Genomic DNA, 469,371 nt, shown 5'->3' on the forward strand with positions numbered 1-469,371 from the left:
CTGGCAGCTCAGACATTATTAACCTAGAATCAGACCTAGCTGCCTCATGATCTTTTCGCGCAGCGGCCAACTCGGACTTTAACGCAGTCATCACAACTGCCATCATCACCCAAGGAGGATCAGGGTAGGAGGTTTGTATTTGGACCCGTATTTGCAAGACACACTGTGCAAGTGAAAGTTCCATCAAGTAAGACACACTCACAGACACTGCAGACAAGCTGCGTCTTTGATTTTGCATTAGTTTTACTCATCATACACACACACACAGACAGACATACAGTGAAACACAAGTCCCACAACTCAGTAAAATATTTAATGGAAGTGTGTATAAGCCAGAAATGCACTGCACCCTGGAACACACCATGTTCTGTTAAATATGTGCTTCACTGAAATTCCTACTAACACCCCTGCCCCCGCCAGTGGCCGTGTGTGGTAGGACCGATACCAGATTCCTGCAGAAAGAAGCAGGAAGTGATTACAAAATGGCATCCACCATGTGCTTTGCTTTTTTTTTTTTTTTTTAAACATAAGTACATTATACACCATGTTAAACTATATATATCCATAAAAGTACTACCATTCTCTAAATCCCTGGCCGCCATCCCTTATCTGAGGGGAATCACTGGCTAGGGACTTAATATATGTGAGCCACTGTGCTGCTGCAGGAAGTGCCGGCTCAGTCTCTGCCTCCCGCTGTGTAGAGAAGCAGTGCGATCCCAGCTGCTTTCCCCCTGTACAAGCGGTCAGCGGCAGCAGTGGAGCTTTACGCGGCCAGTACCAGGGAGCGGTGCAGGAGCTGTACGCGGCCAGTACAGGGCTGCGGGTGCCGGGCAGTTAGCTAGAGCTGTATGCGGCCAGTACAGGGAAGTGGTGATGGGCAGTTAACTGGAGCTGTACGTGGGCAGCGGTGCCGGGCAGCCAGCGGCAGCAGTGCAGCTGACCGTGGCCAGACACAGGGGTAACGGGCGGCCAGAAGGGCACCTAGCGGTGCCAGCTGTCGCTGATCGCGGCTGGGGAGTGCAGGAAATCCATTTTAACTAAACATCAACTTCCCCACACATGGCGGGGCAGCCACATGCACTGACCGCCCTGCTATCCATTAACCACCCACTGTTACCTCAGGTGAGATGGGGAGACTCTGACGGAGCTTCTTTAGCAAGCGTCGTCCAGCTCCTACAGCCTTAGGCCGACATCAGCTACAGCTGATTCGGTCTATGGCAGGGCTCCTGTCTTGTGTGCAGACAAGCCGTTGCTGCACTTAGCAGCACCCACAATCCCGGACCCACACTTCTCCGTAAGCTGGGAAGGGACTGGGTATGTAAAAAGAAAAAATCATTTTAAAAACAAAAGTAAAGTTTGGAGATTCCTCCAAGCGTGCCCTTCCCTGTGAGGCACAAAAAAAACCCCACTGAGGCATCTTGGGAGTATGGAGAGGGTGGAGGGTTACTAATTTAAATATTTAAATGTGCCTATCTCTGCTAATGCTCCGTCCATATCCCAAGAGTTCTCCAGTGACCCCCTAGTGGTTTAAAAAATAAGATTTTACTCACCGGTAAATCTATTTCTCGTAGTCCGTAGTGTATGCTGGGGACTCCGTAAGGACCATGGGGAATAGACGGGCTCCACAGGAGACAGGGCACTCTAAGAAAGAATTAGGACTACTGGTGTGCACTGGCTCCTCCCTCTATGCCCCTCCTCCAGACCTCAGTTAAGGAAACTGTGCCCGGACGGAGCTGGGTGCATTTTAGTGAGCTCTCCTGAGCTTGCTAATAAGAAAGTATTTTAGTTAGGCACATTTAAATATTTAAATTAGTAACCTCTCTCTGCTAATGCTCCGTCCATATCCCAAGAGTTCTCCAGTGACCCCCTAGTGGTTTAAAAAGAAATGGTAACAGAAGTAGCATGTGCAAAAGCAATAAAGTTCTAAGCGTTCCAGTTAGTCTGGTCTCAGCTTGTTCTGTTAATGTGCTGTGGATAAGTTAGACTGCAATAAGTGTGACTATTAGCACTGCACTTGTAGATATATTGCTGGCATCTGATATCAGCTGTTTAGGAATGCAAAAGTTTAAGGTGTTTATGCAGGCTAAATATTTGCTGCAAAAAAAGGGTTAGATTTGTATCAATTACTTGATACACGTTCTGGCGCTATGATTGTGCTGGTTCTCTAAGCTGCTGTTAAAGTGAGGGATAGTCAATCTCTCATATACTGCAAAAACAACAATATACTATGGTGTATATTCATGAGAGTTTCTCTTTTATTTACATGTATTATTAAACGTATATAATTTTTTTAAGGAAACACCTAAATATTTGCTGCAGTCTAGCATTGAGTGTAATGAAAAAAGAATGTATCATCCGTTTTGCATCATTCACTTACCGACGTATCTATCTGTGGATATATTACAGAAATCAGGAGGAGAGCTCCAGGGTCTAGTTTTCATAGTTTGTCAGTACTCGTGTCCAGAAGGCATTTCATTGCACAGGTCTAATGCTGGGTACACACTAGACAATGTGGGTACCCAGCGACCGCACCCAACATCGGCAAATGCATACACACTTGCCTATGCCACCAGCGGCAGAACGACAGCCGTGCCCCTCGCTAGCAATGTCTTCCGCCGGTCCTGCACGTAGGGCCAAAGGAGGATGACGCTAAAGATGTGCGGGAGCAAGTGTAGTCAGCGACATAGTGAGTACACACCAGATGATGTGCCCAATGTCGATCCCATACACCGGTTCGGACAACATATTGTTTAGGGTGTTCCCATCTTAACTCAGGCTGACTAGACAATCTGCTTGTGGTATGAAGATGATGGCAGTCACAAGCAGCATAGGCACTGGTTCTTGCATGTTTCTCAACCTCGTGTAGCAGTTTCATCTGAAGCTTGCTATAGACTTATGACCCAGTACATCAGCAGCCATGATTCCCTGGCACCAACAATCAGTGGTCAACGATGTTCGGCAAGCTGCCGAGGAATCTGAGAAATGATTAATGTTAAAAATGTCCAATTTACCAATTCTGACCAGGAATCGGGATTTTTAAACAATTTAACATTCCCGATTCCCTGACCATCGGGGGATTGGGACATTGCCACAATATATCTTTAATGTATGGGGGCTTTAACTTACTAAGGGATACAGTTCATGCATAATGCTTTTTGTAGTCATTAGATAAATCCTCATCAAACTCCACACAAATGTTAATGAGTCTTACTAGGCTTCTTTCTTATAAAAAGTTCCATAAGAGTACTATAAAGGGATAGGAAAAAATAAAATAAAAAATACGATTTTAAACCTACCGGTAAATCTTTTTCTCCTAGTCCGTAGAGGATGCTGGGGACTCCGTAAGGACCATGGGGTATAGACGGGCTCCGCAGGAGACATGGGCACCTAAAAGAACTTTCTAGTATGGTGTGCACTGGCTCCTCCCTCTATGCCCCTCCTCCAGACCTCAGTTAGAGAACTGTGCCCAGAGGAGATGGACAACACGAGGAAAGGATTTTGTTAATCTAAGGGCAAGATTCATACCAGGCCACACCAATCATACCATATAAGCTGGAATACACATAACCAGTTAACAGTATGAAGAAACAACAGTACCGGTCCAAGACAGAGTCTAACTGTAACATAACCCTTATGTAAGCAATAACTATATACAAGCCTTGCAGATTTTCCGCACTGGGACGGGCGCCCAGCATCCTCTACGGACTAGGAGAAAAAGATTTACCGGTAGGTTTAAAATTTTATTTTCTCTTACGTCCTAGAGGATGCTAGCAAAAGTGTTTGACCCCGACCAAGTTGCTGCTCGGCAAAGCAGTAATGCCAAGACGCCCCGGGCAGCCGCCCAAGAAGAGCCCACCTTCCTAGTGGAATGGGCCTTTACTGAATGCGGTAACGGCAATCCAGCCATAACATAAGCCTGCTGAATCATGTTACAGATCCAGCGAGCAATAGTCTGCTTCGAAGCAGGCGCGCCAATCTTGTTGGCAGCATACAGGACAAACAATGCATCTGTTTTCCTAATTCTAGCCGTCCTGGCTACATAAATTTTTAAGGCCCCGACTACATCCAGGAACATGGAATCCTCCAAGTCACTCGTAGCCACAGGCACCACAATAGGTTGGTTCATATGAAATGAAGACACCACCTTGGGTAAAAATTGAGGACGAGTCCTCAATTCCGCTCTATCTACGTGAAAAATCAAGTAAAGGCTCTTGTAAGACAAGGCCGCCAATTCTGACACACGCCTTGCAGATGCCAAGGCTAACATGACCACCTTCCAGGTGAGAAATTTCAACTCCACCGTTTTAAGGGGTTCAAACGAGTGTGATTTAAGGAACTGCAACACCACGTTCAGGTCCCATGGTGCCACCGGGGGCACAAAAGGAGGCTGGATGTGTAGTACTCCTTTTACAAACATCTGGACTTCTGGGAGAGAAGCAAATTCCTTCTGAAAGAATATTGACAAGACCGAAATCTGTACTTTAACAGAGCCTAACTTTAGGCCCATATCCACTCCTGTCTGTAGGAAGTGGAGAAAACGACCAAGATGGAAATCTTCCATAGGAGCATTCTTGGTTTCACACCAAGAGACATATTTCCGCCAGATACGGTGATAATGTTTTACAGTCACCTCCTTCCTAGCCTTTATTAGAGTAGGTATGACCTCCTCCGGAATACCCTTCTCCGCTAGGATCCGACGTTCAACCGCCATGCCGTCAAACGTAACCGCGGTAAGTCTTGGAACATGCAGGACCCCTGCTGTAACATGTCTTCCCTTAGAGGAAGAGGCCAGGGATCTTCCGTGAGCATCTCCTGAAGATCTGAGTACCAGGCCCTTTGAGGCCAGTCTGGAACAATGAGTATTGTTTGTACTCTTTTTTTCGATTTATGATCCTCAACACTTTTGTGATGAGAGGAAGAGGAGGAAACCCGCACACCGACTGGAATACCCATGGTGTTACCAGAGCGTCTACTGCTATTGCCTGAGGGTCCCAGGACCTGGCACAATACCTCCGAAGCTTCTTGTTGAGGAGTGACGCCATCATGTCTATTTGAGGAACTCCCCAGAGATCAGTTATCTCTGCAAAGACTTCTTGATGAAGTCCTCACTCTCCTGGATGGAGATCGTGTCTGCTGAGGAAGTCTGCTTCCCAGTTGTCCACTCCCGGAATGAAGACAGCTGACAGAGCGCTTACATGATTTTCCGCCCAGCGAAGAATCCTGGTGGCTTCCGCCATCGCGACTCTGCTTCTTGTCCCGCCTTGGCAGTTCACATGAGCTACTGCTGTGACATTGATTGAATCAGAACCGGTAGGTTGCGAAGAAGAATCTCCGCTTGTCGAAGGCCGTTGTATATGGCCCTTAGCTCCAACACGTTGATGTGTAGACGGGACTCCTGGTCTGACCATAGTCCCTGAAAATTTCTTCCTTTGGTGACTGCTCCCCATCCTCGAAGGCTCGCGTCTGTGGTTACCAGAATCCAGTCCTGAATGCCGAACCTGCGACCCTCTAGAAGGTGAGCACTTTGCAGCCACCATAGAAGAGACACCCTGGCCCTGGGGGACAGTGTTATTTTTTTATGTAATTGTAGATGGGACCCGGACCATTTGTCCAGAAGATCCCATTGAAACGTCCTTGCATGGAACCTGCCGAAGGGAATGGCCTCGTAAGTTGCCACCATTTTCCCCAGAACCCGAGTGGATTGATGAGCGGACACTCTTTTCGGCTTCAGTAGTTCTCGGACCATGTTCTGGAGGTCCTGGACTTTTTCCAACGGGAGTAAAACTTTCTTTTGTTCCGTGTCCAGTATCATGCCAAGGAAGGCTAGTCGAGTTGTCGGAACCAACTGTGACTTTGGTAGATTGAGAATCCACCCATGTTGCTGAAGTACTCTCTGAGAGAGTGCCACGTTCTCCAGTAATTGCTCTCTTGATCTCGCTTTTATCAGGAGATCGTCCAAGTATGGGATAATTGTGACTCCTCGCTTGCGCAGGATCACTATCATTTCCGCCATTATCTTGGCGAAAATCCTCGGTGCCGTGGACAGCCCAAACGGTAACGTCTGAAACTTGTAATGACAATCCTGTACCGCGAATCTCAGGTACTCCTGATGAGAGGGATATATGGGGACATGAAAGTAAGCATCCTTTACGTCCAGTGACCCCATAAAATCCCCCCCTTCCAGGCAGGCTATCACCACTCGGAGCGATTCCATCTTGAATTTGAATCTTTTCAGGTACAGGTTCAGGTTCAGGGATTTTAGGTTTAAAATGGGCCTGACCGAACCATCCGGCTTAGGGACCACAAATAGGGTTGAATAATACCCTTTTCCCTGTTGGCTTAGGGGAACCCTGATAATCACTCGCTGTTGACACAGCGTTTGAATTGCAGCTAGCACTACATCCCGCTCTGGAGTAGAAGCTGGTAAGGCCGACTTGAAAAATCTGCGTGGGGGCACCTCTTCGAATTCCAGCTTGTAGCCCTGGGAGACTATTTCTATCACCCAAGGGTCCACGTCTGACTGAACCCAGACTTGGTTGAATAGTCGAAGGCGTGCCCCCACCTGAGCGGACTCCCGCAGGGGAGCCCCAGCGTCATGCGGTGGACTTAGCGGAAGCCGGGGAGGACTTATGCTCTTGGGAACCAGCCTCAGCAGGTGTCCTCTTGCCTCTACCCTTACCTCTGGCGAGGAAAGAGGAGCCCCGACCTCTTCTGGATCTATGCGACCGAAAGGACTGCATCTGATATTGTGGGGGTTTCTTTTGCTGTTGGGGAACAAAAGGTAAAAAGGTCGACTTACCCGCGGTAGCTGTAGAGATCAGGTCCGCGAGGCCGTCCCCAAACAATACATCACCTTTGTAAGGTAAAACCTCCATATGCCTTTTTGAGTCTGCATCCCCCGTCCATTGGTGGATCCACAAGGCTCTTCTTGCCGAAATAGCCATAGCATTGGCTCTTGAACCCAATAAACCAATGTCTCTTTGAGCGTCCCTCATATATAAGACTGCGTCCTTAATATGAGCTAATGTTAACAAAATTGTATCCCTATCTAGGGTATCAAGGTCAGCTGACAGTGTATCCGTCCAAGCTGCTACTGCACTACATACCCATGCCGACGCAATTGCCGGTCTAAGCAAAGTACCAGTATGAGTGTAGATAGACTTTAGTGTAGTCTCTTGCCTGCGGTCCGCAGGGTCTTTGAGGGCCGCTGTGTCAGGGGACGGTAGCGCCACCTTCTTGGAAAGGCGTGTTAAGGCTTTGTCCACTGTGGGAGAGGATTCCCAACGTACCCTTCCTGTGTAGGGAAAGGGTACGCAATAAGAACCCTTTAAGGAATCTGCAGTTTCTTATCTGGAGTTTCCCCAAGCTTTTTCACATAACTCATTAATTTCATGGGAAGGAGGAAAGTTTATAACCTGTTTCTTTCCCTTAAACATGTGTATCCTCGTGTCGGGCACCGAGGGCTCATCAGTGATATGTAACACATCTTTTATTGCAATAATCATGCACTGAATACTTTGTCACCCTGGGGTGCAACCTTGCTTCATCATAGTCGACACTGGAATCAGAGTCCGTGTCAGTAGCTGTATCCCTTATTTGTGAGAAGGGATGTTTCTGAGACCCCGACAGGTACTGTGAGTCGGCACAATCTGTAGATTGATTACCTGCCGACGCTCTGGACTCTGCTTTCTTTGTCCAGTCTTTCATGCAGTGAAGCTACACTAGCATTTAACATATGCCACATTCATCCAATCCTGAGTCGGCGCCGCCCACTGACACACACCACTCATCTGTTCCACCTCCTCTTTGGATAAGCCTTCCGTTTCAGACATGCCGACACCACACACACACACTGGGATATAACTATAAGGGTACAATTCCCCAAAGAAGGCCCTTTGGAGAGACGGAGAGAGAGAGTATGCCAGCACACACCAGCGCCAACTGACCCAGGGAAAAAACCCCAGATAGCGCTTTTACATATAAATGTATACAGAATTCCCCACTCACTGCGCTTTAAATATGTGCCCCCCTCTCTTATTTTCAGCCCTCTGATGCTCAGCAGGGGAGAGTCCGGGGAGCCAGCGTTCTCTGTAGAAAATGGCGCTGGTTAGTGTTGAGGGATCAAGCTGGTCCCGCTCGAGATTTTGAAAAAAATGGGGATTCGTAGTTTAGCCTAACTACATGCTTCTTGCCTAAAAACGAGGTTTATTGCTGCCCAGGGCGCCCCGCACCCATCAGTGCCATGTGTGTGTGTAAATGTGGGAGCAATGGCGCGCAGCTTCCTGCTGCGCGCTTACCTCATGAAGATCTGAAGTCTTCTGCCGCCTGACGTCTTCTTATGATCTGTCATACTCACCCGGCTTCTTTTCTCTGGCATCTGTGAGGAGGATGGCGGCGCGGCTCCGGGACGAACCCCAGGGTGAGACCTGTGTTCCGACTCTCTCTGGAGCTAATGGTGTCCAGTAGCCTAAGAAGCAAAGCCCTTAACTCTTAAGAAGTGGGTCTGCTTCTCTCCCCTCAGTCCCACGATGCAGGGAGTCTGTTGCCAGCAGAGCTCCCTGAAAATAAAAAAACCTAACAAAATTATTTTTACAGAAAACCCAGGAGTGCTCCTGTAATGCACCCGATCTCCTCTGGGCACAAGATCTAACCGAGGTCTGGAGGAGGGGCATAGAGGGAGGAGCCAGTGCACACCATACTAGAAAGTTCTTTTAGGTGCCCATGTCTCCTGCGGAGTCAGTCTATACCCCATGGTCCTTACGGAGTCCCCAGCATCCTCTAGGATGTAAGCGAAAACCTATTTATATCTCTCATATACACAAATGCACATCAAAAGGGGTTTATCTGGAACTGTGGGTGTTGAAGACCCACTGCATAATTTCTCATATTGTGCACAGAATCATTTTGTGCTGCGGCCTTTCAAACTTTACCCACATGAATCATCTCTGTTAGTAGAAAACAGTACTCCAAGCCACCGCTTGTTTGAAAGACCATCTACCATGGAAGCCACATTAGGACCATCTGGATACTCTTTATGTCAAAGGCAAGTCATTTTCTTCTAATATCCCTTTCTGTGCTCTGCCTGACTCCACTTTAGAGACGGGAGGCAATGAGAGTCACTCTATAGACCTTCTGGGGGTGCAGAATTTTTCCCATCTGCACTTCTTCACATTGTTTTACTGTGAGGCACAGGCATTTATAGCACAAGATTGTCACTTCTGCAAGCTGCAAAAGCTTACACTTTGGGGGATATTCAATTGTTTGAAAAGTCAGTTGGGTGTCTGTTTTTTTCCTATCTAATAGACAGGAAAAAACAGACGCCCAACCGACTTTTCAAACATTTGAATTCCCCCCTTTGATTGCAAGGAACAATATGCAATTGTTTTGGCACTCACTGTTTTATCGGTTTAGCTGTGTAAATGGCTAAACCTGAATAAAGTGTTGAGCACGACGCAAAAAGTGCTGTTTGGGCAACCAAACGGGTTACTTTTCACAGATTTGTGCTTGCCAGCAAGGGGGACAGAAATGCTAGTGCCGGCTGCTGTTCGCACTCAAATGGAGCAACAACTGAATTGCTCCGTTGGGCGCCCAGCACTGACAGCCGCTGGCACAATTGAATTCCCTAGAGCAGTGATGGAGAACCGTTGGCACTCCAGCTGTTGTTGAACTACACATCCCAGCATACCCTGCTACAGTTTTAGCATGGCCAAATAGCAAAACTGTAGCAGGGGATTCTGGGATGTGTAGTTCAACAACAGCTGGAGTGCCAGAGGTTCCCCATCACTGCACTAGAGGATTAATTTTAAACTACTATAAAAATCCAGGTTTCATCCAACTAAATTAAATCAGAAGGTATCTTGTAGACTGGGGAGGCTTTGGACAGCAAATTCAGGAAACCGCAATAAAGAACATACAATAAATATCTGGTTAAAAGCACTTGTTTATTGGTTACAATATCAATTCATGGCAACATATTGGTTTCACTGAGCCACTGTACAAATACAAAGAAAAAAAAATCAATTGTGGAAAAATATAAACAAAACGGTTTATAGCAAGTGATTATTTCACAGGGAAATATTTTTATACAACAGCAACTGTTAAAAGGGGAAAATAATACAAAATAAAGAGTAAAAAGCAAACATGGCATGTCCCTGGTTTTTAATTGGCTTAAAACCTTTAAGACAGTTCTTAATACATACACAATCCAAAAGGCAGTGCAGAATTAATTCAGAATCGATATTTATAAAGCCTTTTGTCAAAGTCAGCAACACATGAGTAAAAATGTTATAAAATGAATGTGCTAGAATTGTCCTCTTTAAAGTGTATATTACAGCAACAAAACAATGTTTCTTCAAAAGCAACTAAACCTTGGACTTCTATGGATATAAAGTGTAATAACTCACATGTTAAAAGATGCTTTTTTTTAATTTTTACAATTTTTTCTCAGTTTTTTTGATTTTGCCTTTTTTTCCCCCCAGAATGGAGAATCACACAGGAGTAAGCACCACTATGTCAGGAAAGCAATAAAAGGCCGTAAAGATCTAGAACTAGTCTCCACTGAAGTCCATGTTATTCGAACCCTAGCATACTGTGTGGTAGAAGAATTTGTGAGGCACATGTAATGTGTTATCAGGTTATATCAATCAGTAACACTGTTTGCACATATTACCATACAACACGGCATTAAACATTCTGCATGTATTTTATACAACCAGCAATTGGATAAAAATAGAAGAGACAAGGCTGATGGTGCCTCAGAAGTCAGGAAGAGATCTCACTAGCATGCATGCCAGAGTATACAAGGTGCACCATTAACCCATGCTTCATTACTTGCACATGAAACGCAATCTTAGATTCTGTCACTCAACTAAAAAAAAAAAATCTCATCAGAGATACAAATGTTCAGGAATTAAAGTAGTCGGAGTTCTTTTATAGAAGAGCCAGAATACAGCACTTAATACCTGTAGCTGCAAAGTTCCTTCATTACAAAGTGTTGGAATGTACTGAGCAATTAGCAGTTCATTCTGGCGGGGGAAAGCGCAGTGTATGCATTACTCTCAATGTATAAAGGTTTTCAATCAAGACAGACAGCCATGGGCCTGCTCCATCCTGCTAAGGAGTAGCAGAACCACCCACTTGTCCATTTATGTTATTTTGGTTTGTGTCACAGATGACTGGGCCTGTAAGACACCGTTAGATCAAGGCCTAGTTCAAGGAAATTGGCAATCATTCGGAAATATATTAAAAAACGAATAGTAATAAACAGCACATATTTGCAAAGGAACAAACTATTTAGTTTGTAAAAAGAAAAGGCAATATTTACTTGTGTATCCATATAAACCCTGCTCAGAAGCAACGTTTAGAGCAAATGATACACAAGGACTTTACAGTTGTGGCACATTATACCCTCCAGCTTGCCACCACTTATACAGTATATTACCCTGTGTAAAGGGAAGTTCCCCCCTCTCTAATTCTCCGGATTAACCGTCGCCCATACATGAGGCAGCAATTTTGTAGGCTGACCATCATTTATTATTAATGGTGCTATTTGAAGTCTTTAGTCATTAGTAGTAATTAGTTAATCCACAATACAGACGATACCCACCACCTCCCAACCCTTCACAACAGGTGCTATTTCTTAGCAAACTTGAATGCTGCATGTTAATGAATACTGAGCTGGCCTACAAAATGGCTGCCTTTTATATGCCGACTGGTTCACACAAAAAAAAAAAAAAAACACAGGAAGGCAAATAAAAATACATTGCAGGTGGCATTAATACAATGGTTCAAATCTTGGCACGTTGTAAAATTCCCAAATTTAGCAAAGGAACCAAACTAATAATCAGCTAACACAAATATAATATCAATTCTTAGGTGTCAACATTGCACAAGAGCAGTATGTGGGTATCCTGCTGGTGCAGGAAGTACACTCTATTTAAGCTACAATACCCAACATATACTACACAACTGGTACAGTTAGTGTAAAGAAACCGTAAAACAAAATATTTACTCAACTGTCAAAATGGTGTCAAATGTTTGTTTATAATAGAATTCACATTTAAACCTTAGAACATTCTAGGAAATTCTGCTTCAAAAACTCCCAATCATTTAACAACACAAGCTAAAAATAAAATAAAAACAAAAAAATAATACAGAGTGATCTGGCTATTTTAACTAGCATAGTACAAAAACCCGATCTGAAGAACAATCCGATTTCCCAGAACTCCCAGCTGCTTCCCAACACAAACAGATCTACCTTTTAAATGTCAAAATCTCAGGAGGGTGGGGGCTGCAATCTTTAAATGCCAGAATGACACGTTGGTTCATCACTTTGCAGCATGGTTAAGCATACTTAGAAGTCACATTAAACAAGGAGGAAATAAATATTGAATGTTCTGAAGTCTGTTTGATCTCAAAGTTGTGCTCAAAGGGGACACCATTATTGTATTTGATAAATCTAGTCTGCAAAGAATTCCCCATGCGTGCAATAACAAATTAATTCACACCATAGACATCAAAGGAGTAAAAAATAAAAACCCCAAAAAACCTGTGGTCAAGTAGACTGTTAAGAAAAAGTGAAACAATCCTGAACTAGGCAGAATAAAATCGCACCCTGGTCACCTTTTGGCCCTTCTTAACTTGACTATAATACTTGTGCAGGAATTGGCTCTAGAACCTGGTGTTCTTGACTGACAAGACGTTCATTGGCACTTTCTTTAGAAGGATCGTGACAAGAGGCATGCTAGGCAGTAGCCATTATGTAGGCCCAAAAATAGACAGAAGGCAGCAGTTTATTTATAAGGGAAAAAATGAAGATCTCGCTGGGCCTTGAATGCAGCCTATTGATTCATTAGCAGCCAGTGACATTACATATTCCTTAGGAACAAACGAGCTTGGATCTCAGATATTAATTCAGCAAATAAACTAGTCTCTTCGGTGTGTGTTTTGTGCTTTAAGCTTCAAACGCTTTACTAAACTGTTTTGGCACTGAACAGCTTTAAGTGAAAACGATTTTGTTCTTCTCATCCTCCAGGTATTTTAACCGAAGGGCGCAAGTGATGTAACCGTGATTTATATTAACCACCCAGCGGTCTGGCACAGATGTACACTAAAGCTAATTATTGCACATGCTTAATGGCAATTTTCGTTTTCCAGAATTAAGTTTTTGAATTTTTTTTTTTTTTTTTTTTTTGCTACTACAGAATTGTCTAATTCTTTCCACAATAATTTAGGTTGAAAGCCTCTACAAAGCCAAATATTTTTTGGAATGTCACATGTAAATGCAGAGTAATGAAAGCCATGGTCTTGAAAGATAATTACTGTGCTGCTAAGGTATTAAAACAAAGTGTGTGGCATTTTGTTGGCATGTTAGATTTGTTTTGGCATCCAAAGACTATATACAACCCAAGCAAGCATAAGGCTTATTTAATATTATGTAAATGTCACCAGTGTGCTGTAACCTACACCAGTCATTTAATTGGTCCAACATCCCCTGTGGTAGGTTGGAATAGGGCTACAGCACAAGTTTAGGAGGAAAAAAAAAAAAGTCTTATTGCTCGTGTGTTTGGTCAAGAGGGGTTTTATCAGCCCATGATTTTCCAGCTACGTGTTCTCGGCACATCCCGGTGTGCTCTGATTACAGATGTATAGCCACAGACTGCCTAGTGTAAAGCTTTCTTGTTATTTAATACAAGGGCTAAAAAATTTTTTGATCATCCCCAATTATCTTAAATTCTACGAAATGGCTGTGAAAAATGACAAAACTAAAAAATAGATTCAAGTTTTTGTTTGTTGTTTCAGTGCAGGTAGATGGGAATTTTAGCAATTTACATTAGTGCATTCAAGATAGAAACTAGAATAGTGGGTTTAAAAGTTCCTGCATGTTTCTGGTACTGCACAATGGGATTAGTACATAACACTACTGTCTCTCTGTTCCATTATTATGCCATATAAGGGAGTAGTGAGCGGATTTATAAACTGGCCTGTCTAACGTGAACATGTACTACATCCGTATGGATACAAAAACAGAGCAATGACTTCATTTCATCCACAGCAAGTTCACAAAGAAAAAAAAACCCCAGTATATTCATCACTAAAATACTGTGGCGTTCAAAAAGCTACAATTCATATTCTTTAAATAAAAATAAAAAAAAGGCATTTAACTTTTTTATTTTTTTCTGTTTTTTTTTGTGTTTTTTTAGTTTTTTGTTTTTTTTTTTACATACAAACATTACATGATCGGCTGCTATAGTGTGTACATTCAGTTATGTACAAAAATAATAAAAATAATAATACGTACAGACTCAGCAGACTTTGAGCACAAAGCAGAAATCCTTTAACCATGTGGCTGCTTTAAAGGTCTACAATGCAAAACTGACTTTTCTAGCAGCAAAAGGGTTAAAACAACTTAACCAAACCACAAAATAAAGACTGGCTCCTAGACTCTTGGTCACCATGATCCTGTGTGCTAGCCCCTTTTTAAATTAGTCACCAATGCTCTTTCCCCTTTGAACCCTTATGACTTCACTTGATTTTTACTATTTTAAAGAAAGCCTTTTTTGTGTAATAATAATCAGTGAATAGAAAAACTTCACCTGCAAATACAAGGTAGAAATGTTATTTCACAGCTGTAGGCTGCAGCATTGATCTCTCCAGATCTCGGTGGAGAATTTACAAGATCATTTATCTTTGCCCAAGTTAATTCCAGATTCTGAGAAAACTGTCCCAAGACCCTGTAGCTACAGCCATACCATCATCGGTTACACCTAAACAGCTCACACGGTTATCATGACCAGCAAGGACTCCTGCGGAAACACAATGGACGAAATGGTTACAACTTTCAAATATGAAAGAAAAGCTAACCCTATGGAAAATGAATGTAAAGTCACTCACATTTACGCATGATTAAATATAGGATACAGCATGCTTGATGCACCATGTTATAGCATTTTTGGGAACAGTAATCAGAAGCTAGCTGTCATGCCATTCAGTTATTTATTAGTTCTATGGGGCTAATTAGATGTAGTTGGAGATGGTATCGCTAGCTAGTATTCATGCAAGGCTGTTTTAGCAGGGCGCCGCAACCTGCCCATTTCTAAATGCCCCGTTAGTGGCACCCTGCTAAAACAGCCTACCTGCAGCCTTCGCAGCCAATGCGTGAATAGATACCTTGCGCATCACATTAAGGGGAGAGCTTGGGGGAACACCCCCAATATCGATGGTTTTGGGGCCTTAACCCCTTATTGGTCGACCAGGCAACCGTTTTGGGCATGTGCAGCATTAATATGCCAGCACCATAGCAGCCTGCCCTTCCCGCATTCCAGTGGGAACACCACCTGGCACTAATATGGAAATGCAGCTGTCGGACGTCACACCACCTACTACATTACTGATATGAACTGTGTCCAAGGACACAGTATCGGATCTTCCAAGGAACCATCAGGCAGCTCGTGGCACCCATGGTGACACACAAGCTGCCCATCACAGAGGCCAGGAAACCTCCGTGCAACTATGGAGATCCCTGGCCTCTCCCCTTCCCCTAAATGGTGGCGACACACCTCAGTTTGGAGAAACAGGCCAACGCTGCCCCCTCCCCATCTCCAAATGGCATCAGACTGTCAATCACTGACAGTCTGATACCGGTCTGCATGCTACGTCACAGGGCTCATTCATAAACATGCAGAACGTGTGCTGCACATGCACAAGTATCGATAATTGGTACTTTGCACCATGCATAGCAGATAAAACCAGACCTGGTTGAGGTCCTATGAGTCATTTATAATTGTACTGTCATATTCATCCTTCTCTCAAAGCTAGAGGCTATCGCAGTGATATCACTGTAAACAAGTGGTAAAGGAGCGGAATGAAACCGTTCCTGGCCAGGTCACTAACAGACAGTGCTGGAGAAAGATGGCCCCACAACCTAAAGATTTTTAGATGGCAGCTCAGGCCTCACTGAAGTTTGAAGGGCTGGTTAGAGTGGATGGTTGGGAAGCAGATCAACCTGGTCTGAGAAAAGCTACAATAGAATAACCGCCAGCAAGCACTTACCTGCTCTTTCCCCCTTCAAGGTGTCCCACACGTTGCAGTTGAAGTCATCATATCCTGCTAGTAACAGCCGGCCACTTTTAGAGAAAGCTACAGATGTGATACCACAAATGATGTTGTCATGAGAATACATCATCAACTCTTGGTCAGCACGCAGGTCAAACAGCCGACAAGTGGCGTCATCAGAGCCAGTGGCAAATGCATGTCCATTGGGGAAAAACTGCAAGATATAGATATTATACATATTTTTTACCCATACTTTGCATTATCTCCAAAGGTTTATAAATTACACCTTCCAGCATACCCCAAGCTTTTAAATAACACATTTATCTAGTTGAAAGCATAAGCTTTAATCGTAACCGTCTCTGTATTCCTTTAGTTAGTAGAGATAGAGTGTATGTATATATATATATATATATATATATATATATATATATATATATATATATATATATATACACACACACACACACACACACACACACACACATCACACACACATACATATAATATATAATATACACACACACACGCTGAGAATCCCATATCCAAATATTCCGAAATACACAATTTTTTTTCTTAGAGTGCGATAGTGAAACCTTTATTTTCTGATGGCTCAATGTACACAAACTTTGGTTAATACTCAAAATTATTAAAAATATTATATTAAATGACCTTCAGGCTGTGTGTATAAGGTGGATATGAAACATAAATGAATTGTGTGAATGTACACACACTTTGTTTAATGCACAGAGTTATTCAAAATATTGGCTAAAAATACCTTCAGGCTGTGTGTATAAGGTGTATATGAAACATAAATGCATTCTGTGCTTACACTTAGGTCCCATCGCCATGATATCTCATTGTGGTATGCAATTATTCCAAAATACGGAAAAATCAGATATCCAAAATACTTCTGGTCCCAGGCTTGTTTAGAACAGAGGATCCCTACTCATAGATTGGGGATCAGAATTTAGCAAGTATCTATTCTATGCCTCATGGGTAACCTCACTATCTAGCTCCACTGACTAACCCTCACTCACACACAGAAATAGGACTGTTACTACAGCAAGACACAATGGCCCTCATTCCGAGTTGTTCGCTCGGTATTTTTCATCGCATCGCAGTGAAAATCCGCTTAGTACGCATGCGCAATGTTCGCACTGCGACTGCGCCAAGTAACTTTACTATGATGAAAGTATTTTTACTCACGGCTTTTTCTTCGCTCCGGCGATCGTAATGTGATTGACAGGAAATGGGTGTTACTGGGCGGAAACACGGCGTTTCAGGGGCGTGTGGCTGAAAACGCTACCGTTTCCGGAAAAAACGCAGGAGTGGCCGGGGAAACGGTGGGAGTGCCTGGGCGAACGCTGGGTGTGTTTGTGACGTCAACCAGGAACGACAAGCACTGAAATGATCGCACAGGCAGAGTAAGTCTGAAGCTACTCTGAAACTGCTAAGTAGTTAGTAATCGCAATATTGCGAATACATCGGTCGCAATTTTAAGAAGCTAAGATTCACTCCCAGTAGGCGGCGGCTTAGCGTGTGTAACTCTGCTAAAATCGCCTTGCGACCGATCAACTCGGAATGAGGGCCAATAGACGGTCCGCCAATGCAGGTGTCACTGTTACGGCTTTATCAAGGCCAAACATGACCAGAAGAGACATCAGCTCTGCCCTTCTGAGAACACAGAAGGTGCTCTGGGAGGCTGAAGTGGCTAGCCAGGGCAGCACACTAGGGTTTATCCTGTTTCATAGTAACACCTGGAGCAGGAAGATTGTTGGAGCGGGTAGCATTTGTTTAGCAATTGTTAGGTTACAGTTTTTATATAAAATTACCTTTGTGTTAAGTTTATGTAGTGTAGCAATTTATATTTAGTTTATAAATTTTGTATCTTAGTATATAGTATAGGCAGGGCCAGTTCTACACCTTGCGGCGCCCAGTGCGAAAGTTTCCACTGCCCCCCCCCCCCCCCCCCCGGCAAAGGTTAGCTCACGAAAAATAGGGGCGTGGCTTCAGAGGGGAGCGTCGTGGCCAGTTATGCCCCCAGTAGCTGTGCCCCCAGATTTGCCCCAAGTAGTTGTGCCCCCCAGTTGATTTGCCCTCTGTAGTTGTGCCCCCAGTAGTAGCGACGCTTTCAAAGCCTAAAAGAAAAAAAAAAAATAAGAATTTACTCACCGGTAATTCTATTTCTCGTAGTCCGTAGTGGATGCTGGGAACTCCGTAAGGACCATGGGGAATAGCGGGCTCCGAAGGAGACTGGGCACTCTAAGAAAGAATTAGGACTACCTGGTGTGCACTGGCTCCTCCCTCTATGCCCCTCCTCCAGACCTCAGTTAGGGAAACTGTGCCCGGAAGAGCGGACACAATAAGGAAAGGATTTGGAATCCCGGGTAAGACTCATACCAGCCACACCAATCACACCGTACAACTCGTGATAATATACCCAGTTAACAGTATGAACAACAACTGAGCCTCTCGAATAGATGGCTCCAAACAATAACCTTTTAGTTAGGCAATAACTATATACAAGTATTGCAGACAATCTGCACTTGGGATGGGCGCCCAGCATCCACTACGGACTACGAGAAATAGAATTACCGGTGAGTAAATTCTTATTTTCTCTGACGTCCTAGTGGATGCTGGGAACTCCGTAAGGACCATGGGGATTATACCAAAGCTCCCAAACGGGTGGGAGAGTGCGGATGACTCTGCAGCACCGAATGAGCAAACTCAAGGTCCTCCTCAGCCAGGGTATCAAACTTGTAGAATTTTGCAAACGTGTTTGAACCCGACCAAGTAGCAGCTCGGCAAAGTTGTAAAGCCGAGACCCCTCGGGCAGCCGCCCAAGAAGAGCCCACCTTCCTCGTGGAATGGGCTTTTACAGATTTAGGATGCGGCAGTCCAGCCGCCGAATGTGCAAGTTGAATCCTGCTACAGATCCAGCGAGCAATAGTCTGCTTTGAAGCAGGAGCACCCAGCTTGTTGGGTGCACACAGGATAAATAGCGAGTCAGTTTTTCTGACTCTAGCCGTCCGGGAAACATATAGGCCCTGACTACGTCCAGCAACTTGGAATCCTCCAAGTCCCGAGTAGCCGCAGGCACCACAATAGGTTGGTTCACATGAAAAGCTGATACCACCTTAGGAAGGAATTGGAAACGAGTCCTCAATTCCACCCTATCCATATGAAAAATCAGATAAGGGCTTTTACATGACAAAGCCGCCAATTCTGATACATGCCTGGCCGACGCCAAGGCCAACAGCATGACCACCTTCCACGTGAGGTACTTTATCTTCACGGTTTTAAGTGGCTCAAACCAATGCGACTTTAGGAAATCCAACACCACGTTGAGATCCCAAGATGCCACTGGGGGCACAAAAGGGGGCTGAATATGCAGCACTCCCTTTACAAAAGTCTGAACTTCAGGCAGTGAAGCCAGTTCTTTTTGGAAGAAAATCAACAGATCTGGACCTTAATGGAACCCAATTTTAGGCCCATAGTCACCCCTGACTGTACGAAGTGCAGAAAACGACCTAGCTGAAATTCCTCCGTTGGGGCCTTCATGGCCTCACACCAAGCAACATATTTCCGCCATATGCGATGATAATGTTTTGCGGTCACATCTTTCCTAGCTTTAATCAGTGTAGGAATGACTTCCTCCGGAATGCCCTTTTCTTTTAGGATCCGGTGTTCAACCGCCATGCCGTCAAACGCAGCCACGGTAAGTCTTGGAACAGACAGGGCCCCTGCTGCAGCAGGTCCTGTCTGCTCGGCAGAGGCCATGGGTCCTCTGAGATCATTTCTTGAAGTTCTGGGTACCAATCTCTTCTTGGCCAATCCGGAACCATACACTGATACACCCACAGTGTTACCAGAGCGTCCACAGCTATCGCCTGAGGGTCCCTTGACCTGGCGCAATATCTTTTTAGCTTTTTGTTGAGGCGGGACGCCGACATGTCCACCTGTGGCCTTTCCCAATGGTGTACAATCATTTGGAAGACTTCTGGATGAAGTCCCCACTCTCCCGGGTGGAGGTCGTGTCTGCTGAGGAAGTCTGCTTCCCAGTTGTCCACTCCCAGAATGAACACTGCTGACAGTGCTATCACGTGATTTTCCGCCCATCGGAGAATCCTTGTGGCTTCTGCCATCGCCAACCTGCTTCTTGTGCCGCCCTGTCGGTTTACATGGGCTACCGCCGTGATGTTGTCTGACTGGATCAGCACCGGCTGGGGTTGAAGCAGGGGTCTTGCCTGACTTAGAGCATTGTAAATAGCCCTTAGTTCCAGAATATTTATATTTATGTGTAGGGAAGTCTCCTGGCTTGACCATAGTCCTTGGAAGTTTCTTCCCTGTGTGACTGCCCCCCCAGCCTCGAAGGCTGGCATCCGTGGTCACCAGGACCCAGTCCTGTATGCCAAATCTGCGGCCCTCTAGAAGATGAGCACTCTGCAGCCACCACAGCAGAGACACCCTGGTCCTTGGAGACAGGGTTATCAGCCGATGCATCTGAAGATGCGATCCGGACCACTTGTCCAACAGATCCCACTGAAAGATCCTTGCATGGAACCTGCCAAATGGAATTGCTTCGTAGGAAGCTACCATCTTTCCCAGGACTCGCGTGCAGTGATGCACCGACACCTGTTTTGGTTTCAGGAGGTCTCTGACTAGAGATAACAACTCCTTGGCTTTCTCCTCCGGGAGAAACACTTTTTTCTGGTCTGTGACCAGAACCATCCCCAGGAACAGTAGACGCGTTGTAGGAACCAGCTGCGACTTTGGAATATTCAGAATCCAGCCGTGCTGTTGTAGCACTTCCCGAGATAGTGCTACGCCGACCAACAACTGCTCCCTGGACCTCGCCTTTATAAGGAGATCGTCCAAGTACGGGATAATTAAAACTCCCTTTTTCCGAAGGAGTATCATCATTTCGGCTATTACCTTGGTAAATACCCTCGGTGCCGTGGACAGACCAAACGGCAACGTCTGGAATTGGTAATGACAGTCCTGTACCACAAATCTGAGGTTCTCCTGGTGAGGAGGGTAAATGGGGACATGCAGGTAAGCATCCTTGATGTCCAGTGATACCATGTAATCCCCTTCGTCCAGGCTTGCAATAACCGCCCTGAGCGATTCCATTTTGAACTTGAACCTTCTTATATAAGTGTTCAAGGATTTCAAATTTAAAATGGGCCTCACCGAACCATCCGGTTTCGGTACCACAAACATTGTGGAATAGTAACCCCGTCCTTGTTGAAGGAGGGGTACCTTGATTATCACCTGCTGAGAATACAGCTTGTGAATCGCCTCCAGCACTGCCTCCCTGTCTGGGGGAGCTGTTGGCAAGGCTGATTTGAGGAAACGGCGAGGGGGAGACGTCTCGAATTCCAGCTTGTACCCCTGAGATACCACTTGTAGAATCCAGGGATCCACCCGTGAGCGAGCCCACTGGTCGCTGAAGTTCCGGAGACGGGCCCCCACCGCACCTGGCTCCGCCTGTGGAGCCCCAGCGTCATGCGGTGGACTTAGAGGAAGCGGGAGAGGACTTTTGTTCTTGGGAAGTGGCTGTATGGTGCAGCTTTATCCCTCTGCCTCTGGGCAGAAAGGACGCGCCTTTAAACCGCTTGCCTTTCTGGGGCCGAAAGGACTGTACCTGATAATACGGTGCTTTCTTTGGCTGTGAGGGAACATGGGGTAAAAATGTCGACTTCCCAGCTGTTGCTGTGGAAACGAGGTCCGAGAGACCGTTCCCAAACAATTCCTCACCCTTATAAGGCAAAACTTCCATGTGCCTTTTAGAATCTGCATCACCTGTCCACTGCCGAGTCCATAACCCTCTCCTGGCAGAAATGGACATTGCACTAATTTTAGATGCCAGCCGGCAAATATCCCTCTGTGCATCTCTCATGTATAAGACTGCGTCTTTAATATGCTCTACGGTTAGCAATATAGTGTCCCTGTCTAGGGTATCAATATTTTCCGAAAGGGAATCTGACCACGCAGCTGCAGCACTGCACATCCATGCTGAAGCAATAGCTGGTCTCAGTATAATACCTGTGTGTGTATATACAGACTTCAGGATAGCCTCCTGCTTTCTATCAGCAGGTTCCTTTAGGGCGGCCGTATCCGGAGACGGTAGTGCCACCTTCTTTGACAAGCGTGTGAGCGCTTTATCCACCCTAGGGGATGCTTCCCAACGTGACCTATCCTCTGGCGGGAAAGGGTACGTCATTAGTAACCTTTTAGAAATTACCAGTTTCTTATCGGGGGAAGCCCACGCTTCTTCACACACTTCATTTAATTCCTCAGATGGAGGAAAAAATAAGAATTTACTTACCGATAATTCTATTTCTCGTAGTCTGTAGTGGATGCTGGGAACTCCGTCAGGACCATGGGGAATAGCGGCTCCGCAGGAGACAGGGCACAAAAATAAAGCTTTAGGATTAGGTGGTGTGTACTGGCTCCTCCCCCTATGACCCTCCTCCAAGCCTCAGTTAGGATACTGTGCCCGGACGAGCGTACACAATAAGGAAGGATATTGAATCCCGGGTAAGACTCATACCAGCCACACCAATCACACCGTATAACTTGTGATCTGAACCCAGTTAACAGTATGACAAACGTAGGAGCCTCTGAACAGACGGCTCACAACAATAACAACCCGAATTTGTTTGTAACAATAACTATGTACAAGTATTGCAGACAATCCGCACTTGGGATGGGCGCCCAGCATCCACTACGGACTACGAGAAATAGAATTATCGGTAAGTAAATTCTTATTTTCTCTAACGTCCTAAGTGGATGCTGGGGACTCCGTCAGGACCATGGGGATTATACCAAAGCTCCCAAACGGGCGGGAGAGTGCGGATGACTCTGCAGCACCGAATGAGAGACCTCAAGGTCCTCCTCAGCCAGGGTATCAAATTTGTAGAATTTTGCAAACGTGCTTGCCCCTGACCAAGTAGCAGCTCGGCAGAGTTGTAATGCCGAGACCCCCCGGGCAGCCGCCCAGGATGAGCCCACTTTCCTTGTGGAATGGGCCTTGACAGATTTAGGTTGTGGCAAGCCTGCCACAGAATGTGCAAGTTGAATTGTGCTACAAATCCAACGAGCAATCGTCTGCTTAGAAGCAGGAGCACCCATCTTGTTGGGTGCATACAATATAAACAGTGAGTCAGACTTTCTGACTCCCGCCGTTCTTGAAATATATATTTTCAATGCCCGGACCACGTCCAACAACTTGGAATCCTCCAAATCGTTAGTAGCCGCAGGCACCACAATAGGCTAGTTCAGGTGAAACGCTGACACCACCTTAGGCAGAAAATGAGGACGCGTCCGCAGTTCTGCCCTGTCCGTATGGAAAATCAGATATGGGCTCTTATATGATAAAGCCACCAATTCTGATACTCTCCTGGCTGAAGCCAGGGCCAGTAGCATGGTTACTTTCCATGTAAGATACTTCAACTCCACCGATTTGAGCGGCTCAAACCAATGAGATTTGAGAAAATCCAAGACTACATTAAGATCCCACGGTGCCACTGGGGGCACAACCGGGGGCTGTATATGTAGTACTCCTTTTACAAAAGTCTGGACTTCAGGAACTGAAGCCAATTCTTTCTGGAAGAAAATCGACAGGGCCGAAATTTGAACCTTAATGGACCCCAATTTGAGGCCCATAGACAATCCTGTTTGCAGGAAATGTAGGAATCGACCCAGTTGAAATTCCTCCGTGGGGGCCTTCCTGGCCTCACACCACGCAACATATTTCCTCCAAATGCGGTGATAATGTTGTGCAGTCACCTCCTTCCTGGCTTTTACCAGTGTAGGAATGACCTCTTCCGGAATGCCTTTTTCCCTTAGAATTCGGCGTTCAACCGCCATGCCGTCAAACGCAGCCGCGGTAAGTCTTGGAATAGACACGGTCCCTGCTGAAGCAGGTCCCGTCTTAGAGGTAGAGGCCACGGATCCTCCGTGAGCATCTCTTGAAGTTCCGGGTACCAAGTTCTTCTTGGCCAATCCGGAGCCACTAGTATCGTTCTTACTCCCTTTTGCCGTATAATTCTCAGTACTTTTGGTATGAGAGGCAGAGGAGGGAACACACACTGACTGGAACACCCACGGTGTTATCAGAGCGTCCACAGCTATTGCCTGAGGGTCTCTTGACCTGGCGCAATACCTGTCCAGTTTTTTGTTGAGGCGGGACGCCATCATATCCACCATTGGTTTTTCCCAACGGTTCACAATCATGTGTAAGACTTCTGGATGAAGTCCCCACTCTCCCGGGTGTAGATCGTGTCTGCTGAGGAAGTCTGCTTCCCAGTTGTCCACTCCCGGAATGAATACTGCTGACAGTGCTATCACATGATCTTCCGCCCAGCGAAGAATCCTTGCAGCTTCTGCCATTGCTGTCCTGCTTCTTGTGCCGCCCTGTCTGTTTACGTGGGCGACTGCCGTGATGTTGTCCGACTGGATCAACACCGGCTGACCCTGAAGCAGGGGTTTTGCCAGACTTAGAGCATTGTAAATCGCTCTTAGCTCCAGTATATTTATGTGAAGAGACATCTCCAGGCTTGACCATACTCCCTGGAAGTTTCTTCCCTGTGTGACCGCTCCCCAGCCTCTCAGACTGGCATCCGTGGTCACCAGGACCCAGTCCTGTATGCCGAATCTGCGGCCCTCTAACAGATGAGCACTCTGCAACCACCACAGAAGAGACACCCTTGTCCGTGGCGATAAGGTTATCCGCTGATGCATCTGCAGATGTGATCCGGACCATTTGTCCAGCAGATCCCACTGAAAAGTTCGTGCGTGGAATCTGCCGAATGGAATCGCTTCGTAAGAAGCCACCATCTTTCCCAGGACTCTTGTGCATTGATGCACAGACACTTTCCCTGGTTTTAGGAGGTTCCTGACAAGTTCGGATAACTCCCTGGCTTTCTCCTCCGGAAGAAACACCTTTTTCTGAACCGTGTCCAGAATCATTCCCAGGAACAGCAGACGGGACGTCGGGGTCAACTGAGATTTTGGAAAATTCAGAATCCACCCGTGTTGTTGCAGCACTAGTCGGGTTAGTGCTACTCCGTCCTCCAGCTGTTCTCTGGACCTTGCCCTTATCAGGAGATCGTCCAAGTAAGGGATAATTAATACGCCTCTTCTTCGCAGAAGAATCATCATTTCGGCCATTACCTTGGTAAAGACCCGAGGTGCCGTGGACAATCCAAACGGCAGCGTCTGAAACTGATAATGACAGTTTTGCACCACGAACCTGAGGTACCCTTGATGTGAAGGGCAAATTGGGACATGCAGGTAAGCATCCTTTATGTCCAGGGACACCATAAAGTCCCCTTCTTCCAGATTCGCTATCACTGCTCTGAGTGACTCCATCTTGAACTTGAATTTTTGTATGTACAGGTTCAAAGATTTCAGATTTAGAATAGGTCTTACCGAGCCGTCCGGCTTCGGTACCACAAATAGCGTGGAGTAATACCCCTTTCCCTGTTGTAGGAGGGGTACCTTGACTATCACCTGCTGAGAAAACAGCTTGTGAATGGCTTCCAATACCGTCACCCTGTCTGAGGGAGACGTTGGCAAAGCAGACTTTAGGAACCTGCGAGGGGGAGACTTCTCGAATTCCAACCTGTAACCCTGAGATACTACCTGCAGGATCCAGGGGTCCACCTGTGAGCAAGCCCACTGTGCGCTGAAATTCTTGAGTCGACCCCCCACCGCTCCTGAGTCCGCTTGTAAGGCCCCAGCGTCATGCTGAGGGCTTTGCAGAACCCTGAGAGGGCTTCTGTTCCTGGGCAGGGGCTGCTTGCTGCCCTCTCTTACCCCTTCCTCTGCCCCGAGGCAGATATGACTGTCCTTTTGTCCGCTTGTTCTTATAGGACCGAAAGGACTGCGGCTGAAAAGACGGTGTCTTTTTCTGTTGGGAGGGGGTCTGAGGTAAAAAGGTGGATTTTCCGGCAGTTGCCGTGGCCACCAGATCCGATAGACCGACGCCAAATAATTCCTCCCCTTTATACGGCAATACTTCCATATGTCGTTTGGAATCCGCATCACCTGACCACTGTCGCGTCCATAAACTCCTTCTGGCAGATATGGACATCGCATTTACTCTCGATGCCAGAGTGCAAATATCTCTCTGAGCATCTCGCATATAAAGGAAAGCATCCTTTAATTGCTCTATAGTCAATAAAATACTGTCCCTATCCAGGGTATCAATATTTTCAGTCAGGGAATCCAACCAGACGACCCCAGCACTGCACATCCAGGCTGAGGCGATGGCTGGTCGCAGTATAACACCAGTATGTGTGTATATACTTTTTAGGGTAGTTTCCAGTCTCCTATCAGCTGGATCCCTGAGGGCGGCCGTATCAGGAGACGGTAACGCCACTTGTTTTGATAAGCGTGTGAGCGCCTTATCCACCCTAGGGGGTGTTTCCCAGCGCGCCCTAACCTCTGGCGGGAAAGGGTATAATGCCAATAACTTCTTTGAAATTAGCACTTTTCTATCTGGGTTATCCCACGCTTCATCACATACATCATTTAATTCCTCTGATTCAGGAAAAACTACAGGTAGTTTTTTCACCCCCCACATAATACCCCTTTTTGTGGTACTTGCAGTATCAGAGATATGCAAAGCCTCCTTCATTGCCGTGATCATATAACGTGTGGCCCTACTTGAAAATACGTTTGTTTCATCACCGTCGACACTAGATTCAGTGTCTGTGTCTGGGTCTGTGTCGACCGACTGAGGTAAAGGGCGCTTTACAGCCCCTGACGGTGTCTGAGACGCCTGGGCAGGTACTAACTGGTTTGCCGGCCGTCTCATGTCGTCAACTGATTTTTGTAATGTGCCGACATTATCACGTAATTCCATAAACAAAGCCATCCATTCCGGTGTCGACTCCCTGGGGGGTGACATCACCATTATCGGCAATTGCTCTGCCTCCACATCAACATCGTCCTCATACATGTCGACACACACGTACCGACACACAGCAGACACACAGGGAATGCTCTTATCGAAGACAGGACCCCACTAGCCCTTTGGGGAGACAGAGGGAGAGTTTGCCAGCACACACCCAAGCGCTATAATATATATGGGAACAACCTTATATAAGTGTTGTTCCTTATAGCAGCTTAAATATATCAAAATATCGCCAAAAAATGCCCCCCCTCTCTGTTTTACCCTGTTTCTGTAGTGCAGTGCAGGGGAGAGTCCTGGGAGCCTTCCTCACAGCGGAGCTGAGCAGGAAAATGGCGCTGTGTGCTGAGGAGAATAAGCCCCGCCCCCTATTTCGGCGGGCTTTTCTCCCGGAGTTTTAGATATCTGGCATGGGTTAAATACATACATATAGCCTCAATGGCTATATGTGATGTATTCTTTTGCCATAAAGGTATTAAATATTGCTGCCCAGGGCGCCCCCAGCAGCGCCCTGCACCCTCCGTGACCGCTTGGTGTGAAGTGTGTGACAACAATGGCGCACAGCTGCAGTGCTGTGCGCTACCTTCATGAAGACTGAAGAGCCTTCTGCCGCCTGTTTCCGGACCTTCAATCTTCAGCATCTGTAAGGGGGGTCGGCGGCGCGGCTCCGGGACGAACCCCAGGGTGAGACCTGTGTTCCGACTCCCTCTGGAGCTAATGGTGTCCAGTAGCCTAAGAATCCAATCCATCCTGCACGCAAGTGAGTTGAAATTCTCTCCCCTAAGTCCCTCGATGCAGTGAGCCTGTTGCCAGCAGGACTCACTGAAAATAAAAAACCTAAAAACTTTTTCTAAGCAGCTCTTTAGGAGAGCCACCTAGATTGCACCCTGCTCGGACGGGCACAAAAACCTAACTGGGGCTTGGAGGAGGGTCATAGGGGGAGGAGCCAGTACACACCACCTAATCCTAAAGCTTTATTTTTGTGCCCTGTCTCCTGCGGAGCCGCTATTCCCCATGGTCCTGACGGAGTCCCCAGCATCCACTTAGGACGTTAGAGAAACTACTGGTAGTTTTTTCTCTCCAAACATAATACCCTTTTTTGTGGTACCTGGGGTAACATCAGAAATATGCAACACATTTTTCATTGCCTCAATCATGTAACGTGTGGCCCTATTGGAAGTTACATTAGTCTCATCGTCGTCGACACTGGAGTCAGTATCCGTGTCGACATCTGTGTCTGCCATCTGAGGTAGCGGGCGTTTTAGAGCCCCTGATGGCTTTTGAGACGCCTGGGCAGGTACAGGCTGAGAAGCCGGCTGTCCCAAATTTGGTATGTCGTCAAACCTTTTACGTAAGGAGTCGACACTGTCGCGTAATTCCTTCCACATAACCATACACTCAGGTGTCGACCCCGCAGGGGGTGACATCACATTTATCGGCATCTGCTCCGCCTCCACGTAAGCCTCCTCATCAAACATGTCGACACAGCCGTACCGACACACCGCACACACACAGGGAATGCTCTGACAGAGGACAGGACCCCACAAAGCCCTTTGGGGAGACAGAGAGAGAGTATGCCAGCACACACCAGAGCGCTATAATAATACAGGGATTAACTGAATTATTTCCCCTTATAGCTGCTATATAAGTTATACTGCACCTAAATTTAGTGCCCCCCCTCTCTTTTTTACCCTTTGTAGCTTGATACTGCAGGGTAGAGCCAGGGAGCGATCCTTCCAGCGGAGCTGGGAGGGAAAAATGGCGCCAGTGTGCTGAGGGAGTTAGCCCCGCCCCTTTTTCGGCTGACTTTTCTCCCTCTTTTTTCAGGAATTCTGGCAGGGGTAATTTATCACATATATAGCGCTGGGACTATATATTGTGATGATTTGCCAGCCAAGGTGTTTATATTGCTGCTCAGGGCGCCCCCCAGCGCCCTGCACCCATCAGTGACCGGAGTGTGAGGTGTGCATGAGGAGCAATGGCGCACAGCTGCAGTGCTGTGCGCTACCTTGTTGAAGACCGAGGTCTTCTGCCGCCGATTTTCCGGACCACTTCTTGCTTCTGGCTCTGTAAGGGGGACGGCGGCGCGGCTCCGGGACCGAACGATCGAGGTCGGGTCCTGTGTTCGATCCCTCTGGAGCTAATGGTGTCCAGTAGCCTAAGAAGCCCAAACTATCTCCAGTCAGGTAGGTTCGCTTCTTCTCCCCTTAGTCCCTCGCTGCAGTGAGTCTGTTGCCAGCAGATCTCACTGTAAAATAAAAAACCTAAAATATACTTTCTTTCTAGGAGCTCAGGAGAGCCCCTAGTGTGCATCCAGCTCAGCCGGGCACAAGATTCTAACTGAAGTCTGGAGGAGGGTCATAGTGGGAGGAGCCAGTGCACACCAGTTAGTCTAAAGCTTTCTTTTAGTTGTGCCCAGTCTCCTGTGGAGCCGCTATTCCCCATGGTCCTTACGGAGTCCCAGCATCCACTTAGGACGTCAGAGAAAACAATACTTACCAGCCTCACTCCTGCTTCCGGACCGCTGCTGCTGTCGTTTCCGGGTGCCGGCTCCTCTCTATGGGAGAGACGTCATGACGTCTCTCCCATAGCAATGCCGCACTGACACTAGGGGTCAATTTTGACCTCTAGCGTCAGTCAGGGACGCTGGCTGCAGCAGGCGCACACGGCGCTCGCTGCAGCCGGGGAGCGGGGAGGGAGGCTTAGTAGCGGCTCTTGCCACGGCGGCGCCCTCAGGGTAGCGGCGCCTCGGGCAAAAAGCCTGCTTGCCCGTGGCAAGAGCCGATACAGAGTATAGGAGAGGGTGGAAGGAGGGTGCCGTTATGGGCTGTTTCCCCTTCAACATATGCTGGCCATTCTACAGGACTAAGGCAAGTGTGCTATTATTTTTACTTTGTTGTTTGCACAATTAGGGTTTTTCATGGCGTTCATAAGCGATGGAACTCACCTGAAAGTGGGTGTGTCAAGGCATAGAAAGCGGTTTTGTCCCAATTTAGTAGGTCTAAATGTCAAGTGGTGTCTCTGCCTAAATCCGGGTCCACATTGGGCGACACTGAAATGCTGTCGACTATATTGTTGAACGATACAGCGTGTACACATTGAATGTTATCGCTCAACAATAACGATCAGTGACATCACCGCCGACATTCCCCGGACATGCAGCTCAGCCCGACATCGACCGGTAGAGCTGCATGTCAGCTCAATACTGGTGATCGCTGAATGACGTGCGGGAACGCGCATCATTCACCAATATTACCCCCACTGGACGATATAAGCTTAAAAAATAAGAATTTACTCACCGGTAATTCTATTTCTCGTAGTCCGTAGTGGGTGCTGGGTACTCCGTAAGGACCATGGGGAATAGACGGGCTCCGCAGGAGACTGGGCACTCTAAAAGAAAGATTAGGTACTATCTGGTGTGCACTGGCTCCTCCCTCTATGCCCCTCCTCCAGACCTCAGTTAGGGAAACTGTGCTCGGAAGAGCTGACACTACAAGGAAAGGATTTGGAATCCAGGGTTAGACTCATACCAGCCACACCAATCACACCGTACAACTCGTGATAACTATACCCAGTTAACAGTATGAATAACAACTGAGCCTCACTGAACAGATGGCTCATAACAATAACCCTTTAGTTAAGCAAAAACTATATACAAGTATTGCAGAAGAAGTCCGCACTTGGGACGGGCGCCCAGCATCCACTACGGACTACGAGAAATAGAATTACCGGTGAGTAAATTCTTATTTTCTCTGACGTCCTAGTGGATGCTGGGTACTCCGTAAGGACCATGGGGATTATACCAAAGCTCCCAAACGGGCGGGAGAGTGCGGATGACTCTGCAGCACAGCATGAGCAAACTCAAGGTCCTCCTCAGCCAGGGTATCAAACTTGTAGAAATTTGCAAACGTGTTTGACCCCGACCAGGTAGCAGCTCGGCAAAGTGGTAATGCCGAGACCCCTTGGGCAGCCGCCCAAGAAGAGCCCCCTTCCTCGTGGAATGGGCTTTTACTGATTTAGGATGCTGCAGTCCAGCCGCAGAATGTGCAAGGTGAATCGTGCTACAGATCCAGCGAGCAATAGTCTGCTTAGAAGCAGGAGCACCCAGCTTGTTGGGTGCATGCAGGATAAACAGCGAGTCAGTATTTCTGACTCTAGCCGTCCTGGAAACATAGATTTTCAGGGCCGGACTACATCCAGCAACTTGGAGGCCTCCAAGTCCCGAGTAGCCGCAGGCACCACAATAGGTTGGTTCAATAAAACGCTGATACCACCTTAGGGAGAAATTGGGGACGAATCCTCAATTCTGCCCTGTCCCTATGGAAGATCAGATAAGGGCTTTCACACGACAAAGCCGCCAATTCTGACACACGCCTAGCCGAAGCCAAGGCCAAATATATATGACCACTTTCCACGTGAGATACTTCAACTCCACGTTCTGAAGTGGCTCAAAACAATGTGATTTTAGGAAATCCAACACTACGTTGAGATCCCAAGGTGCCACTGGAGGCACAAAAAGGGGGCTGAATATGCAGCACTCCCTTAACAACGTCTGAACTTCAGGCAGCGTCTTTCCTAGCCTTTAACAGCGTAGGAATCACTTCATCTGGAACGCCCTTTTCCGTTAGGATCAGGCGTTCAACCGCCAAGCCTTCAAACGCAGCCGCGGTAAGTCTTGGAACAGACAGGGCCCCTGCAGTAACAGGTCCTGTCTGAGAGACAGAGGCCATGGGTCCTCCGAGATCATTTCTTGTAGTTCTGGGTACCAAGTTCTTCTTGGCCCATCCGGAACTACGAGTATAGTTCTTACTCCTCTCTTACTTACTATCCTCAGTACCTTGTGTATGAGAGGAAGAGGAGGGAATACATAAACAGACTGGTACACCCACGGTGTCACTAGTGCGTCCACAGCTATCGCCTGAGGGTCTCTTGACCTGGCGCAATACTTTTTTAGCTTTTTGTTGAGGCAGGACGCCAACATGTCCACCTGTGGCTGTTCCCAACGGTTCACAATCTGCGTGAAGACTTCTGGATGAAGTCCCCACTCTCCCGGGTGGAGGTTGTGCCTGCTGAGGAAGTCTGCTTCCTAGTTTTCCACACCCGGAATGAACACTGCTGACAGTTTTAGCACGTGATACTCCGCCCATCGGAGAATCCTTGTGGGTTCTGCCAACGCCATCCTGCTTCTTGTGCCGCCTTGTCGGTTTACATGGGCGACAGCCGTGATGTTGTCTGACTGAATCAGCCCCGGCTGGTTTTGAAGCAGGGGTTCTGCTTGCCTTAGGGCATTGTAAATGGCCCATAGGTCCAGAATATTTATGTGTAGGGAAGTCTCCTGACTCGACCATTGTCCTTGGAAGTTTCTTCCCTGAGCGACTGCTCCCCAACCTCGGAGGCTTGCATCCGTGGTCACCAGGACCCAGTCCTGAATGCCGAATCTGCGGCCCTCGAGAAGATGAGCACTCTGCAGCCATTACAGCAGAGACACCCTGGCCCTCGGGGACAGGGTTATCAGCCGATGCATCTGAAGATGCGATCCTCACTTGTCTAACAGGTCCCACTGAAAGTTCCTTGCATGGAACCTGCCGAAGGGAATTGCTTCGAAAGAAGCTACCAACTTTTCCAGGATTCGCGTGCAATGATGCACCGACACCTGTTTTGGTTGCAGGAGGTCTCTGACCAGAGATGACAACTCCTTGGCCTTCTCCTCCGGGAGAAACACCTTCTACTGTTCTGTGTCCAGAAACATGCCCAATATCAGCAGACGCGTCGTAGGAACCAGCTGCGACTTTGGGATATTCAGAATCCAGCCGTGCTGTTGTAGCACTTCCTGAGATAGTGCTACTCCGATCAACGACTGCTCCTTGGACCTCGCCTTTATAAGGAGATCGTCCAAGTACGGGATAATTATAACTCCCTTCTTTCGAAGGAGTATCATCATTTTGGCCATTACCTTGGAACACACCCTCGGTGCCGTGGACAGACCAAACGGCAACGTCTGGAATTGGTAATGGCAGTCCTGTACCACAACCTTGAGGTACTCCTGGTGAGGTGGGTAAATGGGGACATGTAGGTAAGCATCCATGATGTCCAGTGACACCATAATATCCCCCTCTTCCAGGCTTGCAATAACCGCCCTGAGCGATTCTATTTTGAACCTGAACTTCCTTATATAAGTGTTCAAGGATTTCAAATTTAGAATGGGTCTCACAGAACAGTCTGATTTCGGTATCACAAACATTGTGGAATAGTAACCTCGTCCTTGTTGAAGGAGAGGAACTTTGATTATCACCTGCTGGAGGTACAGCTTGTGAATTGCCGCCAGTACTACCTCCCTTTCCTTGGGAGTAGCAGGCAAGGCTGATTTGAGGTAACGGCGAGGGGGAGACGTCTCGAACTCCAGCTTGTATCCCTGAGAACCTGTAGAACCCAGAGATCCACCTGTGAGCGAACCCACTGGTCGCTGAAGTTCCGGAGACGGGCCCCCACCGCACCTGGCTCCACCTGTGGAGCCCCAGCATCATGCGGTGGACTTAGTGGAAGCAGGGGAGGATATTTGTTCCTGGGAACTGGCTGTCTGGTGCAGCTTTTTTCCTCTACCCCTGCCTCTGGGCAGAAAGGACGCACCTTTGACCCGCTTGCCTTTCTGAGGCCGAAAGGACTGTACTTGATAATACGGTGCTTTCTTAGGCTGTGAGGGAACCCGAGGTAAAAAAGTCGACTTCCCAGCTGTCGCTGTGGACACGAGGTCCGAGAGACCGTCCCCAAACAATTCCTCACCCTTATAAGGCAAAACTTCCATGTGCCTTTTAGAATCAGCATCACCTGTCCACTGCAGAGTCCATAATACTCTCCTGGCAGAAATGGACATTGCATTAATTCTAGATGCCAGCCGGCAAATGTCCCTCTGTGCATCTCTCATACGTCTTTAATATCACTACGTCTTTAATATGCTCTATAGTTAGCAAAATAGTGTCCCTGTCAAGGGAATCAATGTTATCTGACAGGGAATCAGACCATGCTGCTGCAGCACTACACATCCATGCTGAAGCAATAGCCGGTCTCAGTATAGTACCTGAGTGTGTATACACAGACTTCAGGATAGCCTCCTGCTTTCTATCTGCAGGCTCCTTTAAGGCGGCCGTATCCTGAGACGGCAGTGCCACCTTTTTTGATAAGCGTGTGAGCGCTTTGTCCACCTTAGGGGATGTCTCCCAGCGTAACCTATCCGTTGGCGTGAAAGGGTACGCCATTAGTAACCGCTTAGAAATTACTAGTTTCTTATCTGGGGAACCCCACGCTTCTTTACACAATTCGCTTAACTCATCAGATGGGGGAAAAGTCACTGGCTGCTTTTTCTCCCCAAACATAATACCCTTTTTTGTGGTAACCGGGTTAATGTCAGAAATGTGCAACACATTTTTCATTGCCGTAATCATACATCGGATGGCCCTAGTGGATTGTATATTTGTCTCATCCTCGTCGACACTGGAGTCAGACTCCGTGTCGACATCTGTGTCAGCCATCTGAGGTAGCGGGCGTTTTTGAGCCCCTGACGGCCTCTGAGATGACTGGGCAGGCGCGGGCTGAGATGCCGGCTGTCCCAAAGCTGCGTCATCGAACCTTTTATGTAAGGAGTTGACACTGTCGGTTAAAACCTTCCACATATCCATCCACTCTGGTGTCGACCCCGCAGGGGGTGACATCCCATTTATCGGCACCTGCTCCGCCTCCACATAAGCCTCCTCATCAAACATGTCGACACAGCAGTACCGACACACCGCACACACACACAGGGAATGCTCTGACTGAGGACAGGACCCCACAAAGTCCTTTGGGGAGACAGAGAGAGAGTATGCCAGCACACACCACAGCGCTATATAATCAGGGATTTACACTAACACCAAGTGATTTTTCCCTATAGCTGCTTTACATATACAGTTTGCGCCTACATTTAGTGCCCCCCCTCTCTTTTTTACCCTTTGAGCCTCGAAACTGCAGGGGAGAGCCTGGGGAGCTGTCTTCCAGCGGAGCTGTGAAGAGGAAATGGCGCCAGTGTGCTGAGGGAGATAGCCCCGGCCCCTTCTCGTTAGACTTCTCCCGCTCTTATATTTATATTATGGCGGGGGATTTTTGCACATATATAGTTTATTGGACTATATTATGTGCTGTTTGCCAATGTAAGGTACTCTAATAGCCCCCCCCCCCCCAGCGCCCTGCACCCATCAGTGACCGGAGTATGTGGTGTGCATAGGGAGCAATGGCGCACAGCTGCAGTGCTGTGCGCTACCTTAATGAAGACCGGAGTCTTCAGCCGCCGATTTCCAGGATGTTCTTCTTGCTTCTGGCTCTGCAAGGGGGACGGCGGCGCGGCTCCGGGACCAGACGACCGAGGCTGGGCCTGTGTTCGATCCCTCTGGAGCTAATGGTGTCCAGTAGCCTAGAAGCCCAAGCTAGCTGCAAGCAGGTAGGTTCGCTTCTCTCCCCTAAGTCACTCGTAGCAGTGAGTCTGTTGCCAGCAGATCTCAATGAAAATTAAAAAACCTAACAAATACTTTCTTTACTAGAAGCTCAGGAGAGCCCCTAGTGTGCAACCAGCTCAAACCGGGCACAGATTCTAACTGAGGTCTGGAGGAGGGGCATAGAGGGAGGAGCCAGTGCACACCAGATAGTACCTAATCTTTCTTTTAGAGTGCACAGTCTCCTGCGGAGCTCGTCTATTCCCCATGGTCCTTACGGAGTACCCAGCATCCACTAGGACGTCAGAGAAATAAACGATAACGTCATCTTATCGTTAATTTTTTTAGGATGAAATTGGCCTGTGTGTACCCGATTTAAATCTGACTAAGCTAAGGGGTTATTTATTAATATTTATACTATTGCCAGTTCTCAAGAGTCGCAAAATGTAAGGTTATATGAGCTGAAATTATTTTTCTAGTCCAGTGGGTTTAACACTGTGGAACCACACATCCCAGAATGTCCCAACACACTACTGCTGTTGGGGAATGCCAAGACTGCGGCAGGGCATGCTGAGATGTGCAGCCCCATAACAGAGATGCACATTGAACATCTTTTATTCTATCAAATCCTCACCTCATGTATCCGAGCGCCTGTACCCCAATCCATGTGTGTGCTATTTAATACATTCAGGTAGTATAATTGCATCTTGCAATGTAATTTTGGGTGCTAATATTGTAACCACATTGCACTGCAAATGCGATGGTTGATAAATGGGCCCCATAGAATTTATTTTAAGTAGATCACTGATCACTTCTTGTGAGGGCAGCCTCAGGGGAAGGTGGAAGCCTGTTTGCATATAACAGAGCTTAATAATTTATTTAGAATTTCTAAATCATCTTTCTTTAATTAAGGTGAGAGAGGGATGAGCCTCAACCACCATCAGAGAGGCATGAGTCCCCACCATACCCAGAAAGACATGTGCCCCCAACCCCCCTGGTAAGACAGACCCTCCCCTCCACTCTGGGAAAGACAGGCGCCCCCAACAACCCAAGAGCCCCCACCACCACCACCTAAGGGACATGCGACTCACTACCACCAGAGGGACATCCGCCCCACCACCACCACCTAAGGGACATGCGCCTCACTACCACCAGAGGGACATGCGCCCCAACACCTAAGGGACATGCGCCTCACTACCACCACCACGTAAGGGACATGCGCCCCACCACCACCACCTAAGGGACATGCGCCTCACTACCACCAGAGGGACATGCGCCCCACCACCACCACCTAAGGGACATGCGCCTCACTACCACCAGAGGGACATGCGCCCCACCACCACCACCTAAGGGACATGCGCCTCACTACCACCAGAGGGACATGCGCCCCACCACCACCACCTAAGGGACATGCGCCTCACTACCACCAGAGGGACATGCGCCCCACCACCACCACCTAAGGGACATGCGCCTCACTACCACCAGAGGGACATGCGCCCCACCACCACCACCTAAGGGACATGCGCCTCACTACCACCAGAGGGACATGCACCCCAACACCTAAGGGACATGCGCCTCACTACCACCACCACCTAAGGGACATGCGCCCCACCACCAACACCTAAGGGACATGCGCCTCACTACCACCACCACCTAAGGGACATGCGCCCCACCACCACCACCTAAGGGACATGCGCCTCAACACCACCATGAGAGAGGCATGCATCCCCACCACCATCAGAGGCATAAACCACCACCATCGTAGGTGTGATTGCAGACACAGTATATTGTTTACAAATACTTTTTTTTTTTTTAATTAAAAGGTTTGTCGCATAATGATACTGCACTTTGTTTTATTCCCTAATTGGAGTGTCTATATGCTGTATGATTATTTGGGAGCTGTGTCATACGAAGCATTGATAAATGGGTCAGATAAGCTTATGTTCATTATTTCCCATAACGGGCACACACACACAGCTTTCATATTGGAAATGCAGACGCATTTGGGGGGTTATAGGTAACCAGCCTTATAACGGATTGCCAGTTCTGTGATCATAGAATCAATTACATAGCCTCCATGACGTCCTTTCATATAAATTACGCCTTTGTGTTTGTTTTTATGTCAGACTTGTCCATGTCTCAGTAAGGTTCTACAAGTTGGGCTGCCATGCGTAGAAATTGGACAATGTTTTCAGGCATACTGAAAGTTAAAGACATTAAAATGTACAGCAAGACTTCATTTGCTGCCCTGAAAAAAAAAGTTTCCTACTTTCAGGAAAGAAAAACAGCCCAAAAATTGCTTTGTGTGGCTCTTTTAACATTAAAAGACACAAGGTGTAATGTTACGGTGATCCAATTCATCCAAAGTAATGCATATGTCAGGGTACTGTTTAATTAGCACAGTCCTTTCCCTGCACATTTTACACTGGCCGCTAGGGAACATATCATGCAGGTGCAAAGTCCATACTTTCCTGTTATGTATGAGGGCCACAGTGTAGAGTAGGGGTGGGCAACAGGCGGCCCGATCCTGCCTGGCCCGCTGTGCCCCACCAGAGTGCAATGACAAGCGGCCTGACATGCCGCTTGTCATTGCACTGCTCTCAGACGCGGCGCCGCTGAGGAAATCCCGGTCACGTCACAGGGTCAGCCGACCGGGATTTCCTCTGTTATCATGCGCTGGGAGGCACGGGGGCGGGCACTACAGTGAGCAGGAGCGGCGGCCAGTGAGGAGAGGAAGCGACGGGCAGCGAGCGGGAGCAGGAGAGGCCACATCAGCAGCGACTCCGGCCGGCAGCAGCGCATATCATCGGACAGCGGGGATCGTCTGCCACTGTGACAAACAGGTAAACCCCCTGTCCAGCCAGCCCCTGGATCACTGCTTAAACTGCCATGTAGGTTTAGGGGTGGGGAGGAAGGGGAGTTAAAAACTGCAATATGGGTTTAGGGTAGGGGGGGACAGGGGGTAGGGATTGTCTGCCGTAATGTGTAAAAAGGGGGCGCTGTCTGCCGTAATGTGTAAAAAGGGGACGCTGTCTGCCGTAATGTGTAAAAACGGGGGGCGCTGTCTGCCGTAATGTGTAAAAACGGGGGGCGCTGTCTGCCGTAATGTGTAAAAACGGGGGCGCTGTCTGCCGTAATGTGTAAAAACGGGGGCGCTGTCTGCCGTAATGTGTAAAAATGGGGGCGCTGTCTGCCGTAATGTGTAAAAAGGGGACGCTGTCTGCCGTAATGTGTAAAAAGGGGACGCTGTCTGCCGTAATGTGTAAAAAGGGGACGCTGTCTGCCGTAATGTGTAAAAAGGGATCTCTTTTTGAGTATTTTGTGTGTGGCCCTCGAATATTCGCTGGAAGTGTTAAGCGGCCCCCCAGCTGAAATAATTGCCCACCCCTGGTGTAGAGGATTAAAGGGGTAAGGATGAGAAGACACAAGAAAGGAAATCAATGCATCTTTATATCTGGTGTGTCATGTTATGAAGTGCAAATAATACAGTAAAGCTTGTTATAACCTGTGACTGAGGATATCCCAACATTATAGGCTGTAAACAACCTGAGCCACTGTATGGAATTTGTTCTGCGGACCCAACCCCCCCTAAGAAACGCAGCTCTCTGACAGGATGAACACATACCACCAGCTCCCTTGATATAGGGGAGTAGCAGCCCTGGCATGGCCTAGCGCTGGTACTGGCTTATTTAGAGGGGCCCTGCACTTTTGGCCCTTGTTTTGCCAATACCAGGCTTGGTCGGCAGAATCTAGAGCTGGGTTCACACTTCAGGTGTGTGTGGGGAGGGTGGCGGCTACTTTTCTTTAAAAACATTTTTTTCTTCATCACGGAAAGCAGACGCAACTGAGACATCTCCTTCCACTCCTACTCGTAATGTGCATTAAAACCACACCCTAATGTTACTTGGCCTGTGCTTGCCCACCTAAGTGTAGAAAGGCACAATGGACAGATACAGCTAAGGGCGGTATCCTATTGGCCCCAATGCAGCTTCAGCCAATCAAAACGGTTGGATATCACAATGTATGACTGATGGTCATTACCGCGGTATCCAATTAGAGGCTGTTTTGTCCGGTCGAAATTGTACCCGCGATCGCACAAAAACACATGGGATCAGGGATAAGTCTCCAATGCCATGTGCTACAGCGGCTCCGGTGGCCCCTTATCACGGATTATGCTTCGGGTGCCTGAGGCACTCAAAGCATAATTCCTGATAAGTGCCGGCAGGGGAAAAGGGATACTGGCATCGGAATGAATAGGAATGCCATCAGTGATCCTATTAGCAGTGGTAAAGTACCGCTGCTAATAGAATACTGCCCTAAATCCGCATGCACACATAAGACGTACACACTTGTACTGCGTTTGCGCACCATGGAAGAGAGCAATTTGCACTTACAAGCTGGTCACAGATCCAAGTGTACATAAGCCCCAAAGTGTTTACACCATGTGTGTCAGTAGCCACTTACTGGAGGTCCTACAGATCAGTGAAAATAAAACCTATTCCCCTTGAAGATCCAGGAAACGTTACATACTAATGACCATAAAAGAAGTGATTGGTTGTACAACACACTTACAGCAATGTTTGGCAATCTTAAGAATTATGTTTATGCTCAACTCCAATTACAATAAAATTGCTGCTGGTAGTAAATACTGTCATCTTGAAGTAGCACATACTATTCAAGATGGACACAGATTTTGCTCTCATAGCAAACCTCACATGCTGAGGGTCACCCATCACAAGGCATGGGCGCCCGGCACACGTGGTGTTGCCCCTCCATGGGTTTGCAAATTAATTGCGAATGCATCGAACAAACGTCAACCTCTGCCTGCGCAGCCTGTCTACGTAGGCCGGGGCACCGCCACCATATTTCCATACACAGGCAACGTCACAGGCCAGCCCCGAAAATGGCCAGGACACACCTGCATTTCCCGTTACCCCCCCTTCCCAATGCCGCACTGCCGCCCCCAGTCGACCACCATGCAATCACATCCTTACGGGATGCGATCACACGGTGAAGAGTGCGCATGCGCAGACCCTATGGATCGGTCGCGTCATCCATCTCTGAAAAAGGACCACAACATGTTAGATAACCGTAACTAAATCCCACTCATACAAGCCTCGCTGCTGTATACGACACCCAAAGCTTATTATGCTTTACTGGATTGTAAACTGCTCAAACGCCAAGTAAAAAAATGGATAAATAATTGAAGTAAACATCAGCACACTATTTAAACATAACACTTTTAAGCAAGAGTCAATAGTATGACAGCCAGGCATGGGTAATGGTTGCAGAGCTAGATTGGGGGATGGAGGCACAGACTATACACAGCACTGTACAGTCAGTGCCAGCATGAAAAAGCGGAGGTTAGCAGGTGCAGTGTATGGAAGAGGGTGGGGGAGACTATATAGCGTATGTATGTGCGTGCGTACATACAGATGTGTCCTCTTGCTTTGCTGCCCGCAATGCGAACGTGGCATAGTCACAGGAGCGTACGTACATACCTGCAATTCAATGCTGCAAGGACCTGCTATTGCCACACACACCAGGGAAACAGAGGGAGGTACAGTACACGGGGAGCTATCTACCCACTACAGTTAGTAATGTCAACAGCAGTTGGGAGCGATAACAGAAGCTTGCATACTGAATGGGGATTCACATGCTGCGGAAGGTCGCGGTATGCCAAGATGCGTACACATCGCAGCACTGCTGTGACAAGTGACCCCCCCCGCAGCAACAATGCAAGAGGACACATCTGTGTGTGTGTGTGTTTTGTGTGTTGTGTGTGTATGCATGCATGCCTCCCAATCTAATCACGCTTTTGGTGGGACAGTCCTGTTTTTCGGGTACTGTCCCACTCATGGGCTGGGGGAAGGGTAGGAAGTGCATGCCCAGCAACCCCCAACATGATGTGTGGTCATGTACCCATTTTGGTGTGTGTCCAAGACTTGGGCACAAGGACCCAATCCTGGTGACCAAATGATACCCTTTAGGGTACCCCTGTTTTAAGTACCCGGAGCCCCCTGAAAGCTGTAGACCAGTTAAATACAACCCAACACAAATATTCAGTTCAAACCGCCTGATACATTTATAGTTATTTTAACATTGTTACTACTATGATAAGAGTATAACTTACACAGACAGCATTGATGTCGGAAACATGTCCGGTAAAAGACTGTCTGCACATGCCATCACGGATATCCCACAGCTTAGAAGACGCATCACAAGCACCAGAGACAAAAGTCCTCATGTCGGGGCTCAGAGACAAACTCATCACATCTCCAGTGTGTCCGGTAAAGGTTGTGGTCTGCTGCCCAGTCTCTATGTCCCACAATGCACTGCAAAAGAAATCATGCAGGTCACTTCCTTCAAATATAATCATGGAAATACTTTGCTCTGTGGGTGGAAATAAAATCAGTGTTCCCTGGTAAATTCCTGGAAGCTATGGCAGTCTACAGGGCAGAAAAAGGCTCACACACAATCACTGCATTTGTCACAGAGGGGGTAATTCCAAGTTGATCGCAGCAAGATTTTTGATAGCAATTGGGCATATCCATGTGCACTGCAGGGGAGGCAGATATAACATGTTCAGAAAGTGTTAGATTTGGGTGGGTTATTTTATTTCTGTGCAGGGTAAATACTGGCTGCTTTATTTTTACACTGCAATTTAGATTGCAGATTGAACACACCACACCCAAATCTAACTCTCTCTGCACATGTTATATCTGCCCCCCCCCCCCCCCCTGCAATGCACATGGCTTTGCCCAATTGCTAACAAAAATCCTGCTGCGATCAATTTGGAATTACCCCCAGAATCCCAAATGGCAAGAAAAGGAAAGGAAGGACACATTAGATTGCATTTTGTCAGTGCGGTTTCAGCCAGTGTTATACATCCCTGAATTTGATTTACTAGAAAATCCAGTCAAGAGACTGTAAACCTAGAGTGGACAAATTCCTGGAGCCAGGTAGCCAACATGCTTAAAGTAACCTAGAAATCACTGACCACATCTTGAAAACTGGTCATCTTTCTAAACAATACTGTGCAAAGCTGCAAGTTCTCAAGTTCTTTTATCAAGTCATTGGATTTATGGCTTGATATCATATAGGATGCATTTACAGTATAACAATAAAATAATGCATTAAACATGGCATTAAAGTCATAAATATTACAATGGACTCTGGAATGGAATTTGATGTAAGATTTTATACTTTATTTATGGAAAAATAGAGCTGCTGGTATTATTCTTTCCATCTCATGGCCATGTCCCAAATATCCATCACTATAAAACACAATCATCACACTGCGTTTCCAGATTTGCATCACAGAGGTGGAAGTAGTTTTCCTCAACTCTGACCGCTACTAACTTCATATACAGGATGGGATGTATTAATACTAAAAATAGGATTTTGGTACTTACCAGGTAAATCCTTTTCTTTGAATCCATAGGGGGCACTGGAGTACTCTTGGGATATGGACGGGCGTAGCCGAACAAAGGCACTGAATATTTAAATTTAGGACTCTCCCCCCCCTCCATATCCCCGAGTACCTCAGTGTACTCTCTCAGTGTTTTTTACTGAGCGAACAGGAACGATATAGAGAGGTTGACAATGGAGAATACCTATAACATAACGGACAACAACAATGTTGACCCATAACCTTACTGTCAACTAAACAGTTGACACCATAACCGATAGAACTTTATAATTTGAACCAATCGGTGAAAATGTGTTACCATAAGCTCCTCTAAGCTTAATATCAATCAAGTAAAACTTGTTACCCTAAGCTCCCTTGAGCTTAAAACAACCCAGGTAAAACTGCTCTGGGTGGGCGTCCAGTGCCCCCTATGGATTCAAAGAAAAGGATTTACCTGGTAAGTACCAAAATCCTATTTTCTTTATCATCCACTAGGGGTCACTGGAGTACTCTTGGGACGTACCAAAGCTTCCCTCGTGGGCGGGAGAGCTGTTTGATACTTGTAACAGTAGGCAGCCCAAAGCTAGATGCTGATGGCGCCACCATTTATAACGTGTAAACGTGCACAAACGTGGTGCACATGAAGGCTATATAGCCGCGTTTTAGACGCTCCACGACCCACTGGGTCTGACATTCCCACAGAACCTGTGGGATGAGCTATTACTGACGTAGGCGATTGTAACTTAGCCTTAAAGTAAGCCTGACTTGTAGTCATTATTATTACCCAACTGGATAATGTCTGCTGAGAAACTGGCTAACCCCAGTTGGCAGTATCATAGAGAACAAACAACGGATTCATATCACGTACTGTTGACGTTCGGGACATATATAAACGCGTAATGCGTGTACCACATTCAGAATTCTAGAATGTGCTGTCCACACAGGAACCCCTATTGGTATATTGATGTGAAGAATACGAAAGCGTGATTCGTCCGAAGATCTGCTTTGTCATGAGAAAACTCAAATACGGTGGCTTGGAATACAAGGCACCCAAATATGAAAACAAAACCCTTGCCGAAGCCAAGGCTAGAAGAAAAATGTTTTCCAAAGTGAGAAACTTAATTCCCATTTGTTGAAAAGGTTCAAAATATGAAAACTGTAAGAAATCTGAACCCAACTTCAAGTCGCCTGGCGCTGTAGGTGGGATAAATAGAGTCTGAACTTTGATGACACCTTGTAGAAAGATGTGTACAGACGCAAATAGAGGCAAACGTCTTTGAAAATAAGTTTACCACACAGATACCTGCACTCTTAGTGCAGATCAACTCAGTTTTCCATCCCACCCCGTTTAACAGAATACGGGTAACTTGAAGGATGATGTTGGAAACTTCCGAGGTTTACAACCTATGTAAGCACACGAAATTTTGTAATAATGAGCTGCCTTAAGCGGCTTACTATTTCGTAACATGGTTGGTATAACCGATACTGTAATGCTCTATTTCTTAAGAGGGCGGTCTGAACCCTCACCCCGTCAACCGCAGCTGCGGTACATAGATAATAGGTACATAGGTAACTATGGGTAAACTAACGTTCCCTGATGTAACAGGTTGGACGTATTATGAGCGGGCCAAGATCGTGTGCAAGTATTCCTTGAAAATTCGAGAAGCAAACTTCTCCGAAACCCATGAGATACCACCAGTATGACTGTGACAAACTGTCTTATGATCCGTTTTGGCAACGGAGAGAGCAGCGGAAAATGGTGGAGCCAGATACACGATGCTGAATGACCACATGAATGTGAGAGACTCCACCGCCACTGCCCTTGTGATCTGTTTTGTACACATACTGAGCTTTTCTAATTGTGGCGAGATGCCATCATGTATACTTGAGGGTAACCCCCTTCTGTGGACTCACATATGACACACCTCTGGATTTAATGTCCAGTTTTCAGGATCCAAATCCTGACGGGTGAGATCCTCTGTCTAACAGATGTCCACTCACGGAATGATCTCTTGACATTTTCACATAATGGTGTTCTGAGCCATTGAGGATTTGAGTCACATGCCGCATTGCCATGCGGCTTCTTGGTTCTCATGCCGCATTGCCATGCGGCTTCTTGGTTCTCACTGGTTGTTGTGTATGCAACTGCCGTTGCCTTGTTTGACTGCTTAAGGCCAGCGTGAGGCAGGCATCAAAAATTTACATGAAACTCACGGTGGTTCCTCTCCACGGAAATCTTTAGTAAAAGGCGAAAGATTTATTCGTTCTGAAGAGAAACCAGAGTATATCCCTGGTCAGACTGAAAGCGAATCATGTATTGCATTGTAAAATGCACAGAGTTCTAGGACATTTATCGACCGCAATCTGTCGTGTTTTAGAACCTTTGTCGCTGATTTTAACTACAAATCCTGACCCTCTGCGACTGTCGTCCAGAGTATATGCACCCTTGTCCCTCTGTGGGAAACGCGAGTGAAGGGTGGCGAACTAAATTGAAAACACATCTTTATTCTTAATAGGTGAATACACCAATGTACCGCTAGTGTGCGTGTTTTGTGCTAATTACTAGATGTACATTTGTTCTTGCTGGTGTAGTAGGTAAAAGTCTTTGATTTACCGTATTTATAATCTTACCTAGGAATTGACATCGTTTAGACGGAATTAGATGCGATTGTTTTCGAACTTGATCTGCTACCGCAGTATACCTTAGTAGCGCAAGTTAGAGGAACTTTGTTGAGACAGAGTTCTTATGTGAGATGAGCTATCATCCCAACATCACTTTGGTAAATACCCAAAGCGATAAGCAACGGTAGACATGAAATGGTTAATGGTTGTGGCGATTTGCAAACGCTAGAACCTGTGATGAACAAACCGGACTGGGTAAATACGCATTGTGAAGATCAAATGCAATTATGCAAATTTTGTGGCTCCAATAAGCAAATACTAACCGCAGAAAATCCATTTTCTAACTGTAGTAAATGACTTGCTGATTGATATTGCGACGGAGCTGTTTGGTTTTGCTCAAACAGAAGGGAATAAGTAACTCTGACTCTGTTGGCGTACTACTGCCTGGTTTATAAACCAGCAAAGACTAAATGACAACCTGCCAAACCGTTCGACAGAGGCAGTTTTGTACTTTAAGCTGTAAATAGCTGAGACATGTATGAGTTGAAGTCCTGAAACCTCGCAAATGTAACATGTAAAGACGCGCTTCCACAATTGTAAAAGAGGTCATCAAACCACTGGCTTGCTGACTGTAACGTCCTGTCGTTACAAGGCGTGACTGTTTCTTATAAAGGGATAAAACGCCGTTACAAGTATACTGTATGCGGTAATGGCTGAATATCATAAAGGGATAAAATACCGTTACAAGTATATCAAATTTATGAGCAAACAAGCTCTGGCCTTGTCGCGCTTAACTAGCGACAATGAAAATAACCGGCGTTAGCAGAAGCTTTACAGATATACTCTGCAGCTTCTTTTACCAGTGATCGTCATTGTTTCATACATAGATTCTAGTGACCCAAATGTATCCTGGGTTTTTATAATGTTTGACAGAAAATCATCTACCAATGGCGGATCGCGTCCTTTTGGAAACGATTATGTATGGTTGTTAAAAAGCCCCCGCACTATCTGAGTGCTGGACTAATGTACCCTTCTCACTCGTAGTTATCGGTGTGAAATTTGACATAGAATCGTGCATTAAATTATAAGACCAGTGAAATAAACACTCTGGTACCCAAAGGGAAATTGGCCCTTTGGAAAGACTGTCTTTTGTTAGAGCTGGCGGAGACATTCCGAGACTCCGATGTTACCGCTCTTTTAATTTGAATTGCCAATGTTAACATAGGATTTTTAAAATTATTTTTAGTCTGCACTATAGCCATACTCGCTATGTAGACAGACACCACAATAGGCAACAGACAGACACTTGCACGGCTTAATGAAGTTATTATGTGTCATATATATATATGTTATTGCTGAACAGCCTATTCATATGAAACTCAAGCTTGTTTCTCTCTTCGGAAATCTTTAGCAAAAACCGAAAGATTTATTCGATATGAAGAGAAATCAAAGTATTCTTTATGTGAAAAGCAGTTCACATGGGCATATGAAACCCGAACCAAATTCCTACTAACTTCCCTGCGCCTCTGGTGGCTTAGAGATGTAGGGCAGGAATGTTCTAGAATTAAGTAGAAAATAAGAATTTACTTACCGATAATTCTATTTCTCGTAGTCCGTAGTGGATGCTGGGGACTCCGTCAGGACCATGGGGAATAGCGGGCTCCGCAGGAGACAGGGCACATCTAAAAAGCTTTTTAGGTCACATGGTGTGTACTGGCTCCTCCCCCTATGACCCTCCTCCAAGCCTCAGTTAGGTACTGTGCCCGGACGAGCGTACACAATAAGGAAGGATCTTGAATCCCGGGTAAGACTCATACCAGCCACACCAATCACACCGTACAACTTGTGATCTGAACCCAGTTAACAGTATGATAACAAAACGAAGTAGCCTCTGAAAAAATGGCTCACAACAATAGTAATAACCCGATTTTTGTAACAATAACTATGTACAAGCATTGCAGACAATCCGCACTTGGGATGGGCGCCCAGCATCCACTACGGACTACGAGAAATAGAATTATCGGTAAGTAAATTCTTATTTTCTCTAACGTCCTAGTGGATGCTGGGGACTCCGTCAGGACCATGGGGATTATACCAAAGCTCCCAAACGGGCGGGAGAGTGCGGATGACTCTGCAGCACCGAATGAGAGAACTCCAGGTCCTCTTTAGCCAGAGTATCAAATTTGTAAAATTTTACAAACGTGTTCTCCCCTGACCACGTAGCTGCTCGGCAAAGTTATAATGCCGAGACTCCTCGGGCAGCCGCCCAGGATGAGGCCACCTTCCTTGTGGAATGGGCATCTACATATTTCGGCTGTGGCAGGCCTGCCACAGAATGTGCAAGCTGAATTGTACTACAAATCTAGCGTGCAATAGACTGCTTAGAAGTAGGAGCACCCAGCTTGTTGGGTGCATACAATATAAACAGCAAGTCAGACTTTCTGACTCCAGCCGTCCTAACTATATATATATATATATATATATATATATATATATATATATATATATATATATATATATATATATATATATATATATATATATATATATATATATATATATATATATATATATATATATTTTTAGGGCCCTGACAACGTCTAGTAACTTGGAGTCCTCCAAGTCCCCAGTAGCCGCAGGCACCACAATAGGTTGTTTCAGGTGACAACGCTGACACCCCTTTAGGAAGAAACTGGAGACGAGTCCCAGTTCTGCCCTGTTCAAATGGAAAATTCTAATATGGGCTTTTGTAAAACAAAACCGCCCATTCTTTTTGACAATCGCCTGGCCGAGGCCAGGACTAACAACATGGTCACTTTCCATGTGAGATATTGGTCAACAGCATGGTCACTTTCCATGTGAGATATTTCAAATCCACAGATTTGAGCGGTTCAAACCAATATGATTTTAAGGAATCCCAACACTATGTTGAGATCTCACGGTGCCCCTAGAGGCACAAAAGAACTGTATATGGAATACACCCTTTACAATCTGGACTTCAGGAACTGAAGTCAATTTTTTTTCTGGAAGAAAATCTACAGGGCCGAAATTTAAATCTTAATGAACCCCAATTTGAGACTCAAAACACTCCTGTTTTCAGGAAGTGCAGAATCGACCTAGTTGAATTTCCTTCGTGGAGCCTTCCTGGCCTTACCCACGCAACATATTTTCACCACATGTGGTGATGACGTTGTGCGGTCACCTCCTTCCTGGCTTTGACCAAGGTAGGTATGACCTCTTATGGAATGCCTTTTTCCCTTCAGAATCCGGTATTCAACCGCCATGCCGTCAAACGCAGCCGCGGTAATTCTTGGAAAAGACATGGTACTCGCTGAAGCAAGTCCCTTCTTAGCTCCCCAGGCCCTTAGTCCTCTGTGAGCATCTCTTGAAGCTCCGGGTACCAAGTCCCTCTTGGCCCATCCGGAGCCACTAGTATAGTTCATACTCCTCTATGTCTTATAATTCTCAATACCTTGGTCATGAGAAACAGAGGAGGGAACCCATACACTGACTGGTACACCCACGGTGTTACCAGAACATCCACAGCTATCGCCTGAAGGTCTCATGACCTGGCGGAATACCTGTCCCGTTTTTCGGGCGGGACGCTATCATGTCCACCTTTGGTCTTTGCCAACGGTCCACAATCATGCTGAAAAACTTCCCTATGAAGTTTCCACTCTCCCGGGTGGAGGTCATGCCTGCTGAGGAAGTCTGCTTCCCAGTCGTCCACTCCCGGAAAGAACACTGCCGACAGTGCTATCACATGATTTTCCGCCTAGCGAAAAATCCTTGCAGTTTTGTCACTGCCCTCCTGCTTCTTGTGCCGCCCTTTCTGTTTACGTGGGCGACTGCCGTGATGTTATCCCACTGGATCAATACCGGCTGACCTTGAAGCAGAGGTCTTGCTAAGTTTAGAGCCTTATAAATTTGCTCTAAGCTTATTTATGCAGAGAGAATTCTCCAGACTTAATCACACTTCCCTGGAAATTTTTTCCCTGTGTGACTGTTCTCCAGCCTCTCAGGCTGGCCTCCGTGGTCACCGGCATCCAATCCTGAATGCCAAATCTGCGGCCCTCTAGAAGATGAGCACTCTGTAATCACCACAGGAGAGACACCCTTGTCCTTGGATATAGGGTTATCCGCTGATGCATCTGAGGATGCGATCCGGACCATTTGTCCAGCAGATCCCACCGAAGAGTTCTTGCGGGAAATCTGCCGAATGGAATTGCTTCGTAATAAGCCACCATTTTTACCAGGACTCTTGTGCAATGATGCACTGACACTTTTCCTGGTTTTAGGAGGATCCCGATTAGCTCGGAGAACTCCCTGGCTTTCTCCACTGGGAGAAACACGTTTTTCTGGACTGTGTCCAGAATCATCCCTATGAACAGTAGACGTGTCATCGGAAAAAGCTGCGATTTTGGAATATTTAGAATCCACTCGTGCTGACGTAGAACTACTTAAGATAGTGCTACTCCGACCTCCAACTGTTCTCTGGACCTTGCCCTTATCAGGAAAGCGTCCATGTTTCCTTTTAAGAAAAATCATCATTCCGGCCATTACCTTGGTAAAGACCCGGGGCGCCGTGGACAACCCAAACGGCAGCGTCTGAACTGATAGTGACAGTTCTGTACCAGGAACCTGAAGTACCCTTGGTGAGAAGGGCAAATTTGGACCTGTAGGTAAGCGTCCCTGATATCCAGTGACACCATATCGTCCCCTTCTTCCTGGTTCGCTATCACTGCTCTGAGTGACTCCATCTTGATTTGAACGCTTGTATGTAAGTGTTCAAATATTTCAGATCTCACCGAGCCGGTTGGCTTCAGTACCACAATATAGTGTGGGATACTACCCCCTTCCATGTTGTAAGAGGAGTACTTTGATTATCACCTGCTGGGAATACAGCCTGTGAATTGTGTGAGGGGGAGATGTCTCGAATTTCCAATGTACACCTGGGATACTACATGTAGGATCCCGGAGTTCCCTTGCGAGTGAGCCCCCTGCGTACTGAAACTCTTGAGATGACCCCCTACCGCACCTGAGTCCGCTTGTACGGCCCCAGCGTTATGCTGCGGACTTGGCAGAAGCTGTGAGGGGCTTCTGTTCCTGGGAATGGGCTGCTTGCTGCAGTCTTCTTCCCTTTCCTCTACCCCTGGGCAGATATGACTGGCCTTTGCCCGCCTGCCCCTATGGGGACGAAAGGACTGAGACTGAAAAGACTGTGTCCTTTTTTGCCGATATGTGATTCGGGGTAACAAAAAGTGGATTTTTCAGCTGTTGCCATGGCCACCAGGTCCGATGGACCGCCCCTTTATACGGCAATACTTCCACATGCCGTCTGGAATCTGCCTCACCTGACCACTGTCGTGTCTTCGTCTGGCAGATATGTAAATCACATTTACTCTTGATGCCAGAATGCAAATATCCCTCTGCGCATCACGCATATATAGAAATGCATCCTTAAAATGCTCTATAGTCAATAAAATCTTGTCCCTGTCAAGGGTATCAAAATTTTCAGTCAGGAAATCCGACCAAGCCCCCTCAGCGCTGCACATCCAGGCTGAGGCGATTGCTGGTCGTAGTATAACACCAGTATGTGAGTATATACTGTCATGATATTTTTCAGCTTCCTATCAGCTGGCTTCTTGAGGGCGGCCGTATCTAGAGACGGTAACGCCATGTTTTTATAAGCGTGAGCGCCTTATCCACCCTAAGGTGTGTTTCCCAACTCGCCCTTACTTCTGGCGGGAAAGGGTATACCGCCCATAACTTTCTATCGGAGGAACCCCACGTATCATCACACACTTCATTTAATTTATCTGATTCAGGCAAAACTACAAGTAGTTTATTCACACCCTACAAAATACCCTTATTTGTGGTACTTGTAGTATCAGAAATATGTAACAGCTCCTTCATTGCCCTTAACATGTAACTCGTGGCCCTAAAGGAAAATTACGTATGTTTCTTCACCGTCGACACTGGGGTCAGTGTCCATGTCTGTGTCTGTCGACCGACTGAGGTAAATGGGCGTTTTTACAAGCCCCTGACGGTGTCTGAGACGCCTGGACCGGTACTAATTTGTCCGCCGGCCATCTCATGTCGTCAACCGTCTTGCAGCGTGTTGACATTGTCACGTAATTCCATAAGTAGACCATCCATTCCGGTGTCGACTCCCTAGAGAGTGACATCAACATTACAGGCAATTTGCTCCGCCTCCTCACCAACATTTTCCTCATACATGTCGACACACACGTACCGACATACAGCACACACACAGGGAATGCTCTGATAGAGGACAGGACCCACTAGCCCTTTGGGGAGACAGAGGGAGAGTTTGCCAGCACACACCAAAAGCGCTATAATGTATATAACAACCCTAGAAGGTGTTGTTTCTATATATGCGCTCTTAATATATCATTATATCGCCAATTTATGCCCCCCTTCTCTTTTAACCCTGTTTCTGTAGTGCAGTGCAGGGGAGAGTGGGAGCCTTCCTCACCAGCGGAGCTGATCAGGAAAATGGCGCTGAGTGCTGAGGAGAATAAGCTCCGCCCCCTTTTCGGCGGGCTTTTCCTCCCGGTTTTTTAATAACTGGCCTGGGTTAAAATACATACATATAGCCTTAATGGCTATATGTGATGTATTTATTTGCCAAATAGGTATTTATATTGCTGCCCAGGGCGCCCCCAGCAGCGCCCTGCACCCTCCGTGACCGTGTCAGTGAGCCGTGTGACAACAATGGCGCACAGCTGCAGTGCTGTGCGCTACCTCTCTGAAGACTGTGAAGTCTTCTGCCGCCTGTTTCCGGACCTCCGTTCCGCCGTCTTTCTTCAGCGTCTGTAAGGGGGATCGGCGGCGCGGCTCCGGGACGAACCCCAGGCTGACCTGTGTTCCGACTCCCTCTGGAGCTCAGTGTCCAGTAGCCTAAGACTTCAATCCTCCTGCACGCAGGTGAGTTGCCAGTCTCTCCCCTAAGTCCCTCGTTGCAGTGATCCTGTCGCCAGCAGGAATCACTGATTAGAAACCTAAAAAAAAAACTTTACTAAATAGCTCCTTAAGAGAGCCATCCAGTTTGCACCCTTCTCGGACGGGCACAAAAACCTAACTGAGGCTTGGAGGAGGGTCATAGGGGGAGGAGCCAGTACACACCATGTGACCTAAAAAGCTTTTTAGATGTGCCCTGTCTCCTGCGGAGCCCGCTATTCCCCATGGTCCTGACGGAGTCCCCAGCATCCACTAGGACGTTAGAGAAATACAGATTACATGGCTAACTTATGTGAAACTGAACCAAAAACTTCCCACTAACACCCCTGCGCCTCCTTGTGGAGTATAGGTGTATGGGCGGAATGTTCTGGAATTATAACCTGTAAGAACAGCAATGATTAAAATGACCGTCATGCCATGCTTCCACTGAAAATCACAGGACAGGTTACCTGCTGCAGTGTTAATATAGGCTTAATAGCCTATTATACATTAAATATAGGCTTAATAGCCTATTCTACAGTTACAGGTCTATTATACAGTAAAATCCGTGCAGTTTACAATACATTATCTTGCAGCCTTATGCTTTAGCTAGCCTTCCAGTTATTTCCATTAACTGTTTAAACACTAAGCAGTCTCTTAACCCATGCAGCCTTCTGCTGCTATGGGCTTTACTCAACACTGCCTGCAGTGATGTATTATTTCCAATATATCTTATTCCCAAGCAGCCTTTGCTGCTGCTATGGGTCAATAACTTGTTTAAAACTGAGCAGTCTCTTATTTAAAACTGAGCAGTCTCTTAACCCATGCAGCCTTTGCTGCTGCTATGGGCTTTACTCACCATCACCCCCCTGCAGCCGCGCTGCTTGTGATGTAGCTTTTAGCTTCTCCCTGTGCAGCGGCCGGAAGCGAGTGCAGGGAGCCTAGGGAAACCCGGGGAGCGCTGCTATATTGCGCCGGGGAGCCCTCCGGAAGAACGGGCGGCGCCTCATACAGCAGTGGCCGGGTGCAGCGCTGGAAGAGCGGCCGGCGTCTTTAATGACGTACGGCCGCTCGGAGCTTTAGACACGGGTACGCAGAGTGGCTGCTTGGGCGGCGCTCGCGTACAGTGGCTGGGAGAGCGGCCGGCGTCTTTGAATGACGTGCGGCCGCTCGGATACGTTTCTACAGTGGCAGAGTTCTGGTACAGTGGCTGGGAGAGCGGCCGGCGTCTGTGAGTGACGTGCGGCCGCTCTCTTCGTTCAGCGGGGTATCCTGCTAATGAGCGCGCTGTAAGCGGCGGGCAAAGCGGTGGTAACAATAAAGGCTTTCCCCACACAGCAGGGCGGCAGCGTGAGCTGACCGCCCTGACCCCCCACCATACCTTGTAGTGCCGCACTCTGTAAGCTCCGTCCAGATTGTGACGGGGCTTTCATCCTGGCTGTGACGGGGCTTCTTTCTGTAAGCTCCGTCCAGTTGCAGTAGGATACAGTGTCTGCCTGTGGCTGTGAGGGTGCTCTTTGTGAGGACCGACACACCATGCGCTTAGCGCCTGTGGCTGTGAGGGTGCTCTTTGTGAGGACCGACACGCCATTCGCTGCCCGTGCAGCGGCACTATCCCGGACCCATGTTTTTCCAGAAACTGGGAAGGGATGTGCTAAGTGTAAAAATAAAAATTAAAAATTAAAAATAAAAATCCAAGTGTGGTTATACCACAAGCCAATGTTCGTGCTGTGAGCACCGAAAAAACACTGAGAGAGTACACTGAGGTACTCGGGGATATGGAGGGGGGGGAGAGTCCTAAATTTAAATATTCAGTGCCTTTGTTCGGCTACGCCCGTCCATATCCCAAGAGTACTCCAGTGCCCCCTATGGATGATAAAGAAATGTGGGCCAACCTCCTTTAAGTCCGAGAGAGATTCCGATAGGATCCCTCCCACTGGCCCCCATGGCATGCTCATCAGCACAAACCTGGAATTCCTCACAAAGCGGAAGAGTTGTCCTTTGCATTAATATTCCAACTTCTACATGCATACAGCACTAATACATGTATGTGATACATCCCGCCACGTAACATATGCCATCCCCATATGCCATCCCATCCCCAATCACAGAACACACCACGCTGCATTCCCATAAACATTAACAGAGGACAATATACAGAGGACAATAAGCTAGTTCTCCCAAGTTTAGTGCTGTATACATAAAGTATTACTCATAAACAGCAATCAAAGCCAAGCATCACCATATTTGTCAGCAAATCGTGTATCAAAAAGTATGATTACCATACGACTGTAAATATGAAAGTATAGTTACTGAGCAGCAGCAATTAAATAATGTACACAAGCAGCTCTTGAAGAAAAGCAACACAGCAACTGCTCAGCCAAACTGGTATAATAACAAAGTAGAACTAACACGGTTGCTCTAGAACCACCTAAATACTTGTGCTAAATCTGAATATAATTTTATTTACCAGGTTGTGTCTCCGGAACTTGTGACAATCTGGTTGTCATCTAGAAAGCGGCAACATGATAGGTAACCTGAGAAGTAAAGAGATAGAAACATAAATAGAAAGAAAAGGTCTGTCAGGAAATAAGATTTTACTCACCGGTAAATCTATTTCTCGTAGTCCGTAGTGGATGCTGGGAACTCCGTAAGGACCATGGGGAATAGACGGGCTCCGCAGGAGACTGGGCACTCTAAAAGAAAGATTAGGTACTATCTGGTGTGCACTGGCTCCTCCCTCTATGCCCCTCCTCCAGACCTGTTAGGATACTGTGCCCGGAAGAGCCGACACAATAAGGAAGGATTTTGAATCCCGGGTAAGACTCATACCAGCCACACCAATCACACCGTATAACTCGTGATACTATACCCAGTTAACAGTATGAAATAAAACTGAGCCTCTCAATAGATGGCTCAACAATAACCCTTTAGTTAGGCAATAACTATAAACAAGTATTGCAGACAATCCGCACTTGGGATGGGCGCCCAGCATCCACTACGGACTACGAGAAATAGATTTACCGGTGAGTAAAATCTTATTTTCTCTGACGTCCTAGTGGATGCTGGGAACTCCGTAAGGACCATGGGGATTATACCAAAGCTCCCAAACGGGCGGGAGAGTGCGGATGACTCTGCAGCACCGAATGAGAGAACTCAAGGTCCTCCTCAGCCAGGGTATCAAATTTGTAGAATTTTGCAAACGTGTTTGCCCCTGACCAAGTTGCAGCTCGGCAAAGTAGTAAAGCCGAGACCCCTCGGGCAGCCGCCCAAGATGAGCCCACCTTCCTTGTGGAATGGGCTTTTACTGATTTAGGATGTGGCAATCCAGCCGCAGAATGCGCCAGCTGAATTGTGCTACAAATCCAGCGAGCAATAGTCTGCTTAGAAGCAGGAGCACCTATTTTGTTGGGTGCATACAGGATAAAAAGCGAGTCGGTTTTCCTGACTCCAGCCGTCCTGGAAATATAAATTTTTAAGGCCCTGACTACGTCCAGTAACTTGGAATCTTCCAAGTCCCTAGTAGCCGCAGGCACTACAATAGGTTGGTTCAAGTGAAAAGCTGATACCACCTTAGGGAGAAACTGGGGACGAGTCCTCAATTCTGCCCTATCCATATGGAAAATCAGATAAGGGCTTTTACATGACAAAGCCGCCCATTCTGACACACGCCTGGCCGAAGCCAAGGCCAATAACATGACCACTTTCCACATGAGATATTTCAGATCCACAGTTTTAAGTGGCTCAAACCAATGTGATTTCAGGAAACTCAACACCACGTTGAGATCCCACGGTGCCACAGGAGGCACAAAAGGGGGGCTGAATATGTAGCACTCCCTTTACAAAAGTCTGAACTTCAGGCAGTGAAGCCAGTTCTTTCTGGAAGAAAATCGACAGAGCCGAAATCTGGACCTTAATGGAACCCAATTTTAGGCCCATAGTCACTCCCGACTGTAGGAATTGCAGAAAACGACCCAGCTGAAATTCCTCTGTTGGGGCCTTCCTGGCCTCACACCACGCAACATATTTTCGCCAAATACGGTGATAATGGTTTGCGGTTACTTCTTTCCTGGCTTTTATCAGCGTAGGAATGACTTCCTCCGGAATGCCCTTTTGCTTTAGGATCCGGAATTCAACCGCCATGCCGTCCAACGCAGCCGCGGTAAGTCTTGGAACAGACAGGGCCCCTGCTGTAGCAGATCCTGTCTGAGCGGTAGAGGCCATGGGTCCTCTGATATTACTTCTGTAAGTTCTGGGTACCAAGCTCTTCTTGGCCCATCCGGAACCACGAGTATCGTTCTTACTCCTCGTTTTCTTATTATTCTCAGTACCTTTGGTATGAGAGGCAGAGGAGGGAATACATAAACCGACTGGTACACCCACGGTGTCACTAGAGCGTCCACAGCTATTGCCTGAGGGTCCCTTGACCTGGCGCAATATCTAATTTTTTGTTTAGGCGGGACGCCATCATGTCCACCTGTGGCCTTTCCCAACGGTTTACTAACAGTTGGAAGACTTCTGGATGAAGTCCCCACTCTCCCGGGTGGAGGTCGTGCCTGCTGAGGAAGTCTGCTTCCCAGTTGTCCACTCCCGGAATGAACACTGCTGACAGTGCTAAGACGTGATTTTCCGCCCATCGGAGAATCCTTGTGGCTTCTGCCATCGCCATCCTGCTTCTTGTGCCGCCCTGTCGGTTTACATGGGCGACTGCCGTGATGTTGTCTGATTGGATCAGTACCGGCTGGTTTTGAAGCAGAGGCCTTGCCAGACTTAGGGCATTGTAAATGGCCCTCAGTTCCAGAATATTTATGTGTTGGGACGACTCCTGACTTGACCAAAGTCCATGGAAATTTCTTCCCTGTGTGACTGCCCCCCAGCCTCGAATGGCTGGCATCCGTGGTTACCAGGACCCAGTCCTGTATGCCGAATCTGCGTCCCTCTTGAAGATGAGCACTCTGCAGCCACCACAGTAGAGATACCCTGGTCCTTGGAGACAGGGTTATCAGCCGATGCATCTGAAGATGCGATCCCGACCACTTGTCCAAGAGGTCCCACTAAAAGGTTCTTGTATGGAACCTGCCGAATGGAATTTTGCTTCGTAAGAAGCTACCATTTTTCCCAGGACTCGTGTGCAGTGATGCGCCGATACCTGTTTTTGTTTTCAGGAGGTCTCTGACTAGAGATGACAGCTCCTTGGCTTTCTCCTGCAGGAGAAACACTTTTTTCTGTTCTGTGTCCAGAACCATCCCCAGGAACAGTAGGCGTGTGGTAGGAACCAGCTGTGACTTTGGAATGTATAGAATCCATCCGTGCTGTTGTAGCACTTCCCGAGATAGTGCTACTCCGACCAACAACTGCTCCTTGGACCTCGCCTTTATAAGGAGATCGTCCAAGTACGGGATAATTAAAACTCCCTTTTTTCGAAGGAGTATCATCATTTCTGCCATTACCTTGGTAAAGACCCTCGGTGCCGTGGACAGTCCAAACGGCAGTGTTTGGAATTGGTAATGGCAATCCTGTACCACAAATCTGTGGTACTCCTGGTGAGGATGGTAAATGGGGACATGTAGGTAAGCATCCTTGATGTCCAGGGATACCATGTAATCCCCCTCCTCCAGGCTTGCAATAACCGCCCTGAGCGATTCCATCTTGAACTTGAATTTTTTTATGTATGTGTTCAAGGATTTCAAATTTAAAATGGGTCTCACCGAACCGTCCGGTTTCGGTACCACAAACAGTGTGGAATAGTAACCCCGTCCTTGTTGAAGTAGGGGCACCTTGACTATCACCTGCTGGGAATACAGCTTGTGAATTGCCTCTAGCACAGCCTCCCTGCCTGAGGGAGTTGTCGGCAAGGCAGATTTGAGGAAACGGCGGAGGGGAGACGCCTCGAATTCCAGCTTGTACTCCTTAGATACTACTTGAAGGATCCAGGGATCCACCTGTGAGCGAGCCCACTGATCGCTGAAATTTTTGAGGCGGCCCCCCACCGTACCTGGCTACGCCTGTGGAGCCCCCGCGTCATGCGGTGGAAGAATTTTGATTTTGGGAACTGGCTGACTGGTGCAGCTTTTTCCCTCTTCCCTCGTCTCTGTGTAGAAAGGAAGCGCCTTTGACCCGCTTGCTTTTTTCTGAAGCCGAAAGGACTGTACCTGATAATACAGTGCTTTTCTTAGGCTGTGAGGAAACCGGGAGGTAAAAAAATTTCTTCCCAGCTGTTGCTGTGGATACGCGGTCCCAGAGACCATCCCCAAACAATTCCTCACCCTTATAAGGCTCTATGTGCCTTTTAAAGTCAGCATCACCTGTCCAGTGTCGGGTCTCTCATACCCTCCTGACAGAATGGACATTGCATTAATTCTGGATGCCAGCCGGCAAAATATCCCTCTGTGCATCCCTCATATATAAGACGACGTCTTATGTTCGCAAAATAGTATCCCTGTTTGACAGGGTTACAGACCACGCTGCAGCAGCACTATCTGTAGGTCTCAGTCTAGTACCTGAGTGTGTAAATACGGACTTCAGGATAGCCTCCTGCTATTTATCAGCAGGTACCTTCAAAGTGGCTGTATCCTAAAACGGCAGTGCCACCTTTTTTGACAAACGTGTGAGCGCCTTATCCACCCTAGGGGATATCTCCCAGCGTAACTTATCCTCTGGCGGGAAAGGGTACGCCATCAGTAACTTTTTAGAAATTACCAGTTTCTTATCGAGGGAACCCACGCTTTTTCACACTTCATTCACTCATTTGATGGGGGAACAAAACACTGCCTGCTTTTTCTCCCCACCCATAAAACCCTTTTTTAGTGGTACTTGGGTTAATGTCAGAAATGTGTAACACATTTTTTTATTGCCGGGATCATGTAACGGATGTTCCTAGTGGATTGTGTATATGTCTCAACCTCGTCGACACTGGAGTCAGACTCCGTGTCGACATCTGTGTCTGCCATCTGAGGGAGCGGGCGTTTTTGAGCTCCTGATGGCCTTTGAGACGCCTGGGCAGGCGCGGGCTGAGAAGCCGGCTGTCCCATAGCTGTTACGTCATCCAGCCTTTTATGTAAGGAGTTGACACTGTCGGTTAATACCTTCCACCTATCCATCCACTCTGGTGTCGGCCCACAGGGGGCGACATCCCATTTATCGGCATCTGCTCCGCCTCCACATAAGCCTCCTCATCAAACATGTCGACACAGCCGTACCGACACACCGCACACACACAGGGAATGCTCTGACTAAGGACAGGACCCCACACAGCCCTCTGGGGAGACAGAGAGAGAGTATGCCAGCACACACCAGAGCGCTATATAATGTAGGGATAAACAGTATCACTGAGTGAATTTTCCCCAATAGCTGCTTGTATAAACAATATTGCGCCTAAATTTAGTGCCCCCCCTCTCTTTTTAACCCTTTGAGCCTGAAAACTACAGGGGAGAGCCTGGGGAGCTGTCTTCCAGCTACACTGTGAAGAGAAAATGGCGCCAGTGTGCCGAGGGAGATAAGTCCGCGAAAAAGGGGCGGAGCTTTCTCCCACTTTTTTATGGATTCTGGCAGGGGTAATTATCATATATATATAGCCTCTGGGGCTATATATTGTGATTATTTTGCCAGCCAAGGTGTTTTTATTGCTGCTCAGGGCGCCCCCCCCCAGCGCCCTGCACCCTCAGTGACCGGAGTGTGAAGTGTGTATGAGGAGCAATGGCGCACAGCTGCAGTGCTGTGCGCTACCTTGGTGAAGACTGAAGTCTTCTGCCGCCGATTTTCCGGACCATCTTCATGCTTCTGGCTCTGTAAGGGGGACGGCGGCGCGGCTCCGGGAACGAACACCAAGGACGGGTCCTGCGGTCGATCCCTCTGGAGCTAATGGTGTCCAGTAGCCTAAGGAGCCCAAGCTAGCTGCAAGCAGGTAGGTTCGCTTCTTCTCCCCTTAGTCCCTCGTTGCAGTGAGCCTGTTGCCAGCAGGTCTCACTGTAAAATAAAAAACCTAACATATACTTTCTTTCTAGGAGCTCAGGAGAGCCCCTAGTGTGCAACCAGCTCGGGCCGGGCACAGAAATCTAACTGAGGTCTGGAGGAGGGGCATAGAGGGAGGAGCCAAAGCACACCAGATAGTACCTAATCTTTCTTTTAGAGTGCCCAGTCTCCTGCGGAGCCCGTCTATTCCCCATGGTCCTTACGGAGTTCCCAGCATCCACTAGGACGTCAGAGAAAATAATGTTAAACTACAGAATTTAACAGGGGAGCTTTTAGCTGTAGTTCTTTATTTCCTGCTTAGGAACTGTGCTTGCTTTTTATTTAGTTTTGCAGTGTTCAGAAGCATGTACTACGGGGTAGTCCTTATTTTCCACACATATAACAACTGGTTTTTAAAACCCCAACAACACTTCCGTGCATTATAGCCCTCAGATACAGACCCCAATAGCTCTCTGTTCTCTTGGAACGTATGACTGGAAGGCGGGCCACTGGTACTTCAGTGTTTTGGGAAGTATCTTGTGATTTAAGTAGAATATAATTTTATGGGCCTAAAGATTTTCTGCTTACCTGTGTGGCCCGGTAGCTCTCTGCTCACGCGCACATTTCCTTCTCTTGTTTTCAAATTGTAAATGGAGCAGATGTTATCTAATCCTCCACAAGCTACATAGTTTCCAGATGGAGCATAAGCACAAGTCATCACCCAGGAGGACCGGAGAGGAATGGCATGCATCTAGAGGAAACAGCAAAATGATCAAACTGCAGGGATTCATTTCTATTCTTGTGCCGCTGATGGGTTTATTCAAAGATAATAAGGCCAAAGGGTCTAACTTCCATTGTGGTAGTCACAACACCTAAAGTATGCCTTTTCCAAATTTGTTTTCACTGTCCCACAATGTCATGGACATGCACTATCATGTACAGTCACTGGGGTCTCAAACTTAGGTCTCCAGACAAAAAGGAAGCCAGTGCTCAGCCCTCACCAGAAACAAAAAAAATTAAATGAGACAGGTATAAATTGTATACATAAATATTATATAACCAAGTGTTTAATTTGAGGGAAAAACAACCCATTAAAGGTTATCATGGTTTGCGTGCACTATTGTATTTTGAACCTATTCAGTAACACACAAGAAACAAATCACCAACCCATAAATTAAACATGGCAGAATACGTTTGACAGGAGGAGGAGGATACAAAAAACAAAACAAACAAACAAACAAACAAACAAACAGTAAATGGGCGGTATTCAATTCTTTTCACCCCCTTCCACACCTGTTCTGTTGACGGGTGTGGTATAATCATTTCAGTTCGCTACCCCCGCAGTAGTGAGGGCACCAAACTCGTTACGCAGCTAAACCTTATTACTATGGGCGCGATGTGCGCGATAACGAGGGTCACTTTATAGTAGAATGGGCGTGATATATCATTTGAATACTGCCCAATAAGTCTTAAAACAAGTGCATTTAAGGTCCTCATTTAATATACATTTCTAAAGATAAGTGCATGTAAATACAAATTATTGTACAAAATGAGAAAGTAGATTTGCTATTTTATGTGCTTTTAAATAATTTAAAATAGGATTTTGGTACTTACCGATAAATCCTTTTCTCCTAGTCCGTAGAGTATGCTGGGGACTCCAAAAGGACCATGGGGTATAGACGGGATCCGCAGGAGCTTGGGCACACTAAAAAGACTTAATCTGGGTGTGAACTGGCTCCTCCCTCTATGCCCCTCCTCCAGACCCGTTATAGGAACTGTTCCCAGGAGAGACGGACATTTCAAGGAAAGATTTTTGTTTTAACTAAGGGCTACCAAACTACCAGCCCACACCATAAACATACCGTACAACCGGAATAACCTCAAACCAGATAACAGTATGCATTAATGCCAGCAACAAGCTGCAACAAACCAATACACAACCCGTGTATAAACTAAATTAACCAGCAAGAAAAAACACTGCAAGTAATAGTCCGCACAGGGATGGGCGCCCAGCATCCTCTACGGACTAGGAAAAAAGGATTCATCAGTAAGTACCAAAATCCTATTTTCTCTTACGTCCTAGGAGGATGCTGGGGACTCCAAAAGGACCATGGGGATTATACCAAAGCTCCAGAACGGGCGGGAGAGTGCGGACGACTCTGCAGCACCGACTGAGCAAACTCCAGGTCCTCATCGGCCAGGGTATCAAACTTATAGAACTTAGCGAACGTGTTAGAACCCGACCAAGTAGCAGCTCGGCAAAGTTGTAACGCCGAAATGCCCCGGGCAGCCGCTCAAGATGAGCCCAACTTCCTGGTAGAATGGGCTTTTACCGACTTCGGTACCAGTAGTCCGACCGAAGAATGAGCCTGCTGGATCGTACTACAAATCCAGCGTGCAATAGTCTGTTTTGAAGCGGGATGACCAATCCTGTTGGCAGCATACAAAACAAACAACGCCTCAGTCTTCCTAGTAACAGCTGTCCTAGAGACGTAGATTTTCAACGCTCTTACAACATCTAGAGATTTCGGAATCGCCACCGTTTCCGTAGCCACCGGAACCACAATAGGTTGGTTAATGTGAAATGAAGAAACCACCTTCGGTAGAAATTGTTGACGAGTCCTCAATTCCGCCCTATCCGAATGAAAAAACAAGTACGGGCTCTTATGAGATAAAGCCGCCAACTCCGACACCCGCCTGGCAGACGCCAGCGCCAAAAGCATAACCACCTTTCAGGTGAGAAACTCCAACTCAACCTTACGCAAAAGGTTCAAACCAGGAAGACATGAGAAACCGTAAGACGACATCAAGGTCCCATGGAGCTACAGGAGGTACAAACGGAGGATTGATATGCATTACTCCTTTCACAAAGGTCTGAACCTCCGGGAGGGCAGCTAATTCTTTTTGAAAGAAAATAGATAAAGCCGAAATCTGCACTTTGATTAAACCCAATTTCAGGCCTGCATCTACGCCCGCCTGTAAAAAGTGGAGAAAACGACCCAAGTGAAAAACCTCCGCAGGAGCCCTTTTAGCCTCACACCAGGAAACATACTTCCTCCAAATACAGTGATAGTGTTTCGCCGTAACCTCCTTCCTAGCCTTAATGAGAGTTGGAATGACCTCCCTGGGAATACCCTTACGAGCTAAGATCTGGCGCTCAACCGCCATGCCGTCAAACGCAGCTGCGGTAAGTCTGGAAACACGCATGGACCCTGCAACAACAGATCCTCTCTTAGAGGAAGCGGCCACGGATCTTCCTCAAGTAAGTCCTGAAGATCCGGGTACCAGGCCCTTCTTGGCCAGTCTGGAAAGACGAGAATCGCCTGAACCCTTGCTCGTTGAATGATCCCCAGCACCTTTGGAATGAGAGGAAGTGGAGGGAACACATACACCGACTGGAACACCCACGGAGACACTAGGGCGTCCACTGCAGTGGCTTGTGGGTCCCTTGACCTGGAACAATACCTCGGGAGCTTCTTGTTGAGCCGAGACGCCATCATGTCTATCAACAGAATTCCCCAGCGTCTTGTCACCTCTGCAAAAACCTCTTGGTGAAGAGCCCACTCTCCCGGATGGAGATAGTGTCTGCTGAGGAAATCTGCTTCCCAGTTGTCCACCCCAGGCAGGAAAACTGCTGACAGTGCGCTCACGTGTTGTTCCGCCCAGCAAAGGATCTTTGTGGCCTCCGCCATTGCCGCTCTGCTCCTCGTTCCGTCTTGCCGGTTTAGATGCGCCACCGCTGTGATGTTGTCTGACTGTACCAGAACTGGTTGACCCTGAAGAAGGCCTCTTGCTTGTAGCAGGCCGTTGTAAATGGCTATTAACTCGAGAATATTTATGTGGAGACAGGCTTCGTGGAGCGACCATTTTCCCTGGAAGTTTCTTCCTTGGGTGACTGCGCCCCAGCCCCGGAGACTTGCATCTGTTGTCAGAAGTACCCAATCCTGGATACCGAATCGACATCCCCCTAGGAGGTGATGACCCTGTAGCCACTACAGGAGAGAAATTCTGTCTCTGGGAGATAGACTTATCTTCCGGTGAATGTGTAGGTGAGACCCGGACCATTTGCTCAGCAAGTCCCACTGAAACACCAGGGCGTGAAATCTGCCAAATGGTATGGCTTCGTACGCCGCAACCATCTTCCCCAGAACCCGAGTACAATGATGGATCGACACACTGGTCGGCTTCAGAAGTTCCCTGACCATCGTCTGCAGTTCCCGAGCCTTTTCTTCTGGAAGAAATACCTTTTGTAAATCCGTGTCCAGAATCATGCCCAGAAAAGGAAGCAGAGTGGTCGGAATCAACTGGGATTTCGGCAAATTGAGCACCCAACCGTGCTGTCGCAGAACCGAGATTGACAACTCTACACTTCTCAACAACCGTTCCTTGGACCTCGCCTTTATCAGGAGATCGTCCAAGTACGGGATAATTGAAACCCCTTGTTTGCGAAGAAGAACCATCATTTCCGCCATGACTGGTGAAAATCCTTGGAGCAGTGGAAAGCCCAAACGGCAACGTCTGAAATTGGTAATGAGAATCCTGTATCGCAAACCTGAGGAAAGCCTGATGCGGAGGATATATCGGCACATGTAATTAGGCATCTTTTATGTCGACTGACGCCATCAAATCCCCCCCCCCCCCCCCTCCAGGCTGGCAATCACCGCTCGAAGGGATTCCATCTTGAACACTTTCAAGTATGGATTGAGGGATTTTAGATTTAGAATTGGTCTGACCGAACCGTCCGGTTTCGGCACCACAAAGAGGCTCGAGTAGAACCCCTCCCCCCGCTGGGACGGGAATAATGACCCTCTGCAGACACAATTTTTGAATCGCTGTCCGGACCACCTCCCTGTCCGGAAGAACTACAGGCAATGCCGAAATGAAGAACCGGTGAGGGGGCATCTCGCGAAACTCCAGTTTGTATCCTTGAGACACGATCTCTAACACCCAAGGATCCAGGTCTTATTGAATCCAGACCTGACTGAATATCCGAAGACAGCCCCCGACCGGTCCGGACTCCCCCAGGGAAGCCACAGCGTCATGCGGTGGACTTGGTAGCAGCAGGGGAGGACTTTTGGTCCTGTGCGCCTGAGGCTGCAGGAAGTTTCTTTCCCCGTCCTCTACCCTTTGAGGCGAGCAAAGATGAACCTTTCCCACGCCTGTATTTGTTGTGACGAAAGGACTGCATTTGTTGATGTGGTGCCTTTTTCTGTTGTGTGGGAACATAATGAAGAAAAGAGGACTTACCCGCAGTCGCGGTCGAGACTAGGTCTGACAAGCCGTCCCCAAACAAGACTGTACCTTTGAAGGGAAGTGCTTCCATAGACCTCTTGGAGTCGGCATCAGCATTCGATTGATGGATCCACAGGGCCCTCCTAGCAGATATCGACATGGCATTGGTCCTTGAACCCAAGAGACCGACGTCCCTCGCCGCGTCCTTTAGGTAATCTGCAGTGTCCTTAATATAACCGAGAGTTAAGAGGACATTATCTTTATCAAGAGTATCCAGGTCACTAGCTAAATTCTCAGCCCATTTAGCAATAGCACTACTCACCCATACCGACGCCACAGCGGGTCTGAGCAGAGCCCCCGAATTAGCGAAAATGGACTTCAGACACGTCTCCAACTTGCGATCCGCAGGATCCTTGAGAGCTGCCGTGTCAGAAGACGAAAGCGCCACCTTCTTAGACAAACGGGATAGAGCTTTATCAACGGTTGGAGATGTCTCCCATTTTTCCCTGTCATCAGAGGGGAAAGGATACGCCATATAAATCCTCTTGGGAATCTGCCATTTCTTATCCGGCAACTCCCAAGCCTTTTCACAAAGAGTATTCATTTCATGAGAGTGGGGAAACTTTACCTCAGGTTTTTTTCCCTTGAACAAGAAAATCCTTGTTTCCTGTACCGCAGGTTCATCAGAAATGTGTATAACATCTTTTATAGCCACAATCATGTACTGAATACTCTTAACTAAACGTGGATGTAACGCAGCCTCAATGAAATCGACCTCGGAATCAGAGTCCGTGTCGGCATCAGTATCCCCCACCTGAGTAAATGGCCTCGTATGGGACCCGGATGGGGTCTGTACCTGAGACAAAGCCTCCTCCATGGACGTTTTCCACACCTGCGTCTGTGACTCAGACTTATCTAACCTCTTCGATAAAGAAGCTACATTGGAATTGATCGTATTAAGAAGTGCTAGTAAGTCAGGTGTCGGCTGCGTCGACAGTGCCAATTCTAGCCCCGCATCCACACCTCCCATAACCTCCTCTGGTGAATAACATTCAGCCTCAGACATGTCGACACTTAGTACCGACACACACAACACACAGAACGTCCCAGCAAGGTGACAGGCCCACACTGCAGCCCAGAAAGAGGAGACAGAGGGAGTATGCCAGCTCACACCCCAGCGCCCATATATCGGTATAACGATATATGTACCCAGCGCTGCCTGTTTGATAAAAAAAAACAGCACCCCACTGCGGCTCCCCTCTGGAGATGCCCCCGTTACTTGTGAATCGTGGAGGTCCCGGCAGCGTCTCTCCCTGAGCCGCGTGTAGGGAAAAAATGGCGCGTGTGAGCAGCGGACCGAAGCTCCGCCCCCTTCCCGGCGGCCACGGCCCGCCAAATTCAAACTAACTAAAAATGCCGGCGGGGGTCTGTAAAGGGTGCCTAGGCACCCACTACCATAATATGCCGCCCTGAACTCCAGTAACATGCCTCCCAAGGCGCCCCCCCGCCCCTGCACCCAGTGACTACCGTTGGTGATGTGTGTGGGAGCATGGAGCACAGCGTTGCCGCTGTGCTTTACCTTCCGTTACTGAAGTCTTCTGCCGTCCTGAAGTCTTCTGATCTTCTCATACTCACCCGACTTCTGGCTTCTGTGAGGGGGGTGACGCTGCGGCTCCGGGAACAAGCAGCTAGGCGCACCAAGTGATCGAACCCTCTGGAGCTAATGGTGTCCAGTAGCCTAAGAAGCAGAGCCTTGAAACTCACAGAAGTAGGTCCTGCTTCTCTCCCCTCATTCCCACGCTGCAGGGAGCCTGTAGCCAGCAGGTCTCCCTGAAAATAAAAAACTAACAAAAGTATTTTCTAGAGAAACTCCGTAGAGCTCCCCTAGTGTGTGTCTAGTCACTCCTGGGCACAAAGTCTAACTGGGGTCTGGAGGAGGGGCATAGAGGGAGGAGCCAGTTCACACCCAGATTAAGTCTTTTTAGTGTGCCCAAGCTCCTGCGGATCCAGTCTATACCCCATGGTCCTTTTGGAGTCCCCAGCATCCTCTAGGACGTAAGAGAAAAATAAATAAATAAAATAAATGAAACCCTTCTGGTTTCAATTCAGTACCTGATGCGCATAAATGCGGTTTAAAAGTTAAATGGGATCCCATGTGATTAAGAATCATTTACATATATGTATTTCCACCAACATTTGGCTTGAACAAACTATTTTGTCACAGGTACGTGTACCAAACGGACATTTTTTTATTCAATTTGTAAACATCTAAAAGTAATTAAATGCATATATAAAACACTTGCATAAATGCAATGGGGCTTATAAGTGTTCGGAAAATATAAGTATACACATCTAAAGCAAATAACTCAGTAATTGTACCTTGTTTGTTGTGTAACTGTCCCAAATAATTAATTTTCCATCTTGAGATGCACTCACTAATAGCCTAGGAATAACACATACATTCATAAGTTACAATGTTCTGTAGGACATCTTAAACATTTCAGATTGGACTTCAAATAGCAATAATGTAATACAGAGTAAGTTGCAAACTAGTAACTTTTTTTGAAATCCCACAATAGAGACAGAAGGCATTGGGACATAAAAACACAAAAGGATCTTGGTGATAATAACAGCACAGAAGCCTATGTAGTGTAAAAGTGGTAAACTCATACATACCTTGAATCTGAACCCCAGTGCATGGCATAAATTTTAGCTAAGTGGCCTCGCAATGTGCGTCGAGTTCGCATTTGGATTCGACCTACGGAGTCCAAACTGGTTGTGATCTAATGGAAACAGTAAAGACCTGTGTCAAGAAAAATTTAAAACAGATGAAAAGTCTGCATAGAACGACACTACAATTACTACGTACCTGAACAAGCGTCGTGTCGCTGCATGCTTTCCGAGCATCCTAAGGGGCAAAAAAAAAGAGGAGAGGTTAAATTATCTTTGGTTTGGATATTAGGGAAGCCAATCCTGGGCCATTTTTTTTCAATCCCGGGTATCGGGATTGAAAAATAGCCTTTCCCGGGATACCTGGGATTGGCTTTTAACTATGTGGCCGCCCCCTCGCCCCCATAACTCACCATATACCAAGGGCGGGCGGGTGGGGAACACCCTCCGCTCTCTTCTGGCAGCTCCCAGTGGTGCTGGGGAGCCGGAAGAAGGAATCCGGGCAGCGTCTGAGCGTCCTGTGGACGCTCAATGCTGATCCCTGAATCCCCGGGATTGGAGCCGCTTTTGGCCCTAAATCCCAGGATTCCGCCGATCCCGGGATTGGCAACCATAGTTCGGATAGTATAATAGTAAATATGAAATGCTATTATCTTATCAATCATAATTATATAGCGCACACATATTACGCAGCACTTTACAGGGAATATTTGGGCATTCATATCAGTCCCTGCCCCAGTGGATCTTACAATCTGTATTCCCTATCACATGTACACACACACATTAATGCTAGGGTTAATTTTTGTTTGGAGCCAACTAACCAGTATATTTTTGGAATTGTGGGAGGAAACCGGAGCACCCAGAGGAAACCCATGCAAGTACAAGGAGAATACAACGCCACAGAGTTGGGGCCATGGTGGAAAATAAACCCATGACCTCAGTGTTGTGAGGCAGTAATGCTAACCATTACACCATCTGTGCAATGCAATTCATTTTAAGTTTGCAGTCACTTTACCCTGTAGAAAACTTTGGGGTATATTTACTGAAGTGCAGGTTTTTAGAAGTGAAGATGTTGCCTATAGCAACCATATTCTACTTATTTATCTAGCACCTTCTATAAGATAATAGAATGCTAGAGGCAACATCTCCACTTCTAAAAACCCACACTTTAGTATACGAGAGATGAAGGGGTATATTTAAGTGGTCACCAATGGATTCTAAGGTTTCTATGCATCAAGCCAAATATAAAAAGAAGTGCCACTTTCCATTCTTTCCTCCAAATTGATCTTTAGACAAAAAAGGAGCCAGGGTGCAGCAAGGGTGTGCAGTAATGGGTCCTGAGAAAAGAGTATTGTGGCTAAGGGTTATGGAATACCATATATTAGGCTTTTGCTTATTCAACAAATTGGCAAAAATTGCCAGTTTCATACAAAGAAAAACAGGGTTGTGCTCCAAAAATATGACAAATAACTCCCACATACTGTGAAATATAAAGTAGGCAGAGGCCAGGAAGACATTTTCTATGCCATAGAAAATAACGTGGATTTTTGACTTCACAACTACCTTCATAGCTATTTGGTGATCACAAAAACAGGATTTATGTTTTTTTCTGGTTAAAACCTTTTCTTCGAGTCCATGGGAGGTAAAGGCGCTCATACTGACGCACCTGGCTTGCATGGGTTAGGTCCTGTGTACCGGTTCTCTGTTCGCTTGGCTGTGCATTTGCTACGTGTGTGCTGGTCTTCCTCCTCCCTCTCCTCATTCCCACCGTGGACTTGCTAACCTAACTGCCTGGCTGGGGTTGGGGTATAGTGGGAGTGGGTGTCTGAGGCTGCTGGGATCTTTTTTTATTTTGTTTTTCAATTTAGTGCCCAGACTGTCACCTCTCCAGGCTATACCCAGTTCCCTATGTCCTCTATTGACTCAAAGAATAGGATTTAACTAGGTAAGATTAAAAATCCTGTTTTTGACTGTCATCTACTACCTCTGAAGACGCAAAGGTATCAAAGGCGCAGAAAATAAGATTTTACTTACCGATAAATCTATTTCTCGTAGTCCGTAGTGGATGCTGGGACTCCGTCAGGACCATGGGGAATAGCGGCTCCACAGGAGACAGGGCACAAAATTTAAAAGTTTGACCACTAGGTGGTGTGTACTGGCTCCTCCCCCTATGACCCTCCTCCAAGCCTCAGTTAGGATACTGTGCCCGGACGAGCGTACACAATAAGGAAGGATTTTGAATCCCGGGTAAGACTCATACCAGCCACACCAATCACACCGTACAACTTGTGATCTGAACCCAGTTAACAGTATGACAAACGTAGGAGCCTCTGAACAGACGGCTCACAACAATAACAACCCGATTTTTTTGTAACAATAACTATGTACAAGTATTGCAGACAATCCGCACTTGGGATGGGCGCCCAGCATCCACTACGGACTACGAGAAATAGATTTATCGGTAAGTAAAATCTTATTTTCTCTGACGTCCTAGTGGATGCTGGGACTCCGTCAGGACCATGGGGATTATACCAAAGCTCCCAAACGGGCGGGAGAGTGCGGATGACTCTGCAGCACCGAATGAGAGAACTCCAGGTCCTCCTTAGCCAGGGTATCAAATTTGTAGAATTTTACAAACGTGTTCTCCCCTGACCACGTAGCTGCTCGGCAGAGTTGTAATGCCGAGACCCCTCGGGCAGCCGCCCAAGATGAGCCCACCTTCCTTGTGGAATGGGCCTTGACAGATTTAGGCTGTGGCAGGCCTGCCACAGAATGTGCAAGTTGAATTGTGCTACAAATCCAACGAGCAATCGTCTGCTTAGAAGCAGGAGCACCCAGCTTGTTGGGTGCATACAGTATAAACAGCGAGTCAGATTTTCTGACTCCAGCCGTCCTTGAAATATATATTTTCAATGCTCTGACAACGTCCAGCAACTTGGAATCCTCCAAATCGCTAGTAGCCGCAGGCACCACAATAGGCTGGTTCAGGTGAAACGCTGAAACCACCTTAGGCAGAAAGTGAGGACGCGTCCGCAGTTCTGCCCTGTCCGAATGGAAAATCAGATATGGGCTTTTATACGATAAAGCCGCCAATTCTGACACTCTCCTGGCTGAAGCCAGGGCCAGTAGCATGGTTACTTTCCATGTAAGATATTTCAAATCCACCGATTTGAGTGGCTCAAACCACTGGGATTTGAGAAAATCCAAAACTACATTAAGATCCCACGGTGCCACTGGGGGCACAACCGGGGGCTGTATATGTAGTACTCCTTTTACAAAAGTCTGGACTTCAGGAACTGAAGCCAATTCTTTCTGGAAGAAAATCGACAGGGCCGAAATTTGAACCTTAATGGACCCTAATTTGAGGCCCATAGACAATCCTGTTTGCAGGAAATGTAGGAATCGACCCAGTTGAAATTCCTCCGTCGGGGCCTTCCTGGCCTCACACCACGCAACATATTTTCTCCAAATGCGGTGATAATGTTGTGCAGTCACCTCCTTCCTGGCTTTTACCAGGGTAGGGATGACCTCTTCCGGAATGCCTTTTTCCCTTAGGATTCGGCGTTCAACCGCCATGCCGTCAAACGCAGCTGCGGTAAGTCTTGGAATAGACACGGTCTCTGCTGAAGCAGGTCCCGTCTTAGAGGTAGAGGCCACGGATCTTCAGTGAGCATCTCCTGAAGTTCCGGGTACCAAGTTCTTCTTGGCCAATCCGGAGCCACGAGTATCGTTCTTACTCCCCTTTGCCGTATAATTCTCAGTACTTTTGGTATGAGAGGCAGGAGGAAACACATACACTGACTGGTACACCCATGGTGTTACCAGAGCGTCTACAGCTATTGCCTGAGGGTCTCTTGACCTGGCGCAATACCTGTCCAGTTTTTTGTTGAGGCGGGACGCCATCATGTCCACCATTGGTCTTTCCCAATGGACCACAATCATGTGGAAGACTTCTGCTGTTTACGTGGGCGACTGCCGTGATGTTGTCCGACTGAATCAACACCGGCTGACCCTGAAGCAGAGGTTTTGCCAGGCTTAGAGCATTGTAGATTGCTCTTCGCTCCAGTATATTTATGTGAAGAGACGTCTCCAGGCTTGACCACACGCCCTGGAAGTTTCTTCCCTGTGTGACCGCTCCCCAGCCTCTCAGGCTGGCATCCGTGGTCACTAGGACCCAGTTCTGTATGCCGAATCTGCGGCCCTCTAACAGATGAGCACTCTGCAACCACCATAGCAGAGACACTCTTGTCCTTGTGGACAATTTTATCCGCTGATGCATCTGCAGATGCGATCCGGACCATTTGTCCAGCAGATCCCACTGAAAAGTTCGTGCATGGAATCTGCCGAATGGAATCGCTTCATAAGAAGCTACCATTTTTCCCAGGACTCTTGTGCATTGATGCACAGATACTTTTCCTGGTTTTAGGAGGTTCCTGACTAGATCGGATAACTCCCTGGCTTTCTCCTCCGGAAGAAATACCTTTTTCTGAACAGTGTCCAGAATCATCCCTAGGAACAACAGACGTGTCGTCGGGATCAGTTGGGATTTTGGAAAATTCAGAATCCACCCGTGTTGTTGGAGCACTACTTGGGTTAGTGCTACTCCGACCTCCAGCTGTTCTCTGGATCTTGCCCTTATCAGGAGATCGTCCAAGTAAGGGATAATTAAGACGCCTTCTCTTCGAAGAAGGATCATCATTTCGGCCATTACCTTGGTAAAGACCCGGGGTGCCGTGGACAATCCAAACGGCAGCGTCTGAAACTGATAATGACAGTTTTGGACCATGAACCTGAGGTACCCTTGGTGTGTAGGACAAATTGGAACATGAAGGTAAGCATCCTTGATGTCCAAGGACACCATAAAATCCCCTTCTTCCAGATTCGCTATCACTGCTCTGAGTGACTCCATCTTGAACTTGAATTTTTGTATGTACAGGTTCAGAGATTTTAGATTTAGAATCGGTCTTACCGAGCCGTCCGGCTTCGGTACCACAAATAGCGTGGAGTAATACCCCTGTCCCTGTTGTAGGAGGGGTACCTTGACTATCACCTGCTGAGAATACAGCTTGTGAACGGCCTCCAATACCGTCGCCCTGTCGGAGGGAGACGTTGGCAAAGCAGACTTTAGGAAACGGCGAGGAGGGGACTTCTCGAATTCCAACCTGTAACCCTGAGATACTACCTGCAGGATCCAGGGGTCCACCTGCGAGTGAGCCCACTGTGCGCTGAAATGTTTGAGGCGACCCCCCACCGCCCCTGAGTCTGCTTGTAAGGTCCCAGCGTCATGCTGACGCCTTTGTAGAAGCCGGGGAGGGCTTCTGCTCCTGGGAAGGAGCTGCTTGTTGCAGTCTCTTACTTTCTCGAACGTCCTAGTGGATGCTGGGAACTCCGTAAGGACCATGGGGAATAGCGGGCTCCGAAGGAGGCTGGGCACTCTAGAAAGATCTTAGACTACCTGGTGTGCACTGGCTCCACCCACTATGACCCTCCTCCAAGCCTCAGTTAGATTTCGTGCCCGGCCGAGGTTGGATGCACACTAGGGGCTCTCCTGAGCTCTTAGAAAGTTATAGTCTTAGAATTTGTTATTTTCAGTGAGACCTGCTGGCAACAGGCTCACTGCAGCGAGGGACTAAGGGGAGAAGAAGCGAACTCGCCTGCTTGCAGCCGGATTGGGCTTCTTAGGCTACTGGACACCATTAGCTCCAGAGGGATCGACCGCAGGCCCAGCCTTGATGTTCGGTCCCGGAGCCGCGCCGCCGTCCCCCTTACAGAGCCAGAAGCAAGAAGATGGTCCGGAAAATCGGCGGCATGAAGACTCTGTCTTCACCAAGGTAGCGCACAGCACTGCAGCTGTGCGCCATTGCTCCTCTCACACACTTCACACTCCGGTCACTGAGGGTGCAGGGCGCTGGGGGGGGCGCCCTGAGGCAGCAATAAAAACACATTGGCTGGCTAAAATACCTCAATATATGGCCCCAGGGGCTATATATGAGGTAAATACCCCTGCCAGAATTCCATAAAAAACGGGAGAATAGGCCGCGAAAAAGGGGCGGAGCCTATCTCCTCAGCACACTGGCGCCATTTTTCCCTCACAGCTCGGCTGGAGGGAAGCTCCCTGGCTCTTCCCTGCAATTCTACAGTACAGTAAGAGGGAAAAGAGAGGGGGGGCATTAAAATTGGCACTGTATACAGTATATTATATAAAAGCTATTAGGGACATAACTCAGTTAGTCCCTGTATATATATATATATATATATATATATATATATATATATATATATATATATATATATATATATATATATATATATATATATATAGCGCTCTGGTGTGTGCTGGCATACTCTTACTCTGTCCCCCCAAAGGGCTTTTGTGGGTCCTGTCCTCGTTTAGAGCATTCCCTGTGTGTCTGCGGTGTGTCGGTACGGCTGTGTCGACATGTTGAATGAGGAGGCTTATATGGTGACAGAACAGAGGCCGATATATGTGATGTCGCCCCCTGTGGGGCCGACACCAGAGTGGATGGATAGCTGAAAGGTATTAACCGACAGTGTCAACTCCTTACATAAAAGGGTGGATGACGTAACAGCTGTGGGACAGCCGGCTTCGCAGCCCGCGCCTGCCCAGACGTCTCAAAGGCCATCAGGGGCTCAAAAACGCCCGCTCTCTCAGATGGCAGACACAGATGTCGACACGGAGTCTGACTCCAGTGTCGACAAGGTGGAGACATATACACAATCCACTAAGAACATCCGTGACGTGATCCCGGCAATAAAAAATGTGTTATACATTTCTGACTTTAACCCAAGCACCTCTAAAAATGGGTTTTAGGTTTGGGGAGAAAAAACAGGCAGTGTTTTGTTCCCCCATCAGATGAATAAATGAAGTGTGTGAAAGCGTGGGTTCCCCCGTTAAGAAACTGGTAATTTATAAAAAGTTACTGATGGCGTACCCTTTCCCGCCAGGTGGATAAGTTACGCTGGGAGATATCCCCTAGGGTGGATAAGGCGCTCACACGTTTGTCAAAAAAGGTGGCACTGCCGTCTTAGGATACGGCCACTTTAATAGGTTCAGGCTATCCTGAAGTCTGTATTTACACACTCAGGTACTAGACTGAGACCTGCAGATAGTGCTGCTGCAGCGTGGTCGGTGACCCTGTCAAACAGGGATACTAGTTGGCAAACATAAAAACATATTAAAGACGTCGTCTTATATATGGGGGATGCACAGAGGGATATTTTGCCGGCTGGCATCCAAAATAAATGTAATGTCCATTCTGTCAGGAGGGTATTAGAGACCTGTCACTGGACAGGTGATGCTGACTTAAAAAGCGCATAGAGAGCCTTATAAGGGTGAGGAATTATTTGGGGATGGTCTCTGGGACCTCGTATCCACAGCAACTGCTGGGAAGAAATAATTTTACCTCCGGTTTCCTCACAGACAAAGGTACAGTCCTTTCGGCTTCAGAAAAGCAAGCGGGTCAAATGGCGCTTCCTTTCTGTACAGAGACAAGGGTAGAGGGGAAAAAAGCTGCACCAGTCAGCCTGTTCCCAGAATCAAGATTCTTCCCCCGCCTCCTGTGAGGCCACACCATGACGCGGGGGCTCCACAGGTGTAGCCAGGTACGGTGGGGGGCCGTCTCAAAAATGTCAGCAATTAGTGGGCTCGCTCACAGGTGGATCCCTGTTTCTTTCAAGTAGTATTTCAGGGGTACAAGCTGGAATTCGAGATGTCTCCCCCCAGCCGTTTCCTAAAATATGCCTTGCTGACAACTCCCTCAGGCAGGGAGGCTGTGCTAGAGGCAATTAATAAGCGGTATTCCCAGCAGGTAATACTCAAGGTGCCCCTACTTCAACAAGGACGGGGTTACTATTCCACACGGGTTGGGGTACCGAAACCGCATGGTTCGGTGTGACCCATTTTATATTTAAAATCCTTGAACACAAAAATTCAAGTTCAAGATGGAATCGCTCAGGGCGGTTATTCCAAGCCTGGACGAGGGGGATTACATGGTATCCTGGGACATCAAGGATGCTTACCTGCATGTCCCCATTTACAATCCTCGCCAGGAGTACCTCAGATTTGTGGTACAGGATTACCATTACCAAGTCCAGACACTGCCGTTTGGACTGTACATGGCACCGAGGGTGTTTTATCAAGGTAATGGCCGAAATGTTGATACTCCTTCAAAAAAAGGGAGTTGTAATTATCCCGTACTTGGACAATCTCGTTATAAGGGCGAGGTCCAAGGAGCAGTTGGTAGTCGGGGTAGCACTATTTTGGAAATGGCTACAACAGCATGGTTGGATTCTAAACAGTCCAAAGTCACAGCTGGTTCCTATGACACGTCTACTGTTCCTGGAGATGGTTCTGGACATAAACCAGAAATAGTGTTTCTCCCGGAGGAGAAAGCCAAGGAGTTGTCATCTCTAGTCAGAGACCTCCTGAAGCCAAAATAGGTAGCGATGCATCATTGCACGCGAGTCCTGGGAAAAATGGTAGCTTCCTACGAAGCAATCCCATTAGGCAGGTTCCATACAAGAACTTTTCAGAGGGACCTGTTGGACAAGTGGTCCGGATCGCATCTTCCGATGCATAGGCTGATAACCCTGTCTCCAAGGACCAGGGTATCTCTACTGTGGTGGCTGCAGAGTGCCCATCTTCAAGAGGGCCGCAGGTTCGGCATACAGGACTAGGTCCTAGTGACCATGGATTCCAGCCTTTGAGGCTGGGAGGCAGTCACACAGGGAAGAAATTTCCAGGGACTTTGGTCAAGTCAGGTTATTTCCCTACACATAAATATTCTGGACCTGAGGGCCATTTACAATGCCCTGAGGCCGGCAAGGCCTCTGCTTCAAAACCAGCCGGTACTGATCCAATCAGACAACATCACGGCAGTCGCCCATGTAAAACAACAGGGCGGCACAAGAAGCAGGATGGCGATGGCAGAAGCCACAAGGATTCTCCGATAGGCGGAAAATCATGTGTTGGCACTGTCAGCAGTGTTCATTCCCGGAGTGGACAACTGGGAAGCAGATCTTCTCAACAGACACGACCTCCACCCGGGAGAATGGGGACTTCCTCCAGAAGTCTTCCAATAGGATTGTACACCATTGGGAAAGGCCACAGGTGGACATGATGGCGTCCCGCCTCAACAAAAAGCTATAAAAGATATTGCACCGGGTCAAGGGACCCTCAGGCGATAGCTATGGACGCTCTGGTAACACCGTGGGTGTACCAGTCGGTTTATGTGTTCTCCCCTCTGCCTCTCATACCAAAGGTACTGAGAATAATAAGAAGGCGAGGAGTAAGAACGATACTCGTGGATGGCCAAGAAGAGCTTGGTACCCAGAACTTCAAGAATTTATATCAGAGGACCCATGGCCTCTGCCACTCAGACAGGACCTGCGGCAGCAGGGGCCCTGTCTGTTCCAAGACTTACCGCGGCTGCGTTTGTCGGCATGGCGGTTGAACGCCGGATCCTGAAGGAAAAGGGCATTCCGGAGGAAGTCATTCCTACGCTTACTAAAGCCAGGAAAGAGGTTACAGCAACTCATTATCACCGCATATGGCGAAAATATGTTGCATGGTGTGAGGCCGAAAGGGCCCCAACAGAGGAATTTCAACTAGGTCGATTTCTGCATTTCCTGCAAGCAGGAGTGACTATGGGCCTTAAATTGGGTTCCATTAAGGTACAGATCTCGGCTCTGTCGATTTTCTTTCAAAAAGAACTAGCTTCAGTACCTGAAGTTCAGACATTTATAAAAGGAGTGCTGCAGAGTCAGCCCCCATTTGTGCCTCCTGTGGCACCTTGGGATCTCAACGTGGTGTTGAGTTTCTTAAAATCACATTGGTTTGAACCACTAAAAACCGTGGATCTGAAATATCTCACGTGGAAGGTGGTTATGTTATTGGCCTTGGCTTCTGCCAGGCGAGTATCAAAGTTGGCGGCTTTGTCTTGTAAAAGCCCTTATTTGATTTTCCATATGGATAGGGCAGAATTGAGGACTCGTCCCCAGTTTCTCCCAAAGGTGGTGTCAGCGTTTCACCTGAACCAGCCTATTGTGGTGCCTAGGCTACTAGGGACTTGGAGGACTCCAAGTTGCTAGACGTTGTCAGGGCACTAAAAATATATGTTTCCAGAACTGCTAGAGTCAGAAAATCTGACTCGCTGTTTATCCTATATGCACCTAACAAGCTGGGTGCTCCTGCTTCTAAGCAGACTATTGCTCGTTGGATTTGTAGTACAATTCAGCTTGCACATACTGTGGCAGGCCTGCCACAGCCAAAATCTGTCAATGCCCATTCCACAAGGAAGGTGGGCTCATCTTGGGCGGCTGCCCGAGAGGTCTCGGCTTTACAACTTTGCCGAGCAGCTACTTGGTCAGGGGCAAACACGTTTGAAACATTCTACAAATTTGATACCCTGGCTGAGGAGGACCTGGAGTTCTCTCATTCAGTGCTGCAGAGTCATCCGCACTCTCCCGCCCGTTTGGGAGCTTTGGTATAATCCCCATGGTCCTTACGGAGTTCCCAGCATCCACTAGGACGTTAGAGAAAATAAGAATTTACTCACCGGTAATTCTATTTCTCGTAGTCCGTAGTGGATGCTGGGCGCCCATCCCAAGTGCGGTTTATCTGCAATACTTGTACATAGTTATTGTTAACTAAATCGGGTTATTGTTGAGCCATCTGTTGAGAGGCTCTATGGTTTCATACTGTTAACTGTGTTTCATATCACGAGTTGTACGGTGTGATTGGTGTGGCTGGTATGAGTCTTACCCGGGATTCAAAATCCTTCCTTATTGTGTACGCTCGTCCGGGCACAGTACCTAACTGAGGCTTGGAGGAGGGTCATAGTGGGTGGAGCCAGTGCACACCAGGTAGTCTAAGATCTTTCTAGAGTGCCCAGCCTCCTTCGGAGCCCGCTATTCCCCATGGTCCTTACGGAGTTCCCAGCATCCACTACGGACTACGAGAAATAGAATTACCGGTGAGTAAATTCTTATTTTTTCCTTTGCCTCGGGGCAAATAGGAATGTCCTTTTGCTCGTTTGTTCTTATAGGAACGAAAGGACTGCGGCTGAAAAGCCTGCGGCTTTTTCTGCTGGGAGGTGACCTGGGGTAAAAAGGTGGATTTTCCGGCCGTTGCCGTGGCCACCAGATCCGATAGACCGACCCCAAATAATTCCTCCCCCTTATACGGCAATACTTCCATATGTCGTTTGGAATCCGCATCACATGACCACTGGCGCGTCCATAAACTTCTTCTGGCAGATATGGACATCGCACTTACTCTTGATGCCAGAGTGCAAATATCTCTCTGTGCATCTCGCATATAAAGAAATGCATCCTTTAACTGCTCTATAGTCAGTAAAATACTGTCCCTATCCAGGGTATCAATATTTTCAGACAGTGACTCCGACCAAGCCACGCCAGCACTGCACATCCAGGCTGAGGCGATTGCTGGTCTCAGTATAACACCCGTATGTGTGTATATACTTTTTAATGTATTCTCCAGCCTCCTATCAGCTGGATCCTTGAGGGCGGCCGTATCAGGAGACGGTAACGCCACTTGCTTTGATAAGCGTGTGAGCGCCTTATCCACCCTAGGAGGTGTTTCCCAGCGCGCCCTAACCTCTGGCGGGAAAGGGTATAATGCCAATAACTTCTTTGAAATTAGCAGTTTTCTATCTGGGGTAACCCACGCTTCATCACACACTTCATTCAGTTCCTCTGATTCAGGAAAAACTATCGGTAGTTTTTTCACACCCCACATAATACCCCTTTTTGTGGTACTTGCAGTATCAGAGATATGCAAAGCCTCCTTCCTTGCCGTGATCATATAACGTGTGGCCCTACTGGAAAATACGTTTGTTTCTTCACCGTCGACACTGGATTCAGTGTCAGTGTCTGGGTCTGTGTCGACCGACTGAGGTAAAGGGCGTTTTACAGCCCCTGACGGTGTCTGAGACGCCTGGACAGGTACTAACTGGTTTGCCGGCTGTCTCATGTCGTCAACCGACTTTTGTAGCGTGCTGACACTATCCCGTAATTCCATAAACAAAGCCATCCATTCTGGTGTCGACTCCCTAGGGGGTGACATCACCATTACAGGCAATTGCTCCGCCTCCACGCCAACATCGTCCTCATACATGTCGACACACACGTACCGACACACAGCAGACACACAGGGAATGCTCTGATAGAAGACAGGACCCCACTAGCCCTTTGGGGAGACAGAGGGAGAGTTTGCCAGCACACACCCAAGCGCTATAAATATATATAGGGACAACCTTAATAAGTGTGTTCCCTTTATAGCAGCTCAAATATTATAAATATCGCCAATAAGTGCCCCCCCTCTCTGTTTTTACCCTGTTTCCGTAGTGCAGTGCAGGGGAGAGTCCTGGGAGCCTTCCTCGCAGCGGAGCTGGGCAGGAAAATGGCGCTGTGTGCTGAGGAGAATAGGCCCCGCCCCCTTTTCGGCGGGCTTCTTCTCCCGGTTTTTTTGGAACCTGGCAGGGGTTAAATACATCCATATAGCCCCAGGGGCTATATGTGATATATTTTAGCCAGAATAGGTATATTACATTGCTGCCCAGGGCGCCCCCCCCAGCGCCCTGCACCCTCAGTGACCGCTGGTGTGAAGTGTGCGGAGAGCAATGGCGCACAGCTGCAGTGCTGTGCGCTACCTCATGAAGACTGAGACGTCTTCTGCCGCCGGTTTCTGGACCTCTTCTCTATTCGGCATCTGCAAGGGGGTCGGCGGCGCGGCTCCGGTGACCCATCCAGGCTGTACCTGTGATCGTCCCTCTGGAGCTAGTGTCCAGTAGCCTAAGAAGCAAATCCATCCTGCACGCAGGTGAGTTCACTTCTTCTCCCCTAAGTCCCTCGCTGCAGTGAGCCTGTTGCCAGCAGGACTCACTGAAAATAAAAAACCTAACAAACTTTTTCTAAGCAGCTCTTTAGGAGAGCCACCTAGATTGCACCCTGCTCGGACGGGCACAAAAACCTAACTGAGGCTTGGAGGAGGGTCATAGGGGGAGGAGCCAGTACACACCACCTAGTGGTCAAACTTTTAAATTTTGTGCCCTGTCTCCTGTGGAGCCGCTATTCCCCATGGTCCTGACGGAGTCCCAGCATCCACTAGGACGTCAGAGAAAATAAGATTTTAAACCTACCGGTAAATCTTTTTCTCCTAGTCCGTAGAGGATGCTGGGGACTCCGTAAGGACCATGGGGTATAGACAGGCTCCGCAGGAGACATGGGCACTCTAAAAACTTTAGAATGGGTGTGCACTGGCTCCTCCCTCCATGCCCCTCCTCCAGACCTGTGTTAGAGAAACTGTGCCCAGAGGAGACGGACAGTACGAGGAAAGGATTTTTGTTAATCTAAGGGCAAGATTCATACCAGCCACACCATCCACACCGTATAACATGGAATATACGAACAAGTTAACAGTATGAAACAAAACAGCATCAGCCCGAGACTGATCAAAACTGTAACATAACCCTTATGTAAGCAATAACTATATACAAGTCTTGCAGAATTTAGTCCGCACTGGGACGGGCGCCCAGCATTCTCTACGGACTAGGAGAAAAAGATTTACCGGTAGGTTTAAAATCTTATTTTCTCTTACGTCCTAGAGGATGCTGGGGACTCCGTAAGGACCATGGGGATTATACCAAAGCTCCATACCGGGCGGGAGAGTGCGGATGACTCTGCAGCACCGATTGAGCAAACATGAGGTCCTCCTCAGCCAAGGTATCAAACTTGTAGAATTTAGCAAAAGTGTTTGAATCCGACCAAGTAGCTGCTCGGCAAAGTTGTAATGCCGAGACGCCTCGGGCAGCCGCCCAAGAAGAGCCCACCTTCCTAGTGGAATGGGCCTTTACAGAATTTGGTAACGGCAATCCAGCCGTAGAATGAGCCTGCTGAATCGTGTTACAGATCCAACTGGCAATAGTCTGCTTAGAAGCAGGGGCGCCAACCTTGTTGGCTGCATACAGGACAAACAGTTTTCCTAACTCGAGCCGTCCTGGCTACATAAACTTTTAAGGCCCTGACTACATCAAGGGACTTGGAATCCTCCAAATCTCCCGTAGCCTCAGGCACCACAATAGGTTGGTTCATATGAAACGATGAAACCACCTTAGGCAGAAATTGAGGACGAGTCCTCAACTCTGCTCTATCCACATGGAAAATCAGATAGGGGCTTTTGTGAGACAAAGCCGCCAATTCGGACAACCGCCTCGCAGATGCCAAGGCTAACAACATGACCACTTTCCAAGTGAGAAATTTCAACTCAACTGTTTGAAGAGGTTCAAACCAGTGTGACTTAAGGAACTGTAACACCACGTTAAGGTCCCATGGTGCCACTGGGGGCACAAAAGGAGGCTGGATGTGCAGCACTCCCTTTACAAAAGTCTGGACTTCTGGGAGAGAAGCCAATTCCTTCTGAAAGAATATAGATAGGGCCGAAATCTGTACCTTAATGGAGCCTAACTTCAGGCCCATATCCACTCCTGTCTGTAGAAAGTGGAGAAAACGGCACAGGTGGAACTCTTCCGTAGGAGCATTCTTGGCTTCACACCAAGAAACATACTTCCTCTAGATACGGTGATAATGTTTCGCCGTCACCTCCTTCCTAGCCCTTAGAGTAGGGATGACTTCCTCCGGAATGCCTTTCCCAGCTAGGATTCGATGTTCAACCGCCATGCCGTCAAACGTAACCGCGGTAAGTCTTGGAACACGCAGCGCCCCTGCTGCAACAGGTCCTCCCTGAGAGGAAGAGGCCATGGATATTCTGTGAGCATCTCCTGAAGATCTGAATATCAGGCCCTTCGAGGCCAATCTGGAACAATGAGTATTGTCTGCACTCTTTTTCTTCTTATGATTCTCAATATTTTGGAGATGAGAGGAAGAGGAGAGGAATACATAGACCGACTGAAACACCCACGGTGTCACCAGGGTGTCTACCGCTACTGCCTGAGGGTCCCTTGACCTGGCACAATACCTCCGAAGCTTCTTGTTGAGGCGTGACGCCATCATGTCTATTTGAGGAAGTCCCCAAAGACTTGTTATCTCTGCAAAAACTTCTTGATGAAGTCCCCGCTCTCCTGGATGGAGATCGTGTCTGCTGAGGAAGTCTGCTTCCCAGTTGTCCACTCCCGGAATGAAGACTGCTGACAGAGCGCTTACGTGATTTTCCGCCCAGCGCAGAATCCTTGTGGCTTCCGCCATTGCCACTCTGCTCCTTGTCCCGTCTTGGCGGTTTACATGAGCCACGGCTGTGACGTTGTCTGATTGAATCAGAACCGGTAGGTCGCGAAGAAGATTCTCCGCTTGTCGAAGGCCGTTGTATATGGCCCTTAATTCCAGTATGTTGATGTGTAGACAAGCCTCCTGGCTCGACCATGTTCCCTGAAAATTTCTTCCTTGTGTGACTGCTCCCCATCCTCGGAGGCTCGCGTCCGTGGTCACCAGAACCCAGTCTTGAATGCCGAACCTGCGACCCTCTAGAAGGTGAGCACTCTGCAGCCACCACAGGAGAGACACCCTGGCCCTGGGGGACAGGCTTATTCTCTGATGAATTTGAAGATGGGACCCGGACCACTTGTCCAGAAGGTCCCACTGAAATGTCCTCGCATGAAACCTGCCAAAGGGGATGGCCTCGTAGGTCGCCACCATTTTTCCCAGTACTCGAGTGCATTGATGGACTGACACTCTTTTCGGTTTTAACAGGTCTCTGACCATGTTCTGGAGATCCTGGGCTTTTTCCATCGGGAGAAAAACCCTCTTTTGTTCCGTGTCCAGAATCATGCCTAAGAAAGATATCCGAGTCGTTGGAACCAACTGTGACTTTGGTAGATTTAGAATCCAGCCATGTTGCTGCAGCACACTCAGGGAGAGCGACACGCTTTTCAGCAACTGATCTCTCGATCTCGCTTTTATCAGATCATCCAAGTACGGGATAATTGTGACACCCTGCCTGCGCAGGAGCACCATCATTTCCGCCATTACCTTGGTGAAAATCCTCGGGGCCGTGGAAAGCCCAAACGGCAACGTCTGAAACTGGTAATGACAGTCCTGTACAGCGAATCGCAGGCATGCCTGATGAGGGGGATATATGGGGACATGAAGGTATGCATCCTTTATGTCTAGCGACACCATAAAATCCCCCCCTTCCAGGCTGAAGATAACCGCCCGGAGCGATTCCATCTTGAATCTCAACTTTTTCAAAGTACAGGTTTAGGGATTTTAGATTTAGAATGGGCCTGACTGAGCCATCCGGTTTTGGAACCACAAACAGGGTTGAATAGTACCCCTTCCCCTGTTGAACTAGGGGAAGCTTGACAATCACTTGCTGTTGATACAGCTTTTGAATTGCAGCTAAAACTATCTCCCTCTCTGGGGGAGAGGCTGGTAAAGCAGATTTGAAAAATCGGCGCGGAGGCACCTCTTCGAATTCCGGCTTGTATCCTTGGGATACAATTTCCATCGCCCAAGGATCCCCGTCTGATTGAACCCAAACGTGGCTGAAGAGTCGAAGACGTGCCCCCACCGGGGCGGACTCCCTCAGTGGAGCCCCAGCATCATGCAGTGGATTTAGTAGAAGCCGGGGAGGACTTCTGCTCCTGGGAACTAGCCGTAGCAGGCATTCTTTTCCCTCTACCCTTACCTCCGGCGAGGAAGGAAGAGCCCCGACCTCTTCTGGACTTATGCGACCGAAAGGACTGCATCTGATATTGTGGTGTTTTCTTTTGCGGTGGGGGAACAGAAGGTAAAAAAGAAGATTTACCAGCGGTAGCTGTGGAAACCAGGTCCGCGAGACCTTCCCCAAATAAAACCTCTCCCTTGTAAGGCAAAACCTCCATATGTCTCTTTGAGTCGGCATCACCCGTCCATTGGCGGGTCCACAGGGCTCGCCTAGTAGAAATCGCCATGGCGTTGGCTCTTGAACCCAACAATCCAACGTCTCTCGAAGCGATAAGACTGCGTCTTTAATGTGACCCAAGGTCAATAAAATGCTATCCCTATCTAGGGTATCAATGTCAGCTGACAAGGTATCTGCCCAAGCTGCTACAGCGCTACAAACCCAAGCCGACGCTATTGCCAGTCTGAGCAAGGCACCCGTATGTGCATAAACGGATTTTAAAGTAGTTTCCTGTCTGCGATCAGCAGGATCCTTGAGGGCTGCCGTATCCGGAGACGGTAGCGCCACCTTTTTGGGCAAGCACGTTAAAGTCTTGTCCACCCTGGGTGAGGATTCCCGCCGTAACCTGTCCTGTGCAGGGAACGGATACGCCATAAGAATTCTCTTGGGAATCTGCAGTTTCTTGTCTGGAGTTTCCCAAGCTTTTTCAAATAACACGTTCAGCTCATGAGATGGGGGAAAGGTTACCTCAGGTTTCTTTTCCTTAAACATGCATACCCCCGTGTCAGGGACAGAGGGGTCAACTGTGATATGTAAAACATCTTTTATTGCAATAATCATATAATGAATACTTTTGGCCACCCTTGGGTGCAACCTCGCATCATCGTAGTCGACACTGGAGTCAGAATCCGTGTCGGTATCAGTGTCTGCTACCTGGGACAGGGGACGTTTCTGAGACCCTGAAGGGCCCTGTGACACAGTCAAAGCCATGGATTGACTCCCTTTCTGCTTTGTCCAATCTCTTATGTAATAAAGACACATTTTCATTTAAAACATTCCACATATCCAACCAATCAGGTGTCGGCGTTGCCGACGGAGACACCACAATCATCTGCTCCACCTCCTCCTTAGATGAGCCTTCCACTTCAGACATGTCGACACACACGTACCGACACCCCCACACACTCAGGGATATATCTATATGGAGACAGTCCCCCAATAAGGCCCTTTGGAGAGACAGAGAGAGAGTATGCCAGCACACACCCAGCGCCACCGGACACTGGAATAAAATCCCAGTTAGTACAGCGCTTTAATATAAATATATAAATACACTCACTGCGCCAATCAAATGTGCCGCCCCCCCTCTTTTTTGCCCTCTGCAACCGTGTTCAGCAGGGGAGAGTCTGGGGAGCCAGCTTCTCTGCAGTGTGCTATGGAGAAAATGGTGCTGGTTAGTGCTGGAGGATCAAGCTCCGCCCCCTCACCTGCAGGCTTCAGTCCCGCTCAAATTATTTATACTGGCAAGGGTTTTTCAATATACTGCCTCTGCAGTGTCTAATCTATTTGCCAGTGTCCCTTGAGGTAAATATTGCTACCCAGGGTGCCCCCCCTGCGCCCATACAGTGCCCGCTGTGTGTATATGTGTGGGAGCAATGGCGCGCAGCGTTACCTCAGTGAAGATCTGAAGTCTTCTGCCGCCTTTGAAGTCTTCTTTCTTCTTAATACTCACCCGGCTTCTATCTTCCGGCTCTGTGAGGACGGCGGCGCGGCTGCGACCTGCGTTCCGACCCTCTGGAGCTAATGGTGTCCAGTAGCCTAAGAAGCAGAGCCTATCATTTAAGTAGGTCTGCTTCTCTCCCCTCAGTCCCACGATGCAGGGAGCCTGTTGCCAGCAGTGCTCCCTGAAAATAAAAAACCTAACAAAAAGTATTTTTCAGAGAAACTCCGTAGAGCTCCCCTGCAGTGCACCCAGTCTCCTCTGGGCACAGGATCTAACTGGGGTCTGGAGGAGGGACATGGAGGGAGGAGCCAGTGCACACCCATTCTAAAGTCTTTAGAGTACCCATGTCTCATGCGGAGCCCGTCTATACCCCATGGTCCTTACGGAGTCCCCAGCATCCTCTAGGACGTAAGAGAAATGAATAAAAGTGTGGGCAGAAAACCACGTGGCCGAAGCACAACACTGAGCAGCCCAAGAGGGTCCAACAGACCGGGTGGAATGAGCAGTCATTTCAGCCGGGACAAGAAGATCCGCCTCAAAGTATGTATGACAGATAGTCAAGTGGAGCTACCTGGCCAAGGTTTGTTTGGAAGAGGGCCATCCACGCTTGTTAAAAATAGGATTTTGGTACTTACCAGGTAAATCCTTTTCTTTGAATCCATAGGGGGCACTGGAGTACTCTTGGGATATGGACGGTTTCCGCAGGAACAAGGCACTGAATATTCAAATTTAGAACTCTCCTCCCCTCCATATCCAAGAGTACCTCAGTGTTTTTTACTGAGCCGAACAGGAGCGATAGAGAGGTTGACAATGGAGAATTACACATAACAGAACGGACAACAATAAAGTTGACACATAACGTGACTGACAACTAAACAGTTGGCACCATAACCGATAGAACTTGAAACTTGAACCAGGCGGTGAGAATGTGTTACCGTAAGATCCCCTGAACTTACCACAAACCAGGTAAAACTGCTCTGGGTGGGCGTCCAGTGCCCCCTATGGATTCAAAGAAAAGGATTTACCTGGTAAGTACCAAAATCCTATTTTCATCCACTAGGGGTAACTGGAGTACTCTTGGGACGTACCAAAGCTTCCCCCGTGGGCGGGAGAGCTGTTTGGCATCTGTAACACTAGGCAGCCTAAGCTAGATGCTGATGCCGCAAATGTATCAAACTTGTAAAACGCACAAACGTGTGCACTGATGGACCATGTAGCCACACGGCAAAGCTGCGTCGTAGAAGCTCCACGACCAGCTGCCCATGAAGTTCCCACAGAACGTGTGGAATGAGCTGTTACTGATGTAGGCGGCTGTAACCTAGCATGAAGGTAAGCCTGACGTATAGTCCGTTTTATCCATCTGGATAAGGTCTGCTTAGAAGCTGGCCAACCTATCTTGGCAGCATCAGAGAGAACAAACAACGTATCCATCTTACGAACTGTAGACGTTCGGGATACATAAACGCGCAATGCTCGTACCACATCCATAGTTCCAGAATGTCCAGTTAACACAGGAACTACTATTGGTTGATTGATGTGAAAAGATGACACTACCTTTGGTAAGAAAGCGGGATTCGTCCGAAGTTCCGCTCTGTCATCATGAAACACCAAATACGGTGGCTTGCATGACAAGGCACCCAAATCTGAAACACGCCTTGCTGAAGCTAAGGCTAGTAGAAAAATTGTTTTCCAAGTGAGAAACTTAATATCCACTTGTTGTAAGGGTTCAAAATATGAAGACTGTAAGAAATCTAAGACCAGATTCAAGTCTCATGGCGCTGTAGGTGGAATGAATGGAGGCTGGGCACAGAAAAAACACTGAGGTACTCTGGGATATGGAGGGGAGGAGAGTTTTAAATTTGAATATTCAGTGCCTTGTTCCTGCGGAAACCGTCCATATCCCAAGAGTACTCCAGTGACCCCTAGTGGATGAAAAAGAAATTATAGGACAGAGAATCTGATTTCCGAAGTTCTCTTGTCATGTCCACATAAATACGGAGAGACCTTACGACATCCAGAGAGGCGTCCTCTCGGGAAGAACTTGGAGCATCATAAGCCGGTACCAAATCTCTTCACTGATGTGGAACTGCGACACAAGTACAGAGAATGTCACTATCTGCATGAAAGAGAGCAATAGCAAGTAAGAAGGCAGTCTTCCACGCAAGCATACGTATATCCACAGTGACTAAAGGCTTAAAGAGAGCACACTGCAGTGCCCGTAGAAACAAAGACAGGTTCCATAGAGCGACAGGAGGCAGAATGGTGGCTGTACATGTAAGACACCTTGCGAACATCTGGCAAGAGAGCAATCTGTCTCTGAAAAAGGACAGAAAGGGCAGAACACTTTCAAGGAAGAGCCAAAGGTGAAAATCCAGGCCCAACTGCAGAAATGAAAGGACCCACGAAAGCCGAAAAGACCTGGGGTTGAAAACCTAGCTGAACACCAGCCAAAGTCTGCCAAAAGAGGTGGTAAATTCTCGCCGAAAGAGTCTTCCAGACATTAAGCATGCTGCGGATGAGCTTCCCTTTGCTCTAAGATGGATTTCTCAAGTGTCAACCCATCAAAGCGCGACGTGTCAGATCCAGATGTAAGCATGGGCCCTGAGACGGAAGAGTCGGAAGCAGGGGAGACTCCAAAGATTGGTGTACCACACCTGCTGCGGCCAATCCAGGGCCACCAGGATCATCGTGGAACCCTCCAACTTGAACTTGCAAAGCACCCGCTGGAACAATAAAAATTGGAGGGAAGACATAAAATGAGTGGAAACGTGCACAGCACAGCCACAGCATCCACTAGGAATGCTCCATGACCCCTGAGGCGGGTACAGTAGCGCGGCAGCTGATGGTTAGGCCAGATGCCATTAGAGCTATGTCCAGAAGACCCCAGTGGCTGACCAGCAACCGAAAGTCAACCTGATGTAAAGCCCACTTGCCTGAATGCACACACTGTCGGCTTAGAAAATCCACCTTCCGATTCTGAACGCCGGGAATGAACACAGTCGATAGAGCCAGATGTTATCACTCTGCCTAGTGAAGAATTCAGCAGACTTCTATCATGTCGCTGCGGCAGCATGTGTCGCCCTGGTGGTTAATGTAGGAGACAGCGGTCACATTATCAAACTGCATCTTGACCGGATGCCCCTGGAGAAGAGGCTGAGCCCTGCAAAGAGCCTTGCATACCACCCCAAGTTCCAGGACACTGATCGGACGTTGCCACTCCCAAGACGTCCACCAGCCGTGGAACATCTGTTGACAAGACACCTACCCCCACCCCCGAAGACTTGCATTGGTGGTGAGGAGAACCCAGTCCTGGATCTAAAACAGACAGCCCTTGTCCAGGTGGGTCCGGTGGAGCCACAACAAAAGGAAGTGGTGAACCTCTGGCAAGGGTTACTGTCTGAGCCTTGATATGCAGGTGTGATTAGTTCCACCGGGCAAGACTCAAGTTGTAGAGGATGAGTGTACAACTGGGCATACGCCAACATATCGAACACAGAGAGCAGAGTCCCCAATATCTGCATGCTGGCATGGATGGATGACCCTGCGAGACCAAGGAATGTGCGTACCCTGTGTGGCTTGAATATGGTTCTCCGGCAGAAAGACCCGTTGAAGCCTGGAATCCAGCAGAGCTCTCAAGTGCAACATCTGCTGAGTAAGCGTCAACTGATCTTCCATCCGTGTGACTGCATAAGTTCCACCATCAGCGGATTATGGCTCGTCAATAACTCTGGCGACTGGGTCAGGAGCAGAAAGGTCATCCAGATAGGGAAGGATTCTGGGCACTCTGCAACATAGGTGGGCCGCCATGATCTTGGTGAAGACATGTGGTGCAATAGTCAGTCCAAACAGTTATGCCTGAAATTGGTAATGATCGGACTGAATTGCAAAGCTGAGAAAATGCTGATTGGCACGGATGGGAATGTGTAAATACACATCCTTAATAAAGTACCCAGGTCCATGGCCAGGATAATGGATCAAAGGCTGCAAAACCTGGGAACACGCAGATACACGTTCAGCGCCTTTAGATTTGAGAATAGGTCTAAACGAGCGATCTGTCTTCTACACTAGAAAAAGAGCGGTTGGAGTAAAACCCCAAACCCCTATGAGATGGGGGAACCGGGATGATTACCCGGGAGGCCAGAAGAGTGTGAATCAACTTCCTGAATGCTTCTGCTTATTCTGGATCCTCTGGGAAGCCGGTGGAGAAGAACCGCACTGGAGGTTGCTTCCAAAAAGCCAGTGCGTATCCTTGAGACAACGCTTCCAGGTGAAGGCAAGCCCTGTCATGCGGCAGTCTTGTTGGTTGGCTTTGAAGCAGGCTGCCTGGTAGTCCGCCATTGCTTACTACTGGGCTTAGATCCCTTGGAGGACGCACCTTGGCCTTCCCTTGCGGTCGAAAGGAACTAAGATTATACGCTCTCGCTTTCGGAAATACAGTCGATGGAAGGAAGGCAATTTTAGACACCGCTAAGGTGGCTCTAACTCCTGTCCAAAAAGAATATCCCTGAAATATGGAAGCACCTCTAAAGCCTTTTTAGAGTTTGAATCCTGCTACCAAGAGCACAGCCAGAGGGCCCTCCTGGCCGCAACAGTAGATAGACACCTTGAATGTGAATATCCCAAGTAGGAGCTCGTACTCTTGATGTGTGAATCAGAGACCAGTTCTTTCCTGCTGGTCCCAGAGAAGAGGTCATCCTCCAGATCCTCTGCCCAATGATCAAAAGCCTTAGCCACATAAGTGGAAGCCAGAGCAGGTCATCCTTTCCCTGTCTAGCAGAAGAGCCAACCACTGCACAGACTGTGCAAATGACTGCATCGAAGTAGGCTCCACAGAGGCAACCTGGGTAGCCTGCGCTGGAAGACTGTTAAATGCAGGCTCACATGTCACTACACTTGCAGGTGACCTGACACGGGAACTGCAAGGCAATCAACGTGGAAGCCCAAGCTGGTTCCTGAATGAATGGTCCTGCTGAAGGGGTCTCCCTCAGCGTAGCCATGAGGCAACAGACACAGAGGCCATTGTCGTTTGTATTCTGGGAAGAGAAAGTTAACAGACTGTACAAGTGCGTGGCACAGGAGCACCCACCTCTTTGGGAGCTTTGTTCTTGGAAGACATGGTAATGCAATACAAGTGTGTGACCCCACACACAAAGGCTGATGCAATGGTGACTGACAAAAGGCTGACGGCGACGCGTATCGCAGGCATGGCGGGCCGAATGGGGGCATGCTGGGAGCGTTTTCGGGCGGCTGCGTGGCATCACATGCAGCCGCTCTGATTTAAAAAGTGGCTGACAGTGGTTAACCTTAAATCGATGCTTCCACAATTCAATTGTGGATGCATCGTGAGGCAGCATCACACATGCTGCTTGGCCCTCAGCATGTGAGATGGGACGCAAATTGCATATGCAGCGATCTGCAGCCATCTCTGAAAAACCACCTAGATCTAGACTTGAATGCCAACTTTGATGTTTTGACGGTAATGGTTTGGAAGGTATATAAGTGTCTCGTCGGGGGTAGGTATATACAGATGGGCTCTTTTCGCTAAAAAACTAAAAACTGAGTGCAGAGATGCCCTACTCTTCAAAATTAAAGGTCCTTAAATTGGCACATAAAAAGTACACTTGCTCTAGCCACATACATGGAGCTTCAAAAATGAGAGAAATTCCCTGAACAGCCTGCTTAGTGAGAATGACCACCGTTGCCGTCACAAATATCACCGATGTGGCAACAAATCTGGAAAGGTGCTAGAGAGCTCTTAGGGCTCCGCAGTCGCTCACTTCCAAACTTAAGAATCCAACTGGTGTGATTGCTGGCCCTTTCACACATACCACTCGGCATTGTATAGTCGGACCTCAGATCGCACAGACACTGAACGAGTAGCCCACAAATTATCAATTAAAAAATTAGAGGACAGAGTTTCCTACACTCCCTGAGGCTGTGGCACAAGCCCTGAACACGCCGTTTATGGAAGATGAGTTGGTAGACGTCCTCACGTCCCAGGCGGCTTTCCCATCTCGTATTATAAGGCCTTTCAGGCAAACGTAATCCCCTCCTCCTACTGGCTTGCAATGCTGTATCCAGGCAAACCAGTCTTTCGGTGCACATATAACAGTTATCCCGAAAGAGGTCAAGAACGTGTACCATCCAGCTAGTTATAGGCCTATTTCTCTTCTAAATGCGGATGTTAAATTATAAGCCAAACTTATGGCGAACCGTCTCGGGCCACTGCTTCAGAGCGTCTTCCCCTCCGACCAGGTTGGCTTTGTTCCAAGTAGAAAAGGGACAATATTACTAAAGTGACCGATTTGATATCCTATGCTCAGACTACAAATGTCCCAATGCTGCTTCTCTCTACAAATGCAGAGAAGGCCTTTGATCAGGTGGACTAAGGCTTCATGGTAGCGACCCTGAGGCATTTGGGCATGGGTGAGGTGTTCTTGCAAAGATTCTCTCTCTTTTCTCAGCCTGGCTCATTTTGCTGATAATTTATCAACATTAGAGAAAGATTTAAGCATCTATCTCTTTAGGTGAAAAAAGGGTGGTCAATAATTACTTATGATTTCGGGCTATTACCAGGCCTTGGTCCCGCACAGGATTTTTATATTAGTCTAGGGATCCAGGAGGGAAGCAGTGGGTAGAATTGGAGTCCTCATCTACAACTCTCAGCCTACCATGGTGCTCTAGAATTGGACTCAAATTATAGCACTGGGCTATCCGGTTCCGAATGGGCCAGACTTTTGGTTACTTTCACACTCGGGCAACCCTATATAAAAAGTCCCTCCATAAACACATAAATAATGCAGCAAGAGCAGTTGTTCCAGTTTGTTGGCATTCAGTGGTGGCTCCTTCGATTTGGGATTGGTGCAAACGATTAGAATTTTAAATGAACATGAAGGATGTCTTCCACACAGCCCTGGAGAAGCACTTAGACTTTGAAGCCGTTTACCTGAATAGAGTTTAAGTCTTCTTCATACAAAGCCTAATGCTAGGTACACACTATACATTTATCTGGCAGATTATCTGCCAGATCTAGCTGGTTGGAATGAAAATCTGGTAATGGCTGAGAGCAAATGACAATCGACCATTTGCTCCCAAACATTGGAAAACAAACAAAACCTGTCGTTCATACAAATTGGTTAAACACAACTTTAACCAACTTGGATGAATGACTGTTTTTGTCCCTTTTGGAGTGTTTGGGAGCAAATGGTTGATTGTCATTTGCTCTCAGCCATTACCAGATTTTCATTCCAACCAGCTAGATCTGGCAGATAATCTGCCAGATAAATGTATAGTGCAGGCTTTCCCAACCACGGTCCTCAAGGCACACCAACAGTGCAGGTTTTAGTGATATCCAGGCTGCAGCACAGATGGTTAAATCAAAATAACTGAGCTACTAATTAAATCACCTGTGCTGAAGCCTGGCTATCACTAAAACCTGCACTGTTGGTGTGCCTTGAAGACCATGGTTGGGAAAGCCTGGTATAGTGTGTACTTATGCCAACAAATTATCCAGTAACCATTATGCAAGATTTATAGGTTGGGGTTATATAGGGGACTAAAGACTCTAGATCAATTTTGTATATTATATGCCCTAGGGACAATCCAAATATTTCTGACAAGAAAAGGCTAATGTCTGTCATACTAAAAACTGGCATCCCCTGATGTGCTAGATCAGAGTGCTCCCAGAAACCCCACATAGGTCAGTGTGTGTACATGCATACAATGGATGTCTTACTCGGATTTGATTTCGCAGCTGCTCTGCTTCTTGCCGTAGCTGTTCCAACTCACTCATTTTGACAACGTAGATCTATTTCACACCGTGGCCACAAACCGCAAGAACGAATCTGAAAAAGATGAACAAATGAAGGACATTAATCCCCAACATCATTAACATAAGGAAGCACATCACTGAGTAGTAGAGGAATGAAGCTAAAGATTTAACAGAATTTTTATAATATTGAGAGGCGAAATGAACATTGATAATTGAGGATAATCCCAATAATAATTTATCATAACTGGACTATTTATACAACTGGAATGACTTTACAAGAAATGCAAGATAAAGAGGAGTTCCAAATTAAAAAAAGGGAAAACAGTGCACAGAGGATAAAATGGCAATTTATTGTTCTACAACGGTTCTATAAAAGTTTGAAGTATGTATGATGTATATAGAGAATTAGTCCCCTCAGTGTTTATATTTAAAACTTGTGGGAGATAATATAGAAAGAATGTAGCTACACGACAAAAACTAAGGCGAGCGACTCCAAATTCCTTATTACACACCCTGTGACAGCTGTTCTTATAGCAACCTTCTGTATGGTGGTATATTGGATACACATAATAATGTAGAGGAACAGGTGGCCAACCTTTCCTAATCTGTTTCTCTGTAGATAAATATGTCAAACAAGGTTCTATGAGGTTTGCCAGTGCACCCCCACTCTATATAATCACATTGTCAGGCCAACCATTAAGTGCGCTGGGCAGAATTTAGACATTTGATAATAAAGTAGCAGACCTGTTGTTTCTAATGGCATTCATGAAGTATCAGGTAATGTAGGGGTAAGCAAAAATGTAGAAATCAGAGCTGCCTGTTAATTACATCAAAGGTCCAGTTGGGGATTTTATAGAAATCTGATAGAAGATATGTAAAATATTGTTCACAAAAAGTATTACCTATTAGTAATTGTCAATCTCTATGACAATGTAGGATATATGAAACTTATTTCATACAGTATGCGATTCAAGTGCCTGGGAGTTATTCAATTATTTCCTGTGACTAGCCCCGATGCTACACTTCTCACAGATGTCTGCTTGCATCCTCCTGAGGTGCGAACAGAAATCCCCGTTAAGTAGGGCTTCGGGGCTAGTCATAACCTGACAAGCAGATTGCATTGAGTACTGCACCTGGGAGTAGCAGTGTAACACAGGTAATCCCGGGCATTACCACAGGAAAAAAAAGTGGCCAGCGCAGGAAGTAGCCGATATCTCCCAGGATCTTAACTCTACAGAGAAAAAGACATGATTTCCATCTACTATAATATGTGGACAGGGGCAGTGTTTATATATCCCTGCTAAATATTATCTACCGTGCCATTTTGTTATTCATATGCAATTATAATATATTGGTCAATATTCATCTCATGTATTGACCTGAACTCCATCCAACTTGATTTTTTATTTTTTGAAAGAATTTTTTTTAAGAGATTAAAAAAAAAAAAAACCCCAGCTCTGCCACTATACTGATTTGATCATCACCATAAAAAACAATTATACCCCTTTCACACAGAAAGGCAAATTCCCGGGTGAAGAAGTTCTACACGGCAATTTGCCGATAAACACGGATCCATCTTCTGCGTGAAAGGGTCAACCCAGGTTGAAATTCCTTGGACTTCAACCAAGTAATTTACCAGGGAGACCAGGGAATTTTTACCCGGACTGACCCATTCACACAGACGAAATACCCAATTTGATCCGCAAATTACCGGGAAGAAATTCTTGACCCAGTAATTGCTTCTCTGTGTGAAAGGGGGGTCAGGCAGGGACCGGGAACTGAAATGCCAGGTAATTGCCAGGATTTTTAGACATTTCTGTATATAAATGGGCTGGGGGATTAAACTCAACATGGTTTACCACTACAACTACGCATATAAAATGCCTAAAAAGGTAGCCAAACCTCTAACCTTCCAGTGCAACTCTATGGGGAGACCGTGCTTTCATCTGACCATTCCGGAGGCACTCTCAGGTCATCATGCTGAATTAAAATACCCTGCAATGTTCAGCATATCAGGTGGGGAACTATTTTAATTTAATATATTAATGTGCCTAAATAAAGTACAATAAAATACAAAAAAGAAAATTTTAATTATCTACCGGTAAATTATTTTCTCGTAGTCCATAAGGGATACTGGGAACTCTGAATTACGATGGGTATAATAGATGGGGTCTAAAGGAGCAACAAAAGTAGCAACCGCTAGTGAACTAGAAAAACAGCAACAGCTGTAATATAACAACTTCAAACAAGAACCATAACTTGCAGGAAAGTGAAGCACAGAGGCGGGCGCCCAGTATCCCTTATGGACTACGAGAAAAGGATTTACCAGTTAAAATCCTCTTTTCTCAATCATCCATAAGGGATACTGGGAACACTGAATTACGATGGGGACGTCCCAAAGCTACCAGAACGGGTGGGAACATGCCGAGACGTCTGCACCACCGTATGTCCAAACTGGACATCCTCTGTGGCCAGGGTATCAAACCTGTAGAACTTGACAAACATATTTGTCCCTGACCAGGGAGCAGCTAGGCATGGTTGCAAAGCCGAGGCACCACAGGCAGCCACCCAGGAAGAACCCACAGACATGGTAGAGTGGACCTTGACAGACCTAGGTACATGCAAGGCTGCCGAAGCATAGGCCTGTTGAATAGTACACCTAATCCAACGGGCGATGTATTGTTTGGAAGCTGGAAGACCTTTCTTGAAAGCATCATAGAGGACAAACAAGGAATCCGATTTTCAGACAGTCGCAGTCCTTTTGGCGTAAATCCTCACAACATATCCAAGGACTCAGGAAGTGAGGCGTGGCCAAAGCCGCCAGAACCACAGTAGGCCGATTCAGGTGGAACGCAGAGACCACCTTCGGCAGGAACTGTTGATGAGTCCTGAGCTCTGCTCTGTCCGCATGAAAGACTATCCTGTAGGAGTCGCTACCTAAAGCCCCCAGTTCTGAAACCCGCCTGGCTGAAGCCAAGGCTAAGAGCATCACTGTCTTCCATTTGAGGAATTTGTCTTCCACTGACATCAGAGGCTCAAACCAAGAGGATTGTAGGAATGTCAGAACTACGTTGAGCTCCAAAGTAGCCGTATCCAGCACAAAGGGAGGTTGGAAATGCAGGACACCCTGCAGGAACGCCTGTACCTCAGGCAAAGCAGCCAATTTCTTCTGGAAGAAGATGGACAAGGCCGAGATCTGAACCTTGATGGAGCCCAACTGTAAGCCCATATGCACGCCAGCTTGTAGGAAGCTCAAAGCCCCCCCGACTGAATTCCACAGCTGGACATCCTCGGCCCTCACACCAGGAGACGTAACGTTTCCAAATATGGTGGCAATACTTCGACGCGACAGGCTACCTGGCCCGTACCATGGTGGTAATGACCTTATCCGGAATACCCTTCTTAGCTAGAATGTTCCGCTCGCTTGCTGAAGAAGATCCTCCCGCAGTGGGAGGGCCCAGGGTTCTTCTACTGCCATGGCCAGAAGATCCGAGTACCAGACCCTTCGAGGTCAGTCGGAAGCAATGAGAATTGCCTGTACTCCCTCTCTTCGGATTCTTTTTAGGATCCGAGAAAGTATGGGAATCTGAGGAAACAGGTAAACTAGCTAGTACTCCCACGGTGCCGTCAGCGCGTGCACCGCCGCCGCTAGAGGGTCCCTTGTCCTGGAACAGTAGCAAGGAAGCTTGTTGTTGAGTCAAGAAGCCATCAGATCAATCTGGGGATGTCCCCAGAGATCGGTTATCATCCGGAACGCCTGTGGATGCAGGCCCCACTCTTCTGGGTGGAGGTCGTGGTGGCTTAGGAAGTCCGCCTCCCAGTTGTCCACTACTGGAATGAAAATGGCTGAGACCGCCCTTGCATTCCTTTCGACCCAAAGGAGAATCTTGGATACTTCCCTCATGCAGGCCCTGCTCTTTGTTCCTCCCTGTCGATAGACGTATGCCACCGCCGTGGCCTTGTCCGACTGAACTTGAATGGCTTGACCTCTGAGCAGATGAGCTCCTTACAGCAGAGCACTGTACACAGCTCTGAGTTCCAGTCTATTTATCGGGAGAGAGGCCTCGAGTTCCGACCACCTGTTCCAGGAACTGTGCTCCTTGGGTAACAGCGCCCCAGCCCTGAAGGCTGGCGTCCGTGGTTACGAGAATCCAATCCTGGATCCCGAAGCTCCTCTCTACCAAGAGGTTGGCGGGCTGTAACCAACACAGAAGAGAGATCCTGGCCTGTGGGTACAGACGAATGACTTGGTGCATCCGCAGATGAAAACCCAACCACTTCTTCAGGAGGTCCAGTTGGAAGGTCCTAGCATGAAACCTGCCAAACATTATGGCCTCGAATGAGGCCACCATCTTGCCCAGCAGACGGTGCAAAGATGTACAGAGACCTTGCGTGGTTGTAGAACTACTCGAACCAACTTTTGAAGAGCTTCCGCTTTGTCTGCATGGAGCAAAACATTTGGAGCCACCGTGTCCAGGATCATTCCTAGGAACTGGAGGCGTTGGGTTGGAATCAGGTGGGATTTCTGAAAGTTCAGAATCCAACCGTGGCGTGACAACAGGGATGTCGTGCGGCAGATGCTGTCCAGCAGGACTGCCCATCACCTTGCCTTTATTAGCAGATTGTCCAGGTAGGGGACAATGTTCACCCCCTGAATCCTGAGTTGAAACCTCATCTCCGCCATAACCTTGGTGAAAACCCTTGGGGCTGTGGAGAAGCTAAAGGGTAGCGCCTGGAACTGGAAGTGTTCATCCATGAGAGCAAACCTGAGGTACATCGGATTAGGTGGCCATATTGGGACATGGAAGTAGGCGTCCTTTATGTCCAGAGAGACCAAGAATTCCCCCTCTTCCAGACCTGAGATCACCACTCTTAGGGACTCCATTTTGAACCAAAAAAACAGCAAATATGGGTTTAACAATTTGAGGTTCAAAATGGTCTCACAGAACCGCCCGGTTTTGGTACCACAAAAAAGGCTGGAGTAGTATACCTCGCCTTGCTGTAGAGGTGGCACAGGAACAATGACCTGGGTCAGGATTAACGTTTGAATGGCCTCCTGCAATGTGAAGAGCATGGTTTCTGAAGCTGGTAAACCAGACTTGAAAAACCTGCAAGGTGGAAGACTTTCGAATTCCAGCTTGTAGCCTTGGGAGATCAGATCTTTTACCCAGGCATCCTGGCAGGAGCTCTTCCAGATGCAGCTGAAGAGTCTCAGACGAGTTCCCACCCTGAGGTCCCCCTGGAGTTGAGGGACACCGTCATGCTGAGGGTGTGGAGGAGCCAGAGCTGACACGCTGGTCCTGAGATCTTGTGGTAGTCGGCTTGCGAGACTTACCTCTGGAACCTTGTTTTGCATTTGAGGCACCTCTGGCTTTACCCTTAAAGCGCGCTGTCCGAAAGGACTGCAGAGAAGTTCCAGTGTAAGAGCGTCTAGGTGGTGAAGCAGCAGAGGGGGGGAACGTGGACTTTCCAGCGATCGCCTTTGAAATCCAGGTATCCAATTCATCACCGAACAACCAATCTCCTGTGAAGGGCAAGGCTTCCACACTTTTTAGACTCCGCGTCTGCTACCCACTGGCGTAACCACAACGCTCTGCATGCAGGGACCGCCATGGTAGAAATACGTGCATTAAAAACACTGAATCCTTTGAAAGTATCGCAAAGGAAGCGGGCAGACACCTGAATATGCTGAACCAGCAGTACTAAGTCGGCCAGGGACTTATCCCTTGCTAGGCCCTCCTGAATGTTACCTGCCCAAGTGTGTATGGCGTGCGTCACCCAACATCCTGCAATAACAGGCCTTTGGGATGTCACCGCTGCAACATTAATAGATTTTAAAGTTGCTTCTATTTTCCTATCTGCACGTTTCTTTAAGGCCGTAGCCCCTGGAACCGGCAGAACTAGTTTTTTGGACAGGCGTGACACAGATGCGTCCACTATCGGGGGAGTTTCCCATACCTTGCGCCCTTCCTGGGCAAATGGGAAGGTGGCCAACCACTTTTTGGACACTTGGAATTTTTTATCAGGAGAGGCCCATGGCTCGCTGAAAAGGTCATCCAATCCTTTGAGAGAGGAAATGTGACCTGTACCTTTTTCTGTGCAAAGAAAAACGTATTGCTGCTCCTCAGATTCATTACTAGGGATATTTAACACATCTCTTATTGCAATAATAAGCGAGTCTACACCCTGTGCAGAAGAGGAATCATCTAACTCAGTATTTGATTGCAGCTCCTCCCCTTCTTCCACCTCCGGTACCTCCTCTTCAGATTCCGAGAGGATAGCTGGTAATCCCCTTTTTTGGGGTAAGGGATTAGAGAGAGGAGAAACACGTCTGCTATCTACCCTGTCCTTTGTCAGAGACTGTTGTAACTGCTGCCGTTTTGGTCTTGCAGTAGTTAACTCATTAGACATGTCTGCCATCATAGTCTTAATTGAACTGAGCCAAGGAGGCTCTTGCAATTCACCCCCAGAAGCCCCACTAGTTTGTGAGGACTGACTGCATTGTTCACACATGAGGGAATCTGCAGGGGAGGGGGAAAATCTTGTGCAACATACAGCACACACAGCCTTTTTCATTTTACACACACACACACACACACACACACACAGACACAGGGTACAAGTAAGCCTGCCCAGCCTAGTATGTGTGGAGATACAAAGAGATGAGGTACCAGCACACAGCCTGAAACTAACAATTGAACTGATAGGATAAGGCAATTTGGTGCACAGTGCGTGAGGAGCCTAATACAAGGGTCCCACAGCTGGCTCTCCCTCTTAACTACACCCCTGTTCCAGTGTCTGGCCATGGAGTATCCTGTGGAGGAGCTGGCAGCCTGTAGCAGGGCTGTGTTTGCAGGATATGGTGCCATGAAGCCGCTAGTCCAGCTCTGATGAAGCTCCGCCCCCTGCAATGGCGCCGGAACTGTTATTTATACTGGCAAAAGTCCCCATATAGAGTAAAAATAAGAATTTACTCACCGGTAATTCTATTTCTCGTAGTCCGTAGTGGATGCTGGGTACTCCGTAAGGACCATGGGGAACAGACGGGCTCCGCAGGAGACTGGGCACTCTTTAAAGAAAGATTAGGTACTATATCTGGTGTGCACTGGCTCCTCCCTCTATGCCCCTCCTCCAGACCTCAGTTAGGGAAAGTGTGCCCGGAAGAGCTGACACTACAAGGAAAGGATTTGGAATCCACGGTAAGACTCATACCAGCCACACCAATCACACCGTACAACTCGTGATAACTATACCCAGTTAACAGTATGAATAACAACTGAGCCTCACTGAACAGATGGCTCATAACAATAACCCTTTAGTTAAGCAATAACTATATACAAGTATTGCAGACAATCCGCACTTGGGACGGGCTCCCAGCATCCACTACGAACTACGAGCAATAGAATTACCGGTGAGTAAATTCTTATTTTCTCTGACGTCCAAGTGAATGCTGGGTACTCCGTAAGGACCATGGGGTTTATACCAAAGCTCCCAAACGGGCGGGAGAGTGCGGATGACTCTGCAGCACCGAATGAGCAAACTCAAGGTCCTCCTCAGCCAGGGTATCAAACTTGTAGAATTTTGCAAATGTGTTTGATCCCGACCAGGTAGCAGCTCGGCAAAGTTGTAAAGCAGAGACCCCTCGGGCAGCCGCCCAAGAAGAGCCCACCTTCCTCGTGGAATGGGCTTTTACTGATGCGGCAGTCCAGCCGCAGAATGTGCAAGTTGAATCGTGGAACAGATCCAGCGAGCAATAGTCTGCTTAGAAGCAGGAGCACCCAGCTTGTTGGGTGCATGCAAGATAAACAGCGAGTCAGTCTTTCTGACTCTAGCCGTCCTGGAAACATAGATTTTCAGGGCCCGGACTACGTCCAGCAACTTGGAAGCCTCCAAGTCCCGAGTAGCCGCAGGCACCACAATAGGTTGGTACAAATGAAACGCTGATACCACCTTAGGGAGAAATTGGGGACGAGTCCTCAATTTTGCCCTGTCCATATGGAAGATCAGATAGGGGCTTTTACAAGACAAAGCCGCCAATTCTGACACCCGCCTAGCCGAAGCCAAGGCCAAAGCATGACCACTTTCCACGTGAGATATTTCAACTCCACGGTCTGAAGTGGCTCAAACCAATGTAATTTTAGGAAATCCAACACAACGTTGAGATCCCAAGGTGCCACTGGGGGCACAAAAGGGGGCTGAATATGCAGCACTCCCTTAACAAACGTCTGGACTTCAGGCAGTGAAGCCAGTTCTTTTTGAAAGAAAATAGACAGGGCCGAAATCTGGACTTTAATGGATCCCAATTTTAGGCCCATAGTCACTCCTGACTGTAGGAAGTGCAGAAATCGACCCAGCTGAAATTCTTCTGTGGGGGCCTTCATAGCCTCACACCAAGCAACATATTTTCGCCATATGCGGTGATAATGTTTTGCTGTCACATCCTTCCTAGTTTTATCAGCGTAGGAATGACTTCAACCGGAATGCCCTTTTCCATCAGGATCCGGCGTTCAACCGCCATGCCGTCAAACGCAGCCGCGGTAAGTCTTGGAACAGACAGGGCCCCTGCTGTAGCAGGTCCTGTCTGAGAGGCAGAGGCCAAGGGTCCTCTGAGATCAATTCTTGTAGTTCCAGGTACCAAGACCTTCTTGGCCAATCCGGAACGATGAGTATAGTTCTTACTCCTCTCTTTCTTATTATCCTCAGCACCTTTGGTATGAGAGGAAGAGGAGGGAACACATAAACCGACTGGTACACCCACGGTGTCACTAGAGCGTCCAAAGCTATCGCCTGAGGGTCCCTTGACCTGGCGCAATACCTTTTTAGCTTTTTGTTGAGGCGGGACGCAATCATGTCCATCTGTGGCCTTTCTCAACGATTTACAATTAGCTGGAAGACTTCTGGATGAAGTCCCCACTCTCCCGGGTGGAGGTCGTGCCTGCTGAGGAAGTCTGCTTCCCAGTTGTCCACTCCCGGAATGAACACTGCTGACAGTGCTATCACGTGATTTTCCGCCCATCGGAGAATCCTTGTGGCTTCTGCCATCGCCATCCTGCTTCTTGTGCCGCCCTGTCGGTTTACATGGGCGACCGCCGTGATGTTGTCTGACTGAATCAGCACCGGCTGGTTTTGAAGCAGGGGTTTTGCCTGACTTAGGGCATTGTAAATGGCCCTTAGTTCCAGAATATTTATGTGTAGGGAAGCCTCCTGACTCGACCATTGTCCTTGGAAGTTTCTTCCCTGAGTGACTGCCCCCCAACCTCGGAGGCTTGCATCTGTGGTCACCAGGACCCAGTCCTGTATGCCGAATCTGCGGCCCTCGAGAAGATGAGCACTCTGCAGCCACCACAGCAGAGACACCCTGGCCCTCGGGGACAGGGTGATCAGCCGATGCATCTGAAGATGCGATCCGGAACACTTGTCTAACAGATCCCACTGAAAGATCCTTGCATGGAACCTGCCAAATGGAATTGCCTCGTTAGAAGCTACCATCTTTCCCAGGACTCGCGTGCAGTGATGCACCGACACCTGTTTTGTTTTCAGGAGGTCTCTGACCAGAGATGACAACTCCTTGGCCTTCTCCTCCGGGAGAAACACCTTCTTCTGTTCTGTGTCCAGAATCATACCCAGGAACAGCAGACGCGTCGTAGGAACCAGCTGCGACTTTGGAATATTCAGAATCCAGCCGTGCTGTTGTAGCACTTCCTGAGATACCACTTGTAGAACCCAGGGATCCACCAGTGAGCGAACCCACCGGTCGCTGAAGTTCCGGAGACGGGCCCCCACCGCACCTGGCTCCACCAGTGGAGCCCCAGCGTCATGCGGTGGATTTAGTGGAAGCCGGGGAGGATTTTTGTTCTTGGGAACTGGCTGTATGGTGCAGCTTTTTCCCTCTACCCCTGCCTCTAGGCAGAAAGGACGCGCCTTTAACCCGCTTGCCTTTCTGGGGCCGAAAGGACTGTACCTGATAATACGGTGCTTTCTTAGGTTGTGAGGGAACCTGAGGTAAAAATGTCGACTTCCCAGCTGTTGCTGTGGAAACGAGGTCAGAGAGACCATCCCCAAACAATTCCCCACCCTTGTAAGGCAAAACCTCCATGTGCCTTTTAGAATCCGCATCACCTGTCCACTGCCGAGTCCATAATACTCTCCTGGCAGAAATGGACATTGCATTAATTCTAGATGCCAGCCGGCAAATATCCCTCTGTGCATCTCTCATATATAAGACTACGTCTTTAATATGCTCTATGGTTAGCAAAATCGTATCCCCGTCGAGGGTATCAATATTTTCAGACAGGGTATCGGACCAAGCTGCTGCAGCACTACACATCCAAGCTGAAGCAATTACAGGTCTCAGTATAGTACCTGAGTGTGTATATACAGACTTCAGGATAGCCTCCTGCTTTCTATCCGCAGGCTCCTTTAAGGCGGCCGTATCCTGAGACGGCAGTGCCACTTTTTTTGACAAGCGTGTGAGCGCTTTATCCACCCTCGGGGATGTCTCCCACCGTAACCTGTCCTCCGGCGGGAAAGGGTACTCCATCAGTAACTTTTTAGAAATCACTAGTTTCTTATCGGGGGAAGCCCACGCTTCTTCACACACTTCATTAAACTCATCTGATGGGGGAAAAACCATTGGTTGCTTTTTCTCCCCAAACATAATACCCTTTTTAGTGGTACCTGGGTTAATGTCAGAAATGTGCAACACATTTTTCATTGCCTAATCATGCAACGGATGGCCCTAGTGGAATGTACATTGGTCTCGTCCTCGTCGACACTGGAGTCAGACTCTGTGTCGACATCTGTGTCTGCCATCTGAGGTAGCGGGCGTTTTTGAGCCCCTGATGGCCTTTGAGACGCCTGGGCAGGCACTGGCTGAGAAGCCGGCTGTCCCACAGCTGTTATGTCATCGAACTTTTTATGCAAGGAGTTGACACTGTCGTGTAAAACCTTCCACATATCCATCCACTCTGGTGTCGACCCCGCAGGTGGTGACATCACATTTATCGGCACCTGCTCCGCCTCCACATAAGCCTCATCAAACATGTCGACACAGCCGTACCGACACACCGCACACACACAGGGAATGCTCTGACTGAGGACAGGACCCCACAAAGTCCTTTGGGGAGACAGAGAGAGAGTATGCCAGCACACACCACAGCGCTATATAATCAGGGATTTTCCCTATAACAGCTATACAATACAGTTTTGCGCCTAAATTTAGTGCCCCCCCTCTCTTTTTTACCCTTTGAGCCTGGAAACTGCAGGGTAGAGCCTGGGGAGCTGTCTTCCAGCGGAGCTGTGAAGAGGAAATGGCGCCAGTGTGCTGAGGGAGATAGCCCTGCCCCCTTCTCGGCGGACTTCTCCCGCTCTTTATATTTATATTATGGCGGGGGATTCTTGCACATATATAGTTTATTAGACTATATTATGTGCTGTTCGCCATGTAAGGTACTCTAATTGCAGCCCAGGGCGCCCCCCCCCAGCGCCCTTCACCCATCAGTAACCGGAGTATGTGGTGTGCATAGGGAGCAATGGCGCACAGCTGCAGTGCTGTGCGCTACCTTAATGAAGACCAGAGTCTTCAGCCGCCGATTTCCAGGACGTTCTTCTTGCTTCTGGCTCTGCAAGGGGGACGGCGGCGCGGCTCCGGGACCGGACGACCGAGGCTGGGCCTGTGTTCGATCCCTCTGGAGCTAATGGTGTCCAGTAGCCTAGAAGCCCAAGCTAGCTGCAAGCAGGTAGGTTCGCTTCTCTCCCCTAAGTCCCTCGTAGCAGTGAGTCTGTTGCCAGCAGATCTCAATGAAAATAAAAAACCTAATAAATACTTTCTTTACTAGAAGCTCAGGAGAGCCCCTAGTGTGCAACCAGCTCGATCCGGGCACAGATTCTAACTGAGGTCTGGAGGAGGGGCATAGAGGGAGGAGCCAGTGCACACCAGATATAGTACCTAATCTTTCTTTAAAGAGTGCCCAGTCTCCTGCGGAGCCCGTCTGTTCCCCATGGTCTCTAGGACGTCAGAGAAAATGCAAGTACAAGTACCCCATTCCCACTATCGCTGGCCAGTCTGCGCAGGGGGGGGGGGGGGGGGCGACGACTATGGGATCACCCCAAGGCGATGCCCACCCCGCGATCGCGACGCACTATGAACCGATGCCCCCACAAGCAAGGTCCCCGGTTATCACTCACCACTCTGAGGAGCTACATGTGCGGCGTGCTGCGGGTGTGCGCAATGCCTGCGGTACACTGACCCAAAAGGACAGTGGTCCTGTCAGCGGGATCCAACTCAGCACCTCCAGGAGGCCAATGTAAGTCCCTCCCCAGTGTCCCTCGGTTCAGGTAAGTAGTGTACACCCTAGGCTGTTTTAGCAGGGCACCATGTGCTGCACGATTTTTTAAGGGCAAAATCCGCCCTGCTCTTTCTGCGACGCCCTGCTAAAACACCTGCCCTCCCAGCGTGTAAAGATAGGGGAGAGCTTGGAGGAAGCCCAGCACCTCCATAGGTGCTGGGAACGCCCCCAACAGTGACGCCGCCGGCCGCCTATGCCCCCTGCAGTAACGTCTGTGGGCTGCACCGCCCACTTAAATGACGTTATATGGCCACACACCCTATTTAACATGACCACACTTTTCAGCCGTGCACATACACAAATGCCCCTGCAGTCCGGCGCCCTGCCTATTATAATTTCTAGACTGAACACTAGATAAGCTGTTGCCCAATAGCTTACCTGAAATTAACAAACAGAAATTAAACTGAAGAAAAACTCTCTCTCTGTAGCTCCAGAGTGTGCATCCTCTCGAGGGCACTTTTTCTAAACTGAGCTGTGAGGGAGGACATAGAGGGGAGGAGCCAGAACACCCTGCTGAAGAAATTTAAAGTGCACCGGCTCTTTTGGACCCCATCTATACCCCTTCATAATTCAGTGTTCCCAGTATCCCTTATGGATGATAGAGAAATGTACATATATTTCAGTGAAATACAAGTTCCAGCATGCCTTTGGCTGCATAGAATGTTAGGCTTTGTTGTTCTGAAACAGCTAGAGTTTCATAGGTTGCACATGCAAGAGGTAGACTAAATAGTGTCAATTTTTTGCACAGGTCTTTGCTCCTCAAACTGAACAGCTGCCAGAAGCTCACATCTCAGTGTCACTGTCTACACACGGATTTACAACTACACACTTGGAGTAGCTATAGTAACATACTCAAGACCATCCCCACCAGGAGGCAAAACAGGAAATTATCTTGGGTGCAACCTTGATCTGAGGTCACTTTGCTATTGTCTGCCCCCTTCTGCAGCTCTGGAAGTGTTTGCCTCCATCAGACAGCTAGCGCAACAACAGGAAACAGTCAGCCACGCCTCTGTTAGGGAAGTAAATGTTAGCTTACCCTGCACTTCCAGAGGCTCCACAACTATGTTGCATAGTAATAGGTTGTTGACAGTGTGTCAGTGTCTTTAAAACTAGAAGCAGTGCTCAAGTGAAAGTAAAAAAGTGCGCATATTTTTAGATTGCTCTTAAAAGGGTTCAATGATCCAGAATTTATTTTTGGCTATGTAATTACTGGCCTGGGTAAAAAAAAAAAAAAACTTCTAGAATAATAAATATATATTATATTGCTGCTATAAAAAAAATGTTTTAAACACACGTGATAAGAGCAATTGTTCTGCCCCTGTGTTTTTCTTCACTCAGTCTGCTATACTCGAATTTAACTACTGCAATAAAATGCTGTCTTGTTGCTCTAAACCTAGCATTAAAAAAAGCCCAGCTGCACAGCCTGTATTGTATAATCTGTCATGTGCATCTGTACTGGATCCTCTGCTGCTCTGCAGGGTACACTTCGTTTAGCAGGTGCTGGGTGATGGGGAACTGTGTCCAAAAACCAATAACATGAACATTTAAAAAATAAATAAATGAATCTGATCAATAAAGTTACAGCTCAGTTGTTAAAATATTACCATCAACATGCTAAGTACTTGCTTTCAATGATGTGGAAGGTAAGGTAAGGTACACATTAGGCAGATCGGAAAACAAGGTATCGTCCATATCGCTCAGTGTGTACCTGCAACTGCATGCTCCTGGCCATCGTTAGTGGGGTGGTCCCATCTGATGAGCTGCACGTCAGATGCTCTGACCCAACTGACCACAGAAGCAGGAAAATGCGGCAGGTAAGGATAAATCGCATGGTCACACACCAGATCGCGCATGGTGTACGACAGCACAATATATCATTCCATCAGTTCTCAGCTCAGCTGGGACACACACATCATCATGATGTGCACCCAGCCTAACATTACACAGTACTCATATGTGCAAATCTGCATGAAAATCATTACAGCCAGACATTACTTTTGTGTGGAATTCAATGGTTTTCTGGGTGCACATAAGTAATGGGCATTCGACAGAGCTTTTCAATTCCAGCATGACTGCATTACTTACATCCCATTCAGACCGCCAGCTTGTAACTCAGGGTATTGCACAGAAGCGCGCATAACCTGGGTTGCTGTGCAGTCTGAAAGGGCCCAGGGGAAATATCCTGGATCGAGCAACTCTGTATTTCAATACTGGTAGCGACTAGGGTTGAACACTGTTTCAGCCTTGGTCGCTGTGCAGGTCAATGCACCCGTTTCCTGTTCACACATTATGGACGGGCGGCACATGGAGATCAAGCGCCGCCTCCACGAGCGTCACAGCTGATGTCACCAACCTGGCAATATGTCAAGCTGGGGACGCAGCTGTAAAAGGGGTCGAGGCGGATTGCACCTGGGAAGCACCAGTTTACGGCTCCCAGGTGCGACCCACCAAATGTGGTCTGAAAGGGGTATAATTGTGGCCAAATGCACCTAGTTTCAACTTGGAAAGTGGCTAAACCCATGCAACATACTGGGCAATGCGACTTTTTGCAGATTTCTGCTCGTCACCTCAGGAGGCTGCGAGAAGTAATGCAGTCACGCACGATCAGCAAAACAACTGAATGGCTCCAACAGTTTTACAAAAATCAATTGAATTCCCCCAAAGTGTTCAGTGCGGATCACACACTGAAAGCGAATGTTTGCCTGCTACAATGGTCGTAAATAAGCCACACAGTATATTACATCAGGATGAGTGCGCAATATATTTCTTTGGGATAAAGCACATCTGTACATTGTATTTATATGTGGTACAACTGACAAAGGAGCAAAAATGTGACTAGACCTGCTGTAAACATCAATTTTATCATCTCTATGTGGTAATGCTGTACAGAAACTAAACAGTGGTATAAGTTTAACATTGGTTACATCTTATCCTGAGTATGATAGGGCGAGGGAGTTCCAGGGCAGTGGGGCAGCATGAGAGAAATCTCGGATGCAGCAGTGAGAGGAGGAGACAGCAAGTGTGGATAGAAATGATGTTGGGGATATATGATGAAATGGAGTGATTGCGGGCGAGGAGTTGGAACAGAATTCTGAGATAGGGAACCAGTGCAGAAGTTGGCAGAGTAGTGAGGCCGACACAGGGTGACGGAAGAGGTAAATGACAGGGTGGAAACACTGAGGATATATTGGAGTTGGGAGAGGAGAGTGAGGCTAGATAAGAGGAAATGACAAGTGAATGGATGAATATATACTATGGGAAGATTGAAAGATAGACTGAGGTGGGAAAGCACTGGGACATCCAGGAAGAAATGGCAGGTAGTCTAAGACAATAAACTAAATAAATACAGAAATATATAACTGTGCACAGCTGTGATCTATTTCACATAATGGTCACTCACACCCAGGTAAAATACGTTGTGGTCCGCTGAGAAACCATGGCAAGACCATGTCCCATGAAGTGTGAGTTGGCAGTTTGGAGAAGGGGATCTCTGTATGTGTGCCGTCAGTGTGGTGGGGGAGGTGTGTAAAGGTGTGTCAGCCCTGCCATCACCCCCACACACTCCCTCCCAGCAGATGCAGCTTGCAGCCTGCCCCCAACGGTGGCTACACTTCCTACTCTGCATGCACCCCCCCTCCCACCCCGCGGCTGCAGCTTACACCGTCATACACCCCCCACCCGACGGATACAGGTTCTACTCTGCCACTAACCTCCTTCTCCCACCCGCGTGTCCTCACCGATATCCTATGTAGAACTAGCATGCAGCATACCATACCGGCTGCGGCAAGTGTGTATGCAGAGTCCCTCCACTGGAGGGATAGCTAGAAAGACAGCTAGGTAGCTATCCATCTATATCTCAGGTGGAACACTAGCTACAGGAAGTGGGGCATGCAGCAGAACGCACACACCGCTCTCTGGGGGTCATTCCGAGTTGTTTGCTAGCTGCTTTCGGTCGCAGCGCAGCGATCAGGCAAAAAAAATCGGCACGCATGCGTATGGGGCGCACTGCGCACGTGCGTCGTACTTTCACAAAAGCCGATTTTACACAAGCTCTAGCGACGCTTTTCTGTCGCACTGCTGGCCGCAGAGTGATTGACAGGAAGTGGGTGTTTCTGGGTGGTAACTGACCGTTTTCGGGGAGTGTGTGAAAAAACGCAGGCGTGCCAGATAAAAAATAAGATTTTACTTACCGGTAAATCTATTTCTCGTAGTCCGCAGTGGATGCTGGGGACTCCGTAAGGACCATGGGGAATAGACGAGTTCCGCAGGAGACATGGGCACTTTAAGAAAGAATTTAGATTCTGGTGTGCTCTGGCTCCTCCCTCTATTTCCCTCCTCCAGACCTCAGAGAAACTGTGCCCGGAAGAGCTGACAGTACAAGGAAAGGATTTTGGAAATCCAGGGCAAGACTCATACCAGCCACACCAATCACACCGTATAACTTGTGATAACCTTACCCAGTTAACAGTATGAACAACAACAGAGCATCAGATCAACCATGATGCAACAATAACATAACCCTTATTGCAGCAATAACTATATACAAGTATTGCAGAAGAAGTCCGCACTTGGGACGGGCGCCCAGCATCCACTACGGACTACGAGAAATAGATTTACCGGTAAGTAAAATCTTATTTTCTCTAACGTCCTAGTGGATGCTGGGGACTCCGTAAGGACCATGGGGATTATACCAAAGCTCCCAAACGGGCGGGAGAGTGCGGATGACTCTGCAGCACCGAATGAGCAAACACAAGGTCCTCCTCAGCCAGGGTATCAAACTTGTTGAACTTTGCAAAAGTGTTTGAACCTGACCAAGTAGCCGCTCGGCACAGCTGTAATGCCGAGACCCCTCGGGCAGCCGCCCAAGAAGAGCCCACCTTCCTAGTGGAATGGGCCTTAACTGATTTTGGCAGCGGCAATCCAGCCGCAGAATGAGCCTGCTGAATCGTATTACAGATCCAGCGAGCAATAGTTTGCTTTGAAGCAGGAGCACCAAGCTTGTTGGAAGCATACAGGATAAACAAAGATTCTGTTTTCCTGACCCTAGCCGTTCTGGCTACATAAACCTTCAAAGCCCTGACCACATCAAGTAACTCGGAATCCTCCAAGTCAGTAGTAGCCACAGGCACCACAATAGGTTGGTTTATATGAAAGGATGAAACCACTTTTGGCAGAAATTGTGGACGGGTCCGCAATTCTGCTCTATCCGCATGGAAAACCAGATAGGGGCTTTTATGTGACAAAGCCGCTAATTCTGACACACGCCTAGCCGAAGCCAATGCTAGTAGCATGACCACGTGAGATATTTCAATTGCACCGTTTTGAGTGGTTCAAACCAGTGGGATTTCAGGAAACTCAACACCACGTTAAGATCCCAAGGTGCCACCGGGGACACAAAAGGAGGCTGAATACGCAGCACTCCCTTAACAAACGTCTGAACTTCAGGTAGAGAAGCCAGCTCTTTTTGAAAGAAAATGGATAAGGCCGAAATCTGGACCTTAATGGAACCCAATTTCAGGCCCAAAGTCACTCCTGACTGTAGGAAGTGAAGGAAACGGCCCAGCTGGAATTCCTCCGTAGGAGCTTTCCTGGCCTCACACCAAGCAACATATTTTCGCCATATACGGTGATAATGTTGAGCTGTCACGTCCTTCCTAGCCTTTATCAGCGTAGGAATGACCTCATCTGGAATGCCTTTATCCGCTAGGATCCGGCGTTCAACCGCCATGCCGTCAAACGCAGCCGCGTTAAGTCTTGGAACAGACAGGGCCCTTGTTGCAACTAGTCCTGTCTTAGAGGAAGAGGCCACGGGTCCTCTGGGAGCATTTCTTGCAGATCTGGATACCAAGTCCTTCTTGGCCAATCCGGAACAATGAGTATTGTTCTCACTCCTCTTTTTCTTATGATTCTCAACACCTTGGGTGTGAGAGGAAGAGGAGGAAATACATAGACCGATTGGAACACCCACGGTGTCACCAGGGCGTCTACAGCTATCGCCTGAGGGTCTCTTGACCTGGCGCAATAGCTCTGTAGTTTCTTGTTGAGGCGGGATGCCATCATGTCCACCTGTGGCAGTTCCCACTGACTTGCAAGCTGTGCGAAGACTTCTTGATGAAGCCCCCACTCCCCCGGGTGGAGGTCGTGCCTGCTGAGGAAGTCTGCTTCCCAGTTGTCTACCCCCGGGATGAACACTGCTTGACAGTGCGCTTACATGATTCTCCACCCAGCGAAGAATTCTGGTGGCTTCCGCCATCGCCACCCTGCTCCTTGTGCCGCCCTGTCTGTTTACATGAGCCACAGCGGTGATGTTGTCTGACTGAATCAGAACTGGTTGACCGCGAAGCAGGGCCTCTGCTTGACGTAGGGCGTTGTAAATGGCCCTTAGTTCCAGGATGTTGATGTGAAGGCAAGTCTCCTGACTTGACCACAGACCTTGGAAATTTCTTCCCTGTGTGACTGCTCCCCACCCTCGGAGGCTTGCATCCGTGGTTCACCAGGACCCAGTCCTGAATGCCGAATCTGCGGCCCTCGAGAAGGTGAGCACTCTGCAGCCACCACAGGAGAGACACCCTGGCCCTGGGGGATAGGGTGATTAACCGATGCATCTGAAGATGTGATCCGGACCATTTGTCCAGTAAGTCCCATTGAAAGGTCCTCGCATGGAACCTGCCGAAGGGAATGGCCTCGTACGATGCCATCATCTTTCCCAGGACTCGAGTGCAGTGATGCACTGACACCTGTTTTGGTTTTAATAGGTCCCTGACCAGTGTCATGAGTTCCTGAACCTTCTCTATCGGGAGATAAACCCTTTTCTGGCCTGTGTCCAGAATCATGCCCAGGAAGGGCAGACGAGTCGTAGGAACCAACTGCGACTTTGGAATATTCAGAATCCAGCCGTGTTGCCGTAACACTTCCAGAGAACGTGCTACGCTGATCAGCAACTGCTCTCTTGATCTCGCTTTTATGAGGAGATTGTCCAAGTATGGGATAATTGTGACCCCTTGCTTTCGCAGGAGTACCATCATTTCCGCCATTACCTTGGTAAATATTCTTGGAGCCGTGGAGAGACCAAACGGCAACGTCTGAAATTGGTAATGACAATCCTGTACCACAAATCTGAAGTACGCCTGATGAGGTGGATAAATGGGGACATGAAGGTATGCATCCTTTATGTCCAGAGACACCATAAAATCCCCCCCTTCCAGGCTTGCAATAACCGCTCTCAGCGATTCCATCTTGAACCGGAACCTTATTAGGTACACGTTCAGGGATTTTAAATTCAATATGGGTCTGACTGAACCGTCCGGTTTCGGTACCACAAACATGGTCGAATAATAAACCTTTCCTTGTTGAAGGAGGGGAACCTTGACCACCACCTGTTGAAGATACAATTTGTGAATTGCAGTTAACACTATCTCCCTCTCTAAGAGGGAAGCTGGCAGGGCCGACTTGAGGTATCGGTGAGGGGGCATCTCTTCGAATTCCAGCTTGTATCCCTGAGACACAACATCTATTGCCCAAGGATCCAACTGTGAGTGAACCCACTTGTGGCTGAAATTTCGGAGACGCGCCCCCACCGGGCCTAGCTCCGCCTGTGGAGCCCCAGCGTCATGCAGTGGATTTAGTGGAAGCCGGGGAGTACTTCTGTTCCTGGGAACTAGCTGTGTTGTGCAGCTTCTTTCCTCTGCCCCTGCCTCTGGCAAGAAAGGACGCACCTCGGACTTTCTTGTTTTTCTGTGATCGAAAGAACTGCATTTGGCAATACGGTGCTTTCTTAGGTTGTGAGGAAACGTGTGGCAAAAAATTTGACTTCCCAGCCGTAGCTGTGGAGACCAGGTCCGAGAGACCCTCTCCAAACAATTCGTCACCCTTGTAAGGTAAAACCTCCATGTGCCTTTTTGAGTCGGCATCACCTGTCCATTGCAGAGTCCACAGGACCCTTCTGGCAGAAATCGACATAGCATTTATTCTAGAACCTAGTAGGCTCTCTGAGCATCTCTCATATAAAGGACAGCGTCTTTAATATGCCCCAGGGTCATTAATATAGTATCCTTGTCTAAGGTATCAAGTTCCTCAGAAAAGGTATCCGTCCAAGCTGCTACAGCACTACACACCCAAGCCGACGCGATTGCCGGCCTCAGTAAAGTACCTGAATGTGTATAAATGGACTTCAGGGTAACCTCCTGTTTGCGATCCGCAGCATCTTTGAGGGTAGCCGTATCCTGTGACGGCAGGGCTACCTTCTTGGATAAGCGTGTCAAAGCTTTGTCCACCCTAGGGGAGGATTCCCAGCGTAACCTGTCCGCTGGCGGGAAAGGATACGCCATAAGAATCTTTTTGGAAATCTGCAGTTTTTTTATCTGGAGATTCCCAAGCCTTTTCACATAACTCATTGAGCTCGTGTGAGGGGGGAAAGTTACCTGCGGCTTCTTTTCCCCATACATATGAACCCTCCTGTCAGGGACTGGGGTTTCCTCTGTGATGTGCAACACATCCTTAATCGCTATAATCATATAATGGATGGATTTAGCCAATTTTGGCTGTAACTTTGCATCATCGTAATCGACACTGGAGTCAGAATCCATGTCGGTATCCGTGTCAATAATTTGGGATACTGGGCGCTTCTGAGACCCTGTCGGCCTCTGCGACATAGGATCAGGCATGGGTTGGGACCCTGACTGTCCTGAGGTTACAGTTTTGTCTAACCTTTTATGTAAGGAATTATCATTTAAAACCTTCCACATATCCATCCAATCAGGTGTCGGCGCCATCGGCGGAGACACCACATTCATTTGCTCCCGCTCTGCTTCCACATAGCCTTCCTCATCAGACATGTCAACATAAGCGTACCGACACCACACACACAGGGAATGCCCTTTTTGAAGACAGTTCCCCCACAAGGACCTTTGGTGAGACAGAGAGAGAGTATGCCAGCACACACCCCAGCGCTAAATAACCCAGGAATAACACAGTAACTTAATGTTAACCCAGTAGCTGCTGTATTTGTGTTTTTAGCGCCTAATTATGTGCCTCACCTCTCTTTTTACCCTTTTTCTACCGTGATCTGCAGGGGAGAGTGCTGAGGGAGAAGGCGCTGGTGAGTGCTGAGGGAGAAGCCCCGCCCCCTCGACGGCAGGCTTCTGTCCCGCTAAAATACATATCTTTTTGGCGGGGGTTCATACATATATACAGTGCCCAACTGTATATATGCTTACTTTTGCCAACAGAGGTCCATATGCTGCCCAGGGCGTTCCCCCCCCCCCGTGCGCCCTGCACCCTTACAGTGACCGGAGTATGTGGGTGTGTATGGAGCAATGGCGCACTGCAGTGCTGTGCGTTACCTCATGTGAAGAACGGAGTCTAAACCGCCGATTTCGAAGTCTTCTTTACTTCTCATACTCACCCGGCTTCTGTCTTCCGGCTCTGCGAGGGGGACGGCGGCGCGGCTCTGGGATCGGACGACGAGGGTGAGATCCTGTGTACGATACCTCTGGAGCTAATGGTGTCCAGTAGCCTAATAAGCAGGACCTATCTTCAGAGAGTAGGGCTGCTTCTCTCCCCTCTGTCCCACGATGCAGGGAGTCTGTTGCCAGCAGAGCTCCCTGAAAATAAAAAACCTAACAAAATACTTTCTTACAGCAAGCTCAGGAGAGCTCACTGAACAGCACCCAGCTCGTCCGGGCACAGATTCAAACTGAGGTCTGGAGGAGGGACATAGAGGGAGGAGCTAGAGCACACCAAAATCTAAATTCTTTCTTAAAGTGCCCATGTCTCCTGCGGAGCCCGTCTATTCCCCATGGTCCTTACGGAGTCCCCAGCATCCACTAGGACATTAGAGAAACATAGGCGTGGCTGGGCGAACGCAGGGCGTGTTCGTGACGTCAAAACAGGAACTAAATAGTCTGAAGTGATCGCAAGCTAGGAGTAGGTCTCGAGCTACTCAGAAACTGCACAATCTTTTTTTGTAGCAGCGCTGCGAACCTTTCATTCGCACTTCTGCTAAGCTAAGATACACTCCTAGAGGGTGGCGGCTTAGCGTTTGCACTGCTACTAAAAGCAGCTAGCGAGCGAACAACTCGGAATGAGGGCCTCTGTCCATAGCGTATGATGCGGTGTAGAGTCTGGCTTGATTCATAGGATTTGGTGGAAATACTTCTAATGCTGTTGAGCAGTATTCACTAATTATACATTAGTGTATATGATTGGAGTAGTATGTTTTTACTAATTGGTGGGGAGGACTCTTAAATAGGGGGTGGGCTACATGGGTATATATGTTAGTTATTTTCACTGTGCTGTTTATCTTGACAGAGGTCCCACGTGGGACCGAAACGTTGTTGTTGCAATTGTCATGTTGATGGTCTGATTACATAAAATCCTGATATGAAGACTGGGTCGAGTGTTCCTATTGTTAATAGGTAGGTACTGTATATAGGTTGTTTTCTTAGGAGTTGATTCAATGTAGCGCACTGTTAATAGCACCAGGAATGAGGACCAGAGCTATTCAATTCAGCACGCAGTTATGTGGGAGAATGCTGGTACTCGTGTCTTAAACTGGGTGTAACCAGCATTCTCCAACTAATTTACCCCACTATGATGCTGTTGTGCCGCACTAAGGCACAAAACAGCATCGTAGAACTAGTTTTATCAGATTTCAGCTCGCACTCATCCTGCAGAAATCCTCTAGTCAGACTTAACGGCGCAATGAATTATGTAGCTCTGTGACCTCCTTCCCAGCGCTATTATCAGCGCGCTGAATTGAATCAAACCCTTTGTTGGATAGGTAGAGCGCTAGTTAGGTCATATATTTAGGTAGCTACAGTAGATGGTGTGAAAGTAGATAGATTTTTATTTTAGGTAGGTAGCTATAGCTTGGCAGGTAGTTGGGTAATAGTTTAATTGGTAGATTGATCAGATTTTTTTTTTGGGTTAGCAGATGGTTTGTTAAGTAATTTTTTGTTTGTTTATTATTAGTTAGGTAATTGGTATATTAGGCAATTGTCAGTTTCTTAAGGCCCGTATTCACGTGCAGATGTGTGCAGAGCGAACCGCTCAGCACACATCTCTCCCCCCGCTCAGCACAGCGCGATGTGTGCTGAGCGTGCGGGGGGGGGGCGCTCATTTCACCCAGCAGGTGAAATGAGAGATCTGCTAGATTGATAGATTGGTGCTAGATTGATAGACCAATCTAGCACCAACGATAGATTGCTTAGATTATCGCTCCGTGAGTACCGCCCTTAAGTAAGGTAATAGGTAACAGTTTGTTAAGTAATAGTTTGGTAAGTAGGTATATAACAGTTTGTTTAGGTAGTAAATTGTTAGGTAGATAGGTAGTTTGTTTGGTAAGTAGATAAGATAGTCAGTTTGTTAGGTATGTACATTTTTTTATTTGGTAGACAATTAGGGGCTAATTAAATTGGGGGGGGTTCTTTGGGTGTCTAATAATGCCGCCCACTGTTAGAGTGTCATTCACTCCCATTCTGTTCTGCCCGATATTATCGGGGGTGATTCATTTAATAATGGGTGGGTACTTATTCTGTTTTGCAGCTATCGCGCCCATTCAGACCGAAAGGGAAGAATTCAATTGTTTTGCGCACCCGATCTCTCATTTAAAGTGACGGGGGATTGTGGGGGTGATGTGCTGCAGGGGGGGGGGGGGTTCAGGATGTTTTTTTTAAGTGCATGTCGTGCCCAGAACAGATCGGGTTTAGCCGCATAAAGCAGATACCCCCGGACAAACAAATAGGTGCAACGTGAGAAGTGCCATATGGGCACCAACAGGGGCTGCGAACTGAAATGTATCTCCCTAATTGAATTCTTACTTTTAACTTAAATTAAAACTTATTCAATAATATTAAAGTTAACACAACATAGAATGGATAATTAATTTAAAAAAAAATTAAAGTAGAATTTATTTTTTATTCCCCAGACCTCGCACACCTCTGGTAGTGAGAGTTATAAAGGATTATAAACATATGAAAGACGCCAAAACTCAGATAAGATGGCCATTCTGAAACAACTGAATTGCAAAAGCCATGTTAAATATATGAGCCACTTTGGGCGCCCAAAAAAATAAGAATTTACTTACCGATAATTCTATTTCTCATAGTCCGTAGTGGATGCTGGGGACTCCGTAAGGACCAAGGGGAATAGCGGCTCCGCAGGAGACTGGGCACATCTAAAGAAAGCTTTAGGACTAACTGGTGTGCACTGGCTCCTCCCCCTATGACCCTGCTCCAAGCCTCAGTTAGGATACTGTGCCCGGACGAGCGTACACAATAAGGAAGGATTTTGAATCCCGGGTAAGACTCATACCAGCCACACCAATCACACCGTATAACCTGTGATCTGAACCCAGTTAACAGCATGATAACAGAGGAGCCTCTGAAAGATGGCTCACAACAATAATAACCCGATTTTTGTAACAATAACTATGTACAAGTATTGCAGACAATCCGCACTTGGGATGGGCGCCCAGCATCCACTACGGACTATGAGAAATAGAATTATCGGTAAGTAAATTCTTATTTTCTCTAACGTCCTAAGTGGATGCTGGGGACTCCGTAAGGACCATGGGGATTATACCAAAGCTCCCAAACGGGCGGGAGTGCGCGGATGACTCTGCAGCACCGAATGAGAGAACTCCAGGTCCTCCTCAGCCAGGATATCAATTTTGTAGAATTTTACAAACGTATTTGCTCCTGACCAAGTAGCTGCTCGGCAAAGTTGTAAAGCCGAGACCCCTCGGGCAGCCGCCCAAGATGAGCCCACCTTCCTTGTGGAGTGGGCATTTACAGATTTTTGGCTGTGGCAGGCCTGCCACAGAATGTGCAAGCTGAATTGTACTACAAATCCAACGAGCAATAGTCTGCTTAGAAGCAGGAGCACCCAGCTTGTTGGGTGCACACAGGATAAACAGCGAGTCAGATTTCCTGACTCCAGCCGTCCTGGAAACATATTTTCAGGGCACTGACAACGTCTAGCAACTTGGAGGCCTCCAAGTCCCTAGTAGCCGCAGGCACCACCAATAGGTTGGTTCAGGTGAGACGCTGAAACCACCTTAGGGAGAAACTGAGGACGAGTCCTCAATTCCGCCCTGTCCGAATGGAAAATCAGATAAGGGCTTTTTCAGGATAAAGCCGCCAATTCTGACACGCGCCTGGCCCAGGCCAGGGCCAACAGCATGACCACTTTCCATGTGAGATATTTTAACTCCACAGATTTAAGTGGTTCAAACCAATGTGACTTTTGGAACCCAAAACTACATTGAGATCCCAAAGTGCCACTGGAGGCACAAAAGGAGGCTGTATATGCAGTACCCCTTTTACAAACGTCTGAACTTCAGGGACTGAAGCTAGTTCTTTTTGGAAGAAAATTGACAGGGCCGAAATTTGAACCTTAATGGACCCCAATTTCAGGCCCATAGACATTCCTGTTTGCAGGAAATGTAGGAATCGACCCAGTTGAATTTCCTCCGTCGGGCCTTACTGGCCTCGCACCACGCAACATATTTTCGCCAATTGCGGTGATAATGTTTTTGCGGTTACATCCTTCCTGGCTTTGATCAGGATAGGGATGACTTCATCCGGAATGCCTTTTTTCCTTCAGGATCCGGCGTTCAACCGCCATGCCGTCAAACGCAGCCGCGGTAAGTCTTGGAACAGACAGGGTCCTTGCTGGAGCAGGTCCCTTCTTAGAGGTAGAGGCCACGGATCCTCCGTGAGCATCTCTTGAAGTTCCGGTTACCAAGTCCTTCTTGGCCAATCCGGAGCCACGAATATAGTGCTTACTCCTCTCCATCTTATCAATCTCAGTACCTTGGGTATGAGAGGCAGAGGAGGGAACACATACACTGACTGGTACACCCACGGTGTTACCAGAACGTCTACAGGTATTGCCTGAGGGTCCCTTTACCTGGCGCAATACCGGTCGAGTTTTTTAATCATGTGGAAGACTTCTGGGTGAAGTCCCCACTCTCCCGGGTGGAGGTCGTGCTGAGGAAGTCTGCTTCCCAGTTGTCCACTCCCGGAATGAATACTGTTGACAGTGCTATCACATGATTTTCCGCCCAGCGAAGAATCCCTGCAGCTTCTGCCATTGCCCTCCTGCTTCATGTGCCACCCTGTCTGTTTACGTGGGTGACTGCCATGATGTTGTCCGACTGGATCAATACCGGCTGACCTTGAAGCAGAGGTCTTGCTAAGCTTAGAGCATTGTAAATGGCCCTTAGCTTCAGGATATTTATGTGAAGTGATGTATCCAGGCTTGACCCTAAGCCCTGGATATTCCTTCCCTGTGTGACTGCTCCCCAGCCTCGCAGGCTGGCATCCGTGGTCACCTGGACCCAGTCCTGAATGCCGAATCTGCGGCCCTCTAGAAGATGAGCACTCTGCAACCACCACAGGATGGATACCCTTGTCCTTGGTGACAGGGTTATCCGCTGATGCATCTGAAAATGCGACCCGGACCATTTGTCCAGTAGGTTCCACTGGAAAGTTCTTGCGTGGAATCTAACGAATGGGATTGCTTCGTAGGAAGCCACCATTTTTTCCCAGAACCCTTGTGCATTGATGCACTGAGACTTGGTTCGATTTTAGGAGGTTCCTGACTAGCTCGGATAACTCCCTGGCTTTCTCTTCCGGGAGAAACACCTTTTTTCTGGACTGTGTCCAGGAACATCCCTAGGAAACAGAAGACAAGTCGTCGGAACCAGCTGCGATTTTGGAATATTGAGAATCCAATCGTGCTGCCGCAACACTACCTGAGATAGTGCTACACCGACTTCCAACTGTTCCCTGGATCTTACCCTTATCAGGGAATCGTCCAAGTAAGGGATAACTAAAATTCCCTTCCTTCGAAGGGATATCATTTCGGCCATTACCTTGGTAAAGACCCGGGGTGTCGTGGACCCTCCCTACGGCAGCGTCTGAACTGATAGTGACAGTTCTGTACCATAACCTGAGGTACCCTTGGTGAGAAGGGTAAATTTTGACATGAAGGTAAGCATCCTTGATGTCCCGAGACATCATGTAGTCCCCTTCTTCCAGGTTCGCAATCACTGCTCTGAGTGACTCAATCTTGAATTTGAACCTCTGTATGTAAGTGTTCAAAGATTTTAGATTTAGAATCGGTCTCACCGAGCCGTCTGGCTTCGGTACCACAATAGTGTGGAATAATACCCCGTTCCCTGTTGCAGGAGGGGTACCTTGATTATCACCTGCTGGGAATACAGCTTGTGAATGGCTTCCAAAACTGCCTCCCTGTCAGAGGGAGACGTCGGTAAAGCCGACTTTTGGAAACTGCGAGGGGGAGACTTCTCGAATTTCAATATGTACCCTTGAGATATTACCTGAAGGATCCAGGGGTCTACTTGCGAGTGAGCCCACTGCGCACTGAAATTCATTGAGAACGGGCCCCCACCGTGCCTGAGCTTGTAAGGCCCTAGCGTCATACTGAGGGCTTTGCAGAGGCGGGAAAGGATTTCTGTTCCTGGGAACTGGGTAATCTCTTCAGCCTTTTTCCTCTCCCTCTGTCACGAGCAGAAAAGAGGAACCTTTTGCCCGCTTGCCAACAAGGGACTGCGCCTGATAATACGGCGTCTTATTTTGAGAGGCGACCTGGGGTACAAACGTGGATTTCCCAGTTGTTGCCGTGGCCACCAGGTCTAAAAGACCGACCCCAAATGTCCCCTTTCAAAGGCAATACTTCCAAATGCCGTTTGGAATCCGCATCACCTGACCATTTTACTGGTAGAATTGGACAACGCACTTCTACTTGATGCCAGTCGGCAATTATTCCGCTGTGCATCCTGCATATATAGAAATGCATCTTTTAAATGCTCTATAGGCAATAATATACTATCCTTATCTACGATATCAATATTTCCAGTCAGGGAATCCGACCATGCCAACCCAGCACTGCACATCCAGGCTGAGGCGATTGCTGGTCGCAGTATAACACCAGTATGTGTGTGAATACATTTTTGGATACCCTCCTGCTTTCTATCAGCAGGATCCTTAAGGGCGGCCATCTCATAAGAGGGTAGAGCCCTTGTTCTTACAAGCGTGTGAGCGCCTTATCCCCCCTAGGGGGTGTTTCCCAACGCACCCTAACATCTGGCGGGAAAGGGTATACAGCCAATACTTTTTAAGAAATTATCAATTGTTATCGGGGGGAAACCCACGCATCATCACACATTTTATTTTTCAGATTCAGGAAAACTACAGGTAGTTTTTCCCTCACCGAACATAATACCCCTTTTTGGTGGTACTCGTATTATCAGAAATGTGTAAAACATTTTTCATTGCCTCAATCATGTAACTTGTGGCCCTACTGGAAGTCACATTTGTCTCTTCACCGTCGACACTGGAGTCAGTATCCGTGTCGGCGTCTATATCTGCCATCTGAGGTAACGGGCACTTTAGAGCCCCTGACGGCCTATGAGACGTCTGGACAGGCACAAGCTGAGTAGCCGGCTGTCTCATGTCAACCACTGTTTTTTTTTTTATACAGAGCTGACACGGTCACGTAATTTTCAACAGTACATCCACTCAGGTGTCGACCCCCTAGGTGGTGACATCACTGTTACAGACACTCTGCTCCGTCTCCACATCATTTTTCTCCTCATACATGTCGACACAAACGTACCGACACACAGCACACACACAGGGAATGCTCTGATAGAGGACAGGACCCCACTAGCCCTTTGGGGAGACAGAGGGAGAGTATGCCAGCACACACCAAAGCGCTATATATATATATATATATATATATATATATATATATATATATATATATATATATATACACATATATACATACATATATACATACAGGGATAACCTTATATAAGTGTTTTTCCCCTTATAGCTGCTGTATGTTCTAATACTGCGCCTAATTAGTGCCCCCCTCTCTTTTTTTAACCCTTTCTGTAGTGTAGTGACTGCAGGGAAGAGCCAGGGAGCTTCCCTCCAACTGAGCTGTGAGGGAAAATGGCGCCAGTGTGCTGAGGAGATAAGGCCGCCGAAAAGGGGGCGGAGCCTATCACCCGTTTTTCTGTATATTCTGGCAGGGGTTAAATGCATCCATATAGCCCAGGAGCTATATGTGATGTATTTTTTGCCATGTAAGGTATTTTTATCATGTTTTATTGCGTCTCAGGGCGCCCCCCCCCAGCGCCCTGCACCCTCAGTGACCGGAGTATGAAGTGTGCTGAGAGCAATGGCGCACAGCTGCAGTGCTGTGCGCTACCTTATTGAAGACAGGAACGTCTTCTGCCGCCGATTTTTCCGGACCTCTTCGCTCTTCTGGCTCTGTAAGGGGGTCGGCGGCGCGGCTCCGGGACCCATCCAGGCTGGGCCTGTGATCGTCCCTCTGGAGCTAATGTCCAGTAGCCAAGAAGCCCAATCCACTCTGCACGCAGGTGAGTTCGCTTCTTCTCCCCTTAGTCCCTCGATGCAGTGAGCCTGTTGCCAGCAGGTCTCACTGAAAATAACAAACCTAACTAAAACTTTCACTAAGAAGCTCAGGAGAGCCCCTAGTGTGCACCCTTCTCGTCGGGCACAGAAATCTAACTGAGGCTTGGAGGAGGGTCATAGGGGGAGGAGCCAGTGCACACCAGTTAGTCCTAAAGCTTTCTTTAGATGTGCCCAGTCTCCTGCGGAGCCGCTATTCCCCTTGGTCCTTACGGAGTCCCCAGCATCCACTTAGGACGTTAGAGAAATAGGATTTTAATTACCTACCGGTAAATCCTTTTCTCGTAGTCCATAAGGGATATTGGGGAAATCTAGTACGATATGGGTATAAATGGGGTCCAAAGGAGCCTGGTGCACTTCCCCGACCCGGTAGCAGCTCGGCATAGTTGCAAGGCAGAGACTCCACGGGCAGCCGCGCAAGAAGAACCCACCGATTTGGTAGAGTGGGCCTTCAGAGACTGTGGAACAGGTAAGGCTGCCGACACATAGGCCTGTTGGATAGTAAGCCTAAGCCAACAAGCAATGGACTGCTTTGAAGCAGGGCAACCCTTTTTCTGTGCATCATATAGCACGAACAAGGAACCAGTCTTTCTGATCCGAGCCGTTCTCTTGACAGATCTTCAAGGCTCGCACAGCAACCAATGCCTCCGGAGGAGCAGAAGTGCCAGAACCTGACGGAACCACAATAGGTTGATTCAAGTGGAACACAGAGATGACCTTCGGCAGGAAATGCTGCCTAGTCCTGATCTCAGCTGTGTCCTCGTAAAAGACCAGGTAGGGACTTTTACACGATATGGCCCCCAATTCTAATTCTGAGACACGCCTAGCAGAAGCCAGAGACAATAACATCACCGTCTTCCACGTGAGGTACTTGTCTTCTACTGTCATCAGAGGTTCAAACCATGAGGACTGTAGAAATTCCAACACTACATTCAAATCCCAGGGTGCTGTAGGCGGCACAAAAGGAGGTTGTGTGTGAAGTACCCTTTGCAAGAATGTCTGAACTTCTGCCAACACTGCCCATTTCTTCTGGAAGAAGATGGAGAGAGCTGAAATCTGGACTTTGATGGAACCCAAAACTTAAGCCCTTATCCACACCAGCCTGCAGGAAACGTCCCAAGTGGAACTCCGCAGGCAGATACGTGCGGTCCTTGCACCAAGAGACATATCTCCTCTGGATAGGATGATAGTGTTTTGACGTCACTGGTTTTCTGGCCTGAACCATGGTAGCAATAACCTTTTTGGAAAGGCCCTTGTGAGCTAGGATGTTCCGCTCAACTTTAATGCCTTCAAACGAAGCCACTGTAAATCCGGGTAGATGAACTGTCCCTGCTGAAGAAGATCTCTTCTCAGTGGTAGAGGCCAAGGGTTTTCGACGGAGATGCCCAGAAGATCCGGGGCAATCAGAATTGCCTGAACGCCTTGATTCCTGATTAGCTTGAGCACCCTTGGGAGCAATGGAATCGGAGGAAAACAGGTATTCCAGCTGGTAAGGCCAAGGCGACGTCAGCGTTTCTACAGCCCTCGCCTGAGGGCCCCTGGTTCGTGAGCAATACCAACAAAGCTTCTTGTTGAGTCGAGAAGTGATGGTGAAGCCCCCACTCTCCCGGGTGGAGATTGTGATGACTCAGGAAGTCTGCTTCCCAGTTGTCTACTCCCGGAATGAAGATTGCAGACATTGCTCTTGCATTTTTTTCTGCCCAGAGGAGTATTCTTGACACTTCTCGCATGCAGGTCCTGCTCTTTTTTCCCTCCTTGTTGATTGATATACACCACTGCCGTGGTGTTGTCCGACTGTACTTGGATCGTGTGATACCTGAGTAAAGGAGAGGCATGAACCAGAGCATTGTAGATCGCCCGAAGTTCCAGAATGTTGATCGGAAGGAGGGCTTCGTGGGCTGACCACCTGCCCTGGAACTGAGCCCCTTGGGTGACAACTCCCCATCCTATGAGAAATCGCATCAATCGTGAGGATCCAATCCTGAATCCCGAAACTTCGGCCTTCCAGTAGATTTGAAGACTGCAGCCACCACGGGAGGGAAATCCTGGCCTGTGGTGACAGCTGTATTATCTGGTGCATCTGAAGATGTGATCCGGACCACTTGCTAAGGAGATCCAATTGAAATGTTCTGGCATGGAACCTTCCATATTGGATCGCCTCGTATGAGGCTACCATCTTCCCCAACAATCTTATGCAAAGATGGATGGATATTCGAGAGGACCATCTCCTGAAGTGTTCTCGCTTTGTCCTCTGGGAGGAACACTTTCTGGGCCACAGTATCACAACATCCCCAGGAACCGCTGAGTCGGCTCCAGGTGGGACTTCTGTAAAATGAGAATCCATCCATAGGATGATAGCTGGAAAGTGCAGTCGATATGGAGCAATAAAAGCTCCCTGGATCTTGCTTTCATCAGGAGATTGTCCAGGTAAGGAACAACACTGACCCTCAGGACTGGGAGCTGGATCATCATCTCCGCCATTACCTTCGTGAACACCCTCGGAGCTGTGGACATGCCGAAAGGTAGCGCCTGGAACTGGTAGTGATCGTCCAGTAGGGCAAACCTCAGGTAAGCCTGATAAGGTGGCCAAATTGGAATATGGAGATAGGCATTCTTGATATCCAGGGAGACCATAAATTCCTGTTCTTCCAGGCCCGCAATCACTGCTCGCAAGGATTCCATCTTGAACTTGAAAACCTTAGGTAGGGGTTCAAGGATTTTAGATTCAAAATGGGCCTTACCGAACCGTCCTGTTTCGGTACCACAAACAGGCTGCAGTAATAACCCTTTCCCTGTTTTGGCATTGGAACAATGACTTGGGACTGGACCAACTTTAGGATGGCCTGTTGCAGTGTAACTTGTGTATCCTCCAAAGCTGGTAAGCTTGATTTGAAAAATCGTTGGGGAGGAGCACCGTCGAACTCCAGCTTGTAGCCCTGAGAAATGAGGTCCCATACCCAGGCATCCTGGCAGGACAATACCCAGATGCAGCTGAAGTGACGCAGCAGAGCCCCCACCTCGAGATCCCCTCAAGGTGGGTGGGCACCATCATGCTGAAGCCTTGGTAAAAGCTGAACTGGTGCTCAAATCCTGAGAACCGGCGATCGCTGGTTTTCTTGTCTTACCTCTGGTGCCTCTAGCCACATTGGAGGCACCTCTGGCCCTAGAACGAAATCTGTTAGACCGAAAGGACTGAACAGACGGCCCCGGGTAGGTACGCCTAGACGGCGTGGCCCCAGAGGGGAGAAACGTGGATATCCTCGTGGTAACTTTAGAAATCCACGTATCCAACTCAACCCCGAAGAGCCATTCCCCAGTAAAGGGGAGAGACTCCACACTGTGCTTGGACTCCGCGTCCGCTATCCATTGGTGCAACCACAAGGCCCTGCGCACCGACACTGCCATGGCAGAGGTCCTAGCATTAATATTGCCCATCTCCTTGAGAGAGTTACATAGGATGTGAGCCGTGTCCTGAATGTGCCTTAGGAGAGTCACCGTAGTAACCAGGGGCATATCCCCGGAGAGGCCCTCCTGAATTTGAGTAGCCCACGTATAAATGGCATGGGTCATCCAGCAATCTGCTATGACCGGCCTTTGTGATACACCCGCTGCAGTGTAGATAGACTTCAGTGTAGTCTCTATTTTTCTGTCCCCAGGGTCCTTTATGGTAAAGGAGCCCGGGGCAGACAGGACCACCTTTTTAGATAGGCGAGAGACTGATATGTCAATAGCCGGGGCTTCTTCCCAGAATTTCCTGCCTTCAGGAGCAAATGGGAAAGTGTGCAAAACCTTTTTGACATTTGGTAATTTTTATCTTGATTTTTCCAGGCTAACTTAAATAGATAATCTAACTCTGCAGAATCAGGGAAAGTGACACTTTGCTGTGTCGCAGCGTCCTCTAGAGGGAGCTTTAACACGTCCCATATAGCTAGAATGAGGGGGTTCAATAACCTGGGCAGAAGGGAATCCCCACTAATGGAATCAAAGTCCTCCCCGTCCTCCTGTGCCTCTTCATCTGAATCTAAGAGTAAACCCACGTTTCTGTGGTCCCGAGTTGAGATGACATATCAGACATCAGTGTCAAAGGCACCTAGCCAGGAAGGCTCTTGACCCCCCCAGCGGGGAAGCGGCTCTGACACCTCGCAAGGCCGGTGATCGTCCTCCCCCTAACTCCCACGGTGCAGGTATGCTGTTGCCCAAACAGCATACCGAAAATAATAAAAGATTTAAAAGAAACTGAAGAAAACTCTCTGTAGCTCCCAGAATATGCATCCTCTCCTGAGGGCACTTTTTTCTAAACTGCCTCTGGGAGGTGCATAGAGGGGAGGAGCCAGCACACCCAGTTGAAGAAATTTAAAGTGCACCGGCTCCTCTGGACCCAGTCTATACCCCTATCGTACTAGATAGAGGCATATCATTGTAATCAGCAGAAGCTGCTTGTGCGTGCTATTATATATTACTTTGAGTCTAAGACACATTTTCACACAAAAAAAAAGCAAAAGAAAGCTTGGCGCTACCGAGCCACACGGTACTCACGCGTTGTGTAATGCGACTTGTAGCGCACAGAGCAAAGATGTAAGAGGACACATTTATACCATAGCAAATTTTTATTTAAAAACATAAATTAGAATAAATAAATAAATCTGAAATTTTATGTAACTGCAGCTTAACTGACACGACTTAAGGGCCCCATACACTAGGACGATAATGCCTGATTTCATCCGATTTCGGGCATTCGGCCCGATATATTTGATGAAATCGGGCATTTTGGAGGTGTTTCCGATCCGATGCGCGTTCCCGTGAGCATCGGATCGGATCCTACAGATTGAATGTACAGCACATTCAATCATGTCCGACCCCGCAGGCATAGCTGGGATCGTCCAAGATGCAGTGTATGCTGTCCTTTTGCATACAATGTATCTTGGGCGATCCTGCCCCCCGGGTGGCTGTCGGGGTGATCGCCTACGACATGTCAGACGGACATGTCGCGTAACTTTATGGGGCCCTTTAGATCAGCGATTTCCAAACTCGACCCTTACAGCCCCCAACACTACAGGTTTCCATACCTGAACTCAATTAAGCTGGGCATACAAACGCGGTCCTCAAAGCACCCCGACAATCCAGGTTGATCAATGGCTCAGCACAGATGATTAAATCAAATTGACTGAAGTACTAATTAAGTCACTTGTGGCCAAGCATGGATCAACTTAAAACCCAGACCTGGATCAGACAGGCATTTTATCTGACAGTCACAGGCCCTGCAGATATAGCGGACATACAATGAGATCGCTCATAGTGTATGTCACAAGACATCAGCACTCCGCCCCCACGGAGAAGACATTTCCCCATTCCTTCCATGTGTTCCGGTCAGCCACAGTAGGGCAAACACTGCCCGATACAGCAGACGTCCAACGTAGAAAATATATTGCATCAGACGGCATGCCCCACAGATAGTCCACATACACTCTACAATTATCTGGCCAATCTGCAGATATCAAGTAGTCTGACCACATAATTATAGCGTGTATGCGCAGCATAAGATGGATCGCCGACTCTGATGAGTGCAGTACTTTTGTATAGAAAGCTTGTTGAGGTCAATGCCCACTACAAACACTACACAATGTATGTGGCTTCACAGAATCCAGTTACATCAGAGCAAGCAGTAGTATCCATGAGGTCCATCTAACAAAGTTTAACATTTCTTCCACTGTTTGTCATTCTGGCAGGAATTAATTAAAACTGTACTGTGGCAGTATCACCAAAGATAGCGCTGATAAGCAGCTGATGCAGTGTGGAACTGGTGGGATCCGCCCACACAAGAAACAAAAAAGGATATTTATGGTAGACTTACCATTGTTAAATCTGTTTCTGCAAGGTACACTGGAATAACATTGGGGTGTAGAATTGGATCTTGATCCAAGGCACCAACAGGCTAAAAACTTTGACTGTTCCCAGGATGCACCGCACCGCCTCTTCTATATAACCCCTCCTCCGTGCACAGGAGCTCAGTTTTGTTAACCAGCCCAATGCAGTAGCAGGTAAAGAGACGGTAGATGTTAGTCACAAAGAACCACGTTCTCACGACAGGAGAAGGGACCAGCGGCTAATGCCATACAAACCCAAAGAAGCTAGGTGCGTCAGGGTGGGCGCCCTGTGGAATCCAGTGTACCTCGCATAAAGAGATTTAACAATGGTAAGTCTACCATAAATCTTTTCTGCAGCGGGGTACACTGGTATTCCACAGGGAATAACATTGGGGATGTCCTAAAGCAGTTCCACGTGGGAGGGGAAGCGTCCAAAGGAAGGATCCTGGGAGGCGGAAGTATCGAAGGTATAGAACGTGTTCACAGAGGACCACGTACCCGCCTTGCACAATTGTTCTGCGGACGCGCCATGGCGAGCCGCCCAAGAAGGTCCAACAGACAGAGTAGAATGGGCCTTGATAGCAGCAGGAGATGGGAGACCAGCCTGTGCATAAGCTTGTGCAATCACTATTCTAATCCATCTGGCCAAAGTTTGCTTGTTTGCAGGCCAGCCACGTTTGTGAAAACCAAACAGTACGAAGAGGGAGGCAGTACTCTCCACATACATACGGAGAGCCCGTACCACATCCAAAGACCTTTATTTGGAAGACAAATCAGGAGAGAACCACAATCTCTTGGTTAAGGTGGAAAGACGACACCACCTTAGCCAGATAACCAGGGCGAGTACGGAGAACTATCCGGTCACAATGAAACATCAGGAAGGGCGGACGACAGGACAAAGCGCCTAAGTCAGACACTCTTCTAGCGGAGGCAATTGCCAACAGGACCTTAATAGTAAGCCATTTCAGGTCCACAGAATCAGGAGGCTCAAAGGGAGACCCTTGCAGGGCATTAAGGACAACAGACAGATCTCATGGAGCCACAGGAGGGTCATAGGGAGGTTGTATCCGCAAAACGCCCTTTGTGAAAGCATGAACGTCAGGATTAGATGCAATTTTCCACTGAAACCATACAGACAAGGAAGAAATATGAACCTTGAGGGAGGCCAGACGAAAGCCTAAGTGCAGGCCTTGTTGCAGAAAGGCCAGAAGTCATGAGGTTCTGAACTTATACACATCGAAGTTCTTAGCAGCACACCAGGTGAAGTAAGAGTTCCAGACCATTTAGTAAATCCGAGCCGAAGCCGGTTTACGGGCCTTCAGCATAGTTTGGATGACCGCCTCAGAAAATCTTTTGGCCCTCAGGACTGATGCTTCAAGAGCCACACCGTCAAAGCCAGCCTGGCCGGGTCTGGGTAGACACAAGGGCCCTGAACAAGGAGGTCTGGGCATTGAGGAAGTAGTAGAGGACGTTCCATCAATAGACCCTGCAGGTCTGAGAACCAATGCAGTCTGGGCCAAGCTGGAGCGACTAGAAGTAGCATTCCTCCTTCTTGCTTGAACTTCCGCAGAACCCTGGGCAGGAGTGACACCGGAGGGACCATGTATAGCAGTCGAAATTTCCATGGAATTGCCAGTGCATCCACGAACGCTGCTTGAGGATCCCAAGACTGGAACTTTGCGATTGCCTCGAGACGACATCAGGTCTACATCTGGTAGGCCCCACTTGTCCACTAGGAGTTGAAACACCTCCGGATGAAGACTCCACTCTCCGGCGTGTACGTCCTAACGACTGGGGAAATCCGCTTCCCAGTTGAGGACACCCGGAATTGAACAATGCAGATATTGCTAGCAGTTGGCGTTCCACCCATTGAAGAATTCAGGACACTTCCATCATTACGTTTCGGCTTTGAGTGCCGCCTTGATGATTTATGTACGCCACCGCGGTGGTGTTGTCAGTCTGTACTTGAACAGGTCTGTACCTTAACAGAGGCAGGGCTAGTGTCAAAGCCTTGAACACTGCCCGCAGTTCCAGAATGTTGATGGAGAGGAGAGACTCCGCCTGGGTCCAGCGACCTTGGAGAGAGTGTTGCTCGAACACCGCACCCCAGCCTGGCACCCGTTGTCAGGAGGACCTAGATGGGAATCCAGAAGGGACGGCTCCTCCTTAACGGTTGATCCTGGAGCCACAAGGACAGGGAAAAGCGGACCTCCAGAATCAGGACCATCATTTGAGACCTGAGCAGCTGAGGCAGACCGTCCCACTTGGACACGATTAACCGTTGGAGAGAGCGAGAATGGAATGGAGCATACTCCACCATGTCGAAAGTCGACACCATCAGGCCTAGTACTTGCATCGCCGACTGAATGAACACTTTTGGGTGAGAGAGGAAGCATCTGATCCTGTCCTGAAGCCTCAGGACCTTCTCTGGAGACAGAAACAGCCTCTAGATGTGTGTATCCAGTAGGGCCCCCAGGTGCACCATGCGCCGCGCAGGGAAGACTTTTTCCAACTGATCAGCCATCCGTGGGCTGTGATAAATTGCACTGTCAACTGGAGATGACTCAGGAGGACATCTTGGGAGGTCGCCAGGATCAGCAGGTCGTCCAGGTACGGCAGGATCCCGATTCCCCGTTGACGGAGATGAGCTGTCATCACGGCCATGACCTTTGTGAAAATCCGAGAGGCCGTAGTCAGTCCAAATGGCAGAGCCCTGAATTTATAATGGAAGTTGCCAATAGCAAACCACAGATATTGCTGATGCGAAATAGGTATATGCAGGTAAGCATCCTGTTTATCCAGGGATACCATGTAGTCCCCAGATTCCATGTCCAGTACAATGGAGTGCAGTGTTACCATACGGAACTTGGAAACTCTCACAAACTTGTTCAGTGACTTGAGGTTGAGAATTGGCCAAAAAAAAAAAAAAAACACTGGGTTTCGGTACTAGAAACAGGGTCGAGTAGTAGCCCTTCCCTCTTTGAGAGATAGGCACCAGCACCACCACTCCTGTCTCCCGGAGGGATTGGACAACCAAGTGTAGCGCTCGCGCATTCAACTGGTCCAATGGGATGAACGCTGCACAGAACTGGTGAGGGGGATGTCTCTTGAAGGAGACCGCGTACCCGTGAGAGAAAACTTCCTGCACCCACGCGTATGAAGTGGCCTTTAACCAGACCTTGGTGAACTGCAGGAGTTGGCGTCCCACCCTGGGGTCCCCCAGGGGGAGGCCCGTACAGTCATGCTGCAGGCTTGTCCTGCTTGGAAGCAGGCTGACGGGCAGCCCAGGATTGCTTAGATTTGGGTTTACCAGTCTTGGAAGTACAAGGCTTGCTCGAGTACCCTTGACCCTTTGATTTACCGGAAGTCCGAAAGGAACGAAAAGCAGAACCTTTAGCTTTTGGAGCCGAAGGAGCAGTTAGGAAGGCACGCAGTTTTAGCAGAGTCAGTCACGATCTTATTAAGATCTTCTCCAAATAGGATGTCTCCCTTAAAAGGGAGTACCTCTAAAAAATCTTCTTGGAATCTAGGTCCACCTTCCACGACCACAACCATAGAATCCGGCGAGCCAGAATAGACGTAGTGGACGCTTTGGACGTCAGAATACCTGCCTCAGAGGACACCTCTTCAATATAATGAGAGGCGGTAGTAATGTGAGACAAACACTGTTTGGCAAAATCAGAAATATCCTGAGGTAGCTCTTCCTCCAAAATCTGAACACATGCATCAATAGCTTTTGCAGCCCAGGAGGCCGCAGTAGCGGGCCTGTGAATTTCCCCAGTTAGGGAATAACTACCCTTCAGGCATCCCTCCACACGCTTCTCTTTCGTCTCCTTCAGGGAGGTGACAAGCAGAAAAGAGGAAACCACAATCCTAGCGACATGAGTCGACCGGCGGTGGAGTTTCCCACTTGTTAGTCAACTCCGCAGGGATAGGAAAATGAGCCAACATCTTCTTGGACAGGGCAAACTTCTTTCTTGGGGAGATCCAAGCCTCTTGACGTATGTCAACTAAAAGGTCAGAGTGAGGAAAAACTACCTTTGCCACCTTCTGACGCTTGAATTTATCAGGCTTTTTTGATGCAGTAGTGGGATCAGCGTCATCATCAATCTGGAGAACCATTTTGATAGCTACCACTAATTCAGGGACATCAACCTGAGGTACATGCTCCCCATCAGAGGCCGCTGAGTCAGAATCAGCCGGATCAGTATAGGCCCTATCTTCATCAGAAGAGGTATCTGAAACATGAGTGGATTGAGAGGAGGAAATCACACGCTTAGGAGGAACCCTTAGCACCCGAGGGCTGAGGTGTAGACTTCTGTTTAACCAAGGATTTATTCAAAACCTGTATCCGCTAAGATAGTGTATCCGCCAAAGATGGATTAGCTACAGGGACAATTTGTGGCTGGAATGGCACAGGTAGTCCCACAGGGGGCGTAAGACGTGTTACCAAAGTATTTAGCATACACGAGAAGGCAGCCCATGGTCGCTCTTGGTTGGCCACAGGTGGAGTGGGAGATGTAAGTGACCCAGCACCCACATCTCCCCAGCAACAGGTTCCCCTCTCGGTAAATCCGTGGGAGCAGCACTGCCTGATGCAGGAGCGTCCACGGAATTCCCACCCTGTGTGGCAGACATTATGAAGAATGTAGCCACGGGGCACACCGTACAATATAGCCAAACAGTAGTAGTACCGTAATCCCCTGATTTATGTGCTAATAAAAGTAGAGTGATATAGAGATTTTATATATATATATATATATATATATATATATATATATATATATATATATAAAATCTATCATGAATGCTGTAATCGGTAAAGATTGAGCCAAAACAGCTTCCTGTTAAACCGCACAATCTCACTAAAGGGGAATATGGAGCATTAAAAAATCTAAGTGAAAATAGAGTTAGTAATAAGATCAGCTGACAAAGGGGGTGCAATAGTGCTGCAAGATTTGACGAGATGTAATGAAGAGATCTACTGTCAATTGAACGATCAAGCCGTTTACAGTAAGCTTTCGACTAATCCGACAGTGACACATAAAAAAGAAATTGACGGAATACTTTTGAAAGCCCAACAAGAGTCAGTGATCGATATAACGACTATGAAAGCCTTGATGATTGAGTACCCTGTTACTCCAATTTTGTATGCACTACATAAAGTGCACAAAAATTTGAACAAGCCCCCAGGACGTCCAATCATTTCGGCACGGGACTCACTATACAGTACGATAGCCAGATATTTGGACTTTTTTGTGCAACAGGATTATACAGGCGGAGACAACCGTTCTGTTGGATACTACACAACTATTACTCCACTTGGGGAATTGCCCCGAGTTACCGGACGTAGTGTTGACGTAGTTAGCCTGTATACCAACATCCCGCATAAAGGGATAAATGCTGTCAAAGCACTTTTGGATGGAAATCCCCACTATAAAAAAGGACCAGATTTGGCGTTTTTTCTACAGTTGCTCGAGTTGCCACTCACACGGAACTTCTTTTATTTTGATGGCCAGTATTATTTACATCGAGTGGGCTGCGCAATGGGGAGTAATGTGTCCCCGGCGTTCGCTAACACCTATATGCTAGCAATTGAGAGGAAGCTATTTCTACAGAACGAGCCTTTTTCAAGTGATCTGATTATCTTCACTAGATAAGTAAACGAGAAACTTTCATTGAATATATGGGAGCTATTAATCAGATGGACACTAATATCAAATTCACTTTTGAATGTAGTATTGAGACTATTCATTATCTCGATGTGAACATCTCCAGGAAGGGGAATGGGTTGGAAACCTCGGTTTCCACTGGTAAAAACACATTATTGTATGCGACAAGTTGCAACCCAGTGGCGATGAAGAAAGGGTTGCCCTTTTCCCAGTTTCTCCGGGCTAGAAGAATTAGCAGCAATTTTGCTGATGCGGAGACAGAGATTGATGAAATGATACAAAAATTTTTTTCAAAGAGGCTATTCAACGAGTGATTTATTGAAGGCTAAGTCCAAAGCATTAGCTTTAACACGTGACCAGTGTCTGGTGAAGAAGACCAAAACAAGTCGTAAAGTCACTCCATTAATCACGACATTTAATGTGGCTAGCAGGATGACAAAAGCGAATGCAGGTAAACTCTGGCCCATTATGCAAACTGACAAATCTATTCCTGCGTTAAAAGATAGTCACCTGCTTCATTGTCACCGCAGAGGAAAGAATTTAAAGGATTGGCTGGTCCACAATGATGTAACTCAATATGGTAAAGAATTAAGATCACATTTCCTTAGCAAAACCCCTGGGTCGTATAGCTGTACGACCTGTCGCTATTTGGAAACGGGACTGACAATTTTGCATCCCCACTCTGGAAAGAAGATCGCGATTCGACATGTACTTACCTGCAAGTCAAAATTTGTAATATATGTCATCAAATGCCCATGTGGACTAGCTTATATTGGGAAGACAATGTGTTCATTTCGAGAAAGGGCAGCACAACATAGGTCTGCTATTAAACACGCATTAGAAGGAAAAACGGCGGACCAACCCGTGGCAAGACATTTTAAGGAAGCTGGCCACTCGATGGCGACACTACGGTATAAGCTGATAGATCATGTCCCACCCATGGTAAGGGGTGGAGACAGGAATAGGAAATGGATACAGTTGGAGTCCAAGTGGATATTTGATTTGAACACGGTATCGCCGTCTGGACTGAACGAAAATTTGTCCTTAGCATGTTTTTTTATAGGGTCCTAATTTGTTATTCTGCCTTATTTGGTCTGTGGAATTTATTATTATGGAATTTATCATTAAGTGGAGCCCATTTTGATCCAATCTATTTCACTTGCTGTTTACTTAACTGTCCAATAGTTCTGGGCCTTGCATTGTAGGTCCTATTTAGTATTTGTCTTTTAATGGACATAATATTTTGGCATATATAAATATGCGTTTCGGCTATTATACATCAGTAAAATGATTGGATAAAAGGTAATGCTCATGTTGCCCATATAGTGCAATTTACGTTGCTATAGATAGGTATGTTATGAGCATAGTGATCTCTAGGGTTAATGTATATATTGTGCGATGTTCTCTAATTGGTGTTGGTTGTATATATTTTCTTTATTTGTTTGTATTTCCTGGTCTAGTAAGGGTTGCCATGGACACTGTCCCAACACCTAGCACCTGGTTGGTCAAGCCATAGATGTCAATACAGGCTCCCCGATTGGCTGGATCGGGCTGGGATGGACGTGATGGACTCCTGATTGGTGAGTCGTAACCATGGATACCGTTTCCGCCCCCTCCAGTGCCCGCCGATGATGCGTGATGTGATGCCCATACCCGGAAGTGCAGGGAGATGTCAGGTGCAGCGTGATACACTAATTAAACTGACAAAGAAGGCGGTGTTTAAATATGTCCAAAGCGCATAAGAAACAAATAATACACGAAATAAAGCAAAAACTGGTACATTCCTTCCTTTTACTGGAGATAACCGATATTCTTCATAGGAGTTTCACTGATGTAGCTTTCCTCCTCAAGGTGTCATATAGTAGTCATGCAAATGAAAGAAGAAGGATATATGTGTAGACCAATTTTCACACAAATTTCAAGGATAATCTTCTATAGCATTAAGACAAAGGGGCGTACCCAACTCACACAGAGGCAAGTGAGTGGAAACCCATAAAGGTATCTTTAAGAAATTTCTTTCAATATGGACGTGAAAATTTCAGGCGTACCCAGAACTCACACAAATGGTAAGATGGAAAATCATATAAAGGTATCTTTCAGGTCTGTCGAGAGCGTAACCCAACTCTCACGGAATGGAAGTGAAATGCATAAATATACCAATATCTTTCTCAGCAAACAATTAAATGCGTACCACAACTCACTCAGGGTTGGGGTAGATGACTCCTATCAAGGTGTCTTTGGCTTTCCAACACTTGATCTTTGCAAGGGGATATTACCCCAGAAAAATTCAAGACAAAACCAGAGAAAAAATTCCTCTTTGATAGTATAAAAGGAGGATTTATTAACAGCAGTCCAGAATATATCAAAGTGCTTCCAAGTAAAAACAAGATGATAAAATCACAAACAGTAGATCCGCAAAAAAATAAAATATAAAGTTTAAAAAAAGTTTAAAAAATCCTGGTTAGGTCATCCAGACTACTCACAGTACAGCTGTTCTACGCGTTTCGGTCCTTCCTGGACCTTTGTCAAGAACTCTGACACACTGGCTACTATAAAGGTATGTGGTTTTTATTGTAACTTTGTCCTGACAAAAGGTGCAAATTCAAAGGCACCTGAAACATTGATGCAAACTTGCTGTGAGCTGTCTACGTTATTGAAAAACCTAGGAGGGCCGGCCGTTTTTGCCGATATATATATATATATATATATATATATATATATATATCCTGACGCACTTATCCTCACAGGGTTCACAATATAGTGATAGCAAGGGTGTGATACACTTAACAAGGAGAGCACACACAGCAGCTATATGGCACACTCAGTCACAGGCAGCGCTCTGTCCCCACAATGCTGGACTTCACCACCGGCACTGTAAGGAGCCTAAAATAAATGCCTGTGCTCCCAAATCGTCCTGGCGGATATAATGGGGTCCCTGAGCAGTACAGTGTCCACGCCAGCTGCGCGGTCCGTCTCCCATGGGCCGCGAATGAATCGCGATTTTACCCTGTGGGACCCTCTTACCTCCTCCCCAAGTACAGCAGCCACGCGATCCAGGAGATTAGCAGCGGCGGTGTGCCAAATTACCGGTGCGTCTCCGCTGTAAGTAACCGGGAACCAGGCTGCGGGAGTATACAGCACCGCGAAGGGGAGGTGATGGAGCCGCAGTAAGGCACGTCTCCCAGACACAGAAGTGCTGCTGCCTTAGCATAATAGTAAAAGCTTTTTTTCAAATTTCTTCAGGGCTGCCTAAGGCAGCCCCCACCTGTTAGTGACCTGCACTGCAGGCACCAACTTTAAAACTGAGCTCCTGGGCACGGAGGAGGGGTTATATAGAGGAGGCGGTGCATCCTGGGAACAGTCAAAGTTTTTAGCCTGTTGGAGCCTTGGATCAAGATCCAACTCTACACCCCGATGTTATTCCCTGTGGAATACCAGTGTACCCCACTGCAGAAAGGATGTTTACAACACCTAGAGGCTGTTGCACAGAGCCCAGGCTAGTGGGAAAGGTCCTCTCCACGAAGGGAAACTAGACGCTACCCAGGCTAGTGCTGGGAGCAGACAGTCCAAGTGGGACTACAGTCAGGGATCAATGTGCTTGTTTGGCACTGAGGGCCAGGAGGCCAGTCCAGACCTGCATGTGGCAGGGAAGGACCACAAGCTCTGTGAATTAACCGCACTTGGGAAGTTGCAGCAGTCATCCAGACCAGGTCGGAGCCTGTGTTATCCCTGCAGGTAGCAGACAAGACTGTTATTCACAGATTTCTCCACTTTGAAAGGCACTATTAGTTGTTTAATGGGAGTCCTACACTCTGTCTATTGGGGATTGTTTCTGCAGACTACACTTCTATGTGAAAGGAAGAGGACATTTGGCTGCTTTTAGAAAATTACAACTTACTGCTACGCAATCGCCCTAAGAGCCCAATACTAAGTCAATAAAACAGCAATTAACTGTGTACCTGGATAAACCATGTTGCAATACAAAAGGTGCAAATACATTTATCATTTTGTTTGCAGGGTAAACACTGGCTGCTTTTGAACACAGCATATAAATACTGGGCAGCTTTATTTAACACTGCAATTTAGATACAAGTTTGGACACGCCCCTCAAATTTAAATCTCTACACAGTTTAAATCTGCCCAATGTGAAATACAACATGGTTTTGCCAAGGTGCATAGTTACTTGCTTACGTTTGATTTGCTCCCTACTAAGAATCAAGCCCTAATGGAGCTGTGAACAGAGAAAATTTAAGAACCACTATGCTACACTGCAAAAGTTTAGAGACACTGCAGGGTTGTTACAGAACGCAGAACTAAACGTCTGTTGTACGCAAACCTATCACTGCATGAGACTCCAGAGGTAACCAGCTCTCATGTAAGCTAAATTCAGAGAGGGTGTGCTGACGGGCTATGCAAAGTTGAGCATATGTGCATTTTATGCACGAGGGATAAAACATGTGCATGTGTGCAGGGATAATGATAGAAGCTATTAAATCAAACATACAGATAAAGGGTAGTCAGCCTGTACAGATGTATACACCTCTAAATATACGCATTTTGTCACGCATGCATTTTATGATCGCAGCAGCGAAAACACATATGGGGGTATTCAATAAGTGCCTTTTTTTCGACCAGATGAAAAAAAAAAAACTGCTTCCTCTTCGCCCGTTTATAGGTCGAATTTACATTTGACCTAATCAATGCCGTGCCATTTTTTCGACTGGTCGAAAATTACGCACAGGCGAAAACCATGTAGATCTGCGAATTTGCTGCCGATCCATGCGTCTTGTTGAATTTGCGGGAGTTTGACAGTTTTTGAGGCCATTTTCACCCATGCAGATTCGGGGGAAGAAAAAAAAACAGGCATGGCCATAAATGGATTCAAAAACGGGTGAAAACGCCCGCTATGGAATACACTGACGTCAAATTAATGTGTCCGTCAACTTATCACGTATCCTTTGTTTTCGCCCAGGGACAGGTAATTTCTTCGGTGTTACAAACAAAATAGATTGCTCAAACAAAAAAACAACACACACACACAACGCACAGTAAAGTCCTGTTAATGTCCGAAAAATTATTGGGAATAATAAGAATTTACTTACCGATAATTCTATTTCTCGGAGTCCGTAGTGGATGCTGGGGTTCCTGAAAGGACCATGGGGAATAGCGGCTCCGCAGGAGACAGGGCACAAAAGTAAAGCTTTCCGATCAGGTGGTGTGCACTGGCTCCTCCCCCTATGACCCTCCTCCAAGCCAGTTAGGTACTGTGCCCGGACGAGCGTACACAATAAGGGAGGAATTTGGAATCCCGGGTAAGACTCATACCAGCCACACCAATCACACCGTACAACTTGTGATCTAAACCCAGTTAACAGTATGATAACAGCGGAGCCTCTGAAAAGATGGCTCACAACAATAATAACCCGATTTTTGTAACTATGTACAAGTATTGCAGATAATCCGCACTTGGGATGGGCGCCCAGCATCCACTACGGACTCCGAGAAATAGAATTATCGGTAAGTAAATTCTTATTTTCTCTATCGTCCTAGTGGATGCTGGGGTTCCTGAAAGGACCATGGGGATTATACCAAAGCTCCCAAACGGGCGGGAGAGTGCGGATGACTCTGCAGCACCGAATGAGAGAACTCCAGGTCCTCCTTAGCCAGGGTATCAAATTTGTAGAATTTAGCAAACGTGTTTGCCCCTGACCAAGTAGCTGCTCGGCAAATTTGTAAAGCCGAGACCCCTCGGGCAGCCGCCCAAGATGAGCCCACCTTCCTTGTGGAATGGGCATTTACATATTTTGGCTGTGGCAGGCCTGCCACAGAATGTGCAAGCTGAATTGTATTACACATCCAACTAGCAATAGTCTGCTTAGAAGCAAGAGCACCCAGTTTTTTGGGTGCATACAGGATAACAGCAAGTCAGTTTTCCTGACTCCAGCCGTCCTGGAACATATTTTCAGGGCCCTGACAACATCTAGCAACTTGGAGTCCTCCAAGTCCCTAGTAGGTGCAAGGCACCACAATAAGCTGGTTCAGGTGAAACACTGACACCACCTTAGGGAGAGAACTGGGGACGAGTCCGCAGCTCTGCCCTGTCCGAATGGACAAACAGATATGGGCTTTTTTGAGAAAAAACCACCAATTTGACACTCGCCTGGTCCAGGCCAGGGCCAAGAGCATGGTCACTTTTCATGTGAGATGCTTCAAATCCACAGATTTGACTGGTTTTAAACCAATGTGATTTGAGGAATCCCAGAACTACGTTGAGATCCCACAGTGCCACTGGAGGCACAAAAGGGGGTTGTATATGCAATACTCCCTTGACAAACTTCTGGACTTCAGGAACTGAAGCCAATTCTTTCTGGAAGAAAATCGACAGGGCCGAAATTTGAACCTTAATGGACCCCAATTTGAGGCCCATAGACACTCCTGTTTGCAGGAAATGCAGGAAACGACCGAGTTGAAATTTCTTTGTAGGGCCTTCCTGGCCTCACACCACGCAACATATTTTCGCCACATGTGGTGATAATGTTGTGCGGTCACCTCCTTTCTGGCTTTGACCAGGGTAGGAATGACCTCTTCCGGAATGCCTTTTTCCCTTAGGATCCGGCTTTCCACCGCCATGCCGACAAACGCAGCTGCGGTAAGTCTTGGAACAGACATGGTACTTGCTGAAGCAAGTCCCTTCTTAGCGGCAGAGGCCATAAGACCTCTGTAAGCATCTCTTGAAGTTCCGGGTACCAAGTCCTTCTTGGCCAATCCGGAGCCATGAGTATAGTTCTTACTCCTCTACGTCTTATAATTCTCAGCACCTTAGGTATGAGAAGCAGAGGAGGGAACACATACACCGACTGGTACACCCACGGTGTTACCAGAACGTCCACAGCTATTGCCTGAGGGTCTCTTGACCTGGCGCAATACCTGTCCCGTTTTTTGTTCAGACGGGACGCCATCATGTCCACCTTTGGTATTTCCCAACGGTTTACAATCATGTGGAAAAAACTTCCCGATGAAGTTTCCACTCTCCCGGGTGGAGGTCGTGCCTGCTGAGGAAGTCTGCTTCCCAGTTTCCATTCCCGGGATGAAACACTGCTGACAGTGCTATCACATGATTTTCCGCCCAGCGAAAAGTCCTTGCAGTTTTTGCCATTGCCCTCCTGCTTCTTGTGTCGCCCTGTCTGTTTACGTGGGCGACTGCCGTGATGTTTTTCCCACTGGATCAATACCGGCTGACCTTGAAGCAGAGGTCTTGCTAAGCTTAGAGCATTATAAATTTACCCTTAGCTCCAGTATATTTATGTGGAGAAAAGTCTCCAGACTTGATCACACTCCCTGGAAATTTTTTCCTTGTGTGACTGCTCCCCAGCCTCTCGGGCTGGGCTCCGTGGTCACCAGCATCCAATCCTGAATGCCGAATCTGCGGCCCTCTAGAAGATGAGCACTCTATAACCACCACAGGAGAGACACCCTTGTCCTTGGATATAGGGTTATCCGCTGATGCATCTGGACCATTTGTCCAGCAGATCCCACTGAAAAGTTCTTGCGTGAAATCTGCCGAATGGAATTGCTTCGTAGGAAGCCACCATTTTTACCAGGACCCTTGTGCAATGATGCACTGTTTTTAGGAGGTTCCTGACTAGCTCGGATAACTCCCTGGCTTTCTCTTCCGGGAGAAACACCTTTTTCTGGACTGTGTCCAGAATCATCCCTAGGCACAGCAGACGTTTCGTCGGGATCAGCTGCGATTTTGGAATATTTAGAATCCACCCGTGCTGTTGTAGCAGTATCCTAGATAGTGCTACTCCGACCTCCAACTGTTCCCTGGACTATGCCCTTATCAGGAGATCGTCCAAGTAAGGGATAATTAAGACGCCTTTTCTTCGAAGAAGAATCATCATTTCGGCCATTACCTTGGTAAAGACCCGGGGTGCCGCGGACAATCCAAACGGCAGCGTCTGAAACTGATAGTGACAGTTCTGCACCACGAACCTGAGGTACCCTTAGTAAGAAGGGCAATTTTGGGACATAGAGGTAAGCATCCCTGATGTCCCGGGACACTATATAGTCCCCTTCTTCCTGGTTCGTTATCACTGCTCTGAGTGACTCCATCTTGATTTGAACCTTTGTAAGTGTTCAAATTTTTTTTTTTTTTTTTAGAATAAGTCTCACCTAGCCTTCTGGCTTCAGTACCACAATATAGTGTGGAATAATACCCCTTTTCTTATAGTAGGAGGGGTAATTTAATTATCACCTGCTGGGAATACAGCTTGTGAATTTTTTCCCATACTGCCTCCTTGTCGGAGGGAGACCTTGGTAAAGCAGACTTCATGAGCCTGCGAAGGGGAAACGTCTCGACATTCCAATCTGTACCCCTGGGATACTACTTGTAGGATCCAGGGGTCCTGTATGGTCTCAGCGCCATGCTGAGAACTTGTCAGAAGCGGTGGAACGCTTCTGTTCCTGGGTATGGGCTGCCTGCTGCAGTCTTCTTCCCTTTCCTCTATCCCTGGGCAGATATGATCTTATAGGGACGAAAGGACTGAGGCTGAAAAGACGGTGTCTTTTTCTGCAGAGATGTGACTTAGGGTAAAAACGGTGGATTTTCCAGCAGTTGCCGTGGCCACCAGGTCCGATGGACCGACCCCAAATAACTCCTCTTCCTTTATACGGCAATACACCTTTGTGCCGTTTGGAATCTGCATCACCTGACCACTGTCGTGTCCATAACATCTTCTGGCAGTTATGGACATCGCATTTACTCTTGATGCCAGAGTGGAAATATCCCTCTGTGCATCTCGCATATATAGAAATGCATCCTTTAAATGCTCTATAGTCAATAAAATACTGTCCCTGTCAAGGGTATCAATATTTTTAGTCAGGGAATCCGACCAAGCCACCCCAGCTCTGCACATCCAGGCTGAGGCGATCGCTGGTCGCAGTATAACACCAGTATGTGTGTATATACTTTTTATGATATTTTCCAGCCTCCTGTCAGCTGGTCCTTGAGGACGGCCCTATCTATAGACGGTACCGCCACTTGTTTTGATAAGCGTGTGAGCGCCTTATCCACCCTAAGGGGTGTTTCCCAACGCGCCCTAACTTCTGGCGGGAAAGGGTATACCGCCCATAATTTTCTATCGGGGGGAACCCACGCATCATCACACACTTTATTTAATTTATCTGATTCAGGAAAAACTATGGTAGTTTTTTCACATCCCACATAATACCCTCTTTTGTGGTACTTGTAGTATCAGAAATATGTAACACCTCCTTCATTGCCTTTAACGTGTGGCCCTAATAAGGAATACGTTTGTTTATTCACCGTCGACACTGGATTCAGTGTCCCTGTCTGTGTCTGTGTCGACCGACTAAAGTAAACGGGCGTTTTAAAACCCTGACGGTGTTTTTGAGACGTCTGGACCGGTACTAATTGTTTGTCGGCCGTCTCATGTCGTCAACCGACCTTGCAGCGTGTTGACATTATCACGTAATTCCCTAAATAAGCCATCCATTCCGGTGTCGACTCCCTAGAGAGTGACATCACCATTACAGGCAATTGCTCCGCCTCCTCACCAACATCGTCCTCCTACATGTCGACACACACGTACCGACATACAGCACACACACAGGGAATGCTCTGATAGAAGGACAGGACCCACTAGCCCTTTGGAGAGACAGAGGGAGAGTTTGCCAGCACACACCAAAAACGCTATAATTATATAGGGACAACCTTATATAAGTGTTTTCCCTTATAGCATCTTTTTTATATATTTCTAACGCCAAATTAGTGCCCCCCCTCTCTGTTTTAACCCTGTTTCTGTAGTGCAGTGCAGGGGAGAGCCTGGGAGCCTTCCCTCCAGCCTTTCTGTGAGGGAAAATGGCGCTGTGTGCTGAGGAGATAGGCCCCGCCCCTTTTTCGGCGGCCTCGTCTCCCGCTCTTAACGGATTTTGGCAGGGGTTAAATATCTCCATATAGCCTCCGGAGGCTATATGTGAGGTATTTTTAGCCAAAATAGGTATTCATTTGCCTCCCAGGGCGCCCCCCTCCCAGCGCCCTGCACCCTCAGTGACTGCCGTGTGAAGTGTGCTGAGAGGAAAATGGCGCACAGCTGCAGTGCTGTGCGCTACCTTTAGAAGACTGAGGAGTCTTCTGCCGCCGATTCTGGACCTCTTCTTACTTCAGCATCTGCAAGGGGGCCGGCGGCAAGGCTCCGGTGACCATCCAGGCTGTACCTGCGATCGTCCCTCTGGAGCTGATGTCCAGTAGCCAAGAAGCCAATCCATCCTGCACGCAGGTGAGTTCACTTCTTCTCCCCTAAGTCCCTCGTTGCAGTGATCCTGTTGCCAGCAGGACTCACTGTAAAATAAAAAACCTAAGCTAAACTTTTCTAAGCAGCTCTTTAGGAGAGCCACCTAGATTGCACCCTTCTCGGCCGGGCACAAAAATCTAACTGGCTTGGAGGAGGGTCATAGGGGGAGGAGCCAGTGCACACCACCTGATCGGAAAGCTTTACTTTTGTGCCCTGTCTCCTGCGGAGCCGCTATTCCCCATGGTCCTTTCAGGAACCCCAGCATCCACTAGGACGATAGAGAAAATTGAATTCTCCCTCATAAGATAAAATATTTTCTTCTCTGCATTATAAATTCAACTTATACTGGCGGATACATTTTACTAAGGATCAATTTAAAACCAGCTTGAATTAATCAACATCGATGTTTACATTCGACCAAATCAATCTCTAGCCAATTTACCTGCAAGTATCATCTATTTTCTTCTAAATGTACTGTTCCATTTTTTACAGATATAATGCACACTTGTTTTTTTTAAAGGTCTACATAAGGACTTATCAAAATACACATCTTTCCAAGGGGGTTATTCAGGTTTGATAGCGCACTTTGCTTTTTTGGTTTGGTGACAAACTTGAATAAGGGCCTTAGGGCCTAATTCAGCTTGAGTTGAGGTTTCACCCTTCCCCGCTAAAATGCGAGCGCTTCGCTGAACAGTGAAGTGCTCGCATCTCTAGGGTAGCCCCCTGCCTTTGCAGCTACGCAGTCACCAGGTCGTCATGTTTTGGGTTGCAGCGGCTGCGTGTGACAAACGGTTTGGACAAGCCTCCGTTGTTTGGTTGTTAAGTCCTACCCTCTATTCTTCTCACTTTCTATCATTATTATTTGTGTCTTCTATTATTATTATTATCATCATCAGTATATATATATAATTTTACATACACAAACATCTTACGTGTTTCCCCTTTCTGTACTCGCACCCAATTTCAATTTCCTTCAATTCGCATAGGTGTGTATTTATAAACATATGGTTTCTAAGCTGGGGATTTTTGTATGGGATGTGTCACTCTATATTATATAACAGAAGTGGTTCTCTGCAGCAATAACATTAATATATTCTCATACTGTAGATCTTTTTGAAGTGCATGCAGAGACGCAATTAATATAACTCCTAATTTTTCTCAGAACTTAAAGAAAACACAAATGAAGATGACCATTTGCCTTGAGAAAATGCCACATCCTGGGGTGGGAAAATATGTGTGGACATAGTTTTAAACAGCCTGAAAGTTCAATTGATAGGTAGCCGAAAGCAGACAAGCAGGCTATGGATCCATTCAGCAGAGAAGCCAGTGACAGCAACGTGGATGCAATTTTTAGATAACAGGTTTTTTAGAAATATGGCCCATTAAAGGCAGAGATACGCAATGTACTAATGCTCATAGAAATGTTGCCACTGTTTGCTATTTAAGAGCAATCAGAAGATTGATTACGTACTATTATATGAAGGATGTGATACAGGTTGAGTATCCCTTATCCAAAATGCTTGGGACCAGAAGTATTTTGGATATGGGATTTTTCCGTATTTTGGAATAATTGCATACCATAATGAGATATCATGGTGATGGGACCTAAGTCTAAGCACAGAATGCATTTATGTTACATATACACCGTATACACACAGCCTGAAGGTTATTTTAGCCAATATTTTTAATAACTTTGTGCATTAAACAAAGTGTGTGTACATTCACACAATTCATTTATGTTTCATTATATACACCTTATACACACAGCCTGAAGGTCATTTAATACCATTTTTTTAATAACTTTGTGTATTAAACAAAGTTTGTGCACATTGAGCCATCAGAAAACAAAGGTTTCACTATCTCACTCTCACTCAAAAAATTCCGTATTTCGGAATATTCCGTATTTTGGAATATTTGGATATGGGATACTCAACCTGTAGTTGAATTAGAAAAATAAAAAAATAAAATGACCAGTAGAATCACTAAAATGTTATGACCTGGGAAGACAATTGAGTGAATGTTTAAGTCTCCACTATAACTAGTGTGGAGGGGAAAAAAAAGGTGGAAACAAATGCTAAATATGTTGCCTAGGAATGATGGAGAAAAGGGTTTGGATTTGGAAAAGGAAAATAATTGTGTATTGATTTGCATGTAGGCGTGATAAAAGAATAAACTAGCAATGCTGAAATGATCGGAAATTTGGGGTATTTAGAGTAACAGAACTATTTTTATCTGAACTGGAAAGATTTGCTACTGATGGAGACTTTAATGATAACAAAGAGAATGACTAGAAGATAGCAGCAATAATGAGGAAGTGGATGGTGCAGCAGCAATGCTCATAAGGAAAAAGAAAAGAACTACTGCAAACTATTGGGACATGAAGATAACAGTACGGACAATGAGGGTGGGGTATAGAAAGAGAGAGAAGAGCCAGGGTGTGAGTGAAGAAGGGTAATGGAAAGGAGATTGTGGGGCCAGGGTGAGGGGGGGGGGGGGGGGGGGGATTAGGAAGGCTAGGATGGGTTACGGAGGAGAGATGGGGTTGGGATGTGAGGGAGGGAGCAGGGTTATGAAGGAGAGCATGAGGCTGTGATGTGAGTGAAAGACCAGGGTGATGGAGGAGAGCATGGGGCTGAAATGTAAGTGAAGGAGCAGAGTGATGGAAGAGAGGACAGTCTGGAGTGCGAGGGAGGGTGATGGAGGAGAGGAATGGGGCCAGGGAGTAAGTGAGGGAGGGTGATGGAGGGGAGGACAGACGCTGTAATGGTTAGCATTACTGCCTCACAGCACTGAGGTCATGGCTTCGATTCCCACCATGGCCCTAACTGTGTGGAGTTTGTATATTCTCCCTGTGCTTGCGTTGTTTCCGCCGGGTACTCCGGTTTCCTCCCACAATCCAAAAATATACTGGTAGGGTAATTAGCTCCCTACAAAGTAACCTCAGCGTGAATGTGTGTGTGTATATGTGGTAGGGAATATAGATTGTAAGCTCCACTGGGGAAAGGGTTGGAGGATGGAGGAGGCTAGGATGGGACCGGTGTGAAGGGGAGGATGGGGCCAGGGAATGAAGGAAGCAGCGTGATATAATAGAGAATGGGGCCGGTAAGTGAGTAAGGGTAATGGAGGAAAGGATGGGACCAGGGTGTGAGAGAAGGAGGGTGATGGAGGAGAGGATGGGGCCAGGGAGTGAGGGAATGTGATGGAGAAGAGGATGGGGCCAAAATGTGAGGGAGGGAGCAAGGTGATGGAGGAGAGCATGGGGCTGGGATGTGAGTGAAAGAGCAGGGTGGTGGAGGAGAGCATGGGGCTGGAAAGTGAGGGTGGGTGATGGAGGAGAGGAATGGGGTGAGGGAGGGTGATGGAGGGGAGGACGGGGCCAGGGTCGGAGGGAAGGAGGATGATGGAGGCTAGGATGGGACCGGAGTGAAGGGGAGGATGGGGCCAGGGAGTGAAGGAAGCAGGGTGATATAATAGAGGATGGGACCGGGGAGTGAGCAAGGGTAATGGAGGAGAGGATGGGACCAGGGTGTGAGGTAAGGAGGGTGATGGAGAAGAGGATGGGGCTGGGATGTGAGGGAAGGAGCATGGTGATCGAGGAGAGCATGGGGCTGGGATGTGAGGGAGGAAGCAAGGTGATGGATGAGAGCATGGGGCTAGTATGTGAGGGAGGAAGCAGGGTGATGGAGGGGAGGATGGGGCCAGGGTGTGTGGGACGGAGAATGATGGAGGCTAGGAAGAGACCACTGTGGAGGATTGAGCTGGGGAGTGAAGGAAGCAGGGTGATTTAATGGCGGACAAGACCGGGGTGTGAGTGAGGAGAGCATGGGGCTGGGATGAGAGGGTGGGAGCAGGGTTTTGTAGAGCATATGGGCTGGGATGTGAGGGAGGGAGCAAGGTGATGGAGAGGAGTATGGGGAGTGAGGGTGATGGGAGTGAGGGTGATGGAGGGGAGGCTGGGGCCAGGGTGTGTGGGAGGGAGAATTATGGAGGCTAGGAAGGGACCACTGTGGATGGGAGAATGGGGCTGGGGAGTGAAGAAAGAAGGGTGAAATAATGGAGGATGGGACCGGGCTTTGAGTGAGTGAGGGTGATGGAGCAAAGCATGGGGCTGGGATGTGAGGGAGGGAGTAGGGTGATGGAGCAGGGATGTGAGGGAGGGAGCAAGATGATGGAGAGCATGGGGCTAGGATGTGAGGGAGGAAGCAAGGTGATGGGAGAGCATGGGGCTGGAATATGAGGGAGGAAGCAGGGTGATGGAGGGGAGCATAGGGTTGGGATGTGAGTGAAGGAGCAGGGTGATGGAGGCGAGGATGGGCTGGAGTGTGAAGGAGGGTGATGGCGAAGAAGAATGGGGTGAGGGAGGGTGATGGAGCCAGGGTCTGAGGGAAGGAGGCTAGGATGGACGGATGGATGGTGTCGGTGAGAGAAAGAAGCAGGGTGTTATAATGGAGGATGGGCCAGGGGAGTGAGGGAAGGAGCAGGGGGATGGAGGGGATGATGAGGCCAGAATGTAAGGAATTGTGATGGAGGGGAGGATGGTGCTGGGAAAAGAGAGAAGAAACAGGGTGATGGAGGGGAGGATGGGACCGGGGAGTGAGCAGGAAGATGCAGGGGAGGAAGAGACCGGAATGTGAGAGGAGTGTGATGGAGGGGAGGATGGGGACAGGGTGAGGGAAGGATGATGAAGGCTAGGATGGCACCGGTGGGGAGGGGAGGATGGGGACGGGGAGTGAGGGAAGGAGCAGGGTGATGGAGGGGAGGATGGGGCAGGGATGTGACGGTGGGTGATGGAGGGGAGGATGGGGCCGGGGAGTGAAGGAAGGAGCAGGGTGATGGAGGGGAGGATGGGGCCGGGATGTGACGGTGGGTGATGGAGGGGAGGATGGGGCCGGTGAGGGGGAGAAGGAGGGCGGAACAGGCCTATGCTAATGCCGGGGATGGGTATACAACATTACCCGTTCTGGCCCACGGCCTCCGGTTCTGTGATCCTCAATCCCCGCCGCCTCTTCAGCCCGAGATCCCGTTAGAAGGAGCGGCCTCTGGCAGCCTGTATCACACGGCCCCGAGATCCGCCACACCCAGACACCAACCACCGACACCGCGGGAAGGGGGTGTCCTACACTAACACCTCATAGACGTGACAGCCTGGTACGGCGCTCCGGGCTCGCTCATCCCCGTGCTGCCCCGGTGTACGGACGCTGCGCACTTCCCCCTCCTGTAGCGCTGTACCGCCAAGCACTGACACACGACGCCGGAGCCCGACTGCTCGTCACCCCCCGACAGGACAATGGTATAACCCACAGCAAGAGCACGGACGCTACCAAATAACGCGAAGGGGAGGGGAGACCAGACAGAAAGCTTCCTTTATCAAATCATCTTGTCCTGCCAGCAACAGAGAAATACAAATATCACTAACAGTAACAGGAAGAAGAGCCTTTACTGGTTAGTGCACACAGCAACACCTGCCAACACGCTCAGATTTGTGTGTCTGTGTAATCTTATATATATATATATATATATATATATATATATATATTTCTCTATCGTCCTAAGTGGATGCTGGGGTTCCTGAAAGGACCATGGGGAATAGCGGCTCCGCAGGAGACAGGGCACAAAAAAGTAAAGCTTTACTAGGTCAGGTGGTGTGCACTGGCTCCTCCCCCCACGACCCTCCTCCAGACTCCTGTTAGATTTTGTGCCCGAACGAGAAGGGTGCAATCTAGGTGGCTCTCCTAAAGAGCTGCTTAGAGAAAGTTTAGTTTAGGTTTTTTTCTTTACAGTGAGTCCTGCTGGCAACAGGATCACTGCAACGTGGGACTTAGGGGGAAAGTAGTAAACTCACCTGCATGCAGAGTGGATTTGCTGCTTGGCTACTGGACACCATTAGCTCCAGAGGGATCGAACACAGGCCCAGCCGTGGAGTCCGGTCCCGGAGCCGCGCCGCCGACCCCCTTGCAGATGCTGAAGCGTGAAGAGGTCCGGAAACCGGCGGCTGAAGACTCCTCAGTCTTCATAAGGTAGCGCACAGCACTGCAGCTGTGCGCCATTTTCCTCTCAGCACACTTCACTGGGCAGTCACTGAGGGTGCAGAGCGCTGGGGGGGGGCGCTCTGAGAGGCAAATATAAACCTTATACAAGGCTAAAAATACCTCACATATAGCCCATAGGGGCTATATGGAGATATTTAACCCCTGCCTGACTGGAAAAATAGCGGGAGAAGAACCCGCCGAAAAAGGGGCGGGGCCTATCTCCTCAGCACACGGCGCCATTTTCTGTCACAGCTCCGCTGGTCAGAACGGCTCCCAGGTCTCTCCCCTGCACTGCACTACAGAAACAGGGTAAAACAGAGAGGGGGGGCACATTAATGGCTATATATATATATATTAAAGCAGCTATAAGGGAGCACTTAATATAAGGATATCCCTTGTATATATAGCGCTTTGTGGTGTGTGCTGGCAGACTCTCCCTCTGTCTCCCCAAAAGGGCTAGTGGGTCCTGTCTTCATTAGAGCATTCCCTGTGAGTTTGCGGTGTGTGTCGGTACGTGGTGTCGACATGTATGAGGACGATATTGGTGTGGAGGCGGAGCAATTGCCAAATATGCAGATGTCACCCCCCAGGGGGTCGACACCAGAATGGATGCCTTTATTTGTGGAATTACGTGATGGTTTATCTTCCCTTAAACAGTCAGTTGAGGACATGAGGCGGCCGGACAATCAATTAATGCCTGTCCAGGCGCCTCAAACACCGTCAGGGGCTGTAAAACGCCCTTTGCCTCAGTCGGTCGACACAGACCCAGACACGGGCACTGATTCCAGTGACGACGGTAGAAATTCAAACGTATTTTCCAGTAGGGCCACACGTTATATGATTTTGGCAATGAAGGAGACGTTACATTTAGCTGATACTACAGATACCGTAAAACAGGGTATTATGTATGGTGTGAAAAAACTACAAACAGTTTTTCCTGAATCAGAAGAATTAAATGACGTGTGTGATGAAGCGTGGGTTGCTCCTGATAAAAAGTTGATAATTTCAAAAAAGTTATTGGCATTATACCCTTTCCCGCCAGAGGTTAGGGCGCGCTGGGAAACACCCCCTAAGGTGGACAAGGCGCTCACACGCTTATCCAAACAAGTGGCGTTACCCTCTCCTGAGACGGCCGCACTTAAGGATCCATCAGATAGAAAGATGGAAGTTATTCAAAAGAATATATACACACATGCAGGTGTTATACTACGACCAGCTATAGCAACTGCCTGGATGTGCAGTGCTGGAGTAGTTTGGTCAGAATCCCTGATTGAAAATATTGATACCCTAGATAGGGACAATGTTTTACTGTCGTTAGAACAAATAAAGGATGCATTTATCTATATGCGTGATGCACAGAGGGATATTTGCACACTGGCATCTCGGGTGAGTGCTATGTCCATTTCAGCCAGAAGAGCCTTATGGACACGACAGTGGACAGGCGATGCGGATTCAAAACGTCACATGGAGGTTTTGCCGTATAAAGGGGAGGAGTTATTTGGAGTTGGTCTATCAGACTTGGTGGCCACGGCTACTGCCGGGAAATCCACTTTTTTACCTCAAGTCACTCCCCAACAGAGAAAGGCACCGACCTTTCAACCACAGCCTTTTCGCTCCTACAAAAATAAGAGAGCAAAGGGCTTGTCGTACCTGCCACGAGGCAGAGGAAGAGGGAAGAGACACCAACAGGCAGCTCCTTCCCAGGAACAGAAGCCCTCCCCGGCTCCTGCAAAAACCTCAGCATGACGCTGGGGCCTCTCAAGCGGACTCGGGGACAGTGGGGGGCCGTCTCAAAAATTACAGCGCGCAGTGGGCTCACTCGCAGGTAGACCCCTGGATCCTGCAGATAATATCTCAGGGGTACAGGTTGGAATTAGAGACGGATCCTCCTCATCGTTTCCTGAAGTCTGCCTTACCAACCGTCTCTTCCGAAAGGGAGAGGGTGTTGGAAGCCATTCACAAGCTGTACGCTCAGCAGGTGATAGTCAAAGTACCCCTATTACAACAAGGAAAGGGGTATTATTCCACTCTATTTGTGGTACCGAAGCCGGATGGCTCGGTAAGGCCTATTCTAAATCTGAAGTCCTTGAACCTCTACATAAAAAAGTTCAAGTTCAAGATGGAGTCACTCAGAGCAGTGATAGCGAACCTGGAAGAAGGGGACTTTATGGTATCCTTGGACATCAAGGATGCGTATCTACACGTTCCGATTTACCCCGCACACCAGGGGTACCTCAGGTTCATTGTTCAAAACTGTCACTATCAGTTTCAGACGCTGCCGTTCGGATTGTCCACGGCGCCTCGGGTCTTTACCAAGGTAATGGCCGAGATGATGATTCTTCTTCGAAGAAAAGGCGTATTAGTTATCCCATACTTGGACGATCTCCTAATAAGGGCAAGGTCCAGAGAACAGCTGGAGACAGCTTTAGCACTATCTCAAGAGGTGCTAAGACAACACGGGTGGATTCTGAATATTCCAAAATCCCATTTAATCCCGACAACTCGTCTGCTGTTCCTAGGAATGATTCTGGACACGGTTCAGAAAAAGGTTTTCCTTCCAGAGGAAAAAGCCAAGGAGTTATCCGATCTGGTCAGGAACCTCCTAAAACCAGGAAAAGTGTCAGTACATCAATGCACAAGAGTCCTGGGAAAAATGGTGGCTTCTTACGAAGCAATTCCATTCGGCAGATTCCATGCAAGAATATTCCAAAGGGATCTGTTGGACAAATGGTCAGGGTCGCATCTGCAGATGCACCTGCGAATAACCCTGTCACCAAAGACAAGGGTGTCACTTCTGTGGTGGTTGCAGAAGGCTCACCTATTAGAAGGCCGCAGATTCGGCATTCAGGATTGGATCCTGGTGACCACGGACGCCAGCCTGAGAGGCTGGGGAGCAGTCACACAAGGAAGAAACTTCCAGGGAGTATGGACGAGTCTGGAAAAGTCTCTTCACATAAACATTCTGGAACTAAGAGCAATCTACAATGCTCTAAGCCAGGCGGAACTTCTCCTGCAAGGAAAGCCGGTGTTGATTCAGTCGGACAACATCACGGCGGTCGCCCATGTAAACAGGCAGGGCGGCACAAGAAGCAGGAGTGCAATGGCAGAAGCTGCCAAGATTCTTCGCTGGGCGGAGAATCACGTGATAGCACTGTCAGCAGTGTTCATCCCGGGCGTGGACAACTGGGAAGCAGACTTCCTCAGCAGACACGATCTTCATCCGGGAGAGTGGGGTCTACATCCAGAAGTCTTCAACATGTTAATAGACCGTTGGGAAAGACCAATTGTAGACATGATGGCGTCTCGCCTCAACAAGAAACTGGACAAATATTGCGCCAGGTCAAGAGATCCACAGGCAATAGCTGTGGACGCACTGGTAACTCCTTGGGTGTACCAGTCAGTGTATGTGTTTCCTCCTCTGCCGCTCATACCAAAGGTATTGAAGATCATACGGCAAAGAAGAGTAAGAACAATACTAGTGGTTCCGGATTGGCCGAGAAGGACTTGGTATCCGGAACTTCAAGAGATGCTCACGGACGAACCGTGGCCTCTACCTCTGAGAAGGGACCTGCTACAGCAGGGTCCCTGTCTTTTTCAAGACTTACCGCGGCTGCGTTTGACGGCATGGCGGTTGAACGCCAGATCCTAAAAGGGAAAGGCATTCCAGAAGAAGTCATTCCTACCTTGATTAAGGCACGGAAGGAAGTCACCGTGAAACATTATCACCGCATTTGGCGAAAATATGTAGCGTGGTGCGAGGATCGGAGGGTTCCGACGGAGGAATTCCAACTGGGTCGTTTCCTACATTTCCTGCAATCAGGATTATCTATGGGTCTCAAATTGGGATCCATTAAGGTTCAAATTTCGGCCCTGTCAATATTCTTCCAAAAAGAATTGGCCTCTGTCCCTGAGGTCCAGACTTTTGTCAAGGGAGTACTGCATATACAGCCTCCTGTGGTGCCTCCGGTGGCACCGTGGGATCTAAATGTAGTTTTAGATTTCCTCAAATCCCATTGGTTTGAACCATTGAAAAAGGTGGATTTGAAATATCTCACATTGAAAGTGACTATGTTACTAGCCCTGGCCTCTGCCAGGAGAGTATCTGAATTGGCGGCTTTATCTTATAAAAGTCCTTATCTAATCTTCCATTCGGATAGGGCAGAACTGCGGACTCGTCCGCATTTTCTCCCTAAAGTGGTATCAGCATTTCATCTGAACCAACCTATTGTGGTGCCTGCGGCCACTAGCGACTTGGAGGACTCCAAGTTGTTGGACGTTGTCAGAGCCTTAAAAATATACATTGCAAGGACGGCTGGAGTCAGAAAATCTGACTCGCTGTTTATATTGTATGCACCCAACAAGTTGGGCGCACCTGCTTCTAAGCAGTCGATTGCTCGTTGGATTTGTAACACAATTCAACTTGCACATTCTGTGGCAGGCCTGCCACAGCCTAAAACTGTAAAAGCCCACTACACAAGGAAGGTGGGCTCATCTTGGGCGGCTGCCCGAGGGGTCTCGGCATTACAACTCTGCCGAGCAGCTACGTGGTCGGGGGAGAACACGTTTGTAAAATTTTACAAATTTGATACCCTGGCAAAGGAGGACCTGGAGTTCTCTCATTCGGTGCTGCAGAGTCATCCGCACTCTCCCGCCCGTTTGGGAGCTTTGGTATAATCCCCATGGTCCTTTCAGGAACCCCAGCATCCACTTAGGACGATAGAGAAAATAAGAATTTACTTACCGATAATTCTATTTCTCGGAGTCCGTAGTGGATGCTGGGCGCCCATCCCAAGTGCGGATTATCTGCAATACTTGTACATAGTTATTGTTAACTAATTCGGGTTATTGTTAAGGAGCCATCTTTAAGAGGCCCTTTCTGTTGTCATACTGTTAACTGGGTTTAGATCACAAGTTGTACGGTGTGATTGGTGTGGCTGGTATGAGTCTTACCCGGGATTCAAAATGCCTCCCTTATTGTGTATGCTCGTCCGGGCACAGTACCTAACTGGAGTCTGGAGGAGGGTCGTGGGGGGAGGAGCCAGTGCACACCACCTGACCTAGTAAAGCTTTACTTTTTTGTGCCCTGTCTCCTGCGGAGCCGCTATTCCCCATGGTCCTTTCAGGAACCCCAGCATCCACTACGGACTCCGAGAAATAGAATTATCGGTAAGTAAATTCTTATTATATATTCTAGTCTTATCTATACATATTTATAGATAGATCAATAGGTGTCAGTGATAACATCGCCACAATGTTTGGCTACGCAAATTTCCTCCCAGTTCTGACTGAATAAGACCCATTAGTACGTATCATTATTCATTTCTCTAACGTCCTAGTGGATGCTGGGGACTCCGTAAGGACCATGGGGAATAGACGGGCTCCGCAGGAGACAGGGCACTTTAAGAAAGAATTAGGACTACTGGTGTGCACTGGCTCCTCCCTCTATGTCCCTCCTCCAGACCTCAGTTAGAATCTGTGCCCGGACGAGCTGGGTGCACTTTAGTGAGCTCTCCTGAGCTTGCTAATAAGAAAGTATTTTGTTAGGATTTTTTATTTTCAGAGAGATCTGCTGGCAACATACTCTCTGCTACGTGGGACTGAGGGGAGAGAAGCAGACCTACTAACTGCGGATAGGTCGTGCTTCTTAGGCTACTGGACACCATTAGCTACAGAGGGATCGTACACAGGATCGCACCCTTGGTCGTCCGATCCCAGAGCCGCGCCGCCGTCCCCCTCGCAGAGCCAGAAGCCGACGTGAGAAGCAAGAAGACTTCGAAAGCGGCGGCAGAAGACTCCAGTCTTCGTATGAGGTAGCGCACAGCACTGCAGCTGTGCGCCATTGCTCAAACATTACACCCACACACTCCGGTCACTGTAGGGTGCAGGGGGGGGGGGGGCGCCCTGGGCAGCAATTAGAGACCTCTTGGCAAAGTGGGCATATATACAGTTGGGCACTGTATATGTGCATGAGCCCCCGCCATTATTTTACACAAAATCGCGGGACAGAAGCCCGCAGCTGAGGGGGCGGGGCTTCTTCCTCAGCACTCACCAGCGCCATTTTCTCTCCACAGCTCCGCTGAGAGGAAGCTCCCCAGGCTCTCCCCTGCAGACGATAGAAGAGGGTGAAAAAGAGAGGGAAAACAATGTATACAGCAGCTACTGGGTTAACACTACGTTACTGTGTGATTCCTGGGTCATATAGCGCTGGGGTGTGTGCTGGCATACTCTCTCTCTGTCTCTCCAAAGGGCCTTGTGGGGGAACTGTCTTCAAATAGAGCATCCCCTGTGTGTGTGTGGTGTGTCGGTACGTGTGTGTCGACATGTCTGAGGTAAAAGGCTCCCCTAAGGAGGAGATGGAGCTAATATGTGTGTGAGAGGGTGTCTCCGTCGACAACGCCGACACCTGTTTGGATATGTGTAAGTGCTAAGGTGAATTTATTGCACAAAAGATTAGAGAACAGACAAGAAATCTACCCATGTCTGTCCCTATGGCACAGAGACCTTCAGAGTCTCACAATGCTCACTATCCAAAATAATAGACACTGATATCGACACGGAGTTTGACTCCTGTGTCGACTACGATAATGCAAAGTTACAGCCAAAATGGCAGAAAAGTATTCAATATATGATTATTGTAATAAAGATGATTTCCATATCACTGATGACTCATCTGTCCCTGACACAAGGGTACACATTTTAAGGGGAAGAAAGCTGAGGTAAATTTCCCTCCTCTCATGAGGAAAAAGAGCGGGAATCTCCAGACAGGACACTGCAGCTTCCCACAAAGAATTCTCAGGCAGTATCCTTTCCCCACTAGGGCCAGGATGTGATGGGAATCTTCCCCTAGGGTGTCACGTTTGCCCAAAAGGTAGCCCTAGCTATTCTCAGGGATCCTGCAGATAGCGTGCACATTTTGGTACACTACTCAAACCGGTGATTGTGTCGGCATGGGTTTATAGCGCTGTGGCGGCGTGGACAGGTACCTTATCAGCAGAAATTGAAACCCTAGTATGTATGTGTATATATATTATTATATATGTATATATAGAGATATATATATATATATATATATATATATATATATTAAAGATGCTATCTTAAAAGATATATATCATAAAACATGCCCAAAGAGACATGAGTATACTGGGTCCTAGAGGCAAAGCTATGTCGATTTCTGCTGACATATCCTGTAGAATATGCAATGGACAGATGATGCCAACTTAAGTGGCATATGGAAGGCTGAGGATTGTGTGGAGAAGGGTTCTGGGACCTGGTTTGCACAGCTATAGCTGTTAATTCTGATATTTTGCCTTATATTCCTGCACAGCCTAGGAAAGCGCGTCATTATCAAATGCAGCCTTTCGAACAAAGAAACAAGAAAGTCCGAGGTGCGTCCTTTCTTGCCAGAGGCGGGGGCAGAGGAAACCAGCTGCACAACACAGCTAGTTCCCAGGAACAGAAGTCCTCCCCAGCCTCTACGAAAATCCACCGCATGTCGCTGGGGCTCCACAGGTGGCGCTAGGCCAGGTGGGGGCACGCTTTCGTAAGTTCAGCCACAAGTGGGTTCACTCCCTGTTAGATCCCTGGGCAATAGATATTGTGTCTCAGGGATACAAGCTGGACTTTGAGAAGATGCCTCCTCACTGACGGCCCTGCCGGCTTCTCCCCCCGAGAGGGAAACAGGGTTAACTGCAATTCACAAATTGTATCTTCAACAGGTGGTGGTCAAGGTTCCCCTCCTTCAAGGAGGGGGTTATTATTCGACCATGTTGTAGTCACGAAACCAGATGGTTCGGTCAGGCCCATATTGAATTTAAAATCCCTGAACATATACTTGAAAAGTTCAAGTTCAAGATGGAATCGCTCAGAGCGGTCATAGCAAGGGAGGGGGATTTTATGGTGTCTCTGGACATAAAGGATGCTTACCTTCATGTCCCCGTTTATCCACCTCATCAGGAGTACCTCAGATTTGTGGTACAGGATTGTCATTACCAATTCCAGACGTTGCCGTTTGGTCTGTCCACGGCACCGAGAATATTTACCAAGGTAATGGCAGTAATGATGGTGCTCCTGCGAAAGCAAGGAGTCACAATTATCCCATACTTGGGCGATCTCCTCATAAAGGCGAGGTCCAGAGAGCAGTTGCTGATTAGTGTAGCACGCTCTCGGGAAGTGTTACAACAGCACGGCTGGATTCTGAATATTCCAAGGTCACAGCTGATTCCTACGACGCGTCTGCCCTTCCTGGGCATGATTCTGGACACAGACCAGAAGAAGGTTTTTCTCCCGACGGAGAAGGCTCAGGAACTCATGACACTGGTCAGAGACCTCTTAAAACCAAAACAGGTGTCGGTGCATCACTGCACGAGAGTCCTGGGAAAGATGGTGGCGTCATACGAGGCCATTCCCTTCGGCAGGTTCCATGCGAGGACCTTTTCAATGGGATCTGTTGGACAAGTGGTCTGGATCGCATCTACAGATGCATCGGCTGATCACCCTATCCCCCAGGGCCAGGGTGTCTCTTATGTGGTGGCTGCAGAGTACTCACCTTCTCGAGGGCCGCAGGTTCGGCAGTCCGGACTGGGTCCTGGTGACCACGGATGCAAGCCTCCGAGGGTGGGGGGCAGTCACTCAGGGAAGAAGTTTCCAAGGGTTGTGGTCAAGTCAGGAGACTTGCCTTCACATCAATATCCTGGAACTAAGGGCCATATACAACGCCCTAAGTCAAGCGGAGACCCTGCTTCGCAACCAATCGGTGCTGATTCAATCAGACAACATCACCGCAGTGGCTCATGTAAACCGCCAAGGCGGCACAAGGAGCAGGGTGGCGATGGCGGAAGCCACCAGAATTCTTCGATGGGCGGAGAATCACGTACGAGCACTGTCAGCAGTGTTCATTCCGGGAGTGGACAACTGGGAAGCAGACTTCCTCAGCAGGCACGACCTCCACCCGGGAGACTGGGGACTTCATCAAGAATGGTGTAAAGAAAAAATGTTCAGCGCTCCCCCTTCCCCTTTTCTGAGAGTTTATATATATATATAATCAGCTATTAAATAATATTCACAATCAATAGAATTCAAAAAAATATTTTATTCAGAGTATATAAGGTTTTTTAAAAATGTATGTAAGAATAAATTAATATCAGGTGAGGCTTAATTGATCAATTAATTAAGATACAATTAAAATTTATGAAATTAAAAACGGGCCTATAAAGCTGTAAAATACAGTTTACCAAGCCTAATACCAAGTTGATGTTAGATAAAACTGATAGTAAATCAATTAAAAATAAAACTTTGTTGAAATAAATTGACCTAAAAGCTGTATGGATAAATATTTTACAAACCTAATACCGGTATACAAAAAACAGACATGTAACACAAATGTGAACACAAGTAGGGGCTGCAGAAGTTTCACCTGTGGGTACACTTATAGCGTTTTACCCCGTAAGGTGCAGAGTCTCTATAGGGTTCAGTCTGAGTTTTTAGTCTAATTCACCTATGGGCAGTCTGTGATTGTAGCGTAATAGGGTTCACTTGGGTCTTTAAAACAATCAAGGGCTCCTGGAAGGTATTAAATTCCTTGCTTGGAATTAGTCCTGTTGGTACCTTAATCCATTGGTGGAGTGGTGAGGTTCCCGTGGTCTGCCGGCAGACACCCGCTGCTCCGTGTCTCTCTGTCTCCGGACTCCGTGCAGGGATCGATTGTTCCGCAATCGACGCGTTTCGCCTTGGTGTAGGCTTCGTCAGGATGGCTGGATAATCGATTCACGGATCCCCTCCGTCTTTATAGCCGCTGCTGAGCGTCGTTCTCTTCCGCCCTTACTTAAGATGGCCGCACTGAGTTCTTTTCCTTGATTAAGGTGTATCTTTTGCCCATACATAAAAAATGATCATATACAGTGATTCTTTTCATTATCTCTGTATTAGAATACTCGTAGTCAATGGCAGTTTAGTGAATAAGACTGGATCCATAGTGATTTTTAATCCTTATTGCAATCTCCACATTGGTTGCTATTGGTTACTTCCGTTTGGAATTATTCATATAGACATGAAAACCCCCCCCATAGAGACATTGATGGACATTAGGGAAGGGCAACAAAACAACATACAACAACATAAAACAAAAAATTGAGAGTTTATGTTAGGATCTATTTAAAAGGTGTTTAAGGTGTATTATTAGAGTCTGGGAGTTCCGTGGAATGGTGTTATATGCGGGCCTTTTATCCTGTATTCTTCCTTATATTGAATGAGAAGAAAAATGCTAAATAAAGCATATATCAGATATCTCATATAGTAACAAGGTATATTCTCTAATAGATTTTTATTTAAAAAATGATGTTAATTCTATATCTATATTGAGGCCTCTTGGGACCAGGGTACCTAATTCATAAATCATCTTTGTTTCTTCTCTGGATAAGAGGTCTTCAGTATTTCCTCCTCTCCATGGTTTTATAATTTGCTTTAGTCCAACAAATTGTAGAAGACTTGGGTTTGAATTATGTTTTTCTTTAAAATGTACGGGTATGCTATGGTTATCTTTTCCATTCTTTATGTTACATAAATGTTCCTGTACCCGTACATGGAGTTTTCTTTTTGTTCTACCCACATATTGTAGGCCACATGGGCACCATAGCATATAGATCACTCCTGTGGTATGACAACTTATTCTTCCTTTTATAGTGATCGTTTTTTTATTTGTGAAGGACTCTACCTCTTTAATTATTTTTGTAGAGTTGCATCTTGTCTTTTTACAGGCTGTACAGACTCCGCATCTTGAAAAGACGTTAATATTCTTTTTCTGGCCTACGGTCAAGCTCTGATGACTTTTAACCAATGCTGTCTTGATGGTGGGGGCCCTTCTATAAATTATTCGTGGACGTTCTGGCAATATATCCTTAAGGTCCTCATCTGTTTGGAGTACGTGCCAATGCTGTTTAATACTTTTTTCGAGTAGTTTACTCTGGGCGGAATAGTCTGATATGAATAGGATTTCTCTCCGGTCTTCTGTTTTCTTACTCTTATATTTCAGCAGATCTTTTCTGATTTTCCGATTCTTTTTCTTTCATCCATCAGATATCCTGGACTATATTTCTTCTCTATAAAGTTGTCCATCATATTGTTCGCTTGTAACTCAAAATCAGCTTTTCTGGAACAATTTCTTCTAATTCTCCTGAATTGTCCTCCGGGAATGTTCCTAATCCATTTTTGATGGTGGTTGCTGGTTGCATTGAGATAACTATTACAGTCTGTTGGTTTAATGAATGTCTTTGTTTCCAATTTATTATTTTTAAAAATGGTTAGATCTAAGAAATTAATGGATTCCTCACTAATGGTAAATGTAAACTCTAGATTTTCTGTATTATTATTCAGTTGTTTAAGGAACATCTCCAGGTCTTCTCTCTTGCCTTTCCATACAATGATGATGTCATCTATAAATCTTGCCCAAAGTTTCAAGTTGTTAAGTTGGGGTAGGTTATTCCATATTCTCTTATTTTCCCATTCTGCCAAAAAGAGATTAGCGTACGATGGCGCAAATTTACTGCCCATAGCGGTCCCCTTAGTTTGGACAAAAAACTCTTCTTTAAATTGAAAATAATTATGTTGCAGAATGAACATCATGGATTCCACTAAGAACTGTATTTGTTCTTTCTTGAGGCTTGCGTCTTCATCTAGTCGTTTCTCCACGTATTCACATCCTATTTCGTGGTGTATGCAGGTGTATAACTATTTGATAATCACAGGTTGCTAGTAGGAGGTCCTCTTCGTATTCTATGTTGTTGATCATGTTTATCACATGTGTGGTATCTTTGATGTAACTCCGTTGTTTTACCACTACCGGTTGGAGAAATGTGTCAACATATCCTGACAAATTAGCAGTCAAGGATCCAATACCCGCAATATCATCAAGAAGTCTTTGCGCAGATTGTAGGTCGGTGGGAACTGCCACAGGTGGACATGATGGCATCCCGCCTCAACAAAAAGCTACAGAGGTATTGCGCCAGGTCAAGAGACCCCCAGGCGATAGCTGTAGACGCACTGGTGACACCGTGGATGTTCCAGTCGGTTTTATGTGTTTCCTCCTCTTCCTCTCATACCCAAGGTGCTGAGAATCGTAAGAAAAAGAGGAGTGAGAACAATACTCATTGTTCCGGTTTGGCCAAGAAGGACTTGGTATCCAGAGCTGCAAGAAATGCTCGCAGAACCCATGGCCTCTGCCTCTAAGGCAGGATCTGTTGCAGCAGGGACCTTGTCTGTTTCAAGACTTACCGCGGCTGTGTTTGACGGCATGGCGGTTGTACGCCGGATCCTAGTAGAAAATGGGATTCCGGATGAGGTTATTCCTACGCTACTAAAGGCTAGGAAGGACGTGACGGCTAAACATTATCACCGTATACGGCGAAAATATGTTGCTTGGTGTGAGGCCAGGAATGCCCCTACAGAGGAATTCCAGCTGGGCCGTTTCCTTCACTTCCTACAGTCGGGAGTGACTTTGGGCCTAAAATTGGGGTCCATTAAGGTCCAGATTTCGGCCCTATCCATTTTCTTTCAAAAAAGAACTAGCTTCTCTACCTGAAGTTCAGACGTCTGTAAAGGGAGTGCTGCATATTCAGCCCCCGTTTGTGCCTCCAGTGGCACCTTGGGATCTTTACGTGGTGTTGAGTTTCCTGAAATCACACTGGTTTGAGCCGCTTAAAACCGTGGAGTTAAAATATCTCACGTGGAAGGTGGTCATGCTATTAGCCTTGGCTTCGGCTAGGCGTGTGTCAGAATTGGCGGCTTTGTCACATAAAAGCCCCTATTTGGTTTTCCATATGGACAGGGCAGAATTGCAGACTCGTCCGCAATTTCTGCCAAATGTGGTGTCATCTTTTCTTATGAACCAACCTATTGTGGTGCCTGTGGCTAATCGTGGAGGATTCCGAATTACTGGATGTAGTCAGGGCTTTGAAGGTTTATGTAGCCAGAACGGCTAGAGTCAGGAAAACTGACTCGCTGTTTCTCCTGTATGCATCCAACAAGCTGGGTGCTCCTGCTTCAAAGCAAACTATTGCTCGCTGGATCTGTAACACGATTCAGCAGGCTCATTCTGCGGCTGGATTGCCGCATCCAAAATCAGTAAACGCCCATTCCACAAGGAAGGTGGGCTCTTCTTGGGCGGCTGCCCGAGTGGTTTCGGCGTTACAGCTTTGCCGAGCAGCTACTTGGTCGGGTTCAAACACTTTTGCAAAATTCTACAAGTTTGATACCCTGGCTGAGGAGGACCTTGTGTTTGCTCATTCGGTGCTGCAGAGTCATCCGCACTCTCCCGCCCGTTTGGGAGCTTTGGTATAATCCCCATGGTCCTTACGGAGTCCCCAGCATCCACTAGGACGTTAGAGAAAATAAGATTTTACTTATCGGTAAATCTATTTCTTGTAGTCCGTAGTGGATGCTGGGACGCCCGTCCCAAGTGCGGACTTCTTCTGCAATACTTGTATATAGTTATTGCTTAAATAAGGGTTATGTTATGGTTACATCAGGTTTGTCCGATGTTCTGTTGTTGTTCATACTGTTAACTGGGTAAGTTTATCTCGAGTTATACGGTGTGATTGGTGTGGCTGGTATGAGTCTTACCCTGTATTCCAAATCCTTTCCTTGTACTGTCAGCTCTTCCGGGCACAGTTTCCTTAACTGAGGTCTGGAGGAGGGACATAGAGGGAGGAGCCAGTGCACACCAGTATTCCTAATTCTTTCTTAAAGTGCCCTGTCTCCTGCGGAGCCCGTCTATTCCCCATGGTCCTTACGGAGTCCCCAGCATCCACTACGGACTACGAGAAATAGATTTACCGGTAAGTAAAATCTTATTTTTTTTATATAGACATACTGCTGACTAATAAATACCCGGCTCTCATCGCAAAAATAACCCGGGTTATTGCCAGGTTGTTGCCAAGTCGACCCGGGTCGAGGTGCAGTGAGAACGCGAGCAACCCAGCATTTCAACCCGGGTTAAAAGAAGGGTTACCCCTCAGTCAGGCGCAGCTGGCCTGACAGGCGCCGCAAAGCTGTTCTCGCTCCCCTCTCTGCCCCAATGGGGCGCAGGGGCCTAGTACCTTCCTATCTCTAGGTGCTGTTCGAAAAAAACCCTAGTCAGTTTTCCTGCTGCCTGCGTGGAGTGAACTAGTGACCCTCCTGGCCTCTCGGGCACACTGCACCCAGACTCCTCCAACTTCTGAAGGTTTGTTTTTCCTTTTATTTTCATCTATTAATTGTTTATTTTGCTCATTTTATGAATGAAAATTACAAAGGTTGTGGTTATTTTGCGGAAATGTGTGTCCACGGTGGCCTCTCAGGCACTGCACCCAAACTTATACTCATGTTCATGTTTTCTCTTTTTTGCTACAGATTTTCTGCTGAAATGTCCTGTAAATCCTACGATTTTTCTCTTTGTACGTCCTAATGAAGGTCACTGATCACCTTAAGACGGTTAGAATTTAGTTAATTAGGTGCTAATGACGATTTTCTAACAGGCGTCTGTCAGGAACACTGCGCCTGAACCCGAGAGTCCCAGAGGTGCACCTGATGGAGGGTTAAACATGGGTTGGACACCGGTCGTTGTGCAGTGTGAAAGCCTCTGACTTGGGATATTCAACCCGGGTCTCAGAAAAAGGTGCTGATTGGCTGTTTATGTGTCTGCTCAGAGCAGTACTCAGCCCCTCCTTTTATTTCCTTTGAAACCTCATCAATGTGAGCCAGAAAAGTCCATTTTAAATCACATTTTAAATCACATCACAGTGTTTAACATGGGTGACCCGCGTTCCCGGGAATAACCCGGGTTGAAACTGCAATGTGAAAGGGTCTGAGCGTGCTCGGACCCGCGTCAGACCTGGCTTTGCGATCTGAAAGCGGTATTAGAGGTAGAAGAGTGGTTACTAGACTGCACTGCTGCATGGTATGTGGGGACATGCCGTGATGTCACAAAATATATAATTAAGCACCGCCCACCTCAGTGAACATTAAGGGAGATATCCAATTAGCAGTGTTAAATTACCACTGCTATTGGATTCCCCCAAGGCTATCCTATTAGCCACGATGCCGGCACACTTATCGGGAATTATGCTTCGAGGGCCTCTGAAGCATAATCCTTGATAAATAGCCCTTTAGAGCTGCAATAACACATGGGTCCAGAACCTTATCCTGGATCCCAACATGATTTTTTTGGTAGAAAAAAAACAACAGGCTTTAATAGGATAGCTTGATACTCACCATCGGCTAAAATCACTATATTAGCCCTTTTTTTTTTCGGACGAAAAATTCACGGTGCTAGTAAGATACTGGCCTAAAGAATAATTGACATATATATTGGTAGATGCTCAATTAGCTTAGTGATATCATTCAGGTGCTCGAAAGGGAGGGGTATTTCTGAGCAAGAATAAAAGGCAATTGGTTTCCCCCAGCACCCTGAATGATAACAGTAACCAGATATAAATCCCACATAATAATAGAATTCAGAGATCTTCATTACACATATTTGCGCAAATGTGTGGTTAAGCCCCAAAGCCGCATCAAGGCGTCTCTGTATATTTGGGGTCCCATGCGCTATATCTAGGTGCAAGGTGTGGCACCCCAAACACCAGCTGCTGGTGTTTTGGGATGCCACACCCTGCACCTAGATATAGCGCATGTGTATGCACCACAAGGTGCACATGCATAGCCAAACAGCGACAGGATGGTGTGAAAATTTTCGATCGCACGGCAGTTCGCACGGTGATTGACAGGAAGAAGACGTTTGTGGGTGGTAACTAGCCGTTTTCAGGGACTATGTGGAAAAACGCAGGCGTTCCCAATCGTTTTCAGGGTGGTGTATGACGTCAGCTCCAGCCCCGATCAGCCTTATTCTTCGCACTGAAAGAGTAAGTATTGCACAGACTGCACAGAATGGGAAAAACATTAGATGGTGAGTGCGATGCGAACAGTTTTGCAGCTGTCCGCTGACTGAGGGGAATTTACGCACAGGGTACACATGCAATCGCACACTTGCACGGGGCGAATTTTCACTCCCACAGGGCGGACACTATCTGATCGCAGGACAGTGTAATTAGCAGCACAGCGATCAGGTCTGAATTAGGCCCCAAATGTACCCACACACTACACAATTATTGGGCTGATTTTCCAATAATTGGGGGATCGGCCTGTTTTACTGCATACTGTGTAGGCATGAGGGTTTTAACCAAATACCGATAAAACGGTCCAAAAACAGACAGAAACGCTTGGTTTCAATTATCAGATCAGTCAGCTTTGTCATAAGATATCGGGCAAATGGTCCCGATATCGTGCAGTGTGTGTGCATTCTTGATAATCTGCCCAGAATTCCTATAGTTTATCTTGATTACCTCATACTCCTGTGGGCAGTATACTGTATGAATATTCAGTGTTCTGTGGCAGGAAATTGGTGTGTGTATATATATATATATATATATATATATATATATATATATATAATAAAAATGCAAAAGCCCTCTCTCCCTCACTCACTCAATCAATCACTGACTCATCACTATGGGCCTAATTCAGACCTGATCGCTGTTGTGCGAAATCGCACAGCGGCCGATTATCGAATGACTGTGCATGCGTATGCACCGCAATGTGCAGGCGCAAGCCCAAACAGCGACAGAATGGTATGCAAGGTGATTAACAAAAAGTGGACGTTTGTTGATGGTAGCAGGCCGTATTCTGGGAGGTTCAGGAAAAACGCAGGCATTCCCAAGCGTTTTCAGGGACGGTGTGTGACGTCAGCTCCGGCCCCGATCAGCCTAATTCTATGGCACAGTAGGAGTGAGTCCTGGGCTACGAACAGACTGCACAAACTGGAAAATTCATTCTACGGTGAGTGAGTTGCGAACGGATTTGCAGCTGCCCACTGACTGGCAAAGTTTTTGCACAGCGTACACATGCATTCACACACTTGCACAGGGCGGGTTTCTCACTCTATGGGCGGCGACTATCTGATCGCAGACCTCTGCAGAGGGGTGATCAGGTCTGAATTAGGCCCTAATTCTATTACTTCCCGATATGTTAGGAAGCTGAAATTTAACATAGGTATTCTTCAGGTGTGAAATAGAAAAAGTAAGATTTTAAACCTACCGGTAAATCTTTTTCTCGTAGTCCGTAGAGGATGCTGGGGACTCCATAAGGACCATGGGGATAGACGGGCTCCGCAGGAGACATGGGCACTTTAAGAAAGACTTTAGGTCTGGGTGTGCACTGGCTCCTCCCTCTATGCCCCTCCTCCAGACCTCAGTTAGAGAAACTGTGCCCAGAGGAGATGGACAATACGAGGAAAGGATTTTTGTTAATCCAAGGGCAAGATTCATACCAGCCACACCAATCACACCGTATAACTTGTGATATACTACCCAGTTAACAGTATGAAATCAACATAGCATCAGTCCAATACCGATGAAAACTATAACATAACCCTTATGTAAGCAAAACTATATACAAGTCTTGCAGGAGTAGTCCGCACTTAGGACGGGCGCCCAGCATCCTCTACGGACTACGAGAAAAAGATTTACCGGTAGGTTTAAAATCTTATTTTCTCTTACGTCCTAGAGGATGCTGGGGACTCCGTAAGGACCATGGGGATTATACCAAAGCTCCAAAAACGGGCGGGAGAGTGCGAATGACTCTGCAGCACCGATTGAGTAAACAGGAGGTCCTCCTAAGCCAGGGTATCAAACTTATAAAACCTTGCAAGGTGTTTGAACCCAACCAAGCAGCCGCTCGGCACAGCTGTAGACAGCCGCCCAAGACGAGCCCACCTTCCGCCATCACTTTGGTGAAAATCCTCGGAGCTGTGGAAAGCTCAAACGGCAACGTCTGAAACTGGTAATGACAGTCCTGTACCGCGAACCTCAGGTACTCCTGATGAGGAGGAAATATGGGGACATGAAGGTAGGCATCCTTCACGTCCAGCAACACCATAAAATCCCCTCCTTCCAGACTGGATATCACAGCCCGGAGTGATTCCATCTTGAATTTGAACTTTTTCAAGTACAGGTTTATGGATTTTTGATTTAAAATGGGTCTGACCGAACCATCCGGCTTCGGGACCACGAACAGGGTTGAATAGTACCCTTTTCCCTGTTGGACCAGGGGAAACTTGACAATCACTTGCTGTTGACACAGCTTTTGAATTGCATCTAATACTACTTCCCTCTCCGGGGAAGAGGCTGGCAATGCCGACTTGAAAAATCGGCGAGGGGGCACCTCTTCGAACTCCAGTTTGTAACCTTGGGATACAATTTCCAACGCCCAAGGATCCACGTCTGACAGAACCCAGATCTGGCTGAAGAGTCGAAGACGTGCCCCCACCGGCGCGGACTCACTCACTGGAGCCCCAGCGTCATGCGGTGGATTTAGCAGAAGCCGGGGAGGACTTCTGCTCCTGGGAACTAGCCGAAGCAGGTGTTCTCTTATCTCTACCCTTACCTCTGGCGAGGAAAGAGGAGCCCCGACCTCTTCTGGACTTATGCGACCGAAAGGACTGCATCTGATATTGTGGAGTTTTCTTTTGCTGTGGGGGAACAAAAGGCAAAAATGTAGATTTACCCACGGTAGCTGTGGAAACCAGGTCCGCGAGACCATCCCCAAACAAAACTTCACCCTTGTAAGGTAAAACCTCCATATGCTTCTTTGAGTCGGCATCACCCGACCATTGACGGGTCCACAGAGCTCGTCTCGCCGAAACTGCCATGGCGTTGGCTCTGGAACCAAGCAGCCCCACGTCTCTTTGAGCGTCTCTCATATATAAGACTGCGTCTTTAATGTGACCTAAAGTCAGTAAAATGGTATCCTTGTCCAGGGTATCAATGTCAGCTAATAAGGTATCTGTCCACGCTGCCACTGCGCTACAAACCCTCGCCGATGCTATTGCCGGCCTGAGCAAAGCACCCGTATGTGTATAAATAGATTTTAAGGTAATTTCCTGTCTACGATCCGCAGGATCCTTCAGGGCTGCGGTGTCTGGAGACGGTAGCGCCACCTTCTTGGACAGACGCGTTAAAGCCTTGTCCACCCTGGGCGAGGATTCCCACCGTACCCTGTCCTTTGCAGGGAAAGGATACACCATAAGGATCCTCTTGGGAATGTGCAGTATTTTGTCTGGAGTTTCCCAAGCTTTTTCAAATAATTCATTCAGTTCATGAGATGAAGGAAAAGTTACCTCCGGTTTCTTTTCCTTATACATGCGCACCCTCGTGTCAGGGACAGAGGGTTCATCTGTGATATGCAAAACATATTTTATTGCCATAATCATATAATGAATACTTTTGGCCACCTTTGGTTGTAACCTTGCCTCATCATAGTCGACACTGGAGTCAGAATCCGTGTCGGTATCAGTGTCTGCTATTTGGGATAGGGGATGCTTTTGAGACCCTGACGGGCCCTGTGATTCAGTCAAATCTGTGGATTGACTCCCTGCTGTTTCCCTGAACTCAGCTTTGTCCATTCTCTTATGTAATAAGGTCACATTTGCATTTAAAATATTCCACATATCATACCAATCATGAGTCGGCGTTGCCGACGGAGACAGCACAATCATCTGCTCCACCTCCTCCTTGGATGAGCCTTCCGCTTCAGAAATGCCGACACACGCGTACCGACACCCACACACACACACAGGGATATATCTATAAGGGGACAGTTCCCCAACAAGGCTTTATGGAGAGACAGAGAGAGAGTATGCCAGCACACACCCAGCGCCAACTGACACTGGAAGCAATTCCCAGATAAAGCGCTTTTATATATTTTAACTGTGATATACACTCACTGCGCCTACATGTGCCCCCCCCCCCCCTCTTTTTCAGCCCTGTATCACCGTTCAGCAGGGGAGAGTCCGGGGAGCCAGCTTCTCTGCAGATAACTGTGGAGAAAATGGCGCTGGTTAGTGCTGTGTGACCAAGCTCCGCCCCCTCAGCGGCGGGCTTCGGTCCCGCTCAAATGTACAAATAATGGCGGGGAATGTATATATCTACTGCCTCCGCAGCCCATATATTAAAATGCCAGTCCAGAGGTTTATATTGCTGCCCAGGGCGCCCCCCCTGCACCCATCAGTGCCTGTCAGTGTGTGTAATGTGTGGGAGCAATGGCGCGCAGCGTTACCGCTGCACGTTTACCTCAGGGAAAATCTGAAGTCTTCTGCCGCCTTTGAAGCCTTCTTTCTTCTTATACTCACCCGGCTTCTATCTTCCGGCTCTGCGAGTAGGACGGCGGCGCGGCTCTGGGACGAACAGCGGGGGGAAACCTGCGTTCCGATCCCTCTGGAGCTAATGGTGTCCAGTAGCCTAAGAAGCAGAGCCTATCACTTAAGTAGGTCTGCTTCTCTCTCCTCAGTCCCACGATGCAGGGAGCCTGTTGCCAGCAGTGCTCCCTGAAAATAAAAAACCTAACAAAATTCTTTTATCAGAGAAACTCAGTAGAGCTCCCCTGTAGTGCACCCATTCTCCTCTGGGCACAGAATCTAACTGAGGTCTGGAGGAGGGGCATAGAGGGAGGAGCCAGTGCACAAACATACTAAAAGTTCTTAATAGTGCCCATGTCTCCTGCGGAGCCCGTCTATACCCCATGGTCCTTACGGAGTCCCCAGCATCCTCTAGGACGTAAGAGAAAAGAACTTTAGATATGGGTGTGCACTGGCTCCTCCCTCTATGCCCCTCCTCCAGACCTCAGTTTGATACTGTGCCCAGAGGAGACTGGGTGCACTACAGGGAGCTCTCCTGAGTTTCTCTGAAAGAAAGAATTTTGTTAGGTTTTTTTATTTTCAGGGAGCCCTGCTGGCAACAGGCTCCTTGCATCGTGGGACTGAGGAGAGAGAAGCAGACCTACTTAAATGCTAGGCTCTGCTTCTTAGGCTACTGGACACCATTAGCTCCAGAGGGAGTCGGAACGCAGGTCTCCCCTCGCAGTTCGTCCCGGAGCCACGCCGCCGTCCTCCTCACAGAGCCGGAAGATAGAAGCCGGGTGAGTATGAGAAGATAGAAGACTTCAGAGGCGGCAGAAGACTTCAGATCTTCTCTGAGGTAACGCACAGCGGTAACGCTGCGCGCCATTGCTCCCCCACACAACACACACGGCAGGCACTAATGGGTGCAGGGCGCAGGGGGGGCGCCCTGGGCAGAAATTTTAAACCTCTAGGACTGGCCAAAATATATATATAGGCTCTGAGGGCTGTATATAGGAAATCCCCCGCCAGTTTTTTAAAGAAATCGAGCGGGACCGAAGCCCGCCGCTGAGGGGGCGGAGCTTGATCCCTCAGCACTAACCAGCGCCATTTTCTCCACAGCACACCGCTGAGAAGCTGGCTCCCCGGACTCTCCCCTGCTGAACATGGTGACAGAGGGTTTTAAAGAAGAGGGGGAGGGTACATAATTTGGCGCAGTGAATATATATAATAAAAGCGCTATATCTATCTGGTAATTTTTTCCAAGGTCATTGGCGCTGGGTGTGTGCTGGCATACTCTCTCTCTGTCTCTCCAAAGGGCCTTGTTGGGGAACTATCTCCAGATTAGAGATTTCCCTGAGTGTGTGGGGTGTCGGTACGCGTGTGTCGGCATGTCTGAAGCGGAAGGCTCTTCTAGGAAGGAGGTGGAGCAAATGAGTGTGGTGTCTTCGTCGGCAACGCCAACACCTGACTGGTTGGATATGTGGAATGTTTTAAATGCAAATGTGAATTTATTACACAAAAGGTTGGACAAAGCAGAGTCCAGGGAATGTACAGGGAGTCGAGCCCTGCCTTTCACTATGTCGCAGGGATCTTCTGGGTCTCAAAAGCGCCCACTATCCCAAGTAGTAGACACTGATACCGACACGGATTCTGACTCCAGTGTCGACTACGAAGTTGCAGCCAAAATCGGCTAAAAGTATTAATTATATGATTATTGCAATAAAAGATGTGTTGCATATCACAGATGACCCCTCTGTACCTGACACGAGGGTCCACATGTTTAAAGAAAAGAAGCCTGAGGTTACTTTTCCCCCTTCACATGAGCTAAATGAGTTGTTTGAAAGGGCTTGGGAAACTCCAGACAAGAAACTGCAGATTCCCAAAAGGATTCTTATGGCGTATCCTTTCCCGGCTAAGGACAGGATACGGTGGGAATCCTCCCCAAGGGTGGACAAAGCGTTGACACGCTTATCCAAAAAGGTAGCGCTGCCATCTCAAGATACCGCAACCCTCAAGGATTCTGCTGATCGCAGGCAGGAGACTACCTTGAAGTCAATTTACACACATACTGGTACATTACTCAGACCGGCGATATTGATACGCTGGATAAGGAAACCATTTTATTGACCCTGGGTCATATTAAGGATGCTGTCCTATATATGAGGGATGCTCAGAGAGACGTTGGCCTACTGGGTTCCAGAGCCAACGCTATGGCAATTTATGCTAGGCGAGCCCTATGTGTCACAACTGAGGGCCTGAGCTGACGGGAGGCAGCCTCAGTTGTAGGGGCTGAGATGTACCGGAACCTGGGAGGTTGTATCAGACCCCTGGACATGTAAGTAACATGAATAATAACTGCCCGAAGGCGTTACCACGACAACTTGGATAAAAGTCAATGATGTTTATTATGACAACTCCGCAACACAGCAGCAGTAAAAGAAAACGTAAAAGTCAGCAAAGAATAAATACAGTTCCTGGGTACTACAGGATGGCAGGAGCCACAGGGCACTGGTAGTGTGAGATAGTTCTTATGATCTTCTAGATGGAAAGTCCTTACCAGGCCCGACTGTAGCAATGGAGATAACCCAGGATTGTGCCAGCTGGTGTTCCAGGAAAAGCTGGGTTGCTGAAGATAAAACAGCTGCTGTGGATACTGGCTGGAACCAGACTGTTGTTAGCACGGAGTGGATACTGGCTGGAACCAGTTAAATAATAAATGAACTTGGGAGCGATGAAATATGAACTGAAATGTAGAACTTGAGAGCGGAGAAATAATAATACCGGTGGAGAGTGGTAAAGTGTAGAAAGGACACCGGCCCTTTAAGGGAAGCTGTACTCTGCTGGAAGCTGAGCTGGAAGCAGGTAATGTTGTAGCTGGAAACAGATGAATCCACAATGGATTGGAGAGTCAGGCTACACCGCAGGTGGAATGCTGGTGCGGGTCTCTATGGTGGAAGTCTTGAGACAGGAGCTGGAACCTGGAAGACAATCACAGGAGAGAGACAAACAGGAACTAGGTTTGACAACCAAAGCACTGACGCCTTCCTTGCTCAGGCACAGTGTATTTATACCTGCAGCAAGGAAGGGATTGGCTAGGCAATTATGCAGATTATCAATACTGAGAACAGGTTGGTGGAAATGATCAGCTGACAGAATCCAAGATGGCTGCGCCCATGCAGACACTTGGAGGGAAGTTTGGTTTGTAATCCATGTGGTAATGAAAACAGTAATGGCGGCGCCGGCCACCGGAGACAGGAGGCACCAGGCTGACAGATGCACATCCAAGCACGCGGACACAGCGGAGGCCGCGGCTGACGTAATCGCCACTCAGACACTCTGCATGCAGAAGTTCAGGGACGGCGGCGGAGGCCGCGGGAGACGCCATGCCAGGTGTAATATGGCGTTTACTGTGACAGCGTCCCAGAGTGACAGGAGAGGATACAGGAATGTACACATCAGGATAACAGATGGGATCCGGTCCTGGAGCGCTGAGCCAGCCTTAGGAGGCATCTGATGGGTAAGAAATGACGTCCAGATACCCGGATCGTGACAGCACCCCCCCCTTTAGGAGTGGCCCCAGGACACTTCTTTGGCTTTTGAGGAAACTTGGAATGGAATCTCCGGACCAAGGCAGGAGCATGGACATCAGAAGCATTGGTCCATGAACGTTCCTCAGGACCATAACCCTTCCAGTCAATAAGATATTGTAGTTGACCGTAACGGTGACGTGAGTCCAGGATCTTGGCCACTTCATACTCAACGCCTCGTTGAGTTTGGACTTTCGGAGTTGGAGGAAGTGAGGAATGAAACCGATTCAAGATCAGCGGTTTCAACAGGGAAACATGGAATGTCCTGGGTATTTTTAAGAAGGGAGGCAACTGGAGTCTGTAAGCAACAGGATTGATGACTTGTTCAATCTTGAAAGGACCGATATAGCGAGGTGCAAACTTCATACTGGGAACTCTTAACCTCAAATTCTTCGTGGATAACCATACCCGATCACCCACCTTGAGAGCAGGAACTGCTCGACGCTTCTTATCCGCAAACTTCTTGTACCTGAACGATGCCTTGAGCAGAGCTGATCGTACGCTCTTCCAGATATTGGCAAACTGATGCAAGGTGATATCCACTGCGGGAACAGAAGTTGCTGGAAGCGGTTGGAACTCAGGGACTTTAGGGTGGAATCCAAAGTTAGTGAAGAATGGTGTTGAAGCAGATGAAGAATGATACTGGTTGTTATGACAGAACTCGGCCCAGGGAAGTAATTGAACCCAGTCATCTTGAGAGGAGGACACATAGATGCGGAGGAAGGCCTCCAAGTCCTGATTCACCCTCTCGGTTTGACCATTGGTCTGAGGATGGTAAGCCGTGGAAAACTTTAGCTTGACTTGGAGGACGTGACATAAACTTCGCCAGAATTTGGCTGTGAATTGAACTCCTCGATCTGAGATAATTTCTTCAGGAAGACCGTGGAGTCGGAAGATCTCTTGTATGAATACTTGAGTCAACTTGGAAGCTGACGGAAGACCGGTGAGAGGAATGAAGTGTGCCATCTTGGTGAACCGGTCAACTACCACCCAGATGGTATTGAACTTGTTGCACATGGGTAAGTCTGTAATGAAATCCATCGACAAGTGGGTCCATGGTCGACGGGGAACGGATAGTGGAACCAGTTGCCCCGCAGGCGACTGGCGGGATACTTTATATTGGGCACACTTTGGGCAAGATGCAATAAACTCCAAGACGTCCTTTTTCAGAGTTGGCCACCAATAGGACCTAGAGATAAACTCCAGGGTTTTTTGGATACCTGTATGTCCGGCAAAACGGGAAGCATGGGCCCAATGCATGAGCTTCTTCCTTAGCATCGGCTTCACAAAACTTTTCCCTGATGGGGGCGTAGAGTCCATCCCTACCGTGGAGAATGCCAACGGATTTATAATAGGATGCTTGTCTGAAGACTCTGACTCATTTTCTTGCTCCCATGAGCGGGAAAGGGCATCGGCCTTGCGATTCTGAGAGCCCGGACAGAACTGGAGTTTAAAGTCGAACCTGGAAAAGAAAAGTGCCCATCTGGCCTGACGAGGGTTGAGACATTGTGCGCCCTTCAGGTATAAAAGGTTCTTGTGGTCTGTAAGTATGGTGATAGAATGAGAAGCTCCCTCCAACAGATACCTCCACTCTTCTAGAGCGAGCTTGATGGCTAGCAACTCCTGGTCGCCAATGGCATAGTTGCGCTCAGCTGGGGAGAACTTCCGGGAGAAGAAACTGCAAGGGTGTAAATGGCCATCTTTAGCCCTCTGAGATAACACCGCTCCTACTCCAACGGAGGAGGCATCCACCTCTAAGATGAAAGGAGAGTCGATGTCAGGCTGTTTCAGAACAGGCGCAGAGATGAACCTTTGTTTTAAAAGATGAAATGCTTGCATGGCTTCTTCAGACCACTTGGACGGGTTAGCACCCTTCTTAGTGAAAGCAGTAATAGGCGCCACAATGGTGGAAAAGTCTCGTATAAACTTTCGGTAATAGTTGGCGAACCCTAAGAACCTCTGGACCCCTTTGAGGGTTAAGGGTACCGGCCAATTTTGGATTGCTTGTAGTTTCTCAGGATCCATCTCTAGTCCGGAACCGGACACAATGTACCCTAGAAACGGAATGGACTTGACTTCAAAGACGCATTTTTCTAATTTGCAATAGAGATGATTGACACGGAGACGGGACAGAACCTCTTTAACCCAAAAACGATGTTCCTCTAAATCGTTGGCAAAAATGAGGATATCGTCTAGATAGACCACGACATGACGGTATAGAATGTCTCTGAAGATCTCATTGACAAAATGCTGGAAGACAGCTGGAGCATTGCTCAATCCGAAGGGCATGACGAGGTACTCATAATGTCCGTCACGGGTGTTAAAGGCGGTCTTCCACTCGTCACCCTCACGGATCCGGATGAGATTGTATGCACCTCGCAAGTCCAGCTTTGTAAAGATGGTAGCTCCGCTAACTCTGTCAAAGAGCTCAGTAATCAGGGGTAAAGGATAACGGTTCTTGATGGTAATGTCGTTCAAACCTCTGTAGTCGATGCACGGCCGCAGACCACCATCTTTCTTTTTTACGAAAAAGAAGCCTGCGCCGGCTGGAGAAGAAGAAGGTCGAATGAACCCCTTTGCTAGGTTCTCTTTAATATATTCCTCCATAGAATGCGTCTCAGGCAGAGACAACGGATAAGTTCGGCCTCGAGGTGGAACCTTCCCTGGAACGAGATCAATCGGACAGTCCCATTCTCTATGAGGAGGAAGGATATCAGCAGAAGCTTTACTGAACACATCCGTGAAATCTTGATATGGAGGAGGTGGAACATCAGACGACCTGGGGGAGGAAGAACAGACAGGCAATACTTTAAACAAACATGTCTCAGCACAGGAGGAACCCCATGCCAGGATTTGCGTAGTCGTCCAATCAATTGTAGGATTGTGAAGATGGAGCCATGGAAGGCCCAGGACCACAGGATGTGTGGCTCTTGGAATCACTAAAAAAGAAATAAGTTCGGAATGAAGAACTCCCACTCTCAGACGAACTGGTAGAGTCCTTAAAGAAATAACTGCATCAAAAATTTTGCTGCCATCCACGGCAGTTAAAGAAATGGACGAAGGAAGTCTCTCGGTGGGTAGGGACCACCGTTTAACATAGGCTTCGGTAATAAAGTTCCCAGCTGCTCCGGAATCAAGGAGGGCAATGACGTTCCGATAACGTTGAGCAACTTGAAGCGAGACTGGGAGATTACAATCTTGAGGAGATGGAGAGGAGATCATTACTCCTAGCCGGCCCTCTCCTTGGCGAGCTAGGATTTGGAGTTTCCCGGACGTTTGGGACAGGCATTAATGGTGTGAGACGGAGCTGCACAACAGAGACAGAGAAACTCGGAGAGACGTCTTCGGCGCTCAGCAGGAGTTAAACGGGAACGGCCAAGTTGCATGGGCTCATCTTTAGATGGTGACAGTTGACGAGGAGGAGGAGCAGAAGATTTTGGAGCAGATGATCTTCCACGCTCAGTTGCTCTCTCTCTGAAACGTAAATCAACTTTCGTGCAGAGTGAGATTAGCTCATCTAACTTAGAAGGTAAGTCTCTGGTAGCTAACTCATCTTTAATACGCTCAGATAAGCCATGCCAGAATGCAGCATACAGGGCCTCGTCGTTCCATGCCAGTTCGGATGCCAGGATCTGGAACTGTATCAGATATTGTCCTACAGTACGTGACCCCTGGCGTAAACGGAGAATCTCGGATGAAGCTGAGGTTACCCGGCCTGGCTCGTCGAAGATGCGCCTGAATGTTGACACGAAGGCAGTGTAGGAAGATAGCAGGGTGTGGGACCTCTCCCATAACGGTGATGCCCAATCAAGGGCTGAGCCACTGAGAAGAGAAATAATGTAGGCAATTTTTGTACGGTCACTGGGAAAATTGCCAGGTTGTAGCTCAAACTGAATCTCACACTGGTTGAGAAATCCCCTGCAGAATCTTGGAGATCCGTCAAATTTTGCTGGCGTTGGAAGATGAAGACGTGGAGCAGAAATGGGTAAGGTGGGTGGGGTTATAGCTGGAGTCACTGTGGTTGACGCACCAGACGCGCCTGATCCACGGAGAGTTGTCTGAATCCCATCCAGCCGAGTAGAGAGATCCTGGAGACAGCGGATGATGTGGCCCTGTGCAGCCTCCTGATGTTCTAGTCGGGCTGCCAGTTCTTGCATCGGCCTGGCCGCCTGATCCTGGTCTCCGGCTGGATTCATTAGGTCAGTGCTTACTGTCACAACTGAGGGCCTGAGCTGACGGGAGGCAGCCTCAGTTGTAGGGGCTGAGATGTACCGGAACCTGGGAGGTTGTATCAGACCCCTGGACATGTAAGTAACATGAATAATAACTGCCCGAAGGCGTTACCACGACAACTTGGATAAAAGTCAATGATGTTTATTATGACAACTCCGCAACACAGCAGCAGTAAAAGAAAACGTAAAAGTCAGCAAAGAATAAATACAGTTCCTGGGTACTACAGGATGGCAGGAGCCACAGGGCACTGGTAGTGTGATAGTTCTTATGATCTTCTAGATGGAAAGTCCTTACCAGGCCCGACTGTAGCAATGGAGATAACCCAGGATTGTGCCAGCTGGTGTTCCAGGAAAAGCTGGGTTGCTGAAGATAAAACAGCTGCTGTGGATACTGGCTGGAACCAGACTGTTGTTAGCACGGAGTGGATACTGGCTGGAACCAGTTAAATAATAAATGAACTTGGGAGCGATGAAATATGAACTGAAATGTAGAACTTGAGAGCGGAGAAATAATAATACCGGTGGAGAGTGGTAAAGTGTAGAAAGGACACCGGCCCTTTAAGGGAAGCTGTACTCTGCTGGAAGCTGAGCTGGAAGCAGGTAATGTTGTAGCTGGAAACAGATGAATCCACAATGGATTGGAGAGTCAGGCTACACCGCAGGTGGAATGCTGGTGCGGGTCTCTATGGTGGAAGTCTTGAGACAGGAGCTGGAACCTGGAAGACAATCACAGGAGAGAGACAAACAGGAACTAGGTTTGACAACCAAAGCACTGACGCCTTCCTTGCTCAGGCACAGTGTATTTATACCTGCAGCAAGGAAGGGATTGGCTAGGCAATTATGCAGATTATCAATACTGAGAACAGGTTGGTGGAAATGATCAGCTGACAGAATCCAAGATGGCTGCGCCCATGCAGACACTTGGAGGGAAGTTTGGTTTGTAATCCATGTGGTAATGAAAACAGTAATGGCGGCGCCGGCCACCGGAGACAGGAGGCACCAGGCTGACAGATGCACATCCAAGCACGCGGACACAGCGGAGGCCGCGGCTGACGTAATCGCCACTCAGACACTCTGCATGCAGAAGTTCAGGGACGGCGGCGGAGGCCGCGGGAGACGCCATGCCAGGTGTAATATGGCGTTTACTGTGACAGCGTCCCAGAGTGACAGGAGAGGATACAGGAATGTACACATCAGGATAACAGATGGGATCCGGTCCTGGAGCGCTGAGCCAGCCTTAGGAGGCATCTGATGGGTAAGAAATGGCGTCCAGATACCCGGATCGTGACACTATGGACCCGACAATGGACGGGTGAGCCCGACTCGAAGAGGCATATGGAGGTTTTGCCTTACAAGGGTGAGGAATTGTTTGGGGAAGGTCTCACGGACCTGGTTTCCACAGCTACTGCAGGTAAATCAACTTATTTGCCTTATGTTTCCTCACAGCCTAAGAAAACGCCTCATTATCAGATGCAGTCCTTTCGGTCCCATAAATCCAAGAGAGTACGGGGATCTTCCTTTCTTGCCAGAGGTAAGGGCAAGGGGAAAAAGCTGCCAACTACAGCTAGTTCCCAGGAGCAGAAGTCCTCCCCGGCTTCTACAAAATCCACAGCATGGCGCTGGGGCTCCGCTGAGGGAGTCCGCCCCAGTGGGGGCACGTCTTCGACATTTCAGCCATGTCTGGGTTCAATCACAGGTGGATCCCTGGGCAATAGACATTGTTTCCCAGGGTTACAGGCTGGAATTCGAAGAGGTGCCTCCTCGCCGGTTTTTCAAATCGGCCCTACCGGCTTCTTCCCCAGAGAGGGAGGTAATTTTAAATGCGATTCAAAAATTGTCTCTTTAACAAGTGGTGGTTAAAGTTCCCCGGCTTCAGCAGGGGATGGGGTATTACTCAACCCTGTTTGTGGTCCCGAAACCGGACGGTTCGGTCAGACCCATTCTGAATTTAAAATCCTTAAACCTATACTTAAAAAGGTTCAAGTTCAAGATGGAATCACTCAGAGTGGTCATCGCCAGCCTGGAGGGGGGTGATTATATGGTGTCCCTGGACATAAAGGATGCATACCTTCATGTCCCAATATATCCTCCTCATCAGGCGTTCCTGAGATTTGCTGTACAGGATTGTCATTAACAATTTCAGATGTTGCCGTTTGGGCTTTCCACGGCCCCGAGGGTTTTCACCAAGGTAATGGCGGAAAGGATGGTGCTCCTGCGCCGGCAGGGAGTCACAATTATCCTGTACTTGGACGATCTCCTAATACAAGCGAGATCAAGAGAGCAGTTGCTGAACAGCGTATCACTTTCCCTGAGGGTGTTGCGGCAGCACGGCTGGATTCTCAATCTCCCAAAGTTACAGTTGGTTCCAACGACCCGTTTGCCTTTCTTAGGCATGATTCTGGATACAGAACAGAAAAGGGTTTTTCTCCCGATGGAAAAGGCCCAGGAACTCCAGAGCTTGGTCAAGGACCTGTTGAAGTCGAAAAGGGTGTCGGTGCATCAATGCACTCGAGTTCTGGGGAAGATGGTGGCGTCTTACGAGAACATTCCATTCGGCAGGTTCCATGCGAGGACTTTTCAGTGGGACCTTCTGGACAAGTGGTCCGGGTCACATCTACATATACATCAGATGATCAGCCTGTCCCCAAGGGCCAGGGTATCTCTCCTGTGGTGGCTGCAGAGTGCTCACCTTCTAGAGGGTCGCAGGTTCGGCATTCAGGACTGGGTTCTGGTAACCACGGACGCGAGCCTCCGAGGATGGGGAGCAGTCACACAGGGAAGAAACTTCCAAGGTCTGTGGTCAAGCCAGGAGGCTTGTCTACACATCGACGTACTGGAATTAAGGGCCATATACAACGGCCTTCGTCAAGCGGAGAATTTGCTTCGCGAGCTACCGGTTCTGATTCAGTCAGACAACATCACCGCAGTGGCTCATGTAAACCGCCAAGGCGGAACAAAGAGCAGAGTGGCAATGGCAGAAGCCACCAGGATTCTTTGCTGGGCGGAAAATCATTTAAGCGCTCTGACAGCAATCTTCATTCCGGGAGTGGACAACTGGGAAGCAGACTTCCTCAGCAGACATGATCTACATCCTGGAGAGTGGGGACTTAATCAGGAAGTCTTTGCAGAGATTACAAGTCAGTGGGGACTGCCTCAAATAGACATGATGGCGTCACGCCTCAACAAGAAGCTTCCGAGATATTGCGCCAGATCAAGGGACCCTCAGGCGGTAGCAGTGGACGCCCTGGTGACACCGTGGGTGATCCAGCCGGTCTATGTGTTCCCTCCTCTTCCTCTCAACTCAAAGATATTGAGAATCATAAGACGAAGAGGAGTACAGACAATTCTCATTGTTCCAGATTGGCCTCGAAGGGCCTGGTATCCGGATCTGCAGGAAATGCTCACAAAAGATCCATGGCCTCTTCCTCTCAGAGAGGACCTGTTGTAACAGGGGCCCTGTCTATTCCAAGACTTACCGCGGCTGCGTTTGACGGCTTGGCGGTTGAACGCCGGATCCTAGCTGAAAAGGGCATTCCGGATGAGGTCATTCCTACTCTGATAAAGGCTAGGAAGGAGGTGACGGCGAAACATTATCACCGTATTTGGAGGAAGTATGTGTCTTGGTGTGAGTCCAAGAATGCTCCTCCAGAAGAATTCCATCTGGGCCGTTTTCTTCACTTCCTCCAGACTGGAGTGAATTTGGGCCTAAAATTAGGCTCCATTAAAGTTCAGATTTCGGCCCTATCCATTTTCTTTCAGAAGGAATTGGCTTCTCTCCCAGAAGTCCAGACTTTTGTAAAGGGAGTGCTGCATATCCAGCCTCCTTTTGTGCCTCCAGTGCCACCATGGGACCTAAACGTGGTGTTACGGTTCCTTAAGTCTCACTGGTTTGAGCCGCTTCAAACGGTGGAATTAAAGTATCTCACTTGGAAGTTGGTCATGTTGTTGGCCTTGGCATCTGCTAGGAGAGTATCTGAGTTAGCGGCTTTGTCTCACTAAAGCCCCTATCTGATTTTCCATGTGGATAGAGCTGAGTTGCGGACTCGTCCTCAATTTTTGTCTAAGGTGGTTTCCTCTTTTCATATGAACCAACCTATTGTGGTGCCTGTGGCTACGCGGGACTTGGAGGATTCCGAGTCCCTTGATGTGGTCAGGGCATTGAAAATTTATGTAGCCAGAATGGCTCGGGTTAGGAAAACAGAGGCACTGTTTGTCCTGTATGCAGCCAACAAGGTTGGCGCTCCTGCTTCTAAGCAGACTATTGCTCGCTGGATCTGTAATACGATTCAGCAAGCTCATTCTACGGATGGATTGCCGTTACCAAATTCGGTAAAGGCCCATTCCACTAGGAAGGTGGGCTCGTCTTGGGCGGCTGCCCGAGGTGTCTCGGCTTTACAGCTGTGCCGAGCTGCGACTTGGTCGTGTTCAAACACCTTTGCGAAATTCTACAAGTTTGATACCCTGGCTGATGAGGACCTCATGTTTGCCCATTCGGTGCTGCAGAGTCATCCGCACTCTCCCGCCCGTTTTGGAGCTTTGGTATAATCCTCATGGTCCTTACGGAGTCTCCAGCATCCTCTAGGACGTAAGAGAAAATAAGATTTTAAACCTACCGGTAAATCTTTTTCTCCTAGTCCGTAGAGGATGCTGGGCGCCCGTCCCAGTGCGGACTACTCTCTGCAAGACTTGTATATAGTTGTTGCTTGCATAAGGGTTATGTTACGTTTTTGATCAGTCTTTGACTGATGCTGTTTTGTTTCATACTGTTAACTCGTTCGTATGTTCCAAGTTGTACGGTGTGGATGGTGTGGGCTGGTGTGAATCTTGCCCTTGGATTAACAAAATCTTTCCTCGTACTGCCCGTCTCCTCTGGGCACAGTTTATCTAACTGAGGTCTGGAGGAGGGGAATAGAGGGAGGAGCCAGTGCACACCCATATCTAAAGTTCTTTTTAGTGCCCATGTCTCCTGCGGAGCCCTTCTATTCCCCATGGTCCTTACGGAGTCCCCAGCATCCTCTACGGACTAGGAGAAAAAGATTTACCGGTAGGTTTAAAATCTTATTTTTAATAAACCTCCCGTAAATGGATGAAAGGGGGTTGACATTATGACGTCATTACCGATGTGTGGCTTGCGTTGCATGAACGATAACGCACAAACAATCAGATCACAATTTGAATTGCACCTCCGTGAAAATCAGAAACTCCTGTGTAAAAGCAGGATTCCTGAACCTATTGCTGGGTACTGCTAGGAAAAAGTTGAGGCGGCACTCCACGGACTTTCTGAATACATGTAATGAAAGGTCATATCACAACAAACGTGCTACAAGAAGGGTTACATAACAACAACATTTCAAGGCTAAAATGCCTGTTCTTCGGGTTGAGTAACCGTAGTGTGCAAAACATACTCAAACCCTACTCACAAGGAAAACCTGGACAGTACATTTAAATTACATTTGCTCTGTGTATAAACATAAAGGGCCATACACACCTAGCTACCCTCCACCGAGTTGCCCGACGGCCGATGCAGCAGACGGGCGAAGCGGTGACGGGGGAGAGTGAAGTTTCTTCACTCCCCCAGTCATCCAGCTCCAAAGCACTAGCGATGAACGAGCGCGGGGCCGCATATCGTTCATCGCTGGTGCCTACACACTGAAAGATATGAACAGTATCTCGTTCATTAATGAACGAGATCGTTCATATCTTTCACTGGTATCGACCAGTGTGTAGAACCCTTTAAACCGATGCTTAGGGGTCTATTCATGAAGCAGTGAAAACTGGAGAAGTGAGCCAGTGGAGAAGAACCAATAAGCGCTGAAGTAACATTTAAAAATTGCATACTATAAAATCATACAGATCAGCTGATTGATTGCCATGGGCAACTTCTCCGCTGGCTCACTTCTCCACTCTTTTCACTGCTTCTTTGAATCCAGATCTCTCTGTGCTAAGAAATGCCATGTACTAATGATGTATTTGTCTGTATAGATAAGGTCCTCCGTAAGCTCACTTACTGTTTGTACTGTATATTTATGTTTTATAACAGTTTTGGGGAGATGTACTGTAGTGGCACTTATCTCCCCTTTGGTGATCCATGCAAGTCACCACACAATTGTATGGTGATGGCAAAAACATGAGATGTTTGCAGATAGAAGTGATTTTTCTCTTCGTTATCTGCTTTCATACAGTACATGGCGTCAGGATCACTGGGATGCCAGTGTCAGTTATGTGACCGCCGGTATCCCAACAACCAGGATTTCATACCGAACACATAATAAGCACTTTGTATATTTCATCACAAGAATTAATGCTCCCTGTTCCACATTATGTTTATGGCTTATTCAACAAGAAACTAAACATGCCACGGCCACATACAAAGCATTATTTCAAATAATAAAACCACCCTGTGCACAATAAATATACAATACTCTGCAACACTGCCATCTTGCATTGCATTTAAAATGAAAGTAGCCATTATCTGAAGAGTTAATCTGTCTTCTTACATAGCAACGTGTTTTCCATAACTACTGACGAGAAGAATGATGCTTAGATGTTAATACATTTTGTCACTACCAGCGTCATATTGAATGGTTATGTTACGCTGTAACCCCCATCCCCCACGTTATGTTCATATCCATTTCCCTAATTTTCATGGAGCTATCACAGTTGCATAATTACCTACACTTAGATGCCTGCTCTCATCAGAGCAGCTATCACTGTGACTATGGGGCCAGGCCCGTCCCCTCCAGGATGTTAAACTAAAGATAAAACACATGGACAAAATAGAAGAGGTCAGCTCAGCAGTAAGAGATTTTCCATCCTGCTTTACTGACACTGAAGCCTAGCAACTCCCAGCAGCAGGAAGCTTCTTCCCTGCAACACAGGCTGAGCCCACATGACAGACAGTTGCCATGGGATTTACGGGCCTACGTCAGAATAAAAAAGGAAACTTAACCAGTTCGCTGCCTAGAAGCTCCACAACACATTAAATCATAAAGGAAAGTACACCGCTAGGCAAAAAGAATAGTCTTAAGGCAATGCAGGCCTTGCAGCAGAAATTGAATATTTAACGTGAAATCCAGGACAGAGCAAATCAGCAATCTGGCTAAAGCTGCCCATAGCCCTAGGACGTCATTGGAACTATAAGATATTCAGCACTATATCATAATATTCTTTAGTTTTTGGGGCAGAGTGTCCTGCAGTTACGTCATGAAATGGTTTATCTGGCACCACTCTGATTTAGATGCATGAAGCTGGGTATACACTTGAATGATTCGTTAGAACGATGAATGATACAGTATATCGGTAGTTCATTGGCGGGTGAGTACAACCAATATGTCTGTGAATAACGTCGTTCACAGACATACCAGGTCAGCCCTGCAGCACAGCCAATGCCAATACAGGTTGAGTATCCCATATCCAAAATGCTTGGGACCAGAAGTATTTTGGATATCCGATTTTTCCGTATTTTGGAATAATTGCATATTTTTAATAACTTTGTGCATAAAACAAAATTTGTGTATACAATTCATTTATGTCTCATATACACCTTACACACACATCCTGAAGGTCATTTAATACAATATTTTTAATAACTTTGTGTATTAAACAAAGTTTTTTTTACATTGAGCCATCGGAAAACAAAGGTTTCACTATCTCAGTCTCACTCAAAAAATTCTGTATTTCGGAATATTTGGATATGGAATACTCAACCTGTATAACTTGCAGATATACTGGTATGTCTGGTCGTCCCATATGCCGGCCGTAGGAGCCACCGGCAATAATGTCAAAGCTGGTCGGGCAAATTTAAATGCCCACCCAGTTGTGATGTATGGGCAGACATATCGAGCTGCTGATTGGTAAGTGTGTATGATTACCAAATCGCCCGCTCTGTTGGTGGATCTGGCAGTCTGCGGATCTGTCAGCACAATGCTACATTGCATTTGTATTTTTTACAAATTTCTAAAAACACAAAGCATCAATGTTATATCTGCACTTTGGCCTTTGTAGTAAGAATAAATAAATGTTAATTTACAACAAAAGAACGGATATAGAGCCTCATTTAGCATGGATTGCTAAATTGCAAATCGCCCGATTATCGATAGACTGCATGCACTGCGTTTGCATTTTGAATGCGTCAGGGCCACATTGTGATCACAAATTTATAGCGATGCGATCGCTCAGTGATTGACAGGAAGCAAGCGTTTAGGGGTGGTAATATGGGCCCTCATTCCCAGTTGATCGCATGCAGCAACTTTTTGCTGCTCGTGCGATCAACTTGACGCCGCCTATGGGGGAGTGTATTTTAGCATAGCAGGGCAGCTCTGCTATGCTAAAAAAGTTTCCTGCAAAACAAGACCAGGGTCAGACCTACTTACCCTGTGCGACGGATCCAGCGTCGAAGGTCCCGGGATTGACGTCAGACATCCGCCCTCCAAACGCCTGGACACGCCTGCGTTCGGATCTCCATGCCCGGAAAAATAAGATTTTACTCACCGGTAAATCTATTTCTCGTAGTCCGTAGTGGATGCTGGGTACTCCGTAAGGACCATGGGGAATAGACGGGCTCCGCAGGAGACTGAGCACTTCTTTAAAGAAAAGATTAGGTACTACATCTGGTGTGCACTGGCTCCTCCCTCTATGCCCCTCCTCCAGACCTCAGTTAGGGAAACTGTGCCCGGAAGAGCTGACATTACAAGGAAAGGATTTGGAATCCAGGGTAAGACTCATACCAGCCACACCAATCACACCGTACAACTCGTGATAACTATACCCAGTTAATAGTATGAACAACAACTGTGCCTCATTAAACTGATGGCTCAGAACAAAAAACCCTATAGTTAAGCAATAACTATATACAAGTATTGCAGAATTCCGCACTAGGGACGGGCTCCCAGCATCCACTACGGACTACGAGAAATAGATTTACCGGTGAGTAAAATCTTATTTTCTCTGACGTCCTAGTGGATGCTGGGTACTCCGTAAGGACCATGGGGATTACACCAAAGCTCCCAAACGGGCGGGAGAGTGCGGATGACTCTGCAGCACCGAATGAGCAAACTCAAGGTCCTCCTCAGCCAGGGTATCAAACTTGTAGAATTTTGCAAACGTGTTTGATCCCGACCAGGTAGCAGCTCGGCAAAGTTGTAAAGCCGAGACCCCTCGGGCAGCCGCCCAAGAAGAGCCCACCTTCCTCGTGGAATGGGCTTTGACTGATTTAGGATGCGGCAGTCCAGCCGCAGAATGTGCAAGTTAAATCGTGCTACAGATCCAGCGAGCAATAGTCTGCTTAGAAGCAGGAGCACCCAGCTTGTTGGGTGCATGCAGGATAAACAGCGAGTCAGTTTTTCTGACTCTAGCCATCCTGGAAACATAGATTTTCAGGGCCCGGACTACATCCAGCAACTTGGAAGCCTCCAAGTCCCGATTAGCCGCAGGCACCACAATAGGTTGGTTCAAATGAAACGCTGATACCACCTTAGGGAGAAATTGGGGACGAGTCCTCAATTCTTCCCTGTCCATATGGAAGATCAGATAGGGGCTTTTACATGACAAAGCCGCCAATTCTGACACACGCCTAGCCGAAGCCAAGGCCAAAAGCATGACCACTTTCCACGTGAGATATTTCAACTCCACGGTCTGAAGTGGCTCAAACCAATGTGATTTTAGGAAATCCAACACAACGTTGAGATCCCAAGGTGCCACTGGAGGCACAAAAGGGGGCTGAATATGCAGCACTCCCTTAACAAACGTCTGAACTTCAGGCAGTGAAGCCAGTTCTTTTTGAAAGAAAATCGACAGGGCCGAAATCTGGACTTTAATGGATCCCAATTTTAGGCCCATAGTCACTCCTGACTGTAGGAAGTGCAGAAATCGACCCAGCTGAAACTCTTCTGTTGGGGCCTTCATAGCCTCACACCAAGCAACATATTTTCGCCATATGCAGTGATAATGTTTTGCTGTCACATCCTTCCTAGCTTTTATCAGCGTAGGAATGACTTCAACCGGAATGCCCTTTTCCATCAGGATCCGGCGTTCAACCGCCATGCCATCAAACGCAGCCGCGGTAAGTCTTGGAACAGACAGGGCCCCTGCTGTAGCAGGTCCTGTCGGAGCGGCAGAGGCCAAGGGTCCTCTGAGATCATTTCTTGTAGTTCCGGGTACCAAGTCCTTCTTGGCCAATCCGGAACGATTAGTATAGTTCTTACTCCTCTCTTTCTTATTATCCTCAGTACCTTTGGTATGAGAGGAATAGGAGGGAACACATAAACCGACTGGTACACCCACGGTGTCACTAGAGCGTCCACAGCTATCGCCTGAGGGTCCCTTGACCTGGCGCAATATCTTTTTAGCTTTTTGTTGAGGCGGGACGCCATCATGTCCACCTGTTGCCTTTCCCAACGATTTACAATCAGCTGGAAGACTTCTGGATGAAGTCCCCACTCTCCCGGGTGGAGGTCGTGCCTGCTGAGGAAGTCTGCTTCCCAGTTGTCCACTCCCGGAATGAACACTGCCGACAGTGCTATCACGTGATTTTCCGCCCATCGGAGAATCCTTGTGGCTTCTGCCATCGCCATCCTGCTTCTTGTGCCGCCCTGTCGGTTTACATGGGCGACCGCCGTGATGTTGTCTGACTGAATCAGCACCGGCTGGTTTTGAAGCAGGGGTTTTGCCTGACTTAGGGCATTGTAAATGGCCCTTAGTTCCAGAATATTTATGTGTAGGGAAGCCTCCTGACTCGACCATTGTCCTTGGAAGTTTCTTCCCTGAGTGACTGCCCCCCCAACTTCGGAGGCTTGCATCCGTGGTCACCAGGACCCAGTCCTGAATGCCGAATCTGCGGCCCTCGAGAAGATGAGCACTCTGCAGCCACCACAGCAGAGACACCCTGGCCCTCGGGGACAGGGTGATCAGCCGATGCATCTGAAGATGCGATCCGGAACACTTGTCTAACAGATCCCACTGAAAGATCCTTGCATGGAACCTGCCGAAGGGAATCGCTTCGTAAGAAGCTACCATCTTTCCCAGGACTCGCGTGCAGTGATGCACCGACACCTGTTTTGGTTTCAGGAGGTCTACTCCTTGGCCTTCTCCACCGGGAGAAACACCTTCTTCTGTTCTGTGTCCAGAATCATACCCAGGAACAGCAGACGCGTCGTAGGAACCAGCTGCGACTTTGGGATATTCAGAATCCAGCCGTGCTGTTGTAGCACTTCCTGAGATAGTGCTACTCCGACCAACAACTGCTCCATGGACCTCACCTTTATAAGGAGATCGTCCAAGTACGGGATAATTATAACACCCTTCTTTCGAAGGAGTATCATCATTTCGGCCATTACTTTGGTAAATACCCTCGGTGCCGTGGACAGACCAAACGGCAACGTCTGGAATTGGTAATGGCAGTCCTGTACCACAAAACGGAGGTACACCTGGTGAGGTGGGTAAATGGGGACATGTAGGTAAGCATCCTTGATGTCCAGTGATACCATGTAATCCCCCTCTTCCAGGCTTGCAATAACTGCCCTGAGCGATTCCATTTTGAACCTGAACTTCCTTATATAAGTGTTCAAGGATTTCAAATTTAGAATGGGTCTCACCGAACCGTCTGGTTTCGGTACCACAAACATTGTGGAATAGTAACCCCGTCCCTGTTGAAGGAGGGGAACTTTGATTATCACCTGCTGGAGGTACAGCTTGTGAATTGCCGCCAGTACTACCTCCCTGTCCTGGGGAGTAGCTGGCAAGGCTGATTTGAGGTAACGGCGAGGGGGAGACGTCTCGAACTCCAGCTTGTATCCCTGAGATACCACTTGTAGAACCCAGAGATCCACCTGTGAGCGAACCCACTGGTCGCTGAAGTTCCGGAGACGGGCCCCCACCGCACCTGGCTCCACCTGTGGAGCCCCAGCGTCATGCGGTGGACTTAGTGGAAGCAGGGGAGGATTTTTGTTCTTGGGAACTGGCTGTATGGTGCAGCTTTTTCCCTCTACCCCTGCCTCTGGGCATAAAGGACGCGCCTCTAACCCGCTTGCCTTTCTGAGGCCGAAAGGACTGTACTTGATAATACGGTGCTTTCTTAGGCTGTGAGGGAACCTGAGGTAAAAAAGTCGACTTCCCAGCTGTTGCTGTGGATACGAGGTCCGAAAGACCGTCCCCAAACAATTCCTCACCCTTATAAGGCAAAATTTCCATGTGCCTTTTAGAATCAGCATCACCTGTCAACTGCCGAGTCCATAATACTCTCCGGGCAGAAATGGACATTGCATTAATTCTAGATGCCAGCCGGCAAATGTCCCTCTGTGCATCTCTCATATATAAGACTACGTCTTTAATATGCTCTATGGTTAGCAATATAGTGTCCCTGTCAAGGGAATCAATGTTATCAGACAGGGAATCAGACCACGCTGCTGCAGCACTACACATCCATGCTGAAGCAATAGCAGGTCTCAGTATAGTACCTGAGTGTGTATACACAGAAAGCAGGAGGCTATCCTGAAGTCTATCTGCAGGCTCCTTTAAGGCGGCCGTATCCTGAGAAGGCAGTGCCACCTTTTTTGATAAGCGTGTGAGCGCCTTGTCCACCTTAGGGGATGTCTCCCAGCGTAACCTATCCGTTGGCGGGAAAGGGTACGCCATTAGTAACCGCTTAGAAATTACTAGTTTCTTATCTGGTGAACCCCATGCTTATTCACACAATTCATTTAACTCATCAGATGGGGGAAAAGTCACTGGCTGCTTTTTCTCCCCAAACATAATACCCTTTTTTGTGGTAACCGGGTTAATGTCAGAAATGTGCAACACATTTTTCATTGCCGTAATCATGCATCGGATGGCCCTAGTGGATTGTACATTTGTCTCATCCTCGTCGACACTGGAGTCAGACTCCGTGTCGACATCTGTGTCTGCCATCTGAGGTAGCAGGCGTTTTTGAGCCCCTGACGGCCTCTGAGATGCCTGGGCAAGCGCGGGCTGATATGCCGGCTGTCCCAAAGCTGCGTCATCGAACCTTTTATGCAAGGAGTTGACATTGTCGGTTAATACCTTCCACATATCCATCCACTCAGGTGTCGGCCCCGCAGGGGGCGACATCACACTTATCGGCACCTGCTCCGCCTCCACGTAAGCGTCCTCATCAAACATGTCGACACAGCCGTACCGACACACCGCACACACACAGGGAATGCTCTGACTGAGGACAGGACCCCACAAAGTATTTTGGGGAGACAGAGAGAGAGTATGCCAGCACACACCAGAGCGCTATATAACAGAGAGATATACACTATACACAAAGTGAATTTTCCCCCTATAGCTGCTTATATCACAATTTTGCGCCTAAATTTATGTGCCCCCCCTCTCTTTTTTACCCTTTCTGTAGTGTATACTGCAGGGGAGAGCCTGGGGAGCGTCCTTCCAGCGGAGCTGTGAAGAGAAAATGGCGCTGGCTGTGCTGAGGAAGATAGCCCCGCCCCTTCAGCGGCGGGCTTCTCCCGCTTTTTATAACATTAATGGCGGGGGTTTCTGCACATATACAGTGTTATACACTGTATTATGTGCTTTTTTGTGCCAAAAGGTATACTAATTGCAGCCCAGGGCGCCCCCCAGCGCCCTGCACCCACCAGTGACCGGAGCGTGTGGTGTGCTGTGGGAGCAATGGCGCACAGCTGCAGTGCTGTGCGCTACCTTATTGAAGACCGGAGTCTTCAGCCGCCGATTTTCTCCAGGTTTCTTCCGTCTTCTGGCTCAGCAAAGGGGAACGGCGGCGCGGCTCTGGGAACGGACGATCGAGGTCGGGCCCTGTGTTCGATCCCTCTGGAGCTAATGGTGTCCAGTAGCCTAGAAGCACAAGCTAGCTGCAAGCAGGTAGGTTTGCTTCTCTCCCCTAAGTCCCACGTAGCAGTGAGTCTGTTGCCAGCAGATCTCACTGAAAATAAAAAACCTAACAAATACTTTTCTTTATAATGAACTCAGGAGAGCCCACTAAGTGCATCCAGCTCAGGCCGGGCACAGATTCTAACTGAGGTCTGGAGGAGGGGCATAGAGGGAGGAGCCAGTGCACACCAGATGTAGTACCTAATCTTTTCTTTAAAGAAGTGCCCAGTCTCCTGCGGAGCCCGTCTAATCCCCATGGTCCTTACGGAGAACCCAGCATCCACAAGGACGTCAGAGAAACGGTGAGTAGACGCTCCGGAACACTTCCCCGCTGTCAATCTTCTTGCGATCGCGCTAGCGATCACTTTCTTCTTTGATCTGAACGCATGCGCAGTTCCGACCCGTTCGCACAGCAGCGAAGAACACCCATGGTGTTTTGTGGGAGTGGGAGTAAAAACGCAGCTGTGTCATGGCCGTTTGGCGGGTGGGTCTCTGACGTCATCTGTGTTCACTTGCATGTGCAGTTTTGTGGATGCTCTTGCTTTGCGCATATGGATTTTACCCCTCTGATGTTCCAGATTTTGTGTATGGATAGTGCGTATGCAGTGGGCATTTTTTTCCATTTCTGGGTGGCAACTACCCGTGCAATTCTTTGCAATTGAGATTGCAAAAAATTGCACTTTTAGTTGAAATAGCGATCCATGCTGAATCTCCCTCATAGTTGGCATCCCGGCGCTCAGGAGGTAGGTTAAGGTTAGGCCATGTGAGGGAGGTTAAGGTTAAGCTGCGGGAGGGCAAGTTAGGGTTTGGCTACCTGACGTGAGATTAGGGTTAGGCTGCAGGACGGGAGATTAGGGTTAGGCTGCAGGAGGGGAGATTAGGGTTAGGCTGCGGGAAGGGAGGGTTAGGTTTAGGCTGCGGGAAAGGATAGTTAGGGGGAGGGAGGCTAGAATACTTACCCTAGAACTGGCGGGATCGTGGTCGTCGGGATGCCGGGGTCGGTATTCTGATCGCCGGTATTCTCAGCGCCGGGATCCCATAACCCATAAAGAAGTCCCTGCAGTACGATGCTGCAGGAAGTCTTATCATGTCAGCTATCTTCTCAAAATGCTGGCAAAATATAGTTGCACAGAAATCAACTGGTCTCCCTACTTGCCTTACAGAGGTTACATTTCCAAACAGCTATACTTGAATATGAATTATAGTCCAAGCACAATAAGGGTTAAATATTCAGTGGGTCCCCATTCCTCCCTCCTGAAAGGTTGGCACAGGCTGAGTGAACTATGCTGGGAGTAGAATTGTGTCAGCAGTATGACATGTTACATTACAAAAGACATGGTTTGTTTGTTTGTTTGTTTTTTCTCGCTATGGTGGGATTCATTTCAAGTTCACTCCAAAAATCTGGTCTGTGCAATGTAAATGGGAATCTAATATGCTGCTTCTAAATAGTAAATATCCTGCAAGTGTTGAAGTTAAGAATCCCAAATATGAACAAAATAAACCCTCTAAAAAATACAAGTGTAATAAAAATGAAAATTGGAATACAATTTTTTTTTTTTTAAATAAAGAAAGACATGGTTTGTTTGTTTGTTTGTTTTTTCTCGCTATGGTGGGATTCATTTCAAGTTCACTCCAAAAATCTGGTCTGTGCAAAGGAGCAAACCAAAATTAGACATGGCTCAAGTTACAAATTTAGCCCAGAAAACAATTGCATTGTTGTCTTCTGCTACATGACTGTGTAAATCCAAAATACCACTATACTGTAATACTCAATCTCCCTTCTTTACCCTGCTCCCTACTCTTCCTCACATTATAGAGTTGTAAAAGTAAGGAACAGGAATACTGTCTTGTATGGGAAGCTATCTTTATTGTGTTAAACAAAAATAATTTTATTTAACAATGTTCTGGTACAGCAACACAAACAACACAAAAGACATAGGGGGTAATTCCAAGTTAATCGCAGCAGGAAATTTTTTAGCAGTTGGGCAAAACCATGTGCACTGCAGGTGTGGCAGATATAACATTTGCAGAGAGAGTTAGATTTGGGTGGGTTATTTTGTTTCTGTGCAGGGTAAATACTGGCTGCTTTACTTTTACACTGCAATTTAGATTGCAGATTTAACTCACCACACCCAAATCTATCTCTCTCTGCACATGTTATATCTGCCTCCCCTGCACTGCACATGGTTTTGCCCAACTGCTAAAAAAAATTCTGCTGCGATCAACTTGGAATTACCCCCATAATGTGACGAATTGCGAATCTGCCAAAATCATAAATTTTCAGTAATTTTTGTGATTGTGATTTCAAGCAGCATTTTAAAAAAAAAAGGCAAAACCCCACAGATGTAAATCACTCTGCATTTTTGATGTAGAGCTGTTCTTTCAATTTCCCGTAAGGTGCATACACCCTGGGCGTTTTTGCCCAGCGTGTATGCACAGCGATGATCGCTGACAACGCTGGCCTGAAAATCACTCAGTGCATACACACTGAGCTATTTTCCTCCCTGCCCAGCGATGTCAGCGGGGGTGAGCGGCTTTCCATAGCAGGACGCTATGGAAAACCATTCACCCCGCCGTTCATCTGCTGGTGATACCAGCAGATGAACGGCGGCCGTCGGCGATGAAGCGGGAGTGCAACATACACACTGGGCACCAAAAGTGAGCTGCTTTCAGCTCAAAATCGCCAAGTTTGTATGGGCCTTTAAACTGGCCAATGGAGGACTTCTCTGGGGCAAGACAATTAACAGCAATCACTGGTATAAAGCTGACTGAGGAGCTTGGGCTTGTGCATACTGCTTGATCTAACTATTGAGAGCATCCACCCATAATTTGTTGGCTTCCAAGACTGGGGCAGCTATTGACATAATCATAGTTGACAAAATACGTGCGGGGCCAAATTGGACAAATGTATTAATTTGCAAGTGAGGGCAAACAAGCTGATCATGGGGGTAATTCAGACCTGATCGTTAGGCAGCGATTTTTGCACTGCTGCGATCAGATAGTCGCCGCCTACAGGGGGAGTGTATTTTAGCTGTGCAAGTGTGCGATCGGATGTGTAGCAGAGCTGTACAAACTGATTTTGTGCAGTCTCTGCGTAGCCCAGGACTTACTCAGCCGCTGCGAACACATCAGCCTGTTCGGGACCGGAATTGATGTCAGGAACCCTCCCTGCAAACACTTGGACACGCCTGCGTTTTTCCCAACACTCACAGAAAACGATCAGTTGCTACCCACAAACACCCTCTTCCTGTTAATCTCCTTGCGATCGCCCGTGCATTCGGAAATTTCGCACCATCTGGTAGCTGATCGGTGATCCCCGTTGCTGTGTGTGTATACGCATGCGCAGTTCAGAACTGATCGCAGGCTGTAAGAAAACGCAGCCTAGTGATCAGATCTGAATCAGCCTCCATGTGTCCTAATTAGCGTGTCATGCTGATAATGGCCACAGGTGGACATCAAGGTCATCACCCAAATGAATTGTCCAATCAAATCACACAATGTGTGGCTAGCTTTAGGTAATACTTGTTTAATTTGTATGACAAGTACAGTATAAGCCACAAATTGAATTTCCTAATAACATTAATTTATTACGTTACATATACATTAATTTATTTATTAAAGAAGAAACTTCTTTGCTCAGTGTTTAGATAAGAACAATGTTTTTTATATTTCTACAACCTGTTATTCAATGTATTTTTAAAGCCAAGTTTTGTCCTGAACCAATATTATATAGGATTGCTAACGTTTGCCACATCAGCTGGAAAGCAAAAAAACATACTGACAGGATGGTCTTATTCTGCCACCCCAACTTCACTTTTTACCAGTGTGGTTTAATCAATTCCTTAACTTGTATTAATCTATTACTGACCACTCCTACTGGTAGTAATAGACATCTTCAAGGCAATTACCAACTGTAAGTACTAACTATGCTCGAGGTGTGAGAAGGTAGTCCCTGCCACCATTAGGCTTCTTCACTGGAACCTGGAATGCTGCAGCACCTCTTTTCTGTTTCTAAGCAGGGCCGTCTTTTCGTATGGACTCAATGGGCAGTTGCCGAAGGGCCCCAGGAGTATAAGGGCCCTAGGCTGATAGCTGAGTGTCTCCTTTTTCCAGGGCTACCAGATGTTACCCATTTTGGTGGACACTGGCAGCTTCTCTTTACTATGCCAAGAACCAGAGATATCGCCTTCCAGCAGCTGGTCCCTGCTCCAGCTCCAGCTCCACATACCTGGTATGCAGTTTTAGATTTTCATCAGTGGATTGCTCTGAACTCTGATCCCCAAGTCCCCAGGACCTCCTGAAAGGTGGTACTCTCTAGCTTTTTTATCCAATTAAAAGCTAAGAAATTTATTTCTGGGAACTGTAGATATCTGCAGTCAAGCAAGGTGCCCTCCCACCGGAAAATTATGAATATTAAGCCCACTCCACTATCTACCTCTCCCCTGCGCATTAAACACCCCCTACCACTCTGAAAGTCATGTAGCGGGCCCCTTCATTCAGCACAATGCCCCCTTCTACAGTTTAGTATTCTCCCTCCTGCCCCATCTCCTGCCATCTGTGCAGCAAAGGAGTAATTAGCAGAAATGACTGCTCCAGGTCCTACATGCTAAATGGAAGATATAACACCCCCTACTGTCTGAGGGACATTCAAGCTGCCACTGATAGCACCCCCCACAGTACTTTGCTGTGCCCAGGGGCCTACACTGCTGTTAAGACGGCCCTGTTTCTAAGGCTGGTTCCTGATCACTTATTTAGGATTAGGACTGCAAGGTAACAGGCAGTGTTGACTCTCAAGTGCTAAGTTCAACAAAGGACAGCCAAGTAATGTAGTATTAGCTCTTATCTGTAGGTCACAGAAATCAGCAGATAATAGGCGTAGTGCAGGATCTTATAGGTATAATTGTGTTAATTGCTCTTATTTAGCTCTTAAAAGGACTATTACACACCACTTTGTAGTACTGATTAATCACCCAGGAATACAAGATGGTACATACATTACTTGTGGTCCTGCTTCTGTTTTTTTATGCAGATCATACACATAGATGGGCAGGGGATAATCCAGATCCCTGCCCCTTTCAACCAATCTAGGGTTATGTGTTATATCATCAGTGTGACTCAGCCAGGAGCATTCTACAAGTTTTACTATTGTTCTCAGAAGCAGAACACTGACAGGCAGAGGCAGATTTAGACCTCATGGGGCCCTAAGAAAGGCACTGATTTGGAGCCCCCTTCCTCAAACAGCCACCCCCCAGTCAGTCAGTGTATGCCAAATCCCCCCACCCCTTCCTCCCCGCAGAGATGTAGCTAGGGTTTTCGGAGCCAGGGCAAGATGGAAAATGGCGCCCCCCCCCACACACAAAAAAAAACACACAGGAAAAGAAGCATGTGCGCGCACAAAAAATGGGCGTGGTCACACACCAGAAGGGGTGTGGCCACGCACCAGAAGGGGTGTGGCCACTGAAAATGGCCCACAGTGCCAGTTACATTGCCCCACAGTGCCGGATACATGCCCCACAGTGCCAGTTACATTGCCCCACAGTGCCAATTACATTGCCCCACAGTGCCAGATACATGCCCCACTGTGCCAGATACATGTCCCACAGTGCCATTGCCCCACAGTGCCAGATACATGCCCCACAGTGCCAATTACATTGCCCCACAGTGCCAGTTACATTGCCCCACAGTGCCAGATCAATGCCCCACAGTGCCAGATACATTGCCCCACAGTGCCAGATACAATGCCCCACAGTGCCAGTTACATTGCCCCACAGTGCCAGATACATTGCCCCACAGTGACAGATACATTGCCCCACAGTGCCAGATACAATGCCCCACTGTGCCAGATACAATGCCCCACTGTGCCAGATACATGCCCCACTGTGCCAGATACATGCCCCACTGTGCCAGTTACATTGCCCCACAGTGCCGGATACATGCCCCACAGTGCCAGTTACATTGCCCCACAGTGCCAATTACATTGCCCCACAGTGCCAGATACATGCCCCACACTGTGCTTGATACATGCCCCACTGTGCCAGTTACATGCCCCACTGTGCCAGTTACATGCCCCACTGTGTTCTCCCGTGTCCCCCCCCCCCCCCTCACTCACCGGCGCCGCTTGCTCTATGTGAGGGGAGGAGAGCGCAGCGCAGCGCCTCTCCTTCCCCTCACCGCTCCAGGTCTCCGGCCGTCCGGCGGCTGTGTGGCGCCGGTTCGCTAGCCAATCAGAGCTCGCAGGCCGCCAGCCAATCAGGAGCCGGTCCGCAAGCTCTGATTGGCTAACGCCGCTAGGGCTTTCAGCGGCGGTGAGGGGAGGGAGAGACGGTGCGCTCTCCTCCCCTCACATTTCAGCTTGGGGGGTGAGTGGGGCATAATGCCCTGGCCGCTGACGGCGCCCCCCTCTCCTGGGCCTGCCAAGGCGCCCAGGGCACGTGCCCCACTCGCCCTACCCTAGATACGCCTCTGCCTCCCCGTGACAACTTGCACAGACCCTTCCCCCCTTCACCCCTGGATCCAGTGACAGTAACCCTGGCACTTAGCTACTCAGTAGCAATTCTGGGATGGTTATTACCTGATCCCGGTCAGCACAATCCTATTCACGTAACACATGTAGTGCCCCTGATTCATATTACACCAAATACAGAAGTAGCGTTCCTTATTCATACTATGATACACAGTTGTGCCCCTTATTCAGGTTACACTAAATAGTAATACAACTTATACACATTACGCCACACAGTAGTTCCCCTTACACACAATGCCTACAGTAGTAGTGCACCTTACACACATAATGTCTACAGTAGTAGTGCCCCTTACATACATAATGCCCATGTAGTAGAGCCATTTATACGCATAATGCCCAAAGTCATTGTGCCCTTTATACACATAATAACCTCATTATTAGTGCCTCTTATATGCATAATACCCACAGTAGTAGTAGCCCCTTATACATATAATGCTCACAGTAGTAGTGCCGATTGCGCATATAATGCCCACAGTAGCAGTGTCCCTTACACATTTCACCCACTTTATCTACGCTTTTCATTCACTTCAAACTAAATCTACACCCACTGAGCTTACACTGCTTTTCTCACCTACATTTCTGCACTTCTACTGATTCCCTTACAGCCTCCTCTCCTACTTCCAGTTTCTCTCAACCTATTTACCTACTTAACACTATGTTCAGGTTTTCTTCTACTCCCCACATCACTCAGTGTCACCTAATCATGTGTCTTGCCCCCTGTTCACACCTCTATCCTTCCCCCCTAGTCTCCTACACCTCCTCCTCTCTCCCCTCCTCTGTCTCCCCTCCATCCCTCTGTTTTCTTCCCCCTCCTTTCCTGTTACCCCACTTTTATTCACCTCTGCTCCATGGTCCTGCTACCCCACCCCTCAGCCCTGCTCCCTCCCTCCTTTCCCTGTAATCTCCCCACAACATTCACATCACACTGAACTCCCTCCCTGCCCACCTCATGCAGTTTCCCCTCTTAGCTCAGGCACCCGCACCATCACTACTCTCTCATCAACCTTGCCCTCAAAGTTAATCTCACCTCACCGCTACAGCAACCCTGATAATCTCATTCACATCTCTCCCACAGACTCCTATCTCCTCTCCTGTGCCCTCTGGAATGCCAGATCTGTTTGTAACAAACTGGTCCCCACTCACAACCTTTTCATTTCCAACTCCCTGCACCTACTATCCATTACTGAAACCTGGATTACGCCCTCTGGCACTACTTCTCCTGCTGATCTCTCTGCTGGGGGCCTCGCGTTCACACACACACACCCCGACCTGGGGGTCACCATGGGGGTGGTGTTGGGATCCTTTTACCTTCTAGTTACTCCTACCAATTTATACCACCAGAACCGTCCCTTACATTCTCTACATTTGAAGTCCATGCTATACGCCTCTTCCAACCAGTCCATCTTAGAGTAGCTGTCATTTACCACCCCCCTGGCATTGCCTCCAAATTCATCGACAACTTTGCTTCCTCACTTCCTCTCTTCTGACATTCCCTCCATTATCCTAGGTAATTTCAACATCCCTATCGATATCTCCACACAATCCCCTGCCTCTAAACTCCTTAACCTCACCTCTTCACTTGGTCTCTCCCAGTGGACCTCCTCACTCTCCCATATGAATGGGAGCTCACTGGATCTGGTCTTCACTCACCGTTGTGATATTTCTGATTTTTCCAACTCCCCATTTCCCCTCTCTGACCACCACCTGCTCTCCTTTAACCTATCTCTCTCTCTGCTTCCCCATCTCTACCTCCTAAGGCTACCATCACTAAGCGTAACATTGAGGCTATAGACACCACATTCCTTTCCTCCCTGTTTGACTCACTTCTCTCTCCTATTCTCTCTCTCATGCCCTGAACAAGCCACTACCATATACAATCCATCCCTTACTTCTGCTCTTGACTCTGTTGCTCCACCACCCACTATTCACCCTCGCAAATTAACACCTTCACCCTGGCACTCCAAATGCACCAGATATCTGCAAAAATGCTCATGTTCTGCTGAGCGACACTGGAGGAAATCACACTCTAAGGCAGACTTCCTCCATTTCAAACTTATGCTCTCATCCTTCAGTGCTGCCCTTTCCCTTGATAAACAGTCATACCTCAAGAACCTCATCTCCTCCCAGTCTTACAACCCCCGCCGCCTCTTTGCCACTCTCAATTCACTCCTCTGTCCACCTCCACCTCGTCTCCCCTCCTCACTCTCTGCTCTTGACTTTGCCACTTCATGTCCAAAATTGACTTCATACGTCAGGACATCACACCAGACCATCAGCAACCAGCCTCCTCCCATAACTTACCACCCCTCCCCATCCCTCTCACCAACTCTTACATCTTTCTCCCATGCATCTGGTGAGGAAGTCATGGCCCTCATTCGTTCCTCTCCCCTTACCACCTCCCCTCTTGACCCTATACCCTCCCGCCTCCTCCGCTACCTCTCTCCTTCTGCCTGTCCCCATCTTTCCCACCTTCTCAATCTCTCCCTCATCAGGCACTTCCCATCTGCCTTCAAGCATGCACTCATCACTCCTATTCTTAAAAAAAACCTACCCTTGATCCAAACACTCTCTCCAACTACCGAACCATCTCTCTTCTCCCTTTTGCCTCCAAACTCCTTGAGCGTATGTCTACAATCGCCTTACTTCCTTTTTTTCCTCACACTCACTGCTTGACCCATTTCAGTCTAGCTTCCGTCCTCTCCACTCTACTGAAACTGCCCTTACAAAAATCTGCAATGACCTCCATGCTGCTAAATCTTAGGGCCACTACTCTCTACTTATACTTCTTGACCTCTCTGCTGCTTTTGATACTGTGGACCACCCTCTCCTACTGCAAATCCTTCACTCCATTGGTCTGCGTGATACTGCCCTCTCTTGGCTGTCTTCCTACCTCTCTGACCGTTCATTCTCTGTCTCCTCTCATGACTTCACCTCCCCCTCCCTTCCACTAACTGTAGGTGTACCCCAAGGCTCTGTCCTTTGTCCTCTGCTTTTCTCTCTCTATACATCCTCACTAGGTAAGCTCTTTAGCTCTTTTGATTTCCAATATCATCTCTATGTTGATGACACTCAAATCTATCTTTCCTCTCCGGACCTCTCCCCTGCTCTCCTCACTCGAATCTCCAACTGTCTCTCTGCTATCTCTGTTTGGCTGTCCCAGCGCTTTCTTAAACTTAACATGTCTAAGACTGAGCTGATCATCTTCCCTCCCTCCCGCATAACCTCACCTCCCACAATGTCATTATCTATTGATGGCATGACTATCTCCTCTAGCCCCCAAGTGCGCTGTCTTGGAGTAATCCTTGACTCCTCCCTCTCCTTCAAACCACACATTCAGCACCTCTCAAAAACCTGCCATTTTCATCAAAAAAATATTTTCAGGATCAGACCCTTTCTGACCCAGGATGCTACTAAGACCCTTATCCACTCACTGGTCATCTCCAGACTGGACTACTGTAATCTCCTCCTGACTGGCATTCCTGACAAATACCTCTGGCCGCTCCAATCTATCCTCAATGCTGCTGCCCGGCTCATTTTCCTCACCAAATGCACTACATCCATCTCCCCTCTCCTACAAGCCCTTCGCTGGCTTCCCTTCCCATTTAGAATCCATTTCAAGCTTCTCACACTCACAAAGCCCACACCCACTCCTCTCCCATTTACATCTCTGACCTTGTCTCCCCTTACACTCCCACCCGTCCTCTTCGCTCTGCTAATGCACGCTGACTCTCCTGCCTACTGATTACTTCCTCCAACTCCTACCTCCAAGATTTTTCACGTGCTGCTCCAATTCTCTGGAATTCCCTACCTCTCCCCATCAGACTCTCCACCTCTCTACAAAACTTCAAACGGGCTCTCAAGACCCACTTCTTCACCAAACCCAGCCAAATCTCATCCTAACCCTCTGTTCCACGCTCTCTATGTACCCCGTCTGTGTCACCCCTGTCTGTCTACCCCTCACCTTTTTGAATGTAAGCTCTCACGAGTAGGGCCCTCTTCCCTCATGTGCTTATCCTTTCTCTTACTTTAATAATCTTCAACTGCATCAACTCCAGCAGTCCTCTGCCACCTGATACTTATTTCAGTGTTATCTGCTGATGTAGCTATGTTTATTTACCCTGTACTTGTCCTATATAGCCTTCAACTGTAAGTTGCTATTTTCCTGTTTCCCCGTTTTGATTATTTGTTATGTACTCTGTAATTGGGCACTGCGGAACCCTTGTGGCGCCAAATAAATAAAGGATAATAATAATACACGCATAATGCTCCTTACACACATAATGCCCACAGTAGTTGTACCCCATACACGAATAATGCTCCGAGTAGTAGTGCCCCTTATACGCATAATGCCCACAGTAGTTGTGCCCCTTACACGTATAATGCCCACTGTAGTTGTGCCCCTTACACACACAATGGCAACAGTAGTAGTAACCTCTTATACACATAATGCCTACAGAAGTAGTGCCGCTTACACGCATAATGCCCACAGGAGTTGTAGCCCTTAGACGAATAATGCCAACAGTAGTTGTACCCCTTACATGCATAATCCCACAGTAGTTGTGCCCCTTACATGTATAATGCCTACAGTAGTTGTGCCACTTATATGCCACAGTAGCTGTGCCCCTTACTCGTATAATGTCTAGAGTAGTTGTGCCTCTTACATGAATAATGCCCACAGCAGTTGTGCCGCTTACATGCCCACAGTAGTTATGTCCCTTACACGTATAATGCCCACAGTATTTATGCCCTTTACACACACAATGCCCACGGTAGTTCTGCTGCTTATACACATAATGGCCACAGTAGTTATGGCCCTTACACACATAATGCTCATAGTAGTTGTGCCCCTTACCCTGCCCTGGAGCCGGCGGCAGACGCTGTCCACCAAGGAAAGGAGCCTGGAACTTTGAGCACCGCAGCCCGCCAGTGGAACAGGAGATACCAGGACCGGGAGGTGGGACAAGAGGTGTCGGGAATGGGTGGGAGGCTGCTGGGGAAGCTAACATCGCCGTACAGTCCTGCACCGTACCGCGCTTTAGTCAGTGTTGAAGCTTAAAATAAACTACAGCTGCTGAGAGCTGTAGTTTATTTTGAGTTTTAAAGAACAGTGTAGAGTGATGCAATGCCAGACACCGGCACCAGTAACAGTGCCCCCTCGCAGATTCAGCTCTGTTGGCGGGCCCCAGGGACCTACCGGGCCCTAAGTAACCTCTTTGTTCACATATCAGTGAATCCGTTACTGCTGCCAGGGTGTGAGGTGCTCTAAATCTGGGATGGGAGATTTAATTTTTAAATCTCCCATCCCAAAAATTTTCAGTAAACCTGGGGTCTAATTCAGAGGTAGACACTAATGGCACAGCTGCTGTCTCTTTGTAAGAAGCAGCTGTGCAAAAATATGCAAAAGTTGCAGGAATCGTTTTAAGTAAAAGGACGCCCACTGCTGGCATCTCTGATCCACAACGCAGCCACCCTCAAATGGCAGCAGCATGTCAATCATGCTGTGGGTTTAGGGGCACTATGAGCAATGTTGCAGAAACAGATCTGTATACACGCAGTGCGGCTCAAAAAACCTTGAAGATTTACATAATTATGGAAGTTCCTTAAGTCTCTGAATCAGGCCAGGCAGTGTACACAAATGCCAAGATAGGAGTGGTTTATTTCACATTTTACCACCTGCAAGAAGTAAGTTACTGTATGTCAACACAGCATTTCAGAGAGGGAAATCCAATACAATCATCTTCCTACAGACAGATCGTTACCAGGATTAGCAACAATTTCACAGCAGATAAATTCCTTGGTATTCGGTCTCTAGGTCGACCACACTTAGGTCGACACTGTCTAGATCGACCACTATTGGTCAATAGTAAGTAGGTCGACATGGTTTCTAGGTCAACGGGGACTCTAGGTCGACATGTTCTAGGTCGACATAACAATAGCTTGCCATCAGTTTTTCAAAAATTTTCTTCATTTTTTTAACTTTTTCATACTTTACGATCCACGTGGACTACAATTGGGATCGGTAACCTGTGCAGAGTGCAGCGGTAGCAGAGCGAGGCACCTTGCCCGAAGCATGGCGAGCAAAGCAAGCCATGCAAGGGGACACGGTGCACTAATTGGGGTTCCCAGTCACTGCATGGAGAAAACGACACCAAAAAAACTAAAAAAAAACAAATTTCGACCTTCTGTTATGTCGACATAGTACATGTCAACCTAGAGTCTCGTCGACCTAGAAACCATGCCAACCTACTTACTGTCAACCAATAGTGGTCGACCTAAGTCTGGTCGACCCTACATACCCCACCCAAATTCCTTATATCACAGTCTGAGGACCACTTTCACCACTTTTCCACTAAATTTCACCAAAATGCCAGTTTTATAGGAGACTTCACAGGCAACATATTTAATTTACAGGAAAACGTACAAAATGTTTAACATTAGCAGTAGGCCAGAATATCAACCATTTCTCAAAGAAAAAATTCCTTTAAAACAATTGAAATGTTTTAAAATAAATACTTTAATTTCTAAACAAAGCAAGTCCAGCAACCTTGGCACACCACAGTTTGAGTTCTTTATACCAATTCACCCAGTCAGGAAGACTTATATGAAAAGTGGGTGCAGGCTTGGATGCTTGTAAGAGAGCCACACAGATGACTGCCCATAATCTGTAGCAGTAGCTATGGCAGATCAGACCTGCAGCTGGAACCAGTCGGGTAGTTTAGATGTGAATTGTTCAAAAACACAGCTGTATTTAAAAAAAAATCACTATCATTTGAAATTAGGTCAATAGGAATAATCTTCACTTAAAATACAGATATACTAACCTCTTGATGCAGCAATAGGAGATTTAAACAGCATAGCAATCATTGTAGGCATATCGATTTGCATTACATTCTAGGGGGGAATTCAATAAAATGCAATGAATAACGCCGTGAATGAGTTCCTGGAGCTATTCAATTAGCTGCATCACACACAGCTCTTAAATCGAGGGATGCAAGTTACCGCGCTTAAAGAATGCCATTTAGTTGTGGTAAATGGCATTCTCTGACTTAAAGTGCCGAGCACAATGCTGTTAGCATGGGGGTCAAGTCCGCAACTCACGGCACTAGTTTTGTCAGATTTCGGCTTACACCTCAAGATGGTGTGAGCAGACATCCTCTAGTAGCAAGTTTACAGAGCGGCTAATTGAATGGCTCCGGGCACTCATTCCTGGCACTATTCAATGTTGCATGTTATTGAATTTCCCCCCTAGAATGCAATGCAAAGTGGTATACATACAGTTTCGAAATATGCCCACCAGTGATTTGCTATACAGGATGGCATTTAATTGAATCTCACGATATGTGCACAGTATTTTTCTTCAAACATGTTAGTGCAGAAAATCTGCTTTTGTTTTTGTTTTTTTTGCACATGAACTGCATCTTCACTGATAATGCAATAACATCTCTTTCCTCCACATATTGTGGATGGGTACTACAAAAAGGCTAAATCAGTCATAATATGCTACAGCTAACACTACAGTTTTAAACAGTAACAGTACAACTGCTGGACTGTGTACTGTATTCAGGGCCGGATTAACAATGGGGCGGATGGAGCCGCAGCTCCAGGCCCACCCATGAAAATAGGCCCAGACCACCAAGGAGGATCCGCTGGAGACGGGGAAAAAATATTTTCCTGTCATCACCAGCGGCCGATTGAGACGCTGCCCATTCAAACTCCACCTCCAGTAAGCACCTCCACACTCCTCCCGGAGAACCTCTGAGTCTTCAGAGTCCCGGTGGCTGGACATACATTTAAAGGGTGATGCAGTGGAAGGCTTCACAAGCCCTCCCTGCACCGCATACCAGCGTGCATCAGCCCCTCCTCTGCGTCATGTGACGTAGCAACGGGTGACATCACATAGGCGCCACCGCGCAGGGCTCTGCGCGGAGTCGGTGCCGCCTATGACCATGGTAGATGCTAGATCCAAGTGGCCTAAGGGACCTTTTACATAAGGGGGAGGAGCACCGACACAAGGGGGAGGAGCTAGGCCAGCCGGATAGTTCCTCTACTATCCACGCCACCAACTATTACCTTTAGTAACCCAGTGGCGAGCGAAGCGGAGCGAGCCACCGAGCCCGAGCGGAGCGAGCCTGCGGGGGTACTTTTCGGGTACCCTGTTTGGCCATAGCTCCTCCCCCTGGTGACGTGTCTCCTCCCCTACTGATTTCAGAAGGTCCCTTCTCCCACTCCGATTTAGAACCAACCCTATAACCATGGGATGGACTGAGGATGGGAGGCGCCACTGGCTGCCCCTGACTACGGGTGTGCTGCCTTTTGTTGTACCGGTGGCAGCACATGACCTTCCTGGCTGTCTGCGACTTTCAGCAGAGAGAAGCCTGAAGGAGGAGTTGAGCCAGTGGAATGTAAAAGAGAGAAGTTAAGTGACCTTCTGGGGGGGGAGACCAAAACACTAAATATACAGTGTGGGAGTGGTGTTGTGTAAAAACATAATAGTGGACACAAGGTGGTCATAATAATGGGCACAAAGGGTGGGGGGCTAATAATGGGCATGGGGCATAGTAGTAGATGTAGGGTGGAGACATAATAATAGACAGGTTGGCATAATAATGGGCACAGATGGGGAGGGGCTAATAATAGCCCCGGCAGGGGGGGGGGGCTAATAATAAGCACAGAGGGGGGACTAATAATGGGCACAGATTGGAGAGACATAATAATACACAGGGGGGCATCATAATGGGCACAGAGGGAGGACTAATAATGGGCACAGAAGGGGATGACATAATAGTAGACAGAGGGGGCATAATTATGGGCACAGAGGGTGGGGGACTAATAATGGGCACAGAGTGGGGAGACAATAATACACAGGGGGGCATAATAATGGGCACAGAGGGGGGGACTAATGTTGGCACAGAAGGGGGAGACATAATAGTAGACAGGGGGCATAATGGGCACAGAGGTAGGGGACTAATATTGGCACAGAAAGGGGGGAACATAATAGTAGACAGAGGAGGCATAATAATGGGCACAGAGGGGGGTTAATAATGGGCACAGAGTGGGGAGACATAATAGGGGGCATAATAATGGGCACAGAGGGGGGACTAATATTGGCACAGAATGGGTGGGCATTAGGGAGGCCAATCCCGGGCCGTTTTTTCAATCCCGGGATTCGGGATTGAAAAACGGTCAATCCCGGGATTGCAGTAGGGACCAGTGAAGGTTGTAGGGAGCAGCGCTGGAGGGAGGGTGTAGGTAGTGGTGCGGGAGGTAGGGAGGGTGTAGGTAGCGGTGCGGGAGGTAGGGAGGGGGTAGGTAGCAGTGCGGGAGGGTGGGTGTAGGTAGTGGTGCGGGAGGGAGGATGTAGGTAGCGGAACGGAAGGGTTGGTAGCGGCGCGAGAGGGAGGGTGGGTGTAAGTAATGACACTTACTATTAGGCGGGCAGCCGCGGCAGCCATGGACTCACTGAACGCGGGAGCATTTCATATGAAGCGCCGGCCGCCAGCCAACCAGAGCTGGCCGACCGCCAGCCAATCAGGGAAGCCGTCGCAGCAGTGGCTCCTGATTGGCTGCCGCTGCTGCGGCAGCTTCCCTGATTGGCTGCCGAGCCGCCAGCTCTGATTGGCTGGCGTCCGGCGCTACATTTGAAGTGCTGCCGCGTTCAGCTTGTCCATGGCTGCCGCGGCCACCCGCCTAATAGTAAGTGTCATTACTTACACCCACCCTCCCGCACATGCGCACTGTAATCCCTTGAATCCCGGGATTGAAAGCTCCAATCCCGGGATTCAAATCCCGGCATTTTTGGGCCCAAATCCCGGGATTCCGCCGATCCTGGGATTGGCCTCCCTAGTGGGCATAATAATGGGCACAGAGGGAGGCGACTAATAATGGGCACAGAGGGGGAGACATAATAGTAGACAGAGGAGGCATAATAATGGGCGCAGAGGGAGATGACTAATAATGGACAGAGTGAGGCTAATAATAGGCACAGAGTGGGTAGACAAAGATAGACAGATGGAGCATAATAATGGGCACAGAGGGGGGGACATAATATTAGACAGAGGGTGCATAATAATGGACACGGGGGGGGGGGAGAAATAATGGACAGAGGGGGAGAACATAATAATGGGCACAGAGGAGGGAACTAATAATTGGCACAGAGGGGGACTAATAATGGACACAGGGGGAGGACTAAAAATGAACATGGGAGGACTAATAATGGACACAGAGGGGGGAGACATAATAATAGGCAAAAAGAGGGGCCCAATAATGGGCACAGATGGGGAGACATAATAATGGTCACAGATGGGGGAGACATAATAATGGGCACAGAGGGGGGACTACTAATGGGCACAGAGGGGGTGAGTAGTATATAATAATGCACAGGGAAGGGGGCAACGCAGAAATCAAGAGCAAACAGTAATTGTGTACTAATAGCATCTTTACCTGGTGGTATAGAATATACTTGTCTGAAAATATAAAATTGCTTTATAATGACAGTTAGACTGCAGCTAGTCAGATGGCCTATTGCTAGTCTAGCCTTATACAAAACACAATGAAAAAGGTAAAACAAAACCCTGAAAAATATTGTTGGTATACATCTGTTTATTTATAGGAGGCTTCTCTTTATACAAGTATACTGTCAAGATCCCGCCGGTCGGGATTGGCCAGTCAACATACTGATGCCGGAATCCCGATACAGTCACCTGCCTGGCGACGGAATGCCGACCGTTGGGATCCCGATCAAAGAAGCACCAGGACACTGCAGAGGTAAGCTGCTGGGGGGGAAAGTTAGGTTTAGGCTGCGGTGGGAGGGTTAGTGTTAGGCTCTGACCACACATAGCGGCCAAGCGGGACCCGCTTGGCTAGGAGGGGGGTTTTGTGTTCACACGGATTCTGTTCTGCGGGATGCAGCAAAACAGGATCCGGCCAGTGACACACGGGATATCAATAGAACACAATGTGGCATAGCCGCACTGTGTGAACACATACATTGAAATGTATGTGTTCATACTGAAATCCCGCCATCCTGCTATCCGGCCCAACCGCAGCATGTTGCAGTCGGATCCGGCAGCGGCGGGACTGCCGCACATGTGTGGGCGCCTGCATACAGTCTCCTTGCGGCCAAGTGGGACCCGCTTGGCCGCTATGTGTGGCCCGACACTTAGGCTGCGGGAGGGGGAGTTAGGGCTAGGCACCCTACCCGGAGGGTTAGGGTTTGGCTGCGGGGTGGGGGTGGGGTTATGTTTAGGATGCGGTAATGGGAGGTTAGGGTTCAGGCGCCACCGGGGGGGGAGGTTAGGTTCAGGCTGCGGGGAGGGAGGGTTAGGGGAACATTTGGTGAAGGTAAGTATCCTTCCCTTCCCCTGTCAGGATTAGGAACATCGGGATGCCGTGGTCAGTATTCTGACCGCCGGCATCCTCTACCCAACGCAAATAAAACACTATTTCATATCCTGAACACACATAAGCGATAGTGAAGGAGGGGTATTTCAGCATTAGAGGGATGGTCTTTATGAGTGGCAGTAAGTAAGAAGTTCTGTATACAGCACTAGCACTGATTGATGATCGACAGGGATTCAAGAGGGTGGTGGGTAAGGTAGTGTAGCACAGGTAGCAATACTTACACCTGTGCCTGCACAAAGGGGGTGCAATTTGTGCCCACCACCATAAGGGACTATTCTCAGACTACCAAATTTTGTTTGTGGGGCCGGGGTCAGATATATATATATATATATATATATATATATATACACATACACACACAGTGGGGCAAAAAAGTATTTTGGACAGCCACCAATTGTACAGGTTGATCCATTTAAAAAGATGAGAGAGGTCTGTAATTTCCATCATATGTACACTTCAACTGTGAGAGACAGAATCTGGACAAAAAAACTAGGAAATCACATTGTATGATTTTTAAACAATTTATTTGTATATTCTTGCGGAAAATAAATATTTGGACAATCAAAAAGTTTAACTCAATACTTTGTAATATAACGTTGGTTTGCAATTACAGAGGTCAAACGTTTCCTGTAGTTCTTGACCAGGTTTGCACACACTGTAGCAGGTATTTTGGCCCACTCTTCCAATCTTCTCTAGATCGGTCATGTTTTGGGGCTGTCGCCGGGCAAAACGGACTTTCAACTCTCTCCCCAGATTTTCTATTGGGTTGAGGTCTGGAGACTGGCTAGTCCACTCCAGGACCTTGAATTGCTTCTTACGGAGCTACTCCTTAGTTGCCCAGGCGGTGTGTTTGGGGTCATTTTTGATGCTGGAAGACCCAGCCGCGTTCCATCTTCAATGCTCTTACTGAGGGAAGGAGGTTTTTGCCCAAAATCTCACGATACATGGCCCCATTCATCCTCTCCTTAATACGGATCAGTCATCCTGTCCCATTTGCAGAAAAGCAGCCCCAATGCATGATGTTTCCACCCCCATGCTTCACAGTGGGTATGGTGTTCTTGGGATGCCATTCATCATTCTTCTCCCTCCAAACACGGCGAGTGGAGTCTATACCAAAAAGTTTGATTTTGCTCTCATCTGACCATATTACATTCTCCCAATCCTTCTCTGGATCATCCAGATGGTCACTGGCAAACTTTAGACAGGCCTGGATATGTGCTGGCTTAAGCAGGGGGACCTTTCGGGCACTGCAGGATTTCAATCCATGACGACGTAGTGTGTTACTAATGGTAACCTTTGTGACTGTGGTCCCAGCTCTCTTGAGGCCATTGACCAGGTCCCCCCGTGTAGTTCTGGGCTGATTTCTCACCGTTCTCAAGATCATTGATACCCCACGAGGTGAGATCTTGCATTGAGCCCCAGGTCGAGGGAGAATGTCAGTGATCTTGTATTTCTTCCATTTTTTAATAATTGCGCCAACAGTTGATCTCTTCTCACCAAGCTGCTTGCCTATTGTCGAGTAGCCCATCCCAGCCTTGTGCAGCTCTACAATTTTGTCCATGGTGTCCTTAGACAGCCCTCTGGTCTTGGCCATGGTGGAGAGGTAGCAGTCTGACTGTTTGAGGGTGTGGACAGGTGTCTTTTATAGAGATAACCAGTTCAAACAGGTGCCAATAATACAGGTAACGAGTGGAGGATAGAAGTGCTTCTTAAAGAAGAAGTAACAGGTCTGTGAGAGCCAGAAATCTTGCTGCTTGGTAGGTGTCCAAATATTTATTTTCCACAAGAATATACAAGTAAATTGTTTAAAAATCATACAATGTGATTTCCTGGTTTCTTTTTTTCAGATTCTGTCTCTCACAGTTGAAGTGTACCTATGATAGAAATTACAGACCTCTCTCATCTTTTTAAGGGGTGTGGTTCATCAAATCGAAAGTGTCTAGGTCGACAATGTTTAGGTCGACCACTATAGGTCGACAGTCACTAGGTCGACATGGATGGAAGGTCGACAGGGTTTCTAGGTCGACATGTGCTAGGTCGACAGGTCTAAAGGTCGACATGAGGATTTTTTTTTGTGTGTCGTTTTCTTCGTAGAGTGACCGGGATCCCAAATCGCTTCGCTCGCCATGCTTCGGGCATGGTTACCGTTCCAATCGTAGTCCACGTGGATCGTTAAGTATGAAAAAATTTAAAAAAAGAAAAAAAATGTGAAAAACTCGTGTATACCTTTAGACCTGTCGACCTAGCGCATGTCGACCTAGAAACCCTGTCGACCTTCCATCCATGTCGACCTAGTGACTGTCGACCTATAGTGGTCGACCTAAACATTGTCGACCTAGACACTGTCGATCTTCAGACCGGATCCCCTTTTTAAGTGGGTCAACTTGCACAATCGGTGGCTGTCCAAATACTTTTTTGCCCCACTATGTGTGTGTATATATATATATATATATATATATATATATATATATATATATATATATATATATATACACACATATACATAATAAGAATTTACTCACCGGTAATTCTATTTCTCGTAGTCCGTAGTGGATGCTGGGAACTCCATAAGGACCATGGGGAATAGACGGGCTCCGTAGGAGACTGGGCACTCTAAAGAAAAGATTAGGTAATATCTGGTGTGCACTGGCTCCTCCCTCTATGCCCCTCCTCCAGACCTCAGTTAGGGAAACTGTGCCCGGAAGAGCTGACATTACAAGGAAAGGATTTTTGGAATCCAGGGTAAGACTCATACCAGCCACACCAATCACACCGTACAACTTGTGATAACCTTACCCAGTTAACAGTATGAACAACAACTGAGCCTCACTCAACGGATGGCTCATAACAATAACCCTTATTTAAGCAATAACTATATACACGTATTGCAGAAAGTCCGCACTTGGGACGGGCGCCCAGCATCCACTACGGACTACGAGAAATAGAATTACCGGTGAGTAGATTCTTATTTTCTCTGACGTCCTAGTGGATGCTGGGAACTCCGTAAGGACCATGGGGATTATACCAAAGCTCCCAAACGGGCGGGAGAGTGCGGATGACTCTGCAGCACCGAATGAGCAAACACAAGGTCCTCCTCAGCCAGGGTATCAAACTTGTAGAACTTTGCAAAGGTGTTTGAACCCGACCAAGTAGCCGATCGGCAAAGCTGTAAAGCCGAGACCCCTCGGGCAGCCGCCCAAGAAGAGCCCACCTTCCTTGTGGAATGGGCTTTTACTGATTTTGGATGCGGCAATCCAGCCGCAGAATGAGCCAGCTGAATCGTGCTACAGATCCAGCGAGCAATAGTTTGCTTTGAAGCAGGAGCACCCAGCTTGTTGGGTGCATGCAGGATAAACAGCGAGTCAGTCTTCCTGACTCTAGCCGTTCTGGAAACATATATTTTCAAAGCCCTGAATACGTCCAGCAACTTGGAGTCCTCCAAGTCCAGAGTAGCCGCAGGCACCACAATAGGTTGGTTCAAATGAAACGATGATACCACCTTTGGGAGAAATTGGGGACGAGTCCTCAATTCTGCCCCGTCCATATGGAAGATCAGATATGGGCTTTTACATGACAAAGCCGCCAATTCCGACACACGCCTAGCCGATGCCAAGGCCAACAGCATGACCACTTTCCACGTGAGATACTTTAGTTCCACGGTCTTAAGTGGCTCAAACCAGTGGAATTTCAGGAAATCCAACACAACGTTAAGATCCCAGGGTGCCACTGGTGGCACAAAAGGGGGTTGAATATGCAGCACTCCCTTAACAAACGTCTGAACCTCAGGCAGTGAAGCCAGTTCTTTTTGAAAGAAAATGGATAGGGCCGAAATCTGGACCTTTATGGACCCCAATTTTAGGCCCATAGTCACCCCTGACTGTAGGAAGTGCAGGAATCGACCCAGCTGGAATTCCTTTGTAGGGGCCGTCCTGGCCTCACACCAAGCAACATATTTTCGCCATATACGGTGATAATGCTTTGCTGTCACGTCCTTCCTAGCCATTATCAGCGTAGGAATAACTTCATCCGGAATGCCTTTTTCCGCTAGGATTCGGCGTTCAACCGCCATGCCGTCAAACGCAGCCGCGGTAAGTCTTAGCAGGTCCTGTCTGAGAGGCAGAGGCCATGGGTCCTCTGTGCGCATTTCTTGCAGTTCCGGGTACCAAGTCCTTCTTGGCCAATCCGGAACAATGAGTATTGTTCTTATTCCTCTCTTTCTTACTATTCTCAGTACCTTGGGTATGAGAGGAAAAGGAGGAAACACATATACCGACTGGTACACCCATGGTGTCACTAGGGCGTCCACAGCTATCGCCTGAGGGTCCCTTGACCTGGCGCAATATCTTTTTAGCTTTTTGTTGAGGCGGGACGCCATCATGTCCACCTGTGGCAGTTCCCATCGCTTTGCAATCTGTGTGAAGACTTCTTGATGAAGTCCCCACTCTCCCGGGTGGAGGTCGTGTCTGCTGAGGAAGTCTGCTTCCCAGTTGTCCACTACCGGAATGAACACTGCTGACAGTGCTTGCACGTGATTCTCCGCCCACCGAAGAATCTTTGTGGCTTCCGCCATTGCCATCCTGCTTCTTGTGCCGCCCTGGCGGTTTACATGGGCGACCGCCGTGATGTTGTCTGACTGAATCAGCACTGGCCGGTTTCGAAGCAGGGGCTCTGCTTGACTCAGGGCGTTGTAAATGGCCCTTAGTCCCAGTATATTTATGTGTAGAGAAGTCTCCAGACTTGACCACAGCCCTTGGAAGTTTCTTCCCTGAGTGACTGCCCCCCATCCTCGGAGGCTTGCATCCCTGGTCACCAGGACCCAGTCCTGTATGCCGAACCTGCGGCCCTCGAGAAGGTGAGCACTCTGCAGCCACCACAGAAGAGACACCCTGGCCCTTGGGGACAGGGTGATCAGCCGATGCATCTGAAGATGCGATCCGGACCACTTGTCCAACAGATCCCACTGAAAGATCCTTGCATGGAACATGCCGAAGGGAATGGCTTCGTATGAAGCCACCATCTTTCCCAGGACTCGCGTGCAGTGATGCACCGATACCTGTTTTGGTTTCAGGAGGTCCCTGACCAGAGATGCTAATTCCTGGGCCTTCTCCACCGGGAGAAACACCTTCTTCTGTTCTGTGTCCAGAATCATGCCCAGGAAAAGCAGACGCGTCGTAGGAATCAGCTGCGACTTTGGAACATTCAGAATCCAGCCGTGCTGTTGCAACACTTCCTGAGAGAGTGCTACGCTGATCAACAACTGCTCTCTGGACCTCGCCTTTATGAGGAGATCGTCCAAGTACGGGATAACTATAACTCCCTTCTTCCGAAGGAGTATCATCATTTCGACCATTACCTTGGTAAATATCCTCGGTGCCGTGGACAGGCCAAACAGCAACTTCTGGAACTGGTAATGACAGTCCTGTACCACAAACCTGAGGTACTCCTGGTGAAGTGGGTAAATGGGGACATGCAAGTAAGCATCCTTGATGTCCAGCGACACCATAAAATCCCCCTCTTCCAGGCTTGCAATAACCGCTCTGAGCGATTCCATTTTGAACTTGAATTTCTTTATATAAGTGTTCAAGGATTTTAAATTCAGAATGGGTCTCACCGAACCGTTCGGTTTCAGTACCACAAACATTGTGGAATAGTAACCCCTTCCCTGTTGAAGGAGGGGGACCCTGATAATCACTTGCTGGAGGTACAGCTTGTGAATTGCCGCCAGTACTACCTCCCTTTCCATGGGGGAAGCTGGCAAGGCTGATTTGAGGTAACGGCGGGGGGGAGTCGCTTCGAATTCCAGCTTGTATCCCTGAGATACAATTTGTACAGCCCAGAGATCCACCTGTGAGCGAACCCACTGGTTGCTGAAGTTTCGGAGACGCGCCCCCACCGCACCTGGCTCCCGCATATATAAGACGACGTCTTTTATATGGCCCAGGGTTAGCAAAACAGTATCCCTGTCGAGGGAATCTATGTCGTCTGACAGAGTATCTGTCCATGCTGCTACAGCACTACACATCCAGGCTGAAGCAATAGCAGGTCTCAGTAGAGTACCAGAGTGTGTATACACTGACTTCAGGATAGCTTCCTGCTTTCTATCCGCAGGCTCCTTTAGGGCGGCCGTATCCTGAGACGGCAGGGCCACCTTTTTAGATAAGCGTATCAGCGCCTTGTCCACCCTAGGGGATGTTTCCCAACGTAACCTGTCCGTTGACGGGAAAGGGTACGCCATCAGTAACCTCTTAGAAATCACTAGTTTCTTATCAGGGGAACTCCACGCTTCTTCACATAATTCATTTAATTCATCAGATGGGGGAAAAGTCACTGGCTGCTTTTTCTCCCCAAACATATAAACCCTCTTGGTATTAACAGGGTTAATCTCAGAAATGTGTAATACATCTTTCATTGTAATAATCATGTATCGGATGGCCTTGGTCATTTTAGACTGTAAATGTGCCTCATCATCGTCGACACTTGAGTCGGACTCCGTGTCGACATCTGTGTCAACCATCTGAGATAGAGGGCGTTTATGAGCCCCTGACGGTTTCTGAGTCGCCTGGGCAGGCGCGGGCTGAGACCCCGGCTGTCCCAAGGCTGCAGCGTCATCAAACCTTTTATGTAAGGAGCTTACATTGTCGTTTAAGACCTTCCACATATCCATCCAATCAGGTGTCGGCCCCGACGGGGGTGACACCACACTTATCTGCCCTTGCTCCGCCTCCACGTAACCCTCCTCATCAAACATGTCGACACAGCCGTACCGACACACCGCACACACACAGGGAATGCTCAGACTGAGGACAGGACCCCACAAAGTCCTTTGGGGAGACAGAGAGAGAGTATGCCAGCACACACCACAGCGCTATATAACACAGGAATTTTCACTTATAATAAGTGATTACCCAATAGCTGCCTTATATGTTTTATTTGCGCCTAAATTTATGTGCCCCCCCTCTCTTTTTTACCCTTCTTGTACCTGGAAACTGCAGGGGAGAGCCTGGGGAGCTGCTTCCAGCGGAGCTGTGAAGAGAAAATGGCGCTGGTGTGCTGAGGAAGAAGGCGGGGGTTTTTACATATATACAGTGCCAGACTGTATATATGTATTTTTATTGCCAAAAGGTACTTCAATTGCTGCCCAGGGCGCCCCCCGCGCCCAGTGCCAGATTAAGGTCCTCATGGGCCTGGAGCTGAAATTTACAAAGGGCCTATTGTGTGCCTCCGCATGAGGTGTGACCAGTATGATGGGGGTGTGGCTACTGATATGGCGGTGTGATCAGTGCTGTATATGAATTTATATGTGTATGTTTGCATGTTTGAAAAAAGAAAAATCTCAGCATTTAAATGCCAAATAATATCTCCAACAAATCAATTATTGAAACAAAGACATATAGAGAAAATAGAAAAACATTAAATCATATAAAACAAATGTGAACACACTCCTTCAACAAAATGGATGGCCATCATCCTCAATAGTTAAAGATCAAAATCTAGAAACAACAATAGAGGACACTGTGTGAAATAGTGCAAGTTTTTGTAAATTCTTACATACTAGTCCTCTTTTGTTAGTTATTTATATATATCCACAGTACTACAAACAGACTTTTGACATTTGCGCATCAGCGACTTTATGCAAATACCAATCCAATAAAGCATATTAGTCCTACTTGATATAGATATATATATATATATATATATATATATATATAGATATATATATCCATACCTACACACACACACTCACACACTTATAGTGGCGGAACAGCCACAGGCAATGAAAGCATTGGACAGAGGAGCCGCAGCACAAAGTGGAGCAGCTGCCCAGAAGACACTCCTTAAGCTTGTGTGCTGCTCCATGCGAGTCAGTGTAAGTCGCTGTGGGCTGCAAGGGGGATGGATGTGGGGGCTGGCTGTGGAGATACTGACAGAGCTGAAGAGAGGGAAGGGACAGGCTGGGGAATCACTGGGTAACTGGAGAGACAGAAGGGGCTGGCTGGGGAATCACTGGGTAACTGGAGAGACAGAAGGGGCTGGCTGGGGAGACACTGGGTGGCTGGAGAGACAGAAGGGGCTGGCTGGGGAGACACTGGGTGGCTGGAGAGACAGAAGGGGCTGGCTGGGGAGACACTGGGTGGCTGGAGAGACAGAAGGGGCTGGCTGGGGAGACACTGGGTGGCTGGAGAGACAGAAGGGGCTGGCTGGGGAGACACTGGGTGGCTGGGGAGACAGAAGGGGCTGGCTGGGGAGACACTGGGTGGCTGGAGAGACAGAAGGGGCTGGCTGGGGAGACACTGGGTGGCTGGGGAGACACTGGGTGGCTGGAGAGACAGAAGGGGCTGGCTGGGGAGACACTGGGTGGCTGGGGAGACACTGGGTGGCTGGAGAGACAGAAGGGACTGGCTGGGGAGACACTGGGTGGCTGGGGAGACAGAAGGGGCTGGCTGGGGAGACACTGGGTGGCTGGAGAGACAGAAGGGACTGGCTGGGGAGACACTGGGTGGCTGGGGAGACAGAAGGGGCTGGCTGGGGAGACACTGGGTGGCTGGAGAGACAGAAGGGGCTGGCTGGGGAGACATTGTGTGGCTGGGGAGACAGAAGGGGCTGGCTGGGGAGACACTGGGTGGCTGGAGAGACAGAAGGGGCTGGCTGGGGAGACACTGGGTGGCTGGAGAGACAGAAGGGACTGGCTGGGGAGACACTGGGTGGCTGGGGAGACAGAAGGGGCTGGCTGGGGAGACACTGGGTGGCTGGAGAGACAGAAGGGGCTGGCTGGGGAGACACTGGGTGGCTGGGGAGATAGAAGGGGCTGGCTGGGGAGACACTGGGTGGCTGGAGAGACAGAAGGGACTGGCTGGGGAGACACTGGGTGGCTGGGGAGACAGAAGGGGCTGGCTGGGGAGAAACTGGGTGGCTGGAGAGACAGAAGGGACTGGCTGGGGAGACACTGGGTGGCTGGGGAGACAGAAGGGGTTGGCTGGGGAGACACTGGGTGGCTGGAGAGACAGAAGGGGCTGGCAGGGGAGACATTGTGTGGCTGGGGAGACAGAAGGGGCTAGCTGGGGAGACACTGGGTGGTTGGAGAGACAGAAGGGGCTGGCTGGGGAGACACTGGGTGGCTGGAGAGACAGAAGGGACTGGCTGGGGAGACACTGGGTGGCTGGGGAGACAGAAGGGGCTGGCTGGGGAGACACTGGGAGCCTGGAGAGACAGAAGTGGCTGGCTGGGGAGACACTGGGTGGCTGGGGAGACAGAAGGGGCTGGCTGGGGAGACACTGGGTGGCTGGACAAACAAGGTGGCTGATTTTGGAGACAATGGGTGGCTGGAAAGACAAGAGGGTTGTCTGGGGAGACAGAAGGTGGCTGGCTGGGAAGAAACTGGAGAGCTGGAGCTAATAAAACATGGGGGAATGCAAAATGTTTCATGCAGCATTGCTAGGAGATATCCACACTCACACCCAGATCTTTGTTAGCAGTTGGGGTGCTCCATTTAAAAAAAAAAAAACAGAGTAGGCTCCAATAATAACCACAGCCAAATGAGGGCACTCACCATATCTAACATTCAATGCACAAATTAAATTTAGGGAAAAGCCATCATAGCAGTTGGCATTTTGGCCCTGGAGGGTCTTTATCAAGACAGGTCAAATTGAGCTGTGTAAGCAGACACAGGCAGTATACGATCGAGCCCACTTATATTGCACTAAAGTAATGGGGTAACTAGTTCATAGAAGCAAACGAACACCAGCCGATATGTGTTCCACAGTGGAATGCACGGCTTCCAGGTATTACATGTACAGTATATAGGTGGTCATTCCGAGTTGATCGCTAGTTGTTTTCGTTCGCAGCGCAGAGATTAGGCAAAAAAGCGGAACTTCTGCGCATGAGCGACGTACTTTCACAACAGCCGATGCTTTTTTACACAAGCTCTAGCGAAGCTTTTCAGTCGCACTGCTGGCCGCAGAGTGATTGACAGGAAAGGGGCGTTTCTGGGAGGTAACTGACCATTTTCAGGGAGTGTGCTGAAAAACGCAGGTGTGTCAGGTACAAACGCAGGCGTGCTGGGGAAAACGCAGGCGTGGCTGGCCGAACGCAGGGCGTGTTTGTGACGTCAAAACAGGAACTAAATAGTCTGAAGTGATCGCAAGCTGGGAGTAGGTGTGAAGCTACTCTGAAACTGCTCAAAAATATTTAGTAGCAGCACTGCGATCCTTTCGTTCGCACTTCTGCTAAGCTAAGATACACTCCCAGAGGGCAGCGGCTTAGCGTTTGCACTGCTGCTAAAAGCAGCTAACGAGCGAACAACTCGGAATGAGGGCCATAGACCATTCACCCTTCAATTTAAATGACTAGAATTAGCATTCCACACTGTAAAAGCGGGACAGCGTCACAAACATTGCGGTTGCATAACACACTGACACGTATGGAGCAGCACACAACCTTAAGGAGCCAATCAGTGTTCAATCTGAAAACCAGAAGTCAGCATTTCACGCTGAACCTAGGCTTATAGGGCTTCAAAAAAATGGAACTTTGCAGATCATGTTGGAATGCACAGTATTACAGAAACACTGCATTAAAAGCTATTAAAAGGTGATATAAATGTATCTCGTTTTTTTTACTGAAGATAACAAGATCACATCACTATCACTTGAATGCACCCCCCATGCACTTATGTTACCAAAAATAAGAATTTACTTACCGATAATTCTATTTCTCGGAGTCCGTAGTGGATGCTGGGGTTCCTGAAAGGACCATGGGGAATAGCGGCTCCGCAGGAGACAGGGCACAAAAAGTAAAGCTTTAGGATTAGGTGGTGTGCACTGGCTCCTCCCCCTATGACCCTCCTCCAAGCCTCAGTTAGGATACTGTGCCCGGACGAGCGTACACAATAAGGAAGGATTTATGAATCCCGGGTAAGACTCATACCAGCCACACCAATCACACTGTACAACCTGTGATCTGAACCCAGTTAACAGTATGATAACAGCGGAGCCTCTGAAAGATGGCTCACAACAATAATAACCCGATTTTTGTAACTATGTACAAGTATTGCAGATAATCCGCACTTGGGATGGGCGCCCAGCATCCACTACGGACTCCGAGAAATAGAATTATCGGTAAGTAAATTCTTATTTTCTCTATCGTCCTAGTGGATGCTGGGGTTCCTGAAAGGACCATGGGGATTATACCAAAGCTCCCAAACGGGCGGGAGAGTGCGGATGACTCTGCAGCACCGAATGAGAGAACTCCAGGTCCTCCTTAGCCAGGTTATCAAATTTGTAGGATTTTACAAACGTGTTTGCCCCTGACTAAATAGCCGCTCGGCAAAGTTGTAAAGCCGAGACCCCTCGGGCAGCCGCCCAAGATGAGCCCACCTTCCTTGTGGAATGGGCATTTACATATTTTGGCTGTGGCAGGCCTGCCACAGAATGTGCAAGCTGAATTGTATTACACATCCAACTAGCAAAAGTCTGCTTAGAAGCAAGAGCACCCAGTTTGTTGGGTGCATACAGGATAACAGCAAGTCAGTTTTCCTGACTCCAGCCGTCCTGGAACCTATATTTTCAGGGCCCTGACCACATCTAGCAACTTGGAGTCCTCCAAGTCCCTAGTAGGCGCAAGACACCACAATAAGCTGGTTCAGGTGAAACACTGACACCACCTTAGGGAGAGAACTGGGGACGAGTCCGCAGCTCTGCCCTGTCCGAATGGACAAACAGATATGGGCTTTTTTGAGAAAAAAAACACCAATTTGACACTCGCCTGGTCCAGGCCAGGTCCAAGATCATGTTCACTTTTCATGTGAGATGCTTCAAATCCACAGATTTGACTGGTTTTAAACCAATGTGTTTTGAGGAATCCCAGAACTACGTTGAGATCCCACAGTGCCACTGGAGGCACAAAAGGGGGTTATATATGCAATACTCCCTTGACAAACTTCTGGACTTCAGGAACTGAAGCCAATTCTTTCTGGAAGAAAAATCGACAGGGCCGAAATTTGAACCTTAATGGACCCCAATTTGAGGCCCATAGACACTCCTGTTTGCAGGAAATGCAGGAATCGACCGAGTTGAAATTTCTTCGTGGGGCCTTCCTGGCCTCACACCACGCAACATATTTTCGCCACATGTGGTGATAATGTTGTGCGGTCACCTCCTTTCTGGCTTTGACCAGGGTAGGAATGACCTCTTCCTGAATGCCTTTTCCCTTAGGATCCGGCGTTCCACCGCCATGCCGTCAAACGCAGCTGCGGTAAGTCTTGGAACAGACATGGTACTTGCTGAAACAAGTCCCTTCTTAGCGGCAGAGGCCATAAGTCCTCTGTGAGCATCTCTTGAAGTTCCGGGTACCAAGTCCTTCTTGGCCAATCCGGAGCCATGAGTATAGTTCTTACTCCTCTACGTCTTATAATTCTCAGTACCTTAGGTATGAAAAGCAGAGGATGGAACACATACACCGACTGGTACACCCACGGTGTTACCAGAACGTCCACAGCTATTGCCTGAGGGTCTCTTAACCTGGCGCAATACCTGTCCCGTTTTTTGTTCAGACGGGACGCCATCATGTCCACCTTTGGTAATTCCCAACGGTTTACAATCATGTGGAAAACTTCCCCATGAAGTTCCCACTCTGCCGGGTGGAGGTCGTGCCTACTGAGGAAGTCTGCTTCCCAGTTTCCATTCCCGGAATGAAACACTGCTGACAGTGCTATCACATGATTTTCCGCCCAGCGAAAAGTCCTTGCAGTTTTTGCCACTGCCCTCCTGCTTCTTGTGCCGCCCTGTCTATTTACGTGGGCGACTGCCGTGATGTTTTATCCCACTGGATCAATACCGGCTGACCTTGAAGCAGAGGTCTTGCTAAGCTTAGAGCATTATAAATTTACCCTTAGCTATATTTATGTGGAGAAAAGTCTCCAGACTTGATCACACTCCCTGGAAATTTTTTCCTTGTGTGACTGCTCCCCAGCCTCTCGGGCTGGCCTCCGTGGTCACCAACATCCAAAACTGAATGCCGAATCTGCGGCCCTCTAGAAGATGAGCACTCTGTAACCACCACAGGAGAGACACCCTTGTCCTTGGATATAGGGTTATCCGCTGATGCATCTGAAGATGCGATCCGGACCATTTGTCCAGCAGATCCCACTGAAAAGTTCTTGCATGAAATCTGCCGACTGGAATTGCTTCGAAGGAAGTCACCATTTTTTTACCATGGCCCTTGTGCAATGATGCACTGATTTTAGGAGGTTCCTGACTAGCTCGGATAACTCCCTGGCTTTCTCTTCCGGGAGAAACACCTTTTTTTTGGACTGTGTCCAGAATCATCCCTAAGCACAGGAGACTTGTTGTCGGGATCAGCTGCGATTTTGGAATATTTAGAATCCACCCCTGCTGTTGTAACAGTATCCGAGATAGTGCTACTCCGACCTCCAACTGTTCCCTGGACTTTGCCCTTATCAGGAGATCGTCCAAGTAAGGGATAATTAAGACGCCTTTTCTTCGAAGAAGAACCATCATTTCGGCCATTACCTTGGTAAAGACCCGGGGTGCCGTGGACAATCCAAACGGCAGCGTCTGAAACTGATAGTGACAGTTCTGTACCACGAACCTGAGGTACCCTTAGTGATAAGGGCAAATTTGGGACATGGAGGTAAGCATCCCTGATGTCTCGGGACACCATATAGTCCCCTTCTTCCCGGTTCGTTATCACTGCTCTGAGTGACTCCATCTTGATTTGAACCTTTGTAAGTGTTCAAATTTTTTTAGATTTAGAATAGGTCTCACCTAGCCTTCTGGCTTCAGTACCACAATATAGTGTGGAATAATACCCCTTTTCTTGTTGTAGGAGGGGTAATTTAATTATCACCTGCTGGGAATACAGCTCGTGAATTGTTTCCCATACTGCCTCCTTGTCGGAGGGAGACCTTGGTAAAGCAGACTTCAGGAGCCTGCGCAGGGAAAACGTCTCGACATTCCAATCTGTACCCCTGGGATACTACTTGTAGGATCCAGGGGTCCTGTACGGTCTCAGCGTCATGCTGAGAGCTTGTCAGAAGCGGTGGAACGCTTCTGTTCCTGGGAATGGGCTGCCTGCTGCAGTCTTCTTCCCTTTCCTCTATCCCTGGGCAGATATGACTCTTATAGGGACGAAAGGACTGAAGCTGAAAAGACGGTATCTTTTTCTGCAGAGATGTGACTTAGGGTAAAAACGGTGGATTTTCCAGCAGTTGCCGTGGCCACCAGGTCCGATGGACCGACCCCAAATAACTCCTCTTCCTTTATACGGCAATACACCTTTGTGCCGTTTGGAATCTGCATCACCTGACCACTGTCGTGTCCATAAACATCTTCTGGCGGATATGGACATCGCACTTACTCTTGATGCCAGAGTGCAAATATCCCTTTGTGCATCTCGCATATATAGAAATGCATCCTTTAAATGCTCTATAGTCAATAAAATACTGTCCCTGTCAAGGGTATCAATATTTTTAGTCAGGGAATCCGACCAAGCCACCCCAGCTCTGCACATCCAGGCTGAGGCGATCGCTGGTCGCAGTATAACACCAGTATGTGTGTATATACTTTTTATGATATTTTCCAGCCTCCTGTCAGCTGGCTCCTTGAGGACGGCCCTATCTATAGACGGTACCGCCACTTGTTCTGATAAGCGTGTGAGCGCCTTATCCACCCTAAGGGGTGTTTCCCAACGCGCCCTAACTTCTGGCGGGAAAGGGTATACCGCCCATATTTTCTATCGGGGGGAACCCACGCATCATCACACACTTCATTTAATTTATCTGATTCAGGAAAAACTACGGTAGTTTTTTCACATCCCACATAATACCCTCTTTTGTGGTACTTGTAGTATCAGAAATATGTAACACCTCCTTCATTGCCCTTAACGTGTGGCCCTAATAAGGAATACGTTTGTTTATTCACCGTCGACACTGGATTCAGTGTCCCTGTCTGTGTCTGTGTCGACCGACTAAAGTAAACGGGCGTTTTAAAACCCCTGACGGTGTTTTTGAGACGTCTGGACCGGTACTAATTGTTTGTCGGCCGTCTCATGTCGTCAACCGACCTTGCCGCGTGTTGACATTATCACGTAATTCCCTAAATAAGCCATCCATTCCGGTGTCGACTCCCTAGAGAGTGACATCACCATTACAGGCAATTGCTCCGCCTCCTCACCAACATCGTCCTCATACATGTCGACACACACGTACCGACACACAGCACACACACAGGGAATGCTCTGATAGAGGACAGGACCTACTAGCCCTTTGGAGAGACAGAGGGAGAGTTTGCCAGCACACACCAAAAACGCTATAATTATATAGGGACAACCTTATATAAGTGTTTTCCCTTATAGCATCTTTTTTATATATTTTTAACGCCAAATTAGTGCCCCCCCTCTCTGTTTTAACCCTGTTTCTGTAGTGCAGTGCAGGGGAGAGCCTGGGAGCCTTCCCTCCAGCCTTTCTGTGAGGGAAAATGGCGCTGTGTGCTGAGGAGATAGGCCCCGCCCCTTTTTCGGCGGCCTCGTCTCCCGCTCTTAACGGATTCTGGCAGGGGTTAAATATCTCCATATAGCCCCCGGAGGCTATATGTGAGGTATTTTTAGCCAAAAAGGTTTTCATTGCCTCCCAGGGCGCCCCCCTCCCAGCGCCCTGCACCCTCAGTGACTGCCGTGTGAAGTGTGCTGAGAGGAAATGGCGCACAGCTGCAGTGCTGTGCGCTACCTTAAGAAGACTGAGGAGTCTTCATGCCGCCGATTCTGGACCTTCTTCTTGTTTCAGCATCTGCAAGGGGGCCGGCGGCGAGGCTCCGGTGACCATCCAGGCTGTACCTGTGATCGTCCCTCTGGAGCTAATGTCCAGTAGCCAAAGAAGCCAATCCATCCTGCACGCAGGTGAGTTCACTTCTTCTCCCCTAAGTCCCTCGTTGCAGTGATCCTGTTGCCAGCAGGACTCACTGTAAAATAAAAAACCTAAGCTAAACTTTTCTAAGCAGCTCTTTAGGAGAGCCACCTAGATTGCACCCTTCTCGGCCGGGCACAAAAATCTAACTGAGGCTTGGAGGAGGGTCATAGGGGGAGGAGCCAGTGCACACCACCTGATCCTAAAGCTTTACTTTTTGTGCCCTGTCTCCTGCGGAGCCGCTATTCCCCATGGTCCTTTCAGGAACCCCAGCATCCACTAGGACGATAGAGAAATCTATGTAATATACTGTATAATAAATCCAACATAAATACAGTATATCACTAGTTACCAGTTTGTCAAAATGACGGCACAAAATACGTGTCAGGCCCCAAGAAGTCACTTTTTGCTCATTTCTGCTCACCAGGTCGGGGTGCTGTGGGCAGAAATGCCAGCGGCTGTGCGTGCCCGAATGGAACAACAATTAAATGCTTCACTGGGTGCCAACTAGTGGCCGCCGGTGCGCAAAACAATTGAATACCCTCCATAAAAGGTGATGATCAGCATTAGCTTTTACATTTATATATAGATAGTTATATTGTCCAGGCATAAGTAAGTAGATAAAACATATCAGACATAGATATATTTTCATACTATACGGTATAAATGTCACTCAATAGTGACGGATGAAAGCATGGGGCATAAAATAACCTACAGAGAAAATTGAGATGATATCAGCATAAAAATAGTAAAGAGACACACCTATACAACAGCAAAGCACTGAAACGTTGAAGGAGATGAGTTAAGAGTTTCTTCTTTTAAAGCCCTGAGAGCCACACCTATGTCCTTTATATTTCTTTCCTGTGAGGGCACTGGCGAAAACTACCCTGATTGATGGGAGTGCCAGACCCTGGACATATATATATATATGTATATATACACACACACACACACACACCCACAAACACACATATTTTATATATACTGATGCTTATTGAAATAAGACTACTGAGTGCCTTCATTGGATTTGCTATATATATATATATATATATATATATACTGTATGTATGTGTGTGTATATATATATATATATATACACATATACACAACACAGTCTGGCACTCAGTGAATGTGTCTTGATTCTTGCCCCAGCGTCCGGGCCCAATGCAGTATGACCGCTAATTTAGAGAAAACACACACACATTTCTACATAATCATATACATTTATATTCATTATATATATATATATATATATATATATATATATATATATATAAAACAATGGAGGGGACGGCACTGTCACTGATTTATGCATATTGCGCTATGCCCCGAAAGACTGATGTAACAATTCAAATATCTGTTTGAATATACTACTTTTCTAAAAATCCTCTGAGTGCTGTCCCCTCCATTGTTTATATATATATATATATATATATATATATACATACATACACATATATACATATTATATATAATGAATATATATGTATATGATTATGTAGAAATATATATTATATATATATATATATATATATATATATATATATATATATAGAATGTCTATGTAGAAATGTATATTATACAGAATAACTGTGCCTCAGCCTACCCTATACATACTAAATTGGTTATTTCTATCAGCAGCAGTAGCCAGGCAGGACTGATGCCTCACCTCATTCACGAGGATCAGACCTCCTGTTGCCGCTGGTGCTGCCTTCACAGAGCTGCTGACTGCCGTGACTGCTGGTGCGGTGGGCCAAATGCGTGAAGTGCAACCTGATACAGCCGTCCAGGATCCTTCTGGGCGCGGAGGTTGCGGGGGCCTTTGTGACGTCACGCGCTGCAACATCACACAGCGCGGAGGAGTCACTGTGTGGCGCAGGGAGGGCTATGGAAGCCTTCCACTGTGCCGTCATCAAAGGCAAGCAGTACACTTTCGATGCTGGTGAGGGTGGCGTTTTATCTACCGATGCCGCGGCTGGGGGGACGGGACCTTGGCTGGTTACTGGCCAGCTGCTGTTGCAGGAATATTTTTTCCTGTCTACAGCAGTCTGCAGATGCTGTGGGCCTATTTTAATGGTGGGCTTGGAGCTGCAGCTCCATCAGCCCCATTATTAATCCGGCCCTGCCCGCGCCCCCCCCCCCCCCCCCCCCCCCCCCAGCGCCCTGCACCCTACAGTGACCGGAGTGTGTAAGTGTGCTGTGCGCTACCTTAAATGAAGACAGGAGTCTTCTGCCGCCGATTTCGTCAACTTCAAACTTCTGTTCCTCTGGCTCTGCCAGGGGGACGGCGGCGCGGTCCTGGGAACGGACGATCGAGGACAGGTGCCTGTGTTCGAACCCTCTGGAGCTAATGGTGTCCAGTAGCCTAAGAAGCACAAGCTAGCTGCAAGCAGGTAGGATTGCTTCTCTCCCCTTAGTCCCACGTAGCAGTGAGTCTGTTGCCAGCAGAAGCTCACTGAAAATAAAAAACCTAATAAATACTTTCTTTACTAGTAAGCTCAGGAGAGCCCACTAGGAGCACCCAGCTCTGGCCGGGCACAGATTCTAACTGAGGTCTGGAGGAGGGGCATAGAGGGAGGAGCCAGTGCACACCAGATAGTACCTAATCTTTTCTTTAGAGTGCCCAGTCTCCTGCGGAGCCCGTCTATTCCCCATGGTCCTTACGGAGTTCCCAGCATCCACTAGGACGTCAGAGAAATATATATATATATATATATATATATATATATACATAATATAGCGTTAGGTCCACACTCACGTCATTCAAACACTTGCTGGGGTGCCATCCAATGATGGAAACCTATTAGGGTTGCCAATCCAATCCAGAAATAACAAAATGGGAGCACTCACCAGTCTGCATTATGAAGACTGGTGAGTGCTCCCATTTTTTTATATATGACGAGGGGAGGGACATTGAGGTGGCTAAAAGTAGATGCTAGCTATGCCCATCATGGTGCTTCCCACACCCCCTGTACAGATAATTCCCCAACGCACTGGTCACGCCCTCCACATCATTAGCCACACCCCCTATAATGCTTGTCACACCCCTTATGGCAGCACACAATAGGCCCTTCATACATCTCAGCTCCAGGCCCATGTGGACCTTAATCTGGCACTGACTGTATTGTCATGAGGGCACACCCTAGATTTCAAAGTGTCAGGTTTAAGTAACTGTTTCATGTAATCTCAGCTATAAATACTCAGAGCAGTTGTCTGCCCATAAAGCATTTAGCAAGAATTTCAATACAATTATATTTCTTTGCAATGTTCACAGTTTGATTTTAGTTTAACCAGCTAAACATATGTAACAGTTTAATAAAAATGAATAATAAAAATTGAAAATGTATCATCTCTTTGGGATTTATACATACATAATAGGGGTAAATGCTGGACTTCAGAAAAAAAAAACAAGAGGAAGAAACCAAACAAAAAATGTTCCACAATAATCCAGCAACAGACACTTTTTTGTAGTCAAATTGTTTTACATAAATAAGGACAATTGAGTCACAGAGTATTGCTTACATATAAACATGCCATCCACAAATACATGAACAAATAGATAACAGTACCTGCAGTGGCGGAACAAGCAAGCGGTGGGCCCAGGTGCAACAAAATGCTTTGGGCCCCCCCCCCCCCCCCCATCCCATCCAAGTCCACCCCATGGGCAGTGCGCGCCGTAGGCGCGCGCAAAAATACATAGTGGCGTGGCTTCGTGGGGAAGGGGTGTGTCCACAAAATAATACCAATTCATAAAACGGTGCACAGTAGTCTCCATTCTTCAAATTACGCCGTACAGTAGCACCACTACACCAGGTAGAGACCCTTTTACTCCTTACAGCGAACAGATTCCCCTTTTTACACATAACGGCAGACAGCGTGCACTTTTTACACATAACGGCAGACAGCGTGCCCTCGTTACACATAGCGGCAGACAGCATACACTTTTTACACAATGGCAGACAGCGTGCCCTCGTTACACATAGCGGCAGACAGCGTGCCCTCGTTACACATAGCGGCAGACAGCGTGCACTTTTTACACATTATGGCAGACAGCGTCCCCATTTTACACATTACGGCAGACAGCGTCCCCATTTTACACATTACGGCAGATAGCGTGCCCTTTTTACACATTACGGCAGGCAGATTCTACCTTTTTACACATAGCGGCAGGCAGATTCCCCATTTTTATACATAGCGGCAGGCAGATTCCCCATTTTTATACATAGCGGCAGGCAGATTCCCCATTTTTACACATTGCGGCAGGCAGATTCCCCATTTTTACATTGCGGCAGGCATATTCCCCCTTTTTACACATTGCGGCAGGCAGATTCCCCATTTTTACATTGCGGCAGGCAGATTCCCCATTTTTACATTGCGGCAGGCAGATTCCCCATTTTTACATTGCGGCAGGCAGATTCCCCATTTTTATACATAGCGGCAGGCAGTCCCCCCTTTTTACACATTGCGGCAGGCAGTCCCAACAAATAAAAAAAGAAAGAGAAAGAAAGAAAGAAAGACAGAAAGAAAGACAGAAAGAAAGAAAGAAAGAAAGAAAGAAAGAAAGAAAGAAAGAAAGAAAGAAAGAAAGAAAGAAAGAAAGAATTATACTTACCCTCTCTGTTGGCTCAGGCTCCTCGGTGCAGCTTCCCGGGCAGTAGAGAAGAAGGAGGAGGGAGGTGAAGGAGGGAGCCGCAGCAGCGCTTTGTTACTGGTGGAGGCGCTGCTGCTGCTGCTGCCCCTCTGCTTCCCTATAGGCTGTTCTCAGAGACAGCCTATAGTGAAGCAGAGGAGCAGCAGCAGCAGCAGCGCCTCCACCAGTAACAAAGCGCTGCTGCGGCTCTCTCCTTCACTGAGAGACTGTGACCTGTTTGTATATGAGGGAGGGAGGGACGGACCCTCCTCCCTCCATCGTGTGCGGGTGGCCAGCCGCCAGAATCGTTCCTTATGACGGGCGGGTCACGGGAGCGCTGGTGTGCGGCTGCGGCATGACATACAATGAGTCATTGTGACTCATTCATGTAATGCCGGCCGGCGGCTGTGGGCCCTTGAGTGCGGCGGGGCCCCAGTGCAATGCACTGCCTGCCCCGCCAGTAGTTCCGCCCCTGAGTACCTGTTTATTTCAGGTCTGGGTCTGCATCATACTCTCATAGGCACTGTTCTTAGCCATTCTATGTTTTTTCCTCAAGTCCCTGATTGCTACCCTAGCTCTCTTGTCTGACTCTAGCTGGGTTTTTTTCAAGACACTCTCTTTTCTCTCCTCGATCTTTCATTTCTACTCTCCCCACTTTTCTCTTCCTATAATTCTACATTGAGTCAGTAAATTAAGTCATGGCCACCAGGTTTGTACTATATTTTGCCACATTTTGCCACCTTTTGCCCTTAATACAGCTTGAATTCTGCTAGGCATGGATTCTACTAACTATAAATCAAGGTGGAAGCAGTTGGCTTCCCAACGGTCGGGATCCCGGTGGTAGATATACTAATGTCGGGATCCCGAAGAAGGACGCAATCCCGACGTCTAGATACTGCGCCGTACGGGATACCTGCGTCACAATACTGACAGCCGGCATCCTGATAATCCGGACAGCGGGACGCGCTGACATCCTGCCGTGAGGAGGGGAGGTTTTAGCGTTTGGGACCAGGAAGGGTTAGGTTTAGGCACAAAGAAGGAGAGGTTAGGGTTGGGTATCAAGCGGGGAGGGTTAGGTTTAGGCAGCGGGAAATGAAGGTTAGGGTTAGGCACCACCAAGGAGGGTTAGGGTTAGGCACCCACAAGGGAGGGTTAGGGTAGGGGAGCCGAGGAGGATTAGGGTACTTTAGAGTGTGCTGTCGGGATTTTGATGGACGGGATGCCGCTGTCACTCCCAGACACCCCAGTGAAAACATGCCCCATGTCCTCACCTTACCATCTGCATGGCGTCATTGAAAATGTGACATGTCACACCACCTGACCCGTTTCCAATGGCATTTTTCCCTGTTTGCAGCAGCTTGCAGTGCCGTATAGTGTAGGAAAAAACAATGGTTCCCTAATGCACACCGAGTGAAAAATATTACTACATAATAGTCAGATTATACGGAGATCTTGGTTGTGTATATCTGCAGATATAGGGTTAAGCCCCCAGGCCGATCGACAAGGCCTCTCCGTCACTGGGGGTCCCTAATACTAGATATGGGTCCGGGGTGCAGTATAGTGACAGGCTTTATACTACTATAGCCTATATGATGTAATATGTGGCATACTGTTAGTTGAGAGGCCATCTGAACTGGTCCCTTAATTAAGATTATCTGTTGGCATCTGTGGTACTGAGCAAGTCTGCCCACTCTCTGTTCTACTCCAGTATCCAGTAGCTGTTTATGACCACAGCTTTTTGTCTACTGGTCCCTTCTGTGCACACTTTAACAACTGACCCCCTCGCACAACTGACCAGTGCAGCTAGATTTGCTAATGCATGTACTGCTGCTGTGAGCACCAACATTCCATGGTCAAAGTCTCTCAGACTGCGTTGTTTACCCATTATTTCATAAATTATACAGGGTGTTGTGAGTACCCAGAGGTTTCCCCCCATCCCCCCAAAGACCTAGATTATCTTTTTGAGACTTCTACAACTTTATCTTGGTCTCTAGTCTCCCAGTGGATGGCCAATGCAGCCACCAACGTTTGAAGCTGCAGCACACACCAGCTCCTTAGACCTCTGTTCCAGACGTTCAAGAGATCAGCAACTGGGTCGTGCCCGGTGGCCAATCACTGTCCTGTAGGTCTCTTGATCAGCTTCATCTCATTCTGTCCCGGCTTTCAGGAAATGGCCAACAAGGAGCTTTAGCAGCTCCTCACAATCACTGGTGTCCTGCAGCCTTCTTCAGATTTGTGTGAAGGTGAGCGATGTGGGTGCTGTGCAGGACATGAGAAGCACTGTGTTGGGTGTTCCTGGGCGGTTACAGGAGGCTGGCTAATCAGATGCAGAAGTAGCATAGTGTGGGTGTGTTAATGGCGTGGCGCCCAAAGATGCACAAAGCATGACTGCAGCATCTGTAGACACTGACAGTAGGCGTCTCAGTCCTTGCACTTCAGGGAAGGGTTTTGTAGCAGCATTAGCATAAAGTCACAGGCCTAACTGCTGCAAAAGATATAAGGACTCAGTATCAGGCCCTATGAGGCCCCCATTAGAGCTGCTCCCAGAAAGTTTCCATGCTGCTTTTCTTTATACACACAATATGTGTGCCACTATCCATGTCAATGCATGTATAGTCATAACAAATCAGCCACTCAGTTATGTCTTCTTCCCCCACAGGACTCGTGCCCTCCACTCAACAATTCCTTTTCTCACCCAACTTTTCTCTACTTAAAGTTTTTTTTTCTTTACCCCACCTTTCCTGCAACATACAGTACTTCAAGTATTACTACTTTCCTTTCACTTTTACCAGATTTTTTTCCCATCCCAGTTCTCTGTAGCCGTCTTCCAAGTTCTCCGTTTATATCCCAGTTTTGTTTTGTTTTTGTTTTTTTACATTTTCTTTATTATGCAATATAGTGGAAAATAATACCAAGTACAGTCAATATTACAGTGGGTATCGTATTATACATAATAATATTGGCAATATCGTAGTGAAGCGAGAGCCATAAAAAAAATAAGCCCAAGCCAACATCAAAGTAAAAGGTGTCCCATGAACAATAACTGAAATAGACTATCAAATATTATTTGTTTGGGTAGCAAAAGTTATGTCACTAACAGGTGAAAAATGTAAATATAAGAAGAACAATTGTGATTAGCACAAAAATAAGCATGTTAATAAGGAAAGGGAGGATATATCCTTGTCATACCAGCTCTCCCCTTCACCTCTTCCACAGACGGGATCCGGTCTGAAGATCGACACTGTCTAGGTCGACAATGTTTAGGCCGACCACTATAGGTCGACAGTCACTAGGTCGACAGGGTTTGAAGGTCGACAGGGTTTCTAGGTCGACAGATCAAAAGGTCGACATGAGTTTTTCACATTTTTTTTCCCTTTTTTTCCCGAACTTTTTCATACTTAATGACCCACGTGGACTACGATTGGAATGGTAACCTTGCCCGAAGCCGCGAGCCATGCAAGGGGACACGGTGCACTAATTGGGCTTCCCGGTCACTGTACGCAGAAAACGACACAAAAAAACCCCAAAAAAACTCATGTCGACCTTTTGACCTGTCGACCTACCACATGTCGACCTAGAAACCCTGTCGACCTGCAAACCCTGTTGACCTAGTGACTGTCGTCCTAAACATTGTCGACCTAGACACTGTCGATTTGATGATCCACACCCCCACAGACAGCCCAGTCTTTTGCTCTGTCTCACTCCCCTACAGTAGCAAGCCCTACTGACTGCTGTCCAATCACTTTGCAGCAGACTTTTTCTTTTGCTCAGCACCTCTCTCGCTTCACAGAGTACCACAGCAGCCCATTGGAACGTGCCAACCAATCGGAGGTTCTGGGGCTGATGCAGAGTTGGATGCAATTTAGTTTTGTGGTTGTGTCTTGTGTGTTTTCACGCTGCCCATGCTGAGCATGCGCACAGCGTCTATTCACTGGAGGGAGAGGGGGAGGGGGAATGCCAGCAGCTCACAGAGCACTGGGTATGCCCCCTCAGTGATGAAAACAGGGGTGTGGCTCGCGATCGCAGCACTCCCGCAAAACCACACCCTGTTTTCCATAGACCACGTCCCGTTTTCCAAAACGGTCGCGGCAACGCATCGCAAATGTCCCTTATCCCCTATCAGAAATGTTAGGAGATATGCAAACCTTATGTGTAAAACTGCAAGTCCCAAGCATCCTAGATAACAGATCCCATGCCTCAAAAAACACAGAAGATTAATATGTGGTGTGAGGAATTGAAATGACTCATAAGAACATACTTGATGACTTTCGCCACCCCTTCCCCACCCCCAAATAGACGCACAATGTCAGTCATGGTTCAGCTTAGGGGGCACTGCAGGGGTCAGAAACAGATCCGCACATGTGCACATTGCCTAACATCTGAGATGTACGTACACTATTGCGTACAACTCCGAATTAGGCCCTTAAGGTTGGACTAGGGCCAATTTTTTTCTCACATTCGCAATGTTGATAGCTTTGAATTACTAAAACGCACCATTACTCTGCCCACCCAGTTTTTGACTGCTTTGTGCTGCACTTTTACATTCAATCCTCTCTGGGCAATGGCCAACCACAGGAGTATAAGGCAAGGAATGTACTGCAGTTGTACTATATGGGAGGAGTCTTTCCATATCTCTACATATAATAAAACTGTAAGGGTTGTGTCTGCACATAGCATTTAGAAAAAATATATACTTCTAGGGACTGTTTATGAACTATGGGGATGAAAAAAAATCACAAATATGAATATTTGTCTGTCTGTTCATTCCAGCACTGCGCAAAAACTAATAGATGGATTTGGATTGCATTTTCACTATTGTATAGCTTAGTGACCTAGAAAGAAACTGAGGTATGTATTCTCTGTACGTCTGCGGCTGTATCTGCATATGAAATGGTATTCTACAGTATTTTCTAGGAAAACACTGTTACGTAACATTTCATATGCAGATACAGCCACTGTCGCACACAGAATCCAGGCATCCTGTTCGCACAGCAATGCAAATAAGCAATGCATGTTAATGGAAAAAGTCACGCATAAAGACGCTCAGCTCCACCAAGTCACACCATGGCATGGTGCGACTAGGGGTCAGGGAATCCAGGGCGACACCAATTGGTCGACACACATTGTACCGACACCATAAATAGGTTGACACATCCAAAAGATCGACATGGAAAAAGGTCGACGCAAGTTTTTTGTTGTTGTCGTTTTCTTCGTAAAGTGACGGGGAACCCCAATTAGTGCACCGTGTCCCCTCGCATGGCTCGCTTCGCTCGTCATGCTTCAGGCAAGATGCCTCGCTCCGCTACTGCTGCGCTCGGCACAGGTTACTATTCCCAATCATAGTCCATGTGGATCGTAATGTATGAAAAATTTAAAAAAATGGGGGGGGGGGGGGGGATTGAAAAACCCATGTCGACCTTTTTCCATGCCGACCTTGTTCATGTCGACCTATTTATGGTTTCAGCCTAAAGTGTGTCGACCAATTGGTGTCGACCTAATTGGTATCGACCTGGAGTCCAGATACTGTGACTAGAAGGGCTGTTTAACATGCAGGAGGTTAGATGTGAGTGGACACATCTGTAATTGAGGCAGAGATTCTAACAGGATATGGCGCAATGTTTATAACACGTATACCCATTAGCCCCACTTATTTTCCTTTTAAATTTTAACGCCTGCAGTTTCCTGTAAGCATCTGCTTCGCTATGACGATCAACTAGTCGCAGAGGCAAACGCTCCGGGCTGCAGGCATAGATCTCAGGACCAGCTGCTTCTCCCATGAGCAGCTTTACGTGGCATGCCGACGAGTTAATAGCCCCAAGTATCTTTTTGTGTTAATCACTGAAGGAAAATACTGCAAATATTGTTTACAAAGATATTTTGTGATCATGTGTACAATATAAAATATACATCAGAATGTAAGATGGTACTACAGTCTTTGTAAAATTAGTTCCTCTAAGCAATAACAGACATCCACACAAGCGAAGCCGTGGGCAGTGGTTAGTAAAAGATATTATAAGATGCTTGATAGGCATCCTCCTTTACTCTAGTGTTCCCCATATAATTACATGAACAGGACCACCTCATAACTGCTAACAGGCCAAATATTTTCAAAACTGATAGAATAAAATAATTACTGTATATACAGGATGACAAGGAAGGCAGATGCTACAAAAACACACGTGGCTATAACATTAGGCTACCTTAGGCAATCGTGCCTAAATAATCAATAGCTGAATGTTCTAAATGTTATCCTAATACTTAAACCATCCTAATTTTAAATGAGCGTTGGAATGCTATCTGCATAATTTGAGCTAGCAAAGCTGGATCTCTTGTGCCGAGGAGATGAAAGAACATTCTATATTCCATTCTGTGTATATGTGATACTATTCTTAGGAGCTGATAATTAGCACCATAGGAAGTGTGATGTCACTGCACCCTGCATTTATGGAGATTTGGCAACTAAACAAGATATAGAACAGCAGTTGCTATAACAAGAAGGTTACTTATTTTAATATCTTGAGACTTTACTTCATTTTGTGAATTAAAAATGTCTTTAGAAAATAAAAGTATTTTATAACAAAAATAATTTACACTTAATTCAACCTTATGGATGCCCTGAAATGTTCAATTCAGAATAAGGAGCTAACTTTACATCATCTCTGATGTCTGAACTGTGTGATTCAGGTTTGTAAGTAAAGCAAAAAATAAGATTTTACTTACCGATAAATCTATTTCTCGTAGTCCGTAGTGGATGCTGGGACTCCGTAAGGACCATGGGGAACAGCGGCTCCGCAGGAGACAGGGCACAAAATAAAAGCTTAAGGATCAGGTGGTGTGCACTGGCTCCTCCCCCTATGACCCTCCTCCAAGCCTCAGTTAGGATACTGTGCCCGGACGAGCGTACATAATAAGGAAGGATATTGAATCCCGGGTAAGACTCATACCAGCCACACCAATCACACCGTACAACTCGTGATCTGAACCCAGTTAACAGTATGATAAACGCAAAGGAGCCTCTGAAAAGATGGCTCACAACAATAATAACCCGAATTTTTGTAACAATAACTATATACAAGTATTGCAGACAATCCGCACTAGGGATGGGCGCCCAGCATCCACTACGGACTACGAGAAATAGATTTATCGGTAAGTAAAATCTTATTTTCTCTGACGTCCTAGTGGATGCTGGGACTCCGTAAGGACCATGGGGATTATACCAAAGCTCCCAAACGGGCGGGAGAGTGCGGATGACTCTGCAGCACCGAATGAGAGAACTCCAGGTCCTCCTCAGCCAGGGTATCAAATTTGTAGAATTTAGCAAACGTGTTTGCCCCTGACCAAGTAGCTGCTCGGCAAAGTTGTAAAGCCGAGACCCCTCGGGCAGCCGCCCAAGATGAGCCCACTTTCCTTGTGGAATGGGCTTTTACTGATTTTGGTTGTGGCAATCCTGCCACAGAATGTGCAAGCTGAATTGTACTACAAATCCAACGAGCAATCGTCTGCTTTGAAGCAGGAGCACCCAGCTTGTTGGGTGCATACAGGATAAACAGCGAGTCAGATTTTCTGACTCCAGCCGTCCTGGAAACATATATTTTCAAGGCCCTGACAACGTCAAGCAACTTAGAGTCCTCTAAGTCCCTGGTAGCCGCAGGTACCACAATAGGTTGGTTCATGTGAAATGCAGAAACCACCTTAGGTAGAAATTGAGGACGAGTCCTCAATTCCGCCCTGTCAGAATGAAAAATTAAGTAAGGGCTTTTATATGATAAAGCCGCCAATTCTGACACACGCCTGGCTGAAGCCAAGGCTAACAGCATCGACACCTTCCATGTGAGATATTTTAAGTCCACAGTGGAAAGTGGTTCAAACCAATGTGACTTTAGAAAACTCAACACAACATTGAGATCCCAAGGTGCCACTGGAGGCACAAAAGGAGGCTGTATGTGCAGCACCCCTTTTACAAAAGTCTGAATTTCAGGTACTGAAGCCAGTTCTTTCTGGAAGAAAATCGACAGGGCCGAAATTTGAACCTTAATGGACCCCAATTTTAGGCCCATAGACAGTCCTGTTTGCAGGAAATGAAGGAAACGACCCAGTTGAAATTCCTCTGTAGGGGCCTTCTTGGCCTCACACCACGCAACATATTTACGCCAAATGCGGTAATAATGTTTTGCGGTTACGTCCTTCCTGGCTTTGACCAGAGTAGGGATGACTTCTTCTGGAATGCCTTTTTCCCTCAGGATCCGGCGTTCAACCGCCATGCCGTCAAACGCAGCCGCGGTAAGTCTTGGAACAGACAAGGCCCCTGCAGTAGCAGGTCCTTTCTTAGAGGTAGAGGCCACGGTTCATCCGTGAGCATCTCTTGAAGTTCCGGGTACCAAGTCCTTCTTGGCCAATCCGGAACCACGAGTATAGTTCTTACTCCTCTCCTTCTTATGATTCTCAGTACTTTTGGTATAAGAGGCAGAGGAGGGAACACATACACTGACTGGTACACCCACGGCGTTACCAGAGCGTCCACTGCTATTGCCTGAGGGTCCCTTGACCTGGCGCAATATCTGTCCAGTTTTTTGTTTAGACGTGACGCCATCATGTCCACCTTTGGTTTTTCCCAACGGTTTACAATCAGGTGGAAGACTTCTGGGTGAAGTCCCCACTCTCCCGGGTGAAGGTCGTGTCTGCTGAGGAAGTCTGCTTCCCAGTTGTCCACTCCCGGAATGAACACTGCTGACAGTGCTATCACATGATTTTCCGCCCAGCGAAGAATCCTTGCAGCTTCTGCCATTGCCCTCCTGCTTCTCGTGCCGCCCTGTCTGTTTACGTGGGCGACTGACGTGATGTTGTCCGATTGGATCAACACCGCCTGAGCCTGAAGCAGAGGTTTTGCTTGACTTAGGGCATTGTAAATGGCCCTTAGTTCCAGAATGTTTATATGAAGAGATGTTTCCATGCTTGACCACAAGCCCTGGAAATTCCTTCCCTGTGTGACTGCTCCCCAGCCTCTCAGGCTGGCATCCGTGGTTACCAGGATCCAATCCTGAATGCCAAATCTGCGGCCCTCTAGTAGATGAGCACTCTGCAGCCACCACAGGAGAGACACCCTTGTCCTTGGCGACAGGGTTATCCGCTGATGCATCTGCAGATGCGATCCGGACCATTTGTCCAGTAGATCCCACTGAAACGTTCTTGCATGGAATCTTCCGAATGGAATCGCTTCGTAAGAAGCCACCATTTTTCCCAGGACCCTCGTGCACTGATGCACTGAGACCTGTCCTGGTTTTAGGAGGTTCCTGACTAGCTCGGATAACTCCCTGGCCTTCTCCTCCGGGAGAAACACCTTCTTTTGGACTGTGTCCAGAATCATTCCTAGGAACAGTAGACGTGTCGTTGGAATCAGCTGCGATTTTGGAATATTTAGAATCCACCCGTGCTGACGTAACACTACCTGAGATAGTGCTACTCCGACTTCTAACTGTTCCCTGGATCTTGCCCTTATCAGGAGATCGTCCAAGTAAGGGATAATTAAAATGCCTTTTCTTCGTAGAAGAATCATCATTTCGGCCATTACCTTGGTAAAGACCCGAGGTGCCGTGGACAATCCAAACGGCAGCGTCTGAAACTGATAATGACAGTTTTGTACTACAAACCTGAGGTACCCTTGGTGAGAAGGGTATATTGGGACGTGGAGAGAAGCATCTTTGATGTCCAGAGACACCATATAAACCCCTTCTTCCAGGTTCGCTATCACTGCTCTGAGTGACTCCATCTTGAATTTGAACCTTTTTATGTAAGTGTTCAAGGATTTCAGATTTAAAATTGGTCTCACCGAGCCGTCCGGCTTCGGTACCACAAACAGCGTGGAATAATACCCCTTTCCCTGTTGCAGGAGGGGTACCTTGATTATCACCTGCTGGGAATACAGCTTGTGAATGGCTTCCAAAACTGCCTCCCTGTCGGAGGGAGACTTTGGTAAAGCAGACTTCAGGAACCGATGAGGGGGAAACGCCTCGAATTCCAGTTTGTACCCCTGCGATACTACCTGTAGAATCCAGGGATCCACTTGCGAGTGAGCCCACTGCGCGTTGATATTCTTGAGACGGGCCCCCACCATATCTGAGTCTGCTTGTAAAGCCCCAGCGTCATGCTGAAGACTTGGCAGAAGCAGGGGAGGGCTTCTGCTCCTGGGAAGCGGCTGCATGGTGCAGTCTTTTTCCTCTTCCTCTGCCCCGGGGCAGAAAGGAGTGGCCTTTTGCTCGCTTGTACTTATGGGAACGAAAGGACTGAGTTTGAAAAGACGGTGTCTTTTTCTGCTGGTGTGGAGTGACCTGGGGTAAAAAGGTGGATTTTCCAGCCGTTGCCGTGGCCACCAGGTCCGATAGACCAGCCCCAAATAACCCCTCCCCTTTATACGGCAATACTTCCATGTGCCGTTTGGAATCCGCATCCCCTGACCACTGTCGCGTCCATAACGCTCTTCTGGCAGAGATGGACATAGCACTTACTCTTGATGCCAGGGTGCAAATATCCCTCTGTGCATCACGCATATATAGTAATGCATCCTTTAAATGTTCTATAGTTAACAAAATATTGTCCCTATCCAGGGTATCAATATTCTCGGTCAGGGAATCCGACCATGCGACTCCAGCACTGCACATCCAGGCTGAGGCGATTGCTGGTCGCAGTATAACACCAGTATGTGTGTATATACTTTTTAGGATATTTTCCAGCCTTCTATCAGCTGGTTCTTTGAGGGTAGCCGTATCAGGAGACGGTAACGCTACTTGTTTTGATAAACGTGTGAGCGCCTTATCTACCCTAGGGGGTGTTTCCCAACGCGCCCTAACCTCTGGCGGGAAAGGATATAATGCTAATAATTTTTTAGAAATTAGCTGTTTTTTTATCGGGGGAAACCCACGCTTTTTCACACACCTCATTTATTTCCTCTGACTCAGGAAAAAATATTGGTAGTTTTTTCTCACCCCACATAATACCCTTCTTTGTGGTACTTGTAGTGTCAGAAAGGTTCAATGCCTCTTTCATTGCCGTGATCATGTAACGTGTGGCCCTACTGGACATTACGTTTGTCTCGTCACCGTCGACACTAGACTCAGTATCTGTGTCAGGGTCTGTGTCGACCCACTGAGGTAACGGGCGTTTTAGCGCCCCTGACGGTGTTTGAGACAACCAATCAACCAATCAAATTCTACTTCTCATTTATCTAGCACCTTCTAGAAGATAATACCTGGAATCTGTTTGGTTGCTATGGGCAACATCCCATTTTAAATAGAACTCCCATTCTAGTAAATTTACCCCCAAGTGCCAATGTAGGAGCATGGTGATGGCAGCGACTAAACCTCTCATGATGCAGTGGGGGGAATAACAGGTAGGTACTGATGGCAAGAAGACAGCTCTATACCCCACAGAAGGTTACACGGTTGGCAGAGTAAGCTCACCTAGTCACAGGCCACATCAACATACAGCAGCCAACAGGTAGTGTCCAATTGGCAGATCCTCTCTTCACTAACGCGTTTTGATACAAAAAGTATCTTTTTCAAAGGATACCCTGCATGCATGTTGATGTTCCAGGGACATATGGAGTTACCTGTATATGCCTAAATGTCTACATGCATTTGTAGATCATAAGATCTGGTAGGATACTTCTGATGCGGTTTTACACTATGGAACTTTTTTGTTTGTTTGTTTGTTTATACATGAACTGGAGGGGAGCAGAAGCCGAAGCAAGGGAGTAAAGTTGTGAAACTGGGCAGCTGTCTTCTCAATGGCCAGGGTCCTCTCCTATGTACTATCCGATCACACTATTTTTGTACTTTTATTTCTGTGAGGGATTATTCAAGATTTTGGATCAAACATCATATATGGAATGGCACCCTCTTAGGACTTCCGGCACTGAAAGATTCAGCATTTCAATTGAGTTTTGGAACAAATTAATATTTGTACTGTACGATTCTGTATTTTGTTTGTTTGTGTTATATTTTAAGTGTAAGGTGACACTATCACACTAGCAGCCCCTGGGCACTGGTAATATCCCTATCTTTTCTGTACTTTCTGTAGATTCTAATACATTTGGTGAAGGCATTCATATGCACTGTAAAATAGTATCTTTATTGGAGATATGTAGATGAAAACCCTTCCAGGAAATCATCTGAATGACCCTGATTAAAATGTTTTCATCTTCAAAGTACATTACATAGACAATGTTTTATTTTAGAATACCTCCCAAATGTCCTGATTTAGATGAGACATTGCCAATTCGAGTGGACTGTCCCACCATACTAACAGCGAATGAATGAACCCTTGCACTGGTACCCGTGGCTATGCAAAGGTCTTATAAGGGTAAGGACTTATGACACAACCATAAACACAAGTTGGTGTGACCATGACAAAATTTGTGTGTATACTACTGCTTAAAGGCAACACACACATATGCTTACTATTCCCAACTGCATCAAAACAGTAATAGTAGATATTAGTGAAGAAATGGGCAGCATTCAGCTGTGGACCCCAGAGCTTTCTATGTCCTTCTGCCCTTTATCTGCTTTATGGACCTAGCTTTTTCATTATTTTATGGCACGCTTATCTTCACCCACCACTCCTGATCTTATTTAATAAGAGCTTGGGTGATAGGTGGAGCTCAGTGGAGCATACAGCAATGAATAAGACTAAAGTATATATTTTGTTTAAAGCTGGTACCGTTTGCATCATGTGACTTTTTTGGTTTACGTGAACAAGACAGTGATGTCACACTGCGCCAATAGCACTTCTGTAATCAAATGATAAAGAACATGCAGTCTCTCCTTCCTCCACTGGAAAGTGCTGTGCAATTCTGCCTACTTCATTAAATCAAGGAAAGGACTATTTAGGCAGGTCCTGTTATGCATCAATGTGTTGTGGATCCACTGGTACATGTGAACAGACATTTTCTTTCATGGGGCACACTTAAAATAGCAAGCAGAACAGACTGACAGATGGAAAACTTTCTACAGAATTGTGTTGTTCCTTTTCCAAGCTTACAGTATGACTTTCAAAAGTAGGAAGAAAATCTGGTCACCCAGAAGTTATATTACATTTTCAGATATGTTTGTTTCAGCTTATATGACTTACCTGTCGTACATTAAAATACATGCTGTTATCTTATTACACATACACTCAATGGCCACTTTATTAGTTAAACCTGTTTACCTGCTTGTTAATGCAAATATCAAATTAGTCATGTGACAGCAACTGAATGCATAAAACATGCAGCCATGGTCAAGATGTTCAGCAGTTACCAAATACCAGAATGGGAAAGTAAGATGACCTATAGGACTACGATAATGGAACAACTGTTGATAACAGACTGAGTGTTAAGGGAATAACAGAAACTGTAGGTCTCCTGGAATTTTCACACACCACGGTCTCTTGTGTTTATTGTCTAACAAATGGTTTACTGGCACTGTGTGTGTGTGTGTGTGTGTGTGTGTGTGTGTGTGTGTGTGTGATACATATTTTTATATATATATATATATATATATAAGAATTTACTTACCGATAATTCTATTTCTCGGAGTCCGTAGTGGATGCTGGGGTTCCTGAAAGGACCATGGGGAATAGCGGCTCCGCAGGAGACAGGGCACAAAAAGTAAAGCTTTCCGATCAGGTGGTGTGCACTGGCTCCTCCCCCTATGACCCTCCTCCAAGCCTCAGTTAGGTACTGTGCCCGGACGAGCGTACACAATAAGGGAGGAATTTTGAATCCCGGGTAAGACTCACACCAGCCACACCAATCACACCGTACAACTTGTGATCTAAACCCAGTTAACAGTATGATAACAGAGGAGCCTCTGAAAGATGGCTCCCTACAACAATAACCCGAATTAGTTAACAATAACTATGTACAATTATTGCAGATAATCCGCACTTGGGATGGGCGCCCAGCATCCACTACGGACTCCGAGAAATAGAATTATCGGTAAGTAAATTCTTATTTTCTCTATCGTCCTAGTGGATGCTGGGGTTCCTGAAAGGACCATGGGGATTATACCAAAGCTCCCAAACGAGCGGGAGAGTGCGGATGACTCTGCAGCACCGAATGAGAGAACTCCAGGTCCTCCTTAGCCAGAGTATCAAATTTGTAAAATTTTACAAACGTGTTCTCCCCTGACCACGTAGCTGCTCGGCAAAGTTGTAATGCCGAGACCCCTCGGGCAGCCGCCCAAGATGAGCCCACCTTCCTTGTGGAGTGGGCCTTTACAGATTTAGGCTGTGGCAGGCCTGCCACAGAATGTGCAAGTTGGATTGTGCTACAGATCCAACGAGCAATCGTCTGCTTAGACGCAGGAGCACCCATCTTGTTGGGTGCATACAATATAAACAACGAGTCAGATTTTCTGACTCCAGCTGTCCTTGCAATATATATTTTCAATGCTCTGACAACGTCCAGTAACTTGGAGTCCTCCAAGTCACTTGTAGCCGCAGGCACTACAATAGGCTGGTTCAGATGAAATGCTGACACCACCTTAGGGAGAAAATGCGGACGAGTCCGCAGTTCCGCCCTGTCCGAATGGAAAATCAGATATGGGCTTTTGTAAGATAAAGCTGCCAGTTCTGACACTCTCCTGGCCGAAGCCAGGGCTAGTAGCATGGTCACTTTCCATGTGAGATATTTCAAATCCACATTTTTTTAGTGGTTCAAACCAATGAGATTTTAGAAAGTCCAAAACCACATTGAGATCCCACGGTGCCACTGGAGGCACCACAGGAGGCTGTATATGCAGCACTCCCTTAACAAAAGTCTGGACTTCAGGGACTGAAGCCAATTCTTTCTGGAAGAAAATCGACAGGGCCGAAATTTGAACCTTAATAGATCCCAATTTGAGACCCATAGACAATCCTGATTGCAGGAAATGTAGGAATCGACCCAGATGAAATTCCTCCGTCGGAGCACTCCGATCCTCGCACCACGCAACATATTTTCGCCAAATGCGGTGATAATGTTGCACGGTTACTTCCTTCCTTGCTTTAATCAAAGTAGGAATGACTTCTTCCGGCATGCCTTTTTCCTTTAGGATCCGGCGTTCAACCGCCATGCCGTCAAACGCAGCCGCGGTAAGTCTTGAAACAGACAGGGACCCTGCTGAAGCAAGTCCCTCCTTAGAGGTAGAGGCCACGGATCTTCCGTGATCATCTCTTGAAGTTCCGGGTACCAAGTCCTTCTTGGCCAATCCGGAACCACTAGTATCGTTCTTACGCCTCTTTGCCGTATAATTCTCAATACTTTTGGTATGAGAGGCAGAGGAGGAAACACATACACCGACTGGTACACCCAAGGCGTTACCAGCGCGTCCACAGCTATTGCCTGCGGATCTCTTGACCTGGCGCAATACCTGTCCAGTTTTTTGTTGAGGCGAGACGCCATCATGTCCACCATTGGTCTTTCCCAACGGGTTACCAGCATGTGGAAGACTTCTGGATGAAGTCCCCACTCTCCCGGGTGAAGGTCGTGTCTGCTGAGGAAGTCTGCTTCCCAGTTGTCCACTCCCGGGATGAACACTGCTGACAGTGCTATCACATGATTCTCTGCCCAGCGAAGAATCCTTGCAGCTTCTGCCATTGCACTCCTGCTTCTTGTGCCGCCCTGTCTGTTCACATGGGCGACTGCCGTGATGTTGTCCGACTGGATCAACACCGGTTTTCCCTGAAGCAGAGGTTCTGCCTGGCTTAGAGCATTGTAGATTGCTCTTAGTTCCAGAATGTTTATGTGAAGAGACGTTTCCAGGCTCGTCCACACTCCCTGGAAGTTTCTTCCTTGTGTGACTGCTCCCCAGCCTCTCAGGCTGGCGTCCGTGGTCACCAGGATCCAATCCTGTATGCCGAATCTGCGGCCCTCCAATAGATGAGCACTCTGCAACCACCACAGAAGAGATACCCTTGTCCTTGGAGACAGGGTTATCCGCTGGTGCATCTGAAGATGCGACCCTGACCATTTGTCCAACAGATCCCTCTGGAAAATTCTTGCGTGGAATCTGCCGAATGGAATTGCTTCGTAAGAAGCCACCATTTTTCCCAGGACTCTTGTGCATTGATGTACAGACACCTTTCCTGGTTTTAGGAGGTTCCTGACAAGCTCGGATAACTCCTTGGCTTTTTCCTCCGGGAGAAAAACCTTTTTCTGAACCGTGTCCAGAATCATCCCTAGGAACAGCAGACGAGTTGTTGGCATTAACTGGGATTTTGGAATATTCAGAATCCACCCGTGCTGTTTTAGCACTTCTTGAGACAGTGCTAATCCCATCTCTAGCTGTTCTCTGGACCTTGCCCTTATCAGGAGATCGTCCAAGTATGGGATAATTAATACGCCTTTTCTTCGAAGAAGAATCATCATCTCGGCCATTACCTTTGTAAAGACCCGAGGTGCCGTGGACAATCCGAACGGCAGCGTCTGAAACTGATAGTGACAGTTTTGTACGACGAACCTGAGGTACCCCTGGTGTGAGGGGTAAATTGGAACGTGGAGGTACGCATCCTTGATGTCCAAGGATACCATAAAGTCCCCTTCTTCCAGGTTCGCTATCACTGCTCTGAGTGACTCCATCTTGAACTTGAACTTCTTTATGTACAGGTTCAATGACTTCAGATTTAGAATAGGTCTTACCGAGCCATCCGGCTTCGGTACCACAAATAGAGTGGAATAATACCCCTTTCCTTGTTGTAGAAGAGGTACCTTGACTATCACCTGCTGAGAGTACAGCTTGTGAATGGCTTCCAAGACCGTCTCCCTTTCGGAGGGGGACGTTGGTAAAGCAGACTTCAGGAAACGGCGAGGTGGATCTGTCTCTAGTTCCAACCTGTATCCCTGAGATATTATCTGCAGGATCCAGGGATCTACCTGCGAGTGAGCCCACTGCGCGCTGAAATTCTTGAGACGACCGCCCACCGCCCCCGAGTCCGCTTGAGAAGCCCCAGCGTCATGCTGAGGCTTTTGTAGAAGCGGGGGAGGGCTTCTGTTCCTGGGAAGGAGCTGCCTGTTGCTGTCTCTTCCCCCTTCCTCTGCCTCGTGGCAGATATGAATATCCCTTTGCTCTCTTGTTTTTAAAGGAACGAAAGGGCTGCGGTTGAAAAGTCGGTGTCTTTTTCTGTTGGGGAGTAACTTGAGGTAAAAAGGTGGATTTCCCGGCTGTAGCCGTGGCCACCAAATCTGATAGACCGACTCCAAATAACTCCTCCCCTTTATACGGCAAAACTTCCATATGCCGTTTTGAGTCCGCATCGCCTGACCACTGTCGCGTCCATAAACTTCTTCTGGCCGAAATGGACATAGCACTTACCCGTGATGCCAGTGTGCAGATATCCCTCTGTGCATCACGCATATAAAGAAATGCATCCTTTATTTGCTCTAAAGACAGTAAAACATTGTCCCTATCCAGGGTATCAATATTTTCAATCAGGGACTCTGACCAAGCTACTCCAGCACTGCACATCCAGGCTGTCGCTATAGCTGGTCGTAGTATAACACCTGTATGTGTGTATATACTTTTTTGGATATTTTCCATCCTCCTATCTACTGGATCTTTAAGTGCGGCCGTCTCAGGAGAGGGTAACGCCACTTGTTTAGATAAGCGTGTGAGCGCCTTGTCCACCCTAGGAGGTGTTTCCCAGCGCGCCCTAACCTCTGGCGGGAAAGGGTATAAAGCCAATAACTTCTTTGAAATTAGCATCTTTTTATCGGGGGCAACCCACGCTTCATCACACACCTCATTTAGTTCTTCTGATTCAGGAAAAACTATAGGTAGTTTTTTTCACACCCCACATAATACCCTGTTTAGTGGTACCTGTAGTATCAGCTAAATGTAACGCCTCCTTCATTGCCAAAATCATATAACGTGTGGCCCTACTGGAAAATACGGTTGATTCGTCACCGTCGCCACTGGAATCAGTGCCTGTGTCTGGGTCTGTGTCGACCGACTGAGGCAAAGGGCGTTTTACAGCCCCTGACGGTGTTTGAGGCGCCTGGACAGGCACTAATTGATTGTCCGGCCGTCTCATGTCGTCAAACGACTGCTTTAGCGTGTTGACACTATCCCGTAATTCCATAAATAAAGGCATCCATTCTGGTGTCGACCCCCTAGGAGGTGACATCCCCATATTTGGCAATTGCTCCGCCTCCACACCAATATCGTCCTCATACATGTCGACACACACGTACCGACACACAGCAGACACACAGGGAATGCTCTTAACGAAGACAGGACCCGACTAGCCCTTTGGGGAGACAGAGGGAGAGTCTGCCAGCACACACCAAAGCGCTATATATATGACAGGGATAGCCTTATAATAAGTGCTCCCTGTATAGCTGCTTTTATAATATAATTTTTGCCACTATTTTGCCCCCCCTCTCTTGTTTTACCCTGTTTCTGTAGTGCAGTGCAGGGGAGAGACCTGGGAGCCGTCCTGACCAGCGGAGCTGTGTAAGGAAAATGGCGCTGTGTGCTGAGGAGATAGGCCCCGCCCCTTTTACGGCGGGCTCGTCTCCCGCTCTTTAGTGGATTCTGGCAGGGGTTAAATATCTCCATATAGCCCCCGGAGGCTATATGTGAGGTATTTTTTAGCCAAATAGGTTTTCATTTGCCTCCCAGGGCGCTCCCCTCCCAGCGCCCTGCACCCTCAGTGACTGCCGTGTGAAGTGTGCTGAGAGGAAAATGGCGCACAGCTGCAGTGCTGTGCGCTACCTTTAGAAGACTGAGGAGTCTTCTGCCGCCGATTCTGGACCTCTTCTTGTTTCAGCATCTGCAAGGGGGCCGGCGGCGAGGCTCCGGTGACCATCCAGGCTGTACCTGTGATCGTCCCTCTGGAGCTGATGTCCAGTAGCCAAGAAGCCAATCCATCCTGCACGCAGGTGAGTTCACTTCTTCTCCCCTAAGTCCCTCGTTGCAGTGATCCTGTTGCCAGCAGGACTCACTGTAAAATAAAAAACCTAAGCTAAACTTTTCTAAGCAGCTCTTTAGGAGAGCCACCTAGATTGCACCCTTCTCGGCCGGGCACAAAAATCTAACTGAGGCTTGGAGGAGGGTCATAGGGGGAGGAGCCAGTGCACACCACCTGATCGGAAAGCTTTACTTTTTGTGCCCTGTCTCCTGCGGAGCCGCTATTCCCCATGGTCCTTTCAGGAACCCCAGCATCCACTAGGACGATAGAGAAATATATATTGACACATGGGGGAAGGGGGAATGTCAAAGTGAGGACCTATGGTCATTGGTGGACAGAGGTCTAGGGGTGTGGGGGGTAATGCCACTGCGGAATCTAATGCAGGCTTGCCAACTTTCAGCTCCCTCCGGGAAGGAGCATACAGGTCGGCTGAACAGGGGGCGGGGCTCTGGAAAGGAGGTGATCTGGGGGTGTGGATCACGTCATCGAGGCCCTCTTTCACTGACACTGCGGGAGGTTGTGGCAGGCTCCAGGAGGCTTGCCTATGTTTCCAGGGGGTCAGGAGTGCTACCTGATATTCAGGAGCCTCCCGGACGATCTGGGAGAGTAGGCAAGTATGATCTATTGTCTCTGGGGGAAATGGAGGTTACTGTTACAATAGGTGCCTATACACTCTGGGCGTGAAACCTCTAATGCATTTTTTTTCTATAAAATATTTAAATACATTTTTTTTTAAATATGTTCTTAACTTAATGAAATAAGCAGTTTTGGGGGAAAGTATTAGCCTGTTAAGTGGCTAAAAGAAACAGTTACTACAGGACAAAAGTACCTTTAGTATAAAGTCAGTTTAAACATTGCAGAAATTCAAAGTTCTGCACTCTCATTTTCTATGGAGACAACAGTAGGGAGCATCACAACTAGAGTCCATAGTAGAGGTACCAGGAGGAGATAATGTGGAGAGAGATAACGTACCAACCAATAAGCTTCTGTCATTTTTCTAGCACAGTCTGTAAAATGATAGAAGCTGATTGGTTAGTATTTTATCTCTCTCCAAGATTTGATTCCCCCCTCCCCACACTACTGCCTCTATAGATAGGGCACTCACAAGATATGTGATGAACAACAATTTAGTCGCTTACTTGATAGAAAATATAAAGAAAGAATAGAGTTTTAAGTTTGCTTATGGTAACCATTCCGGACTTCCCCTGTGTTTCCCTGTCTCTTTATTCTGTTCCCCATTTCTGTGTGTAAATTCTTCAATAAAAAACTTAATGTTTAAAAAAAAAAGAAAGAATAGAGTTACACATCGATATTTCGATCAATTCAGACCTTTCTCAAAATGCCCTACAATACAACAGAATACAACAGACGCATCTGAATCCAAGGGAGGTACATCTTACCATTCCCCTATATCTCCTTAAATACCGCTACTATACTAACATACCAACCAGAATGAAATGTGTGCCTATTTGGATTCCACAGTGGAACGCATCAATGGTTCATCCTGGCCGATGTCTCAATCAAGCAAAAAACTTTAAACTATGGACATTACATTCCCACAACAACAACAAATGATTAGTCACTAATAAAGAAATATTAAATAACATATTATGTCACCTAATTGTGTTGCAGTCCTAAGGAGCCACAGGGATACAATTAGACTAGATACCAGCATCAACCAATTACATCCTTCATAACAAACTAACTTACACAATTGCTCATACACAACAATCAAAAAACAACAACAAAAAATAAATATATACTGGTGGAGTGATAACTTAAAAATATAGGGTTGTACTCATTTAAATTTTGTTCCCCTAGGGGCCACCATACCTAATCTGTAGATCAATCTCTCCTCCAGTTTGGAAGACTGTGAACTATCTCTACCAAAATCAAAACCAATTGTTCCCACAGTAAATTAAATATTTAATTTACACACAAAAAAAAGTTTAGCTAATTTAGTAACAGGAATGCTTTTATTATAAACAACTGTGGTTCGGATCTTATGCCGTTAAATACTACAATAAATTGATGAAGAGTTATTCCTCTGATGAAAACACGCCACATACTGGAAAAACGCATCACCAAATGACAAGTAGTCCTGATAGAAATTTACCCAGGGAGCTTTGTCAGTGAGACCAACCAAGCTTTCTGTAAATCACTAATGGGAAGCACTCGTCATTAAGGCAAAGCAACACTAACTGAAAACAGCCACTAATGTATTGTGATGCACAGCTTTCATGGATTGTCTTACAATATTGTGAATGCAGAGCGGATGTTATTAAGCCACTAAACAGCCATTAATCAGCTATTAATATACTTCAATATGAGTCTTCTTTTGAGTGCCATGCACACTAAGCAGAGTTTTTATATTGATCGCAAATGTGTCAAGACTACCTTATGTTTTCAATACTACCTATGATGTTATCATGAAGGGCCCCAATGGCCAAATGGGCAGAGGTGGAGCTAATAATAACAGGTATGCTAACTAGGAAAAGCAGCATGAACAGACGGGTTGGGGCTGAAATGCCAGCTGTCAGTATACCAACCGCAGCATCCTGCTGTTTAGAATACCCGGAGGTCCGGGTAAGGTTGCTACCCCTCACCTCCTAACCTTCCCTTACTGCAGCCTAGACTTAATCCCTCCCACCACAAGCCAAACCCTAACCCTACCCAGTGGTGAATAAACCTATGACACCCTCCCCGCAGCCTAAACCTCCTTTCTCACAGCCTAATCCTAACCCTCCCCCCGCAGCATAAACCTAACCCCCTTACCCCAGTTTACCTCTCTAGCGGCCTGGCAGTCACTCGATCGGGATGACCTGCGCCAGCATTGTGATCTCATTTGGAATGCCGGCACCGTTATTCTAATCAGTGTCGGGATTCCGGTGTTGGTATTTTGACAGCCGGAATCCCGACCGTCAGGATCATGAACAGATCCCGAACAGACAGGTACTCCTGCAGTGTATATTTAGTAGAAGTATTAGATACACAGGTAAACAGTATGCACATCAATAATGCACTTGACTATACAAGATACAATTAATGTAAGTATAGATTAAACACAGTTCTGTCTGGTTCACTTGTGGGCAATGTAGGTATAAGGGCATAAGCAAAAGAATAGTCTAAGCACCTATAAGGAAGGGTCTGGCTCACTTGTAGACAATGTAGGTACAAAAGGGTTTAAACCAAAGCATTGTCAGAGCACATTCTAGGGTTTGGCACACTTGTGGGCAATGTAGTGTGACAACTTTGGGGAAATTAGCAAGATAGAGGGTCTAGTGGTGCAGTGTTTAGATGCTTGAATTGGGGTCCACATACATCGTTTCAGGTTCCAATGAAACAATTGCAACTTTTCTTTCAGCAGAATGAAAACAAAAAACAACCTAACCCTTGCCCAGTTCACTAGCTTACCTCCTTGTCCCTCTCTAAAAAGGCAGCTAGTCTGCATCACTGTGGCCAGAGACTCCAACCCACGTGGAGAATATGGCCGCCGCGGCACTGAAAATGTTAACCTTTGTGCTGCTGCGCCATCTTTAAAGGGACTGATCAGCGCTAGGTGCCAAATTCAAAACACGCAATAGGCGCAAGGCGCCATGTTTGAAATGTTACCAGCGCTGTTTGTTTAACAATGTGTGATTGACAGTAGGCGCCCTGTGTAAATGTATTAATGGCGCTAGGTGTACAAAAGGGCTTAGGCAGAAACATAGTCTGAGCACAGTCTAGGGCATGGAACACTTGTGGATAACGTACTGTATGAGGAAAAGGCCATAAGCAGAAACATATCCTGCACACAGTCTAGAGTGTGGTACACTTGTGGGTAGCGTGGAATAGAGCGAGTAAGCAGGGGGCAGTGTCAAAGAATGAGCAGCGAGATCAGTACATGTGTATAAAAGACAATAGTACTGTGTGATGCACAAGAGCTAGACTTTGAAAATAACATAGCAAACATTTGCTAGATCCAAACATCCTCTTATCCAGCAAGGGGACAGTAACCCGTAGGTACAAGTAGTTGCTGGCACACCAAGGCCAAAAAATTATGAGAAGTCACCTTTTCAGCCTCTGGCAATGTTAGCATACTGTCACAGCCTGTACTACCTAGCCAGGTCACAGTAAGCGTTACAGACAGCAAAACGAGTGGCACAGTGCCACAGGCCAGTTTCCTGACAATATGTTCATCCATTCTCCTAATAATGTGACTCTTCATTAATAAAGGAAGAGTCAATACATCTTGAAGATGTCACTGAATGTTAAAGAATATACCTATAATATTAATTGGATTTTAGTGCCAGCTGGCTTTATCCTATGGTACTTCAGAAACAAGATTTTATATCTTGGTGGAATGCCTAGGAGACATTATCATCTGTTGAAGTGGGACTGTATATTTAAGTTCCACATTTTTCTTTGCTATATCACACTTTTGTCAATTAATGAATTATATGTTCAGTGGCCCTTGAGTATTTGCTTTAATTTTTAGAAATAAAATATTATAGAATTTTTAAACAAAGTGGTTAGATTATATTTTATTGGGAACTAATTACTTTTAGATATATTGCAAATCTATATATATCCTGTGTGCCTAATTCTTTCGATTTTCGCTGGACTGTCCCGGTTTTCTGCGACTGTCCCATTGTCCCACCGGCAGGCAGCAGTGTATCGCAGATGGAAGGAAGTTGGGACGCCAGCTGTCACTTGCTGCAGAGCAGTAGTGAATAGATACTGTGCGCGTCTATTGCCAGGAGAGAGGGACTAAGGACATGGCTAACATATCACAGAGCGCTGGGCATGCCCCCACAGTGATGAAAACAGAAGACGTGGCACGCAATTGCAGCTTTCCCAAAAAGCACAGCAGTCCCTCCTTGCCGGGACATAATGTTGGGATATATATATATATATATATATATATATATATATATATATATAAATATATAAACATTTGAAATATACAGTACTGTGCAAAAGTTTTAGACAGGTGTGGAAAAATTGCTGCAAAGTAGGCCAAGCGACTCAACTATGCACAAAAACATAGGAACTGGGGTGCACAAAAATGGAAGCAAGTGCTTTGGACTGATCAGTCAAAAAGTAAAAAATTTGGCAGTAACAAAAGGCAGTTTGTGCGCCGAAAGGCTGGAGAGCAGTTCGATAATGAGTGTCTGCAGGCAACAGTGAAGCATGATGGCGGTTCTTTGCAAGTTTGAGGCTGCGTTTCAGCAAATGGAGTTGGGGATTTGGCCAGGATTAATGGTGTCTTCTATGCTGAGAAATACAGGCCGGCACTTATCTATCATGCAATACCATCAGGGAGAAGACTGATTGGCTCCAAATGTATTCTGCAGCAGGACAACGACCCCAAACATACAGCCAATGTCATTAAGTACTATCTTCAATGTAAAGAAGAACAAGCAGTCCTGGAAGTGATGATATGGCCCCCACAAAGCCCTGATCTCAACATCATCAAGTCTGTCTGCGATTACATGAAGAGACAGAAGGATTTGATAAAGTCTACATCACAGAAGATTTGTGCTTTGTTCTCAAAGATGTCTGGAACAACCTTCCTGCCGAGTTCCTTCAAAATCTGTGTGCAAGTATACCTCTTCTGTTCATTCACTTTGCATTTTGTTAACTGATACAAATAAACGAATTAATTCAGGCGACACTTCACAGACTTTTTAAAAAACAAATAGCTTCCTTTATTCCAACGGCGTTTCGGGGTCAAGCCCCCATCTTCAGGGACAAGCGTACACGAAACTGACAATACATCTAGACATAAATACTCTCCCCCAAACAGACAATTAAAAGATCAGTCTCACCTGTCCATCGCTGCCGTCTGAGACCTTCGCCGCGCGTTGGGGACCGAACGTCACAGGAAGAGGTCATCATCAGGCCAAGACAGGCAGGCGTGGCTGTATGTGCGTTCTGGTTTAATGTACGCTTGTCCCTGGGGGCTTGACCCCGAAATGCCGTTGGAATAAAGGACGCTCTTTGTTTTTTCAAAAGTCTGGGGAGAGCCACCTGAATTAATTCGATATATTGGACTTGCACAACGTCTAGGAGAGCACCCCAACGAGTAAATTTCGTGCAGTGAGAGGGGTGCCGGGCTATCTTGTATATATATATATATATATATATATATATATATATATATATATATATATATATATATATATATACACACATATACACACACACACACATATAAATATATATATATATATATATATATATATACACATACATACATACATACATCTTGGCTATTTTTATAAACTATCGACACTTTCACTTTTATTGACAATAAGGTTTTAGTGATTTTCTCAAGCATCTGAATATATATATTTTTTTACTGTGTATGAGTCTTGCATGTTATCTAAAAACATGTTTAACCAGTATCTTCGCGCCTGACATGTAATACGTGTGTTTTATCTGATCGCAATGTGACTGACTCAAGTTTCCTGAGTGTCAGCATTGTCCCTGAATTATAAGGACAGTCTGAGTTATATTATGTGTTCAATTCTGTACAACCCTAATGTTACCGCATGTTATACCAGTTGCCCCTTTGGCAAGTAAATAAAACTAAAGAAAATAAAAACAAGGGGGCATGAAACTGCACATATATGTAATTTTATTACATTAATACAGAATGTAAACCTGGTAATATGGCAACTATAAGGTAAAACATGTACAAAATGTGAACTTTATAAACATTAGTAGAATTTACTAATTTTAAATCTGAAATTTACATTGTGATGTTTATATTAAAGATTGTGTAATTTCCATCCTCTGGAGTGGCGCATATAGAGATAACATGGCTGTTTTATTGACAATTCATTTCTCATTTGGGTAGGAGTAGTAAGTTCAGCACTTGAGTTTGTTATCTTTATACATTTGAACACTTGCACTTTTGATTTCAACACTATTAATTTTCTGGATGTCAACTTCTCCATACAGGATGGTAGTCTGCGCCAACTATGTGAAGAATGTCAATGTAAACAACTATTGGCATTTCCAAAGCAGTCACTACTACCCATAGTTAACAAAGAGTGTGGATTATTAGATCTACACTAAACAGGTCTACAGTCAATAGGTCTACCACTAATGGTAGACATACATTAGGTCGACAGGATCAAAAGGTAGAATAGGTAGACAGTAGGAAAAACTTGTGTCGACCATACGCGTGTCGACCATCATCATGTTGATCTTTTGACCCCGTCGACCTTTTGAACTGTCTATCTTTTAGACGTCAACTTTTTGACCCTGCAGCCCTATGTCTACTATTAGTGGTCGATCTACTGACTGCAGACCTTTTTAGTGTAGAGCAGATACTGTTAACATATATACCAGAAAGCCAGACTGCTTGGTTAAGGAAAAACGTCTTTAAGGTTCTTGATTTTAAAATAGGATTTTGGTTACCTACCGGTAAATCCTTTTCTCGTAGTCCGAAGAGGATGCTGGGGTCCACATTAGTACCATGGGGTATAGACGGGTCCACCAGAAGCCATTGGCACTTTAAGAGTTTGAGAGTGTGGGCTGGCTCCTCACTCTATACCCCTCCTACCAGACTCAGTCTAGAAACTGTGCCCGAGAAGACGGACATCTTCGAGAGAAGGATTTAACACGGATAGTGGCGAGATTCATACCAGCTCACACATACATGGCACCTTAAGCTAACTAGCTTGAAAAACTCAGCAACTGCTGAAACACTACTTACCAAGTAACAATGCAGTACATAACTAAACAAAGTTGTACTGAACCAGATAATGGTTGCAGGAAAACGAAGCGCTGGGCGGGCGCCCAGCATCCTCTACGGACTACGAGAAAAGGATTTACCGGTAGGTAACCAAAATCCTATTTTCTCTTACGTCCTAGAGGATGCTGGGGTCCACATCAGTACCATGGGGATGTACCAAAGCTCCCAGAACGGGAGGGAGAGCGCGGAGGCTCCTGCAAAACTGGTTGACTGAACTTCAGATCATCAGAGGCCAAAGTATCGAACTTGTAGAACATAGCAAACGTGTTCGACCCAGACCAAGTTGCCGCTCGGCAAAGTTGTAACGCCGAGACACCCCGGGCAGCCGCCCAGGAAGACCCCGCCTTACGAGTAGAGTGGGCCTTAACCGATTTTGGAAACGGCAATCCTGCTGTAGAATAAGCATGCTGGATAGTGAACCTAATCCAGCGAGATATAGTCTGCTTTGAAGCAGGACACCCAATTTTCTTGGGATCATACAGGAAAAACAAAGAGTCCGATTTCCTGTGACGAGCAGTCCTCTTCACATAGATTTTCAAAGCCCTCACAACATCCAAAGGCTTTGACGAAATTGAGGCGTCAGTAGCCACTGGCACCACAATAGGTTGGTTGATATAAAATGCCAACACAACCTTTGGAAGAAACTGCCGACGTGTCCGGAGCTCAACTCTATCTTCCTGGAATATCAAGTAAGGGCTTTTACAGGGCAAAGCCCCCCAATTCTGACACATGTCTAGCAGAAGCTAAGGCCAACAACGTGACAGCCTTCCATATAAGAAATTTGACCTCAACCTCCTGTAGAGGCTCAAACCAGTCTGACTGGAGGAACTGCAACACCACGTTAAGGTCTCAAGGCGCCGTAGGCGGTACAAAGGGAGGATGGATGTGCAGAACTCCCTTCAAAAAGGTCTGAACTTCAAGGAGGGCAGCCAATTGTTTCTGGAAGAAAATGGACAGGGCCGAAATCTGGACCTTCACAGATCCCAACCTCAGGCCCATATCCACCTGCTTGCAGGAAAAGGAGGTCCCTGTTGAAACTCCACCGTAGGAAACTTCTTGGACTCACACCAAGAGAAATATTTCTTCCAAATACGATGGTAATGCTTAGACGTTACCCTTTTCCTAGCCTGTATCAGGGAAGGAATGACCTTCTTCGGAATGTCTTTCCAAGCAAGTATCAGGCGCTCAACTTCCATGCCGTCAAACGTAGCCGCGGTAAGTCTTGATAGGCGAACGGCCCCTGCTGCAGCAGGTCCTCCCAAAGAGGAAGAGGCCTCGACTCTACCTGCAAGATATTCAGAAGGTCCACGTACCAAGCCCACCTTGGCCAGTCTGGAGCAATGAGGATCGCTTGAACTCTTGTTCTCCTTACGAGCTTTAGAACTCTTGGAATGAGTGGAAGTGGTGGAAACACATACACCAACTGGAACACCCACGGAGACACCACGGCGTCCACTGCCACTGCTTGTGGTTCCCTCGACCTGGAACAATAGCGTTGAAGCTTCTTGTTGAGACGAGAGGCCATCATATCTATTTGGGGTAACCCCCAAAGGTCTGTTATTTCCTTGAACACCTCCGGATGGAGACAGCACTCCCCTGGATGGAGATCGTGTCTGCTTCCCAGTTGGCCACTCCTGGAATGAAGATTGCTGAGAGCGCCAACGCCCAGATGATGATTCTCGTCACCTCTGACATTGCAGCTCTGCTCTTCGATCCGCCCTGTCGGTTTATGTAACATTGTCCAACTGTACTTGAATGGCCCGATCTCTTAGAAGATGGGCCGCCTGAAGAAGACCGTTGTAGACGGCTCTTAGTTCCAGGAGTTTGATCGGCAGGCCGGCTTCCAGACTTGACCACCTTCCTTGGAAGGTTTCCCCTTGAGTGACTGAGCCCCAGCCCCGAAGGCTCACATCCGTGGTTAGAAGGACCCAGTCCTGAATCCCGAACCTGCGGCCCTCCAGAAGGTGAGGCAATTGGAGCCAGCAGAGGAGTGAAATCCTGGCCTTTGGCGACAGACAAATTCTCTGGTGCATGTGGAGATGAGATCCTGACCACTTATCCAAGAGATCCAGTTGGAAGGCCCGAGCATGGAACCTCCCGTACTGGACAGCCTCATAAGAGGCCACCATCTTTCCCAAAAGGCGAATGCATTGATGAACCCCACACCCGGGCTGGCTTCAGGACATCCCGGACCATTGTTTGTATCACCAACGCCTTTTCCTGCGGAAGAAACACCCTCTGCACTTCTGTGTCGAGGATCAACCCCATAAAAGACAACCTCTGGGTTGGTTCCAAATGTGATTTTGGAAGGTTCAGAATCCAACCGTGGAGTCTGAGTAGATGGGTTGTGAGAATAATGGACTGCAACAGCTTCTCCTTGGACAATGCCTTTAATCAGCAGATCGTCCATATATGGAATGATGTTCACCCATTGTTTGCGGAGGAGAATCATCATCTCTGCCATCACCTTGGTGAACACCTTCGGTGCTGTTGAGAGGCTGAATGGCAGGACCTGGAACTAGAAATTACAGTCCAGTAATGCGAAACGGAGATAAGCCTGATGAGGCAGCCAAATCAGAATGTGGAGGTAAGCATCCTTGATATCCAGAGAGACCAGGAACTCCCCCTCTTCCAAACCTGATATCACCGCCCGGAGAGACTCCATTTTGAATTTGAACTCCTTTAGAAAGGGGATCAGTGATTTTAGGTTCAGAATGACCTGACAGAACCATCCGGTTTCGGTACCACGAAAAGGTTCGAATAGTGGCCCTCATTCCGAGTTGTTCGCTCACTAGCTGCTTTCAGCAGCCGTGCAAACGCTAAGCCGCCGCCCTCTGGGAGTGTATCTTATCTTAGCAGAAGTGCGAACGGAAGGATCGCACAGCGGCTACAAAATAATTTTGTGCAGCTTCAGAGTAGCTCCAGACCTACTCCTAGCTTGCGATCACTGCAGACTATTTAGTTCCTGTTTTGACGTCATGAACACGCCCTGCGTTCGGCCAGCGACGCCTACGTTTCACCAGTCACACCTGCGTTTTTATCTGGCACGCCTGCGTTTTTTCACTCACCCCCTGAAAACGGTCAGTTGACACCCAGAAACACCCACTTCCTGTCAATCACTCTGCGGTCAGCAGTTCACCTGAAAAGCGTCGCTAGACCTTGTGTGAAACTACATCGTTCATTGTAATAGTACGACGCGCGTGCGCTTTGTGCCGCATACGCATGTGCAGAACTGCCAATTTTTTGCCTAATCGCTGTGCTGCGAACGAAAGCAGCTAGTGATCAACTCGGAATGAGGTTTGCAAATGAGGAGGAACTGGCACAATGACCTGTGCATCCACCAACTTCTGGACAGCCTCTTGTAGGACAGTTCTGTCTGCCAGTAGAACTGGCAAGCCTGATTTTAAAAATCGGTGAGGAGGGAGATTCTGAAATTCCAGCCTGTATCCCCGGGACACAATATCTATCACCCAGGGATCCAGGCCGGACAATACCCAGACGTGACTGAACTGTCTGAGTCTCGCTCCCACTGGAGCAGCAGGTTTCTTGGATTTAACTCGACCTCCCCTAAAGAAGGTATTGGACGGTTTGGCCTTTCTAGGCTTGTTAGGCTGAAAGGACTGTGATGCTGATGAAGAGAAGGATTTTTTCGGAGCAGGTGCGGCTGAGGGAAGGAACGGAGACTTACCCGCTGTAGCCGTGGATATCCACGCATCCAAAGCTTCCCCAAAGAGAGCCTGACCTGTGTAGGGTAGAGACTCCACACTTTTCCTGGATTCCGCGTCGGCCGACCACTGGTGCAGCCACAGTCCCCGACGAGCTGAAACAGACATGGAAGAGATTCCCGCAGCCATGGAACCCAGGTCTTTCATGGATTCTACCATAAAACCTGCTGAATCATGAATGTTACGCAAAAACAATTCAACATCACCCTTATCCATCGTACCCAAATCCTCAAGTAAGGTGCCTGACCACTTTACTACATGCACTAGCAATAGTGGAACGTAATATGGCCCCCGAAGCGGTGTACATTGATTTAAGTGTGTTATCAATTTTACGATCAGCCGGCTCCTGTAAGTCGGTAGATCCCGGAACAGGTAAAACCAAATTTTTTTAAGAGTCTGGACACAGATGCGTCAACAATTGGCGGGTTTTCCCTTTTTATTTTTTTTATCCTCAGGGAAAGGGAACGCCACCTGGACCCTTTTAGGGATCTGGAATTTTTTCTCAGGATTTTCCCATGCTTTCTCAAATATAGCATTTAATTCCTTTGACGCAGGGAAGGTTAGCGAGGCTTTCTTATTTTCAGTGAAAAAAGCCTCTTCAACCTGCTCAGGTGTGGTATCATTAATATTCAACACATCCCTGATAGCCTCTATCATCAATTGCACCCCCTTTGCAAGAGAGGTAGACCCCCGCAACACATCCCCATTACCGTCTGTGGTGTCAGAATCGGTATCCGTGTCATCTTGCATGACAAGAACAAGCGCACGTTTGTGGGGGTATATAGCGGAGCGTCCTGAGGTACCAGAATTGGGCCATACTTGCCATAGAGTTCTGTAATACCTGGGTTGCAGATTCATTAATTGCAACCCTGTCTGAAATCTGAGAAATCCAAGATTTGATAGAGGAAAACCACTCAGGTTCCCTTGCTGGAATCTGTGTTAAACCAGTGCTATCCTGATTACATGGAATGGGATCATCCTGGGAGGACATATGCAGCATATGACATAGTGTCCCTGGACATAGCTAAAAGAGACCACCAAACACTCCACACACACACACACAGGGGAGGGCAGACAGAGCTTCCCCCCCAAGAATGGCAAGAGAGACACAGAGATTGGAGCCAACCCACACACAGCGCTTCTAACCAAAGGGAGACCCCTTGTCAGCGCTGACTGTGCACCTTAATAGGATACACTGTCGTATAGCAGCCTCCCTCCCCGCCCCCCCCCCCCCCCCCCTTCTACAACCCCCTGGTACCGTTTACAGATAGCTGGAGTTGCTGTGGAGGGACCTGTTTCTCCTGATCAGCGCTGTGCAGGCAGGAAACTGGCGCTGAACGCTGCTTGGTCCGCTCTGAGAAGCTCCGCCCCCAAAATGGCGTTGTCTTCCCGCTCTTCCATTGATTATACTGGCCTGAGGATTGAGTGCTGGCTGATATCCGAGGACCCCGACAGGCTTTAGGACCAGTGTAGGGTGTAGCGCTGGCTCAGGGCGCCCCTCACAGCGCTGCACCATGTACCGCTGAGCCTCCCGGAGCGCAGTTAATACTGCGCTCCTACCCTGCTGCCGCCATCTTCACACTGACCCCCCGCTTGCTAGGGGGGTTGGTGTCTCACTCGCCACCGATTCTTCAGCACTGTAAGGAGGTGGCGGCATGCTGCTGGGGCGAGCGATTCCCTTGCAGCGGGGAGCGATCTGACCCCTCAGGAGCTCAGTGTCCTGTCAACGGAGTAAGTGGCTCAGACCCGCAGGGCGGACACTTCTCCCCCCCTTAGTCCCACAAAGCAGGGAGGCTGTTGCCAGCAGCCTCCCTGTAAAATAATAAACTCTAAATAAAACTTTTCTAGGGAAACTCTGGAGAGCTCCCTTAGCTGTGACCCCAGCATCCTCTAGGACGTAAGAGAAAAATATATGATTATGTTGACCAACTTCAATACACAAAACTATCCAAAATCACTCATAGAAATATTCTGAAACACTTTGTAAGATGGATCTTTTAGAAAGTAAAGATGTAAAAAAACAATAACTAATAAACTGTCTTATTTATCAATAAGTGACAAATTTCACTGTGAGTGATAAATTTCACCAGCCAATCCGCTCCCAACTGTCATTTTTCAAACCCAGCCTGTGACATGGAAGTTAGGAGCTGATTGTCTGGTGCAATCTATCACTCACAGTGAAATTTATCACTTATTGATAAATAAGGGCAATAAAGAGGTAATGGTATTACACTGAAAGTAGGTGAAGTTATGAAGAGAGAACGTGCACAGTTAATTTTGACCTACAGTACAATGACAAATCCCACTGGATAAGAAAAATCACAGACAATAATTTTGGTATTTTACAACAAGGTCCCATATTAGGCAGGCTCAAAACCGATGATGGTCTTCAGCAAAAATATAAACTGTTATCAGAAGCCTGTGTCTGTGCAAGACAGAAACATCAGCGTATTATCGGGTACATGGGCATATTAAGAAACTATGCTTATCGGGGGTAAATTGCGGTCAACAATACACCAGCCCCTTAGATTCTAAAGGACTGCACTCCTCCTGCACCCAGTCGTGAATTTCCCATTAGGCACATGAGGCACATGCCTAGGGGCGGCACTTGTTTGGGGGTGGCATTTGGATGCTTGTGTTGGTACTGGCAGCCCTAAAAGTACCAGTAACTGCAAAATATTTCCACTGTACTGTACCCTATGGCATCTTGAATGGAGTGTAAATGGGTAGGACATGCACATACTGCCCCTGAAAGCTGTCCTACTTATTATATATGTATACATTATTAAAATGTCACAGTTTGTGTCTTTCTCAATTATTATTATTCTATTAAATTGGCCATCATTAGATGAGGTCTTATAACCAATAAATATAAATAATAAAATAGCCCGGCGGGGGGGGGGGGGGGGTTTAGGGTGCGGCCATTACGGTTGTGCCTAGGGGCGTCCTCACCCCTTTATCCGCCCCTGTCTGCACCCGCCATAACCTTACATTTCTCCATTGTCATTACATTTGAGGACTTAAGCTAGGTACACACCTATACAATCTTTGGTTCATTCTTTTAATTCCAGACCGTGAGATATCTTAAGTGTGCGTACTATATGTAGCTATGATCATGTCTTATCAGAAGAAAACTGATCGCATCTGAACATCAGGTTTATGTGCCGTTTAATTTTCATCATATCCAAAAGGATCGCTCTTTTTTTTTATCACTGTTAAATCTAGCATATGGCATTGCGATTGTGACACTGTGCAATAGATGAAAAAAGGTTATTTTCTCAATAAAATGTCACTTGTTTTAAAGCATGGTATGTACAAATGTTTGTAGCAGGCTGCTTATGTATAATTGCAAACAGCCTGTACACTTCCATTCAGAAGCTACTGTACAAGTACTATGTAAAGTGCAAAATAAATGGACAAATCCATAGTAGCTGCTCCCATGATTCAGTACAGCTGTTTATACCTGTCTCTAGCTGTTCTACATTTCGAGTTTACTGTCTAGGCCAGACCACAACGCATACATTTGAAGCCCAAGTTGACTTTTTTAAAAACAAGGGAATACGACCTGCCACCACCAGATGAGTTACTGTTGGCACGTCTGCCGTGATTGGAGCTTAGCTCCAATGGGGCAGAATTCAACGTTCTGCACATGTGCGAGAAGACAGTGATAGAGATGGGGAAATGTCCACGGGGGAGCTGCTGCGCATGCCCGGCTGCCTTTGCAAAGCTCTGCCTCCACTGCATCCTGCCTGCTCAGTGCCATTAGCACTGAAGCTATCACGCCCTATATGTGTGTATGCCTGACTGCCCTGTGTACCCAGCTGCCCTAATTGCAGGAGGATTCTTCTGGAATATGGATAGAAAAACATCACGCAACAAAGAAGGTAAATTGGAGGGGGAAGGCACAGGAGGCACAGAGGGCATGTGGCTAGAGGGTACACAAGGAGGAGAGGATATACCAGGGGGCATGTGGCTGGACTGGAGGGCCAGAGGGGGACTGGAAGTGACACATTTTACTAGCTCACACAGCTATGTATTATATAGGAGAGTGGACCATACAGTGATATATGAGGGGGAATAACACAGCTCCCAGCCAGGGACGGATCAAGACTTTACTTTAGGGGGGGCGGTTTACTGTTTAATCTTGACTCCTCCCTCTACAGTCCCAACTCCTCCCACCTGCAATCCTAACTCCTCCTCTCTCAATTCTAACTGAACTTTTTGAGTGAGATTGAGATAGAGCTTTGATATTGTTCTATGTACATGTGACTGTGCTATGGGGTAATTGTAATTATTAGCCCTAGTACCCACACACCAGCAAGTGAGGGGCAAATGCTCCGAAACCCTTGCTCTCCTGGCTCCTCTGTGCAGCTGTGGTATAAGCTGTAGCACATCGTTCTGCCTCAGGCTCTCCCAGGAGAGCTCTCTTCTGCTCAAAAGTGGGCGTGGCTATGACTGTTAGGGGGGGGGGGGCGGTCACCCCCTTCGCCCCCTTCCCCCCCCCCCTAGATCCGGCCCTGCACCCAGCTTACACTGATATGTGGTATTGATAATATATAGGGGGTAATTTAGACTGCATCGCTGCAGCGGCAGCGATCGCAGTCTGAATTACTTTGTGGAGTGCGCACACGCACCCCGGGAGCCCAGTGAGATGCTATCAACATCTCACTGGCTGCGATCGCCTCTGCACGGTCACGGGGCGGGAGGGGGCGTGCAAATGGCGTTAGAACGCCGTTGGCAGGGCGTGGTCCGGACAACGGAGGCGTGTCCGGACCATTGGGGGGGGGGGGGCGGCCCGCGGTGACTGCGTGTCATCACACGCAGCTGCTGCGACCCAGTATCTGATGAGTAGCTCCCTGCCAGCGCAGCTCCTGCACTACTCATCAGATACAAAAGCATTGCCGCCATGCAATACTTTTGTACCTGTGTGAGGGGGAGGGGGTAGAGCCAGACATGTGGGGTGGACTAGCCCTGTGCTGGGCGTCCCCACGCATGTCTGTGAAACTGATCATAGATGTGCTAAATTTAGCACATCTACAATCAACTCTGAATTACCCCCAAAGAGGAAAGGGGACAGCACAGTGATATATGAGGGGGTATAACACAGCTCTCAGCTCACACTATTAAAGTTGTTTTCTTCCCAATACTTGACATCTCTTTGATTATACTTTATTGTTGGGTTTTCCAATAAAACTTTCAAAATTGCATATAAGACTTTTTCTTGCGGCCCAGACAAGACCTTGATTATTCGTCCCATTTGGGATTTTGAGTTTGACATGCCTGGTCTAGGCATTTATCAAATGGTTTTTTTTTTTAAACCACTTTTTTAATGTCATGTTTATTTTGCAGATTATGTACAAGATATTTAGAAACCAACTTTTTTGTTGTTGCAATATTATTATTGTAACAGCACCCTTAACACACGGCACAGTATCCTACAGTGTATAAGGTTCTACAAACATTTAGGGGGGAATTCAATCGTGCCCGAACGGATTTGCCCGGCCAAATCAGAATGACACCCAGCATGCTTTATGGTGGTGGGATCTCACTCAAAAGTGTTTGCTACCCCATAGAATAGAGAACACTTCTGACCGTACAGGGCTGTCAATCAGCCAGGCGAAGGGTGAGAGCTGGGCTGCTATTGCTGGCGTTTAAATGCCATGTCAACTGCATTTTGTCCCCTTCGCCCACAATTGAATTCCCCCCATAGTGATACATATCAGCCACATATGAAAATATTAACAATATATCACATGTAAAGGGTTGGGTATGGAATCCCGGCGTTCGGGACACGGCGGTCAGAATACCAACGCTGGGATACCGACCACCAGAATGCCGTCAGTGGGGCGAACGCTAGAAAGCCCCTTGCGGGCTCACTGCGCTCGCCACTATTCTGACCACCAAGATCCCGATTGCTGGGATAGTAACTTCATCTCCATGTAAAGATCACGGCCTGTTTACACAGTGACTGCTGGCATTGTCCTATATGTCCGACTGCTAGATTTAAATTTGATGTTATGTATACAAAACTTTTTAGACTACTCTACACTCAGCACTACTTTAGAAAATGGTGATGCTATGCATGCAGTTCTCTTCCTGTGGGTGGGTTGTTCTAAAGTGAAAAGGCTGGAAAAACGAAAAAAATAATAATTCAGTTTTCTGAGTTTTGCCCACATTCCCCATATGTACCAAGCTTCGGAAAGCAAAATGTTCCAGAGCTCGGACACAGTAGGTAACAGCATCTATAGATGGCATTGCCTGACATAAGTCTATAGGTTTCTTACTGCATTCTTCCATGAGAGGGATCTAATTGTATCCCTCCCAGTGTTCCGTGCATCATTAGGTGCATGTGCAGAAGGACTACCGGGTCATAAACATTGCATGGACACCTATTATTAACGCCTCCATAATTGGCGGGATCTAGCACATCCACAATGCGATGCGTAGTACATCCTGGGATGGACTAGGGGCCAAAACCGGCCATGGCATGTGCCTTCGACATGCGCGCATAAATGACCATACCCTCCAACTGTACCTTTCTGGCAGGTACAGTACCTGTTTTTATGGTCTGTACCGGGCAAAAAGGGCTTTGTACCGATTTTTAACTCTGCAAATTTACATTGAAAGTATAGGAAAGGGGACGTGCCCTTTATCCGTGACCACGCCCCTTTCCTAATTTGTACCGATTTTTAAGTGTAAAATGTTGGAGGGTATCCATGGCAAGGGCACTACAGGGGAAGGGGGCGTTCTGCAAGTCAGGGGGGCGCGGACTTGCTAAACGCGGCCTTCCCGGCTCTCTGTATGGCTGTCGTTAACGAGGACCTTCCTCGTCTGTACATGTTCAGACGAGGGATGGGGTCATTACGATGCGCTGGAGCGCACATCGTTAACGACATTGAGTGTACACACTGGACAAGACTGTGAAAGATCTCGCTCAGATCGGCCCTTCTGAGCGAGATCTTTCATTTTCTCGTCTAGTGTGTATGGGGCTTTAAATATTAAGTCTTAAATTTTACTCAACCAAGCCGTTGATTTATAATATATTGTTATGAATATTGATAGTACTTGTCTCTCTCCAAGATTTGATACATCTGCCCCAAAGCCTCAGAGGTGCTGAAAGCCACAGAATCCTTAAGTTGGGTACACAGCGACATCGGTATCAATGGGACCTGGTAGACAGCCGCCATCAGCCGGCAGCATGGTCCTCGCTAGCGATGTCTTCCGTCGGCTCTGCATGTAGGGCCTATGGAGGATGTCGCTGATGATCCATGGGGGCTCTCATCGTAAGCAACATAGTGGGTAACGATGTGTCCGATATGTAGTTCTGAATCACAGGATCGGATGACAGATTGCCTAGTGCAGTGGTCAGGGAACAGGGGTAAATTACCCCAAATGGGGTAAAAATGAAATTCCTGGGGGTAATGGACGGTCGCGCTGCCGAGACACAGCGCCGTCCATCACCGGCCGGCTCGCGATGTGATGTGCTGACGTCACACCGCGCTCTCTCCTGCCCGCTGTGCGCTCCTGGCCACCCTGTCCTGTGTTCCTGGCCACGGTGTGACGTGCTGACGTCACACCACGCTCCCTCATGCCCGCCCGCCCGTCCTGCGCTGTCCTGTCCTCCCGCCCGCGGCCCGCCAACCCACACACAGAACTTGAAGTGTTCTGTGGCTGACCGCTGACGGAGTACCGCTGGATCAGACAGTGGCCTACATAACAGTGGGAAATTCCCTGACATTACTGAAGTGAGGATGTGACCATCTGTCTCCTAAAAGTCGTGTGTGTCCCCCTCATCCATTTTTCTTACATTCATTCTGGTGTTTTGGGGAGAAAGTGTTATATTAACCCATTCATTGCCAAAAAATACTTGGAAAAAAAAATAAAAAACAAAATTTTTTATATACATACTGTGTATGTATATATATATATATATATATATATATATATATATATATATATATATATATATATATATATATATATATACACACACACACACATACATACATATATATACATACACACACATATATATATATATATATATATATACACACACACATATACACACACACACACACACACACACACACACACACACACAGTATCTCAGAAATGCCATATAAACAGTGATAAACAGTATATATGCACAATAATATATAATTTTCTTCCTTACAAATCAAGGTGGTAACATCGGCATATCTAAATATATTTTGGGGTAAAAGGTAAAAAAGTTCCCTGACCCCTGGCCTAGTGTGTACCCAGCTTTAGAGTAGCCAGGACTGAGGTAATAGTGCCCAGCTTAATACCCCTCTGGACTGTCGGTAACACACATATTGTTTGCCACCACACAGCAGATTATGCTTGGAGAGCAGCATAATAGTTGCAACAGAGAGAAGTTATTGCAGTAACTGTAGCGTGTGAAGCCTAAAAGCTAAATCTAATAGGCTTTATCCAAGTGATACAAGCTGCTGAACACACACAAACTCAGCTGTGTTTATGTACAGTACAAGATAGATTATTTGCTCAGAGAGCAGCACGATGGGCCTGGTTCAGATGTGGTTGGTGGGTGCTTCCAAGTAAGCATCAGCAATGCACTAGTATGGTAATGCAGCAGGAGGCGTATGGTAGAAGTAGATGCAGCGTCGGATCACCTGCGACACTATCAGCCCCCTCCGACAGAGATCCTGGCCTTGGCACTCCCCTAAAACTGAGGAGATCGCCACCCCCTTCCTGCCCCCAAACAGCTGCAGACTGTAAATCTCTCCCATAGTGTGTCCTACAACGCAGGATAAATACTGCACATTGCCATGTGCAAGGTACCAGAAATCGGTGCATTGCGTCTCATGCCACAGCTTAAAATAAATATTGTTTAATGCTCATTGTACTGTATAATGGCGCAGGTCCAACTGTTCCTGTAAGTGTACCAATGAAAGAATAGCCATAAATTGTTAGGATTATTAGTAAATGTATTCTATTTAAAGAATTGTCTATTCATTTTCTCATATTAGTATGTGACTGGGAGAATTTCATAAGGTGACAATAAGGTTTTGTTCAGGGGACAGGAGCGATAATTAGGGCTGGGCATATTGGGTAGTACAGTGAGAATTCATCTGCAATTTGGAGATTATAGAACAGAGGGTTGGGATTATTAAGCATGAGGTAGTAATTGAAGTATTAGTGGGGTGTTGGGTGACATTGTTTGGGGATTGTGGGGTTGATACATAATTTTGTTTCATTTCTAAACTAATTTAAATGAAATTTATATTGTGACACTATAAGTTGGGAAGAAGGGAAGTTTACATGTTGGCGGTATTGGTACCATGTTGTATTCAATTCAGAGTTCCTATTTATCATTTTAATAAATAACTTAAAATTTTTATATTTATTCTCCTAAATTTATATGCTTCTGTCCTATCTTATTTAGGCAAAAGAAGAGTAGATGGTACATTACACCTACATTGGATATATATATACTGTATATACATACAGTTGTGCTCATAAGTTTACATACCATAGCAGAATGTGATTTTCTGGCCATTTGTCAGAGAATATGAATGACAACTCACAAACTTTTCTTTCACTCATGGTTAGTGGTTGGGTGAAGCCATTTATTGTCAAACAACTGTGTTTACTCTTTTTAAATCATGACAACAGAAACTACCCAAATGACCCTGATCAAAAGTTTACATATCCTGGATATTTTGGCCTGATAACATGCACACAAGTTGACACAAACGGGGACAACTGTATACACACACACACACACACACACACACACACACACACACACACACACACACACACACACACACACACACACACAGTTTTGTCACATGAAACATAAAAGGTTATTATTCACTGAAATAAGCACTTATACATCCTTTATTAGGTCCTGATTTCACAAAAGGCAACCTAGGCGCCCACCTAGGGCCCCATGAAATTCGGGCTGTCCATGATCCATTACAAAGGCTGGTACCTAGTTAAATGTCTGACAGAGGCTCAGTAATGGGGCTTAGACCAGTATTAATATCACCAGCGGCGGCTGCTGTCCCTGGTCTGTAGAGCTGACCAAAGACTACAGGGGGGAGCTGGCCAGCACATAAAAACATACATGTAAAATTGTATATAATATATGTGGTGACTCCCTTATCCAGGGATCAACATCTGCCGCAGCACGGGACACAGGCACACAGTGCTCAGCCTGTCTATCTTCAATAAACCCACCCCCAGACTTCTGTGAAATCAGCCAACGGGAGCATGGCTGGTGCTTACTGTACTTCTAGTCAGATTAAACTGTCCCCACCCGGATACTTCTTAATGCCACAGGGCTGGCAATATTTTCTGGGGAGAACATTGCCTTCCACAAATTTTGCTATGGGGACCTAGCATTCATGATCACTGGCTTTTCTGTCAAAACAGCAGAGCAAGCGTCCTTTTCAGGACTTTGTATAGTCTTATGGTGGGGTGTGCGTGTGTCCCTTGGAGCATACCCTCCAACATGACCCATTCTGTTAGGTACAATGGGTTTATTTACTAATCCTTGGGTGAAGTGGAAAGAGATAAATGCTTTGTTCCTGGACTTCCTTGCCAGTGGCAGCTGCAGAGCTGGAGTTGCAGGACAGTCCAAAATTCAAATAGGGGAGCCACACCAACTACCACCCCAAACACTGCCAAACATTTCCCACCTCTGCAACTGGCAATGAAGTCCAGGAATGGAGCATTTTGTACCTAATGGAATGGGTCATGCTGGGGGGTATGATTGAGGGGGCTGGGGAGGTGTTAAAAGTCCCATAGCAGCTGCATCCATGGCTTACACCAGTAGTTCCCAGTCTGTGTGCCGTGGCATATTGGGGTGACTCACGCCACTTGCAGGGGTGCCTTGGATTGGTGGTTCCAGGTCAAATTTAAATCATTTACTGTCAATGTAATTGGCAAAACCAGTGCTTGTTGCTGCCAATCATAAAAAATGAAGCAAATTGTCCCTCACCATGTAACTGAACCTAGGAATGACAAACAACCTCAATTTTCTCAATTTAATATTTTTTTCTAAATTTCTCAGTAAGACATTTTTGGCCTAGGGGTGCCATGATAAAAATTCTGATACTCTAAGGCACCATGATTCAAAAAAGTTTGGGAACCACTGTCTTACACTGTAATTTCACCACTGGTTCTTTTTGGCTTTTATTTATTTCTTGAGTCATATACTGTAAAAACAGGATTTTAATACCTACCGGTAAATCCTTTTCTCTTAGTCCGTAGAGGATGCTGGGGACTCCAAAAGGACCAAGGGGGGTATAGACGGGATCCGCAGGAGACATGGGCACACTATAAGACTTTGAATGGGTGTGAACTGGCTCCTCCCTCTATGCCCCTCCTCCAGACCTCAGTTATAGGAACTGTGCCCAGAGGAGACGGACATTTAGAGGAAAAGGATTTTGTTAATCTAAGGGTGAGATACACACCAGCTCACACCACACCACACCGTACAACATGGCATTTAACTAAACCCAGTTAACAGTGTGAACCAAAACAGATCAGCAACAGTCTGACCCTTACCAACACAACATTTGTGCAACACAAGCAATAACTATATACAATTACTGCAGATAGAGTCCGCACTGGGATGGGCGCCCAGCATCCTCTACGGACTAAGAGAAAAGGATTTACCGGTAGGTATTAAAATCCTATTTTCTCCTTCGTCCTAGAGGATGCTGGGGACTCCAAAAGGACCATGGGGTTTATACCAAAGCTCCAAACCGGGTGGGAGAGTGCGGATGACTCTGCAGCACCGATTGAGCAAACATGAGGTCCTCATCAGCCAGGGTATCAAACTTGTAGAACTTTGCAAAAGTGTTTGACCCCGACCAAGTAGCTGCTCGGCAAAGCTGCAATGCCGAGACGCCTCGGGCAGCCGCCCAAGATGAGCCCACCTTCCTAGTGGAATGGGCCTTCACCGATTTCGGTAACGGCAATCCAGCCGTAGAATGCACCTGCTGAATCATATTAGAGATCCAGCGTGCAATAGTCTGCTTAGAAGCAGGAGCGCCAACCTTGTTGGCCGCATACAGGACAAACAGCGCCTCTGTTTTCCTCACCCGAGCCGTTCTGGCTACATAAATTTTCAAAGCCCTGACCACATCTAGAGACTTTGAATAAGCCAAGGCTTCCGTAGCCACAGACACCACAATAGGTTGGTTCATGTGAAACGAAGAAACCACCTTTGGTAGAAATTGTGCTCTATCCTCATGGAAAATCAGATAGGGGCTTTTGTGAGACAAAGCCGACAATTTGGACACCTGCCTTGCGGATGCCAGGGCCAAAAGCATGACCACTTTCCAAGTGAGAAATTTCAACTCAACCTTTTGTAAAGGTTCAAACCAATGTGACGTAAGGAACTGTAACACCACGTTAAGGTCCTACAGTGCCACTGGGGGCACAAATGGAGGGTGGATGTGTAGTACACCCTTCACGAAAGTCTGGACTTCTGGAAGTGAGGCTAATTCCCTTTGAAAGAAAATTGATTCGGCCGAAACCTGCACTTTAAATGGAGCCTAACTTCAGGCCCGCATCCACACCTGCTTGCAAAAAGTGGAGAAAACGCCACAGCTGAAATTCTTCCTTAGGAACCTGCTTGGATTCACACCAAGACACATATTTTCTCCATATACGGTGATAATGCTTCGCCGTTACCTCCTTTCTAGCTTTAAGTAGAGTGGGGATGACTTCCCCGGGAATACCCTTTCTAGCTAGGATTTGGCGTTCAACCGCCATGCCGTCAAACGCAACCGCGGTAAGTCCTGGAACACGCACGGCCCTTGCTGTAACAGATCCTCTCTTAGAGGAAGAGGCCAGGGATCTCCGGTGAGTAATTCCTGAAGATCCGGATACCAGGCCCTCCGTGGCCAATCCGGAACAACGAGTATCGCTTGAACCCTTGTTCTTCTTCTTATGATCCTTATCACCTTTGGAATGAGCGGAAGTGGAGGGAACACATAGACCGACCGAAACACCCACGGTGTCACTAGTGCGTCCACTGCTATTGCTTGAGGGTCCCTTGACCTGGAACAATATGTCTGAAGCTTCTTGTTGAGGTGAGACGCCATCACGTCTATTTGAGGGAGTCCCCAACGACTTGTCACTTCTGCAAAGACCTAATGATGAAGACCCCACTCTCCTGGATGGAGATCGTGTCTTCTGAGGAAGTCTGCTTCCCAGTTGACCACTCCTGGAATGAAGACCGCTGACAGAGCGCTTGCATGTTTTTCCGCCCAGCGAAGTATCTTGTTGGCCTCCGCCATCGCCGCTCTGCTCTTTGTTCTGCCCTGGCGGTTTATGTGCACCACGGCTGTGATGTTGTCCGACTGAATCAGGACGGGTAGGCCGCGAAGAAGCTGTTCCGCCTGCCGCAGGCCGCTGTAGATGGCCCTTAACTCCAGCACGTTTATGTGCAGACAAGCTTCCTGGCTTGATCATTTTCTCTGGAAATTTTGTCCCTGTGTGACTGCTCCCCAACCTCGGAGACTCGCGTCCGTGGTCACCAGAATCCAATCTTGGATGCCGAACCTGCGACCCTCTAGAAGGTGAGAACTTTGGAGCCACCACAGGAGAGAAACCCACGCCCTGGGGGACAGACTTATTTTCCGGTGCATCTGCAGATGGGACCCTGACCACTTGTTCAGCAGGTCCCACTGAAACGTTCTTGCATGGAACCTGCCAAACGAAATGGCCTCGTAGGCCGCCACCATTTTCCCCAGCACTCAAGTGCAGTGATGAATCGACACTCTTGGCGGTTTCAGAAGTTCCTTGACCATGTTCTGGATTTCCTGAGCTTTTTCCAACGGGAGGAAGATCCTCTGCAGTTCGGTGTCCAGAATCACACCCATGATTGCAGCACCTGCAGGGAGAGTGCAACGTTTTTTAGTAACAGCTCCTGTGATATCGCCTTTATCAGGAGATCGTCCAAGTACGGGATAATTGTGACCCCTTGCTTGCACAGGAGCACCATCATTTCCGCCATCACCTTAGTGAAAATCCTCGGGGCTGTGGAAAGACCAAACGGCAACGTCTGAAATTGGTAGAAACAATCCTGAACAGCGAACCTCAGATACGCCTGATGAGGAGGATACATGGGGACATGAAGGTAAGTATCCTTTATGTCGACTGACACCATAAAATCCCCCCCCCCTCCAGACAGGAGATTACCGCTCGGAGAGATTCCATCTTGAATTTGAAACTTTTCAAATACACATTGAGGGATTTTAAGTTCAGAATCGGCCTGCCTGAGCCATCTGGCTTCGGGACCACAAACAGGCTTGAATAAAACCCTTCTGCCTGTTGTGACGGGGGTACCTCGACAATGACTCGCTGTTGACACAGCTTTTGTATTGCCGTACACACTACCTCTCTTTCCGGAAGAGAAGCTGGCAAGGCCGATTTGAAAAACCGGTGTGGGGGCACGTCTTGAAACTCCAGCTCGTAACCTTGGGTCACAATTTCCAGCACCCAAGGATCCAGGCCCGAAAGAACCCAGACCTGACTGAAGAGCCGAAGACGCGCCCCCACCGGTGCGGACTCCCTCAAAGGAGCCCCAGCGTCATGCGGTGGATTTGGCAGAAGCCGTGGAGGACTTCAGCTCCTGGGAGGCTGCCACTACTGGCGATCTTTTCCCTCTTCCCTTACCTCAAGGAAGGATGATCCACGTCCTTTCTGGAATTTCTGCAACCGAAAGGACTGCATCTGATATGGGGGCGTTTTCTTTTGCTATGGAGGAACAAAAGGCAGAAAAGAGGACTTACCCATGGTAGCTGTAGAAACCAGGTCCGCGAGGCCATCACCAAACAAAACTCCACCCTTATAGGGCAGAGCCTCCATAGCCTTCTTAGAATCAGCATCACCATTCCATTGATGAGTCCACAACGCCCTTCTAGCCGAGACTGCCATGGCATTGGCCCTTGATCCCAAAAGGCCAATATCCCTTGCCGTCTCCTTCAGATAGACGGCAGCGTCCCTGATATGACCTAGAGTCAAAAGCACGCTATCCCTATCCAGGGTGTCTATTTCCGATGACAAGTTATCTGCCCACTTTTCAATCGCGTTACCCACGCCGAAGCCACCGCCGGCCTGAGCAGTGTACCTGTCGTGACATAAATAGATTTCAAGGTAGCCTCCTGCCTACGATCAGCAGGATCCTTAAGAGTCGCCATTTCAGGAGACGGTAGCGCCACTTTCTTGGACAATCGCACCAGAGCTTTGTCTATCGTGGGTGTTGTCTCCCACCCAACCCTATCCTGAGAAGGAAACGGGTATGCCATAGCAATTCTCCTGGGAATGTGCCACTTCTTGTCTGGCGTTTCCCAGGCTTTTTAAAAAAGGGCATTCAGTTCATGAGAGGGAGGAAACATTACCACCGGTTTCTTTCCCTTATACATACAGACCCTTGTCTCAGGGACAGCGGGGTCTTCCGTGATATGTAACACGTCCTTTATCGCCACAATCATGTACTGAATACTCTTAGCCACCTTAGGATGCAACTTTGCATCATTAAAGTCGACACTGGAATCAGAATCCGTGTCGGTATCAGTGTCAGCTATCTGGGTAAATGAACGTTTTTGGGACCCCGAGGGGGCCGTAGTGAGTGGTACCGCTTCTCCCATGCATTGTCTCCATGCTTGGTTCTGAGACTCAGATTTGTCTAACCTCTTGTGCAACAAAGCCACACTGTTATTCAACACACTCCACATCTCAACCCAATCCGCAGTCGGCGGTGCCGACAGAGTCACTCCTTCATTCTGTTCAGCGCTCACACTAACCTCCTCCGGGGAAGAGCATTCAGTTTCTGCCATGTCGACACACACGTACCGACACCCCCAAACACACTGGCTAAAGGGGACAGACCCCAGTAAGGCCTTTCAGAGAGACAGAGAAGGAGTTTGCCAGCTCACACCCAGCGCCCCCACCTATAAGCGCTTGTTTATATAAACAACCAACACCAATTTTATGTGCCCCCCCCCTTGTTTTTAGCACCCTGTTACTTGACAGCAGTGAAGGGCCAGGAGCAGCGTCTCTGCAGCAAGCTGTGGAGAGAAAATGGCGCTGGTCAGAGCTGAAGGACGAAAATGGCGCTGGTCAGAGCTGAAGGACGAAGTACCGCCCCCTACATGGCGCGCTTCGGTCCTGCTATTAATTATACTGGCGGGGGTCTCCTAACAGTGTCTATGCACTGTATATAGCTGCCAGTCCCTATAAATGAGGTTTTTATTGCTGCCCAGGGCGCCCCCCCTGCGCCCTGCACCCATGCAGTGCCTGTGTGAGTGGGAGCAATGGTGCGCAGCGCAGCGCAACCGCTGCACGGTACCGCGGTACCTCAGGAAGACTGAAGTCTTCTGCCGCCTTCAGAGGTCTTCTTTGCTTTGGTTACTCACCTGTCTTCGATCTTCTGGCTTTGTGAGGGGGATGGAGGCGCGGCTCCGGGAGCGAGCAGCTAGGCGACCCAAGTGATCGGACCCTCTGGAGCTAATGGTGTCCAGTAGCCTAAGAAGCAGAGCCTATCAGTCTCACAGAAGTAGGTCTGCTTCTCTCCCCTCAGTCCCACGAAGCAGGGAGCCTGTTGCCAGCAGTGCTCCCTGAAAATAAGAAACCTAACAAAAGTCTTTTTAGAGAAACTCAGTAGAGCTCCCCTTGAGTGTGACCAGTCTCCTCTGGGCACAGAATCTAACTGAGGTCTGGAGGAGGGCATAGAGGGAGGAGCCAGTTCACACCCATTCAAAGTCTTATAGTGTGCCCATGTCTCCTGCGGATCCCGTCTATACCCCCCATGGTCCTTTTGGAGTCCCCAGCATCCTCTAGGACGAAAGAGAAATATAGTAGTCGAGGATTGTTTTGTAAATACTGTACATACTGTATTGGCAGAGTGTAAAGGGCCCTACACATTTCCCGATGCGCCGCCGAGGTGCCCGACGGCCGATACGGCCGACGAGCGACCCGGCGGCGGGGCGGCAGTGACGGGGGGAGTGAAGTTTCGTCCATATTGGCCTTCATGCACAGCCGTCCATATTGGCCTGCATGCACAGCCGACGGGAGACCAGCGATGAACGAGCGCGGGGACGCGCATCGTTCATCGCTGGAATCTCCACACTGAAAGATATGAACGAGTTCTCGTTCATTTATGAACGAGATCGTTCATATCTTTCAGAAAATCGGCCAGTGTGTAGGGCCTATAATTGTTGATGCTTGTCTTTGTTAAAAACAAAGAAAACAAAACCCAAAATAAGGTGGGTACACACTTAGCGATAAATTAAACGACGTCGCTCATTTGAGTGACGTTGTTTACTTTATCGCTAAGTGTGTATGCCTGCCGAGCGATGCTTGGCCCCGTGGGTCGTTAACGACCCTCGGTGTCGGACATGCATGCAGCTCAATTTGGACATATCATTCAAAACTGCATGCACGGGCCGGCCGCAGCATTACGTCACTATGCGATATCATTAGTGATATCGCCCAGTGTGTATGCCCGCCATCGGGCAGCACGGTAGGGCAAACACTAGGTGACGTCACTCATAGAGTACATCGCCTAGTGTGTACCCACCCATACTTTCGATGGCTGCATCTGGTACTTCTGCATGCGTACCAACAATTCAGGACTAAATATCTAGGGGCAATTGTACACAAATGTCATCTGCATAGGCCAAAGTCTAATCTGTCCAAACAGAAACATATTTGTAGAGGTCATATCAATTGTGGGGTATGCCTATGATCAATGTTTGATCAGTATATTTTAACCCTTCACTGGTGACGCTGGTTCTATGAGACCCAGCCAGTCTGACAGTTATTTTATATGGTCAAATTTCGGAGAAGGAGTGATGGACTTCTCAGTACCTTCGTATTGTGTCGTTTACTGTCTGTTGACAGATAAAGCATAACGACGTGCTAGTTGCGATTGCTGTAACAGCCCTTCCTTTGTCTGCTGGGTCTGAGAGACCCAGCGTCAGTACTGAAGTAACTCTTTTGACTGCTGTACGGAAAAATTGCCACCGCCAGGAAAATGAGAAAGATGCAGCAAAAGCACCAAGGATAGAAAAACACAATATTACTGTGAAAAATGTTATAATTTTCTTTGTAGGCGCATGCAAAATTTATGTGTGAGGAATGCTTAAAAATACTAGACAGGAAATGTAATAAATAATAATAATGTTTTCTGGGTGAATTAATAAAACAATAGTTGGAAATTAACAAGGGGTTTCTATTTCCATTCCTGATATCATTCATGATCAATATCCATAGGATTCCTTAAACCATGGGTCTTCAACCTGCGACCCTCCAGCTGCTGTGGAACTACACATCCCAGCATGCCCTGCCTCAGTTTTAGCATACCTTAATAGCAAAACTGTGGCAGGGCATGCTGGGATGTGTAGTTTCACAGCAGCTGGAGGGCCACAGGATGAAGACCCATGCCTTAAACAATGCAGAAATCAAATGGTTTTCACAGACCCAAAGTCAGTGTTCGTGTCACAATATTTGGCGTCACTACTGGAGGGTTAATTGGTTTAAATTCGCATAGGGCTGCCTTGGGATTCATAGAGACGAGCGGGAACTTGGACCACAACACAGTAAAATGCAAATGAAATAGTGCAGGCTTAATTTATTAAGCTCCGATATATTCTGCAGCAATTTACAAAGAATATATTAGTCATTTACATCAGTGTCTGCCCCAGTTGATCTTAAAATCTATATTCCCTACCCCATGGACACACCAATTGGTTAACTGATACAAAAACACGTTGAGTACATACAAAATGCACACAATTAGAACCCTGTTTCCAATGGAACCCATGGTCATGCTAACCACTGTGCCACTATGCTAAATTGATCTGTATGCAGTACCATGTGTATAGTCTATGCGGATAACAACAAACTACCAGGCTTATGCTAGAACACAAGAAACTGACATTTCCTCGTCGGTTGCGGGCTGTGCATTTTCATTTGAGGCTCAGCACAGCAAGCAATGTGTTTCTGTCTTGCACTAGTTCACCATCAGCTTTCATGCGACACATTCTGTTGGAAGAGTGATACAGGAATCCACTTATCTGGATGAGACTATACAGTTTTCTTGTTCCATCTAGCATGCAAATGCTGTAAATCATGAGTACATGCTAATACAGAAAACAATGTATGTAATTGCCAGACAATTAATGCTCCATTAAAGAAGACAAAAGCTTGTTAATGCAAATATGTACATTTCTTCTTAGTTGTACAAGAAGTGATTCTAGGAAGCAGCAACTGACATTTCCATAGAAGAACTGCAGAATATCAGACATACATCACATGAAATGCAGCAAGGTTTGCTGCATATTGTATGGCTAGGGCTGTTTATGAGGGGGAAGAAAACAGGCAATTTAAATTCAGACTGGGTAGCTTCTCTAGGCTAAGGATCTATTTTTAGCTGTAGCTGTAGCTTAATTTAGACACGATACACTTGAAGTTCCAGCTTATTTTAAGAGTGGGCATTTTTTTGTTCTTCCTTGATGTCCACAGGGGTAAATATATTATTTAATTGGTATGTGTTATTAAATGGACAGAGGAACTGTACAATATAAAAAAAACCCTGTAAATATAAATGTGAGCAGCCCCTGCAGATAGTGTTAATAAAATACTGTTAAATTAGGTTTTAGCTATTGATTATATTATGTTCCTAAATATATTGCATGCATTCCACCATTTTGTTTTGTCAGACAAAAGTGTTCTCTTGTAGAATAGAATTAATATTGCATGAAAATGGCACTCAGGCTTGGAGGAAGATAAAGTGGAGAGAGATATACCGGCCAGTCCTAATGGAATTAATGGAGCGATCACTGGCTGCAAATAACCACAGCCCGGCGCAGCATGCAGCATCGCAGCAAAGATGAACATGGCTACTACAACTGTACTGCAACACTAATGTCACAATATCCAGTCAGAGCCACACATGCTACCCTTGTGTCAGCTGTGCTCTCTGCCAATTAGAATGTGAGCACTCTCATGAGGGCCCTCCCTACCCTTTGTTTTTCCTACCATTTGCCCCTACCTGCTATGTCCCTGCTTTACCATGTTCTGTTCTACTCCCAGCAAAATGATACAGAGCACTTGGGCGCCCTACAAATCTATGAAATATTAATTTTAGTAAATGAATTAGAGGTGTCTGTGTTTTTCTGCCCAGTTACCAAACGTGTTTGCTCTTCTCCTGTAAAGTATAATGCTGAAGTATATGCTTCAACATCCAAAATAATAAATTGCTCCATTAGAAACCTATGAGAAACAATAAAGCATGCCTGCCAACATTCATTCAGGTAACATCAGAGCAAGAAATATCCAGCCCATCCTGCATTCTTTATGGCAAAGGGGGTTATTCAGGTTTATTAGCAAATCAAAAAAGCACGCTAATGGACAAAACCATGTTGGCAATAGAGACACCTGCCTCCAGGCTTCAAGCGGGATCTAAGTGTGACTGCTGCTCTTATAATAGAGCTCTGCGGCGCACCTGCTGCTGCTGCTGCATAGTTAATTTGCTCTAACCAAGGAGCCCAGCTAACACCTGCAGTAGGGGACAGGATGGTTTCGGCTTAGTACCGCTCAGCCTGTGCTGTAGCAAGCAACGATGCACCCGCCGCTGCTGCTGGACTGTGAGATGGGACCCATCGGTGAATGCTAATTCTGCATGCTGCAGACGACTTAATCTCATGAGTCTGACCCTGACCCACCGGCTGTTTTCACACAGCGTAGCTCCACCTTGCCTCCGGGAGACTGGGATGAACTTACGCGCCTGGGGGTACCAGCCAACTGGCACTTTTCAAACACAGCCTGTAACATGGCAGTTAGGAGATTATTGGCTGGTACTTTATCTCTCTACACTTTATCTATCTACACTTTATCTCTCTCCAAAGCTTAGTACATCTCCCCCTAGGTATTAGACTTAAACAGTTATAATTGTCCTTATACACATTATGCCAGGTAGAGACCCTTTTATACACGTTATGCCAGATAGACCCCACTTTATACACATTACGCCAGGTAAAGCCTCTTATACATGTTGAGCCAGGTAGAGCCTCTTGTACACATGCCAGGTAGAGCCCCTTATACACACACATTACGCCAGGTAGAGCCCCTTACACACGTTATGCCAAGCAGAGCCCTTTACACATGTTACAATAGGTAGAGCCCCTTATACATATTGCGCAAGGTAGAGTCCCTTACATACATTATGCTAGGTAGAGCCCCTTATACACATTACACCAGGTAGAGCCTCTTATACACACTGCGCCAGGTAGCCCCTAATACACATTGCCCCAGGTAGAGCCTTTTACACACACTGCACCAGGTAGAGGCTCTTATACACACTGTACTAGGTAGAGCCTCTTATACACATTGCACCAGGTAGAGCCTTTTATACACACTGCACCAGGAAGAGCCCCTCTAGAGAGGCGAGAGATAGAGTGTGTGTGTGTGTGTGTGTGTGTGTGTGTGTTTGTGTGTCGCTGCCTGTGTCACCCGTCACTCATCAGTAAGTCCCCTGGCTCCAGACTCTCTCACCCCACTTCCTCCCAGCTTCACATGAGTGGGGGGTGGGGGGAAGCGGCCAGCAGAATGGGCGGGAGGCGGCCAGAGAAAGGCAGTGGGCGTGCATTAAGAGGTGGCCAGACTAGCAAGGTGCATTCACACCCTCAGGCCGCACTGTAATATTAGGTGCTGCAACCCGGCTCCTGTCACCCTGTAGTAGCCAGCACTACACGCACGCCAGTCTCCGGGGAGCAGCCCGCATCTCCCACACCCCCAGAGTGACGAAAACGGGGGTCGGAAGCTTGACCACGCTCCCTCCACGAAGCCACACCCCTTATATGGCCGGAACAGGTTCACTATAGGTTAAGGATGCTTCTGCTACAGGCAGCAGTGAAGTATTGTGGAGGCTCCTTGTAAGTTTGGGGCTGCAGTTAAGCAAATTAATTTGGGGATTTGGTCAGGATTAATGATGTCCTCAATGCTGAGAAATACAGGCAGACACTTATCTATCATGTAATACCATCAGGGAGGTATCTGATTGGCTCCAAATGTATTCTGATAAAATAAAACATTTTATATTCTAGAAGGCATTCTTACTTTGCAGCATTTTTTCCACACACCTGCCTACAACTTTTGCACAATACTGTATATACAGTACAAATCTCTCTCTCTCTCTCTCTATATATATATATATATATATATATATATATATATATATATATATATATATATATATATATACATACACACACACACATATATATATATAAGTTGTAACACTGTAGGGGTGCAAGGTGCCTTTTCCTGGGGAATATGGCAGCAGCTGAGGAACAACACAAGTCCAGTTTCTGGTACAACTGACCCCGGCCAGTTTTTATTGAAACAGAAAATAAAACAAACCCCAAAATAAAAATACCTTGCCTGTCCGGCACTAACTAAACATAAGATGTTCCTAACTGTCACTAAACAAAACACAGAGTTCTTCAGTACATACTGTATAGCTTACTTGCATCAGAAAGCGTGTCTCTCACACACAGATCCTGCAGCCTTCCCAGGCAGTCTGCCCATACTAATCAGGTTAGAAGCACTATATCACTCTTACACAGCTGAAACCCTGATTAGCCCTCTGTGAGGCCAAAGACCCGAACTGGGCCCAATGTCTAGAACTCGCCTTATTTCTCTCTCAGAGCCTTTACCCAGCTTTTACAGCAAACTGAAAAGGTTCAGACAAAACAAAAAGCATTTTTCCTAGAAGTTAACATTTTCTAAAACATGTAAGACAAGAACCTGGGACAAATATACCTGCCCTCAAACACTATCCCAGTGTTCTTGTCACATATCCCCCTCCCCTGTTTCGACCTAGGGGCCGGAACACTTGTAGCCCCCAAACAGAAGATGCGAGACAATGCATCTGCGTTGGCCAATTGTGTTCCCGGTCTATGTTCGACAGTAAACTTAAAGTCCTGCAACGCTAGAAACCATCTAGTTACACGAGCATTCTTGCCTCTATTTACATACATCCATTTTAAAGGGGCATGGTCTGTCACTAGTCTGAATTGTCTACCCAAGAGGTAATATCTCAAGGTATCTAGTGCCCACTTAATGGCCAAAGCCTCCTTTTCCACAATGGCATACCTTTTTTCATGCTCATTGAGTTTCCTACTCAAATAAATGATAGGGTGTTCGTCCCCATCTCTGGTTTGGGACAGCACAGCACCTATCCCTACCTCTGAGGCATCTGTCTGTACCACAAATTCTTTTGAAAAATCTGGTGTTATCAACACCGGTTGTGAACACAAAGCCACTTTTAACGCTTGGAACGCCTTTTCTGCATCAGGGTTCCATTTCACCACATTTGACTGCTTCCCTTTGGTAAGGTCTGACAACGGCACCGCTGTGGTCGCAAAATTAGGAATAAACCGTCTATAGTACCCAGTAATTCCCAAAAAAGCCCTTACCTGTTTTTTATTCACTGGACGAGGCCAGTTTTGAATAGCATCAACTTTATTCAATTGGGGCCTAATCAGACCTCTGCCTATGGTGAAGCCCAAGTATTTGACCTCCTCCATTGCGAGGCAGCACTTCTTTGGGTTAGCAGTTAACCCTGCCTCTCTGATTGAGTCCAGTACTGCTTGTACTTTAACCAAATGTGACCCCCAGTCTGTACTGTGAATTACCACATCATCCAAATAGGCAGCTGCATATTTTCTATGGGGCCTCAAAATTTTATCCATCGCCCGTTGAAAGGTTGCTGGAGCCCCATGCAACCCAAAGGGTAACATCTTATACTGGTACAGCCCCTCCGGAACCGAAAAGGCTGTTTTTTCTTTGGCGCTATCAGATAAAGGTATTTGCCAGTAACCTTTGGTCAGGTCCAATGTGGTGAGAAACCTGGCTGTTCCCAGCCTTTCTACAAGCTCATCCACACGGGGCATGGGGTATGCGTCAAACTTGGACACCTCATTTAACTTACGAAAGTCATTACAGAAGCGTATGCTACCGTCGGGCTTCGGGATGAGCACTATGGGACTGGACCACTCACTGTTAGACTCCTCTATGACTCCAAGTTCTAACATGGTTTTAACTTCCTTAGAAATAGCTTCTCGCTGAGCTTCAGGAATCCTATATGGCTTTAAATGAACCCTGACCCCTGGTTCTGTGACAATGTCATGTTTTATTATGGTCGTTCGGCCAGGCAGCTCTGAAAATACCTCCCTATTTTGGATGAGAAATTCTTTAACCTGATTGTTCTGATCAGCTGATAATGTCTCTGACACCTTCACTGCGGGAAGCAACCGGGGTGAAGACACCGAAGGGCAAGGCTCCGCTGACAGAGACAACCTATCTTTCCAGGGTTTGATTAAGTTAACATGGTAGATCTGTTCGGGTTTTCTCTTTCCCGGCTGGTATACTTTGTAATTAACCTCATTCACTTTTTCCCTAATCTCAAATGGACCCTGCCATTTAGCTAGGAATTTGCTTTCCACAGTGGGTACCAAAACAAGAACTCTATCTCCAGGAGCAAATTCCCGTATCTTGGCACTCCGGTTATAGACCCTCTGTTGAGCACTTTGGGCCTGTTCCATGTGCTCTCTGACAACAGGTACCACGGCTGCAATCCTATCCTGCATTTGTGTTACATGCTCAATAACGCTTCTATAAGGAGTGGGCTGTCCTTCCCACGTCTCTTTGGCAACATCCAACAGCCCTCTGGGGTGTCTACCATACAACAAATCAAATGGAGAAAACCCCGTAGAGGACTGAGGAACTTCTCTGATGGCCATTAACAAGTAGGGCAACAAACAATCCCAGTTTTTCCCATCTCTCTCAACAACCTTTTTTAACATACTTTTTAATGTTTTATTAAACCTTTCCACCAACCCGTCAGTTTGGGGATGGTAGATGGACGTCCTGAGGTGAGTGACCTTAAATAACTTGCACAATTCTTTCATGATCCTTGACATAAATGGAGTACCTTGGTCAGTCAAAATTTCTTTTGGTATTCCCACTCTACTAAATACCTGCACCAGCTCCCTAGCTATCGCCTTGGTTGTGATAGTGCGTAAAGGGACAGCCTCAGGATATCGAGTGGCATAGTCCATAATTACCAGGATATACTGATGGCCCCGAGCAGACTTTAACAAGGGCCCCACGAGATCCATGGCTATTCTGTCAAACGGGACCTCTATAATAGGCATGGGAACTAGTGGGCTCCTGAAATGGGGTCTAGGGGCATGATACTGGCATTCAGGACAGGAAGAACAATATTCAGACACTTCTTTATAAACCCCTGGCCAAAAGAACCTTTGTAAAACTCTTTCAGTGGTTTTTTCTGCCCCTAAATGTCCTGCGGTAACGTGACTATGAGCTAAATCTAGTACCGTTCTCCGATAAGGCTGGGGAACTACCAGCTGTTCCACCACATCCTCACCCCTTTTGACAATGTGGTACAAGAGCTCATTACAGATGGCCATGTGGGGATACGTAACCCTGTCACCTGGTACCACAGGTTCCCCATTAACAATCTTAACATTCTCTCTAGCCTTTATTAAGGTAGGATCCTTTAACTGTTCAGACGCAAACAGATCCTTCTTTACCTCCAGGTCAGGCACGCTTTCAGTTCTAACTACTATGTCTCTGTTCCCGGCAAGAGGGTCCTCACTGGACTCCCCATCTGTCACTTCCCCAGCCAAACTAGCAAAAGGCAAAGGGCCAGAAAGTTCCGAAGACCCACGTACATCCATAAAATCACCGGTATTATCAACTGGCTTTTTACTTCTCACATCTGTTGATAACCGTGATTCCCACAGTTTCCAAAAATGAGGAAAATCCCTCCCTATTATGGCCTCATGCACCAAGGTAGGGACCAGTCCCACTTTAACCATTGCTGACCCACAACAAGTTTCTATATTCACCTCAGCAGTGGCATAATGTTGGGTATCCCCATGTATGCAAGTTACCCCAATAGGTATTTGCTGGACCTTTAAGGGGTTCACTAACCCAGCTTTCACGAGGGTAACTAAACTTCCTGAATCTAGCAAGGCCTCTACCCGGTTACCTTCTAAGAACACATCACACATTTGTTTTTCCAGCTCAGGTGAAGGTACCACAGTACAGGCTAACCTAGCAAAGAAAGACATTCTGCGACATTCAAAGGCAGCATCACATTGCATGGGTTCTTGCGTGACTGGGCAATTGGCAATAACATGACCTGGCATACCACACCTAAAACATTTAACCACACGATTATCAACCCATTTGGGCAGCATAGACCGTTCTAGCCCCATTGGCCTGTTTCCAGGGCCAGTGTTTACAGTCTCTCCAGCCTTGCGTTCTCTTAACCGCCCAGCAACGTTTTCCCACGGAACTGTCTTACCAGTCTTTACTGAAGGGCGCTGTCGAGGATCTATGGGTTGCTGGGTGGTCATCAGTAGTTCCTCTGCTGCCAAATACCTCTCTACCATGTCCACTAATTGGTCAGCAGTACCCGGGTTTCCATGGCTCACCCACTTGCGCAGGACCATGGGCAAAGATCTCAAGTAGCGGTCCATGACGACTCTTTCCACCATCTGGGGACCAGTTAATGTCTCTGGCTGCAGCCATTTTTTTGTTAGCTGAATAAGGTCGTGCATCTGGGAGCGCGGAGGCTTCTCCATGGCGTACAGCCAACGGTGCACCCGTTGTGCTCGTACTGACAGCGTGACTCCCAGGCGGGTCAGGATCTCAGTCTTTAGTTTATCATAGTCCCGAGCCTCAGCAGGGCTTAAATCAAAGTAAGCTTTTTGGGGCTCACCTGACAGGAAAGGTGCCAGCAGACTGGCCCACTGTGCTTTCGGCCAGTTCTCACGCTCGGCAGTCCTTTCAAACGTGGTCAGATAGGCCTCCACATCATCAGCCTCTGTCATTTTCTGCAGGAAGTGACTGGCTCGTATAGAACTAGAGCTGGTTGGAGCACTGACGGCCACATCTCCAACCCGAGCTGCAAGTCTCTGCACCACTTCTGCTAAGGCCTCTCTATCCTGACGCTGTTGCCTGTAAAGTTCATCAACAACTGCCTGCTGTTGTCTCTTATTTTCCTCCATTGCCACCTGCTGTAGTCTCCAATTTTCCTCCATTGCCACCTGCTGCTGTCGGTTGGCCTCCTGCTGAGCCGCTGTAGCTTGCAGCAAGGCTTTAAGCAGATCCTCCATGTCAACAGATTTTTCAGGCGGCTTTGCAGCTGCTTTCACCCAGGACATATATCAAACCCTCAGGGGTGAGTCTCAGTAACTTCACACTGGGCTGTATCTGCATAAACCACCGTTTTCTGCAGGCCTCACAAAGCTGCTGCTTTCACTTATGCGCAGAACGGCCTGCCCGCATTCTCCACCAAGTTGTAACACTGTAGGGGTGCAAGGTGCCTTTTCCTGGGGAATATGGCAGCAGCTGAGGAACAACACAAGTCCAGTTTCTGGTACAACTGACCCCGGCCAGTTTTTATTGAAACAGAAAATAAAACAAACCCCAAAATAAAAATACTTTGCCTGTCCGGCACTAACTAAACATAAGATGTTCCTAACTGTCACTAAACAAAACACAGAGTTCTTCAGTACATACTGTATAGCTTACTTGCATCAGAAAGCGTGTCTCTCACACACAGATCCTGCAGCCTTCCCAGGCAGTCTGCCCATACTAATCAGGTTAGAAGCACTATATCACTCTTACACAGCTGAAACCCTGATTAGCCCTCTGTGAGGCCAAAGACCCGAACTGGGCCCAATGTCTAGAACTCGCCTTATCTCTCTCTCAGAGCCTTTACCCAGCTTTTACAGCAAACTGAAAAGGTTCAGACAAAACAAAAAGCATTTTTCCTAGAAGTTAACATTTTCTAAAACATGTAAGACAAGAACCTGGGACAAATATACCTGCCCTCAAACACTATCCCAGTGTTCTTGTCACAATATATATATATATATATATATATATATATATATATATATATATATATATATATAGAAAAACAAATGGTGCCGGCTCTCCCATCAGCTGTGCAATCATGCACCGGGTGTCCGCATATAAACAGCAGTATGTACAAAACAAAGCATGATTGCACAGCTGATGGGAGAGCCGGCACCATTTGTTTTTCTAGATACTAGCCTTACCGCAGACAGGCGGAGGGGCTACTTTGCAAGGCTCACCAGCGAGTTTGTTTTTATAATATCTACAGTTTCTCATCCTCCATTGGGCACCCCTGCTGTGGGGCCTTTCTGTGTTTCATCCAGTTGTCACACAAGGACAGACTGTTTATTTATTTTATTTTCTATACCTGCACGGGTTTTTTGTTACATTTTGACGACTAAATACGGACATTTGATTTCTGCTGTATATTTTCTATTATCACAATATGGCGACTGGTACTGGAAATAGTGAAGTCTTGAGCGGTTTCATGCCACGTATTAGCCCCTTGGGGGTTACACATATGTACTCCGAATCAGAAGCGGAGGAGATCTTATATACAGCAGCCTTAGAAGACCAAGCAGAGGCACGTTCATTGGATATCATATACCGTAATTTGCTTAAACATAAACGCAAAGAAATAGATTTTCTTTATCATTGTCTATCATTGAGTGAGTACTATAGAGCTAAAAAAATCCCGCGGGGTTTAAGAATTGCCAACGCACCTACAATTGGTAGACACGATCCCATTTTCTGTAGAAAATGGGTAGGTATCATGAACCGCTGCTCAATGGATCTCATGCTGCTGATTATAGAGCAAAGTACTAAAGAAATGAACTTGGTAAAAGAAAAAATTTCCATCTTGGAAGCCGCACATAAAGTAGCTTTGGAAGCTGACTCTGCCAATAATTGGTATGAAAAATTAAATAACCAGTTGCAGGCTTATAAAAGAGACCTCATTAAATTCAAAGCGGATAAAAAAATGAAAGTTGACCAAGACTATGAAAACAACAATGTCTATCGTTGGAATGACAATCCACGGCAGAGTTATAACCGCAAACCTTTTTTCCGCCGCCGCCAGGATAAGCGACAACAGGGTGACTCGTCTAATGAATATACTTCAACGGCTAGTGAATCTGACACGCAGTTGTTATCTTCCCAAACAAGTGGCCCTTTAGGTGCACAGACCAGAGCCAAGGCAAGAGACGACCTAGACACAGATTATACACCAGACGGGGCCAACAGTGGAGAAGGCAAAGGCAGGGGCAGAGGCCGAGGCAGGGGTACCAAACCCCCCAAAACGACGAAAGCCAAGTCAGCTCGATAATCAATCTTTCGGACTATGAGCTTAATGATATCGAGAAACAGGTCCTTAGCAAAGGACTATCCTTTGTACCTTTATCTAAACCCCAGCCCCTCCAATGGTCAATTGAGAAACATAAGTTGCATAGAACACTCAAATTAAAGGAGTTTTTTGCCAAATCAGTTCCCATTCCGTGCTCGGTGAAGGAGGACGTACCAATTAAAATTCCTGACAAGTTAAAGAAGATCTTGCCAAGATCAACTTTTGATCCCCAGTCGCATAATGCGTCAATTCGCACATTTATGCGTTTAGTCGAACAAGACTGTGATCCATTAATTAAACACCCCCCCTTGGTACGTGATAACTTGACCAGGGGTCAGCGAGAGGCTCTTATGGAACTAGCTGCGAATAAGAATCTCATATTTAGACCCGCCGATAAAGGCGGTGCCTTGGTGATACAGAACTTGCGAGACTATAAAGAAGAGATTGTCTCACAATTAAGTGATGGGGATACGTATCGTTTGTTACCCAATGACCCTACAGGTTTATATGTCAAGGAACTTACTAATTGTCTGGATACTGCAGTGGCGGAGGGGTTACTTCCTTTAGAAGTTAAAAATGCCCTTGTTCCATCTCACCCAGTGGTGCCACTGTTATACACGACACCAAAGATACATAAAAGGTTGCAGAGGCCCCCTGGTCGACCTATCATTTCGGCCAGGGGTTCTCTGTTTCAGCCTGTATCTATTTTCCTAGATGACATATTGCAGCCTTTTATACAACGCAAGCCTAGATATCTTCTTGATACCAGTACCTTACTTAGACGATTGGAAGCCATGCCACCATTACCCACTGATATAGTTCTCTGCACAATTGATGTGCAGAGCCTATATACAGTGATTCCACATACAGAAGGTCTGGCAGCTGTAGAGATGTTTCTTAATACACAGCCCGATTATGATGGTCCTGATATATCATTGTTTTTGAAATTACTTAAAATGACCCTATTAAAAAATTATTTTTTGTATGACGGCAAATATTATCTTCAATGCCGAGGGTGTGCGATGGGGTCCAGTGTGGCCCCATCGTATTCCAATATATATATGTTTGGTGTGGAGGAGGAGATATTTTTTGTTGATGCTGAAATATCATCTCATATCCAATTTTTTTGCAGGTATATTGATGACCTGCTTATTATATGGAAGGGCCCCCAAAATCTTTTGATAGATATCATTAATCAGCACAACTCCAAAATACACCCCATTAAATTTACTTTCACCATGGACCCTAAGAGTATCCAATTTTTGGATGTACAGATCTCCATAGTTGATAACAAGATCTCTACCTCCATCTACACTAAACCCACTGACCGAAATAATTTACTTCATTTTTCAAGTTGTCACCCCTTACCATTAAAAAGAGGATTGCCTTACTCGCAATTCTTGCGGGTCCAAAGAATTACGTCGGATCCAACATTAGCCAGAGAACAAATGTGTGTCATGTACCAGAGGTTTATCAACCGGGGTTATTGTCCTAAACTTCTGGATCAGGCACTAGATAAGGCATTGGCAATGGACCGACATATGTTACTTCAGCAGAGTAAGAAGTCCAATTTAGCAAGTGTTGTTCCATGGGTCAATAATTTTAATTCAGTTAGTCAAAGTATTCAGGGTTCAGTTAAGAAACATTGGCATATTATCCAATCAGATCAGGATCTTCAGTTAACAAATTGTAGGCTTATGCCCAGCTACAAGCGTAATAAAAATTTACGCGACTATTTGGTTAAACCAGATGTTTCAAATATTGCTGAACAGTCTTCTCTTTTTGGTGTCAGAAAAGGTTGCTATAGGTGCACATGCACCACGTGCCAGTACCTTATACCAGGCAGCACGTTCCAACATCCCCATACTGGTCGGACATTTCATATACGGTACCGACTTTCTTGTACATCAAAATATGTGGTGTATCAGTTGGTGTGCCCCTGTGGACTGTCATATATAGGTAAAACAGAGCGAATGTTTAAGGAACGTATGACAGTCCACAGGTCGGCCATAAAAGCTGCTATATCCACGGGTAAAAGTGAACAGCCGGTAGCACGGCATTTTGCCGTGGCCCGACATTCCCTTGCATCTTTGAAATACAGGATGATTGACCAGGTACAACCTTCCCTCAGAGGGGGTAATCGAGGGCTGCAGCTCCTTAGAATGGAAACACAGTGGATCCAGCGTATGGATACTGTGTCACCTCGGGGCCTTAATGAGCATCTAGGGCTCAATTGTTTTATGTAATATGTTTAGATTTTTTTGTTCATCAGTTTGTATTTTATTAAGATTAGTATGATCAATGTGTGGTGTGGTGCCACAGTGTTTCTCACTCGGTTTCTTGGTGTGAGTAACTTTATCCATTATTGCATATTACAATGGTTACCTGGTTGTGAACTTTATTTTAACAAGTTACATTGTCAGCAGTATTTGAGATCGTACAGATTGTTACATGCAGTATTTTATGTTCCGTTATGTTGTAGTCATGGTGATGGGCGCACAATTGATGACGTGAGGTTAGGATCGCGTCAGCGTCGTGGAGACGGGCGGTGGGACCACCTTCCGGTTCCACGATGATTTGCACAGGTGGTGATCATGGTATATAGGTGAGTTACTTTTTAATGTTTGTAAGCTTGAGAAAAATGCATAAAGCATTGAAACGTTGCTAAGGACTGACTGTCTCTGACTGCATCATTTAACAAGACGCCGTGAGTGCCGCTCATTGTTTTGTATATATATATATATATATATATATAATAAGATTTTACTTATCGATAAATCTATTTCTCATAGTCCGTAGTGGATGCTGGGACTCCGTAAGGACCATGGGGAATAGCGGCTCCGCAGGAGACAGGGCACAAAATAAAAGCTTAAGGATCAGGTGGTGTGCACTGGCTCCTCCCCCTATGACCCTCCTCCAAGCCTCAGTTAGGATACTGTGCCCGGACGAGCGTACATAATAAGGAAGGATATTGAATCCCGGGTAAGACTCATACCAGCCACACCAATCACACCGTACAACAGGCCTGGCCAACCTGTGGCTCTCCAGATGTAGTAAAACTACACATCCCAGCATGCCTTGCCACAGTTTTAGCATTCCCTAATAGCAAAACTGTGGCAAGGCATGATGGGACTTGTAGTTTCCCAACAGCTGGAGAGCCACAGGTTGGCCAGGCCTGCCGTACAACTTGTGATCTGAACCCAGTTAACAGTATGATAAACGCAAGGGAGCCTCTGAAAAGATGGCTCACAACAATAATAACCCGAATTTTTGTAACAATAACTATATACAAGTATTGCAGACAATCCGCACTAGGTATGGGCGCCCAGCATCCACTACGGACTATGAGAAATAGATTTATCGGTAAGTAAAATCTTATTTTCTCCGACGTCCTAGTGGATGCTGGGACTCCGTAAGGACCATGGGGATTATACCAAAGCTCCCAAACGGGCGGGAGAGTGCGGATGACTCTGCAGCACCGAATGAGAGAACTCCAGGTCCTCCTCAGCCAGGGTATCAAATTTGTAGAATTTAGCAAACGTGTTTGCCCCTGACCAAGTAGCTGCTCGGCAAAGTTGTAAAGCCGAGACCCCTCGGGCAGCCGCCCAAGATGAGCCCACTTTCCTTGTGGAATGGGCTTTTACTGATTTTGGCTGTGGCAATCCTGCCACAGAATGTGCAAGCTGAATTGTACTACAAATCCAACGAGCAATCGTCTGCTTAGAAGCAGGAGCACCCAGTTTGTTAGGTGCATACAGGATAAACAGCGAGTCAGATTTTCTGACTCCAGCCGTCCTGGAAACATATATTTTCAAGGCCCTGACAACGTCAAGCAACTTAGAGTCCTCTAAGTCCCTGGTAGCCGCAGGTACCACAATAGGTTGGTTCATGTGAAATGCAGAAACCACCTTAGGTAGAAATTGAGGACGAGTCCTCAATTCCGCCCTGTCAGAATGAAAAATTAAGTAAGGGCTTTTATATGATAAAGCCGCCAATTCTGACACACGCCTGGCTGAAGCCAAGGCTAACAGCATCGACACCTTCCATGTGAGATATTTTAAGTCCACAGTGGAAAGTGGTTCAAACCAATGTGACTTTAGAAAACTCAACACCACATTGAGATCCCAAGGTGCCACTGGAGGCACAAAAGGAGGCTGTATGTGCAGCACCCCTTTTACAAATGTCTGAACTTCAGGTACTGAAGCCAGTTCTTTTTGGAAGAAAATCGACAGGGCCGAAATTTGAACCTTAATGGACCCTAATTTTAGGCCCATAGACAGTCCTGTTTGCAGGAAATGAAGGAAACGACCCAGTTGAAATTCCTCTGTAGGGGCCCTCTTGGCCTCACACCACGCAACATATTTACGCCAAATGCGGTGATAATGTTTTGCGGTTACGTCCTTCCTGGCTTTGACCAGAGTAGGAATGACTTCTTCTGGAATGCCTTTTTCCCTCAGGATCCGGCGTTCAACCGCCATGCCGTCAAACGCAGCCGCGGTAAGTCTTGAAACAGACAAGGCCCCTGCAGTAGCAGGTCCTGTCTTAGAGGTAGAGGCCACGGTTCGTCCGTGAGCATCTCTTGAAGTTCCGGGTACCAAGTCCTTCTTGGCCAATCCGGGACCACGAGTATAGTTCTTACTCCTCTCCTTCTTATGATTCTCAGTACTTTTGGTATGAGAGGCAGAGGAGGGAACACATACACTGACTGGTACACCCACGGCGTTACCAGAGCGTCCACTGCTATTGCCTGAGGGTCCCTTGACCTGGCGCAATATCTGTCCAGTTTTTTGTTTAGACGTGACGCCATCATGTCCACCTTTGGTTTTTCCCAACGGTTTACAATCAGGTGGAAGACTTCTGGGTGAAGTCCCCACTCTCCCGGGTGAAGGTCGTGTCTGCTGAGGAAGTCTGCTTCCCAGTTGTCCACTCCCGGAATGAACACTGCTGACAGTGCTATCACATGATTTTCCGCCCAGCGAAGAATCCTTGCAGCTTCTGCCATTGCCCTCCTGCTTCTCGTGCCGCCCTGTCTGTTTACGTGGACGACTGACGTGATGTTGTCCGATTGGATCAACACCGCCTGACCCGGAAGCAGAGGTTTTGCTTGACTTAGGGCATTGTAAATGGCCCTTAGTTCCAGAATGTTTATATGAAGAGATGTTTCCATGCTTGACCACAAGCCCTGGAAATTCCTTCCCTGTGTGACTGCTCCCCAGCCTCTCAGGCTGGCATCCGTGGTTACCAGGATCCAATCCTGAATGCCAAATCTGCGGCCCTCTAGTAGATGAGCACTCTGCAGCCACCACAGGAGAGACACCCTTGTCCTTGGCGACAGGGTTATCCGCTGATGCATCTGCAGATGCGATCCGGACCATTTGTCCAGTAGATCCCACTGAAATGTTCTTGCATGGAATCTTCCGAATGGAATCGCTTCGTAAGAAGCCACCATTTTTCCCAGGACCCTCGTGCACTGATGCACTGAGACCTGGCCTGGTTTTAGGAGGTTCCTGACTAGCTCGGATAACTCCCTGGCCTTCTCCTCCGGGAGAAACACCTTCTTCTGGACTGTGTCCAGAATCATTCCTAGGAACAGTAGACGTGTCGTTGGAATCAGCTGCGATTTTGGAATATTTAGACTCCACCCGTGCTGACGTAACACTACCTGAGATAGTGCTACTCCGACTTCTAACTGTTCCCTGGATCTTGCCCTTATCAGGAGATCGTCCAAGTAAGGGATAATTAAAATGCCTTTTCTTCGTAGAAGAATCATCATTTCGGCCATTACCTTGGTAAAGACCCGAGGTGCCGTGGACAATCCAAACGGCAGCGTCTGAAACTGATAATGACAGTTTTGTACTACAAACCTGAGGTACCCTTGGTGAGAAGGGTATATTGGGACGTGGAGACAAGCATCTTTGATGTCCAGAGACACCATATAGTCCCCTTCTTCCAGGTTCGCTATCACTGCTCTGAGTGACTCCATCTTGAATTTGAACCTTTTTATGTAAGTGTTCAAGGATTTCAGATTTAAAATTGGTCTCACCGAGCCGTCCGGCTTCGGTACCACAAACAGCGTGGAATAATACCCCTTCCCTTGTTGCAGGAGGGGTACCTTGATTATCACCTGCTGGGAATACAGCTTGTGAATGGCTTCCAAAACTGCCTCCCTGTCGGAGGGAGACTTTGGTAAAGCAGACTTCAGGAACCGACGAGGGGGAAACGCCTCGAATTCCAGTTTGTACCCTTGCGATACTACCTGTAGAATCCAGGGATCCACTTGCGAGTGAGCCCACTGCGCGTTGAAATTCTTGAGACGGGCCCCCACCATATCTGAGTCTGCTTGTAAAGCCCCAGCGTCATGCTGAAGACTTGGCAGAAGCAGGGGAGGGCTTCTGCTCCTGTGAAGCGGCTGCATGGTGCAGTCTTTTTCCTCTTCCTCTGCCCCGGGGCAGAAAAGAGTGGCCTTTTGCTCGCTTGTACTTATGGGAACGAAAGGACTGTTTGAAAAGACGGTGTCTTTTTCTGCTGATGTGGAGTGACCTGGGGTAAAAAGGTGGATTTTCCAGCCGTTGCCGTGGCCACCAGGTCCGATAGACCAGCCCCAAATAACTCCTCCCCTTTATACGGCAATACTTCCATGTGCCGTTTGGAATCCGCATCCCCTGACCACTGTCGCGTCCATAACGCTCTTCTGGCAGAGATGGACATAGCACTTACTCTTGATGCCAGGGTGCAAATATCCCTCTGTGCATCACGCATATATAGTAATGCATCCTTTAAATGTTCTATAGTTAACAAAATATTGTCCCTATCCAGGGTATCAATATTCTCAGTCAGGGAATCCGACCATGCGACTCCAGCACTGCACATCCAGGCTGAGGCGATTGCTGGTCGCAGTATAACACCAGTATGTGTGTATATACTTTTTAGGATATTTTCCAGCCTTCTATCAGCTGGTTCTTTGAGGGTGGCTGTATCAGGAGACGGTAACGCTACTTGTTTAGATAAACGTGTGAGCGCCTTATCTACCCTAGGGGGTGTTTCCCAACGCGCCCTAACCTCTGGCGGGAAGGGATATAATGCTAATAATTTTTTAGAAATTAGCTGTTTTTTATCGGGGGAAACCCACGCTTTTTCACACACCTCATTTATTTCCTCTGATTCAGGAAAAACTATTGGTAGTTTTTTCTCACCCCACATAATACCCTTCTTTGTGGTACTTGTAGTGTCAGAAAGGTTCAATGCCTCTTTCATTGCCGTGATCATGTAACGTGTGGCCCTACTGGACATTACGTTTGTCTCGTCACCGTCGACACTAGACTCAGTATCTGTGTCAGGGTCTGTGTCGACCCACTGAGGTAACGGGCGTTTTAGCGCCCCTGACGGTGTCTGAGACGCCTGGACAGGCACTAATTGATTTGCCGGCTGTCTCATGTCGTCAACAGTTTTTTGCAAATTGCTGACATTATCACTTAATTGTTTAAATACAATCATCCAGTCAGGTGTCGACTCCCTAGGGGGTGACATCACCAACACAGGCAACTGCTCCGCCTCCACATCATTTTCCTCCTCATACATGTCGACACACGCGTACCGACACACAGCACACACACCGGGAATGCTCTGATAGAGGACAGGACCCCACTTAGCCCTTTGGAGAGACAGAGGGAGAGTCTGCCAGCACACACCCAGCGCTATATATATATACAGGGATAACCTTATATAAGTGTTATTCCCTTATAGCTGCTGTTATTATCGTTATTTGCTGCCAAAAATGCCCCCCCTTCTCTTTTTTACCCTGATTCTGAAGCAGGACTGCAGGGGAGAGTCAGGGAGCCGTCCTTCCAGCGGAGCTGTGAGGGAAAATGGCGCTTGTGTGCTGAGGAGATAGGCTCCACCCCTTCACGACGTCCTTATCTCCCGCTTTTTTGTGTAAAAATGGCAGGGGATTAAAATACATCCATATAGCCCAGGAGCTATATGTGATGTATTCTTTTTGCCACCTAAGGTATATTGTTATATTGCGTCTCAGGGCGCTCCCCCCCAGCGCCCTGCACCCTCAGTGACCGGAGTGTGAAGTGTGCTGAGAGCAATGGCGCACAGCTGCGGTGCTGTGCGCTACCTTAGACTGAAGACAGGATGTCTTCTGCCGCCGATTTCACCGGACCTCTTCGTCTCTTCTGGCTCTGTAAGGGGGACGGCGGCGCGGCTCCGGTGACCCATCCAGGCTGAACCTGTGATCGTCCCTCTGGAGCTAATGTCCAGTAGCCTAAGAAACCCGATCCACTCTGCACTCAGGTGAGTCCGTTTCTTCTCCCCTTAGTCCCACGATGCAGTGAGCCTGTTGCCAGCAGGACTCACTGAAAATAAAAAAAAACAAAAACCTAAACTAAACTTTTATTCTAAGCAGCTCAGGAGAGCCACCTAGATTGCACCCTTCTCGGCCGGGCACAAAAATCTAACTGAGGCTTGGAGGAGGGTCATAGGGGGAGGAGCCAGTGCACACCACCTGATCCTTAAGCTTTTATTTTGTGCCCTGTCTCCTGCGGAGCCGCTATTCCCCATGGTCCTTACGGAGTCCCAGCATCCACTAGGACGTCAGAGAAATATATATATACACACACACACATACATATATATATATATATATATACATACACACACACACACACACACACACACACACATGTATATACACACTAGGTGATTCTTCGCGCCTTACGGGCACTCTTCACACCGTCTTGAGAGGCTACGCCCCCTTAACCCTTGCACGCCCTTGTGGCATGCAATATTTGTATTATATGGAGTATTACCTCTAATCAGAATTGTGTGAGTGGTTAAATATTGCACGGACAAAGGGCGTGCGATGGTTAAGGGGTTGTAGCCCCTTGCAACAGCGTGAACAGCGCACACAGGGCCTTATGAATCACCTAGTAGGTGCTGTGGTTGGGGGAGTGGCGGGTGCGGGGGAGACGCAGATAGGGGAGGGTTCCCGGGGGTGCCGCGGGTGGGGGAGGGGCGGATGCAGGTGTGTTGCGGGAGGGGCTGGTGTGGAGGTGACGCGGGTGGGAGAGGGGTGGGTGCGTGGGTGCCACGGATGGGGGTCTGGAGCAACCGCGGGTGGGGGAGGAGTGGGTGCTGTTGCGCGCGAGTGGCGGGTGCGGGGATGTTGTGGGTGGGGGTCCTGAGCTACCGCGGGTGGTGGAGGTGGGGTGTGGGGGTGCCGCGGATGGGGCCCGGAGGTACTGCGAGTGGGGGAGGGGCAGGTAATGCTTCTCCTGCTTCTCCTCCTGGAAGCAGCTAAGCTGCTGTCCTCCCTTTGGCAATGGCTCTCCCGGAGACTCGCACACCAGCCAAGCAGCCAGTCACTATTGTTAGCGCCTGTGTCCCAACGCAGCGCATTACAGGAAAGAAGATGCACTCAATAAACTACAGCTCTCAGCAGGCCTTAGCGCCGGAATGCTTCGGTGCTAAGGGCTGCTGAGAGCTGTCGTTTATTTAGTGCGTTTACTTCCCTGTAATGCGGCGCGTTGGGACACCGGCGCCAACAATAGTGACTGGCTGGCAGAATTGACTGATTTGCTGAATCAATGTAAAAGGTGAGAGTGCTGTGAGCACACCCACTGCATTGCACAGCACTGTCACCTTTTACATTAATTCAGTGTCCAGATATTACCCTCCGTGATATCACCCACTCTATCTGTTACATTAGCCATCTCGGGGCTTCCAGTCCGGCAGCCCAGGTGCTGTGTTGCAGAGTCAGGGCCTCTGGGCATCTGGTCGCGGCTGTGGCGCGGAGGCACTTCTGTGACATCACGCGTAGAGGAGGCTCCGGGGCTCAGAAAGTATGAAAGCCTTCCGCTGCGCCGTTTTCATACACATCTATACAATGGCCGCAGCAGCTTTGTTCACCTGCGCCGCGGCTAGGGAGTGGGGATTGTTGATGCTGGAGGGGGCAGGCGGACTGGCAGCAGGACATAGGAAACTGCAGTAAAAGGTTTTTTTTTCCGGCTATCTACAGCGCAGAGACTTGATGCAGTGGCATACCCGCCACCTGCACCTTTTTGGCAGGTACAGAACCTTTTTTTATGGTCTGTACCGATTTTTGGCTCTCCAAACTTCCATTGAAAGTATAGGAAAAGGGTCGTGGCCACGCCCCCTTTTCAAATTTGTACCGATTTTTATGTGTAAATTGTTTGACGGTATGTTGCTGCAGATGCAGTGGGACTATTTTGGGGTGTGGACCTGGAGCTGCAGCTCCATCAGCCCCATTGTTAATCCTGCTCTGGGAACACACAGCAGCCAAAGGGCAGAGCCTCCCATTGGATGTAACCTATGTGGGAGGGCATCAGCTGTGGACTGGGTGCGATAGACCTGCTGCTAACCCAATGAGAGCTCCTAGCCACTCCCAGCGTTATCCACACAGTCACAGAGTCACAGATCTGGGCTATTACATAGGAGATATATACACACACACACACACACATCAATGCTGGGTGACTGTTGGATGCATCTTGAAAAAGGTTCTCAAAGAACCGAATGTTGATGACATGCTGCTGATGTTATGCTGCTATTATCTGCTGCTATGATGCACCTATGAGGTACAATAAATAGCTTTTTGATAGTGGTGTCTGTACACTTGGATTCTATATTGTATGGTCTGCATTGGCCTTTATGGATCACCGCCCAGGTGGATATTTGGAGCTGAAAGTGTCACCGCCGGTAACATAACTACATCCCCTTTATGAAGATTAGTAATATATTACATATACTTCACTTTGCTTCATTAAGTCCTTTGTCACACTTCCATTTAAATGTTCCTATCATTTGACCAGGGGCGCTTCTAGAGAGGAGGCCCATGTGCAGGCTCTGTCTGGACCCCTCCTCTCTAGCCGACAGCTCTGTATTTCTGGGCACTAGGGTCCCTAGCGCTGTCCCAGTCTACAGCACATGCGCAGATTTTTATACTGCACATACAGTACGCAAAACACCAGGAAAATGGCGCCACACCATTTTTTCTGTGATTTCTGCAGCGCTGCTGCTGCGCCATGGGACTCCGGAGGGTAAGTATTAAAAATAATGGGTCCAGAGTGTGCAATGTGGGCCGCCCTGGACCCTGGGACCCGTGTTCACCGCACACACTGCACCCATTATAAATACGCCAGTGCATTTGACTCATCTCTCAGTTCTAAAACTATTGCAGTAATCAGTATGTTGGCAATTGTTAAAAGAAAAATATATATTTAAATTGAATACATTTCTACCTGGATAGGTAAGTAGAACTTACGGAAGATATCTACCGAAATAACAGTACAAGCTCTTACCATCTTATAGTAAAAGCCAGTGCTTAAAGTGTTCCTAAAGAGGTGGTGGAACTCATCCCCTCCCCCCCCACACACAGCGCTTATGCAATCAAAGAAATTGCAAGGGCCTGCGACACACTGCAAAAAATGGGAGTGGTCTAAAAAGAAAGGGGCATGGTCATGCAAAAGTATCTCATACACTGCACAGTAGCACAATCTTATTCACATTACACCACATAGCAGTGTCCCTTATTCATGTTATGACACACATTAGTGCCCCTTTTACACAAAGCCCACACTAGTGGCACATCTAATACACATAATGCCCACAGCAGTATGGCCCCTTATACAATGCCCACAGTAGTAGTGCCCCTTATGCAATGCCCACTGTAGTGGTAGTGCCCACAGTGGTAGTGTCTCTTATGTAAAGCCGATAGTAGTGGTGCCCCTTATGCAATGCCCCCAGTAGTAGTGCCCCTTATGTCCCCAGGAGTGGTGACCCTTATTAATAGCCCCCTATGCAATGCCCTTATTAGTAGTGCCCCCAGTATTAATGCCCCTGTGTAATATTGCCCCCAGTGGTAGTGCCCCCTGTAGTAATGCTTACAGTGGTAATGCCCCTGTGTAGTATTACCCCCAGTAGTAATGCCCCCGTAGTTATGCCCGTATGTAGTTATGCCCCCAGTAATAATGCCCCTATGTAGTTATGCCCCCAGCGCCACTTATATACACACAAAAAATAAACACAATAATCACCTTAAGCCCCGCGCCTGCACCCGACCGCTGCTGTCCTTCTAGCCGCGCACTCCTCGGAAGTCAGAACTATGGGCGAGACTTCAGGACGTCTCTCCCATAGTGCACACTGACAGAGCCGGAAGCTGGAGCTCAAGAGTGAGCTCCTACCTCCGGCTGCTGCTGTGGGGAAGGAGCTGGGCGATCGCTGGTAACAAAAACTCAGCAGGTGCACAACATCTCCCTGCGGCTTCAGGCAGACATTCTGGGTTAGGTGGGCCGGAGGAGGAACTGGTTCCGTCTCCAAATGGAACAGTTCCGCCCCGTTCCAGCTCACTTTAACCCCTGGTAAAACTTATAGTGATAGTATGAGTGTAGTGAGCATTTTTTGCTGCCTTCAGATATAACAGTATCTGGACTTTAACACCCATTGGTCGACAGTGGATAGGTCAACACTAGAAATAGATTGACATGGCCATTAGGTCAACATGAACGAGGTCGACATGAAAAAAGGTCAACATGAGTTTTTCACATTTTTTTTTACTTTTTCATACTTTACGATCCACGTGGACTACGATTGGGAACGGTAACCTGTGCAGAGCGCAGCTAGGCACCTCGCCCGCAGCATGGCGAGCGAAGCAAGCCATGCAAGGGGACGCGGTGCACTAACTTGGGTTCCCGGTCACTTGACGGAGAAAACGACACAAAACCCCCCATAAAAAGCTCATGTAGACCTTTTTTCATGTCGACCTAATGGCCATGTCGACCTATTTCTAGTGTCGACCTATCCAATGGGTGTCGACCTAGAGTCCCATACCCAGATGTAGCAAGGTTCCTTTCTTTGCTTAATAAATTAATATAGTAACAAATTGTTAGGCCTTGGCACAATAAGGAAAGAGGAATGGGGTGGGGGGAGCTAGTGGGATTAGAAAATTGGTGGATTTTAACAGGCTATCCAATGTCCATTATGCAATGGACCTGAATTTAAATCACATTGAATTAATTCATAAAATATAGATACCACACACACAGGTTGAGTATCCCTTATCCAAAATGCTTGGGACCAGAGGCATTTTGGATATCGGATTTTTCCGTATTTTGGAATAATTGCATACCATAATGAGATATCATGGCGATGGGACCCAAGTCTAAGCACAGAATGCATTTATGTTACATATACACCTTATACACACAGCCTGAAGGTCATTTTAGCCAATATTTTTATACCTTTGTGCATTAAACAAAGTGTGTCTACATTCACACAATTCATTTATGTTTCATATACACCTTATACACACAGCCTGGAGGTCATGTAACACAATATTTTTAATAACTCTGTCTATTAAACAAAGTTTGTATACATTGAGCCATCAGAAAACAAAGTTTCACTGTCTCACTCTCACTCAAAAAATTCCTTATTTCGGAATATTCCGTATTTCGGAATATATGGATATGGGATACTCAACCTGTATTAAAAAGTATAATTTAATGGGATAACAACGAAATTTGGCTGTTTGTTGATATACTGTATCAAACAAGTTGATTCCTTGACATACAATACTCCTAGCATAAATTAGGTCAATCATACATTACATAGAACATAATAGTACCGCCATAAAGATCTGCTGGACTGTGGATCGATGGTGGCATGGAAGCAATTATGTAATTGCAATCTACCATTGAGGATTTTCGGAGTCCATCAAGCAACAACATCCAACAAACAATGGCAATATTGATTAGCACACCAACGTGGTGGTTTATTCACAGGGAGTCTGTTTCCCCAAACTGCAGGCATAAAATGTATTCAATAAATCAGCTGCAATTGCATGCACGTGCAAAGTTACTATCACACCATGGGGGTAATTCAGACCCGATCGCTAGGCTGCGGTTTCATACAGCGGGCGATCAGTTCTAAACTGCGCATGCGTATGCACCGCAACGCACAGCCGCATTGCATGGGTACAAAGCAGATCGCTGCTCAGCGATGGGTTTGTGCAAAGGATCCGTTCGCACGGGCGTTCGCAAGGAGATTGACAGGAAGAAGGCATTTGTGGGTGTCAACAGACCGTTTTCTGGGAGTGAAAACACAGGCGTGTCCAAGTGTTTGCAGGGAAGGTTCCTGACGTCAATTCCGGACAGGCTGAAGTGTTCGCAGCAGCTGAGTAAGTCCTGGGCTACTCCGAGACTGCACAAAATCTTTTTGTACAGCTCTGCTACACATGTGTTCGCACACTTGCAAAGCGAAAATACACTCCCCTATGGGTGGCGACTATGCAAACGCAGGACTGCAAAAAAACCCTAGCGAGCGAACAGGTCTGAATTAGCTCCGATTTGCAGGTATGCACCAAGAGCATGCTGTATGCGCCAGTTTTACAATAAGCATACATCATATACACTTATGGTGCCCACACACAGTTATGAGATAATCGGTGCTATCCTTCGATTTCGACCACATCTGTGAGAGAAATCGAAGGATTGTATGCACATTTTAGGTACCTTTCGACGCGATGCGTGGGCACGCCAGTCGAATCTCACGTCTCAAGATAGTATGTGCTGCACTTAATATTCATCGAATCGCAGTGCGATCGCATGTGTTTTTAAAAACACATGCAATATATTGCACTGCGATGTGCGATGAGCACCCGCCAGAACGCGGTGACGTGCCCATCACGTGATTACCATGCAATCTATTGCATGATCGCATGATAATCACTTTGGCAGTTCAGGTGCGATTTCATTGCACCTGAACTGCCGGTGCGATGCCCCGCGATGTCGCGTCGTGGGGCATCGCACAAGTGTATGGGCACCATTACACCCATGTTTTAACAATTTTGAACATATTTTGTGAAATATGTATTTGATATTTGATTTCAATGCAAGGCAAAAACACTTCTGCAAAACATCAGCTACTGTACATAAAGAAAAGGCACACAAAGCTGTATGGACTGCAAGGAAGAAAGCACCTATAAGCGGCAACTGTGTACTCACACTCAGAAAATCACAAGCGATTCACCTTCATGAATTTGCATCGCTCCTCAACTACAGGTACCTACAAACAATGCGACTTTGGCAGACGTTTATACTTCTGTGTGTCAGTCTGCATGTGATCTTACCTATACATGCATGTTCTTACTGTACTCAGCCTACAGAGTGATAAACTACCAGCCAATCAGCTCCTGTATTTTTCAAACACAGCCTGTGACAGGGCAGTTAGGAACTGATTGGATGATACTTTATCTCTCTCCATTTTATCACTTTTCAAGGCTTAGTACATCTCCCCTTATGGTTGTTCCCAGTCCTGGTAGCATTGGCTTCTGGCTACCAGGGTGAGATAGATGCTAATGCACAGCAGCTGTTCTTTGTATGCGATAATATGCTAATTGCTGCAGGAGTCATCTTGTCTAATAGACACCTCCTGCCGGCTTCACTGACCCACTGCTGCGTCCAAGGACGCAGCATCAGATCATCTGTACGGACATCTGTCTTCTGCATAACCCTCGGGTTACTCAGAATGATCAGGGAATTCATGCTGCTGAAGTCACTTTCTTTAGCACGCCCAGACAACGGTGCTGACACCACATTTTTTATAACACTGCCTGACGCCTGTTAATCATACTGCGGCATTTGGGGCACTGCAAGGAACTTCGCAGACCCAGAGCTGCACATGCACCAGAGTGGATTCCAGCACACGCAGATCCAAAGTCATCGGACTTCTATGTAAACCATCTGGTATGCATACATCTCTGAATTAGATCCATAGTACATTCAAATTGTGCACCATGGTGGTCAATCCGAGTTGTTAGCTCGCTAGCTGCTTTTAGCAGCATTGCACACGCTAGGCCGCCGCCCTCTGGGAGTATATCTTAGCATAGCAGAATTGCGAATGAAAGATTAACAGAACTGCTACTAAAAAAATTAATGCAGTTTCTGAGTAGGTCCAGACCTACTCACAGATTGCGATCACCTCGGTCCGTTTAGTTCCTGGTTTGACGTCACAAACACGCCCAGCGTCCGGCCAGCCACTCCTCCATTTCTCCAGCCACTCCTCCGTTTTTCCCTGACACGCCTGCGTTTTTTAGCACACTCCCTGAAAACGCAGAGTTGCCGCCCAGAAACACCCACTTCCTGTCAATCACACTACGAACACTGGAGCGACTGAAAAACGTCGCTGGAGCTTGGGTAAAACTACAAAGTTTTGTGTGAAAGTACTTAGCGCATGCGCGCTGCGTACCATGCGCATGCGCGTAACTGCCGTTTTTTTCACTTGATCGCTGCGCTGCGAAAAACGGCAACGAGCGAGCAACTCGGAATGACCACCCATATACACTAACACTGTGTACATAATAAAAATATATATATATGTGCCCCCTTTATTGTTGTATTAAATAAAATATGTGCCACCCATTATATTTCTATTAAATATCTGTGCCGTTATAAATATATTATTTCTAGAATATATCATTTGTCCTACATGTTATCAGTAGTGTAGTCAATATACCACTTACCTTTCAGATTCTTCTCATGATCAGGTGTAATTCATTGTATAAAATATATATTTACATCACTAAGGGATAATAGGTCTGTAATGTACAAGCTCTTGATGGAAGGAAGCCTGCAGGTGGGGGCAGATATAACATGTGCAGAGAGAGTTATAGGCCCTACACACTGGGCAATTATTCTCAAAGATATGAACAATCTCGTTCATTAAGGAACGAGATATCGATCATATCTTTGAGTGTGGAGTCACCAGCGATGAACGATGCGCGGCCCCGCGCTCGTTCATCGCTGGTGCCCCGTCGGCTGTACATGCAGGCCAATATCGACGATCTCGTCCATATTTGCCTGCACTTCAACGGAGCCGGGTGGAGTGAAGAAACTTCACTCCCCCCGTCACTGCCCCCCTCCCGCCGCCGGGTCGCCCGTCGGCCGGATCCGCTGTCGGGCAGCTTGGCGGCGGATCTTTATATGTGCAGGGCCCATTAGATTTGGGTGGGGTTTGTTCAAACTGAAATCTAAATTGCAGTGTAGAGATTAAGCAGCCAGTATTTACCATGCACAGAAACAATATAACCCACTCAAATCTAAATCTCTCTGCACGTGTTACATCTGTCCCTCCTACAGTGCAACATTTTTTTCCCAATTCTTACTTTTTTGGTTTGCTAACAAACCAGAATAACCCCCATAGGCCATTGTCTTTCTGTTTGTATTTCTATCACCACACATTAATTTTTTATTTTTCTGATAATCAGTTCTCTCAGAATTTGTGTTTTTGGATTGTGTCCTAAATTCCCTCACTCAAATCGCGTACCCCATCTCTAAAAACCACTTCTGAAAAAGGGCCTGATTCATGTTTGCAAGTAAAGCTAAAAAAAAACAAGTAACTCTGTACCTCGAACAAAACCATGTTGCCATGCAAGTGGAGCAAATACATTTATATTTTTTTCTGTGCAGGGTAAATACTGGCTGCTTTTGCATGTAGCCCACATATGTTAGACAGCTTTATTTTTACACTGTAATTTAGATATCAGTTTGAACACACACCACCCAAATATTAATCTCTCTGCACATGTTACTACATCTGTCCCACCTGCAGTGTAATATGGTTGTTCCCAGTTGCTTGCTTTCTTGCTTTACTTACAAACATGAATCAGGCCCAATGACCACAGATGTATCAAAAGTAACTTCACTAGACGTTAACACGTCTCTAATTCTAACAAGCTTCCTTTTTTTTTTTTTACATTTTTCTATGCATTTATTTGACTTAGACCTTGTGTCACAAAAAAAACAATAAATTAGAAAATACAAGAGTGGAAAAGCATGTATATTGCATCAAACTATTCACATCTAAGTAATAACAGCATAAGATGTGATTATATTGTAGGTATTGCTCCATGACTGGCTTGTTTTATCCACCTTGGTGTCAATTTTATCTATATCTGAATGTCCTTAATGTTTTAATATATGTTTACTCTATCTACATAGGTTCGGATGTACAGTCAAACAACAAAGAGAAAGTAGGACTCTGGTGTTGGGGCATTTTCAGGTGTAATAAGAAAGATGAGCAGTAAAAAAAATTGGTTTTATAGAAAAATGTAAAATAAATCACATTAAAGCCTAATACTGTAACTTTGGATTGTAAATATTAGAAAGCATTAAAACATGGTTGATAAAGGTTTCTAATACATATAATGGTTCACAATATTAATATATTAAGCAAGATTCTTTCTTTTTTTTAATTAAAACATTCATGCAAAAAAAATGTTTAAAAAAACCCAAAATGGTAAAAAAAAAAAGGTTTATGTTTGCTTTTTTTTAATAAATTTTGGATAAGGGATACTCAACCTGTAACAGTTTTTTTTTTTAATCCAACCCGACTACATGTAAATCTCGTTGAGCTGTAGACAAAATAAAAAATAATAAAGAAACCTTGAGGCCAAGTGAAAAATGTGGTACGATCATGAAGGCAGTATAAGATCTGACTCTACGTTACCTGGCTTTTATACTACGCATATTTAATGATACAACATAACTGATTCTCATAAAGGGGCCCAGTTAACATGAGTGATAAAACTCGTTCAGAATGATAAAACTCGATGCGTATGATAAATGGAGCTCTAGCCAATGAGCTTCCAACTGTTATTTTTCAAACACATGACAGTAAGGAGCTGATTGGCTGGAGCTCCATTTATCATACACAACGAGTTTTATCATTCACTACAAGTTTTATCGCTCATTGATAAATAAGCCCCTAAGTCAGTTATCTTTATATCTGTAAATTTACAGGTCAAGACACACAAACGACAGTTCACACTACTATATTTGGCTAGCCATAAATCCCATAAATATGGTGAAGTCCATACTAGTCATCTGGCGATATATGGATGTTATACTGTACATCTCATTGCACAAAAGAGAACAGCATGAAGAATAAGCTCATTAGTTATGGGAGCAGTAATGGTTATCCCTAACTAGTACATTTAATATGTTTCATGCAGTCCTCCAATTGGCTAATTACTGTAATTCGTACGTGCCCTACACACTGGCCATTTTCCGCCGAGGTGCTCGACTGACGACCCGGCGGGGGGGGGGGGGTGTTCAGTGTGGCGGGGGCGTCTTCTTTGCCTGACGTCAACCGGACCCATAGCCCTGCATGCTAATATGGCTATATTGTCCATATTGGCTTGTGTGTATAAACGAGCCGACACCAACGATGAACAACCACGGGGCCGCGCATCATTCATCTGGGATACGGTCATTAGGTCGACAGCACTCAGGTCGACCACTAATGGTCGACATGCATTAGGTCGACATGGTCAATATGTCGACATGTACTAGGTCGACATGAGTTTTTCACTTTTTTTACGTTTTCATACTTTATGATCCACGTGGACTACGATTGGGAACGGTAACCTGTGACGAGCGCAGCGATAGTGGAGAGAGGCACCTTGCCCGAAGCATTGCGAGGGGACACGGTGCACTAATTGGGATTCCCTGTCACTTTACGGAGAAAACGACACCAAAAACAGTAAAAAAAACTCATGTCGACCTTTTTCCATGTCGACCCAGTACATATCGACCTATTGACCATGTTTACCTACTGCATGTCGACCAATAGTGGTCGACCTAATGACTGTCGACCTACGTGTGGTCGTCCTAATGACCCATACAGGTTCATCGTTGGAGCCTACACACTGAGCGATATGAACGATATCTTGTTCATTAATGAACGAGATCGTTCATATCGCTCAGAGTAGTCGGTAAGTGTGTACGGCCTATTAGATACATACTGTAAGAGAATTGGAAGAGGCCAATTGGTATATGAGGAGAAAAAAAGGGATTTTTCCAAACTCATTTTTAAGATGGAGTATGCTCCAAATGTGTCACAGCTGAAGACAAGTTGTATCTACTGATTACCGTAATTGAATTTAAAGAAACGGACAATAGATGTACTGTAAATTTCCAACACAGCAGTACCCACACTCTCTGCAAATTCAAACATTCTGGGGTATATTTACTTAAGTGTGGATTTATAGAAGTGGAGATGTTGAACATAGCAACCAATCAGATTCTACTTATCATTTATCTTGCACCTTCTAGAAGACAATAGCTAGAATCTGACTGGTTTCCATGGGCAACATCTCCACTTCTATAAAGCCGCACTTTAGTAAGTAATACCTCTCTGGGTCTGGTACAGGGATGATATTTATCACTATCATCCTCTAGTTGTTGGATGTGGTTCTGTCAGGTCTTCTGCATTTCTTCTGTATTCTCATGAGTCTTATGACATTGTATAAAACTCAAACATTTGTTGGACCAGTAAATCCCTGAAGCTTTGTTTTGTATTCACTCTATCTACTACTGATCCCCGTACGATAGATATTCCAGCATTTCACATCAAGTAAGGATGGTCTGTTGAGGTTTATTTAGTAAAAATAAGATTTTAAGCCTACCGGTAAATCTTTTTCTCCTAGTCCGTAGAGGATGCTGGGGACTCCGTAAGGACCATGGGGTATAGACGGGCTCCGCAGGAGACATGGGCACTATAAAGAACTTTTATTATGGGTGTGCACTGGCTCCTCCCTCTATGCTCCTCCTCCAGACCTCAGTTAGAGAAACTGTGCCCAGAGGAGATAGACAATATGCGGAAAGGATTTTGTAATCTAAGGGCAAGATTCATACCAGCCCACACCAACCACACCGTATAACCTGGAATATACGCAACCAGTTAACAGTATGAACAAAAACAGCATCAGTCAACGACCGATCTCAACTGTAACATAACCCTTATGTAAGCAACAACTGTATACAAGTCTTGCAGACTTAGTCCGCACTGGGACGGGCGCCCAGCATCCTCTACGGACTAGGAGAAAAAGATTTACCGGTAGGTTTAAAATCTTATTTTCTCTTACGTCCTAGAGGATGCTGGGGACTCCGTAAGGACCATGGGGTTTATACCAAAGCTCCAAACCGGGCGGGAGAGTGCGGATGACTCTGCAGCACCGATTGAGCAAACGCGAGGTCCTCATCAGCCAGGGTATCAAACTTGTAGAATTTTGCAAAAGTGTTTGAACCCGACCAAGTAGCTGCTCGGCACAACTGTAATGCCGAGACGCCTCGGGCAGCCGCCCAAGAAGAGCCCACCTTCCTAGTGGAATGGGCCTTTATCGAATTTGGTAACGGCAATCCAGCCGTAGAATGAGCCTGCTGAATCGTGTGACAGATCCAGCGAGCAATAGTCTGCTTAGAAGCAGGCGCGCCAACCTTGTTGGCTGCATACAGGACAAACAGAGCCTCTGTCTTCCTAACCCTAGCCGTCCTGGCTACATAGATTTTTAAGGCCCTGACTACATCCAGGGACTTGGAGTCCTCCAAGTCACTCGTAGCCACAGGTACCACAATAGGTTGGTTCATATGAAATGAAGAAACCACCTTAGGCACAAATTGAGGACGAGTCATCAATTCCGCTCTATCCACATGAAAAATCAAGTAGGGGCTCTTGTGAGACAAGGCCGCCAACTCTGACACCCGCCTTGCAGATGCCAAGGCTAATAACATGACCACCTTCCAGGTGAGAAATCTTAATTCAACCGTTTGAAGGGGTTCAAACCAGTGTGATTTAAGGAACTGTAACACCACGTTAAGGTCCCATGGTGCCACTGGTGGCACAAAAGGAGGCTGGATGTGCAGCACTCCCTTTACAAAAGTCTGGACTTCTGGGAGAGAAGCCAATTCCTTCTGAAAGAATATAGATAGGGCCGAAATCTGTACCTTAATGGAGCCTAACTTTAGGCCCATATCCACTCCTGTCTGTAGGAAGTGGAGAAAACGGCCCAGATGGAAATCTTCCGTAGAAGCATTCTTGGTTTCACACCAAGATACATACTTCCTCCAGATACGGTGATAATGCTTCGCCGTTACCTCCTTCCTAGCCTTTATCAGAGTAGGGATAACTTCCTCCGGAATACCTTTCTCAGCTAGGATTCGGTGTTCAACCGCCATGCCGTCAAACGCAACCGCGGTAAGTCTTGGAACATGCAAGGCCCCTGCTGCAACAGGTCTTCCCTGAGAGGAAGAGGCCACGGATCTTCTGTGAGCATCTCCTGAAGATCCGAATACCAGGCCCTTCGAGGCCAATCTGGAACAATGAGTATTGTCTGTACTCTTTTTTCGTCTTATGATTCTCAGCACTTTTGAGATGAGAGGCAGAGGAGGGAACACATAGACCGACTGAAACACCCATGGTGTCACTAGGGCGTCTACCGCTACTGCCTGAGGGTCCCTTGACCTGGCACAATACCTCTGAAGCTTTTTGTTGAGGCGTGACGCCATCATGTCTATTTGAGGAAGTCCCCAAAGACTTGCTATCTCTGCAAAGACCTCTTGATGAAGTCCCTACTCTCCTGGATGGAGATCGTGTCTGCTGAGGAAGTCTGCTTCCCAGTTGTCCACTCCCGGTATGAAGACTGCTGACAGAACGCTTACGTGATTTTCCGCCCAGCGCAGAATTCTGGTGGCTTCCGCCATTGCCACTCTGCTGCTTGTCCCGCCTTGGTGGTTTACATGAGCCACGGCTGTGACGTTGTCTGATTGAATCAGGACTGGTAGGTTGTGAAGAAGATACTCCGCTTGTCGTAGGCCGTTGTATATGGCCCTCAATTCCAGCACGTTGATATGTAGACAAGTTTCCTGGCTTGACTATAGACCCTGAAAATTTCCTCCTTTTGTGACTGCTCCCCATCCTCGGAGGCTCGCGTCCGTGGTCACCAGAACCCAGTCTTGAATGCCGAACCTGCGACCCTCTAGAAGGTGAGCACTCTGCAGCCACGACAGGAGAGACACCCTGGCCCTGGGGGACAGGCTTATCTTTTGATGTAGTTGCATATGGGACCCCGACCACTTGTCCAGAAGGTCCAAACGTCCTCGCATGGAACCTGCCGAAGGGGATGGCCTCGTAGGCTGCCACCATTTTTCCCAGAACTCGAGTGCATTGATGAACAGACACTCTTTTTGGTTTTAGCAGGTCCCTGACCATGTTCTGGAGATCCTGGGCTTTTTCCGTTGGTAGAAAAACCCTCTTCTGTTCCGTGTCCAGAATCATGCCTAGGAATGATAGTCGAGTCGTTGGAATCAACTGTAACTTTGACAGATTGAGAATCCAACCGTGTTGTTGTAACACTCTCAGGGAGAGCGACACGCTTTTCAGCAATTGATCTTTCGATCTCGCCTTTATCAGGAGATCGTCCAAGTACGGGATAATTGTGACTCCCTGCCTGCGCAGGAGCACCATCATTTCCGCCATCACTTTGGTGAAAAGCCTCGGGGCCGTGGAAAGCCCAAACGGCAACGTCTGAAACTGGTAATGACAGTCCTGTACAGCGAACCTCAGGTACTCCTGATGAGGAGGAAATATGGGGACATGAAGGTAGGCATCCTTCACGTCCAGCGACACCATAAAATCCCCTCCTTCCAGACTGGATATCACAGCCCGGAGTGATTCCATCTTGAATTTGAACTTTTACAAGTACAGGTTTAGGGATTTTAGATTTAAAATGGGTTGACCGAACCATCCGGCTTCGGGACCACGAACAGGGTTGAATAGTACCCTTTTCCCTGTTGGACCAGGGGAACCTTGACAATCACTTGCTGTTGACACAGTTTTTGAATTGCATCTAATACTACTTCCCTCTCCGGGGGAAGAGGCTGGCAATTCCGACTTGAAAAATCGGCGAGGGGGCCCTTCTTTGAACTCCAGTTTGTAACCTTGGGATACAATTTCCAACGCCCAAGGATCCACGTCTGACAGAACCCAGATCTGGCTGAAGAGTCGAAGACGTGCCCCCACCGCGCTGGGAGCCCCAGCGTCATGCGGTGGATTTAGCAGAAGCCAGGGAGGACTTCTGCTCCTGGGAACTAGCCGAAGCAGGTGTTCTCTTACCTCTACCCTTACCTCTGGCGAGGAAAGAGGAGCCCCGGCCTCTTCTGGACTTATGCGACTGAAAGGACTGCATCTGATATTTGTGGAGTTTTCTTTTGCTGTGGGGGAACAAAAGGCAAAAATGTAGATTTACCCACGATAGCTGTGGAAACAAGGTCCGCGAGACCATCCCCAAACAAAACTTCACCCTTGTAAGGTAAAACCTCCATATGCGTCTTTGAGTCGGCATCACCCGACCATTGGCGGGTCCACAGAGCTCGTCTCGCCGAAACTGCCATGGCGTTGGCTCTGGAACCAAGCAGCCCAACGTCTCTTTGAGCGTCTCTCATATATAAGACTGCGTCTTTAATGTGGCCTAAAGTCAGTAAAATGGTATCCTTGTCCAGGGTATCAATGTCAGCTAATAAGGTATCTGTCCACGCTGCCACTGCGCTATAAACCCATGCCGATGCTATTGCCGGCCTGAGCAAAGCACCCGTATGTGTATAAATAGATTTTAAGGTAGTTTCCTGTCTACGATCCGCAGGATCCTTGAGGGCTGCGGTGTCTGGAGACGGTAGCGCCACCTTCTTGGACAGACGCGTTAAAGCCTTGTCCACCCTGGGCGAGGATTCCCACAGTAACCTGTCCTTTGCAGGGAAAGGATACGCCATAAGGATCCTCTTGGAAATGTGCCGTTTTTTGTCTGGAGTTTCCCAAGCTTTTTCAAATAATTCGTTCAGTTCATGAGATGGAGGAAAAGTTACCTCCGGTTTCTTTTCCTTATACATGTGCACCCTCGTGTCAGGGACAGAGGGTTCATCTGTGATATGCAAAACATCTTTTATTGCCATAATCATATAATGAATACTTTTGGCCACCTTTGGGTGTAACCTTGCCTCATCATAGTCGACACTGGAGTCAGAATCCGTGTCGGTATCAGTGTCTGCTATTTGGGATAGGGGACGCTTTTGAGACCCTGACGGGCCCTGTGATCCAGTCAAAGCCGTGGATTGACTCCCTGCTGTTTCCCTGGACTCAGCTTTGTTCATTCTCTTATGTAATAAGATCACATTTGCATTTAAAATATTCCACATATCATACCAATCATGAGTCGGCGTTGACGACGGAGACACCACAATCATCTGCTCCACCTCCTCCTTGGATGAGCCTTCCGCTTCAGACATGCCGACACACGCGTACCGACACCCCCACACACACACAGGGATATATCTATAAGGGGACAGTTCCCCAACATGGAACCAATTCCCAGATAAAGCGCTTTTAATAAGATTTTACTTACCGATAAATCTATTTCTCGGAGTCCGTAGTGGATGCTGGGGTTCCTGAAAGGACCATGGGGAATAGCGGCTCCGCAGGAGACAGGGCACAAAAAGTAAAGCTTTTCCGATCAGGTGGTGTGCACTGGCTCCTCCCCCTATGACCCTCCTCCAGACTCCAGTTAGGTACTGTGCCCGGACGAGCGTACACAATAAGGGAGGATTTTGAATCCCGGGTAAGACTCATACCAGCCACACCAATCACACCGTACAACTTGTGATCTAAACCCAGTTAACAGTATGATAACAGCGGAGCCTCTGAAAGATGGCTTCCTTTAACAATAACCCGAATTAGTTAACAATAACTATGTACAACTTATGCAGATAATCCGCACTTGGGATGGGCGCCCAGCATCCACTACGGACTCCGAGAAATAGATTTATCGGTAAGTAAAATCTTATTTTCTCTATCGTCCTAGTGGATGCTGGGGTTCCTGAAAGGACCATGGGGATTATACCAAAGCTCCCAAACGGGCGGGAGAGTGCGGATGACTCTGCAGCACCGAATGAGAGAACTCCAGGTCCTCCTTAGCCAGAGTATCAAATTTGTAAAATTTTACAAACGTGTTCTCCCCTGACCACGTAGCTGCTCGGCAAAGTTGTAATGCCGAGACCCCTCGGGCAGCCGCCCAAGATGAGCCCACCTTCCTTGTGGAGTGGGCCTTTACAGATTTAGGCTGTGGCAAGCCTGCCACAGAATGTGCAAGTTGGATTGTGCTACAGATCCAACGAGCAATCGTCTGCTTAGACGCAGGAGCACCCATCTTGTTGGGTGCATACAATATAAACAACGAGTCAGATTTTCTGACTCCAGCTGTCCTTGCAATATATATTTTTAATGCTCTGACAACGTCCAGTAACTTGGAGTCCTCCAAGTCACTTGTAGCCGCAGGCACTACAATAGGCTGGTTCAGATGAAATGCTGACACCACCTTAGGGAGAAAATGCGGACGAGTCCGCAGTTCTGCCCTGTCCGAATGGAAAATCAGATATGGGCTTTTGTAAGATAAAGCTGCCAATTCTGACACTCTCCTGGCAGAAGCCAGGGCTAGAAGCATGGTCACTTTCCATGTGAGATATTTCAAATCCACCTTTTTTAGTGGTTCAAACCAATGAGATTTTAGGAAGTCCAAAACCACATTTAGATCCCACGGTGCCACTGGAGGCACCACAGGAGGCTGTATATGCAGCACTCCCTTAACAAAGGTCTGGACTTCAGGGACTGAAGCCAATTCTTTTTGAAAGAAAATCGACAGGGCCGAAATTTGAACCTTAATAGATCCCAATTTGAGACCCATTGACAATCCTGATTGCAGGAAATGTAGGAATCGACCCAGTTGAAATTCCTCCGTCGGAGCACTCCGATCTTCGCACCACGCAACATATTTTCGCCAAATTCGGTGATAATGTTGCACGGTTACTTCCTTCCTTGCTTTAATCAAAGTAGGAATGACTTCTTCCGGCATGCCTCTTTCCTTTAGGATCCGGCGTTCAACCGCCATGCCGTCAAACGCAGCCGCGGTAAGTCTTGAAACAGACAGGGACCCTGCTGAAGCAAGTCCCTCCTTAGAGGTAGAGGCCACGGATCTTCCGTGATCATCTCTTGAAGTTCCGGGTACCAAGTCCTCCTTGGCCAATCCGGAACCACTAGTATCGTTCTTACGCCTCTTTGCCGTATAATTCTCAATACTTTTGGTATGAGAGGCAGAGGAGGAAACACATACACCGACTGGTACACCCAAGGCGTTACCAGCGCGTCCACAGCTATTGCCTGCGGATCTCTTGACCTGGCGCAATACCTGTCCAGTTTTTTGTTGAGGCGAGACGCCATCATGTCCACCATTGGTCTTTCCCAACGGGTTACCAGCATGTGGAAGACTTCTGGATGAAGTCCCCACTCTCCCGGGTGAAGATCGTGTCTGCTGAGGAAGTCTGCTTCCCAGTTGTCCACTCCCGGGATGAACACTGCTGACAGTGCTATCACATGATTCTCTGCCCAGCGAAGAATCCTTGCAGCTTCTGCCATTGCCCTCCTGCTTCTTGTGCCGCCCTGTCTGTTCACATGGGCGACTGCCGTGATGTTGTCCGACTGGATCAATACCGGTTTTCCCTGAAGCAGAGGTTCTGCCTGGTTTAGAGCATTGTATATTGCTCTTAGTTCCAGAATGTTTATGTGAAGAGACGTTTCCAGGCTCGTCCATACTCCCTGGAAGTTTCTTCCTTGTGTGACTGCTCCCCAGCCTCTCAGGCTGGCGTCCGTGGTCACCAGGATCCAATCCTGTATGCCGAATCTGCGGCCCTCCAATAGATGAGCACTCTGCAACCACCACAGAAGAGACACCCTTGTCCTTGGAGACAGGGTTATCCGTAGGTGCATCTGAAGATGCGACCCTGACCATTTGTCCAACAGATCCCTTTGGAAAATTCTTGCGTGGAATCTGCCGAATGGAATCGCTTCGTAAGAAGCCACCATTTTTCCCAGGACTCTTGTGCATTGATGTACAGACACCTTTCCTGGTTTTAGGAGGTTCCTGACAAGCTCGGATAACTCCTTGGCTTTTTCCTCCGGGAGAAAAACCTTTTTCTGAACCGTGTCCAGAATCATCCCTAGGAACAGCAGACGAGTTGTCGGCATTAACTGGGATTTTGGAATATTCAGAATCCACCCGTGCTGTTTTAGCACTTCTTGAGACAGTGCTAATCCCATCTCTAGCTGTTCTCTGGACCTCGCCCTTATTAGGAGATCGTCCAAGTATGGGATAATTAATACGCCTTTTCTTCGAAGAAGAATCATCATCTCGGCCATTACCTTTGTAAAGATCCGAGGTGCCGTGGACAATCCGAACGGCAGCGTCTGAAACTGATAGTGACAGTTTTGTACAACGAACCTGAGGTACCCCTGGTGTGAGGGGTAAATTGGAACGTGGAGATACGCATCCTTGATGTCCAAGGATACCATAAAGTCCCCCTCTTCCAGGTTCGCTATCACTGCTCTGAGTGACTCCATTTTGAACTTGAACTTCTTTATGTACAGGTTCAAGGACTTCAGATTTAGAATAGGCCTTACCGAGCCATCCGGCTTCGGTACCACAAAAAGAGTGGAATAATACCCCTTCCCTTGTTGCAGAAGAGGTACCTTGACTATCACCTGCTGAGAGTACAGCTTGTGAATGGCTTCCAACACCGTCTCCCTTTCGGAGGGGGACGTTGGTAAAGCAGACCTCAGGAAACGGCGAGGTGGATCTGTCTCTAATTCCAACCTGTATCCCTGAGATATTATCTGCAGGATCCAGGGATCTACTTGCGAGTGAGCCCACTGCGCGCTGTAATTTTTGAGACGACCGCCCACCGTCCCCGAGTCCGCTTGAGAAGCCCCAGCGTCATGCTGAGGCTTTTGTAGAAGCCGGGGAGGGCTTCTGATCCTGGGAAGGAGCTGCGTGTTGCTGTCTCTTCCCTCGACCTTTGCCTCGTGGCAAATATGAATAGCCCTTTGCTCTCTTATTTTTAAAGGAACGAAAGGGCTGCGGTTGAAAAGTCGGTGCCTTTTTCTGTTGGGGAGTGACTTGAGGTAGAAAGGTGGATTTCCCGGCTGTAGCCGTGGCCACCAAATCTGATAGACCGACTCCAAATAACTCCTCCCCCTTATACGGCAAAACTTCCATATGCCGTTTTGAATCCGCATCGCCTGTCCACTGTCGCGTCCATAAAGCTCTTCTGGCCGAAATGGACATAGCACTTACCCGTGATGCCAGTGTGCATATATCCCTCTGTGCATCACGCATATAAAGAAATGCATCCTTTATTTGTTCTAACGACAGTAAAATATTGTCCCTGTCCAGGGTATCAATATTTTCAATCAGGGATTCTGACCAAACTACCCCCGCACTGCCCATCCAGGCAGTTGCTACAGCTGGTCGTAGTATAACACCTGCATGTGTGTATATACTTTTTTGGATATTTTCCATCCTCCTATCTGATGGATCTTTAAGTGCGGCCGTCTCAGGAGAGGGTAACGCCACTTGTTTAGATAAGCGTGTTAGCGCCTTGTCCACCCTAGGAGGTGTTTCCCAGCGCTCCCTAACCTCTGGCGGGAAAGGGTATAATGCCAATAATTTCTTTGAAATTATCAGCTTTTTATCAGGGGCAACCCACGCTTCATTACACACGTCATTTAGTTCTTCTGATTCAGGAAAAACTATAGGTAGTTTTTTCATACCCCACATAATACCCTGTTTAGTGGTACCTGTAGTATCAGCTAAATGTAACGCCTCCTTCATTGCCAAAATCATATAACGTGTGGCCCTACTGGAAAATACGGTTGATTCGTCACCGTCACCACTGGAGTCATCGCCTGTGTCTGGGTCTGTGTCGACCGACTGAGGCAAAGGGCGTTTCACAGCCCCTGACGGTGTTTGAGTCGCCTGGACAGGCACTAATTGATTGTCCGGCCGTCTCATGTCGTCAAACGACTGCTTTAGCGTGTTGACACTATCCCGTAGTTCCATAAATAAAGGCATCCATTCTGGTGTCGACCCCCTAGGAGGTGACATCCCCATATTTGGCAATTGCTCCGCCTCCACACCAATATCGTCCTCATACATGTCGACACACACGTACCGACACACAGCAGACACACAGGGAATGCTCCTAATGAAGACAGGACCCACTAGCCCTTTGGGGAGACAGAGGGAGAGTTTGCCAGCACACACCAAAAGCGCTATATATATATCAGGGATAGCCTTATAATAAGTGCTCCCCTATAGCTGCTTTGTTATATAAAAATATCGCCATAAATTTGCCCCCCCTCTCTGTTTTACCCTGTTTCTGTAGTGCAGTGCAGGGGAGAGACCTGGGAGCCGTCCTGACCAGCGGAGCTGTGAGAGGAAATGGCGCCGTGTGCTGAGGAGATAGGCCCCGCCCCTTTTCCGGCGGGCTCGTCTCCCGCTATTTTGAGAAATCAGGCAGGGGTTAAATATCTCCATATAGCCTCTAGGGCTATATGTGAGGTATTTTTAGCCTTTATAGGTACTCATTTTGCCTCCCAGGGCGCCCCCCTCCCAGCGCCCTGCACCCTCAGTGACTGCCGTGTGAAGTGTGCTGAGAGGAAAATGGCGCACAGCTGCAGTGCTGTGCGCTACCTTTAGAAGACTGCAGGAGTCTTCAGCCGCCGATTCTGGACCTCTTCTGTCTTCAGCATCTGCAAGGGGGCCGGCGGCGCGGCTCCGGTGACCATCCAGGCTGTACCTGTGATCGTCCCTCTGGAGCTTGATGTCCAGTAGCCAAGAAGCCAATCCATCCTGCACGCAGGTGAGTTGACTCCTTCTCCCCTCAGTCCCTCGCTGCAGTGATCCTGTTGCCAGCAGGAATCACTGTAACATAAAAAACCTAGCTAAACTTTCTCTAAGCAGCTCTTTAGGAGAGCCACCTAGATTGCACCCTTCTCGGCCGGGCACAAAAATCTAACTGGAGTCTGGAGGAGGGTCATAGGGGGAGGAGCCAGTGCACACCACCTGATCGGAAAAGCTTTACTTTTTGTGCCCTGTCTCCTGCGGAGCCGCTATTCCCCATGGTCCTTTCAGGAACCCCAGCATCCACTAGGACGATAGAGAAATATATATTAACTGTGATATACACTCACTGCACCTACATGTGCCCCCCCTTTTTCAGCCCTGTATCACCGTTCAGCAGGGGAGAGTCCGGGGAGCCAGCTTCCCTGCAGATCACTGTGGAGAAAATGGCGCTGGTTAGTGCTGTGAGACCAAGCTCTACCCCCTCAGTGGCGGGCTTCGGTCCCGCTCAAATGTACAAATAATGGCGGGGAATGTATATATCTACTGCCTCCGCAGCCCATATATTAAAAATGCCAGTCCAGAGGCTTATATTGCTGCCCAGGGCGCCCCCCCTGCGCCCTGCACCCATCAGTGCCTGTCAGTGTGTGTAATGTGTGGGAGCAATAGCGCGCAGGGCTTACCTCAGGGAAGATCTGAAGTCTTCTGCCGCCTTTGAAGCCTTCTTTCTTCTTATACTCACCCGGCTTCTATCTTCCGGCTCTGCGAGGAGGACGGCGGCGCGGCTCTGGGACGAACGGCGGGGGGAGACCTGCGTTCCGATCCCTCTGGAGCTAATGGTGTCCAGTAGCCTAAGAAGCAGAGCCTATCACTTAAGTAGGTCTGCTTCTCTCTCTCCTCAGTCCCACGATGCAGGGAGCCTGTTGCCAGCAGTGCTCCCTGAAAATAAAAAACCTAACAAAATTATTTTATCAGAGAAACTCAGTAGAGCTCCCCTGTAGTACACCCATTCTCCTCTGGGCACAGAATCTAACTGAGGTCTGGAGGAGGGGCATAGAGGGAGGAGCCAGTGCACACCCATACTAAAAGTTCTTTATAGTGCCCATGTCTCCTGCGGAGCCCGTCTATACCCCATGGTCCTTACGGAGTCCCCAGCATCCTCTAGGACGTAAGAGAAATAAGTAATATTTGTTAGGGACAGCAGAATACTGCGTTGTTCCTGGGAGAGATCAGGCTGTCTGCCTTTGCTTATTGTCACTAGCAGTTTTGCTCTGTATGGCCATGCGTCTAGGTTCCTTGCAGTCACAGGACACCGACGCCGGGACCCTTGTGGCGAGCGCAGCGTGTCCCCTCGTGGGTTCGCTGCACTTGTCACGTGGTGGCGTGGACCACCACCCAAATGGGGGAAGTATCCGGTGGTCGAGACTACGACCTCCGGTATTCCAGCTGATCTCGGGATTCCGGCGTTGGTTTCCTGACCAGAGGCGTAACTAGGGTAGGGCGAGTGGGGCACGTGCCCTGGGCGCCTTGGCAGGCCCAGGAGAGGGGGGCGCCGCCGCCGGCCAGGGCATCATGCCCCACTCGCCCCCGTCACGCCGAAATGTGAGGGGAGGAGAGCGCAGCGTCTCTCCCTCCCCTCACCGCCGCTGCCAGCAGCGCAGCGTGTGTCGGGTCTCCGGCGGCGTTAGCCAATCAGAGCTTGCGGACCGGCTCCTGATTGGCTGCCGGTCTGCGAGCTCTGACAGGCTAGTGAACCGGCGCCACACAGCCGCCGGAGACCTAGAGCGGTGAGGGGAAGGAGAGGCGCTGCGCTGCGCTCTCCTCCCCTCACATATTAACACAAGCGGTGAGTGACCGAGGGGGGGAGTACAGTGGGGCATGTAACTGGCACAGTGGGGCATGTATCTGGCATAGTGGGGCATGTATCTGGCACTGTGGGGCATGTAACTGGCACTGTCGGGCAATGTAACTGGCACTGTGGGACAATGTATCTGGCACTGTGGGGCAATGTATCTGGCACTGTGGGGCAATGTATCTGGCACTGTGGGGCATGTATCCGGCACTGTGGGGCATTGTATCTGGCACTGTGGGGCAATGTAACTGACTGGGGGCAGGCTAATTTTTAAGTTGACAATTTTTGTATGGCCCCCGAAGGATTTTTTAAATATCCAAATGGCCCTTGGTAGAAAAAAGGTTCCCCACCCCTGCTCTATTGCATTCTTACAGACAAAGTGGTCACACCCTTCTGGGGTGTGGCCACGCCCATTTTTCCGCCGCGAGCGCACATGCTTCTTTTGGTGTGTTGTATTTTTGTTTGTTTGTTTTTTTTGGGGGGTGGCACCATTTTCCATCTTGCCCTGGGCTCCGAAAACCCTAGCTACGCCTCTGTTCCTGACTTCCAAGATCTCAACCGGCAGTCAATTGACTGCCTCCCGTCCGTTATATCCTATATATATATATATATATATATATATATATATATATATATATATATAATATGTCCTTTATATGCTCTCTGCTCATCTGTAGGCTGATTTCTTACTGTGTGCTTTTTGGTGATAGCTGCTTAAATAGCAGTCTTCAGTGGAAACTCCTTGCCGGTTACAGTGTTTATCTCTGCTCATGACTCTGAATCTCTGCTATTGAGGACACCACCTGGACCAGCCTCTGCTTTTGACCCTGACTCTGCTATTAGTATGTCACCTGGACCAACTGTCACTACCCCGCCGGTAGTGAACTTTTGCTCTGGGCCTTTTGTATGATGAGTATATTAAGAATGCACTGGCAGTAGCTCTATTGCAGGGGTGGGGAACCTCAGGTCCGTGGGCCGTAAAAGGCACTCAAAGCCACTTAATCAGGCACGGCCAGGCTCAACTAACCGAGGGAGATGCCGGGTGCCAGCTGAGATTTTGTTACCAGCGGGCACCCGGCTCCTTCTCCTCAGCTACGGCTGAACTCCGGCTTCCAGCTCAGACAGTGTACATGTGCGGCGCTCCCATAGTTCCGAGAAGCGGGAGGCCAGGCGGAGGGCAGCGGTCCGGAAATAGGAGCGGGGCTGGTGAGTATTGTGGGGGTTTTTTCTTTTAATGTGTGTATGTAAGCGGCGCTACTAGGTGGCATAACAACTGACTGGGGGGATATCTAATGGGGCATAACAACTGACTGGGGGCATATCTAATGGGGCATAACTGACTGGGGGCATAACAACTGACTAGGGGCATATCTAATGGGGTATAACAACTGACTGGGGGCATATCTAATGGGGTATAACAACTGACTGGGGGCATATCTAATGGGGCATAACAACTGACTAGGTGCATATCTAATGGGGTATAACAAGTGACTGGGGGTATATCTACTGGGGCATAACAACTGACTGGGGGCAGGCTAATTTTTAAGTTGACAATTTTTGTATGGCCCCCGAAGGATTTTTTAAATATCCAAATGGCCCTTGGTAGAAAAAAGGTTCCCCACCCCTGCTCTATTGCATTCTTTCAGACAAAGTGGTCGCACCATAAGTATTGCCCAGAATTCTGTCCAAGCTCTTTCATTTAATTTGGGTCACTAAGAGCAGTAACAGATGATTTGGACTGTAAGGATGCATGGAGAATTAACTCACTAATGAGCTTCTTTATTTCATTTAGGCCCCTTAATTTCCAAGACACATGTTCCTTAATGCAGCTACACTATGTAGAGAAAAGTGACTGAACAGTGACCTTAAATAAATCGATTATATTGATGTCAGTACTTTGTAGGTCCACCCACCACATGCAGTGATTACTGCAGACCCCTTCTGGAGGTGATAATAGAAGCTGAACGCGTTTCACTGGTTAGTAAAAGTCCAGCTTCCTCAGAAGCAACCTGGGGAAGTTGGACTTTTACAAACCAGTGAAACGCATTGAGCTTCTATCATAACCTCCACGGATCTCACTCCACTTCTTTGTACTTGATTTGACCATTCGGTATCCAGATCTGGCAACTATTGGACAACGTTTCAGCACTGCATTAATATTGCAGTATTTTTCCAGATTCATCCCTTCAGCTACAGAAATGAACTATTCCTAAGGCTGACACAACGTTAAAGGGATCACCCTCCATCCACATCTGGTAAATGTAATACTATCTTACAGTGACTGCATTTAATTGGAAGTAGTCCTAACCGGAGTAATTCTTTTAACAACGTACAAATACTTATATGAGTGGACTTCAAACAAAGATCCGTTATAGGTAGGTGTGTTTTATATAGCCCTCTATGAAAATTGTATTTGCCTCACACACATATTTTTTATATTTTATTGTATAATGGATGGAATAAATTGTGATTCTAAGTTGTTTCTGTGCAGGGTAGATACTGGCTGCTTTATTTTTACACTGCAATTTAGATTTCAGTTTGAACAAACCCCACCCAAATCTAACTCTCTCTGCACATGTTATATCTGCCCCTTCCCCCCTCGCAGTACACATGGTTTTGCCCATTAGAGAAAAATGTTGTTTTGCAATCAACCTTGAATTAGGCCCATAATTCACAATGTACATACAGTACAGTAGCAATAGTAACATTATCACGTTGCATAACAATTGAGGGTAAATTGATGGAAAAGGGAGGAAAGGAAGATGTGGACCATCCTGCTATCAGACAATGGAGATAGCTGGCCTTTGATAACATCAATCATAATAGGATTTTGGTACTTACCAGGTAAATCCTTTTCTTTGAATCCATAGGGGTCACTGGAGTACTCTTGGGATATGGACGGGCTTCCGTAGGAACACAGCACTGAATATTTAAATTTAGTAACACTCCACCCCTCCATATCCCTGAGCACTTACTCAGTGTTTTTTACTGAGCCGAACAGGAATTAAGAGAGGTTAATAATGGAGTATTACATATAACATAACTGACAATAACGAAGTTAACCCATAACGTTACTGACAACTAACAGTTGACACCCTAACCAGCACTTGTAACTTGAACCAGTCGGTGAAAATGTGTTACCATAAGATCCTCAGAACTAACCCCAAGTAAGTAAACTGCTCTGGGTGGGCGTCCAGTGACCCCTATGGATTCAAAGAAAAGGATTTACCTGGTAAGTACCAAAATCCTATTTTCTTTTTCATCCACTAGGGGTCACTGGAGTACTCTTGGGACGTACCAAAGCTTCCCCCGTGGGCGGGAGAGCAGTTTGGCACTTGTAACACTAGGCGGCCAAAGCTAGATGCTGATGCCGCAAAAGTATCAAACTTGTAAAAGCGCACAAACGTGTGCACTGAAGACCATGTAGCCGCCCGGCAAAGCTGCGTCGCAGAAGCCCCACGACCAGCTGCCCATGAAGTTCCCACAGAACGTGTGGAATGAGCGGTTACTGACGTAGGCGGTTGTAACCTAGCATGAAGGTAAGCCTGGCGTATGGTCAGTTTTATCCATCTGGATAAAGTTTGTTTAGATGCTGGCCAACCCATCTTGGCAGCATCATAGAGAACAAATAACGTATCCGTCTTACGAACTGAAGACGTTCGGGTTACATAAACGCGTAACGCACGAACCACATCCAGAGTTCCAGAATGTGCTGTCAACACAGGAACTACTATTGGTTGATTGATGTGAAAAGATGACACTACCTTTGGTAAGAAGGCGGGATTCGTCCGAAGTTCCGCTCTGTCATCATGAAACACCAAATACGGTGGCTTGCATGACAAGGCACCCAAATCCGAAACACGCCTTGCCGAAGCTAAGGCTAAGAGAAAAATTGTTTTCCAAGTGAGAAACTTTATATCCACTTGTTGTAAGGGTTCAAAATATGAAGACTGTAAGAACTCCAAAACCAGATTCAAGTCCCATGGCGCTGTAGGTGGAATGAAAGGAGGCTGTACCCTGATTACACCTTGGAGAAAGGTGCGTATAGACGGCAATAGAGCCAATCGTCTTTGAAAGTAAATTGACAAAGCAGATACCTGCACCTTTAGTGTAGATAAACGCAATCCTCCATCTAAGCCTGATTGTAGAAACAACAAAAGGCGGCATAACTTGAAAGCTGATGTCGGAAATTTCCGAGCTTCACACCAACCTATATAGGCACGCCATATTCTGTAATAATGAGCTGCCGTAACCGGCTTTCTAGCCCGTAACATGGTTGGTATAACTGAATCTGGAATGCCCTCTCTTTTTAAGAGGGCGGTCTCAACAGCCACCCCGTCAAACGCAGCCGCGCTAAATCGGGGTAAAGAAAAGGACCCTGTTGTAACAGGTCTGGACGTATCGGGAGTGGCCACGGATCGTCTGCGAGTAATCCTCGAAGATCCGAGAACCAAGCTCTCCGAGGCCAATGAGGCGCCACTAGTATGACTGTGAGCGACTCTCTTTTGATCCGTTTTAGCACCAGAGGGAGCAGCGGAAACGGTGGAAACAGATACACCAGACTGTACGGCCACGCGACAGTGAGAGCATCCACCGCGACTGCCTTTGGATCTCTTGTTCTGGACACATACTGGGGCGTTTGATGATTGTGTCGAGATGCCATCAGGTCCACCTGAGGATAACCCCATCGCTGAACCAACATGTGAAACACTTCTGGATTTAATGACCATTCGCCTGGGTGAAGATCCCGACGACTGAGATAATCCGCTTCCCAGTTGTCCACTCCCGGAATGAACACGGCCGACAATATCACCTGGTGGTATTCTGCCCAATTGAGGATTCGAGCTACTTCCCGCATTGCCATGCGGCTTCTCGTTCCTCCTTGTTTGTTGATGTATGCGACCGCTGTCGCATTGTCCGACTGCACTTGGACAGGCTGAGAGCGAACCATGTGCACCGCTTGTCGTAGCGCATTGAAAATCGCGCGGAGTTCTAGAACATTTATTGACAGCAATTTTTCGTGATCCGCCCAGAGACCCTGGAGCTGACAATTTTGAATTACCGCTCCCCAACCTCTGAGACTGGCGTCCGTAGTTAGAATTATCCAATTGCAAACTCCGAACCGTCTTCCTGCGGTTAAATTGTGTTCCTTGAGCCACCATAGCAGAGAAACTCTTGCTATTGGTGACAACCTCACTCTGTGGTGAATCTGCAGATGCGAGCCCGACCACTGGGCAAGCACGTTCAGCTGAAATGGACGAGAGTGAAATCTCCCGAACTGAAGCGCCTCGAAAGCTGCCACCATTGTGCCTAACAGGCGAATGCACAAGTGTACCGACACTGTGCGTGGTTTGAGTACTAATTGTACTAGATGGCGTAGCATTTGTACTTTCTGTTGTGGTAGGTAAATCCTTTGATTGACCGTATCGAGAATCATACCTAGGAACTGAAGGCGTTGAGACGGAATCAGATGTGATTTCTTGAAATTGACAATCCAACCGTGGTGAACCAGTACATTGTAAGTTAGCAGCGCATGTTGGGTAAGTATCTGTTGAGACGGAGCTTTGATGAGCAGATCGTCTAAATACGGAACTATCGTCACTCCCAGGGATCTGAGGTGAGCTATCATCACAGACATTACTTTGGTGAATACCCGAGGCGCTGATGACAGGCCAAACGGCAGAGCCTGAAACTGGTAATGGTTCTGGCGTATTGCAAATCGTAAGAATTTCTGATGAGGCTGCCAAATTGGAATGTGTAAGTACGCATCCTTGAGGTCTAGCGCAATCATAAATTCCTTGGTCTCTAACCCCGCAATCACCGACCGTAGAGACTCCATTTTGAATCTGTAGTAAGTTACGTACTGATTGAGGCCCTTTAAGTTCAATATTGGTCTGACTGAGCCATCCGGCTTCGGGACCACAAATAGACTTGAATAATAACCCTGACCCTGTTGGTGTACAGGGACCGGAATCAACACTGCCGAATCCAGTAAGGACTGAATGGCAATTTGCAAAACTGTCCTCTTGTCGTCCGACAGAGGCAAACCTGTCTTGAAAAACCGCAGAGGCGGAAGACAGTCGAACTCTATTTTGTAACCTTTTAACACTAAATTGCGAATCCAGCCCTCCGCGGACGTGTGGAACCACGCCCCATGGAACGTATGAAGGCGTGCTCCCACAATTGGAGATCCGAGATGGGCTGGTAACCCGTCATGCCACTGGCTTGTCGGTAACCTTAGCGTCTTGGCGAGTTGTGTTGGTTTGATGGAAACCACGTCCTCGACCACGTCTAGCAGGCGTGGCTGATCCTCTGCCACGTCCTCGAAAGGGCTGAGGTCTAAAGGATTTGAACGAAGGTCCAGCGTACCTTCTTCTTGGCGCAGGTGGAGGCAATGGTAAGAACACAGACTTACCTCCCGTAGCCTCCTTAATCCATGCGTCCAATTCTGGACCAAACAACTTCTTGCCATCGTAAGGCAACGCCTCTATACTTCGTTTGACCTCTGCCTCCGCTTGATAAGTACGCAGGTAGAGTGCTCTTCGTGCCGTAACTAGCGAAGATGAAATACGAGAAGTGAGCTGACAGACGTCAGTAGACGCTGTACAGAGATACTCTACAGCCTCAATCATTTGATTCACCTGAATTATCAGGTTTTCGTCATGTAAAGCCGATTTGAGTTCTGTAAGCCATATTATGAGCGCCTTAGTGACCCAAATGCCAACCAATCCAGGTCTTAGCATCACACCTGCTGCTACATACATGGATTTAAGCATAGTTTCTATCTTACGATCTGACGGATCTTTAAGCGTAGTAGCTGATGGCACTGGTATGGTTAATTTCTTGGTAAGCTTTGACACTGAAGAATCAACTATTGGTGGATTCTCCCATGTACCCGTTACCGATTCTGGAAACGGATAACTAGACTTAAATCTGCGAGGTATAGAAAACCGTTTATCTGGATTCTGTTTGGATTCTACTAACATCTGATTTAGAGAATCCGACACAGGAAAACTTACTGGCGTCTTCCGTCGTTTAGTAAATATGACCTGATCATTGGTGAGAGGCTGCTCAGCTTCAGGAAACCTTAGCGACTGCCGTACCGCTCTGATGAGATCATCAATGCCGGAACTGTTAACATCCTCGCCGTCTGACTCCACTTCGCCCTCCTCCCCCTCATCGTGTTCCGTGAGGTCTGGGATGGAATCGTCAGACTGCAACATAGCAGACACTGGAAAATCATAAGACATATGAAAATTATCCCGTTTGCCCAAAATGGATTTGGACCCTACGCAAGGCTGAGACGCCTCCGGTAGTTCTGGCGGTCTCACCCTAGACTCAGATCTTAGCGTTTCTCGCTCCAGACGAGCAGCGGTCATTTCTGTCTGAAATTTCTCCAGTACATTTACTAACATACCCCACGGAGGATCCGGTGATGAAATTGGTTGCAAAACCGGAGCAGAAATGGTATTCTGAACGGAATCCACAAAACATACGTTACATGTGGTAGATCCATCCGGTAACACACTGCCACATACTTTGCAAATATGCTTTTTAGTTTTTGCTGGTGCCTTACTCATTATGGCGACAGACAATACAATACACAAAACACAGACACCTGCACGACTCAGTAAAATAGCAATAAGGTGGCTCTGTATATATATCTGGCCCAGTGCAATACACGTGGCCAGTACTATAAAATTTGATCCCAAATTCCCACGAACACCCCTGCGCCTCCGGTGGAGAAGAGATGTAGGACAGGAACGTTCTGGAATCACAGAGGAAGACACAGGAAGCATGTTAAAAATGGCTGCCCTGCTATACTTATACATATAATCACAGTGCTGCATTCACTGATTATACTGTAATAATCCCTCTGCTGCTGCAGTATTTCACTGATATGTCCCCCCTGTAATGGCTGTTTATCTTATTACAGCGGCAGCGCAGCGTGTGGGCCCCCATCGGGTATCGTAGAGCGCTATGTGCCTCGTGTGTCCCAGCGGTGGGCTCCTGTATAATAGCGTGTCAGCTACCAAGGTAGCGCTGCGGCGAAGTGAGGGTCGTTCCGAGGTGCCTGGCCGGAGGCTGTGGCCTAACGGGCGGGTACCTGAGCGGGGAGAGCCGCGGCGCCTGCACGGAGGTCTGTGGCCGAACGTGCGGGCGCCTGAGTGGAGAGAGCCGCTGCGCCTGCACGGAGGTCTGTGGCCGAACGTGCGGGCGCCTGAGTGGAGAGAGCCGCGGTGCCTGCACGGAGGTCTGTGGACGAACGTGCGGCCGCCTGAGCGGGGTGGAATGGGCGGGCGCCTGAGCGGGAAGATGCCGGAGGCTGAGAGGGGAGAGCCGCTCCTTGCCGTCACCCAGCACTATGTCTCCACACGTCGGGGCGGCAGCGGGAGCTGACCGCCCCGTTTCACATACCTCACTCCTGCAGACGTGCGGAGGCTCCGACGGGGCTTTTCAGTAAGCGCCGGCCAGCCAGTGCAGGAGGATGTGAGGGCTGTGAGGGAGCTCTTTCAGAGAGGCCCGACACGCCCGTGCTGCAATCAGCAGCTGCACTATCCCTGACCCTGCCTTTTGGAAGGGGGACAGGGATGTGGTCAAACAGTAGAAAAAATAAAAATTAAAAATAAAAGTTTCTTCAACAAAACCGTGACTTCAGCTAAGCATGTGTTGCCACGTTCAGCACAGAAAAAACACTGAGTAAGTGCTCAGGGATATGGAGGGGTGGAGTGTTACTAAATTTAAATATTCAGTGCTGTGTTCCTACGGAAGCCCGTCCATATCCCAAGAGTACTCCAGTGACCCCTAGTGGATGAAAAAGAAAAATCTTAGATTTATTGGATCCGTATATGTATTTCTTTATTACATCCATATAATGCCATTGATGCTCAATTTATGATGCTGGACCATCAAAGACATATGTTAAATATTGGTCTTGATTACACTATCATCAACCATTCGGACATTTTTGGAATCTTGAGGTACCATCATGCTATATTTTTGACTCTGCATTGATAGGGATTTGCATGTCATTTTGTTCTCTACTGAGATAGGTGTATGGAATCATATCACTATGTTTTATACTGTATGTTATCTAATTATGCTATCAATAAATGACATGTTTTTGCATATCGATTCACATTTTTTATACATATATATATATATATATTCATCCCGCACCTCAAGCAAACTCGGAGGCTAGTACATCCCACCTCTAGCTGCAATTTTTAAAAAATACCAAAACAAATACTGTAAACTATGGCGAATTTGGGTCCTTATTGGGGTAGAAAGTGTAGCTATGTAGCGCACCCACATGAGAAAAAAAAATCTGTTCTATGTCTAAGATAACCTCGACCCTATTCATTCTAAACAAGTAATGTACCGTAGTTTAGCTAAGAGAACGTGAAGAGAGGATGCAGCCAAGTCTTACAGAATAGCCTTGCAAGCAGCTGCACTGATTGCCAATAAAAGGCACCAACATATCTGATTGATGCAGGTATTGGGGTGAAGTATCCCAAACAGAGCCCATTCTGGTGTGAAAGGGATAAAACTGACCAAACTGGCTATACAATAGTTACAAACCTGGAGCCAAAAGCCTCGAATTATGGAACATGCCCAAAGGCAATGGACTGAGTTCCATACTTACAGCAAATAGAATTTGGCGAATCTCCTATCAGAAATCTCTGATGCAGGGATAAACAAGCCCTATGCAGTATGTTTAGGAACAATGCAGTGTAAGAGTAGGGTAAGAGTGTGCAGTCCTTAGCATGAGACCGAAGTAGATCATTTGCTGATACATTGGAGAGTCGAGAAAGCCAAGAAGCAAGACTCGTAGGAGAGTTATCAAGTACAAATTGATGAAATGGCTCTACCTGCTAGAGATAAAGATTGCAAGAGAGTATCTAATGGATAATCCCAATCTGATGTAGAGAAAACCCGCACAACAGTGCTAACATAATGTTGGGCTTGCAAAAATGCAAGGGGGTATGCACTAATGTAGGATAACGCTCCCTTGACTCCTGGAACATGTGAGGCCCCTTAGTTGACTCATTGACAAGCAAGCCCACAGTACCCGCATCCTGCACGCACCATATGTTACCATGGCTATAAGGTTTTGTTATCTAGGCCACCTCAGCTTCCAAAGATTTTAAAATGTATGTGTGCCTAAAGGCCCATACACACTGGGCGAATTTGAGCTGAAAGCAGGTCACTTTGGTGTTTTGAGCTGCTTTCAGCTCAAAGCCACCCACTGTGTATGCCCAAACGATGAGCGGTGATGCTCGCTCCCGCTTCATCGCTGGCAGCCGCCGTTCATCTACTGGTATTACCAGTAGATGAACGGCGGGGTGAACGGCTTTCCATAGCGTCCTGTTATGGAAATCCGCTCACCACCGCTGACATCGCTGGGCAGCGGAGAAAAGCCCTCAGTGTGTATGCACTGAGCGCTTTTCAGCCCAGCGATGTCAGTGATCATCGCGGTGCATACACGCTGGACAAAAACGCCCAGTGTGTATGCACCTTTACATACGGAGTTGGACACATGAGGAGGATGCTTTACAATCAGAAATGCCACAGATAAATATACCGGATTTATACTCACATGCTGAGGTGTACATATCACAAGTAGCATGCAGGTCTACATTAGTAGTAGCTTATGCACACATTTTACATCAGGTATACTTCAGCTTCAGAGATGCGGTAAGAGGGGTTAAAAGTCTGAAAATGATAGGTCTGGTATGCAAATAATGATACATCCCACTCAAAACCTGCACACATAAACTTTATATACTGTATGCACAAACAACATAGCAATTGTTAGCTTCAAAGATGAACAAATACGTAGTACTGGGGACCATCATCATCAGCATGTATTTTCACTTGTCTTTATATTTATTTCTGAACATTGACTTATATGGCGTCAGCACATTCGGTTAATAAACAAGACTGTTATAAGTAAATAGGCATCGATATGCACAAGGAGAAGTGCTACATATTGCATATCTATCCAGCCAGATTGCAGAGGTTGTTGGAGGACTGTAGGATCCAGTCACACAGCAATGTTGGCCTGGGGTCAGTGGTTAGGATTAGGCTGCAAGGGGAGATTAGGCACTAGGTGGAGGGTAAGGGGTAGGGATCAGGGATAGGAGGAACAATACTCACTGGAATACCAGAGCATTGGAGGTCCACGCTGGAGGAGACCATCACATGACAGTTGGGACCTGGAAGAAGATGCAGGAGCTGCCACTGACGCCAAGAGAGGAGAAGGACCCTCTAGACCACCAAGGATAGTTTGTTGACAATTTATTATGTCTGAACATGCCAACATGCTGGATGTTGACAGTTTGACCTTCATTCTTGTGTCAACCTGATGACTGTCAACATATCATACCACACCCATAGGAATAATGAAAGTATTTGGAATGGAGAGTATATAGATATTGTCACACTCCTCCCATCAGTTAAATATATGGTCATGAAATCGTATAATTGAAGCGAATATTAAGGGGAAGACTAAAGAATCAGCTTCTTTCTGATTCTTTTATGGGCTGTGGGTCTGATTCAGTATAGTACATAAACCCGATGGTGAGGAAACTGCGCATGCGCAGGACACGTTGTGAGCATGTGCAGAACATGATGGCTTGCATCGTTTGGGAGGCAGCAACAGGGACCGTTCTACAAAACATGTTTTGTAGGAGTGCTGAGGTCAGGTTCTGCTCGTTTTGACGCAGACTTCTCGGCCCCGGCAAAACAGTTCTGAGGGCCAGTCTAAGTAAGCTGAGGCTTACACAGATGGCTGAGTGCTAGTGATCCAATGATGCAGCACTCGGAGTGCAGATGCTGACAGGAGGCTTCTTTTCCCTAGAGAGGCTTCCTGTTGCATTAGTATTTCAGTTGTAAGGTATTGCATATCCGCTTACCTGCAATTGTGCAATACCGTACATATCGGAATCATGCCCAGTGGCAGAAGCTTATTGTATTGTACTCTCTCCGAGGTTTGATAAATCTCCCCCTGACTATTGGACTATATTTATGGAGCATGGGATATGATGCCCTTTGCTGCACTTGGTTGCTAGGTATGCTTCTCCCCTTAATGCTGGAGGTTGTAAAATTATATAAAGATGTAACCATATTCTCGTTACTGATTAGTGTTATGTCATTTGTTATGTGTTGACAATATTATGGCCATGTTTGGGACAGGAGGGCAGCTACAGTAGCTTCCATGTCTAAGGTGTATTAATGTTTTAATTTGTTGACCTGCAGAGGTTTATTGTAAAAGCAAAATCTTCCTCTAATGGGCAAAAACATGTGCACTGCAGGTGGGGCAGATATAACATGTGCACAGAGAGTTAGATTTGGGTGGGTTATATTGTTTCTGTGCAGGGTAAATACTGGCTGCTTTATTTTTACACTGCAATTTAGATTTCAGTTTGAACACACCCCATCCAAATCTAATGGGCGCTACACACTTTGCGATCCGCCACCGAGCTGCCCGACGGCGGATACGGCCGACGGGCGACCCGGCGGCGGGGGGGCAGTGATGGGGGGTAGTGAAGTTTCTTCACTCCCCCCGTCACACGCCTCCATAGCAGTGCAGGCAAATATGGTGAGATCATCCATATTGGCCTGCATGCACTAGCGACGGGGCACCAGCGATGAACGAGCGCGGGGCCACGCATCATTCATCGCTGGTGCCTCCACACTGAAAAATATGAACGGCATCTCATTCATTAATGAACGAGATTGTTCATATCTTTCAGTATTATCGCCCAGTGTGTAGGGCCCATAACTCTTTCTGCACATGTTATATCTGCTCCACCTGCACTGCACATGGTTTTGCCCATTAGAGAAAAATGTTGCTGCTGCGATCAGGTCTGAATTAGGCCCTTAGCGCCAGTGTCTCTTCTCTCTCACATATCTATTTCTTCCCTTTTACTATCGGTATGTTTACATCACCAAAAGTTTAATTTTTCCTAATTTGTAAGGTAAATGTAGGTGTTATTGTGGAGTGGCTTACAGAATTTGAATACTTTGAGGAAACCCTATCTCTGCATTGTGGCCATCGTCATGTCAAGACAGGATGCGGTTAGAATCCCGGCAGTTGGGATCCAGACAGTCAGAATACCAACAGCAGGATCCCGACGGTTAAATACATGGGTTAGGGTTACGCACCAAGGGGAAGGCCAGGGTTAGGCTACAGGGGGGAAGTTAGGTTTAGGCTGCTGGCGGGCATGGTTAGTGTTAGGCTTCTGGAGGGCATGGTTAGGGTTAGGCTACGGGAGGGGTTAGTTAGGGGTAAGGTTAAAATGCTTACCTGGATCCATTTGACCATCGGGGTGCTGCTGTTGGCATCCTGACTGTTACGAATGTGACTGCCGGGGATTTGGTACCCAACCCATCAAGGCAGCTGCTGGAGCTCACAATGTAGAGAGACAACCCATACGGTTCTCTTATTCTGCTCTATTTAATAGTCCTCCTTAATGTGAACATCAGCAGCTGTCTTTAAACTGGAGTCCGGTTACAGAGGGGAAGATATATTTGCTACACGGGTGGGAAGGACATAAAGAGAAAAGGAACAAAGGGTGAGATCAAACCTTCTAAAGAGTCGAGGTGTCGCCCATAGCAATCAAACTCTAGCTATCAATTCTTTAGTACAGTCTATAAAATGACAGCTATATTCTAATACTTATCTTCTTTAGATTGATAAATCTCTCATTTAGGGGCAGATGTGTCAAGCCTTGGAGAGAGATAAAGTGGAGAAGTTGCCCAAAGCAACCAATAAGCTAATGTCAGTTATACAGCACAGTCTATAAAATGACAGAAGCTGACTGTTTGGCCAACTTCTCCATATCTCTCGCCACAGCTTGATCATACCTCCCAACTGTACTGATTTTCGTGGGACAGTGCCGTTTTTTGGGGGCTGTCCCACCAGCGGACCACAGTGTCCCAGGGTGTGGGGGGGCAGTTGGGAGTCTTCTGTCACTAACTGCTCTGCCTAGCATGGGCACAGCGTCTATTCACGGGAGACAGAGGGTCTTGGGGCATGCCAGCAGCTCACAGAGCACTGGGCACACCACCATAGTGGCACCAGGGAGTCACGCGTTGCCATCTCCCGATGTTGGGAGATATGGTTAGATACATCTCCCCTTTAGTCTTCCATGTAAATGTTAGGGTCATATATTGATTTAATAAACTATAGTGCTACTAACAATAAACCTGATGCAACTAATTACTCATGCTCACATGGGGTGCATACACACCTATATAAACCGGATTAAAAAATGTGGTCTCAATACTATTCAATAAGAAGTGAAAAAAATCCAGGCCAACATTGCTTCTCTTTTTGGCCGACATAATTTAAATATCTGGCGCGCATATTTTAAGTTCCAAGCCCAGATTTTAAGGGCCCCATACACTACAGCAACATATCGGACCCTCATGTCGCATACAATTTCCCTTGAACCGCCTGGCAGCCTCCCGGGCGGCAGGATCGCATAGGTTACATCGTATGCGGTCCTTTTGCATACGATGTATCGTATGCGATCCCAGCCATGCCTGCGGGATCCAACATATCACGATTGCGGCACTAACGACCTAGGGGCTCCGATCCGATGCTCACGGGACCACGCATCGGATCGGATGTAAAACACATCCGATTTGCCACTTTTCATTCGATTTATCAACCCGAAAGGTCGAAATCGGATGAAATTGGGCATTATCGTTCTAGTGTATGGGACCCTTTAATCTTTGAAAACACCCACAAAATCAAACTTCCCTACATTAGTGGAGTCACAGATACTCTGCAAAGTGCAGTTGATGGAAATAGTAAGCATGTCACATGGGAGAAGATGTACTAAGCCTTGGAGAGTGATAAAGTGGAAAGAGGTAAAGTACCAGCCAACCTATCTGTCATTTTTCAAACACAGCCTGTAATATGACAGGAGCTAATTGGTTGGTACTTTACCTCTCTCCAAGGTTTAGTACATCTCCCCATGATCAGTTGTGTTGTCCATGTACTTACCTGTAAATGTGTCTGTATTTGCGCAGAATCAAGCATACTAAGAGCATTAACGCTTTTGACCATTCATAATTGACTCATACCTGTTAAAACACATTGGGGTATATTTACTAAGGTGTGAGTTTTTTAGAAGTGGAGATGTTGTCCATAGCAACCAATCAGATTTAACTTAACATTTATGTAGCTGCTTTTAGAAGATAATAGCTAGAATCTGATTGGGCACCATCTCCACTTCTAAAACAAAAATTCACACCTTAGTAAATATTCCCTCTGATTGTGTTTTCCAGATGAACCTTATTCAGAGTGAAACACATTAAACAACTGTTTTAATACATTGCAAGAAACAAGTAACAATTAATTGTGTATGCAGGCATGGACCCTCAATATTGCTATCAATTTATTAGAGATGAATGGAGGCCTCTGCAAGGAAAGGGACGTAGGTATCCTCTATCTTGCAGCATTTATACACATACAACACATACACATACAGTAGGTAACATACCAAATGTTAAGAAAAATCCAATCACAGCACATGATCATAGAAATTCATTGCTCTGAGTACTTAACATATTTAGTGCTTCCACTTTAACAGATTAGATTATCATGACAGAACCCAGTCAGCAAGAGCTTTGATAAAATTCCCATTGATTACCTTTGCATAAAATTGCATGGATCATGCACTAATGCAGTGGTTCCCAAACTGGGTGTCACGGGGCACATGCAGGGGAGCCACAGGTTGGTGGTCCAGCACCAAATTAGATTTATGGCCAATGTGAATGCCAAAAACAGTTCTGGCTACTGCCAATCATATAATATGTGAATAAACAGACGTGCATCCCTGTCCGACACCGCATAACTAAACCTAAGATGATATGTAAGCGCAATGGGGCAGATATATTAACCTGGAGAAGGCATAAGGAAGTGATAAACCAGTGATAAATGCAAGGTGATAAACACACCAGCCAATCAGCTCCCATATGTAAATTAACAGTTAGGAGCTAATTGGCTGGTGCATTATCACCTTGCACTTAACACCGCTTTATCACTGGTTTATCACTTCCTTAAGCCTTCTCCAGGTTAAAACATCTACCCTAATATACTTAATTTTATCTTTTTTTTCTCTCTATTCCTCAATAAGAGACTTTTGCCCTAGGGGTACCATGAATAAAACGCTTATACTCTATGGTGCCGTTATTTATAAACGTTTGGGAACCACTGCATTAATGATTCAGTTACTCATTTTCACTTCTTTCATTTTCAGAATTTATTCATAAAGCAGTGAAACGTGTGGAGAAGTGAGCCAGTGGAGAAGTTGCCCATGGCAACCAATCAGCTGCTCTGTATCATTTTATAGTATGCAAATTGGTTGCCATGGGCAACTTTTACACCGGCCCATTTCTTCACACGTTTTACCATTTCTTGAATAGACCCCTTAGTGCCATGTCAATTCCCCCAAAATGTAAGGAAATTAGGCTTTTTGGGTATTTGAGGTTTACTTCTTCAAGTAGAAATTAGCATATCAGAGCAGCAGCAGTGCTATCCAACCACTGGCCCTATAAAGCTTTGGTTTCTGTTCATGAGCGTATGTCCAACCCTATTCAACACTTACCACATTAAATTATTTTTATTTGCATCCAGGTTACAAATATGAACAGCTCACATTGTGGGAACACTGAGAAGCTTTGGCTACAAGAATTAAACACATCCCAAATTTACACACAGGGGCAGATTTATTAAGCCTGGTGAAGTGATAAAATGGAAGGTGATAAGGCACCAGCCAATCAGCTCCTAACTTGCATGTTACAGGCTGGGTTTAAAAAATTAGTTAGGAGTTGATTGGCGTTATCACCTTCCACTTTATCACTTCACCAGGCTTAATAAATCCGCCCCATACAGTAGATACATATTGAAATGTCACAAACGGAGTGTTGGAGATTGAGCGAGTTGTATTAGAAAAGATGACAGACTCCAATTCAACAGTTAATATATTGCTAGCTGTCTTTTAGAGCAGTAAAAGGCAAGGTTTATACAGTCATGTGCTCACTGGTGTGTATTACCTATTCTTACTGTGTTCTTTTTGTCTTTTAGAACTAGGATGCTCAGCATATAGACCTATTCTCTTCCTTCTCAGTGAGGACAACAGAAGAACGGAAGCAGATGAAGGGATGACAGTTCCCACTAATTACAAGTTTCCAAGAAAACAATGCCATGCCCACGTGCCAGAGGGAAGAAGCAATGCTCAGAAGAACATCTGTGGAGAAGTGATTGGAATGGGAGGCATGGTTATGCTGGAGACATACTGTATGACAAGATGCAAGCACTTAGAGTTTAAGTGCAATGCTCACCCTGTAAGAGCAATGCCCACGCTGTAAGAGCAATGCCCACGCTGTAAGTACAGTATAATGCCCACTCTGTAAGTGCAATGCTCACCCTGTAAGAGCAATGCCCATGCTGTAAGAGCAATGCCCACGCTGTAAGTGCAATGCCCACGCTGTAAGTACAGTATAATGCCCGCGCTGTAAGTGCTATGCTCACCCTGTAAGAGCAATGCCACGCTGTAAGTACAATGCCCACGCTGTAAGTGCAATGCCCACACTGTAAGTACAGTATAATGCCCACGCTGTAAGTGCAATGCTCACCCTGTAAGAGCAATGCCACGCTATAAGTACAATGCCCACAATGTAAGTGCAATGCTCACCCTGTACGAGCAATGCCCATGCTGTAAGTGCAATGCCCACGCTGTAAGTACAGTATAATGCCCACGCTTTAAGTGCAATGCTCACCCTGTAAGAGCAATGCCCACGTTGTAAGTGCAATGCCCACCCTGTAAGAGCAATGCTCACCCTGTACGAGCAATGCCCATGCTGTAAGTGCAATGCCCACGCTGTAAGTGCAATACCCACCCTCTAAGAGCAATGCCCACCCTGTAAGTGCAATACCCACGCTGTAAGCGCAATGCCCACGCTGTAAGCGCAATGCCCACGCTGTAAGCGCAATGCCCACGCTGTAAGTGCAATGCCCAAGCTGTAAGCGCAATGCCCTTACATTAGGGTCAAAACAAAGATCAATACTAGGGGGTATATTTACTAAAGTGCGGGTTTATAGAAGTGGAGATGGTGCCGATAGCAACCATCAGATTCTACTTATTTATCTAGCACCTTCTAGAAGATAATCTCTAGAATCTGATTGGTTGCTATGGCCAACATCTCCACTTCTATAAACTCACACTTAGTAAATATACCACCAGGAAACATAAATTAGTTGCAGACACAATCTAGGATATCAGACACAAGGATGAGGAAGGTTCTGCCGCCCAAACCACTACTTTAGAACCAAATTTCTGTGCTTAGAGTGCTATAGGCCCAAAAATGGTTCTGGATGGTTACAAGTACAATAGTGTAAACTAAAGCTGAGTACACACACTACGCTGACCCGCCGTCGCACCGACAGAGCAGCTTATTCAGGTGAGCATATTCACTTACTGATGAGCTGTTCAATATGTCGGTCCTGTTATCCGGCTGGGCGGGCATTTGAATTTGCCCACCCAGCTGTGACGTCAGTCCCTGCAGCCAGTGTACAGATGGTTGGCGGGTCGTCTGTACACACAGCTAAATGCGCTGATATATCTGCAGATATATTGGGCATTGGGTGTGTTGCTGGCAGGGGCGTAGCCAGAACTTTGTGGGCCTCATAGCAACATTTTGAAGGGGACCCCGTCCCAATGCGTCTAGAGAGACACTTCTCTACAGCAGTTAATTTTATGCCCTATAATAGTACCCTAGTTTATATTCTGAACCATAGTAGAGCCTTACTTAATGTTATGCCCCATAGTAGTGCCCTAGTTTCTATTATGAATCGCAGTAGTGCTTAAGTTCACCCTATGTCACATTTCAGAGCTGCCAGTACACATAATACCACACAGTTATGGCATTATATGCCATGATACATAGTGCTCCCCCTTCATATTGTGCCTCATTACAGTGTCCTGGTTCATAATATATAAAATTAAAATGCCCTCCAGTTCATTTTATGCCACACTACAATGAGCAGGTCCAGGGGCATACCTAGATATATTGCAGGACCCAAGGAAAAAGTTTGAAATGACCCCTACGTACCACCCAATGGTAAAAAATAGATTTACCGGTGAGTAAAATCTTATTTTCTCTGACGTCCTAGTGGATGCTGGGGACTCCGTAAGGACCATGGGGATTATACCAAAGCTCCCAAACGGGCGGGAGAGTGCGGATGACTCTGCAGCACCGAATGAGAGAACTCCAGGTCCTCCTCAGCCAGGGTATCAAATTTGTAGAATTTTGCAAACGTATTTGCCCCTGACCAAGTAGCAGCTCGGCAAAGTTGTAAATCCGAGACCCCTCGGGCAGCCGCCCAAGAAGAGCCCACTTTCCTCGTGGAATGGGCTTCTACAGATTTAGGCTGCGGCAGGCCAGCCACAGAATGCGCAAGCTGAATTGTGCTACAAATCCAGCGAGCAATAGTCTGCTTTGAAGCAGGAGCACCCATCTTGTTTGGTGCATACAGGATAAATAGCGAGTCAGTCTTCCCGACTCCAGCCGTCCTGGAAACATAAATTTTCAAGGCCCTGACTACGTCCAGTAACTTGGAGTCCTCCAAGTCCCTAGTAGCCGCAGGCACCACGATAGGTTGGTTCAAGTGAAAAGCTGATACCACCTTAGGAAGAAACTGGGGACGAGTCCTCAATTCTGCCCTATCCATATGGAAAATCAAATAGGGGCTTTTACATGACAAAGCCGCCAATTCTGACACACGCCTTGCCGAAGCCAAGGCCAAAAGCATGACCACTTTCCACGTGAGATATATTAAATCCACGGTTTTGAGTGGCTCAAACCAATGTGACTTTAGGAAACCCAACACCACGTTGAGGTCCCACGGTGCCACTGGAGGCACAAAAGGAGGCGGAATATGCAGCACTCCCTTGACAAATGTCTGAACTTCAGGCAGTGAAGCCAGTTCTTTTTGGAAGAAATCGACAGAGCCGAAATCTGGACCTTAATGGAACCCAGTTTTAGGCCCATAGTCACCCCTGACTGTAGGAAGTGCAGAAATCGACCTAGCTGGAATTCCTCCGTTGGGGCCTTCCTGGCCTCACACCACGCAACATATTTTCGCCATATGCAGTGATAATGTTGTACGGTTACATCTTTTCTAGCTTTAATAAGCGTAGGAATGACTTCCTCCGGAATGCCATTTTCCTTCAGGATCCGGCGTTCTACCACCATGCCGTCAAACGCAGTCGCGGTACGTCTTGGAACAGACAGGCCCCCTGCTGCAGCAGGTCCTGTCTGAGCGGCAGAGGCCATGGGTCCTCGGAGATAATTTCTTGGAGTTCTGGTTACCAAGCTCTTCTTGGCCAACCCGGAACAATGAGTATAGTTCTTACTCCTCTCCTTCTTATTATTCTCATTACCCTGGGTAAGAGAGGCAGAGAAGGGAACACATACACGGACTGGTACACCCACGGTGTTACCAGAGCGTCCACAGCTATTGCCTGAGGGTCCCTTGACCTGGCGCAATATCTTTGTAGCTTTTTGTTGAGGCGGTACGCCATCATGTCCACCTGTGGCCTTTCCCAACGGTGTACAATCATTTGGAAAACTTCTGGATGAAGTCCCCACTCTCCCGGGTGGAGGTCGTGTCTTCTGAGAAAGTCTGCTTCTCAGTTGTCCACTCCGGGAATGAACACTGCTGACAGTGCTAACACATGATTTTCCGCCCATCGGAGAATCCTTGTGGCTTCTGCCATCGCCATCCTGCTTCTTGTGCCGCCCTGTCGGTTTACATGAGCGACCGCCGTGATGTTGTCTGACTGGATCAGCACCGGCCGGTGTTGAAGCAGGGTCTAGCCTGACTTAGGGCATTGTAAATGGCCCTTAGTTCCAGAATATTTATGTGTAGGGAAGTCTCCTGACTTTTCCATAGCCTTGGAAGTTTCTTCCCTGTGTGACTGCCCCCCAGCCTCGAAGGCTGGCATCCGTGGTCACCAGGACCCAGTCCTGTAAGCCGAATCTGCGGCCCCCTAAAAGATGAGCACTCTGCAGCCACCACAACAGCGACACCCTGGCCCTTGGAGACAGGGTTATCCGCCGATGCATCTGAACATGCGACCCGGACCACTTGTCCAACAGATCCCACTGGAAAATCCTTGCATGGGACCTGGCGAATGGAATTTCTTCGTAAGAAGCTACCATCCTTCCCAGGGCTGTATACGTATTAGGAGGTCTCTGTCTAGAGACGACTCCTTGGACTTCTCCTCCGGGAGAAACCCTTTTTATCCTGTTCTGTGTCCAGAACCATACCCAGGAACAGTAGACGCGTCGTAGGAACCAGCTGCGACTTTGGAATATTTAGAATCCAGCCGTGCTGTTGTAGCACTTCCCGAGATAGTGCTACTCCTCCGAACAACTGCTCCCTGGACCTCGCCTTTATAAGGAGATCGTCCAAGTACGGGATAATTATTTCGGCCATTACCTTGGTAAATACCTCGGTGCCGGGGACAGACCAACGGCAACGTCTGGAATTGGTAATGACAATCCTGTACCACAATTTTGAGGTACTCCTAGTGAAGAGGGTAAATAGGGACATGCAGGTAAGCATCCTTGATGTCCAGTGATACCATGAAATTCTCCAGGCTTGCAATAATCGCCCTGAGCGATTTCATTTTGAACTTGAACCTTCGTATATAAGTGTTCAAGGCTTTCAATTTTAGAATGGGTCTCACCGAACCATCCGGTTTCGGTACCACAACATTTTGGAATAGTAACCCCGGCCTTGTTGAAGGAGGGGTACCTTGATTTCACCTGCTGGAAGTACAGCTTGTGAATTGCCGCCAGTACTACCTTTCTCCGAGGGCAGCAGGCAAGGCTGATGTGAGGTAACGGCGAGGGGGAGTCACCTCGAACTCCAGCCTGTATCCCTGTGATACTATTTTCAGAACCTAGGGATCCACCAGTGGGCAAGCCCACTGGTCCCTGAAGTTCCCGAGACGCGCCCCTACCGCACCTGTCTCCACCTGTGGAGCCCCAACGTCATGCGGTGGACTCAGAGGAAGCGGGGGAAGATCTTTGATCCTGGGAACTGGCTGCTGGTGCAGCTTTTTCCTTCTTCCCTTGTCTCTGTGCAGAAAGGAAGCGCCTTTGACCCGCTTGCTTTTCTGAAGCCGAAAGGACTGTACCTGAAAATACAGTGCTTTCTTAGGCTGTGAGGAAACCTGAGGTAAAAAAAATTTCTTCCCAGCTGTTGCTGTGGATACGAGGTCCCAGAGACCATCCCCAAACAATTCCTCACCCTTATAAGGCAGAATCTCCATGTGCCTTTTATAGGCAGCATCACCTGTCCACTGCCGAGTTTCTAATACCCTCCTGGCAGAATGGACATTGCATTAATTTTGGATGCCAGCCGGCAAATATCCCTCTGTGCATCCTTTATATCTAAGACGACGTCTTTAATATGCTCTATGTTAGCAAACTATTATCCCTGTCTTAGAGTATTAATATTATCTGACTGGGTATCAGACCACGCTGCAGCAGCACTATTTATGCTGAGGCAATTGCAGGTCTCAGTATATAACCTGAGTGTGTATATACAGACTTCAGGATAGCCTCCTGCTTTTTATCAGCAGGCTCCTTCAAGGTGGCCGTATCCTAAGACGGCAGTGCCACCTTTTTTGACAAACGTGTGAGCGCCTTATCCACCCTAAGGGATATCTCCCAACGTGACCTATCCTCTGGCGGGAAAGGGTACGCCATCAGTAACTTTTTAGAAATGACCAGTTTCTTATCGGGGGGAACCCACGCTACTTTACACACTTCATTCATTCATCTGATGGGGGAACAAAACACTGGCTGCTTTTTCTCCCCAAAAATAAAACCCCTTTTATGTGGTACTTGGGTTCATATCAGAAATGCGTAACACATTTTTCATTGCCGAGATCATGTAACGGATGTTCCTAGTGGATTGTGTATATGTCTCAACCCCGTCGACACTGGAGTCAGACTCCGTGTCGACATCTGTGTCTGCCATCTGAGGTAACGGGCGCTTTTTTGAGCCCCTGATAGCTTTTGAGACGCCTGGGCAGGCGCGGGCTGAGAAGCCGGCTGTCCCACATCTGTTTTAAGTCATCCAGCCTTCTATGTAAGGAGTTGACATTTCACCTATCCATCCACTCTGGTGTCGGCCCCACAGGGGGCGACATCCCATTTATCGGCCTCTGCTCCACCTCCACGTAACCTTCCTCATCCCACATGTCGACACAGCCGTACCGACACACAGCACACACACAGGGAATGCTCTGACTGAGGACAGGACTCCACAAAGTCCTTTGGGGAGACAGAAAGAGAGTATGCCAGCACACACCAGAGCGCTATATAACGCAGGGATTAACACTATAACTGAGTGATTTTTCCCCCAATAGCTGCTTGTATAAACAATATTGTGCCTAAATTTAGTGCCCCCCCTCTCTTTTTAACCCTTTGAGCCTGAAAACTACAGGGGAGAGCCTGGGGAGCTGTCTTCCAGCTGCACTGTGAAGAGAAAATGGCGCCAGTGTGCTGAGGGAGATAGCTCCGCCCCTTTTTCGCGGACTTTTCTCCCGCTTTTTTATGGATTCTGGCAGGGGTATTTATCACATATATAGCCTCTGGGGCTATATATTGTGATATATTTGCCAGCCAAGGTGTATTTATTGCTTCTCAGGGCGCCCCCCCCCCCCCCCCCCCAGCGCCCTGCACCCTCAGTGACCGGAGTGTGAAGTGTGTATGAGGAGCAATGGCGCACAGCTGCAGTGCTGTGCGCTACCTTGGTGAAGACTGATGTCTTCTGCCGCCGATTTTCCGGATTCTTCTTGCTTCTGGCTCTGTAAGGGGGCCGGCGGCGCGGCTCCGGGACCGAACACCAATGGCCGGTTCCATGCGGTCGATCCCTCTGGAGCTAATGGTGTCCAGTAGCCTAAGAAGCCCAAGCTACCACCAGTTAGGTAGGTTCGCTTCTTCTCCCCTTAGTCCCTCGCTGCAGTGAGTCTGTTGCCAGCAGATCTCACTGTAAAATAAAAAACCTAAAATATACTTTCTCTCTAGGAGCTCAGTAGAGCCCCTAGTGTGCATCCAGCTCAGCCGGGCACAGGATTCTAACTGAGGTCTGGAGGAGGGTCATAGTGGGAGGAGCCAGTGCACACCAGGTAGTCCTAAATCTTTCTTAGCTGTGCCCAGTCTCCTGCGGAGCCGCTATTCCCCATGGTCCTTACGGAGTCCCCAGCATCCACTAGGACGTCAGAGAAATGTATATAACACATGTAACTTTGACAGGGAAGATGGGCCCTCTCAGCTCTGGGCCCCATAGCTACTGCACTGCCTGCACCTATGGTAGCTACGCCCTTGGTTGCTGGACAAGACGATATGTCTGTGATCGACGTCATTCACAGACATATCGGGTGTACCACTTATGCCCCACCCACTTATGATATATCTTCCGTTCGACTGAATGGACGATATATCGCCCAGTGTGTACCCAGCATAAGGTTGACATGACTAGGACAGTGAAACAAAGAAAGGTAGCAACAAAATCAGGAACAAGGGAGACATTAGCTAAAGAATGGGATAGAGATAACAGTATACATACAGAACACAAAGACAAGCACTAAGCATGCAGCATGCTCTGATTCTTACACAGAAAGCAGGACTAAACACAGGGGCATAACAAAACATGATCCAGGAACTTCTGTATTAGCAGTCCTTATACACCCCATGAGGTTGCTGGGAAGTCATTACAGCTGGGCTTGTCAGGGCGGAGAAGAGAGACAAAGAGTGGAGAGACAATAGATGTAACAAAATAACATGGGGAGGGAAGGAGAGAGAGAGAGAGAGAGAGAGAGAGAGAGAGAGAGAGAGAGAGAGAGAGAGAGAGAGAGAGATACCACAGTTTTTGGTCCAGTAGCCAGATGCACAGCAGGCACTAAATCATTGTGTTTCTAAGGTCAAACCCTGGTAGAACTATACACAAAATAATAATAAATACTGTGGGAACAAAAAAGAATTAAATCCATATGAGCAATACCCAGAATAAAGACAGCAGCATATATAGATAGACATATATCCTACATACACATGTGTAAATGTAAGTGCCACGATGTGCCTTGACAGTGAATGCTAAGGTTGTACTGCCCTATTTATATGATGTAATAAAGTTCTATTTTCCAAATACAATGAATGGGTTGGGTCAGCATACCTCCGCCGAGATCCCGGCAGCTGAATACCGGCAGGGGGGCGAGCGCAATAAGTCCGTTGCGGGCCCGGTGGCACTATGGGTGTTGTGGGAATAATCCCTGTTAGTCGGCATTCCAACAGTCGGGATTCTAAAGGGGCGGGATGTAGGGGGAGACCACCGGTCACATTACTACATCCCCAATGTACAATGAAAATTCAAATTAAATTCAATACAAACTTATTTTTCCCTTTAAAACTGGGTATTTTCTTTCCTGCAGTAGTTCAATGAAAATGGCAATTAAGTAATGTTAATAACGGGCACGGCCTGATATAACCTAGCCAAAAATAATTAAAATTAGCTGGGGGAATCAAAAGCATTTAGCCAATCCAAAGTGGTTAGATAGTGCTCCTGGTACTTATCATTATCATTGTGTATTTTGGTACCAGCCCTCAAGCACCCAGAAGAGATACACCACTTAAAAGGGAATGCTTTTACATGCAGTTGTGCTAGGGTTATCTGAAAACTCCTTTACAGTGCAGGCTATACATTAAATGGGGAAAATGTAGGGATAACGGTAGTTGAAAAAGATTTGGGTGTGCTCATCGATAATAGACTTAATAGCAGTACGCAATGTCAAAATGCAGCAACAAAAGCAAATAAGGTGTTAGCATGCATAAAACGGGGAATGGAGACAAGGAATGAGAGTGTAATACTGCCACTGTATAAATCATTGGTACAGCCACACCTGGAATATTGTGTACGATTCTGGGCACCGCACTATAAAAAAGATATCTTGGAACTAGAAAGGGTTCAGAGGTGAGCCACCAAACTGGTTAATGGGTTAGAGGCACTGAATTATGAGGAAAGACTTACAAGGTTAGATATGTTTACAGTGGAAAAGAGGCGGCTGAGAGGGGACATTATTAATATTTATAAATACATTAATGGACAATACAAGGACATATCAGACGATCTGTTTATGAAAAAACGCTACACAGGACACGAGGACACCCCCTGAGGTTAGAAGAAAAAAATGTCATACACAACCGAGGAAAGGGTTCTTCACAGTAAGAGCAGTAAGGATTTGGAATGCTCTACCAGAGAAGATAGTAATGGTGGACTCACTAAATAAGTTTAAAAATGGATTAGATAAATTACTAACTGATAGAAATATCCAAGGTTACAGCATCTAAATGAAATATAATTTTAGAATGCAGGTTGAACTTGAGAGACATTTTGTCTTTTTTCAACCTCTCCAACTATGTAATTATGACTATGCTTGCCTTTCCTTGTCTGTACCCATTCAACCTCATGCGCAGTAGTGAAATGTACAGTATATCTTATGCAAAAGACTCTAGATCAGCCCCTATGTTTGCAAATATCTTTGATGTATACCCATGTTCCACCAAAGACACGGGTCTAACCTGGGATTTGGAACACTGTTCCAATTCGGGTCAAACCCGGGACAGAATCCTTTGGTATTGTGGCTTTTTCCTAGGTCTGCGCCATCTACACTGCACACGGGTGGTGTCTGTGACAACGGTCACTGGGGAGAAGGGGACGGAGAGATTAAAGACTCATCGTATGGTCCAGACCATTCTGGCTTTATATCCCATCTCCGGACCATACGTGGAGGCTGTAATCTATCCCTCCCCGTCTCACTCCCCATCTCCCTCCCATAATCTCCAGGCACCTGGAAATCTGGATCTACCCATGCTGTAAACAGGATTTGTGTTAGATGACCCTGGTTACCCGTTTACACTGCCCTCTTACCTGGAATCCTTCCCGTGTCCAACCATGGTGGTTACCCAGGTTGGATTCCCAGGTCACTGGACCCAGGTTATTTTTGAGGGAGCCGTTTCAGTGAGCTGCGATTCGGATTTTCTCGGCAATAACCCGGATTTTAACAGCAATGGAAAAGGGTACGTTCAAAATATATAAAAAGACATAAGTCAATAACAAGGAATATCAGCTCCACTATAGGAATTACATGAAAATTCTAAAGAAATAAAAAATAAAGTAAGAATTATATGAAACTAGGGAGTGGCTGTAGAGAGGGCCTCTGCGGATCATACGAGATGAGCATTTCTGCACATTAGGAGACAGTATGCATTTAACGTTGTGCTCTTGAAACGATCTACCACTTGTCTCTCATCTAGTATGCAAGATGCGGTTTCTTAGAAAGCCATTACAATTAATGTTTCTCTAAAAAGCTATGTTTGAAGACCAAGGGTTCTGGTTAAATGGGAAGAATGGATCTTGAGTCTCAATGCTATACATTTTTTCAAGGGAGGTTGCTGTAGATTTGCTATATATAAATGCAAGTGAGGAGAATGTATAAGAAACAGAATGAATGCAACATAGCTTAGCTTCAGTGGATATCTTGTATACGATCAGTATTTCACATCTCATCAGTCATGTAGCTTTGGTGTGTAAGGATAAATTGCTAGGGGATGGCCTGACTTTAGGAGGAGTTGTACGCAGAGCTCTAGAGAGCAGAATGAAGTTGAGCTGCCCACGAATATACCAAATTTACTGAAATCCCAGGTACACTTGTAGTTTAGCAATACATATATCACTGATGTAAAGGTGTATATATGTATATACACGTTAGCACTACAGACAAAGATGACTGTGCGATGCACAGGCACAAGCATGGTTGCCTGCTGGAAGTTGGGAAGAAGAAGAAGACAGTTTCTTGGTTTCCAGCACCAGTTTTTACACCATGCACAACAGCTTCTGGCTTTCCAACCAAACATGGAACATGAATGGAGAAACGAAGCAAGCGTGTGATAAAGTGCCGTCATAGTGCATAGACAGAAAACATTATCATAGAGGGACATGTACTAAGCAGTGATAAAAGTGGGGCAGTGAGCCAGTGGAGAATTTGCCCATGGCAACCAATCAGCATTGACGTAACATTTAGAATTTGAATACCATAAACGTATACAGAGCAGCTGATTGGTTGCCATGGGTCACTTCTCCACTAGCTCACTTCTCCACTTTTATCATTGCTTAGTACATATCCCCCAAAGTGTCTGAATAGAGCATATCAGCAAGTGCCAGGAACCAGCACTATTACCCAATCAACGCAAACCAGAATACTGATGTAATAGAGTGATTACACAGCATAAGTTAGTTATATAGGATCACTGCTGTGCTGCAAAATGTACATAAAGACAGTGACTAGATGATATGTAATGAGCCACTCTCACTCTCATTCATTTCCCCAGAAAGGTGAGTATGAGGTACACATACATTGTATCAGCAGCAAACATGAAATAATACATAAACATGATAGTGAGTACACATATATAGTAGATTGCACAGGTAAGTGAGCAATTCTCCCTTATGAGCAGTTTATTTCAGATACTTTAGCATGTTTAACAGGTGTTTAATAATAGTAATAAAGACACTGATATATATTTGGATATTATTTGCACCAAACGTTGGGCTTGTGGGGCTGAGCAATTTGCTTTGTACCAGATAGAAATAGTGAGGCACCATGTTCACTTTCACACACGCATTTGGAATTGCAAGACAAGTAGTTCCTGCACCACATTTATAACAAATGTGTGCGCTCAGAAGATGTACATCATGTGTCTTCTAGTACATGGAACACAGTGTACTCTTACTAAGCATTTGGGAGAGCTCTATATAATAGGCAACGTCACTTGTAATACAGAACTTTCTTCTATTTTATGTGTTACATGCCTTATGTTGTTTTAATGCAAAGCGTGAGTGCTAGGGTTGTGTGACAATGTTCACTGTGTATGCCTTTCTCACTTTGTACAGTTTGAGATAATCCTTCTTAGTTTATGTTGTGAAACCATTTTTAAACATGTTTCCTAAGTGAAAATCAGATTGTAAACTGGCGAGCAGGGCCTTCCTACCTCTATATCTGTCTGTTTTTGCCCAGTTTTGTTCTAGTACTGTCTTTTCCAATTGTAAAGCGCAACGGAATATGCTGCGCTATATAAGAAACTGCTAATAAATAATAATAATAATAATAATAATAAATATAAATGACCATAGTGATTGTATACATGAGCTGCTATCATTCATTTGTCATTTTAACTACCTGCCTTTTTTACGCTAAATGAAAATATTATCACTTTCCATTTACAGTGAAACATTTAAATATTATTTACTTTCTTCTAATAAGGAATATTCCTGCAACTCTGTCTTCCTGTAAGAAAACACATATTGCTAATCTGTAATGGTAATTATATATTGAATTGAGGGGAACAGTTGCTTTAGATTTCTTGCCCCTGGTTTACCTTCTTAATTTATTTACGTTTGAATTCTCACATATTTATAAGTGCGTATAAATTAGAATAAGCCTCATCCATTAAATGAGGTTCCTATAGCATTATATCTAAAAATAGATCATTTTAAATGGGCAGTACGGATGGTGTCATGATTAGCATTGCTGCCTCACAGCACTGAGGTCATGGGTTCAATTCCCACCATGGCCCTAACTGTGTGGAGTTTGTATATTCTCCCCATAATTGCGTAGGTTTCCTCCAGGTACTTCGGTTTCCTCCCACAATCCAAAAATATACTGGTAGGTTAATTGGCAGAATTAACCCTAGTATGAATGCGTGTACATGTGGTAGGGAATATAGATTGTAAGCTCCACTGGGGCAGGAACGGATGTGAATGGCCAAATAATCCCTGTAAAGCGCTGTGCAATATGTGTGCGCTATATAAATAACTGGTAATAATAAAGGAGCCTCCTAATGCAAATATAAATCAGTATCATAAGCTGGCACTTTACATATTTTTGAATGAATTGAACTAACACAACAAATACAGTTCCATCCAAACCTTAATCAAATGGAAAAAAATAGCCCCCTACATTATGTGCATTTTAAAAACAATGCAATCAAAGTGACTGAAGGTGAAGATTATGCATGGGGGGATATATGAAAGTGATGTATAATGGTATACCAAGCAAATTCGAATTGGTTGATGAATATTTTATTTGAATATTAACTGCTCAATGTCAACTAAGTAATATCAATTACAAAAATATATTTTCTTAAATAATTCACTTTAACCTGAGCACTGATAGGCTGGTCTGGCGAGAACAAAAAGAAATAAAGAAATGTATGACTCAATATGCATATCTCATTCAGTTGATGTGTTCCAGCCTCATAAAGTGGCACCATCCACATAAGGCACACCCACAGCGACACAAAACACAGAGCATCTTCATGTATCTCCAGCACTGTGTCACTGTGATAAGCAGCAGGAAAGATCTATTACTTCTCCCCCTGCAAGGATATCCTCCCTGTTACATAAATCAAAGCCAGCATTGCAGTCCCTCCCTGTGGAACATTTCCTGATGCCTAAATGCAGCCATCCGTATGTAATACGTACAACTGTGCAATCATATATACATTATCACTGTGCAAATATATATATATTTATTTATTTATTTATATATACGCACACACAGAGAGGTGTGTGTCTGAACGTTTTAGCATATGCATACATCATGATCATACCAAACGTGCTTGATTGATAATGCGACTGAGTACATAGTACCAAGATATCTAAAGGTTAGATGCTACTATACAGAAAACAGTACAATGAAAACACTTACCTAAGGCTAAATGGTGCGCTGTGGATCGCATGTAATTGTATTTTTTCCAGCTGAGATCCTTTTGTCCTGTCTCTCTGTCTGCTGTAAGGGAAGCTGATGGAAGAAGGCTGTGGAATGGATGCTTTCATACTCCACCCACCCATACCGCAAAGGGAGCTGGGATTTGTAGTTTAAATGTCCCCCCCCTGTTATGGCATCCTCCATCCTCTGAGCTGTGATGATGATGCCACAGTATGGTGTCTGCATCCGCTACAGCACCAGGGAAGCTGGGATCATCGTATGGATGGATTGCTTTATAATACCTCTATTTCCAAACATCATGAGTACATCCGACGAGAATATGTGGCATATGTACTATCTATGCACTAACGCTGACTGATTCCGATTTCCTGCATGTATATGTTATCATCTAATTCCACCTCATTACAATCTTATGTGGTTCTTTATATTCTTATCTGTTTTGGAGAGTTTCTAATTAAAATAACTTCAATCATATGTTCAGTGTATTGTAGCTTTGCTTGTATGTAGAGTATGGCTGTTGTTTTTTTATTATTGTAAAAAATATTTGATAACAATAATTTCAAATGCTGTGCTAGTAAGCTTGTCTTTTCCCTGGATGAAAGAGCTTTGCATTGCTAAATTTACCTCAAACAGAAAACATGATGGCTGTAACAGTGTCGGACTGGGGCGTGAATGGCCCACCGGGGGAATGCAGTGCTAGGGGCCAATGTTAAGGGGTGTGGCTAGTCTCCGAACGGGTTGTGGCCAGCAATCACATTGGTTTGCCTGTTAGAGAATGCATGGTCTGGGCCCCCGGATAAATAAATATATAGTAAATACTACTAGTGCATGCATGATAATATACCAGAGCAATAACAGCAATGCCCTGTAGGAAGTACATCATAGTTCTGTGCAGTATACGGTAATTATATATATATATATATATATATACCCTCCAACTGTACCTTTTTAATAGGTACTGTACCTTTTTCTCTAACGTCCTAGTGGATGCTGAGGACTCCGTAAGGACCATGGGGAATAGACGGGCTCCGCAGGAGACATGGGCACATTAAGAAAGAATTTAGATTCTGGTGTGCTCTGGCTCCTCCCTCTATGACCCTCCTCCTCCAGTTTGAATCTGTGCCCGGACGAGCTGGGTGCTGTTCAGTGAGCTCTCCTGAGCTTGCTGTAAGAAAGTATTTTGTTAGGTTTTTTTTATTTTCAGGGAGCTCTGCTGGCAACAGACTCCCTGCATCGTGGGACTGAGGGGAGAGAAGCAGCCCTACTCTCTGCAGATAGGTCCTGCTTCTTAGGCTACTGGACACCATTAGCTCCAGAGGGATCGTACACAGGATCTCACCCTCGACGTCCGATCCCAGAGCTGCGCCGCCGCCCCCCTCGCAGAGCCGGAAGACAGAAGCCGGGTGAAAGAAGCAAGAAGACTTCGAAATCGGCGGCAGAAGACTCCAGTCTTCACTGAGGTAGCGCACAGCACTGCAGCTGTGCGCCATTGCTCCCACACACACCCACATACTCCGGTCACTGTAAGGGCGCAGGGGGGGGCGCCCTGGGCAGCAATTTAGGACCTCTTTGGCAAAAGTTTGCATATATACAGTTGGACACTGTATATATGTATGAGCCCCCGCCAAAATTTGTATATTAAAGCGGGACAGAAGCCCGCCGCTGAGGGGGCGGGGCTTCTTCCTCAGCACTCACCAGCGCCATTTTTTCTCCACAGCTCCGCTGAGAGGAAGCTCCCCAGGCTCTCCCCTGCAGATACACGGTAGAAGAGGGTAAAAAGAGAGGGGGAGGCACATAATTTGGCGCAAAAAGCAATATAACAGCGGCTACTGGGTTAACATTAAGTTACTGTGTTATTCCTGGGTTATATAGCGCTGGGGTGTGTGCTGGCATACTCTCTTTCTGTCTCTCCAAAGGGCCTTGTGGGGGAACTGTCTTCAAAAAGAGCATTCCCTGTGTGTGTGGTGTGTCGGTACGCTTGTGTCGACATGTTTGACGAGGAAGGCTATATGGAAACAGAGCGGGAGCAAATGAATGTGGTGTCTCCGCCGACACCTGATTGGATGGATATGTGGAAGGTTTTAAATGATAATGTTAATTCCTTGCATAAAAGGTTGGATAAAGCTGAAACCTTAGGACAGTCAGGGTCTCAGCCCGTGCCTGATCCCATGTCGCAGAGGCCGTCAGGGTCTCAGAAGCGCCCACTATCCCAAATTGTTGACACAGATACCGACATGGATTCTGACTCCAGTGTCGATTACAATGATGCAAAGTTACAGCCTAAATTGGCTAAATCCATCCGTTATATGATTATAGCAATTAAGGATGTGTTGCACATCACAGAGGAAACCCCAGTCCCTGACAAGAGGGTTCATATGTATGGGGAAAAAAGGCAGGTGGTGACCTTCCCCCCTTCACACGAGCTAAATGAGTTATGTGAAAAGGCTTGGGAATCTCCAGATAAAAACTGCAGATTTCCAAACGGATGCTTATGGCGTATCCTTTCCCGCCAACGGACAGGTTACGCTGTGAATCCTCCCCTAGGGTGGACAAAGCTTTAACACGCTTATCCAAGAGGGTAGCCCTGCCGTCACAGGATACGACCACCCTAAAAGATGCTGCGGATAGAAAGCAAGAGGGTACCCTGAAGTCCATTTATACACATTCAGGTACCTTACTAAGGCCGGCAATTGCGTCGGCCTGGGTGTGTAGTGCTGTAGCAGCATGGACGGATACCTTATCTGAGGAACTTGACACCTTAAACAAGGATACTATATTAATGACCCTGGGGCATATAAAAGACGCTGTCCTATATATGAGAGATGCTCAAAGAGACATTAGCCTACTGGGCTCTAGAATAAATGCAATGTCGATTTCTGCCAGAAGGGTCCTGTGGACTCGGCAATGGACAGGTGATGCCGACTCAAAAAGGCACATGGAGGTTTTACCTTACAAGGGTGAGGAATTGTTTGGGGACGGTCTCTCGGACCTGGTCTCCACAGCTACTGCTGGAAAGTCAAATTTTTTGCCATATGTTTCCTCACAACCTAAGAAAGCACCGTATTACCAAATGCAGTCCTTTCGATCACAAAAAGGCAAGAAAGTCTGAGGTGCGTCCTTTCTTGCCAGAGGCAGGGGCAGAGGAAGGAAGCTGCACAACGCAGCTAGTTCCCAGGAACAGAAGTCCTCCCCGGCTTCCACTAAATCCACCGCATGACGCTGGGGCTCCACAGGCGGAGCTAGGCCCGGTGGGGGGCGCGTCTCCGAAATTTCAGCCACAAGTGGGTTCACTCCCAGGTGGATCCCTGGGCAATAGATATTGTGTCTCAGGGATACAAGCTGGAATTCGAAGAGATGCCCCCTCACCGATACCTCAAATCGGCCCTGCCAGCTTCCCCCTTAGAGAGGGAAATAGTGTTAGCTGCAATTCACAAATTGTATCTTCAGCAGGTGGTGGTCAAGGTTCCCCTCCTTCAACAAGGAAAGGGTTATTATTCGACCATGTTTGTGGTACCGAAACCGGACGGTTCGGTCAGACCCATATTGAATTTAAAATCCCTGAACATATACCTGAAAAGGTTCAAGTTCAAGATGGAATCGCTCAGAGCGGTCATCGCAAGCCTGGAAGGGGGGGATTTTATGGTGTCTCTGGACATAAAGGATGCATACCTTCATGTCCCCATTTATCCACCTTATCAGGCGTACCTCATATTTGTGGTACAGGATTGTCATTACCAATTTCAGACGTTGCCGTTTAGTCTCTCCACGGCACCGAGAATATTTACCAAGGTAATGGCGGAAATGATGGTACTCCTGCGGAAGCAAGAGGTCACAATTATCCCATACTTGGACGATCTCCTCATAAAGGCGAGGTCCAGAGAGCAGTTGCTGATCAGCGTAGCACGCTCTCTGGAAGTGTTACGACAACACGGCTGGATTCTAAATATTCCAAAGTCGCAGTTGATTCCTACGACTCGTCTGCCCTTCCTGGGCATGATTCTGGACGCATGATTCTGGACACAGACCAGAAGAGGGTTTATCTCCCGATGGAGAAGGCTCAAGAGCTCATGACACTGGTCAGAAACCTATTGAAACCAAAACAGGTGTCGGTGCATCACTGCACGCGAGTCCTGGGAAAGATGGTGGCATCATACGAGGCCATTCCCTTCGGCAGGTTCCATGCGAGGACCTTTCAATGGGATCTACTGGACAAATGGTCCGGATCACATCTTCAGATGCATCGGTTAATCACCCTATCCCCCAGGGCCAGGGTGTCTCACCTGTGGTGGCTGCAGAGTGCTCACCTCCTCGAGGGCCGCAGATTCAGCATTCAGGACTGAGTCCTGGTGACCACGGATGCAAGCCTCCGAGGGTGGGGGGCAGTCACACAGGGAAGAAATTTCCAAGGTCTGTGGTCAAGTCAGGAGACTTGCCTCCACATCAACATCCTGGAACTGAGGGCCATATACAACGCCCTACTGCAAGCGGAGTCCCTACTTCGCGACCACCCGATTCTGATTCAGTCAGACAACATCACCGCAGTGGCTCATGTAAACCGCCAAGGCGGCACAAGGAGCAGGGTGGCGATGGTAGAAGCCACCAGAATTCTTCGCTGGGCGGAGAATCACGTAAGCGCACTGTCAGCAGTGTTCATTCCGGGAGTGGACAACTGGGAAGCAGACTTCCTCAGCAGGCATGACCTCCACCCGGGAGAATGGGGACTTCATCAAGAAGTCTTCGCGCAGGTTGCAAGTCGGTGGGAACTGCCACAGGTGGACATGATGGCATCCCGCCTCAACAAAAAGCTACAGAGGTATTGCGCCAGGTCAATAGACACTCAGGCGATAGCTGTGGACGCCGTGGGCGTTCCAGTCGGTCTATGTATTTCCTCCTCTTCCTCTCATACCCAAGGTGCTGAGAATCATAAGAAAAAGAGAAGTGAGAACAATACTCATTGTTCCAGATTGGCCAAGAAGGACTTGGTATCCAGATCTGCAAGAAATGCTCACAGAGGACCCGTGGCTTCTGCCTCTAAGACAGGACTTGTACCGCGGCTGCGTTTGACGGCATGGCGGTTGAACGCCGGATCCTAGCAGAAAAAGGCATTTCGGATGAGGTCATTCCTACGCTGATAAAGGCTAGTAAAGGACGTGACGGCTCAACATTATCACCGTATATGGCGAAAATATGTTGCTTGGTGTGAGGCCAGGAATGCCCCTACGGAGGAATTCCAGCTGGGCCGTTTCCTTCACTTCCTACAGTCGGGAGTGACTTTGGGCCTAAAATTGGGTTCCATTAAGGTCCAGATTTCGGCCCTATCCATTTTCTTTCAAAAAGAACTGGCTTCTCTGCCTGAAGTTCAGACGTTTGTAAAGGGAGTGCTGCATATTCAGCCCCCTTTTGTGCCTCCAGTGGCACCTTGGGATCTTAACGTGGTGTTGAGTTTCCTGAAATCACACTGGTTTGAACCACTCAAGACGGTGGAATTGAAATATCTCACGTGGAAGGTGGTCATGCTACTAGCCTTGGCTTCGGCTAGGCGTGTGTCAGAATTGGCGGGTTTGTCACATCAAAGCCCTTATCTGGTTTTCCATGCGGATAGAGCAGAATTGCGGACCCGCTCACAATTTCTGCCAAAAGTGGTTTCATCATTTCATATAAACCAACCTATTGTGGTGCCTGTGGCTACTACTGACTTGGAGGATTCCGAGTTACTGGATGTGGTCAGGGCTTTGAAGGTTTATGTAGCCAGAATGGCTGTGGTCAGGAAAACAGAATCTTTGTTTATCCTGTATGCTTCTAACAAGCTTGGGGCGCCTGCTTCAAAGCAGACTATTGCTCGCTGGATCTGTAACACGATTCAGCAGGCTCATTCTGCGGCTGGATTGCCGCTGCCTAAATCAGTTAAGGCCCATTCCACAAGGAAGGTGGGCTCTTCTTGGGCGGCTGCCCGAGGGGTCTCGGCATTACAGCTTTGCCGAGCGGCTACTTGGTCAGGTTCAAACACCTTTGCAAAGTTCTACAAGTTTGATACCCTGGCTGAGGAGGACCTTGTGTTTGCTCATTCGGTGCTGCAGAGTCATCCGCACTCTCCCGCCCGTTTGGGAGCTTTGGTATAATCCCCATGGTCCTTACGGAGTCCCCAGCATCCACTAGGACGTTAGAGAAAATAAGATTTTACTTACCGGTAAATCTATTTCTCGTAGTCCGTAGTGGATGCTGGGCGCCCGTCCCAAGTGCGGACTTCTTCTGCAATGCTTGTATATAGTTATTGCTTAAATAAGGGTTATGTTATAGTTGCATCAGGGTTGATCTGATGCTCTGTTGTTGTTCATACTGTTAACTGGGTAAGGTTATCACAAGTTATACGGTGTGATTGGTGTGGCTGGTATGTATCTTGCCCTGGATTACCAAAATCCTTTCCTTGTACTGTCAGCTCTTCCGGGCACAGTTTCTCTAACTGAGGTCTGGAGGAGGGTCATAGAGGGAGGAGCCAAAGCATACCAGAATCTAAGTTCTTTCTTAAAGTGCCCATGTCTCCTGCGGAGCCCGTCTATTCCCCATGGTCCTTACGGAGTCCCCATCATCCACTACGGACTACGAGAAATAGATTTACCGGTAAGTAAAATCTTATTTCTCTGACGTCCTAGTGGATGCTGGGACTCCGTCAGGACCATGGGGATTAGCGGCTCCGCAGGAGACAGGGCACAAAAATAAAAGCTTTAGGACTAGGTGGTGTGCACTGGCTCCTCCCCCTATGACCCTCCTCCAAGCCTCAGTTAGGTTTTTGTGCCCGTCCGAGCAGGGTGCAATCTAGGTGGCTCTCCTAAAGAGCTGCTTAGAAAAAGTTATTAGGTTTTTTATTTTCAGTGAGTCCTGCTGGCAACAGGCTCACTGCAACGAGGGACTTAGGGGAGAAGAAGTGAACTCACCTGCGTGCAGGATGGATTGGCTTCTTAGGCTACTGGACACCATTAGCTCCAGAGGGATCGAACACAGGCCCAGCCATGGAGTCCGGTCCCGGAGCCGCGCCGCCGACCCCCTTGCAGATGCCGAAAAGTGAAGAGGTCCAGAAACCGGCGGCAGAAGACTTTTCAGTCTTCATGAGGTAGCGCACAGCACTGCAGCTGTGCGCCATTGTTGTCAGCACACTTCACACCAGCGGTCACTGAGGGTGCAGGGCGCTGGGGGGGGGCGCCCTGGGCAGCAATGATAATACCTTGTTCTGGCTAAAAATACATCACATATAGCCCCTGGGGCTATATGGATGTATTTAACCCCTGCCAGGTCTCACAAACACCGGGAGAAGAGCCCGCCGAAATAGGGGGCGGGGCCTATCTTCTCAGCACACAGCGCCATTTTCCTGCACAGCTCCGCTGCGAGGAAGGCTCCCAGGACTCTCCCCTGCACTGCACTACAGAAACAGGGTAAAAAAACAGAGAGGGGGGGGGGCACTTTTTTGGCGATATTGATATATTAAGCTGCTATAAAGGAAACAACACTTCTGTAGGGTTGTTCCTATATATTTATAGCGCTTGGGTGTGTGCTGGCAAACTCTCCCTCTGTCTCCCCAAAGGGCTAGTGGGGTCCTGTCTTCGATAAGAGCATTCCCTGTGTGTCTGCTGTGTGTCGGTACGTGTGTGTCGACATGTATGAGGACGATGTTGGTGTGGAGGCGGAGCAATTGCCGGTAATGGTGATGTCACCCCCTAGGGAGTCGACACCGGAATGGATGGCTTTGTTTATGGAATTACGTGATAATGTCAGCACGTTACAAAAATCAGTTGACGACATGAGACGGCCGGCAAACCAGTTAGTACCTGTCCAGGCGTCTCAGACACCGTCAGGGGCTGTAAAACGCCCTTTACCTCAGTCGGTCGACACAGACCCAGACACGGACACCGAATCTAGTGTCGACAGTGAAGAAACAAACGTATTTTCCAGTAGGGCCACACGTTATATGATCACGGCAATGAAGGAGGCTTTGCATATCTCTGATACTGCAAGTACCACAAAAAGGGGTATTATGTGGGGTCTGAAAAAACTACCTGTAGTTTTTCCTGAATCAGAGGAATTGAATGAAGTGTGTGATGAAGCGTGGGTTAACCCCGATAGAAAACTGCTAATTTCAAAGAAGTTATTGGCATTATATCCTTTCCCGCCAGAGGTTAGGGCGCGCTGGGAAACAGCCCCTAGGGTGGATAAGGCACTCACACGCTTATCAAAACAAGTGGCGTTACCGTCTCCTGAAACGGCCGCCCTCAAGGATCCAGCTGATAGGAGGCTGGAAACTACCCTGAAAAGTATATACACTCATACTGGTGTTATACTGCGACCAGCCATCGCCTCAGCATGGATGTGCAGTGCTGGGGTGGTTTGGTCGGATTCCCTGACTGAAAATATTGATACCCTGGATAGGGACAGTATTTTATTGACTATAGAGCAATTAAAGGATGCTTTTCTTTATATGCGAGATGCTCAGAGGGATATTTGCACTCTGGCATCGAGAGTAAGTGCGATGTCCATATCTGCCAGAAGAAGTTTATGGACGCGACAGTGGTCAGGTGATGCGGATTCCAAACGGCATATGAAAGTATTGCCGTATAAAGGGGAGGAATTATTTGGGGTCGGTCTATCGGATTTGGTGGCCACGGCAACAGCCGGGAAATCCACCTTTTTACCTCAGGTCCCCTCCCAACAGAAAAAGACACCGTCTTTTCAGCCGCAGTCCTTTCGTTCCTATAAGAACAAGCGGGCAAAAGGACAGTCATATCTGCCCCGAGGCAAAGGAAAGGGTAAGAGAGTGCACCAAGCAGCTCCCTCCCAGGAGCAGAAGCCCTCCCCGGCTTCTGCAAAGCCCTCAGCATGACGTTGGGGCTTTACAAGCGGACTCAGGGGCGGTGGGGGGTCGACTCAAGAATTTCAGCGCACAGTGGGCTCACTCACAGGTGGACCCCTGGATCCTGCAGGTAGTATCTCAGGGTTACAGGTTGGAATTCGAGAAGTCTCCCCCTCGCCGGTTCCTAAAGTCTGCTCTGCCAACGTCTCCCTCAGACAGGGCGACGGTATTGGAAGCCATTCACAAGCTGTATTCTCAGCAGGTGATAGTCAAGGTACCCCTCCTACAACAGGGAAAGGGGTATTATTCCACACTATTTGTGGTACCGAAGCCGGACGGCTCGGTAAGACCTATTCTAAATCTGAAATCTTTGAACCTGTACATACAAAAATTCAAGTTCAAGATGGAGTCACTCAGAGCAGTGATAGCGAATCTGGAAGAAGGGGACTTTATGGTGTCCCTGGACATCAAGGATGCTTACCTGCATGTCCCAATTTGCCCTTCACATCAAGGGTACCTCAGGTTCGTGGTGCAAAACTGTCATTATCAGTTTCAGACGCTGCCGTTTGGATTGTCCACGGCACCTCGGGTCTTTACCAAGGTAATGGCCGAAATGATGTTTCTTCTGCGAAGAAAAGGCGTATTAATTATCCCTTACTTGGACGATCTCCTGATAAGGCCAAGGTCCAGAGAACAGCTGGAGGACGTAGTAGCACTAACCCAAGTAGTGCTGCAACAGCACGGGTGGATTCTGAATTTTCCAAAATCTCAATTGACCCCGACGACACGTCTGCTGTTCCTGGGAATGATTCTGGACACGGTTCAGAAAAAGGTGTTTCTTCCGGAGGAGAAAGCCAGGGAGTTATCCGAACTTGTCAGGAACCTCCTAAAACCAGGAAAAGTGTCTGTGCATCAATGCACAAGAGTCCTGGGAAAAATGGTGGCTTCTTACGAAGCGATTCCATTCGGCAGATTCCACGCACAAACTTTTCAGTGGGATCTGCTGGACAAATGGTCCGGATCGCATCTGCAGATGCATCAGCGGATAACTTTGTCTCCACGGACAAGGGTGTCTCTTCTGTGGTGGTTGCAGAGTGCTCATCTGTTAGAGGGCCGCAGATTCGGCATACAGGACTGGGTCCTGGTGACCACGGATGCCAGTCTGAGAGGCTGGGGAGCGGTCACACAGGGAAGAAACTTCCAGGGAGTGTGGTCAAGCCTGGAGATGTCTCTTCACATAAATATACTGGAGCTAAGAGCGATTTACAATGCTCTAAGCCTGGCAAAACCCCTGCTTCAGGGTCAGCTGGTGTTGATCCAGTCGGACAACATCACGGCAGTCGCCCACGTAAACAGACAGGGCGGCACAAGAAGCAGGAGGGCAATGGCAGAAGCTGCAAGGATTCTTCGCTGGGCGGAAGATCATGTGATAGCACTGTCAGCAGTGTTCATTCCGGGAGTGGACAACTGGGAAGCGGACTTCCTCAGCAGACACGATCTACACCCGGGAGAGTGGGGACTTCATCCAGAAGTCTTCCACATGATTGTGAACCATTGGGAAAAACCAAAGGTGGATATGATGGCGTCCCGCCTCAACAAAAAACTGGACAGGTATTGCGCCAGGTCAAGAGACCCTCAGGCAATAGCTGTGGACGCTCTGGTAACACCGTGGGTGTTCCAGTCAGTGTATGTGTTTCCTCCTCTGCCTCTCATACCAAAAGTACTGAGAATTATACGGCAAAGGGGAGTAAGAACGATACTCGTGGCTCCGGATTGGCCAAGAAGAACTTGGTACCCGGAACTTCAGGAGATGCTCACGGAAGATCCGTGGCCTCTACCTCTAAGACGGGACCTGCTTCAGCAGGGACCGTGTCTATTCCAAGACTTACCGCGGCTGCGTTTGACGGCATGGCGGTTGAACGCCGAATTCTAAGGGAAAAAGGCATTCCGGAAGAGGTCATCCCTACCCTGGTAAAAGCCAGGAAGGAGGTGACTGCACAACATTATCACCGCATTTGGAGAAAATATGTTGCGTGGTGTGAGGCCAGGAAGGCCCCGACGGAGGAATTTCAACTGGGTCGATTCCTACATTTCCTGCAAACAGGATTGTCTATGGGCCTCAAATTAGGGTCCATTAAGGTTCAAATTTCGGCCCTGTCGATTTTCTTCCAGAAAGAATTGGCTTCAGTTCCTGAAGTCCAGACTTTTGTAAAAGGAGTACTACATATACAGCCCCCGGTTGTGCCCCCAGTGGCTCCGTGGGATCTTAATGTAGTTTTGGATTTTCTCAAATCCCATTGGTTTGAGCCACTCAAATCGGTGGATTTGAAATATCTTACATGGAAAGTAACCATGCTACTGGCCCTGGCTTCAGCCAGGAGAGTGTCAGAATTGGCGGCTTTATCGTATAAAAGCCCATATCTGATTTTCCATTCGGACAGGGCAGAACTGCGGACGCGTCCTCAGTTTCTGCCTAAGGTGGTTTCAGCGTTTCACCTGAACCAGCCTATTGTGGTGCCTGCGGCTACTAGCGATTTGGAGGATTCCAAGTTGCTGGACGTTGTCAGGGCATTGAAAATATATATTTCAAGGACGGCTGGAGTCAGAAAATCTGACTCGCTGTTTATACTGTATGCACCCAACAAGCTGGGTGCTCCTGCTTCTAAGCAGACGATTGCTCGTTGGATTTGTAGCACAATTCAACTTGCACATTCTGTGGCAGGCCTGCCACAGCCTAAATCTATCAAGGCCCATTCCACAAGGAAGGTGGGCTCATCTTGGGCGGCTGCCCGAGGGGTCTCGGCATTACAACTCTGCCGAGCAGCTACGTGGTCGGGGGAGAACACGTTTGTAAAATTCTACAAATTTGATACCCTGGCTAAAGAGGACCTGGAGTTCTCTCATTCGGTGCTGCAGAGTCATCCGCACTCTCCCGCCCGTTTGGGAGCTTTGGTATAATCCCCATGGTCCTGACGGAGTCCCAGCATCCACTAGGACGTCAGAGAAAATAAGATTTTACTTACCGATAAATCTATTTCTCGTAGTCCGTAGTGGATGCTGGGCGCCCATCCCAAGTGCGGATTGTCTGCAATACTTGTACATAGTTATTGTTACAAAAAAATCGGGTTGTTATTGTTGTGAGCCGTCTGTTCAGAGGCTCCTACGTTTGTCATACTGTTAACTGGGTTCAGATCACAGGTTGTACGGTGTGATTGGTGTGGCTGGTATGAGTCTTACCCGGGATTCAAAATCCTTCCTTATTGTGTACGCTCGTCCGGGCACAGTATCCTAACTGAGGCTTGGAGGAGGGTCATAGGGGGAGGAGCCAGTGCACACCACCTAGTCCTAAAGCTTTTATTTTTGTGCCCTGTCTCCTGCGGAGCCGCTAATCCCCATGGTCCTGACGGAGTCCCAGCATCCACTACGGACTACGAGAAATAGATTTATCGGTAAGTAAAATCTTATTTTTTTAATGGTCTGTACCGATTTTTGGCTCTCTAAACTTCCATTGAAAGTATAGACTTTCCCTTGTGACCACGCCCCTTTACCCGTAACCACGCCCTTTTTCTAGTTTGTACCGATTTTTGTGTGTAAAATGTTGGAGGGTATATATATATGTATATATAATCCAAGTGCACAGTCTGGATGGAAACTGATCTCTTGAAGAGGAGGTGGACCCTCAAATTGTGGGGCCCATCGGGAGTTTCCACTTTGCCCCTGTGGACCAGTCCAACCCTGCGTGGTGATATTATAAAGTATTTGTATGTTCTTATGTTAGTGTACCTATGCAAACACAACATTGAAGTACATATTCAATATCAGAAAATGTTTTTTAAACTTGCCAAAGTGCTGCCAGGCTTAAATAACTAACATTAAACAAGTATTACATTTACAGTTAAAACTATATTAATGGATAGATACTGTACATCATATATAATAAAAGGCTAACACTGCTCCTCACCTCTATGGGGGAATTCAAGTGTTTTGCTTGCAGGCGGCCACTGGATGGCACCCAACAGAGCAATTCAAGTGTTGCTCCGTTTTGGCGCGTACAGCCACTGGCTCTGACATTAGTGTTATATTGTTCCGTCATTTTGACGGGCTGGTAACTAGCTCATAATAATTCATCATTAAGATGGAAATTACTGAGGCTAATTGCCATCTGTAGTCGGGCTGGGTATGAGATCCTGGCGGATGGGATGCCAGCGGCCAGAATACTGACGCCGTCATCCCGATGCTGATGATCCCAACGGGTGAGTTAAGCATTCTAACTCACCCCCCAAACCCTAACCCTCCCTTACCGCAGCCTATCCCTAACCTTCTGCGTTAGGGCCTAACCCTCAGCTCCCCGGTTAAAGCCTAACCACCCCCCCCCCCCTTAGTGCCTAAACCTACCTCCCCCAGGTAGTGCCTTTTTTTTTACTGTGCATAAATCTAAGTGGCACCACGAATGCATCTCGAGTGTGTACTTGCAGAGTCGCAGTTGCAAATTTAGACGCAAGCACAGAGTGTCAGGTTTCTGATTTTGTCTGTTCCCGGAGGGGGCACTAGTGGGTCAGTGTTGGAATGACGTATGAAGCGTGGAGACTGAATAAAGTCCTGCACATATGCGCTGATGTTTAATAAACACAAAGGTCACAGAACAATGATATAATAATAATAATAAGTCACCCTCTCAGGAGAATCAGTTGTGAAGGGTACCATAGGGCTGACTTGAGCGAGGTCCATCTACAGGAACGGATTGTGCAGGGGAAGTTGGAATAACTGGAGCAGGAGTGACTTGAACTGGGACCGGAGGAACAACAGAACTTGGAAGGGATTGCTGCAAGGTATCCAAACGGGTAAACATTCCCTGTAGAAACAGGATCACTTGTTGTTGTGCAGCCTCATAATCATTGAGTCGTGACACCAAACTCTGGAGTGACCCTGACCCCACACTCTGACCACCGTCCGGGTCCATGGGCCTCGGACAAACTGTCAGGATTCTGATTTTGTCTGTTCCCGGAGGGGGCACTAGTGGGTCAGTGTTGGAATGACGTATGAAGCGTGAAGACTGAATAAAGTCCTGCACATATGCGCTGATGTTTAATAAACACAAAGGTCACAGAACAATGATATAATAATAAATGGTACGTAGCATTGGTAGTAGCAGAACTGAAATGATAAACGGTAACTGAATCCAAGGTAACGATAAAAAGTCTCCGGCAACACAAATATATATTGGTGACAAGTTGATGGCAGAATGCAGAAGGTTTAAAGCAAATAAAGTCACTGGTAACACAAACGTGAAATAACTTGATAAATGCAAATGGTTTGAAAAACAGGGGTGTAATATGACTGACTGGCGGTCTCCTGACCGCCGGTCAGCTTACCGACGGTCAGGATCCCAGCAGCATACCGACGCCGGGATCCCGGCAGGGAGGGGCGAGTGCAGAAAGCCCCTTGCGGGCTCGGTGGCGACCTGCCGTCGCCACGGGTTCTATTCCCACTCTATGGGTGACGTGGACACCCACGAGTGGAAATAGTCCCTGTTGGTCGGCATGCCGACCATCGGGATAGTGAGCCTTCGGGATGGTGGAGGAGGTCATGTGACTGTCGGTCAGCAGACCGCTTGTCACATGAATACCACCCGGAAAACAGAACTCCGGTAATACTTGCAAAGCACACAGTCTCTGATAACTAATCATATTTTAGCCAAGCAAGGCCCAGGCAGGAGACAGTCCTAACTCAGCATGCTTAATAAGTGCTGGATGCAATGCACAGAATGGAATGCTGGTAATAAGGTGCACAAGTTAGGCAATGAATAACACCGAGGAGAGTCTCTTACTGCTGATGAACTGTGGCAGGCTGTGGCTGGAGTCTGGAACAAGCAGGAGAAATGCAGAATGATGAATGGAATGAAATGATGAGAGTATCCACGAGGAAACCACTGGAGACAGGAACACGGGGAACCACTGGAGACAGGAACACGGGGAACCACTGGAAACAGGAACACGGGGAACCAGGAGAACTTGACACACCAAATGTGACTCGTTGTCCAAGGCGATGAGAATGAGCCAGGAACTGGAGTTTATACCCCTTGCTCTGTGATCATTGGATGATTCTATGTGAGAACACACCCTGCTGGATTGGGTGCCCAGATCAGCTGAGAGTTAACTGGAGCTGGTGATTAACCAGGAGAATGATTCTGTAGACAGTTAATGCAATGCACTGCTGGTTGCTGGCTGGGATCAGTAGTGCACCGGGAGTTAATGCTGTTTAACTAGAAGCACTGTGTACTCCAGGCTGCTGGCTGAAACCAGTGGTTACCAAAAGATAGAACTGGTTAGGTGGAGCACAGTGAGCTGTAGGCTGCAGGAGACTGAAGACTGGAACTGCTGGGACCTGTAGTTCCACAAGTCCAATTCGCAGGGGATACTCTAAAGACAGAGGACTGAAGCCAGGAGACGCCTGTTCACTGGAAGTGATGTGATGGAAAATGCAGATTCCTGACAGTACCCCCCCCCCCCTTTTATGGGTGGGCACCGAACACCCACGCTGGAACTTGGAGAATCCTACTTAGGAATACACAAAAGCAGAGGTCCTCAAAAGTCTTCCCAACTTTCATCTTCAGAAGAAAGACTTTTCTCGTCAGAACAAGTAGACCATTCATGGTCATTTGAGACAGAATTTAATTCCTGGGAAAAGGCATAACTAGGAAGGATAGACCCTCCCATAACATAACTTCAGTCGTCATCAACAAACTCACTTTCAGAGTCAGAGTCCAGGTCTAGTGTGGTCATGGGAGTCTTTTGTTTAGGAACAACAATATCTGAGTCAACCTGTTGTCCAATGAATTTGAAACTATGTGAGACACCAGGAACTGAGTTAACGGAAGCGTAGCCAACTCTTACACCATCAGATGGTAGACTTTGAACTGGTTTTGAAGTTCTCCAATTCCTGTAATTCTTAAAATCTCTGGTGCATTGATTCAAGAAAATCTGCTCTTGCACAGAAAGTGATTCTGGGGAGGATTTAGCAGTAGGTAGACTGTTGACAAATTGGGCAGAATGCCCAGATGGCTTCGAATGGCCTAACTTTGCAGCAAACTCCTGTTTTACTGCTTCAAGGAAAGCGGGAAGATCATTCAGTAGCGGATCTTTAGATTCAATGAGAGGATTCGCCCAATCCAGTGCTTTACCTTTGAAGAACAGGAGGAAATATCTGATTGCATTGACTGGAGTAATACTCACTGAGGATCCTGAGTTAGTAAAAGCGAGATATTGGCTCGCTAATGCATGGAACTGAGCATAGTCTCCATCAAAGTATATTGGAGCTTGCGTATCAAGTGGACACTTGGAAGGCTGAATGTCAATTGAAGTCTCAGAAGACAATGTAGGACACTTGAGAGTAGAGGACTGGAATACGCATTCAGAAGCAGGAGTAGAATCAACTTGAAATGCTCTAGGGTGGAGAGAGGACGTCATCTCCTGGAATGACTGACGGGAATTCTCAGCTGAGGTTGGCTGAACACTAGAAGCTTTATCTTGGGGTGAGATGCTTAGAGCCTCCATCTGGGTTGAGGCAACTGCAATATCTGCAAGAATTGTGGACTCTGGACATATTGACTGGAGTTCCTTACTTGAAATACTGGATAGAACCACACTGAGTTCGGAAGAACTGGAATCGGCAGGGACCGACGGCAACTTTGGACAAATGGATAGAACCGGGATTTGTACAGGACTACTTGAATTGACTTGAACTGAAGGAGGCTGATCTGGACAGACGGATGGCACCGGATTGGGTCCAGAAAAGCTTGAACCGGCTGGAACCGGAGGAGTCTTCGGACTGACGGACAGGACCGGATTTGATCCGAAGAGGCTGGAATCAGCTGGAACCGAAGGAGGTAGCTCATCATTAGAAACAGAGCTACTCGGGCTGGCTGGAACCAGTGGAGACTTTGGACCAACGGCTGGAACCGGGCTAGGTCCATTGACACTTGACTCTGTATAGACAGAATCCGGATGTTCTGATGATCCCTCTTGGAGTGGTACTGAGCTGGTAGCACTCTCTGAAGTTGGCAAACAAAAGTTCATGTCTGTATCTGTGGCTTTAAGAATTCCTCCTGGGATCTTGGCGCTGGATTCCTCTCTTGAGGCTGAAACTCCAAAGACCCCTCCTGGGGTTAATAGATCAGACACTTCTTTGAGTTGCATGCCCGAATGCCACTTCTGGAACCTGAACATCAGATGCCCCACCTGGGGCTGTAGACACAGATGCCCATTCTCGGGCTGTAGACGATGCACTGGAAGGTTTGCAAGTGAAAATTCTGTGATGTTGGGACCTGTCACCAACTTTTGACTTGCGGAGAGAACAGTTCTTAAGGAGATGACTAGAACTCCCACAATAAAAGCAGAGGTGAAGCTGCTTGCGATGCCAGCGTTCAGCTTCCGTGAGTTTGGAGCGCGGGTAGCTCTGGAATCTACCCTCTCTCTGCATAGAAGGAGAGACTTTAGTTTTAAGGAAACTTGACACGGAGGTCGCACTAGTCTCAATACATTGAGCAGGACTCTTCACTGCGTTTAAAGCACCACCTAGGATTTCTGGTATGATTGGAATGATTCTTGATAGCAGACATTGAAGTTGTTCCAATAGATGACAAAGAGTGCTTATAGGTTCAGGTTTTACAGCAGAAGACAGAGGAGTCCTGAAATTTACAAAGGAGGAAGTCACCCTCTCAGGAGAATCAGTTGTGAAGGGTGTACCATAGGGCTGACTTGAGCGAGGTCCATCTACAGGAACGGATTGTGCAGGGGAAGTTGGAATAACTGGAGCAGGAGTGACTTGAACTGGGACCGGAGGAACAACAGAACTTGGAAGGGATTGCTGCAAGGTATCCAAACGGGTAAACATTCCCTGTAGAAACAGGATAACTTGTTGTTGTGCAGCCTCATAATCATTGAGTTGTGACACCAAACTCTGGAGTGACCCTGACCCCACACTCTGACCACCGTCCGGGTCCATGGGCCTCGGACAAACTGTCAGGATTCTGATTTTGTCTGTTCCCGGAGGGGGCACTAGTGGGTCAGTGTTGGAATGACGTATGAAGCGTGGAGACTGAATAAAGTTCTGCGCATATGCGCTGATGTTTAATAAACACAAAGGTCACAGAACAATGATATAATAATACATGGTACGTAGCATTGGTAGTAGCAGAACTGAAATGATAAACGGTAACTGAATCCAAGGTACCAATAAAAAGTCTCTGGCAACACAAATATATATTGGTGACAAGTTGATGGCAGAATGCAGAAGGTTTAAAGCAAATAAAGTCACTGGTAACAGAAACGTGAAATAACTTGATAAATGCAAATGGTTTGAAAAACAGAACTCCGGTAATACTTGCAAAGCACACAGTCTCTGATAACTAAACGTACTTTAGCCAAGCAAGGCCCAGGCAGGAGACAGTCCTAACTCAGCATGCTTGTTAAGTGCTGGATGCAATGCACAGAATGGAATGCTGGTAATAAGGTGCACAAGTTAGGCAATGAATAACACCCAAGGAGAGTCTCTTACTGCTGCTGAACTGTGGCAGGAGTCTGGAACAAGCAGGAGAAATGCAGAATGATGAATGGAATGAAATGATGAGAGTATCCACGGGAAACCACTGGAGACAGGAACACGGGGAACCACTGGAGACAGGAACACGGGGAACCACTGGAAACAGGAACACGGGGAACCACTGGAAACAGGAACACGGGGAACCACTGGAAACAGGAACACGGGGAACCACTGGAAACAGGAACACGGGGAACCAGGAGAATTTGACACACCAAATGTGACTCGTTGTCCGAGGCGATGAGAATGAGCCAGGAACTGGAGTTTATACCCCTTGCTCTGTGATGATTGGATGAATCTATGTGAGAACACACCCTGCTGGATTGGGTGCCCAGATCAGCTGAGAGTTAACTGGAGCTGGTGATTAACCAGTAGAATAATTCTGTAGACAGTTAATGCAATGCACTGCTGGTTGCTGGCTGGGATCAGTAGTGCACCGGGAGTTAATGCTGTTTAACTAGAAGCACTGTGTACTCCAGGCTGCTGGCTGAAACCAGTGGTTACCAAAAGATAGAACTGGTTAGGTGGAGCACAGTGAGCTGTAGGCTGCAGGAGACTGAAGACTGGAACTGCTGGGACCTGTAGTTCCACAGGTCCAATTCACAGGGGATACTCTGAAGACAGAAGACTGAAGCCAGGAGACGCCTGTTCACTGGAAGTGATGTGATGGAAAATGCAGATTCCTGACACAGAGAAGTATATTATTGGTATGTTATATGAGTGTTGATGTCATGTTGCTGTAGTTTTTGCGTACACAAACATCATGGTTCATATTGGAGGGCATTGAATAGGGCTGGTGTAAGTTTAGATGTTGCTACCGATGGTAACATCTAAAGACACACCAAGCATGATTGCAGCATCTAAAGAGGCTCAAAGTGGGTGCACATTTACATTTATATGTATGGATGTACTCTCACTGGTGCTGAGAGGGAGGCGGTACTAATTATCTGGCCCTTTGTGGGATGGGCCTGGTGGGAGTCCAAGTCCACCACCCCCAATATACTTACCTGGCTCCGGGAAGCGACATCTTTGGGAAGATGGTGCCGCGCAGTGAAAGAAAAGCCTCTGGCACTGTGGTGATGCTGATGCCCCCTAGATCTGCACGGTGCAATACCATGTAGCTTCACGGCCCTGCAATTACTTTCTTTGGTAACATATTTAGATATTTGTAGGGGGCATAACCATGCTCCCTGGTTAGGTCAAGCTCCCTACAGTAACTAGGCCCGGTGCCGCTCTCTACAGCTCTGTGTTCGCCAGGGAAGGAATTGTAGCAGTATTAACATATAGTCGCAGACATGCGACTGCCGAAAGATGCACTGACGGATCTGTGTCCAACTTAGAATCAGCCACTATGTGTATAATGTTAGGGACACATATTATTTTTGCAACAAAGTTAATGCTAAATTGTCACATAATCCTACAAGACACCCACCCACTCCTGGCTTAGATAACCATCATTACCTTGTCTGGTTGCTATGGGTAACACCTCCACTTGTCCTCTTTAGTAGGTTTTCTACACCATCCACTAAGGGGCATATATGCTTAAAAAAAATCGCCCCAACTCGCAATCCGGTCATGAAAATTACCACTTGCATTTATTAAAGCTGGGGCACCAGGACATAGCTTCTGAAAAAGCCATACAGAAGGAGAGGGGGATGCTGCAGCGGCGCTTACTACCAATAACATAGCGCTGCTGCGGCTCCCTGCTCCCCCTCCCTCCTCCGCTGCCTCCGGCGCTGATGTCTTCTAGCTTCACAGCGCGGCGCACGGCGCAGAGACTTAGAGGCGGCATGTAATGAGTCAATTTAACTCATTACATGCCGCTGGCCGTGCGCCCCCAGGGCAACTGCGCTGTGTGCCAAGCCCCCTTGGCACACACGTAGTTACGGCTCTGCTCTTCGCTGCCCGGGTCGCAGCGGCTGTGTGTGACGTCACGCATTGAGTAATACTGTAACATTTATAGCTGGGAGTTAGAGCCATAAAAGAAAGAAATTGTTATGCTACAGTTGTCGCGGTGACTAAAAAATCTATTTTACTTAACTTGACTCATGTCATAATGCTGTTAAATGCTAACTCCTCAAACGAGGGTTAGCTGGGCAGGAGGGCAGGGTGCCATCTGCCAACTGGGCCAGTGCAGTTTAAGTGTTCCAGGGCCGTCTGACTGCGGAGGCAGGCAGAGGATGTTTCTGCTCCCCTTGGCCGCTGCTCAGCTATAGAGTAGCACAAGTGACCGTGTGAGATTTTTTTTGTAAACTCTCACCTAATTGAATGTATTATAGGTACTGCCCATTATTTCACTAGCTTTTTACCACACCCACATTACACCCCCCCAACATTATTGGCATGCCCATTTTTGCATTGCATTCCCTGTGAACGTTGGGCCGCTTGCTTTAGTCTGCCCCCCAGACTGAAAGTTGCCAGCCAGCCCTTGCCTCCAACTGTTAGATTTTTAAATGAAATCAGCTTTTCCAGATAGATACCAAGAAGACAGTTGTGTTTTCATAGGAAATGGGGCCTTTATACTGATCTATACACTTCAGCTCAAAACCACAACAAACACCTTAAATTGGTTGAGTTTACAGCAAAATATTTTCAAAATTAATGACAATGTATAATTGAAAAAAAGTGATAAAATATTCATCAACTGTGTATATAGTCTAGAGTACCTTGAGTTATAATATTGTTGCAATCCAGCTACAAAAGAAATTGAAATTACAATGAAATTGATCTGTCCTAGATCATAACATTTATTGTATCTTTATTTTTACTAAAGATATATCAGTATATAATATATAATATTATACCATGCTGAGCTGATTCAGCCAATATAGTCATGGGAGAGCATTAGGCAGTCATATAGCTCCATATAGTTCTTATTGGCAAAATATCCCCATGAGAAAATGTTAATTATAAATTGTGGAAGCCTACTTTATTTAGAAACTGGAGATATTCCATCTATAGTATGTCTATGTAGACTCCATTCATTATGTATGTCTTGGCAAAATGAATTCAGCGCATATAAAAATGTCATAATGTGGAAAAGACAAAAACACTATATTTTTCCTCTTAGGTCTACAGGTAGAATAGACGTGTCAAACATGCAGCCCAAAACACATATGTTTGTAGCGCCACATTACTATGTGAAGACAAGACAGAACCTTTCCAGTCAGTGTATCTCTTTCACTCTACTCCCACTTCCAACATGTGCCCGTCCAAGCTCCTCCTCCGTCCTATGTGTCCCCACCCTGTCTCTTCCCCTGCGTGCTCCTCCTCACTGACTCGCGAGCGCTCGAACACAGACCAGAAGCAGCAGAGGGTGAGTGTGGCGGTGAGTAGGAGTTTGGCAGCGGTAGGGAGTGAGGTGACTGATATGTGTGGGAACCCCTGGTCCTGATTTAGGCACTGTTTAGTGTGTTCAGAGGGGGAAGAGACTGTATTGGGGGGGGGGAATTATGGATAACAATAGGTAGTAGCCCACTCTCTGCCCCAGCACAGTCTCTGTACTGTGATATGGAATGATGCATAGCAGGTTTCTTGGTATCAAGGATCAGCACACAGTAACCAGCAGCGGATTTACCACAAGGCAACCAAAGTAGCAGCTTAGGGCTCTGTGGGTCTCAGGGGGCCTGCTGACAAGGCTTTATAAAGGGCATTTCCGGTGGATCACGTGTGCTGATAAAAATGTCCGTGAGCTGTGCTGGCTGAATATTCACGGCAGGCTGTCAATGATTAGACAGCTGTTAGGTGCCGGCTCCAGCGCACACCTGTGTCTCCAGTCCTGTAGTATCATGAAACATGTATATGATATCAGACACGCAGAGAGAGGAGCCGAGACGCACACAGAGAAAAACACAAGGTCTTCCAGTGTACTTTATTACAGTATTTTTTACATTTTGCATAACATCCACTTACAGTGTTATGTTAAAGTGTTATTTTAAGTACAGTGTATACCATCCGCCTGCTACATTCATGGCTGGGGGGGAGACACACACTGACTAGTGATATATCAATATTCTATTACAGGTTGAGTTCCCATATCCAAATATTCCGAAATATGGACTTTTTTGAGTGAGAGTGAGATAGTGAAACCTTTGTTTTCTGATGGCTCAGTGCAGGGGCGGAACTTTCGGAGAAAACGGAGTCCGTTGCCGCCGGGCTCCTGGCCCTGAAGGGGGCACGGCACCTGCTCCGTTGTCCCCCGTTCCGTCCACACGATTAATTTCTGTAGTGCAGCAGGAGCTGCTAGAGGAGCCGACGAGCGAGCGCAGCGCCTATCAGCATCAGCGGCGCTCGCTCCTCCTCTCTGTGCTCTCTGCTGCTGTGCTCAGGCCTGGGTCGCGGGTGTCACGTGACATCCTTCCGGAACCCAGAGCCGCCGCCCGCCAGGACACATAGCAGCAGCCGCCAGGACTCGGAGAGAGTGCGCGGTGCGGGAAAACGGGGCTGTCACAGTCAGGAGCGATGTAAGTACAAGCCCTTTTGGGAGAGGGGGGACATGTGAGGAGGAATACAGAACACCTGCTGCTGTCACCGCTCACAGGGTCGTTTAACTAAGCCTAAGCCTGGCTCTGACTCCCCTCTCTCCTGTCAGCATTGTCCTTCACCTGTCACCTCTGTGCTGGGCTATCATGCCTGTCCCGTCTCTGTCACCCTATTCTTTCCCATCCCTGTCACCTCAATGCTGGCCCTGTCTCTCCTCTCTCCTGTCACCCCTGTCCTGTCCTTGTCACCTCTTACTGGCCCTGTCATCTCTCTCAGCTGACACTTCCATTCTGTCCCCTCTGTCCAGTCCCTGCCATCCCTGGTCTGACCCTGTTAACTCTGTCCTGTCCCTGTTAACCCTCTCTCCTATCCCTTCAGTTCTGTCCTGGTACCTCTGTCCTGGTTCTGCCCATGTCACCCCTGTCCTGTCCCTGTCCTCTCTGTCCTGGTCCTGTCACCTATGTCCTGGTCCTATCACCTCTCTCTTATCCCTGTCACCTCTATCTTGGTCGTCATTTTTGTTCTTCCCCACTGGACTGTCCCTGTCATCGTTGTATTGGCCCAGTCACCTCTGTCCTGTCCCTGACAATTCTCTCTGCGCTCCCCTCTATTCTGTCATGGCCCTGTCATCCCTGTACTCTCCCTGTCCCCTCTGTCGTGTCCTGTCACACATCTTTCCTGGCCCTCTGTTCCGTCCTGGCCCTGTCACCTCTGTCCTGTGCCTGTCCCCTCTGTCTTAGTCTGCCCTGGTCCCACTGGACTTTCCCTTTCATCTCAGTACTGTCCCTGACACCTCTGTCCTGGCACTTTTTTCGAGGTTGGGGGCACCAAACTCTAACTTGCCTCCGGGCGACGGGGATGAACTTACGCCACTGGCTCAGTGTACACAAACTTTGTTTAAAACACAAAGTTATTAAAAATATTGTATTAAATGACCTTCAGGCTGTGTGTATAAGATGTGTATGAAACATAAATGAATTGTGTGAATATAGACACACTTTGTTTAATGTACAAAGTTATAAAAAATATTGTCTAAAATGACCTTCAGGCTGTGTGTATAAGGTGTATATGAAACATAAATGGATTCTGTGCTTAGATTTAGGACCCATCACTATGATATCTCATTATGGTATGCAATTATTCCAAAATATGGAAAAATCCGATATCCAAAATACCTCTGGTCCCAAGCATTTTGGATAAGGGATACTCAACCTGTGTACTCTATTTTAAGAACTACTGTGTATATGAGATGCCTGCTAAAATCAGTGGGGCACTGATATAAATCAATACAGTCACACTGACTGAGGGGTGTAATAATAGGTATTATAAGATATGGGGGCACAACAACGCCAGCATTCAGACAAACAGAAAACAGAGTTCAACATGGCTGCTACATCAGACAAACAGGTGTGTGAGCTTGCAGAAACTCTTCAAGATACAAGGTGCCTGTTTGATTCTCCCCCTCTTCCCCTCAGACGGCCCTGTCACCTATGCAGATGTGGTGAGGGTGATACAAGACACTATGATGCCTATCATGGACTCTCATGTCGCCAAACTTGACCAGGCTGTTCATGACATCAAATCTCAGCTTATTACAGGTGTTTTTTTCAGGATGTTGCAGACTAAAATCTCAATATACTACCCTGCAAAAGTCTTACAGTCGGCTTTTAACCACTTAACTAACAAATTGTTTTCCAAAAAAAACGCTCAGAAATTGTCAGGATTTTTTTATTAGTCAATTAGGTGAGGAATATTTAACCTCACCTAAAATGATTGTAGTTAAAAAAAATAAAAACATTTTTTTAAATTTTGATATTTGAAAAAAAAAAGTCGTTTTTTTTCCAACATCAGAACATTGGTCACGACCATTGGAACATCATGACCATCAGAAACATCGCGACCATCGTGGCTTTCATTTTGCCTCCAGGTACACAGGGGGGGCTTGAGGGGGTTAATTTACACTTCCCCAATGGCTGCTATTGTCTGCAGCTGCTGGAGGTGGGAGGCGTCCTGCCATGCTTACCGATCAGCAGTGATCGGCAGCACGCCAATCAGTAGGGGAGAGTGCAGGGTAGCAGATGGACCTTCCGGTCCCTCTGAGAGCAGTAGTTTCCCTTCCCTGCCACTGCTACCACTGTTTATCTGACTGGCCGCTTCCTGTGAGACCCGGTCAGATAAAGCACTTGCTGGTCTGATGCGACCATGCCAGGCAAGTGGTTAAATAAAATTGATGATCTCGAAAACAGATCATGAATAAACAACCTGCACATAATTGGCCTCCCTGAATCTCTTAAAGGGCCAGTGCTCTTCACATTTACAGGTGAAACTCAGAAAATTAGAATATCATGCAAAAGTTCATTTATTTAAGTAATTCAACTTAAAAGGTGAAATTAATATATTATATAGACTCAGTACATGCAAAGTGAGATATTTCAAGCCTTTATTTGTTATAATTTTGATGATTGTGGCTTACAGTTTAAGAAAACCCCAAATCCAAAATCTCAGAAAATTAGAATATTACATAAAATCAATTAAAAAAAGGATTTTAAATACATAAATGTCGGCCCTCTGAAAAGTATTATCATGCATATGTACTCAGTACTTGGTTTGGGCCCCTTTCTCTTACGTCCTAGAGGATGCTGGGGTCCACATTAGTACCATGGGGTATAGACGGGTCTACCAGGAGCCATTGGCGCGTTAAGAGTTTGAGAGTGTGGGCTGGCTCCTCCCTCTATGCCCCTCCTACCAGACTCAGTTTAGAAAATGTGCCCGGAGGAGCCAGTCACAGCTAGGGGAGCTCTCCAGAGTTTCTCTAGTAAAGTTTATTTTTAGATGACCCCCCTAGCAAGCGGGGGGCCGGTGTGAAGATGGCGGCATCAGGGTAGGAGCGCAGTATTAACTGCGCTCCGGAGGCTCAACGGTACATAGTGCAGCACTGTGAGGGGCGCCCTGAGCCAGCGCCTACACCCTACACTGGTCACACAGCCTGTCGGGGTCCTGGGATCTCAGCCAGCATAAATCCTCAGAACAGTATAATCCTATGAAGAGCAGGAATACAGCGCCATTTTGGGGGCGGACCCAGCAGTGTTCAGCGCCATTTTCCTGCCTGCACAATGCTGTCAGTGAAGAGCAGGTCCCTCCACAGCAACTCCAGCTATCTCTCACAGTACCAGGTAGTTGTAGAAGGGGGGGGGGGGGCTGCAAAACGACTGTGTAACCTATTAAGGTGCACAGTCAACGCTGATAGGGGCTCTCCCTTTGTATTCATTGCGCTGTGTGTGGGTTGGCTCCGATCTCTGTGTCTCTCTTGCCATTCTTGGGGGGGGGGGACTCTGTCTGTACTCCCCTGTGTGTGTGTGGAGTGTCTGTGGTCTCCATTAAGCAATGTCCAGGGACTCTGTGTCATATGCTGCAGAGGATATGTCCTCTCAAGATGATCCCATTCCATGTAATCAGGATTGCACTGGTTTAGCACAGATACCAGCAAGGGAGCCTGAGTGTTTATCCTCTATCAAATCTATGATTTATCAGATTTCAAATAGGGTTGCACAAAATGAATCTGCAACTCAGGCTTTACTGAACTCTCTGGCAGTCTGGCCCAGTTCTGGTACATCAGGGCTCCCCGCTTTATATTAACATAAACAAGATCTTCAATAGATCATGCAGGATGATACCGATTCTGATACAGCAGACGGTGATGGGGATGTGTTGCGGGGGGCAGTATCTCTTGCAAAAGGGGTGCAGTTGATGATAGAGGCTATTAGGGATGTGTTGAATATTGCTTATACAACACCCGAGCAGGTTGAGGAGGCTTACTTCACTGAATATAAGAAAGCCTCGCTAACTTTCCTTGTGTCAAAGGAATTGAATGCTATATTTGAAAAGGCTTGGGAAAACCCGGATAAAAAATTCCAGATACCCAAGAGGGTTCTGGTAGCGTTTCCTTTCCCAGTAGAGGATAGGAAAAAATGGGAAAACGCGTCAGTATCCAGACTCTCAAAAAAGGTGGTTTTACCTGTTCCAGGATCTACCCCCTTGAAAGAGCCGGCTGATCGTGAAATTGATAATACACTCAAATCCATGTACACGGCTTATGGGGTAATACTATGTCCCACTATTGCCAGTGCTTGGATTGCCAAAGCTACTGTATAGTAAAGTGGTCAGGCACGTTACTTGAGGACTTGGATACTATGGAGAAATGTGATGTTAAATTGTTTTTACATAACATTCAGGATTCGGAAGGGTTTCTGTTAGAATCCATGAAAGACCTGGGTTACATGGCTGTGAGAATTTCCTCCATGTCAGTATCAGCTCGTCGAGGACTTTGGTTGCGCCAGTGGTCTGCCGACGCGGAATCCAGTAGAAGTGTGGAGACCTTACCCTACACAGGTCAGGCTCTCTTTGGGGAAGCGTTAGATGCAACCAAGCCCAAAAAGGCCAAGCCATCCCACACCTTCTTTCGGGGAGGTTGGCCCAAGTTCAAGAAACCTGCGGCTGCAGGTTCCCAGGAACAGAAACCTGCTTCAGGTACACCAAAGTCCTCCGCATGACGGAGGTGGGGCTGGTGGGAGCGAGACTCAGACATTTCAGTCATGTCTGGGTGTCCTCTGGCCTGGACCCCTGGGGTACAGGCTGGAATTTCAAAATCTCCCTCCTCACCAATTTTTCAGATCAGGCTTGCCTGCTCTGCTGGCAGACAGGACTGTCCTGCAAGAAACCGTCCAGAAGTTGGTGGAGGCACAGGTCATTGTGCCAGTACCACCACATATGCAAGGCAAAGGTTACTATTCGAACCTTTTCGTGGTACCAAAGCCGGATGGTTCGGTCAGGCCCATTCTGAACTTAAAATCACTAAACCCCTTTCTAAGATAGTGCAAGTTCAAAATGGAGTCTCTAAGGGCAGTGATATCAGGTCCGGAGGAGGGGGAATTCCTGGTGTCCATGGATATCAAGGATGCGTACCTCCACATTCCGATTTGGCTGCTGCATCAAGCTTATCTTCGATTCGCACAGCTGGACTGTCACTTTCAGTTCCAGGCCCTCCCATTCGGCCTCTCCACAGCACCGAGGGTATTCACCAAGGTGATGGCGGAAATGATGATTCTCCTCATTCCATATCTGGATGATCTGCTGATAAAGGCATCGTCCAAGGAGAAGCTGTTACGGTCCATAGCACTCACGACCCAGCTTCTCGGGGAACATGGTTGGATCCTGAATCTTCCAAAATCACATTTGGAACCAACCAGGAGATTGTCCTTTCTGGGAATGATCCTTGACATGGAGGTGCAGAGGGTGTTTCTCCCACAGGAAAAGGCATTGGTGATTCAAATGATGGTCAGGGATGTCCTGAAGCCAGCCCGGGTGTCAGTTCATCAGTGCATTCGCCTTCTGGGGAAGATGGTGGCCTCTTACGAGGCTCTACAATACGGGAGGCTTCACGCTAGGTCCTTCCAACTGGATCTCCTGGACATGTGGTCTGAATCCCATCTACACATGCACCAAAGAATATGTCTGTCGCCAAAGGCCAGGATCTCACTACTCTGGTGGCTGCAATTACCTCACCTCCTGGAAGGCCGCAGGTTCAGGATTCAGGACTGGATCCTTCTAACCATGGATGCAAGTCTCCAGGGCTGGGGCGCAGTCACTCAAGGGGTAACCTTCCAAGGAAGGTGGTCAAGTCTGGAAGCCGGCCTCCCGATAAACATTCTGGAACAAAGAGCCATCTACAACGGTATTCTCCAAGCGGCCCATCTTCTGAGAAATCGGGCCATTCAAGTGCAGTCGGACAATGTGACAATGGTGGCTTACATTAACCGACATGGCGGAACGAAGAGCAGAGCTCCAATGGCAGAGGTAACAAGAATCATCCTCTGGGCAGAAAAGCACGCATTGGTGCTGTCAGCAATCTTCATTCTGGGAGTAGACAACTGGGATGCGGACTTCCTCAGCAGACACGATCTCCATCCAGGGGAGTGGGGTCATCATCCGGAGGTGTTCATGGAGGTAACAGATCTTTGGGGCATACCCCAGATCGACATGATTGCCTATCGTCTTAACAAGAAGCTTCGGCGGTATTGTTCCAGGTTGAGGGACCCGCAAGCAGTGGACGCCCTAGTGACTCCGTGGGTGTTCCAGTCGGTGTACGTGTTTCCTCCACTTCCACTCATCCCAAGAGTTCTAAAGCTCATAAGGAGAACAAGGGTTCAAGCGATCCTCATTGCTCCAGACTGGCCAAGAAGGGCATGGTACGCGGATCTTCCCGATCTACTGCAAGAAGAGCCGAGGCCTCTTCCTCTTCAGCAGGACCTGCTGCAGCAGGGGCCATTTGCCTATCAAGACTTACCACTGCTACGTTTGATGGCATGGAGGTTGAACACCTGCTACTAGCTCGGAAGGGCATTCCGAACAAGGTTATTCCTACCCTGATACAGGCTAGGAAAGGAGTAACGTCTAAACATTACCATCGAATTTGGAAAAAATATGTACCTTGGTGTGAGACCAAGAAATTTCCTGCGGTGGAGTTTCAACTGGGACGGTTTCTCCTCTTCCTATAAGCTGGTGTGGATATGGGCCTGAGGTTGGGATCTGTGAAGGTCCAGATTTCAGCCCTATCCATTTTCTTCCAGAAACAATTGGCTACCCTCCCTGAGGTTTAGACCTTTTTGAAGGGAGTTCTGCACATACAACCTCCCTTTGTATTGCCTACGGCACCATGGGATCTTAACGTGGTGTTGCAGTTTCTCCAATCTGAATGGTTTGAGCCTCTACGGGAGGTCGAGGTCAAATTTCTTACGTGGAAGACTGACACTTTGTTGGCTTTAGCTTCTGCTAGACTTGTGTTGGAGTTGGGGGCTTTGTCCTGTAAAAGCCCATACTTGATCTTCCACGAAGATAGAGCTGAGCTCCGGACACGTCAGCAATTTCTTCCGAAGGTTGTGTCAGCATTTCATATCAACCAACCTATTGTGGTGCCAGTGGCTACTGACTCCTCAATTTCATCAAAGTCCTTGGATGTTGTAAGGGCTCTGAAAATATATGTGAAGGGGACTGATCGTCACAGGAAATTGCACTCTCTGTTTGTCCTATATGATCCTAAGAAACTTAGGTGTCCTGCTTCTAAGCAGACGATCTCTCACTGGATCAGGTTCACTATCCAGCATGCGTTTTCTATGGCAGGCTTGCTATGTCCTACGTCTGTCAAGGCCCACTATACTCGTAAGGTGGGGTCTTCCTGGGCGGCTGCCCGGGGTGTCTCGGCATTGCAACTTTGCCGAGCTGCAACTTGGTCTGGGTCGAACACGTTTGCAAAGTTCTACAAGTTCGATACTTTGGCCTCTGATGATCTGAACTTCAGTCAATCAGTTCTGCAAGAGCCTCCGCGCTCTCCCTGCCGTTCTGGTAGCTTTGGTACATCCCCATGTTACTAATGTGGACCTACCGGTAAATCCTTTTCTCGCAGTCCGTAGAGGATGCTTGGCGCCCGTCCCAGCGCTTCGTTTTCCTGCAATTGTTATATGGTTCAGTACAACTTTGTTTTAGTTGAGTACTGCATTGTTAATTGGTAAGTACTGTTTCAGCGGTTGCTGAGTTCTCAAGCTAAGTTAGCTTGATGTGCCTTGTATGTGTGAGCTGGTATGAATCTCGCCACTATCTGTGTTAAATCCTTCTCTCGAAGATGTCCGTCTCCTTGGGCACAGTTTCTGGACTGAGTCTGGTAGGAGGGGCATAGAGGGAGGAGCCAGCCCACACTCTAAAACTCTTAAAGTGCCAATGGCTCCTGGTGGACCCGTCTATACCCCATGGTACTAATGTGAACCCCAGCATCCTCTACAGACTACGAGAAAAGGATTTACCTGTAGGTAACCAAAATCCTATTTTTGCATGAAGTACTGCCTCAATGCGGCGTGGCATGGATACTATCAGCCTGTGGCACTGCTGAGGTGTGATGGAAGACCAGGGGGTATATTTACAAAGATTCGTGTTTTTGCCGTTTTGAAGAGTGTTTGAACTCGAATGGTATCGGGTGCATTTTACTGCAACTTTTTGAATCCTGATACGATCATTCACTAAGCTGCCGACTTTCCCAATTCGTATTTTCCGATGTCGATGTGATTCGTAATGTTAGGCAGTGTTTTACGGGAGTGATGAGTAAAACACTGCCTGACAAAACACAAGTAATCCCGGCCGGATCTGTGAGATCCGTGCAGGGCTTCATTGTGTACCTTAAAAAGGTGTTTAAAGTCGTTAAAAATCAGAAAAAAATTGCGTGGGGTCCCCCCTCCTAAGCACAACCAGCCTCGGGCTCTTTGAGCCGGTCCTGGTTGACAAAATATGGGGGGGGAAATGACAGGGGTTCCCCCATATTTCATCAACCAGCATCGGGCTCTGCGCCTGGTCCTGGTTCCAAAAATACGGGGGACAAAAAGCGTAGGGGTCCCCCGTATTTTTGAAACCAGCACCGGGCTCCACTAGCCAGGTACATAATGCCACAGCCGGGGGACACTTTTATACTGGTAAAGAGAAGAACAATTCCAGACGCGCTGTCACAGCTGCCAGCAAGGGATTGTCAGTCCCAATAAAGAGTTTTTACAACAAAAGGCAATTAAGCCGGCGCTGGCTGTCTTTCCAATAATTAAAACAACTATGGATGATTGAAAAACACTTGTATTTATTAACTGACACTAATTAGCGAATAAAAACATGAATAAAATATAAAATTCACACAATCATATAAAATTATAGGGCATATATGGAGCTGAGAAAAAATTCAAATGTGCTGCTAATGAGTGTCCACTGAGGATCCCGGACTAGAACACTGGACAAAAGTTCCCTGGGGAAGAGAAATGGAATACAGCTGGTTTTACCCGTATGAGCGGAGGCTTCCAATTGCTTTTGAAAACAGCAGGCGAGCTGTATCACTTGTATTCAAGCTGGATCTCTCCGATAAATGCTGCAATTGATATGTCCCACAGAGAACAATTCCAAGGCAGGTGAATGATTGGCTGAAGGGACCCTCTTTGACAGGAGTCAGGGGGGGTCCTGGCAGTCGGGGAAAGGGGTCCCATGTGTAAACATGGGACCCCTTTCAGTGCGTGGTCGGGTTTCCATTTTGTTGTTTTGCCAAGTACGTGGATTATACTTTGGACACAATCTACACTGGATTATGTGAGTATAATTTATTTCACAGGTCCCCCAAGGATTCTACATGGAGAAGAGTACCGAGCCTCTTGTGAACATAGCTAAGTATGTATGTTTGGAGGTGTGCATGTATGTAATAAACTTATACTTTCACGGTGTGTGTGTCCTGTTTTTTGGGGGGTATTTTTTTCGTAGTAGTACTACAGGTACCAGCGGGCCTGGTTTTCCACCGCATGCTGGTACTTGTGGTTCTCCAAGTACCTGCTTGCGGGGGAGGCTTGCTGGGACTTGTAGTACTGCTACTAAAAACAATATTCAAATTTTTTACACATGGCTATCAGCCCCCCATCTGCCGCCCTTGGATGGGGGGGCACAGCCTCGGGCTTCACCCCTGGCCCTTGGGTGGCTGGAGGGGGGGGACCCCTTGATTTAAGGGGTTCCCACTCCTCCAGGGTACCCCGGCCAGGGGTGATTAGTTGGGTATGTAATGCCAGGGCCGCAGGGACCAGTATAAAAGTGTCCCCCGGCTGTGGCATTATGTACCTGGCTAGTGGAGCCTGGTGCTGGTTTCAAAAATACGGGGGACCCCTACGCTTTTTGTCCCCCGTATTTTTGGAACCAGGCGCAGAGCCCGGTGCTGGTTGATGAAATATGGGGGAACCCCTGTCATTTTTTCCCCATATTTTGTCAACCAGGACCGGCTCAAAGAGCCCGAGGCTGGTTATGCTTAGGAGGGGGGACCCCACGCAATTTTTTTTTCTGTTTTTACACTAAACAGACCCTTTCCCATAGATAACCATGCACAGATCTCACTGATCCAAACTCGACTGGAAAAAGCAGGTCTATTTTTTTGCTGCTTTTTTTAACGAATCGAAAAAAAACAGACCCACACTTAAGCACTCAGAAACTAACACCCAAATACGAATGAATAGTGAATGCCCGTATTGTATGAAATAACAGCCGCGTTTGACCGATGGTCTATTCATTCGTATTTCTGAACTTTGCCAATCAAACCATTACAAATAGCCAAGACACTGCCGAGTTTTCTGCTTAGTGAATTCCAGGATTGGGACTTAGAAAAAAAAACACAATCGGCAAAACTCTGATTTTTAGTAAATACTGGCCCAGGATGCTTCAATAGTGGCCTTCAGTTCTTCTGCATTGTTCGGTCTCATGTCTCTCATCAATGGAAAAGATTCTTCCTAGGCGCTGCAAACTGGAGTGGTATTTACACTGTATATACGGTGTCACAGAGAAAAACCCCACACGGAAAAGAAACCTTTATGTGCTTACATCCATTGAAGGGGGCATATGACATTTATGATATCCGGATCACTACATGTCAATTGATTTCCATCACTGCCCCCCATTTGGTACGGCTGGTTGTCTATTTATGTTTTTATTCATATATTTTAATAAAAGGAGTTTTTTCCGGCCCTAATTGGCTTCCCACCTTTCTTCTCTTTTCTAATTGCATACTCATCATATGAGTGGTATTTACACTGTATATACGGTGTCACAGAGAAAAACCCCACACGGAAAATAAACCTTTATGTGCTTTCCATCCTCTATTTCCAAGTAAGCATACGTGTAAGAATCTATTACCGTATCTTCACGGCATCACTTTGGGTGACCCCATAAGAAGGTGGACGGTTCATTTCTTTTGTGGGACCATCTTCATCACTTAGTTCTCCCCAACACAGTTGAAAGAACTTTTATGCTTTACAGGATTACACTATAATAAATTTTTCTTCTTTATTTTATGAACAAATATGACATCGCTGTGAGGATCGTTTAAAACAAGGGGACATTTGGAGCGCAGAAAGTGAGACTGTATTTTTCTGTTTTACATTGCTCTTGTAGGTGGTGACCTATTTTGTACTGTCTACTGCTGCTCCAGTTTGCAGCGCCTAGGAAGAATCTTTTCCATTGTCTTGTATTCTTCACCTTTTTCTTTCCAGGCAGCAGCATGTTCCTGCATAGGAACAAACGTAACACTTTGTTAGAAAATGTATTTTCAGAGAATTCCCATCACCATCCTAGAAGTACAGATGATATTACTTTAGATGGTCTTATGAACAAGTTAGAGAATATCCTCATTAAAGAAAATAGGATTTGGTGGGAGATTGTCACGTTGGAACATTATACCACCAACCACCTTATCCCTAAGGGTTTACAAATGGACAAAAAAGCATCATTTGGGAATGTTTCTGAGAGTTTTAAAAACAAATGGGATCAAATCATTTCCAGCTGCTCCTTCTCATTGATCGATCTCATCTTACAGGAGAGGAGAGGCGAGATGAAGCAGCTGGAAGATCAAATTAAGCAACATGAAGTTCTTATCATTCCATTTAAAGACATGGAGGAATATAAAATTCTGGAAAATCAGATTATACAAAAGATTGAGAGGAATGAAAAATAACTTATTACCAAGAAGAAGCGAAAATTCCTCAGGGATAAAAATGCTAATAAGGAGGATAGGGTTATTAGTGAGGAAAGGGGAAATATAAGAACACCTTTACCTCCAGTGAAAAAAACACTTTAGTCCACTTCCCCAGAGAATCAGACCCAAATTCCAAAGAAGGTACCAGGAATTGGATCGGACACCCTATCAGAGGTCTGACCATATAGTTGATAGATTCCCCCCCAGGAGAACATCTTTTAGAAATGAAGTTGATGGAAGAGAGTATAGATCTAGGAGAGGACATTCCCCGGAACAAAGATCTAGGCTCCGTGGAAATGGGGATACCTCACATAGAGTGTATTATTCTGATAATGAGGACCGCAAGCCATGGCGGTCTAATGGAATAAGGGAAAGTCCCAGAGTTCAACAAAATTATGGAAAAGATAAACAACATTTTTTGGGGAAAACACACTTTCAAAAGAGGTACCATTAGAAGTGGGCGGAGGAACCAAGGTACGTTCCAAACGGAGGAAGAGGGGTAAAAGAGGGGGGAAATCCTCAAAATTAAGAAGTAATACCAAAAAAAGTGTAGGGACCTCTGATATCCGGATAAATGATGAAACAATTACTGCACCCACCATTACAGAAATTGATCAAATGGAAGGGATTAAGATATTCAACTTGAGTAAATATGTACTGAACGAGATAGAATCTCATGTTCTTAAAAAAGGGTTAAAGTTTTGTCCTACCAATGATATTAACCACTTTAATTTATACGTTGATCTACAAAAGTTCGTCAGAACATTATCATTAAAAAGGTTTTTTAACGACGATACGCAACAGGTGGGAGGAGAAGATGTGACTTCCTGTTTTAAAAGGAAGTCCACCTTCTATCCCACACACAGCAGAGGTTGTTGTGTGGACACCTTTTATAAGAGTGTATTGGAGGAATTTAATCAACTGAAGGAAGTAGGTTCAAATAGAATTAACAATTTAAATAAGAAAGAACGGGAATGTTTGAAGAACTTGCAAGAAAATCGGGATATTATTTTGAAACCGGCAGATAAGGGAGGGGGGATTGTAATTATGGACAAGGAAAATTACATCAAAGAGGGCCAACGTCAATTAGAAGATGGGGTCACCTATTTGAAACTCAAGGGAGACCCATCTACTAATATTTTCAAATCATATAATAACTTAGTCAGTCAGTATGTTAATTTGGGAGTAATTGATGAGAATATTGCACTATATTTAATAAATTAAAATTTTTCTATACCGGTATTATATCTTCTCCCGAAAGTCCATAAAGATGTCCTTAACCCCCCTGGGAGGCCTATAGTGGCAGGGACGAATTCTATCACGTCCAATCTGTCGGCATATATAGACCATCATTTACAGCCACTTGTAATCCGAGGCAAGTCCCATCTTAAGGACACTAGAGATATTCTAAACCATCTTTTAGATTTACAGTGGGAGGAAGATTACATCCTCATAACTGCGGATGTTTCCTCCCTTTATACTATAATGTCTCACACGGATGGTTTAGATGCTATTAAGACTACATTGACCCTGGAAAAGTTTGATACTTTACTCTCTAATTTCATTTTGGATGGAATATCGTTTATTCTTACCAACATTTTAATTTTGATGGTTCTTTTTACAAACATGCAGTCGGTACCGCCATGGGCACCAGGTTCGCACCCAGTTATGCAAATGTATTCATGTCCAGATGGGAAGACACCCATGTGTGGGCAGGGCATGACTGGGGTGCGAGCCTGGTGCGGTGGTGGCGGTACATAGACGATATAATTTTCATTTGGAAGGGGGATGAGTCCACCCTACAGGAGTTTTGTCAATATCTTAATGCTAATACTCTGAACATTCACCTGTCCTTTGATATTAGTAGATCTTCCATTCACTTTCTCGATTTAAACATTAAAGTAGTTGATGGAAACCTCATCACCAGCAATTACGTCAAACCTACAGATTGTAATACGTACATACCCTTGGATAGTAATCACTTGCCTATCTGGTTGGAGAATGTACCTAAGGGTCAGTTACTTAGGTTACGTAGGAATTGTTCCAACAATACAAAATATAAGGAACAAGCTTCGGCTATGGTCACCAATTTTTCAAAAAAAGGATATGAGATTTCAAAATTAACTAAAATATCAGGAGGTTGGAAATACGATACGATACAGTGCTATATTGATGTCCTAAACCAGTACATCCATTGAAGGGGGCATATGACATTTATGATATCCGGATCACTACATGTCAATTGATTTCCATCACTGCCCCCCATTTGGTACGGCTGGTTGTCTATTTCTGTTTTTATTCATATATTTTAATAAAAGGAGTTTTTTCCGGCCCTAATTGGCTTCCCACCTTTCTTCTCTTTTCTAATTGCATACTCATCATATGAGTGGTATTTACACTGTATATACGGTGTCACAGAGAAAAACCCCACACGGAAAATAAACCTTTATGTGCTTTCCATCCTCTATTTCCAAGTAAGCATACGTGTAAGAATCTATTACCGTATCTTCACGGCATCACTTTGGGTGACCCCATAAGAAGGTGGACGGTTCATTTCTTTTGTGGGACCATCTTCATCACTTAGTTCTCCCCAACACAGTTGAAAGAACTTTTATGCTTTACAGGATTACACTATAATAATTTTTTCTTCTTTATTTTATGAACAAATATGACATCGCTGTGAGGATCGTTTAAAACAAGGGGACATTTGGAGCGCAGAAAGTGAGACTGTATTTTTCTGTTTTACATTGCTCTTGTAGGTGGTGACCTATTTTGTACTGTCTACTGCTGCTCCAGTTTGCAGCGCCTAGGAAGAATCTTTTCCATTGTCTTGTATTCTTCACCTTTTTCTTTCCAGGCAGCAGCATGTTCCTGCATAGGAACAAACGTAACACTTTGTTAGAAAATGTATTTTCAGAGAATTCCCATCACCATCCTAGAAGTACAGATGATATTACTTTAGATGGTCTTATGAACAAGTTAGAGAATATCCTCATTAAAGAAAATAGGATTTGGTGGGAGATTGTCACGTTGGAACATTATACCACCAACCACCTTATCCCTAAGGGTTTACAAATTGACAAAAAAGCATCATTTGGGAATGTTTCTGAGAGTTTTAAAAACAAATGGGATCAAATCATTTCCAGCTGCTCCTTCTCATTGATCGATCTCATCTTACAGGAGAGGAGAGGCGAGATGAAGCAGCTGGAAGATCAAATTAAGCAACATGAAGTTCTTATCATTCCATTTAAAGACATGGAGGAATATAAAATTCTGGAAAATCAGATTATACAAAAGATTGAGAGGAATGAAAAATAACTTATTACCAAGAAGAAGCGAAAATTCCTCAGGGATAAAAATGCTAATAAGGAGGATAGGGTTATTAGTGAGGAAAGGGGAAATATAAGAACACCTTTACCTCCAGTGAAAAAACACTTTAGTCCACTTCCCCAGAGAATCAGACCCAAATTCCAAAGAAGGTACCAGGAATTGGATCGGACACCCTATCAGAGGTCTGACCATATAGTTGATAGATTCCCCCCCAGGAGAACATCTTTTAGAAATGAAGTTGATGGAAGAGAGTATAGATCTAGGAGAGGACATTCCCCGGAACAAAGATCTAGGCTCCGTGGAAATGGGGATACCTCACATAGAGTGTATTATTCTGATAATGAGGACCGCAAGCCATGGCGGTCTAATGGAATAAGGGAAAGTCCCAGAGTTCAACAAAATTATGGAAAAGATAAACAAAATTTTTTGGGGAAAACACACTTTCAAAAGAGGTACCATTAGAAGTGGGCGGAGGAACCAAGGTACGTTCCAAACGGAGGAAGAGGGGTAAAAGAGGGGGGAAATCCTCAAAATTAAGAAGTAATACCAAAAAAAGTGTAGGGACCTCTGATATCCGGATAAATGATGAAACAATTACTGCACCCACCATTACAGAAATTGATCAAATGGAAGGGATTAAGATATTCAACTTGAGTAAATATGTACTGAACGAGATAGAATCTCATGTTCTTAAAAAAGGGTTAAAGTTTTGTCCTACCAATGATATTAACCACTTTAATTTATACGTTGATCTACAAAAGTTCGTCAGAACATTATCATTAAAAAGGTTTTTTAATGACGATACGCAACAGGTGGGAGGAGAAGATGTGACTTCCTGTTTTAAAAGGAAGTCCACCTTCTATCCCACACACAGCAGAGGTTGTTGTGTGGACACCTTTTATAAGAGTGTATTGGAGGAATTTAATCAACTGAAGGAAGTAGGTTCAAATAGAATTAACAATTTAAATAAGAAAGAACGGGAATGTTTGAAGAACTTGCAAGAAAATCGGGATATTATTTTGAAACCGGCAGATAAGGGAGGGGGGATTGTAATTATGGACAAGGAAAATTACATCAAAGAGGGCCAACGTCAATTAGAAGATGGGGTCACCTATTTAAAACTCAAGGGAGACCCATCTACTAATATTTTCAAATCATATAATAACTTAGTCAGTTAGTATGTTAATTTGGGAGTAATTGATGAGAATATTGCACTATATTTAATAAATGAAAAATTTTCTATACCGGTATTATATATTCTCCCGAAGGTCCATAAAGATGTCCTTAACCCCCCTGGGAGGCCTATAGTGGCAGGGACGAATTCTATCACGTCCAATCTGTCGGCATATATAGACCATCATTTACAGCCACTTGTAATCCGAGGCAAGTCCCATCTTAAGGACACTAGAAATATTCTAAACCATCTTTTAGATTTACAGTGGGAGGAAGATTACATCCTCATAACTGCGGGTGTTTCCTCCCTTTATACTATAATTTCTCACACGGATGGTTTAGATGCTATTAAGACTACATTGACCGTGGAAAAGTTTGATACTTTACTCTCTAATTTCATTTTGGATGGAATATCGTTTATTCTTACCAACAATTATTTTAATTTTGATGGTTCTTTTTACAAACAAGCAGTCGGTACCGCCATGGGCACCAGGTTCGCACCCAGTTATGCAAATTTATTCATGTCCAGATGGGAAGACACCCATGTGTGGGCAGGGCATGACTGGGGTGCGAGCCTGGTGCGGTGGTGGCGGTACATAGACGATATAATTTTCATTTGGAAGGGGGATGAGTCCACCCTACAGGAGTTTTGTCAATATCTTAATGCTAATACTCTTAACATTCACCTGTCCTTTGATATTAGTAGATCTTCCATTCACTTTCTCGATTTAAACATTGAAGTAGTTGATGGAAACCTCATCACGAGCAATTACGTCAAACCTACAGATTGTAATACGTACATACCCTTGGATAGTAATCACTTGCCTATCTGGTTGGAGAATGTACCTAAGGGTCAGTTACTTAGGTTACGTAGGAATTGTTCCGACAATACAAAATATAAGGAACAAGCTTCGGCTATGGTCACCAATTTTTCAAAAAAAGGATATGAGATTTCAAAATTAACTAAAATATCAGAGGAGGTTGGAAATACGATACGATACAGTGCTATATTGATGTCCCAAACCAGTACATCCATTGAAGGGGGCATATGACATTTATGATATCCGGATCACTACATGTCAATTGATTTCCATCTCTGCCCCCCATTTGGTACGGCTGGTTGTCTATTTATGTTTTTATTCATATTTTAATAAAAGGAGGTTTTTCCGGCCCTAATTGGCTTCCCACCTTTCTTCTCTTTTCTAATTGCATACTCATCATATGAGTGGTATTTACACTGTATATACGGTGTCACAGAGAAAAACCCCACACGGAAAAGAAACCTTTATGTGCTTTCCATCCTCTATTTCCAAGTAAGCATACATGTAAGAATCTATTACCGTATCTTCACGGCATCACTTTGGGTGACCCCATAAGAAGGTGGACGGTTCATTTCTTTTGTGGGACCATCTTCATCACTTAGTTCTCCCCAACACAGTGGAAAGAACTTTTATGCTTTACAGGATTACACTATGATAATTTTTTCTTCTTTATTTTATGAACAAATATGACATCGCTGTGAGGATCGTTTAAAACAAGGGGACATTTGGAGCGCAGAAAGTGAGACTGTATTTTTCTGTTTTTCATGTCTCTCATCATTCTCTTGGCAATGCCCCATAGATTCTCTTTTTTTTTTTAGCCCAGGTAAGACCCTTCTGACATTGGGGGTCATTCCGAGTTGTTCGCTCGTTGCCGATTTTCGCAACGGAGCGATTAAGGCAAAAATGCGCATGCGCATGGTATGCAGCACGCATGTGCTAAGTATTTTAGCACAAAACTTAGTAGATTTACTTTCGTCCGAACTAAGAATTTTCATCGTTGAAGTGATCGGAGTGTGATTGACAGGAAGTGGGTGTTTCTGGGCGGAAACTGACCGCTTTCTGTGAGTGTGTGGAAAAACGCAGGCGTGCCAGGTAAAAACGCGGGAGTGTCTGGAGAAACGGGGGAGTGGCTGGTCGAACGTAGGGCGTGTTTGTGACGTCAAACCAGGAACGAAACGGGCTGAGCTGATCGCAGTGTAGGAGTAAGTCTCGAGCTACTCAGAAACTGCTAAGAATTATTTATTCGCAATTCGGATACTCTTTCGTTTGCAATTCTGCTAAGCTAAGATAAACTCCCAGAGGGCGGCGGCCTAGCGTGTGCAATGCTGCTAAAAGCAGCTAGCGAGCGATCAACTCGGAATGAGGGCCATTGTTTGTTGTTCAGGAGTGGCTTGACAAGATGAATACGACATTTGAAGCCCAGGATCCGTCAGTGTGTGGTGGTTCTTGATGCACTAACTCCAGCCTCAGTCCATTCCGTGTGAAGCTCCCCCACACTTTTGAATGTCCTTTTCCTGACAAAAAAAAAAAAAGAACTGGTCTGTTGCTCAGTGGTCCAAAGTCCTCTTTTATGATGAGAAATAAATAGATGATTACTGCGCTTGTGGATGCTTGTTACTTATATCACATCAAAATATATATATATATTAGATTTTTTGTATAACCATTGTTCTTCAAAAATGAATAAGTATTAAGAATTAATATTAGGAAGACCTGTATTTATATAATATCACATTTATTGTGCAATCACAATCAGAAATATGCATAAAAAATATACATTAATAAACAACAATAAAATGGTAAAATTCCAAGGAGAGTGATAATATCAATTATTTGTTCTGTCCTTTATATGCATACATTAAAACAAGCAGTTTGATTCCTATAATAGTATAAAATAGTTTGGAAATAGTAACTATTGGCAAACTCCCAGAATTTATCCTCCTCCAAAGAATGAAAATAATGTATTTTAGTTCATTTGTAACAATGGTGTTCACAGCGCCTGTTTGTATCCAAATCAGTGGCGGATCTAGACTTAACTTTTAGGGGGGGGGGCGGTTTAAGAATTATGACTCCTCCCCCTAATCATAGCCCCTCCCACTTAGTAATGCCCTTCCCGTTCGCTTCTAAATTTCCTATTGTTGCCATTACTAATAAAATGTTGCCAGTTAGTGGAGAGAACCCTGCGCACTGGTGATACAGACTGGCGAATCGCCATTCCTTCCATCAGGGGTGGTAGAGGCTAAGACAGTAGGGCAATTTAAACATGCATGGGATAGACATAAGGATCTCCTTACAAAGAAATAAGGATCAGATAAGGTTAGAGATAAAAAATAATGTAAAAAAAAAAAAAAGGGGCAGACTAGATGGGCCAAGTGGTTCTTATCTGCCGACAAATTCTGTTTCTACAGCACACAGAATGAGCCGAAATTCACATTATAGCACACTGTATGAGCTGAAATTCACATTGTAGCACACAGTATGATCCAAAATTCACATTATAGCACACTGAATGAGCCGAAATTCACATTGTAGCACACAGTATGATCCAAAATTCACATTATAGCACACTGTATGAGCCGAAATTCACATTATAGCACGCAGAATGAGCCAAAATTCACGTTATAGCACGCAGAATGAGCCAAAATTCACATTATAGCACGCAGAATGAGCCAAAATTCACGTTATAGCACACTGAATGAGCCGAAATTCACATCATAGCACACTGAATGAGCCGAAATGCACATCATAGCACACTGAATGAGCCGAAATGCACATTATAGCACGCAGAATGAGCCGAAATTCACATCATAGCACACTGAATGAGCCGAAATGCACATCATAGCACACTGAATGAGCCGAAATGCACATCATAGCACGCAGAATGAGCCTAAATGCACATCATAGCACGCTGAATGAGCCGAAATGCACATTATAGCACACTGAATGAGCCAAAATTCACGTTATAGCACACTGAATGAGCCAAAATTCACGTTATAGCATGCAGAATGAGCCAAAATTCACGTTATAGCACACTGAATGAGCCGAAATTCACATTATAGCACGCAGAATGAGCCAAAATTCACGTTATAGCACATTGAATGAGCCGAAATTCACATTATAGCACGCAGAATGAGCCAAAATTCACGTTATAGCACACTGAATGAGCTGAAATTCACATTATAGCACGCAGAATGAGCCGAAATGCACATCATAGCACACTGAATGAGCCGAAACGCACATCATAGCACGCAGAATGAGCCGAAATGCACATCATAGCACGCAGAATGAGCCGAAATGCACATCATAGCACGCAGAATGAGCCGAAATGCACATTATAGCACACTGAATGAGCCAAAATTCATGTTATAGCACGCAGAATGAGCCAAAATTCACGTTATAGCACACTGAATGAGCCGAAATTCACATTATAGCACGCAGAATGAGCCAAAATTCACGTTATAGCACACTGAATGAGCCGAAATTCACATTATAGCACGCAGAATGAGCCAAAATTCACATTATAGCACAATGTATGAGCCGAAATTCACATTACAGTACACTGAATGAGCCAAAATAATGCAGGGACACATACACTTTAGTTAGGAGAAAAGGGGGGAGACATGGAACACAGGCACTTTAGCTAGGAGCGGAGGGGGGAGACATGGAACACAGAGGGGGCACACACACACACACACACACTTACTTAAAGTTTGGAGGGTAGGAGACATGGCTGGCAGACAGTGACACCTGCTGCAGCCAGCAGCATGAGGAGTCGGATGGAGGCCGGGTGCCGCGGCGGCATTGGGAACGAGGTGGAGAGCGGGCAGCGCGGCGGGGGACGGGGAGAGAGAGAGGGCGTCCTGACGCGCGTACAGGAAGGAGGGGGCGTGGTCAGAACAGAGGCCGCTCAGCCGCTGTATGCGCGTGAGTACGCTCTCTCTCTCTCCCCTTCCCCCGCCGCGCTGCACCGCTCTCCACCTCTTTCCCAACACCGCGGCTGGACCCGGCCTCCATCCCGGTGCCGGTATGTGTAGGGGGGGCGTTCGCCCTAATCGCCCCCCGCAAAATCCACCACTGATCCAAATAGTATCATTACAGCTGATATGCACCTCGGAGCTGGATGTATATAATAGTGCTGCAATTGCCGGTGTCCTGGCTTTTAAGTGTGTTTATCCAAGCACTATACACTGGTATAATTACCGTTCCTGGTGCCTCTAATCAATCAGCCGCATGTATCACCACTGCACGGCCCTTTCTCCCGATGGTGATGCACTCACAGCTGGCGGGACATCTGGCTGATAACGGGTGACTCCGTATGGTGATTCCCAATGGCGCCAGGTGATCTGAGTGCGGGTGCTGCTGTCCGCTCACGAGTGCCTGCTCGCTATGGCTTTCCCAGTGGTGGTATTGATAGCTGCTGCGGGAACTGGTCCGACTGTACAAACTTTGAGGCTAATTCAGGTTAGATCGCAGTGTGCGATCAAACCTGAATTTTTGCTGAAAAGATTCAGGTGCCTGAGCAATGCCCAGCCTGCTCATGCGCCCGCATTTTATGCATGGGGGTCCGCAGAAAATGTGGTCGCCTCTGCCTGTCAATCAGGCAGAGGCGGTCACGGTCCCATTTCCAGACAGGATACAGAGCGTTGCGGGGGCGGGGCAACCCAAACGGTGGGTGGTGCGGCGCGAACGGAGGCATGGTTACGGCAGCTGCGTGACATCACATGCAGCTGCTGCAACAGTTAAGATAGCGCCGGGACTCCTGCGGCCGCAGCTCAGCTGCGCAGGCAGGAGTCATCTTTAGTTTCTGCTGGCAAGCAGAAATTGCGAAGCGATCGCAATTTCTGCTTGTTTTAGGGGGGGGGATACATCGGTCAGCATGCTGGGTGGCCTCGCCCAGAGATGGGCAGCCCCCAGCATGTGACCAAAAGGATAGCAAATTCTGCTGATTAGCAGAATTTGCTTTCCTTACTGAATTAGCCCCTTAGTCCAGTGGCAATATTTAAGTACAAAGCTGTGGTGTGCTCAATAGGTGGTAGGAGGAAGTCTGGAGGATAGCAATTGCTACTCTGGTCCAGAGGCGGAACTACCATTTGTGCAGCAGATGCATTGCATTGGGGCCCCTGAGGATTAAGGGGCCTACTGCTCCCAAGACCAGTAAGGATTAACCCCTGGCTTCCCCTCCGCAGACCATTTTGAGCAACGTCGGATTACTGCCCCAGTACAGAGAGCAGTGTGGGCCCCACTGCCTCTCCGTCACCCTCTACCTGTCACCTACAGCCTCTCTCTGTCACCCTCTGCCTCCCCTTGCCTTCTGCTGTCACCCTCTGCCTCTCTATGTTAACCTCGGCCTCCCTCACCCTGTCATCCATTGCCGTGTGGCATATTGTGGACTTGTGTTGGGGTAGAGGAGGGGGGCCCAAATTATATTTTTGCACCTGGGCCCACCACTGACATGTTCCGCCACTGCTCTAGTCAATGCATTTTTGTCCCACAATGCACTGGGACTTTCTCAAGACTGTGGAGCTGGGCAGCATTTCCTTCCTTTTAACATTCGAGAAATGTATAAATGGCATGAGGTGGCACTCAGAAGACTTGAAAGAAAGACTCAAACTCCCAGAGTTTTAGCTAAAGGCATCCAAGAACTGGCATCCAAGAACAGGAAAGGCATAGAATATCTCTCATTTGGTAACCGGCACCACAAGCCTTAATTACATAAGTAAAACACAAACAAGGGGGTATATTTACTAAGCTCCCGATTTTGACCGAGATGGTGTTTTTTCTTCAAAGTGTCATCTCGGGAATTTACTAAACTCAAATCTCGGCAGTGATGAGGGCATTCGTATTTTTTTGGAAGTCAAAGAAAAAAATTACGAATGAATACACCATCGGTCAAATACGCCTGTTATTTGGTAGAACTCGGTAATTTACTAAAAAGTGTAATTCACAAACACTGCCGGCAATAGCCAAACACTGCCGTGAAAAAATACAATTCGTAAAAAAAAGCTAAAATAAAACAGACCTGCTTTTTTTTACCGTGTTCTGATAGGCATGCACGGATCCATGAGATCCGAGCATGTTTATCAGTGGGAAGGGGTTGGATTGTGTTAAATTTGCTGGTCAAAAATGCGTGGGTCCCCCCCACTAAGCAAAACCAGCCTCGGGCTCTTTGAGCCGGTCCTGGTTCACAAAATATGTGGAAAAAAATGACCGCCTATGCGCTCCATTGTAGCCAATGGTGGGAACTTTGCGGTCAGCGGTGAGGTTACTTTCGGTCAACCGCTGACCGCAAAGTTCCCACCATTGGCTACAATGGAGCGCATAGGCGCTGCATTGTATCTGTGCCGTGTGCTGCCTGACGGACACTACAGGAGCACACAGCCAATCAAGAGAGTGCCACGACGTGGCGAACCCTGATTGGCTGAAGGGACCCTCTTTGACAGGAGTCAGGGGGGGTACTGGCAGTCGGGGAAAGGGGTCCCATGTGTAAACATGGGACCCCTTTCAGTGCATGGTCGGGTTTCCGTTTTATTTTTTTGCCAAGGACATGGATTATACAAAGGAAAGAAGATACCCTGGATTATGTGAGTATAATTTTTTTCACAGGTACCCCTAGGATTCTACATGGAGAAGAGGACCGAGCCACGTGTGAACATAGGTAAGTATGTATGTATGGTGGTGTGCATGTATGTAATAAAATTTTACTTTCACGGTGTGTGTGTCCTGTTTTTTTGGGGGTATTTTTTTAGTAGTAGTACTACAGGTACCAGCGGGCCCGGTTTTCCACCGCATGTTGGTACTTGTGGTTCTCCAAGTACCAGCTTGTGGGGGAGGCTTGCTGGGACTTGTAGTACTGCTACTAAAAACAATATTCTCATTTTCACAAAAGGTTATCAGCCCCCCATCCGCCGCCCTTGGATGGGGGGGACAGCCTCGGGCTTCACCCCTGGCCCTTGGGTGGCTGGAGGGGGGGAACCCCTTGATTTAAGGGGTTCTTACTCCTCCAGGGTACCCCGGCCAGGGGTGACTAGTTGGGTATGTAATGACAGGGCCGCAGGGACCAATATAAAAGTGTCCCCCGGCTGTGGCATTATGTACCTGGCTAGTGGAGCCCGGTGCTGGTTTCAAAAATACGGGGGACCCCTACGCTTTTTGTCCCCCGTATTTTTGGAACCAGGACCAGGCGCAGAGACCGGTGCTGGTTTATGAAATATGAGGGAAACCCGGTCATTTTTTTCCACATATTTTGTGAACCAGGACCGGCTCAAAGAGCCCGAGGCTGGTTTTGTTTAGGGGGGGCAACCCCACGCATTTTTTTTTAAACATTTTAACAATGTTCTTTTTTTTACGAAAGGTGCACAATGAAGCCCAGCACGGATCTCACAGATCCGGCCGAGATTCATTGTGTTAATGTCGGCAGTGTTTTGCAATTCACTCCCGTAAAACACTGCCAAAAAATACGAATGACATCGACATCGGAAAATTCGAAAATGCAGAATACGACAGCTTAGTAAATTAGTCGTAATAAATTCAAAAAGTTGCAATTTTACACTTTCGATGTCATTCGTGTTTGAACTTTAACCTCATTCGGAAAAATACGAATTTTAGTAAATATACCCCAAGTGTGGCCGGAGAGCCCCAGCCACGAGGGAAATGGCCGCCGCAGCACTGAAGGGGTTAACCCCTAGTGCCCGGCGCCATTTTAAAAGACAATGGGCGCTTGGCGCCAGATTTGAAATATACTGTGGGCGCTAGGCGCCGTGTTTTATAAATGGTTAAAATGCCTGTATTTCAATATGTTTTAATGTGTGCCGTGGTCCCGGACCCCTCCGGAGACCACGGCAGTGAGGACAGCCCCCGGCGCGCTCAGCAGTGTGTGCGCGCCGGGGGAGAGGGAGCCGCTGACCGCCGGAGTCCGGGAGCTCCGCTCCCGGCAGCGGTCGGTGCAGCCCCGGGCGCACTGGAGTGTGCGCGCTGGGGAGAAGGGAGAGCCGCCGCTGGGGGCCGGGAGCTCTGCTCCCGGCACCTCAGCCCATCAGAGGTGGCCAGCCGTGGCAGCCGGGGCGGACGTCCCGGGCTGCTGGCCGGCAAGGGGGGTGCGCCGCAGCCCGGCTCCCCGCCGGACGCTGCGGCGAGACACTGATCTGAGCACCGCATACAGGGGACCGGGCTAGCCGGCTCCCTGCGCGGCGAGGCCACCACAGGCGCCGCTCATGGGGGACCGGGCTAGCCGGCTCCCTAGCGGCGTGGGTGAAATTAGGCTGATGAGCGCTGGGGTCCGGGAGCTACGCTCCCGGCGCCTCAGCGCTGCAACAGAGTCACGGCGGCCGTGACAAGTGTCCCGGACCGCTGGGCTTCGGAAAAGGGGGGGTGCGCCGCTGCGTGCGGTGAGGCCACTGAGTAGTGCCACACTGGGGGGACAGGGAGAGCCAGCTCCCTGGACCCCAGTGGCAGGCAGGCAGGCTGGAGGGTGGGGGAAGCCAGCCCCATACCTCCAGCACTGAGAGAGCCTTAGCAGCCAGGCTGCAGGGCTAGGGGAGCCAGCACAGACAGGGTCCCAGCAGCCAGGCTGCAGGACTAGGGCACAGTAGTTAAACAACAAGACATTGTTTAAATGTAATGACATACAGTGTGTTGTAAGGCACTGCAGTGCCTGAGTATGTGGAGCCTGTGCAGGCTCAGAGTGTATTTAAATGTATAACATGTACAATGTGATTTAAATGTAATGTATTTAAAGGTAAATTGCACTTACTTGGTTGTGTGTCCCAGGAGGGGGGAATCCATGGCTGTGCAGGCTGATGGATTCTCCCAGACCTTTTCCCAAAAAACTGAATGCTTTCCCATCCAGCCTCACACTTCCAAGGGGCACAGGGAGAAAGAGAAGCAGCTCAGCTATGAAACAAGCTGAGTGGTTTCTTGGAGCTCCATGGAGATCACCCGTAGTGGCCTAGAGACCTGGACCGGGGAGCCAGGCTGCCCAGGTCTGGAGCCCAAATCCAGGCTGCAGGCAGTGAGATGGGTCCCGGGCAGGTTTCTGGAAGTCAGATTTAGGAGGGAAAACTTCCCCCAGCCAGACTGAACGGCACCGGGGCGTATCCTAATCCTCCCAGATGGGAGAGTCAAAGGAGACCGACCACTCCCCACTGTCCATAGGGAACAATGTAAGCTGTGCATGAGACAAAGGCATGCACAGCTCATGGGTAAACATTGATTGGTTGTGCACCACAGGGCGGGCTTACCCCCTGTGGTAAGGGGTCTTGGAGAGGGATAAAAGGAGGGCAGTTGGCCCATAGGAATGGTATTGTAACATCTTATTCTGCTGAAAACATCTGATTGTATGCTGTTGCCCCTAGCAATAGGGAGGAGCCTTTTTAAAGGTTATTGAGCAATAAACATCCTTGCCTCAAGAAGACTGCTTCATCTTGTGACCTACAGGGTTAGGCCAAACCTAGCTCCGTCCTCCGGCTGTCCAGGGAAGCACCTAGCGTCTCCCAGCTCCGCCTTCCGCCAGCTACCGGTAGAGGCCTAGCAAGTGGCTAGTGGGGATTCGTCAACACCACACAGGTGTGGTAAGGCAGTGCGTCGGCACATACAGAGCAGAACCGTGGTTCCAAACGCCACGGCAGGTTAGGAGTTTGGTGGTGGCAGCGAGAACCCGCCCACAGCGCAGTGGGTGGAGTCAGTAACAGGCGGTTACTGACGGTAAGCGGGAATCCCCTATGTGGTCAGGCCTCGTGCGGCTTGACCTTCCATTCTGTGCGCAGCCAACGGGACGCGAAAGCGGCGAGTGCTTTCGTACGGTACCGTCCTGTCACAGAAATTGGTGGCATAGTGGTGGGATATTCCCAGGCGGCTTTTCATCACCCGATTGGAGAAGCCGAGTTACTCAGGAGAGGAGTAACTGCAGCGCAGGAGAACACACAAGATGGCGGAATTCAGCGGAATGTCCAAGGGCGATCTGGAGATCGTGTGCCAGGAGAAGGGTGTGGATATCCCTTCCAACGCGTCCAGAAGCGTCATGAAGGCGGCGCTCAGGAGCGTGGAGGAGTTTAATCGGGCGGAGGTGGAAAGCACTGATGGCGTCAGCATCGCAGAGGACGGCCCAACAGTGGACCTTCGTAAGGAACCGGTGAGAACCACAAGCCCCGCCCTCTCTCACAGCAGCAATGTTTCCCAGCAATCCCTAGCAGGGCCAGGATCCCAACGTCCCAGGGGGGGCGGCCCGGATACCCTAGCAGATCGGCTAGCGGAATTGGGGGAAAGGGCAACGGAGCAAGAGCGCTTGATCATCATCCAGATGTGGCGTGATGAGCGGGCACCACAGGCTGTGGTACCCCGGGAGCCGTTGTCAGCTGTTGTACACAGATCAGGACGCATTCAGTTTGCCAAGTTTGCAGACAGTGATGGGGACATTGATGGACATTTGCAAGTTTTTGAAAGGACTTGCAAACTACACGATCTACCCAAGTCAGAGTGGGTGAGACACCTTGTGCCCACTCTGCATGGAGAGGCCTTAGAGGCCTATCGAGGAGTGGCGACGGAGGACTGTGGGAACTACGACGAAGTCGCGAAGGCCCTCCTCCAGCGATTCTTCATCACTCCAGAGTCTTACAGGAAGAAGTTCAGAGACTTGCCCAAGAACCCTAGCAGCACCCATGAGCAGTTCGCCACCCAGCTGCGGCAGTACGTGGTGAAGTGGGTGAAGGATTCGGAAGCCACTACATGGGACGCACTGATCGACCTGATCTGCAGGGAGCAGTTCTACCGCCGGTGCGCCCAAGAAGTGAAGGAGTGGGTGCTAGATCGGGAGCCACCCAGCTTAAAGATGGCTGCCCAGTTAGCAGACAAATATGTGGCAATTCGGCCACGGGGGCAGAAGCGCCCCGCCAGCAGCCAGCTCCAAAAGACTGTACCAACAAGGGGACCCCCCTCTTCAGCTCATCAACCCCAAAGACAAGCATCTTCCAACCCGGGTGTTCTTGGCCAGCAACCGCACCGCAGCGTCCCTGCAACTGATCAGAGATCATCGGTGCCACGACTGGAAAAGAAGTGCTACGGTTGTGGGAAAATCGGACATCTGAGGATGAACTGTCCTGCATCCCAAGCACCCCAGACTCGTGCCCCAAATCTGAGTGCTGGAGCCCGGATCGCTTGTTTGACGAGAGGAGATGAGCCTACAGAGACTGGTCCCCCTCCAGTCGGTCCGATGGAGTGTGGCGAGAGACAGGTGCACTCTGCGGAGAGAGTCACCTGCATGGCCAAACAGCCCCTACACAACATGTGGAGGCACCTGCAGCCAGTCCACGTGGGACCCCTGCAGGGGGAAGGCCTAAGAGACTCTGGGGCCTCAATCACTGTGGTGAGCCCCCACCTTATAGATCCTGCTGCAGTATTGCAGGGTCACACTGCCACGGTCACCCTGGCAGAAGGAACAGAGAAAGCGGTTCCCATGGCAAGAGTCTACCTGGACTGGGGAGCTGGACCAGAGTTGCGAGAAGTTGCCGTCATGGATGGTCTCCCAACTGATGTGGTCCTAGGAAATGATCTGGGTGGTGGGATCGTCACTACGTTTGTTGGCGCCATTCTCCGGAGTCAAGTTCCAAACCCACCGTTGACATCAGCTACTCCAGCACAGCCCAGCCCAGAGGAAAAGACTACAGCTGCTAGACAACTGCCAGCACAGCCAACCACAGCATCAACCAGCCCAGAGGAAAAGATTACAGCGGCTAGTTCAGCACATCGACCCCGCATGCCTTTTGCCTCTGGTATGCCCACGTCCACTAGCAACGCAGAGGATGTCGGTTCCAGCTCGTTTGATCCTGTGGGGGTGCCCAATGATGCTCCTGACCCAAGTGGTTTGCCAACTCCGGCGGTGAGTATGAGAAACCACACTGATTTTTCCATGACTGACCCCTACCAGACTGACCCTAGTAGTCCCCACCTAGATCCCCCTGTAGAGTGTCCCAATTTAGGAGAGATTGAGGGCCACAGGCAGGAGTTTAGGGAGGCTCAACTCTCTGACCCATCCCCGAAAGGCATGAGGCGCCACTCTGGCAGCGGCCTTGACAGGGTTGGGGCAGGAAGTTTGTCCTGGCGGGAAGGGTTAAGGTATAGGGTAGCCAGGAAAGTGGGAGGGGATAGACCAGATAGGGAATGTGTCCAACTGGTCCCCTCAGGGAACGTTCCTGCGCAACCGGTGTCGGTTGCCAGTGAAACCCCTTTGGACAGTAACCCAGAGACAGACCGTACCCTGAAGTGCCTGACACAGAGCTTACCCTGGTCTGGAATGTCGGATGACGCCCAGACCAAATGTAAGGCTGGTGCCATGCGTTGGCAGCCGGGGCACTCCAGCGGTTGTGTTGTCTCTGGGCCTCTGCCCATAGGAGAACCCTTGCAGCAAGTTGCTGTGGACATAGCGGGTCCCCTGCCTGTGCGCAGTAGATCGGGGAAGACACGCAGCCTCCCTGTAGTGGATGCCACACAGGATCCAGAGGCTGGTGGTCTGGCCGCCATCACTGTGGCACAGGTAGCGGACGAGGAGGAAGGAGTAGGCCTAGGTGACAGGGTAGGTTTCCCGAGTCATAGGTCGACAGAGGAGGATTGGAGGGCAGGTCTGACAGTTAGGGCAGACAGTTGCCAGATAGGTATGACGGAGGTGCAGTGCCTGGGGCACCATGTGGGAGGAGACAGGGGTAGGCCCAAACCAGAGGGGGTGGAGGCAACCAGAGGCTGTCCCCGACCCACATCACCCAGACAGGTACTGACCTTAGAACCTGTAAGGCCCTACGGACATGTTGTCATTGACTTTAGTCCTGTAGTGAACCCCTTGACAGAGATGGCTAGGAAGGGCATTCCCAAGTCAGTGGACTTTGCACCCGCTTGCGAGTTGGCATTCCAGTCATTGAAGGAGGCTCAGGTACCCGCTCCAGTGCTGATGGCGCACATTCTTGACCAGGACTGTGTGTTACGAACTATTGCGCCACTGCACGGACTGGGAGCAGTACCGAGCCAGAAAGAGCCATATGGGCAGGAGCACCCTGTGGCCTGGTTGAGCAGTATACTGCTATTGTGGGAGGTGGGGTATGCCACAATTGGGACACCTTGGGTGGCACTTGTTTGTAACTGGCCCCCCACCGTGGTGACTTACCACCTACCTGTTAGGTGGCTGCAACCTACCTTGGGGGAATTGGACAGACTTTTGTGGTGGAGCCTTGAACTTGGACTTCAGGTGGACTATTTGAACATTGTGCACCCACGAAGAGAGGCCCACTACACTATGGATGAACTGTCTAGGCCAGAGCCTACAACCCCCAGGTAGCGTCCCCTTCACCCCAACGGACTGCGGGGCCAGGACCCAAATCGTTGGGACATGGGTCCCTGGTTGACCCGCTTGAATGGGGAGGGAGGAGTGTGGCCGGAGAGCCCCAGCCACGAGGGAAATGGCCGCCGCGGCACTGAAGGGGTTAACCCCTAGTGCCCGGCGCCATTTTAAAAGACAATGGGCGCTTGGCGCCAGATTTGAAATATACTGTGGGCGCTAGGCGCCGTGTTTTATAAATGGTTAAAATGCATGTATTTCAATAGGTTTTAATGTGGCAAGTGGTCCCGGACCCCTCCGGAGACCACGGCAGTGAGGACAGCCCCCGGCGCGCTCAGCAGTGTGTGCGCGCCGGGGGAGAGGAAGCCGCTGACCGCCGGAGTCCGGGAGCTCCGCTCCCGGCAGCGGTCGGTGCAGCCCCGGGCGCACTGGAGTGTGCGCGCCGGGGAGAAGGGAGAGCCACCGCTGGGGGCCGGGAGCTCTGCTCCCGGCGCCTCAGCCCGTCGGAGGTGGCCAGCCGCGGCAGCCGGGACTGACGTCCCGGGCTGCTGGCCGGCAAGGGGGGTGCGCCGCAGCCCGGCTCCCCGCCGGACGCTGCGGCAAGACACTGATCTGAGCGCCGCATACAGGGGACCGGGCTAGCCGGCTCCCTGCGCGGCGAGGCCACCACAGGCGCCGCTCATGGGGGACCGGGCTAGCCGGCTCCCTAGCGGCGTGGGTGAAATTAGGCTGATGAGCGCTGGGGTCCGGGAGCTACGCTCCCTGCGCCTCAGCGCTGCAACAGAGTCACGGCGGCATAGGTGTTAAAAGGGGTGAGATGATTATTGGAAATTCCCCCCTCACACAGGAGTGTCATGGTGCCGGTGATACTAAGTCACGGAGGGGGGAAGGACACAATGTTCCTGGAAAGCTTAATAGTCAGCAACTGCTTATCTGCTGTGTAAAGTAGAGGTTCTCAAACTCGGTCCTCGGGGGCCCACACAGTGCATGTTTTGCAGGTCTCCTCACAGAATCGCAAGTGAAATAATTAGCTCCACCTGTGGACATTTTAAAATGTGTCAGTGAGTAATTAATACACCTGTGCACCTGCTGGGTTACCTGCAAAACATGCACTGTGTGGGCCCCCGAGGACCGAGTTTGAGAACCTCTGGTGTAAAGGGTACCAACAGCTCTCCCAGTGAACTTAATGTTGTGAAAAAATCTTTACCGTTTTACCTCAAAGGAGGAGCCCTTAGGAGAGTGATAAGCTAAGCAAGGACACCTAGGGACCTTTGAAATAGAGTCAGCTTGCAAACCTTACATATTTAAAATACAGTGGGCGGATCTTGGCCCGTCGTCTCAGTATTTACAGCACTGAGCAGGGCAGCATCAGAGGCAGGACGGGTCAGAGAAGCATTTTGACAGCATCAATCCAGGGAAGCCCAGGGGTGCAACCTGAAAAAGATTGCTATTATTTTTAAAATTCCGTAGCGAAGCACGGGTATTCAGCTAGTTAATAATAAAACTACTGAACTATAAGGGGTACATTTACTAAAGCTTCTATAACAGAAAATTGGTTATGTTGCCCATAGCAACCAATCAGATGCTGTCTATCATTTTCTAAAAGGCAATAGAGAAATGATAGACAGTATCTGATTGGTTGCCATGGGCAACATCACCAATTCTCAGTTTTAGAAGCTTTAGAAAATTTACCCAGAAGATTCTACATGATCTTTATGATCTGTATTTCTAGACCTATTGGCCCATACACACGGTGAGATTCGGGCTATGCCCGATTCTCACTATGCGACAGGGCTAGGTCGGCACATAGTCAGTATCGCAAGCACACTCATTATGTGCATGCGATACTGACTATGGGGGTAATTCCAAGTTGATTGCAGCAGGAAATTTTTTAGCAGTTGGGCAAAACCATGTGCACTGCAGGTGGGGCAGATATGACATGTGCAGAGAGAGCTAGATTTGGGTGGGTTATTTTGTTTCTGTGCAGGGTAAATACTGGCTGCTTTATTTTTACACTGCAATTTAGATTGCAGATTGAACTCACCACACCCAAATCTAACTCTTTCTGCACATGTTATATCTGCCCCCCCTGCAGTGCACATGGTTTTGCCCAATTGCTAACAAACTTGCTGCTGCGATCAACTCAGAATTACCCCCTATGTGCTATTTTGGCTAAGTGTCAATTTTGACTATCTCTTCTATAGAGTCAAAATTGACTTGCCTGCACAGTCTATCTATTCTTGCGATGCCGACCGTGCGGGACCGTGCATCGGCATCGAATCGGGATCGCAAGGTGACTTTCACCTTGCGATCTGCACTAACTTTTCTTACGATTTTGCCTATATCGTAAGAAAAAGCTGACCGTGTATACACAACATAAGAACTTTGTCACAAGATTACCTTTATATACAAGCTGAATTAATTTTGCCAAGATTTATATAGAATGAATGGAGTCTACACATAATAGAGAGGGAATGCAAAGGGAATATGTCTAATTTATGCTGATTGCCCCAGAACTTTATTGGCTAAATCAGCTCAGAATAGTATAATATTAATATACTGATATATCCTTAGTAAATAAGACTAAGCCTAAAATAAATATTATGATCTGGGACACATCAATTTAGAGGTAGTCCCGATTTCTTTAGTGGCTGGATTGCAACAATATTCTAACTCAAGTTAAGGCTCATACACACTAGGCGATTTTGAGCTCAAAGTAACTCACTCACAAAGTAACTCAAAGTAACTCACTTTTGGTGTTTTGAGCTACTTTGAGTTAAAAAACCTCCTAGTGTGTATGGCATCACCGTGCGTCGGGCTGTTTTACCGGCCGAGTGAACCACTTTCCACAGTCTCCTACTGTGGAAAGTGGCTCACTCCCGTGAAAATCCAGGGCCGGGTGAAAATCGCTCAGTGTGTATGCACTAAGCGATTTTCCGCCCAGCGATTTTCACATCATTGCTGTGCATACACACTGGGCAAAAACGTCCTTTACTCTACTATACACAAACATATAACTTATTTAAAGAGAAAGCACAAGACAGACACATAGTTGATGCATATTTTAACTGTCTCTTTATTCAATCTATACAAATTCTGTCATTCATTTTAAAAATATTTTGCTGCTTGTTTTTAATACACGTGATATAAATATTAATTTATTTGAACTTAATTAATTAATAAAAGTTATATTTTATTTAAACTGTAGTGCACCAACTCAAAACCTTTTTTTTTTTCTGTATTCTCTTGAACAATTCCCCACATATACATAGGTATTCTTAACTATTAGGTTGACATGATACATTGAAGAGCCTTAAAGGATAACATGTATTTACCCTCATATTGGATGTTTGGGTGGGGGAATAGTAGGATGGTACCCGTACTTGTATTTGAATTTTAGGACAAATTGCTGTTCACTCTGACTTTATGCTGCTTTTTTTTTTTCATTTGAAAATTAGGACAATAAGCCCTTTTGTCTTTCCATAGAGCTGACAAAGCTGATGTTTGCACTTTCAAGAGGTTGACATTAAAGCATACTTACCTACAGGATGTCTGCGTAGAATGGACAAACCTTCACTGGCAAAGTGGGCAGAGCATTAATATCACTGTGATTCATTTAATCATGACCCAATTCCCCACAGTGTAATGAATTGTGGCTCTTCACCTTTCACCTGTATCTCCCCTCCTCAGGTCCCTCTGGAGATGCCATAAAAAAGTAAGTATGGACTAATATCTTTGTCAATAATTTATTTATTGAATTCTACCATCTGATGTAGGCTGATTGAGTGGATATTCCTGTTGTTCTCCTCACAAGAATATTTACCATACTTAGGGGAGATGTACTAAGCCCTGAGAAGTGAAAAACTGGAGAGTGATAAAGTACCAGCCTGTCAGCTCCTAACTGCCATGTTACAGGCTGGGTTTGAAATATGTCAGTTAGGAGCTGGTTGGTTTTTAGTTTATCACTCTCCGATTTACCACTTTTCAAGGTTTAGTACATCTGGCCCTTAGTAGTAACTTCTTGAGGTGGAACCTGAAGGGTGTTGGGGGGGGGGGGGGGGGTGATGGCTTTCAGGTAGGCCTCTAGACCAAGGGAAGGGGGTTTGATGGCTATCAGGCAGGCCTCTAGACAGAGGTGGGTGGGGGTGTATTGGCTATCAGACAGACCTCTAGACTGAGGGAGGGGAAGGGTTGATGGATATTTGATGAGCATCTAGATTGGGGGATCTTTGATGGCCTTCAGACATGCCTGACGAATGCAGGGGTGTTAATTGCTATCTGATAGGCCCCTAGACTGAGGAGGGGGGGGGGGGGGGGGGTTGGGAAGGGTATGGTTACTGGATGGGCATCTAGAATGGAAAGGTGATAGTGCTCCCTTTCAATCTCAAGATGACGAAATCTTGCTGAATGGATCCTTCAGTAGATGTAATTGGTGGGAAGGCTTCAGGGAAGAGTGAAGGCAAGAGCTAGAGCAATTTGGTTTACCTCCAATGTTTACATATATTCTAAAACACTGCATACACTGTCGACAATATATAAATCTAATATTACTGTACTGCATACAGTATTTATACACAAACATTTTTCTTCCTGGGAAAACGTGAAGTCAAGGTTGCGTCTTGAAATAAGCACATCAGGCAGAATCATCATGTAACTGAATAGACCTCAATGAAAGCCATAATATTCTTTGGGTATTGGTCTTAAACACTGCATTAATTGTTGTGCCTATCAGGCCAATCACTGGACAACTTAGTCCCCAATCACAGGACAAACTGCAGTCCCTCCTCTAGATATTGCCATGATCCGGGTAACCAGGGCTTAAAGTGGTCCTGGAGAGGTGGGGGAACTCACCTCGCCAGCAACTCCTCCTGCTTAGCGCGGAAAGGGGTGTGGCCTCACAAGGAAGGGGCGTGGCCACACCAAAGTACCACCAATTCAATATAATGCTTCACAGTAGCACAATCTTATTCACATTGCCCGCCCCACATGCTAGTGCCCTTTACACACACAATGCCCACAATAGCAGAGCCTCTTACACACACAATGCCCACAGCAGTGCCCTCCCCCTCCTAATTTTAGATTTGATTTACAATATAGCAGTATATGTTGAACAACCTTTGCTCACCTCTTATGTCTTCTATCTGTCCCTTCTGCTTTCTTGTTTCCTTTGTCTGTCACTCTCCTCATGAGCCCATACATTTTAGGACTTTGTGCAAGAAACAGCATCGCCACCCCATATTTAAAATAGGACCAGTGACAAAAATATAGGGGGGAAATACCAATACCACAAAATAATACCAATTCATATTACGCTGCACAGTAATCTATATTATTCAAATCACGTTGCACAGTAGCACCACTTACATACATTACACCAGGTAGAGCCCCTATCACGCATTACGCCAGGTAGAGTACCCTTTTACACAGTACGGCAGGTAGAGCCCCCTCCAGGGGCAAATGCAGGATTTTATGAGGGTTTTTTCCAGATAGATAGATAGATAGATAGATACAAACAAATATAGAAAACCACTGCACTCACCACCCCAGAAGTGGGGTGCAGTGTCTGCACTCAACACTCATAGGGTGGGGTACATGCAGCCCATGGCCACCTACCCAAATACATACAAATAGAAAATTCAGCATTCACCATATATATATATATATATAGGCACTCAGTTTTGATAAAGTGCAAATAGGTTCTGTTTATTGAAATAAGCAGCAGCTTTTTGCACTTTATCAAGTCTCCGGGTGCCGTCATGTTACAAGCATATACTGCTTATGAGCATGGCAGGTGCTGGATATTTCTATAAAGAGAGAGAGACATGAGGAGGGAACAAGACAAAGAGAGAGAGACTTGTGGAGGGAGAAACATGGCCAGAGAGAGACATGGGAAGGGAGGGAGAGAGATACATGAGAAGGAAGACAAAAAGAGTGACATGGCAAGAGAGGGTGAGAGACATGGAGATAGAGACGTTGCGAGAGAGAGAGAGAGACACGTGGCAAAAGAGAGAGAGAGACATTGCAAAAGAGAGAGAGATGAGGGGGAGAAAGACTGGGCTCCCAGAGCTGTGAAATGTAGCAGCAGTTACCTGGAGGTCTTCATGTGGAGGGTGAGTTGTCTCTCCTGCCAGACGCCGCCCAGGGGTGTGCCACGGTTAGGATAGGGCCGCGGACCCTCACTCACTTGCAGATAGCGATCCAGTGGAGGTGGAGAGGGCATTACAGTTCGCGGGTCACAAAGCTTAGGGCATACTTGCCTACTTTTGAAAACTAGGTTCAGGGAGATTGTGGGTGTAAGCAGAATGCGCGGCGCTGCGCTGTGTAAAGAGGGCATGACTTCAGGGAAGGTTCATGGCCTCGTTGCACGAACCTGTTTTTGTCACTCTGGGGTCCTGGAGATGTGGGCTGCCCCCCAGAGACTGCCTGTTTGCAATGTCGGCTCCTTCATTGTGACAGGATGTTGGTGTAATGTTACAGTAATAATAATTTTATCTATCATCGCACTTTCTCCAATAGGACTCAAAGCACTTAAGGGTGAGGGTCAAGGTAAGAGTATTAGGGTGTTTGGACTAAGGGTGAGGGATAGGGCATAGAATTAGTGTTAGGATAAAGGATTAGGGTTACATAAACACATGTGCTTGCAAGTCATTATGCAGGAGCAGTGACCTGTAATCACAGAAACACATAGTGGTCTCATATTGCTAACACACCTACAGCATCTACTTGGTGCCAATTTCCAGCAATACTTACATTTTAAACATGCCTCCGGGAGGTGGGGCAGCTGAACTAAAAAAACCACCACTGCTATGCTGCTGCCACACCAGCCGTCGCAGACACTTTAAACTAGCCACCGGTGCTGACACTTCCGCTATGCGGCTCTGCTTACAATGTCACCCCTCATTACATCCCCGAGCAACCCTTCCCCTGTCTCTACAGACTGATGCATGCACAGTCCGCATTTTTTTTTTTTTTTTCGGGAGGACCCAGAGCATTTGTGGAGCAGTGGGAGGCTCACATTTTTTTATCTGAGCTGAACGCGGGAGGGTTAGCAAGCCTGGCTTAGGAGTGGGGTGGACTTTAAGCTGCTGCGCTGGCAGGGAGAAGGGGAGTGGGCACGTGCATTACTGGCCTCACAGTAAACTCCGGCGGCTGGGGGGGATCGGGCGTTACAGCCCGCGGCTCACACTCCGGCGGCTGCGGCAGCGGGGGAGATCAGGCACTGTAACATCCCTGGCAGGGGGGGAGAGGGCACTTTGAATAGCGCCGATTGTGCGCCACTCACGGCTCCCGGGCCGCCAGCTAATGAGAAGCTGCCACTTGGCAGCTTCTCATTGGCTGGCGGTCCGGGAGCCGTGATTGGCTCACGCTAGATTTTAAAAAAGCCTCCCCTTCGTTTGATTGGTGCTGCAGCCGGTCCGCGAGCCGTGATTGGCTGGCGGCCGCTGCCACCTTTACAGTGGAGCAGGGACCTGATGCTGTGGCCGGACGGAGGCGGAACTGGTTCCGCCTGCAATTAGAGGTGACGGAACGCAGTTCCGCCCCGTTCCGGCCCACTTTAACCACTGCGGGTAACTAAACACACTTACCATCCAAGTGCCTTCTGAGACTGTCCCTGTGCTCCAAGCCAGGATTCCATCTCTGCTGTCTGCGTGCAGCGCGCTGCACGGCATCTCCACAGTCTCTCCTTAGTGATCCTGGCCACGCTGACATGACAGCTATCCAGCATGTCCCTCCTGTCCTACCGGATGGCGTCTCCTGCTTTCCGTGGCCTCTGTCGCCGCTGCCATTACTACAAGCTCCCACATGCTGTTTACAAACAGACTTTTCCCTCCAGAGCCAAACGTGGGTGCAGCCATGTTTGGATTAATCACATGACTCTCCACAGCCAATCCGCTGTACACAGAATCCTCTCTGATTGCTCAGCCAATCCCTGCTTCCCAGCAGGTATAAGTATCCTGAACCAAGGCTTCCTGTTGTCAGTGCTATGGTTGTCTAACCCAGTGTTGGATGTCTCTACATTCTGTGGTTTTTCCTGCTTGCTGTCTCCAGGTATTCCAGCTCCTGTGACCTTGCTCCACTTAAAGAGACCTGCACCAGTTTCCATCCTGCGGTGCTGCATGACTTCAGTTACCAGCAGTGCTCCTTCACTGTCTCCAATTACCAGTGGTGTTCCTACATCATTTCCAGTCACCAGTGGTGTTCCTACATCGTTTTCAGTTACCAGCGGTGTTCCTACATCACCTTCAGATCACCATTAGTGTCACAACATCGAACTCTGTCATCATCGGTGTCTCAACATCGAGTTATGTCACCATCGGTGAGTTCCACTCAGTGGTGCAAGTAGAAAAAAATTCTTACAGGTACTGTGCCAAAAAATGGGTGTGACCAAATGCCATATGGGGCGTGGCCAATGAAAATGTGGGCGTGATACACATATGGGGGAGGGGCAGATACACATATGACCCCCACAGTGCCAGATACACGTTGCACCACAGTGCCAGATACACGTTGCCCCACAGTGCCAGATACACGTTGCCCCACAGTTCCAGATACACGTTGCCCCACAGTGCCAGATACACGAATGCCCCACAGTGCAAGATACATGAATGCCCCACAGTGCCAGATACACGAATGCCCCACAGTGCCAGATACACGTTGCCCCACAGTGCCAGATACACGTTGCCCCACAGTGCCAGATACACGTTGCCCCACAGTGCCAGATACACGAATGCCCCACAGTGCCAGATATACATTGCCCCCACAGTGCCAGATAAATACATTGCCCCCCACAGTGCCAGATATACATTGCCCACAACAGTGCCAGATATACATTGCCCCCCACAGTGCCAGATATACATTGCCCACCACAGTGCCAGATATACATTGCCCCCCACAGTGCCAGGTATACATTGCCCCCCACAGTGCCAGGTATACATTGCCCCCCACAGTGCCAGATATACATTGCCCCCCACAGTGCCAGGTATACATTGCCCCCCACAGTGCCAGGTATACATTGCCCCCCACAGTGCCATATATACATTTCCCCCCACAGTGCCAGGTATACATTGCCCCCCACAGTGCCAGGTATACATTGCCCCCCACAGTGCCAGATATACATTGCCCCCACAGTGCCAGGTATACATTGCCCCCCACAGTGCCAGATATACATTGCCCCCCACACTGCCAGGTATACATTGCCCCCTACAGTGCCAGGTATACATTGCCCCCTACAGTGCCAGGTATACATTGCCCCCCACAGTGCCAGGTATACATTGCCCCCTACAGTGCCAGATATACATTGCCCCCCACAGTGCCAGGTATACATTGCCCCCCACAGTGCAAGGTATACATTGCCCCCCACAGTGCCAGGTATGCATTGCCCTCCACAGTGCCAGGTATGCATTGCCCTCCACAGTGCCAGGTATACATTGCCCCCCACAGTGCCAGGTATTCGTGAAGCAGCAGCAGCAGCAGCAGAATCTCCCTCCCCCTTCCCTTCCCCTGCTCACCGCTGCTGCTGTCTTGTGTGAGGGGAGGAGAGCGCAGCCTGCGCCTCTCCTACCCCTCAGTCTCCGGCGGGTGAGTTCAATATTCAGCGCCGATTCGTGAGCCAATCAAAGCTCCGCGAGCTCTGATTGGCTCACGGGCGGCGCTGATTTGAACGAAGACACTGAGGGGCAGGAGAGGCGCAGGCTGCACTCTCCTCCCCTCACATCAGCGGTAGCAAGCGGCCGCCCGTCGGTGTGGGTACGGCGTACCCACGGCGAAATTCTTAAGGGTACGCCGTACCCACCCGTACCCGCATACTTGCACCGCTGGTTCCACTGTAATCACCTTCTGTGCCAGTTCACCCAGCATCCTCGGCAGTCCTCCAGCTCTCAGCCTACCTCGGTGCTCTGCCATCGACCCCAGCTTCCAGTGTTTCATCCTCTGGTCAGTATCAGTTCATCTCGTCAGTACAGTGGTTAGCTGTTAACATCTGTGGACAATACCATCTCGGTGTCTTCCAAGACTGCCATATTGATATCGTACTACTCCAAACAGCATACTTGTTACTACCGTATCTGAGGAACTGTGCTGCTATAATTTCACTGTGAATTCTAATTGCTGAGCATTGATTCTTTCACCTAACTGCTGTTGTGATTATTGAACTGTGTGCCCAATAAAAGAACTTGACTTTTACACCTCTGTTGTCTTGCTCAAGCCTTCGGGCATCTGTGCTAAGGGTACCCTGTATGTCCAGGAATCCTATACTGCCACCTAAATACGCAAACAATGAGGAAATGACTTGGTGGTGGAGGATTGTCATTGGACGTTCTCGAAAATTCACAAAACTGGGCGAGTAACAAGAGCGTGTAGTGGGCATGTGGTACCCGTGTACAGGGTGGTACATACAGAATTCCATGCAACCTTAAAATACCTACAAAGCTTTTGCAGTGTCTGAGCAGGTATGAACTACGCACACCATGGAAGTCACCATGACAGGTGCAGTATCATCAATGTTTTCAGTGCTAATTACACAATTAGAGAAGAATCGCACACAGCTGACGTGTTACTGCCAGAATCACATACAGCTTTACGTACAAATTCACACACAACTTGTGTTAATGGCTGGATTTTAGCCTCAAGTTTTTTACCCTTATGCATACCGAATTACAGTTTTTGTTTGTTTACTATAATCTGTTGGTAAGTGCATCATTCAAATAAATTCTTCTGTCCAAACAATTATCAATATTAGAAATATACACAAATTACCCCTTTGTTTATTTTATAATTATATACAACCCTGTAAAACTTAAAACACTAAGGCAGAGGTTCTCAAACTTTTGTAAATCACGGTGCCCTGAAGAATAGGAATATTTTTCATGCCACCCCTAGGCAAGTGTGCACTAATTTGCGACCATACGGAATTTCACGAAGAAATACGCAATGGTTTCGTAAATTTGCTTGGGTCTCTGGGTGCCTCCCCTTTTTTGGATTTGTTTTTTCTTTAGTAGTTCTGCGTGGTATGGGTGCTGCTGGTAATTTACGCAGTTTTGTGTATCATTGTAAATAATCGCAAAACATTTTGCAATCCCATTATTTAGCATTTGAACCATAATTAGGCTCTGTCTGTAATCTATTTCATGTCATCTCAGTTTCTGCCTCTGCTCCGCCTAGCCCCCTGCTCAATCCCGTCCTGTTCCTCCTCTCTGTCTGCTGCCCCCCTGCTGCTCCACCCAATCCCACTGCATCCTGCTCTCCCTTCCCCTGCTCTGTCCCCTCTTGCTTTATTCAGACAGGGCCGAATTAATCCTTGGGGGAGCCCGGGGAATTTAAGACAGGGGGCCCCGAGTTAAGGGGCATATTTTAGAGTGCATACCTCCCAATATGATCCATTCCAGGAGGGACATTATGCTTTCTATCTGGACTTCCCTCTTAATCTATGATTGGCGTCATCTGTGTTGAACTATTGAATTGCTAAGAAAGGTATTTTAACACCGGTAATTGCAATCATAAATAAAGACGGAAATCCAGGTAGAAAGCATTTTGTCCCTCATTGAATGGATCATGTTGGGATGTATAAATTGTGTATATTAAATTTAAACTAATGCTGTATATTTGACTTAAACTCATAGTTTAAAAATGCCTGAGTACTGTTTATAGTTCCACCTAAATGAGAGAACTATTTTATAAAGTTTTCTTGTAGTGGTGAGAGAGTGCCCATGTTTTCTTTGTTTTGTTTTTGTTTTTGTTTTTCTCATTAACCGTTTTCTTTTTTTTAAATAATACATTTTTATTGAGTAATGAATCAACGTATCTTGGTACATGTAGGTGATACAAACAATACTATAATTAATCATTTGACAATTCCATGTTTAGAGATATGTAAGCACCACTATACACATGAGATAAACAACTTACAATCAAGTAAGTAAAATGGGGGGAGAGACATAAGGGTTAGACAAAGACATACAGGGGTAGACAGGATAAGGACAGTATATCATGGGACGTGCACATCTACCGACAGGCGGACCTCCTGACAGGCCTAGAGTAGATCATGGGATGGGTTACTAATTGGCGAATGTAACACAGCTAAATCAATAAAATCATTGTAAATAGTGGACTGCCCAATATTCCTTCGGTACTCAGTCAACTTAGACCACTTCACATGTGCAGAGTGGGTGGAAGACGTGTAAAGAAATTCAGCCGTTTCAAACAAGAAGTGTTTATGAACTTTATGTACGATTTGCCTAATACTCGGCACAGAGGCGGATTTCCATAGTTGTGCTATGGCGGCCTTAGCAGAGATCAGTATGTGTCCCAGGAGGTATGCATCACTACTAGTTAGATTTTGTGTGGTGTGATGAAATAATGCCACTACAGGGTCAGCCACAACCAGCTCTAACGGTACATCTTCTATTAAGGAAAACACCTCAGACCATAGCGGGCGAAGAACAGGACACTCCCAAAATACATGATATATGTTCCCAATGTAACCGCAGTTTCTCCAGCAGTATTGTGAAGTGGAGGGCCATATACTGTGTTGCCGCTCAGGAGTAAAGTACGCCCCCTGACACAGTTTGTAGAACATCTCTGAGTGACTCAGACATTTGGACATCTTAAAACAATTGGAATAAATAGCATCCCAGTCGTCCTCCCGTAGAGTTCTAGAGAGGTCCCTATCAGGGCCGTCTTTTCGTATGGGCTCAATGGGCTCTTGCCCAAGGGCCCCAGGAGTATAAGGGCCCTAGGCTGATAGCTGAGGGTCCCCTCTTTCCAGGGGTACCAGAGTTTTGAAAATCGGCCTTGGGGAACCGGAGATATCCAACGTGAAAGCAGTCGTCCCTATCCAAGCCTGTTAATTGCTCTTCCCAGCCAGATATCTCAGGTTCTGTCTGACATAGCATTTTGCTGAGGGTATAATCCAAAAGCTGTGACTCTCCCCTTTTGCTGGACACTATCAGCTTGTCTCTACTGTGCCCAGAACCAGAGATATCAGCCTTCCAGCAGCTGGTCCCTGCTCCAGGTCCACACGCCTGGTATACAGTTTTATATATTCATTGGAGGATTGCTCTGGCTCCTGACATCTGATCCCCAAGTCCCTAGAACCTTATGAAAGGTGGGACTCTCTAGTTTTTCATCCCATTCAAAGCTAATAAATATATTTTCAGGAACTTGAGATATCTGCAGTTAAGCAAGTTGCCCTCCCACCAGAAAATGATGAATATTAAGCCCACTCCAGAAAATGATGAATATTAAGCCCACTCCAAAATGATGAATATTAAGCCCACTCCCCTCCCCTGCGTATTAAACACCCCCTACCACCCTGGAAGTCATGTACCAGGGCGCCTTCATTCAGCCCAATGCTCCTTCTACAGTTTAGTGTTCTCCCTCCCACCCCATCTGTGCAGTAAAGGAGCAATTAGCAGAAATGACTGCTTCAGATCCTACATGCTGAGCTGAAGATAGAACACCCCCTACCGCCCACGGTACATCAAAGCTGCCGCTGATAGCACACCCCACCCCTACCGCTTGTGGATGGGTAGGGGGCCCAATGCATTGCTGTGCCCAGGGGCCTGCACTGCCGTTAAGACGGCCCTGGTCCCTATCCCATTTGTCTTGAGCTGGCAGTTTCCCTATTTTAGAATTAATCACTATAAATTGGTACCATTTTGTTATACCGCCTCGGTGCAGTGGGGAGGTCAGTCTGGAGAGCAATATTTTAGGAAAGGGAGGGAGAACATACGGCCTTGGGAGGTAAGTTGTCAGCCAGTGACGCAATTGCAGAAATTTATGGAAGTCTTGTTTGGGGATATGGAACTGTGTTTGCAATTGGGAGAAAGATGCCATTTGCCCCTCTGGGAAAATATCCCTCAGAGTCGAGAGACCTGCCAGCTTCCACGAATCAAGTCTCAAGTCCAGGATAAGCTGCGCTATAGTTAGAAGCGTTAAGTCTGGGGCCGGTAGCCTTATGTCGTCATGTGTAGAGATAGTTCTATGCCACATGGAGAGAGTAGTTTTAATAGCAGCCCCTGGGCCAGATAGGGAGGGGCAGTCCGAGGGGGTAGCCAAAGCAGGTCTGTAAGTATTGTCGGTGACACAAAGAAGCGCTCTATCAGAACCCAAGGCTTCGGAGCTAGGGAGGTAAACCAATCCCGTAACTAAGTACGCATGCTGCATGATAGCCAGCCAGTTCAGGGTAGGACACCCCACCAAGATGTTTAGGTAGAACAAGAGTCCGTCTAGCTATACGCGGTTTGGAGCCCTTCCAAATATATCGGGAAAGCACCCCATTAAGCCTATCACTGAGCAGTTTAGGGAGAGGCCTGGGTATGGCCCGGAATAAGTACATAAGCTTGGGAAGTAAAATCATCTTAGCAGCCGCAATACGACCCAACCAAGATATATCATGATTCAACCAGTTCTTGGTCAACTTCTCATAATCGTAAACCAATACCCTGTAGTTACAGTCAAACAAGTCGCAATGTCTAGCTAAGTGGACCCCAAGATATTTAACAGATCTATGTTGCCATGCGTATCTGTATTTGTCCTTAAGTATCTTAACCTCCTCAGTCGGGATGCTTATGGGGAGAGCCTCAGTCTTAGTAGTATTAAGCTTATAATAAGATACGCTGGAGTATTCCTCCAGCAAGCGGTGAAGCGGCGGAAGTGAAGTTTCGGGATATAGCAGACACAGGAGAATATCATCCGCAAATAAGCTAATTTTGTGGGACAAGCCCCCTATCTCAGGGCCCTCAACACCATCAGATCTGATCTTTGCAGCCAACGGCTCTATGGCCAAAGCAAATATTATGGGAGATAGTGGGCAATCTTGTCTAGTGCCGTTAGAAATGTAAAATTTCTCGGAAAAACAGCTTTTTACAAATACTCTCGCAGAGGGAACAGAGTACAGTGCCAGGATAGAGTCTAGTATCCGGCCACTAAGGCCAAAGCGCGTTAGTGCTGATTTCAAATATCCCCAATGCAGTCTATCGAACGCCTTCTTGGCGTCCAAAGACAAAACTAGTAGAGGTTTTTTGTTGTAGCACAATATTCTATGACGTTGAGCACCCTGCGAGTATTATCTGGGGCCTGCCTGCCCGGGACAAACCCGACCTGCTCAGCCGAGATTAACGAGGGAAGAAGGGGATCCAGACGGGTTGCAATGATCTTAGCAAATAATTTAATATCCGTATTTAGCAGGGCAATCGGGTAATTATGGACCGAGGAAGGAGACTTACCCGGTTTTGGGATTGCTACAATCTGCGCTTCTAGCATTTCACTGGGGAGCCTCCCAGAGGTGGACGCCTCATTGAAGACTGCTAAAAGTAATGGGGCCAGACTGCTTTTGTAGGATTTGTAGAAGTTAGCTGGATAACCGTCAGGACCCGGATGTCAGGAATCGACTCACCAAGCTGACATCCGTCCGCCGTTGCGGACTCCGACCTGGCTCCCTGCGGTCACATGTCGTCCGTGTCCCTGCCTCTGGACGCCATCACGGGCCTGGGAGCGCTCCTGAGACAGCAGGCGTGTAGCACGCCGCGTTCCCGCTAGGCCGCGGCATGGGCGCCGCCATGACAGTTCACAACAACCAGCATACAGCGGCCAATCCGGTGCTTGGCCGCACCCACTTTCCCTCACTCATCCAATGCCTGTGCACCAAGGGGTACATAAGAGACTGCAGGATCAGTCTGCAGGCATCCTGGACTTTGTGTCACTCCTGCGACCCATGTGAAAGGATCTGTTCCTGTTCCTTCCGTGTTCCTGGCTCTCTGCTTTAAGACTTGTACTCCTGGTTACTCTGCACAGCTCCGTGGAACTTCAAGGCCCAGCAATACCTGCAATCTTCAAACAGGCTTCACACTCATCACCACCTTGTGTGCTTCAGCCTTGCAGTTGAGACTGACTCCAGGTGTGTTCCATTCCTCCACCTGTGATACAGCTTGCTGCTGTCAGTGCTTCACCACCTGCACTGTGGATAGTCAGACTCCTGCCTCTGCTACCAGGTTTGCCATTCAACATCTCACTGCCAAGTTTCATGTTTAAAACCTGCACTGGTTTCCAAACCAGAATCATCTCTACAAGCACCTGTTCTTCTGTTTATCATATTACCGGTTATTATTTCTCCAGTCATCTGTCATCCTGTTGCCATAGACTTTCAGCTATTACGCTGTGTGATTGACATTTCCATTTGTTATTATTATTTCTGCTGCCATTCTGTTTATATCATCTGCTAATAAATATCATTGCGCTCATGCGCAGGAACGTTATCCAGCCTCCTCGTTTTCTCCCAGGTACCTCCACTGACCCACTAGCGCCCCCTCCGGGGACACAGCCAAAACACAATCTGACAGTAAGTCCAGGATCGATGGACTCGGATGGTGGACGGAGTGTGGGGTCAGAGGCCTTGCAAAATCTGGTCTCCCGTCTGGATGGTCAAGAGGCTGCGCAGCAGCAGATGTTTCAATTCCTGCAAGGGATGTCCTCCCGGATAGATACACTACAGCAATCCCTGCCTAGTGTACTCACTCCTACTGTTCCTGTTACTCCAGCACCTGCCAGTGCTGTGAGTTCCTCTATGCCGGCTGCATCAGCTCCAGTGTCACGTCTGCACCTGCCCGTGCCAAGCAAGTATGATGGCAGTCCAAAGTTATGTCGCGGGTTTCTCAACCAATGTGAAATCCAGTTTGAGTTGTTGCCACATAATTTCCCCACGCCAAGGTCCAAGGTTGCCTACATCATCTCCTTACTTTCTGGATCTGCTCTGAGCTGGGTGTCTCCTCTGTGGGAACGTGCTGACCCTCTGATTAACAACTACACAGACTTCGTGTCAACCTTCAGACGGATCTTTGACGAGCCTGGTCGTGCAACATCAGCTTCCGCTGACCTGATTCAACTTCGTCAAGGTACCCGTAGCATGGGACAATATGTCATTCAGTTCCAGACGTTGGCTGCAGAGATTCAGTGGGATAATCAGGCCCTGGTAGCAGCTTTCTGGCATGGACTTTCTGACCGGATCAAAGATGAACTGGCGACCCGCGACCTTCCTGTACAATTGTCTGAATTGATTTCCTTGTGCATTAAGTTGGACTCTCGCATCCGCGAACGCAATAATGAACGCGCTCGGAGTGAGCCACGCAGATCAAGGATGATACCTTCAGTACAGTTCCAGTCTCCTTCTTCTGACGAGCCTATGCAGGTAAATAGGTCCCGCCTAACTCCTGAAGAGCGGGCAAGAAGAATGCGTGAGAGACTCTGTCTGTACTGTGCGGCTGCGGGCCATCAGATTAACTCCTGCACAGTGCGTTCGGGAAACGCCAGATCCTGACTTGTAAAGGAGGAGTCAAGTTGGGATCTTTTAGTCAAGCTCCTTCTAATCAAGACCTTATCCTTCCTGTGACGTTAGAGACTTCAGTTGGGCTCCAGTCCGCATCAGCATTAGTGGACTGTGGAGCTGCAGGTAACTTCATCACCCAAGCTGCGGTAAATAAATTTTGCTTACCTATATGTGAACTTTCCTGTCCAGTTTATATTACCGCTGTGGATGGTAGTCGAATCTCCAAGGGGAATATTTCTCATCAAACTGCCCCAGTGGTTCTGGGAGTTGGATTCCTACACTCTGAACTGATTAAGTTCTTAGTCATCCCTCAAGCCACCCAGGAGATCGTCTTGGGCATGCCCTGGCTCCAGCTACATAATCCACAGTTTGACTGGTCAACGTTGCAGCTTACCTCATGGGGTTCACATTGCCATCAGTCCTGTTTAGCCCAAGTGTGTCCCATAAAGTCTACCGAAGTTAAGACACAGTCAAGTCTCCCAGCAGTTTATCAAGATTTCTCAGATGTCTTCAGTGAGAAGGCCGCTGATGTCCTACCGCCCCATAGGGAATGGGATTGTCCCATCGATCTCCTTCCTGGCAAGAAGCCACCTAGGGGGCGCACCTACCCGTTGTCTGTTCCTGAAACCGAGGCGATGAGTGAATATATCAGGGAGAATCTACAAAAGGGATTCATCCGCCCTTCATCATCACCCGCTGGTGCAGGTTTCTTCTTTGTTAAAAAGAAGGATGGAGGACTGCGTCCATGCATTGACTACCGGGGTCTCAATGACATTACCATTAAAAATAGTTATCCATTACCACTCATTACCGAATTATTTGACAGAGTTAAAGGAGCCCGCATCTTCACCAAGTTAGATCTCCGCGGTGCCTACAATCTCATCAGAATCCGGAGTGGTGACGAGTGGAAGACAGCTTTTAACACTCGAGATGGCCATTACGAATACCTGGTAATGCCGTTTGGGTTGAGTAATGCTCCAGCAGTATTCCAACACTTTGTGAACGAAATCTTTCGTGATGTCCTGTATAAGTACCTCGTTGTTTACTTGGATGATATCCTCATCTTCTCCCAAGACCTTCCATCTCATCGTCTACAAGTCCGTGAAGTCCTCCGACGTCTTCGTGAGAACCGGCTCTACGGTAAACTTTCTAAATGCACCTTTGAAGTTCCCTCTATACCCTTCCTGGGTTATATAATTTCCGGATCGGATCTTCAGATGGACCCGACAAAATTGGAAGCTATTGCCAATTGGTCCATTCCGAATTCTCTCAAGTCTATCCAGCGGTTCCTGGGTTTTGCCAACTACTATAGGAAATTTATTCGGGGATTCTCCACTCTCATCGCTCCTATTACCAACCTGACTCGGAAAGGGGCAAACCATTCCAACTGGTCAGAAGAAGCCTTAGCAGCCTTCCAGAAGATCAAACTGGCCTTTATGTCTGCCCCAGTTCTGTCTCAGCCAGATGTAAACAGACCGTTCGAGTTGGAGGTGGACGCTTCTACAGTTGGGGTTGGAGCTGTTCTCTCCCAGAAAGGAACCGATGGGAAAGTCCACCCTTGTGGATTTTATTCTCGCAAATTCCTTCCTGCAGAAGCTAACTACTCCGTTGGAGATCAAGAACTATTGGCGATCAAGCTGGCTCTCGAGGAATGGAGATACCTCCTAGAAGGGGCCAAACATCCGTTCAACATCTACACGGATCATAAAAACCTGCTATACTTAAAGGCAGCTCAGTGCCTTAATCCTCGCCAGTCCAGGTGGGCTATGTTTTTCTCACGTTTTAATTTTAAGCTTCATTTCCGCCCAGGTTCGCAGAATGTTAAAGCTGACGCTTTATCCCGATCTATGGAATCCGAAGAGGAAACGCCTGACTCAGTGCCTCATTCCATCCTGAGTCCAGTGGTGTTCGCTGCATCTCAAGTCTCCCCAGCTCCTCCTCCTGGTAAGACTTTTGTTTCCCCAGAACTCCGTCCCAAGTTGCTATCTTGGGCTCATCAATCCAAGTTCACCGGTCATCCTGGTGTCCTGAAGACCTTCAAGTTTCTCTCTGAGACGTACTGGTGGCCTAAGATGAAGGCTGACATCAAGGATTTCGTGGCATCCTGTCCTAAGTGTGTGCAGCATAAGACTCCTCGTCAGTCTCCAGCAGGTCAGTTACAACCATTGTCTGTTCCTAGTCGTCCCTGGTCACACCTGTCCATGGATTTTATCACCGACCTTCCTCCTTCTCAGGGATACAATACCATCTGGGTTGTAGTGGACAGATTCACCAAGATGGCTCATTTTGTTCCTCTCCAGGGTCTCCCTTCTGCCCCGAAACTTGCCCAAATCTTCCTACGGGAGATTTTCCGCTTACATGGTCTACCCTCGGAAATAATATCCGACCGGGGGGTACAGTTTGTAGCGAGGTTTTGGAGGGCCCTCTGTTCTGCCATGCAAGTCAAGCTGAAGTTTTCATCATCGTACCATCCTCAGACGAATGGGCAGACAGAGAGGGTTAATCAAGAACTTGAGACGTTTTTAAGATTGTATGTTTCATCTTCCCAGGATGACTGGTTCGATCTGCTCCCATGGGCCGAGTTTGCCCACAACTTCCGTTATCATACTGCTACTGAAACAACACCATTCTTCGCAGTATATGGGCAACATCCCCGTGTTCCAGACTTCCAAGAACTCCCTCATATGGATGTTCCTGCTGCCACTACTGCTCTGACTCAGTTCTCATTAATTTGGAGAAAGATTCACGTGTCTCTCAAAAAGGCCTCCAGCCGGTACAAGTACTTTGCCGACCGCAAGAGACGTGCGGTTCCTAACCTGAAACCTGGGGACAAGGTTTGGCTGTCAACCCGTAACCTCCGTCTTAGGGTTCCGTCCATGAAGTTTGCACCCCGTTTCATTGGTCCTTTCCCTGTCGAAAGAGTCATCAACCCTGTGGCCTATAAACTGAAGTTACCACCTTCTCTTCGAATACCTAACGCTTTTCATGTTTCTCTCCTCAGACCTCTAGTCCTGAACCGTTTTCAGAGTGCTCTTCCAGTTGGCCCCAAAATTCGAACTCAGCGGGGCGTGGAATTCGAGATTGGCAAAATTCTGGACTCTCGTTGCCGGTATGGACGTCTCCAGTACCTGGTCGATTGGTCCGGTTATGGCCCAGAGGAAAGAAGTTGGGTAAATTCATTGGATGTCCATGCTCCAAGGTTGGTCCGTGTCTTCCACAGCACTCATCCATCCAAGCCACGTGGGTGTTCGGTGTCCACCCTTAAAGGGGGGGGTACTGTCAGGAATCGACTCACCAAGCTGACATCCGTCCGCCGTTGCGGACTCCGACCTGGCTCCCTGCGGTCACATGTCGTCCGTGTCCCTGCCTCTGGACGCCATCACGGGCCTGGGAGCGCTCCTGAGACAGCAGGCGTGTAGCACGCCGCGTTCCCGCTAGGCCGCGGCATGGGCGCCGCCATGACAGTTCACAACAACCAGCATACAGCGGCCAATCCGGTGCTTGGCCGCACCCACTTTCCCTCACTCATCCAATGCCTGTGCACCAAGGGGTACATAAGAGACTGCAGGATCAGTCTGCAGGCATCCTGGACTTTGTGTCACTCCTGCGACCCATGTGAAAGGATCTGTTCCTGTTCCTTCCGTGTTCCTGGCTCTCTGCTTTAAGACTTGTACTCCTGGTTACTCTGCACAGCTCCGTGGAACTTCAAGGCCCAGCAATACCTGCAATCTTCAAACAGGCTTCACACTCATCACCACCTTGTGTGCTTCAGCCTTGCAGTTGAGACTGACTCCAGGTGTGTTCCATTCCTCCACCTGTGATACAGCTTGCTGCTGTCAGTGCTTCACCACCTGCACTGTGGATAGTCAGACTCCTGCCTCTGCTACCAGGTTTGCCATTCAACATCTCACTGCCAAGTTTCATGTTTAAAACCTGCACTGGTTTCCAAACCAGAATCATCTCTACAAGCACCTGTTCTTCTGTTTATCATATTACCGGTTATTATTTCTCCAGTCATCTGTCATCCTGTTGCCATAGACTTTCAGCTATTACGCTGTGTGATTGACATTTCCATTTGTTATTATTATTTCTGCTGCCATTCTGTTTATATCATCTGCTAATAAATATCATTGCGCTCATGCGCAGGAACGTTATCCAGCCTCCTCGTTTTCTCCCAGGTACCTCCACTGACCCACTAGCGCCCCCTCCGGGGACACAGCCAAAACACAATCTGACACCGGAGCCTTATCTGCTGGCATAGCATCAATAGCTGCTTTCACCTCAGAAAGAGACCAGGGAGTGCACAGGGATCGGCAGGCGGCCAAGTCCAGGGCAGGCAGGCCCAGTCCATCCAGAAATGCATCAACACCAGAGTCTAATGTCTGGGGGGTATTGGGGTATGTACGCAAGTTATAAAGCTGGGAGTAATATTCCGCGAAGGCATTAGCAATTTCATAGGGGTCCGAAATTTTACAGCCTGTGGAGTTATACACATGGTGTACCCGTGCTTTTGCGCGTCGTCCTCTCAGTTTCCTGGCAAGAAGGCGACCAGCCCTGTCACCGAAAACATAGAAGCGCTGATTCAGCCGTGCCAAATTCCGTTGAACCTCTTGGAGAGCAAAAGTATTGACCCTTTCTCGTGCCTGTAAAAGAAGCTTGTAAAGCAATTTATCTGAGGGGTTCGCTTTGTGTGCAGTCTCCAATCTAGCAGCTTCACTTTCAGCCTCAACAAAATTAGCTCTGTACGCCTTTTTAAGTCTGGCTGCCATTTGTATAGCCGATCCACGTACTACCGCCTTAAGGGAACACCAGTGATTAAAAACGTTCGTCTCCTCGGGGCAGTTGGTTTGTAGAAACAAAGAAATAGAATTCTGAATGTGCTGCTTGGCCCTACATTCCTATCAACAGGGAGAGATTAAAGAGGGACGCTAGAAAAATCTAACCAGCGGTAACCACGCTGAGAGCACCAGACGAGCAACGCCCCGAAGGCTTCAAACATAATAGACATTACTAAATAGGAATTAGAACAGATTTATCATACGGAAAACAGAGCATAAACAGAGAATTCCTAGCCAACGGGAATGTTCAGGTATGCTTCCCAACCATCGCCCAGTCCTGCTGAAGGCGGCGGTCGGGTGGAGAAGTTCCCGAATTGCTGGAGAGGCCCCATCTGGTAAGGAGCTTCATGCCATCTTCAACCTTAGCAACTGCCACGGTGGAGCCTTCCCGGGAGATTAAGAGCTTGGTCGGGAAGCCCCATCTATAGGGAATGCCTTCTTTTCTAAGAAGAGTCATGACGTGCTGGAATGAACATCTCTTCTGTAGAGTAGCCTGAGAGAAGTCCCCAAAGAGTTGGCAGTGTCCCAATATTTCCTCCGAGTGCGACGATGGTATGGCAGCCTTGAGCAAAGCTTCCTTAATATGGAAAAAATGTATCCTCATTAAGACATCACGAGGGACCCCGTCCGGGGCATTTCTAGCTTTGGGCAGTCTGTGGATGCGATCAATAAGGAGATCTGATGCCGAAGCAGATGGCAATAGCTTCCGAAATAGCTCTAGGGCGGCATCATATAGACTACTGTTCGAAACGGTTTCTGGGACACCCCGCAACTTGAGGTTGTTTCGGCGCGATCTGTCCTCGATATCAGCCATTTTGTCACGAAGAAAGGCCACTTCACTCTCCAGTGCCTGGTGGGAAACAATTAGATCATTATGAGAGCCCACCACTTCTCCCATCTTAGATTCTAAATGATCGGTACGTTCGCCTAGATCATCTATGGCAAGTTGACAATTTTGGAGCGTTGCACGAAACTCCGCAGCAACTTCGTCCCTGAACTGTGTTAGCAAGATTTTCATGGTGCCGACCGTCAAGGCATCACTCTCGCTCAGCTGCAGAGACTTGGCAGTGCTATGGGCAGGGGACAGTGACATAGCTGCAGCTGGGGGGCGGGAGGGGGGGGGGTGGACGCTGTGCCAGTATTCTTTGCATTCTTCACCGCTGTAGTTGCTCGAAGAGGCGAAGGTTTGAAAAAAGCCACCTGGGACACAGACTTGGACACCTTCTGTTTCTTCGGAGGCATAATGCTGACAATTATAGGTAGACACAGAAAAGAAAAAAGAAAAAAAAGGTAGAAGGCAGAAGGTGCAAGGTAAAATCTTCTCAGGCAACGCTGTTAAGGCATCAAGGCATCAGTTAAAGCATATCAGAGCATGGATGAGTGCAGGGGAGGGAGAGAGGAGCCAATGAGGGAGATAATCACATTTGGAGCTGAGGTGGTGTCAATACTCCAGCCCACTCAGTTCCTCCAGGATCGAGCACAACAATTCTCCAGAAACCAGTCACAGGATCGTAATAAAAAAGAAAAGGGGTAAAGCTTGCTGTGGCTGAGTGTATGGATGAATCAACTGAGGGGAATACCAGCCCTAAAGCCACTAAATAGGAGCTTATATTATCTGCTAGTCTGTGTGCACGTCTGTTATTGCCAAGTATATGCAGCCTGTAGTGCCCACAGTTAAGATGGCTGCCACAGCTTCAGCTTATAGGCTTCTGCAGCCTGTAGTGCCCACAACTAAGATGGCCACCACAGCATCTGCCTCTTGGCCTCTCCATAGACCCCCAGCCACTCACCGGCTCCAGGCAGCTCCTTCACGCAGAACGAGGGCCAGCGTGAACCGCCATACCCAGGCAGAAGCCACTGCGCTCTCCGGCTCTCTCTCCTCCGCCGGATCTCCACAGCGAACCGTGGAGACTTCAGATACCGCCGCGGCCGCTCCCGCCACCACAGTCCCCAGCTCAACAGGTGAGGGCAGACCGCAACCCGCAGGAGCACGAAAAAGGGCTCCCCGCTTCCGCGGACTTGCTCAAACCCCGCAGCGCTTCCTCCACAAGGTAGAGGGGTAGTGTATGGGCGTTAGGGAGGCTCTTCAGCAAGGCTAGATCCCGGTTTAAGCAGTGAGAGTACGGAGCTCTCACTACAGGCAGCCTCTCACTATGGCGTCCAGGCCACGCCCCTCATTAACGGTTTTCTGATTCTAGTGATATACAATATTACTGTACATTGGAAATATAAACTTACATTGAAAACTTATGTATCTGGCTTTGTATTTTGTATATGGATCCTTGCATTTTTTGTAAAAAAAACAAATTTCTGTTGCAAATATTGCTCAACAATTTGACATGTATGCACATAATGCTTCAATAAAAATATAAAAAAAATACATACAGAAAATAAAATCTATAGTTTATCTTGTCACATGCAAGAATAGCAGCAGCCCCTGTACTACTTACACGATGGGACAGCACTCAGGAGGACTCTCTGTGTGTCTCGCTCTCTAGACCCAAATACTCTCATTAGATATCAGGTTACACAGGAGGAGGAGAAGCTGTGATAGCAGGATCACTTACAGCTCTCTCGCCCCTCCTATCTCTCCTCTGGTCAGAAAGCTCCGTCGGTAGCTCATGAAACCTGATACTCCTGTGTTGTGGTCTGCACTTCATACTGTTCTACTCACCTTCTGACTGCCTGGTTCTGCTGCTGCACAAGATGGAGAGCTAGTGATGTCAGTGTGTCCGGCTGGGGGCCCCCTGACAGAGGGGACCCAGGGTGCAGTATCCCCTGCACCCCCCTCTTAATCTGGCTATGTATTCAAGGCCAATATTTATGGTGTCCCCAGTGGAATGTTCCTCCTCCTCTCCTGCTAGGGCAATGTCTGTCCCTTCTCCCTCACAGTAGGAGCCATTGGAGTGAGCATGTTGGTGATCAGACAGACCTTAGTCTTAAACACTAATCTATTAACATTATAGTTTTTTCACTGTATGCTGCCCTGGGATGTCTGGCTTATGCTGATTTTTTTTGGGTGCCATGCCCTTCACCTAGATATAGTGCTAGGGACCCCTAATATATATACAGAGAGGCCTTGACGCGGCTTGGGGGCTTACACACGGAATCCTTAGAAATGTTTTTGTACTAGTTTTACTTGTAAATCATAATTCCTGTATATCAATGAATGCGATGGCAATAGTAGTGACATAGGGCCCTATTCAGGTTGGTTTGCATATTCTGCTAAAAAGCAGAATCTACAATCGTTTCTGTAGCATGCTGGGGTCCGTCCAGCATGCTAATTGGCATCCAGCGATGTGATCTCAATTATTTTGCGATCACATCGCTGAAGCAGATACGAAGGATGACCCCCTGCAGACGTAGCTAGGCTGCGTATGCAGGCGATGCACCGCCATTTTTCGGGTTGCAGTGGGTGCGTGTGATGTCACATAGCCGCCCCAAAAAAGCTCTGATCCCCTTTCGCAACCACGCCCCATTACGCTGTCCCCCAATGCCCGCCTCTGTCAATGAAAGTGCAGTCCTTCAGGGATGCGACCGCACTTTGATTGCATGCTCACTGTCACCGTGGCGCATTTTAGCAAAAATCGCTCGATTGCGATTATTGCTAAAATTAAATGCGACCAGAATTAGGTCCTTAATTGAATATGAGCCGAAATTCACATTATACCACACAGTATGAGCCGAAATTCACATTGTAGAGCACAGAATGAGCCGAAATTCACATTATACCACACAGTATGAGCCGAAATTCACATTGTAGAACACAGAATGAGCCGAAATTCACATTATAGCACACGGTATGAGACGAAATTCACATTATACCACATGGTATGAGCCGAAATTCACATTATACCACATGGTATGAGCTGAAATTCACATTATAGAACACAGAATGAGCCGAAATTCACACCATAGAACACAGAATGAGACGAAATTCACATCATAGCACACAGAATGAGCCGAAATTCACATTATAGAACACAGAATGAGCCGAAATTCACATTATAGCATACGGTATGAGCAGAAATTCACATTATACCACACGGTAAGATCCAAAATTCAGGGACAGCAGGGACATAGGGACAGGGAGAGTGACAGAGGTACAGTGACAGCAGGGACTGACAGAAGGGACAGTGACAGTGACAGAAGGGACAGTGACAGACAGTGACAGAGAGACAGTGACAGCAGGCAAAGTGAGTGACAGCAGTGACAGGGACATAGGGAAGCAGGGTAAGTACCTGAGCAGCGGAGGTGGGTGTAGTTGGCGGCGGTGCGGAGTTGAAGGCCCTGAGCAGCGGAGGAATTGGGCGGCGGTGTGCAGAACGTGGCCGACAGCAGTGAGAATGGCAAGCTGCAAGCGTTGCCGGCGCGCGACCGGCATCCTGGCTGAGGAGACTGTCAGTATGACCCGGCGGCGGCGGTGTTCAGGCAGGGGTTTGAGATCATAACTGTGCCATGGCAACATCCTCTTGTTGCAGGTGGGGGTGTATGATTTTGAGTCGGCGGGGGTGCGATCGTAACTGTAGTGCTTGGTGTCGGACGGCAAATAGAGCACTGCAGTTATGATCGCACCCCCGCTGACTCAAAATCATACACCCCCACCTGCAACAAGAGGACGCCACCCGCCGCGGCACAGTTATGATCGTGCACCCCCCCCCTCCCCCCAGCAGGTGCGTGTGCGCTGCGGCCGGGTCGGGTGCTGTCTGACACATTGACAGTGTCATGATAGGAATGCAGCAGGTGCGAGGTGTGCGGCTCTTGTTTGGTGTCACCCCACTGAAGGGTGACACCCGGGTGCGGCCCGCACCCCCCGCACCTGCCTCATGACACCACTGGGTGGGGTTTCTACATCATGCCACTAAAGTGGCCATTGCCACCTTTACACTGAAGTGCCAAAAGTCATGGGATAGATGCCTAGTATGTGTAAGATCCCCTCTAGCCCAGTGAAGTGCAGCAACTTGATGTGGCATTGATTCCACAAGTGAACGGAAGACCTGTGTAGAGATGTTAACCCATGCCGTTTCAATAATTTTCCACAGCTCCCTGATGTTTGTATGTGCAGGATCTTGGGTGCGAATGGACCTCTCCACCACCTACCATAAATGCTTGATTGGGTTTATGTCGGACGAACAAGGTGACCACACTATTCGTTGGGAAACTCTGGAATGCTCCTCAAACTAAATCTGTACAACATGGGACCGATGACAAGGTGAGTTATCCTGCTTTAATATTCCATCATTATTCCATTATTGTGGGGGTACATGAAGTCCATGAAGGGCTGCAAATAGTCCTCAAGTGATGCAACATAGCAGTTACAGGTCAGGCTAACCAGTAGACCCAACCCATGCTATGTAACTGTCCTGAGCAACAGGGTCCTAGACATAATAGGATAGGAGATACCACACGTCCACTGCACTTTTCAGTCAAGCTCAGTGGATACACACTATAACATTGCTCAACAGCTACATGCATTCAGTTGGTGGTCCGCTCCATTAATCACTTCAGTGGGGAGATCTCACCGTGAGCCTGTGCACTGATAGAGATCTTATGGAGTGGCAGAAGTTTGGATATTACTGTACATTAGGCACTGTGAATTTAGAACACCACAGGATCGATGATTACACTATTAGGGTGAGATTCAAATGATATATCACGCCCAATCTCCTTTCTAAAGTGTTCCCCCTTATCGCGCATATCGCTCCCATACTAATCTGGTTTAGCTGTGTAAAGGGTTGGACGCTCTCGCTATGCTGGGGTTAGCGAGCTGAAATAATTATACCACACCCGTTAGCAGAAACAGAACGGGTGTGGAAAGGGGTGAAAATTATTGAATACTGCCCTACAGTAATTGCCAATAAGCTCCTAACTGCCATTTTTCAAACACAGCATGTAACATGGCAAGAGCTGAGGGGCTGGTACTTTATCTCTCTCCAATTTATCACTATCCAGAGCTTTGTACATCTCCCCCTTGATCACCAACAATTACAGCCACTGCCTCTGCAAAGTCAATAGTGGGGGCACTGTGTGGCATATGAGGTGGCATTGTGTGACATATGGGGGCCACTGTGGCATATGGAAGACAGTGTGGCATAATGGGGACATTGTAGCATATGGGAGCACTATGAGACATCATGTAATTTTTTTGGTAGGTCCCCCCAAAAATTTGTTGTCCTTGGCCCCCACAATTCTTAATCCAGCCCAACCTGCAGTGTGAGAATAAGGGAGGGATGACACCTCCTCAGGGCACCACAAAAGAATTGGAAGGACCATTAGCGGGAAGTGCACCCAATCAGTGGCGTAACTACATCCTAATTGCCCGGAGGCAAGATCAATCTTGGTACCTCCGCCTTCCCCGGCACTAGGGGCCAGGCTAGGCTACAGTATGGGAGGTTTAGGCTTAAGCACTAGGGGGAGGGTTAGGGTTGCCCCTCCAGGAGGTTTTTCGCCTCACCCGGATTCTGGGATTTTCCCGGAATATGGAGACCTGGGAGCGGAGGCGAGCGCAACACACCACTGACAGTGTCTGTGTCAGTCATGGCCATTCCCGTCCCCTATGTGTGCGCTGCACGCACCGCCGCCGGCGCTGCCCCCAGCAGTCCCACTGGTTTGTGGGCTGGGGGAGGCGGAGCTCTGCTAAGACTGACAGGTCTGTGTCAGTCTTGGGAGGGTGGATCTCCAGGAATCGATGATGCATGAGGTGGCAACCCTAGGGAGGGTATGGCTGACAGATGGAAGGGTTAGGGTTAGGCACAAGGGGGAGGGTTAGGATTAGACACTGGAGGAGGGTTAGGCTGCAGGATGGGTGGGTTGGGCACTAGGGTGTTAGGCTGCGGGACACGAGGGTTAGACACTAGGGGCAGGGTTAGGCTGTGGGACAGGAGGGTTAGGGTTGGACACTATGGGTAGGGTTAGGTTGCTGGATGGGAGGGTTAGGCACTATGGGGAAGGTATGGTTGCCGGATGGGAGGGTTAAGGTTAGGCACTAGGTGGAGGGTTAGGGTTAGACACTAGGGGAAGGGTTAGGCTGTGGGACAGGAGGGTTAGGCACTAGGGACAGGGTTATTGTTGGACACTAGGGGTAGGGTTAGGCTGTGGGTTGGGAGGGTTAGGATTAGGCACTAGGGGGAGGGTATGGCTGCTGAATGGGAGGGTTAGGTTAAGGCACTAGGGGGAGGTTTAGGGTAAGGCACTAGGGGGAGGTTATGGCTGTGGGACGGGAGGGTTAGGCACTAGGGGGAGGGTTATTGTTGGACACTAGGGGTATGGTTAGACTACGAGATGGGAGGGTTAGGGTTAGTCACTAGGGGGAGGGTATGTTTGCTGGATGGGAGGGTTAGGGTTAGGCACTAGGGGGAGGGTATGGCTGTGGGATGGGAGGGTTAGGCACTAAGGGGAGGGTTATTGTTGGACACTGGGGGAAGTGTTAGGCTGCGGGATGGGGAGGTTAGGCACTAGGGGGAGATTTAGGCTGCTGGACAGGAGGGTAAGGGTTAGGCACTAAGGAGAGGGGTAAGCAGGAGGATGGGAGGGTTAGTTTTAGGTCTCTATATATTACTATGAGGGCTGGGACTTGTATTCCTCTATAATATTGATGGGTTCTATAGAGATTTGTGTGAGAAGTGGCAAGGCTAAACAGACCAGTGTCCGCAGTCTTCAATTCCAGCTCTGCAGGCTCTAATCCATTTCAGTCACAGCTGGTGGTGGGCTTCCTGCTTCTCCTGCTCTTGCTGACTTCCTTTGATGATGATCTGGCTCCTCCTTGGGGTTGGGCACCACCCGCTAGTGCCTCATCAAAGTCTCACTGTCAGCAGTGCGCTGCTTTAATTTTTACTACAAGTAGTTAAAGCGGTGCGACACCATCCGGCAGCTCCCTCCCACTCCACTGCGCTCCGTCTAGGGATGGCCATCGACCATTGATGATTCAAAATCATCGATGGTTTAGGGTCGATGTAGAATACTTTTGCCATCGATGGGGGAGAAGCAGATGGTTTCCCTTCATCGATGGAAAGGTATAACCAAATACTTTTTTTTTAATGTGGTGCCAGGACACGGAGCATAGTTCTGCCCCCGACACCCGCTAAGCCCAGCCCCTGGTTTTTCAGTGGTGGCCATCGAGTGGTGCAAACCATCGATGGTTCACCATAGAGGGTTTGTGTACCATCGATAGTTATCGTCAATGGTATCATCGATAGCAACCATCGAAGGACACCCCACCGATGGCCATCCCTAGCTCCGTCCACCTCAGGCACCGTCACAAGTGCTGCCTGCCGCTGCCTTAGACAACACAGCTCCCTGCCCTCACGCTGCCCACGTCACCATCCCATAACGTTCTATTTAACTCTTCTGTCTGCACGCCCCCTCTCTGCTGCCGAGGTCGCCGCTCTGATGCCAGCTCGAGTGTAAAGGACTGGCTCACCCCGCGCTGGCTCTGTAATACTGCTGCCAATAATACTGCAGCTGAAGCGTCTCCTTCAAACACAGCACGGGGTCCATGTGGGCATTTTATGGGGTGCAACTGCAGGAGTGGTGTGCCGAATGCTCACTGGCTCCTTTATACAGCAGGAACTTATTGCACGGAATGAGGGACTATGGAGAAGTGCCGCCTTCAGGGCTTAGAGCATGGCGGCAACGGACTCCGTTGTCTCCGGGAGTTCCGAGCCTGCACCCAATGTATGCACACACACACACACTGGCTCTGCAGTCAGGGACAGACATTTAATCACATTATATAATAAATACAGGTGCACACTTCAGCCATGACTGACTTTGGAGGCTATTCGGAGATGAACACAGATATTGGGTCAGATGTAATGGCTTGCAAGACGGCCGAAGCTCCGAGACTCCGGCCGAACTCGTACGTTTTTTTTTAAGCAGCAAATGTTTACAAGGCAAAACTAACCTGGTTTTGCCTTGTAAACGTTTGCTGCTTTAAAAAAACGTACAAGTTCGGCCAGAGTCTCGGAGCTCCATTACATCTGGCCCTTTGTTTCTACTCACATGCTGGGGGCCGCCCAGGATGTGTGTTGTGCCGCACTGTGATGCGTTCACAATTTAATTGCGAATGCATCGATTAGAGGACGACCCTTGCCTGCGCAGCCTGGCTGCACTGGCAGGTGGTCTGGCGTTGCTTTTTGTCTCAGAGCAGCTGCGTGTGACATCACGCAGATGCCCTGAATATGATCCAGACATGCCTGTGTTGTCCAGCTCACACCCACCAAACACCACAGCGCCGCCCCCCTCCACCATTAATCATGATGCGATTGCATATTCTGGGATCATAGAAGCATGCGCACTGCAGTCGGTGCACGTGCGCAGTCCCTCTGGATGCAGCTGCTGCATATAAACGTGCGGCTGCATCTGGGTCTGAATAAGACTCTTTATCATTATTATGTCTGCATAAGCACAAATTTTTGCTAATTATCTACCTTGTTTTTATTGTAATGTTATGCAATTTATACTATTTGTTTGCTCAATATCTGTATATGCAGTATATAAGGACCTGCAGACCCTTTGTGACACTCTATAAATAAAGGTTAATATAACAGACCAGCGTTTGCCTGCGGCTTCGCTCGCGTGGAGGTCTTCTGACAAAAATGTTTTGTCTCTATAGTTCATAAGCAGTCCCTAATTTCTCCCCAAAAAATTATATTTATATAGTTATTTTGTTCTTGAGGTACCTGCAAATCTGCACACGTTCCTTTATTTCTACTCTCCCTGATGTCACATCGAGATCATACATACCTCAGTTTCTTTCTAGGTCACTAAGCTATCCAATAGTGAAAACACTATTCAAAGTCATCCAGTAGTTTTTCGCATAATGCCAGAATGACAAACAAAAATTACAATATGTATGATACTTTCAGGAGTCAGTAGATGGCAGCACACGTACAACTGGAAAATGTATAAATCTGGTGAACATGACAAATGTTGTCTTACTTATTGCAACCACCACATTTACGGGGGCTTTTAATTAGCCACAGGGTTTACCCCATGACTAATTGCCGGCAACAATTTAATTCAATTAAATAGACTTTTCCCGTGCGGAAAAACTGTGATTCAAGCGTGGAAATCCACTGATTCCGTGCAAACTGTGGAATCCATGTTTTTTTCCCATGCGCGACATGATTTTGTGCTTTCTTTTGAGGATTTTGCAGTTCAGGCCATCTGTGGGAGACTCGCGAGCTGGTTATTCTCTGACGATTGAATAGGTCTGGCAGTGGCAATAATTTAATTCCCTCCTTCAGGGCCGCAAATAGGGGAGGGCTAGGGAAGCATGCACCCTGGGTACAGTATTTGAGGTGGCGCAGAGCTCCTTATCATGAGGACTGATATGTGCCACTCTCCCATCTCACAGTCTCCGCAACCCCCCCCCATCCAGATGCAAATTCTTCAGCGCTGGGTCCCCATTCCAGCACAGCCCTGGCTTCAGCGCATAACGTCACCCAACCCTGTGCTGCCCACCAGACAACAATTTGGGACCCCGGCCATAATGTCATCGGGATCAGAGTGGCAGTGGACGTGGACAGTTTACTACATGGAGGCAGAACACTTTTTTACTGTCGGTCACGAAGTTGGCAGAATCAGTCTTCTCAGTAAGCTGAAGCTTGCTCAGAATGACTGACGGAAATGCCCAGCAAGGGGCAAGAAATCTGCAATAGAAGATGCAGACCCTGGCGTCAGCACCAACCAGAAAACGGGGTTGGCACGCACCCTTTTTTGGGAATGCTGGCCATCGCTGTACATAACCTGCCCACAAACGCCAGCAGCGGCTTAGGGGGTACTGTGTACGATCACGCAAGAACTTTTCTGCGCATGTGCAGCTTACCCACCATTGGAGATGTACGCAAACCAGCGGGTTTGTATACATTTATGAATCAGTCCATTTGTACCACTTTAAATACAAATGGACTGTGGTCTGTGGAAAGCAGACCAAAAGCTGCTGATTACTAGACATCATCGCTTATTTGCAAGGCACCACAAATCATACAAAATACAACTGCAAATAAAAATGAACTTCATTGATAAAATGTATTCAATTATTACTAGAGATGTGTCCACATACAACTATCCTCAAATTATGCCAAATAGCCGTCCTTGGCACATTACAAAATTTGCAGCAAAGCATGTTGTGCTAAATTGCGAGGTAGTTCCCGCCATGCAGTGCACAGTTTAACCGTTGGTTGGCCAGTGTGCCACTGATAAAAATATAGCAAATGCTTATTTCCCTACAGACTGTAAGCTTGTCTGTCTGTTATTGGGGGTAATTCCAAGTTGATCGCAGCAGGAATTTTGTTAGCAGTTGGGCAAAACCATGTGCACTGCAGGGGAGGCAGATATAACATGTGCAGAAAGAGTTAGATTTGGGTGGGTTATTTTGTTTCTGTGCAGGGTAAATACTGCCTGCTTTATTTTTACACTGCAAATCAGACTTGCCTACCCTCCCTCATTCTGCAGGAGACTCCCTGAAATAGTAGCAATCTCCCTCACTCCCTGAACAGACCAGCAATCTCCCTGATTTTATTTTACATTCTTGGGGTATAAAATTAAATCAGAGATACATACATTAAAGTGAGTTCATCAGTGCCATTTCCCTGCATTGTTATAAGGCACAATGATCCCTATGGCTACATGGATTTTAAATAAGGTTTCTCTTGGCCACTTACAGTATGTGGAACCTCATCTAAAACACAATACACGAACAATTCCTGAAAAATATCAGTGTCTTTTCTTCAACAAGTAGATGTAGCAGTGCACATCCGCGCTGATAGATCTTACTTTCACAATCTCCCTGAAATGCTTTTTCAAAAGTAGGCAAGTATGCTGCAAATTAGATTGCAGATTGAACACACCACACCCAAATCTAACTCTCTCTGCACATGTTAAATCTGCCTCCCCTGCAGTGCACATGGTTTTGCCCAACTGCTAACAAAATTCCTGCTGCGATCAACTTGGAATTACCCCCATTACCCAGTCTTGTTTTATTACTGTTTTGAACCAATAATAAAAAGCAACATTGCACGGCTTGTACGGCCCTAGAAACGGCCTTAGATGGAGACAGGGCTGTAGTGGTTTTTGCCTGTAGGTAAACAGTCGCATGGATTATGTGACTGTTTGCCTGTTTTAATTATGCCGATCCCGTATTGCTGAAGACTATCAATACGAGACTGATGACTAGGGAAGGTTAAATAGTTTAAAAGTGTTTAAAGTTCAAGTTCATGCACAGAATACCATAAAAATTGCTAGTTTTATGGTGTAATGTTTTTTATTTTTTTTATAAAATTATGTTGGATAAGTTTTAAATTGTATATTACGTAATTCGATCATAAAAAAACCCCTACAGTTTCAGAGTGGCTTTTGGAAAAAATATTAGTAAGTTAAAAGACTCCTGAACAAACCTAGAGGGTAGTTCAGATTTGGTTGGAGTTGCTCTACATGCAGCAAACTACCGTTGACAGACCCTGATCGCCTTTGGACTGTCACTGATTGACAGTCTGATGCCGCTTGGGGGCGGTGAGGGGGCGGCGACAGCCTCTGTGTCTCCAAATGGAGGTGTGTCACCGCCATTGCGGGGGAGTGAAAACAGTTTTCCTGGCTTCTGTGTTGGACTTGCAGTGACTGGCTTGCATGACCCGATGGTACACGCAGCTGGCCGATGGTGCTGGGGAAGATCTGATACTGTGTCTTTGGACACAGTTCAGATCAGTAATGAAGCAGGAGGTGTGATGCATTACCATATTAGTGCTATCGCTGCTGCTTCTATGTAAGCAGCAGCAATAACAACCCCAAGCACATCTAAATTAGCCCCTAGTCATGGGTCACAGACAAAAGGTATAAACCAGCAGTTTTATAATGAATACTTGCCTGTGGTCCACTTAGCACTCTATGGGGTAAATGTATAAAACAGTGATAAGAGTGGATAAGTGAGCCAGTGGAGAAGTTGCCCATGGCAACCAATCAGCTGCTCTGTTTAATTCTATAGTATGTAAATTCTAAATGTTACTTCAATGCTGATTGGTTATCATTGGCAGCTTCTCCTCTGGCTCACTTCTCTACTCTTATCACTGCTTTATACATTTACATGTATATGAGATGCATGCAGCATCCTGGCCAGAGCCGGCCTTAGCTACAGGCAGGCTAGGCATTTGCCTAAGGCATCCAAGCATGTCTAGGGGCATCCAAGCATGTTGGGAGGGACAGTCTGCAAACTAACTGTTACTTTCCAAATGTATTCAATCAGTACTTGTATACACTGCTGTTTACATTTGTCAAATAGAATGCACACTGTCCCTTAAAGTTCCTCATGCTGGGAGGGACAGTCTGCAAACTAATTGTTGCTTTCCAAATGTATTCAATCAGTACTTGTATACACTGCTGTTTACATTTGTCAAATAGAATGCACACTGTCCCTTAAAGTTCGTTAAACTCCCTCCGACATGCTTGAATGCCTCTGACTTGTGAGACAACAGCAGAAGCCTGGTAACTGCAATTCCTGGACATATGACATTTTCAATGACTACTGTATATAAGGTTATTACTGGATGGCTCCTTATGATACCACATGTGTATTTTTGAAAACTTTCACATAAATCTGACATTACCTATACTGCTTGTACACATGGGGGAGGGGACCCTTATCCCTGTGCAAACCCCAGGTGTCTGCAGGGACATAACATGGGCAGTATTCTCCCCACACTTTATTTCCTAGTCAGTCCATGCCGTAAAATTCCCCTACCATCCAGTACTGTAACGTGGTCAGTAAGTTGCGTTGCGCTATTTCTATATGAAACATCAGTGCAGTGTGACTTTTGGACACGTCAGACTGGAGGGCAGAGCATATCGCTCCCACAGTATAAAATAAAGGGCATGCAGTTGCCGGGAGTAACAGACACCAGCAAACACACTGAACAGTGAAGATAATGGACAGTTGCTACATGTTTGATACTGGTCTTTTTGTATAACCAGCAAGTGTGGCAGTATCTGGACATTGCTGCTATCTGTTTCCAACGAGAAAGTGAAAATAAATGGTGAGGCTTGCAAAGGATGGCATAACCTGTGAAGTCATACCCCTTGTACGGGTGCCCCTTTAACGGGTGCGAGAGCAAGCATGCACCCACCCATCCTGCCACCCCCATTTCACAAAACGCAGTCATACGTTTTATAAAAAAAAACTGCTGGCATTACTAATGTGGGGCATATGTGTCAGGAGCATTATTGTGTGGAATTATGTGTATTATGGGCATTACTAATGTGGGGCATATGTGTAAGGTGCATTACTGTGTGGAATTATGTGTATTATGGGCATTACTAATGTGGGGCATATGTGTAAGGTGCATTACTGTGTGGCATTATGTGTATTATGGGCATTACTAATGTGGGGCATATGTGTAAGGTACATTACTGTGTGGAATGATGTGTATTATGGGCATTACTAATGTGGGGCATATGTGTAAGGTGCATTACTGTGTGGCATTATGTGTATTATGGGCATTACTAATGTGGGGCATATGTGTAAGGTGCATTACTGTGTGGCATTACGTGTATTATGGGCATTATTAATGTGGGGCATATGTGTAAGGTGCATTACTGTGTGGCATTATGTGTATTATGGGCACTACTAATGTGGGGCATATGTGTAAGGTGCATTACTGTGTGGCATTATGTGTATTATGGGCATTACTAATGTGGGGTATATGTGTAAGGTGCATTACTGTGTGGAATTATGTGTATTATGGGCATAACTGTGTGGCATTATGCAGGGTCGAACTGGCCCACAGGGTAACCACCTGGTGGGCCCCACTGCCCGGGTGTTGCTAGGTCATATGCAGAACTAGCGGCGGTGCTAGGGGGCAACAAATTGGCTAGGGCTGGCTCTGATCCTAGCTGTCTGGATGGCAGCAATCCCGTGACCGATTCCTGAATCCCGTCACCACTTAGGAGACCGCCGCCGAAACACCAAAATCCAACATCCTGAAGGTATCTCGGTGCAGGTTAGGGTTAGGACCCGGGGGGAGGGTTAGGGTTAGGCACTGGGAGAAGGGTTAAGGTTAGGCAACTGGGGGGGGGGGGGTGTTAGCCATAACTGCCACCTCAAAGGGTTAGCGGAGGGAAGGGTAGAAGTACTTGCTACATCCTCTGTCGGGATCTTCATTGTCAGGATGCTGGTGTCGGTCATGTGACCGCCAGAATTAAATACCGAACCCCTCTATACCAACAAGTCTGTGTTCCCCTTAGCAGCAGTGATGTGCTTTGAGGTCAATTGCTGGGGAGGCAGCAGCTAGTATCAGAGACACACACACACACACACACACACACACACACACGCGCGCGCGCACACACACACACACACACACACACACACACACACACACACACACACAGTGTGGTGGTGAGTTTTCATTATAAAAATGATTCAAATAATACAAAGATAATATGAATAATACAAAGATGATATTTAGAAGTAAAACCAGTTTTCTTAGGTTATAACCTAGTCTAATCCTTTCCCATTACACGCAATATTTCATTTTCCTTTTATGTTTTATGTACCAGGGAATAACATACTTAATTTCTGCAGGACCTAACATGACCTAATCTGGGTGTGTCAGTACCTAAAATTACCTATTTTGACTATTAGAACTTAAATAGACCTACTGATGTGTCCTCATACAGTGTTGTTGTGATATTCACACATACTGTAGCAGCACACTGTCCGTAGCATAGCGGGTTGTACGCTATGTCTACACCCGAATATGCCATTCCTTTCAATGGGAGCCGTGTGCACAGTCGCCAACCCCTATTAATGACCATGGGAGCCACCAGCGATGCGAACAGTACCAGATGCCGCGGTGTGTTCGGAACACGGTCCCGCTACAGCACGCTGCTATATGCAGCAAGGCTGTAGCTGGACACATCTGGAATTCTGTTACTTAAGTTGAAATTATATAAAATCACTGTGGAAATGTGTGAAATGAGTAGTTTCATATGTAATTCATATATATAGATGGGGTGGCACTTAATATACCGGCTGTCGGGATCCCGGCGCTCAGCATACTGGCGCCGGAATCCCGACAGCCAGTATAACGACACCTAATCTCCCTCTTGGGGTGTCCACGACACCCCTGGAGGGACAATAAATAGCAGCGCACCACCGTGCCAGCAGCATGGCGAGGGCAGCGAGCCCACAAGGGGCTCTTTTGCACTTGCCGAGCTGCCGGCATTCCGGCGTTCGGGATCCCGGTGCCGGTATGCTGGGCGCCGGGATCCCAAGCGCCAGAAACTCATACCACACCCATATAGATGCAGTGCTATTTTTCAGCAGGAATTCCTGAACCTCTCATTAAATATGACATAATCAGGAACTGGGTTCCTGAACCTGTCCTGGGCCGAAACGTATTTTCCATAAGAAAAGTTTTATTTTAAATTCCTTTTTTAGTGCCTTCTTTTCTAAAATCTAATCTATCTATCTATCTATCTATCTATCTATCTATCTATCTATCTATCTATCTATCTGTCTGTCTGTCTGTCTGTCTGTCTGTCTGTCTGTCTGTCTGTCTGTCTGTCTATAACTCTTTTTAATAGTTCCACACCCAGACCTATAGTACCTGAACCTATTTTCCAGAACAATAGTACTGTATAGATGTGTCCTATGACTTGCTGCACAGCGTACGCAGAGCAACTGCCAGCTCCCGAGATTTGCGGGTGCAAGCGTACACACACAGTCACAGTCTATGGGAAAGTCACAACCTTCATCAGCACAGCGCATTGCAGGAGCAAACGCAAGGAAGTAGCAGGACACATCTGTAATAAAGGCAGTGTTTCAAACATAATGATAAGTTGTGTGGTTTTGTTTTATTTTCATACAAGGTATGTATTCCTCATTTGACATTTTTAAAACCTATAAAATCCTAATACAGGGATTGAAAAAAACTAATTTTAGTTTTTAGATCCTAAAAATCTGGTGCCTATATATAAGTTCGAAATATCTTCTTTGTGTTATACTTATCATTTTATCGTCAAAACTCTGGAGTATACTGGAATAGGACAGGTGAGGCTCTGCCTCCCCTTCCTACCCCGACCGCACGTCACTGCTTAGTCTATACCAGCCTATTGTCAGCCTAGCACTTTGTAGCAGCCAGTAGCCCCACTGCTTTCTACGCCAGCTTATGGCCCATTAGCAGATTGTATTGCCTGTGGCTCACATTAGCAGGTTAGCATCCCTCTGGATCCCTAGAAGTCTATAGCAGCTTGTTTACTCATAGAAACATAGAATTTGACGGCAGATAAGAACCACTTGGCCCATCTGGTCTGCCCCTTATTTTTTTCAGTATTTGCTCTACTGTCTTAGCCTCTACCATCTCTGATGGGAGGTTATTCAACTTGTCCACTACTCTTTCTGTTAAGTCATTTTTTCCTCAAATTTCCCCTGAACTTCCTCCCCTCCAATCTCATTGCATGTCCTCGTGTACTCCTATGGTAACTTTTGATTTGTTGAAAGAGGGACACACGCGTGGCAAAGCCGCGCGTGCTTCCGAAAAGGGGGTGTAGCTTCGCGGGAGGACCCGCGATCACGGGCCACGCCCCATTTTCGTCACTGAGGGGGCATGCCCAGCGCTCTGTTAGCCGCTGTCATGCCCCCTCTGTCTGCACTGAATAGACACTGTGCGCATGCGCACAGCGTCTATTCACAGCTGCTCTGCTAAGCAGGGCAGCGAGTGCCTGAGCCTCCCAACTGCCCCTCCCCCACCGCGGGACACTGCGGCCCGCGGGTGGGACAGCGGGACAGTACCCAAAAAACGTGACGGTCCCGCGAAAATCGGGACAGTTGGGAGGTATGGTACTGTATATAAGAATTTGTGTCCTACAGGACAGCTAAATTCCCAAATGCCTCAGACTGTTTTTGTGACTAACTTCAGGATTAAAGAATATTATTCTAACATTAATTAACTGTCATGGCTTGAACACTAGTCCCAGTTGACTGTGGTATAATATTGTACTTCAACCACAGATGCTATTTTATTCTGGATGTCAGCTCTGCTGTAGTTAACCAGTACTGCTGTATTTCTCATAAATGAATGGGATGCATATGTGGCTGGGCTTTTAAAACTCTCTCAAATCCTAAAATTAGTGCTCGATCTGGACTTAGGGGGTCATTCCGAGTTGATCGCTCGCTAGCAGTTTTTAGCAGTCGTGCAAACGCTAAGCCACCGCCCTCTGGGTGTGTATTTTAGCTTAGCAGAAGAGCGAATGAAAGGTACGCAGAGCAACTACAAAAAAAAAATTGTGCAGTTTCAGAGTAGCTCCAGACCTACTCAGCGCTTGCGATCACTTCAGACTGTTCAGTTCCGGATTTGATGTCACAAACACGCCCTGCGTTCTCCCAGCCACGCCTGCGTTTTTCCTGGCACGCCTGCATTTTTTCAAACACTTCCTGAAAATGGTCAGTTGACACCCAGAAACGCCCACTTCATGTCAATCACTCTGCGGCGAGCAGTGCGACTGAAAAGCTTCGCTAGACCTTGTGTAAAACTGCATCGGCCGCTGTGAAAGTACGTCGCGCCTGCGCATTGCACCGCATACGCATGCGCAGAAGTGCCACTTTTTTACTTCATTGCTGCGCAGCGAACATTTTCAGCTAGCGATCAACTCGGAATGAACCCCTTAATCTTGAGGCCTAGAATGATCTTTGGACCTAGAAGCACAACGCTCAGATCACCATAAATCCCCCTCACACACACACTGGTAGTAGACAATACCCTGCACCCTAGACAATCTCCTGCAAACTGTGGATTTATATGTCTGGCAGCTAGCAGCACAAAGTGACAGATTACTGACATTTTGTGCCTTGAGCTTGGCCTGGTCTGACATATTTTGCCTTAAGGTGTGTACACACGGTGAGATTTTTTCTTGAGATTTTGACTATATAGTCAAAATCGCAAGAAAAGTTAGTGCAAATCGCAGGGTGAAAGTCACCTTGCGATCCCGATGCGCGGCCCCGCCAGGTCGGCATCGCAAGAAAAACAAGAAAAGATAGACTGTGCAGGCAAGTCAATCCTTGCTAGATCGGTGTACTATCTAGTTCATCTCACATGTCAATGACATCTCACATAAGCCAAAATCTCACATAAGCCAAAATCGTAAGCACACATAGTCCATATCTCAAGAAAAGTTAGTCAAAATCTGTCCTATCTGGGCTCCGGGGAGTTCAAGGGAAATCGCAAGTAAAAATCGAACATAGCAAGGATCTCACCGTGTGTACACACCCTTAAGGTGTGTACACACGGTAAGATATTTTCTTCCGATTCTGACTATATAGTCAGAATCGGAAGAAAATATAGTGCAGATCGCAAGGTGACAGTCACCTTGCGATCCCGATCCGATGCGCGGCCCCGCGCGGTCGGCATCGGAAGAAAAAATAGGCTGTGCAGGCAAGTCAATCCTGACTATCTCTATAGAAGAGATAGTCAGGATTGAAATCGCACATAGCCAGCATCGCAAGCACAGTTATTATGTGCTTGCGATACTGGCTAAGTGCCGACCCGGCCCCCTGTCGCACGGTGAGAATCGGATAAGTCCGAATCTCACCGTGTGTATGCACCCTTAGACTAATTCATCCAGTGTTTCACATTTCCCTGTTAAAAGTTTCTCTACCCTGAGAGTCACCTCTGTTTTGGCTCACAATTCATTTGGAATATGTAGCAGAGGATCATTTAGAATAATAGATTCACCATGGAAAGCTACATTACATGGTAGAATGGAAGGTTTAAGGCCTGGGTGAATAATCCTAAAACCCTGCCTCTGGGTTTCACACACCATGTTTTATTTCTTCTTCCAGATGCAGTATTGCTATAACCTAGGAAGTCTGGTGGCCCAAGACTTGATCCTTGGACCTAAGTACTTGGGAGCAGTGGTTATGCCTAGTAATCCATACTGTATAACAGCTGTTTCTCTAAGCCCTAAGACTATTTTTTTTTACCATTTAAACTTGGTAACTTTCAATTTAAAGTAAAAGATTCAAGCATTAATTATATTAACTTCCACGTCTCGAAGATCTAGTCCCTGCTGAGTGTGCACTTTGTAGGTGTAATATTGTATTCCAACAAAATGTGCTGCTGTAATCTGACTTTATGCTGTTTCAGCAAAGCAGCAGTTAATCAAAGCTGCCGTATTCATCATTAGTCAATAAGCTACTTCTTTTACTGGGCTTTTAAAGCTCTGGCTTTCTCTACAGTCAGAAGAAGATCTATCATGGTGCAGCACTTGATCTCTGTATTCTGGCCCTGATTCAGCATGGATCACAAAAGCAAAATCTTTCTCTAATGGGCAAAACCATGTGCACTGCAGGGGAGGCAGATATAACATGTGCAGAGAGAGTTAAAGTCCATTCACACGGAGCGATATAGCTGAGAGATTTTGACTATATAGTCAAAATCACTCAGAAAGTTAGTGCATATCGCTCTGTGTTGTTAAAGCTGATTAACTTACAGGACAAAAAGCAATACCTTTTACAATAAAGCTTGAGCCGCTGCGGCCACTGAATATAATCCTTAACCTCTGTACTGTTTACACACCTTACGTACACAGGCCCGTACCGTGTACGCACTTTGTGTACACAGGCCGCAACGGACGTAATACGTACACACTTTGCGTACACACGCCGACACGCTGTAAGCACAATGCAGCTACACGTGTGGCTGAAATACACTTTAAACCTTTAGCAGGAAAGGAACACGACACCAATTGTATTTAAAAATGTTGGGATCCGACCCACCAACAGTTATTTACTAAAAGGGGGTTACAACGATAATACAAACACAATAAGAGAAGAGCCTACAATCAATGGATACATACGTTTGTTTCGCCAGCGCCACCCGGTCCCGGTCCTCAGTCAATCAAGATAGATGACCTTCAGAGAGAATGTGTTTGACCGGCCAGGCAGCGTGGCTTTTATACATTTGTCCAAATCATGATACAATAGAAACTGTAATCTCTTCACCCATAGGTCAAAGGGCTGGTCGTTTACAGTACAGGAGGGGTCATAGGTCGGTTTGAATAGGTGGGCGATGCCTGGTCCAGGTGCACTTGCAGATGGTCTCCACTGGGTTCCCGCCGAATATCAAGAGTACAGTAAATACAGTTAATATTAATATTCTGTGCCTGGGCATATCTATGCGCAGGAGCGTGCTATCTTCTGCAAACTGCTACCAAACACCACCTCATAACCTAATGCTGTCCCCTCATATCCTGTAAAGGTGAATCCCTTTGTTGTTGTACCTTTTAAGCAAGTGTAACTTGCTGGTGTGGTGCATGTGGGCTATGTGTATATTGTGCACTATGTGGATTAAATATGAAATATGTCTTTGTGGCTTTTCCATGCGAATACAAATGCTACCGTAATTACTCATACCACGCGCTAATACGCACTACCGCGTGAGCGGTTATATACAACTTGCGGGCATGCGCACGCGCGGCAGAACAAGTACACGCACGGAGACCATCTGTGTGGTGTTTGTACTTGATGCGTGTGACAATATTTTCGACTTCGACAGTGTGTACACAGCCAGCGATAGCTAGGTGCGTCCCCGCCAGGTCGCTATCGCTGCTAAAAACAGACTGTGCAGGCAAGTCAATTTCGATTAGGTCGCTGGAAAAGAAAAAGCATCCCCTTGCTTAAATGAGTTAGACAAAATCGCCCATAGCCAAAATCGCTGGTAAAGTTAGTCAAAATCGCTGGAAAAGTTAGTCAAAATCTCCTACTGCCAGTTCAATGGAAAACAAGTCAAAATCTCTCATAGTTAAAATCTCTCCGTGTGTATGTACCTTTAGATTTGGGTGGGGTGTGTTCAAACTGAAATCTAAATTGCAGTGTAAAAATAAAGCAGCCAGTATTTACCCTGCACAGAAACAATATAACCCACCCAAATCTAACTCTCTCTGCACATGTTACATTTGCCCCACCTGCAGTGCACATGATTTTGCCCATTAGAGAAAGATTTTGCTTTTGCGATCCATGCTGAATCAAGGCCCCTGTCTGTTGAGTCATAGGGATGTCCATCGACCTTCGGTTTACTATCGATATTCAATGGTTCTCCATCATCCGATGCACCTATATTTGTTTTTCCTGCCTGGCTGCTATTAGCCCTGACCTGTTGCAATGCACCACCTGTTGTGTGGCTTTGCTGCTGCCCCTTCCCTAACTGGCTAGTCGCCTCCCTGTGACTGACAATAGCAATTGTTTAAACCATTGATGGTTTGCTGCCATCAAAATAAAACACAGATGGCACCATCGATTCAGATCATTAATGGTAGACCCTTTGATGGGCTTCTCTAGTGAGCCACAGCCAAGGGCGCTTTAAGAGAGGAGGAGGCCCGGGTACAGCCTCCTCCGTTCGGGCCCCCTCCTCTCTGCCAGCAGCGCTGAAAGTCTGAGTACTAGAGTGCTCAAACTCTACTACGCATGCACAGATCTCCGGGAAAATGGCGCGGCGGCCATTTTCCCTGAGCTGTCTCTACTGTGCCATTTTCACAGAGTTTTAATACCGCCGTGGACGTCGCCGCGGGACTCCGGAGGGGTGAGTATTTAGAAAATGGGTGCAGCGTGCGCGATGGGGGCCCCCTCTGGACTCAGGGGCCCGTGTGCACTGCACACACGGCACCAAATATAGAAACGCCAGTGGCCACAGCTGCAGTTGTTTATCTCAGTTCTCAAACGTAGCCGCGGTAAGTCTTGATACACGCACGGCCCCTGCTGTAACAGATCCTCTCGTAGAGGAAGGGGCCAGGGATCTCCTATGAGTAATTCCTGAAGATCTGGATACCAAGCCCTCCTTGGCCAGTCTGGAACAATGAGGATCGCCTGAACCTTTGTTCTTCTGATGATCTTTAGTACTTTCGGAATGAGAGGAAGCGGAGGGAATACATACACCGACTGAAACACCCATGGTGTTACTAGGGCGTCCACTGCTATTGCTTGAGGGTCCCGCGACCTGGAACAATATCTCTGAAGTTTCTTGTTGAGACGAGACGCCATCATGTCTATTTGAGGAACTCCCCAAAGACTTGTCACTTCTGTGAAGACCTCTTGATGAAGACCCCACTCCCCTGGATGGAGATCGTGTCTGCTGAGGAAGTCTGCTGTCCACTCCTGGAATGAAGATTGCTGACAGAGCGCTTGTATGTTTTTCCGCCCAACGGAGAACTTTCGTGGGTTCTGCCATTGCTGCTCTGCTTTTTGTTCCGCCCTGGCGGTTTATGTACGCTACTGCTGTTACATTGTCCGATTGAATCAGGATGGGCAGATTGCGCAGAAGATGTTCCGCATCCGTGGTTACTAGGATCCAGTCCTGGATCCTGAACCTGCGCCCCTCTAGGAGGTGAGAGCTGTTCAGCCACCACAGGAGCGAGATTCTGGTCTTGGAAGACAGGATTATCCTTCGGTGCATGTGAAGGTGGGATCCAGACCACTTGTCCAACAGATCCCACTGAAACACCCTGTCATGGAATCTGCCAAACCGAATGGCCTCGTAAGCCGCCACCATTTTCCCCAGCAACCGAGTGCATTGATGGATTGACACTCTTGCTGGTTTCAGAATTTGTTTGACCAGGTTCTGAATTTCCAGAGCCTTTTCCACTGGAAGAAAAACTCTCTGTAATTCAGTGTCCAGAATCATTCCCAGAAAGGACAGCCGTGTCGTCGGCACCAACTGTGATTTCGGCAAGTTTAGGAGCCAACCATGTTGTTGCAGAACTGTCAGGGAGATCTGCAGCAATTTGTCCCTGGATCTCGCCTATATCAGGAGATCGTCCAAGTACGGGATAATTGTGATTCCTCGCTTGCACAGGAGAACCATCATTTCCGCAATTACTTTGGTGAAAACCCTCAGAGCCGTGGACAGACCAAACGGCAACGTTTGAAATTGGTAATGACAATCCTGAACTGCAAACCTCAGGTAAGCTTGATGCGGAGGATAGATGGGAACATGCAAGTAGGCATCTTTTATATCCACCGACACCATAAAATCCCCTTCCTCCAGACTAGAGATCACTGCCCGGAGAGATTCCATCTTGAATTTGAATTTTCTTAGGTAGAAATTGAGGGATTTCAGATTCAGGAATGGTCTGACCGAGCCGTCCGGCTTCGGGACTACGAATAGGCTCGAATAAAACCCTTCTCCCTGTTGTGACGGGGGAACCTTGATAATGACCTGATTTTGACACAACTTTTGTATTGCGTCGCGTACCACCTCCCTGTCCGGAAGAGAAGCTGGTAAGGCCGATTTGAAAAATTGGCGAGGGGGAACGTCTTGAAACTCTAGTTTGTACCCCTGTGACACTATTTCCAAAACCCATGTGTCCAGGGCCGAACGAACCCAGAACTGACTGAAGAGTCTGAGACGTGCCCCCACCCGTGCGGACTCCCGCAGAGGAGTCCCAGCGTCATGCGGTAGATTTGGCAGAAACCGGGGAGGACTTCAGCTCCTGGGAACCTGCCACTGCCGGTGATCTTTTACCTTTTCCCCTTCCTCTATTAGCAAGGAAGGAAGAACCTCGGCCTTTCTTGTATTTATTGGGCCGAAAGGACTGCATCTCATAGTGGTGTGTTTTCTTTTGTTGTGCAGGAACATAAGGTAAAAAACGAGATTTATGGTAAGAACTTACCTTTGTTAAATATCTTTCTGCGAGGTACACCGGGCTCCACAAGGATAGACATTGGGGTGTAGAGTAGGATCTTGATCCGAGGCACCATCAGGCTCAAAGCTTTGACTGTTCCCAGAATGCACAGCACCGCCTCCTCTATAACACCGCCTCCCTGCACAGGAGCTCAGTTCTTAGTTAACCTGACCAATGCAGTAGCAGAAATAGAGACGACAATGGTTAGTAACCACATACACCACACTCTCACGACAGGAGAAGTGTCAGCGGCTAATGCCATACCAACCCAAAGAAGCTAAGTGCGTCAGGGTGGGCGCCTTGTGGAGCCCAGTGTACCTCGCAGAAAGAGATTTAACAAAGGTAAGTTCTTACCATAAATCTCGTTTTCTGCTGCGGGGTACACTGGGCTCCACAAGGATAGACATTGGGGATGTCCTAAAGCAGTTCCTTATGGGAGGGGACGCACTGTAGCGGGCACAAGAACCCGGCGTCCAAAGGAAGCATCCTGGGAAGCGGCAGTATCGAAGGCATAGAACCTTATGAACGTGTTCACTGAGGACCACGTAGCCGCCTTGCACAATTGTTCAAGGGTCGCACCACGGCGGGCCGCCCAAGAAGGTCCAACAGACCGAGTAGAATGGGCCGTAATGTGAGCAGGAGCTGACCGACCAGCCCTCACATAAGCATGTGCAATCACCATTCTAATCCATCTGGCCAAAGTCTGCTTGTGAGCAGGCCAGCCCCGTTTGTGAAATCCAAACAGTACAAAGAGAGAATCAGATTTCCTAATGGAAGCAGTTCTCTTCACATAGATACGGAGAGCCCGTACCACATCCAAAGACCTCTCTTTGGGAGACAGATCAGGAGAAACAAGTGCCGGAACTACAATCTCCTGGTTAAGGTGGAACGAGGAAACCACCTTACGTAAATTTCCGGGACGAGTCCTCAGAACCGCCCGGTCACGGTGAAATATCAGATATGGGGAACTACAGGACAAGGCTCCCAAATCCGACACTCTTCTAGCTGAAGCAATAGCCAGCAGAAACACCACCTTATGGGAAAGCCACTTAAGATCAGCTGAACCAAGAGGTTCAAACGGAGACTCTTGTAACGCCTCCAAAACCACCGACAAGTCCCAAGGAGCCACAGGCGGGACATACGGAGGTTGGATACGCAACACACCCTGAGTAAAGGTATGCACATCAGGTAAGGTCACAATTTTTCTCTGAAACCACACCGACAAGGCAGAAATATGAACCTTGAGGGAGGCCAGACGCAGGCCTAAGACAAGGCCCTGCTGAAGAAAAGCCAACAACTTGGCTATACTAAACTTGGAAGCGTCATAATCGTAAGATGCGCACCAAAGAAAGTAAGAATGCCAGACCCTATAGTAAATCCGAGCAGAAGCCGGTTTCCGGGTCCGCAACATAGTTTGAATGACCACCTCAGAGAACCCGTGAGGGTTCTGACCACACTAAACAATGCCTCAGACCTGCAGCACTTTTATAACACACATATATTGCACCACATTTACTGTCCCCCCCCCCCCCGTTTCTCTAACGTCCTAGTGGATGCTGGGAACTCCGAAAGGACCATGGGGAATAGCGGCTCCGCAGGAGACTGGGCACAACTAAAAGAAAGCTTTTAGACTACCTGGTGTGCACTGGCTCCTCCCACTATGACCCTCCTCCAAGCCTCAGTTAGATTTCTGTGCCCGGTCGAGCTGGATGCACACTAGGGGCTCTCCTGAGCTCCTAGAAAGAAAGTTTATTTTAGGTTTTTTATTTTACAGTGAGACCTGCTGGCAACAGGCTCACTGCATCGAGGGACTAAGGGGAGAAGAAGCGAACCTACCTGCTTGCAGCTAGCTTGGGCTTCTTAGGCTACTGGACACCATTAGCTCCAGAGGGATCGACCGCATGGAACTGGCCTTGGTGTTCGTTCCCGGAGCCGCGCCGCCGTCCCCCTTACAGAGCCAGAAGCAAGAAGAGGTCCGGAAAATCGGCGGCAGAAGACATCAGTCTTCACCAAGGTAGCGCACAGCACTGCAGCTGTGCGCCATTGCTCCTCATGCACACTTCACACTCCGGTCACTGAGGGTGCAGGGCGCTGGGGGGGGGGGGGCGCCCTGAGCAGCAATAAAAACACCTTGGCTGGCAAATATATCACAATATATAGCCCCAGAGGCTATATATGTGATAAATACCCCTGCCAGAATCCATAAAAAAGCGGGAGAAAAGTCCGCGAAAAGGGGGCGGAGCTATCTCCCTCAGCACACTGGCGCCATTTTCTCTTCACAGTGCAGCTCGAAGACAGCTCCGGGAACGAACACCAAGGCCAGTTCCATGCGGTCGATCCCTCTGGAGCTAATGGTGTCCAGTAGCCTAAGAAGCCCAAGCTAGCTGCAAGCAGGTAGGTTCGCTTCTTCTCCCCTTAGTCCCTCGATGCAGTGAGCCTGTTGCCAGCAGGTCTCACTGTAAAATAAAAAACCTAAAATAAACTTTCTTTCTAGGAGCTCAGGAGAGCCCCTAGTGTGCATCCAGCTCGGCCGGGCACAGAAATCTAACTGAGGCTTGGAGGAGGGTCATAGTGGGAGGAGCCAGTGCACACCAGGTAGTCTAAAAGCTTTCTTTTAGTTGTGCCCAGTCTCCTGCGGAGCCGCTATTCCCCATGGTCCTTTCGGAGTTCCCAGCATCCACTAGGACGTTAGAGAAACGGGGGGGGGGCACAGTAAATGTGGTGCAATATATGTGTGTTATAAAAGTGTGGGGGGGGGCGCCCTGAGCAGCAATAAAAACACCTTGGCTGGCAAATATATCACAATATATAGCCCCAGAGGCTATATATGTGATAAATACCCCTGCCAGAATCCATAAAAAAGCGGGAGAAAAGTCCGCAAAAAAGGGGCGGAGCTATCTCCCTCAGCACACTGGCGCCATTTTCTCTTCACAGTGCAGCTGGAAGACAGCTCCCCAGGCTCTCCCCTGTAGTTTGCAGGCTCAAAGGGTTAAAAAGAGAGGGGGGGCACTAAATTTAGGCGCAATATTGTATATACAAGCAGCTATTGGGAAAAATTCACTCAATATAGTGTTAATCCCTAAATTATATAGCGCTCTGGTGTGTGCTGATATACTCTCTCTCTGTCTCCCCAAAGGGCTGTGTGGGGTCCTGTCCTCAGTCAGAGCATTCCCTGTGTGTGTGCGGGGTGTCGGTACGGCTGTGTCGACACGTTTGATGAGGAGGCTTATGTGATGGCAGAGCAGATGCCGATAAATGTGATGTCGCCCCCTGTGGGGCCGACACCAGAGTGGATGGATAGGTGGAAGGTATAAACCGACAGTGTCAACTCCTTACATAAAAGGCTGGATGACGTAACAGCTATGGGACAGCCGGCTTCTCAGCCCGCGCCTGCCCAGGCGTCTCAAAGGCCATCAGGGGCTCAAAAACGCCTGCTCCCTCAGATGGCAGACACAGATGTCGACACGGAGTCTGACTCCAGTGTCGACGAGGTTGAGACATATACACAATCCACTAGGAACATCCGTTACATGATCCCGGCAATAAAAAATGTGTTACACATTTCTGACATTAACCCAAGTACCACTAAAAAAGGGTTTTATGTTTGGGGAGAAAAAACAGGCAGTGTTTTGTTCCCCCATCAAATGAGTGAATGAAGTGTGAAAAAGCGTGGGTTCCCCCGATAAGAAACTGGTAATTTCTAAAAAGTTAATGATGGCGTACCCTTTCCCGCCAGAGGATAAGTTACGCTGGGAGATATCCCCTAGGGTGGATAAGGCGCTCACACATTTGTCAAAAAAGGTGGCACTGCCGTCTTAGGATACGGCCACTTTGAAGGTACCTGCTGATAAAAAGCAGAAGGCTATCCTGAAGTCTGTATTTACACGCTCAGGTACTAGACTGAGACCTGCAGATAGTGCTGCTGCAGCGTGGTCTGTAACCCTGTCAAACAGGGATACTATTTTGCGAACATAAGACGTCGTCTTATATATGAGGGATGCACAGAGGGATATTTGCCGGCTGGCATCCAGAATTAATGCAATGTCCATTCTGTCAGGAGGGCATTAGAGACCCGACACTGGACAGGTGATGCTGACTTTAAAAGGCACATAGAGCCTTATAAGGGTGAGGAATTGTTTGGGGATGGTCTCTGGGACCTCGTATCCACAGCAACAGCTGGGAAGGAAATTTTTTTACCTCGGGTTTCCTCACAGCCTAAGAAAGCACTGTATTATCAGGTACAGTCCTTTCGGCTTCAGAAAAGCAAGCGGGTAAAAGGCGCTTCCTTTCTGCACAGAGACGAGGGAAGAGGGAAAAAGCTGCACCAGTCAGCCAGTTCCCAGAATCAAAATTCTTCCCCCGCTTCCTCTGAGTCCACCGCATGACGCGGGGGCTCCACAGGCGTAGCCAGGTACGGTGGGGGGCCGCCTCAAAAATTTCAGCGATCAGTGGGCTCGCTCACAGGTGGATCCCTGGATCCTTCAAGTAGTATCTCAGGGGTACAAGCTGGAATTCGAGGCGTCTCCCCCCCGCCGTTTCCTCAAATCTGCCTTGCCGACAACTCCCTCAGGCAGGGAGGCTGTGCTAGAGGCAATTCACAAGCTGTATTCCCAGCAGGTGATAGTCAAGGTGCCCCTACTTCAACAAGGACGGGGTTACTATTCACACTGTTTGTGGTACCGAAACCGGACGGTTCGGTGAGACCCATTTTAAATTTGAAATCCTTGAACACATACATAAAAAAATTCAAGTTCAAGATGGAATAGCTCAGGGCGGTTATTGCAAGCCTGGAGGAGGGGGATTACATGGTATCCCTGGACATAAAGGAGGCTTACCTACATGTCCCCATTTACCATCCTCACCAGGAGTACCTCAGATTTGTGGTACAGGATTGCCATTACCAATTCCAAACACTGCCGTTTGGACTGTCCACGGCACCGAGGGTCTTTACCAAGGTAATGGCAGAAATGATGATACTCCTTCGAAAAAGGGAGTTTTAATTATCCCGTACTTGGACGATCTCCTTATAAAGGCGAGGTCCAAGGAGCAGTTGTTGGTCGGAGTAGCACTATCTCGGGAAGTGCTACAACAGCACGGATGGATTCTATACATTCCAAAGTCACAGCTGGTTCCTACCACACGCCTACTGTTCCTGGGGACAGTTTCTGGACACAGAACAGAAAAAAGTGTTTCTCCCGCAGGAGAAAGCCAAGGAGCTGTCATCTCTAGTCAGAGACCTCCTGAAACCAAAACAGGTATCGGTGCATCACTGCACACGAGTCCTGGGAAAAATGGTAGCTTCTTACGAAGCAAAATTCCATTCGGCAGGTTCCATGCAAGAACCTTTCAGTGGGACCTCTTGGACAAGTGGCCGGGATCGCATCTTCAGATGCATCGGCTGATAACCCTGTCTCCAAGGACCAGGGTATCTCTACAGTGGTGGCTGCAGATTCGGCATACAGGACTGGGTCCTGGTAACCACGGATGCCAGCCTTCGAGGCTGGGGGGCAGTCACACAGGGAAGAAATTTCCAAGGACTTTGGTCAAGTCAGGAGTCGTCACTACACATAAATATTCTGGAACTGAGGGCCATTTACAATGCCCTAAGTCTGGCAAGGCCTCTGCTTCAAAACCAGCCGGTACTGATCCAATCAGACAACATCACGGCAGTCGCCCATGTAAACCGACAGGGCGGCACAAGAAGCAGGATGGCGATGGCAGAAGCCACAAGGATTCTCCGATGGGCGGAAAATCACGTCTTAGCACTGTCAGCAGTGTTCATTCCGGGAGTGGACAACTGGGAAGCAGACTTCCTCAGCAGACAAGACCTACACCCGGGAGAGTGGGGACTTCATCCAGAAGTCTGCCAACTGTTAGTAAACCGTTGGGAAAGGCCACAGGTGGACATGATGGCGTCCTGCCTAAACAAAAAACTAGATATTGCGCCAGGTCAAGGGACCCTCAGGCAATAGCTGTGGACGCTCTAGTGACACCGTGGGTGTACCAGTCGGTTTATGTATTCCCTCCTCTGCCTCTCATACCAAAGGTACTGAGAATAATAAGAAAACGAGGAGTAAGAACGATACTCGTGGTTCCGGATGGGCCAAGAAGAGCTTGGTACCCAGAACTTCAAGAAATTATATTAGAGGACCCATGGCCTCTACCGCTCAGACAGGATCTGCTACAGCAGGGGCCCTGTCTGTACCAAGACTTACCGCAGCTGCGTTTGACGGCATGGCGGTTGAATTCCGGATCCTAAAGGAAAAGGGCATTCCGGAGGAAGTCATTCCTACGCTGATAAAAGCCAGGAAAGAAGTAACCGCAAACCATTATCACCGTATTTGGCGAAAATATGTTGCGTGGTGTGAGGCCAGGAAGGCCCCAACAGAGGAATTTCAGCTGGGTCGTTTTCTGCACTTCCTACAGTCAGGAGTGACTATGGGCCTAAACTTGGGTTCCATTAAGGTCCAGATTTCGGCTCTGTTGATTTTCTTCCAGAAAGAACTGGCTTCACTGCCTGGAGTTCAGACATTTGTAACGGGAGTGCTACATATTCAGCCCCCTTTTGTGCCTCCTGTGGCACCTTGGGATCTCAACGTGGTGTTGAGTTTCCTAAAATCACATTGGTTTGAGCCACTTAAAGCTGTGGATTTGAAATATCTCACGTGGAAAGTGGTCATGTTATTGGCCTTGGCTTCGGCCAGGCGTGTGTCAGAATGGGCGGCTTTGTCATGTAAAAGCCCTTATCTGATTTTCCATATGGATAGGGCAGAATTGAGGACTCGTCCCCAGTTTCTCCCTAAGGTGGTATCAGCTTTTCACTTGAACCAACCTATTGTAGTGCCTGCGGCTACTAGGGACTTGGAAGATTCCAAGTTACTGGACGTAGTCAGGGCCTTAAAAAATTATATTTCCAGGACCGCTGGAGTCAGGAAAACTTACTCGCTTTTTATCCTGTAGGCACCCAACAAAATAGGTGCTCCTGCTTCTAAGCAGACTATTGCTCGCTGAATTTGTAGCACAATTCAGCTGGAGCATTCTGCGGCTGGATTGCCGCATCCTAAATCAGTAAAAGCCCATTCCACGAGGAAAGTGGGCTCATCTTGGGCGGCTGCCCGAGGGGTCTCGGCTTTACAACTTTGCCGAGCTGCAACTTGGTCAGGGGCAAACACGTTTGCTAAATTCTACAAATTTGATACCCTGGCTGAGGAGGACCTTGAGTTCTCTCATTCGGTGCTGCAGAGTCATCCGCACTCTCCCGCACGTTTGGGAGCTTTGGTATAATCCCCATGGTCCTTTCGGAGTTCCCAGCATCCACTAGGACGTTAGAGAAAAAAAGATTTTACTCACCGGTAAATCTATTTCTCGTAGTCCGTAGTGGATGCTGGGCACCCATCCCAAGTGCGGATTGTCTGCAATACTTGTATATAGTTATTGTTAACTAAAGGGTTATTGTTATGAGCCATCTGTTGAGAGGCTCAGTTATATGTCATACTGTTAACTGGGTATCATATCACGAGTTATACGGTGTGATTGGTGTGGCTGGTATGAGTCTTACCCGGGATTCAAAATCCTTCCTTATTGTGTCAGCTCTTCCGGGCACAGTATCCTGAGGCTTGGAGGAGGGTCATAGTGGGAGGAGCCAGTGCACACCAGGTAGTCTAAAAGCTTTCTTTTAGTTGTGCCCAGTCTCCTGCGGAGCCGCTATTCCCCATGGTCCTTTCGGAGTTCCCAGCATCCACTACGGACTACGAGAAATAGATTTACCGGTGAGTAAAATCTTATTTTTTCACCCTGATACTTATGCAGCAGTGTGAGGAAGGACCAGCGTCTCTGCAGCCTGTTGTAGAGAAAATGGCGCTGTTGTGAGCTGTGAGGGCTAAGCTCCACCCCCGTAATGGCGCGCTTCAGTCCCGCTATTTTTAAATAAATATTTATACTGCCGGGGTTTAGGACAGTGCCACGAGCACTTGGTCCCCTATAGCCAGTCTCCTTTGAGGTTTATATGCTTCCCAGGGCACCCCCCACCCGCGCCCTGCACCCTGTAGTTCCGCTTTGTAGTGGGAGCATGGCGCACAGCGTGCGATCGCTGTGTGCTACCTCAGAAGCCGTCACTGAAGTCTTCTTTGCTTCTTCTACTCACCTGTCTTCTGACTTCTGGCTCTGCAAGGGGGGTGACGGCCGGCTCTGGGAACGAGCATCTAGGCGTACCTAGTGATCAGACCTTCAGGAGCTAATGGTGTCCTGTAGCCAAGAAGCAGATCCTTTAAACTCACTAGAAGTAGGTCTGAATTCTCTCCCCTAAGTCCCACGAAGCAGGGAGACTGTTGCCAGCAGTCTCCCTGAAAATAAAAAACCTAACGAAAGTCTTTTCCCGAGAAACTCTGTAGAGCTCCTCAGTGTGCATCCAGTCTGTCTGGGCACAATTCTAAAACTGGAGTCTGGAGGAGGGGCATAGAGGGAGGAGCCAGTTCACACCCATTCAAAGTCTTAAAGTGCCCATGTCTCCCGCGGATCCCGTCTATATCCTGTTTTGTTCATAAGTTTGTAAATCCAGTCATCAGGACACAGAGACATGTGAGTTCACTGCTGTGCTGCTTTATTCCCTCACCAACTCCAGGCACACTGCACACTGGACCACCCACTTCCCAGCATCCCCCTGGTCCCAGGGACCATCACTGAAGATTCAGGCTTACACAGATTAGTAAGGGAGTGTCTCCAAATATTATTCTAATACACTAACATCACATCCTCTTTTCTTTAAAGATAAGCCCTGTACGCTTCAATGCAACAATTAACAACATCATATTAAGAACATCATCTAACACGTTTCAATGAGTCTCTCAGGTCTGCGTATTTCCCTTTTGGGTCTTTCATACACAGTCTGTGTTTCATCGACCATGTTGGACCTTACTAGAATCGTGGTTTGTTCACCATTATGAGGATCATCATACATGTCAGATGAAGGGTACTCTTCAGTCATGTTGTCTTCATTATGGTTAGGTTGAGATCTTAAATCCACCCGATTTCTTCTTACTTCCGTTCCATGCTCTGTACGTATAGTATAAGATCTTGCTGCTACTTGTGCTTGCACAATACCTTTCTGCACCCAAATACCTTTCTCGTGATCTCTGAGACGGACTTGGTCACCCGATTTTAGATCAGATAAGCTTTTTGCTCGCCTGTCATGGAACAGTTTCTGTTTCGCCTGTTGACGTTCCTTACTCAGTCTGACCAACGCTGAGTTATGTGTATTAAGCAGTTCATCATGTATCGGGAGATTTGCTCTAATCCTCCTTCCCATCAGCATTTGTGCAGGAGAAAGTCCATTCTGTAAAGGTGTACTACGGTAGATTAAAAGACTTTTGTAGAAATCTTCTTTACCTTCTTGAGCTTTTTTCATAAGACTCTTTACAGTTTTTACTGAACTTTCCACCAACCCATTTGAGCGTGGATAGTGGGGACTTGACGTAGTATGGACAAATTCCCACTCATCAGCAAATTGTCTAAATTCAGCACTGGAAAATTGAGGACCATTGTCAGTGAACACTTCCATAGAAACACCATGCCTTGCAAAGATTGACTTAATGCAATTGATTACGGCTTTACTAGTAGTTGTATGTAGTGTCTTCACCTCAGGGTAGTTAGAGTAATAATCAGTCATGACAATGTAAGTTTTCCGATTACAATCAAACAAATCTGCGCCAACTTTCTGGTACGGTCTCTCTTACACTGCGTGAGGACTCAGTGGCTCGACTTGTTGTTTCGGTCTATACGTAAGACATAATTCACATGTAGCTGTAGTCTGTGCTATGTCTTGGTTCATTCTTGGCCAATACATAACTTACGCGCTCTCTGCTTACATTTTTCTTCTCCTAAGTGGCCTTCATGTATCTTGCACAGCATAGTTTTTCTTAGTCGTGCAGGTATGACAAACCTATTGCCTTTGTAAATAATACCATCGACAACTGTAAGGTCATGGCGGTACATCCAATAATCATGGATAGACAGTGGGCACGCATGTTTTTCTGCTGGCCAACCTTTCAGAATGATATCTTTCAACACTTTCATTGTGTCATCTGTCTCAGTTTCTTTCCTAATCTGTTCTTGTCTTGCAAGAGACACTGGTAGAGAAGCTACAATCAAATTAACATAGGCTTCTATCTCTTCATCCATCAGACTTTTGGAACCTTCACTTTTGTCCACAGCACGAGAAAGTGTATCAGCAATGTACATGTATTTGCCGGGACAGTACAGCAAGTGTACATCATATTTCTGTAGTCTGATAAGCATTCGTTGAATTCTCATGGGACAGTCATGTAATGATTTAGTCATGATAGCTATCAATGGCTTGTGGTCAGTTTCCACTGTAAATGTTTGGCCATACACAAACTGATGAAATCGCTCACATGCATATGTGATCGCTGGAAGTTCTTTTTCTATCTGAGCATACCTTGTTTCAGCACTTGTCAGTGCTCTTGATGCATAGATTACTGGTTGCCATGTATCCTCATGTTCTTGTAACAGCACTGAGCCTAGGCCAAATTGCGAAGCATCTGCTGAAATTCTTATTCTTTTCGCAGGATCAAAGAATTTTAGCACTGGTTGCTCTGTAATGATCTGTTTCAAGTTTTGCCAACTTTCTTCTTGTTCATGTGACCCCATCCACTCGTTATCTTTGAACAATGAAAAATTAGGCTACGGGAACCATCAGGCGCCTAATGACAGTGCATATTAAAGTGCTTACATGCAAAATGTATAAAACCAAAAAAGCAAATATACAACCCTTAAGGTCGACGTGAAAGTCCAGTTCCCGCTCCTCACACCTCCTCCTCTTAATGTAGTAGCATGTAAAACAGAGGGGAGAGGGAAACCACATGTGCAATAAAGTTATTTAATAACACACATACAGGAGACATGGACAAATCACAATACAGGGTAAAATTTAAAATGTGCAGAATAATTTTTCCAAGTGTGACAGCCACAAGGAGATATGCAGAGCAATTACCAGAGAGTCTGAGAACCCCAAAAAAGTTCTCAAACAAGTTCTTTAAATCCCAAATCCGCCCGGGCTGGAGCTGGAAAATCCTCTGGTTCTTAGAAATGCAGACCACCATAGACGCTGATCACAGATGGAATACGCCAACGCGTTTCAACTCCTGTTCCTGGAGTCTTTTTCAAGGCTGAATATTAACTGCACAGCTCATCCGGATTTAAATGTTCCTATAACCAATCACAACCAGATTCTTGACTGGTTTTACCTGCCGTCGCATACACAAACCGCCGGGTTCCCATAGCAACCGGAAGCTCCTTTCCGTCACTTCCGCCCCCGGCGTTGTGATACTATTGTCATGGTAACTAAATCCAGCGGGACGTCACTTCCGGTTGCGGCGTCCTTAAACACGTTGTCATGACGACTAGCCGCACGGCTCGTCTCCCTTGGACGCTCGTTCGTTCCAGTACACATTACCATAAATATGCTGTCAACAAACCCATGCTAGACGACTCCAAATGTTCAGTTTTGATCCATTATAATATAAAACGTCCAGCATATGTATCTAGTAGTCCCGATAATATGTAGTTGGCAAATACATATGCTGGACGTTTTATATTATAATGGATCAAAACTGAACATTTGGAGTCGTCTAGCAGCCGTGCGGCTAGTCGTCATGACAACGTGTTTAAGGACGCCGCAACCGGAAGTGACGTCCCGCTGGATCTAGTTACCATGGCAATAGTATCACAAACTCCGGGGGCGGAAGTGACGGAAAGGAGCTTCCGGTTGCTATGGGAACCCGGCGGTTTGTGTATGCGACGGCAGGTGAAACCAGTCAAGAATCTGGTTGTGATTGGTTATAGGAACATTTAAATCCGGATGAGCTGTGCAGTTAATATTCAGCCTTGAAAAAGACTCCAGGAACAGGAGTTGAAACGCGTTGGCGTATTCCATCTGTGATCAGCGTCTATGGTGGTCTGCATTTCTAAGAACCAGAGGATTTTCCAGCTCCAGCCCGGGCGGATTTGGGATTTAAAGAACTTGTTTGAGAACTTTTTTTCGGGTTCTCAGACTCCCTGGTAATTGCTCTGCATATCTCCTTGTGGCTGTCACACTTGGAAAAATTATTCTGCACATTTTAAATTTTACCCTGTATTGTGATTTGTCCATGTCTCCTGTATGTGTGTTATTAAATAACTTTATTGCACATGTGGTTTCCCTCTCCCCTCTGTTTTACATGCTACTACATTAAGAGGAGGAGGTGTGAGGAGCAGGAACTGGACTTTCACGTCGACCTTAAGGGTTGTATATTTGCTTTTTTGGTTTTATACATTTTGCATGTAAGCACTTTAATATGCACTGTCATTAGGCGCCTGATGGTTCCCGTAGCCTAATTTTTCATTGTTCATTAATTTGTGGTGTTCTGGAGAAACACTGGTTTTGGCCACGGGAACTATAGTGCAGCCTTTTTCCTAGACTGCGTGACACGCGGGACGATTAGACAGATTCTTTGCTCTTTAGTTCACTCGTTATCTTTGTCCAACAACCATCTAAGAGAGGCTGTTCATTCAGAGAGTTGAGAAATAAACTTTCCTAAGTAAGTAATCATTCCTAGGAATCTTCTGACATCGTCTTTGTTGTTAGGATGTTCCATGTTCACTATGGCTGATATTTTCCTTGGGTCTGGTTTTACACCTTGATCCGAGACCACGTCGCCCATAAAGGTAAGTGTATTCACGCCAAATTCACATTTGTCCTTGTTTAGCTTTAGATTCACTTTCTTGACAAGTTCTCTTACTTGTCTCAATCTAGAATCATGTTCTTCCTTTGTAGATCCCCAGACAATAATGTCATCCATCATTGTTTCAACACCTGGAATATGTTCAAAAATCATGTGTGTCTTTTTGTGATATACTTCTGGAGCAGACAATATTCCATATGGTAGTCGAAGAAATCTGTATCGACCTTCTGGTGTATTAAATGTACAAAGCTTTGAGCTGGCCTCATCTAGCTTCATTTGCCAGAATCCTGAAGATGCGTCCAATTTACTGAACCATTTTGCTTCCGCAAATTTGCTACATGATTTCATCTCTGGTTGGTAGTTTCAAATGTTCTCGTTTAATAGCGTTGTTTAAATCTCTGGGGTCTAGACATATTCGGAGTTGTCCATTTTTCTTTTCAACAATTACTAAGGAGCTTATCCATTCAGTAGGCTCATCAACTTTCTGTATCACACCCAAGGCTTCCATGCGATTTAACTCGTTTCAGTTTTTCTCTCAGCGCAAACGGCACTTTTCTACAGGGGTGTATTACTGAAGAAACTTGCATGTCTATATTTATTTTATGCTCTCCAGGCAAACAACCTAGACCTTCAAACAAGTCTCTGTATTCTGTAAACATCGATTTGCAGTCATCTTCTACTTGTGATGTCACCATAAAAACTTTCTTTAGCAAGCTTAGTTTCTCACAGGAACTTAATTCAAGAATCGGTTGCACATTTTTATCCACAATCAGTAGAGATGTTTTAAACTGTTGTCCCTTATATTTCAGTGTCACTAAGCATGTACCTTTTACAGGAATTTCCTCCCAGTGTACCCTGTAACTTTCACTTTGGCTGGGTGAATTTTAGGTTTTACTCTAAAAGTCTTATAGTCTTGAAATGTTATTAAATTCACCTGCGCACCAGTATCAAGCTTAAAGGGAATGACAATCTCATTCACAGTTAAAGGGACAATCCATTCTTTCTTATCTGCACTGCAAAGTTCAATGCAATCCACAAAGAATTAATCTGTTTGTTTAACAGCATGCACTTTGGTTGTTTTACTTTTAATTTTACAGCATTTGGCAAAGTGATTAAGTCTACCACATTTCATGCAGGTTTTACCATAAGCATGGCACATTTTAGGATTGTGAGCAT

The 469,371-nt window shown here is 47.3% G+C and overlaps 1 protein-coding gene and 2 non-coding genes across 4 annotated transcripts; all 3 read right to left on the reverse strand.

The window, feature by feature from the left end:
• Nucleotides 1-13,162: 13,162 nt before the first annotated feature.
• GNB4 (G protein subunit beta 4) lies at nucleotides 13,163-355,583 on the reverse strand. Of its 2 annotated transcripts, none has more exons than XM_063916314.1 (10): nucleotides 355,476-355,583; nucleotides 94,397-94,505; nucleotides 68,484-68,522; nucleotides 68,291-68,397; nucleotides 67,994-68,057; nucleotides 60,971-61,133; nucleotides 54,903-54,969; nucleotides 41,570-41,771; nucleotides 16,051-16,267; nucleotides 13,163-14,804 (listed from the first exon to the last, which is right to left on the reverse strand). In XM_063916314.1, exons 2-10 carry the CDS (start codon nucleotides 94,451-94,453, stop codon nucleotides 14,698-14,700), a joined length of 1,023 nt encoding a protein of 340 aa, XP_063772384.1. In that variant the 5' UTR covers nucleotides 94,454-94,505; nucleotides 355,476-355,583; the 3' UTR covers nucleotides 13,163-14,697. The 2 variants fall into 2 exon arrangements, with proteins under 2 accessions (XP_063772384.1, XP_063772383.1); XM_063916313.1 differs by lacking the exon at nucleotides 355,476-355,583 and adding an exon at nucleotides 151,058-151,378.
• LOC134913387 (U5 spliceosomal RNA) lies at nucleotides 45,020-45,133 on the reverse strand. Its single transcript, XR_010177154.1, has one exon. It is a non-coding gene; the product is annotated as a U5 spliceosomal RNA (small nuclear RNA).
• Nucleotides 46,814-46,924, reverse strand: LOC134913566 (U5 spliceosomal RNA). Its single transcript, XR_010177291.1, has one exon. It is a non-coding gene; the product is annotated as a U5 spliceosomal RNA (small nuclear RNA).
• Nucleotides 355,584-469,371: the final 113,788 nt, after the last annotated feature.

This window comes from Pseudophryne corroboree, chromosome 4 (genome assembly GCF_028390025.1).
Source record: "Pseudophryne corroboree isolate aPseCor3 chromosome 4, aPseCor3.hap2, whole genome shotgun sequence".
NCBI lineage: Eukaryota > Metazoa > Chordata > Amphibia > Anura > Myobatrachidae > Pseudophryne > Pseudophryne corroboree.

Coding starts and splice junctions, on each gene's coding strand:
- GNB4 (XM_063916314.1), bottom strand. CDS start 94,453: ATGAGTGAGTTGGAACAGCTACGGCAAGAAGCAGAGCAGCTGCGAAAT. Junction 68,058..68,290: donor CACTGGGGTTCAGATTCAAG/GTATGTATGAGT, acceptor TGTTATTCCTAG/GCTATTAGTGAGTGCATCTC. Junction 54,970..60,970: donor AGAGCTACCGGGCCACACAG/GTAAGCAGAAAA, acceptor TTTACTTCTCAG/GTTACCTATCATGTTGCCGC.